The sequence below is a fragment of the Periplaneta americana genome, chromosome 3, assembly GCF_040183065.1.
Source record: "Periplaneta americana isolate PAMFEO1 chromosome 3, P.americana_PAMFEO1_priV1, whole genome shotgun sequence".
Classification (NCBI taxonomy): Eukaryota; Metazoa; Arthropoda; class Insecta; order Blattodea; family Blattidae; genus Periplaneta; species Periplaneta americana.
The window spans coordinates 62062390-62639105 of NC_091119.1; the positions used below are offsets into that span (position 1 = coordinate 62062390).

The window sequence follows — 576716 nt, forward strand, 5'->3', positions numbered from 1 at the left end:
CAAGTAAAGCGATTGGTTTGGAAGTAAATCCCGAAAAGACAAAGTATATGATTATGTCTCGTGACGGGAATATTGTACGAAATGGAAATATAAATATTGGAGATTTATCCTTCGAAGAGGTGGAAAAATTCAAATATCTTGGAGCAACAGTAACAAATATAAATGACACTCGGGAGGAAATTAAACGCAGAATAAATATGGGAAATGCGTGTTATTATTCGGTTGAGAAGCTCTTATCATCCAGTCTGCTCTCCAAAAATCTGAAAGTTAGAATTTATAAAACAGTTATATTACCGGTTCTTCTATATGGCTGTGAAACTTGGACTCTCACTCTGAGAGAGGAACATAGGTTAAGGGTGGTTGAGAATAAGGTGCTTAGGAAAATATTTGGGGCTAAGCGGGATGAAGTTACAGGAGAATGGAGAAAGTTACACAACACAGAACTGCACACATTGTATTCTTCACCTGACATAATTAGGAACTTGAAATCCAGACGTTTGAGATGGGCAGGGCATGTAGCACGTATGGGCGAATCCAGAAATGCATATAGAGTGTTAGTTGGGAGACCGGAGGGAAAAAGACCTTTAGGGAGGCCGAGACGTAGATGGGAGGATAATATTAAAATGGATTTGAGGGAGGTGGGATATGATGATAGAGACTGGCTTAATCTTGCACAGGATAGGGACCGATGGCGGGCTTATGTGAGGGCGGCAATGAACCTTCGGGTTCCTTAAAAGCCATTTGTAAGTAAGTAAGTAAGTATTCTCACCCAAATTCCTCCTCTATTCCTCCTCTGCTCTCCCTCTATTTCCTCCTCTCATCACTCTCTATTTACTCCTCTATCCTCTCTCTATTTTCTCCCCTATTCCCCCTCTATTTCCTCCACTGTTCTCCCTCTATTTCCTTCCGTGACCTCCCTAATTCACATCATCTCATCACCCTTTATTTCCTCCTCTATTCTCTCTCCATTACTTCTTCCGCTATTCTCTCTCTATTTCCTCCTCTATTGTTCCTCTATTTCCTCCTCTATTCTCCCTCTGTTTCCTCAACTATTCTCTCTCTATTTTCTTATCTATTCTCCATCTATTTCCTCCTCTATTCTCCTTCTATTTTATCCCCTATTCCACCTCTATTTAGTACATTCTACGTCTATTTCCTCCTCCATTCCCCACTATTTACTCCTATAATTTCTATGTATCTCCTCCATTTTCCTTCTATCTCCTCCTCTATTCTCCCTCTATCTCCTCTATATTCCCTCTATTTCCTCCTCTATTCTACCTCTACTTCCTCCTTTATTCTAACTATTCTTACTCTATTTCCTCTATTCTCCCACTAATTATTCTTTTCTCCCTTATTTCCTCTATTCTCTATCTATTCTCCATTTCCTACTATATTCCTCTATTCTCCCTGTATTTACACCTCTATTATCCGTCTATTTCCTCCTCTAGTCTCCCTTTCTTTCGTCCTCTAATCTTCCTGTATTTCGTCCCCTATTTCCCCTCTATTTCCTCCTCTCTTCTTTCTCTCTTTCCTCCCCTTTTTCCCACCAGTTTCTCTATTCTACCCCTATTTCCTCTAATATATGCCTAATTCCTCCTCTATTCTCCCCTATTTCCTCCCCCATTCTCACCCTATTTTCTCCTTTATTCTCCCTCTATTTCCTCTTCTAATCTTTCTCTACTTCATCTATTTACTCCTCTATTCTCTCTCTATTTCCTCCTTTAATCCCCCATTTCCCTTCTCTGTTCACCCTCTATTTCCTCCTGTATGCTTCCTCTATTTCCTCCTCTCATCACCCTCTATTTCCTCCTCTGTTCTCTCTCCATTTCTTCTTCCGATATTCTCTTACTATTTCCCTCTCTATTCTCCCTATATTTCCTCCAATTTTCACACTGTATATCCTCCTCTATTCTTCCTCTGTTTCCCCATCTATTCTCTCTCTATTTTCTCACCTATTCTCTCTCTCTATTTCGTAATCTATCCTCCGTCTATATCTCCCTCTATTTAATCATATATTCTACCTCTATTTCCTCTATTCTACGTCTATTTCCTCCTCTATTCTCCCTCTATTTACTCCTATATTTTCTCTATATCTCCTCCATTTTCCTTCTATCTCCTTCCCTATTATCCATCTATCTCCTCTATTCTTCCTCTATTTCCTCCCCTATTCTGCCTCTATTTCCTCCTTTATTATCCCTCTATTCTTAACCTATTTCCTCTATTCTCCCTCTATTTACTCTTTTCTCCCTTATTTCCACCTCTATTCTCCAACTATTCACCCTCTATATCCTACTCTATTCCTCTATTCTCCCTGTATTTCCTCCTCTATTCACCATCTGTTTCCCCATCTATTCCTTCTCTATTTGCTCAGCTATTCTCTCTCTATTTCTTCCTCCATTATCCCTCTATTTCCTCCTCTATTCTCCCTCTGTGTCCTCATCTATTCTTTCTCAAAATTGCTCACCTATTCTCTCTCTATTTTCTCATCTATTCTCTCTCTATTTCTTCCTCTATTCTCCCTTTATTTCCTCCTCCATTTTCACTCTATTTACTCTTATAATTTCTCTGTATTTCCTATATTTTCCCTCTATTTCCTCCTCTATTCCCCCTGTATCTCCTCTTTTCTCCCTCAATTTCCTCATCTATTCTGACTCTATTTCCTCCTTTATTCTCCCTCTATTCTTACTCCATTTCCCCTATTCTCCATCTCTTTTCTCTTTTCTCCTTTATTTCCTCCTCTATTCTGCATATATTCTCCCTCTATTTCCTATTTTATTCATCTAATCTCCCAGTATTTTCTCCTCTATTTCCCCACTATTTCCTCATTTATTCTCTCTCTATATCCTCCTCTGTTCTCCCTCTATATCGTCCTTTCATCACCCTCTATATCCTACTCTATTCTCTCTCCATTTTTCTTCCTCTATTCTCTCTCTATTTGCTTCTCTATTCACCCTTTATTTCCTCCTCTATTCTCCCTCTGTTTTCGCATCTATTCTCTCTCTATTTTCTCATCTATTTTCTCTCTATTTCTTCCTCTATTCTCCCTCTATTTCCTCCTCTCATCACCCGAGTAATGTCAGGAACTGTCAGACATCAAACCAATTTAGGAATAGGTTAACGAGATATTTTTCTAACAATTCTTGTTAACAATAATAGCTCTTTCAGGTTTCTCAATGTTTAATGGTTATATATATCACAGATCAATATCTAAATTATCTCATTATTATTATTATTATTATTATTATTATTATTATTATTATTATTATTATTACTATTATTATTATTATTATTATTATTATTACAACTATTTCTTACCAATGTTTATTATTATTGTCACACTAACATTAGTTATCCAATTTTTGATTATTTACTTTCATGTTGCTTTATGATCTAGATGCTAATGAAATAACTATGTAAGCAAATGTATTTAATTAGAATTAGAGTCTGGCTGGGCGGAAGAGAAGGCGTACTGGCCTTAGCTCTGCCAGATTAAATAAATAAATTATTATTATTATTATTATTATTATTATTATTATTATTATTATTATTATTATTAGTATTATTTTCTCCTCTATTCTTTCTCCATTTTTTCTTCCGCTATTCTCTTTCTATTTCCTTCTCTAAATTCCCTATATTTCCTCCTCTTTTCTCCCTGTACATCCTTCTCTATTCTTCCTCTGTTTCCTCACCTATTCTCTCTCTATTTTCTCACCTATTCTCTCTCTATTTCCTAATCTATCCTCACTCTATTTCTCCCTCTATTTAATCATCTATTCTAGCTCTATTTCCTCTATTCTACGTCTATTTCCTCCTCTATTCTCCCTCTATTTACTAATATATTTTCTCTGTATCTCCTCCATCTTCCCCCTTTCTCCTTCCCTACTCTTCCTCTATCTCCTCTATTCTTCCTCTATTCTGCCTCTAATTCCTCCTTTATTCTCCCTCTCTTCTTAATCTATTTCCCCTATTCTCCCTCTATTTACTCTTTTCTCTCTTATTTCCTTCTCTATTCTCCAACTACTCACCCTCTATATCCTACTCTATACCTCCATTCTCCCTGTATTTCCTCCTCTACTCTCCCTCTGTTTCTTCATCTATTCTTTCTCTATTTCCTCACCTATTCTCTCTCTATTTCCTCCTCTATTCTCCTCCCATTTCCTCCTCTATTCTTCCTGTATTTCTTCCTCTATTTTCCCTCTGACCTCATCTATTCTTTCTCTATTTCATCACTTATTCTCTCTCTATTTACTCCTCTGTTCTCTCTCTATTTCCTCCCCTATTCTCCCACTATTTTCTCTATTGTACCTCAATTTCGTCCCCTAATCTACGCCTATTTCTTTCTCTACTCTATCCCTTTCTCCGCCTCTAATTTCACCCTATTTGCTTCTCCATTTTCCCTCCATTTACTCCTCCATACTTAGTCTAATTCGTTCCCTATTTACTCCTCTATTCTCTCTATTTTCTTATCTATTCTCCCTCTATTTCCTCCTCTGTTCTCCCTCTATATCCTCCTCTCATCGCCTTCTATATCCTCCTCATTTCTCTCTCCATTTTTCTTCCGCTATTCTCCCTCTATTTGCTTCTCTATTCTCCATTTATTTCTTCCTCTATTCTCTCTGTACTTCCTCCTCTATTCTCCTTCTGTTTTCTCGTCTATTCTCTCTCTATTTTCTCATTTTCTCACTCTATTTCCTCCTCTATTCTCCCCTCTATTTCTTCCTCTACTCTCCCTCTTTTTTCTCCTTTATTCTACCTCTATTTCCCTATGTTCTGCGTCTATTTACTGCTCCATTCTCCCTCTATATACTCCCATAATTTCTCTGTATCTCCTCCATTTTCCCCCTTTCTCCTTCCCTACTCTCCCCCTATTTCCTCCTCTATTCTGCCTCTATTTCCTCCTTTGTTCTCACTCTCTTCTTAAACTATTTCCTCTATTCTCCCTCTATTTACTCTTTTCTCCCTTATTTCCTCCTCTATTCTCCAACTACTCACCCTGTATATCCTACTCTATTCCTCTATTCTCCCTCTGTTTTCTCATCTATTCTTTCTCTATTTGCTCACGTATTCTCTCTCTATTTCCTTCTCTATTCTCCCTCTATTTCCTCCTCTATTTTCCTTTTATTTCCTCCTCTATTCTCCCTCTGTATCTTCATCTATTCATTCTCTATTTTCTCACCTATTCTCTCTATTTCCTCCTCTATTCTTTCTCTATTTCCTCCTCCATTTCCCCTATACTTACTCCTATAATTTCTCTCTATTTCCTCTATTCTCTCTCCATATTTTTTTCAGCTATTCTCTCTCTATTTCCTTCTGTATTCTCCCTCTATTTCCTCCTCTATTCTTCCTCTTTTTCCTCATCTATTCTCTATTTTCTCATATATTCTCTATTTTCTCATCTATTCTCTGTCTATACGTAGAATACTCGCTTCAGTGTCCTAAACGGATATCCAAGATAATATCTTTCAGGGACATGAATAACATTGACGAAACTAAACTTACAGCTGACGCTTTAGAAAAGCCTTGGAATTATATTTGGAACTTACATACCGTTGACGAGAAAGTGGAACGATGAAAGAGTAATGGAACGGAGAAAAATTCTCTCCGGCGCCGAGATTTGAACCCGGGTTTTCAGCTGTACGTGCTGATGCTTTATCCACTAAGCCACACCGGATACAACTCCGACGCCGCACAGTGTGTAATTTCAAGCAGCTAGCCGGCCAAAAATCAATTTTCACACCCTATCTTTAATGCTAAATTCTTATATAGACGTGTTTATAACACTCCAAAGTATACTATCCAAGTGTAGACAGATGCTTACATCTGTTAGGGGACACTCACAACAGAGCGAAAGTTGCATGTCTGCGATAAGATCATTTACGCTGCAGAGGCGGGCGCGAAGTATGTGTTTGGATGGTGCAAAGTGGTAAAGTTAATACAGTATTTTTTCTAATACAGAGTGTGGATATATTATAAGAAGGTATATACTTACATATAAGCTAATTTTCGTGACAAAAATTATTATCTTATTGTCTAGAATAAGTGTCTGGATAAACATGTGCAAAGAGTTTGAGTTTTACCTTATTATATATTTCGAGTTGACTTTTAAAAGGTGTAGCCCTCTATCACCTCGATAAAATGTTGTAGAGATATTCATTATACTTTTCTGAATACGACGTCGTGATTTTTTTCTGCAAACAGGTGCAGACAGAAAAACTATTAATTATTTTTCAGACACCATGTGCTCAGTAATCCGGAGAGCTGTTTTCCACATGTGGAACAAGAGCGAGAGAAAAGTGAAATTCTCAAATATAATTGAACATTTTGGTCTCAAAGATTACTCTGAAGACATTTTACAGTCAATAAAAAATGAATTTAATTTCTATGCTCGAAAATTCGATTACGGTGGGAAAAATACAGCAGAAATGAGAAAAATGTCTTAAAATATAATGCACTATGTTTCAACCAAGATGCAAAGTCTGAAAATAAAATATATAAAACTTTGCCATCTACTACAAAACAATTCCAATTTGATTCTGCCAGTACAAGCATTCGAGGACGTCCACGTAACTTTTCGGAGACTGAGCGAAAGATCAAAACGGAAAGAAAACTAGTCCACATTTTAAAGAAAGATCGCCAGAAGAAAAGCTTTCTGTTGCCCATATGAATTTCAGAACTTCTAGGAAAACAGATGCGGCGAATATTGTAGGAGAGCTTTCACTTGCATTACTTCAACGTGTGACAAAATGGAAAAAAAAAATCGTAAAAATTGATTTTGCAGGAACGACTAACAATATTGTCACCTAATAAGGATCTCGCTTTGATTACTGATTTACAGTTGACCTCAAAGCAATATAAAGAATTAAGGGAAATACAGAATCTTGTAACAGTTAATTTATATCCACCGTTTTATTTTTGCAAAACATTGAAGATAGGATAGGTTCAGGCATGTTGACATGATAAAACAAATCAGTTGCAATAAAAACGATGCAAGTACCGCAAGAATATTTTTCAGGGAGGTTTCCACTTTTGCATATATACGGGAATAGATGGAAATCTAATAAGTCGTTTACACATAATATATCAGAAACCTTTTTCTTGCGGTTTTGCAATACTGATGAACGGACACTTGACATGTATGCAAGGGAGACAAGGGAATTATATTTATGCTTGCACAAATAGTATTACATGCCTACAATCCTTCACAAACTCTTGGCTCATGGACAGAAGGTCACAGGACACTATTATACTTACTGGCAAACTACCTGAGGAAGGCCAGGAAACGAGGAACAAATACTATAGACTTTTCAGAGAAGTCTTCGCAAGAAAAACATAAAAAAAGACACAAATACCGATCTTTTACTCAGGCTACTTATTTCTTTGGACCCTTACATCACCAGCTTAAAGAAATTAAGAAGAGGAAATCGCGGTCGATTTCAATAGTAGTGCTGCAGTTGTCTCCGAGCCTCCATTAGTCGGTGCTGTCAAAGGAGAGACTAGCAGCGAGGATGGGGATGTATCTGACGTCCGAACGAGTAAGATATGTAGCAATATTCCTTCGCCTTACGCTTTCAATTTTGAGTGCATTCCACATTATGAACATTAATTCCACATTAATTAATTTTTTTTTCACTCGAATCGATTTTTTTACAATATTACTATTTTTATTTTCAGTAAAAATAGTTGCTATTTTCATTTTCATTATTAAAAACTTATCCACTTCAATAATTGAAGGTACATACTAAACTTTATGAAAATTGAACGATTAGTTTTCGAGAAATGATTTTTGGTCGGCTAGACTCGCTCAATTACACACTGTGCGCCGGTTAGAATCGTCTCAGATTAAGCTCCAACTCTTGGGTTCCCTCTAGTGGCCGCCCTCTGCACTACGTCATAGATGTCTATGAACGCAGGACCGAAGTCCACACATGTGCTGAGGTGCACTCGATATGAGTGACTAGTTGGCCGGGATCCGACGGAATAAGCGCCGTCTTAAATCACGAAGTGATTTACGCATATCATGTATATTATTTTAATGTACCGAAGTACATATGATATTTCCATGCACATATTCTGCGTCATCATACGATGAAAGAGTAATGGAACGGAGAAAAATTCTCTCCGGCGCCGGGATTTGAACCCGGGTTTTCAGCTCTACGTGCTGATGCTTTATCCACTAAGCCACACCGGATACAACTCCGACGCCGGTTAGAATCGTCTCAGATTAAGCTCCAACTCTTGGGTTCCCTCTAGTGGCCGCCCTCTGCACTACGTCATAGATGTCTATGAACGCAGGACCGAAGTCCACACATGTGCTGAGGTGCACTCGATATGAGTGACTAGTTGGCCGGGATCCGACGGAATAAGCGCCGTCTTAAATCTCGAAGTGATTTACGTATATCATGTATATTATTTTAATGTATCGAAGTACATATGATATTTCCATGCAGATATTCTGCGTCATCATACGATGAAAGAGTAATGGAACGGAGAAAAATTCTCTCCGGCGCCGGGATTTGAACCCGGGTTTTCAGCTCTACGTGCTGATGCTTTATCCACTAAGCCACACCGGATACAACTCCGACGCCGGTTAGAATCGTCTCAGATTAAGCTCCAACTCTTGGGTTCCCTCTAGTGGCCGCCCTCTGCACTACGTCATAGATGTCTATGAACGTAGGACCGAAGTCCACACATGTGCTGAGGTGCACTCGATATGAGTGACTAGTTGGCCGGGATCCGACGGAATAAGCGCCGTCTTAAATCACGAAGTGATTTACGCATATCATGTATATTATTTTAATGTACCGAAGTACATATGATATTTCCATGCAGATATTCTGCGTCATCATATGATGAAAGAGTAATGGAACGGAGAAAAATTCTCTCCGGCGCCGGGATTTGAACCCGGGTTTTCAGCTCTACGTGCTGATGCTTTATCCACTAAGCCACACCGGATACAACTCCGACGCCGGTTAGAATCGTCTCAGATTAAGCTCCAACTCTTGGGTTCCCTCTAGTGGCCGCCCTCTGCACTACGTCATAGATGTCTATGAACGTAGGACCGAAGTCCACACATGTGCTGAGGTGCACTCGATATGAGTGACTAGTTGGCCGGGATCCGACGGAATAAGCGCCGTCTTAAATCACGAAGTGATTTACGCATATCATGTATATTATTTTAATGTACCGAAGTACATATGATATTTCCATGCAGATATTCTGCGTCATCATACGATGAAAGAGTAATGGAACGGAGAAAAATTCTCTCCGGCGCCGGGATTTGAACCCGGGTTTTCAGCTCTACGTGCTGATGCTTTATCCACTAAGCCACACCGGATACAACTGCGACGCCGGTTAGAATCGTCTCAGATTAAGCTCCAACTCTTGGGTTCCCTCTAGTGGCCGCCCTCTGCACTACGTCATAGATGTCTATGAACGCAGGACCGAAGTCCACACATGTGCTGAGGTGCACTCGATCTGATCTTAATCTGTTTCCACCATGCTATAGACGAACTCACATCCCGACCTCCGCCTATACGTGAGAAATTTTTTCTGTGTGACGTATCTCCTACAGACATAATTAAATCTTTAAAACGTATCAAAACAAAAGCACAAGGCACCGACGGTATTACCACAACAATGCTTAGTAAAATAATCGACATTATTCTTCCAACTCTTACACATATCTTCAACGCTTCTCTTATCACATCCTCCTACCCTGTGCAATGGAAATATGCTCTTGTTCGACCTCCCCCTAAAGTCACTCAGCCTACCATTCCTAGCGACTACAGACCAATAAGTATTCTTCCGACATTATCTAAAGTAGCTCAGTTGGTAGAGCAGCTGGCTACGGACTAGAAACTCCGGGGTTCAATCCCAGGTGGTGACAGGATTTTTTCTCGTTGCCAAACTTTCAGAACGGCCCCGAGGTTCACTCAGCCTCCTATAAAATTGAGTACCGGGTCTTTCCCGGGGGTAAAAGGCGGTCAGAGCGTGGTGCCGACCACATCACTTCATTCTAGTGCCGAGGTCATGGAAAGCATGGGGCTCTACCTCCATGCCCCCCAAGTGCCTTCATGGCATGTTACGGGGATACCTTTACCTTTTTTTTTACTAGAACGTATAGTCCACAGGCAACTCACCGACTACCTGGACTCGTATAATCTCCTTGACCCACTCCAGTCCGGCTTCAGACCAAATCATAGCACCTCTACTGCCCTACTTAAGATCACTGAGGATGCGCGTGAAGCTATGGACAGACGCGAAGTGACCGTACTATCACTACTGGACATTTCTCGAGCATTTGAAACTATCGACATTGATATTCTTATTGCAAAGCTGAAAATGTTGCATTTGTCAGACACGGCAATCATGTGGATGGAGTCTTACCTTCGCGATCGCCATCAATGTGTGTCTCACAATAATCGGTTTTCTTCATGGCGAAACGTGAAGGCAGGAATCCCTCAAGGATCTGTACTAGGGCCTCTACTTTTCGCTATTTACATTAACGACATCTCTACTGCCCTTAAACATTGTCAGCATCATCTCTATGCAGATGATCTTCAGATATATATACATTCACGACCAAACTCACTTATTGATAGCCTATTAAAATTAAATCATGATCTTACGTTAATCAGCAGCTGGGCTAGAAAATGCGGGCTAAATCTTAATCCCAGGAAAACGCAAGTAATTCTACTAGGACATCAAAGATTACTATCTTCCACCAGCATTAATACACTTTTGCCAGTGACTTTAAATAATACTATAATACCATTCAGTACTACGGTTAAAAACATTTAGGTTTCCATTTCGACTAGAATCTCAGCTGGAATGCACAGGTAAAATATGTCTGTAAGAAAACTTTCTCAATCTTGCATTCACTGAAAAGACTGAAAAATTTCTTTCCTTCTAAACTGAAACAGATCTTGATACAGACCCTGGTGATGCCTTACTTTGACTATTGCGACGTTTTGTATAATGATCTTAGTGTTAAATTGTCATTGAGGCTTCAGCGTGTTCATAATGCTTGTGTTCGTTTCATTTTTAACAGCCGTCGCTATGATCATGTCTCCGAGTATTTCTTTCAATTGTCTTGGCTTCGTTTACGGGAGAGGCGTTCAGTTCATTCACTCTGTTTGCTGTATCAGATTTTAAATAATTCCACACCTAGTTACCTAGTTCCTCGCTTCACACTTTTAGCATCCCACCACAACCGTGATACACGTTCACAGCATAACCTTGTTCTATCAATTCCATTCCATCAAACATCTCTCTACTCTGCTTCCTTCACAATACACACAGCTCGTTCCTGGAATTCCTTGCCACAGGAAATCAGGAGCAGTCGGAGTCTAAAATCTTTTAAGCACACTCTACTTAGAAATATTTTTAATGAACAGAACTAGACTCTTGCGGAAGTTTCTAAATAGTCTTAAATGACCAATCTGTTATTTTTTTTCTCCTCTCTCTCTCTCTTCTTCTTTTTTTCTCATCTTGATATATTACTTAATCATTTGTATTTGCATGCCATTTAGTACGACTTTGCTAATCAACATTTTATGTCTTGTAACCCACATGTATTCTCCTATTAGTATATTAACTGTATAGTATATATCTGAAGTGAATTAATCGTCGAATTTATCTCGAGCATTTTAGGTCTTATAAATTGTGTGTGTGTGTGTGTGTGTGTGTGTGAGTGTGTATATTCCCCTTATGTTATGTAACTGATTTTGTTTATGTGTAAATTTCTACTTTATTTTATATATTATGTAACCGATCTTCACTATTTGTAATTTTATATTATGTAACTGATCTTGTCTATTGTCATTTTCTACTATATTTTATGTAATTTCTAAGGTATTTTCTTTTGTGTTCTTTTGTAATCTAATTTTGTATTTCATGTATATTTTTGTAACCTGGTTGAGCGGAAGAGAAGGCCTCATGGCCTTAACTCTGCCAGGCAAAATAAACCTACAACAACTACTACTACTATTTCCGCGTCTAATCTTCCTCTGTTTCCCCCTCTATTCTCCCTCTATTTTCTCCCCTATTTTACGTCTATTTCCTCTATTCTAGGTCTATTGACTCCTCCTTTCTCCCTCTATTTACTACTATGACTTCTCCCTATCTTCCCTATTTTCCTTCTATCTCCTCCCCTATTCTCCCTCTATCTCCCCTATTTTCCCACTATTTTTCCTCTATTCCTCCTCTATTTTCTAATTTACACTCTCCCTCTATTTTACTCTATTTCCTCTATTCTCCCTCTATTTAATCTTTTCTTCTTATGTCCTTCTCTATTCTCCATCTGTTCTCCCTCTATTTCCTAATCTATTCCTCTATTCTCCCTGAATTTCCTCCTCTACTCTCCCTTTATTTCCTCCTCTAGTCTCCCTCTATTTCGTCCTCTAATCTCCCTATATATCCTTCTATATTTCCCTTCTATTTCCTCATTCTATCTCTCTCTATTTCCTCCTCTGTTCTCTCCCTATTTCTACCCCTATTTTCCCACTATTTTCTCTATCCTACCTCTATTTCCTCCTCTAATCTACGCCTATTTGCTCCTCTAATCTCCCCTCCTCCAATCTAATCATATTACCTCCTCTATTCTACCCCTATTTCCTCCTCTATTCTTTCTCTATTTCGTCCTCTATTTACCCCTCTATTCTCCCTCTATTTCCTCCTCTATTCCCCCCTCTATTTCTTCCTCTGTTCTCCCTCTACTCTCTCGCTATTTCATCCTCTATTTTTCCTCTATTCTACGTCTACTTCCTCCTCCATTCTCTCTCTATTTACTCCTATAATTTCCCTGTATCTCCTCCATTTTCCCTCTATATCCTAATCTATTCTCCCTCTATCTCCTCTATTCTCCCTCTATATCCTCCTCTATTCTGCCTCTATTTCCACCTTTATTCTCCCTCTATTCTTACTCTAATTCCTCTATTCTCCACCTATTTAATCATTTCTCCCTTATTTCCTCCTCTATCCTCCATCTATTCTCCCGCTATTTCCTACTCTATTCCTCTATTCTCCCTGTATTTCCTCCTCTAGTTCCTCATATGCTCTCTCTCTCTAGTTCCTCCTCTGTTCTCTCTCTTTTTCCTCCCCTATTCTCCCACTACACTCTCTATTTTACCCCTATTTCCTCTAATCTACGCCTATTTCGTCCTCTATTCTCACCCTATGTCCTCTATTCTAACCTATTTCCTCCTCTATTCTCCCTCTATTTCGTCCTCTATTGACTCCTCTATTTCCTCCCCATTCCCCGTCTATTTCCGCCGCTGTTCTGCCTCTATTTCCTTCTCCCATCATCCCCTATTTCCTTCTCTATTCTCTCTCCAATTTTTCTTCAGCTATTCTCTGTATATTTCCTTCTCCATTCTCCCTCAATTTCCTCCACTATTCTCCCTGTATTTCCTCCTCTATTCTCCCTCTGTTTTCTCATCTATTCACTTTCCATTTTCTCATCTATTCTCTCTCTATTTCCTCCTCTACTCTCCCTCTTTTTCGCCTATATTTTACCTCTATTTCTTCTCTTCTACGTCTATTTCCTCCTCCATTCTCCCTTATTTACTCCTATGTTTTCTCTGTATCTCCTCTATTTCCCCCTCTATCTCCTCCCCTATTCCCCCTCTATCTCCTCTATTTTCCCTCTATTCCTCATCTATTCTCCCTCTATTTCCTCCTTCGTTCTCCCTCTATTCTTACTATATTTCCTCTATTCTCCCTCTATTTCCTCTTTTCTCCCTTATTTCCTCCTCTAATCTCCATCTATTCTCCCTCTATTTCATACTCTGTTCCTCAATTCTCCCTGTATTTTCTCCTCTACTCTCCCTCTATTTCCTCCTCTAGTCTCCCTCTTTTTCGTCCTCTAATCTCCCTGTATTTCCTCCTCTATTTCTCTTCTTTTTCCTCACTTATTCTCTCTATTTTCCTCCTCTGTACTCTCTCCATTTCCTCCCCTATTTTCCTACTATTTTCTCTATTCTACCTCTATTTCCTCCTCTATTCACCCCTATTTCCTCCTCTATTCTCAAGCCATTTCCTCCTCTATTCTCCCCATTTCCTCCCCTATTCTTTCTCTATTTCGCCCTCTATCTACTCCTCTATTCTCTCTCTATTTCCTTCACTATTCCCCCTCTAATTTCTCCTCTGTTCTCCATCTATTTCCTCCCGTGTGCTTTTCTCTAATTCCACGTCCCATCACCCTCTATTTCCTGCCATATTCTCTCTCCATTTTTTCTTCCGCTATTCTATCTCTATTTCCTCCTCTATTCTCCCTGTATCTTCTCCTCTATTCTCCCTGTTTTCTCATCTATTCTCTCTGCATTTTCTCATCTATTCTCTCTCTATTTCCTCCTCTCTTCTCCCTCTATTTTCTCCTCTATTCCTACCTCTATTTCCTCTATTTTACGTCTATTTCCTCCTCCATTCTCCCTCTATTTACTCCTATAATTTCTCTGTATCTCCTCTATTTTCTATCTCCTCCCCTATTCTCCCTCTATCTCCTCTATTCTCCATATATTTCCTCCTTTATTCTGCCTCTATTTTCTGCTTTATTCTCCCTCTATTCTTACTCTATTTCCTCTATTCTTCCTCTATTTACTCTTTTCTCCCTTATTTCCTTCTCTATTCTCCCTCTATTTCCTACTCTACCCCCTATTCTCCATGTATTTCCTCCTATATTGTCCTTCTATTTCCTCCTCTAGTCTCCCTCTATTTCGTCCTCTAATCTCTCTGTATTTCCTCTATTTCCTCTCTATTTCCTCATTTATTCTCTCTCTATTTCCTCCTCTGTTCTCTCTCTATTTCCTCCCCTATTCTCCCACTATTTTCGCTATTCTACCTCTATTTCCTCCTCTATTCTCCCTCTATTTCCTCAACTGTTGTCCCTCTATTTCTCCCTCTAATCTACCTATATTTCCACTATTATCCCTCTATTTCCTCCACTATTCTCCGTCTGTTTCCTTCTCTAATCTCTGTGTATTTCCTTGTCTATTCTCCATGTTTTCAAATTAATTAAATTAATTTTAAAATTTCGAATATTTAAAAATGTTTAATCCTCATTAATTTATTTTTATGTTTCGAATTTTTCAACATATTCCAATCTTGAAAGTTTTTGAAAATCTAGACATTTTTAAAATTTTTGATAACTATATTTTGATGTGTATTTTTTTGGAAAATTTGGTAATTTTATTTTGGAATATTTTTTTTAATTTTTCAATTTTTTTTTAATTTCAGAAATTTCTTTAATTTTTTTAAATTCGATATGTTTTTTTTTATTTCTTAAATTTGAAATTTTTTTTGAGTTCTTGAAAAGTTTTAAAGTTTGAATTTAGGAAAGTTTTGAATATATATTAAAGTTCGGAAATTTTGAAATTTTGTATTTTTTTAATGTTTTATCATGATTCTTTAAATTTTGATATATTGAATTATTCAACAAAATGTTAAAAATGTTTGAAAGTATAGAACAATTTTTTGAACTTATTAAAAATTGTTTTAATCTTTTTATGTACAGTATTTGAAAATTTTTCTGTAATTTTTTTAAAATCTTTCTTTATTTTAATTTTTTTTTAATTTCTAACATTTCTTTAAATTTGAAAATTGTTGAATTTTTTTCTGAATTCTTTACTATAACTGAATTTTTAAGAATTTTAATTTTTTTTTTCAATTTTTTGGAAATTTAAAAAAGTTTTAATCATATTGAACAATTTTTCTATTTTGAATTTTTTTTAATTTCCATTTTTGAGAGTTAGAATTTTTTTTAAATTTTAAATATTTTTTTATCTTCAGAAATTCTGAAGTTGTTTTGAAAATTTCCAAAATCTTGAATTTTTCAATTTTTTTATAATTCTGGATATTGAAGGGAAAGTAGAAAGAAAATGTAGTACAAACACAGAAAATAGAAGAGAGAATAAAGAAAAATTAGGGGAGATAATAGATGCAATATAGAGGAGAATATGGACGAAAATGAAAGGAAAACAGAGTAGAAAATATAGGAAGAAATAAAAAAATAGAAAGAATAGGAGCAAATAGAGGAGGAATAGAGGGAGAATAGTTGTAAAACAAATGCGCAAGCTCAGAATTATTGCGCATGTTCAGTATCATAAATTCTATTTATAATTCACTGCGCATGCTCACTATCCCAATTTACAGTTACAACACACTGCACATAATCAGTATTCAAAGATCGAGTTTTAACACACTGCGCATGATCAGTATCCCAACTTACACTTATAACACATTGCACTTGCTCAGTATCCCAAGTTACTGTTATAACACACTGCTCATGCTCAGTGTCTTATAAACTTGACTTTCAATACTGAGCATTCGGAGTGTGTTTTAACTGTAAGAAGAGATATTGAGCATGCGCAGTGTTTTATAACTGTAACATCGAATACTGAACGTGCGCAGTAGGTTAAAACTTAAACTTGGAATACCGAGTATGCGCAAGCGTTTTCACTGTAACTTGGGATGCTGGGCATGCGAAGTGTGCTGTAAATGTAACTTACTTATGATACTTAGTATGCGCAGTGTGTTAAACTGGAACTTCAAATACTGATCATGCGCAGTAATTCTGAAAATGCACAGTGTGTTACAACTGCAACTTGAGATAGTGAGTCGGATCAGTGTGTTAAAACTGGAAAGTTGAGTACTCAGCATGCGCAGTGTGTTATAAGTGTAACTTTGGATATTTAGGACTTGCAATGTCTTATAAACGTAACTGGGAATACTGAGCAGTCGCAGTGTGTTATAACTGTAACTTGAAATACTGAGCATGAGCAATATGTGAAAAGATGATATTGGAATACTGAACATGCGCAGTGTCTTGTAACTGTAACTTCAAATACTGAGAATGCGCAGTTTGTTATAACTGTATAACTTGGTATACTGAGCTTACGCAATGTGTTATAGCTGTAACTTTGAATATTGAGCACGCAGAGAGTGTTGAACTTGGAACTTGGAATACTGAGCATGGGCAGTGTTTCACAAATTTAACTTGGGATACAGAGTATGCGCAGTGTGTTGAAAATGGATCTTTCACTACTGAGCATGCGCAGTGTGTTATAACAGTAACTTAGAATGTTGCGGATGCGCAATGCGGTAAAACTGGGTCTTTGAAAACTGGGCAATGCACAGTGTGTTAAAACTGGAATTGGGACACACAGCATGCGCAGTGTTTTATTCCTTTATGTTGGAATACTGAGCATGCGCAGTGTGTTATATCTGTAACTTTGGATACTGAGCATGCGCAGTATGTTAAAACTGGAACTTCGAATACTGAGCATGCGCAGTGTGCTATTTCTGTATCTCGAGATACTTTGTATGCCCTATGTGTTAAAGCTGTAACTTGGGATGCTGAGAACGCGCAAAGTGTCAAATCTGGTACTTGGGATACTGAGCAAGCGCAGTTTTTTATAATTGTAATTTCGAATACTGACCATTCGCATTATGTTAAAACTGGAACTTCGAATACTGAACATGCGTACAGTGTTATAACTGTAAATTGTAATACTGAGCATGCGCAGTGGGTTAAAACGGCATCATGGACTAGTGAGCATGCGCAATGTGTTATATCTATAACTTGGGATGCTGAGCATGCGCAATGTGTTATAACCGTAACTTGAGATACTAAGGACGCGCAAAGCGTTAAACTGGGACTTGGGAAACTGAGCATACGCAGTGTTTATACACCTGTATCTTTGGATACTGTACATAAGCAATGTGTTAAAATTGGAACTTGGAATACTGTGTATGCTCAATGTAGCCTATTACAACTTTAACTTGGATTACTGAGCATGCACAGTGTGTTATAACTGGAACTTTGAATACTGAGGATGCGCAGTGTGTTATAACTGTAGCTTGGAATGCTGAGCATGCGAAATGTGTTAAAACTGGAACTTGCAATACTGACCATGCGCAATGTGTTATAACTGTAACTTGGTTTACTGAACATTTGTAATGTATTAAAACTAGAACTTAGATTACTGAGCATGCGCAGACTGTTATATCTATAACTTGGGATACTGGGGATGACCAATGTGTTGAAACTAAAACATGGAATACTGAGATTGCGCAGTGTGTTATAACTGTAACTTGGGATACTAAGAATGCGAAGAGTGTTAAAACTGGAACAGGTCATACTGAGCATGCGCAGTGTGATATAGCTGTAACTTTGTATACTGTGCATGACAAATGTGTTGAAACTGGAACTCGGAATACTGAGCATGCGCAGTGGGTTATAACTGAAGGTAGTGACACTGAGCATACGATGTAACTTGGGATTCTGAGCATGACCAATGTGTTAAAACTGGAACTTTGAATACTGAGCATGCGCAGTGGGTTATAACTGTATGTTGGGCACTGAGCATGCGCAGTGTGTTATAATTTACCTTCGAACACTTGAGTAAGACCAATGTGTTAAAGCTGGAACTTTGAATACTGATCATTCTCAATGTGTTATAACTGCAACTTGGGATACTGAGCATGCGATATAATATTTATATTAATCCCTTGGTATTTTCTTTTTCGAAAATCAGCTTTTGTTCTGGATTCGAAATTTGATTTGATAAAAATCTAGAAGTGCAACGGATTTGCTCGATTTTACTGGTGATTACTAGTAATCATGCGGTGATGCTACAGTGAAAAGGGAGGGTCTCTGAGCCCCTTCATTCTCCTCCTGGAGAGAAAAGTCTGTTTTGGTTGGCCTTTGCACTATAGATAGTGTTCGCGGAGCTCTATTCGCCTCACTACATATACGGCGGAGTTATGGAGGCAAGAATGTTGGCCTTAGTACTTTTTTCTCGAAAATCAGCATGTGTTAGGGATTCCCAATTTGATGCTATCGAGTCCAAAGTGGGCTACTCGTCATTAATCTATCTCCTCATAAAACCCTTCCTAAGCCTTTCACAGACTGGGCTATTTGTCATTAATCTATCTCCTCATTAAACTATACGTAATCCTTTCACTGAGAGTGGGCTACTTATCATTAATATAGCCCCTCATAAAAACCTTCCTAAGCCTTTCGCAGACTGGGCTATTTGTCATTAATCTATCTCCTCATTCAACCATACGTAATCCTTTCACTGAGAGTGGGCTACTTATCATTAATATAGCCCCTCATAAAAACCTTCCTAAGCCTTTCACAGACTGGGCTATTTGTCATTAATCTATCTCCTCATTAAACTATACGTAATCCTTTCACTGAGAGTGGGCTACTTATCATTAATATAGCCCCTCATAAAACCCTTCCTAAGCCTTTCACAGACTGGGCTATTTGTCATTAATCTATCTCCTCATTCAACCATACGTAATCCTTTCACTGAGAGTGGGCTACTTATCATTAATATAGCCCCTCATAAAACCCTTCCTAAGCCTTTCACAGACTGGGCTATTTGTCATTAATCTATCTCCTCATTAAACTATACGTAATCCTTTCACTGAGAGTGGGTTACTTATCATTAATATAGCCCCTCATAAAACCCTTCCTAAGCCTTTCACAGACTGGGCTATTTGTCATTAATCTACCTCCTCATTAAACTATACGTAATCCTTTCACTGAGAGTGGGCTACTTATCATTAATATAGCCCCTCATAAAACCCTTCCTAAGCCTTTCAGAGACTGGGCTATTTGTCATTAATCTACCTCCTCATTAAACTATACGTAATCCTTTCACTGAGAGTGGGCTACTTATCATTAATATAGCCCCTCATAAAACCCTTCCTAAGCCTTTCACAGACTGGGCTATTTGTCATTAATCTATCTCCTCATTAAACTATACGTAATCCTTTCACTGAGAGTGGGCTACTTATCATTAATATAGCCCCTCACAAAACTCTTCCTAAGCCTTTCACAGACTGGGCTATTTGTCGTTAATCTATCTCCTCATTAAACTATACGTAATCCTTTCACTGAGAGTGGGCTACTTATCATTAATATAGCCCCTCATAAAACCCTTCCTAAGCCTTTCACAGACTGGGCTATTTGTCATTAATCTATCTCCTCATGCAACCATACGTAATCCTTTCACTGAGAGTGGGCTACTTATCATTAATATAGCCCCTCATAAAACCCTTCCTAAGCCTTTCACAGACTGGGCTATTTGTCATTAATCTATCTCCCCATTATACTATACGTAATCCTTTCACTGAGAGTAGGCTACTTATCACTAATATAGCCCCTCATAAAACCCTTCCTAAACCTTTCACAGACTGGGCTATTTGTCATTAATCTATCTCCTAATTAAACCATACGTAATCCTTTCACTGACAGTGGGATATTTGTCATTTATCTATCTCCTCATCAAACCCTTCCTAACCCTTTTCACTGAGAAGGGCTACTTATCATTAATCTATATCTCATCAAAACTTTCCTAACCCTTTCATTGAGAGAGGCTAGTTGTCATTAATCTATCTCCTCTTCAAACCCTATCCTTTTATCTCATCTCATAACATTGTCACTGACAGTGGGACTACTTTTCACTAATCTTATTTCCTTACCAAACCCTACTTAACCTCGTCTCTGACGGTGGGACTATTTGTTACTAATATAATCAAACTTGCCTAACCTTCTCAATCATAGTGGGGTTTCTTGTCACTAGTCTATCTCCTCGAACCTTCCTAACCTCATCACTGACTGTGGGACTACTTGTCATTAATCAACCTCATCAAACCCCATCCAAACAAACAGTGGAGCTATTTGTCACTAATTTTATCTCATCAAACCCCAAATAACCTTCTCTCTGACAGTGGGACTACTTGTCATTCATTTAATCAAACCTACCCAAACTTTTCACTGACAGGGGGTCTTCTTGTCACTAATCTACCTCTTCAAACCTTCCTAAACTTTTCACTGACAGTGGGGCTACTTGGGACTATTTTATCTCATCAAATTCTAATTAAGCTTGTCTTTAATTGTGTGCATTCTTATCAGTTTATTACTAAGGGTGAAGAAGAAAAGGAAGAAGAGGGATGGTAAAAAAAAGGAACCAAATATTTCCTGGTAACAATAGCACAAGCGAATGTCAGGCCCATTAACCATCTTTTCGAAATTCTTAATAAACCTCAAATATGTTTTATGTAATCTTACGAAAAATAATTAACTAATTACACTCTACACTTTACAAATAAAATAAAATATCTTAATTGTGAATTTAAAAAGAGTTTCTTTGGTAACGGAAAATGGAAGATTTACTTCTTATTTGATTGTATACGAAATAATTTGGGGACTGTATATCTTTTGAATGACGGTTCAAGAATATAAACGGTACCTAATATCATTCATATGATAAAAGGAATTTAATTATTGCAAATCACGTAAAACGTGTAATGATACAGACTGTCTATGTGTTGGTCCATTTTCAAAATGTTTGAATCTCAGTGCCGTAGGGTGCTGAGGTTTTATTTCACTTTTCAATGCTGAACGAACATACAGTAATATCCAGTGATTTAGCTGCATCGGAACACTGTTCCGGAAAGTAAAATTTGTATATCGGTGGCTAAGAACGAGACTGTTCTAAGTCCAACTTTTTATAAGAAAGAAATCTGTGTTTCATTGTGTTTCAGTTCTTGTCTACATAGGCCTATATGGAATCGAACAAAATTATAAACATTCCTTTCCACAAGGTTGCTATGAAGCTATTTTAATTTGTTTCATGAAGCTTTGAATGTCAGGAGCTTAAAATAGCTATCCTGGAAATATATATATATATATAAAATAAAATGGAAAAAGAGAGAGAGAGCGGGGGGGGGGGATGCCACCAAACTTTTTTTTTTTTTTACAACTGAATCACAGTCAAACATTGTGGGTCATTCAAGTTTGTTAAGCACTATTACCATACCAAATTTGTCCCCGATTAAAATACACGGCACCGAAATTCCGTTCAGTGAATCAGTAAAGAATCTAGGTATTTATATGGATAAAAGTTTAAATTGGAACATTCAAGTTGCAGAAACCTGCAAAAAAGTATTCTCATTAATCCACTCGTTTAGACGATTGAAGAAAAATGTTAGTGCAAACACTCGTGATGCCCCACTTCGATTACTGTGATATTCTGTTTACTGACCTAAGCGTTACTTCGGCGCAGAGACTACAACGTGTTCATAATATGTGCGTCTGCTTCGTCTGAAATATTCGCCGGGCTGATCACGTAACACCATCCCTCGAAATGTTGTCCTGGCTCCGTCTAGAAGATCGTAGGAAAATCCACTGTCTTTCCCTTCTCTTTCACATATTGCATTTCTCCACTCCTGTCTATCTTGCGTCTCGTTTTCAAAATTTATCCACCCATCATAACCTAGACACACGATCACAACACTCCTCAATATTATCCATTCCCTCCCACCGAACATCCTCATATTCATCTTCTTTCACTGTGGCTGTTCCTCGACTTTGGAATTCCCTACCGAGTAATGTCAGGGACTGTCAGACATCAAACCAATTTAAGAATAGGCTAACGAGATATTTTTCTAACAATTATTGTTAACAATAATAGCTGTTTCAAGTTTCTCAAAGTTTAATTGTTATATATATCACAGATAAATATCTAAATTATCTCATTATTATTATTATTATTATTATTATTATTATTATTATTACTACTACTACTATTATTATTACTATTATTATTATTATTATTATTATTATTATTATTATTATTATTATTATTATTATTATTATTATAACTATTTCTTACCAATGTTTATTATTGTCACACTAACATTAGTTATCCAATTTTCATTATTTACTTTCATGTTGTTTTATGATCTAGATATTAATGTAATAACTATGTAAGCAAATGTATTTAATTTGAATTAGAGTCTGGCTGGGTGGAAGAGAAGGAATACTGGCCTTAGCTCTGCCAGATTAAATAAATAAATTATTATCATTAAATTATTATTATTATTAAATCACTGGTAACATTCCATTGATGTGGGGTCGAAAGATCATTGGGGTCCACACCTAACATAAGGATGTAAAGTAACAATGCAAAAAAGTAAGAAACAAGACAACGTGCAATTTATTACTATATTTGTGTTAGTGCTGTACAATGTTAAAATATATCTCCCAATTCAAACTTTTTTTCCGTAAGTAATGATTCAACATTTGACAGACAAATTGTAAAACTTTCACTCACTTGCTGAAATGTTCGTTTCACTCAACTGCACAATCTTCCTTTAGCACACACAAAATGTCTGTGTTCGTCGATGATAAATGCACCATAGTTTCTATTTATTTACATATTCAGAGATTGAGGTGTAGCAAACGTACAGAAATTATCAACTGAACTTAAAACGAAAGTTACAACGCGCAAGAAAAATGCATCGTACTTAAGATTCAGAATTAAGAACACTCAGTTACACTTTCTATATTGTGAAGACAATTTATAAAATTTCTCTGTCCAAATTATATTCATACATTTAATTTAGATGCTTAGTCATTAAGAACTATCTGTGTCACAAAACAACTATTGGTACAAACTGAAAGTGATAAACATGCAACTTTGAACTATCTGTAAGTACACTACACCATCGTTTCACATGCAAACAGAATGTTTGAAATTTATGTATAAAAAAGTATTTTACAGTAATCCAATCACTGAGACACCAAGAAATATCATTCACAAAACACAGTGCACATTACAAAATAATAGGAATTTATTTTCACGAAAAGAACATAACACAAAATTCGTACTCTTCTTACGAAAATTCGTCCAATACCAGTACATATGAGCATCCTGTTTTATCCACAGACGTACCTAGAAATAGTGCTTTGGTATGACAGGGACTTAAAAATACAAACAAGATAATCTGATCTCACTTACATTAGGCCTATAACATATATAATAAAATACTTACCGAGTATTCTAACATTAAATCAATGGTCAATTACTGATCATTGATATTTGTTCTTTGTGTTGGCCACAGACAATCGTGTGTGTGGATCATTTTAAAATCAATGTGCATGTGAAAACTGGTTGTCTAAACTCAGGACATGCTTTCAGACCAGGTTTACTAACAATGTTTCTTATTTACAAAATCGTATAACTATTTCAAATGTACACAACTTTAAAATACATTTCCTAAAAACGCTTTCCAGTAATTACCTATAAAATATAAGCACACATTATTCTAAAAATAAAGTTGTACTAAATTCGGGAAGACCCCATTTCAGAGTAAGAGTTGGTGTTTTATTTCTTGTATGAAGTGATTGCAGTTCTCTAAGAAAACGAATTTGAAAATAAAAATCTTAGCGCCCACATCTCAATCTCAGATGTTAAGAGAATTTGAAAGGTAAAATTACTCAATTTGAGGAAGAAATTATGGTTACAGAAAGTCTTTGGAGTGGCCTTCCTTCTCTAGCACAACGAAACTTAAACTGTACGATAATTCTACTCTTGTCCCAACTTTGTGAGTTTTCCTTCGTAGAATTTTATCTCTTATTGGTTATAATTTGACTCGATTGCACACTCATTGTTGTGAACAGTTTTAATATACAAATTTTCTGTTCATATAACTGACATTTGAAAATATTAAGATTTCAAGTATGTTTACATTGTTTGTGATTAAGAACCTACGTGAAAATATAAAAAGAACTTAAGAGAATAATGAGTAAGACGCCAACCAAAACTGCGGACCTTGTGAGCTGATTATTTGATATTTCTTTCTTTGGAGCGTGCGGTACTTATCAAAACCAAAAACTTCTTCTGTGTTATATACAATTCAGCTTAATGGGTTCTGATATCTTGAACCGTCTTGTTTAGGGGACACGTACAATTTTCATCCAAAATTTGTGAAATGTAAACTACATAAACAGGCCTACAATACTATCATCTGTACACAATTTGGTTCTATTATGGCTAACAGTTTTCAAATTATATTTTTTAAAATATATTTTATATTTACGCCACTAAAAAGACTCCTTACATCAAAGTTTTCAAAATTTCTATCTCATATTTGGTCAAAAGCTTGAAAATGGTCATGGGAATAAAAATTAATTACCTTTTTGAGCTCATTCTAAACTAAAATCAGAATAAATTGTTTAATTTAATGAATTTACCATTACAGCATATTTAATCTAGCTGAAATATGAATATGCCCCGAAGGTACTTAATATTAATATTTCATACAAATGCTAATTAAATTTTATTTATCAACACTTTATTGACCTCTGTGAGAAGTTTTAGACCTATCTGACAATAATAAATTGTTGTGCAAGGAGCTTTTCTATTCAATACTACTTAAAATTTTAAAGTCGAGAAAACAGCACAAAAAATTTCTCTCAACACACTCAAGCAATGTATGCTCGGCCACATTTTATTATATGGCTAGATCATTTAAAACAGTCTCAAATATAATTAAGGTCATAAAAACAAAAAAAGTGGAGTTTATTAATTTTTTTCAGCATTATTTCACCATGGTGTCCCCTTAACAGGTCCCACACGTATATAAGACCTAATCGAAATATATTTAAAAGTTTCAGCATAATAATTTACGAATTTTCAAACTGAATACTATATTCATGCATTCTGGATCTGATTTGACTTGGCGAATGAAATTGTAACTATTTGTTCCATCAAGTTTTTCTTTTTACAACAATTTCGCATGAAGACGGTCTACAAGAAGCTGTCTCATGCTGCAGTTCAATAGCGAGTGGAAAATGTCACACATTCTGGAACGTAACACATTTCTCTAACAACAAACAGCGTCTCGCAAAGATAAGAAAGTGTGCTTGACATTAATACTCGTGCAAATTATCTTCATATAAAAGCATAATTGCAGATATTTTTCTGAGAGGTGCATTAAAACATTGAGCAATATCCAACATTAAAATAATTATTTGTACAGATAAAATAATAAAAGTTCATAGGTCAAGGAACACAGGCGTGTCCTTTTCCTGAGCTCTCATTCTCATGTACATACAAAGTTTCTCACAGCCTACACAGAGTTCAGCAGGTGAACTTCAGGCACATGCCAATGTCTCCCACAGCCTGCGTATGTAATTTCATAGAATTTGGTTTGAGATTCTGTTGTGTGAGTTGAAACCACATTCAGTCTCTTTGAGTTAAAAGCACTTGTGGTGTAAGTACACTTAGAATTGCACTGTAGTCTTAGAATAAAAATCATATGTCGTTCGAGAGTTGTTAAAAGAATCATATTCTAAGGATAAATACATATTATGTATCTTTGCGTACCAATCTTACTCTTTAATATTGAAAATAAGAGTTCTTGGTTTGTAGCACATGAAGACTGCAGAGGAAAAACTTGATAAGTCACGATTTACTGTTTTTACACGAGTACAAGTTAAAAGTTTCAAGACCCATTATATCCTATTGTCTTTGGTTATCATTCTTCAAATTTCTTTGGACTAATGAGGTTGTTATTCTGTACAGTTAAACTACAAAAATCTACACTACCTGAGCTATTACATGACATATAAAACAGAAAATCGATCATTTTGGACTTATCACGTTTTTCCCCAGTGCTCTTCACATAGAAGTGTGTGATTTCCTATAACATTGTAGAATAAACCTTCATATTCTTTTGTATTACAAAGGCACATCATAACACAGAGTTTATGTTGTGATCACAAACCTTCACGAAAGTTAAACTGTCTCGAAAGGGCGTCGTTTTTAGTTTTTGTGTTCTTTTATGATGTAACGAAGTATATAAATTGTTTTAAGAAGTCTAGATAATAATATTAACACATTTCAGTAAACTGACAATGAAATGACAAATGATAATGTTGAAAGTGTTGAAACTGCTGAGGTATTTTATACTTCAAGTCCTTCTTAACTTTATTAGATTAACAAAATTTAATTTTGAACATTTCTTTTGTTTGTTGAAATTTCATTATCTTCGTCATAAAAACTTTTGCACCTTGATATGGAAATTGGCATCCCAGAGAACGCATCACAAAGTATATGTAATTAAAATTGACTGATTTGTTAAAAATATGAACCAGCTTCATTTGAGGCAATCTAATCATGTTAGTTAACGAATTTTAATACCTTTTGTCAATAGAAAGGATCTTTGGATCTCGAAATTTGATCGCTGTATATGATGCAGATCATACTGATCTACTAACTCCTTAATCATACTTAGCATGGGTTAATATAAATTAAAAGCATTTCAGAAATTGTCCGTTCAGGAAGTATCAGATTGTGTTTTACATTAATTACTCGTTTTCAGTATACAAACTGCTCACAAAATAAAGCTTCATTACATTTCTTTCAAATACTATTCTAGTTTATTGTGAAATAATTTGTTGATATAGTCAGTGCTGTAGTGATCCAAGTACCAACTTCTTTTGGAAAACAATTATTTTCTTAAAACTAGAAGGGCAAAAGTCGTAATCCACATACGGACAATTAATTTAGAATATGTAATAACAGATGGCATCACAAATAAGATACCGTATATAGAAACATTAATTGATTATAGGAAATGCAAACACATTTCCTCCTTTTTCTCAAAAGTAAGGTTTTGAGGTATCCATATACTAACAAATATATGTTTCTTTGCATCAGATCATGAAACTTTTGCACTCCTAGTGTATTATTGTCTGTGGAATCTATTTTATTGTAGATTAAATATTGAAAAATCGTTTAATAAATGACAGTATTATACGGATTATAAATTCAGCAGATGGATTTTTTTAAAGGAGACAAATGCACATTCTTAGCCACATAGGCTGGTAAGAGTAAACATCAGGAGTTTGCAGTGATTAAGTTATGAAACAAATATTTGAATTCACGCCAAAACAACTTGTTTTATATGAGAAGACTTTTGAGACAGACATAGAAAATTTCAGGGCTTTTAATACACTTATAACTGAGTTTTTCTATACTATTCTAGAGCACAATGCCCATAAACAGAAATACGAAATTTAATAATATATTTAACTACAACTGTAGAAACGATAATTAATGTAAAAAATTAGACTTAATAAACAATGATTGCAAAAGGGGCTCTTCCTCTTCTTTTCCACGCTGTATTTTGAGAGTGGAGATATTTCAGCTACTTTCACTTTTATTCCCACTGTGGGGTTCATTATCGGGTTAATATCTTAATTACCATTTCCTGCTTTTGCTATTGATCCTAACCTTACATTTCCATTATTGTTGCCATTATCGCCATTTAATAACGTTTGTGGCTGCTGAAGATCTTCTGAATTCTGAAAGTTACAAGAGAGGATTAAATGGACTGACTATTAGGTCTACATAATAATTTTTATCACAATAATTTTAAATAGTAATAAAAACGATGTTGAAGTGAGGTCTTAAAAAACGCATTGTGAATTAAAGATAATCATGAATGGATAAGAGTTACCCCCTCATTCTGTGCACACTTTTAGAGTCAGTTTAAGGATGTGTTACTAAGGAGCAGCACATACGGCCATATGACATTAGTTCATGCCACTTCATTGCTACAAATACGACTTCATTTTAAGGTCAACATGTTCCTTCTGAGTGAGTTATAACTCTGTAGAAAGCTTGAGTTCTCTTTTAAAAAAATTACTTATGATTTCAACAAAACTTTTCTTACCTATTTAAATAGAGATTCTTCTGCGGCTCGACCAATGTATGTCTCAACCTTGTCAATAATCCATACTCAATGGAGTAATGCAAGCCAATTTTGCAGCAGGCATACCAACTATGAAAAATTCACGAGAGCACTCTTACCCTCAGTTACCCTATGTGTGCAGAAACATGAATTTAATAATTTTTTAATGAATTAGCAGAATCGGTTGTAATTTGTACTTTTTATTCAGGCTTTCATGTCTGAGAATCTCGCGAAATCTAAATTTTAACAATTTTATTTGGCTTATGAGATAACATTTTACCGTTGTTAAAATTTTAAATTATGAAAAACTTTAAGTCCTTAAGTACAATTTCTTAAAGAAATAACATGCAATATGTTGGAAACATAAAGTTATTTATTATTGAATTCGTAAACGGTTGTTCTGTAGAGATAAAATTTGAAATTATGTATTTATTTTATTTTCGTAATGCAAGGTATGCGCGTGGGTCTATATAGGTTTTTCGGGAAATTTGAGATTGTCTTGAGAGAGACGTCAAATTCATTCGCTTCCAAACTCTATATTTCTTTTTAAGAATGATGCCCAAGTTACTAACTTCTGGGGAGAATTTCTCGAAATTTTAATCGACAATAGCCTGTGATCATGGAAAACACATGAAGTTCGGTCATTAGTGATATCGTGAGCGTCATATCAGAAGTCTTGTACGCTTGCTGGGTTACATAATCTCGTAAATTACATCGTCTGTATTCAAGTGTTTAGTGCTGAATTAGCCATAATGTTTATATTCCGCTTGGTTAATTATTTACTACATTTAATTATTAATTATTATATTAGCAGTATGCCTACAGTTAATTCCTTTCCAATACGGTATTGTGATTTTATTTACAGACAACCTACAGAAATGATGCACAAAGTTTCTTTGCACACAGAATGTATCTGAGAGGCCTTAGAATTTTCATAGTAGATATCCTATGATCCATCTCAGGAATCTGTACAGTAAATTTACGCATGTGGGGGAGTGAATGGGAGGAGTCTATCTATACCGGAGTATATTGCGGGCAGCATCAGCTCGAGGCCGCTAAGGGGCAAGATGCCCGTGATAGCAGACGGTATTAATAGAAAGATTTTCGACCTGACATTTTAACTGCAGTAGAGTTCAGATAGAAATGATCATCTCCCTGCAAGCTTCGTTCAAGCTTGGCCCTAGCCCTCCCACATACCACTTGCGCAGAGGTCTTGTTTCGTCTTTCTACTCTACAGATTCCCGGGACGGATCATAGTTGAAATCCCGGAGAGTTCTTCTTGGATTTGTGATTGGCAAACTCATGTTGTGGAAGTTTTTTTATGGGTATTCTTGTTCCTATTGAGATTTTCACCATTTTTCCATAGCTTACTCAATAATAAACTTTAACAAGAATGTATCGTACCATCTTCCCAGGAACCAATTCCATGGAAGTCTTACGGTGAATCCCCGGAATTGGCACTGACACCAGACCATTTGGGTGTGATATCATACAAATAAGTATTTGAAACTATAGGTGACATCCAATGATGGAATTTTGGTTACAAATTCGTCTTTAAAACTCTGTGTATTAATTGTCCACTATGTAAACTTCTTATTACTGGAAGTAATTTAATTGTGAATATGTAGTGTCATAGGTTTTGGAGCTCGGTTTCGTTATCAAGGAAGACGAGGGAAGTGAAACCTATCTGCTGGAACTATTATCAACATCTATTATCCATGGCTGAACCACTTTCGCATAATTCACAATATCATCCTTATTACAGATGAAGTACTAAGGAACAACATTGCCTCACAGCTATTATCTTCCATAAAGACATCTTCTATGGACCGCTTATGGTGGAACAGGTAACCAAGCGATTTGCCCAGCTCAACATTATGTTCTTGTTAGCGGACTGAATGGATAGGTCTGATTTCTTTGCCTCTCTGATGAGTAGGTCTGAAACATTGGATGTTTCTACAGGTATGAAAGCGTAAAAAAGTTATAGGCCGATCCACGCTGAACATCGGAAAGTTGTAAAGATACCACACACTACTAAACAGTACTTCAGACTAATCTCGCTTGTCAGACCAAGATGACAATAGAGTAGACAATAAGCCACTAAGGATGACTTTGATGTTTCGTTATTTTGAGTATTTTTATGAGGTAGCCTATGCAGTACTACAGCCGTCTGATTACTGTATGGTAGATATAGGCCTATTATTTGAAATACTGCAACGCAATTCATCATTTTAAAAGAGTCATAACTAACATTTCCTCTATTTTTCATTATTACATCTGCCCAGATCTACCACTGCTCTGAACAAAAGATTTTTATACGATCTGACGTCCTCGTGGCACTTCAGATGTGCTTTCAGTATGGTTTTAAATTTAAAAAATGAGCAGCGCGGCAAAAATTCAATATCCAACGCAGCATTTCAGTGACTGTATAACTTACAGGAATGTCGGATAAGCTTATATTATCGAAAAGGTTGGAAGTGCAATTTCAACAGCACGGCAAAAATTCAGTATGCGACGCAACCTTTCAGTTACTGCGCAGCTTAGCTTACTGGAACACTGAATAAGCACATATTATCCAAAACTCGTTGGAAGTGCGCTCTAGACGTGGCCAGAGCGCGGGTTCCTAAAATATGCTGCAACCCATTTCGAGAGACAGACATTGAAGGCTGTGATGAGGAGAGACATTGTCCCTTAATACAGATGCCTTAACCCTACTGTCAATCGAAGATTTCTGAGCTGTAAGTACATCTTAATGACTGTTTTTCTTGTGGTGTTTAGCCACTTCGAGACTTGGTCTTATGAGGACATGGACACCACAGTTGGTCTTTCCATGTTTTCGGAACCACCCATGACAACCACCTTGTTATTGTTGTTGCCGTTGCCCAGAGTGACGATGTGGGGCGAGGCCCCTAGGTCGGACTCGCCAGGGGAGTGCGAGGTCATGAGCACGGGGGACCTGTTGCTGGCGTTGTGGTGGTGCTCCGCGGGGGGCGGGGAAGGACACTCCACCTTGGGCACGGAGGTCGCGTGGCTGCTGCCGTGGTTGATGTGGTGCATGAGGTCGTAGTAAGCGTTGAGCGGAGGGCTGGACACGCCGGTGCCGCCGCCACCCCCGTTGGAGCCGCTCTGGTGGTGCAAGTGCGGTGAGTGGTGGTACGGGACGTGCTGGCTGGTGGTGTACAGGCTGGAGTACTGCAGTGCCGGACTGGCGCTGCTGGTGCCGCCGTGTCCCAACAGACTCAGCCCGGTGTGGCCGTTGTTGACGCTGGAGCTCGTGTGATGGTTCAGCGCCGACGGACCCGTGCGGCAGTCACCATAGTTGTCTGTAACAAAAACCATCACATGTTGACTTCGTTGTAAAATCAATAGTAATGTCTGTTTAATGCGCATTTTGTTTATTTCACTTGTGATCATCCCTTCCCTTGCGTGTTGCATGGGATTGTTACCAACTCCCACATTTTTTGTTTTAGAAACAGCGGCATATTGATTTACACCATTTAGCTTTGGTCAAATTAGCAAACTGTTTTATTTCAACTACTTTAATTCTATAAATAGTGATGTGGCACTACCCATACCAAATAAATAAAAGGAATTTTTTTTCTGTTATCACAACCCTTTATTCGCAGGTCCCCATAAATCCACATAAAAAGGTTGATGGGGCGAGAGTCGTATACGAGACACTAACTGTAGCAGAAGGCTTAACAAGTTTTCTAGCTCCGGCACACCTCTGCCTTTCCAACTTCAACTCCTCTCGGCATGTTTTGATTCTCAACTTCCCACAGAGCCCTTTCCTCTACAGCTGATCTATGGCAGGCTCAGCCTCAGCTAGGGAGTCAATAGTAGAAGTTATTCCACGCCTCTTGTAATCATTCTATCTTAGATTGTCAGCTCGAGAGTCTATTAGCAGAAGTTATCCCACCCCTCCTGTAACCGTTATATCTTATGCTATGTCAGCCCTAAGCAATTTATCCTGTGGTTTGATTATTACAAGCATCTTCAATCCATTACACATAATACATGTTTCACAGTGAACTCTCGTAAAGCCTGTATAGTAGTTGTTCAAACACTGAACGTCTGAACTACTACCTATATGCTGGCAAGTAACATTTGATATGGCTGAAGACAAATATTGTTTATAATTATTAGAGAGTGTATGGGAAGAAAGATGAACATCCACGTAAGATGTTTCTAAGTAAAATTAAATTTCTTTTTGCTACGACTGTTCATTAGAAGTGCTAAACATATTATATTTTCATCAAACTTTAGATAGGTTAAATTATGCAAATGATTTAAAGTGCAACTTATTGTACGGTACAGCTCTTGTTCTTCATTAATAACAATTTCGAATAATTAATATCCCAAATGAGCGCTGAAAAAGGGACGAAGGTCCTAAAAAAACTAGAAAAGAATTATGAGTGTCCTCATACTACAGAAATATTAACAGCCACAATTAACCAGAATTCTTATAAAATAATGTATCGAATTTTCTATTTATTTTTCCTTGCTTCCCTGACATCTTAATCTTTATTTCCCTGTAGGCTCTACAACTTTTCTACAAATAACTTAAAAATCGCGCACCCATTGTTAAAGCCACTTTCAGATAAATCAATAAATTGACTAGTGGTCAGAGAGCTGCAAAATAGCGCTTACAACCGGGTTAGATTCGACCGGTTAGAGAACATCCGTCAAGATCGGCAATCGACCGAATATTCGATTTTTAACCAGTTACGCCTTATGTTTTGAACATAAGGTAGACAGAACACCATACATGAAACCGACATTTTCTGAGTACACAAACGGAGTAACAATTGAAGGAAAATTACACTATCTTATTAAAAGATGTGTTTGCTTCATATAGGTCTACAATTATTGACTGGACACTTTAATACACTTATCTTCGTAACTAATACATAAATACACAAATGGATACCGGTAACAACAAAGGAAATAAGTTTAATGCATAATATGAAATCTGGTGTGTAAAGAAGTGCAAGAATAAAATAAATTACAATTACTTACTAAAGCGAAGAGCAAATAAGTGCAGAGGCCTACATTCTAGTGTAATATTTACATTTTGAACTCAAAATGCGTACCTCTAAAACAGTACCGGTAGTTGTTAATATATAATGCCTTTTAATTACTTTAAAAAGCTGCATTATTATTACAGTAATACATTTTTTAAGAAAATAGAGTATTATTAACAAAAAGAAAAGTACTCTGAAGCTCAAATGCTTGTACTTTCACGAAGAATATTGTTGCTCTTGAAGGTACCCAACTGTAATACCTGGACTGGATGAATAAATCAATCAACGAATCTATGAATGAATCAATGAATGAATTAATCAATCAATCAGTGTATCAATGAATGAATGAATTAATCAATCAATCAATTCATACATGACTGAATTAATTAAACGCTGTATGAATGAATTAATGAGTCGATGAATGGATGAATCAATCGATGATTGATTGATTATACTGAGAGAGGAAGAATTATTAATTAAATGATAAGCCTACACGATGATGATAAACTTGTCCTTACAAGGGATCTTGTAACTCCAGCATGGCTCAATGTGGTCTGCTTTTTTCGTCCACCCATAAAGAATGAGAAACAACTCGAATATTCGACAAACCGACCCAAAGACACTCGGCGAGATGGAAGAACTTTGCATACTGACTATAGCGCCAGGCGTTCAATAGCAATATATAATTTGTATTTTTCGTAACCGATTGTGCACGACTCTGGTAGCGGTTATAGTGATAACTGTTGGATCAAAGGTTCGCGAGTTCAAATCTGACCGAGGACAATAGAATCGAAAGAGGGGTAAAATTCTTAGCGTGACTTCCTCTGGGAGAAAAGTAAAGCTGAGGAGATCCTTAGTCGTAGAATACTCCATGTAAAAGATTTTTGTCCCTGACTGTGAACTCCAGACAAGTTTGGTGGTCATTTCTCTCGCGTTGTAGTTCTAAGCTGAAGAACCTCTCAAGTTGAGAGCGTAGTTTGAAGTGCTACTGCTACTAGTACATCCCAAGGCATACTAAACCAAATCCAGGAGGATTCCGTCAATATTTTGTAGTTTATGCCGTCGTTGGTTAGATCCGTAGACACATAACACTTGCAATACTACTTTGTCCATGCACTAAATTATGAATAGTAGTGGACGATAGGAAATTTGTGGAATGACAACATGATAGGATAAGAAAACCTGTATTTATCGACAACTTAGAGATCTCATTATTTTGGAACAGCCTGGCTTCAACCCGTTCGGCTAATAATGCGCTACTCTTGCTTTGATTTTTTTGTTTTGAATGATTATAAGGGAACTGCTGCGATAATCAAAGAAAAGTGCAAAATATGTGCGCCATAATTAAGGAATGCAACGTATTTGCATTAAGTGCTGTGTTCTTAATATACGTAGCATTTATGACACCTTCTGCAGGCACGCTACTGCCATGTCATATCGTACTATGGCTACTGAGTAATAGAATTTATTGCTGGAAAGTTTGCATATGTTTTTCGCGAGAATTACATTTAACGAACATTACAAACTCGGAATGTTTTCTGGTATGATTAATATTCAATTAATAGTTGTGTATGATGTAATGGAGTCTTTGAGTTGAATAATATGGGTAAAAAGTATGAAGTCACAAAATTAAAAGTGGCGAAACTAAAAGCACGGAAATGTGTGGAAGAAACATCATCATAATCATCATGGTTTTTCAATTTAATTATTCCTGTGAATCCGTTCTCATTCTTAACATTATTCATTCATTCATAGTATTCTGCCTAAGGGCAGGCCTTTCACTGCAAATCCAGCATTCTCCAGTCTTTCCTATTTTCTGTCTTCCTCTTTGTCTCCGCTCTTCACATTAGAAGTCGATAAATTGAATAATAAATTACAGTAAAGCTCTTTTCTATGTACTAGCATAAAGCGCAACAATTTCCGAGAAATATACTGTAAAAGCAAACATTGAGATGTGAGTAAAACTACACAGCAAGTGTCCTTATTTTATTAATTGAGAAATATTTTCTGTGATATTAATCCTAGCAACTTAGCTGCTCTAGAATTTCATGCTACTTATCTGAGGTCTTTTTTGCATTTCAGGCTGTTTCGGTCCATCTTTTTGGGTCAATTTTCATTTTTGGTAGGCCTACTAGGCCATTTATGTAAATAAGACATTTCGGTCCCACGAAATTTTTGGTACAGCATTTTCGGTAATAGACAATTTCCGTATCACGATTTGTTGGTACAGCACTTCGGTCACTTGGGTCACTTTATGTTTTTTGTCATTGCTTAGTTTCAATCATGAGGGAGGGAGGGAGAGGCAGGGGTAGGGGGGAAGGGAAGGGAGGGGAGGGAGAGGGAGAGGGAGACTGACTCTCGAACTGGGAACACTGAGCATGTGCAGTGTGTCATAACAGAAACTTGGAATGCTGAGGATGCGCATTGTGTTGAAACTGGAACTCGAAATACTGAGCATGCGCAATGTGTTAAAACTTGAACTTCAAATATTCAGCATGCGCAGTGTGTTATAACAGGAATTTAGGAATACTAAGCATGCGCAATATTCAGCATGCGCATTGTGTTATAACTGGAACTAGGAATATTCAGTATGCGCAGTGTGTTAAACTGGAACTTGTAATACTGTGCATGCGCAGTTTGTCACAACTCCTACTGTGCATACGCAGTATGATATAACTGGAACTCCCAATACTGAGCATGCGGATTGGTTTGAACCTGGATTTTGGAATACCGTGCATGCGCAGTATGTTAAAACTGGAACTTGAAATATCGAGCATGCGCACTGTGTTTAAACTGGAACAAAGAATACTGAGCATGTGCAGCGTGTCATAACTAGAATTTAGAGTACTGAGCATGCGCAGTATGATATAACTGGAACTCGCAATACTGAGCATGCGGATTGGTTTGAATCTGGATTTTGGAATACCGTGCATGCGCAGTGTGTTAAAGCTTGGAATGCTGAGCATGCGCATTGTGTTGAAACTGGAACTTGAAATACTGAGCATGCGCAGAGAGAGAGAGAGAGAGACTCGAACTGGGAACACTGAGCATGCGCAGAGAGAGAGAGACTCGAACTGGGAACACTGAGCATGCGCAGAGAGAGAGAGACTCAAACTGGGAGCATGCGCGGTATGTCATAACACAAGCTTGGAATGCTGAGCATGCGCATTGTGTTGAAACTGGAACTCGGAATGCTGAGCATGCGCATTGTGTTGAAACTGGAACTCAGAATACTAAGCATGCGCAATGTGTTAAAACTTGAACTTGAAATATTCAGCATGCGCAGTGTGTTAAACTGGAACTTGTAATATTGTGCATGCGCAGTTTGTCATAACTCGTACTAGGAATAATGGGCATGCGCAGTGTGATATAAATGGAACTCGCAATTTGAGCATGCGGAATGAGTTGAATTTGGATTTTGGAATACCGTGCATACGCAGTATGTTAAAACTGGAACTTGGAATATCGAGCATGCGCAGTGTGTTGTAACTTGGAATATTGAGCATGCTCGGTGTGTTGAAACTGGATCTTGGAATACCGGGCATGCGCAGTTTGTTGAAACAGGAACTTGGAAAACTCAGGAAGCGCAATGTTTTTAAAATGGAAAATGGAATACTGAGCACGCGCAGGTGTTATAACTGGAACTTGGAAGACTGAGCATGCGCAGTCTGTTAAAACAGGAAATTGGCATAGTTAACATGCGCAGGGTGTTATAACTAGAACTTGGAAGACTGAGCATGCGCAGTTTCTAAAAATTGGAACTTTGACTACTGGGCTTGACTACTGGGCTGTGTGTCATAACTGGAACTTGAAATACTGATCATGCGCAATGTGTTATAACAGAAACTTGGAATACTGAGCATCGGCAGTGTCTTATAAATGGAACTTGGAATAATGAGCATGCACAGTTTCTTATAACTGGAACTTCAAATCATGAGCCTGCACAGTGTTATATCAGGAATTTGTAATAATGAGCATACGCAGTTTTTCGTAACTGGAACTTGGATTGCTGATCATGCGCAAAGTGTTAGCAATTGATTCATTAATGTTTAATATCACACCTTTGAACAAATTAATTCTCTTAAGTCATACCTTCTTTTATAAATGTATATTTTTCAATCATTACACAACTAAACCACCATGGCTATAAACTAGCATAATTCTTTTACATCATATCAATGTGAGCGGACCACTGCACGTACTCATCGCACATATATAAACGTAAGTTCCCAAACACTACACAGGGTGGAAGGTAATCTTTTACAATCCTTCAGACAAATAACAGATCATGTCATTTGGGAATGTTTGACAATTTTTTTTTCATACGACCAATTTTTTTGTAATATTTCGAGAAAACGAATGTTGCACCGTTGTAGAGAATAGCAGTGTTTACTTCGCGAGATCACTGCACTCCAGAATACTGAATGCCGCTCCAATCATCTACTTGATCCCTTAAGAGCAGAAGCGCACTGAATAGACTGGCAATATATGGCTTCTATCACAAGCTCAAGGTTCCATAAACCATTTTCAGAGGGAGAGGGAGGGGGAGGGAGAGAGAGAGAGAGAGTGTGTGTGTGTGTGTGTGTCTAATACCTACCCACTTCACTTGCGGAAAGATGTGTTATGAAGCATTCAATATGCTGAAACGTAAAAACCACGTAACGAACATTAAGTTATTATTCCAGGGAACGCCTCAATTCACTCGTGGATAATGAATATGAATAACATCCATCGATTAATTTAAAAGAAATCACACACAAACATACAGCAGGCCCAAAACCGCCTTTTCTGTACCAAAGATGCAGGGAACATTTATTTTCGTGAAAATCTCGAAATGAATTTTTTGCAGCATTACAACACATTTTAATACGGAAGTAAAAACAAAGCAACATAAACTGAAAAGTTAAGATAAAGCATTCCTGGATGTAAATAGACCAAGAAGGAATGATATCCTGACCTTTTTATAGTAAAAAAGTGTTCAGAGTTGTGTATCAGGAGATCTTGACGAAACTAACAAAATTGTAAGGCGTACAAGTGAAGATTCTCACAATGTTAATGAGTTTAATCTAATTTCAGAGAGATAATGTATTAATATTTTCTAATAGCCTAATTCAAATGAGTTCAACATTGGAATGATGAAATAGAAAAAGAAAAAAACACAATTTCCAAGTACAGTAGACGTCTCGTTTAGGCACAGTGAAAACGTCGGAATGGCATAGTTGCGCCCCGCGGTCAATCGGGAAGCCTAGGCATGGCATAATTGCGCCCCGAAGAAATCAGGTAGTAGAATGGACATGGCATAGTTGCGCCCCGCGGTCAATCGGGAGGCCTAGGCATGGCATAGTTGCGCCCCGAAGAAATAAGGTAGTAGAATGGACATGGCATAGTTGCGCCCCGAAGAAATCAGGTAGTAGAATGGACATGGCATAGTTGCACCCCGAAGAAATCAGGTAGCAGATTGGACACGTCATAGTTGCGCCCCGATGGACATAGTACGCAAAATAAATAAATTACTTTAAAATATTATAATGGTAGCTACATTGAAATCAGGTAGCCTGACATATGATCAATTTTGCTATTTAAAATAACACTTTTTTTATTAATCACACACAATAAATGAACTATTTTTTGTTTGTACACCGATATCTTAACCCTATGGTACAGGGTTCCAAAAATTGAAACTTGGAACAATTGTGAATTGTTAACTCTTTACCCTTTTCACTAAACTTAACATTCATTTTAAATTAACCTCACTATACGCCACAGACGGTGTGAAAATCACTAATAAAATGTCAAGACTGCTAAAGCCCCATACTCCAACGGCTCGCTCATTTGAATATGTCAGTAAAGTACTGCCAACTTCATGGTGTTCATTTTTACGGTAGGCTATCGATAATCACTGCACGAATAGAAAAAACAGTTAATAAAGTATTGCCAACCTCATGATGTTCATTTTTACGGTAAGCTAAACAGTAGAAAAACAGTTAAAAAGTACTGCCAACTTCATGGTGTTCATTTTAATAAATATTAAATCGAATAAGAAATCAATAAGGTTGGTTGATTACGAGTCTCGAGTTCCCGTAGTATCTTTTTCTCTGCCTATTTCATCGGGGCGTAACTATGCCATGCCCCTTTTCTCTACCTGATGGGAACGGGGCGCAACTATGCCCACAAAACAGGGACCCTTTTTTATCTGCTGCATCTTACCTGACCGTGGGGCGCAACTATGCCCTGCCCGAAAAAGTAAACAAAGTGCAGGTAACGTATGGGGGAAGGATGAGCAGTATGATAAACACGAGAGATGCATAAGGTTTTAGTTACAACATTTATGGTGGAGCATTAATTGAAATTATATTTTCCAAAAACACACCAAACAAAAGAACACAAATTGCATAACGTTATCATATATACATTGTAACAAAAAAACAATACAACTGCAACGTTGAAATAAATGGTCTGAAGTGACCACTATTTCCTGAACATAATTATCCCTTCTCAAAATTCAATTCATTCAGGAATACCTTGAGAAGAGAAAATTATGTTTAGGAAACAGTGCTCTCACTTCAGACCAATATATTGTAATTTTGTTAATTCGGCCACAGAAAACGGTGATATGTTAGTCATATAGAGAATGTAATTCATGACCGTAAAAATGCTGCTTGAAAGCAACATCATATAAGTAGCAAAATTTGATTGTTGTATTGAATTATTTCAACGTTACAATTTTCTTGCTTGTTTGTTAAAATGTGTATGTGATAACTTTATGCAATTTGTCTTCTTTTGTTTAGTGTGTTTTTGGAAAATATAATTTCAATTAATGCTCCGCCATAAATGTTTTAACTAAAACCTTATGCATCCCTCGTGTTTATCGTACGGCTCGTCCTCCCTCCACATGTTACCTGCACTCTGTTTACGTTTTCACTGTGCCTATACGAGACGCTCTACTGTAGCACAAATGTCATTTTTCCATACTACTATTATTTTTACCAGTTTTTATGGGCAACAAGATTAAAATTTGTTAGACGCTTGTTGTTTGTTGTTGTTTAGTCAATTGTCCGAAGACAGGTCTGAATCTCACAAGTGATACCAAGAATACATCACTTATGAGGCAACTAAGCCACGATATAATGGAGTAGGGTGGCCAGTTCCTTTCCCTCACCATTGCATACAACGCCGACTAGCTATATATTACACTAGTCTTTCATAGGCTTATAGTGAAATATTGTAGTTGAGACGAAAAAAAGCAAACATGAGTTAGAAGCAGCAAAGCCTGAAGTTCTAAGACTTTATTGGATTTAATCAGACCTGATAAGGAACAATATTCTGAATTTGTTTTCCATAAAATGTTATGGGTTCGAGTCCGCGAGCTTGGAACTCGATGGGTGATACAATAACCGCTTGACCACTGGCGACGATTTGCAGAGAAAGAATAGCTGAATTAGTTTTGAATAAAACTTTTCATTACTGTGGACGAGATGAAGAAATTGAAAGAGACAAAAGAATTGCTAAGAACACGAAAAAATTTTACAAAACATTATGAAGATAAATAAACATTGGTAGGGGAAAAAATACTGCACTCAGAATCAGTGCTCAATATCAATGGCGTCAAATTATATGGGCTCGTGGGGCCTGAGCCCACCCAATAATTTGTCGTCTTATTAATTTATCATCATCATCATCATCATCATCATCATCATTTCCTTTTCCATTCTTTCCTGGTTTAGTTACCTCATGAGTGATGCCTTACTGGTGTCATTTATGAGGTACAAACCTGTATTCGGACAGTTGACTAGACAAGAACATGTTATGTGAGGGTTGCTTATTGAAATCAGTAAATTACAATACTTAAAATTTCAATAAGTAAGGATGAATCATTGGTGTGCACTTTATTTATCTCTCCTAGTGCCACATAAGGATAGTGCTGAAAAGTTAGATTCAGAAGATGTTTGTGACGAATTTATAGGGAGAAACACATTTGCGTCACTCCGTGCTACGTAATAGTGAGTCCACTTTCGTATTATCAATTTATAGTTAGAAAGAATTCAAGTCCCCAAGTTAAAATGTTTATATAATTGTAACGTTCTATTTAATTAAGCCTACTGGAAATGGATAATTCTGCAGAACAGCTGCGCACAAGATAATGCGGAGATTCTTTTTGTTTAGTTAGGCCTACCAGTATGAAGGAACAAACTGGAATGTTACAAGTAAATGGAACATAGGCCCTAACTACATACATTACAGAATCGTTCTAATCTCCATTTTGATATTTTTAGCATTGTACAGTATATTGTATAGGCCTATACTATCCGTAGTCACATCAATATTAAGAAAAATAATATCATTAAAGGGAGGATTTATGAGATTCTTTTGGGAAATTATGACCAAGTGTTTGAGCCCACCCAATGTTTTTAAAAAGTTGGTGTCACTGCTCAAAGATCATAGATATAGGATTTTTCAGAACATTATTGAGTTCGACCAGATTTCAAAGCGAAAAAAGCACTGAAATTCCTCTCATTTCAAAAGTATTAAAATGTTGTAGATAAGGCAATGGAATACCAGAGAAAATGTAAACAACATGTTTGAATAGACAAATACTACCTCTCGTTATTTTATCTATGAATATCTATCAAGAGTTTTACGAGATATTGGACGACTTGTTGTGAGCTCAAGTAAGAAAATTTTTCTATTAAAATCAGCAGCAAAATAGATTCATGGAACCAGTTCGGAAGTCATTAGAGAAAAATTATTCTGTGTGGCCAGAGTCTTGCACCAAGAGCTGATAATGCTGTAAGTCAAAGGCGCAAGTTTGCAGCATTCCTGCCCGAAGTAGCTGCTGTGTGAAATATTATAAGCTGATACCAGAGAGGTTATCGGAAACTGAGCAAGTGCATCGGCGAGGACACGAATGACGTCACAAACTAGTCCACTTAGCTGATGTTTTTTTTACATTTTTAATCATTAATATTTAGAGAAAACTGAATGGCATTAAATACTTTGTTTGTTGTTACATAACGCGCTGATATTGCACATTAATCAGAAGACTCGTTGAAGCACAGTAATAGATAGAAACAACGTAGTATCTTGCTCTTCAAGTCTTTTTTGATAGAGATTTCTGTCAATAATGTTTCATCGTCTCTTTTGTCTTCTTTTTGCTCCTTTTTAATCATTTCTTTCTTATACTTTCTCAATTCCTTTTATTGCCTTCTTCATAATCTTTCTACCTGTTAATTATCACGTTGCAGTCCTCCTGGCTATCTCTCTGTTCGTCCTGGAGACGTTAAATTGTCTCTCTAGGTAAAAAATTACGTAAATTGCCTTCTCTCTACATGAAGGCACGTAAATTGCCTCTTCTTTACCTTAGAGAATTAACGCGCTTCCCGTTTATAAATACGCCACTGTCGCCAATATTTTCCTTCCCATTTGCAGACACAGGACTGTCGTAACACAGGCTTATGTGTGTAATTCGAACAGATTACTGATAGAGTTAAAAATGTGGTTCAGTATGATTAAAATATAGGTCAGTTTCAATTCCGAAAAAGTGATAAGATTTAAAAGTCCTTAAAACATTAAATAATTTCTTTAAAGAGGCAGGAATTTAAAACAAACAGTCGTTACAAACTCAAGTTGAGTAATCTATTCTTGCAGAAGTGGTAAGTATTTTCTTTTGTGAAAACAGTTCCCTTGGAGGCAATTTACATCACACCGTTCGTCCATCCAGCTGTCCTCGTACAGCAGTTGTTTCTGAACTGTTAGATGGATTGTGCACACATTCAATAACCCTATCTATGAATAAATTTATCTGGGAATTACGTTCGTGAAATACAACTTTCACTAAAAATATATTAATATATATATTTAGTTGAAACTGTCATCCGCGGTGATATTTTGGTTACCACGCTCGTCGCTGAATCCAAAAGTTCCCGAGTTCAGTTCTAGCTGAGGTGATGGAATTAGAAGGACGATAAAATTTTTAACATTGCTTCCTTCGAGAAAGAAGTAATGCAGTGGATTTTCTGTCGTACATTTACGACAAGGAATCTAGCTAAGATAAAAGACTCAGGCAAAATTCGGGGACCATTTTTTGTCCACTTTGAATTTTAACGCTGAACAATCTCTGGAGTTAAAAAAAAAAAAAAAAGACGATTAACTCAAAATCGGCTAGAATGATTATTTGTAATTTTATTTTTAGCATTAGTTGAAGCGATATATGAAATGGAGTGAGTAGAATGTCGCCAGATCTCTAAGTTTCGGAGAAATTAATTATTATAACAGGAATTATTTCTAATTCTGACTGACAATATTGTCTAAGTGCCATACGCCTCAGTCTTTACCAGATCTAGCCAGGTATTCACTACCCTTAGGAAAGGGCGTCTCATTTCTATAGCATTAACTTCACTTGTCATGAACACATTTGTTATGCACAAGTGAACCACTGAAGGAAGGTCTAAAATATTTTAAGATATAAGTTCCGAGTTTCGTGAACAGAAAAATAATATTGGAAGTGACAATAAATTCATACAACTATTTTATGTAAATTTGTGAAATATTTGTATAATATACGTTTACTGATCGTTAACAGGAAACCACAAATTTAAGTCATACACTAAGTGTGCACTCAATGCTGGGCTCTGACGTTCTGTCAACCCACTTGAGATGTGTAGGTATAAGAGGAGTAATTGAGCCTTGTACAGTTCCTGGGTAGCTCAGTCGGTAGAGCGTTGGCGCGCTCAGCTAAAATTCCCCGGTTCGACACCCGGCTCTGGAACAATTTATCCCTTCAAATTATTTAATAAACTCAGAAATTTACATGGAGACTAAAGAAGCAGAAGAGACGATTTATGTGTGTTAGTCCTCTTAAAGAAGTAAAAAGACTTCTCCTTCAACATGACAGTGCGAGGCCACACAGAAACTTGCACACCCGTCAAAACTCAGACGGACTGTTCTTCCTCAACCAGCATACAGCCCAGAACTTGCATCATCTGACTACCATATGTTTGGACGTCTGAAGGATGCAATACGCGGAAAACGATACGACAATGACGAGGAGGTGGTAGTCTACGCAAAGACGTAGCTGAGAGAAAGACCAGTAACGGCATACAGACTCTACCATGTAGGTGGTGTTAAGGCCATGGATTTGAACGGAGACTATGTGGAAAAATACGTATTTGTAACCGATGAATTGAGGAAAAACGTGGTATATTTGCAATTGCAATAAAACAAACCTTGAACGAGAAAAAAATTTGGAGCATTACTTAAAGAACGACTCACGTACAATGACAGATAGGCTACAATATTTTTACCTCACGCGCTGTTGAGTACAAAATTAACCAAAATGAAAAGCTGTTCATTGTCGGTATATAACATAATTTCGTAAAAAGGGCAATACAGCTGCACGTTGGAAGACACCGATGGGTCAGTGAAACAAATTTGCATGGGAACTAGTTTTATTATCGCACACTCACGGCACTTTGTTGCACAATCCTCCAGGGACGACGACTTTTTACAGCTTGTCTTGCCGGTGTTTCCAAACTGCCGGAAAGTAGTTACCCTTATCTTTGTATAATTACTTATTCTGGGGAAACGCGTATTTCGATAGATGCACACCGTTTTATCAGTCAGTGTAAGTAAAGTAGTACTATCTCGACATTTAAAGAATTTATGCAACACAATTGAGTAGATGAGCACTTGTACAAGCAGGCTGTTCTATTTTCATTACTGAGATACACTAACAAATTAAAGTGTTGAAGAAACGAAAGAACTGTAACACAAATATTATCTCTACGTAATAATTTTATACATAAATACAACAAATATTCTTTGAACAAATTTTCAACAGTTACTTCATAAATTTAAATAATCAGTTGTCCTGTTCCGAGGGCTTCTCCACATATATGGTAAACTTCTACGAAATATGCGGCATCATACAGCAAGATATATAAAAACGACTGTCTTGAGAAACAAAGGTTATCCTGTTTATGAAGAAGTACATGTCATGGTATACAGGGTGATTCACGAGGATTTACCGTCCCTTACGGAGCTTATTTCCGAAGACATTTTAAGCAAGAAATGTCATATAAACATTTATCCTAATCTCAATATTTTCAGAATAGAATTACACTAATTTGAAGTTCTTTGTAAAATATCATTATTTTTTAGTTTTAAGGGTAAAAGAATATTACAGATAAAGAATGAACTATTCAGAAGTATCTTTTCTTTAATTATTCTGAAGCTAAAAATGTGTTGTAAATTTCATAGTTGCTTCGCAGAGATTTTTTTTTCTTTTCGATTTTTAACTACAAAATTATATTTCATTACGCATTTATCAAACAATTGTTGCAAATGACGCCACTCTTGTAAATTATTTAAGACTGTACATTAGGACGCTTAATTAAACTGTAAAGTATCATGCTCCTAAAGTCGTATTACAGACGTGGACAAATTATTAACAAAATTGACGATTTTTATGATAATTCTGTTCACAAAATTTGACTTTTCAATTTAAACTACAGTTGACAATTTTGCATATTTCCATCATTACAGTAGACAGAAATATGCAAAAATGTCAACTGTAGTTTAAATTGAAGAGTCAAATTTTGTAAAAATATGTAATAAAAATCTTCAATTCTGCTAATAATTTGTAAATTAGTAAAAATGTCAACTGCATTGAAGAGTCAAATTTTGTAAAAATATAAAACAAAAATCTTCAGTTTTGCTAATAATTTGGAAATATCCAAAATGTCAACTGTAGCCCAAATTGAAGAATCGAATTTTGTAAAAATATACAATAAAAACTTTCAGTTTTGCTAATAATTTGTCAATATGCAAAAATATCCAATGTAGTCCAAATTGAGGAGTTAAATTTTGAAAAATATACAATACAAATCTTCAATTTGGCTAATTATTTGTAAATACACAAAAATGTCAACTGTAGTCCAAATTGAAAAATCATATTTTGTAAAAATATATAAAAAAAATCTTCAATTTTGCTAATAATTTGTCCACGTCTGTAATTTGTAACAATTTTTGTGATGAGTAAGAATGATGTCATTTTTAGTCAAAAATTGAAAAATAAAATCGTACAAAGCAATTAACAATACATTTTTAGCTTCAGAACACTAGCCAATTACAGAAATGACACTTCTGAATAGTTCATTCTCTATTTGTAATATTTTTTTTTTCCTTGAAACTAAAGAAAAAAGTATTTTACTAACACCTTCAAATTAATGTTACTTTGAAAATATTGAGATTAGCACAAATGTTTATAGAGGCGGCCGGGTAGCTCAGTTGGTAGAGCAGCTGGCTACGGACTGAAAGGTCCGGGGTTCGATCCCAGGTGGTGACAGGATTTTTTCTCGTTGCCAAACTTTCAGAACGGCCCCGAGGTTCACTCAGCCTTCTATAAAATTGAGTACCGGGTCTTTCCCGGGGGTAAAAGGCGGTCAGAGCGTGGTGCCGACCACACCACCTCATTCTAGTGCCGAGGTCATGGAAAGCATGGGGCTCTACCTCCATGCCCCCCAAGTGCCTTCATGGCATGTTACGGGGATACCTTTTACCTTTTTTTTACAAATGTTTATATGACCATTTTGCTCAGAATGTCTTCGGAAATAAAGCTCTGTAAGTGGCGGTAAATCCTCGTGAATCACCTTGTATATTATACAGAAAAGGTACTAATCGAAGACTCGACATAATTGCATTTAAATCTCCCTCTCTTCAAGATTACATTATAAATCTAAGGTGATATTCGAATCACACGATCTTATGATCAACCAGAAGAAACACATGAGAAAAAATAACTTTCATTAAACATAATAACAAGGACAAATGCGATCTAGAATCCATCATCACTACGGAACTGATGGTGGCAGCCAGTGGGAACATACCCCGCTCGGTTCTTACTGTTACTTGACTCCATAACATAAAGACATTCTAAAAGAGATCTCGCAATTGCATCCTCAGAGGATCTATAGCTATTTTCTGGCATTGAATATATGGTCCATGACTTTAATTCACTTCTTCTTCATGTTTCTTCATATAGTTATTTGTTATTTTTCACTGTATCAGCATTATGTTTACTTTACGGTATTTACTCCGTATTTATTGTATTATGGTAGTCTAGATATCTGACTATCAACAACAGTGGAATAACCATGTACAAAGAATGTAGATGGAGAGAATTTCAAAATTAACTTTAGTATACAATATAGACAAATAGCACACAGAGAGCAGTGAAGGGATGAAGGCCATCTTTCTTAGAATACCATCACAGATCTCATAGGTCTAAACGACGAAGTTCAGATGATGATGATGATGATGATGATGATGATGATGATGATGATGGTGGTGGTGGTGGTGGTGGTGATGATATTATTATTATTATTATTATTATTATTATTATTATTATTAAATTTTTTCTCTGCTAAAGAATGCTATGTGTAATTGTTGTGCAAGCTCATAAGCAGGGGCAGGTATTTATGGAGATTAATTTTATCATTAGTTTTTTTTTAATATTGGTGTCGGCGGAGATTGTTGGAGATTGATTTGGCGGAGATTAATGGAAAATTTTGAAAATACAATTATTTTGGAATTGGAGTATTAATTCAGAATGAATATTACTTTCCAACTAATTAACATTAAAGGTTCGTTGGATTCTGGTAAAGGTGCGGTATGGCCAATAGACAATATCTGTTGGATTGAGACTGTATTTAACATACATTCAGTAAAAACGAAAGAAAAAACTTGCAGTCCTCAAATTAACACTTTCAAATTATCAGTGAAACTTTGAATTCACCGTCTTTTGAGTTCACTAACGTAATCAGAACACCTGGAATACCATGTAATGTAGCCTACTTGGATATATTACAAATTCAAATTTTAAAAAATCCGGGAAAAACTCAGAATATAAAATTAGCTATAAAACGACATAATAGTAATAATTTGCGAATGTGTTCATATTTCTATATTAGAACTCTATTTCGCGATTTGTCGCGATTGTTTTATCCGCATATTATTAATCAGAAACACTTAATTAGTAAAGTTTAGTAAAAATCTATTATATATCTACTATGTCGTGATTTTCGCGATCTCCATAAATACTCGACCCTGCTCATAAGTTTCATGAATCTAAGCCTAAAAGATCTACATCTTTTTTAACACTATTATACTGTATACCTATCACGGGCCATTCAAAATATCGTTCATTTATTTTTCTTCCGTCATCTGAATGTTTATGTAATCTATACATTTATTTATTCTGTGATGGAGTCTTATCTGCGTTCAATTAATTATGTTCACAATTTTTTATACTCTTTGTTTTATTCCGTCTTTGGTTTATTGGTTAGTTAGTGCGGTTTAACCCTTTCCATTCGAATTAGTCCATATGGAATCACTAACATTTCTGAAATCTCTGACTCATATGATTTGCCTATGATTCCATTTGGTATCATCAGAATTAGTTTCGTTCTTTACCGATAGAGTGCAGCGCCCGCTAATTCCTTGGCCGCTGTTATTAGGAAGAGGATTGCTTGTTTTTTTGTTTCTCCATGGTGTCTCTATGAAAAAAAGTCAAGTCAGAAAGGGTTAAAAAGGGCGCGTCAGCTGCTACGGCTATTTGCACCCGTATCTAAATTTCTTTCAAAAACACAAACAGTACCATAACCTGAATGCGAACACGAACTAAAAACTTTGTCACATTAAAAGAGGTACACAGTCTTTGGTTTATTTAATAACAGCCAGATACTAAATTTATCAATTTTTTTTTACATGTTCTTCAGTTTTTAAACAAGATTTCTCAAAATACAACAAAGGCAAGCTGGCGGTTGGCACACCAGTCACGTGCAATAGAGTAATAATACAAGTACTGTGGGGCACCGAATTAGCCCACGGAGATAAGAAACAAAGGCAATTAGTGTGCCTGAAGGCAGTAATTATGGACATATCAGGACGACCTGAATATTATGATGTTACCTTTTATCACTGCCATTTCTGACTGATAAAGTGTAAAAGAAGGTGAACTTCTACACCGTTTTATGTTTAAAAAAATGTTTACTAAATTTCGAGAAAAAGAGGGAAGTTTTAGATACATTTTTATTGAACAAAATTACTTTTTGTGATGTCACTTTCAGTAATCAGTCGTTTATCATACTTACTGCCAGAAAGTAATTTGCAAATAAAACTCAGTATCTTCCGGTGTTATTGAGATTAAATTAATGGGTGGTACGGCCAGAGTGCGAATTAAAATTTCTGATGGGGGGATAGAATCCTAGATAGAGAATACCATACCTATATAAAATTATTATTACCCTCATTCGATACGGCTCAACGCTTGGTCGCACTGAGTGCTTGTCTTGCATCGTGATTACAACAATAATATTCATGAGCAGGCTTAAGTTAAGAGTGTAATTCCTAAGTTATTGATTGTTGTCAGCTTGCCTGTGATGATAATACATCTATATATATATATATATATATATATATATATATATATTTGCTTAGTTTTTACTGTACTTTATAAAGTGTACTCGTATTAAAACAATTATATTTTGTGAGGGGGATAGAAGTTATCCCTGGCAGGAATGTTAATAATGAATTTATGACGGGATAACTTTCCAACGGGGGAGAAATCCCTCATTTCCCCCCCCCCCCGTTAATTCGCACCCTGGGTACGGCTAGCCTACTGTTACTGTACGCCAATGTACGAAGACGATGTCTGTCCCAATCATAGATGTAACTAATAATCCCACTGATGTCTACTGGGTGTTCATTTCAAAGTGTGCCATGACGTCACTGTTGATGAGTCAGCGATTTGAAGCGAGTTTCAGCTTTTGTGTTAGAGAAGTTGCCTATTAATCAAGGCGTTCAATCTGAACTTGAGAGCGTGTACGGTATAACTTAAACGTCGTAGCAACAGATGGCTGTCTATACGGTCTGTGTGCCACCGTAACCTCTTTCAAACTGTGTTTTGCGCGGGCAAGTCGTACGCAGGGTATTTGTTATCAACGGTTGCGTACGGCAACATTCCACAATACAAATCAAATGCTCCGTGTCCATGTTGACCGTCGAAGTTAATGTCAACAAATACGTAAGTAATCGTCTTAACCCTCTCCCCATATCCCGACAGTAAGAAAAAACCCACCTCAGTACATGTTTCAAAACAGTTCACATTCCTGCCACTACCGGCGTTACCGTACGTATCGGTAAGTACTCTTCTGAATGAACGCCGTACTTGCTAGGCAACTTCTCTAGCAGATAAGTAATACACATCTGCAGAAATGTAGGAAGATTGAATTCTCTAGGCTCATCGACTAGCCACATGACGGCATACAGCGAGCCATGACACACTTTGAACTGAACACCCAGTATATTTCTTGCATAATGCTGTTTAATCTTAATTTTTCTCGACTAATTCAATACTAATCTTGACGGCAGTATTTATTAATTAAAATATTTATATATCATATGCAATTTTATTAACCTACCTGCTATTTATAGTTATTTGTTTGTTAATATTCAAAACATCGGTATTGGTTCCCGTACGCGATAACCCATGAAGGGCAATGGCCGACCAGTCGGCTACTGGCCTTACGTCGACATGCCTCAGCAGAGGTGAACGGGGATATCGCGTGTTTGACACGGTGACCCCTCCTCCCAGCCGTCATAGCTGGTTTCCGTAACCGGACTTCGCTACCTATTGCAGTTACCCAAATTCATCCCGATACTAGGTGGGCAGCGATTCCAGACACTGGCCGAAATTTTGTTAGAAAATTCTTTCTCCATGAGGACTCGAACAAGTGCGCATTCCGTCCGTAACAACTTCATATCATTCCATGATGCTACGGCGCAATTTTTTTATATATATTTATGTTAAATATGTACCAACTGGTATTTGAAATAAGCTTTCGTTTTTGAATTTCATTAACTTGTGTATATGTTTTGGAAAATCAGTACAAATCGCTTACCATCTCTGTAAATAAGAGTTTATTATTATTATTATTATTATTATTATTATTATTATTATTATTATTATTATTAATATTATTATTATTATTATTAATATTATTATTATTATTATTATTATTATTATCTATTTTTGTATAATAGTGAACGGGAAAAAAGTTAGGGGTAGAAGATATCAGATGATAGAAAATATTAAGATAATATAGGATCGTATGCAGAGACTAAGAGGAAGGCAGTCCACTGCTGTGGAGTAACAGTTAACGTGCCTGACCGTTAAACGAGCGGGCCCGGGTTCAAATCTTGGTTGGGACAAGTTACCTGGTTGAGGATTTTCCGACGTTTCCCGTCAACTCATTAAGAGCAAATGCTGGGTAACTTTCGGCGCTAGACCCTTGACTCATTTCGCCGGAATTATCACTTTCATATTATTCAGACAGCAGTTGATAAAGCGTCGTAAAATGTTATGTTTTATTTAACGACGCTCGCAACTGCCGAGGTTAGCGTATATCAGCGTCGCTGGTGTGCCGGAATTTTGTCCCGAAGGAATTCTTTTAGGCCTACATGCCAGTAAATCTACTGACATGAGCCTGTTATATTTAAGCATACTTAAATGTCATCGACCTGGCACGGGATCGAACCCGCAACCTCAGGCATAGAAGGTCAGCGCTATTCTAACTCCGCCAACCAGGTCGACACGTGTCGTAAAATCACACAAAAAGAGGAAGACGGAAAATAGGGAAGATTGCAGTGAAAGTCCTGCTCTTGGGCAGAAAACTGTTAATTAAAGACTAAAGCAATTTTATTTATATTATTTCGTGCACCAATGCGAAGACCTTCCCATATACAACACCAACTGTTGCAGAAATATAGTGATTAAGGCCAAGAATTTGATATAATTTGTTATAGGTAATTTAATAACGTTGTACCAGCAGCGAGGTTATCTGGCGCCCGCGAAACTGATGACAGCGACATGGTATTAGACGAGAAATAAAATCCCAACCAGATAAGTTAGTCCGAACGGGATTCGAACCTAGAACTGAGCGCAGAGAGTCCAGCTTGCTACTGCTTGAGCAACGCTAAAGAATTCCTAAAACTAGGTGATACTGAATGATACTAATGACAAAAGAAAAAGTACTTCAGATTTACAAAATTGAGTAACCCAAAAATATCTTATGTAACTTGCAAATCTCTATAGTTCCTAATGACAAATGAAATACTACTGTATATTAATTGCAACTTGTGAAAAAAAAATTACTGTTAGTTAATTACTCATCAATTTTAATTTTTCTCAATTGTGAAAAATGTTTCCAGAATGTGAAAAGTGATTAGGAAGTCTATTTTAAGTGTGAGTGCGACCCTCAGGCTGTCAGAATCCGCACTGCTTAGAAGTGTGTGTCATTTTACGTTCACAACAACTTCGTATTTGTTTTGTATAGCATTTCCCCGTCCTGGAAATGCTCTCCTATCTTTTCTTGCAAGAAGTACGAGGTCGGATGTTCATATAATTTGTTATAACCCATTACGGGACTTGTTTTGCAGCCCTTTACAGAAACAGACCTCTATGTCGGGGCCTTAGAACTTGGAACTGAAGTTCGGGTAACTACAGTTCTCTTCGGATCACTGTTACAACTCATATTGCTATGAATATGCTGTTCACTACGTCCGCAACAATTGTTCTTCTTTGACAATCTTTCTTCTAAAATTTTCGCGTGTGTGGAAATACCGTCAAGAATCCTATATGGGGGCCTCACAACTCGTATCTATACAGTACCTGGCTGCTCCATCTTGACGACGCTCTGTGGCACAGACCCCGAGCCCGCGCTACTGCCTCCGCCACCTCCGGAACTCTCCGACTTGGGTGTGCCGCTTTTCGGCTTTCTCTTCCTTGTCTGCAAAGCAAACGAATGTACAGAATTAGGCAGTTCACTTTCTGGATCCACTTTCAATTCATTCTTTTAAGCATAGATTCTTATACCTAATTATGGGAGGAAAAATAACAGAACACGTATACAATTTCAATTGCTTTAGTCGTATTATTTGTACTCTAAGGTTAATTATACTGACAATGAAAGTAATAAATGCAGAAAATTAAGGAAATTAAGTTGTTAAAAGTATAGTGTGCAAAGTTCAGTAAATTTAAATCTATGCAAGTCAGATATTTTGATGTTGCCAACGTCAGAACATGCATTTACAATTCACCCCAACAGCCATAATTACATCCATATATCTTTCATAGTTTTAGACTGTAGGCCTAAGTGAAATAAAATTAGTAAAACTGAATATTTAAAACGTGTGAATTAGATACATATGTATTATACAGGGTGATTCACGAGGATCTATCGACACGGAGTTTATTTCCGAAGACATTCTGAGTAAAAAAGTCATATAAACATTTGTCCTAATCTCAATAATTTCAGAGCTACGCTAAATTGAAGTTGTTTGTAAAATATCTTTATTCTTGAGTTTCAAGGGTAAAAGAATGTGACAGATAAAGAATGAACTATTCCGGAAAATCATTTCTTTAATTAGCGAGTATTCTGAAGTTAAAAATGTGTTGTGAATTCCATAGTTGCTTCGTACAATTTTTTTTTTTTTTTTTTTTCGATTTTTAACTACAAAATTACATTTTCTTACGCATTTAACACAAGTGTCACAAATCACGCCGCTCTTTAAAATTCTTCAAGACAGTAGGCCTACATTAGAATGTATAATTAAATTGAAAAAATCAAGTGTCTAAAGTTGTATGATTTGTAACAATTTTTGTGATAAGTGTGTAAGAATGGTGTAATTTTTAGTTAAAAATTGAAAAACAAAATCTGTACAAAGCAATTAATGTTCTAAAATATAATTTAGGATTTCTGATGTTTTTAGAACAAATAATGTCTTGTATACTGTACACCAGCACGCTTACACTACTGTGTTAGTATACCACATCTTACTTACTTATGGCTTTTACAGAACCCGGAGGTTCATTGCCGCCCTCACATATCTGTGGTGTTTGGGTAAAGGGGTATAAGTCATTTTTTTGTCCAGGTGGAATTTCGTTCCCCAGATGAACACACAAGTTAAATTATACAAGTGGGTGTGCAAAAATCAAAGAATACTAGCAGCTGATGTGTTTTATTTGTGTAGAAAATTATTTGTAATAAGGATTCCAAGTCTAATTTCCATTTATCTCCGAACTCATTTTTATGACTTATCTCCCTTTACCAAAACACCACAGATATGTCCGCCATCGGTCCCTATTCTGAGCAAGATTAATTCAGTCTCAACCTCATATCCCACCTCCCTCAAATCCATTTTAATATTATTCTCCCACCTACGTCTCTGCCTCCTCAAAGGTCTTTTTCCCTCCTGCCTCCGAACTAACACTCTATATGCATTTCTGAATTCGCCCAAACGTGCTGCATGCCTAGTCCAATGCTGCATTCTCCTATAACTTCGTCCCTCTTAGCCCCAAATATTTTCCTAAGCATCTTATTCTCAAACAATCTTAACCTCTGTTCCTCTCTCAAAGTGAGAGTCCAAGATTCACAACCATACAGAATAACCGGTGATATAAGTATACCACATCTACAAACAAATATTTTCGCATATTATAATATAACGTACGAGAATGCTGAGATATTTGTTACAACATTCAAACACATCACATGAGATTCTTGCTAAGTCTGAAAACACTTTCAGGATCTTATAACATCTATACCAATTATCCAGCACTTATTGGAAGAAAATGAATTTACTTTGCTATGAATTAAAAGTCTTATAACTTATATACCTATCATCCAGTATTTATCGAATGAAAATGAATTTACTTTGAGTTAAAATCTATTTCGTAGCTCTTGATTTTAGACGTAAGTAAAAATATGAAATACTGAAGGGAATCGATATACAGTTATTACTCGACTGAGGCGAGTGGAGCCACGGGCGTAATGTGAACTATAGCGATGACGCTATACGAATGCAGGAGCAGTACAAGTGGCGCTGCGGGCTGCAGGACTCCACTGGCCTTGGTCGTGTAATAACATTAGACTTTCGTTGTAAGATTTATAAGCAAAACCGAAAGCGGTTACCACAGAAAAGAGTATGTTGTTTGATAAGCAGTTACTCCATGTCTAGTGATAAAAAGTTCAGACTGTTATGTATTGTCAACTTTTTAAGGAATTATGTCAGATAAAAATTCAATTTTGATTAGCTTTATTATAGGTCGTGATTAAGTAGGTCTTACCTAGTTTGAAAGTGTTGTCCGGCAAGAAAGTTTATGCACATATAGTAGTTACATTGAGGGATTGCTGTCCTTTGTACGTAACTATAAAATATTGGGCTGTTGTATTGAAGAGGAGTAAAAAGGACATCAAAGAACTGCTGGGTTTGCAGTGAAAGATCTGACCTTGGGCAGAACACTATGAATGAATTAATTATTTTTAGCATATTTTTATTATTATCCCTTATAATGGACTAAGTTGGCGGCCAGGTAGCTCAGTTGGTAGAGCAGCTGGCTACGGACTGGAAGGTCCTGGGTTCGATCCCAGGTGGTGACAGGATTTTTTCTCGTTGCAAAACTTTCAGAACGGCCCCGAGGTTCACTCAGCCTCCTATAAAATTGAGTACCGGGTCTTTCCCGGGGGTAAAAGGCGGTCAGAGCGTGGTGCCGACCACACCACCTCATTCTAGTGCCGAGGTCATGGAAAGCATGGGGCTCTACCTCCATGTCCCCCAAGCGCCTTCATGGCAAGTTACGGGGATACCTTTACCTTTTTAATGGACTAAGTAGAATGCTGTATCATTTTGGTAACCCTTTAAGGGCAGGTTTCCTCATATCGGATTTTATCTGGTTGAAGTAGTAGTCAGTCTGTTGTAGTTCAAGAAGTAGCAGACTACAAATTCAGATACAAATGTTCGAGGAATTGACGTACAGCTCGTGAGGTACACGCTCTAACAAGTGAAACGGCCAGGAAACATTACTCGCCGCAGCTTACATTGTAAGACAGATTTTTAATACCCAGAGCGAAGTCGTTAAGGCTGCAGATCTCTTATACGACATTGTTATGCAGGCAGAGAATGCATCGTAAGAAGGCCGTGAAAGTACACACAGTGGGTTACCATGCACAGTCACGTTCCAGCATTACACTGACCGCCAATACTCAGCGTTCCCCATTTACCATTTTCTAGATTCTTCGAGCTGGTTACGTCAGCTTAGGCTGACGCTTATGCATCTCGTTAGCAAAGAGATGTTTACTTCACGTTGTGAAAGCAGAAACTTTCTAGAATGTTTATATTATTCATGTATTTACTTTAGTGTCGTCAGATTTGTGAAATGTGCTGAAATAATACAAAACTTCATAATTTTTATTTTAGTGATGACAAAGAGAAAATACTAAATCTTCATTCAAGAAATGTCGCGAAACTTTTTTATATCGCTAAATATTCACTTTGACATCAAAATATAGGCCTATTGTACTTATGCCAAAGATGACACATTTTCTAGGCATTATTTATTTATTTACTTATTTATTTACTCATTTATTTACTTAGTTATCTATCCACCCACCCATTGGCACGTTCTCAAAGCCACACCGGCTGAATATACAAGGTTCGTTGCGTATCCGGTTTCGATCAGGCAACCCCACTCGTCCATGGACCAGCCCTCTCCGTGCGTTGTTTGGGAAATGCCATGCAATGATGACGAAATTGAGAAATTTTCATGGGATGATGTAAATACCTAATATGGGGAATGGAAAACTGGAGAACCCTCAGAAAAACCTCAACTGCGACCTTGTCCGCCACAAGTGTCACTATGGATTTTTCAATGAAAAATTCCAGGCCTGACCGACTCTAACCCCGACCGCCTGGGTAACAGACTGAAGATCTGAACACTCTGTCACCGCAAGGAGTAAGGAGATGCTGAAACAGTCTGTCTTCTTGTTCCAAACATTTTGTCGCACCTGTTTAAGGGGTTAGGTACAGCTTACAGCAGTAAAATTTTGGAAATATTCAACATTTTTTCCCTCCATTAATGTATCTTGTACAATAATGAAAATTAGTATGTGTAAAACACTATCCTTCTGCTATATGAAAAAAATATTTTTACAATTTAAAAAAATTATTTACATTTTTGTTTTTGTGTTTTTGTTTTTTTGTTTTTTGTTTGTTTGTTTGTTTTTTTTTCGAAATTCAGTTCACTGTGCAGTGATGAAGCGTTTCCCACATAACTCAGAAACTATCCAACATTGTGACAAAATTCTTTTATGTATTTATGCATGTCATATTTACAATATGATGCAAAATCACTTCTCTACCTTTGACAGATTGTCCGATAAAAAAATAAATTCATTTAAAAAATGGGCAAATATCAGTAGCCTACTTTCTTCTAACACAAAATAAAAAAAATATTATTTATTAAGGAATGTAGTTGAAAGAGCATGATATTGTAAACATGAGTTTCAGCAATAAAATAAAAGCGAGAGAACTTGAAAAAGTTAACAAGTTTATGAGTTATGAGGGAAAAGTAGCGAGTAAATTTTTCACTTAAACAGGTGCAACAAATGTATGAAACAAGAAGTACCTAGACATTTTCAGCATCTCTTTCTTAATTTTGCTGAGTATATGCTGTTTTAAGTGCTTATATATTTAGTAAAGTTTCCATTAACGGTTTGTGGCGTATCGAATTACAGATAAAGCGCTGCGTATCACCGGTAAGCGGAATCTGCGAGTGACTCGGCTGAGATCCGGGTTGACGCCTTACGGTGTGTCTCCAATCTATGCACACAGTAATAGGTATGTAGAATAATTAGTTTTCACAATTATGCAATATGATTGCAGTGTAATTACGGATTACTAGCTTTACAATTGAGACACATTTTGTTATATTGCATTTTATTTTCATATAGACGCTTACGTATGTATTAGAAATGAACAATCGAGAAAGCAAGACTAACAGCGCCCGCAAAGCCGAAAACCCGCACGACAGTGTTCTATACGTCGCGTCGTTGACGTAAAGACTGCTTGTGAGTGTTTCGAGACGCCGAGATTGATCATTCCCGAACTCCCGAACTACCGAACGTCAAGCAACCTTGAATCGCCACAGTTGTTTATACCTCACTGAACTTTTATATACTTTGGTACCCTATTTGAAACATCATCTCTACCTTTCAGTGTACAATAATTCGTACCTCAAACTTTATTTAATTACTAGGCCCTTATTAAAAGACTAGGAATCTTCTTTTCATATGTTTGAGATCAAGTGTGCAATCTCAAGTAAAAAGATATTAACGTTATATTTTATGTTTCTTAGAAATTCAAATTTATTTGAGAATTGTTTTTTTTTTTTTTTTTTTTTTTTTTTTTTTTGTACATATAACCATAGGTAATATCATATAATAGAACCACAACATTTTGATAACTAAGATACTGTTCTGTTTTGTAAAGACATTTAAACATTTATAATGCTATTTATTTCAATGATGTATGTTATTCAAAGTTACGAAATCTTTCTGCGCCGATCAAATGCTATTTCGAGAATGATGAGCGAGACTCGAAGCGCACGAGAATGACGAGACGAGAATCGAAAGACAAATGCAATGAACACAGCAAGCGAGAGCGGCTGTTAGTTTTGTTCATCTCTAGTATATAATAATAATAATAATAATAATAATAATAATAATAATAGTAATAATAATAATGATTTATTTAACCTGGCAGAGTATGTATGTGTATTAAGATTTAATTTACTATAAATAAAATTATAGCATAAAACAAAAACTGAGTTAGCACAGAACTTTCGGAAAATAGCAGAATAACAATCACGCATTTCTAAACTTAAGTCAACAGCTATTTCATTATGTGTTTGTAACTTCAGGTTAGTCGATAAAGGTTTCGTATTTCAAGAAATGCAGCAGAAATAATGTTACATTGTTTGTAACTTCAAAACTTTTCAGATGGAAAGAAGCTGCGTCATTGAACAACTAGAACACAATTTCGCTTGAAGTACTAAGGAAATCCTGTCGGACTTCTCGTGGCTATCCGTGAATTTCTGGAACTCCCGAAGTGTGCCAGATACCTTCCCTGACGTCACAGTCCTAAAAATATCAGAAATTGAGCAGCAAGGAGGCTGAAGCAAGACACTGACAGCATGCAAGAAGGGTTAGTCTGCTATGATTTTATGACACGTTTTGATGTGGCTTCGACCTGGAGGACGGATTGCATTATATTTTAAGACATCATTTAAATCGTCCTCTGTGACCTAGCGGACATCAAGACTGCCGTTAGACCCTAAGTTCCCGATTTCAAACCCGATAGTTAGCGATGGATTTCAAAGAGAGTTAAAATCCTTTGCATGACTTCCACAGGAGGGAAGGAAAGCTATGGGTCCTAGGTTACGGTATGTGAAAGAACCCTGTCCCTAGCAGAAAGATAATCAACATTTTTCGACTATTTCTTCTCACCTCGAACTTCAACGCTGAATAACACTGTATTTGAAAGCGTCCTTAAATGAAGTAGGGGAGACTGTTGTACCTTCAGCATAGTGAACCTTTGAACTTTTTTTTTGCTACCTAGAAGACTCAAACTGAAGTAGATTGTAGATAAAGTCGCTAAGTAGCTCTGGTCGTAGTTTCAGTTTGATTTACTGCAAAGTGTGAGTTCCGTGGACAAAAGAATTTTTTTAGTACCAAAAGTAAACATTTCATTCATTGATATACGTTTTCTAATACAAAATCAGATTGTATTTGTTAATATCTTTTAAGTACGGTGTATTCCCTATCATCTGGTGGGTAATAACTTATTTTAATTTCCATCATTTATTCGAATCTCTAGTTTTGGGAGCCATATTTATTCAAAAGTGCACCCTCTTGTACTTTTGAAGAAAAACATCTTGTACCATGGAACATTTTCCAAAGTACACGATACTACCGGTTTTTGTTTTTCTTTTATTTTAATATCATGTGACGAAGTAAGTCTGAAGTTAAGAGGCCCCCCAATTGATCCGGATGGCTTGAAGAAAGCTGTTGAAGCAGTTATTGCTCCTCCAGGAAATAAAATCTCAATCAGAGAAGCCTGCTCTGATTTATGATGGCAAATACATTTTAAATATGATTGTCAGTTTTTACAGCTATATTCCCACCTATATCCCACGTGTTCCAACTTACAAGAGGGTATGTTTCAAGGTACATGAACCTGTTGTACCTTTGAACACATTACATACCCCTTCATTTTATTTTTTCCTATCCTTAATAGATTTGTAAAATAGGAAAATATATACAGGAAGTTGTAAAGGAATCTTCAATAATTATTTCAAGCAATTTTCATTTAAAAAATTCCATTTCCCAAAATAAAAAAAAATAGAATGTGAAAAGTGTTTAAAGAAACAGCAGTCTCCCCTACTGCCTACATCCTTTAGAATATTCTGCAGTTAGTGTTTTAACTAAACTATCAGCATCTTGAATCAAGTTTGAAATCATTCTGTGCTGCAACATGTAACAAGCATAACGACTGTACGCAGAAAAAAATAGAGTAATAAAATTATTGTACTCCACGGTATCGGAACTTGTGGTGGGCGATTTTATGGTTTCCATTTCAACTCTCGGTCACAGCCAGTCTCCCCGTCTTATCAGATCTAGGCTATTAATCTCGTTCACTGTAATCCTGTGAGAAACAGTCTTACTCCATAGTGTGGTAACGTCCACGCGGTTCACACTAACCACGTATCGAGCTAATTTTTCAGTTACCCCCAGCGGTTATCATGTTTGCCACTGAAAACTAAGTTTGCGTATCTAGGCGAACGCGACGGATTTTTAAGGAGATCCAGATGTGAGTTTTCTACATTTTCAACATAAATTTTATTTATTTATTTATTTTTTTGAAATATCAAAGATATCTGCGTGAAATTTTTCATGTATATTTACAACAGTAGAGTAAATAAATATTGAAAAGTCGGTTAAATAGTTTGTTCACAATACAAATTCGGAATAAAAATTCGGGGTAAAAATTTCTACAAATTTAAAACAACGTTATATAAAAGCACCAATATCTAAAAAGCCCATGATCTACAGTTATAAAATGTTGCATGGCATTGAGAATGATAGAATATTCATTTTTTGCCAGTTTCAGGGTATATGTACATGAACGACCACGAATATTATCAGAAAATGCAGGCTCTAAATTTATAAAATTTTATAAGGAAATGAACTCACAATTGGACAAAAATTACAAGGTACAACAAGACTTATTAGAAATTAAATACCTGATAAAAGTATTATAAAGGTTACTAATAATATTTTTTAGAATTCAATTTTTACTTTAAATTACATTTTCCAAAATTTGAACATTTTCACACATACTATTTCATAACTCCACAACCATTGAGATAGAATTCTGAAAATTTTTACACCGATTTAACATGAATTTATGCGAAAGGTAGACTACAATAATGCCCATTTCTTTGAAAATAGCAAATTAGGTCAAAACATTATGTAAATTTTTATATATTTTATATAGGAAAATTAAAAAATTAATTGTATAAAAATAAACAACTCTACGTGTCTGAGAGTAGTCTATTTCTTCAGAAATAAGTGTTTATTACATGCAGGAAAAATATTAAATATGTCAGAGAGACCATAACATGTCATGGTTAGCAAATGTTGTAACTGCACAATTTTTTTTTTCATACTTTGATAAAACTGGTTTGAAAAAATATTATTAGCAACTCTTTTTTATACTTTTATCAGATATTGAAGTTCTAATAAGTCTTGTTGTGGTACCTTGTAATTTTTGTCCAATTGTGAGTTCATTTCCTTATAAAATTTAAAAAATTTAGAGCCTGCATTTTCTGATAATATTTATGGTCGTTCACGTACATAGGCTATACCCTTCAGATAATGTGACTGCAAAAGCTTGCCGGAAATAAATGTATTAAATGTATTAATTTATCATTATAAAATTTCATTACTTAACTTTCTATGTAAAATGACTCAATAGTAGAGATGTCGCCATTTAATTTGTCCGCGAGATGCGCTGTTGGTGACGGGAGGGTGGAGCTTATAGCCTGATCGCTCGCATGCGGAAATGCTATTAGCATGTTAAGTACTCTTCCCGAATCCAGCCCTTTAGACGAATTTTTCCTTCTTTAAAGTTTATTAAATACTTCTGTAAATCTCAACATTGTAATTTTTTCACCTTGTATTTGCTCATTTTGTTGTTTATGTAACTTATTGTTAAAATAACGTTCTATGTTATTAATGTGGTTGAGTTTCGTTTTACATTTTTATCCGAAAACAGATTTTTATTGTGACTATTACACTCTTACTACGTCATACTACTTTTGACCAATAAAACGGTACGAAAGGACGTATTTCAACCAATCATGGCTGCTTATCGCACAATTTTATCGCGTCCCTAGCATTTGTTTAATTTTATCGCGTCCCTAGCATTTGCTTAATTTTATCGCGTCCCTAGCATTTGTTTCTTTGTTTGCCAACATTTCAAACTGCGCTGGTCTGGACGACAAAAAAAAAATTATATAAAATTACAAACCACGCCAGTGGATGCACAGCAGTTTCAAATATGACTCGCATTGGCATTCAAGAACAAGAATTAATAAAAATCACTGATCATACCTATGCATCTTCTGAAATCCGATTTACAAATAAATGAAGAGCACCATTCGGAAATCCTGAATAAGTTGAATACACCATGTAGACCTAAATCAACGAGTTCCACTCCTATTACGCACACGTCCAATATAACATCAATTGAACCACCAACCACATTCAAATTTGAAAATTGTACATTCAATAATTATTCCTTTTAAAATTATTCATGTTTATTTTTCATGTCATCGTCGTTAATTAAAACTTTTCTAACACTTGTGTATATTAGTTAGGTTATGTTATAGCTTCTGCTATATGATATTATGGATAGTCACGTATCAGAAATTGTTTAATATTAAGATTTATTGAAAATCATCTGTCAAGTGACGTTTATTACTGGGATTCGGATAATTGAAGTGGAATGTTGCATTTTAATAAAAATGAAACTGAATCAACAAAGCCTTCTTGACTAGTAACATTGCCATCGTGTATAATAGATCGAGAACTTCTCGACGAGAAGGCATTGCTCACTACTGCCATCTAGCATGCATCTAGCGTAATATTTGTAATGTTGAGATGGTACAATAATACATTTGAAGACAGTTGTATTTTCGTAAGTCAATTAATATTTTATTGTATTGGAGTACTTCGTTACTTCTAATCTTTATATACTTTCTTCTAATCGTATAATAGTCAATTAAATCCCACTCTAGATAAATCAAAACCTCTAGTGAGATTACTGTTGATAAAAATATTTAACCAATTCCAATGTACTGTTAAATATTTATTCAATTGATATACTATGCTAAATTTACATGACAAATTTCATGCAGGTATCTTTGATATTTCCACAGAAAAAAAATAGAAGTAGCTATACAGGATGGAAGTGAAATAACCCTGCAGATTGAATGGGACGACAGGGTACACTTAAAGTAACAGAAAACCTATATTACGTTTTGTGATTAAATGCACAGTTAATTAGAGAATTAAGTTCCAAGTTTCAGCAGTCCGGCAACATCGCCCCTAACACAGTAATCTTTCTTCTAGTAATAAAGATGTAAGAGGTCAACGAACTCAGGTGGTGTCTCTGAACGCGAGCTTCCCTCTTTCGCTACGATGTTGCTATCTGTTCGCAACGTTCGTTGGATTGAAATTAGTAGTTTTTAAATTAAATTTACACGAAAACCGTCCACGCGATTGAAAATACGCCAGAGGGATAAATTATTATTTATTACATTTTCTGTCGATATGGACAAAAATTACGATCCTACTCGCAATTATTATCGAATAAGAGGGTGTTAAACATTTGGGGGGGGGGGACATTTTTTGCTGAGAAAACCATGAACTTTCCACCAATATGGTATTGCACTTTTTTGTTAAATACAACATGAGCTATTCACTCCGAAAATCTTCAGGGTTATTTCACTTCCACCCTGTATGTTATTAAGTTGAAAATGTATAAAACTCAATTCTGGTTCCCCTGGATACAGTACGGTTTTCTTCAGAAAAAAGCTTAAAACCTGTGGAATCTAGCCTATTTGAAGGAAATAAACAAGCTTTTAACCTAGTTTTAGCTCACCATTACGTGAATGGTTTAGAGCAGGCTTGTAGAACTGGGCGCCAATTGTGGCGTTGCGTCACTCATCGTAATATGTCACTCATCCCTTCCTTCCACCCGCGTCATTGGCTTAGCAGGGGAGGGGATTTGTATTCAATGTTTGTGTTATGTGATTGCGTACGAGTCATAGTGACGTCATTCAACGCCGGTGGACTGTGGACGGGGAAGCAACGCTTTCACTATGCTTTCCACCCCTCTCTCGCCAGTTCTGTATCCCTGGATTAGAGCGTCGGCTTTGTAAGCCTAAGATAAGAATCGAAATGACGCGTTCGAGTGGAATTTATTATGCACAAAATCAGGGAAGATTTTTTGGGGCACTCTGTTTCCCCTACCATTATTCCGTCATTCACTATTATCTGTAATATGAAATAGATAGGCAAAGTCATACTACCAGTGAATTAACTAGTTTCGCACAAATTAAAATGAAATAGCTGAATTCAAATAAAATAGCTACTCGTGTAATATGATAATAATCATCCTTCGACCGAGCGTGCTGGGTCAGTGGTAATGAGTTCTTAGTCAAGAATTTCCGGGTTCACATGTTCATATCCAGGGGTCGATCCAATCTGTCAGTGATTTTTAGTGGATTCCTTGATAAAACTAATGAGAATATAGACTAGATATTTTAAAGAAAAATGCCAGATTGGTTTCCTTATCCACTGAATTACGAAGAAATATACAGATATTGTTTTGCAAGAGCTTAATCCATTGTTGTATAAGGTGCGCATGTGTGTAGAATATTTTATGGAAAGGATTCAAGCAACTTCTGGTACACTAGGGTTGCCGCTCGTCCCGATTTTCTGGAAATTTTGACTTTGTTGTCTCGCGTTTAGCCATAATGTCAGTCGGGATGCTAATTGTCCCGATTTTTTGGACTTTTATAATTGAATCCAATAAAGTAATTTCCCCGTTTTACCACATGTAATTTATTTAAATATTTCAACATTCTTTATGGGAAACATACGCTCGTGGACAGAAATAAAAGCTGATTCCGATATTATAAAGTTAGCAGAGTGAGTTTTTAATATTAAATTTCAATATTGTTTAAGGGAAACATATATTCAATGACAGAAGAAAAGTTGATTTCGATATTATAAAGTCAGCAGAGAGTGATTGTTCTAATATTTCAATAGGCCTATTCTTTATGGGAAACATATGCTCATGGACAGAAGAAAAGCTGATTCCGATATTATAAAATCAGCAGAGAGTGATTTTTTAATATTTCAACATTCTTTATGGGAAACATATGCTCATGAGCAGAAGAATAGCTGATTCCGATATTATAAAATCAGCAGGGAGTGATTTTTTAATATTTAAATATTCTTTATGGGAAACATACGCTCATGGGCAGAAGAAAAGCTGATTCCGATATTATAAAGTCAGCAGAGAGTGAATGTTTTTTTTAAGTTTTATGAAAATTCTATCTTGTCTCTTCAAAAAAATTTCGATTTCTCTTAAAACAATCTTCTACGGAAGCTCTAATCATTATCAATAAAAGCAAACGGTCACATTTCTTTCAAAAAAATTCAATAAACACTGGGAGATAAGAGTCAATTTGGATGCTATGTTTGTGAACTATAGTGTCTTGAATTAAATTTAAGTTAGAGGAGGAGAAGGCACTACGACCTAATTTGATCTATTGCGCTCACCCTCAAGCTAGCCGTATTCCCAAACCCACACCGGCTGACTACACTAAGGTTCGCTGCGTACCCAGATTTCGAGCAGACAACCCCAATCATCCCTAGGCCAGCCGCTTTCGTATGTTCAGGGAATGCTATGTAATGATAACGAAATAGAGACATTGACGGAATGATGTAAATTTAATATGGGAAAACGGCAGAGCCACGGGAAAAACTTCAACTGATATCTTGTCGGTCACAAGTGTTACTATGAATATTCCAGGTCTGACTGGGAATCAAACCGGGACCGTCTGCGTGTCATGCTAAAGGTCCGACCACTCAGCTACCGCAGGAGTACTATAGTGTCTTTAAAAATATATAATACCAAACGTTTTAGGAGGTGAAGGGGCAACAAGAGTGTGCTTGAAGTGGGTGAGGATTTTTAAACAGTGCAGTCTGCAGAGGTCGTATAAAGAGCGTTGGCTATAGCAGCCTCCATTGCCTATATAGAGAGAGTTTGATCTGACGTTCATTAATATGCCTTGTTCAGAATTTGTATATGAATCATAAAATGAGAAATAACTATTGGAATCTAGTAGGAGCAAGAAAAGTATAAAATGAAAACACTTTTAAATGAATGTAACATTGTGTCTCATAACGTTCTTTGCATTATCTGCTGTCTTCACAATTATCTTGTTGTGTACTAAGTATATCAGTTTTATTCGTACTTTCATTTATGTCACTAAGACTAGGTTAGTTGGGTTACTGTGTATTTGCAGTAAATTTTATGGTACTAAGACAAGTTGTGTGTAAAATGGTAGGCAGCTGTTAAAGGCTTAAAAAACTTTGAACTTACGAGTAAATAATGTTTTTCCGTATTTCTGAAATAATAAAAGTGGTACACACGCACGCACCCACACAAACGCATTCACGCACAAACACACTCACTATTTAAATTTCATAAATTAATTCTGACAAGTTACTTTTTAGGATTATAAAGAATGTTTTTATGTGCAATCCAGGAAAGAAAACTTTATATTCTTATTTTGGCTGACTTAATCTTATATGTGTCTATTCAATGATAAACGGTTATATCATCTCCACATACGAAAGGCATAAAATATATCTTTCTTTCTTTCTCTCTCTGTCTGTCTGTCTGTCTGTCTGTCTTTCTTTCTTCCTTCCTTCCTTCCTTTCTTCCTTTCTTCATTCATTCATTCAACTAGCTAGCTGGTGAGTACAAATTAAATTTATAAAACAAAAATGTTTCTAGCCACTACCGTAAGAGCCAGGCACGTGTATATGTGGTCTTAGTAAATAATATAACATAAAATTTACAAGGACAGTTTACTAAATACAGTGAGTAACTTAACCAACAAAGTAACAAACCAACAAATAACAACACAAGAGCAAAAAAAAAAAAAGAGAGAGAGAGAGAAAAGAGAGAAAAATACACATTTAATATAAATTGACAATCAGACAGAACTCAATGATATTCAATAAAACATGAATATAATCGACAGAAATAAAAGGTAAAAAAAATACATTTGTTAATATTATATATCATGAAAAATTTTATAAATTTCTTTTTTAAAAGCTTCAATTTTAAAATATTTCAAATTTGGGAAATGGTCTGTGATTTTATTATAATTTTTATTATAATTATAATATTATAATTACATTATATTAAATTATAAATTTTATTATAATTATTTGAGGAGCAAACTTTTAAAAGACAGTTTGTCCACAAAACAAAAAATTTGAATGTAACTTTGTTTTCCCATTAGAAAGATCTGCACATTTCAATAAACTCGTACCGATAAAAAATGTATGACCCGTGTATAATACAGTGTAAAACTTGAAGTGTTTTTTTTTTCAAAAACAACTACGTCCATAAACTGAATACAATCAAACACGACTCTGTCGCTTTCAGGGAATCACAGCCGGGTTACCATGTAAACCAACGTTCCACAATGCATTGCATTGCATGAGCTCCATTACAACTGACTCATGCGTTATGGTGAGGTAAATTGTAATAAAACCTATTAGAAGACCTCCCCTGAAAAAGGATGTAACGTCAAATTATTGAAATGTGAGACTTTGGTGGGAAAACTAATTTTGAAACATTCATTTATAACAAAAAAATTATTGTATTCAACACCTGAATGAACTTGTATCCTTGATTAGCGAAATGGTTCTGCTAGTAAATATAGGTCTAATGAAATATGCTCCTGAAATTATTTTGTTTTCTCCTGAAATATGAATATTATAGTTTTGCTACATCCTTATTCCGAGGAGGTATTCAATTGTCAAGGAATCTGACAGCACTGTGACTGTAGGGGACGCTAAACAAGGGACCAGAAAGAAAGGTGAGCATTTTGAGTGGAAGAAAGGTACACCTGTTAAACATAGAAGTTGAGAAGACAGAAGATGTGAGGTAAATTCTAGTCAAACTCTTTGATGAGAATTGGCACAACAAGATAGATCTGTAGTGGTATAAAAATTCTTGATCAATGTACCTGTTTCTAATGTTCCAGATGAAGAGGGAAATCCAATGTGTAACTGTTTAGAAGACGATTGTGGTTTTCGCGTTTAAAAAAGGTCTATGAAGACATATTTGGTCAATACAGTTGGATGTTAGTTCCTTTTTGTAAGTCTTCTTTGACTCAGGTCAAGTTTACTTCAAAGCTACTTCAATGAGTGCAATAAACTTTTGGTGTGTATCTCAAATCAAAAGGTACTATATTCAGCATTGTGACGAGCAATACCAACAAAGTCCAACCTGTTCAATCAAAATCAACTTTGTCCAAGCTTTTATATTTAATTTCTACTATGACAATTTAATTTGATTAGAATACTTAGTTTTACTACATTTTTAACAGTTTGATATTCATAATTAAGTAGTCAGTACACAAATTGTAACATTGGGAAGATAATAAAATCCATTTTTTTGTTCATATTCTTAAATTCTACTTGAAGGACAAAGTCTCTTTTGAATATTTGCTCCTCATTTGTAAATTAAAAACTATGTGTCACATTCATGACATAGCCTTTTAAAATCTACGAATATATGAGAATGAAGTGCTCAATATTGAATCAGACACAGCTGATTTCAATTTCAATTTTCTTCCATCCCCTACGCAATTTGCTTTCTCCACGGTTCATGAAAAATCTCCTGTGGGTCCAAGAGAAGTTGGCATGCTATAGGTCTCCATTTCTATTTCGTCAACGATAGGCCTAAGTAGTAGGGTCTATGTTTGTGATTGCTGAAGGAATGGTGGTACAGTGACAGGGGAATGGGAGTATATCATCAAAACAACTTTCACACTGTCCTGTCGCGTTTTAGAAGAGTTTTAATAAAAAAACTGTTTCAACAGTATTAGGAACAATTTACTTCTCATCCAACCATTCATTCCAGCCTTCGATTCTCCAGCACAGAATTTCCACGTTTGGCCAACGGTGAGTATTTTTCTTATCGTAATGATTGTCAGTGCTTCATTCTCCATCAGAGTACGGAACGGAATGCTACGGGATGTGCTAATTATAGAACTCAAACTTAGTACTGTGATCCTCAATAACGTTTTCTCGCGTCACAGGATATCCTGAGTTATATTTTATGTGGCTTTCTAGATCTCCTCTATAGATAACGCCTTCGCGCCCACGTTTCACTGCGCTTATCGATCAAAGTTGTCATACTGTTTCAAATTCCAAACAACATATAGTAAATATAGTTTCACAAACGAAATGTTACAGAAAAATTAATTATAAGAGTCGGTGCTCAGGGGTTATAATTCCAGCGAGAGAAGTTGAGATTTCTTTCCAGTCCTTAAGAGTATTTGTCCTCTTCCTGTGACTTTCAGTTCTTTCTCACGGATTTAATAATAGTCTTTACTATACAAAGATATGTACAGATTTCTGCCATTTTTATTTTGTACTGAAGGATTGGCTTAGGAACTCGCAGAGCGAGCGTAATTGTGAAGGTCACAAATAGATCATGAAAACAGACAAAATCGCCAAAATCTTAATAAAAGAAGACTGATGGCCGCCACATTGATTATCAGACTGGCCAAAGAATAAAGAAAAATGTCATGTCTATCTTATTGTTGGATAGAGCAAAAGTTGAACAGTCTTAAATATGATTTGAGAATATTTTTTCTGTGATTATTTTGAAATAATTTTGGAAAAGCTACGAAGTCATGCCAGAAAAGTTTGACCTACTGAGAGCAGTGCCTGAGCCACAATGGAATTGTTTAAAAGTTATATAAGACTAATTAATTTTTAGTGTTACACTTCTCTCTCTTTACTTTTCCTAATTAGTAATATGGGCTTACATAGTACCACAGTCTAGTATATACAGTCACGAAGCTTGAGTTGTTGAGGTTGCTAGGAACAATAGACTGTGCAGGTACTATTTCGCATTGTCTGTAATGAGGCGATAGTAGCGATCCTAGTGGTTAGCAACTATCTATGGATGCATGTCAACTACCTATTGAGCTTCGTGACTGTATATACTATACTGTGATATTACTATTGAGTTTGAGAAGTCATAATATTTCTCTTTGTAAATATTTTAAAATGTCTTCGTTTAGCGCCTGTTGTAGGGCAAACTTGGCTAATTCCGTGATATTAATTATTTTTAAATTATACCAGCGACAAATGTAACTTTGATGATATAGTATAAATGGCAGAAGATGTACTATACATAGATTTTGTTCACTGCGCTTTTGCAGTGTCGTGAGCGGATTTTTTGGAAATTACTTGAAAAATTGTGAGATCTATAGCTTTGAATCTGTGAGTGAATACACAATGCGATTTCCATTGTCAAAAGAAGAGTTTTTTTTTTCTGTTTTTTTGTGGTCCAAATTGTTTTCCTGTGTTTTGTGGTCCAAATTGTTTTCAATGTTAAATACTGACATTGTATACTTCTTGGTGAAAAATATATGCTTATCAATGCACAGAGGCTTATTTTGGGAGGTTATTTTCTCAGCGTTTTTGTCATTCCACAAGGCTATTTTTTTTTCTTTGAATTTTTTCTACGCTATAACAACACCCTCCAGTGAAAGAAATAACAAATGCATGAAACGTAAAATATTTGTGTGTTTATTCATAACATCTCTGATATATGCTGCAGATGGAGGATAATAAAATGTGGAAAGAAATACAATATAAATGATACGACAGAGAGGGTTGATTGTGTCTTAAACAAATGAAAACTGCGCAGAGAAAGCTCGTCCTTTTCTTGACAAGTTCGGTGAGAACCAGAAGGGACCAAACAAGCAGTCAATGAGATTTCCAGCCTCTCAAGTGAGCTAAAGAGATAGACAACGAAACAGCATCATCTTAAGACTAAACATAGAAGATCTGTGCTTAAAGAAGATTAAAGAGTTTTGATGTAGCTATTCCAACTGTTAGAAATGTAATAAATAAGAAAGATACAAAATTGCTGACATGTTATGGATTTTCAAAATAGAAATATGTGTACAAAACAAGTCGACATAATCATTGGTGCCCTAGGAAACATTATAAAAATATTCATAGATCATGTTTCTACTATTTATAGAGCACCGGACTTATGTATATTATCCTAGATCATATTATATACCCAGATTGATCTGCGTTATAGGCTTTGACGGTAATAACTTTTGTCAGGTTTACTATGCTTTCATCTAGTTGTTACATAAGGAGACAAGTCATAACTCCCATTTGAATTGCATTAGCGACTGTACTGCCATCTCGTGTTCGTTTACGGCGGGCGGGTGGCGATCCTAGCGGTTGTTCTCTTCAAAGTGCAACCGATTTTAACATAGGAATGAGCAATCTATATGTGATCTGGGATATTACAGAGAACAATTTTATGCAATGCTCACATCATTCGTAAGATGTTCTATATTTTTCAGCTTTATAGAGTTTAGTGTAGGGTTTCCATAGGTCAGCATTTATGCGGACAAATCCGCTTTCTGATAATAAAAACAGCCGTCCGCACACATTTTTGGAAATCCTCTAATTTGTCCGTCGTGTATGTGATTGTTAAACGTGTAAATGATGTTCATCCAGATACGTCCTTCATTTTGTTAACTGTAAATAGCAGTGGTCTTATCAAGAAAGTTTCATAGATGGGGCTTAGCACAGATTCTGTGAAAGGACTTGTTTTAGTGAAATTTAATTTTAAACATTTAAAGATAATTAGGTTTAGTGATAAATATGCAGAAGCAGCAAAAGTGATACAAATGACGAAGTCGGTACACAAAGTTCGTTGGCGAGAGGAATGTGCCAGCATTTTCAGATTTCAGAATATGGTAACACTAGTTTAGTGTGAAATTATTGATGATGATGATGATGATGATGATGATGATGATGATGATGATGACAGAAATATCAGTATTACATAAGTTGACTCTCAAAAATTATAAAATTTAACTATGATACAATATCGATGAATCAAAGTACCAGGGTTGGGCGAGTAAATTGTCTGTACGTATTTTACGTGTAATTTACATGTAAGATACGTAATAAAGAAAACTGTTTTATACACGGAGTAATAAACTAACATTTATTGATTTTGACAAGCTAAACATCAATTTTATTACTTCATTCCTTTCAAGTCCTGTTAAGAAAAATGCCTGTTGGGGCAGAATTTTTTTTTTTTTTTTTTGTGATTTTATACTATAATTTTTACATAGATTGTAACATTTGTTCATACTTTCATTCATTCTAATACTTAGAAAAATAGCAATGCTTTGCTTACTTTCAGTTTCTTTGTTGGAGAAACTCCATAACATCCTAACTAATTAATTTTTGGGGGCTTTATATATTATAAAACACAACTAATAATGAATAAACCTAACATTTAGCAACCAATATCACGTGTTAAATATATTTTAACAATTAAAATAAAATTAATTAAACTAAACAGTTTTTATTGTTTTTGTCACTTGTGGGGTTTTAAAAATGAACGATTCTAGTGATAGAGACCTTTTTATAGTAGTATAACAGTTTAAGATAAATATTATGATTTGAACATAATAACTCATTAAATGTAATAATTTTCCAAATTTTATGTGGTTAATGGCTAATCATCAAAGAGTTGGGAAGCATGGCTCAATAGACTTTTTGTATGTCAGAACATTAACAAACTTATTTTTTCAATCTTCTCTTCCACTGACATTACTATCTCTGTTGGTAGTAGGCCATGTGTACAGTTCATCGCAAACTGAACAAATACAGACTAAAAATAAAAGTTCATGGAATTCTTCTTACTTATTCTACATTTATTACGTTAATTACGCATTATTTACGCGTATTTTACTGTAATGTAAATAACCTTCTTTTACGCGTCAAGTCCCAATCGTGCATAATACGATTCCTGAGAAAATAAACTCTGTGCTAGTATTAAAAATAACATATTTTAAAATAACAAGGTGTAGCTTCCAATTACAAGAGTTGCTCTTGAGATAATAAAGTCTTTATTTTTCTATTTAAGGAGTGTAAGAACGGCACAAACTGGTCTTTTAAAAATAACTTTTGTATTTCTAATACGTTATTGCTCTAGGCCCAAGTGTTATCTCTATCACTCCATTCCTGCCTTCCTTTAAATAATAAATCTGTTACATAGGAAAGGTGGCAACATCGTGAAGATCTTTGTTGATAGTCACAGCTACGTAAATACGCATCCTGTTATAATAAACATAGATGTGTTTGTTGTAAACGAGGGTTCTTTATTTATGGCACACAGAATATGAACTTGATGGGAAGCAAAACATGGTAGATGAGGGAACGCTGGACTTATGAAATGTTGGTTATATAACAGACTGTTGAGCATAACACGATGGATGAATATTTCATAACTTTTAGTAAGAACTCAACATATTTCGTTTTTTTTTTTTTTTGTAGAAAATAAAGCTACGTTGCCTACTTTCACTATGACGAAGTTTCAGAATCCTACGGCGTTTGTGTCATTAATTACGCCATCTTTAAAAAGGCTGCGTTCATTAAGTTTAAAATGCATGCACACGTTTAAACTCATTTTCCCACTTTTCTGCAATCATATCGCAAAGGATTCCACAAACTTCATGCAAGGATGCTGAAATTGTTACGGCATGTTCTTTAAAGTATACTTTAACTGAATTATGTTCTTGGCATTTTTCAAAAAAGAAAATACTTTATCAATAAAAAATAAAATAAAGTAGTTTATGAACAAAAAATAAAATGTGTCCATGAACTTTGTAAATTTTATAAATATAAATATGAATAGACTAGGTTTAGTCTAAAATATGTGTAAATTTTATAAATCTGAATATGAATAGACTAGGTTTAGTCTAAAATATGTGTAAATTTTATAAATTTGAATATGAATAGACTAGGTTTAGTCTAAAAAAATGTGAGAACATAGAAACCTTCTAAAGCATGGCTGTCCAAACGCCTATAGAACCAGGAGATATTGCACGTCAAGTATGCTCTGCTAAGGTCAATAACTTTCCATATAAAATAGGAAAAAAGACCTTAAAGAATATGCGCTGCGGGTTGCTTACGCCAGGGGTTACCTCGTGCGAGTTACAATTGGACATCTACAGTATGTTCTAAAGAGTTCACAGCTGTTATAAAAAAATTCAGACATAGGCATACTTAAAATTTGGGGGCACACCAACAATTGAAAATATGTAAATATTTTTTTAATGTAATTAGTTCTTAAACCACTCAACCCATAAACATGAAAATTAAACACTTCATTACTAATAAGTGTACAAAAACATCAAGTCTCTAGCTTACAAAACGTATAAAACAGAAATTTCACCATCTCCTCCCTTGAAGCAGAAGAAAAAGATAACAGTTAATAGTTATTCAAAAGCAGTTTATGATTATTATAATGATGATGTTAATGATAATAATCCTAGCGTAAGTAATTAAATAAATATAAAAAATTCAAAGTTTCAAATCATAAATGAACTCAAAAGAAAACTCAGAATTCGACTTCTGAGTTTCAAATGATAATCGAACTCAGAAGAAAACTCAGAATTCGACTTCTGAGTTTCAAATGACAATCGAACTCAAAAGGAAACTCAGAATTAGACTTCTGAGTTTTCCACCGTGTCCTGAAAACCCCAAAAGTCTAATTTTGATCACATTCACCGTGAAAATCTAAAAAAAAAAAAAAACACAAATCAAATGTAAACTGTTATTGAGTTCATATTGAAATCTCACCTCAAAATATGCACACAGATCTCCACAAGAGATGGGCCAATATAAATAAATAACTGTCCTGTCCATATTGACTGTAAAGTTGTGTTAACTTACTTCCAAACAACGGCGCTTACTTGGAGAGAACAGATGATTTGGCTGCTCGTGAGACATATTAGCTACATGGGTGTCCAAACGCCTATAGAACCAGGAGACATTGCACGTCAAGCATGCTCTGCTAAGGTCAATAACTTTCCATATAAAATAAGAAAAACGACTTTAAAGAATATGCGCTGCGGGTTGCTTTCACTAGGGGTTACCTCGTACGAGTTACAATAATGGACATCTATGAATTAGCAGTAGCAGTAATTAATGTTGTCGTGGCTCTTACCTGTATGCTGTCTTTCTTCATGGCTAACGGCCGATTAACTCCGTGCAGCTTGTAGTATAGGCCGCACGCATTACAGACAGGTTCTCCTAGGGAGTTGCGTCTCCATAGCGACGTCGTGTTGGTGTGGCAATTGGAGCAGGACAGACCAACGCGTCGCGACGCCGACTGCAAGTCACAACAATACATTAACACAATATAACTTGCGTTGGGTGAAAGGTTTTCAATTGAGTGGAGCAGTAAAAACGTTTTCATATTATCTATATCAGCTGTAGGGCTATTGTTTTGATTTACAAGGACGAACTATGTTGTGTTATAGTGTAATGCTATGTCCTTATTGAACTTTTTTTCGAGACCTGGTACATTTTCAGACTGACATGTGGTAGAACTTATGTGATATAGGTTGAATGTGATACCTAGCGTCTACCTAAGATAAGATATTGATAAAATACATAATTCTTTGCCCTGAACGATATTCGAACCGCCAACGCTATGTTAAAACGGCGCTCTTTAGTCATTGTTTACAAGCACAACAGCATGATGACCTTCTAATGACAGTTAAATTGAATTTTGGCATGTTTTATACTAACAGAGTACTTTTAAGTTATTTAGGAATAAAATGAAGAAAAGAGTAGGCCTATTATAAAAATTATTGATAGAGACAAAGCGACAAATTAGAATGAAAGAGGAAAAAGTAGGAAAGTATAAGAAATAGGAAGAAAATTGAGGAGTAGGAGAAAGAGAAAGGTGATTGAAAAGTATGATGAACGACAAAGAAGATTGTAAAGTAACATGAAAGTGGGAGATTGGAAATTAGAATGGTAAAAGAGAAAGGTGGTTAAATAGGATGAAAGAGGAAGAAGATTTCAAAGTAGACTGAAAAAGGAAGATTGTTATTTAGGATGAAAAAAGAAAGGGATTACAAAGTAAACTGAAAGACGAAGAAGACTGCAAAGTAGAATGAAAGAGGAAGAAAATTGCAAAGTACAGTGAAAAAGGAATTGAATTGTAAAGTAGGATGAAAGAAGAAATAGATTGAAAAGTGAAATGAAGAGGAAGAAAACTGTAAAGTAGGATGAGAGGAAGAAGACAGCAAGGTAGGATGGCAGAGGAAGAAGATAGCAAGGTGGTAAGATGGCAGAGGAAGAAGATAGCAAGATAGGATGGCAGAGGAAGAAAATAGCAAGGTAGGATAGCAGGGGAAGAAGATAGCAAGGTGGTAAGTTGGCAGAGGAAGAAGATAGCAGGTAAGATGGCAGAGGAAGAAGTTAGCAAGGTAGGATGGCAGAGGAAGAAGATAGCAAGGTAGGATGGCAGAGGAAAAGATAGCAAAGTGGTAAGATGACAGAGAAAGAAGAAACAAAGTTTACGCGGCAGAGAAAGAACACAAGGTAGGATGGCAAAAAAAGAATATTACAAAGTAGGATGATAGAGGAAGAAGATTGCAAAGTAGGATGAAAGAGGAAGATTGCGAAGTATGACAGAGGAAGAACAGTAGGCCTACAAAGTGGGATGAAAGTGGAAAAAGAATGTAAAGTAGGATGGGAGAGAAAGAAGACAGGAAAGTAGGATGACAGAGGAAGAGGGTAGCAAGGCGGTAAGTTGGCAGAGGAAGAAGATAGCAAGGTAGGATGGCAGAGGAAGAAGACTGCAAGGTGTTAAGATGGCAGAGGAAGAAGATAGCAAGGTAGGATCACAGAGGAAGAGGGTAGCAAGGCGGTAAGTTGGCAGAGGAAGACGATAGTAAGGTAGGATGGCAGAGGAAGAAGACTGCAAGGTGGTAAGATGGCAGAGGAAGAAGATAGCAAGGTAGGATGACAGAGAAGAAGGTAGCAAGGTGATAAGATGGCAGAGGAAGAAGATAGCAAGGTAGGATGGCAGAGAAAAAGATAGCAAGGTGGTAAGATGACAGAGGAAGAAGAAAGAAAGTTTGGGCGGCAGAGGAAGAATGCAAGGTAGGATGGCAAAAGAAGAATATTACAAGGTAGGATGTTAGAGGAAGAAGATTGCAAAGTAGGATAAAAGAGGAAGATTGCAAAGTATGATGACAGAGGGAGAATAGTAGACCTACAAAGTGGGATGAAAGTATAAAAAGATTGTAAAGTAGGATGGGAGAGGAAGAAGATAGCAAGGTAGGATGGCAGAGAAAGAAGGTAGCAAAGTGGTAAGATGGCAGAGGAAGAAGATAGCAAGGTAGGATGGCAGAGGAAAAATATTACAAAGTAGGATGATAGAGGAAGAAGATTTCAAAGTAGGATGAAAGAGGAAGATTGCAAAGTATGATGATAGAGGAAGAACAGTAAGCCTACAAAGTGGGATGAAAGTGGAAAAAGATTATGAAGATGGATGGGAGAGGAAGAAGATAGCAAGATAGGATGGCAGAGGAAGAAGGAAGCAAGGTGGTAAGATGGCAGAGGAAGAAGATAGTAAGGTAGGTTGGTAGAGGTATAAGATAGAAAGTTTGGGCTGCAGAGGAAGATTACAAGTTAGGATGGCAAAAGAAGATTATTACAAGGTAGGATGGCAAAACAAAAATATTACAAAGTAGGATGATAGAAGAATAAGATTGCAAAGTATAACACAGGAAGAAGAGTATGTCTATAAAGTAGGATAAAAGTGGAAAAAGATTGTAAAGAAGGATGAAAGAGAAAGATAGCAAGGTGGTAAGATGGCAGAGGAAGAAGATAAAAAGATAGGAAAACAGAAGAAGATTGCAAAGTATGATGGAAGGGGAAAAGTTCGCATAAGAGAAAGAAGATCGCAAAGTAGGATTAAAGAGGAAGAAGAGAGCAAAGAATGATGACAGAGGAAGAAGATTATAAGAAGGATGAAAGGGAAAGATGTATATAAAGTAGAATGCAATCAAGAACAATGTTGCAAAATAGACTGACAGAAAAGGGAAAGAAGATTAGAAAGTAGAATTAATTGAAGATACTTGGAAGTGTAATAAATAGAAAATCAACCAGAAAGGAAGATAGAGGGAGAAATTAGGAAGTTGGAATGAGAGATAGAAATTAAATATTAGCCTATATGATAAAGGGAACTGAAATGAAAAGAGGAATAGTGTAAGAGCAAGTAAAATATTGGAAAGTAAGAAAGATATAGAGATAAGATTTATACAATTGAAAAGAGGTTTGAGAAAGAATTGTAAAACAAAAAGGAAAACTTCGGATTAAGACGAATATGTCTTTTATTCTGATCTTCTCTAACTGCAATTATATTCAGAGGAATGTAAATCAATTTAAAATTTCAATATCGACTTCTTAGAAGTGAGAACAGAAATGTTGCATTTAATAAAAGGAAACCCTTAGTCTTTCTCGTTGCTTGCAATAGTATTCGGAAAGTATGGAATCAGGTGATGTAAGCAACCAACTGGATTTATTAGTAATTAGATAATGAAATAGGTCTATATATTACAGTCATTAATAAGCTAAATACTGACATATGAATTGGGTATTTATGTTAGCTCTAATTACAATCAATATATAATTATATTCAATGTTTTAATAGATTCTGTTTTTCTTTTTTTTTATCATTCTGCAAGATTCATTTCAAGTAGACGGTCAAAAATTCAAGTAGTCTGAGGTATAGGCTACAGTACTTCAATATCTGAAGTTTAAAAGTTACAGATTAAACTACAAAAGCAATGATAATCATACGTCTGTGGTTTAATGCCTAACATTAGGTTGCTCTTAAATACATTCCTTTTCATTGGAGCTGATTATTTGTACATTGTACAGGACCGAAACACAGACTTTAAAGTACCAATATCGTTTAACAGATCGTTGTTAAAGGTAGTTCTGGTTTTACTATGCTTTTATGGAATTTGTATTTTCATTCTACTTCTCATTGTGTCGAAAGACGACAGATATCAACACGTGAAAAATAATCAACTAACACAGGTATAGTGAAGGTCACATTAGAACAGTTCCTGAACAGCACCAGATATCACACGATCCTTCGTACTAAATGACTTATTTACTTACCGTAATTTATGTTGGGAGGTTATTCTAAACAATTCAATAATTTGTTACATATTTTCGTGGGCAAACTATACGAGAAAGGGATCAACATGTCAAGTATTTTGTCTGGCAATAAGAAATTCATTGGTTTAACTAAACAATTGACACTCACGTAACCTAACCTAAAAATGTATTTTATTTGACCACATGAAATTATTAGTACTAGCTCCGAAAACTTACTTGACTATAGTCTTGAATTATAACCACAACGGAACACATAAAATAACTATTATGTATTAATATTAATATTGATATTAATTATTGGTATCTTCAAATTTCACTAGCTTCCAGTAACAGGCTCAGAAATCAATTTGAATTTCATGGAACTCCAATATCGACAAATATTGTCGATATTTCTCAGCTGCCAACATACTAGTTACAAAATCGCTACCATTTGAAGTATTTGTCAGTATCAAAATTCGAATCGAAATTGACAAAAGAAAATTCAACCTACTCACCACAATCCACTAGCATATGTAATAATGGGGGAAAAATGGTTAGGTTTCACCCTTAGAGTATGAAGTAAGCTGACCCGGACTAGACTAGTGTTTGTATCCAACTTTGCTAGAATGTTTGAATTTCGTGTGCCTGAGACTTGGGGATAATTTGGAAAGAAATTTAATTTTAAAATTATCGTAACTTTTTCATTTAAACTCTCTAAAAATGAAAACATTTCTTTTCGTTAAGCAATGGAATTTTCTCTGTGTCAAGCTTTTACTTTCTCAATATACGAAGTGTATGAGAATGGCCAAAAAAAAAAAAAAAAAAAAAGAGCCAAATTCGAGGTTTTTACGAAAATACACGTTTCCACCACCTATAATAGCCTGTATAATATGTTTTTTTCTGGCATGCTGTTTGCCTCTGTATAGTGATTTCTCGTAAATTAGCGGCTGGGTTTTCATTCACAGAGTACCTACGAGTAAAAAAATATTAGATTAAATCACTCTTAATAAACAATTGAAGTGTATTTATTTTTAAAATATAACAAATTCCCATTTTATTTGAAATCGGATCCAATATTTCTTTTCAAGAGTTTAGTTCTTATGAGTACATACCTCCATGTGGTATATGGATTATACAGGGTGTTAAAAAAGTATACAATATTTTAGGAGGTGTTAGTATGCATCAAAACAAGAAAATATTGTCTAATAAACATGGGTCCTACAACACATCCTTTCTGAGATGTGAACACTTGTTTATAGGAGGTGCTCATCGTAACATCCATTCATGTATTCCTCTGCCCTTCGGCGTAAGGAATCACGCACTCTTTGAAATTTGTTTTAATGCGTTAATAAGAAAGTCCGTATAACAATCCCCAGTTAACCTCTGTGGTAGCACGTATGGCTCTATTACTACATTACCAAGAACGCCTGCCCATAAGTTGAATGAGTATCGGTGCTTTTGCCTTGTTTCTTCAAATCCATGTGGATTTTCATCAGCCTACACATACTGATTACGAAAATTCACAACACCATCTCTGCTGAACCCCGCTCATATCCGCAACCAGACTTATGTTTTAAGTATTCCTTGCGACGTAGCCCTATCACTATTCCATGCCAGGGGTGTCAACTACAGTATGATTATCTGGTAGTCTGCTCTATTGTAGACAGAGAAATGCAATGCCATCAATGGACGTCACATTGAGCACCTCCTATGAACAAGTGTCCAGATCTCAGAAAGTATGTGTTGCAGGACCCATGTTTATTAGACATTAATTTCTTGTTTTGATGCATACTATCACCTCCTAAAATATTGGATACATTTTTAACACCCTGTATACAGAGTGATCTATTTATATACGTAACCACAATTATTGTTTTTTAGACATTAATTATTGTGTACATAATTATGTCTCCAACCGAATCCTTGGGATAAGAATTGTGTAGTTTCAAGATATGTATGGAACTGATCAAAATTAACATATCCTCAGCCTCTTACAGGAAAAAGACGAGGAAGAAATTTTATAAGCTAGTCTGCACAATATATTCTTCGAGTCGAAGACTTAATGGGACAAACAATTGTAGAGCTTGGAAGATATGTGGCCAAATTTCACGAGAGGATCCCTGCTAGAGGAGTATGGTCCTTGCGGGGTAAGAGGAGAGAGTAAGCCAGTAACTCAGCGTTCTTGAAGGAGCAGGTGGATGGGGTGGTTCATTGGCCAGCTGGGACAAATAAGGTTCAATCAATGGCCAGTCGGTTCCGTGTCGAGGATAGGTTATAAGAGTGGCGGAAAAACTCGCATTCCTTGCTCGGATCTTCTCGTAAAATGCGGACAGTACAAATGACAGTCTTTTTTGACAGCCTTTATCCGTTGTCTTACGGTTTTAGGAAAAGTACTAAAAACTACAGACAGAATGTCTTAATTTAGGAGAGGAGCCAATACGCTAATAATGACTCTTGAGAATACTTCAAACAATTAGCCCGATCGACTCTAAGAGCATCTGCAATGCCTTGGTAGCTAAATTGGTAGAGCGGTGGCTTACGACGACTTCGGACCCGGATTCGAATCCCGGTGATGGTGGAGTCGTATATGTATTGGAGAAAGCTAAAACTCCTGAAGGTTTTTCTTGGAGATATCCCGTCAGTCTCCATTTCAATAACCATCATCATTTAAACACCTACTATCTACTCAAATCCGCGCGGAGTAATGTAGTATTGGCATCAATTCGGGAAGACGTAGTATGTTTTTGTGGGATGACAGAGCACTCTAGTGCGAAATCATCCAACCTTGAATCTACATGACTGAATCGACAGATGACACCACATAGCTGGGTCACGATATCTACAAAGGAAGTCGCGGTTCGGACTTCACAATCATTCAATAACAGGAGTAGTAAGGTACAATTAACCCGTTCGAGGGTGCGGTGCTAACCTTCGAGTCCCTTTTCTGGAAAAGGAGAAAAAAAGACTAGCATTGCTGAAGGTGGCTGGGTGGGTAGCTCTGATCGGTGAGTGGTGAAAGTGGCACGTCCTGGCTTAGAGGGGGTTCGCATGTTTGCTAACTTCAATCTGAATAATAATGATATGGAAACAGACCAAAATAAATATCTGTATATATATTTTTCCTTACTTATCCGTAGGCAAAATCGAGAATACACTTTAATAAATACTTTTTTCTTAGATATAATTTAAAAGCCAGCTAGCGCGATAGAATTATTCCGGGTCGTTCTTTTCAAAAGTGTTTGCAGTTAGTGTATTTCTAAAGGCTTGTTTTTTTTACATGCGGGCTAATATTCGCAAAAGGATACAGCTTTACTTATTTCTCGCTAAGAGATATGATTTCATAGTAGATCTGCTGCTGGTTATTCGACAAGTAAAATGCTTACTATGGGACTACTCTTAGAATCGTATTGTAAATGATCATAATAATTAATATATTTCTGTGAAATCTAAAAATAAGTTATCTTCATATTTGGCTGCATAGGAAACTAGTTCATATATATGTTGGTTGTGTGACAACTGAATAAAATTAACTACAAACATGATCAAAGAATTTAACTGGTGCGAAACGCATAAAATATACAGTGGAAAGGATGTGCTATTTTCACGACACCGATTTGTTCAGTTTTTGTTCGGGTAATACGTATACGAAAAGGATTCAAAAGTTAGTTACTTCGTTACTTAATTTTGCGAACACCCACCAGCTCCTATGCACTTAAAGAATGACTTTCGCTTTCCATTTTCAAGTGTTCTCTTTCATGATAAAGAACACATGAGACTTGTTCTAAAGACGCAATTTGCAATATATATAGGCCTAACACTGAACAACATGAATTTTGCTCCGACTTAAGACAATGTGTCCCTTATGGTTTGGTGTGCGCTGAATCTGAAAATGCATCTCTTTTCTTCGTATCACGTAAGGTTTTTAAGATATACTATGATTTCACTTTTCGATAAGAGGTCTCCCAGGAAACATCTGGAGCATGTTGGGGGTTGTAAACCAAAAGAAAAGCGAATGAATTTTATGAGCTTATAACTTATTTCCGGTTTCTTATGGTTTTTGGCATGTTCTTTTGTACTTCTAATAAATAAACAGGTATAGGGCCCTTCTATTCAGCAAATTTTAGAACAGTTCAAAGTGAGATCTACGTAATGAACAAACAAGGGTGTGGTTTTCAATATTTATCTTTTGAGTGAAGGCAAATTGAAAGAGGGTATTTTCATCAGTCCACAAATTCACGAAGTTATAGCTCTTTGTTTGAGGAAAAAGTTTACGTTACAGAAAAAATGGCATGGAGCGCTTTCAAAGATGTTTGCTTAAATTTCCTTGGAAATTCTCGGGCAGACAACTACATAGAATTTGTTGTGAAAACCATGTCAAGTGAATATGAGAAAATGGGATATAATATGTGTCTCAAAATATACTTTTTACATTCTCATTTGGATTTCTTTCCTCCTAATCTTGGAGCGGTAAGCGACGAGCATGGGAAAAGATTTCATCAAGAAATATCTGAAATGGAAAGGCGATATAAAGGAAGATCATCATCCAGCATTCTTGCAGACTATTCTTGGTTCCTTGTAAAAGACAGTCCCGGGTCTAGTTATAAACAGAAGTCATCCAGAAAATTCTTTTAAATGTAAGTTCAAATTCCGAGATTTTTCTCATTATAAGCATGAAATATTTTTTTTAATTTTACCAGTAGCAGTGAAAAATTAAAAAAAGAGAACAAGTTTTTCATAAAAAAATTCAATTAATTTTCCCCGGAAAATGGTAAGTTATGGGGAAATTTGGATTTTAAATTCAGATTTTGGGCACAACATATTAGTAATATACACCTAGTTTTATTTCGGGGGCAGGACAAAAAGTAAACATTTGTTGTTCAGTATAATTACCACATTCGACAATTGTATTATGAACTGTTACCAATCCCTGACACCAGCACGTTTCTCCCGTTTCTCAGATACAGGTTTATTAGACAATTTTCAAAGTCATCTTCCGGTAGTAGCGGAACTGAGAGATTAAGTTTCCCGGCAGAAATTCTGCCAGACTTAATGGAAGTATTGTTCACATTACAGAGTCCCTCTGGGATGTGTAGTGATTACTATTCTGGCATTTGACTCCGAGGTTAGCGGGCTCCAACCCAGCCATGTGCGATAAAACTTTTAGATTGGCATCTTGGCAGGGAAGTAAACCTGTGAATGTCTTATCGTAGATACAGGCACGTCAAGGAACCCTATTTCTTTTAGAAGGCTTCGAGTGAAATCTGTTGGCCAATTCTCATACACTTCAATTTCGACACTGAATAACCTCTATTGTTGGAAGGATCGTTAATTGAAATATTATTACTTCTACTAATTATACAGAAGAATGTTATCGATATTCACATATTGTAATTTCAAACGAGAGTTCTTTAATTCTGCCACAGAGAATGGTTTATTTTAGAGTTATTCAGAGGGTATTGTGAAGGACAATTTATTAGTAGTCTATAATTAGTAGATTGTATCACATTTGGAGTAAAATGTACCACGTCATAGGTCTCACTTTTTATACGCCCTCTGATATAACACAGCTGACCAAATTCTATGACTTCTAAAGATTTTTAAGTTACCCTTTCCTATATTATTTTATTCGACCATCAGAGCTCTGCACTCTCATCGGCCTTGCAATCTATTAGCGCTAGGAGATTCTATTTTCTTTTGTTTTCCGATTCAAACATCAGACACCTCTGTAATTTCAGATCGTACGATCCTCTGTATACTGGCGTTCAAAGATATTTGACCCCCACTAATCGATAGTGACTGATAATTTGTTCGTGTAAGTATGGCTTCCTTAGTTATTACTTCTAAGTGTAGATGTCGATGTGAACAGTAAGAGTCACCAATATTACCTACATAAATATACCAGCAATATATAATTTAATATTTCATCCCCCTCTGTTGCTTGTAAAAAGAACTAGGTTTAGTGAGACACTGCTGATATTGTAAATTTTTTTAAGTAGGCTATTTTACAACGCTTTATCAACAGCTTAGGTTATTTAGCGTCTGAATGAGATGAAGGTGATAATGCCGGTGAAATGAGCCCGGGGTCCAGCACCGAAAGTTACCCAGCATTTGTTCACATTGGGTTGAGGGGAAACCCCGGAAAAAATCTCAACCAGGTAACTTGCCCCAACAGGGAATCGAACCCGGGCCTATTGTAAATTATGAGAATAATTTATACTTCCTACATAATCATTTTCCCCAACACATTTTTACCCGTCCCAATAATAGTGTCACCTATTGAGAACTAGTGGAACTATTTCAAAGTTTGTCCAATTGTCTGACTTATCCCGTGGTTAGAAAGTTCGCTTACACGATCAGAAAACTCTATATCAGATATCTCTGAACGCCAGTGTTTGCTGATTCGATCGTTAGAGGACTCTGTAGGAGAGAGTTGGTTCATACATTTTCTTAAACAGAGGTGACATGGAAAGCCCAATTTTACTCTTCTTTAGAAGAAAGTTCGAATTAAGGATTAGTCATACCAGTCAACATGCAATATACTTACAGTATTTGTATACCTTTGTTCATTTAATACAGTTAAGAAGAAGAAATAGTTTGAAATAGAAACTAAATTACAAACGACATGCAGAAGTTTAATAGAGGGAAAAAACACAGAATATTGCGATTCCTCTGAAGGAAAATCCAAGAAAATACATATATTTATTTACAAATAGTATTTTAAAAGATACAAGTGAAGAAAATAAAACTATTACATAAGATGTTTTATAAACTGTAGTTAATATATTCCAATGTGAGCAACAGGGAGACATTTTAAAATACGTTTCACTTATTATCTTGTAACTTGTGAGTGGATAAACTTCGATCTGACATGAAGGAGCACATTCGACAAAAGAATGTTTCAACCAAAATTTATAATTTATTGGGTAATTCATACACTGTATGGCGTCATATGGACAGCTGTTTAGTAGTAAAGATGTGCTTAAATATTTTTCTAAAGCTCCTCTAAATTCAGTATTTCTCAGAATATTTCTGAAAGTAAAATGGCTTCGCTAAGTGCAAATTACATTCAAATGTAATTTTCTTGTGGATATCAAATGCTATAACAATATGATAGGTGCTACACTACTGTATATTATTATTTATTGTTATTATTATTATTATTACTATAATTATCTTCATTATTATTACTATCACATATTTTGATTTTTCACTAATAGTAGAGTAGAGCACTTCACTGTAACAATTTTTATTTAGATTTGTTTCGAAAATGTTATATTTTGTTATATGGTGAGCACTTTAAAAATAATAAGTAAAAAAATAGTAGTTTGATTTTATGTGGAGTGTATTGATCCCTGTCTCCAATGATTCATTTCCTTAGGGAAAGCTGACGCTAGTTTGTCGCGAATGGTCCAATTGTTAAGGAACACTCTATACTAGGTAAATTTAGATATGAGGTTTTATCTTGTGTTTCATTGTGTTAAAGTGAAATTTGCGTTACTTTATACTAAAAAAAAAAAAAGACAGTTAAAAGTTACTTGTAGCCCTCAGTCTCCGAGGCCTTGTCTCACTTGGAATATATTAACGGGTTGAACAGGCATTTTACAGTACTTAAAGGAGAGATATGAACACCTACCAAACGACGGCCGGATTTTTCCTCCATTGGACTTCGCCCGATCCCACTAAACCCATAGAAGCCCTTGTAGTAATCCCCCGACTCCGCCGCCGCCACTGAAAGTATACACAAGTGCGCCATTAGCCAGTGGTCGCGACATCAAAACCAGGTAGACTACTGAGGAAGGATCAGAAGGGTTAGGAGGGTGCGGCGGCGTCACTGGGGGATTCCCACAAGGCGTACCTACGCATTTGCGTTTTAAAAGTATTCGAATTCAAAACAAACAGTTAAGTTTGTCAACTGAATTTGGACAAATTGACCTGCAAGAAAGAATTAAAGAAATTCGATTAAGTAGTGACTGAAATTGAGGGGTTCAGAGCCATAGTGGGCCAAGCGTCATTTATTAAAAACAGAGAAAGCAAGGGTTAAAGTTAAGTGGATATCATAGTTCAATGAACATATCATTTAGTTTTAATATGCATACTTATGTTTCGTTAAATTATGGTAATCACTTAATTTTATCTCCGTTTTTTTTTTCGTTTTTAATATATGGCGCTTGGCCCACTATGGCTCTGAACCCTTAAATTGCAATTATTTTATATGAATTTCTGTATTGTCTCCAGTTGGAAAGCATGGGATTATAAAAAGTCATCGAAATCGTTTTGTATATTTTCATTTTTAGGAATTCTGAATTTTTTTATTGCTGTTAACTTGTGATTTTGAAAGGAAAGAAAATTTAGCTTGACTTCAAAGTTGGGTATCCGGAAAATTATACATTTATTTCATATTATAAATTTTGAGACACTGAAATTTTGGAGGAAAATGTTTTATTACAGAATTTTACTCCTGAAAACACCATAGGATCTGATTTAGGCTACATATTACAGGGACTTGAAAGGAATAAACTAAAAAATGGTATAAATAATATGAAATACTTTCTGCCTTAATTATTTATTTGCCCGATTTATCTGAAGGAAATACTAAGCGTGAAACACGTACTACTGCAATTGTTCTATCTTAGCAGGTTATGTAAATGCTTTCAAAGCTGTGCGCGTGTGCAAAGCCGAAATTGTTTGTGTATCCAGTCTTCAAAATTACATCAAACAGCTTATGAAGATAACTGTGGAAACTGAGAGTTTGTTTGTCGGCTGCGACACTGAGAGAGTTCGAGGTTCTGACAGCCACTTGCTGACTTGATTTCGTAAAGATCTGTCTGTGAAGGGCGGCAGGCTTCCCTATGGGAGCTGTGTAAGTGCTCTCCTCCGCTTTTAACACCGAGGAAGGAAACCCGCACTCATTTGACAAGAGGCTGGATGGATGGACCTCAGACCCTTGTAGAAGTTATGTTTTCACTTAAGAAGGATAGCTTGCAGTACTGTCGTCTGTAAGTGCGTGGGTGGCTAGATTTATAGAGCTATGAAGAAAAGGATGGATGGACATAGATCGTTGGCCGAATAGATGGTTATATTGATAAAGAGACGGACAAGTAAATACATAAGTGGGTGGATGTATAAATGGAATAAATGATTGCAAGAAGATGATGAATAATTGGATGGTTTCATGAATTTATATTGAATGAATGGATGGATGTATCATAGGATGAATGGTTGGGTGGTGAAATAATTGGAAAAATGGTGAATGGATGTTTGGATAAAGGAGTGAATGGATGTTTGGCTAAAGGAGTGGTTGGAGAGATGAACAATGTGCGGAGAGGTGATGATACATAATTGGATAAATGGCAGGGTGATGGGATAATTGGAAAAATTATGGATGGATAGATGAATAATCGGCGAAGAGGTAATTGGATGAATGGGAGGATACATAATTGGATGAATGGCTTGGTGGTGGGATAATTGGAAAAACTGTGTATGGATAGATGAATAATCGGCAAAGAGATAATTGGATGAATGGGCGGATACATAATTGGATGAATGGCTTGGTGGTGGGATAATTGGAAAAATTGTGAATGGATATATGAATAATCGGCGAAGAGGTAATTGGATGAATGGGCGGATACATAATTGGATGAATGGCTTGGTGGTGGGATAATTGGAAAAACTGTGGATTGGTAGAGAATAATCGGCGAAGAGGTAATTGGATGAATGGGCGGATACATAATTGAATGAATGGCTTGGTGGTGGGATAATTGGAAAAATTGTGGATGGATAGATGAATAATCGGCGAAGAGGTAATTGGATGAATGCCTGAGTGGTTGTATGCAAGGATAGATCGTGAACTGTATTTAGATAAAGATGTGGATGGGTAGATGAATTATGGGAGGAAATATAATTGGATGAATAAGCGGACATATACTCTTAATTGGATGAATGGTGGATGGTTGCACAGATGGATTAATGGTGGATTAGATGAATAATAAATAGAGAAACGACTGAATGAATGGGTGGGTGAATGCACGGAAATGTATGTAGGCCTACTATATTTCACAACTGTTTTCAAACACTACTCAGAGCCGATGATATGTGGTTGCTACACAGCCTGACTGAACGGAATACACGCAGAAAGAACCCCTGTGAGAATGACCCAACAATATGAACCTCTTAGTTTCCACTCCAGTCTTCATAGTATTTGACTCCAATTCTCAGTTAAGATCGAATAAAATTCTGATACAGAAGTCAGGTAGGTCTAGTCTTGAGAGTGACCCAACAATATGAACCTCTTAGTTTCCACTCCAGTCTTCATAGTATTTGATTGCAATTCTCAGTTAGGATCGAATAAAATTCTGATACAGAAAATTTTTAAGTATTTTTGTACAGAAGTGAGGTAGTCAGAAAATTCTTTAAGCAAGTCAGTACGGACGTTCAGTTAGAACATTACTGTGCGGAATGTTAATTTCGGAGGATTTGGTGCAGAAATAACAACTCGAATACTTTTAGTGGCAGGAAATGCTGTTCCCTCGTGATTAACAGTAAGGTAATGCTGCGAGGTAGCGCCTATGTGGTCCATCTTACCAGACGCCGTGGCTGTTTGACCAGAGGACGGTTCATGCCGTTCATCTTGTGGTAGAGCCCGCAGGCATTGCACAGGTAGTGGCCGGTCCCGTCCCGGCGCCACAGAGGCGTCGAGATGGCGCCGCAGTTGACGCACTCGCGACCCTCCGAGAAGTACTCGGCAGCCTCAACTATATCAGACACATACGTACATCTATAAACACATTATAGTAGACTCCCAGATGCTGCCACTAGGTGTAGCTGAAATTTGAAAACCATTTGAAGAAGATTTTGGGTTTTGCCATGTGTGATTATTACCTATTTATATTTATTCTTGCATGGACAGACCGAAACTCTTGTGCACTGCGATGACTACTTATTGATCCCAAAATGAGGTGAGTGAATTTATAATCGCTGTTTTCAGTTCGAAGATATTCCACGCAGTTATATCCCCCGAGCAAGGAATCGAGTTCTGCATCTGGATCAAAATATGCAAATAACCTCCAGGAAGCAGGGAAGTGGAAGACATGATTGAAATTCCTATGCATGAATTTTCAGCCCCAGAAGTAAGGTACCTTAGAGATAGTTCAAGCAATTCAGATAAAGTATTACAGAATGTTAGCAATCTCCGACTGACACTGTAGTCATCCTAGTATGCCAGCAAGATTCGCCACTAGGGCGTCCATAAACTAGCATCGGCAACATACTCGTATGAGCGGATCTCGCCTATTAGGCGTCTCCGTAGGTAGAGTTTGTTTTGCTACCATTAGTTTCTTGAATATGTATCTATTATAACAGAGTGCACAGCTATTCAACTAATATCGTTAGTAGCTAATATGCATGACGTCGTAGTTTCGAATCTTCCTACTTTCAATTTTTCGTTAGTTTTTCGTTTCTTATTTAACTAAATGCATTATCGTCATATCAATACAGATGAAAAGTATGTTTCATCAAGTTATGTCAAGAAAAGAATTTGATTGGCCTCGATTGCATTTTTTAAGCATTTCCGTGCATCAATCAACACGTGCTTCTTTCTCAGCTTCTGTCAAATTGTGTGGAATAAACAGAGCACACCTTCCTCACGGTAAGATGATTATGGAGGATCTTTAGTAGTGCACTAATACCTATCCCCAAGGATGCACGAATCTCGGCGTAGGTATTCGATTATCTTCTTTAATCGTTTAATGCATAACGTCGATATTTCTGTAATTGGTCTCCGTAGCAGATCGATCCTCGCGAAAACCGCCGCTGTTATAGATACGTCCGAATTTGAATTCCGCAAAGCAATCTGGCCTTGTAGTGATGTTTTATCCAAAAGCATTTTGAAGTCGTTGGACACATTCCTCTGGCATTAAGGACGATTTAAAGTCATAGTCCGAAAGTCTTGTCAACATACATGCATTAATTTGGTAGATTATTAATTTCAAAAATATCTAAGGATATACACCTACTATTCCTTTGTATTTGTAAACAACAGATGTCTTTAAAATTAAATTTCGTTCACCTTCGAACAAAAGACAATCTAGATTATTACTATACATATTAACTTGCAGCAACTTTCAATATAGCCACCATATAAGGTTGTGAAAACTTAATGGAGTTCTTGCATTAAAAAACAACGGGCCTACGTGAAGAGAAATTTGCAGTACCATTCTCCGTGAATGCTTGCGCTATCACCTGACATGCAAGATATCTCGTTCATTCAATGCATCCATCCGGGGCTATTCAATTATTATCCCATAATTGTTTATCGAAGCTTAAATTTCTCAACATCAGAGCTGGTAGCTAATTTTTTATATTTGTCTATCTGCTGAGATCTAAAATGGACGCAGTTTGAGTGGCGGTTTCTACATGAGTTTTCTAACTCGTTTTTAGTTCTCAATGTCCGCTCTAAAGCCGTTGGCTCCAAAAGATTCTCTGGATCTTAAATAAAGACCCATCATTACTCTGCTGCAATCTCTTAGTGAAGTTGTCATCAAGATAAAGATTGTAGAAACTTTGGAACATTTCGATTAAAAATTCTGTCTTTAATGAAACCAGTGGACGTAAAAGTGTGGGTGTCAAAGAAGCCAGGAGGATCCAATGATTTTATTAGGAGGTGCTGTCAATTTTTGCTAACACATGGCTGTCAAACCCAAACTCTTCTTTTAACTCACTGGAGAAACCTGAAAAGCCGTAAAATTATTAAAACAAATCATGTACTATTGTCATGGAGGACATCTCGATGCAACCTGTTGGAATGCAAATGAGCAATATTATGTTGATTTTCAAATTGTAAAGTCGCTCTGCAACCCCAACGTCCTTTCAAAACTACAAATAATATCCATATCACTATACTGGAGAAATAATGGCATCATGATGGAAGTGAAACCAAAGAACTCGGAGCAAACGTGTCCGCAGTCGCTTCGTCTCATATCTGCAATTCAATCCTGGTGTTGAGCAGTCAGTGAAATTACACAGATTGTATGAATCGTATAGAAACTACTGAGGTCCCCCCTTCTAAGGTATTCAAAGATTTTTGTTCAATTTCAACATCCGCCATATTTACATGAAAATATACAAACTGAATCACACTTTTACCTAAATGTTAACATGACACTTGAAATTTAGCACAAAATAGTAAATTTGTAATAATAATTTTGGTAATTTTGGTTTCCACTGTGTGTTGAGATTTCATATCTCCAACGCTTCGCAACTGTTTGCAGGTTCCACCATCAGGGCAATTGCTTCAGAATGCTTCTCGGTATATGCTGGGACACAAACACAATCTCATGACCTTCTTTCTTTTAAGTTTGGTCCCAATATCGAATCGATTGCCGCGAATATAATGTATCACGACAAGAAATATTAAAAAAAAAAAAGACTGTTTGGGGCAGCCAGATATAACGGACCAAGTAATATAGGCCTAAGCAACATTCAGATCTTGGGCAAACCATAATGGAGGAACATGAAAATACTTTCGAAGCATCAGAAACATTAAGGATCAGAGAAAGGCATTAAGGGTGAAAGCCGAATTCTTACTCTGAACATAACCACTGTGAAAGCATAAATTCTTACAAAAACAGCAACACAAATTATGGGGAGTCTTTACACCGAAATTTGACAAAAAATGAAATTTTGGTTTTTATCGTTTTTCGGAGTTTAATAAGTGTAAAATAATAATATCATTTTATTTCTTCTAATTGTCAGCTTTAGCCCTATCTTCAGCAAAAATATTGTAGTAATTCTTAATGCAAAAAATGTTATCAATGAAAAACTTTTTTCCTGCCAACGCTCAGTGGAATTTTACATTTATTCAGCTGGTTTTATACACAAAAGTATGTTACATATGCCCTATTTTTTCTACATCTGTATCTTTTATCACTTCTGAGAAAAGTGCACCCAAAATTGAGGAATTTAACATTGCAAGATATGGAAACTTTGACACCATTTTTCTGCACTTTCCTATTTTTTGTGATATTGGTACACTACTCTCAAAAGTATTGTACCTAGAAAGCTGAAATGAATATGCAATATTAATGTGATGGTATTTTACACAGAGGTTAAAAAATTAAGTTTGTTTCTATCTTTATAAAAAAAATAAGAAATAATTTGCAGTCATTCTTCATGCAGATAATATTATCAATAATTTTTTTTTTGCGAACCGCTCAGTGTAATTTTAAAATTATTTAACCAGTTTTATACATAAAGGTATGTTACATATGCCCTATTTTTTACATTTCTATCTTTTATAACTTCTGAAAAAAGTGCACCCAAAATTGAGGAATTTAACATTGTAAGATATGGAAGTACAGGCTCCCCTTAAAGATGTTTAGAAAATTTGTTTCTGAGATTTGTTTATAACAATTTGCGCTAAATGAAACAATGCCATACAAACAGTATAGGCCTAACTATAACAGACTTAAGTATAAACAACTATGTAGTTTATTATGCATATTTATGCCTCTAGTGCTTTTATTGCTGGTCCTATTGACATGTTTCCTTCTGTATACAGACCTTTCTACTTAATTACTGTAGCTCACATTCAACATATTTTACATCTGTAAAGTATGCACAGTAAAAGTATTTTTATTAAAACAGAGACAAATTCTATTTAACATATAATCTGACAAAGTGAACTCAGATAACAACCAGGGTCCTGGAGTATAATATACTATACTTCATACTTCATACAAACATTAGGTTTCAAATTTTCCATTAGGTGGAATCGTTACAAATCACTTCTTTTTTGTCCTTCAGAATCCGTGGATATCCAGAGTACCGCAGTCCTTTGCGCCGGAAATGCCGACAAAGCAGCCATTGTTATTTCAGCACGCGCTATTTGCCATAAACAGTTCTATAGAAAATGTATACAGCCTAACTCAGAGTAAAATATTTTTAAGAGCCACGAACACTGGACTTAATTGAGTTTTATTTTAAATGTTCCTAACCCAAGCGTTTTTAAATCGAATAGCAATGGCGGCCGACTAGCTGATAGCGCTACTCTGGGTATCCACGGTCTCTGTTATGCACGCCAAACTCCTGACATCTCTTGGCACTTACAGGAAGCACAAGAATATCGATTCAATCATTGCAATGCGTGTTTAAACTGCTTGTAAATGAAAATGGCGACCAGCAACTCAACGCCAAAGCACTGTAGGACACACTTTCGAAGTAAGTGCAAGTAAACGTTGTTTTTTAAGGGTAAAAGAGTTGTGATATAAGATTTATGTGCAGAGACCCAAAGTATACTATAATATACCTGCATTTATGCTCTTACTGTAACCTGCAGAGTTTTATTCAACATTTTTCATTTCAGTGACTTTTTTTAAAGTGTAAACTTGTATTGAACTTTAAAAATAGAACAAAAAATGTATCAAGACTCAGGAGAATAATACATATCACACTTTTTCTTTTCTTTCTTTCTTTCTTTCTTTCTTTCCTTTTTACCGTAAACAGTACGAAATTAAATAATAAAGAATGACCCGTATTTTCACAAAAATGTGTCACGTAAATTAGTTCTGACGTACGGACTTATAGTTATCTCTAATACAAACTTCTCCAGAAGAAGTCAGTTAGGGTTAAAATATCTACATGAATTACTTCGAAAAGGAGATGAATGGCTATGTCGGCCGACTCAGCTTCTCATTTTTTATTGTTGACAGGTGAAGTGTACTTCCATTTTACTGAGTCATTCAGACATTAATCATACACACCACATTAAACAGATGTACGATTGTTTGATTTGACACTCATTACAATAATGAAAATAACCTCTTTTTTTTTTCAGAAAAGCGAAAAAAGTTATTTTCAGAAAAGTAATAACACTTCAGAAAAAAAAGATCATAAAAATAAAACAAATATTTCAGAGAAATAAAAACAAACTATTCTGCAAAATAAAATTGATTTTGGGATAAATAAAAAAGCTACATTCAGGAAAATAAACTCTTTTGAGAAAAATAAAAACCCTTATCAAAAAATAATAAGATTCTTTTCAGAAGACAAAACTCTTGTAACACAAGGAACACTTTTTAAAGGAATAGAAAATGCTTTCCACGGAAATGAGAAAAGTCTCTTCCAGAAGAATAACATACGTTTCCAGACAAACGCAAAACATAAAAATTAAAATGTACAAAAGTCTTTGCCAGAAAAATGTAAACCTTCATTTTAGAAAACATAGAAACAGTTTCTAGCGAAATATGATCCCTTTTAGAAATATGAAAACAACCTTTCGTGAAATACTGCCAGCCTATTAACAAATAAATATGGATGTAATTAAATTACAATTACTTTTTAATAATGCATAACACGAAGTGATTAAAGTAGCGTTATATTAATTGCCAATTCGTTGTGCTGTGCGCAGTCTCGCTATGGGATTATTTGTTTTTGCAGCCTATAGGCTATATCCATTGCCGGAAAGTTTCTACCTCCTCCATACTGGGTAACATTCGTCGCTGAACCCTGAACTCATTTCGCCATCATTATCACCTTCATCTCATTCAGACGTTAGATAACCGTAGCTGTTGATAAAGCGTCGTAAAATAACCAATTAAAAAATCTACCTGCTCCAGATCCTGCCAGATGGACTTAAACAGAAAGAGAGAGAGGGGTCAAAGCATGGGGAAAGCACTGGTTCCCCTTCCACAGTCAACAAGCGTTGAATGATGTCACCAAAATTCGTACAAAACCATGTGGCGGATTACAACAAACTGGTGTTCATGAACATAATGACGAAAGTTTTTCCGACCACAAGAATTACCTATGACTCTAAACATAACAAACACATTCTGATTAAATTTTTTACATGTCTAATCGTATGTAAATGAATCCAATACATCTATATCTTATATATATTCAATCACAGTGTTCTGCCTAAGAGCAAGTCTTTCACTGCAAACTCAGTTTTCTCCAATTTTCCCTATCTTCTGCCTTCCACTTTGCCTCCGCATATGATCCAAATATCTTAGTGTCATCTATCATCTGATATCTTCTTCTGCTCCGAACTCTTCTTCCGTTCACCATCTCTTTCAGTGCATTTTCAGTAGGCAGTTTCTTCTCACCCAGTGCCCCAAACAATTCCTTTTCCTCTTCCTGATCAGTTTCAGCCAGCATCATTCTTTCTTCACCCACTCTTTCCAACACAGCTTCATTTCTTATTCTGTCTGTCCACTTCACATTCTCCATTCTTTTCCAAATCCACATTTCAAATGCTTATAGTCGCTTCTTTTCACTTTGTCGTAAAATGTTTCACATGTCTAATCGCATGTAAATGAATCCAATACGTTTATGTAATATATACAGCGTCTTCATTTCAAAACATCTCAGTCTAAATAACTAATTATTTAAATTGAACTAAATTTAAACACGTCAATTTAGATGCTGAGGAGGAAGTCTGAAATCATACCTAATTTCATTTTAGATTTCACCCCAACCCACCGCCACCCCCACTTTGAAATTTCAAATGGCATCCCTATATTTTTATACTTAAATATGAAAGAGCATTCAATTTTTTTACACCTCATTCGTTTTCGGATCTTTTGTTTTCTATCGTCTCCTGGTAGCCTGTATTTTTGTTATTATCAGTTGATTGTACGATGAAAACACAGCTTATTTTGTGTAATTTCCTAAATTTAATCAATAAGGATGATTTATGTTCTCTCTTGAAGAGTATACACCATTTAAAATAATTTAATACACAAACAGCTATTACATGAAATGCTCAATAAGTTTTTGTAGCTTTATTCTCTTCAGCTCTAATCAACAATAACAATAATTCAGGTTGCCAGGCGACGATAAAAAAATAAAAGATGCGAAAACAAATGAATGAGATGTATAAACAATTGAACACTCTTTCATATTCAACTATAAAAATATAGTGGTGCCATTTGAAATTTCAAAGTGGGAGTGGGGGCGAAATCTAAAATGCAATTAAGCCTGGTTTCAGACTTCCCCTCAATATCTAAATTGACGTGTTTCTTGTTTAAATTGAATTCAATTTAAATAATTATTTAGACTGGGAAGTTTGAAATGAAAGCTCTGTATATATATTTTTTAAATACTTAAATGCACAAATTCTCCTTTAAATTCGATTAGTTAAAGTGAACTGATAATACTAAATGTTTAAAAGAAACATACCGTATTCTTATTGTAGTCTCAGTAGATAAGGGAAAACTAGTCATGAATAAAATTGCTTAAGTATTTTCTTTACATAATATTGCTACAAAAATAAGAACAACAAATGATTTGGATTAATCTTAATTTAATAAAAATTCATTATTCGTATACAAATGCGGGTGATTAATAAATACTAGGAGCATAAAGACACAAATAGTAGATTTGACATAAACTAATTCTAAAGCACATAATATCTAAGTGAATCCAATTATCTCTTAAGACATAATATCATTCATTACAATTTTAAAAATTCACTGATATTGATGCGTGAATCGTTTAAAGTATCAATTACATTGCTGTATCGAGACTGGCACTAATGATATGAGGAATCAAGTATGAAGTAATTAACGAGACGAATGCGTCTTGTTAAATTCAAATGCCGGGATATATAGATAGAAATGAAAAGAAATACAATATATATATATATTCTTACAATTCCAACCTCACAATAATAATTATGAAAAGAATAAAAATTTCAAGCAATTATACGGATTCGATGAATCATCAGTCACTTTTCACTTCAAAACCTGTTTAGTTTCAGATCAAAGTGATTACACTCCCATTTCGTATGCATAAAACCTACTTGAGGAAGGAAACACATTTTTGCGAAATTCTCTAATTTGGTATTTCCTAGCGTGACAATATTTATTCTTTACACACGTAAGTTATATGAAGAGTTCAGAGCTATAGCGGGCCAAGCGCCATTTATTAAAAACTGAGAAAGTAAGGCTTAAAGTTAAGTACCATAAATACCATCATTTAATGAAGATTGACATATCATTTAATTTTAATGTGCATACTTTATATTACTTGCTATATGTTTCATTAAATTATGGTAATCACGTAATTTTAACTCTTGTTTTCTCCGTTTTTAATAAATGGCACTTGGCCCACTATGGCTCTGAACCCTTCATATCTTATAATAACAGACTAAACGGGACACTGCTGTACTCTATTAGCAATACATCAGAAGTTCTCTGTAAAGGTCATTAACGTGCAGTATGGGAGCACTGAACGGTTTCACAAAAAGTAAAAAGCTTCAATGCAGAATAGTTTTTACGGTCAGTTCTAGACTACAATGCAGCTGTAAATCAAGGCGATGGAAACAGAAGCCGTTGCTATTCCGCAATAAAAAAAAATAAGCGACGCAGTTTAGTGTTCTACAGAAAACGGAAATGTCTAGGTGCTTATTGAATATTTATTGAGAGAAAAAAAACGACAATTTTACTTTTTATCGGAGAAATGTCACTGTGCTGGAAATTTACAGTTCTTATGTACACGCTCATTTCCTTTCCGCTAGACATAACACATTACTTATACTGACACAATAATTTTCTGTAATCGCTTCAAGTTATAACAGCTTTACTTTGCGTGTGTAGAACGACTGTGTGTGGAGATTCCAAAGATTATGACATCTACATTGTAGGTTGCTGATTTCATATTCGGAAGGTTCGAGATTCGATCCATCAAAAACATTTTCCTAGCTTTACTATGGCGGTTATTATCTTCTAATATGTCTGACTTATTTCATACAAGCATCCTTGGTGGTCTAGTGATTACTGTGTTATCTGCTGGATAGGAGATCGGGGGTTCAAACCCGGCCAAGGGCAACGAAATTTTAAGGACTATAAAATCCTTAGAATTAATAGCTATCTTTGGAAGAGAAGTGAATTTTAAATTCCTTTCCAGAACGAAAAGTTACATTTGTTCGGATCAAATTTCTGCACATTCAAAGGATAAAACTATTTTTTTCACTCATTTATTATCATAATATACTGCTCTCTTAAATTGACTGAGCATATTGGGAATTCAATCAATGGCTTTCCCAAAACACGCTATGAAATGTTTCATATAAAACAATTTTTATCTCGAAAAGAAAGCGAAAACCAGCAAAATAAGTATGTCTTTAACTTTTTTGTTTGAAATATCTCGAAGAATAAAACCCTGAAATTAATAACATTACTTAGGGTTTACCCTGTATAAATAACGTAAGTATCAAAGTCGGAAACGGTGAAACCGTGGCCACTAGACTATACCTTAAAATTTGTGTATTATCATACACTTTATAAGTTATTACTTTTTTTGTAATCTTAGTAACAGCTATAACAGTAATTATTAGGCTTCGTATTCCAGCTACCTAAAGACTGAAGTTAAAGTCACATTAGGTATACAGTAAGCCGAACACAGATGATGCAACGGATAAGGATATACAAAAACACATCGTCGCTGCTTGTTCGTGGGGTACAGTCAACTCCCGACATTCTGAAGCTATACTAATAAATACATGCTTGAGCCGTGATGTTCATTTTCGTCGTGATCTTTGCAGTGAATAGACCTAATAACTTGCATTCGTAAGTTACGGAATGCCGATGTCACTTGAAATGATTTTATATTGCAAAAAATTATTTCAATAGCACATGACGTTATTGGTGCATGATGTAGCACAAGATATTCCTATCGTGTGAAATTTTTCGTGTTTTATTAGGACATTGCATCTCGCTCATCATTGAATTTTTTAGGTACTTTTCTATAAATTCCCTAAAATGGAGGTTATCTAATTTATTAATTGGGATGTTGGCAATGAACTTCATGGTAGGCTACACAAATCCATGCTAAACGTCGAGTTAATTAATATCTTCATAATTTTGAGATTTTATGCTACTGGTTCTTTTTTATTACATTCGACACACTTTCTGAGACTTTTGGTATTTCAGTGTGTTTCAGTGCACTGTTTTTTGTTTCTTTCACGTTTATTTTACACAACTTATATGTAATGTTGTCTATATTGACAGTAAAAATATTAGTTCAAATATCCTCAACTATGCCCCGCAATAGCTATTACACGCTCTGCAATGAACCTTCAATCAGCCACAAAGGGTTATTTAAATAGCCTTAATACTAGTAAGGGCAGTGATCGATAAGATTACTCACTATGGCTGCGTCCCGATTTTCACTTTCTAGTCTAGAGGAAGAGGGCGGAGGATGCGTAACTATTTTGTATACGAACGTACCTGTGCCTGCGCTGTGACGTCACGTATACTTTGAATCAGGCAACTTCATTCCAGTTTATAGGTAGCTGGAATACGGAGCCTAGTAATTATTATTATTATTATTATTATTATTATTATTATTATTATTATTATTATAGGCGCGTTTATATAAATGCAAAGCTTTAGCATACTATAAAACAACAGTGACTTTTTCCATCCAGTTCCTCCCCAGTCTTCCGCTGAATCGTTTTCTCACCGGAGAAAGCGGCCGCCAAACAACAATGCAGACAGTATTTTGAGATTACAGTTCATTTGTCATACTTTTATTTCGGAACTGTTCTTTGAAAGCTGGTATTTTAGATAAACCGGAACAGTTTCAGGAAAAGAAAAACGTTTTCCCATTACCTACTATATTACTGCATACTAGTATTTATCCGGATACATAAACTTCTAGGCATCTATGCATCCTGGTGAGAACTGGATGTAGAATGCTTCACCAGATGAACCCAGTGAATCCCCGCTGTAACCACAATCTGCGAATCCCCTTCCGCCAATGGCGTCACGACCAGGAATAGTTTGACGAATATACGCAGTGACTTTTAAGATTGGCTAGTCTGACTACATAATCTGTAATTTTATTTTTAATGTGTGGGAAGTAGCCTTCTCCCCAAACCTCGATCCCGGTTTTAATTTCACAGGGAAACATCTACAGTTATGTTTGGCATTTCATATAGTTTTTTTTCGGCGGTGCAAAAGTTACAATACTAGCCACGAGATTCGAAGTTTGCTGGTTCATACTCAGCTGATGGTGATGGATTTTTAAGGACAGTGAAGTCCTTAGCACGACTCTCTGTCCCTGAGAGCAAAATATAGGGAAAGTAAAACTGTACGCCATATACTTTTTCAGCATTCTGAAACTGTAATGCAGGGGAGGGGGGGGGGAATCTTTTCAGACTTATGTTTTACCACTTTGTGACATATAAATATGATTTCCAACAATTATTTTCTACCTCACCAGCATTTTAGATCTTTCCGATGTTAACCCTTATATACAGGGATATCATTTTATTTTTACTAACATTTTTAATATTAACCTGGCTATACCTTTGGATTAATGGTTCAGAGCCGAAAACACCGTTTGCTACCCCCTCCATGATTGAAGTTCTATGATCCTGGCGTAAAATACAAACAAATCACTTTACTAGGTATAGGAGGGAAAAAAAGTAGTTCATTCATTTATGTAAACTAGGAGATATCGTAATTTTGAATTTGATAATTTTCATTAGGTTTTTGTTTAATAAAAATACAGTACAGCATTAACAATGTGTTTTTACTCACGAACTGAGTTATCCATTCGGACGTATTCATTATACAGTGTATTCTACAGCATATTAGCGTACAATAGAGACAATGAAGTTAAATTGAAAAATAATCATAATATGGATATTTAAACACATTTTTGGAAATGTTGACCGTTCATTTATATACAGGCTTCAGTTCTTTTGTGCATATTATATCGCACTATAGAGTATTGCATCTAATTCCAATTACCAATTTCGTACTAGTAACTCATGTTGAAATAATTCTGTACTTATTATATAAAAGAGTACCTTACGTACTGTAAATTCAATCTTCACTTCTGCTCGATCCGCACAGGTAACATTACTCAGACATGCTATCTACAGTCCGTCCAAGTGGTTATGTCGCAGGATCGTAGAAAGGGGGGAAATCGCGTGACAGTTCATTACTTTTATTTACATAAGTTATTTTAAACAGTTGCTGGTGAGGGAAATCGGGATGCGACGTAGGCAAACGGACGACAGTACCTGTGCGAAAATATGATTCAATATTGAAAACTCTTTCGTCACTGGAAAACGCGAACATATTTCTGGAACGTACTATACTCACTAACTCAATACTGTTTGTGTTTACTACGACCTTAAGGCGACTTTGACTTATACGCTTGGTTATGTGAGAACAGTTGGAAGTTCCCTAGTAGAGGGGGTGGGAGTGAAGTACATTAAAAAACTCAGGTACAATAAAAATTTAAGTAAAAATAAAATGATGTCCCTGTACAATGATTGGCTTGATTTTATAATAGACAATATTCGTATGCAAAACACGGAACGCGCTTACTTAGGCGTGTGTCAAATTTTCTTCCGCTGCATGTACTTGAAACACCGACTACATTCTGTCCGGCGTCGTATGTTCACGTCAGACTAATACAAATAACCGATGTCACGGCCCTACTTATTATGACATCACTTCTACAACAAAAACATTAAAACAAAATTGAAAATCATACATACAAGACTGACATTACTTTCTAAAATGGAAGAGAAAAGTCTGTAATTTACTTCTACCAATTCTAACTTGAAAATTGTATTATTGTTTTTGTGGTATAGGTGCCTGGAGAGCCCAAATACAAAGTCAGCACGCTACTGTTCATTGAATTACATTTCTATATATTTAAATTTGTGTTTGGAAAACATAAAAAGGTCCCTTGAAAACTGTTAACCTTCTCGGGATATAGTGGAGAGTCAACAAACTAAAAATGCCTGTGCATGTCATAATGTGGTTCCCGAGCCAGCAGAAACTCCCTGCTGTTCGTCCTCAAAGTTAGTATACTCGTACTGTAGGTTTGTCCCTGCTTTATCAGCCCAGGAGATAATCACGAGAAGGAAGAAATGTCAAGCTTGCTTTATGTGTTTACATGTTTTCATAGCCTATCAGACCTACACAGGCTTTTAGAATAAAATTGCTGCTAACTGTTGTTTTAAGATACGAATTTTTATCAGTATCTTGCGTGTCTGTGTGTATGTGTGCTTAGAGCAACTACAAAGAAGTTTATACTGATAAAGAAATCTAGTTATATCATAAATACAGACATTATACTCTTTAATTTTGAGGCACAACACACGAAAAATTGCAATTCCGTGTATTTCCGACAGTCTGGTGTTGGACTCCCGGTGCACGCCTGTATATAACAGGATTAACAGTAAATAATGTCATTAATTTCAGAAGGTTATTCTTTGAGATATTTCAAACAAAAAAGTTTAGTACAATTTTGCTCGCTTTTGCTTCCTTTTCGAGATAAAAAGTATTTTATATGAAATATTTCACAGCGTGTTTTGGGAAAGTTATTGATTGAATTCCCAATATTCCCAGTCAATTTAAGAGGGCAGTGTATTATGATAATAAATTATTGAAATAATTTTAGTTTTGCCTTCAAATATGCACAAATTTGACCCGAACAAATGTAACTTTCGTTCTGCAAAGGAATTTTACAATGTTACATTTGTTCGGATCAAATTTCTGCACATTTAAAGAACAACACTTAAATTCGTACAATCACTTATTATCATAATACATTGCTTTCTTAAATTTACTGAACATATTGGGAATTTAATCAATAGCTTTCCCAAAACACGCTATGAAATGTTTCATATGAAACAATTTTTATCTAGAAAAGGAAGCGAAAACCAGCAAAACTGTATTTAACTTTTTTGTTTGAAATATCTCAAATAATAACTTCCTGAAAAATTAATGAAATTACTTACTGATCACCCTGTATATTGGGTGCGCTTTTTCTCTTAATCGTGTTACCCAAAGTAAGCACTGAGTACTGTTGAGTAATTTTCATGTGATCAATAAATTAATTCGTGGATGTCTAGTGCTAAGACAAGTACTATTATAGGTTATCTCGTGAAACCAAATGCTTGCGTGCGCCGTAACATATAGTATGAAACTTATGGTGAGGGTAAGTGAGCTCGATAGCTATAAGTAGAAGCGTATCGAGGGAGGGAAGCTTCTCAGTCCATTTTCTTCTTCCCCTGGCGGGCAAGTAGGTTTTACGAGATAACGAATGGCCTATATTAGTATTTGGAAATGAAATAATAATACCGGTACTACTATTATTAGCGTACTTTATTCGTAAAACATTATTTATTGAAGACCTCCCCGGGAAAAGGATGTAATATCAAATTCTGTACGTGCAAAAATTAATTCTATAGAATTAATTTATAATGGCAAAATATTGCATGCAATAGCTGAATAGACTTGTATCTTTGACTAGACAAATAGGCCTACTTCTGCTAGTAATGAAATATGCCTCTGAAAGATTTTCGTTTCTCCTGAACTGGGCCTGATTTACAGTTTCAGAGGTCCGGAGCATAATTTTCTTCATGAGGCCCCTTCTTTTCACCAGGCCTATATTATGTTATTTAAACGTAACTAATGCTCGACAAAGGGAAATTATAATCATATGTCGTAATAATTCACCATTAAAATGGGACACACTCACGGACCGAAGAACGCGAATTCGATTATGCGCAATGTTCAAAACATACAGAGGTGAGCCTGCCAGGTTGCAGCCGCCAAATTACTCTTCAAGGAACGACCACTCATATAAATTGAGGAAAAGGAGACAGAGGACGGACACTGGAGAGTTTTATTTTCTCAATCGTACTATCAGGGACTGGAATGCTTCACCTGCAGACTTACTAAAGGCTTTACCAATAATCAAAAATGTATTTTAAAATAGGCTTAAGGGCTTTACTAATAGACGGTAGTATATTATACACACTATTTAAAGGATGTAATTGATATTGTGTTATTTGAAGTGTTGTATCAGTGAGGAAGTGTGTAGTGTCAGTGAAGTCTGTTGTGTAAGTGAAGTGTGCTTGTGTCAGTGAAGTTCTATAGTTCATAGTGGCTGTGCAAAGTATTTGAACAGTGAAATGGTTTAGAAGTGTTAGTGAAATCAGGATAGAATCAGTGCAGTGAATGAGTTGTCAGCGAAATGAGTGTAATGCCGAAAGGTACTTGTGTAGGTACGAACCTATCACACTCGTGGATCTTAGTTCGAACTTAGGGTTAAGATACAAATTAGATTTACTTTAAATGTTATTTTAAGTGCTCGTGCTTCATTTAATTTGTTAATTAGTTTGCTTCTTGTTATTAATAATATTAATATTATTATTAATCATTATTATTAATTATTAATGTTTTTATTAGTTGTGTTTATAATTAATTGTCATTATTAGGTATAATTAGTTACCACTGCCACCGGAGATATGCCCATTTGCAGTGTGAATAAACACACACACACTACTATTACTTAATCAAAGCCACAACACTTTTTAAAACGTACCTCCAGTATTTACATTCTTTATCACAGTCTGAAACCATAGCACATCCAATAATACTGTTTTTTTTTCTGACCTAGCACCAGCAGAGAAGACAAAGTGTGTATGAGATAATGAAACTTAATGCTTTTTTTAGTCCGATAATAGCATGATTCCAATTTGAAAAGCCAGTCTTGAGGTTACTTCACATTATTTCTTAACACTAAGATATAAGAATGATTCTATCACCTGTCTCCTTTCAAGATGTATTCATTTTCTCGAGGTTTTTATAGATTCTCAATTGTGAGGAGGAGGATTAAAAATAAAGTGATCCCATAAGCTAACAGTGATTAAGTGTGGCCACAAGGCAGCGTCAAAGCTGATTGCATTAGTTGTACCACAGTCACGAAGCTTGAGTTGTGAGGGTGCTAGGAACAATAGACTGTGCCGGTACTATTTCGCATCGTCTGTAATGAGGCGATATTAGCGATCCTAGTGGTTAGCAATTATCTATGGATGCGTATTTACTACGTATTGAGCTTCGTGACTGTATATACTAGATTGTGGTAGTACTATCCCTTGTTTCTTCTAGTGCAATTCAGAAATTTGAAAGGAATTTTCATTTTTCCTAAATTCAGAGTTAGGCTTACTTTGACTCTCCACAGTTTAGTAGCTGTGATGGACTGTTGTCTTTGCACGCCAAAATCTTCTTCATTAGTCTTTATTAAAATATTCGTAACGTTTGTAACTGGAAAACTCTGTGGGTAAAGGAGAGTTACTGCTAGTAACATCTGAAGAAAAACATTTGCTCAGTGATGAACTTTGTTTTCCCTGTTGTATTTCAGTAGCTTTCCATTTTCTTTTATTGGCTCCTGACTCAAATTTGCTTGAAAATTCAGCTTTTAGTTAAGGACATTCCTATAAATGCACTTTACTCCTATTACTACACATCGATAATGGTCCAATAACAACAGAAATTAGATAACCTGCAAGGAACATCAGCAGTAGGCACTTAGTTCAACACTCATTACAAAGAAACCTGACAATGTTATTGACTTTGAATGCTACATTTATGATTAAATATTTAAATAGTCAATATTATTTGTTAATAATTAATCACTTATTTCCTCAGTTTTGATTTTCAGTTGTCAGAATTTTTATCTATTTCAATTTTTATAAATCACTTTTAAAAAACTTCTTCCTGAATTTTGAGGCCCCCAGAATCTTGAGACCCTGAGCAGAGGCACCATAGGTTGAGACAGTCAAAATTCGTGACTCGCGAAATCGCGAAAAACCTAAAAACCATATAAACATAGTTTAAAACATGGTTCACATAAAAATATATATAATTACACGTTTCAACTCGCTAAACACTCGCGAAAAATCGCAAAAATCCGATGACTCGCGAATTTAGCATATTTTCTGTCATTATTCGCGAAAAGACGCAATTTTTCAGCAATTAATAAAGCAAGAATAATGGATGTCACTTTCTGGTCGAAAATGAACCAAGACTGTCAATGCATAGCTTAAGATTTATAGAATGTACTGTACATACAGAGTTATATGGCATTAACACTGATAGTCATTGTCCAGTAATGATCGGAAAATCACAGTTAAAATTTGAGCGCTAAGCATTTCAAACTTTCAATTGCTTCTCCTGCAAAATTTATTCCAAATGACATCCATCATTCTTGCAATGGACTCTTCAAATATATTATCTAAATTTGGAAATTTTAGAAGTTCTGTTTGAAAAATGCACAAGGTTTGGAATCTGGCGCTAGATGGCGTGAGTTGAAATGGTTAGTAAACGGTTTGATGCAACTGAAAGCAGTTTGAAACCTCTCTTTGATCAGGTGCCAACCTTAAAGAAACTATCACTTGATGTAGCAGTACATGCATACAGTGAACTGAAGGACATAGTTAAAAATAGTACTGGACTTTCAGTGCGAGAAGGTTTGCTGTCGTTACGTGAAGATCACAGTGATTTTGTGGACGGAGCAATCCAAGCTATATGGGTTCCAGTTTGTAATGTTGACTGTGAACGTTCCCCCCCCCCCCCCCACAGTTCTCGTATGTGCTAACAAAGAGAAGAAGAAATCTTACAATAACAAACTTAGAACTGTTGTCTGCTTACAACTTTGAATGTTAAATAATGTTAAGTATCTTAGAAGTGTTGTCAACATAAACTTTGAATACTGTATATAATTATAATTGTCAATTATCTTAAGCAACATACTAATTTAATAAAACAGGGTGAAAATTTCAGGTTTACTCAAGAATTTTTATTCTTTTTAACCAAGAATTTAAGCCCCTATTATTCAAGAAATTTGACTATCTCTAACCATAAGCTCCTGCCTAAATCAGACCCTGCTCCTGAACGTGAATTATAATTTTGTTGGTTACACCCTTATTCCGGGGAGTCTTCAATTATATAACCAATAATAACATGTATGCACATTGTTGTACTTATAAAACCATTTTTAATTTTAGAACCGTTTTCGTAGAAGAGTGTTGCCCTTAACATAAGGTAGTCTATCGACTCATATCGAAGAAAGATTTCCAACAGATTTACGACAGCCTGTAACGTAGTTTACAAATTATGTAATGTCAAGGCTGTGGTTTATAGGCAAGGAAGGAAGAAACATTAGAAATGTTACAATATTGCATATTTGAGATAAGAATTTTCCTGTTTCCCTGTCACAAGGGCGGAAACTTGTATGTACCGAATCTAAATCAAGTCCGGAGAATGGTAAGGAAATAAATAACTCGATCACAAACGAAATTCGCAGTTCAAATTCAGACAAAAACAAACCCATCCCCTTTGCGGCCTTGAAAGGCTTTTAGGGTGGCGGATGTTAAGGCTCTCATCTCGGGAGACAATAGACATTTAGTAGCAGTAGAGACGTCACTTCTATCAAAAATGAAATACAAAGTTCCAATATCTTTATGATTTGTTGAGAATATTCATCGTTGCAATTGAAGAGTATGTTAGGATTTTCCGGATTGAAATTTGATTTAATCCACCAACAGATCCAATTTGGATTTTGTTTATGCTTTAAATCTGAATTTCAAGTCTCTATTTCATATACAGTGTGTTCGCTTCCCCCTGCGGCCGGGCGATGAACGGCAAGCACGCGGAGCAGCAATAATATAGCCTACCAACGTGCTGCCACCCGTGCTTAAGAATCACTCAACAGCTGTCCATCATTTTGCAGTCAGCTGACCTAATTGCGTTCTGTTTCAACAATCAGTTTGCTTTACTGAAGCGCTATAAAAAAAACGCTCAAGGCCACGCGTGGTGGTTTCCGTGAGCAGTCAGAACTTCAGCATGTGAATGGAAATTTTATCAGAAGATGTCAAGACTGCATCAATGCAGATGGACGCCACTTTCAGAATCTTTTGTAACAAGGTTAGTACTCAAGTGATAACAATAAATGAGTAGGATAAGCTTGAGGATTGATACACGTCGCTAACTAATGCTCCGCGCTTGCTGGCCGCCCGCAGGGGGAAGCGAACGCACTGTAGTATTGTCTCTTTGTATGAGAATTCATTGATTACCAAAAGGCATCTTTCCAGCTCTGTAATTATTGTTGTCTAAATCTAGGCGCATGAAACTTCTAGATCTGCCGACGAATTAAAAGTTTGAAAATCTTTCGGTTTTGTAATTTCCTGTTCCGTTTTACAATGTTAGCTGTTTCGTCAAGGAATCCTTCCCCCAGTTTTTTTCTAGGTTACAAAGAAATTAGCATTCAACACTAAATTTTGAGACTGTTTAGATAAAGGAGTAGTAATTCATTTCTTACACGGTTTCCTGATACGTACTAGATCCATTAATCACAATCAGTATATCTACAACAATTTATTAGTTTTTATTTGCTTTTTTACTCTCTGATGATTACAACAACAATCTATGGACCTAAGTCTGCTGCAATATAAGGACTGGGAACATTACATACTCCTTATGGACTTGAGGAAAGGTTGTAAACTTTTGTACTGACATCTGATTGGCCGACAAGAATTCGTCATTCGCTAGATCGGGGTAGGTTATCTGCGTCAAAGAAATTCCGCATCATATAATAATAATAATAATAATAATAATAATAATAATAATAATAATAATAATAGGCCTAATAATTAATTATTTATTTATTTCACCTGGCTCGCCCAGTCAGACTCTAATTCTAATTGAATATAATTGGCTTACAGTAGCCATTACATTAATATCTAGTATGTTGATTGGTTGGTCTATTAGTTAAATGACCAAAGTTAGCGACAAATTCAGTCAAATAAGTAAATAACAGATTTGGTCCACGTACAAATATGCAATTCATAAAATAATTACAATGTCTATCCACAAAATCAAGTTCATTTTTTGTGTTGATTCATCAGTATTTATTAATGTTGTATCCGTAACCTCACAAACATTAGTGAACCCAGCAGCAGCATAAAAATCCTGTGCTACAGTACATAACATTTGGTGATAAAAAAAATGCCTCGAATTTAACTCTTTTAACATCAAATGCCCTGTGGGAACTTTTGCACACCGAAATCTTAGAAACAGCTAGTATACAACCAATGTAAAACAATACAGTTCTCGTTTTGAGGTTAGGGCACCACTTTTTCCCTTTTGGATGTTGGATGTGATGTCCCATATCTTATAGAAGAGATTCCAGCGAAACGGGACTTGAAACGACTTCAGAATACCGCCTAAGTAGTGTCGTTATTGCATTATTGAATTATTTATTTTTGGTGCAGGGAACTTCTTTTTAAGTGCGAGTATTTATTAAATACTTACGCGGTATTCTGAAGTATAGCGCGGGATTCATTCGAAACCTTCCATTAAATTCATACAATGATACGAACGTGTTATTAATTCTTGGCCGGAAAATTCTACGTATACGTCTTTGTTTGATTAGGCCTAAATTCAATATCTTCGTATGAGTAATTAGAACTATTTAATAACATCAAAACTGCTTTAGTTTAATTCTTAATATTATCCAGTTACTAAAAAATTAACTTAATAAATATATATCTTTATTGTATTTATTCACAATTTGTTGCAATATTAAACTTTACACAACTCAGAGCTATTGTAAAATATGTGCTAACTTTACAAGTAAAGTTTACACGTTTGTAAAATTACCCTTCATTGTGAAACAAAATACTTGTAAAGTGCGCTAAATTTTATTGGTAAAGATTTAATTTCCTTTGTAAATTTACAAAGATTGTAAACATTGTAAAACAGGCCCCTGGTGTAAGATATTTGTATGTGCCGTCCTACTGTGTTGTTGATGTTAATAACTGAATATTGATGTTGATTTAATGTTGTCACAAAGTTCTTTTTTTCCTGGCACAGAAAATATCACAAGCGACGCAACTCTCCGTGACCTGCATAGCCGCTAAGGTAAGCAGGGAAGAGCAAGCCAGTAATGAGTCACTGGAGACTCGCCATGTCAGAAGTTGTGCAGCTTCACACAAACGCAATGCTTGTTAAGCGCGTATTTTATCTGTGCAACTGTGCCACGTCATTAATTCTATAAATCTAGTGAGGGATCGAGGATATATACAGAGTGTAATGAAAAAAAAGCGGGAAAAACTTCAGGTATTGATTCCTGCTTGTAAGTATATCCTGTACTTATGTTTGCTGAAATTATTATGATGTATTCTCTTTGCATTTCTTTAGATGAACTATTCAAAATGTCCATCTCCTGCCTGAATACAGGTTGCAATTCGTCGTCTCTTCGAGATCCGAACATGCTTGGCCTCCACGCTCACCAGACCTCAACCCACTACACTTCTTTCTATGGGGTAACTTAGAGTCATTGGTGTATTCAACTCCTGTGGATAATGATTGAACTCATTGTCAGCGAATTCTGTAAGGGAGAGTAGGGTTTTCGTACGCAACGGGTAGCTGTACGCACCTAAGTTTTAGGATATGCCAGTACTCTACGGCCGTGTTTGGTGAGTTAGTCTAGCGGCAACATCGGTAACGTCAATCTAGTCAAATGCTAGCGCTGTACCATTGATTCAAGCGCTTCCAGTGTGTCATTCGATTTGTGGCTTCATTGTGTTTGAGGTAAGCAATATGTATCTGAGTGATCTAGATTTTCTGTAATGTGTCTTAGACGGACAACTAATTACCTGAGTGTAACAATCTTTTACCTTGCTTCCATGACCATTCAGAGTTAAACTATTCTAATAGCGACAGTTGGGGTATTCCCACGCGGTTGCGCTTCGCAATACTCCTACATTCCGACTTCCAATCAGAAAAAAATGATTCAAACAGTGTATGTTTTGTGGTGAATTCGGTAAAGACAATGAACTCTGGTATCGTTGTGTCCTGTGTTAAGGATGGGTTCACTCAGGTTGCAGTGCAGCCAAACTCACCAACTTTAACTCTTAACTCTAAATGAAAACACTAATCCATGTTGATTCTTTCGTACACTACTTTTAACACTTGAATATAAATAATTGATTAAATGGCGATCTTACTTGTGTTAGTTATGTAAGCATGTGTGGCTTACGGCTGTTTCGGTGTTACTTGACACCATCCTTAGAGTCTATTAGATCTCGGCGCTATCTGAACTTCGCTGTCTGTTATGTGGGTGCGTTCGTGTGATGAAGAGCTGTGTAAAATAGTGTATGTGTTCTGAAATTGATCTGTATGTTGAGAATTTGATTAGGGTGTGTTTTAGTGTGTCTGTATATTTCATATTGTTCTAGTGTGTTGAGTTTTTGGTTTTTGGATTGTATGTGTAGGATTTCCATGTCTGTATTTATGTCATTGTATGTGTGGTTAGCATACATCTACATATGCGGAACACATAACTAATGCTATATGTCCATAAATGTGGGGGCGTATTTCTGACACCAGACCATAACAAAAAGTTCATATGAATATGGGTCCGCAAACCCTTCCTTAGGAAGTTATGAAAGGAATTCCCTGTAGTGACGCCTGATTATGTAAATCACCTCAAACTTGCATTTTTCCCACTTTCTTCATTACAGATGGTCATGACATTTGTTTTGTTTTGTCTGATTGCCTTTTGTTCTGTTTTGTGTTACTCACAGTAACATTCATCACATCACAAGATGTATTCAGAGAGAGAAATGACGGATATGCACTACATTTATGGCCTAGCAATGGGAATACGGTAGCAAATCTGATCAAATCCGATAACACTCCAGGGCATTTGCACAGAATACGGCAAAGCATGGAACGCAGGCTCAGGGCATGCATCGAAGCAGGAGGAGGTCACTTTGAGCAATTTTTGTAAATGTGTGTTGTTAAATGTAACACATGCACCATTACCAATAAACCCATAACTCCCTAACACAGGGTTTGCGGACCCATGTTCATATGAACTTTTTGTTATGTTTTGGTGTCAGGAATAAGCCTCCACATTTATGGACACATATATAGATACACCTGTATATATTATATATACACAGGGTGGAAGCAGTATAACTGCGTATATTTTAACAGTTTATTCCTTGGATAGAGTACAACAAAAATTCTAGTACCATATTAGTCCCAAATGAGTACTTTTCTCAGAAAATAATTTTTCCCTAAACATTAACACTGTTTTACTCGATAGGTACTATACGCATGAGTCTTTTTTTTTTTTTTTTGCTCTTATCATTAAACAAAGTGGTAAGAAATGATTTATCTCTTTGCAGTTTTCAATAAAATGGACGGTTTTCTTGCAAATTAAATAAAAAGATTAACACTAAGTCTATCGTTATTTCCAGCCATTAGGAAGTCTTTCAACACCATTGGAGTGACTCAGGGACGGAACTCAGCTGTTCAAACCGAGTGCGTGTATGCTTTCGTACGTGAGCTGGCGACGCGTTGTTGCCAAACTACGCAGATTTTTAGCCTAATTTTTTTAATTATTCTCATCCTCGGTCATAGATTGAAAGGCACGTTGAGCAACACGGTATCGGACAAATGCTGTGTTACTTCAGCTTTGCCACTTAAAAAACAATTTCTGCTGTGATTATTAACTATTAACTTAAATGTAGATAGAAGAGTATAAATAACCTAGAGCAGGGATGCAAAACTGTGCTACAATTGTGGCAGACGTCACAACCCGGAACACGTAACTCATCCCTTCCTTTCAACCCCCACGTCATTGGATATGGTAGGGGGAGAAGAGATATTTATTCAGTGTGCTTATGAAACGTCACAGATACGTCATTGAAGGCCGAGGGGCACAAACTCTTTCCCCATGCTTCCACCCCTCTCTTCCCGAGTTCTGCATCCTTGGCCTAGAGAGCTTTCATGAAGTTGGTCGTCAAATGTATTGTACACAGACTCGGCAGTCCTGTGCTGCAGTTTTATGGTTCTCAGTTATACCAGAGATAACTTTTGATCTAACGCACGGCAATCCCCAACTGGAACCCTGAATGTCGTTCTGGGATTCTCGGTGCGTGCCGATTGTTTTGTGTTCCGGAGTAGGGTAGGTCCTTGGAAACGGTCACTGTGATCGCAGTCCGTTTATGGCAATGTTTGAAGTTCGTCTGTGTCGACGCATCACAAGAAGAGAAGTAGAACAAGTGTGTTGCATCACGTCTCTGACTGTAATTCATGTGGATGGTAGATTGAGAATATACATAACTTACATTACGCATAAGTATGTATTTTTTTATCCCTGAATTTTATAATACGAGGATGGATTGAGAAGTAACGCACAGCAATTTTTTGTGGCAACGTATTTCATAGGTAAGCAAAATGAAATAATGCACAAGAAAGCTACAGGTTTTACCTATTTTTCGACATTGGAACCAAGTCTCTCGACACATTTCCCCCATCGTGACACCATATTCAGTACATCTCATTCATAAAACTCCGTTTTTTGGGCATACGATTGATTTCGCTTCACCGAAGCGTTGTCCTCCTAGGAATTTCTTCATTGGTCCAAAGAGGTGAAAGTCAGATGGTGCGAGGCCTGGACTGTAGGGTGATTGCCGCCTTGCCTCTGACCAGTGACGTGCGCTGGCCCAACAGCCGCGTAGTCAAGTTTTCTTTTCCTTCTTACTATTTATATTTGATTAATAATTATAAAAATATGTTGGTATTTGGTACCAATTTTTTTTTACAAAATCTATAAGATTAGGCCTACTGCAACTACTGCCTAAAATTTAAAATACTATTATAAAAGACTACTCTAAGTATTGGTAAGTCGTGACGAGTTATTCCATCTTGTTGGGGAAACATGTGGTAATCGTCGACCTAGAAATTCATCAAGAAATTTTGTGCGCTTTGATGATTTGGAGAAAAACTCTGCAAGCCCAGAAAGAGTAGCAAAAAATATACAGCATTCAGGAATACTTGAAGCACTTTGGGACAGTGCTAAATTTAAACAGTGTGCATAGCAGTGAACATAGAGAGCTCATGGAAAAGACGCCTTAATATTAGCTTGACACTATGTAACGAAGAGGCCATCATTACATTTCCATCGTACGGGTGGCTAGGTGCGACAAGTTTCTTACTGCAGTTTGAAAAGTCTTGAATATGTCTTAAAAATAAGATCAGAATGTGCTGCCGCTGTTTTGTCCTCACATCACGGAGGCACACAAACTACTCTATACCGGGGACAGAACAACTAGAGGCTTCAGTGATGTCAGGACAGAAGAACCCACACACAGCAGAATTGTTCGTTGCACTACAAACTGAAAACGTTGACCATCTATTTCACTGATCCAGCTGCGCTCTCACAATACAATAACGTCTGTTCAGAAAATGTTTTGCAGCTGAATGGTACCGTATACCTGCTACTGCGGGAGGAGGGGTTGGTCGGACAGTAAAAGTAACCGTCTCCAAGCTTCTAGATGTTCTGTCCCCAGTATACCACCCTTCTTTCAATCGTATATCGATAAATGAGAGAAAATTGTGATTTATTCGCGACGTCAGTTGTCTCATCAGCTAATATTAGGCCTATAAAAAAACAGATTTCTGTAATTGCTGTTTAATTTCCTTATTAAGTGCACTAGCAACAGATCCAATTAAATCATTTGAATACGATTTGATACACCTTTGAATACTGTAGATGTCTCCAAGTGATTTTTTAGAAGAGGGTCGTACTGGGCGGTGTAGTCCAAAAGTTCTAAATAATTACCGGTTGTTGGACATTTTCGACTTACCGTTTCCTCTAAATGAAAGTTCCAGTTTTGCAAGTAAACAAACGGCGTTTATAAGCCTTTTCAGAATGTCTCTATTGCGTGTTACATTTCATTAGGCTATGTAGAACAGCCGTGGCGAGAACGTGACTCGCGAGACATTGTGGCTCGCAGTGATAGCTGTTCATTTCGCTTGCTTCTAACCTAAGCCAACCCCCACCCTCTCACTCACTGGAGTCAAACTCCGTTTCATTTGCATTTGTCTCTGACCTGCGAGTGGCATATGTCTCTCTCGAAACCATATACGAAAGTTCCAAGTAGGATGGGAGGACATATTTTTTTTGCTGTCAATATGATGAGAATATTAAATGCATGATTTGTTCACAAGTATTACGAGGAAAATGGTTGTATAACATAAAACAGCATTATACTACATGTTACTGATGAAACATTTTAAAAGGTTAAGTGTTGTTATCATCATCATCATCATCTCTGTACGTCGATCCTTTTTCTGCAGATGTACGAATAATGCGGTTACCTCTTCAATTTGAACTCACTGATTTACTCTGTGATGTCAAATGAAAGCTAGATGTAAGGACTTGACAAATGCTGAACTTTCAAATCTTTGCCAAAAAATAAATATCCGAAGCTTCGTTCTTTCGCTTGCTCTGTTGAAGCCATGTTCGCTACAACTTACGTTTGTGAAAAATTATTTTCAACAATTAAAATAGTAAAAACCAAATTTAGATAACGACTGACAGGCAAATACCTTCGTGATCAACTACGACTGGCAGTAAGTGACATAATTCCTGATTTTGAAACTTTGTCGCAGAGACATTCTGAAGACAGTTAATTTTAGGTTCTGATAGACTATTGTTCATTTATTGTTCATTTCTTTCTTCGTTCCACGTACTAAACATTAGTTTGTAGCCTTGAACTGTACAAAATTATATTTAAGTGCTTGACGTAAGGAAAGTGAAAATCCGTTAATAAGTCAGACAGTTGCTTCACTTCCTCTTCGGGTGTCCGCCTCCCTCCATAGGTGCTATGCACGTTGCAGGTTACACAGTGGCTCGGCGCACGATTACATTTTCGCCACCGCTGATGTAGAATAATACTTTGTTGTGTTTGGTCACTTAGCTTAGTTTCAATATGCACAGTTCCAGAAGTCGCGAGTGTGTTAAAAGCACGAATATATATGCAATAGCAACATCATGATCCCGTATTGCTTTAGTTAAATTACTGTATTTAGCTTTTTTTGCTTAATTAAATTATTATTATCATCAGACATAATCAAAACTTTTTATTGCACTTATATACACGTACACAATGTAACTACAAAGTACCGGTACATACAAACTTTAAACTTTTTTGTCTGAAATATCTCAAAGAGTAACCCCCTGAAATTAATGACGTTGCTTACGGTTCACTCAGTATATATGTTGTGTATGGAAGGATGAAAGAGAATGTAAAAGAAAGAAGGACGAGGAAGAATACAGACATGTTCGTATGGGTTAGTCACGATTCATGACAAATTCTATTTTGCATAAGTTATCATAGGGAACAGGAAGGTACATCGCCCATATTTTATATTCTCCGCACCCTGAGGTGAATGATCAGGATCGCTCTCCACAAGGAAAAGATTCCCAGCTACAGTACGTATTTGTTTGCTAGAAGCCTGAATCAGTTACACTCGCGTTCCTAAAATCCCGACGTCGAATCCGTGACCCTCCTGTTCTTATCGCAGCCTGTCTCACGATTACAGGCAAACCGGCTGTCATCGACCTCCGTTTACTACGACGTACAGCGTCACGCGATACTGCACAGCGAGGATCCGCTGAATCAGCTGGCGATTAGCAAGCGACTGCGAGCGATCATGGGTTCATTAACGACATCCACGCAAAACTATATCTACATGAACGTTTACGTTTCGTTATCTCAGTCAAATGCTTTGGAAGATTTAATGTGTACGGAAGAATCGAAACTACTGATTCATTGTTCTTAAGGATCATGACTATGTTAACACGATGATGATGTTGATGATAATGATGATGATAACTAGGATTAAGAATTGTATGCCGTTACATTGCGCTCATGCGCCTCTGACTTTAGGTACCAGTATGTAATTGCGTTGGGGTGGGGGATTTCAGTGTGTTTCGTTTAGAGGTGGGATAAACTGTTGTTCTTTTTAAGAAACAGTTTCGACTGTAACTGTTTCATGAATGAAGCTGTTCCTAAATAACAGTTTCAAAGAAACAGTTTCATAAGAATATGTTTACAACATCAGTGCCAACTGTTCCAACCAATGACGTTATAGTTACTGTTCCAACTGTTTCAATCTCTCATCTGCTTCAGGCACATGTTTCAAAGCCTTTGAATCGTCTTTAAATCAGCTGTTCAGTGTATTATGACGACGAAAATCATTTTTCGTAGGTTACTGTTAAGGGTACAGTAAATAACTACAATTCAAAATAAATCGATTTTAGTAATAATAATGCTTATAACCCTAGGAGTTTAATAACGATGACATTAGCCGATGATATTTTTCGCGGTATATTAATAATTAACACTACGTTAGGGCACTATGAACATATTCTCCATCAATGGACAGCTAATAAATAATATCAGATTTATTACAGAATTTGATTCGTACAATTAAATTGGACGATCCTAAATAGGCTACTGTTGCACGAAGGCCATGTGGAACATGGATAATATTATATCTACTTTCGATTGGACGTCAATGATAGCGCTACATGTGGCCTTCGCAGACAGCAAGGAAGGGGAAAACTGTTTAGAAATTGACCTGTTTGTCTCTTGGAACCATGTGGAACGTTGAAGTGATCACTGGAGCAGTGTAACACTCTTTGGAACAGGTTATATCACGAAACTGTTTCGAACGAAACTGTTTCGTAGAATAACTCTTCTCGGGTTCTCAGCCAGGTGAGTTGGAGATTAGCTTCCAAGCTTTCGACGGCTAGCTCTGCCATCTTCTTCGTCCCTGAAGAAGATGGCAGAGCTAGCCGTCGAAAGCTTGGAAGCTAATCTCCAACTCACCTGGCTGAGAACCCGAGAAGAGTTATTCTACTTCAAACGCCGGGAAAGCCTCAAGTCATACATCGAAACTGTTTCGTATCGAAACAGTTTCAATACGAAACAGTTTCAATTTTGAAACAGTTTCAAATAAACTGTTACAGCTATTTTTACCCATCTCTAGTTTCGTTCAGCAGTGAACTTCAGTTGATCGGTTACATTAAGACCGAATACTGCTATTCGTAACAGCCAACATTCAACATCCTGCAAAGAAGAATAATAGCAAGATGCCGAGGACGAAATTTGTGACTATTTCAAATGAGGAAATTTGTACTAAAGATACAGATTTTCAGGTAAATAATGCTTGTGTAAAATATTTCAAATATGCCCCCATTGTTTCTGCAGAAGTAGAACGAAGTTTCTGTAGATATGAGGCTGTGTTTTCTAGCAACATGTTTGTTATTCACTGCAACAATACATGAAATGAAAAATTATGTAGCCTAAAACAAAAGCGTAATACATTATCATATTAACGTAGTGAAACAATATGGCTGATACGTCTTGTCAATTAGGTATATCTTCTACACGCAGAAAATAACACGTAGTCAATGATATTGTAACGAAAATGAATAGTTGGAACACGAATTAGGAAAATATGTAGCAAACTAGATGAAAAAAATACTGGATAAACATTATGGATATTTAACCCTATGTAAAATTTGTGACAATTTCAAATGAGGAAATTTATTAAAAATGATACCGATTTTCAGATAGATAATGCGTGTGTAAAATATTTCAAATATGTCCTCATTGTTTCTGCAGAAGTGGAACGAAGTTTTTCTAGATGTAAGGCTGTGTTTTCTAGCAACATGTAATAATTCTCCTTTGAAAATTTGAAAATGTGGTTTATTATTCACTGCAACAATGCATGAAATGGAAAATTATGTAAAGAAAAACGTAATACACAATCATATTATTAATACAATGAAATAAAAAGGCTGTTAGCCTACTTATCAATGTTATATTAGATGTGTTTTCTACAGAGAGAAAATGAAATGTCTTTAAAATTTTTTTAACAAAGAAAATAATGTCTTTAAATATTTCTTCAGCAGATAGTTGTGTTTCGAAGTCAAAGAAGTGGCCTTTCAACCACCCAAATGCTGAGGACTATCTTACCGTGATGATAAGCATGAGTTCAAATGAACGAAAGACACTGCGTTAACTCACCCCAAGTCTGAAACGTGCTCAAAGTCAGAGGCGCACGAAGCGCACTGGTAGTATACGCTAACAGCATATATTTCTCAGGCCTAATGATAACGAATACGATGAAATGTAATGGAAAGTCTAGATCAGTGTTTCTCAACCTCCGGGTCGCGACCCGTTGCATAAATTGTACCTCGTCGCGAGATATTCTCCTGGAATTTGTCATTTTACTTTTCTAAACATTTTTACGACTGACCGTGAAACCAGGTGGCCCGGGTTCGATTCCCGGTCGGGGCAAGTTACCTGGTTGAGGTTTTTTCCGGGGTTTTCCCTCAACCCAATATGAGCAAATGCTGGGTAACTTTCGGTGCTGGACCCCGGACTCATTTCACTGGCATTATCATCTTCATCTCACTCAGACGCTAAATAACCTAAGATGTTGATAAAGTGTCGTAAAATAACCTACTAATTTTTATTTTCACCAATAAATACTTTATAGCGGAAATATTCTTAGGAGAATAATTTTCGTGATTGTGCTATCAGTAATTCGAAATTCTGGATAGACCCTAACAACGAAAAATGAATATCCAAATTTACATGAAATAACAGATTTCTTCTTTGCTTTTCTACCACATATCTTTGTGAAACTGCATTTTCTGCCATGACGTTGTTTAAAATAAAACAGAGAAACAGTCTGCAACTTTCTGACTGTCACCGTTTGGCTTTCGCTTCAATTGATCCCTGACTTAACAAGCTAAAAGTAACAGCAACAAAAGGCTCACTAGACTCGCTAAAATCCTAATAAATTCACAGGTATATATATATTTTTTTTCAAGCCAACATCATTAAATCAATTTAATAATGCAACGATCAACGTTATAAATTTTATGTTTTGGTAGTCAGAAAGGGATGTCAATAAAAAATTAGCATAAATTAATGATGTTGAAGTGATGAACTGAAGCATGCTACAAAATGTCATCAATCCAGTGAGTGATAATTGAAGGGTTCAGAACCACAGTGGGCCAAGCGCCATTCACTCCATGCCTAGTCTCGAGACAACAACGCAATTCACGCATCAATATGACGCCAATGAGTTGTTTGAGATTATAATGATCAAACAGAGAATTCGATTTATTTGCAAATTAATTAAAAAGCCTACTTTATTAGCCTATGTTAAATTAACTATTTATGTCTTTATACTCCTCACATTTGCTAATCACTCCATTTGTGTACGAATAATATACAACAAAATTAGGATGAATCCGTTAATTTATTACAGGTTGCGCATTCCATTTAATCAATTTTGCAGCAGAAGCATAGCCCGGACGGTGAACGGAGTTCTTTAACTAAAGAATGCATTGCAGGTGACATCGACGCAACTCCCGTAAGTGACAAGCTGTAACTTTCGTTACAATATAATTTTTCTCAAGCGATATACAGAAAAATGTTTTACGTTAAAAGTAAAGATCACAACGAAAGAGAGAAAAATACAACGAAAATAGAACGGAAGAGAGAAACACACAAGGAAATAAGTAGGCTCCTTATTTCAGCTACCTATAAACTGGAATGAAGTTGCCTGATTCGAAGTATATGTGACGTCACAGCGCAGGTACAGGTACGTTCGTATACAAAATAGTCACCCATTCTCTGCCCTCTTCCTCTAGGAAATCAAAACCGAGACGCAATTCTAGTGAGTTGTAAGTTGTGAGTTGTGGCTGATTGAAGGTTCATTGCAGAGGTAAAATGCTTTAGGTAAGACGCTCAAACGTGTAATATTGCAGAGCATAGTTAAGGATATTTGAACCAGTGGCGTAGCATGAAATTTTGAGCAGGGGAAGCTAATTCAAGTTGTCTTTCACGCAATATGAGAAAACGTATCACAAAAATATAGTCTTAAAATAAATAGTAGTCAATGTCAAGTCAGCAGTCGAAGATTGGTTGGAACCTCGTAAGTAACACCGTTAAGGCATGACCTCAAATGGTACGTAGTAAAATATATTTCACGGTTTACACATCAAACAGACACGTATAGTACAACATTAGCTCACTCCTTGTCATACTTAGAGAAATCACAATATTAACGGTCAATAGATACAGTATTAGTACCATTACCGGTACGTAAGTATGCGTCTGTCTTTTGGTTGTGTCCTTCATTGACAGCAAGGGAGTAGGTCATTTGTTTTTTAGATCACACTTTTGTTCGTAAGTCAGTCTTGATAATAGAATTGTCCTAAAAATTCAAGTAAATTGGTGTCAGGAACTGTTATTTCACTCATTATTTATTATATCAGCCACAGTGCACACTAACACTTCAACTGAATACAACTGACGAAAAGGGATAACACGGAAACTACTTATTTTCAATGTCAAAGCTAGCTTCCTGCGAGCCTTGCGACCAGGGTAGTTTAGTTAGAAAAGGATGGAAAATCTGCGGGGTGGGTTACACAGAAGAATGAGTGTAAGAAACCAGTCTGCTTGGAAGCTGGTGTGTGCAGGCTTCTTGTTTACTGCTGCATCACAAATCATCCTGAGCTGCCGCATCACAATATTTAACGCGTAAATATAAATTATATTAAAATTAATAAATAATTTTGTCCATAGACTGCAGGTTTATTATGAAATTATTATTAACTGGGGAAGCTGAGCTTTTTAGCTTACATTGACGCTACGCCACTGGTTTGAACTAATATTTTCACTGTCAATGTAGACAACATTACATATAAATTGTGTAAAGTAAACGTAAAAGTGACAAGAACAGTGCACTCAAAGACACTGCAATACCAAAAGGCACAGTAAGTGTATTGAACGTAATCCAAAAGAATCAGTACCATCAAAATCTGGACATCATGAAGATATTAACTCGGCGTTAGCATGGATTTGTGTAGCCTACCATGATGTTCAGTGCCAACTTCCCAATTAATAAATTAAATAATCTACATTTTAGGGAATTTCTAGAAAAGTACACAGAAAATTAGTGGATTTTCAGTGATTAGCGACATATGCAATAGCCTAATGAAACACAAAAAAGCATCAGACAATAGAAATATCTTGTACTACATCATGCACCAATAATGTTATGTGCTATTGAAAGAATTTCTTGCAATATAAAATCATTTCAAATGACATCCGCATACGTTCAAGTTCCGTAACTTATGAATGCACGTTATTATTCATTGCAAAGATCACGACGAAAATCAACATCACGGCTCAAGCATGTGTTTACTAAACGACATTTCATACAAGAAGAGACGATGCGAAGGCATTTCTTTCCCCTTCTACTTGCCTGAGTCCGTCAATAACAGACCGGAAGCTGTTACCTCTTATACCTGCACCCCCCCCCCAAGTTGTACACACAAGAAAATAAAATATTAAATAAAGTACATAAGTGGATATAAAATACAGTGACACAGATGTGTGACAATTACATGTATGAGTATATTTTAGTGTCGCTCTTACAATAGTTTCAATTAAATTAATTAAATTAAGGAATGTTAGTTTGTATTATAAAGTCAGGGGGGGAGGGGGAGTGACTCAGTGCAGATTGTCCCATTGTGTATACTTAGAGTAGCAACTAGCGGTGAAGAAAACCTTTATCTTCTGCTGTCAGTAGCTTTTTAATGTGCCAGTTGATATAAACAACAAAAAAAATGAAATACAAACGCTTAGTATAGATTTTCGAAATATAGATTACCGGTAAACATTTTCAATAATAAGAATTTTCACTACGAGTATATTCAAAGTCAATTAGTCGAACGTTAGTAAGATAGACAGTAGCATCTTCCCCTTCACGGATGGTAGAGAGTAGAGGGGAAAGCCTATCAACCAAACTGAAATGGGGATTAGTATAGCTTCAGAATGTCGGGAGTTGACTGTACTCCGCGAACACGCAGCGAGACGTGTTTGTTTACATCCTTATCCGCTGCATTACCTGTACTATATACCCAATGTGTCTTTAACTTCAGTCTTTAGGTAGCTGGAATACGGAGCCTATAAATAAGAATGAATGAATTATAGAGAGTAAAATGGAAAGAGATTGGATGAATAACAGACAAAAATATAAACGGATTAAACAGAGAAGAAAATAGAACGGAAAGCAGATGAAAGAAAAGTAGAAGAAAAAGCGGCAGAAATTAAAGTAAAAATAAAATAAAACATATAGGATCTACAGTGGAAGAACTGAATGAAAGGAAAGGAGGTAGAAGCCAATAACAGAAAAAATAAATAGAAAACAAGTAGGGCCTAGAAAGTAAAGAAAGAGTGAACCATAATAAGAAAGTAGACAAAGACCGGAACATTTTGATTAATATAACACGAAGAGGAACGTAAACAGAATGAAGAAAAAGCGAAGAAAAAAGATAGAAGAGGAAGAATAGCTGGGCGTACCGGTATTCTGCTATGATTTGTCATATTTATCACGAAACCTTTGTGGTTTTGAACTCGGGTCTGCAGTTTGCGACCTCAACAATGAGTGGTCTCAGCGATCAGGCTGAGAAGACTAAACAAGAGGGCGCATTTCTGAGAACTGCGATGTAGCATTAACACTGATACCACCAGACACAAGGAGGTATTCATTCGCAGTCTCAATCCTTGTCCTCACCAACACCTTCCACGTATGTTTCGCGGAGATACCGCCTAATAGTCTATAGGCCTGCTTAGCGCAATGGTGATTTTCTGCGTTCTCGCCCTGATCACACACACACACACATAGGTGTGTGCGTGCGTGCGTGTGTGTGTGTGTGTGTGTGTGTGAGATATATCTGGAGTTCTCTTTACTTCAAGTCAAAATTTGTAATGCTACAAAAAAAAATTTCGAGATTTTCACATACACGTTTCCTGCATCCCGTATTTCGAGGAAATTGTTTGTGGCACATCGTCAATCTTCCTATCTTAGCATAAATATTTCCCCTCAACTATTTGACGGATTTTTTTTCCAAGTTCATCTGCAAGACAATTCACCTGGAAATTATTCACATCAAATATAACCTTTTCTCTAAAATGTTAACAACTATTAAAAATAACACGAAATGACGATAAGATGATAAAACTGAAGTTGATAATGATGGCAAAATGTAGGTGAAGTCAACTGGACGGAGTTACGCAATAACAGGGCGACCGACAAAAAAGATATTTCAGAGATATTCGCCATTGAAGTACATTTGGTTATTTATTAAATATTTTATGCTAGAAGTATTGTAACATTCATAGGCCTATTACAAAAAAATAACACAAATAATAATAATAATAATAATAATAATAATAATAATTATTATTATTATTATTATTATTATTATTACTGTTAAATACGAGAAAAATTCGTACCGGCACCGGGAATCGAACCCAGGACCTCTCAGCTCTGCGCGCTGAGTGCTCTTTACCAACTGAGCTATGCCGGGACACGATCCACGGCGCCGGCCGAACCCCTCTCGTAATGCTATTTTACGGCCTTACTGCCTGTAATTGAGACGATACACGTCATGTATATGCAGGAGCGCATATTAAATGAGTTCCTGGCCATATTCAACATCAGTTTAATGAAAACTGCTAACAGTTTATATATATCAAATATTCATATGAATGAGATCTCGCCCACCTCATTGAATATTACACGACTAGAGGGTAGCTGTGAATATATTGAATAAGCAGTCGCGGACAGCCGATGAGGGGTGGTCCTCCAGCTTGGGGGTTGGGTGAAGGGTTAACAACCCATGACCGTAAAAAACAGCTTGTTACGAAAGCTTCAAATTCTTGCTCAGGATAGGGACCAATGGCGGGCTTATGTGAGGGCGGCAATGAACCTCCGGGTTCCTCAAAAGCCAGTAAGTAAGTAAGTAAGTAAGTAAGTAAGTAAGTAAGTAAGTAATAATAATAATAATAATAATAATAATAATAATACTAACAGATTTTAATAACAGACCAGCAGTTGAGTTAATATTACAAAACAAAATAAATAAAAAGATTTTATTCAATAAACGAATTTTGCTTATAAAGAGCAGCACAGTGCAGATATCGCAATCTTGATTTTCTCCGAGTTAAATAATCCAGCCAACAGCAGATTTGTTCAAATATCTCAATTTTGTTTAAACTGTCTGTGGTCTATTATAGCAAATCTCCATCCAATTAGGCTAAGGCTATGATGATGATTATTAAATATTATTGTGATAACGATGGACATGGTAATGGATTATTGGATTAGGCGGAGGCTGAGATAAGCCCACGCGCATTTGGCCCATCCACTGGTATGAGCCCATTGGGCTACCTCCAATTTTCGAGAAATGGCCAACAAAATTTGCCTGGGCACGTCTGTCAGGAGGGTATTTTTACATGCCGAAAATCTATGAAACGGGACTCTCAGCTTTATTTTCTCCCTGTATAAAGTCATTCTCAGGATTTTGTCGCCCTTAAAAATCGATCAGCCAGGTTTAAAGCCACGTAACGCGGATCGAACGGCCAGCATGGAAACTACAGGACCACCGAGGACGAAAATGAAAATGAAAATGAAAATGAAGAAGAAGAAGAAGAAGAAGAAGAAGAAGAATGATGCTAATAACAATTAAGAAGATAAAGATCTTTCCTTCCCGTTAATTCATTATACCTAACAATAACTATAGGCCTACCTCTTTTCATGCGACTTCGTTCATGGAGGTAGAGGCAACTTAGCCAACAACATGAACCATTAGCAGCGGTGACCAAAACTCGAACGGCAGTGATTACACGCGAGAGACAGTCTAAGAAGTAAAGAGACGGGGGAGAGGTACATGGCATGAAAACTACAACCAGTGATGGGTCGTGCACTAACATTGAGTTCTTCATAAACCCGCTAATAAAAATGGCAAGCTTTGCTGTATCAGTAATGTCACTACTGTCATCAAGAGCCAATAAAAATTATATACTTTTTTTTTAATATTCTTCATGAATACAAGAAGAAATTTCCTGAAATCTCTTCTGGATATATAGTCGAGATATGCGCAGTTTTTCAAAATTAATTAACAACTTTCATTGGACAAATTATTTCAGCCACCTTGATCATTACACTTTTATAAAACTCTCCTTCGTTGGAAGGCTTAAGGCAGTAGTGTCAGAGTTGTAAGCTCCAATACCGGTTGTGGAGCTAGATCGAAGCGTGAACTTGCTTATGCTGTGGAAACACCGGAGCACGCAACCAGTCTAGTGGAGCGCTCCGCTCCGTTTAGTCCCTGTCTGACATCTCTGGCTTAAGACAACGAGCTATTTCGTTCGCCACGTTTATTTATGTCATCTTTCTCTTCATGAAGATGATTTAAGGCTGATTTCAGTTCCTGGAGTTTAACAGCTCGTTTCATTACTACACTAGCACGTAATATTCAATCAATTTCTATATATTATTATTATTATTATTATTATTATTATTATTATTATTATTATTACTATTATTATTATTATTGTTATTATTATTATTATTATTATTATAATTATTATTATTATTATTAAATCAATAACTAGTAAATAACTGATAGTAGTCATCAAAAGATTAAAAAATAAATAAAAATGGAAATATAGCGTAGTAATTATTTTATCCTTCAAGGGAAGATGTAGGCCTATATACTGAGGCACGTATATAAGAATTTTGGTAACACTTGCTGATAAATAATAATGATAATAATTAATAATAATACCTGTTATGCCTGTGTGTTCAGCGTAATGCCCTGTAATGTCGCTTCTATATAATACTACTAATTGAACATACACATTTTCTCCTACAGAACAGCGAATAAATTCCTCTTCCCATTCTGTACGAAACCTTTCCTGCTCGTAGAGACACAGGGTTTGTAGAGCGACATGCTACCGACACTGCTTACCTTCAGTGTGTGAGAGAGACAGGGAGCAATGTACAGGAAACTCCCCTTACCAGTATGAATGTCTTTGATTACACGATGTAATCACGATACCCAGTTTGGTCACCGCTGCATTAGAGCTAAAGCAATGTTGCGTAGTTGTAATGTTAGAACTCAGTCGCTGTTTGTTATGGTAAATCAAATAGGCCTATTACTTGCACTGAGACAAGATTTTACAGCCATGAAGAAGAAGAACTAAGTCGCGTGGAAAGCATTATAAGCCAAGTGTGATGCTAGATCCAGTGATGTTGTCTGCTACAAATCTAGGAGTTCTGATTATTATTTGTCCCTAAGGATAATACTCATATGTCTGTCTGTATTCATTGGAAGAAAGACCAACTCGTGTTTCAAGTTAATATTGCTTACTTACAAATGGCTTTTAAAGAAACCGGAAGTTCATTGCGCCCTCACATAACAGTCCCTAACCTGAGCAAAATACAGTCCGTCACATCATATCCCAACTCCTTCAAATCCATTTGAATATTATACCCCCATCTGTGTTGAGGGCTCTCCTAAGGTCTTTTTTTTATCAGATCTTCCAACTAACATTTTATATGCATTTCTGGATTCACCCATATGTGCTACATGACCTCCCCAACAAAAAAGTTTGGATTTAATATTCCTAATTATGTTAGGTAAAGAATACAATGCGTGCAGTTCTGCGTTGTGTAACTTTCTCCATTCTCCTATTACCTCATCCATCTTAATTCCAAATATTTACCTAAGCACCTTATTCTCAAATACCCTTAACTTCTGCTTCTCTCTCAAACATGAGAGTCCAAGTTTCACAATACTACAGAACAACCGATAATATAACCCTTTTAAAAATACTAAATTATAGGTATACAGTATATACAGTGTGTCACATTTATCTTGACCAGCCAAAATAACTTTATACATAATTACCAAATCAAAAATTGTGTCATAAAAAAGGTGTACAACTGTAAGGGGGAAATAATACTGATGAGGAGGCAATCTTGTAGCGTTATTTATTAATGAGATACGAATAGAAAATTTGTTTTTTTTTAATGACACTATGTATTTATTATTCAGTATTTCAATTAAGCTCGTCAAGACGTGTCCAAAAATGTATCACAATGGGTCATTCTAATAAACAGAACGATAATAAATGGAACATTATTCGATGCCTTGACGGCATGGTTCCTGTGCATAGTACGTACCAAGGAAGTGGTTTGACTTAAAGTTGGTATAAACAATACGTAGTAGGCCTACATTGCAGATACCCAGGGTCGTGTAACCTATTTGACGTACGTTTGGGTTACAGTAACACATGAAACCAAATGTAGCACAGACCACTTACTCAGTCATCAGTGCTCAGTGGAATAAAACTAAAGGTATGTGTAATGGGTTATGCGACCCTGAGTACCATCTGCAACGTACTACGTATTGTTTACACAAACTTAAAGTCAAAGAACTTCATACCATGTGCAGGAACCATGCCTCAAGGCACCAATAACGTTCTGTTTATGAGAATGACCTATAGTGCTACATTTTGGAAAGGTCTTGATGAGCTTAATTGAAATATTGAATAATAAATACATACTTTCATTTAAAGAGACGATTTTAGTACTTGTATCTCATTAATACATAACGCTACAAGTTGCCTCACCATCAGTATTATTTTCCCCTTTCAGTTGTACACCTTTTGTATGAAACAATTTTTCATTTTATGCTTGCGTACAAAGATATTTTGGGTGGTCAAGATAAGTGGAACACCCGTATATGTATATATATATATATATATATATATATATATATATATATATATATACACACTCGTATATGGAGAAGAAATATCAGAAGGAAGTGAAATTGGGAGAGGAGTAGGTCAAGGATGTCCTTTATCACCTATCCTGTTCAACATCTACTTCGAGGATTTAGTAAAGGCCTGTTTTCAGAACATGGGAGGAGTGTTAGTAGGAGGAAGAAGAATAAAGTGCTTAAGATTTGCTGATGATATGACGTTGTTAGCAGAAGAGGAAATTATACTAAAGGATATGCTACTGGAGCTAAATGACAGATGTGAGCTGTACGGAATGAAGATAAATCCAAATATGACGAAGAGCATGGTCATACGAAGAAGAATACAGAAGATAAACTTGCGAATTCTAAATGAGGTAGTAGAGCAATTGGACAGCTTCAAATACTTGGAGTGTACTATAAGCAGTAACATGAGTTGCTGCCAGGAAGTCAAGAGGAGTATAGCAATGGCTAAGGAAGCTTTTAATAGAAAAAGGAGCACCTTCTGCGGACCTCTGGAAAAAGAAGTAACGAAGAGACTATGGAAGTGCTTTGTATGGAGTGTGGCATTGTATGAGGCAGAAACATGGCCATTACGAAGAAGTGAAGAGAAGCGACTAGAAGCATTTGAAATGTGGATATGAAGAAGAATGGAACGTGTGAAGTATACAGACAGAATAAGAAATGAAGCTGTGTTGGAAAAAGTGGGTGAAGAAAGAATGATGCTGAAACTGATTAGGAAGAGAAAAAAGGAATTAGTTGAGTCACTAGCTGAGAAGAAACTGTCTACCGAAAGATGCTATCGGAAGGAATGGTGAACGGGAGAAGAGTTCGGGGTAGAAGAAGGTATCAGATGATAGACAACATTGAGATATATGTAGGCCTATGGATCATATGAGACGAAGGCAGAAAATAGGAAAGACTGGAGAAAGCTGAGTTTGTAGTGAAAGACCTGCTCTCGGGCATAAAACTAAATGGTGGAAGTGAAGTAACTTTCCGATTGAAAGGAATGATAGGATATACTTAAATGAATAGAAAACCTATATTACGTTTTGTGATTAAATGCACGGTTATTTAGAAAATTAAGTTTGAAGTTTCAGCAGTCTGGCAACATCGCCGCTAACACTCTCTTCTCGTGATACAGTTGTAATTAAGAAGTCAACGAATTAGGCGTGTCTCCCGAGGTGAGCTGTTCTCTGGCGCGACTTGCAACCTGCTCTCATTCGTGCAGTGGTTTGAAATTAGAGGCTTTTAAACTTAAATGTAGGCCTAACCCACATGAAAACCATTCACGCTATTGAAATACTCCAGAGGGATGAACTATTCTTTATTACATTTCCTATCGATATAGGCAACAATCACGATCCTACTCGCAATAGTTACCGAATAAAAGGTTGTTAAAACATTTAAGAAAAAAAAAAAAAACTTTTTTTTTTTTTTTTTAACTATTAACTTTCCACCAATATGACATTACACTTTTTTGTTACATACAACATGAGCTATTCGCTCTGAAAATCTGGAAGGCTCTTTCACTCTGTATATATAAATGTATGTATACATATCCTAGAAAGGCAATGAATTGGAAAACTCGAGAGGGATCACAAGTAGAGACTTCGAACGTGTTTTTACATTTAACGAGCTCTTAGAGAGATGTATGCCAATGGGAGGTGGTATAGAAATGTTTGTTCCGTGTCACTTTCAGGTCTGAGGGAATATGAAGCGAAAGAAAATGTCCAATAAATATGTCAAAAAGGGATTTTGGGTCAGTAGGTCGGCAAATTTAAAGGTCTGGGAAGTGACAAGTTGGGCGGTCCGCACACGGGTCAACACACGGACGATGAGAAGACATCTGCAATGTGTCAGACTTCCCTCTCCTTCAGCGGGGTTTGATTTGTTGGGTTCCGCTAGACGCTGCTAAGAGACCTGACTATTTTTTAAATATATGAGACACTAAATTATACCAGATCTCGTTAAGAAACAGTCTCGCTGCCTTTTCTTTTGCTGCCTATGCATTCGTACGATATGTTAATTGATATATTAAGTTATATAGTATTCATTTATGACTTGAACGATTGCGTTACTTCGTTAGGAACATTTAGATATGGTACAAGTGATCAATATTAATATTTTTTATATAGGAAATCGTGTCCGTTTGGTAAACAGTGTACAGCATCGAATTCAGGGTCATCTTTCTTAAATTTTCATTCAGATCCTCTGTTTTCAGCAAACGTTGCCGAAGTCTCATAAACACAGTAAGGGCTAGCTTGATCTTACGTGATATTTTGACTGATAAAACCTTGCAGATTTTCTTCAATTCCCATTTGTACAGGGACATCATTTTATTTTTACTTCAATTTTTATTGTACCTGAGTTTTTTAATGTACTTCACTCCCACCCCTTCTACTAATGAAGTTTCAACTGTCCTCCACACAGAACCAAGGCCGCATATAGTAAACAGTACTGACGTAGTGAGTATAGTACGTTCCAGAAATATGTTCGCGTTTTACAGTGACGAAAGCGCTTTCAATATTGAATCATTTTCGCACAGGTACTGTCGTCCGTTTGCCTACGTCGCATCCCGATTTCCCCCACCTGCTTCTGCTCACCCCTCTGTAAGAGCTGGGCTGTCTTAGCTCTTTTCTGGAAACATTAATTTCTGTTAGGAATTGGACATTTACGTAATATTATACAACTGTTTAAAATAACTTAAATAAAAGGGCCTCGTTAAGTAATTAGCTGTAACGTGATTTCCCCCCTTTCTAGGATCCTGCGACATAACCACTTGAACGGACAGTAGATAGCATGTCTGAGTAATTTTATCTGTGCGGGTCGGGCAGAAGTGAAGATTGAATTTACAGTACGTAAGGTACTCTTTTATAGAGCAGGTACAGAATTATTTCAACATGAGTTACTAGTACGAAGGACGAAACTGGTAATTAGAATTAGATGCAATAGCCTACAGTGCGATAATATACACAAAAGAACTGAAACCTGTATCGAAATGAACAGTCACAATTTAAAAAAATGTGTTTAAATATCCATATTATGATTATTTTTCAATTTAACTTCATTCTCTATACTGTACGCTAATGTGCTGTAGACAGTATAATATCCACTGCATAATGAATACGTTCGCATGGACAACTCAACTCGTGAGTAAAAAAAAACACTTATTCTTAATACAGTACTGTATTTTTATTAAACAAACACATAATGAAAATTATCAAACTCAAAATTTCCATATTTCCTAGTTTACGTAAATGGATGAACTACTTTTCTTCCCTCCTATACCTATTAAAGTGATATATTTGTATTTTACGCTAGTGTCATCGAACTCCAGTCGTGGAAGGGTGTAGCAAACGGTGTTTCCGGTTCTCAACCGTTAATCCAAAGGTATAGCCAGGTTAATATTAAAAATGTTAGGAAAAATAAAATGATGTCCCTGTATAAGTAAATAAAATGCATATCAGTAAGTTCTCTTAATGTGAATCTTTCCGTGATAACAAGAAACAAAAGAAACCAAAGCTATTGCCTTTACGTAATGTTTTTATCCTAATTAAGTCTGAAGTGATACAAGGACAGCTACATTTAAACTAAGATAAGATTCCAGTGTATTGGCCAGGAGTTCGATGACAGCTGCCTATCATACAGTACTAATATATCCATGTATGCTGGAAACAAAGTTATGTGAAGTGTTCGCATGCACTATGTAATGTTTACATACATAAACGCTTACATTAAATAAAACAGAAGGATTCATCTAGGGCCGTAACATCAGTATATTTGTATTGCTTTGAGATAAACATACGACGCCGGACAGAATGTAGTCGGCGTTTCAAGTACAGCAGCCGTGGCGAGAACGTGACTCGCGAGACATTGTGGCTCGCAGTGATAGCCGTGCATTTCGCTTGCTTCTAAACTCCGCCAACTCCCACCCTCTCACTCACTGGAGTCAAACTCCGTTCCATTTGTATTTGTCTCTGACCTGCGAGTAGCATATGTCTCTCTCGAAACCATGTACGAAAGTTCCAAGTAGGACGGGAGGACGCATTATTTTGCTGTCAATATGATGAGAATATTAAATGTATGATTTGTTCACAAGTATTACGAGGAAAACGGTTGTATAACATAAAACGGCATTATACTACATGTTACTGATGAAACATTAAAAGGTTAAGTCTTATCATCATCATCATCATCATCATCATCATCTCTGTACGTCGATCCTTTTTCAGCAGATGTACGAATAATGCGGTTAGCTCTTCAATTTAAACTCACTGATTTAGGCCTACTATGTGATGTCAAATGAAAGCTAGCTGTAAGGACTTGACAAATGTTGAACCTTCAAATCTTTTCCAAAAAATAAATATCCCAAGCTTCGTTCTTTCGCTTGCTCTGTTGAAGTCATGTTCCTTACAACTTACGTTTGTGAAAAATTATTTTCAACAATTAAAATAGTAAAAACCAAGTTTAGATCACGACTGACAGACAAATACCTTCGTGATCAATTACGACTGGCAGTAAGTGACGTAATTCCTCATTTTGAAACTTTGTCGCAGAGACATTCTGAAGACAGTTAATTTTAGGTTGTGATATTGTTCATTTATTATTCATTTCTTTCTTCGTTACACGTACTAAACATTAGTTTGTATCCTTGCACTGTATAAAATCATATTTAAGTGCTTGACGTAAGGAAAATGAAAATCCGTTAATAAATCAGACAGTTGCTTCACTTCCCCTTCGGATGTCCGCCTCCCTCCATAGGTGCTATGCACGTTGCAGGTTACACAGTGGCTCGGCGCGCGATTACATTTTCGTCACCGCTGAAGTACAGGCAGCGGAAGCGAATTTGACACACGTCTAAGCAAGCACGTTCCGTGTTTTGTATACGATTATTGCGTGTTATAAAATCAAGACAATACAATCATTGTATATAAGGTTTAATATCGGAAAGGTTTGAAATGCTGGTGAGGTTGAAAATAATTGTTGGAAATCATACTTAAATTGTCACAGATGTGGTAGAACGTAAGAATGCCAAAAAGGTAAAATATATGGCGTACAATTTTGCTTTCCCTATATTTAACTGTTACATTAATTTATTTACCACATCTATTCTGTACCCTACTTTTCTTGCATGTTGTTTGCCTGGTTTCGGTTCCTGCTGCAATAAACAACAACATTCGTTTTCAAAGTTTCAAATGAAAATGACCGCCGAGTGTCGGATAGTATAACCTTGTATGCGGAAAAACTGCGTTCAACATTGGCTGAAACCTAGGGCGCAGATGTAAAATATTTCACATCATCAATTTCATTTCTACATCAAGTTTATAACAATCTCACTTGTCATTTGACAAAACTCTTGCAATTTTGCATAATGTATTGAAACCACATCTCTTTGTTTATATCATCATACGCCATATACGTTTTCGGCATTCCAAAACTGTAATGCAAAACTTAAATATTAAAAGGGGGGGGGAACATTTTTTCAGACATGTTTTATTAGTATTAATATTAGTATTTATTTATTTAACCTGGAAGAGATAAGGCCGTCAGGCCTTCTCTGCCCCTCTACCAGGGGATTACAACTATAACATGAACAATAAAATTACAATTAATATTAAATTTACAATTACAATAAAAATTAAAGTACGACAAGAATACCTGATTAATGAAAGCTAGACATTTTATCATCCATGTATGGTGGGTCCCTATCACCACGGCATGGCGCGTCCTCAGGTTGCGGATAGAGGAGACGGCCTCCAGATATGGAGGGTAGCTGCGAATATATTGAATAAGCAGTCGTGGACAACCGATAAGGGGTGGTCCTCCAGCTTGGGGGTTGGGCGAAGGGCTAACAACCCATCACCGTAAAAAACAGCTTGTTACGAATTCCTACAGTAAGCCTCGGAATAGGACTGATTCTCTGGCACGACCACAGCAAAGGAATAAGGTTTTGAGATTTGGTACTTGGAACGTAACTAGTCTTTATAGAACAGGAGGGGTAACATTAGTGGCAAAAGAACTAGCTAGATATAGAATAGACTTCGTGGGAGTACAAGAGGTTAGGTTAGATGGGAATGGAATATCACAAATAGGAGATTAATTGTTGTATTATGGGGAAGGAAACAATAATCACCAATTAGGAACAGGATTCTTTGTACATAAAAGAATAAAATCAGCAGTAAAAAAGGTCGAATTTATCAGTGACAGGTTATCATATTTAGTACTTAAGGGTAGATGGTGCGACATCATAGTTATAAATGCTAACGCCTCTACAGAAGAGAAAGACGACTATATAAAGGATAGCTTCTATGAGGAATTGGAACATACTTTTGATCAGTTCTCTAGATATCACATGAAAATTTTATTGGGGGATTTCAACGCTAAAGAAGGACGGGAGGATATTTTTAGACCAACTATTGGAAAAGAGAGCCTACACGCAATTAGTAGTGACAATGGAGTTAGATTAGTCAACTTTGCCACATCGAAAAATTTAATTGTCAAAAGTACAACATTCCCCCATAAGGATATACATAAATATACTTGGACTTCTCCAGATGGATTGACACACAACCAAATAGATCACATCTTGATAGATAAACGGAGACATACTAGTATAGTAGATATTCGAACTTTCAGGGGTGCAGACTGTAATTCTGACCATTATTTGGTGATTGGAGAATTAAGAGAAAGATTATCAGTAGCCAAGCGAGTAGAGCAACAAGTTAATATTATTAAATTCAATATTTTGAAATTAAAGGACGAGGAAGCTAAGCAAAATTATCAGGTCGAAATTTCGAATAGGTTTGCCACTTTAGAAAGTTCCGACGAAGTTGAGAAAGAATTAGATGTTAATAGCGTGTGGGAAAATATCAGAGATAGTATCAAAATTGCAGCTGAGCAGAGCATAGGTTATTATGAAACTAAGAAAAAGAAACCGTGGTTTGATGAAGATTGTTGCATGGTAGTAGAAAGAAGGAAACAGGCAAAATTGAAATTCTTACAGGATACAGTTGAGGAGAAGAGAGATAATTATTTCAATGAAAGACGGGAAGCAAGTCGTACACTTAGGAATAAAAAGAGAGGTTACTTGAAGGAAAAACTGAATGAGGTAGAAACAAATAGTAAGAATAAAAACATTCGAGATTTATATAAGGGTATAAAGGAATTTAAGAACGGATATCAGCCAAGGGTAAACGTGATCAAGGATGAGAATGGTGACTTGCTTGCAGACTCTCCATCAATCCTAAACAGATGGAAAAACTATTTTGCGCAACTACTAAATGTACATAGGCCAAATAGAAATGATCGGGACGATATTGAAATACAAACTGCTGAGCCTTTTATACCCGAACCTACGCTTTCAGAAGTCGAAATTGCGATAGAAAATCTGAAAAAGTACAAGTCTCCAGGTATTGATCAAATTCCAGCAGAATTAATACAAGAGGGTGGAAGTGCATTATATAGCGAAATTTATAAACTTGTACTTGCTATTTGGGAAAAGGAAATTGTACCAGAACAATGGAAGGAGTCCATAATTGTACCTATTTTTAAAAAGGGGGACAAAACCAACTGTGGTAACTTTCGAGGAATATCACTTTTGTTGACGTCGTACAAAATTTTGTCCAATATTCTTTTGAGGAGATTAACTCCGTACGTAGATGAAATTATTGGGGATCATCAGTGCGGTTTTCGGCGTAATAGATCGACTATTGATCAGATTTTTTGTATTCGGCAGATAATGGAGAAAAAATGGGAGTATAAGGGTACAGTACATCAGTTATTCATAGATTTCAAAAAGGCATATGACTCGGTTAAGAGGGAAGTATTATATGATATTCTTATTGAATTTGGTATTCCCAAGAAACTAGTTCGATTAATTAAAATGTGTCTCAGTGAAACATACAGCACAGTCCGTATAGGTCAGTTTCTATCTGATCCTTTTCCAATTCACTGCGGGCTAAAGCAGGGAGATGCACTATCACCTTTACTTTTTAACTTCGCTTTAGAATATGCCATTAGGAACGTTCAGGATAACATGCAGGGTCTGGAGTTGAACGGGCTACATCAGCTTCTTGTCTATGCAGATGACGTGAATATGTTAGGAGAAAATACACAAACGGTTGGGGAAAACACGGAAATTTTACTTGAAGCAAGTAAAGCGATCGGTTTGGAAGTAAATCCCGAAAAGACAAAGTATATGATTATGTCTCGTGACGGGAATATTGTACGAAATGGAAATATAAATATTGGAGATTTATCCTTCGAAGAGGTGGAAAAATTCAAATATCTTGGAGCAACAGTAACAAATATAAATGACACTCTGGAGGAAATTAAACGCAGAATAAATATGGGAAATGCGTGTTATTATTCGGTTGAGAAGCTCTTATCATCCAGTCTGCTGTCCAAAAATCTGAAAGTTAGAGTTTATAAAACAGTTATATTACCGGTTCTTCTATATGGCTGTGAAACTTGGACTCTCACTCTGAGAGAGGAACATAGGTTAAGGATGTTTGAGAATAAGGTGCTTAGGAAAATATTTGGGGCTAAGCGGGATGAAGTTACAGGAGAATGGAGAAAGTTACACAACACAGAACTGCACGCATTGTATTCTTCACCTGACATAATTAGGAACTTGAAATCCAGACGTTTGAGATGGGCAGGGCATGTAGCACGTATGGGCGAATCCAGAAATGCATATAGAGTGTTAGTTGGGAGACCGGAGGGAAAAAGACCTTTAGGGAGGCCAAGACGTAGATGGGAGGATAATATTAAAATGGATTTGAGGGAGGTGGGGTATGATGATAGAGACTGGCTTAATCTTGCACAGGATAGGGACCGATGGCGGGCTTATGTGAGGGCGGCAATGAACCTTCGGGTTCCTTAAAAGCCATTTGTAAGTATGTAAGTAAGACATTTTATCATAGAAGTTAAGAACAAAGAATATTTTTGTATTTACTGAATTACAAATTAAACCTACAATAACAAAATTCTATAGTGATGAAATTACCGGATATTGAAATATTTTGTGATAGATTAAGAGAACTATTTACAAGAAACCAAGTCTGAACGAGTCTCAATTACTGACCACATTTGTGAAAATTTAAGTCTGATTTCCAACAATTATTCTCAACCTCAACATCTTAGATCTTTCCGATGTTAACCCTTATATACAATAATTGTATTGTCTTGATTTTATAACACGCAATAATCGTATACAAAGCAGGGAACGCGCTTATTTAGGCGTGTGTCAAATTCGCTTCCGCTGCCTGTACTTGAAACACGTCGACTACATTCTGTCCGGCGTCATGTGTTCACCTTCAAAATAACACAGATATATCGATGTCAGGCCCTAATCATGACTCCTTAATCGTTTTCGAATTACTACGAGCTACTGCTGACCAATATGAAGCAGAAAGCAATCTGACTACCACATTAAGGATTGTGAATACCACGAGAAATGTTTCGGAATATGGATTCCTATATGAAAATTGTTTATATTGATCACCTCTACCACTATATACAACGAAGGTACTGAAATATTCTGTAGGCCAGTCGTCGGCAAAACGTCAACGTAGGTGGCGTTATATGAAACGCAGCCCGCCTTGCAAGACGAGGGGTGGTAGAAAGCAGTAGGCGGGGGAGGAGAGGACTGAACCTCGCCCCCCGTATAGTCTGGAAATAAATAACCGAATTACTGGGTGTTCAGTTCAAAATATGTCATGGCTCGCTGTATGTCGTCATGTAGCTAGTCGATGAGCCTAGAGAATTCAATCTTCCTACACTTCCGCAGAGGTGTATTACCTATGTGTCAGAGAAGTTGCATAGTAAGTACGGCGTTCATTCTGAAGAGTACTTATTGATATGTACGGCAACGCCGGTAGTGGCAGGAATGTGAACTGTTTGGAAACATGTACTGAGATGTTTTTTTTTTTCTTACTGTCAGGATATGGGGAGAGGGTTAAGACGATTTCTTACGTATTTGTTGACATTAACGTGGACGGTCAACATGGACACGGAGCATTTGATTTGTGTTGTGGAATGTTGCCGTACGCAACCGATAACAAATACCCTACGTACGACTTGCCCGCGCAAAACACAGTTCGAAAGAGGTTATGGTAGCACACAGTAATCGTGAAAACTTTGTAACTAATTCAACAGTTCATAGCATAAATACACGTCAAAAAGTGACTTTCATACTCCATTGGCAAGTCTATCGTGCTATCAAAAAGGAGTGCGTTATATGGCAGTAAAAATTTTTAATAGCCTCCCTATCGATATAAAAAATGAAACTCAAAACATAAAATTATTTAGGGCCAAATTAAAGAAGTACCTAATTTCTCACGCCTTCTATTCTGTAGGTGAATTCATGACATTCAATAACACTTCATGAAATTGATACTAAAACTTTGTGTTGTACTAATAGACTATATTGTAAATCTCATCTATATATATTTAATCTAGACTGTGATTATAAATTAAGATTTTATAATAGTATTAAGTTTTTTGACTTGTTCCATATTCTAGCTGTAAGCATGTATGAATACCATGGAATGTTAATACATACAATACAATACAATACAGACCGTACAGACCGCCGTCTGTTGCTACGACGTTCAAGTTATACCGTACACGTTCTCAAGTTCAGATTGAACGCCTTGATTAATAGGCAACTTCTCTGACATAAAAGCTGAAACTCGCTTCAAATCGCTGACTCATAACAGTGACGTCATGACACACTTTGAAATGAATACCCAGTATATGGGGTGGTATTCATAGACATTTCGCAGCACGCGCTACGAGCGTACTAAGCTAGCCCCGGCTATCCACTGGTTACTAGTACAGAATTCAAATCATATCCTATCGCTAACACTGGTTTATGAATACGAAAAACGCTGATCATCCACCGGAGGCCCGCGCTAAAAATGTCTATCAATACGGCCCATGATGTCTTAGCATTCTTCTGATGGATTTGAAATTACTCATCAGCCTATCCCGATGTTTTAATTAGTGAAATGAAATCTGGTTCTCCATCATAAGTTCAATAAAATTTGTAATTGCTCAAATAAATATTGGTCCGTCAATCGGGAGCGCGCTTTACATTTAATGTGTTTCATTTTTGAAAAAAAAAATCCTCACTATAGGGCCTATATGTCGAGCCGAACATTGAAATAAACCTAGCACAAAATGACCTAAGGAGTGGATATTTTGAATTGTAGTGAATTTTCAAGAATTTTTTTAATCTGAGCAATTATCTCTTTTCTAGACTTCTTTGGAAAGTTTCAAAATTTTATAATATCAGAAAATATTCGGCAACGCTTTTTTCTTAATCAGTATTAATATTATCGCAAAGTACACGTGACAATGGAGTTTTGCATAATGTATCTTTATGGTGGTAATATGAAAACCTTTAAGTAGTTTAGAACATAATAAAAATATTACATTTTCTTCCTGTGCACAACAAAAGACTTTCTCTTTCCTTTCTCTTACAAATATTCGTTTTCCTGTACTCTTTATGTTTAATGGTTTGGAAACAGACATGCTGATCGCCACTTACAACTACCTGTCTATGCTGGAACTGCTCCTGCAAAAGTATGACGTAAGATGAAGCTTGCCGCATGAAACGCCGACCGCTGCTGTAGGCCAATAGTCTGAAGTTAACGTAATATGAAATTTTGTTATCGTTCGAAATTTCTCAAGTGAAGTATAGGAAATTAACTTTGGATTTAGATATTAGTGTAGCAGAGAGATTACTAAGGGCCGTATTAAAGAACGTCACTTCAACTTCACTTAGTCTTGACTTCCTCAAGTCAGAAGTTAGGACATATAAAGTAAAATGCCGCATCCCTATTTAGAGACAATACTTATCTTCAGAATTTTTTTTAGTGTGCAGGCATACACAATTTGTGCAATAATAAACCAATATGTGCAGTAATAAAAGTTAAAAGACAACAACAGATACCAAGTGAAAGCAATAGTCTTGTATTCATGGAAATTTGCATTGTGTAAGTTATACACAGTTACAATAAACAGAAAAGTACAAGTAATGTAAACAATTGTAGCATAACTATGCAAAATTGATGTAAGAAATTAACTCGTAACAGCCAACAGTATCTTTGAATTTTGGTGCCGATTTGTGCAGTAATGAAAATTGTTTAAAAAAAACTCTGCTTATCTTTCTCTTGACAAAGTCAAATGTAGATAGGCTAAAATGTACGTGAACTTGGTGTTTGACGTCATCATACTATGACCACAGCTGCTCCATTCGGAAAGTGCGGAAATCACTCATTCAGTGCGGCTACATTTCGTTTCAACGTGTTATTAAAAAAACTTCCACTGAAATGAAAAGAACAGCAGATGAAAGTGTAGGTCTGCATCAAAGAACTTTCTTACAAATAGAGTATAAAGACGTGGTGAACAGTACGAAATCGGACGCCGTTTCGGTTTCGGCAAAGAAGGAGAAATGACAAATTTAGAGGACAAAAATATAACTAATAGGCCTACTGGTGATGTTGTGGTAATTATATGAATATTGAACTAGAATCTCAACTTAACGTTGAATAAAGAAACTAAATATAAGATTACAAGTAATTTTTATTCTAAGATAAAAAAATATAACTTAGTCTATTGCAGATACATTTTTCAATATTTACAGTTTAACCAATTTAAAAATAATAAAATCCTCCTTCTTCCAGATTTTCAGATAATTATAAAGTGTATAAGATTTACTGATGATATGACGTTGTTAGCAGAAAAGGAGATGATACTAAGGGATATGCTACTGAAACTAAATGACAGCTGTGAGCAGTATGGAATGAAGATAAATGCAAACAAGACGAAGACCATGGTCATAGGAAGAAAAGTAAAGAAGGTAAACTTGCGAATTCTAAATGACGCAGTAGAGCAAGTGCACAGCTTCAAATACTTGGGATGTGCTAAATGCAGTAATATGAACTGCTGGCAAGAAGTCAAAACGAGATTAGCAATGGCAAAGGAAGCTTTTAACAGAAAAAGGAGCATCTTCTGCGGACCTCTGGAGAAAAAACTAAGGAAGAGACTAGTGAAATGCTTTGTGTGGAGTGTAGCATTGTAAAAGTAGATTATCAATGGCAAAGGAAGCTTTTAACAGAAAAAGGAGCATCTTTTGCGGAACTCTGGAGAAAGTACTAAGGAAGAGACTAGTGAAATGCTTTGTGTGGAGTGTAGCATTATATGGGGCAGAAACATGCACATTACGACGAAGTGAAGAGAAGCGACTAGAAACATTTGAAATGTGGATATGGAGAAGGATGGAGTGTGTGAAATGGACAGACAGAATAAGAAACGAAACTGTGTTGGAAAGAGTGGATGAAGAAAGAATGATGGTGCTGAAATTGTCAGAAAGAGGAAAAGGAATTGGCTGGGTCACTGGTTGAAAAGAAACTGCCTTCTGAAGGATGTACTGGAAGGAATGGTGAACGGGAGAAGAGTTCGGGACAGAAGAAGATATCAGATCATAGATGGCATTAAGGTACATGCGTCATATAAAGAGACGAAGAGGAAGGCTGAAAATAGGAAAGACTGGAGAATGTTGGTTTTGCAGTGAAAGACCTGCCCTTGGGCAAAACACAATGAATGAATGAATGAATATTATATATTAGACTATATTATATTATATTATATTATATTATATTATATTATATTATATTAAATATGAAATTATAAGAAATTTAAAAAAATCATTTTATAGCTACATAAACAAACTGGAGATGTTTGAGGTTATGATTACATAGGCATAACTTGAGAATAAAGAAGCAAGTACCACAGTCTACTATATACAGTCGCGAAGCTCAATATGTAGTAAAAATGCAAACAGGGGTAGTTGCCCACCACTAGGATCGCTACTATCGCCTCATCATCGCAGATCTCTCTCCTAGCAGCCGACAAAATATGTTACACTTTCGTTGTGTTCTTTTGGAAAAATTAACACCTTCCTTCCATTATTGAAATATTAAATGCATAAAGTTAATTTATTATTTTAATGAAGTATATTAAATTCCACCATAAACTCGAAGATACCTGCAAGAAATAAGTTAATATAATTTTTGTTTGTGCAAAACGAACTGAAATTTACTATAATAGCTTCACTCATTCAAGATTATAGCGATAATTAACTATGAATTGAAACCAATAAATATTAATTTGCATTTCTCTTTACAACAATAATAATGGAAATATGAATTAATGGAGTAACTTACGTGTACCGGTACTTCTAGTGTAGGCTTACGTAGTTAACAAAATGGGATGAGGTTAAGCAATAATAATCACACCAGAATTGGAAATAAAACGTGATCAATACATTTTATTGTAACAGACTTTTTCTACGTCTCTAGTTAAAGCAACAAATAAAAATAACAACAAAATTAACAGCTATAATTAAAAACATATCCTTTGAAGAAAAAATTAGGCCTAAGCAATAATAATCCCACCAGAATTGAAAATAAAACGTGATCAGTAAAGTTCATTAAAACAAACTTAATTTTTCTACGTCTTTAGTAAAATAACACATAAAAATAATAACAAAATTAATAGCTACAATTAAAAATATATCCTCTGAAAAAAAAAGTAGACCTAACCTTTATTTCTCTGGAAATTTAGCAGCCTAAGTGACAGAACTTTGACCGGTATCTAATGTCCTTTCGGTTAGACTGAAACATTTCATTGTGAAATTTAAGGATATAATGTATTCTAACAGTCACAAAGAACTTCAAATTAACAGTTTTGTTTCTGCACAGCATTCTTGTGGAAACCCAGGAACCTTTCTGAATCTTTCGGAAATCGGAAAAAGGATAACTCTGGCCTCTTTCTCTTACTGTTGCTACAATTTATAGCACTACAAACGTCTCCTCCTTGTCCCATATTATTATTCAAATTATTATATTTTAGCCATTAACATTTTCATTATAACCAATAACGAACATTTCACAAGCATCAATGTGAAATACGCAACGAGTTAGCACTCGACAGAAATACGACACAGTCCAAAGTCGACCATGGACAGTCTATTGTTTTTAGTTGCTAACCGCTTGGAGCGCTTTATCACGAGATTTGCAAAAAAACACCTCAAGCTTCGCGACTGTATATAGTAGACTGTGGCAAGTACTATGACACTGAACTCGTAATCCAAGAATTATTCGAAATTTCCATCTTCTAAATCCATTTCAACATTTAAACTTAATTTTATCGTAGTAAATGAATGTCTCATTAGTTGCTGTTCAGACAAATTATGGCATGATGTGAGATATAGACAAGGTTAGTCATCACGTACCTTACCCTAAATCTTACTGGCTTTTACTGTTACGGCTAAAGTGTAAGTTAAGTTGTGACTGTGAATACAAATTGTGTCTTTTCTAGCTACTAAAGAAAGACGGATGTAAGTGAAAGTTAATTTGAAGTTTCTGAATACGGCCCTATGAGTCTTTGTGGAATTCTAGCAGAATGTCGCCACCTTCCGACCGTCAAAACCAACGTTCGTAATGCAACTTGTAATCCCTGAACCAGTAAATTCAACTACTAGAAACAACCTTGGAGCATATCTGTAAAATAACATTTAAATACTTGCTGTCATGGTTGAACAATCCAACACATATGGGTTAACCGTCGTTACCAATGATAACGGTAGTTATACAAGTAAACAGTGCGATAATATTCAACGTTATTGAGGTACTTCCCACTCCTTTTATTTTCTCTTCCAACATGTATAATTTATGTATTAGACGTTAGATCCACGTGCTCTGGAATACTGCATACGTTATCATTGAACGATAACCAACGTGACTTCATTTGCTTACAGACAACAAACAGAGCATTCCGGTTCCAATTTTCGGCGGATATAAAAATTCAGCTTCAACTGCTTTGGTGATATAATCTTCATACCTTTATTATTATATTATTATTCATTTTTTGTATATTTACCTTAGTGCATTGAAACAATCCGAAACAAAGCTTCCTAGAACATAGTTTTCATGGTTTCCAAATTTCTTTCAGAGGACATCTTTATCTTTGCGACATTTAACAAATACAGGATGAGTCAAGAGGAAAGGGAGGCCTACATGGTTTGAGGGGTAATAATATTGGTGATTCTGAACAAAAAAGTTTATATGAACATCTGTTCTTAACGGTTTTGGAGAAAACTAATGGAAACAATGAGGAACTGGAAAAGTGAAGGTGATAGTAAATTAAAACATTGTTCCGTATGTTCTGCTTACTTTGTGCACTTTTCTTTACAGACGATGTTCAAAAAGTCCACCATCAACTTCAATGCATTCTGCAGTTTTTGTATACAGCTGCTGCTGTGTTGCTGATCTGAGCTGATTCGGACATTCCTTTACTTGAGCACAAGCATGTAAAATGCGAGCGAGAAGTTCCTCCCTTGTTTCCACTTTGCGCTTGTAGACTTCGTTCAATCCCACACACAACTATCCAATGGAGTAAAGTCGGGCGAGCTCGGTGATTAAGAAATGACTCCACCGCGACCGATCCAACGCCCAGTATACGTTTCATTGATCCTACTACAACCTAACTCGTTTTGGTTGCGTAAGCATGTGAATATTGATGAAGGACATGAGTCTGACGCCTATGATTTTCAAACAGCTATATGTCAGATAATGTTAAGAACAGGGCATATATTCATATGAACTTTCTTGTTCAGAATCGCCAATATTATCACTCCTCTCAACATGACGGTGGAATAGACTAATAGCTAATTGAGAATTTAAGTAATATTAATGCTATATGATCTTAAGTTCATGTTAGTTCTCAATCAGAATTTGTAAGACTTACAATATAAACATAAAATGCAAAGAAGCAACGTTATTAATTTTTTAGGACTTAAAATGTGATATGTACTATAGTTAGATACTCTTGAAATCACGGAAAAAACATTCATTAATATTCTTTCTTTTTCACATTTATTCTACGCAATGTTTTTCAAAACATTAGTTTCTTAATATTTCTCTGATTGAGGTTCTGGCTGATATGTACATCTATTATCAGGCAGTATATCTGACTTAACGACATGTGTCAGAGGAATAACAATTGAAGGGCTCCCTGCAAAATCGAGGTAGCTCCACTTTTATAAAGTTGTGAAAAAAACATTATAAAAAATTCAAATTTTAACTGAGATTCTTTCTTTTTTCAGAGTATGTCCTGAGTACCTAAGAGTTTCATTTTATCACTCAATCACTTATTATAATCAGCAATTTAGGAGTGTGGAGGGTAAAATATAAACAAATAATGGAGCTACCACTGAACATGTAATTTCTGCGTCAATATCATGAATTACAACACAGGACATAGCAGAGATATATACTTACATATACATACTGGTTGTACCGTAAGTCATCAATTTCAGGGTGTTTTTCTTTGAGATGTTTCAAACAAGAAGTTTAATACAATTTTAGTCGTTTTTGTTTCCTTTTCGAGATAAAAATTGTTTTATATGAAACATTTCATAGCGTGTTTTGGGAAAGACATTGATTTAATCCCCGATATGCTCTGTCGCTTTAAGAGAGCAGTGTATTATGTTAAAAAAATATTGAAAGAATTTTAATTTTATCAATTAAATGTGCAGAAATCTGATCCGGACAAATACAATATTGTAAAATTCTTTTGCAGAATGAAAAGTTACATTTGTTTTCCTTGTATCCAATAATTATCGTCGTCGTCCTTGCAGGTATTAGGCCTAGTGGCCAGTTACGGTCTCCGTCCATCTTTTCAGGGGGCGTCCCAAAGATCGTCTTCCATGTGCTATATAGCGGAGAATTTGTCTTGGGAGTCTGGAACGGTCCATTCTATTGACATGGTTAAGCCATTTTTGTCTATAGTGGTTGAGATGTTCATAAATAGGTGTAATTTTCAATTCTTTTGTAATTAGTTCATTCCTTTTGTGGTGAAGCAAGCTGTAGCCGGCAGTCCTCCTTAGAAATCTCATTTCCGCAGTTGTTAGGCGCTGAACATCTGAGTTTCGGACAGTCCAGGTCTCACTACCATACATGAGGACAGATCGTGCTAGAACTTTATATGCTTTTAACCTGGTATGTTTTTGGGTTTTCGTGGTTGTGAAAACCTGGTTGATGGTTCTTAAGCTTCATTAAAATGTGGAATATTTTCAGATTTACAGTAACAGGTAAATATGTCAAATTATAACCTAAATATTTAAATGAGTTTACCTGTTCTAACGTATGGGTTCCAATGCAAATTTTACTCCTAAACTGGCTGTCTACCTTGGAACACCATAATTTTTGTTTTGTTTGGGGAAATTTTCATATTGAAATTTTGTGCTATTATATTCAGATGATATATTGAGTATTGCAGCTCGTCTTCATTTGTAGCAAAAAGAACCTGATCGTCTGCATATAATGTATCTAGAGTACAATTTCGGAAGAGCGGGATGTTTCCATGAACTGTTAGTCGCCAATGTCTGATGATGGAGTTGACTCCACAGTTTATCGGTCTCTATTCAGTATCTCCAATAATTATGTACTCGTACTTACACGTACTAACCAGGAGAATATAAAATTAAAAAATTGTTTATTTCAAAACATTGTTTAAAACTTTACCCATTAATCGGAAGATGATTTATGGAAAGCTATTTATTTATTAAATGAAATAATAAGAATCATAATCATCATCATTAAGCAGCTTCCAAGGAGTTGGGCCACACATTAGCCCGTTTCGTCTCATATTAAAGATCGAGAAGTCTCTTCATGGTCTTTCAGGGTTTCTTGTAGTCGCCGGGGTGCAATATTTTAGTAATCTAGAATATCTGTTGCGGGCATCTTACTGACATATTGTATCCACTGTGATTTACAATTTAAAATTTGTTCAAAGGCCGATGCCATTCTCAATTTTTCTAAAGTTGCTATACATATTTTTGTTTTCTAGTCGTTCCATTTATAACCTGCTGGTCATCTTAAATACTTCATTTCCGCCGCAGTTATACTTGATTTTTCTTTGCCTTGACTGTCCAGTTTCCACAGCCTTGTAGTAAAGTCGGAAGAACCAATACGTTATACAATCTAATCTTTCTTTTTGTGCAATCCAGAAAACGAAAGTAGTCTATGCCACAGGTGGTAAGTAATCATTATCAACTTGGTACAAGAAATGAATTAGGTATTCCGTAAAACGTGTAATGATAAGGTATGTGTTATTTTCGTGAGGCAGTCTTGATTTTAGGACGCTGAAGACTGGTGTTACTGTACAATTTCGAAATAGATTATTGAAGCAATATTCTTTCCATGAACTGGATGGAGGAAAAAAAAATCAAAAGCACTGCACATTTACCTGAAGTTGAAATTAGAAATATAGTCTCATCCTAAAGATAAGAAAACAGAAATCGTCCAAGCATTAACAACGCGTTGTTCTCGCGCACCTGGCCGGAAAGGGAAATGAGAACTGGCACACGTGTCAAAAGAACTGTTTAACGTAGATTATGCTCGACAGGGCAACATTAGTTACGCCGTTTGCGGTTCTATATGGGCTTTGGTACGAATTTATGTGCGGGGGAGGGGAACAAATCCATGCGCTCTCCGGGCACTAATAGGGGCCAATATTAACGTTCACTTAAGTGAGAAGTGACCGGTAAATTTTGTCTCGAATCTTCTCATACAAGGACATCGCTATTTTACGTGCCGTAGATCTACGATATGGGTTTTACACCTAGGTTTAATTTCCTTTTGAAGGAAGTCATGCTGGGAATTCTCGTGCGGCAATCACTAACTTAGATTATTACCGAAGGCGTCCTTAAGTGCAAATTAATAGCAATACAGTTCACAACTTTCATCACTGCTATCATCATCATCATCATCATCATCATCATCATCCATTTTTTGCGGTTTAGAATTGTTTGCCCGTTCTCAACTTCAAACATTATTCACGCAAAGGACCTCTGTTTCGCAAAATCTCTGTCTCTGTTGGTATTCTGAAAATACAGTATGTTTACAAGTCCTATTTTTGTGTTCTACTCTCGCCATCAAATTATTATGTCCAGTGGCTGTTTCATAAAACTATTAAATTAATATTATTAGTAAATAGCTAATAATATTAACCATTATTATTAGAATTCTGTTTCATAAAATTATTAGTTAATAACATTAGTTATTAGTGTAAACGCTCATAATATTGGTAAAATAACTAATAATATTAGTAAAATGTTTCATAAAGCAACAGAGCTAATAACTCATTATTATTAAGATTAGGGTGCATCCGTGACTGCTAGCGTATTCTTTCTCCCTCTCCCTTCTGCACGACGGTGAAAAATGGGATTTTATTTCGAGGAAAAAACTGTGGAAAAAAATTGAAATTGATCATTGTGATTCAAATAGTAGGTATGTTCTCTCTCTTTTATTTTATTGCTGAAACTCATGTTTACAACTACATTCCTTAATACATTTTTTTTATTTTGTGTTAGAAGAAAATACTGATATTTAGCCTTTTTAAAATTAATTTATATTGTTTCAGACAATCTATCGAAGGTAAAGTGATTTTGCATCCTATTGTATATATGACATGCATAAATACACACAAAAAATTTCATCACAGAATGTTGAATAGTTTTTGAGTTATAAAGGAAACGCTTCATCACTGCACACTGAACTGCCATCATTTTGGATTTTGAAAAAAATATATAAACTTATAATTTTCTTTTTAAATCGTAAAAATATTTTTTATATACCAGAAGGATAGTGTTTTACTACTAATTTTCATTGCTGTACAAGATACAGTAATGGAGGAAAAAATGTTGAATATTTCCAAAATTTTACCGCTGTAAGCTGTACCTAACCCCTTAAAACAGGCATGTCAATTGATGCCCACAGGAGCAAGCGCGCGCTTTACAGCGAAAAGGAAAGAGACGGACGAAAGAGGTGGTATATGCCGCTTGGTCGAGCTATATTCAGGAATGGCCAGCACTGATTCAATAGATAAAGGGAAGAGAACTTATCAAAACTGTATCCATGTTAATTTTTATATTTGCCTGAGAAGTATAAGTGCATTATAAGAATGTAAGTTTTAATTTTAATGCTCATTTTTCACAAGTTTGATTCAAAAGAAATATTTTCTCAACTTTTCGTATAGAAAATTGAAATTTTCAGTATAGGCCTATTTATTTAGTAGCCTTACAGAATGTTTTCGTAAATCTAATATACCGTATATACGTATTACTGAAGATAGTGTATTGAAAATTTTGAAAATATTCGCATGGAAATTGTTTGCAAGGAAATGAATTAACAAAGCAATTACTGCTACATCATAAGCAAAAGATACGTGCCCATGTGTTGTAAAAATGTCAGCTCTATAGCTTCAGCAGATTTCGAGAAAATAATTTAATATTCTGATGATAGGAAGTTGCCCACAAATATCACCTTAAAAGCATAATGCGATAAGAGTTTTGTTATGTAATATTAGTTACACTTAAAACAGATACAGTACCTAGGTAACTTTGCTTTGTACTGTAATATTGTTTTGATTAGTTTATTGATTACTTTTGTAAGGCTAAAGATACCATCAATATAAATTCCAACTTATCATGTCATAGGCCTATTCAATCTCTTTCCTTGGAATATCACTTTCTTTATGAATGATGTATAATATTATACTACTATGGAATTTAAGTGAATATTCCTTCTTAACTCTCTATTATGTTATTAAGATTTAAAACACAAGTGCACTATTAAGAAATCAGTGTTAGTACTTTTGTTTTACAGACAATATAGATAATATTAAACAGAAAGAATTCATATAAAAATAACGACATAAAATTTCACTTTCCGTTTGAAGTTTGTGCACCACTGTTTTCTTAATCCAACAGGTTGCTTATTCATACACAAAATCCTTCCTCTTTCCATACTTAGCGCTTGCTGCCCGCGCATGACGTCAACGTCAGAAAATGCGCTTGCTTTGACATCACTGCCTTAAAACCTTACACCTTTATCCTGCAAAAATGTCAGTAAGATATCTTTTGTAGTTCCTGACATACGGTAACGGTTCATTTAATAAGCAAATATAACATTGACAGTATAGGGAGTAAATCCTCAATCCAGCCATCCATATGTTTCAATTTACTATCTGTTCTCAGAATATCATCAGAATCACTGAAGCTAGCTTGTCAACAGTAAGGATAGTGGTCAATAAAATGGTATTTAGGTATTAATAATGCCGGCAGTTAGAGCAGCGCTTTGTGGCGCCACCACCGCTGTGGACAGATAAAAACTTTTGTTTTCGGTTGCGTGACAAATTTCACTTCATTACTTCAGTTCCAATGTATAAACAAGACATTTCCACGTATCGCACATCGGCGATAGCTTACTGAGGTGCGTTAGGCGACATGCAACAGAAAAACTAGTCAAACTCCTCAGACATACATATGACAGTGAATATCACTGTCCCTTAGGCTGAAGCTTTAGGACCACGGTTTGTCGGCAGTTCTTAAGCTTGTTTTTTTTTTTTCTCCTGAACCGACATGTGCGAGGTCTCCCACAAATCCGGACTACACGAGAGATAGTGAGTGGTTTCTATAGCTGCCAGGTGCGCATGCGTCGTATCAGAAAAACCAGTGTCGTCAGCACTCGCTGAAATGGATAGCGGGTAACGAGTGTATCGGAATATGCACCATCGTGCAGAAGGGAGAGGGAGAAAGCATACCCGCCAGCAGCCACGGATGCACGCTAGTGCATCTCTTATCCGCGGGTAAGTGACGCTATCCCGAGGGTGCACTATACTGATGACTGCTGCTTTAAGAGTCCATCCGCCACAAATACGAATGATTCAATTTAAATTCTTACAGTCTGTTCCAAAGGGAGTGTATATGCTCCACGTAAATGAATGCAGTGCCAATTTAAATGGCTACTGGGAGTAAAAATAAAGAAAATAAACTTGCAAATTCGAAATGAGACAGTAGAGCAAGTGGATGACTTCAAATACTTCGGGTGTGCTGTAAGTATTAACATGAACTGCTGCCAGAAAGTCAGAAAGAGGATAGCAATGACAAAAGAAGCTTTTAATAGAAAAAGAAGCTTCTTCTTCGGACCTCTGGAAAAAGAACTGGTGAAGTGCTTCGTGTGAAGTGTGGCATTGTATGGGAACAGAAACATGAACGTTACCACAAAGTAAAGAGAAACGATTAGAAGCATTTGAAATTTGGATGTGAAGAAGTGTGGAGCGTATAAAATTGACAGAATATGAAACTGTGCCAAATATAGTGGGTGAAGAAATAATAATGCTAAAACTGACTAGAAAACGAAAAATGAAATGGCTGGGTCACTGGCTAAGAAGAAACTGCCTACTGAAGGATGCATTGGAAGAAATAATGAAGGGGAGAAAAATTCGGGGCGATGAATGATAGCCTATCATATGATAGACAACATTAGGACACATGGTTCGTATGCGGAGACTAACAATCATTCTGATGGGGGGGGGGACATAAAAAAAGTTAAATGTTTTTCTTCCACCGTGTTAATAATGTCAAAAGAAGTGCTTATACAAATTTTGGCCCCTCGACCGCAATTACAAGGCCGTCCAAAAAGTGATTTTCCCTGGGGCCGGTTACAGAAGAAAAGGCACAATTGCATGGAAAGATTTACTGAAACAGATACAGCAATTGTTACGCTATTTATGAATATATCCCTCGCTGGAACTGAGGCATTTATCATACCATGGGATCAATTGTTGTATCCTTGTGTCGTAGAAATCAGCCGCCTGGGATAGGAAGCAGCGTTTGACAGCCGTCTGCACCTCTCTGTCGATCCCATGATATGACAAATGTCTCAATTATGGTGGGGAATATGTTGAAAAATAGCTCAACAATTGCTGTGTCTGTTCCAATAATTTTTTTTCAATGAAACTGTGTTTTCTTTCTGTTAACGGATCCTGGCGAACTTATTTTTTACGGCGCTCGTAAATGAGGTCGAGTGGCCAAAATTTGTATAAGCACTTCTTTTGACATCATTAACATGGTGAAAGAAAAATAATTAACTTTTTTTATCTGCTCCCATGAGAATGTTTGCTTGTAAGAGGAAGACGGAAAATAGCAAAGTTTGGAGAATGCTGGATTTGCAATGAAAAACCTCTCATTTGACAGGAAACTATGAATGAAAATGATTTATTTGAAACTGAGCGTATGTGAGTTCACTCGAGGGATAGGAATGGAGTGTCAAATCAGACAAGGAAGGTAAGCCCATGTTATTACTACGCATGATATCCCATTATAGAATTACAACGTTTTAATTTGATAAATTTTACCTCCTATAACTGAGTCACTCCATAATTAAGTTCTACGAGCCATCAGTTAGTAATAGTAATAATAATAATAATAATAATAATAATAATAATAATAATAATAATAAACAGTATTCAGAATTGTATATCTTATCTATTTGGAATCTTTTGATACGTATCAAAACTGGAGCTCTTCTCGCGACCACTGGTAGGCCAGAATCTTTGACGTTAGCACTGTGTTGTTTATTTTCAACGGAAAAAACTGCAATTCTTCCCCGTACTGGGGAAATTTCTGGAAATGCATTCTAATATTTTCGGAACTATACAGCACAATGTCTGTGAAAACAAAACAAACAAGACCTCGTTGAGAAGAGTAACGATAGGACAGTGATTGTTCTACATGTTAAAACTGATGGATAAATTGTTGGATTGTTTTTCACACCACACCACAGCAAGACCTTGAAGATTGTTTATGTGCGAAGAGCGCGTATCCTGCTCATCAGTCCAGCGGCGGATATTTAATACGCCACTTTCCTCATATATCATATCCACCAACAGGAAAATGCGGAACAAGGAGTCCTAAATGCCAAGGTTCAATGGCATAGACGGAATAATGTCTTATTATTAAATATTAATAAATAATTGATTAAATGGCGATCTTACTCGTGTTAATTGTGTAAGCATGTGCGGCGGCTTACAGCCGTTTCGGTGCTTCTTCACACCATCCTCAGAGCCTACTAGATATCGGCGTCATTTCGAACTTCGCTGCCTGTTGTGTGGGTGCGTTCGACTGTTGAAAAGTGTTGAAATGTGGTGTCAAATAGTGTGTGCGTTCTGAAATTGATCTGTGTGTTGAGAATTTGATCAGGGTGTGTTTTAGTGTCTGTATATTTCATATTGTTCTAGTGTGTTGAGTTTTTGGTTCTTGGGTTGTATGTGTAGGATTTCCATGTCTGTATTTATGTTATTGTATGTGTGGTTAGCATTAGTTATGTGTTCGGCATATGTAGATGTATTGTGTCCTCTGGTTATTGCTTTAATGTGTTCTTTGTATCGAGTTTGGAATGATCTGCCTGTCTGTCCAATGTATTATTTATATTCAAGTATTAAGAGTAGTGTACGAAAGATTCAACATGGATTATTAAATATTGTTAAGTATTGTGCCGCGAGATTAGCTAGGTGTGCCGCGAAACTTCTGAGACTTTGTGATGTTGTTGATAAAAGTACGCAATTGAAATTTCATTCAATGTTTATGTAAAAAAACAATAAGAGAATAATATTCGATCACTTAAACTTATTTACAGGGAATTTATTGGCTTACGCCTTACAACTAAAGTAACGAGTTATTAATGAGAAAATTGAGCTTGTCGCTTCTTACACAAAAGTTCAATTTGTGGTGGTATTGAAGACAAAAAAAAAAAAAAAAAAAACAAGTATTTCTTATTCAACTGAGAGAAATCTCTCGCGGTTCTAGTTTCTTTTATGGTTATTAGTGTCTGAAGTCCAACTCATTTTGTTTCAAGATGCTGAATATGAAATTATACACATCTCCTCCGATTGATGTTGAGGGTAATTCAGTAGGCCTACATGAAAGAAATTGTTGAATAATCGAATACTCATCAACAAATCTGATGTGACTGAGTAACTGACATTTCATAATTATAGCCTATCAGTTGATTCATCGAGCTGTAGTCAAAATACTCGACCGTCGCCTAGCTTCTCATGGCACTGGATATCTAAAGACATGACATCAATCCGTCAGGAAAGTCTCGTTCGACAAGGGAATCAAGGATATTTCCTTCTTGGCACCGTCACCTAGCATCGATTTCATTATTTTCTTGCAGGCAGGTAATAGTGTGATGCTGCATTATTTCGCTACTATTTCGGCAATTTCATGACTGCCCACTTGTGTCTTTTCAGAAATACAGTAGTTTCTCTCCATTTCACAGTTTTACTTGCTTTTCTTCCGATGGCAACAATCGGCTAAATAGTTATCTTTCCCAGATAAGTTACTATGTTTAGTATTCAACTGTATTTTCAATTTACTAGAGACCGTGGATTCGTTGCTTAGTTTTTCTCCACACACGACCCATTCTGGTGCAGGACGGTTTTCAGGTCCACTGAACATTAAGCCAAAGTTTAAATAACTATCTTGGTAGTTACGGACTGTTTCAGTAGGTTCTACGTCCTCCCCCCCCCGTACTGATTTAATTTTTTTTTTTCATTTTATTGGGTTATTTTACGACGCTGTATCAACATTTCAGGTTATTTAGCGTCTGAATGAAATGAAGGTGATAATGCCAGTGAAATGAGTCCAGGGTCCAGCACCGAAAGTTACCCAGCATTTGCTCGTATTGGGTTGAGGGAAAACACCGGAAAAACCTCAACCAGGTAACTTGCCCCGACCAGGATTCGAACCCGGGCCACCTGGTTTCGCGGCCAGACGCGCTACTGCTTTCACTTGGAATTGGTTCGTTCTCACTTTTGTTGCTGTTATCTTATTGTCACTGACTCATCTTCAAATTTTCTCTTTTTAATCAAAAACTTATCCATACTGAAGATAGATTAACACAATAATGCAAATAGCACGCGTGAAACTAAAAGCAACCTCAAAATATTCCAGAACACGGACAAAATTGCGCTACGACTGCAAGTCTACAAACAACTGACTGGTGAGCGCGCTAGACCGAGGCTCTTGCATTGTTGCCAACTCGTACGTTAGTGTGCCGCGGGAACTCAGTACATGGGACAGTGTGCCTGAACAAAAAAAGATTGAGAATCACTGTTATAGACTAATATACCGAGTGTTTAAATAAGAGTATGACATATTTTTCACAGAAGGTAGTATTGTCGAAACCAGTGGTTCCCAAAGTGGGGGTCGTGTAGAGAGCTGAGGGATCGCGAAATGATTTACAGAATAAAACCAAACACAACTTATTGACATATATTTCTTTTGAACTTGGAAATATAAACATAACGTTTAACATAAATATACATACAAAATATCTGAGTGCTTACAAAGTAAAAAATAACTAATCCGATAAACGTGTTGTTTTTCAGGAGCTAGCTTCTCAAATCTGGATTCTGTATTCGATACACACACAGTGATATTTCACAAGTCCAAGGAAATTTTGTCGCTTTTGCTTTGATGACGATCATAGATGAGAACGTATTTTGTATAAATACAGGTTATAAATATTATAATTAACCAAACATTTACCGGTACGAGTTATTTTTGCAAGATCGACGTATTCTTTCATTCTTTTGATCGAAATTTGATATATGCTGTGCGAAAAATTCTGATTTCAACATTTCATAGGTAGACTATAAAATTTCAACGAGCTTCGTATACCACTCGTCCCTAGAGGAACCCCCCCTCCTCACTGGTCACCAGCCGACGTTCGGGGAATTCTATGGAATGATGACGAAATGTTAATGTCTAATGTGGGGAAACGGGAGGACCGGAAAAAACCTCAACTGTAACCTTCTCCGCCACAAGTATCACTATGGATTTTTCATATGAAAAATAAAAAATCCGAAGATAGACCAGGACTCAAACCCTGATCGCCTGCGTGACAGGCACTAATATTATTATTATTATTTTTATTATTATTAGTAGTAGTAGTAGTATAGCAGTGGTAATATTGTTATTGTTAATTTTTATAAAACTATAACAGGAACGGCCGTTGGTTTTCACGTCAGTAGAATCAAAATACTTCCTCGATACCCATAGTTTCCATTTTTAAGATAACAGCCTGCTGTTTATCTCTAACTCAATATATTACAACGAAAATAGGCCTACATGGAAAGTACTCATGACTGTGAACACGATACGTTAAAAAAATCCACATACCATATTAAAAATTGACAGGTGATTTATGAAATTCCTTAGATAGCTAGCGTGAAACGTCTTAATTCTTGGTATGCAAATTTTAGGTTTGTTAAGGATGAATTTAAGGATTAAATGAATGCTGCCGTAGGTAGGAAGATACACCCTGTCCAAAAATTAGATAATGGAGCGGGACAGACCGTGTGGAAAATTTCAGATAAATAACTACTGAAAGAAAGGATAAAATGGGAGAGGAAACTTTTAAAAGGTACACGAACACGTATCCTTGCAAGGAAATTTAGGGCTGAGAGGAGCTCCAAGTCACTGGTCTGACTCCGATCTTCGCCGCTCCAGTTGAAAGGACATCAGAGAATTCTGAAAAGGAAAGGCAAACATCGACGTAACCTAATAGCTATTATCGTCTCACTCAAATGGGTTAACGTCGGCAAGTCAAAGAGTTAATGTTTACTGTGCCGCAAACAAACACTCGCAGGTCTTCCTTGCAACACTGGCTGATTGTTTTGTTTATTTCATGTCATCCGATACGCGACACGCTTCTAAGGTGAAGATAAGACTTGAATGCTGACCTCGACCTCTCACGCCACTGATCCACAAGCCTGTCTGTATAATAACAATTGGCTCGGCGAGTAAAGTATTGCGGTGAGCGGCGTAAACTTGAGTATCAAAATACCACATGGGAGGCATATCCAGAGCACGGCAGATAAGCAGCAGGGCAGAACTGCCGAAGATGTTCAAAGCCAGGGCAGCGCGAAAGACGAGCAGGGTCTCCACCCCTTGTAGTTTAATACTAGATCTAGTACTTCTTAATTTTTTTGTACGCTAGTACTTAGGCTTAATTAGAAAACCTAGCAGCTTTTATGTTCTCCAACTACGAGAAAGTCTGAGGGGAATGAGACGCAGCGGGGTAATGCTGTGAATGAATGTTGATGTCATAAGGTCACACACGTGGGTAGACGCATCTCCACTGGCTATCTCTCAACCCACAAACGATAAAATTGATACACACATATTTATACTACATTAGTTACAAAATTAGATCACGGTTAATTTCCTGATCTTTTAATCCCTTCATACAGGAAATAACAAATGCAGGAGAGCGCATGTTTTTTTAAACTGATGTTATAACGTTAACATTACTATCTACTTCGCTCCAATAGATGATGCAATAGTAAGCACATTCCTTTCACGGTTGATCTGGTGGAGAACAGTACTTATTTTTACAATCCCGCCAAATATTCTGACTTTAGATGCCTTTGTACATCCCCGGGAGAATGTTTCCATGTGATCAGAGATCATGTGATGTCCGCTGTCTCGGGAATCCCAACAAATACGTCAGGCCAGACTCGTGACAGTCAATTCAGTGACCAGTTTCCCACGCACACTGGCGCAGTTATTGCGTCTTGTAACTGAGGATTGGGTTCACGTCTTTCTGTCTTTTATCCCTATCAGTCTCTTATTGGCTTATTACTTATGAAAATTATGGATAGTGAACTGAATTACAGAGAATGAACTATTAAAATAATCGGTGGAAATATAAATTCAAGATACAGTTATAAATAAGCTACTGTCTGGTGTTTGCCACTTTTATATTTATTTTATTTGTAGTTTTGAACCTATGCCGATATCTGGACGGTTGAAAGAATCGATTGAAAATCGAAATTTAGACTAGGCCTATTGAAAGCTCCTACTTTTAGCGTTTTATTTATATAACGCGTCGGTATTACTAAATCAGTTATGGATAGGCCTAAGTGACAAAATAAACTCGGTAGATTCAAGTGCTATTAAATTATATATAAAATAAGGAGAAAATGTATTGGTAAAAGTTGGGACAAAAATTAATCTAGTAGCTACCCACTGTTTTCCTACATCCAGCGGCGAACTTATGCCTATGTAAACTAGGCAGCGAGATTGGGGCCCCGGCCAAGGGAGGGAAAATATTATATATAAATATATATATATATATATATATATATATATATATAGTCACATACATACATACATAGGCAGGTCTTTCACTGCAAACCCAGAATTCTCCTACCTTTCCTATCTTCTGCCTTTCTCTTAGTCTCCGCATATGATCCACATTATCTTAATGTCGTCTATCTTCTGATATCTTCTTCTGCCCCGAACTCTTCTCCCGTTCACCATTCCTTCCAGTGTATCCTTTAGTAGGCAGTTTCTTCTCAGCCAGTGACCCAATCAATTCCTTTTTTCTCTTTCTGATCAGTTTCAGCATCATTATTCCCAAAACAACTTCATTTCCTTTCCCGTCTGTCCACTTCACACGCTCCATTCTTCTCCATATCCACATTTCAAATGCTTCTATTAGTTTCTCTTCATTTCGTCGTAATGTCCATGTTTCTGCCCCATACAATGCCACACTCCACACAAAGCACTTCACTAGTCTCTTCCTTAATTATTTTTCCAGAGATGCGCAAAAGATGCTCCTTTTTCTATTAAAAGCTTCCTTTGCCATTGCTATAGACAGTCAAAATTCGTGACTCGCGAAATCGAGAAAAACCTAAAAACCAAATAACGATATTTTAAAATATGGTTGAAATAAAAAATATCACATAATTACACGTTTCAATTCGCGAAACACTCGCGAAAAATCGCAAAAATCCTATGACTAGCGAATTTAGCATATTTTCTGTCGTTATTAACGAAAAGACGCAATTTTTCAGGAATTAATAAATGCATTATCTAAATTTGGAAATTTTGGAAGTTCTGTTTGAAAAATGCACATAGTTAAAAATAGTCCTGGACTTTCAGTGCGAGAAGGTTTGCTGTCGTTACGTGAAGATCACAATGATTTTGTGGACGGAGCACTCCAAGCTATATGGGTTCCAGTTTCTATGTTGACTGTGAACATTTTTTTTTTCACAGTTCTCATGGGTGTTAACAAATAGAAGAAAAAACCTTACAATAACAAAACTCAAGAAATGTTCGTTTTTCACTCAAAAATCCTTATCCTTTTTAACCAACAATTTTAGCCTTTTTATTCAAGAAATTTGAGTGTCTCTAGCCATTGCTATCTTTCTTTTTACTTTCTGGCTGCAGGTCATGTTACTACATATATTTCATCACAAGTATTTGAAGCAAGTTTGTGCTACAACCAAAAATTTTAGAAGCCATAAGTGCTTAAAATAAGAGTCGAAGTAATTTAGTTCTGTTTACTAGATCATAGAAACATGATTAGTTTGCTTCGCAGAATCGCGCGAATCGATGATTCGCCGTAGTGAATGATCGTATTAATGGGAACAGGGTGAATCTTAGGACCCTTCCCGGGATAAAGGGATGAGAGGGTGTTTCTCTAGCACAGCTTGGGAGTTGTTGATAAACGAAATTCTAAGTTCTCAACATGTAGGACAGGAGTAGCTCTCTGCCACGTTAGAGGTTGAGAAGTGAATGTGAGTGAAAGAGACACGTTCGCTCATCTTCTGGTGAGAGAAACATGTTTTCCTTCACTCAATCTTCGTGGTGTAATCATCTTCAGTCTTATTTCAAGTATTTTATTTCCGGTCCCGATTATTTATGATTGTAACTGCTTTCAGGTTAATTTACTTAAGTATTCACTTACAGCTAGCACATGTCAATATTTAATTACCGCGTTACGAGCGTGCTAAACTAGCCCCGGGTATCGACTGGTTACTTGTACGGAATTCATATCATATCATATCATATCATATCATATCATATAATACCATACCACATCATATCATATCATATCATATCATATCATATCATATCATATCATATCATATCATATCATATCATATCATATCATATCGCTAACACTGGTTTATGAGTACGAGAAACGTTAGTTCGCTGATCATGCAACGGAAGCCCGCTCTAAGAAAGTCTATGAATACGGCCCAATAAGTATAGTGCTAACTATTGCGGTATGCGAGATAATGCTTGAACGTGAATTTCGTATTTCAGTTAACAAAGATGGATCCCATAAATTTCTTTATTAGAACGGACGTTTTCAGCGTACACTTTGGAAGAAAAATCTTAGATTTATTGACTTGGTAGACCAACTCCATTCCCTGAAATTTCAGAATGTATTAAAACATAGACTAGGTCCTTTAATAGGAATTTTAATCCACACGTACCGTACAATATATGGCAATTTTCAGTGATTTTGCCGGTGTGGAGAAAAAAAATGTATTTTTTTTCTCGCAAGGAACAAGAAGACACGTGAAGATTTTCTCTACAAGGAAGTGGGTTATTTCCAATTCACTGTGGACTAAAGCAAGGAGATGCACTATCACGTTTACTTTTTAACTTCGCTCTAGAAAATGTCATTAGAAAAGTTCATGGTAACAGAGGGGGTTTGGAATTGAACGGGTTACATCAGCTTCTTGTCTATGCGGATGACGTGAATATGTTAGGAGAAAATTCACAAACGATTAAGGAAAACACAGAAATTTTACTTGAAGCAAGTAAAGCGAAAGGTTTGGAAGTAAATCCCGAAAACACAAAGCATATGATTATGTCTCGTGATCAGAATAGCGTACGAAATGAAAATATAAAAATTGGAGATTTATCCTTCGTAGAAATGGAAAAATTCAAATATTTTGGAGCAACAGTAACAAATATAAATGACACTCGGGAGGAAATTAAACGCAGAATAAAATATAGGAAATGTCCTTTATTATTCGGTTGAGAAGCTTTTGTCATCCAGTCTGCTATCAAAAAATCTGAGAGTTAGAATTTATAAAACAGTTATATTACCGGTTCTTCTGTATGGTTGTGAAACTTGGACTCTCACTTCGAGAGAGGAACAGAGAAAAAGAGAGTTTGAGAATAAGGTTCTTAGGAAAATATTTGTGGCTAAGAGGGATGAAGTTACAGGAGAATGGAGAAAGTTACACAACGCAGAACTACACGCATTGTATTCTTCACCTGACATAATTAGGAACATTAAATCCAGACGTTTGAGATGGGCAGGGCATTTAGCACGTATGGGCGAATCTAGAAATGTATATAGAGTGCTAGTTGGGAGGCAGGAGGGAAAAAGACCTTTGGGGAGGCCGAGACGTAGATGGGAGGACAATCTTAAAATGGATTTGGGGGAGGTGGGATACGATGATAGAGACTGGATTAATCTTGCACAGGATAGGGATCGAGTAGTAGGTTATTTTACAACGCTTTTATCAACAGCTCAGGTTATTTAGCGTCTGAATGAGATGAAGGTGATAAAGCCGGTGAAATGAGTCCGGAGTCCAGCACCGAAAGTTACCCAGCGTTTGCTGATATTGGGTTGAGGGAAAACCCCGGAAAAGACCTCAACCAGGTAACTTGACCCGACCGGGAATCGAACCCGGGCCACCTGGTTTCGCGGCCAGACGCGCTAGCCGTTACTCCACAGGTGTGGACGATAGGGATCGATGGCGAGCTTATGTGAAGGCGGCAATGAACTTTCGGGTTCCTTAAAAGTAATTTGTAAGTAAGTAAGACTACAGTATTGATCTGTTACATTCTTTCAATTATTTTCTCGTTTTAAGAATGGTTTGATTTAGCATGGGTATTATCCTAGATCATATATACCCAGATAGGTCGGCGTTATAGGCTTTGAGGTTAACAACTTTTGTCAGGTTTACTATGCTGCCATCTAGTTGTCACATAAGGAGTCACGTCATAATTCCCATTGGAATTGCATTAGCGACTGTACTGCCATCTCGTGTTCGTTTACGGCGGACGGGTGGCGATCCTGGCGGTTGCTCTCTGCAAAGTGCTGCCGATTTTAACATAGCGATGAGTTATCTGTTACATATAAGGTATTATTGTATTATAAAATTATATTTTTACTTCCGAATGATCTTTGTTATGTTATGCCCATGACATATTCATGCAGTAAGTTAACTGTGTAATTCTGGCCGGATAGGATCTATAATATACTGATTTTAGGAAAGTAAACGATCAGATTTTTTAACCAATAGCCGCCACTGCTAAGACACCGTTGATAACTACGCGAGTGAGCACTGGAGCACATTGTAGCACGTCAAGAAATTCTAATTATGGTTTATTTAACGACGCTCGCAACTGCAGAGGTTATATCAGCTTCGCCGGTGTGTCGGCATTTTGTCCTGCAGAAATTCTTTTACATGCTAGTAAGTCGCTTAAGGCCAATTCACACGGGGATAGTTTACAGGAGTCAAGTGCTTGAAGCAAGTCGACTTTCCTTCGACTTTCCCCGTGTGATATGGTCGAGACAGTCAAGTTGTGACTTGGCGGTCAAGCGGAATTTGAGATGACGACTCCTCAACTTTTGTGTCCACTTTCCCGTCACGTGATCAACTTGACTCCACCACTTTCCTCGTGTGAATGCTAACTTGTAGCAACTTGCAAGCAGACATTATGGATAGTGTGTGGTTGTTTAAATCAATAGCTAATTAATTTATATATCGAATTTGATATTAGTTTAACTTTCAAACCCCACATTTGAACAATTATTACTAATTCTGCTTACAAATCACTTAGATTTGTAATTCGAAATTATTCAAGCAACCACCTGGTTTTAGATTAGACCTACACCTGATTAGAAGCAAGTGGAATGTGCTACAATAATTTGGAATCCTCGTTGCAAAAACAACGTTCATCCTATCCAGTTGATACAGAATAAATTCTTTGGTTCCTATATTATAAGATATTGAAATACCTTGTCCATTTCAGATCCCAACTACTTAGGTTATTGAGATAAATTTTTGGTTTCCATACGTTCAATGACAGAAGAACGACTTCCTATATGATATTTCTCAGAAAATTATGAACAAAAATAAACCAATTCCGCTGAAATACTCCAACTAATTCCAGTTTATATCTCTCCAAATATATATATATATATATATATATATATATATATATATATATATAATAACTTTGGTATTTAACATCTCTAGATCGAAAAAAAATATCACAACTTTTCCATCGTTTTGGCCCTACAATTTATTATCAATTTATAAAATGCCTTATTTTTATGTCAATACTGAATAATTATAAGCTACATGTCTTTCATGTTTTCATTTCTCTTATTTCTATTGCTAATGAGTTGCATATACCTATTTTACAACCGCTGCTCATGTGAATCATTATCAATAATACATTATAAGGTAGGCCTATGTAAGGTTCATGTATATTTATGTGAAGAAGGTGCTTTGATGTGCATCTAGCCTGTGTACTTTTACATAAGTCATAATAAATAAATAAAAAAATATATATATACAGTATATAAACACCCTATTGTAACATTTTTAGAAGTGCATGAGATGTACGAACTCCCGTGGAATATATACACCACGAAAAATACTTTATTAATAATAAAAATTAAAATTAAACAAGAGGGAATTATTTCAGAAACCTGTTACGAAACTTAAAGAACAAGGTGTCCATAACATTAATATAGAAGTGGTTCGAAAAAGGTTAAAAAAGAAGTGTACCTCCAAGCATACAACATTCAGCGCGGTTCCCCCCCCCCCCATGTGGAACATAGTTTCCAGTTTAGTGCCTCCGTGTGATCACAAATATGGTGTCAAGTTTAGAGGCTTAAAGCACTTGACTCCTGTAAACTATCCCCGTGTGAATAAGGCTTTAGAACTACAGTTGCCCTATAAGTTACTGAAAGTTAACTCCATAACATTTCACAGCATGACCGAGTGTTTGTTTATAATATAGAAATAAGTGGTGTGAACCATTACTGCAGGACTGTAAGAACGGCATAGCAGTAGTTATACCTTGTCACTTGTGTCACTCTCGCACTTCTGCTGGGTGTTGTGAGAGTCATGTGCAAAGAAGGAAGAGGGAACCTTTTGTTATCAGCTAGTTCCACTGCAGCTTGTTCGACCCAATTAGATCACAATACAGAAAACTCTCTCTCACCACAGACTTCCACCCGAGCAACGAGCCGCCCACCAGTCCCGTCGCTCGTTAGCCTAGAATAAATACTTAATCCTGACCCGGGCATGAAAAATGCACAGTACCGGTACTTGATAGCGCTCAGCTGAGAGCTCCAATCGTTGATAAAACAGGTTCTATGTGGCGTGTCGAGAAAATAATAATAATAATAATAATAATAATAATAATAATAATAATAATACTTTATTGCCAGAACATAGATACATATTGATTTATTTTTATATAAAAATTCTCTAACAAACATTCTGATGAGGGCAGATAAAAAAGTTTTTTTTTTCTTTCACCATGTTGATAATGTCAAAAGAAGTCCTTATACAAATTTTGGCAACTTACGAGGGCCGTAAAAAATAAGTTCGCCAGGGGCCGTTAACAGAAAGAAAATATAATTTTATTGGAAAAATTTGTTAGAACAGACACAGCAATTGTTAAACTATTTTTTAACATATTCGCCGTCGGAATTGAGACATTTGTCATATCATGGGATCGACAGACGGCTGTCAAGTGCTGGTTCCGATCCCAGGCAGCTGACTTCAACGATACAAAGATTACAAAAATTTATCCCATGGTATGACAAACGTCTCAATTCCAGTGGGGGATATGTTGACAAATAGAGTAACAATTGCTGTATCTGTTGCAATAAATCTTTCCATGCAATTATGATTTTTTCTGTAAACGGCCCCAGGGAAAATCACTTTCTGGACGGCCTCGTAATTGCGGTCGAGTGGCCAAAATTTATGTAAGCATTTCTTTTGACATTATTAACATGGTGGAAGTAAGAAATTTAACTTTTTTATCTGCCCCCCACTATGATGTTTGCTTGTAAGTTAATGTTAAGACATTTTATTGAATAACAGAGTAAAAGGTAATTAAAGAAAAAAAGAAGAAGAAAAAACATATATCACAATAATTGAACTTTAAATTTTCTCTGTTAACAGCAATTTTTAATAGATTTTTTAAAATAAGGAGCATTAGTAAATTGTATGTTAGGGAATTTATCTATTATCATGTTATAGCCTTGGACCGAAGTTGCTACTGTGATTATATGCTACAGTTGTAGTACATTTAGGAACTGTCAAGCATATGTTGTCTGATCTTTTGGTTTTATATTTGAAGGGTACACGGGAATAACGATCAAGGTCCATTTTTAGAAAGTTTCGAGAAATACGAATTTTAAAGTTTAAGCACTTAATACTTTGTTATGTGTGTATTTAATAGAAATTGACGTAGTGGAAAGTCAAGAACGATGATTTCTTATTACTAGCTAGACCACAAGATAGTATTTCCTTTCCACTATAAGATGGCATTATTAACTCAATTTCGATTTTTGATGGACCTTTATCGTTTTTCCCGTGTACCCTTCATTTATGTGAATATAAATTAAATATGTTTCGATTTTTATGTACGAAATTCAATAAAACATTGTTATAAATTTGATAGAAGTCAAACACTTTAAATTCTGAATACAGCAGCTCTGAAGGATAATCAAGAGGCTTATTAAGGCATATTTTTATAATTATTTTCTGTAGCAGAGTTATTGGCATGAGGGTGGTACTATAAGCACTACCCCATCCTATAATGCCGTATTGTAATATAGCTTGTACTAATGCGAGATAAATCAGTCGTGAAGTATGGACAGTGCCGAATGCTTTCTTTAATTTCATTAGGAAAACTGTTACACTTTCATAGCTCTTTGGTTCTTGAAAAGGAAACTGCATTTTGGAATTGCTGGAACTTTCAAAATTTAATTTACACAAAATAAAAGTTGCCGTATCAATAGGGTCGTTCCATATCAAAAATTAGTTCTTATATTATTCGTTTTACGAGCATAGCAGTGGGCATTGCTTACATTTATCTTTAGTTCTCGTTAGCCGCCACGGTGACCTAGTGGCTAAAGATTTATAATCTTGTGGACACGGGTTCGATCCCCAGTGTACCCTCGATTTATAACTCGTGTTGGTAAAGTCCGTGATCCAGGTAAACTTCGCTTGCCCCGGTTCCCCTGTGATATCCCAACAAATTTACATCATCAATATCTCATCTGATTGTGGGTTTAGTGTAGATCAGCTTCTTATGGTGTAACCTGGGCAACGACACTGCCGGTAAATTGATCTACATAACTGGCTTCATAGCCTATGTGTGAATGACGTATATAAGTAAAGTAGGCCTACCAGCCATTACTTACATTACTTACTTACTTACTGGCTTTTAAGGAACCCGGAGGTTCATTGCCGCCCTCACATAAGCCCGCCATCGATCCCTATCCTGTGCAAGATTAATCCAGTCTCTATCATCATATTCCACCTCTCTCAAACCCATTTTAATATTATCCTTCCATCTACGTCTCGGCCTCTCTAAAAGTCTTTTTCCCTCCGGCCTCCCAACTAGCCCTCTATATGCATTTCTAGATTCGCCCATACGTGCTACATGCCCTGTCCGTTTATTGTATGGTTTCGTAACACGCTGTTTTTTACGGTGATGGGTTGTTAGCCCTTCGCTCAACTCCCAAGCTGGAGGACCACCCCTTATCGGCTGTCCACGACTGCTTATTCAATATATTCGCAGCTACTCTCCATATCTGAAGGCCGTCTCCTCTATCCGCAACCTGAGAACGCGCCATGCCGTAGTGAAAGGGACACATAACCGCCATTAGTAAAAAAAAAAGTTTTCGTTACCATGACAATCATGTTAATCGCCACGAAAATCCATAAACAATGTTTTCATTTGTCCATACCTGTGGAGTGACGGTTAGCGCGTCTGACAGCGAGACCAGGTGTCCCGGGTTTCGAATCCCGGTCGGGGAAAGTTATCTGGTTGAGGTTTTTTCCAGGGTTTTCCCTCAACCCAATTTGAGCAAATGCTGGGTAAATATCGGTGCTGGACCCCCAGACTCATTTCACCGGCATTATCACCTTCATTTCATTCAGGCACTAAATAACCTGACATGTTGATACAGCGTCGTGAATTGATCCTCTAAAAATGCTTTCATTTTTTTTAATTAAGTAATTTTTATTGTATAGAAATAAGTACAAAATATTTTCATTGGATCTAGAAAATTATAGTTGCTCTATGTACGGCATGTTAGGAACTGGAAATAATAGCTTTGTCCGACACGTTCATTTTTTTGAAGTGCTTAAAATATTTATTTGCCGTAAGTATGAATACTAAACAACTTTAATATGGGTATACGAAACTTCAGAACAAACAAGCAAAAACAGCTTACAGTATTATCTGAAGTTTTTGCCTATTTTGTAAAGAAATAATGATGATAATGATAATGATAATGATAATGATAATAATAATAATAATAATAATAATAATAATAATAATAATAATATATCGCAATTCCGCTGTTACGATCTCGGTGCTGTGGGAATGCGTGAGACCAAACGTCAATCTCTCCGCTGGAATGCAGCACGACGGCCGACATTAAAGCCACTTATATCTCAAAATAGAGTGCTGATATTAATTACTCGTGTAAATTAGCGCGTAAGTCCGGAAGTGAGGGAGAGTGGCGCTACTGGTTCGAGATAACGCTCCAGCGTCCCTCATCCGCCGCTCTGACCCCTCACAGTTCAAAGAAATTCCGCAACGAGGCGCTGGGTTTCGTAATAAAAATATGAATAGTTCGGTTTAATGGACTGACGGTCATATCTGTATTTTATTTTATCTTCCTTCACATCAAGGAGGTATACAGTTGGAGGCAGCGATTTTGGCAGGTGACATCGATGACATTTCCAGTAGGCGAGCCAATATTGTTTGTGTAAGCTGCGGGAATGAGATGCGATAACATTCTGAGACGTTTATATTTTCATACCAGCAGCTCATATCAATTATCATTATTATAAAACACACCACGGTACAGTCCGATTCAAAGAATGCCTTAAATACATGTAAATGACTTTCGTTCGCAATAATTTTACAATACGCCTCCTACATTTTCTAAATTAAAAGGAAAAAGGCATTGCATTGCGCATATATATATATATATATATATATATATATATATATATAATCCTACCCTTACCAGATCAATATACAAGATTTGTCCAGCAATAATCTAGGGATTCTCTACTGGTGGTGCGACAAGTCAAGTTAATAAAATTACGATTCTTCTTATTGATCAAAATATAATTTCGTTAATTGGGTAAAACTGCATGCTGCGGAAGTTAGATTTATATAAAGGTATAATAAATAGGATTGTAATGGATATTACAAGGGCAATAATTTCTTAACACGCACATTGTGAATAAAACAGAGAAGAAAGCGTTTTAAAATATTCGAAATCGTACAAAATATCGGAGAAACCAATTTTCCCTACACAAATTGCACCAATTGAAAAATATAATTACCATTCACAATAAATGCTATATTTTATGTATTCTAAAAAGTTCTTTATTAATCTAGAGGTATTGGCTGATGACTATACTAAATTCCAGAACAAAACTAATTCATAATATTTAAAAATTACATTTTTAGATTTTACTAAATGTATATGCCTAATATCGAAAGGTGTTACAAACCCCCTTAAATACTGTACATGTGTTACCTGTGCTTATGTATATTTGCGGTATCAGATGTTTCATTTTTTTAATATAATTCATAGTACTGAAACTGCCATATTGAATTCGCACAAATTGTACTATTCGTAATTTTCGTCTCGAAAACCCCTAAGATATCTAATTTAATTTTTGGCCCATTTTTGTCCCACTCCACCACTTTCGGGACAAAGTAGGACAAAATAATACGTAAACTCTTAACTTGTTCGTATTCTGTGATCGCAAAGATCCCCAGATATCGACTTTCATCGAGATCGGATGACATGAGATTTCTCACTCCCTTCTGCTTTTCATCAGTACCTTAGGAGATGGTATTTAAAAAATCTGAGAATGTTTAACCAATATTGTAGAGAGTAACCTTCATTTTAAATTTTACGTCTCTAGTTAAATATACTTGAGTGAATTTTTAAAATCGTCAACTCCTTTCTCTCTCCTCTCTGCTCGGAAGTGAAAAAAAAAAAAAACCTGAAAAGTTATTTGAAGGAAGTAAGTACATGAAATTGAATTTGTTTACATTCCTTATACATTTTAGAAACAATTCTGAGAGATGAGATGAATAGTCTAACCCAATTTTATGAGTGAATCTTTGTTTTAAATTTAAAGTCTGCACGTTTTCTGGTTAAAAAATGAATCGATATAATTATTTTGATCATTACTGCTTCCCATTTTCCATCTCTTAATGCTCGTATTTCATAAAACTCAGTCTTATCTATTGACTAAGGATTAACAGAAACCTACGTACACTATAGGGTTTAAGGAGACTTGAGTTGACGAATCAGTCAGTCTGTTCATTATAGAATAGTTTTTTATTATATAGATTGTCTTTATACTTTATAGTAACGAGGGAAAGATTATGCAGCGGCAACTGGAATTATCTCGAAAAATGTGTGCCAGGAACTGGTCCCTTTTCATATACGTACATGCACACATTACAGACTACTGTAGTTCTATAGTTTAGCTATATGTACTTAGTTTTTGGAAGTGACTATCCATCTAAGTCCACTTGGATCTCGAGCCTGTAGGTCTATGTTTACCCTTGTGTCCTACCAATTCCAGCTTCAGTTTGCTTGCTGCAGAGATATCAGCCGACCTTGCATCGATGAGTAACTCGCTCTGCAGTTCCGATTAACAAAATCCGTCTGCCAAACTCGCTTATTCCTATTATAACAACATTTGAGCATTCACTAGTATCCATTATTAACTCTAAATAGAAAGCCAACAAGGCAATCTTTTAGAATCATCATCAGTTGGTGACACATGCTTTTTATGACATGATTTAGGCCTATACCTTTTTTCAACAATCGAGTTTTTAATCATGTTTCGAATGATATTACAGTTTATAATTTATTTACTAGAAATGTTATTCCATAAACTTACTTAAAGAAAGTAATTTATAATGTTGAGACAACATATTTGAACGACAGAACAAAATGATCTTTCGCCAATCTGTAAATAATTATGATATACAAACCGTTCTGCGATTTATTATTATTTTTTTAAATCTTTTCAAGCATATTGGTTATTCATTAATTATGTTTTTTTTTTAATTTTTAGTTGGTTATTTAACGTCGCTGTATCAACTACTGGGTCTCTCAAAGTGAGTCCAAGTCTCACAATCATACAGAACAACCGGTAATATATGGATAACTGTTTTATAAATTCGAACTTTCAGATTTTTTGATAGCAGACTAGATGACAAAAGCTTCTCAACCGAATAATAACGAGACATAATCATATACTTTGTCTTTTCGGGATTTACTTCCAAACCTATCTCTTTATTTGCTTCAAGTAAAATTTCCGTGTTTTCCCTTATCGTTTGTGGGTTTTCTCCTAACATATTCACGTACCATATATTTAAATTGATTCTACTGAATTTCTGAGTTACTTTGAAACAATGGATTAGAAATAAATTATGTCACGGCTTTCTTGCTACAAAATATACAGGGACATCATTTTATTTTTACTTCAATTTTTATTGTACCTGAGTTTTTGAATGTACTTCACTCCCACCCCTTCTACTAATGAAGTTCCAACTCCACACAGAACCAAGACCGCAGATAGTAAACAGTACTGAGTTACTGAGTATAGTACGTTCCAGAAATATGTTCGCGTTTTCCACTGACGAAAGAGCTTTCAATATTGAATCATATTTTCGCACAGGTACTGTCCGTTTGCCTACGTCGCATCCCGATTTCCCCCACCTGCTTCTGCTCGCCCCTCTGTAAAAGCTGCGCTGTCTTAGCTCTTTTCTTAAAACATTAATTTCTCTTAGGAATTGGACGTTTACGTAATATTATACAGCTGTTTAATTTAACTTAAATAAAAGGGCCTCGTTAAGTAATTAACTGTCACGTGATTTCCTCCCTTTCTACAATCCTGCGGCATAACCACTTGGACGGACAGTAGATAGTATGTCTGAGTAATTTTATATTTTCGGGTCGGGCAGAAATGAAGATTGAATTCACAGTACGTAGAGTAGGTACAGAATTATTTCAACATGAGTTACTAGTACGAAGGACGAAACTGGCAATAGGAATTAGATGCAATAGTCTATAGTGCGATAATATGCACAAAAGAACTGAAGCCTGTATCGAAATGAACGACCACCATTTTCAAAATCGTGTTTAAATATTCATATTATGATTATTTTTCAATTTAACTAATTTCTCTATATTGTACGCTAATGTGCTGTAGACAGTATACACTGCATAATGAATACGTTCGCATGGATAACTCACTTCGTGAGTAAAAACACTTATTCTTAATACAGTACTGTACTTTGATTAAAGAAAAACCTAATGAAAATTATCAAACTCAAAATCGCGATATTTCCTAGTTTACGTAAATGGATGAACTACTTTTCTTCCATCCTATACCTAGTAGAGTGATTTGTGTTTTGCGTCAGTATCATCGAACTCCAGTCTTGGAGGGGGGAGCAAGCGGTGTTTCCGGTTCTCTAAAGGTATAGACAGGTTAATATTAAAAATGTTAGTAAAAATAAAATGATGTCCCTGTACTACGACCAAATACTGTGGCTTTATGACGACAACAGAGACAATCTATAGGCCGTGATCGGAAACGAGATCAGCAAAGTTAAAACTTCGTCAATTTTCACGTTTCCGTTACCGGGCTCAAGCTTCTACTTAACTGTGAATACTCTCTCTCTCTGTCTCTCTCTCTCTCACACATACACACAATTTTTCCGTTCCCGTTCTCGTTGTCATTTCCGTTCCAGGTTTATTGTGGACCAAGCCTTAGACTCGAAACTGTTCAGGCATACATTCAGTTGTTACTTGGGCCGCTTACCTCTCTTTCCCCCAACTGTACGGCGGATGTCAGGTAATCCCATAACATGTTTTCGGACTCATCATCACCATTGCCACTGAAGCTAGATAGTCTCACATTTGATACAGTCACTCACTAATTTTAAGACATTTATTTTTCGATATGACAGGATAATTTGTATTAGTTGTTTTTGTTATTAAAATACATCAAATAAGCAGAAGTTTCAGCTGTCTGTCGTATCACGATCTTGATCAGATGTACTTCCAAGGCCAAGAGTTTCATCACAAGATGTCTCTCCGATATATAGCACTCCAGTACATGACCCTTGACATTTTCTTATGTAACAGAGTTATGTGTTATCTTCGTTAAGCAGCTTTTGAAGATGAACCCTAAACCTAAGAGCACGGACTTTACAAAACACTCAAGACTACGTGACATAAAAGGACTACTGTTGTTTCTCATATGAACACGCGCCCGCTTATTTGGTATAGCTACCTAACAAGACCTCGCTCTTCGCTGTTGTTTAGTTGTAGGTGGGCTGGCGAGCTGTGGAAAGATGTCTGTCTGCTTTGCTTAGGAGGACATAGTAATACAGTGATCAATCAAATCGTGATTTATCTGTATTCTACAATAACAGTGTGTATGTCTAAGCGGTTGTCATGTGGCTACCCGTAGAGGGGTTAGATAAGGGTGCATACTCTCACCCCTTCTTTTTAATATATTCGTAGATGGTATACCAGAGATGGTCGATAAAATCTAATCTGAAGGTCCAAATGTAGACGGGATCTCCATACCTGCACTCTTATATGCAGATAATCTGATTTTGATATCTCGATCAATAAATGGACTGTAACAGGAACTTTGCTGCTTGGAGAGTTATTGTAGTCAATGGGGTATGATTGTTAATACAGACAATACCATGACAATTACCTTTAAAAATGAATCTGTATATAGCAGGGATGAGACATGGACTTAGACATGGACATGGACACTAGAGATGAACAAAACTAACTGCCGCTCTCGCTCGCTGTGTTCGCTGCAATTGTCTTTCGAGTCTCGTTTCGTCATTCTCGCGCGCTTCGAGTCTCGCTCATCATTCTCGAAAAAGCATTTGGTCGGCGTGGAAAGATTTCGTAACTTTGTATAACATACATCACTGAAATAAATAACATTGCAAATGTTTAAATGAGACAAAAAGACAAAACAGAACAGTATCTTAGTTATCAAATTGTTCTGGTTCTATTATATATTACCTATGGTTTTTTATATATATGTATATATATATATATATATATATATATATATATATATATACGTTAATATCTTTTTACTTGAGATTGCACAGTTGATCTCAAACACATAAAAAGAAAATCCCTAGCCTTTTAATAAGGGCCTAGTAATTAAATACAGACTGGGGAGTGAATTATTTATTATACACTGAAAGGTAGAGATGAAGTTTCAAATGGGCTACTTGATTGTTTATACATACAGTGCATTGCATGATAATATCTTTCACACTTTTAGTCACATCGTTTACAAACACACTCGGCACTTGGTTCATGAAAACCTATAATTCTGCCCATTTTATGGTGAAAACATAGACAAGGAACACCGACACAGCTGTGTCAATAAGTACAGCATAACATGCACATTGTGCGCAATTCCTATTATATTTATTGTTTATACATAATAAATAACAGTTGCCAAAGTAGATAAAAGTTCAGTGAGGTATAAACAACTGTGGCGATTCAAGGCTGCTTGACGTTCGGGACTTCGGGAGTGGTCAATCTCGACGTCTCGAAACACTCACAAGCAGTCTTTACGTCAACGACGCGACGTATACAACATTGTAGTGCGGGTTTTCGGCTTTGCGGGCGCTGTTAGTCTTGCTTTCTCGATCGTTGTTCATCTCTACCGGACACATATTGGAAAAAGCGAAACATTTAATATATTTAGGTATTTAGGGGTTACTTTATCAATGAACGGGAGATGGACTAAGCATATTAACATAACGAAACGCAAGTGCGGAGAAAGAGTGCAGAAGTGTTGAAATTGACATACGGAGCTCTGGTCAGATCATCTATGTTGTATGGGGCGGAAATTTGGGGTTGGGAAAATGAGGGAAAATTAAATAACATACAAATGTATTTCCTGAAACGAATACTTGGCATTGCCAGAAGCACAACCAATTGCGGGGTGTTAAAGGAGTTTGGGCTTCAAAACGAAGCAGTTCATATGAAAGTCAGGGTGGTAAAATACTGGCTACAAATTATATTTGGGGACCAGTCCCTTTAACGGTCGATTTGCTACAGAGTTCAACAAAGAGAGGGGTGGGGAAAAAAAGGGTGGGTTTATAAACTGCAGAGAGGGCTGCATCATATAGGAATGGAATGGGTATAGGAAAAAAAGAGAGAAAATAATAGAAGAAATGTATGGCGTAATGTGAAGATACGTTTAATTGATATCGAGAGGCAAGAGATTGAGCTCCAATGTTCGGAAAAATCCTCACTATATTTACAATCAGATCTCATGCTTAACTGGGGGAGGTGTGACTAAATAAATTCTTGTAACAAAGACAGAACAGCTTTAGCGTGGCTAAGATTGGAGGCATGGTAGGGTAATAAAATTGTCACCGAAGAAGGACAGCGACTCTATCCATTGTGCGGGGAAAAGGATTCCTTTAGACACATTTTAGCCCAGTGTAACGAAACGGAACATATCCGGAGAAAATATCTACCACCTGGATGCTAAGTCAGAATAGAGGTTCGCTTGCATGTCTTGACCTCATGGGCAATAGAGAATACGAACAAAAGACTGGATTGTTCCTCTTGAAGGCGAGACAGATTAGAACTGCAGCTGTTGAAGTTTGTGATGCGAACTGACGAAGGGATAATGGTAACTATTGAATTATACACTTTTATGCCTATTTGTATGTTAGGTTAGGATATATTATACAATGTGTTTTTTTTTGTGTCATTTTCATTTTAATCTGTGTGTTCTTTTGGAGAGTGGTTGGATCTAATCATAGGTGAGGGGGGTAAAACCTACAAAGTAGGACTTGTTTTATACAGCACGTACGGTCAAAAGACCCGTCCATTGGATTTAAGAGAAAATTCTGATAGTGTAGTGCATCTGTATGTATAATATTGCTGAATAAATCCATCTACCTATCTTAAAAATAAGCGGTTGTCTTCTACCATGCCGACCACATGACGAATCCACTACTAGTGAATTTTCTTCTCGTTCGCCCTGGGTTGTCTCCTCTGTTATAGCGTTTAAATGTTCGAAAAGCAACCGTGATATGCAGCACAGATGACTTCTACACGAGTTACTGAACGTCTCGTGTGTACATTTTACCCGTAGGCCTATATGTAGGCCTAATCAATAACCAGAAAGTTTCACTCGGTTATTAAGTCTGAGAAGAAATCCTCCCCGACCTAGGCGCATTCCCAACCCACACCGGTTGACTACACACGGTTCACTCAGTATCCAGATCTCGTGCAGGCAACCCCACTCGTCCCCCGACCCCCTATGGTGTGTCGCTAGCCGGCTTGCAGGAATGCTATGAAATAATGACGGAATGGACATCAGACGGAATGATGTTGATACCTACTGTTGGGGAAAAGGAGAACCCAAAGAAAAACCTCAATTGCGACCTTGTCCGCCTGAAACGTAACTATACATTTGTCAAATGAAAACTCCCAGGCCTGACCGGGACTGGAACACAGACCACCTGAGTGACAGAATCTATCTCAATTAAGAGGATCTTAAAAATCTCTGTACTAATATTTTTTCATTTATTTGTTTTATTCCATAGATACATTAGCATTGTAACTTCAAGATGTCGTACAAGTTAAGAGATATACAATTTTTGTCGCGCGGTGAGGTGAGGTGAGGTGAGGTGAGGTGAGGTGAGGTGAGGTGAGGTCGAAGATTCGCAATAGATTATCTGACAAATGCTATTGTTTTACTTGTAAGGGATGGTCTCGAACGGGAAATGTTTTTTTTTTTTATTGAAATGCATATCAAAGACTAGATTACAACTCTTTTAGATTACAGGCACACAAGGTCAATTACAGTTATATACTCATGCATTAGTAGGTCTATGCATTAGGTTCTGACTGGAAACAACTTTCAAATCCTTAGGTCCACCTGGTTTAGGATCGTGATTCAAATATACAATTTTTAAACACATTACCCGCTGTATTTTATACTAGCTGTAGTGGTATAATGGTATGTGCAAGAAACGTGTCTGCACGTGTTAATTAATAAAAGAATAATACACAAGGAACAGAATAAATACTGAATAATTTTAAGAAAAATTTGTTCCGGGGCGGAGTATCGATCCCGAGACTGTTCGCTTAGTGTACGAATGCTCTACCGACTGAGCTATCTCAGGAGCTATACACGACACCGTCACAATTCTTCCTTTATATCCACACAACTCAAATGGGCTGACAAGACGCCAGAACCCATCTTTGAATGCACACAAATACTGTGTGACTTAAATTGTGGCTTGTCAGCCCATTTGAGTTGTGTGGATATAAAGGAAGAACTATAGTTCGTGGGGTAGCTCAGTCGGTAAAGCATTCTGCGCTAAGCGAAGGATCCCGGGATCGATACATGGCCCCGGAACAATTCTTCATTGATTAAAGTTCACGTTAACACTTTGTTTGTTAAAAACATAAAATTACTTAGTCACACGTTAAAAGTGTTAACACTTTTTAACGTGTGACTAAGTAATTTTATGTTTTTAACAATTCTTCCTTGAAATTATCCAAACCTGCTTTACAAGGAGCTACTACCTGAAGGCCAGATTTGCATAATAAATACTGTTGAACAGTTAAACTAATAAAGCGGAAGAAGAGCAATTCATTTGTAGGAATTCAAGCATGCCATTTGTGATGCTGGTTGCGCGGTTAGTCCGCTGACAAGGACTAGATAGAATAACAAAAATATTATGTTGATATCAAACAGAATTCTGAAATAGGTGTATAAAGGGATAACTAACATAAATTCACGCGCACACACATGGTGTGGCCCACATCACTTAAAGCCGTGGTGGAATCTACAGTTTCTTCATGATGTTATTATGGTCCATGGACTAGAGTTGTGGTAACGTCGTATTTGAATAAAGAGGAAAGCTGCGTGGTCTGAAACAAGGTACAGCCCCGTTCATGTGCATGGATGAATGAGGAAAACCACGAACCAAGATATGACTCCAGGAAGTAAAACTCGTCTGAGTCATTGGCGCCATCGTTTAAAGAGAGAAAGAGGAATACAGACGTAGGCCTAAATCTATGTTCTGTACTACAACAAAACTTTGCCTCTTCAACACAGATCCTTTCTATCATGTATGAGTTTACATACAAGTTTTCCTTGTCTAGCTATTTATGGGATTTCTGATTTTTACTGTGATTGCGTGCGAGTTCAGAAAATACAGTCTGATCCGTTTGGGTATGATTATATGAATTTATTATTTTTATAAAGCTATTATGACAGTAGAGAAAATTTCTTGCTGGATATATTATGATTATGATATATTATATATTATAATATGATATATTGTTTTTTATGTTTTTTATATCTACTGTCTATTGTAATTGGGGCTTTGCCCTGTTATGGACATAAATAGATTAATTAATTAATTAATTAAAATATGGGCGTTCCCATATATGACAATCAGCAATGCATAATCTGAAAGGACAAATGAAAATCGTAGATGATTGAAATGGCTACTACAAATCAACAGCGGGCATAATGTGTTCTTTGGTATGCTAAATTTGAGAGTGTTAAAAGAGTTCAAAGGGAATTTCGACGTGAGTATGGTGTGCGTAATGTGGGATAAAGTTGCCTAATTCCGTGATACTCCTAATTCTGTGATACGTTTTTATTACTGAATATCACGGGATAGAGTATCTTGCTAGGAAGTTCACCGATGTCTCAAAAGTAGGCGAAAGATGCACTGTTTCGAGAAAGATGTCTGGTGCTATGGACGAACCGCAAAATTTTGACTGACATTCTATTTTTAAAAAGTATCACGGGATTAGGAGTATCACGGAAATAGGCAATTTTACCCTACCTAAATACGATTCCATAATGTTGTGGTATCGAACATTTGTAGAAACAGGTTGTGTTAAAAAAAAAAAAAAACATGCAGGAGGTCGTAGGCGAAACCCAGTACGAGACGCGGGAATATTGTAAACTTCCTCTTCAGAACGAAAAGCTACATTTGTTCGGGTCAAATTTCTGCACATTTGAAGGACAAAACTAAAATTCTTTTAATCACTTATTATCATAATACACTGCCTGTCAGTGAAGCTTTATAGTTTATAGTTGCAGTGCAAAGTATTTGAACAGTGAAATGTTTTTGAAGTGTTAGTGAAATCAGGATAGAATCAGTGAAATGTGTCGTAGTTCCAGTGCAGTGAGTGAGTTGACAGCGAAATGGGTGTAATGTTGAAAGGTACTTGTGCAGATATGAACACATCATACTTGTGGGTTTTAGTTCGATCCTAGTTTTAAGATACAAATTAGATTTATTTCAAATGTTATTTTAAGTGATCGTTTCATTTAATTTAGGATATTCCCTGTTATTATTATTATTATTATTATTATTATTATTATTATTATTATAAATTATTGTTAGTATTAATTATTAGTATTATTATTAATTGTATTTTTAATTAATAAGTTTATTATTGTCATTATTGAGTGTAATTAGTTACCACTGCCACCGGGTATATACCCATTGCAGTGTGAATAAATACATACACATACACTGCCCTCTTAAATTGACTGAGCATGTCGTCGTTGTTCCTGCAATAACTCCTATGTGAGATATTTATCGATTTTCAGATTTTTGCTGTATTAAATAACTTAAATAGTGATACAGCAAATAATAAAATCTCCTATATGTAATTATATTTCTTTGTTTCGAAAATGTAAGAATTCACAGTCTCCTATGTAAGGCTGCCATAGGATGAATAAATGTGTTTTTTCTTCCTACTGAACCATTTTATATTCTGCACATAGGAGTTATTGCAGGAACGACGACGATATTGGACATTCAATCAATAGCTTTCCCAAAACACGCTATGAAATATTTCATATAAAATACTTTTCATCTCGAAAAGGAAGCAAAAGCGAGCAAAATTGTACAAACTTTTTTGTTTGAAATATCTCAAAGAATAACCTCCTATAATTAATGGCATTAGACCTACTTACAGTCTTCTCTGCATGCCGTACAAAGATTCGCAAGTACTTGTAGATTCCATCAGCAGAGTAAAGGCTGGTTCACAATAAACCTGAAACGAAAACGACAACAGGAACGACAACGGAAATATTGTTAAAATAAATGTATTTAAATGTGAGCATTCAGAATTAACTATTGTGAACGCTCACATTTAGATACATTTATTTTAACATTATTTCCGTTCTCGTTCTCGTTGTCGTTACCGTTCCCGGTTTATTGTGAACCAGCCTTAATATTTCTCAAGAATGTCGAGTTGGTAGAAACAAACGGACATAAATGGACATAAAGAATCAAGAGACTGCGCGTCTCTTCATGTCTAGACTAACTTCCCTCACGATGATCTTCCTAAGAAGACAGTAGTTTGAATTACAGTTGATTTTTTTATGAAAACGGGACTTCAGTTCAACCGACAGAAGGTCATGACAACAGCCATCCTATCTGAAGGTGAATTTGTGAGGCCCGTCGTTACCGAAGAGTACATGCATTGGCTTTTCACAGAGGAGACACGAGTTGGAATCTCAGACAGCACAAGCGGACGCTTTTTCCCGGCATCATTCCGTCATTTCCACGCAATGCAGCGAAAGCACTCCTCGACCATAAACACGGACGCGGTTCAAGAAACCGATGACAAGTCAGGACTACAACAAATAAAAATCTATTCTTGGATCCAAGTGGAGATGTTTGTGAGAGAAGAATTCAGGTAATATTACGGAGGTGGTGATAGCATCTGACCCAGGTGTCGCAACATTAAGAAAATGTCATTTTAAAAGCGGTGCGTGATGGATGGACAGATATACGAAGTATTGACAATGCAGCAACTGATGAGTTTTGTCCGTGACGCAATGTCTGGCTCCTGTGTTTACGCGGCGATAACACACTGCAGCATTTCGACGTCTGGACATCTCTAGTTTGCCCCCGCGTTCATCCGCCGATTCACAACTGCCCTGCAATCTGCATGGATTTATAAATAATTGAATCGTCAATTGCAGAAGGTCCACAAGTCCATTTTTTCTCAAATTCGGCTTTTCATATGGTTGTAATATTCACACATTGGCCTTTCAAGTGTTGAAAATTGCAGAAAAACCACAAATCCAGGCGATGTGGAATTTTTTTGAAAATAAAAAAAAATGAATTTGATTTTCTTTGCTTTTTATAGTATTAAAGGAATTTGATGAATTAAATATGTTATTCACATAATTACCTCTGTCTCACTTGACGATATGTGTCAGAGGAAGAACAATTGTTTGTGTGCATCTGAAGTCTGATTTGTGGAATATGTAGCTAATCGGCGATGTATGAAATGGAGGGGGAAAGGAACTGGCCATCCTACTCCATTATCTCCTGGCCTAGTTGCCTCATAAGTGGTGCCTTGTTGGTATCACTTGTGAGGTTCTGACCTGTTTTCGGACAGTTGACTAAACAACAACAATTTACATAATTTTGCTTTTTTTATGTTTGTGTACTTTTTTTTTTAAATTCATTGGCTTACATTATATAATGTACAGGTATCTCTAAGTTCGCCAAGTTTCCTAAGTTCGCCACTTGTAATTCTCGTTAAGATACGATATTTGGCCAAAAGTTGGCAGCAGTAACTTGGTACATGATGCGTTAAAACTTCGTTGCGTTGAATACGCCAGGTGTACTACCAATTATCTTGCTATGAAGTAGTCGCCATATTGTGTTAACTGTGGTTGCCGATATAAGATTTGCTCTGTAAGTATCCGTTTTATTCAACGGAATAAGTAACGCATTTACAGAATCTAATATATCATTTTAAAGCCTATATTGTGTACTTTCTAGCTCTATTTTTAGAATTATTTTTAGTATAGTGATGTCTACTTTATGATATTACTATTAAATGAAATGTTAAGTTCGCCACTGCAGCTTCTTTCATGGCGTCGGCCTGGTAGCGTAGTCGGTATAGCGCTGGCCTTCTGTATTCGAGGTTGCGGGTTCGGTCCCGGCCCAGGTCGATGGCATTTATAAATTAATAAAACAACCTATACAGTAAAAATAAACTATAATTGAAAAAATTTAATCAACAAAATATACAAAAACAATAAATTAATTTAACACAAAAAACAAAATAAAATAAAAAAAATAATTTACATAATATATCAGATTATACCGAACCGCACGGTAAAATTATTCAGTGTAAGTGAAATTCTTAACTTAAAGATTTAATCCGTATTAATATCATTCCAGCGCGTTTAAATGCTACAGGCTCATGTCAGTAGATTTACTGGCAGGTAAAAGAACCTCCTGTGGGACAAAATTCCGGCACACCGGCGACGCTGATATAACCTCTGCACTTGCGAGCGTCGTTAAATAAACCATTTTTCTTTTCTTTCATGGCCAAGTTAGAATCATTCGTTGCTGCTTCTCTGAGATCGTTAAACAGCTGGCAGTTTAAATAAATGATTCTATTTTAATTTAGTATTTAAATGAGTGATATTTTAGATATTTTATAGGTAAAGGAATACTAAAATTATTAATCATGTGATAATTTATTAATGATAAAACTTTGTTTACCCTGATCTCATAACACCGGCATTATCACCTTCATCTCATTCAGACGCTAAATAACCTAAGATGTTGATAAAGCGTCGTAAAATAACCTACATAAAAAATTCTTACTATGACCATGTTTTCTGTATTCAAATATATTACATTTGTACTTTGATGATATTAAAATATTATTTTTATTTACAACAGGCACACAATTGGCAAACTTAAGAAACACATGAGTTTTAACTTCGCCAGTTACATCCCTCCGTCTCTTTTGATTTTGCACGGGAAGTAGTATATTATTCTTTACGAAATGTTTATTTAAGATGCTCTTTAGTATCAATATTGCGACCGCAACTTTTTATGCTTCCCAAATATGACTTCATCATCAATTTAAAAATATATTTGCTTAAGGTGGAGAACTTAGGGTGGCTTACCTTATTTATCTTTCCAGTGGTCGCGCGCGGACTTTCGCTACGATGAGAACTATTAATATGGTTTTCCCGCGTACCTGTCATCCCAGTTTCTTTCCAACTTTCATAGCTTTCAACAATCGACCTGTCATTATTGACACAAATTTTAAGTTCTGAACTCGCATTTGTTTATCAGTTATTAACGGTTGGGGAACGAGAGTCCGCAGTGACCTGTAACGTCAGTTAAAGCTGCAGCAGTTATTATCGTTCCTATTTGTCTGTGCTAGTCAGTATAAGTCAGTATATATAATATAAATATTTATAATAGCCTATATCTCCCGCGTGTTGCTGCGACAAAGACGAAATTTGAGACGGAGTGCAACAATATTTTGGTACTTGCGTGTGAGCAATAACATACGGAGCTTGTCTCTTATCGTTCACATAATTGATGACTTTAATGATTGGATGATATCGCACATCATTTTTTTGAAGATATAGGCCTATAATTTCTAAAAACTTGATTGTCCATAATTTCTTCATGATTGTAAGTCATTAGTAATAAACAGTGTCGTGGGATTTAATCGATTAATCTGAACGATTAATCGATCAAAATATTTAATCGAATAACAGTCGATTAATTTTATTATTTTGTTAATGCAAACTCAGAGTAAAAATTCCGTCAATATTCGTCTCTCAGAAATTGCTTCCTTCAAACATGATAATACCGTTATTTTGTGACTGACTGCGTAGCAGGTAGCATAGGGCAAATCTTTGCACAAACACTTCAGAAAGGGATTAAGATATGAGGACAGTGACCTGGGCTAGCCCTATTGAAAGTTGAAACACAATGCGAAATCCTTATTAAGTTTATCAACTCGTATTCATAGGATATGAAATACATACATTTCTGGAATTCGCCCCCCTCATCCCTTAGCCATGGCTACACTGTGTGCAAGTGAGAGAGTAACTGTCTTCTTCTCTTTCTAAAATTTTGTAACCCGATTACAATAGGGGCCAGTCTGCTGTTCTTTTCCAGTTTCTTTACTGAGTTTCTAGATGAAGCTTGTGTGTTTAGTTTGATAAAGAATAAAACAGATGGGAAACTTCACTATACCGGTACCTCACTGGCAACAATTATCTTAAAAGACTAAAAAACAGCAGATTTGTCTGTGTTTGTCGAATGCGCACCATCATGCTTACGAAAAGTCACTTTTCAGTGCCAATAATTTATTTTGTGTGCACGAGGTTGGAATTTTGGAACAGAAAGTTTAGATTTAAATTAAACGATCGTGGAGAAGTGTTTCACAGAAAAAAATTCGTGTTTAGTAATGCAGAAAACATTGTTACTAAACGTAAAACAGCATTTAATTCGGAGCATGCGAATGCACTCGTATGTTTAAAATCATGGTTGAAGCAGTTTTAACTAGGTGAGTCTTCATAATTTTTTATTTGTGTTTGCCTCAAAAATCCCCGGAGAAATTGACACAATAAATTATAATCCTCCGTGATAAAGATGTTAGTAAATAACTGAAATAGTATTGTTTTGTAATACGATACAGTATATACATATAGCCTATATTACATTTTATACTTATGCTTATCACCAAACACAAATTAAATTTAGCAATGCTTGTGTATTGCAGTATATTAAAACTTTTTAAAAATTGATCAAAGCTCGATTAATCGATTAAATTCAAATCTTTAATCGATTAAATATTTTGATCGATCGACAGCACTAGTAATAAGCCCTTTTATTTGTTTGTGGAGTGCCAGTCCGCAGCGACTACTCGGTGACTAACTTACAGCGACTACCGTAGAGTTAAGGTTTTTATATAGGATAAAAGTTGTCCTTCTTCGTCTTCTTTAGACTATCTAAAAACTGTTTCAAAGATATAAAATTATTGTTACTAGTTGTGATTTGCAAAAACCTCACGTTTAGGCAATTCAGATTTTTTTTCCAGAAAATATTAAAGAAAAAACTTAAAGTTCATGTATGTCAAACACTAGAACTTATTACTATGCTTAAAAAAAGCCACCTCAAAATATCAAACGCTATTCAAGATAATCGGTTTTTTGTGCCTTCTAGAAAATTTACTAAAATAGATATGCGGTGTTTCTGCAAGTCACGATGCAATTGTGGTGAACGACGAATAATTATTCAGGAGTGCTGCTAGGAAAATGGAATACTCAGAGAAAATTTGTTCCAAAACAGTGTGGATCCACAACACGCCAGCGGGGTTAGAATCCAAGACGTTGACGTGAAAGCCGACGTTATGACATCCAAAAGGAGGCTAAATCTCTCTTTGTACGAAAGTTTTGGGTTTTTGTACCATGTAGACTATCTAAAAACTGTTTCAAAGATATAAAATTATTGTTACTAGTTGTGATTTGCAAAAACCTCACGTTTAGGCAATTCAGATTTTTTTCCATAAAATATTAAAGAAAAAACTTACAGTTCATGTATGTCAAACACTAGAACTTATTACTATGCTTAAAAAAAGCCACCTCAAAATATCAAACGCTATTCAAGATAATCGGTTTTTGTGCCTTCTAGAAAATTTACTAAAATAGATATGCAGTGTTTCTGCAAGTCACGATGCAATTGTGGTGAACGACGAATAATTATTCAGGAGTGCTGCTAGGAAAATGGAATACTCAGAGAAAATTTGTCCCAAAACAGTGTGAGTCCATAACACGCCAGCGGGGTTAGAATCCAAGACGTTGACGTGAAAGCCGACGTTATGACATCCAAAAGGAGGCTAAATCTCTCTTTGTACGAAAGTTTTGGGTTTTTGTACCATGCCATACAGATGACAAATTTTCTCTCAATTTTTCAAATCTAATTACTTATCGACTTCAGGGAAGACAAGAAATGGGAAACGTATACACATTGGAGGCGTTAACAAGAACAAATGCGCTGCAACGGAACAGTGGATGTTTTTGCATACAGTCAACTCCGGTTATAGTGAACCTCTGCGGACCAGCATATTTCGTTCACTACATCCGAGATTCACTAAAACCTGTTTGTTTTTATAATATTGACGTTGCTCTATATATATATATATATATATATATATATATATATATATATATATATATATATATATATATATATGCAGTATTAATGTCCACTTGGGACAGACCACATTCAATATCAGTAATAATGTTTGCTTTATCTTCCGATTTAAACACTATGGACATAGACATTTTTAGCGCGGGCTTTCGGTGGATGATCAGCGTTTTTCGTATTCATAAACCAGTGTTAGCGATAGGATATGATTTGAATTATGTACTAGTAACCAGTGGATAGCCGGGGCTAGCTTAGTACGCTCGTAGCGCGGGCTGCGAAATGTCTATGAATACCACCCTCTGCTTCGACATTCAGATGTTCACAGTTCGAAACTTGAATCTAATGTGACCATGTAGGCAGTAGGCACTGACCGATTTCGCACCTCTTCCCACTAGAGGTATGCCTACTGTGTATTCGGCCTTGGAATTTCCCCGGGTTTACTTTTACAAAGATGCGTGAGGGTTGAGGATCATTATATTGTAATCCTTCTTGTATTTACCCTTTGGTCATCACTCTACTCCCTTTTACAAAAGAAAACACTTTCTCTTCCTATTCTTCGAATAACCTCTTTTCAAGAAGTCAGAACTAATCCTTCCTTTCTCCCTCATTGCGTACACTATTCTCTTTAACATGTTTAAAGCTGTCCAGGAAGCTGAACAAATCCTTTGTCTTTCAATGCACATAACGAGTAGAAGGATTGACATTTTGTTATTGTAAATTTATAGGAAAAAGGGTTTCCTAAATTACCATTTTGGCCATTTTAAAATTACATTTTCTTGGGGAAGTTCTAGTTTTAGGTTCACTATAACCGAAGTGAGAGTTCACTATATCCTATATATTTTTTTTTATTGGGTTATTTTACGACGCTGTATCAACATCTAGGTACTATATCCTATAAACGGATATATTAATGTACTTTATAATGTATGCGAGTCGGGACCAACGATTTAGGTTCACTATAGCAGAATGTTCACTATAACCAAGTTCACTATATCCAGAGCTGACTGTATATGATACGCTGAAAAAGACTAAACATTTGACACAATACTGAACACCGTGAAATCACTGGCGCATTCTGCTGCTGTCTTTGCTCTGAGAGCAGGAGAACTCTACCTGTATCTACATGTAACATCCTTGCTCTTTTGCTCCTTATCGAGGTACGAAGCAGGTTAAATTAAATTTTGTCCTGCGCGGCATGTCTGCCGACGCGAGCCCATGAGAAAGCACAGCAGACGGGCCTAATAGCTTCCCTGCCGCTCGCCCATATCTGCGCACTTTATTAATAGGCCCACTCCACCACTCAGTGCGATGTTTTAACCCCTTCAACCTTTTTGTCACGAGGAAGCCCGGCCCGGCGCGGCGCTTCTTCCAAATTGCCGGGATGCCAGACGCTCACACTTTATACTGGGGAAACGTACACGGTTTGTTGCCATAGTCACCCAGTTGCCTTCGATGAGATTCCTCACATTGGTTATTTATCTAAATTATAGTAGTTAATTAGATTTATTTCCATCGTCACTCTGCTATTCTTTGTCAATAATATTCGACGCGGTTGTTGTTCCATAGTTTTCATCAACAAAATCACTTTTCTTCATTATCTGTAGCAGTCAACGGGATTCGTCATCATGGTTACTCAGTAGTTTTCACCAACAATCACTTTTCTTGATTGCTTATCTGTAGCAGTCAACGGGATTCCTTATCACCAGAGACTGAAACTTTGGCAGAATGCCTTTTTAAATGTGTTAAATCTATCTTCATTTTGAAAGTAATTCTGTACGAATTATACCTTTGTGATTGAAACGTCACAGTTTTATGTTGTCCTTTTCTACCTTTTTAAAAACATAAGTGCCTAATTAGAAAATAAATGCTTTTTTGCCTTTATTTGATTATCTATCTATTATTTATTAATTTATTATTAAAAATTGCCTACAGGTATAGTTCAATTTATTTCTATAACCGCTACAATGAAAGTGACTTCACCGAATGTATATTACTTTCTTTCAGTCAGTTCATATTTACTTTGCAACAATGAGTGCTGCCGTGCAAAAATGTATAACAGTACGCGTTTTAATTATCGCTTGTGTTTATTTGACAAGGCAACAATGAGTGCGGGTCTAACGTTAATTTTAACGGTTATTTTTCTTTCAGTTTTCATTGCGACGTTGTTGTAGCTAGCTAAATATTTCATATCGCAACATATCAGTACAACCAAACACAAAAATGCACTTTCCAAGGCTACTGGGAAGAAGATTTCTTTGCTTCCAACAGTAATGTAACATCGAGTCGAAAATCTCAATTTGCATTCGGCTTAAGTAAAGCTTTCCCTTTGTGGAAAGTGCAAAGTTGTGGGTGTAGTGCAAGGTTTTTGTAATCGTCTTTTATTGCGTATTTTAGCTATTTATAATGCCTTTCTTCCTGCCTATTTTAGCTATTTATCATGCCTTTTTTGCCTGCTTATTTTAATGATTCATAATGCCTAAACTTTCGGTCTCTGCTTATCACGGTCACTAAGTAGTTATTATCAACAGTCACCACTTTTCTTGATCGTTTATCTGTAGCAGTCAACGGGATTCATTATTACGGGTTACTCAGTAGTTTTTATCAACAATCACTTTTCTCGATTATCTGTAGCAGTCAACGGTTACTCAGTACTTTTCATCAACAAACACTTTTCTTGATTGTTTATCTGTAGCAACGGGATTAGTTATCACCAGGGAACGGATTTATATGGACTAAAAATATATGAAATATGTAAATATATATGTAGTTATTTTTACCAAAATATGGAATTAAATATGGATTTTTACCAAAATATGGAATTAAATATGGACTTAAAATTATAAAAAAAATGACTATGTACGTTAAATATTGGTACATTTTAATCAAACTAAACAAAAAATATAATGGACGTACCTTATCTTCCAATGTAGTTTCAACAAAACACAATTTTTATTGTCTGTTACCATAACAATAGGTTACAAACATTTCTTTCAAGTGCTGAAAAGTGAATCTTCTTCTATTGTCTCTGAGGATAGATTTATACTGACTAAAAGAGCGTTCGACGTCACAAGAAGTAACTGGTACATAATTCAATTTCACAATGTCTGCTGGGGATAAGTCCAAGTTAATCTTCACTGTTGATTCACCACTCATCACAGCAACAACCTTTTGTAGTTCTTCATATCCAGGGTTTTTTGAAAGTACAGTGTCCACCTTAGCTCTTACTGCATCTGCAACTTTACCTCTACCACGATTCAGTTGTTCCACAGTACTATTTATAATTTCAAAACTTTCAGATAGTGAAAGGTGCCTATTTTGGAGACTTTTGAGCGTTTTTATGATGCATGAAAATGTATGCTGAATGTGAGCTAAGTCATTCTTCACACTTATGTCACAGGTAACTGTTTTCGCAGTATCAATTGAGACTGCATCTTCAGAGTCCAATGCAAGGAGAACATTGTTAATAGAGTCTATATGTTCGGCATAATATTCAACTGCTTCTAGCCATGTACCCCATCTAGTTAAAATTGGCTTTGGTGGCAATGGAATTTCAGGGTACATTTCTTTCAACACGTTAACTCTACTGGGAGCTTTGAGAAATACTTTTTTCACTGATGAAATCAACAAATCTACTTTAGGGAAATTGTCTCTGACCACTTCTGCCACACGATGAAATGCATGCGCCACACAAGTAAAATGAGTCAATTTAGGATATACAACAGATAATGCTTGTCCAGCTTTGACCATATAAGGGGCAGCATCGCTAATAAAGAATAACACATTATCGTACATAATACCCTTTGGCCACAGGATACCCATAGCTTCGTTGAACAGTTTAACTATAGTTTTGTTATTGCACTTTTCTAGAACATCACAATGTAAAAGAATTCGTTCAGAATATTGTTCACTTAACAAACCGATAACTACATTACCAACAAGTCTACCTTCTTTGTCGGGAGTCTCATCAATGGAAACCCAAATTGAACTATCTTTAATTTCATCTCTTATCTTCTGTATTGTCTCATCGTAGATGGATGGAGCATACGTCTTCCTAAGTGTTGACTCATCCGGGATTGTATGTTGAGTATATTTTTCAAGGAATTCCCTGAAGACCTTATTCTTTAGTTTGTAGAGAGGAATATCAGCAGAGATGAGAGAACGGCACAGGTCGATGTTAAACTCAGATCTTACATTCGATGTTGTTGGTTGTGTTAAAAACAATTGTCTCTGCTTGGAATTTAGTTGTTTGTTGGCCTGATGTTTACTAGTTGTAATGTGTTGTTGCACCAGGAACTTTTGTGTAGATGATACTGCACACTGACACAAATTACAAAATAATATTTTATTGTCAGTTGATAAACCATCTTCTTTAAATTCTGAAATGTAACTTGTTAGTTTTGATTTTAAATTGACTGAATGACGTACTTTTGGCATATTTACCGTCTTTATAGTATGATTTACAAAACTGAACCTATGTGTACTCTGACTGGCATTTAACTGTTGAGCTGCACAACTGAAGTCTGTTAAAAATTTTAAATTAAATTAATACAGTTTTGTAACTTACTTTCCCATTGTTGATAGGACTGCTAATTTTCAAATAACTCTGATGTTAAAGGGATTACTGAACATGTGTTTAAATCTCTATTGTTGAAATGTATTTTTAAAAGTTAATGGAATTTTGTTTTGTTTTATTGTTAAACCTAATATAATATGGACTGTTTTATATGAAATATGGAAAATATATGGAAATTAACGAAAATATGTACTAAACTCTAAAATATGGAAAAATATGGAAAATAAAAGTAGGATTTTTCAACCCTACACATTGTGAAACATAAAGATAATGCAAAATATAAATTATATTAGCTTTATAAGTAAATATGTATTTACATATAAATCCTTTCCCTGGTTATCACGGTTACTCAGTAGTTTTTTTATCAACAATCACTTTTATAGATTATCTGTAGCAGTCAACGGTTACTCAGTACTTTTCACCAACAAACACTTTTCTTGGTTGTTTATTTGTAGCAGTCAACGGAATTCGTTATCACCAGACATCGGATTCTAGGGCAAATGCCTATTTTGTTTCTTTAGGAGAAAAGTAAAAATAATTATTAATATTTGTGTTTCATGGAAATTGAAAGGTATTCAAAGAGTTTTATAGTGCCCTAAAATGCCCTAAAACGGTTATTAGAGCCTAATTTGTTAATATTCGCCTAAAAATGCCTAACTCACTGTAAAGTTTCGCATTTTACTCTTACTTTTTATAATTTATACATGCATTCACTGCGAAATTTAAGGCATTTAAAAAGTGGAAAGTTTGCTTCACACCGGCCATGAAACCATTGATAAAGGGAACAAAATGTTTTGAATCTCACAACACTCGCAATAGATTTCACCGAATTTAACATGTTTGGAGGCATAAATGCCGACAAAGAACCAACCTTAGTTTTGAAGCAGGCAACAATCACAACATGTGCTGCTACCGATTCAGAGATATACTATACTATAAAAATGACTGTTTTCGGTCTGAAACCGATTAGCTGTACTGCCCTTCAGAGTGTCATAAAATCACAATTTTTGGAGAAAGAGTGTTTTTGAAATATTTATGAAAAGTCGTAAAACTGCGAATTAGTAGGGTCAACCGTTACAAAATATTTAAAAGAATGGCCCTCCTAGTGTTAACACTACCAGGAAATGCAACAATAAGTGGAACTTTGTATTTTTGTCCAATTGAATCTCAATAACAACGGTTCATTTGAATGCTCGTTAACAGTTGCTCTTTCCCTCACCTTATTTGTGTTGAGAAGTTTTGAGCGGTAGGACGTTTTCCTGTGAAGTTTAACGCGATAATGCCGAAAAATATAAGTGCAAAATCTACATTGATCCGGCAATGGCTAACAGAATATTCAGAATTCACTTATGATGGAAAAATAATATTCTGCAAGATTTGTAGCTAATCGGTTTCAGACCGAAAACAGTCATTTTTATAGTATAGTATATCTCTGAATCGGTAGCAGCACATGTTGTGATTGTTGCCTGCTTCAAAACTAAGGTTGGTTCTTTGTCGGCATTTATGCCTCCAAACATGTTAAATTCGGTGAAATCTATTGCGAGTGTTGTGAGATTCAAAACATTTTGTTTCCTTTATCAATGGTTTCATGGCCGGTGTGAAGCAAACTTTCCACTTTTTAAATGCCTTAAATTTCGCAGTGAATGCATGTATAATTCTTTTTAAGACTACTACACTTTAACCTTTTAAATTCCGATAGTTAAAGTATTTGCAGGTCATTAAAATTTTGATTGTTCGAACCCACTAACTTTGTGATAGAAATACGGCAATACAACAATTAGGATTTTATTTTAATTCAGTTTACTTTAGATTTCGCAAGAAAAGAAGTGCCACCTAAAGCAGCATGTGCAAGGAGCGGCTCATAAGGCTAAAGCTCAGCAGAAAAATCAACTGCAACAAACTTTACTAACACAGCCTACTTCATCCTATATCAGCAGCAATTTCTATGCTGATTTAACCAGAGCGTTTGTTGCTGCTAACATTCCCTGGAATGCAATTGAAAATCCGGTTTTAAGACAGTTTTTACAAAAATACTGCAAACAAAATATCCCATCTGAGTCGACCCTAAGAAAAAATTACTTAGACAGAATATACAATGAAACTTTAGCTTCCATTCGGGAGGATATAAGTGATTCTTACATGTGGGTCTCTGTGGATGAAACCTCAGATCCTATGAATAGGTATATAGCAAATATGGTAGTAGGAAAACTTAGTCCTGATGGACCTTCGATTCCACACCTCGTATGTGTTAAGGAACTTTCGAAAGTGAATAGCCAAGCCATTGCTTATTTTGTAAATAAAGGCCTACAGTCTTTATACTCAGGTAATATAGACGATTCTAAAGTTCTGTTGTTTTGTACTGATGCTGCCTCATACATGGTTGCTGCAACTCCACTTCTTAAAACATTTTATCCTAACCTCACGCATGTAACCTGTCTAGCACATGGCCTTCACAGGGTTTCTGAAACAATCCGGAATGAATTTCCTCTTGTCAATTCGTTTATTTCTAACACAAAAAAATGTTTTTGTAAAGCCCCATCCAGGATTTCAATATTCAGAGAGAACTTTCCAGACATCCCACTCCCACCTCAGCCGGTTGTTACACGATGGGGAACCTGGATTCAGTCAGTGGTGTATTATTCTAAGTATTTTAAAGAAGTGGTCACAGTTATTGATAAATTACCTGAAACTGATAGTGCAGCGTGTGTGAAAGCAGTGAAAGATTGTCTGAATGACTCACGAGTGAAAAACGATATTGCCTACATAACATCAAACCTTTCTTTCATACCTGCAAGCATTGAACAATTAGAACGTGAAAAACAATCTCTTTGTAGCCAAATAGCAATAGTAAAGGAAGCTCAAGTGAACATACATTCTGCTTTGGGCGAAACTGGTAATAAAGTTAAAAATAAGTGGGACAACGTATTAAATAAGAATGTAGGATTTTCATTGTTGGAAAAAGTATCAAGAGTGATATCGGGGGAAAGTGTAAATGTTCCAGTAAGTATTGATGTTTCTATTGTACCTAATTTAAAATTTGCGCCTCTCACATCAGTTTCGGTTGAAAGAAGTTTTTCTGCTTTCAAAATGATTCTCAGTGACAAAAGGCAAAGGTTAACTGTGGAGAATTTAGAAAAAATTCTGGTTGTGTACTGTGCAGATAATTATAATAAAGTCTGAGCATGGAACTGAATTTCAATAACTTAAAATGAGTAATCTTGATATCAATAATCATTATTTCATTAGTTTCAATATATTAAATTTGTGCAGCTCTGTTTATAAATATAATATAGTATTCTTTTTTAATGTTTAAACATACTTTTTTGTGCGTATTTTAGTGTATAACTAAACATTTCAGTGAAAGAAATAAGTATGATACCTTGATGTGCCTAAAATGCCTATTTTAATTAAAATAGAGCCTAATTTTACAAATTTTGAGCTTATTTTAGGCGCCTAAAACTGCAATTTTTAGTGCCTAAAAATCCGATGTCTAGTTATCACGGTTAGTAGTTTTTTTCAACAATAACTTTTCTTGATTGTTTATCTGCAGTAGTCAACGGGATTCGTTATTACGGTTACTCAGTACTTTTCATCAAAAAACACTTTTCTTGATTATTTATCTGTAGCAATCAACGGGATTCGTTATCACGATTACTCAGTACTTTTCACCAATGATCACTTTTCTTGATTGTTTATCTGTAGCAGTAAACGGGATTTGTTATCACAGTTACTCAGTAGTTTTTATCAACAATTACTTTTCTTCATTATCTATAGCAGTCAACGAGATTCGTTATAACGGTTACTCAGTAGTTATCAACAATCATGTTTTTATTGTTTATCTGTAGCAGTCAACGGAATTAGTTATCACGGTTACTCAGTAGAGTTCGTCAACAATCACTTTTTTTGATTGTTTATTTGTAGCAATCAAAGAGATTCGATGTCATGGTTACTCTGATGTTGTTTACAAGGCAACGTCTTTGTTATTCATCTGTAATTATTGTCAACTAAATTTGTTGCCGTGTTTACTGAGCTGATCTTGTCAACAAGACTAGTTTTCACGATACTCCGCCGTTGTGAACAAGGTTCCTTGTTTGTTTATAGTTTGTAATCGTGAAATATATTAGTCGAAATTATTTCTACTAGGTGATCATTTTTTGTATGTGGAACACAAACAGTGGCGCTGCGCTCTTATGTTATTACTCTGTGTAAGAGAGAAAAAACAGTTTATGACTAGAATAAGAGAGCGATCGTACTGCACAGATGACGTAGCAGCAGCGCGCTGTGTATTAGTACAAACGATTGCCGTTCCACACACAGAATGGTCGGGTAATAGTCTATTCACGGTTATGTTGTTAATATTTGTTGTTTTAATTACATCGATAATAATGATTCTTGTTTGGTGTTTCGGCCATATACATACGTGAACAAAGTTTCTTTTCAAGCAGTATCAACTGGTTTTGTGCATCAGCTGCAAAAATATTACGTAGAGTAGAGTGATGCAATGCAAATGCTATGGTTTCTTGAGAAGGAGATCACCACATCCTTCCACAACCACTTCGCGGTTTATTCCTCCAACATGTTAAACACAAACCTCGTCGGGGTGGTTTCATTTCGACAAATTCCTGTACTTGATTATGCTTGCAGACAGATTGAAAGAAATTGGATATTTTCAATATCCGATTTTATCAAAATATTCGAAGCGCTTAAAAACCTTGCTATATGTAACGAAAAACGGAACACCAAACAGCCAACTAGAACCTAATATAACTGTCACGAATAACGAAAGACGAGTTTCATTACTTTGCAAGCGTTTCAGAAGAACAAACATTTTAAAAAGTGTACTTTTAGAATGATGACTTTTAGACAGAAACTCAGAATAAAATACGAAGACGATTTAGACCATAGATGTCCAATTGTAACTCGTACGAGGTAACCCCTGGCGTAAGCAACCCGCAGCGCATTCTATAAGGTCATTTTCCTATTTTATATGGAAAGTTACTGACCTTAGCAGAGCATGCTTGACGTGAATATGTCCTGGTTCTATAGGCGTTTGGAGACTCATGATTTAGACACTGAAATTACTCCAGACTAAAAATGATTATTAAACTTTTATTTTGTTGACACAAACTATTTTGGAACTACATTCTGAACTCGGTAGTCAATAGGTTGCGCAACTTGAATTTGTAGTAATAATAATAATAATAATAATAATAATAATAATAATAATAATAATAATAATTATAATAATAATAAGTTAATAATAATAGTAATAATATACTATGGAAACATAAAAATTGGAGATTTATCCTTCGAAGAGGTAGAAAAATTCAAATATCTTGGAGCAACAGTAACAAATATAAATGACACTCGGGAGGAAATTAAACGCAGAATAAATATGAGAAATGCGTGTTATTATTCGGTTGAGAAGCTCTTATCATCCAGTCTGCTGTCCAAAAATATGAAAGTTAGAATTTATAAAACAGTTATATTACCGGTTCTTCTGTATGGTTGTGAAACTTGGACTCTCACTCTGAGAGAGGAACATAGGTTAAGGGTGTTTGAGAATAAGGTGCTCAGGAAAATATTTGGGGCTAAGAGGGATGAAGTTACAGGAGAATGGAGAAAGTTACACAACACAGAACTGCACGCATTGTATTCTTCATCTAACATAATTAGGAACTTAAAATCCAGACGTTTGAGATGGGCAGGGCATGTAGCACGTATGAGCGAATCCAGAAATGCATATAGAGTGTTAGTTGGGAGACCGGAGGGAAAAAGACCTTTAGGGAGGCCGAGACGTAAATGGGAGGATAATATTAAAATGGATTTGAGGGAGGTGGGGTGTGATGATAGAGACTGGATTAATCTTGCACAGGATAGGGACCGATGGCGGGCTTATGTGAGGGCGGCAATGAACCTTCGGGTTCCTTAAAAGCCATTTGTAAGTAAGTAAGTAAGTAATAATATACTAAAATAGTCAATTTCATTATAAATACATGCCAGATATAATTGTGTCCATATCGTGATAGAATGTACTGTCTTATTCTGACAAATTAAGCACCATTATTATTTATTTATTAGTGACTTAAAAATAATCGAGTTTGAAATTATTAGAGGCATCTGAAGGTTGCATCCAGTTAAAATTGTGTCTGCCTTATCAGTGGAGGGAGATGTAACAAAGCACTTCACACCACCTGAAATCAAATTACTCTTACATAATTTTTTTTCCAATGATTGATTGACTGATTGATAGATTTATACGGAGACGAGTAATGCCCGCCTTGCACTTAAAGCATACTATGATGCACTGTTCTAACCCCCAGTTAGGGGCAATATTACGCACAAGATCGACTGTATTAACAATAAGGCAAAGCCACGTGCCACTGGATCAGCTTCGGAGAGTATAATGAGGGAGAAAAAACAATAAAAGATACGGGACCGCGCGTTCTTGCAAGGGTAATGAAATTGGTTCTGAGGGTAAGAAACTGCGTAAGATCCAAGGTAGTAGGCCACTTGTCTCACTTCGTGTTTAGCCGTTCCACTGAAGAAAGTCGCAGGACAACATCCATAAGATTATTATGCCTGAAAGTTACAATGCGCAAAACCGTAGGTATTTTATAGTAACTTTTAAAACTCTACGTAATATTTCTGTAGCAACCGTCTTTATTATGTTTAATGTGTTCCCGCCCATTTTCCCGAATCCGTATTCCTGAATGAACATTTCCTCTGAGCTATCTTTTCCCGAATGTTACTTTCGCAAATCGACTTTCCCGAAGCCACGATCCCGAATTTAATTTACTATTCGGTTTCCCGAATATATTATGCGAGAAATTTCCGAACAGTAAAAGACATGAACTGACAATCACTACATGTTGCCAGGAAACAAAAAAATTATAAAAACTACAGTTAGGCAAAGAAATTTATTCAATTTTTGTTACGAGAGACATGGCAGATGAAGCTACAATTATAACTTCAGTGCTAGGTGGTAAAAAGCTTTTGCTGGAAGGTTACGTGTATTTGAAGAGCAAGAATGCACCTTCTTCTTCTGCACTTTTCTTGCAGAAGGCACACATTTAATTATTATCGTAGGCTGACTTTTTAAGCTTCACGTTTTGACGTTTCAATTTTGTATAATTTTTTATGACATCTCGGACTTTGCGCCCAATTTTCATTATGTCATCGGCTTAGAAGCAGATTTTCCTTTTTTTTAATTTCTCAATTACTTCTAGTTTTGGTACTATTGCTATAAGCTATTTCTTCTGCCTTTCAGCCACAACAAGATACGAAAAACTACACAGAAGTGAATGCAATTGTTAAACACTGAAGAAAACTAACCACGCTGGGACACATCAATAATTTTCCACTTGTGCAGCTATTTTCTAACTTTTCGACTCTGTAGCAATATGTATAGTTCTACATTTAAGATCAAAGTAATCGTAATAGGAGCCCGTCATGGACTGAATGCAGGCGATGTTTTGTTGCGTCGCGTTACAGGAGCTACCGTTCGCACTGCAAGTTCAGAGAGAGATGAAACCGGAAACCGTAGAAACCGCGTATAAATAATCGCAAGTTTGTGTTACTACGTAACCATGAGAGCTGTAAAACAAATGACTTATCATCATGTTCTTGAACTTCTAGCATAAACATTTCACACATCGGTAATAGATTGTGGTAATTCCTTCTTGTGACAAGACAGCTAGAAGCAGTAAGGACAATATGACATACGAAAATTAGACATCTTGATTAATGAATGGAAATTATTAATGAGAAAGTGGGGAAACACACAAATGTTAACTTCTTTCAAGAAAACAAACTAATAGCGAACAATAACAATGAGAGAAAAACATGAATCCGAAATGTTCATTCTATGCATATTTCTCCTCTCACGACAGTCATTCGGCTATCTTTCTTACAGTACTTTTTACTCCCAATAGGTCTACTGCTTCATTATTCCTAGGTCCGGTTTCTTCAACTTTAGTTAAAATTCACGTAAAATAGCGTTAATTAACTGTAAGTTAAAAGTATAAATTGCTATTAAATATATTGCGTTTCTTCAACTTTATATTTCAGACTTTAACATTGTGTTTGCTAACTCTGTGTTAGGACCAGAGATTCTAGAGTTTAACCATAACCTGTAACCAAGTATAGGCTCAATTTTGTTTTCTGAACTCTGACAATTCCGATTCTCGCTTGTTTTCGTTGTTTGATCCAGAGACGATAGAAGATTTTCTATTATCTCAAGTTTGATATATGCTTCTTTCCGTCGTCTGTATCACAATAGCGTGGAGCAGCGTATTGGTACTGCTATTATGAGATGGAAAACACTGGAACAAAATAGAAATCCTGGAGCTAATCTCTCTTCGTTCGAGAGAAGCTTCCTCCTGGAAATAATTTCGCAGTATAAACCAATTATTGAGAATAAACAAACAAACGGATCTACGTTGAAAGCGAAAAGGCTTGACAAAAAATAGCCTATACCTTTCTATGAACTTCTGTTCTGTCAAATCACAGAAATCATCCGCTCTGTCTATGTATTCATGGATATCATTTTCTAAATAATCAAGATATAAAAGTTCAGCATCTAACGCACCAGCCATATTGAATACTTAAATGATAAGAGAGTTAAATGATTTGACGGCATAAAATTCGGCAGTTAAATTAACACGGGTTTTAACAGACTGTTATTACTAACAGTAGTTGAAGAAACGCTTCAACTGTTAAGTGTACAGTTAAAATGGAATAATACACTGTTACAATTTAACACAGGTTAAAGAAACCAGCTCCTAGAAGAATTGCCACATTTTAATGTTGCGTTCGAAATGTATTAACCGTGTACCGAAGCGCATGATATGAAATTTACTTCAATTACAAGTCAAATACATTCATTTATTATAGCCTCTTCTTCTCATTCTTCAAGCTTTACGCCTATCGAACTTTCAAATCCGCGTAGGCATCACCGCGATCCATCAACACCGGTCCCACGAGCTACCATGACCTCAGAGGAGAGAGACAGTACATAGCACTACCACCAGGAACTAATGACTATATACCACTTGACAAACATTTTATAAGTTTTGTCTATAATCTATCGTTGGCTGAAGGAGCTAGGTATAGCTTACAGAAGTGAAATTTTTGGAAATATTCAAACAAATTTTCCTCCATTACTGTGTCTTGTACAATAATGAAAATTGGTATGTGTAAAACAATGTCCTTCTGCTATATGAAAAAAAAATATTTTTACGATTAAAAAAAAATATTTATATTTTTCTTTTAAAAATTCAAAATGGTGGCAGTTCACTGTGCAGTGACGAAGCGTTTCCCTCATAACTCATAAACTTGTTAACATATTCAAGTTCTCTCTCTTTTATTTTATTGCTGAAACTCATGTTTACAATATCATGCTCTTTCAGCTACATTTCTTTTTGTGTTAGAAGAAAATCCTATTTGATCATTTTTAAATGAATTTATTTTTTATCAATCTATAAAAGGTAGAGAAGTAATTTTGCATCACATTGTAGATACGACATGCATAAATACACACAAAAATTTCATCACAGAATGTTGGATAGGTTTTGAGTTACAGTATGAGGGAAACGCTTCATCACTGCACGTGAACTACCACCAGTTTGAATTTTGAAAAAAATATAAACATTTTTTTCAAATCGTAAAAATATATTTTTTTTTTTTTTGCATATAGCAGAGTGACAGTGTTTTACACATACTAATTTTCATTATTGTACAAGATACAATAATGGAGGAAAAAAATGTTGAATATTTCCAAAATTGTAATGCTATAAGCTGTACTTAATCCCTTAAATGTCATAATACGGATGAAGATGAATTTGATTATTTTCCGGTTCATAATTCAAACGACAGGCCTATATGAATTCAATCCCGAAAAGGAGAATGATGAGCTTGATGAGTTATAGCGTGACACTACTTGGTAAAACATTTAAGTGAATGTCAGCTGTTTTATTCTTGGCTGAAAGTTCATGTGGACCATATAGAACTCTTAGAACGAGATTTGAAATTGCTCTTTCCCACGGCCCACTTGTGTGAGCAGACATTTTCTGCTTTTCCCTGATTCAAAACTGTTAAAAGAAACCAAGTAAATGTGGCGGCGGACTTGAGATTCAGTTTTAGAAAATATATAGGCCTACTCATATCATTTAATATTAACCCCAAAATCTAATCTACTCATCATTACATTGACGACTTTCAAGTGGTCCGTGCTAGTAAATTTGAGAACAACTGATCTATAGTAAAGCTAACTACGTGACAAAACGAGATAAGTTTGGAATTTCATTTTAATTCAGTGTTAACGCCAATTTTGGAGAGAAAATGTGGTGGCCGCTTCAAGTTTCCCAATTTTGTGTGTGTAAGACTAATTTGAAAAGTCGAATCAAGATACTTCACAAAGATCATTATCTGAATAAACGCTCGGTCGTTATAATTGGCTGCATACATTTATAATTAGTAGTGAGATTTCCTGGAAATGAAGGCAGGACAACTCTGAGGCAATTAAGCAGCTCGTGCACGGAAGTTGCTACAGATTACGAGGCAATTGCGAAATCATTCGGACGTTGTTACAGTTTACGTTGAATTTTATTTGATGGTAATTATATATCTCAAACCCTTAACTACTAAACACAGATTTACTTCAATGAAAAATTCTGTGGTGTTTGGGTAAAGGGAGATAAGTTATAAAAGTGAGTTTGGAGAAAAATGAAAATAAAACTTCGAACCCTTTTTACAAATAATTTTCTACAAAAATAAAGCACATCAACTGATGGTATTCTTTGATTTTTGCACTCATTTGTATAATTTAACTTGTGTGTTCATCTGGGAAACAAAATTTCATCTGCACAAAAAAATGACTTATTCCCCTTTACCCGAACACCATAGAATTATAGTTCTGTATAACAAAAACACTAAGCAGTAGTATATATGCAGGGTTTGGGGACAAAAGAAAAAAACAACTTGCGGTTATAGCACAGACATAATCCTATGTTGATAACAGCCGAACAGATACAGAACCGTCTTTTCATTTCACAGATTTGAGTTTAAATTCCGACGAGTCTAACAAGTTAACATTTCATTGTTTCAGGTCAATCAATATACTTCCTTGAAAATTTGCACCGTGACAGACGTGTGATATACGAATAGTTAATACAAACTATAGCCACAAACGATTAAGGAAAACATGGATATTCTACTTGAAGCAAGTAAAGCGATAGGTTTGGAAGTAAATCCCGAAAAGACAAAGTATATGATTATGTCTCGTGACCAGAATATTGTACGAAATGGAAATATAAAAATTGGAGATTTATCCTTCGAAGAGGTGAAAAAATTCCAATATCTTGGAGCAACAGTAACAAATATAAATGACACTCGGGAGGAAATTAAACGCAGAATAAATATGGAAAATGGCTGTTATTATTCGGTTGAGATGCTTTTGTCAACTAGTCCGCCGTCAAAAAATCTGAAGGTCAGCATTTATAAAATAGTTATATTACCGGTTGTTCTGTATGGTTATGAAACTTGGACTCTCACTTTTAGAGAAGAACAGAGATTAAGGGTGTTTGAGAATAAGGCTCTTAGGAAAATATTTGGAGCTAAGAGGGATGAAGTTAGAGGAGAATGGAGAAAGTTACACAATGCAGAACTGCACGCATTGCATTCTTTACCTGACATAATTAGAAACAGTAAATCCAGACGTTTGAGATGGACAGGCGTGTACACGTATGGGCGAATCCAGAAATGCATATAGAGTGTTAGTTGAGAGACCGGAGGGAAAAAGACCTTTGGGGAGGCCGAGACGTAGATGGGAGGATAATATTAAAATGGATTTGAGGGAGGTGGGATATGATGGTAGGAACTGGATTAATCTCGCTCAGGATAGGGACCGATGGCGGGCTTATGTGAGGGCGGCAATGAACCTACTGGTTTCTTAAAAGCCATTTGTAAGCGAGCACACAAAACACTGCTACCCATTCTTGGTAATCTTTCCGCTTGTCGCTAGCAAAGCCATATTTTTTTTCTCACACTACAGTAATACAGGTTCGTGGCAGAATATAACTAGTTCTACTACTGTGGTCCACCTAACCTTGAAGCTAGGCGCATTCCCAAACCCACACCGGCTGACTAAACTAAGGTTCGCTGTGTACCCAGGTTTCGAGCAGGCAACCCCCAATCGTCCCTGGCCAGCTCCTTTCGTGCGTTGCCAGCCAACGATCGGGGAATGCTATGGAATGACGAAATGCAGAAATGGTGACGGAATGATGTAGATGCCTAATATGGGGAAACGGGAGAACACCGAGAAAAACCCAACTACGACCTTAAGTGTTACTTTGGATTTTTATACCCGGAGTCGAACCCGCGCTGTCTGCGAGACAGGCCGGAGGTCTCATCACTCAGCCGTCGCAGGGGTACTATAAAATATAAACTGTGTGTTGTGGTTGCTGAATACTAACGGTAGTGAAGAATATCCACTCTATCCACCTACAAAAATCCAGCATAATATCGAATGTAAAATGCTTGTCATTGGTTCACAGATTTACCTTATGATAATAATGATGACGATGATATGATGATGAAGAATCGTCGTGTGAAGTAGGTATGCTCCAATTCCTACAAAAAGGCTACTCAAATGCATGTTAAACAATTTTTGGAAGATTTTCCTTGTGGTTTTTTAGTTCATATTGAAGCTATTTTTAAATTGTCACTAGGGAAATTACTGTAGCGCTGCAACATACCGATTTCCATATTTTCGCGAATATAGGTCTACACATTTTCTGCAAAATTATAGCAAAAAAAGTGGTATAGGCTATGCTATCTGCCTGTGTACATCAATCTCTCCTAAACTATTAGACGAAATGTCTTCACATTCAGAGTCTAGAAGTCAGTTTATCTGGAAATAATGCATATGAAATAAAACCACTTTAGTGAAAAAAAAAAAATAAATAAATAGCCTAAATAAATTAAAAAAAAATAATAAATAAAAAAAATTAATTACTTTCCATTTCAAAGAACACAAAAAGGCAATGTACTCGAAATCGGGCAGAATGATTTGTTTTTATTTTGCTTCTTGCGTAATACAAAGAGACAAATTAAATGATATTCCGCGCATGATCTCAGATTCCTATGAAATTAGTTAATATATTCAGAATTATTTCTACTCTTTGTTGCGAACTTTTCAAATGCAAATATTCCCCAGACTAGGCTAGGTATAATCACTAATTATTCTTAGTGAAGAGCGCTTCATTTTAATAGAATCAGTGTCACCCTTGTCATAAAACCATTTGCCATTTGTTAAGCACATGGACCAGAGCAAAGTCTAATGTAAGTTACTCTTAACATTCATTTCACTTTTGAATGTCGATTTCAATCAATACAAAATATTACAAAGATCACAATAGAAATGTACGCTGTTTTGCGAAAATAAAGGTAATTGAAAGCAATCAGAGCAAAACCAAAAGCTTTGTCTGGCCAGAGCAAAGTCTAATATACTCTAACACTCATTTCACTTTTAAATGTCGATGTTAGTAGGCCTAATAATAAAAATATAGGCTAAGAAAGATCACAATACAAATGTAAGCGATGTTGCGAAAATGAAGGTAACTGAGAGTAATCATAGCAAAACCAAAAGCTTTGTCTGACCATCCTTATGCAACTACACGCTACACTTGCCGTCCGTCAATTTTCACTACGTCCTCCATGGACCACATGGAGGACGTAGCACGGCAGCACACTGATATGGAGTTAACAATAGTTATCAGAAACTCAGTGTTTACACGCAAGTCATGAAGGATACATAGTACCGGGTTGAAAGATTCATTCCTTAACATATCCCACAGAAAAGCGTCACACACCGTGGGGTCTGGGCTTCTGGCAGGATAGGGAAAAACGGATCTCCTGCACACGACCCTATTCGGAAAGGGTTCCTCGAGGAACGCCAGATTACCCCTGCCGTTGTGTGGAGAGAGTCCTGCTGGAACACTTGCTGCTCACAAAAGGTCTGTAAACTGGCATGGAAGCGGATTATGACCTGACACCGACCGGCACCTATTAGCGTTGACAGTGATGGTTTCCGCACCATTACTATTTTGAATTAAATACAATGCTCTTTTAAGTTGCGTTTTATTGCAACACCTTGTATCAAAGCCCCACATTTATTAATTTCGCTCGAGCGTAAGAAAGTGATCATGTACAGGTCGATTCAACGTTAATGGTCCCTGTCCTTGGTTGTTTGGCTAGTGAGCGAGCTGTGTGTTGCGTCATGAGAAAGAAATTTAATCACAAACTTGTATAGTAGGGGAAGAGGAAAAAAGAAGATTCAAATTAATATCTATGCTCGAACCTGAGGGACACTCATGTCAAGAAAAGATAAGTCATCATGGCATTGTTTAGTCAACAGACGTAGTGGTTAGTAATGGGACTTGTTGAAGAATATTGTGTTTTAACACAGTGTACCGCGACATGATAAGAAGGAAGTGTTTGGTGTTATGACTTTGCGGCCTGACCTGTGTGACCCAGTTCGCCAGTAGTGATGAGTAACTCGCTCTTGGTCTATCTACCTATTTTTTTGCAGGGGCCAAAATCCCTGAATCAAGCTATAGTTGGCTACTAAACCGCTAGATGCTGCGAGTGTCCGAGGCTTAGCTAAATTTAGAGCGAGCGATGCTCGAGACGAGCGAAACACATTCATGAGAATTTTTCCAGTAAACATAGATTGGGGAAACTAGTCTGGTTGTGGAGGCTAAACTTTTAAGCCATCAAAAGTGATGTGTGAGAAAATTTGTTACAGAAGGAACACAAATCATTATTTAATTCCGTTGCTTTCAGTTGTTATTTTTGTATTATTTTCACTTTTGAACGAAAGACACAATTTATTACGGTATTAATTCTTGTATAATATCTATTTTTGATCCATAGACGCAATTTAATATAGAAATTAAGTAACCTTGCTTCCAGTGAAGTATTATTTCCTTTTTGAAGGAGAAAAGGATTGCCTTCGCGGTCAAATTTCCTCTTAAGCTTCTGATAATAAGCTCTAATACTCTATTAAATTCGTCTTCCGTTATGGGAGCCAACAGCGATAGGTTAAGATCGATTTCCTTAGTCAATAACCGGATATATAGGATAGGGTAGCTCTCTGTTACAGATACGAATAATCTACCGCTACAGTTAAACCCATTTTCGCGATGAAGTTTACATACATTCATAAAATAATAATAATAATAATAATAATAATAATAATAATAATAATAATAATTCTGGGCACTACAGCCCATAGGCGACCAAGGTCGACCAACCGACTGTTGGTCTCATGTCCGAATGCCTCAGCGGAGGTGAACGATCATCCAACCAATACGGGAGTATCGTGTGATTAGCATTATAATTCCCCTAGCCTTTATAGCTGGCTCGCGTAATCGGATTTCGCTGCCTACCGTAGCTCCCCAATTCCATCACGATGCTGGGTGGTCACCGGTCTCATACGTTGACTGAAATGTATAGGAAAATTATTTCCCATCACATAATGATAGCTCCACAGTCCTATTGTGTAGGCCTATACAGGATGTCCCAGGAGGAATGTAAAATACTTTATTATAATGTAGTTTAGGTTAACCTACATCGATTTAACCTCATACAACTACAATTTTTTTTTTCAGGAAATGTAATATCGTGTTCGATTTATTTGCAACGTTCGTAGATCTGACGGTACGACACCTTCACTAAATATGCTGTCCTGGGTCCGTCTCAAAGAGCGAATAACTATTCACTCTCTCACGTTACTCTTCAATATTATTCAAAACTCTAACCCTAGCTACTTAGCTTCTCGTTTTCAACATTTGTCCTCATATCACGAAATAGAACTCGCTCACACCATATCACACTCTCCATTCCTAAACACACAACATCCTTCTACTCTTCATCTTACACCGTCTCTGCAGCTCATCTCTGGAACTCTCTACCAAAACATGTCAGAGACTGTCGGACATTGTCTAGTTTCAAAAATAAACTAAAATTGCACTTTATCAATTCAGATCTTTCAATAATTATAAGTCCTTTTCTCCGCGATAGTTTTGTATATATATATATATATATATATATATATATATATATATATATATATATATATATATATATATTCCTTCCTTTCCCGATTTTTGTTCTCTTGATCACCACATGAATTTATTATCATACCTTTTTTATTGTGGATTTTATTTTAATTTTCGTATTTCTTCTTCTTTTTTATTATTATTTTATTACATTCCATTTTGCTATATTCTTCCTTACGTTTTCCATTATTAACTATTTGGACTAAATGAGTTGCTTTTATTATACCCCAATGTATTTTACTTTCTTTTTTTTTATTATCGCATTATTTTCATGTTGTTTAGTGTCGATTTTGTTATGCTATTATTATTATGATTATTATTATTATTATTATTATTATTATTATTATTATTATTATTATTATTATTATGTTAGGAGAAAATCCACAAACGATTAGGAAAAATACGGGAATTTTACTTGAAGCAAGTAAAGAAATAGGTTTGGAAGTAAATCCCAAAAAGACAAAGTATATGATTATGTCTCGTGACGAGAATATTGTCCGAAATGGGAATATAAAAATTGCAACTTTATCCTTTGAACGCGTAGAAATATTCAAATATCTGGGAGCAACAGTAAGAAATATAAATGATACTCGAGAGGAAATTAAAAGCAGAATAAATATGGGAAATGCCTGTTATTATTCGGTTGAGAAGCTTTTATCATCCAGTCTGTTGTCAAAAAATCTGAAAGTTAGAATTTATAAAAGTTATATTACCGGTTGTTCTTTATGGCTATGAAACTTGGGCTCTCATTTTGAGAGAGGAACATAGGTTAAGGGTGTTTGAGAATAAGTTGCTTAGGAAAATATTTGGGACTATGAGGGATGAAGTTAAAGGAGAATGGAGAAAGTTACACAACACAGAACTTCACGCATAGTATTCTTCACCTGACATAATTAGGAACATTAAATCCAGACGTTTGAGATGGGCAGTGCATGTAGCACGTATGGGCGAATCCAGAAATGCATATAGAATGTTATTTGGGAGGCCGGAGGGAAAAATACCTTTGGGGAGGCCGAGACGTAGATGGGAAGATAATATTAAAATGGATTTGAGGGAGGTGGGATATAATGGTAGGGACTGGATTAATCTTGCACAGGATAGGGACCAATGGCGGGCTTATGTGAGGGCGGCAATGAACCTTCGGGTTCCTTAAAAGCCAGTAAGTATTATTATTATTATTATTATTATTATTATTATTATTATTATTATTATTATTATTAGTATTACTATTATTTTGTAATATGTTAGTATTCTGTTCCTTAACTTTTTGTTAAATTTTCACTGCTTGTATAGACCTACTTTGTGACCTGATTAAGTGTAAGAGAAGGCCATATGGCCTTAACTCTGCCAGTATGAATAAATAAATTATTATTACTACTATTATTATTATTATTATTATTATTATTATTATTATTATTATTATTATTATTATATAGTGCAATAAAAAGACTTCATTGTGTACACTTTTGCTGAAGACAAATGGCTAACATAAACACTTAATATGCCGCTTTCATTTACGTAATTATTGGTGAATTGGACAATGTATAAAGATCAAGGTTAATGTGAAATGAAATCTCCAAAAAATTGTAACAGGAAAGAGTTGGACAACGCATGCATGAGAGTTTCCTTCACTAGAAGAGAGGGGGCGAAGCAGTAGCACCATCGCGTCTGCTTGGGTAGTGCTCGGAAATTTATTAGCGGTGGGCAAGGCATGACGCAAACCAGACCACTCCGGCAAAAAATGTGCCTCTAGTGACACAAAGTTCGGACGCTAATGCGGTTACGAGTGCAGTGTGTTATCTGCCTCCTGTCTGCGATTGTCCCGGCTGGCAGTCGTATTGCGGAAAATAAATTTCAAAATAGGCCTACTATAAGAAAAAGGGCTACCGTAATTCTTTATCTAAAAATAGAAATTAAATTAAAAGATTTTAGTTACTATGATTGTTACTTTAATTAATTGATTAATTTATTCATAGTCCTCTGCCCAAAGGCAGGTCTTTCACTATAAACCTACCTTCTCCAGTCTTTCCTATTTTCTGCCTTCCTCTTAGTCTCCGCATATGATCCATATATCTTAATGTCGCCTATCATCTAATATCTTCTTCTGCCCCGAACTCTTCTCCCGTTCACCATTCCTTACAGTGCATCCTTCAGTAGGCAGTTTCTTCTCAGCCAGTGACCAAGCCAGTTTTTTCCTCTTCCTGATCACTTGCAGCATCATTCTTTCTTCACCCACTCTTTCCAACACATCTTCATTTCATATTCTGTTTGTCCATTTCACACGCTCCATTCTTTTCCTTATTCACATTTCAAATGCTTCTGGTCCCTTCTGTTCACTTCATCATAATATCCATGTTTCTGCCTCATACAATGCCACACTCTATACAAAGTACTTCACTAGTCTCTTCCTTACTTGTTTGCTCTTTTTTCAGAGGTTCCCAGAAGATGTTCCTTCTTCTATTAAAAGTTTCCTTTGGAATTGATATCCTCCTTTTGACTTCTGGTAGCAGCTCATGTTACTGCTTATAGTACACTTCGAGTATTTGAAGCTGCCCACTGGATTTATTTATTTATTTATTTATTTATTTATTTATTTATTTATTTATTTATTTATTTTAGTTGGTTATTTAGCGTCGATGAGATTGGTTATAGCGAGATGGTATTTGGCGAGATGCGGCCGAGGATTCGCCATAGATTACCTGAGATTAATCTTACGGTTGGGGAAAAAACCCAACCAGTTATTCAGCCCAAGCGGGGATCGAACCTGCGCCCGAGCGCAACTTCAGACCGTTATTTATTTATTTATTTATTTATTTATTTATTTATTTATTTATACTGCAGAGTTAAGGCCATACGGTCTTCTCTTACACTCTATCAGGTCACAAAGTACACAACCAGTGCTCTACTGCCTCATTTAAAATTCGCACGTTTACCTTCTCTATTTTTCTACCGATAACCATGGTCTTCGTATTGTTTGCATTAATATCCCCTTTTTTACCGGATATATCTATTAAATGCTAAACCTGAAGCACAAACCTGTGGATACGGCCGGTATCCAATACTGCGAAAACATTATTCACTAATAGAAAGGATATGCCAATAACGTGTTATGAAAGTGGCATAAACACAACAATTCTGTCACTGTTTCTTATCTGAGTATATAATGCTTACTTTCTCAGAAACAATTTCTGTAGACATACAGTCTATACAGTTTCCTTTGTCGCTTTACTCTTCATAAAAATAATACATTGACATTATAGTATATATTATTTTGTTTCCCCCCTCCTGCCTACCCTGCTCCCCACTCTCGACATAAACTCTACCTTCGTCTCATTCTTTGTCACCTTATCGGATTACTGTTACCAACCAGTGAAGGTCAGTTTCCTTAATAAAGAAAAGTATCCAGTGCAAAAAGAGTAGCCATGATTTCTATGTAATATTGCTGGAAAATAAATCGAAATTTATCAAAATCCTATAAAAATAAATAAGAATAGGAGAAGATGATTTTTAACGACTATTTCGTTAAATATGGCGTCATTCCATTTTCTACAAATGAAGTGTAATGAAATTTTGAATTCCAATCAATCAATCCCAGTCATACATCGCGATAATTTTTACAGCTCGATTTATCACTATCAATTTACGCATGGTCGTTCTTTTGTTTAGTCAGTGTCGCCAACTGTTTCCCTGTAATCGATGAGCATGAATTCATTGTACTAAATGAAGTGCGAAATCCTATTTCCGCATTTACATCTTCATGTTCTAATTCCATGTCCATTGTTTTAGGTTAGGATATATTATATAATGTGTTTTATTGTGCCATTTTCATTTTAATATGTGTATTCTTTTAGAGAGTAGTTGGATATAATCATAGGTGGGGGGGGGGGGAACCTACAAAGGAGGACTTATTTTGAGTACAAAGCACGTACGGTTAGAAGAAGCGTGCACTGGATTTTAGAGAAAATTATAATAATATAAAATCTATGTGTAATATTACTCAATAAATCCAGCCACCATTGTTATACTGCTAGCGACCATAACGAGGTACCTATAAATTCCATGTCCATTGTATCTAAAGAAAATGACATTCTTTCATAACAACTGTTCATTTAATTAATGTAGCTATTAATCAGGTTATTTGTAATTATATTATAAAATGTTTAAATTAAATTATTTCAGCAGATAATGAAAATGCATTTGTTATAATAACAAGAGAAAAGCGCAGTACATGTAATTAACGTTGTTAAACCTGTATTTCGATTTTCTCAATTGGCATTACTGAATAACTTTCAATTTATTTTTGCAGTAATCGACATTCATCTATTTCAACTTCACAATGTCTGAATAGGTTAAGTATTCGTAAGTGTACAATTATTAACATTTTATGAGCGAATTTGAGAGATATACTATTTACATTTTTTATTTTATTCACGAAATAGTCCTAATGTCACTCGAGGTCTGAGATTTTCCAGATAAATCAACGAGCCAGACCTCTTGTGACATTACTATAGATAACTTAACAAAAAAAAAAAAAAAAACAAACAAGGAAAAAAATCTTAATATAAAAATAAAATTAGTCTACTGATTTTGTTCTGCTATTTACAACATAACATGAATTATTGTATTAAAGAGCATCGTTTTGAAGTTGAATGAAAAATAATGACATTTCATCAACATCCGCCATCTAGTTATTGTTAAAAGTGTGATAGAATATTTTTAATTTCATTGCATTTATTGTATTCTATAGAGCTTACATCAGCATTGAAGCTTTAATATGGAAAACAAGTCAAAATTTTACAAGATTACAATTTTTTGGCGAGATGAAGTGAGGTTAGGCCGAGGTCTCTGCCCAAAAGCATCCGCCCATGGTTGAAATGACTATAAAATTGAGATGTGATGGTATACACGGTAAATCTAATATTGCTGAAAGTTCTACGCATAACCATAACGGATGTGTCAATAACTCAGAACTAATTATACATAAATTAACAATTATTGTTGAAGACATCAAATTAAATTTCGGATCAACAATGAAAAGTATCACAAAGTGAAGAAGTAATTGTCGATATACACAAATTTGTCATTGTGAAAGCTTCTTCACGGAAGAAATGAATATTACAATTCCTAACCAAGGGAAAACCAGAAACATTACGATCGACGAGACGGATTTTGGGTTGTTGACACGGAACGCGAAGCCGCGGTTATTAGAAAGCAATTAGTACTCTCACTAATGACGGACTGCTGCGGGCGTATTGAACTTGGGGGCGATATAGTGGTAGCATTGTGTAACAAGGTTCGTGTCCTCAGAAACTCAATGCCAATGCTTCAATCCACGTCCATGAAGTCACTGGCGAACCTCTATAATGTAAATGTTGCGAATGGCCGATCCCATATCGTGGAAGTCCATCGAATATTCGTCTAGCGACTGGTGGAAAAAGCACTGAGAAGTATGCTGAGTCTTAAATTTCGAGAGAATTATACCATGTGTTCGAATTCCACTACAAACTTTACGAGAGGTGTTCAGGTGAAGTGTCTGAATGTTATACAGGGTGTTAAGAAAAGTATCCAATATTTTAGGAGGTACTAGAAAATAATGTCTAATAAACATGGGACCTACAACACATACTTTCTGAGATCTGAACACTTGCTCATAGCAAGTGCTCGATGTGACGTCCAATCATGGCAGTGCATTCCTCTGCCCATCGGCGTAAGGAATCACGCACTCTTTGAAATTGATCTGGATGTTCTTGATAATCAAAAGTCTAGGGGAGTTAGGATGTGGGAACGAGCAGGCCAAGGTGTGGGGCCTCCTCAATCAATCCAGCGGTCCTGAAATGTCAGCGAACGGTGTTCACGCTCATTGCGGAAAAAATGTGCTGGTGTGCCATCGTGCATGAACCACATCTGTAGTCTTTGCAAGGTGGGCAATACATTAATAAGAAAGTCCTGATAATGAGCCCCAGTTAATCTCTGTGGTAGCACGTATGGCCCTTAATCTATCGCCAAGAACGCCTGCCCATACGTTGATTGAGAATCGGTGCTGATGCCTTGTTTCTTCAACTGCATGGGGATTTTCATCACAACACCATCTCTGCTGAACCCCGCTCATATCCGCAATCAGACTTTTCTCAGTATTCCTTGCGACGTATCAGTATTCCATACCAGGGATGTCAACTACGGTATGATTATCTGGTAGTCTGCTGTATTGTAGAGCAGAGGAATGCATTGTCATAAATGGACGTCACATTGAGCACCTCCTATGAACAAGTGTTTAGATCTCTGAAAGTATGTGTTGTAGGACAAATGTTTATTAGACATTATTTTCTTCTTTTGATGCATACTATCACCTAAAATATTGGATACTTTCTTAACACCCTGTATATTCAGAGTGTAAACGATATATACTGCCATGGGGACAGACAAAAAAAAATTTTGTTCCACCATGTTAATAATGTCAAAATTTGAGCTTATACGCGCAATTACGAGGCTGTAAAAAATAAGGTCCCTGGGAAAGTTTACAGAAAGAAAACACAATTTCATGAAAAGATTTATTGGAACAGATACAACTTATTGTTGAGCTATTTTTCAACGTATTCCGACTGGAATTGAGATATTTGTCAAACCGTGGGATCAATTGTGTATCTTTGTGTCACAGAAGTCTGTCGTCTGGGATTGGAACCAGTATGTCACAGCCGTCTGCACCTCTCTGTTGATCCCATGGTATGACAAATGTCTCAAATCCAGTGGGGAATATGTTAGAAAATAGCTCAGGGTTGTTGTAGCTGTTTCAATAAATTTTTCCAATGAAATTGTGCTTTCTTTCTGTAAACGGTACCAGGGAAACTTACGTCCCTCGCAACTGCGTTCGAGTGACCAAAATTTATACAAGCACTTGCTTTGACATTACTAGCGTGGTAGAAAAAAAAACTTTTATCTGCCCCAATGAGAATGTTTGCTTGTAACTTTAATTTCATGCTAATTTCACATTCAATGAACATAACTACAAAACTTTTCAAATGTTTCTCCTACACCAGGCATGTCAAAGTGAGCCATAGATGACATTTGCCAAAGCCGTGATTAGTCTTTTCTACAGTAGCCAGATGATTGACAGCTCAGTTAAGAGTTCGATTGCTCCAAGTTAAGTTGTTAGTCTCTTGTCATAATAAACATACTAACAGCATAGGTTCCATTTTTTTGTTTTCGTTTTATTATGGATTGAGTTTAATTTGTTTAAAATGTATCATTATTGTAATGCTATAATAAAGTTTTCTAGTGGAAGCAAAAAGTACAACCATGCTAATTTGTGAATACCGAAAGATTTATTTAAAGTATAATATTTACGAATAAAGTAGACATGTTCTTGTGAATTAATTGAATTTCAATGATTTCAAAACAGGAATGTTTATGAACCTGTTTTCCATACTGCAGAATATTAAAAATATTAGAATGTATTATTCATTATGTGAGGAAAAAATAATATATTACGTAATTACCTAATTAAATATTTTTCAATAAGCATGTTTAATATTACAGTTTCGGAATAAACCGTTTGTATAAATATATTTCAATACGAACATATTATACACAGAGTTCTGGATTTTACGTGTAGTATCAGAAATTTAACATTTAACGTAAGAACGTTTTAACATTTGTAAGTATCCCAAGGTTATATAGCATATTCTAGTATATACAGTCACGAAGCTTGAGTTGATGTGGGTACTTGGAACAATAGACTACGTAGGTACTATTTCGCATTGTCTGTAATGAGGCGATTGTAGCGATACCAGTGGTTAGCAACTATCTATGGATGCATATTTCCTACGTATTGAGCTTCGTGACTATATACTAGATTGTGGTTGCAGTTCGTAGTAGTAATCATTTTTATAGCAGACAGCTGCTACAATTGCTACGCGAGCCACAACCCTCTCGTAATGGCGAGTGACCTTGACAACACTGTGCTACACTGATCAGTTTAAGATTGGAAAAAATTCTTTTCCCCTACTGCCACAATCGCTGGGAGTGTGAGGAAAATCCGAAGGGCAATAAATAACATTTTAAATGTAATACACCTATTGTTGCAAGCAAGCATTTTCATGGATCGTTCAAGCTCTGCTGGAAGAATTGTCTTCAGTGCCTCGATTTCTTCACGAAGAGTGTACCACCTGTATTAGCCACTTTTATGGTGTTGTCTTATTCTTTATCCTTTTCTAGCTTGGCATCTGTCAGTATCACTTCCAGGTCTATTGCGCATTTTCTTTAATATTCTTAGATGCGGGACCCGACTGGGATAAATCGGTCCAATCGGCTTAAAGCCGGCTCTGATTAAGAGTATGATAAATCACAGTCGAAGAGACCATCTGCAGGCGCAATAGGAACTACACACAGTCCCGCCACTCTTCGCAACAATCACAACGCGAAGAGTGACCTCCCCAGACTAAATAAATAACACGCAGCTATAAACATTAAACTCATTTGACGAACACAAAGGAAACTTCGACCTTGAACTCAGTGTTACTTCCAAGTAGCACTACACGTCTCAAACAATCGCTTGTTGCTTGAAAAATAAGGAAATGCAAACTTCTTAACCATGAGTAAACATTTAAAAGTCTCTCAATAAGCGTACCTGCAAGGAAGTATAAAAGTGACGATAAAATTCTAGTTCCGATTTCATAACGTGGGAAAAGTTCCCTGGGTATGCAAAGTCTGGAAATGTATATCGTCGTTGTTCCTGCAATAACCCCTATGTGACATAATATTTATCGATTTTCAGATTTTTGCTCTATTAAATAACTTAAATAGTGATACAGCAAATAATAAAATCTCCTATATGTAATTATATTTCTTTGTTTCGAAAATGTAAGAATTCATAGTCTCCTATGTACGGCTGCCATAAGATGAATAAATGTGTTTTTCCTTCCTACTGAAAAATTTTATATTTTGCACATAGGAGTTACCGAGTGGGCTAGCGGCGTGGTAAGAGGGCTGGCCTTGCATTCGGGAGGTCCGGGGTTCGATCCCAGGGCCGGCAATCCTGAGGTTTTTCATGGTTTCCTCGGTTATTTCCAGGCAAATGCCGGGGTTGTACCTCTTGAAAGTCCGGCCATGGACGGCGATCCTTCCCTTAATCCTTTCATATGTTTGAGTGAATGCTGTGTAATGTCTTAAATGTTTGTGTTGTATAGGATGTGGCCCTGGCATTGAGCTGATCCCTCATCCGGGGAGGCCCTCCATGTCCTTGTGTGGTCAAAAAAGTATGTATGTGATCCATAGATTAATTCCTCTCCCGACAAGTCGCGGCTCTGTAAGGCCCGGGTGGCGTGGGTCGTGTAAATGAACCTAAAAGGGAGAGGTTAAACTAAGGAAAAGAAGAAGAAGCACATAGGATGTTATTGCAGAAAAAACGACGATATGTTTCTTCTCAAAATATGAGATTGGTTCTCAGCCAATAAATTAGTCTTAAACTGTAACAAAACTAACCTAATCCAATTTAAATCTTTTCCAAATTCAACCTCGCAAATTTCGAGCGCAATAATTAATAATGACAATTCACTAATACAAAACAACAACAATCACATTTCTTGGCTTACAAATCGGTAATATATTAAATTGGAAAAATCATATTAAAGAAATTACCCACAAACTAAATTCAGCATGTTTTGCTATTAGATCTATACAAGAGATAGTAAGTATCAATATAGCCTACTTTGCATATTTCCACTCGATAATGAGTTTTTGAATAATATTTTGGGGAAATTCTACAGATAGTAACAGTAATTACTTAATTAGAATTAGCTTAATAGTATGTGCCAAATCTAGGGAATCGTGTAGGACCATTTTCAAAAAACTACAAATAATGCCCTTTTATATATATATATATATATATATATATATATATATATATATATATATATATATATACTTTTGCAACATAGCATATGAAAATTAGTCAAATATTGAATAATCTCAAGGGAAAAATTTATTGTTCCGGCGCCGGACATAAAAAACGTAATAACTGAGTGGGGGTCTGCTAGAGTTCAAGTCAGCTCTACAGGGAGCTATACTTGAAAGCCAGATTATTATGTCAAATATTATTATTGCTTTTGTAAAGACAGTTTGGCTATAACTGATTTTCTCGGAGTGGAGAAAGAGGTATGAAGATATGACTTAACCTTCAGGGACAATATCGTTAGCTCTTCAGTGGATAAGGAAACTGATATTCCTATAGCAAGAAATTTAACTCGGTAACTTTTAATATTTCCTGTTTACAGAATTCGCGACATATGTCGGATCCATTCTGGTTATATAGCATTGCTGTAAGTGAAGAAGAAAGCAACGCTATATTATTCGCATGCAAATAAATTTGACTTTTTCTTTGCTAATGACTCAACTATTCGAAAGCTTTATCTATTTTCATCTTCAGCTCAAGATACCGTTGAGGTTGTCTTAATCGTTGAGAGATGACGTGGATTTGGTCTTTCGTTGTTATGCCTTCATTTCTTCAGTTCTATTTTGTCTTTTATCAAATCGATCTAACATACAAGAAAATGCTCACTATTATTGTCAGTGAGGCTATCGCCTTGCTAATTTCAGCTGTGTAATGTGCATCAATTTAGTTTCGATGTCCTCTAGATTTTTGCAAAGTTGTTTTACTTGTTACACTTCATGGTCTTATTTTCCTGGCAGTAAAATAGACGGAATTCTAAATCCTTAGCTTGCATATTAATATCATATTTTAATGCTGTATTTTATCCTGGAATCCATTAAACATTTTTTATTCGTAGAGATTTTAAAATTGCTTCCGCTTTATTCTGAACACACTGCGCGGTAATTTGTAGATTATTTTCAGAATCGTTAAAAATACTTCAGAATAAGCCTCGATCTAACATACAAGAAAATTTTCTGTAAGGCTATTGCCTTGCTAATTTCAGTTGTGTAATGTGCATTAGGCTAATTTAGTTTCGATGTCCTCCAGATTTTTTGCAAAGTTGTTTTACTTGTTACAATTTACGGTCTTATTTTCCTGGAGGTAAAATAGACGGAATTCTAAATCCTTAGCTTGCATATTAATTTGATATTTGTAAAGCTGTATTTTCTCCTGGAATCCATTAAACATTTTTTATTCTTAGAGATTTTAAAATTGCTTCCGCTTTATTCTGAACACACTGCGCGGTAATTTGTGGATTATTTTCAGAATCGTTAAAAATAGTTGGGCATGAGCCGCCTCCCATACAGTTAGCAGTCAATGTACTCACTGGCAGAGAGCGACGCAGCTGCCGATATGGACGGGCCCGTCCTCGCCCTGGACGCCGAGTTGCCGGACGCCGTCACGACGCCGTACTGCTGCAGGGCGGCGCCCGTGTCGTAATTGCTCCAGATCGTCGCGTTGCCGCCCGGCGAGTCCGCAGAGGGGCTGTTGCCCAGGTAGCTGAGGGAGGGCGTGTGCGCCGTCGGCGGCGCGGGTGCGGGGGAGTACGGGGAGGCGCGGTGCGACATGGCGCTGCCCGTGAACCCGGCCAGGGACACGCCCGACGCCGAGCTGAACCTCTGCGAGAAGGCGGGCAGCGCCGATGGCGTCGACTTGGGGCTCGAAGTGTAGTCCTCCGTGGAGCCCAGCGACACTGGAAATAAAATGCCTTGTTATAGTACAATTAACGTTACTTTAGGGTCCAGTACTGAAAACAAAATTCCTAGTTATAATAGAATTAACGTCACTTTAAAGTCCAGTACTGAAAACAAAATTCCTAGTTATAATAGAATTAACGTCACTTTAAAGTCCAGCACTGAAAACAAAATTCCTAGTTATAATAGAATTAACGTCACTTTAAAGTCCAGTACTGAAAACAAAATTCCTTGTTATAATAGAATTAACGTTACTTTAGAGTCCAGTACTGAAAATGAAATTCCTTGTTATATTAGAATTAACGTCACTTTAAAGTCCAGTACTGAAAACAAAATTCCTTGTTATAATAGAATTAACGTTACTTTAGAGTCCAGTACTGAAAATGAAATTCCTTGTTACAATAGAATTAACGTTACTTTAGAGTCCAGTACTGAAAATGAAATTCCTTGTTATATTAGAATTAACGTCACTTCAAAGTCCAGTACTGAAAATAAAATTCCTGGTTATAGTAGAATTAACGTTACTTTAAAGTCCAGTACCGAAAACAAAATTCCTTGTTATAATAGAATTAACGTCACTTTAAAGTCCAGTACTGAAAATAAAATCACTTGTTATAGTAGAATTAATGTTACTTTAAAGTCCAATACTGAAAATAAAATCATGTGTTATAGTAGAATTAACGTCACTTTAAAGTCCAGTACTAAAATTAAATTCCTTGTTACAGTAGAATTAACGTCACTTTAAACTCCAGTACTGAAAATAAAATTCCTGGTTATAGTAGAATTAACGTTACTTTACAGTTCAGCACTGAAAATAAAATTCCTTGTTATAATAGAATTAACGTTACTTTTAGAGTCCAGTACCGAAAACAAAATTCCTTGTTATAATAGAATTAACGTTACTTAGAGTCCAGTACTGAAAACAAAATTCCTTGTTATAATAGAATTAACGTTACTTTAAAGTCCAGTACTGAAAATAAAACTCCTTGTTATAATAGAATTAACTTTACTTTAAAGTCCAGTACTGAAAATAAATGCCTTGTTATAATAGAATTAACGTTACTTTAAAGTCCAGTACTCAAAATAAAATTCCTTGTTATAATGGAATTAAAGTTACTTTAAAGTCCAGTACTCAAATTAAAATTCCTTTTTATATTAGAATTAAAGTTACTTTAAAGTACAGTACTGAAAATAAAATTCCTTGTTATAGCAGAATTAACGTTATTTACTGTCCAGTGGTTCCCAATCTTTTAAAGTCACGAACCCCTCAACGTTCCTATTTCATGTTGGCGGACTCCCAAAAATATTTTGCATAATTTGGGCCCATAAATATACTGGATTCTACTCATTACATATTTTCATAATGTAGTGAATTAATTATCCTGAATGAATTAGTAACGATATTAAATTTTAGTTTTAGCTTTTGAATATAATTTCAACCTGAAAACAGATAAATACAAAGATATCACGTTTTCCTGAGAAACATGAAATTAGTTTCTTACACTTAGTTATTGGGATGGTTGACATTAATTTCCTTGTAGCTGGCAGTTTTGACAAGTCTGGTTCAATTGAGACGTTCCGCAAGGGAAAGGCGAGCCCGCCAAGGGTCGAATTTTGTGTTTTTTTACTCCTCTGAATAATTAAGACATATCTGTAACATAAGCCTGGCAGATGTTGGTGGGCTCGCCCTTATTATATCGAAATTATCATTCTTTGTAAAGTTGGACATACTGCGTACCCTGTGACAGGTTAATAATATCAATATTACTCCGTACGAGAAGGGCGATTACGTCACTGTGCCTGAAGGCGCGCGCCATTCATTGTCTCAGTGTTGTTGTAACCACACGAACGAATACAACCGTATTATGTGTATTTATGGACATTGTAATAGCTTATGAGTAATAGTGACAGTGATAATCAACCAGGCATATCTGGTTATTGTAGGAAACGTCAGAGGCATGTCGAAAAATGGAAAAACGTACAAACTAAGATTAAAAGGAACAAAGGTGAAACGTACATTAGTACGAAAACTAGCAGCGACCGACTCAGAGGAACATCTTGATGAAGATGATATAATGGATTATTAGCGCCTCTATTCCCAGAACAAGTGAAACCATTTTTGATAGCAAGGGTAATAACATGGCAGGGCATTTACTTATTTTTTTGTTTATTAATAATTTCAGACACTTTGTAAATGTCATATCACTGTGCGATTAAGTGTTTTTATTTATTTATTTATTTATTTATTATTATTATTATTATTATTATTATTATTATTATTATTATTATTATTATTATTATATTAATGTCTGCCACTATTAAGTTCATTCTACACCCTTTGCTTTTTCTAATATACTGTTTTAAAATTATTCCCATAATATTGATGAATTCATAATGTCATCTATGATCACTATTAAGTTAGAATATTAAATTGGACATTTAATTGCAATTTTCAATAAAGGTATTCGTTTCTCAGTGTACAAAATAATTATCATTATTTACAGACGTGTCCTTGGCGGATTCGCCCTTATCTCGTTTACAGATAAAATATTTTGAATATCGATTATCTCTACAGGTACATTTGGCGGGTTCCCTTCAATTGTAGGTACTCTTAAGTCGCAAGTTTAGCTCAACATTAAATGTACTTCTATATCATAACGAGTGCACCTCAGTACATGTGTGGACTTCAGTCCTACGTTCATAGACATCTATGACGTAGTGCAGAGGGCGGCCACTAGAGGGAACCCGAGAGTTGGAACTTAATCTGAAACGATTCTGTCCGACGCCGGGGTGGGTATCCGGTGTGGCTTAGTGGATAAAGCATCAGCACGTAGAGCTGAAAACTCGGGTTCAAATCCCGGCGCCGGAGAGAATTTTTCTCCGTTCCATTACTCTTTCATCGTATGATGAAGCAGATATATATATATATATATATATATATATATATATATATATATATATATATATATATATATATGATACACGTAAATCACGTTATTCCGTCGGATCCCGGCCAACTAGTCACTCATAACGAGTGCACCTCAGCACATGTGTGGACTTCAGTCCTACGTTCATAGACATCTATGACGTAGTGCAGAGGGCGGCCACTAGAGGGAACCCAAGAGTTGGAACTTAACCTGAGACGATTCTGTCCGACGCCGGGGGTGGGTATCCGGTGTGGCTTAGTGGATAAAGCATCAGCACGTAGAGCTGAAAACCCGGGTTCAAATCCCGGTGCCGGAGAGAATTTTTCTCCGTTCCATTACTCTTTCATCGTATGATGAAGCAGAATATCTGCATGGAAATATCATATGTACTTCGGTAGGCCTACAAAAAAAAATCTATATCAATTGTTCATGGAGACCAACAGAAAATGTACAATAGACACAAGTATGTTGATGAAAATGATGTTTAGGTGTTGTAGATCGGAACACATGGGTGAATTCAGATAAGAGTGTAACATGGTCGTTGTGGCAAACACGATTTTTAAACTCGAGTCAGAAGATGATAACAGCTTCTCTTCTTCTTTGGCGAACTATTTTTTGTCACACAGAAGGCTTTTCACCCAATTGTTTTTTTCAATTACAGGAAGGAAAATATTCGCTAGGCATTTACGTTAATGTTTGCAGATGCTCAGATTATTATATCTAATTCGGAAGATAATTCCAGAAATCAATACATGCATTAAACAGAATAGTAAACGAATATAACATGACAGTGTCCGTAAGTAGAACTAAAGGAAAGAGAGCATTTAATCAAAAAATTGTAATTGAAGATAATATTGTGGAACAAGTTATAGAATTTAAATACTTAGGATGCAATATATCGTATCAAAAATAGTCTGATGAAATTAAAAATGGAAGTATTTAACTATCTTAATGGCACTATAAAAAGATGTTTGAAAAGTAAAGCAAGAAAAGACACAATATTCAAGTTTTATAAAGTAATGTCAGTGCCAAAACTATTGTATGGGAGCGAAACTTAGATCATGACAGAGAAAAATAAAAGCAAACTTGAACCAAATGAAATGAGATTTCTAAGAGCAGTGCTATAAGCTAGCTATAAGAAAATAGACCATAAAAGAAGTGTAGGAATTATATATATAAGCCGAATGATAAAACTAAAGAGTATAATACCAAATGGATAAACCATGTACAAAGAATGAACATAGAGAGACTACCATTACATTTTAAAAATTATAAACCGGTAGGGAAAAGAAATATAGGAAGACCCATAAAACTGTGACATGAACAAGATATGTAGGTTGCTACAGACAATAATGTCTAATGCGTGAAGGAAGAAGAAGAAGAAGAAGAAAATATTAGCTTAATTTTAAAGTTAATAAATCAAGATTTTCTTCATTCTCCCAACGATATCGGACAAGATTTCACCATTTATTGCTAGGAAGTTACTTCGAGTGGGGAAATTAATAGAATTCTCGATTGACAATACAGCTAGACCACAAGTGTAATTTCTGTATGATTGCTTAAATCTTATCCTGAACGGCGAACATCTAAAGCTGGACCCTGAAAATTGAATTTAAAGAATTTAAAAATCTAAAGTAACAGATAGGTAGACTAGACTTGTAAGCTACGAGAAGTCCCTCAGGTGATCTGGTAAAATCTCTATCTCAAAAGTCTGATACAAGCAAACAAATATTTCTTCAAGCTGAGAAAAATCAGAGAACGCGAAGAAGTTGAAAAATATATCTTGTTACTGCGCACCCCTTTCGAATTACTTGCGGACTCTCGCGGAATACAGGTTGGAAACCACTGCTTTAGACTTCTGACAGCTCGCTAGCCACATGGCTTACAGTCGCTAACCACATGTGTTACGGGTTGTTGTCATGGCAACCAACGTTAACCTTGGAAGTAGCCAATCACCGTCTGTTCTCTTCTCCTTAAGATGCGTACAAACGTAGCGAACGAACAACGAACAAACGAGAAACGAATGCATTCGCCGATTAAAATCGGAACGTGTGGACAACGCAACAAAGGCAATCGATCGTTTGATTTGCCTTCGGTAGTGACCCGTGTCGCTTGTTGGTACATCAGAGGAAGTTGGTATTCGTGTAGACGGGATTTGCCACTTGTTTGCAGTTCGTAGCAGAACGCAGCAGTTAGTTTAATTTCACCAACAGGATGTCGAAACTGGAGTGGACTGAAGAAGTTGTCATCAAACTTATTGATGTATATAGGAAGCAGGAAATTTTATGGCCATATTTTGCATAGTAATATTTCGAAGTCTGTTTCTGAAATGCGATAGAAGTTATGAAACTGTCCCGATTCAATTCGACGTAAATCATGAAGCAAGTCAGTACCTCTATTTTGATTGAAACTTTCGTAGAGTAGCCTTTTGTTTTTTAACTTTCTTTTGGTTAAACTGCCTATAATAATAACAACGGCTACACTTGCTATAATTTTATATCTTCGTCTGCTATTACTGCGGATAATCAGCGAACGCGAATGTTCTCTGACCATTTCCAGATGATTTTTATGTTGTTATCGAGCTTCTTTTATAAATGGCACTATATGAAATAGCTCTCAGCTACTACTTTTGAGTATTATTTTCACCAAAGAAAGCTATCCATGGTCACGAGATTAAATGCTCAAATTTTGTTTGCCTCGGGACACTTTTGTTGAAAAGATTGTTAGTAGTGAGGTTTTTTTATTCATTTGCTTAGATTTTTTAAAGAAGTTATGGGAAACTCTTCTTTATTTGTGCATCCCTGAGTAAAGAAACCACACAACTTTGATCTTATTATTTCTAGCCAAGTTTTTCTGTTTACGGCGTGTCTGCCACAAATATCTGGAACTGATGAGAAACAGCATTAATGAGTGCGTGTTGGGATGTCACAACAAGAGTAGGTACGTGAACATGTTAGAAGCGATGTTTAGAACCAGTGCGTGCAGTTGTGCTCTGCACTACAACACGACACTGTACACTGTGCGTGCTTAAAACCAGGCGAAACCAAGACCAACACTGACCTACGGATACAGTTAGTCCAGAGTGCTAAAATGCCATTTTACTGAAGAAATTCGAGAAAAATTAGTAAAGAAAAGATTCTTAGTAATGAATAAAGAAATAGCAATTAAAAATTAATGAATAATAATAAGAAGAATTTACAAAAACAAATAGGTATTTATCTTTTTTTAGTTAAAAATAAAAGAAATGTAATAATAATTAATGAAAAACCTAAAATGAATGGGTAAATCTTACTTTAGATAAGAGAGATTGATAGTCAAAAGATTTAATAAGGAATAATTATACAATTAAAATAGTATACCGGTAATGAATTATTTATATATACTGACTGCACATTGTAGAGTTAAACGAGAAATACAACTTAAGCAAGTAAATAAATATTAAGGTATACAATAACCTAGAGTGGTTGAATATTGCACTAAAACTAGACGCAAGTGCAGGATAAGAGAACATAAATTAAATATTTAAATTATAAAAATTGCGTCATAAAATTGTAATATTTGTGTGAAATTACTAATTGTGTAGAGATTAGTTTTAATTATTCAGCGTATGTACTATATTTATGACCTATTAATAAATTATAAATTGCAATAGGGTCAAGTTGCCTATTTCCGTAATACCCCTAATTCCGTGATACTTTTTTAAAATTGAATGTCAGTCAAAGCTTTGCCCTTCGACCATAGCGCCAGCTATCTTCCTCAAAAGATTGCATCTTTCGCCTACTTTTTTTTTAAACATCAGTGAACTTCCTAGCAAGATACCCAATCCTGTGACATTCAGCACAAAAAAAAATCACGGAATTAGGAGTATCATGGAATTAGGCAACTTTACCCTATACTCGTTGCACATTGTAGAGTTAAAAGAGAAATTCAACTTAAGGAGGTAAATAAGTTTTAAGGTATACAATAAACTAGATTGGTTGAAACTTGAACTAAACTATAAGTAAGTGTAAGTTAAGCCAACATAAATTGAATATTTATATCATAGAAAATTCGTTACAAAATTTTATTTTTTGAAATCACGAATTCTGTATAACTTAGTTATAATTATTTAGTGTATGTAATATTTTTGTGAACTTTTAATAATAAATTATCTTATCTTATTAGTCCAGAGAAATCGGGATATATTTTTAATAAATTGATCTCTAAACATATGATTATGTACGAAAGGTTTACATAAAAACGAATTACATTTTTCACACATTTTTGTATTACAGATTATTGCATAAGTCCTTAATTGGATACTCAAACACAAAATATAGCATATTCTTTGTATTTGATATTTTAGGCTATCCATATTTTGTGATCCAATGTTTTACATAAGAAGACGCGTCTAGTGCGCTGGTATTCCATCCAAGCGACCCGTGTTCGATCCCCGGCCAGGTCGTGATGGAATTTGTGAACAAAGCAGACGTTGCAAAGAGTTTTTCTCGAGATATTCCCGTTTTCTTCTATAATAATTTCACCAACACACTCCACCTTCCCTCCATTTCCTATATCAACTACAATAGTTAAAAATAAGTTGTGGTGAAATCTTGGAGGCAATATGGATTCCCGATGCTCATATAGGAAGGACTTCGCGCTCTGAACCCCCAGGAACTCGTCACACAATTACAACTCGTTAAGTTAAGATTCGTCAATTACAACTCGTTACAGTTAAGATTCGTGACACAATTATAACTCGTTACAGTTAAGATTCGTGACAATCGTAATTCGTTACAGTTAAGATTCGTGACACGGTTAAGATTCGTGACACAATTACAACTCGTTACAGTTAAGATTCGTGACGCAATTATAATTCGTTACAGTTAAGATTCGTGACACAGTTAAGATTCGTCACCCAATTACAACTCGTTACAGTTAAGATTCGTGACACAATTATAATTCGTTAGTTAAGAATCGTGACACGGTTAAGATTCGTGACACAGTTACAACTCGTTACAGTTAAGATTCGTGACACAATTATAATTCGTTACAGTTAAGATTCGTCACACAATTACACCCGTTACAGTTAAGATTCGTGACACAGTTACAATTCGTTACAGTTAAGATTCGTGACACAGTTAAGATTCGTGACACAATTACAACTCCTTATAGTTAAGATTCGTGGCACAATTATAATTCGTTACAGTTAAGATACGTGACACAATTACAACTCGTTACAGTTAAGATTCGTGACACAATTATAATTCGTTACAGTTAAGATTCGTGACACAGTTAAGATTCATCACACAATTACAACCCGTTACAGTTAAGATTCGTCACACAATTACAACTCGTTACAGTTAAGATTCGTCACACAATTACAACTCGCCTAAATTAAGGTTCGTTACTCAATTAGAATTCGTCACAAGGTTCGTCAGTTCTGGTTACACATTGCTTTTACGATGTTAGTTGCCTTAACTAGACAACAGTTCAGAATTTGGCTTTTGGGTATTCCACCGTGTCCTGGAACTTGTCATTTCCAACGTACGAGACTACTCTCAGTTCCGTCATCAGGACAGATAGGTAAGACCAGAGGAGTCGATTACTCGAACTCGTTACGCCAGGCTATTCCGGACTGAGCCACATGCAACAATTGAATAGTTTATTTTAGAAAAGGCTCAAGTCATAATTTTGTGGAAATAGATGTTATATTAAAAAAAAATAACTATACAGAACATTATGTCATTAAAAATTCAATTTTGAAAAATTGTAACACAGACCGTTATTCGGCCCAACGCTTTAATTATTAGCATCTCAATTCCATTCCCTTTTCGTTTGTTCTCAAAGAAGACGTAATAGCTGTTTCCACTAAGTATGGGATTCATGTAAGATTAGTTCCTAAAAAACTAACATGGCCATCTTTTTAATGCTTCCAACTATTACTAGATGTCACCAAAGCAGGTAAAATTAGAATGTACTGGAACAATAACAATAATAATATTTGTTTATTCACTTGTTTATTTACCTATTTATTCATTTAATTTACTTGCTTATTTATGTATTATTTAATTTCCTTGCTTTTTATGTATTTATTTAATTTACTTGCCTATTTATTTTTCTGTTTACTTATTTATGATTCCTCTAATATTAAAATATATTTTGTCTGGCATCACTATATTCATTGCTTTGTCTAAACAATTTATGATTCATGACACCTAATTTAAAAGTATATTCTGTTTCATCACATGAAATGATTAGTACGAATTCCAAAAACCGAATACCACTCTAAAATGTATATTGTTTATTTATTTTTAATATACGGTACTATTTAATAATAATAAAAATCATTAAATATTAATTACGTTCAAGTTTCAAATAAGTGACGAGTAACTATCGTTTCATGAATGTCAGCATCTTCTTGAAACGCAAACGATGTTGTCAACTTAACAGTTAAAAAGTAAATATCAGATGTAGTTTTTGTCATTACCAAATTGGAAACAAACTTGGCAAAAGAAAATTCAACCTCACAACTGGAAAGATCACGATAATCCACTAGCATATGTAGTAATAGGGAGAAAATGGTTAGGTTTTTCCCTCAGGACAGACATAAAGTAAGAAGACCCAGACTATGTTATGGAATTATAAAAATCGGGTTCTAGAGAACCTCCAAAGGACAATAATAATACATGCGTGGTGTGGCATAAAAGTAACCACACCCCCTTCCTACCACGTGCTGAAAAATCTTCAAAGTGAGGTGCCAGAAATAGGTACTGATATGGAGAGGCTGGAAGTAGGACAATCTCCTCAGAAAAAGAAAGGAAAGCGCGTTGACCTGGACTCTCGCGTATCTCATATCTTTGAAAGGCATCGTGAGTACAAGACAGACGTTAACATCCTTGGATATCTTCGTGATTTTGGTTATAATATAACAGGAAACTTTTAATCACGTACTAAGAAAATAAAACAGTCGTCTCTGATTTCTTAATTTCAAGAATATTACCAACAGCACAAGTTTAACTCTTAATTTGTAAACGATGTATATACAGGGTGGAAGTGAAATAACCTTGAAGGTAGAAAGGGACCATAGGATACACGTAAATAAATAGAAAACCTATATTACGTTTCGTTATTAAATGCACGGTTAATTAGAAAATTAAGTTTGAAGTTTGAGCAATCCGGCAACATCATCGTTAATACACTATACTCGTGATACAGATGTAAGAGGTCAACAAATTCAGTGAGACTCCGTACTTTAAGCTGCATTGTGCCGAGTTGCCACTCGCTCGCTTCGTGCAATGGCTTGAATTTAGTAGTTTTTAAAATTAAATTTACACGAAAATCGTTCACGCTACTGAAATACGCCAGAGGGATAAATTATTATTTATTATATTTCCTATCGATATGGACAAAAATCTCGATCCTACTCGCAATAGTTACCCAATAAGACATTGTTAAACATTTGAGAGAAAAAAAAAATTTTTTTATCTGAAAAAAAAAAACTATGAACTTTCCACCAATATATTATAGTTTTTTGTTACATATAACATGAGCTATTCGCTGTGGAAACCTGCAAGGCTGTTAAATTTTACTTCCACTCTGTACAAGCCTTCTATAAACAGTAACATATCAGATATTTAAATTTTCATTTTAATTACTATTCCTGTGTAATCAACTGACAACCTATTGTGACGAGTGGCTGATTAGAATAAGTGACCAGTTAATTCTCGAGTTCCCAGACGCTATGTCCATGGATATTTCGTCCACTGTTCCATACGTCCCTTTGATATTCTGTCCACTATATTTTTTCGTCCTCTTGTGTTTTATGTTCACTATTGTTTCGTCCACAGTTTAAGTGTCCTTTATGCTATTTTGTCCTCTGAAAGTTTGCCCACATTTTATTATGTCCTACATTTATCTTTGTTCTCTTTATTAAATTATTCATTTTATTAATAATAATAATAATAATAATAATAATAATAATAATAATGATTTATTTTAGCTGCCAGAGTTAAGGCCGTAAGGCCTTCTCTTCCACTCAACCAGCAACAAAAAGTGTATATACATATGCATGAACTTACAAAGAATTCAACAATTTGATTTAGATGAGAGTTACATGTATACAAGAGTTATTTACGAATTAAACAACAAAATACTATGAACTATTAATTAAACACTGAAATAAACTGTGTAGCAGAATTAAGCTAAAATACATATAATGTTAATATAATTCAAATAATATTAGATACTAGAAAGAGATTATTATGAGAAATTTTGAAAATACAGCACTATCAGGATGATGTCTAAAGAGAGAAGTAACAATGTAGTCAGTGATAGTTTAAATCAGTATGATTGGATGAAATGCTAACAAGGTTATATTTTAAGCTGTTCTTAAAGGTGTTTATTGTCTTGCAGCTCCTAATACTTTGTGACAAGGAATTCCATTGACGCGAGGTGGATACTGTAAAAGATGATGAATAGCAAGATGTTCTATGAAGAGGTATACTTAGCGTGCCACAGATAAGTGATCTGGTATTTACGTCGTGGTTAGAGTATAGATAAGAGAAACGAGACGAAGACGTTTATTGTCTCGTGCAGTACATTGTGCTCTATATGCCTGATTCTCCATTTGCATAAATGGTTTAAAACTAATATCACTACTATACCACTACCACTATAATAATAATAATAATAATAATAATAATAATAATAATAATAATAATAATAATAATAATAATGCGAATGAAAATTATAAGTATAAGTTGTGGAGTAATATTCCCGCCTTCTTACGGTTGTTATCATGTTTTCACATACTTCAAAATTTAATATTGAACCAATGAACTACATATTTTCATAGAAATGAACACGATATTCGAAGACAAAGTATGTAGTTGGCACAGAAATTAGTGGACAAAGAAAAATTGAGAAAAAAATTATGGACACATTAATTCTTGACCGAAATATTAATTGACAATTTTTTTGGTGGGCGAAATGTTTGTTGGACTAATTTCCTTGGTCAAAATAGCTGTGGAAGTGAGATAGTGGACAAATTGTCTGATGGACGTACTGCTGTGGACGTATCGTCCTGTAAGCAAATCTCGTGACCAATAAAAGCATGTACCAATTTTAGCAGGTGACGAAATAAGCAACTGTGACAAGTAGTAAGTAACGAATTTTTAATGTGACAAATTTAAATCCCTTATCAGATACTCGTCTGAGGATGCAATCATACTCTGTCAGAGTTGAGACAGGATTTAAGAATACCACCCAGGTCACCGGTCGGATTTGGGCAATCATCGCATATAAGGGGCGTACAATGGGCTAATGTAAGCCCTTAATACAAGTATAAGTCCCGGATTCGGCCCTCGAAAAGACGAGCAAAGTCATTTTACATAAGGACGCTTTCAATTGCAAAGGTTAGGCCTATTTAGCGTCGAAATGTAACGTGAGTGAGAATCAATTCTTTTTTTAGATATTTACTTCATGTACCGTAAATCTACAAGATGAGAATCCAGGCTTTAGTTCCCCTCTGTAGGAAGCCACGCTAAAGAGTAGGCCTAAATTACCCTAAAGCAGTGGTTCCCAATTTTTTTTATTGACGACACACTTTACTGAACGCGACACATTTATTTGATTTTATTAAGAGTAATAATAATATAATAATAACTAGTACATCTGGAGAAAAAGGTGGAGGAACTCTGTGTAGAATATTTTATAGCGGACGGACGGAGAGATAATTAGGCTACTGTTCACTGCACGGGAATTTAGTCGTTTTTAGCCTTCTTTTCGTCCAACTAAGACTTTCAACGGCTAAGTGGAATTCAAAGAAAAATTATATTAAAAACATAATTATTCACACTATTTCGGTTCCATAATGAAAAATGCAACAAAAAGGTGCCGGAATGCCGTTCCAGCGCATTCCGCCAGAAAAAAGCATTGATAACAACTTCTACGTAGTGTTGTAGATAGGTCGATGTTAACACGCAATCGAAAATTCTAAAAGAACAAGCAGCAACTTGATTGGCATTAGAAAAAAACAAAGATGTGTGTCAAAAATCCCAACCTATCTACGCTGGATGTCCGATAAAATATGTCCGATCAAAGATTATCGTTTTTTAAAACTCACCTGTTTAAATTAATGTGAAATCTGCGCTTGGTGGGTTGCACGGAGTTTCCTTATACGCGGCCTTATGGTTGAAAAACTGAACTGAGCATTGTTGCAGGTGTTCACGTTTCACTGGTAAAGTCTGTCTCAAAATAAAATGTACCATATCAAAGACTTCGTTTTAAATAAAAAAAAATGCGTTGTAAAGAGACTTTCTGGATGGCATAAAATTTATTTTTAAAATCCAAAATTTCGCGACACACTACATGGAGCTGCGCGACATACCGGTTGAGAACCCTTGCCCTAAAGGATTCCTCGTCCTCTGCTTGCTTTGAACCAGGGAACTTCTGGTTCTATGGTTGTGATTTAGTAATAGAACTTGATATAGTTACCGTATTTTCTCGAATACACCGCGCCCTCAAATAAGCCTCGCACTCCACTTTTGAAAGGGGGAAAAATACAAAAATAAAACTTTCAATAAATGTATTCATGATAAATTAAAAACAAATATAGTTCATATATATTATTTATTTTAATGTACCGAAGTACATATAATATTTCCATGCAGATATTCTGCGTCATCATACGATGAAAGAGTAATGGAACGGAGAAAAATTCTCTCCGGTGCCGGGATTTGAACCCGGGTTTTCAGCTCTACGTGCTGATGCTTTATCCACTAACCCACACCGGATAAAACCCCGGCGCCGAATAGAATCGTCTCAGATTAAGCTCCAACTCTTGGGTTCCCTCTAGTGGCCGCCCTCTGCACTGCGTCATAGATGTCTATGAACGTAGGACCGAAGTCCACACATGTGCTGAGGTGCACTCGTTATGAGTGACTAGTTGGCCGGGATCCGACGGAATAAGCGCCGTCTTAAATCACGAAGTGATTTACGCATATCATATATATTATTTTAATGTACCGAAGTACATATGATATTTCCATGCAGATATTCATCGTAAAATACAGTTCAGTTAATAATAACTTTTAAATATTTTTTTTCCTGGAACAGGACGCATTTCAAACCCATCAGAAGTGCACGCACTTGACCGTACTCAAGAGTGAATTTAAGTCAGTTTTCTTGCTTAATCAGCCGTTTACACGATATCTTGCGATAGCCTATTCATAGCATGCCTCAGTGAACTGACCAGCTTAATTCTGTGTGGTACTACGTGGTTTGTTATAATAAATACCTGCTATCACTATTAGCTTCTTCATTTTGCGCTATTTTCGTCATTACTATCATTGTCGTCGTCTACTTGTACAATCGTATTCTGTTCCGTCCAGCTGATAGGAGATACTACACTGTTTGAAGCTCTTCACATGAGGAAGCGATATGCGTGCTCATGTATCACGGATCCATCGGCAATACACGACGACAAACTATACACTTATCACACTGTAACTTTATTTTGACACGTATTGATAATTCAAACGCTATTTAGCAATGTTAACAATTTAAATACTCGTATCTGTAAGGGGAAGATAAATGGCACACGCTACCTACAGGAATTGCGCTGGAGGAAAATCGGCAATGTTGTAAACTTCATTTCTGAATTCCAAGTACTAAAAACTGAGCAAATATATAAACATACATTACTAATTTATTTTCACAAAAATCGAATATATTTTATAACTGACAAACATATACATAACACCAGAAGAAATGTCCCAACTCTTTTGGCAGAACCTAAATGCCACAATACAGCTGGATTAAGACACAGTAGGAATTATGGACCAAGATTATACAATTCAGTATTGAAAAATAATCCAGACCTAAGCAATTTAGACATTCTTAAGTTTAAAAATAAAGTCAAAATGTTTATATGATATTACTTTCATTTTTTTATTATTTTAAGTGTTACTAGCATTATATGTTACTAATATTTATTGTATTTATCTCATGCATGTAAACTATAAGATAAAACATTGTACTATATGTAAACAGTTCATTTTCTTAATTAATAAACAGTGCATGTTTCCACATTTCTTAGCATTGCCACATATACACTTGATTGTACTTGTCACTATAACGTTCTTAAAATTTATGTTTTCCCGGCCATTCATAAAATATTTTGATATGATACCTCTTGCACCAGAGGGAAGACCTAGCTATAACTGAAACTTGATTAATATATTTCAGTATTATTATTGTATTTATCTGGTAATAATGAACAGTTTGACTCGTAGACACTTTTTCAGTATTAACTTTCTATGACTGTATGTTAGAAGATTCGAAGAGAACGTTAGGATGTAGACTTTCGGCTCCCTCTCTTACCAATAATGCATAACACAACATCAATATGGCGGCGGTTGCTGTCGTCTGCGATACAACGAACTTTTTTTGCTGATTTCGAGTTCGTTATTTTTTTCTGGTTATTATATGCTTATTTAAGTTGTGTTAACTCTAGCTAAGTGGTTTTTATATTTTATTTTGTAAATCTTACAGTTATTATTTTATTATTGTTAATATTTTTATTTTATTATTAATTAATTAATTTGTATATTTGTATTATCTACGTCACTGTTATTCTATTATTAATACTATTATTACTTACTTACTTACTCACTCACTCACTTACTTACTTACTTTAAGGAAACCGGAGGTTCATTGCCGCCCTCACATAAGCCCGCCATTGGTCCCCATCCTGAGCAAGATTAATCCAGTCTCTATCATCATATCCCACCTCCCTCAAATCCATTTTAATATTATCTTCCCATCTACGTCTCGGCCTCCCCAAAGGTCTTTTTCCCTCCGGCCTTCCAACTAACACTCTATATGCATTTCTGAATTCGCCCATGCGTGCTACATGTCCTGCCCATCTCAAACGTCTGGATTTAATGTTCCTAATTATGTCAGGTGAAGAATACAATGCGTGCAGTTCTGTGTTGTGTAACTTTCTCCATTCTCCTGTAACTTCATTCCTCTTAGCCCCAAATATTTTCCTAAGCACCTTATTCTCAAACACCCTTAACCTATGTTCCTCTCTCAAAGTGAGAGTCAAAGTTTCACAACCATATAGAACAACCGGTAATATAACTGTTTTATAAATTCTAACTTTCAGACTTTTTGACAACAGATTGGATGATAAGAGCTTCTCAACCGAATAATAACAGGCATTTCCCATATTTATTCTGTGTTTAATTTCCTCCCGAGTATCATTTATACTTGTTACTGTTGCTCCCAGGTATTTGAATTTTTCCACCTCTTCAAAGGATAAATTTCCAATTTTTATATTTCCATTTCGTACAATATTCTTGTCACGAGACATAATCATATACTTTGTCTTTTCGGGATTTACTTCCAAACCTATTTCATTACTATTATTGTTATTAATATTATTATTATTATTGTTACTATTATTTCTATCATCAAAATTATTATGGTCTGTAACATTTATGTAGGCTCTACTGCACTGTACCTGAGCACGAGCATTTGCTCATTTCGGGTATCTATTCAAATGTATCATTTGAAATGTAAATTATGAATATATTTGAATTTGAACTTAACTAAGCCACACACCCGTAATTTTTACTTGTATATTTATGAAAAAACGCAAGGGGTAATCGAGAAAATACGCTATATTCGTTTTTTAACATAAAATACAATTCAATAGGTTTATAGGACATATGTTTCATGGTACTAGTAATATTATTCTGCTCTAAAAACAAAACCATAAAGAGAACTCAGTAGAAATACATCATATTATTATACCACTGACATTATTATGCATGTATTCTATGCTTCATGGAGAAAGTTCAGATATAGTATTTATTCTATCAGAATCTACTTTTATTGATTTTCTAAATTTGAGATTTTGACCATTGTCTTTTCATTTCGTGCGGTACACTTACGAGGCCTAAAACAAGGACAATCCCGATTTTTCGGGTAAACCTAACTACAGGGAGACCGCTGCCTAGCGTGTTCAATAGGGGTGCGATTTCAGAAAGAAATAAAATTTCATATTGTATGTGTTCCTGGTCATACTGGTAACATATGGAAGTGATGAGAACTGGTACTTCGGCTTAAACCGAATTTTATTTTCGCTTAATTGAAAGAGCTCTTTATGTATCTACCCACAAGTGTTGGACTCACGTCAGAATACGGAAAGAGGGTTGTTAGAAATTCGGAAGGGTTTCTAGTGAAGCAACAGTAGCAGCTATGATAAATGCCTTACTTCATGAATTTCCTTACGTTAGTATATGGCAGGCTGTGACAGGTCACTGGCGCCTGAAGACACGTACAAATCACTGATAGTCCTGTGTATGGGTGATGTGGGAAGCAAGAAAGAACTTCCTCACACCCTTCTGCAATGGACTGACATGGACGCAGTGAGGCATCCTGGGAGCACGAAGGGGATTAAACCAGTCAACTTAACAAATTTATACTTGCCTGGCGTTGCTATTTAATTCCTCTGGACGGGAAGCACAATGTGCCAGGTTAACTCTCCAGAGCTGACGCCAAAAAATGTACGTAACGTATTTTCTGACAGTAGGCCTTTGATACCCATTTTAATTTTTACCATTTAATACCATGTGACACAAAACTAAAGTGTAAGAAAGAATATTATTTTAAAATGGCAAATGCAATACCATGACAAAATACATAATACAACAATGACCACTATTAAGACCACGACAAAGACAACAAACACCACGATAAGGACAAAAGTCACGACAAGGATCACTACAAAGACAAGGACCACGACATGGAACACAAGGACAACGAAGAGGACCAAGATGAGAATCATGACATGGATCACAATAAGCACTACGACAAAGATCATAATAGATCACGACATGGACTACAACAAGGATCACAATAAGGACCATGACAAAGACCACGGTAAGGAGACTACAAAGACAATAAGTAAGGACATTGAGAAAGACACAAAGGACGATAAACACAACGAAAAAGGCCATAATAAAGACAAGGACCATCAAGGACTGCATCTCTTTCATTAGGCCTATGATCTGTAGAGCCCGGATTTATATGTACTAAAAGTTAATATTGTTCCTTGGTATAGTTTATAAACATACAATCCAGGCCACCACTGTTTTCGGATGCCATTCCTGTCATTCAGTATTTTCTTGATATCGTTAAGAGGCTTTAATCCTACTAACTGCCTCTTATAAAATCAGCCATGCGATTTACAAAATGCACTGCCTGATCGTTGTTATTAAGTTCTCTATTGTTACATTTCGGAGTCTTGTGAATCAGATACCTCCTATCTTGACATGTTAAATTTTCAATGTTTCGGTACACTCAGCTCCTAAACAATTGAAGATCTAGAGCTGAATTTTTAAAGGTTGTTCTTCAATGCCTCCTCTGTCCATTAAAACAAGTTTCACTCTCATGATGCTTTCCTCCTGATTTTTGTTCGTAAATATCCAAAATTTGACATCACTTTTTATAATATAATAAGATTTTAGCCGCTTTTTTTCCTCCCAATTCTCATAATTTGACATTTAATGCAAAGGGCATCACTATGGCAATATGTAGTAAAAAAATAAGTTTCTATCTGAAATAGTTTCCACACCAGGTGTACTCAAAGTTCGAAAAATGCTGAAAGAAGAAAAATAGATAAAGGGAAGGGGACGTAACCGAAGTGTGACATGCACACAATTACAAACTATTAAAAACGCACACTTGCCGGAAGAGTTGAAGGAATAATAAATTTAAAGTGTCATTGCACATAAATCAACAATTTTTTTTTTAATTTAAGTCACTTTGTAGTATCCGGTACCCTCAAAAATTCTCGCACTCAGTGTCATTCTTAACTTTTAGTACATAATATAAATCCGGACTCTAATGATAAATTCTTTCGGAAATATTCCAGTTTTTTGGAGGTTTCAGTGAAGAAAACAGGATAATAATAATAATAATAATAATAATAATAATAATAATAATAATAATAATAATAATAAATGAAGAATACGAGAATATTTGATGGACAGGTGCGAAGAAGCATGGAGGGAAAAGTCATATGTGAGAGAGACGTAATGGCGGCAGAAGATCGTTTTGGGATGAAGAAAAGCCATTGTGTAGCGGACTATTTCTTGGTAAAAGTTATTATTATTATTATTATTATTATTATTATTATTATTATTGTGTTTGTATATTTGGCTTACCGAAAACTGTTCGGAACTGTAACGACAATTTAAAATTACTATTGTTCACAACAAATTTCATATGTTAACCTGGTTTTGAACACGTATCATTGGTAAAGAAAGACGAACATTACACCCATGACGAAGTACTAAAAATATGGTTGTCTCAGCAGTTGAAATAAGAACCTGTTAGATTGGGGAAGCTGAGTCTATCTGGTTGTTAACTTCATTCATGCTGTTCTCTATCAAGTGCCTGAACTCGCTGGCGTAGGGAAAACTCGGAAGATAAGCGGGACAAACTGTCTACTGCTGCTGCACAATAAACCCAACCCAACAATTGTACCTCTTAAAGTCGCACAAACGATTATAAAACCAATTTACATACTAAACAATAATTATCTCCCAGAATTTTGTTGTACATATCGACGTGCTGCAAGCACTTCATACAAAAAACAATTGCCAGTCTGCAATTTTCTTTTTAACTTGTAGACTAGGTATAGGCAGCATTTTATTTGTATTATTCTTTTTCTATCATTTCATGAGCTTCTTGCTGTGGATGTAGAAGGTACAGTTAAGTAATTTTAAAAAACTGCGCAATAGGCCTATTCCGAAAACGCATTGTATACTCGACGCTAGCGGGTTCAATCCCCGGTCAAATCGTGACAGAATTTGTGTTGAACAAAGTAAATGTTTCAGAAGGAGTTTCTCGGAGTACTCCCGTTTCCCTCCCTCACTTCAACACTCTCCATCTTCCTCTCATTTCATCTACCATCTGCAATAGCTAAATCTGGCTGTAGTGAGGTCTTAGGGGTATTTAGTGTTTCCGATATAGATATAGGAAGGGCTTGGGGCTCCGGACTCTGGACCTGAGAAACATATTTTGAATTCATAAAATATTAACGTTTTGAAAATGGCTAATTTTCAAATTCTGCATTGAATTCCTACATCGACACGCGACAAATATGTCTCCAAACACAAATTGTCTTCTGCCTGCCATGATCTAGACCAGTGGTAGGCCTATTCAATCTATGGTTCGCGGGATTGTCTCAAGGGGTGCGCATTCCATTATCTAGGTATACTGTATAAACATATTGATTCACATTATGTGTTGATAATTATTGCAGTTTACATCTTTTCTTTTACAATATCAACTATTTTTTTCCTTGCTTCAATAATATTTCACATAATTCATAACTATTATTATTGCATCAATAACTGCTGTAATAATCTATACTAATAATAAATCTGTAGCCCAAATTTTTCTGGTAATTTTCGATTTTCTAAAAATAATTGGTCCTAACATATATAATTCACCACCCAGAAACTGAAAATCGCTTTTTTGAAATTTTTGTTTGTATGTCTGTCTGCTGTCTGTCTGTCTGTCTGGATGTTTGTCACCTTTTCACGAGATAATGGCTTAACCGATTTATATGAAAATTGGAATATAAATAAAGTTCGTTGTAACTTAGATTTTAGGCTATATGGCATTCAAAATACTTTATTTAAAGGGGGGGGGGGTTATAAGGAGGCCTGAATTAAATAAATCGAAATATCTCGCTTATTATTGATTTACATGAAAAATATTAAATAACAAAAGTTTCTTTACAAATAATTTCCGATAAGTTTTATTCTATACAAAATTTTGATAGGACTGATATTTAAAGAGATAATTAAGTTTTAAAATTACAATAACAACGCCATCTAAGGTGCTGTACTGAAATAATAACAAATGACTTCGTCTATAAGGGGCCTTGAACAATAACAATCGAAAGCTATTAAACATAGCCTAAGAGAATGTTTCTGTGTTTGTATGAAGTAATATCGGAAGCTACTTAATTGTTTAATTATTATTTCACCATTGGAAAGTGTAGTTTCTCTAGATGGACATAATTCTACAATGTTATTACAGTAACTTCTGAAACATATAGCAAGTAATGTAAAGTACACACATTAAAACTAAATGATATGTCAATCTTCATTAAACTATGGTTGCATGTAATAACAATTAAGAAACATGTTAAAGAAATTGTCATTACACCAAATGATTGCTCGCTGGACAAACATGACCGCATTTTAATTATTTAAATACAATTTAAATTAAGTAACATATTAAACGATTTATCCCTCTATCAAACACGAAAGTTCCCTGGCTCAAACGTCCTATTTTAATTACGTAATTACTTTATATTTATTTCTAACAGGTGCAGCGGAGCGCACGGGTACGGCTAGTAATAATAATAATAATAATAATAATAATAATAATAATAATAATAATCATCATCATCTTCATCATCCTTCACGAATTAGGCCTCTGTAGACCTGTTTCGGCCCCATCTAGCAGTCTTCTAAAAGGTCTTCCTGGTCGACGATGTCCTCTAGGTTTATATTGCATCATAATTTTTGGGATTCTTGAATTTTCCATTCTTCTTACATGATCTAGCCAATTGAATTTGTATCTGCTGATTTTTTCTTCTACTGACTCTACTTCTAATTGTTCTAAAATTTCTTCATTCCTTTTTCGGTCTAAAAGAGAATATCCTGCTAATAATAAAATAATAATAATAATAATAATAATAATAATAATAATAATAATAATAATAATAATAATAATAATAATAATTTATTTTTCATACAACATCAATCATAGTCTTTTGTTATTTCCTATATAGTGTAATTTTAATGCAGTTTGGGGGTACGAAAGTAAAAAAAAAAAAATGTATTTTTTAGGTACGCTACTATAAAAATTTGAATATCACTGATCTAGCATAGTCCGTCTAGTCACCCGCCTTCTGTTTGACAAGGATGATAAGATTTTACGTAATACAATTAAAACGCCTTCTCGTCGAGGGCACAGAGCGCTGCCCGCCGCGACACCCGCTGTCTGTATGGCCGAGCCTTCATTGCTACAGCAAGTAGAAGTCTATACGGTGTCCAGTCATTTCGACAGAGGTGAGATCTTCGTCAGATGGTTCTGCTGATCTTTACATGAAACTTCTGCTGTTTTAAGAAAATTTTTACGATGTGACGTTGGAGATATAAAATTTTAATTTCCGTCTCTAGATAGAGCAATCGAACTTACGGTTTCCGATTACTAGAAAAAAGTAAAAAGGAGTGGGAATAATACCTTCTTCTACAGACCTCAAGCAAGAAGAAAGAAACATCAAAGAAGATGGATACTGCAATCGAAATAGTTGTTAGGCTTCCACTGAATGTCAGGAGAGTATCAGCTTGTTATTATACATTTCACAACAATACAGATCATATAACTGTTTATATACGAGAGTATCAGCTTGTCATTATACATTTCACAACAATACAGCTCATATTATTGTTTATATACGAGAGTATCAGCTCGTCATTATACATTTCACAACAATACAGCTCATATTACTGTTTATATACGAAAGTATCAGCTTGTCATTATACATTTCACAACAATACAGCTCATATTACTGTTTATATACGAGAGTATCAGCTTGTTATTATACATTTCACAACAATACAGCTCATATTACTGTTTATATACGAGAGTATCAGCTTGTCATTATACATTTCACAACAATACAGCTCATATTACTGTTTATATACGAGAGTATCAGCTCGTCATTATACATTTCACAACAATACAGCTCATATTACTGTTTATATACGAGAGTATCAGCTTGTCATTATACATTTCACAACAATACAGCTCATATTACTGTTTATATACGAGAATATCAGATTGTCATTATACATTTCACAACGATTCAGCTCCTATTACTCTGTATATACGAGAGTATCAGATTGTCATTATACATTTCACAACGATTCAGCTCATATTACTGTTTATATACGAGAGTATCAGCTTGTCATATATTTCACAACGATTCAGCTCCTATTACTGTTTACATACGAGAGTATCAGCTTGTCATTATACATTTCACAACGATTCAGCTCATATTACTGTGTATATACGAGAGTATCAGCTTGTAATACATTTCACAACGATTCAGCTCCTATTACTGTTTACATACGAGAGTATCAGCTTGTTATTATACATTTCACAATGATTCAGCTCCTATTACTGTTTATATACGAGAGTATCAGCTTGTTATTATACATTTCACAACGATTCAGCTCCTATTACTGTTTATATACGAGAGTATCAGCTTGTTATTATACATTTCACAACGATTCACCTCCTATTACTGTTTATATACATCAGTATCAGCTTGTTCTTATACAATTCACAACGATTCAGCTCCTATTACTCTTTATATACGAGAGTATCAGCTTGTTATTATACATTTCGCAACGATTCAGCTCCTATTACTGTTCATATACGAGAGTCTCAGCTTGTCATTATACATTTCACAACGACTGTGTTCCTTTTACTGTACATATACGAGAGTATCAGCTTGTCATTATACATTTCACAACGATTCGGCTCATATTACTGTTTATATACGAGCGTATCAGCTTGTCATTATACATTTCACAACGACTGTGTTCCTTTTACTGTACATATACGAGAGTATCAGCTTGTCATTATACATTTCACAATGACTGTGCTCCTTTTACTGTTCATATAGGAGAGTATCAGCTTGTCATCATACATTTCTCAAGGACTCAGTTTCTATTACTGTTCATATACGAGAGTATCAGCTTCTCATTACACATTTCACAACGATCCAGCTCCTATTACTGTTTATATTGGGAAGTGTGAGTGGAAGAAGGGCAAGAAAGTCACTATGTCCCACTGTCGTTTTGTATTCGAAATACATAAAAAAAAAAATTAACTATCAATTCACCAGAAATGTGTTTAAGATGGATGTAATGATAATGACGTTACTTACCCTGCGTGGACCACAGGTTCTGCGAGGCAGCGCTCTGCACGGAGACATCGGTGCCGGCGCCGGAGCTCACGTTTATGTACGACATCGCGCCAGGATACATTGTGCTGCGCGTGTACATCGGACTGCAACAAACAAATTGCCACATTGATGATACTCCTCTTCTGCCATCTCTGACGATGTTTTCATACACAGGCCTACACATAACTCATTTACTCTATCGACTCGCCCAATGAGACAGCTCATTCAATTACCCAATCCCTTATTCAAACTCACTCAATCTCATCAATTAATTCAATTGCTAGTTACTTATTCATTCAATCACTGATCAATTTAATCACTAGATCACTCAATGAATAATTTAGTCAAACATGACTAAATCATTCAATTATTAAATCATTCCATCACTCCTTTACACAATCATTCGCCCATTCACTAAATTATTCCATGATTTACCCATTCAATCTTTTGTCCAATCACTCTCCAACTACTCATCAATTTACTCAATCACTCGAGCACTGACCCATTCCATTAGCCAAGAAATCACTCACTCAATCAAACATTCGATCATTCACCTATTCGTTCATCACTCGTGCGCACAGTCATCCATTCAATCACTCAAACTCTCATCCATCCACTCAATCACTCGAACTTTCATCCATCCATTCAATCACTCGAACTCTCTTCCATCGCAAACACACATCCTCCCACTCAATCACTCTCTCACCCATCTACTCAATCACTCGAACGCTGTTCCATCCACTCAATAACTCGAATTCTCTTCCATCTCAAACACATCCATCCTCTTAATCACTCGAACTCTCATCCATCCACTCAATCACTCGAACTCTCATCTATCCACTCAATCACTCGAACTCTCTTCCATCTCAAACACACATCCATCTATTCAATCACTCTCTCAGCCATCCACTCAATCACTCGAACTCTCTTCCATCCACTCAATCACTTGAACTCTCTTCCATCTCAAACACACATCCATCCACTTAATCACTCGAACTCTCATCCATCCACTCAATCACTCGAACTCTCATCTATCCACTCAATCACTCGAACTCCCTTCCATCTCAAAAACACATCCATCCACTCAATCACTCTCTCATCCATCCACTCAATCACTCGAACTCTCATCTATCCACTCAATCACTCGAATTCCCTTCCATCTCAAACACACATCCATCCACTCAATCACTCTCTCATCCATCCACTCAATCACTCGAACTCGCTTCCTTCTCAAACACACATCCTTCCACTCAATCACTCGAACTCTCTTCCATCACGAACACACATCCACCCACTCAATCACTCGAACTCTCTTCCATCACGAAAACACATCCACCCACTCAATCACTCCCTCATCCACCACTCAATCACTCGTTCTCTCATCCATTCACTCAATCACTCCATCCATCCACTCGAACTCTCATCCATCCATTCAATCACTCGAACTTTCATCCATCCACTCAATCACTCGAACTCTCTTCCATATCGAACACACATCCACTCACTCAATCACTCCTTCATCCATCCACTCAATCACTCGAACTTTCATCCATCCATTTAATCACTCGAACTCTCATCCATCCACTCAATCACTCGAATTCTCTTCCATCTCGAACACATATCCACCCACTCAATCACTCGAACTCCCATGCAGTCATTCATTATCGATAGGAAGAAACGTTGTTCAAATCGTGCTCTAACAGAACAAACACATGAAGGCATGCATTTGAGGATGGAATTCAGACCAAGGGAAAGTAACCGTGGCCTAGCACAGGCGTTGAACACATTCTAAAATGGTAAGAGGTTTGAAGTGTCTTCAAAGGTGTCGGAAGTTCATAAATTGAACCCAGCTCATTCAACAGCACAGACACGATTTTCTCGCTGGATGTCAGAATCAATCCACGACGTAATCGGTTATTCATTTCTTATTTGTTTGCACTGAAGAAGCTGGGTTTTACCTGAGTGGCTAAGAGATCGCTCAGAATATTCGGTTATTGGAATACCGAAAAATCCACGTTTTTCTCATAAAGTCCCACTGCATGATCAAAAAGTGGGAGTGGTACCTATCATGTGCGATCTGTACGCGAAGGATATTTGGGCCCATATTTTTACGAAACAATTCGGAGTGTTATGTGAACAACATTTTGCGGCTGTTTTCACAACTTATCAAGGAAGAAAATAATTACACATTTTTCAACAGAGATGGTGCAACAACACGGCTAGTACACAACATTAATGGAAATGAGCTTCAGCAACATTGCTGCACCATATGTATAGAACAACTAAAACTCTCATTATCCCAAATAAATAATTTAAAGGTACTGGTTAAGCGAAAGGATACTTGGTATCCGTGAAAACTGACGATATTTATACTGCCGAAAGACAGAGGAGCGTCGATGCTGGACCCTTGTATTGAATTGGAACACGCGCTATAGGTAGGCCTATTTAAATGCTAAAATTTATTTATTGAAATATTGGCTCTCCTAGTCATTAGGAGTATACAAGTTACCATAGTCTTTTGTAGACAAAAAAATTCTCCGTCCATTTATAACACTGTGCAAGCAATTAAAGTAAATGTGAAGCTGTTTTTCTTTATGGTTCATTTATTAATCTGAGAAAATGTATTCCTTGAAAGGAAAAGTAAAAATTACTAAATAGTATTATGTTGGAAAAAGTGTACGTAGAGTAGGGTCTATGTGAGATATTTAGTGGGAATATAAGACAGTCACCAAGTCTAGAAGTATCAGCAAATTCGAGAACAATGGAACAGTGTTAAGAAACTACAGATGTCCAAACAGAAGAAGAAAATGAGAATACATTCACTGTTTTGGCTCCAATAGTTCAAAACCTGATTGAAGTTTGCAGAAGTTAGCTCATAAATATGTCATGCAACATACAATTTCGCTGGTTCGATCCCCGAATTCGACTATGCTGATACTTGTGGTGGACAAAACTGCAGAATGAGAAACCTCCGCTAACACAGATCTGCCAGAGACTGGACTTCAGCGAGCTTTCATCATCTGAATGAAATGAATCTGCTCGAGCGGAGGCCAATGACAGTGCACTACGATTAAGAACTACTGACACATCAAAACGCTAAGACTTGGCTCTCACGTTACACAAATAGAAGATAAATGAAGATATCTTTAACGCTTCGAAATGAGTAGACCATCTCCATACTACGTACCGGTATTTTTCCATTTAACACAAGGGAAAGGAAAATTTTAAATCGGATTTCAGAGTTGTCAATAAACCTCGGATATATATGATCTAAAATTGAAATTATTCTGAGAGGCGAATCAAAAATTCCGCATCATAGCCTATTATAAATCCAGACCTAATAGTAGATGGCAGTTGGAAATATCTGATGAAGGTGTAACGAGACATAACAGACGATTATGACCTAAATGAAACGCTATATAGCAGCGGTGACCAAAACTCGAAAGGAAGTGATTACACGCGAGAACAGTCTAAGAAATAAGGAGACGGGGGAGAGGTACTTGGGATGAAAACTACAACCAGTGGTGGTTCGTGCACCAACATTGAATTCTTCATCAACCCCACGAATAAAAATCGCAAGCTTTACTGTATCAGTAATGTCAGTACTGTCATCAAGAACCAATAATATAGCTATATATATAAATTTTCTTGCTTTTTTTTTTTTTTTTTTTTTTTAATATTCCTCATGAACACAATCAGAAATCTCTTGAATTCTCTTCTGGATATTTAAGTCGAGAAAGCGCAGTTTTTCAAAATTAATTAACAACTTTCATTGGACAAATTATTTCAGACACCTTGAACATTACGCTTTAAAAAAAAAACTCTCCTCCGTTGGAAGGCTTAAGAGAACAAGCTATTTCGTTCGCCACTAGATAGCTGGCTTCCTTAAATTTTATTTACGTCATCTTTCTCTTCATGACGATTATTTATGACTGATTTCAGTTCTTGGAGTTTAATAGCTCGTTTCATTACTACACTAGCACGTAATATTCAATCAGTTTCTCTATATTATTTATATTATTATTATCATTATTATTATTATTATTATTATTATTATTATTATTATTATTATTATTATTATTATTATTAAATCAATAATTAGTAAATAACTGATAATAGCCATCGAAAGATTAAAAAATAAATAAAATGGAGTTATAGCGTAGCCTAGTAATTATTTTATCCTTCAAGGGAAGATGTAGGTCTATATATTCAGGCACGTATATAAGAATTATGGTAACACTTGCTGATAAATAATAATAATAATAATAATAATAATAATAATAATAATAATAATAATAATACCTGTTATGCCTGTGTATTCAGCGTAATGCCCTCTAATGTCGTTTCTATATACTACTACTAATCGAACCGTCGAGCAAAGCAACATATTAAATTTTCTCCGACAGTACAGCGCAGTACAGCGAATAAATTCCTCTTCCCATTCTGTACGAAACCTTCTGTTCCTGCTAGAGACAGAGGGTTTGTAGAGCGACATGGTACTGATACTGCTTACCTTTAGTACGTGAGCGAGACAGAGAACAATATATAGGAAACTCCCCTTACCAGTATGAATGTCTTTGATTACACGATGTAATCACGATACCCAGTTTGGTCACCGCTGGTTATAGTCATGATTTAAATAAATACGTTTAATACTATGGCTGGAACCTTGTGTATAATCAAACAGGCTGATGAAGGGTTTACTGAGACCATACTATGAAACAAGCCGAATTTCTTAGTGGGGAACGAAGACCTGCATTAACTAAACAAATGCTATCCCCAGAAACGAGAAGTTTAAGATGGGCAAGTGGACACTGGCATCTGAATAAGCTTCTAAGTACGTGCATGAGACTCACAGAGGATCCAACTTATAGGATATGTGAGATGGATGTAGAGTCATAACCCCACATTTTTTTTTTTTTTTCGTAGCTCCTGTCTCCGTATACACAACGTTGTAAGTAGACGAATTCATTTAACTGAAGGCGGTTCTTCCATTTATACCGTGTTTCGCGGCGGCATCGTTAAGAGCGCTGTACAAGGCAACTTGGCCACTCTATAATTTCTAACTCGATGAGTGGGTGTACATCTGCACAATAGGCCATTCGTGTCTACTTATGTAGCTGTATTGAGGAAGAAGAAGTAGGCAATAGTAAGTATCTACCACTCGTTTAACCCTGACCTAAATTTTTTCATATTGATACCATGGTGAAACAAAAAAACAAAGCAATCCCCTTCCTAATAACGGCTGGCCAAGGAACTGGCGGGTGCTACATTTTATCTGTAAAGAACGAAACTACTTCTGAGGATACCAAATGTAATCATCATTATCATTATCACATGATAAAATTTTTGATCAAACATATATGACCAAATGTAGGATTTTGACTATATTACACTACGTCAAAACTTTTATCATATCTTTCATCACAGTTCTAATAATGGATCCACAACAGTTCTATGCTTTTTGTAACTGTAAAATATGCAGAAATGGTTATTGCATCAATACTAAAGAAGAAATAAAAGAAACAATGTATTTCGTCGGCTTAGAGTGTAAACCTGCTCACTAACAAAAAGGAAATTTTACAGGGGAAACAAAAAACTGAGTATAAATTAACTCTGAAACTTTAGGACCAAATCCTAAGTAGAGGTGGTGAAGTTTCAGAGTTTTGGGTTAGAGAGTGGTGTAGAGAGAAAAATACGAAAGAAATCCAACAAACTCTACTGAGTATTTAGTAATGGATGATGAAACATTTCATGTGACCCATAATGTGATATTTAAAATTTTGTGGTTTTCAGAGACCATGTGTACTTAATGTCCGCCATTTTCTTTCTTCTCAGTCACAGATTTTATCAAAGGTATGATGATGACCAGAACTTTTATCACAGAACTATGTCACAGCTAGATGTGATCAAATATGTTATATTGTATAGACTACTGTAAAAAATTTTATCATATATATTTTATCAAACTTCTGTGACATAGGAATTTCATAGTGGGCCTTAGTGATTCCAAATAGATTCATTCGAGCGGAAAGGTTTAAAATAGCGTCATCGCAAGGAGAAGAGTTTGTAGCTTCGAAATTATCAGCGATTAAATATAAAACTTCTGTTGACTCAACTTCACGAATCATTTGATTATTTTTAAAGCAGTCGTTTTCTTTTTTATACTGTAATTGATACTGTATTTATTGTGATTGGCGTGGACTGTAATCGTATTTAACTTCCGCTGATAAGGATATTTTATTGTACAATATAGTAATGCACCGTATTATTAGTTATTTCTAATTTCTCCAAGAGAACGCCACTTTCATTGACTCTGCATTTTGTAGGAAACCTCCGTGATATCAAGATTTACAATGACATCTGCCCAAAGCGCGCACACAAAGAAATCGCATGTCTAGGGACTCTAGGGTATTGTGCCACTGTCTGTCGTCACCATTTTACACTTTTCTTCACAATGCATTTGCTGCTTTCGAAACTCACTTGGACGAATCCTAAGACATTCCATACGTCACTGCTATTTAAAAATTCAGGCTACAGAAAAGTGATATTTAGGCCTATAACAATAACAGTCAACTCTGGATATAGTGAATTCGGTTATAGTGGACATTCGGCTATAGTGAACCTAAATCGTTGGTCCAGACCCGCATACATTAAAAAGTACATTAATATTTCCGTTTATAGTGAACCCTCACTTCGGTTATAGTGAACCTTAAAAATTGAAGTTACAAGAGTTGTATCCCGACAAATTCTTATTTGAAGTCAGACTTTCTTGTATAAAATTGAAAGAATGTGTTGAGAACAACATTCTAAGTTTCTTACTCCTTTAGTCAAAGGACAAAGGTAGGATTAGCGATTCCTAGACAATGAGCTGTACTGTAAATTCAGGCCTCACTCCACCGTCGAAAGGTTGCCATTCTGTTCTCAAGCACACTACTCTACTGTTATTTCTAATGCTATACCGTCAAAAGGGTTGCATTTTGTTCTCAGGAAAATTTCCATTATGACGGATATCATCGAAACAACGGAAATGAAATTCCCTTCTTTTATTAAAAGGGGACGGACATTATGTCCAGAGCATAAATGAAGGCAAGATTCCGATGGCTTTCAAATCGAGTTAACATAAAAGTTGATATTTTATACTCGCACAATGAAAAAGAGTGATAAATCATACTAAACTCTGGTTTATGATTAACTAACTTTGTTGTCCGCAAGTACATATAAAAGCAATTGTAACATCTTTACACAAAAAAACGAAAAAATATCACCTTCCTCTGTCAGAATAAAAAAACGTCAAATAAATAGCTAGCCGCTGACGGTAAAATTCTGTAGCTGACCGTAGTCCTGAAAACACCATATTTAGCTACAAAACCGCTGACTTGGCAACACTGTCACTCAAATTTCTTCCTCCTACAATAATAAACACGTTTAGCATAGAATGTAACAGTACAATTTGAAAATATGAAAGCAAACAATTGAAAATGTTACGTGACAACTTCTATGAGAACGAGCTTAAGATTTAAAATTATAAAGCTGATTGTTCGTTATCGTGAAGACATGACAATATTATATTTGTAACTGTGGATTGTCGATTATTATTTATATTAAATCAATAGTATTAAAGCACGATTATTGGCAGATTAAGCACCGAAATAAGTTACTTTTATTTACTATTGTTAGTAAAGTTAGTCATTGTTTCAAATATTTAAATTTCATATACATATTATAATTAATTAGAAAATTGCAAATAAGCAAGAAATACTGCTTTAAAATGACAAACAAAAGGCATTTATTAGTACGAAATACCTTAAAAAGGCAAAATAAGCAAAATAAAAATTGGCCCTATCACTTTGATTTACTCCAATATGTCTTTGCAAATAATGATTTATTTCCACCCAGTGAAAAAGACATTTTGCCAAACATCCGGGTTCTAGACATGACATTTATCTATGTATATTCCTATACGTATTTTATTAATTTTTTTGTACGCGCTTGTATATTTATTTCAGTACCGATACTAATATTTACATACAAATCCGTTCGGAATCAGAGAAATATCACTTGATTAGCTACGGGATTTCAACGCTGGTTCTTGTGCTTACAGGTGGGGGTCTGAGACGCTATGTAAATGCCCGCGACTCGTAGGCTGGCCGCACACAGGATGAGACGAGACAGCTTCAGAAGAGTCATGTTTGTCAGGGACCGACTAGAGGATAAAGTTAACATGGTTTGTTATGGATCAGCCGCACGTGGGTAGAGACTAGAGATGAACAACGATCGAAAAAGCAAACTAACAGCGCCCGCAAAGCCGAAAACCCGCACTACAATGTTCTATACGTCGTGTCGTTGACGTAAAGACTGCTTGTGAATGTTTCTAGACGACGAGATTGATCACTCCCGAAGTCCTGAACGTCAAGCAGCCTTGAATCGCCACAGTTGTTTATACCTGACTGAACTTTTATTTACTTTGGCAACTGTTATAAATGTATATACAATCAAGTAGCCTATTTGAAACATCATCTCTACCTTTCAGTGTATAATAATCCGTTCCCCAGCCTTTATTTAATTACTAGGCCCTTACTAAAAGACTAGGAATTTTCTTTTGACATCTTTGAAATCAAGTGTGCAATCTCAAGTAAAAAAATATTACCGTTATGTTTTACGTTTCTTAGAAATGCAAATTTATTTGAGAATTGTTATTTTTTTCTATTTATATAACCATAGGTAATATCACATAATAGAACCAGAACATTTTGATACCTAAGATAGTGTTCTGTTTTGCCTTTTTTGTCTCATTTAAACATTTATGATTTTTTTATTTCAATTATGTATGTTATTGAAAGTTACGAAATCTTTCCACGCCGACCAAATGCTATTTCGAGAATGATGAGCGAGACTCTAAAGACAAATGCAACGAACACAGCGAGCGAGAGCGGCAGTCAGTTTTGTTCATCTCTAGTAGACACGCTTGTCTCAGGCTATCAGAGACTTGAGGCAAAACAGTAAAGGTGCCTGGAATTACGTCTCGTCTCGAGAAAAGTAGAGACAGTCCAGTTTGCGCGATGCGCGTACTTCTGCTTTCATTATTTCATATTATCAGCACTGCCGAGTATCGGAAGAAGATTCAGATTAATTTGATTTCAGTGTCATTATCGTGCACTAGTACTACAATGGAATTAGTCAAAACTTTGTACACTCATTCGTGTGAAGTTGAATTTATTATGATCGTCTCAAAGTTCATCTAAAACATCTGTAAGGTTCCTCTTTTGATTGATGGAATGTATCCAAAACTTGCGAACTCGCTTTTCGTCCACACACAGCAGGTAATAATATAAAATAATAGACACATCTTCATGACATGCCATAATGACTGAAACTGAGAGAAGCAAGATATTTAGTCACTCACGTTTTGTCTTGAACCTCTTTGTCTCTTCCTGAGTGCGCCCAGCCTTAGACGGCGGAAAATATGCATGTGAGTAGTTCAATGCCTGTCATAAACCAGAGGAAACGGATGGACGCAGAGTCGCAGCGCGGCCTCGAACGGCAGCACTTCAACCCCGGCCGCTCTTGAAAAAAATGAGTGGCATGGCTCTACAGTTTTTCCTAGCGCTGTTTGTGATCTTACTTATTTACAAATGGCTTTTAAAGAACCCGCAGGTTCATTGCCGCCCTCACATAAGTCCGGCATCGATCCCTATCCTGAACATGATTAATCCAGTCCCTACCATCATATCCCACATCCGTCAAATCTATTTTAATATTATCCTCCCATCTACGTCTCGATCTCCTCAAAGGTATTTTTTCAACGGCCTCCCAACTAACACTCTATATGCATTTCTGGATTTATCCATACGTGCTACATGCCCTGCCCATCTCTCTGGATTTAATGTTCCTAATTGTGTTAGGTGAAGAATACAATGCGTGAGAATACAATACAAGTGAGAATCCAAGTTTCACAGCCATAAAGAACAACCGGTAATATAACTGTTTTATAAATTCTAACTTTCAGATTTTTTGACAGCAGACTGGATGATAAAAGCTCCGTATCATTTATATTTGTTACTGTTGCTCCATGATTTTGACGTTTCGTAACAAGCTGTTTTTTACGGTGATGGGTTGTTAGCCCTTCGCCCAACCCTCAAGCTGGAGGACCATCCCTCATCGGCTGTCCGCGTCTGCTTATTCAATATATTCACAGCTACCCTCCATATCTGGAGGCCGTCTCCTCGATCTGCAAGCTAAGGACGCGTCATGCCGTGGTAATAGGGACCCACAATACACGGCTCGGGTAACTATATGTCCACTAATTTGCTGTTTATGTTACACAATGTTCCATATCCGTTATTTTTACATAAAATTGATTTCCAATTCTGTTTTATACGTTCAGTAACCGGTGTACTTGGTGTCTCATTAATTCTCTGTGTCATTTCTTCAACTAATTTGAGGGCTTCAGGCATCTTTTGCTGTGACTTTTCTAACTGTGTAATAGTTTCTGACACAGTTTGAAAATGGGTTTGTATGTAAACCAAATTATTCGTCAGAACCTTCAAATCCAGAGCGTTTTTCTTTGCGTATTTGTTGGCATTCATGCTACACTACCCCCGCCCACTATATTCAGTACGCAGTTATGCGAATTTTCCACTCACCTGCTCTATTGGGACCGAAGTCTCGAAGCCTAGATATGAGAATGGAATTGAGATCCATCGGAACGATGTTAACGCTAACATGAAGAAATGGGAGATCCTCTAGAAAAACCCCAATTGCGACCTTGTATACCACAAGCGTTGCTATGAATTTTTCAATGAAACATCCCGACCCTAACCGGGATTCGAACGCGGAGAACCCTCGCGACAGGCTGATGATCTAGATCGCGCAACTACAGCAAGGGAACAAAAGCCTACTACTAACACTTTATTTCAATTAACTATACATAGCCGACCCGACAGAGTAGACGACCATTCAGATCGACTACTGTTTTACTGTGACAGAGGAACCTGTAAGTACTATAATTCAGAAATGTTGAAGGTATCAAGTCCAAACATACAGCGTGAAACAAAAGACATAATATCTCCTCAACATAATCAGCCCGGAAGTCTAAAATCTCTTAAGTTAAATAAAATCATGCAGAAAGACAAATCAAAAGTGAAGATGTGCTTCTAGATATAATTCACCGCAGAGATAATTAATGAAATCAAGAGTTTCTGACCCATTTTCTCTCAAAGAAAACACAACTGATTAGCACATCCCTGGGCATAGAGGGGAAGTGAAAAGTAAGGAAGAAACCCCGTTCATGTCCTTTTCGCTTACACCGCCTTAGAAACGAACGCACAATAAGGCACTGTGCATCAGTGGTGAATTTTAAGCGACCAGCGAGAGCGAGAGTTCGTAAAAGCTATTAAGTCTGCCTTACACAATCCATCACTGAGCAATGCTTACCTTCCTGTTTATTCGTATCAGACCAAAACATTACAGTCGCAGACGGAAAAGGATGAGTGGAGATTAAAAAGAAGTCCGTAGTGACTGAATTGAAGTATTAGTGCCAAGGCCTGGATTAGCGCAATATTGGCGCTTCTCAGATGGAGTATCTATTAGTAACTGCTCCGTCATTTAAGTTGGTTATTTAACGACTTTGTATCAACTACTAGATCATTTAGCGTTGATGGAATTGGTGATAGCGAGATGGTATTTGGTGAGATGAGGCCGAGGATTCGCCTTACATTGCCGTATATTCGCTTTTCCCTTGGGGAAACCTCGTAAAAATCCAATCAGGTAATCATCTCAAGCGGGAATCGAACCTACTCCCGAACGCAACTCCGGATCAGAAGGCAAACACGTCTGCCGCTTGAGATGCGCTGGTAGCTACTCTGTCAATATACTGTAGAATGGTTATATTACAATGACAACTTCAGCAATGGTAAACAAATGAACACAGCTCTGACAACGTAAATAGTAACTTTCAAAAAACATTAACTAGCGTTGATGATCTAGTTAGTGGTTATAATGATTACCACTGCATTCAAAGTTTATGGGTTGAAACCCAGCCTAAGGCGATAACAATCCTTAGCATGGTTTCTTTCGGGAGGGAAGAAAAGCTGGGAGCCTTTATCATAGATGTACGGCACATAAGGAACTGTCTCTGAATGAGAGGGTTCTAGATAAATTCCACTGGCCATTTTCTCATCTAGCTCAAAATTCGTTTTCGGAAACAAAAAAATTGGCCTGCATGGATGGCCCAAACATGCATGATATGCTCCAGTTTCTAGCTGTAATTCAGCCATATCAATACTAGCGCCGAATTTTTGTAACGGCCCACGTGTATGCTATTATAGTCCGAGTTGAGCTGTAGTAGTCGGATTATGATGCCCGCAATGTGGGCTGGAGGACAAACACAGTAAGTTATTGTGCTTGCTGACAAGGCCAATGGTGGTGATCAAGGTTGTGATTATTATGACGATAATTGCAATGGTGACTATGATGACGTTGATAATTGAAGACTTACAGGATAAAAAGACCCATATCGAGAAAATGTGTCGAACATCTTCATTGGCCAGAGCAAGTTTCACCTTTGGATTAAAGTCTTGATGTCAGACGTAGAAAGTTAGCCTATTCAGTAACTAGCAAATAAATGCAAATAACAATCCGTTTTCGTACATGAGGGTGAGGTTTAAACTCATGAAGAAAACAATACATCAAGCCTGGGTATCCTGGGTGGTTCTCATACATTTTGCTTTGTCATTACGGAAGGCTTTTGACGCTGCAAAAAGAGTGAGGTTTAACCTAGATGAAGAGAAGACTACATCAAGCCTTGGTATCCTGGGTGGTTCTCATACATTTTGCTTTGTCATTACGGAAGGCTTTTGACGCTGCAAAAAGAGTGAGGTTTAACCTAGATGAAGAGAAGACTACATCAAGCCTTGGTATCCTGGGTGGTTCTCATACATTTTGCTTTGTCATTACGGAAGGCTTTTGACGCTGCAAAAAGAGTGAGGTTTAACCTAGATGAAGAAAAGACTACATCAAGCCTTGGTATCCTGGGTGGTTCTCATACATTTTGCTTTGTCATTACGGAAGGCTTTTGACGCTGCAAAAAGAGTGAGGTTTGACCTAGATGAAGAGAAGACTACATCAAGCCTTGGTATCCTGGGTGGTTTTCACATATTTTACTTTCTCATTATGGAAGGTTTTTCATATTGGAAAATTCATGAGAAAGAGGTTTAATTAGATGAAAGAGGTTTCTGATGCTGCAAAATTCATGAGACTGAGATTTAAACTACATGAAAAGAAGAATACACCAAGCCTTAGTAGGCTACCGTGAGTGATTTCCATACATTTACTTTGTCAATACGAAAGGTTTCTGATGCTGCAAAATTCATGAGGCTGAGGTTTAAACTACATGAAGAGAAGAACACACCAAGCCTTGGTACACTGGGTGGTTTTCATACATTTTACATTCCCATTACCGAAGGTTTTTGATGTTGCAAAATTCATGAGGCTGACGTTTAAACTACATGAAGAGAAGAATACACCAAGCCTTGTGTATCCTGGATGGTTTTCATACATTTTACATTCCCATTACCGAAGGTTTTTGATACTGGAAAATTCATGAAGGTGAGGTTTAACCTAGATGAAGAGAAGAGTACACCAAATGAATTTTTCCTTTTTTCAGCCAGTTAAACGCACTGCATAACGACCATCTGTGACTGTCGTATTCTTTTGAGTGTCTTCCGGAAATACTCAAAAGCTGTTGTTTAGAATTATGCAAACTTAATTGCATATTCCTAAAAACAAATGCATTATTTGTCTCATCGTACGTAGATAAATTTTCCACGAGTTCTTTAATATACTGGAATGCATCACATCCTCTCTTGTCACGTGATGTAGACCAGAATTCAAGCTTGTTTATAAATCCTAGATTAACAAAATCCAAATTTTAACTTAGAAATGTTTTTGGCTCTTGATTTTCAATTTATTACCATTTTTTATAAATTTTTCAAACCCAAGTTTTTAGTAGAAGATCTCAATTTTTAAGCTTCCTTTCTTTGGTTACATTTACAAAACAGAGAAACATTTCTTGGCATCCATTTTATGAAATTTCTCATTCACTTTCAAAAATTGTTTTGAAAATTTTATTTTTTTTTTCTAATTCATGAAAGAATATTAATAAAATAAACTACAAGCATTTCTTACAAAATAAATGCATAGAAACAGGTAAATACTTACAGTAAAAATTTCAACCAGCCTGATTAATATTTGGCATAAAATACTTGGTGTTGAATCAAGAAAAATAAACACGGAAAAATAGATTTGAAAGTAAAATGAATATTTATGTAGCACAAACCTATTAATATTCACCTCCGCTACATTCATCTAGTAACCTCAGGAAGCCAACTTTAGAACAAAAGTTACTAGAAATTTGTGAAAACCAATTCTTTGGTGAAAAAATAATTCTGACGGCTCTTTAAACCCCTTACAACCTTAATTTAAAAATATTAAACATATTTGTAAGCAGAATTGAACTAAATTTATTTGGTTTATGAAAATATACATTCTAAAAGAGTGAAATAGCCAATAAAATTTTTTTGGATTATTTTCATGATTTTCAGAGGAGTCTCCCCTCAAAATCCATAATATAGGCCTAGGTTTGTGTTAGTTTTATTAATTTTGTATAGACATCTTTCTCATTTTCATTATGTATCACTTCCTATTTATTTCAAAGTGTTCATTTGTTTGAAAATTTTATTATTTAGTAATATTATACTTGTTATTGGAATTTCACCAATGAATGCCGATATTTTAGATTTTTGTGTGATATTCACCTCTGATTGAGGTTCTGATTCATATGTACATCTATTATATCAGACAGAACATCTCACTTAACAATATGTGTCAGAGAAAGAACAATTGTTTATACATATCTTAAGTTTAAGTAGTGAAATATGTTTCTAGTCAGCGATGTATGCAATAGAGGGGGAGGTAAGAGCTGGCCACCCTACCCCATTATCTCCTGGCTTGGATGTCTACTGAGTGATGCCTTGCTGGTGTCACTTATGACAACTAGTTTTTAGACTGTTGACCTAACATAGGCCTACACACACAATGGAAATATTTCCTTTGCTATGTTTCGAATTTTTTTTAATTTTATAACAACTTTTACTCACCTTATCGTATAACAAAGAAGCTTTGCGTATCCAAACAAAAGAACAGCGACATCAATGTAACGATAATGGGAGTAGTTGACGATCGCGGTAAACACGAAACAAAGTTACACAAGTCGCGCGTGCGAAGATTCATTCGAGACTGGTCGACAATCGAGAATCTCAACAAATTGCAAAAGAGAGAGAGAATGTAGGAGGGAGAGAGTACCTCGACCGGTGCATTAAATTAATGGGAAGGATGGACGGCTGAGTGATCCGACGGGCAGGAAATGTCGCAGCTAAGTGAAGACGCTAGTCTAACAATCCCGGCCTCAAAGTGGACTTGTTGTAATTAAAAACCAACAAGGGACGTGCGCGTCGCCATGACGACGGCTGCTACCAGCTGACAATCGTCGCGCGTGCCCTCGATATCCTGTGTTATTGCAGTAGTAATCACAAACAATGCGTGATGTCTCCTACGCATACGTGTAAAGGAACTTAACGGTAAATAAGTGATAAGCGAAGTTTGTACTACATTCGCATTGCACAGCGAGCCAGCTCCATGTTTTGTCAAGCGGCACACGCCCCATCCAGATGGCTGGAAGCAGCCTCGCCGGCGGGAGAAAGAGTAGAAGGAAGTGTGATGTTCAAACACGATATCGGCCGTAGTGGTTTCGTCGTTATTATCTTAGAAAGAGCCATTCCACCTCAGAATGAATCTTTCCAACGTCTTCCTGGTTTCCTAGGTATGACGCTCACCTTTCGTTAGGCCCTATAGACTAGACTACGCTCTATTATGTACTACGTAATTGGTAGGCAAACGAAAAATAGACAGACGTATGTATGTGGTTAGATGGATGGATGGATGGATGGACTGATGGATATATAGGTCGAGTGATTGATAAGTCGACTGATAAACAGCCAGGGAGATATAGATACAAATATGGATCGGTGGATGGATGGATGGATGGATGGATGGAAGGATGAACATATAGAATGATTGATTGATGGATCGACTGAGTAACAGATAGGAAGATAGATACAAAGATGGAAGATAGATCGGTGGGTGGATTAATGGATGGACATGTTGAGTGATTGATTGATCGAATGAGTAACAAGTAGGGAGACAGATATAAAGATGGAAGATGGATGGATGGATGGATGGATGGATAGATAGACATATAGTTTGATTGATTAATTTGCTGATTGATTGATTGATTGATTGGATTAATTGATCGACTGAGTAATAGGTAGGGAGATAGATACAAAGATGAAGATGGATGAATGGACATACAGTTTTACTGATTGATTGATTCATTCATTGATTGATTGATTGATTGATCAACTGAGTAACAAGTAGGGAGATAGATATAAAGATGGAAGATGGATGGATGGATAGACATATAGTTTGATTGATTAATTTGCTGATTGATTGATTGATTGGATTAATTGATCGACTGATTAACAGGTAGGGAGATAGATACAAAGATGAAGATGGATGAATGGACATACAGTTTGATTGATTGATTGATTGATTGATAGACTGAGTAAAAGGTAGCGAGATAGATACAAAGATGGAAGACGGATGGATGGACATATAGTTTGTTTGATTGATTGATTGATTGATTGACAGGTAGAGAGATAGATACAAAAAATGGAAGATGGATGGATGAATGGTGGATGGATGAATGGATGGATGGACATTCGGACGGACGAACGAACGAACGGACGGATATAGAGGTTGATCAGACAGACAGAAAATAGGAGATTAGAGAATGCTGGGTTTGCAGTGAAAAACCTACCCTTCTTGGGCAGAAAACTATGAATGAATGATTGATAGGTCGACTGATAAACAGGTAGGGAAATAGGTACAAAGATTGATAGATGGATGGATGGATGGATGGATGGATAGTTAAGTAGGTTCGTAGGTTGGCGGGTAGATACTTAGGTAGGTACCAGTACGTGGAAATACAGATATTAAGTTATAGACTGACAGGTAGATCTGTAGGTGAATAGGCAGACATACTTCAATTACTCGTATGAAACAGAAATAGCCCTAAATGTACAGGGTGTAACGAAAATAGTAGGCAAAACCTTAGGTATGGATGTAGAGAAGAAAAAAAAAGTTACACGAACATGGGTCCGGAAATGCCTGGTTGCCGCGCTATAGGGTTACAACAAGGATCATTGTGCACTACAAAACTTAGGTATTAGTTGATTAATGTTTCAGTCTGTATACATTTGTTTACAGGAACTGTTCAAAATGTCCACCTCCTGTCTGAATACCGGCAGCAGTTCGTGGCACTGACGTCCGGACCTGCTTCCAAATTAAGTAGTTTATATGAAAAACTGGCCATTATTGTTTCCGCCTGTGAGACTGTAAACGTCAGAAAGCGTCTTGAATTACTTGTGGCAGTTCCTTGCAGTTGCTCCCGAAGCAGAGCTAGAAAAGAATTTTATTTCTCCTAAATGTGAGGGAATACGACTGCACTGCCTCTCATTAACATTCTGTAATGTTCCGCTGTTGGCTTTTATAACCCGAAAGCTTGCAATCAGCAATCGATATCGTCAGAAAAGTGCTGTAAAATTTCGAGTATCGCGCAAGAAAAGTGCAAAAACCCTTATAACAGGGAATAAGAGCCGGTATACGATCTATTCATTGAAGTTTTCAAATATATTGCACAAAGGCCGGAAATGTGTAAAATCACTGACTTCTAACTTCATACGAATTAAAATACTTTTATTTCTCTTGTTGGCATTTATGCTAGGCCTCTTCTTTAATGGTGATCTCATTAGGTTCATATTTCCAATAATATAGACTTGCAACTTTGTATTTGACGTGGAATGATTCATCCATTATACAGACATGTGCAAATTATTAGACTTAGCACCACATTTTGTACATTTTCATAATTATCATGAATTACTGACCACAAAATAATTCTGTAGATTCTATGCTACTGGATCAGTACAAAAAGTTCTAGAAACCCGAATTTTTCCACAAATGAGGGACTGGTTCCCTGATGGTGAATGTGTCTTCATGCAGGATGGAGCGCTCTGTCACAAAGCCAGATCAGTAACTAATCTTCTGGCTGAAAATAATGTAGACGTCCTTTCATGGCCAGGGAACAGCCCAGACGCAAATTCAATTGAAAATCTTTGGTGTGTCATAAAAAAAAACCCGAAGATTACACTTATCCAAATATGGCACAGGGATGAAGATGTCAGGAAACAATGTGAAAATCTCATGAACAGCATGCCAAACCGCATGAAATCGATTATAAAGAACAAAGGGTTTCATAGTAAATATTAACTGTTACAACCAGTGTGTAATAAATGAGTTTTGTAGAATAAATGTTACTTGAATCATATATATATATATATATATATATATATATATATATATATATATATTATCGTTTGAGTCTAATAATTTGCACACGTTTGTACATGATTTTTCTGTTCAGTTCTACACTGTTCAAGAGTTGTAGCAATCTTAACATGAAACGCCTTAAATTCCATCGGTGCTAAATAACCCAGTCGTTGATACAGAGTCTTTAAATAGTAAACTAAAATATAACACAATTTAACTAAAATGGATGCGTCTATACATAGTATGTTGGTAGCAAAACATATTTTAAATAGTCAAAGAAGATTAAGCCTTTTAGGAACTGCTCTTACGTGAGCCTTACTATATTTCACTTACAGTAGGCCCTAAACCTTTAATAGCAGCACGAAAACAATAACGCTACAGGTCTGAAAAAAAGAAACCTAAAGGAGCACAGCAAGTCTTCCTTGGAAGAGTGCAAAACCGTGGCTAACGAGAAAGACAGGCTACGGCGCGACGTCACATTCTTAGTCACAACATGGCCAACATTGATCAAGTTTATATATATATATATATATATATATATATATATATATATATATATATATGTATATGTATATGTGTGTGTGTGTTCAGAGCAGAAGTGGTGTAAGCCAAAATTGGGTAATGAGGTTTAAAGTAAAAATTCTGTAAAATACAACGCAAAGCAGCAATTAATATGTCCTTCGTGCTATCCACTGACTACTAATAGTTTAAATAAATTGAATATTAATTGCTACTTTGCGCTGTATTTTACAGAATGTTTACTTTAACTCTCATTACCCATTTTTGACTTACACCACTTCTGCTCTCAACGGCTCATATAGTTTAACAGTTTAATAGTTTAAATTACATGTCTAAAAACAAAATGTATAGACAAAGTCAGTTAAATTACAAAGAGATTGTACAAGAAAAAAATTTCTTAAGATCATAAAATGGATTTAAAATTAAGCAACTAGAGGTGTAAATTTTGAGAGCAGCTCTGCTTAAATTAAAAATATGGGATGGAAATTTATTTGCAACCTTCAATGGCATTTGACAAAAGTTTTTTAGGAATTAGCACGTCTACATGTTACGATATTAAAATCATTTCCTTGTCTTGTGTCATAGGAATGACTATAATTTCTTAATGTTAAAGTTGGAAGATTATCTTCAACATACAAAATTAACTCTAGAATACATAAATTATTATAGGCGATTGCCACGATGGCCATGACTAGACCAAGAGAACTATGTGATTCGCGCCATAGTCTGTTTTTCTCGTTAGTCACGTAAATCCATATAAATGATTCAAACTGGAATCTACCGACCTAAATGCATGATTTGCACAACGGTGCACCGTGGTCAGACGAACTCGTGTTAAGTTACTCACATAGGCTGAAAAGAGAACTCTCCATAGAGAACCTCTCCTTCAAAACATGAGTTGATGAAGGATGAAGAAACTAAGAAACTATGTTATTTTTGGTCCAGAAGCCAAGATATGAGGAAATACGAAGGATGATCTGTGAGCTGTTCAAAAAAACTATTCAAAAAGAAAGAAAGAGGAATAGCTTCTTCTGAATGTCAAACTACATTCACTTTCACGAGAAGTGTAATAATATAAGAAGGTAATTGTTTTAAGGCATCTCTGGAAATAGGATGTTGATTTGTGGAGCGACGAAGCAGAACGCATGTTTATGATTCCGTGTTGACAGCTTCATAAGACATTAAGATGTTTCTGGCAACTTAAGACATTGGAACGAGTTTACTCTCTCTCATTGAATAGGCGCCGATTAATAAAATTAATTGAGAAGAAAACATTCACTAACTGAACTGTGCTACTTCCAGTACAGCACTGCGAAAAGGCAGAGTCTGAGAGCTCAGAGTTCGAATCGACAGTTGCTGAAAATCTGTGGACATGAAACAATTGTGGGTCATGTTTCTATAAGTACTCCAGTTGAACTCTCAATAGCATAGGCCTTTGTGTAGTTTAAAACATTATCAACACCACACAGACTACGAACAAATATTATATCGGCACTTGAAGTTGTAAAATATTCGTGTAAAATTCAGTAGATATTGCTTCAATCCACGTCAAAAGAGTGCAGATTTACATCCTACCACTGGGAACAGATGCATATCTTGTGATGACACACTGCTCCATAATGACCACACGACAAGAGAATCCCACTACTTGCAAATGTGTAACGTTGGCAGAAGATTTGTCAAAAGATAGAGGGCCGAACTGCATAAATATCCGAATGGATAATGATGATGATCATGATTATCATAACCATGAGAGTGCTAGTCTTCATAATATTAATGATTACCATTAAATTCATTTAGAGAAAAAAAATATTTTTTCACTGAGTAACTATAATATATCTTCTTTAATGTGTTAATAAGAGGAAATTACCTGGCTGACTAATTTCGAAGTGATATTCGTCATTGTCCGAAGCCTAGTCATCGCGATCATTAAGGGGTTGGGTATGCCTACAGCTTGCAGCAGTAAAATTTTCGGAAATATTCAACATTTTTTTCCATCATTACTGTACCCTGTACAATAATGAAAATTGGTTATGTATAAAACAATGTCCTTCTGCAATATTAAAAAAATATACAGTATTTACGATTAAAAAAAATTATATATATATTTTTTTTTTTTTTTTCAAAATTCAAAATTGTGGTAGTTCACTGTGCAGTGATGAATCGTTTCCCTCGTAACTCATAAACTTGTTAACTTTTTCATGTTCTCTCTCTTTTATTTTCTTGCTGAAACTCATGTTTACAATATCATGCTCTTTCAACTATGTACATTCCTTAATAAGTAATATATATATTTTTTTATTTTGTGTTAGAAGAATATACTGGTACTATTTGACCATTTTTTAATGAATTTATTTTTTATCAGACAATCTATCAAATGCAGAAAAATGATCTTGCATCATATTGTAGATAGCCTATGGCATGCATAAATACACACAAAAAAATTCCATCACAGAATGTTGGATAGTTTTTTAGTTATGTGGGAAACGCTTCATCACTGCACAGTGAACTGAATTTTAAAAAAAATGTGAACTGAATTTAAAAAAAATATGAACTGAATTAAAAAAAATGTAAATAATTTTTTTAATCGTAAAAATATATCTTTTTTTTTCATATAGCAGAAGAACAGTGTTTCACACATACTAATTTAATTTTCATTATTGTACAAGATACAGTAATGGAGAAAAAAAAATGTTGATTATTTCCAAAATTTTACTGGTGTAAGCTGTACCTAACCCCTTAAGTAACTGAAGCGTACCTGCATGCGATTCAGTATATAGCAAGAAATTTAATTTTAAACAAAAAAAAAATAATAACTTCAGAAAAGTAACATTTCGATGCTAGGCAGTCAAACTAGTATGAAATACGAGTATTTCTCCATGCAAACACGAGTATGAAGGTTGAAATAAAAACTTGAAGAAAATTATTTCGTTGCTCGAGAATCAAGCTAGCGTGAAATATATCTCCACGAGTAAAAATATGAAGTAAATATCCATTATGTTCTAGACGATAACGCTAGCACGAAATATTTCTTCATAACCTCACGAATAGGAAGGTTGAAATAGAAACAATCAAGAAAATTTTGCATTTAGTAGCTAGAAAACCAAGCTGGCCTCAAATATTGTAGTCTACCAGTATCTCCATGGCTAACAAATGGAATAAATGTCCATTTCGTTGCTAGGCGACAAAGCTAGCATGAAATATTTTCCCATGACGACAGTACGAATGTTCAAATAAAAGTCACGAGAAAATACAGTACAACATTTCGTGGACGGGCAACTAAAATAGCCTATAACATACCTAAATGGTAACACGAGTAATTGAAGGGCTCTCTGCAAAAAGGTGGTTTCACTTTTACAAGTGTAGAAAATAACAAAATCATTTTTAAAAAATACAAATTTTAACTCAAATTCGTTCCTTTTTTCAAAGTATCTCCTAGGTACCTAGGAATTTCATTTTATCACTCACTCATTTATTACAATCAGCAATGTTGGGAGGTAAAATATAAACAAAAATGGTGCTACTCTCTTTTCGCAATAAAATTATGTATAACAGTCACATTATGCATTGAACACACATAGGCTATATTGTGCGAATATCATAAACTACAACACAAGACATAGCGTCTATGTGTATAGCCTATAAACAGAATAAACTGTAAGTAATGTCATTAATTTCAGGCGGTTAATCTTTGAGACATTTAAAACAAACAATTTTAATACAATTTTTTTCGTTTTTGCTTCCTTTTCGAGATAAAAATTGTTTTATACGAAACATTTCATAACGTGTTTCGGGAAAGCCATTGATTTAACTCCCAATATGCTAAGCCTATTTAAGAAAGCAGTGTATTATGATAAAGATGAATTCCCGCGCCGTGGCGTTGCGGTCTAAGGCATCCTGCCTAGGACTCGCGTTACGGAATGCGCACTGGTTCGAGTGCTCATGGGGGGAAGAAATTTTCTCATGAAATTTCGGCCAGTGTATGGGACCGGTGCCCACCCAGCATCGTGATGCACTTGGGGACCTACGATAGGTAGCGAAATCCGGTTGCGAATGCCAGCTATAACGGCTGGGGGGATCATCGTGCTAACCACACGATACTTCCATTCTGGTTGGATGATCGTCCACCTCTGCTTCGACATGTGGGCGTGAGGCCAGCAGCCGGCTGGTCGGTCTAGGCCCTTCACGGGCTGTAGCGCCACGGATTATTATTATTATTATTATTATTATTATTATTATTATTATTGAAAGAAACGTAGTTTTGTCCTTTAAATGCAAAGAAATTTAATGCGAACTTCATTTAATTATGCATCCTAATGTACAGTCTTAGAAAATTTACAAGAGTGGCGTGATTTGTACCAATTGTTGCGATAAATGCGTATGAAAATGTAATTTTGTAGTTAAAAATCGAAGAAATAATCTGTACGAAGCAACTATGGAATTCACGACACATTTTTAGCTTCAGAATACTAGTTAGTCCCGTCGCCCTTATTTCCGGCAGCCAATCACGTTGCAGGTCGGCTACATTTAAACGTGTGCGTCTTGTCATTCGCTATTGATGATCTAATGAATTTCCTGTGGCTCGATAAATACTTGATATAATCGCCCGCCATTTTAGCTCTTTCATTGGCGTTCGCAGAAATCACACGAGGACGTTATTTGCCGCTCAATTATTTGCTCAATTACAGTGCGTTTGATTTATTATCATTGGAACTACAACATGATAATGTTTAACGGTAAAGCAAATAGATTCCTCATCTGGTAGCTCGGGAACGAAAGAACAAAAATGGCGAACGATACTACCTACCTAGAATTTATAGAGCCTTCACTTCCTAAAACGTAAGCAAAGGGGAGGAGTCACGCCGGAAATAACAGCGACACGACTATAATTAAATACAGTAGTTCATTCTTTATCTGCAATATTCTTTTACCCTTAAAACTCAAGAATAATGGTATTTTACAAACAATTACAAATTAGTGTAACTCTGAAAATATTGAGATTATTACAAATGTTTATATGACTTTTTTGCTCAGAATGTCTTCGGAAATAAGCTCCGTAAGTGACGGTAAATCCTAGTGAATCAACCTGCATATAAACTTGTTTAATGTTGGCCATGTTATGACTAAGAATGTGACGTCGCGCGTCTTGACTTGGGTAGACATTGGTGGTAATACGTCTTTGCTGGGTGACGAAGGTCATCGGCCTTACGTGGTGCGGACCGCAAATTGGACAACCGCGGAGACGACGACGGGAAGCGCCTGCCAGCACTTGGTCATTGTTGAGTTGTTGCAATTCCAGGTGCGGTAATGCGTCCGTCGAACACGTGCGGACGCAATTGGACCTGAACACGGCACACGCCCCGCATGCTTCCTATTGTTGCACAGCAAGATGTCGCGGAAATGTCCGAGCTAAGTGGAAACCATGGTAACCGGCTCGCGCCAGCGATCACAGGAAGGAGGATGTCGCTCGTGTAGCGTTCCACAATTATTAGGAGAAGTGGGTCTTGATAACAAGAGTGGAGTAAGTCCGCGACCTGCGACCCTGTCCACTTTCTCCATCCTCAATAATAGTCTTAATAACTGTGGCGACGCATACGTAAAAGAGTGAATTTCACTTCTTCACATACACGTGTGCAGTGCCGCTATATTGCTGTATTCAGTTCACATAAGACCTGGCATGGCGTACGCAACGGCTAAAGCGCAGCAGAGCGCAGGTTCCATTACTGCCGACAGCCTGGATCACCTGGAGGTCTATCTTCTGTCTATGGCATAAAGGCAGTGTCCTTTGAGGCAGTGGTACTAAGCCTACATAACGAAAATTCCATCGCATATCTTTCTGTCACATGAGGAAGGCCAAATACTGCTATGAAACCTCCATATAGTAATTATATTTTGCATTAAGCGTTATAATTATTTAATTTCAAATCATTTCCAAATCACTCCTTCCACATAGTTTTATTACTATTATGATTATGATTATGATTATTATTATTATTATCATCATAATACAGTTTTATTATTATTATTATTATTATTATTATTATTATTATTATTATTATTATTTACTTGAAGCAAGTAAAGGAATAGGTTTAGAAGTAAATCCCGAAAAGACAAAGTACGAGAGAGAATCTAAAAGTAACCTTAATAATTGTTTTATTAATTCAATATGTACAATAAGACTACAAACACATCATCACTTTTTAACACAGTCCCCAGTACGTTCAGTGCAAGTGTTCCTGTTATACTATGTTGAAAAGTGATTATGTGTTTTTAGTCTTATTGTATATATTCAATTAATAAAACAATTATTAAGGTTCACTTTGACTCTCCCTCGTATATGATTATGTCTCGTGACCAGAAGATTGTACGAAATGGAAATATAAAAATTGGAGATTTATCCTTGGAAGAGATGGAAAAATTCAAATATCTTGGAGCAACAGTAACAAAAATATAAATGACACTCGGGAGGAAATTAAACGCAGAATAAATATGGGAAATGCCTGTTATTATTCGGTTGAGAAGCTTTTGTCGTGTAGACTTCTGTCAAAAAATCTGAAAGTTAGAATTTATAAAACAGTTATATTATCGGTTGTTCTGTATGCTTGTGAAACTTGGATTCTCACTTTGAGAGAGGAACAGAGATTAATGCTGTTCGAGAATAAGGTTCTTAGGAAAATATTTGGGGCTAAGAGAGATGAAGTTACAGGAGAATGGAGAAAGTTACACAAAATAGAACTGCACACATTATATTCTTCACCTGACATAATTAGGAACATTAAATTCTGACGTTTGAGATGGGAAGGGCATGTAGCACGTATGGGCGAATCCAGAAATGCATATAGAGTGTTAGTTTATGAGGTCGGAGGGAAAAAGGCCTTTAGAGAGGCTGAGACGTAGATGGGAGGATAATATTAAAATAGATTATTATTATTATTATTATTATTATTATTATTATTATTATTAAGTTCCCATATTTGAAATGTTTTTGTTGAAGATAGGAACTTTTTTTTTAATTTAATGGGGTTCTTTGAGAAATATTTGCGTATGCCTATTTAATCAATAACTAGCAACAAAAATAATTTAAGTCGCATAAATAATAATAGTAATTTATGTGACTATTATACACGTGTTACATACAACGTTTTATGCTATTCTAGCATCAAATTTACAAAATGTAATGTTATAACTAGTAGAGACATGAGTACTGGATATGACGTCATATATTGCATGATTGCTGTAACCGTTTCTAGGACAATGTTATTGTGATGTTGTTTTGAAGCTTTTTCTTACAGGTACGTTGTATAAAATTGTGTTGTGAAGGCAGTGATGATGTCATGGAATACTAGTTGCTAGGTAACCTTTTCTGGTACCAGTGCCAGAATTAGGGCAATTGTGCACAATTTATAGCGTCATAACAAGTGTGTTTTAATGCTCGGATTGCATAAATGGAATTTTATGCTTTTTTTTTTTTCTTGAATTAGGGTCAGACCTCGTCTCTTTCAATTGGTGCCGCTATTCCCTGATGCAGGTAACCAATTCCCCTGCCATCTTTTCGGGGGTCGTCCCTCAACCATGACAATTTTAGTAACACGATCATTATTCATACTCATCGTGTGATTCGTTCATTATTTTCTATTGCATTCAATTTATCTATATTTCTTCATTTGTTTCTCCACCATATAGGATAGGCTATAACATGAAATGCTCTTGAAAATTTTCATTTAAACTTTTGTCATCATTTGTTCAGTACTTTTTGGTTCTGCCCTTGTATCCGTGGCATATGTTAGTATGGTATTACACATGTTTTGTATAGGCTTATTCTAACTTTACTTTCTACAAGGTGCGCCAGAGGAATCGGACGATTTTCAAATGGAAATAACTCAGTAGTTACGTCTATTAGAACAAAGCTATTACTACCAAAAGAACTAGCTATGTATGCCATTTTATTGACATACATTTAAATTGACGAAGTATGTCCTTCAAATGGTGTCCGTCTCTCTCTATGCACTCTTCCAGTCTTTCCCTGAAGTTGCGTGTCGCTCTTTCCAACATTTCGCCATCAATGTTGGCGATTTCCTGGGAAATGGCAATCTTCAGGTCATCAGTTGTTTGGGGCCTGTTTATGTACACTTTGGACTTCAGATAACCCCACAGAATGTAGTAGCAGACGGTAAGGTCAGGCGAGCGGGGAGGCCAGGGAATGTCGCCACGCCAAGAAACGACGTGCCCTGGAAACATGCGGCGCAGAACATGGGATTTTCTGCCGTATGAGCCGTGGCACCATGTTGCTGAAACCATATAATTTGTCTATCAATCCCACGTAGACGCCTACGCAATTCTGGTTGAAGAAATGTCCTCAGCATTTCGATGTAGCGTTCACTATTCACTGTCACAGTGTTCCCGTTCTCCTAAAAAAATACGGGCCTATGACGCAGTATCTAGACACAACACACCAAACTGTAACCTTTGCACAGTGAAGCGGACGCTCGTGTAGTTCGTTAGGATTTTCGGAGGTCCAGTATCTGAAGTTCTGCTTATTAACATAACTATTTAAATGGAAATGTGCCTTGTCTCTCATGAACATAACAACTTGTCAGCCAAAATTTCCACCATTCTCTCGGCGAATGTCCTGCGTTCGACATAGTCTCCCTCATTCAGTTGCTGAACAATCGTAAGTTTGTATGAATGAAACTTAGAATCTGAATGCAATATTCGGCGCACAGAACGTTCTGAAAGTCGTAGTGCTATAGTCTGCCCTCAGGCTGATCGATGTGGACTCCTCGTAAAAGCCACTCTTACTCGCTCTATGTTATCTGGCGTTCGTACACTTGGAACGTGTCCTGGTGGTCTCTTCTTGTAAGCTGGTGGTGATAATCGAAAGTTTTGTACCCATCTCAATATACTATTGCCAGCAGGAACGGCTCCGTGGCGGCCAACATTAAACTGGAGACGAAAGGCACGCTGGGTTTTCGCAAATGAATCACCATTCTTGAAAAATGTCTCGATAACGAAAGCACGATGCTCCAAGCTCCATACTTCCATGATTACACAAAATGGCATCAAAAATGCTAACAAACGACGGTCGATCGATATCCATAACCCCTCATGTTGCTCAGTAAACGGCCTTCTGAAACCGTCCGATTCCTTTGCCGCACCTTTTATATTATTCGTATATTTATTCCTCCAAATACTATCTTAAATGAATTAAGATATAACAGATGCCTTTATTGTCTGATCTTTTACTTCTTGCACTAAATTTTTGATGCTAGAATTAAAAGGTCAGACAGTAAAGGAATGTATTATATCTGGATTCCTAAAAGACATTTAGTAGAATTTTAGTAAAGTTGTTTAATAGTTTAGTTTTTTTGTTGCAGTAGTTCTCCTGCATACTGAAGCAGGATTTTTGGTGAAGCAAACAGAACTGATTAGGGAGGTTTTTCTTTCTTTTTGTTTGCGTCCAGCTTCATTAATGCGGGCTTACTTGTTGTCCTGCAGCGTGTTACATCTAATAGCGCCATAAAGTCGCCGTTATCTTATCGCTGTTACTACTTTTACAGTATTTTGCATTAAAATGTTATCAATTTTATTGCTTATGTAGGTGAGGGTGACAGGGAAAGAACCAACACATTTCAAATTAGGTGACAAAAATTCGTTGTAAAGATCTTGTAACTTTCGCTTTTATTATTTTTGGTACCGATAGACGAAATATGATAGATATGGGCAGCAGCTATAGAATGCTGAACCTGTTGTATCAAAGCACAATACATTTTATATGCTGTGTACTTTCTACACTCTCGGAAAGAAATTTCACTACACGACTCAGTATTTAAGAAACCGAGCACGGTGGTATAGTATGTAGTTAACACGTCAGCCTTATATTATATATACTTGGTTATTTAACGACGCTGTATCAACTACAAGGTTATTTAGCGTCGATGGAATTGAATTGATGATAGTGAGATGATATTTGGCGAGATGAGGCCGAGGATTTGCCAGAGATTACCTGACATTTGACTTACGATTGGAAAAAACCTCGGAAAAAACCCAACCAGGTAATCAGCCCAAGCGGGAATCGAACCCCCGCCCGAGCGCAACTCCGGATCGGCAGGCAACACCTTAGCCTACAAAGCTGCGCCGGTAGCTGCCTTACCTATATTCGGGAGGTCCGGAGTGGTAGTAATAGTGAAGATGTTTATGATGGGGTAGAAACGAATTGGACCAATAACGGAATAAAACGTGATACTGCATTTGGATTGTCATCTGTAATTTTCTATCTGTTATTACCACAATTAGGTTGAAGATCTAATGCTGTCCATCTGGATGAATATTGTAGGGGAGACTGTTGTACCTTGAATCATTTTTCACATATCGTTTTTAATTTTTTTTTTGGAAACAAAATTTTTAAGTGAAAAAATGCTTGAAATAATTATTTAAGATTCCTTTACAACTTCCTATAGGTATTTCCGTGTTTTACAGATCTATTAAAGATGCAAAAAATAAAATGAAGGGATACCCTCTTGAACATTGGAACACAGGGAATATAGGTGGAAATATAGCTCTAAAAGCTCACAATATTGAAAAGAAATGTATTTGCCATCATTTACAGGCTTCCCTGATTGAGATTTTAATTCTTGGAGGAGCCATAACTGCTTCAACAGCCTTCTTCAAGGCATCCGGATCAACTGGGGTCCTCTTAACTCCAGACTTACTTTCTGGCATGATTCAAATAAAACAAAAACCGATAGCATCATTACTTTGGAACATGTTCCTTGGTAAAATATGTTTTGTGATCCAAGGTAGAAGGAGGTGCACGTTTAAACAAATATGGCTGCCTAAACTAGAGATGAAAATAAATAATGGAAATTAACATATGTATTTACTTACAAGATGGTATGGAACACACCGTATTTGATTGATAATTACAAATACAATTTGGTTTCGTGTTAGAAAACATAAAACAATGAACGAAATAGGGCCTATTTACTTTTGGTACCAAAAAGTTGTTTCGTCCACAGAACTCACACTTTTTAATAAATCAAACCTGAACTATGACCAGAGCTATCTAGTGGCTTTCTCTACAATCTACTTCAGTTTGAGTCTGCTAGATAGCATCAAAAATCAGAAACAAAAATCTTATCCAAGGTACACTATGCTCAAGGAACAACAGTCTCTTCTACTTGTTTTCTAGTAGCCCTGACCAAATATTCTGTTAATTTTCTAATTTAATTCAAGTAGCTCCATCATGTAAAATTGCTCCTATTCATTCATTCATTTATTTTATTCATAGATCTTACATGAGCAATGAAGCTTTAAGATGTGGAACAAATCAAAATTTTATAATATTACAATTACAATTTTTACAAATTTTTACAGTTTTACAATTTAGTAATTTTCTACAATTTTTACAATATTTTACAATATTTTGGCGAGATGTAGTGAGATGAGGTGAGGTCCGAGGATTCGCCTAGTATTTATAACCCGAATTATTACATTCACTTTATTTTGAAATACGACTTTAGATATCCTTTGTAGTTATTGTCAGGGCTCTAGTTCAGGCCTTCTAGCACCTACTGCAATAATAGATTCTTCTGTTCGTGAAGCTCAGCATCAATATTCCCCAGTTAAAGCCACATTATTCCAAGGGTAGGTGCATTTCATCCATTATAAATAAACACATTCCATAAGAAGCTGAAAGTTGAGTGTTGCATAACTGCTGGGATTTTCACTCATGTTCGTCTAGCACAGTGGTTCGCAAAGTGGGGGTAGTCTAAAGTTCTGATGAAGGTCGCGAGGTGATTAACAAAATGAAACAAAAAACGCCTTATTAACATGAATTTGTTTCATTTAGAAACATAAACATAAACAATTTTGAACTTGAAAATAAAACATGTTTAAGAACTCTAAACTCTACATTCACAAACCGTTATCATTTTCAACTTCTTGTTTTTGTTTTCATGGAAATCATAGGCCGGAAACTTATTTTGCATGAATACGAATTTGCAAATACTATAAAAATTTAAGAGCTTCTTTAGCAAGCTCGAGGTATTCTTGCACTATTTTTAATCCAAAACTGGATTACGCCTTGTGGAATTACACACAGTTAAGTGCAACTATCTAAAACTGGATTCAGTATCCATATGTGACTGTCAAAATTGTTTCGAGTTTCTTCCAGAAAATGTTGAAAAAAATTGTTTAAAATTTTGCAAATTTAATTGCATGTCCACAAAAATAAACTCAGTATACATCGTATCATACTGTACGTAGCTAAATTTTCAATGAATTTTTAATACACTGGAATGAATCAAGTTTCTTTTTGTCAAATGATGTCGACCATAAATCAAGCGTCCTTATATAAGTCCGTCGATTTTATCCCTGGCTGTTATTATGTTAACATATTGGCCTTGCAAATCACTATTCAAAATGTTTAAATGTTCAAAAATTATATCAGCAAGGAAGGCCAACCTAAGAAGCAAAAGAAAACTTTACTGCAAATTAAGTTTGCATAATCCGATTTCTCGTCAAGGAAGTACCGGTGATATCCACAGGTTTTGAGTAAAATTGTCCTTGTTTTCGATTTTAGAGGAATTTGTGTTTTTAGAACGGAGTTGAGTATCGTACTGTAGTGAGAGGGGTCGCAAATAAATTAAGGGTCCAGGGGAAAAAACCAGGTAAGTCTTTTTTTTTTTCGAGATGGAGTTTGAGGTGCCATTAGATTCTCTATGGAAATGACTATCTTTTAGAGGTATGAAACAGGAAAAGAAACAGATTAGTCATGGATTTATTTGGCTTCAAATTTTTGGCGTACAGGAAAAAAAAGCAGGTAAGTCAACTATTTCAGCGAAGAAACCAGGTTTCATGGAAAAAGTAACTTACCTGGGTTTTCCCTGGACCATTCAAATATCTTGCCCAAAAGTGGATCGCGCTTTCAAAAAGTTTGGGAACACTGGTCGAGCACTAGCACTACAACAGCCTATTATTTTAAGTTCGAGGCCAAGCAGGTGTCCCCATGGTGACAGCGAATGCGTCGTTAGTCATCTGATTGACAATTACTGACGCGTAGCAACCACGTGTGCTAATTATAGACAGCATTATTCACTCCGAAATAGAGCGAGGAAGAAAACGCAGGAGGAGACTTCAGTTTATCGAGGCCAAACGAGGCCAAAGATGAGTAGAACGACAAAAATTGGATAACAATTAAGGACGAGTGTCATGAAAACGACACATACTTTCACATGGTGGGTTTTTTCACGTTTCGCATTAATTTAGTTCAAAAAGCATGCTCCGAATGATATTTTCATTTGAAACTTTATTTAAAAGTCATACTTAAAAATGAAATCATTTAATAAATGCTTAAATAAGAAGATAAACCTCCGTTTTCGAGATTCTACGCAATAGGCATTCTTCATAATCCTCGAAGTACGACATTCAACTTAATTGTATGGCTAAAAAGATGCATTAATGTAGTTAATTTATCCGTTAATTTTACTACAGCAAAAAGTATTAAAAATTTGTTTAAAAAAGCAGAAATATTACCCAACTGAATTGTTGTTCAAACATTTCAAAGTTTTCAACATTAAACAAATGTATTATTTTATTTTATTAAAATATTTTCATAGAAATTTTAATATCGTTGAAAGGTATATACATAAATATAGAACCAAAAATATGAATTCTCTGCGTTTGTCTGAACCAAAATGTAAAACCAATGCAGCTTTTCATCATAGCATGAGTCAAGGTCCCAGATTATTAAACAAATTTTATTCCAATAATATTTCAACCACGAATCCTCTCCAAATTAATAAAATTAATAAATAAAAAAAATAGATTGGATTTATAGTTTGGGTTTAAACATATTAAACACTATTTCATCTCACTCTCAATTTTAATTTTATTTTTGTCTGTATTGGAATCCCCTCCTGAGCACGAGTCTTACTCATTCAGGAGTGGGCTAGTTTATCTTTCATTGTGTTTATTAATTCGTATTCATTTCAAACTTACTAGCAATAAAAAATAAATAAGTAAATACATACATAAATAAATAAATAATATGCTAGGGCGTAGGTTCGATTCTCTCTTGGGCTGATTACGTGGTTGGTTTATTCCGATTCTTTCCCCAACAGTAAGACGAATGTCAGATAATCTATGGCGAATCCTCGGCCTCATCTTGCCAAATACCATCTCGCTATAACCAATTCCATAGACTGCAACAGGTGCAACGTAGAGCTTAGATTGCTTGTTATAAGTACAGGGTTATGTCTGCCTTGCATACTAAGTTTTCGTAGTGTTTCATTGTAGTTTAATAATCCAAATTTTGAAGTTCAGCAACCTCAATTTCTTTTTTTTTTTTCTTCTTTTTTTTTTTTCTCTATTCGTATTTTACATTTTGCACTTTGTATTCAGTTCAAGACACATTTCATTTAATAATAGTTTTTATTTTCACCAACAGGCTAATGACTTATTTTGGTCTATGGTTTGGAAAAAATGAAATTTCATTACTTTTTTAAGTATGTAACTAATATTTTTCAGTTTAGTATTTTATAAGAAGCAGACATACCAGTAACTTCTTTTGAAGGGAGAAAGCCAATTGTTTTGGTTCCAAATACCCTCAAATCCCGGAGTTTCACTTACAGAACCCACATTGTTCAGTGTACGGTTCCAATCAACATCTCATCCAAAATATTATGCCTACTTTTGTTATCATCCTTAAAATCTGAGGGATGAAGCTTTACAGACTGATTTCCTCCATTTTATTTACTTTTAAACATTTAACTTTAAGTAGATCATCAAAAAATACCTTACAAAAATGTTCCTCTTTTTGTGGTCTATGGACAACAATAGAAACTTGATAAGAAAGATTTTGGAACATGACATCTCTATTATTGCACAATATTTCGTCAACATTTTTTGTTGTCACAGACAATCTGTCTCGTAATATACGCAACACATCACAAACAGGAAAATCCGGTACAATATTGTCGCGTCTGCCCTCTCTGTAGATTGCTTATGAACCCGTCTCGAAAAACGAATCGCTTAAAATTCAAATTAAGTGTTTTAAAAAACAGCCTACATACAAGATTTGCATAAAGTCTTAGTAACCAACCATTTTAAAGTTAGTGCTGTGTTAGGCTGTCTTTTCGCAGATACCACAACGAGACTCAAAACAGTGGCATCATATTTATTTTTAAAAAATCCCCGTTAACTTAAGTGTGTTTGGTTCTGGCTGAACAACTTATTTCAGGATGACAATTTCAACAATTTTGTCCTTATCCAGTTGTCTTGCGTCACATTAAACACGACACCAGCAAGTTCCGTTACTTGCTAATTCCGTGTTCATGTGAAAGGGCGAAGATTCTTTAATGGTGCTGGTAATAGTGATGATGATTATGATTATAGTGATTGTGATGACAGCAATGGCAATACTAGTGGTGGAATATGTGCTGATGGTAAATGATAGTCATGATGATGGCAGACGTAGAGGTGGTGATGCTGGTGGTGGTGCTGAGGATAGTGTTGTGATGATATGATAGTGGTAACAATAGAAAGTCTTTCATAGTGGTGCTAAAGTTAAAAGATGGCCATGATAATGGTTAATTATGGATTTATGATAAGGCAGACAGATGAATGGATAGCTGGACATAAAATATATTGATATTATAGATTCATTAATAAATAGGTTGGTGGAAGTGATGTTAATGGTGATAACTGTTCTGGTATTTGTATTTATCTTGCTAATAATTGTAACATAAAATATAATATAAACAGATAAAACTTTAGCTCACCCCTGAAAGAGCATAACTCGTGCTCAGGGGCGGATTCCTGAATTTAAATTAAGAATTACATTATATAATACAATTTGTCTTATGTCTACTACACAATAAGAATAAGTAAATTTAAATTTACAATGTTTCATTATTTATAAAATCCATACAGAACGTTTTAAATGTAATACTAGAATTATTAGAATAATTGACAAGATTATGATATTTAAATATAAATTTGTTATATATTCTTGGGTCTAAATTACTACTATCATTAAATATTGCAGCAGTGTTGCATTTTGGTTAAGAAAATCTTAAAGAATTCACACCTTTTATTTCGTAACTATGAGAATACAATTCAAAATTATTTCGATTTTTATGTATGAATTTTATTAATACAATATAATAAATTTGTCTTATTTTAAGAACATTAAAGCCTAAAACAATTTTTCAGATGGAAAATCAATAGGTTTATGAAAACATATTTTAATTATTTTCTTCTGTAATAAATAAAGTGGATTAAAACTGGTTTTAAATAAGCTCCCCCACCCTATAATTCCATACATAATTACCGATTGCAATAAAGTTAAGTATATTGTGCGTAAGTCGCCCTCGGTAGCGTAGTTATTTAGCACTGGCCTTTTATGCTCGAGGTTGTGGGTTCGATCCCAGCCGAGGTCGATGACATTTAAGTGTGATTAAATGCAACAGGTTTATGTCAGTAGATTTACTGGCATGTAAAAGAACTCCTGCGGCACAAAATTCAGGCACACCGGCGACGCTGTTATAACCTCTGCAGCTGCGAAGGTCGATAAATAAACCATATTTTTTTATTGTGCGTAATAAACTTATTGACAAGTAATTCCTCAATAAAACAAAATAATATATTATTTTACGTAATTTATTACATTCCTCAATAAAACAAAATAATATTATTTTACGTAATTTATTACAAAGGTAATTAATGTGTTGATTCCATTTTAAATGACTGTCGAAAATTATGTCCACATATTTAACTTCAGATGACTCCTTAATAATCGGACATTTACATTGTATAAGGCGACAATTAGAGTTATGTAAGAAATATAATTTATAATTTATGGTGATGGTGGAAATAATTAAAATGTGTCTCAGCGAAACTTACAGGAGAGTCCGTATAGGTCAGTTTCTGATTCTTTTCCAATTCACTGCGGGCTAAAGCAGGGAAATGCACTATCACCTTTACTTTTTAACTTCGCTCTAGAATATGCCATTAGGAAAGTCCAGGATAACAAAGAGGGTTTGGAATTGAACGGGTTACATCAACTTCTTGTCTATGCGGATGACGTGAATATGTTGGGAGAAAATCCACAAACGATTAGGGAAAACGCGGAAATTCTGCTTGAAGCAAGTAAAGCGATAGGGTTAAAAGTAAATCCCGAAAGGCTAAGTATATGAATATGTCTCGTGACCAGAATATTGTACAAAATGGAACTATAAAAATTGGAGATTTATCCTTCGAAGAGGTGGAAAAATTCAAATATCTTGGAGCAACAGTAACAAAATGACAGTCGGGAGGAAATTAAACGCAGAATAAATATGGGAAATGCCTATTATTATTCGGTTGAGAAGCTTTTGTCATCTAGTCTGCTGTCAAAAAATCTGAAAGTTAGAATTTATAAAACAGTTATATTACCGGTTGTTCTGTATGGTTGTGAAACTTGGACTCTCACTTTGAGAGAGAAACATAGGTTAAGGGTGTTTGAGAATAAAGTTCTTAGGAAAATACTTGGGGCTAAGAGGGATGAAGTTACAGGAGAATGGAGAAAGTTACACAACGCAGAGCTGCACGCATTGTATTCTTCACCTGACATAATTAGGAACATTAAATCCAGACGTTTGAGGTGGGCAGGACATGTAGCACGTATGGGCGAATCCAGAAATGCATATAGAGTGTTAGTTTAGAGGCCGGAGGGAAAAAGGCCTTTGGGGTGGGTGAGACGTAGATGGGAAGATAATATTAAAATGGATTTGAGGGAGGTGGGATATTATGGTAGAGACTGGATTAATCTTGCTCAGGATAGGGACCAATGGCGGGCTTATGTGAGGGTGGCAATAAATCTCCGGGTTCCTTAAAAGCCAGTAAGTAAGTAAGTAAGGTGGAAATAATGATAACTACTGTATAATGATAGTGGATGATGCTACCCATGACATTGATATCATGGCTTTGGCTTGGTGATTATTGATCATGGTGTTAATGATATACGATAGTCGTAATGGTGTTAATAATGGTCTTGACGACACCGATTGTGAAGATTACAGTGGGGAGCAGGAAGAGGAAGTAAAGACAGCAGGAAAATGGAAAGAAGAACCTACAACTGGATGTGGAAAAAGGGAGGCGACATAGGGAAGGAAGAGGAGGTCAAAGAGGAGGAAGTATGAAGGAACTTAAGAGAAAAAGGAGCTACGGAGGCCTACATGAGGACGACGACCATGATGGCACTAACTGACGTCCTGCACAACGCGCGCAGTAGTTCCTCATGTCCGTGACGATGGAGAAGTCATGTTCGCGGATATGTCGCTACACGCGGCATGGAAATGCTTGTTGTGTCGCGTCACGTGGGATTTGTGGGACAGGTTCTCCTCCGAATTCTTCGGACCGCCTTCCATACTGATTCCACCAGGCCACTATCTAAATTACTCTGAATAGCTACCAACTAGAACCAAATATCAAGTACAAGTGTATTCTTACCACAAAAAGTTACTGTACACACATACATACATACATACATACGTGGCAAAATTTTCCTTCGTTAACCGCACAATAGTACCCTAGAATGGAACAGCTTACCTGCGGCAATCTTTCAGGGTGGTCCTCTCAAAATCAATACATTTAAGGAAAACTTGAGAAGATTAGACTGAAAATGTAATTATTGTAGGTGCAGTGTAATTATCTAAGTTGTGTCATGTAATTAATTAAGGTGATATGTAATTACTTTAGTTGGTAATAGTTGGGTTTAATAGAAGTACTTATAAGTTAGGTTAATATTGTAGGTGTTATTATAGCATAGTTTTTATTTATAGTCCTAGGTTTATTGCATCTATACTATATTTATTTATAGTTCGAATTAAATTTACGTTTATTTTTTTTATTGCTGTGATTATTGTAAATCTTATTAATATTATTGTAATGTTATTATTGTATATTATGTATCACTGCCACCGGGTGTATATCCAATTGTAGTGTTAATAAATTATTCTTCTTCTTCTTCTTCTTCTTCTTCTTCATGGTAGGCCATCGGCCCGTTCCGCTCTCAGAATTCGTCTTCCCATCGTCTTCTAGGACGTCCCACATCTCTGTGACCTTGTGGTTGGTATAATAATGATTGTTTAGTTAGGTTATAAGAGTCCATTCTTAAAATATGTTCATGCCATTTTTGTTTGTAACTTTGTATTTTTTCATTTACATTAAAAATTTTGAGTTCTTCTCTTATTGTTTCACTAGGAATATGGTCTTTTAAAGTACATCCTGCAACGTATCTGAGGAACTTCATCTCTGACGTTTCTAATAATCTTCCGTCTGATCTATTCATGGACCAATTTTCTAATCCCTATGTCACGATGGGAACTGCCATTACTTTATAAAACTTTAGTTTTGTTTCTTTTGTTGTTTTTGTTTGTAATGTTCTTTTAATCGTCCCACACATGCTTTGAAATTTATAATTTTTTCTTTTATATCATTTTCCCAATTATAAGATATGTGACGTCCTAAATATTTAAAACTCTGTACTTGTTCGATAATTTCAACGTTTAAAACTATTTTGGATCGGACTGCATATTTCCCCCGAAAGGCCATTGTTTTAGTTTTTTTGTTGAAATCTTGAGATTATAATATTCTCCATAGTTATTTTGAGCAGTATTTGTAATTGATTTTCTGATTCTGCACATATGACTTGATCATCTGCGAACATAATTGTGCCTACAATGGTAGTTTCTAGTTTAAAATGTTTACTTAGCTGTGTTTGCCATTCTATGACAACTGCGTCCAGGTATATATTAAATAAATTCGGCGAAAGAGGACAGCCCTGTCTTACTCTTAAGTTTATCTTTTATATTTTAAAACTAGTGGAATTACCATTCTCTATAGCAATTGCTGTATCATTATACATTATTTTAATCATATCTATCAAATGTTTTGGGTATCCTTTTTCAGTCATTATTGTTCAGAGTTTTCCTCTTAATACGTTATCAAACACTTTAATGTAGTCCACAAATAGTTAGTAATAAATACATACATATCGAAATCTTTAAATGGTCAAATCGTCATCTCAATGCAAGGGTGAGATATGTTCCAAATCAATCAGTCTGAAAAAATGCAGGAACAAAGAAAAATATTTATAGTCTATTATCCGGCTTTTCAAGAATAAATTTTTCAGCTACAAAGTTGAAATTTGGTATGAATATGTAATTTCTTATGATATATTATATACGGTAGTTTTATATTCAATTTCCTAAATTATTTTATGATAATTTCAACAAATATCCCATTATCGCAATGAAGTCATTAATTTTAAACTGAACTATCTTACTTATTTTGTAAGATAATCCAATAGTCCATTAAATATTCGTTCTGATTTTTAAAACTTCCTATGGTCTACTGCAGGAACGGGAACTCCTATTGTAAACAGAGCAGGAAGTAGGAGTACCTACATACATGGTTAGCTTACAAAACATCAAACTATGGGTAGGATATAAAAAATCAAACTCAAAACATAAGATTATTTAGGACCAAATTAAGGAAGTACCTAATTTGTCACGTCTTCTATGCTGTAGGTGAATTTATAACATTCAACAACGCTGCATGAATAAGTATTAAGTATCGATAATAACCCCTTATATTGTACTAGCATATTGTAAAACTCTTCTGTATATATTTCAACAAGACTGTGACTATAAGTAAGACTTTGTAGTACCGGTACTATTAAGATTTTTTTGACACGTTCCATACTCTAGTTAATTCTATTCTAATTCAAAACGGAAGTATTTTTGTGTGAATTAAGCATTGTGATCCATATATTATTTATTCATTATTTTTCACGTTACGTAATTTTCAATTGTTTTTGTTGCTTAGTTAACTGTCAACTGCATCTCACAACTGATACCAACAAGGCACCACTAATGAGGCAACTAGCCCAGGAGATAATGGGGTACAGTGGCCAGTTCCTGTCCCCCTCCATTGCATACATCGCCGATTAGCTACATATTACACTAATCAGACTTCAGATGTATATCACATCATATCGTCAAGTATACTGCCTGATAATAGATGTACTGTACATATCCGCCTAAACCTCAATCAAAGGAGTAATTTTCCGCAGCAGAATTTATTAATTTTGCTTGTTTCAATTAATACAACGTACAACCACAGTCTATAGTATATAGTCACGAAGCTCAATACGTAGGGAATATGCATCCATAGATAGTTGCTAACCACTAGGATCGCTACTATCGCCTCATAACAGACAATGCGAAATAGTACTGGCACAGTCTATTATTGTTTCTAGTACCCTCACAACTCAAGCTTCGTGATTGTATATATTAGAGTCTAATAATTAGACTGTGGTACAACTAAATTAGCTGCAACTCGCCAACAAATTCATGTTTCCGAAGACCACTGGCCTGCAACTCTGCATGAACTGACTGATATAACGCAGTTGAAGAGACGACCATTGTGTTGCTTGTTGTTTGCATCAGTGACGCTGCTAATAGCACGATCACAAGATGCTGCACCAAAACATGGCAGCGCTGCGTGTGTTTCCGCAAGATTCCGAAGGCCAGCCCGTTTCTGCCGATTGCTGTTTGTTTTAGAACCTAGTTCACTGACATGGCCGTTGTTATTGTTGTCGCAATGCGCGTGATACAGAGTAGAACTCCAACACATATAACGTGCAAGTTACCACCATCTGAGAATCCAGGAGCACAGAGCACAAGCCATCTCTTATAGAGTATCATGATGCCTGTATGCTGATAAGGGAAATCGCGAACTAGACACATGAACGCCATTTATGTGTCAGTTCTATGAGGACCCCATGCAATTGATATTATTCCAAAGAGCACCGGTGTGGTCTAAGGTTAGCGAGCGGGACTCGTGTTCGAATTCGCTTGAGCTGAATGCCTGGTTGGTTATCATAAAATTCTTCCCCAATATAAGGCGAATGTCAAATAACGCCACGGCGAAGTCTGAAACTCATTTCGCTATCACAGTACCGATGCTAGATAACTGAGCAAGTGATACAGCGTCGTTAAATAACCAATTTAAAGCATTATAACGCTTCAAAAATTAATTTAAAAATGTTGACCTTGAAAGATAATGTTGGAATACACGTGCATGTATGTATGTATGTATGTATGTATGTATGTGTGAATGTACGTACGTGTGTATGTATGTGAATGAGTGTATGTATGTGTAAATGAGAGTATGTATGTATGTATGTATGGCTGTATGTATGTATGTATGTGTGTGTGAATGTACGTACGTGTGTATGTATGTGTATGAGTGTATGTATGTGTAAATGAGAGTATGTATGTATGTATGGCTGTATGTATGTATGTACATAACTTATACAGCGATTTCTTCTCAGTTATTGGTTGGATCCGCATGTATGTATGTACGTACGTACGTACGTACGTATGTATGTATGTATGTATGTATGTATGTATGTATGTATGTATGTATGTATGTATGTATGTATGTATGTATGTACAGTATGTAACTTATACAGCGATTTCTCCTCAGTTATTGGTTGGATCCATATTCAGTATCTAGGAGTCAGTATATCCAGCACAGATTCACATTAATACAATGATCTTCATTGAAATCCAACGAGCCTTTATTTGAAGAAATGATAACGATCTAATCAAAACCAGTTCCAAGGGATTTTCCTCTTGACTTCTCATATAACCCACGAATATCAAGTATGTCTCCAAAGATGTTTGATTCGGAAAATGTAGCGTAATTATCATCTTAAAGTCAAGTCTCTCATAGTCCATTACGCTATTTCTGCAACAAGAGAATCTCTCTGATTGACAGTGAATGTTCTAGACTTGGGAAAATTAATGAAAACATAAGAATGCGTCAAACCTGTATTTAATACAGTACCAAGTTTAAACATTCCGTGATGTGAGAAAGCATGTGTCATTTATTGACACCCATTTCTTCTGTGCTTGTAGTTTTTTAATCACCTCTGTATCCTCCTTTCTTCTAGAAATCCTGCAAGATCTTCTAAGAACACCCATCTCTAATGAAGACTGAAACATTTTATCCTTCTATAATGTGGAATGTGTTACATTAAAATTCTGAACATAAGTCAACAAAAATTTCTGTATTTTAAAGTCTTGTCAGCCCTTCCGTCCTTCCCTGATGATGTAGCTGATGTGTAAGACTCAAACGCTCAATGTTTCTGCATTACACTGGAAGGGTTCTAGAATTTCTCGCATCATTTTGAACACCAGGAAAGTCTAAAGTCGTGTTTAACTGTACTTGGTTTCATTCACGTTTGAAGCCTGGAATTTTGCCACGGTAAGTAGATTAAAAAAATTATATTTGTAGCATTTATCTTTCAGAACGTTTCTATTTGTCAGCAATTTATCTTGGAAAGATAATAAACATGCAAAACTATGCAGCAAGATAGTTAATATCTCTGTAACGCTTCAAGTATTTTGCTATTATGTATTCATTTTTTAATAGGAAGCATGAAGAATATCAAACGAGTTATTCTTGCACAAGGTTTTGTGTTAGTTGCAGCCGAAATGTATGTTAATAATTATACAAAAAGGCTGGTAAGAAACTCCCTCATATCGTCAATAACACTTCCGGTGCTATCACAAACGAAACGTGAGGCTAAGTTCTGACAACTTTGTAGCATACGATTGACGAAACAACATGTAGTCCTACAGCCCCGAAATCAAAACAAAATTGCTTCGAACAACCCGTCAAAGTTTTGACCAGACTTTTACGATTGTACGCTAACATTGTGCTGGTTTCTTTCATCTAAAAACGTCACAAGTGTTTATACAAACTGTTCTGTCTTTGCTGGATGTACCACGTGGTTATAATTAAACTAACGGTGTTCAGCGTGGCACAGCACGAACTGTAATGATCATACGAGTGTGAAATTTCGTAGATATGCTAATTAAGCAATGCGCTCGCGAATTATTCCAAAAAAATTAGTTGAAAGTCTTGCCACCAGGTGAAAATATGGCGCTGTAAGCAGTCAAAACGTAGTATGGGCGCAGGAAAAAGGCAGAAAAGATCAAACATATGAACACCTCGCGGGTATGTTAGGTGTAGGGACCTGCTTGTGCAACACGTGATTCCAGCTTTGCAAGAACGAAACTGTGACCACACCATTATTTTCATGCAAGATGGGGCAACATCACATGTCGCTCTCCAGGTGAAAGATTTGCTGCGAGAAACTTGCAGTAACGACCGCATCATCTATAGGCAATTTCCAGATATGTGGCCTTCAAGATCCCCCGACATAAATCCATGTGACTTCTGGTTGTGGAGATATTTGAAAGATCGTCTCTATCAGGAACATATCCGGTCTCTGCCTGATCTAAAGGCTAGCCTAAAACGACATGTCTCTCTGATTTCACCAGATATACTGCGAGTAACTGTCGACCATGCCGTGTTACGGATGCTACATGTTGCTGAGGTGGGAGGCCATGTTGAACAGTGTTTGTAACCATAGTTACTAATAAACATATAAGAACCACCGTTATCATGTGCTTGATCTTTTCTGCCTTTTTCCTGCGCCCATACCACGTTCTGACTGTTTATAGCGCCATATTTTCACTTGGTGGCAAAACTTAGAATTAATATTTTTGGCATAATTCGCGAGTGCGTTGCTTAACTAGCATACATACGAGGTTTTACACTCCTAAGATCATTACGGTCCGTGCTGTGCCACGCTGAACAGCGCCAGTTTAATTATAACCACCTGATATTATTCGTGCTACAGATAGGATATAGCCACAAGCAAATAAATCCAGTGTCAACGAGACAAACGTTCCGAAATAGAGACAAACGAGCTACTTCCACTCGTGTCCTAACATCTCAGGCAGTATGGCACTAGCTTCTAAATGCAACGTAAAGTATGTTCACGATTCGAAATTATCATAACATTTATTTATTCACTTATTTATCACTTATGTTACATATTTACATTTTTTATAATCTATAGAGAAATTCAGAATTTTAAAGTACCGGTACCTATAGAAGATGTAAAGTACGGTAGGCTATTATGTAGTCCTTAAAAGGATTTATATAGTCTGCACGATTTAATATCGTATTAGTGACGTAGCTCAGTCGGCTGAGGGGCTTGCCTGTCCATCCCGAGTTGGGCTCGTGAGTGCATTCGATTTCCACTTGGGCTGATTACCTGGTTGGGTTTTTTTCGAGGTTTTCCTCAACCATAAGGTGAATGCCAGATAATCTATGGCGAATTCTCGGCCTCATCTCGCCCAATACCATCTCGCTATCACCAATCCCATCGATCCTAAATAATCCAGCAGTTGATACAGTGTCGTTAGATTACAAACTTAAAAAAATATCGTAAATAGCGACCTCCATTTATTATCATTTTATCAATCTCATTATTCCAGGCAATGATGTATCAGCGCAGTCACATTGTAGGTTATAACAGACTTCACAAACTGGCCAATAATGTTTTTTCTAGGCAGACATTTAACGTTTTAAAATAATTAAGAGAAATGGCGCTTTCTTGACTGGTTGCACTTTTTACAGAATTGGGAGTATTTATTTTTATTACTGTTATTCATTTAACTAGCTAGCTAGCTAGTGAGTACAAATTAAATTTATAAAACTAAAATGTTTCTAGCCACTACCGTACGAGCCAGGCTCGTGTTAGCGTATATATTTTCAATTGGCTGAATTACTGGCTAAGAAGAAACTGCCTACTGAAGAATTCATCGGAAGGAATTGTCAATAGGAGAAAACTTCGGAGCAGAAGAAGATATTAGATGATAGAACGGCATGAAGGTAATTCGCATCCTCAGCAAAATACTGTCATATGTCGAAAATCACATATCAATTTCGTAAATAATTTCTGACACTGTTTACTGGTTGGAGATATGAAATTCTAATAATAAAATATTAAATTAACAAAGGTTTTGTTATCTACTTATTAAAATATGTTTACAGCAGTATTTTACTAGAAAATAGCATATCTTTACAAATCAAAATTTTCGAGTTACGACTCTATTTTACTGGGAACGCAATATACAGATCGTATGTGGATACTAAGAGGAAGGCGGAAATAGGAGAGATTAGAGAATGCTAATATTGCAGTGAAAGACCTGACATTGTATTGTATTATATAGCTACACCTTGTAATTTTTAACGTAACAAAGAAGAAAAAAAAGTAATTAGTGAAGAAAGAGGACGGGATCGAACACATGACAGTATTGTACGACAAGCTTACTTATAAATAATAGACTGAACAAGGCTATTACAAAGAATACAACTATACTGTCGTATCTGTACTTTTTAAAATAAGTATAGAAATTTGTTTTATAAACTTTCGGTCTCTGTTTTTATGTTAAACGTTTGCGTTCCAGTTCAAGCAATATTTAGGGGTCTTGAAAAAAATTACACAGGAGCGCAATGTTATCTAGTTACTTGTTAAGACACGCAGAGACATACAAAATGATGATTATGACAGGAAACAGATGAATTTTAGGATTCAACTGCAATTCAAGTTCAAACATTGGCACATCATAATCAGTCTGATTCTCATACGAACAAAATTCATCCTGTAAGTAAGGATAAAACGCTGTACACTGACTGATTAACCTCAGCCAGCTGATTTACACCACCGACAAATTCAACTGTTTGACTTCACTGACTAACTGACCGACCGGTCGAGTGACTGGACTAAATAACCTTAACTAACTTAATTGATAATCTTCAATGACTGACTTACTGACTGACTGACTGGTCTCTCTGACTGAACTGACACTGACTCGATCCAAACCGGACTGACTGGAATTGACTAACAGATCTCACTAATAACTCATTAACCTGAGTGATAACCTCACTGACTGGACTGGATTCACTGACTGAACTGGAATGACTGATCTCACTAATCGACCTCAGTGACTGACTGGCAGATTGATTGACCTCACTGATTGACTTCATTGATCGACCTCACTGACTGATTGGTTGATTGATTGACCTCACTGATCGACCTCACTGACTGATTGGTTGATTGATTGACCTCACTGATCGACCTCAGTGACTGGCTGATTGATTGACCTCACTGACTGGCTGATTGATTGACCTCACCGACTGACCTCACTGATCGATCTCAGTGACTGGCTGATTGACCTCACTGACTGACCTCACTTATCGACCTCAGTGACTGGCTGATTGATTGACCTCACTGACTGACCTCACTGATCGACTTCACTGACTGGTTGATTGATTGACCTCACTGATCGACCTCACTGACTTGCTGATTAATTGACCTCACTGACTGACTTCACTGATTGACCTCAGTGACTGGCTGATTGATTGACCTCACTGACTTCACTGATCGACCTCAGTGATTGGCTGATTGATTGACCTCACTGATCGACTTCACTGACTGATTGATTGACCTCACTGACCGACCTCAATGACTGGCTGATTGATTGACCTCACTGACTGACCTCAGTGACTGGCTGATTGATTGACCTCACTGACTGACATCACTGATCGACTTCAGTGACTGGCTGATTGATTGACCTCACTGATCGACTTCACTGACTGGTTGATTGATTGACCTCACTGACCGACCTCAATGACTGGCTGATTGATTGACCTCACTGACTGACCTCACTGATCGACCTCAGTGACTGGCTGATTGATTGACCTCACTGATCGACCTCAGTGACTGGCTGATTGATTGACCTCACTGATCGACCTCAGTGACTGGCTGATTGATTGACCTCACTGACTGACATCACTGATCGACTTCACTGACTGACTGGCTGATTGATTGACCTCACTGATCGATCTCACTGACTGACCTCACTGATCGACCTCACTGACTGGCTGATTGATTGATTGATTGACGTCACTGACTGATCTCACTGATCGATCTCAGTGACTGACTGGTTGATTGATTGACCTCACTGACTGACTGGCTGACTGAGATGACTGACTGACTAACCTCGCTGACTGACTGACTGACTGACTGGCTGATTGATATGACTGACTGATCTGACTCACTGATCTCACTGATCGATCTCAGTGACTGATTGGTTGATTGATTGACCTCATTGACCGATCTCACTAGTTGATAGACTGGTCTCACTGACTGACTAACCTCGCTCGCTGACTGGCTGATTGACTGACCTGACTGTGACTGAAATGGACTGTGTAATGTCGCTGGTTCGCTGACTTGACTCCATGGCCAAAACTATTTTTTCGGTGTCAGGGATGCTGATAACTTGTACGGTACTAACGTGATATCTCGAAACAGTTTCTTGTAGTAGGCCTATCTTATTACTCCCCAACTTCATTTTGCATAACGATAAAGTACAGTAGGATTTCCTCTTCGTCCTCAGGAATTAGACTCTATGGCCTGTTTCGTCCTTAAGTGAATGTGTCTTGCCAGTTTGTTTTCCCGCTCCCTACATTTCTGTACACTTCGGATTTAATAACATTTTCAGTAGGCATTCTTCAGTCATTCTTAACACGAAGTTATAGCAGTTTATTTTTTGTTTCACAATTTTTGTATTTAAACTATATATAGTATTTTCCTTTCTGTGGAACTCGCTTCCGAATGATGTAAGGGGTTGTTGGACAATAACTTCATTTAGATCAAAATTACATAAATTCTTACTTAACAGATTAATTGCTGATTAATATTTGTTATTCATAATGAAACTAACATCTGTCCATTCTTATTATTATCATTAATTTCTCTAAATAGATTTACAAAACCTCTAATAGCAATTACATTAATATTTTCATTATAAAAATATATTTTAGATTTATATATAGGCCCTATATATTTTTTTTCTCCCTTTAACATAGTCCTAGTAAGTTTATATTAAATTAATTTTCATCATTTTGCTAGCTATCTCAAATATTAAATTAATTATAATTGATTGAATTAAATTAGCTCATAAATTAAGTTACTACTTTACCTTATAGGTTTATCTAAATTTAAATAAATATATATGTAATCTACTAGTCGTTAAAATTGAAGAATATTGCTGGAGAACCTTTTAAGTGTAGTGTAAATATTTATAATTTAAATATGTATTGTATTGATTAAGGCTGGTTGAGTGGAAGAGAGGGCCTTATGGTCTTAACTCTGCCAGCTAAAATAAAACATTATTATTATTATTATTATTATTATTATTATTATTATGCTACTCTTTTGATCCAAGATGTAAATCCAGCTACCGATCTTGAACCTCATTTAAGCGGATTATATTTTTCTTTTATCAGTTTTATTCAAAACCCAATTCTCACATCCGTAACTTTCCATTGCTACTGCCATCACTTTGCAAAATTTAATTTGCGGAGTTTTTTGTCTTGATTTTTTATATACTTATTACCTCATTCATTTGTTTAAAATCCTTCAGGCCGGTTTGCCGTACGCGTGTATGCAGCTCTCTTGGGTAATTCTGTTGAGGTTTTACGCAAGGAAAATATAATTTTTCCTTGGTTTTACGTACTCGTGTAAAATTACACAAAACAAGCCACAGTTTATAATCTATTGGAGATATTTTCATACGGTTTTTACGAGTGTATTGCAGACACTCTGATTTTTAGTTCCATGTCGTTGTATTACTTTTAACCATTTCGAAAACGTAAATAAAAGTGACGTCATATAAATTTAATTCTACTAGGGGATTTAAATACCGCTTCAGCGCTTAGCAATGGAACTTTTAAATACCGGATTGAGAAGTATCTTTGACCGCCCCCCTCCCTTACAACTTCCAAGTGTATTCATGATTTCCAAAAGGAAAAGAGAGATATTTGACAAACATGGATTCTACTGAGCGATGGATAATTTATTGATTCTGGCAGTGTTGTCTGAGTTACGGGGCCTCAGAGCTACACGACGTCTAAGTGTTCTTACAAGTGTTGCATTCTCCACGGCGTGGTAATAAACGAGTTGTCGTTAAAATTTATTTCATGGCGCCGTAAGATGAAATTTGTCTAGGATTGGAAAAGCAGCAGTTCCGCCACGCTAGTCACGATAAGGCAGTTTTTACGGCTGAAGAAGAAAAGATAAAATTTGTGTCACAGAGTCGATATTAGTAACGGAGGCTGGTTTCCTTGGAAACCAATTCCAACGAGACAGGCATTTGTTTTTCCATGTCCTGTGGCTCTTAGTATTCTGTTAAGTATTGTGGGAATAGGGGATGAATAGGACCACTAAATGGGAAATTGTCTGCAATGCGAACCAGTTAAGTTACTCAGTTTCAACTATACTCTAGTTAGATAGACTGTTTCTATCTCTACCTCCCATATTAAACTTAAATTCGTTGCTTTCAAATATTAAATGCTGTTTTGAACCAAGTCAACATATTGCAGGGTCCTATTCGACCGACGTCGTGCGGGTGAATAGGTCCACATAGATGGGTGAAAGGGATCACTTCGAGGAATGTGGAATTATGACAAAACACGCTCTATTTATACCTATCAGACATATTTAGTATTTCTTATAACGTGTTTCATTAATTATTACAATAATTAACATTATTACAAACACTAGGTGTGACATGTAGAAGAAACAAAACAATTGACGCGTAAAAATAATAGATTTTAAATTCTACAAAATTTAAGATAATTTTACAAAACTCCAAAATAAATTAGATTTTGGACAGTGTCCATTGTCTGATCTATATTATAAATATACGACGTTTCAAGACTTGAATCTGCTCTCGTCTTTAGCTCTTTTCGTGATACTGACACTTCTCTCTCTCTCTCTCTCTCTCTCTCTCTCGCTCTCTCTCGGTAATTTCCAAGAGGTTAGCGGAGGCAGGGATTTAAGCCTGAAAACTCTTTAACACTAATCAAGTACGTTAATCACTAGACCACCGAATTATTAGGGGATTGGACTAATGTTTAACCACCTCAAAATAAAGATATCGGTAACAAAAACAACAAGTATCATGAAAAACACCTGAATAGGAGAGTAGACTCAACTCCCGAAACGTCGTGTATTAGGCCTATAATTCGTATATGAAACAATGTACAATGTACGAAAAAGGCGAGTCATTAATCATATACCACTATCACAGAACTGTAGACTTTTAGAGATTCATTAATAATTTATACTTAATTATTTTATTTTCTCATAGTGGGCCGATTCACCCGAAATGGTTTAGTGACTTATTTCAACAGTTGGCAGCACTGACTAATGAGTCAGACGTCCACTCATCACCCATATAGGAATCTCTGTACCAGTTTTACTTGTTATTTCACACAGAACAAGATTCTAAACAACACGTTACAGACACAGCGGGAAAAGCATGGAGAGCGTTACACTTTGTGATGAGGGTACTAAGAAAAGATTCTGATAAATCCAAAGAGATTGCATATAAATCACTAGTACGTCCAGTAATGGAATATGGTGCTGCACATTGGGATCCTTACAGATTAGAACATATTAAGACACTGGAAAAGATTAAAAAACGGGCTCTTAAGTGTTGTCGGAAAAATTCACCATTAAAATGGGACACACTCACGGACAGGAGAACGCGAATTCGATTATGCGCACTGTTCAAAACATACAGAGGTGAGCCTGCCTGGAGAGAAATAAAAAAAATAGGTTGCAGCCGCCAAATTACTCTTCAAGGAACGACCACTCATATAAATTGAGGGAAAGAAGGCAGAGGACGGACACTGGAAAGTTTTCTTTTCTCAATCGTACTATCAGGGACTGGAATGCTTTACCTGCAGACTTACTAAAGGCTTTACCAGCAACCAAAAATGTATTTAAAAATAGGCTTAAGGACCTTACTAATAGACGGTAATTATACACAGTATTTAAAGGGTGTAAATGATATGTTGTTATTGAAGTGTTGTCTCAGTGAAGAATTATGTTGTGTCAGTGAAGTGTGTTGTATCAGTGAAGAAATATGTCGTGTCAGTGAAATGTGCTGTGTAAGTGAAACGTGTTCCTGTCAGTGAAGCTTTATAGTTTATAGTGGCAGTGCATAGTATTTGAACAGTGAAATGTTTTTGAAGTGTTAGTGAAATCAGGACAGAATCAGTGAAATGTGTCGTAGTTCCAGTGCAGTGAGTGAGTTGACAGCGAAATGAGTGTAATTTGAAAGGTACTTGTGCAGATATGAACATATCATACTCGTGGGTTTTAGTTCGATCTTAGTTTTAAGATACAAATTAGATTTATTTCAAATGTTATTTTAAGTGATCGTTTCATTTAATTTAGTATGTTCCCTGTTATTATTATTATTATTATTATTATTATTATTATTATTAATTATTGTTAGTATTAATTATTAGTATTATTATTAATTGTATTTTTAATTAATAAGTTTATTATTGTCATTATTGAGTGTAATTAGTTACCACTACCACCGGGTATATACCCACTGCAGTGTGAATAAATACATACATACTACAATAATAAGAATATTGTGGCGTATTTTAAAAACAGCTATATACATCTCATCTAATTCCTTCGTCATGCAAACATTGATTTTTTTCACAAAGAAAGAAAGACTTATTCCGAGCGATTCCTACTACTTCAGCTTCTAAGGGATTATAACATAACCCATGACATGGAGCACCTTACAATCCAGTGTCGATGGTTCTGATATTAAATTGGCCCGATTCGCCCGCTGGGCCTATTCACCGCCTCTTACCCTATGATACGGTGCAGCAATTTCCTATTAATTTCTGCACCAGTGCCAAGTGTGACTTGTTAGCTATGGAGAAATTATAGAATCACGGCAGCTGAAACACCTTCTGAGTCGCCATCATCAACATTCAGACATTGAATTCTGAAGTTCGTTGTGACTGTACTTGAATCGTGAATTGCAGAAACCTCACAAGTCACAAAATTGTTCTCAGAGTCAGCTATTCATATGGTTGTAATGTTCATACAAAAGCCTTTCAAGTGGTGCAGAAATCCCATAGCTCACCGCACAGTGTAGCGTTCACAGCGGCAATAAGTTACAGTGAACTGAAGAAATTAACAGGAACACCATAATTCCAGGGCATGTCGAATTTTTTAGAAACAAAAACAAATTTCAGTGCACTATTCTTTGCTTTTTTATAGGACTAAAGAAATTTGAAGAATTAGATATGCTATTCAATAATTTCGTATTTGTGTATGTTTGTGTACTTTTTTTTCATTTCTTGGCTTAAATACATATTTGAAGTTCTTTGTAAAATAAATAAAATTACTCCTCTCCACTTCTTCGCCTAAAAACTTTTTTAAAGAAATAAAATAAATAATTGTTATTACTCGACCAAGGCCAGTGGAATCCTGCAGCCCGGAGCCGTGGCGCTACTGCTCCTGCGTTTAATACCGCATCGCGATAGTTCACATTACTCCCGCGGCTCCACTCGCCTCGGTCGAGTAATACTAGTCAGGGAATCCACAAGTCCAAGCAATTCATATTTTTTTCCAGAAGATAATAAATAATAAAAAAAAATAAAGTTCATGGGGTCTAGGCCCACTAAAAACAGTAACATGAGCTGCTGCCAGGAATTCAAAAGGAGGATAGCAATGGGCAAATGAAGCTTTTAATAGAGAAAGGAGATCTTCTGCGACCTCTGGAAAAAGAACTGAGAAAGAGAATAGTCAAGTGCTTTGTGTGGAGTTAACATAATATAGTGCAGAAACATGGACATTACGACGAAGTGAAGACAAGCGACTAGAAGCATTTGAAATGTGGATATGGAGAATGGAGCGTGTGAAATAGAGAGAGAGAATAAGAAACGAAACTGTGTTGGAAAGAGTGGGTGGGGTGAAGAAAGAATGATGCTAAAGCTGATCAGGAAGACGAAAAGGAATTGGTTGAGTCACTGGCTCAGATGAAACTGTCTACTGAGAATGCACTGAAACGAATGGTGAACGGGAGAAGGGTTCGGGGCAGAAGAAGATATCAGATGATAGACGACATTAATATATCGATCACATGAGGAGACTAGAAAGATGGCAGAAAGTAGGAAAGATTGAATAATGCGGGGATTGCAATAAAATTTCTGCTCTTAGGCAGAAAACTATGATTGAATTATTTCTCATATAAATTCTATGCAAATGTTTACAACAATGTCCATAGCATTAAGTTTTACAACCGTTTTATAACACTCTATTTTCAAACTTCTGTGTCTTCATTATAATACCGGGGCGCGCGGAAGCGTCGCGGTTAAGATGTAACGCAGCAATGCCGGAAGACCGAGGGTTCGATTCCCGACGAGTTCATGGATTTTTCTCTATTCGTCTAATCTTTCCGACCTCGCGTTGGTCCTGGAGTTTACTCAGCCTCTAACAGAAATTATTACCAGGGGTATTTCCTGGTCCTGACATCCCTGCTGTCATTAATGCCGATTGTCTGTAAAAAGGTGGAAGCTTTATCCTTCCGCCACTTTCTGGATCGATTTGGCCTGTAATGGGGCTCACTTTACCATTACAGTACCATCATAAATATTTAGGCCTAATATTTACTTAAACTTGGGGATAGTGTCATTCACTCACTTTTATTTGCAGATGACGAAGTGGTAATGACTCAAGATCATGACGAAGCGAATTTCTTGATGAGAAAATTACTTGATGTGTAAAATATGGAAGGACTCAAGGTTAATTTTACAAAAAGAGAATATTTAGTAATAGGAGGGGAGGAAGAGAAGGGGGTGGACTTGGACCACTCGTTTGGTACAAAGAATGTAGTGGATCATTTAAATATTTTTGGCACAAATATCCACAAATCAGGAAATATTGAGACGGAAGTGGATAACAGAATTGCATAGGCTCGATCAGGTATCAGATAATTAAATGGAATATTATGGAGCTAGAAATAAAGACGATGATTTTGAATGTTACTGTTGAGAGCATTTCAGGGTATGGTGCTGAAGAATGGATTTTAACGCAACGGCACAAGGATCAGATCAGAACTGTAGAGATGGATGTTCTATGGAAATGTTAACGTATTTCTCACAATGGAAAAGTAAAGAATGAAATCATCTTAGAAGAAATGAAGGGTTCAAAGCCATAGTGAGCCAAACGACATGTATGAAAAACTGAGAAAACAAGGGTTAAAGCTAATTCATTACCATATTTTAATGAAACATATAGCAAGTAATATAAAATATGCACATTAAAAGTAAATGATAAGTCAATCTTCATTAAACTATGGTGTTCATTTAACTTTAATCCTTGCTTTCTTTGTTTTCAATAAATGGCGCTTGGCCCATTATGGCTCTGAACCCTTCAAATGAATGTCCAGGATACATCGTGGACCGCTTGAAGTCTCGATTTCTACAATGGTATGGTCATGTCCAGCAGATGTCAGAGGAAAGATGGCCCAAGAAGTTAATAAACTGGTCTCCACATGGACGCAGGAAAAAAAGGAAGTCCAAGATTTACATGGGGAGGAAATACTGTATTGAAAAAGTTATGGAATCCAAAGGATTACATAAATATTTACAGATACTTAGTATTGTTCATTTGTAATCATTATAATTATAGTGGGTGATGGCGGATTAAGAACTGGAAAACGTCTAATCCTCCATGATGTGAATACAGAATGATGTAATAAATACAGGGTGATTCGTTTGGGTATGGATAAAATAAAAACACCGTAACACATTTACTACTGAACTTCATTCGTGGAAACTTTGTGCATACAACACTGAAAGATGGGAGATTCCTCAGAGCTCAACATGACCCTCATTGCGCACCCTGAACAATTCATAACGGTGATGCAATTCAGCCCATGTCCGTTGTAACGTAAGAGGGGTGATTTGTTGAAAAGCTTGAATAATTTTTACTCTCAGATCATCAATGTTCCTGTGTTTCTGTGAATAGACAATGTCTTTAAAAAACTCTACACGAAGAAGTCAGGAGGTTTAGATCTGGGGAGTTTGGGGACCAAGCCAAGAGATAGCTGCTTCTCGTACTGAGTTTCGCCTGCCACTTCCTGCATTTTTTTAACACAGAACCTGTTTCTACAAATGTTCGATGTCACAATATTATGGAATCGTATTTAGGTATAGTGGCAAAAAAAAAAAAGCGAACCGCCGGAATAATCAAAGTCCCCGAAATGAGCCACTGAGCATGCCATGCCCGCATTCACAAGATAGCAAGTAATTGATTGAAATTGTTGTAGTTTCAACTGCTGACGTAGCCCATTTCGAAAGCCATTAGAAAATAAGCTGCTAAAATTCATGTTCTGGGAATAATAAGTTAATTAAGTAGTAAAATATCGCTGCAATTGAAAAGTATTGAGAATAAATTTGAATAAGGACCAAAAAAGTTTCCTTCCCAGGCAGGATTCGAACTACGAAAGTCTTAGTTACCAGTCTATCGTGTTGTCTGGAGTGAACAAGGCTCTGAAATCAGCTACAAGGGTCGGACCTGTTTTTTTTTTTTTTTGCCACTACTGTACATTACGCACACCATACTCAAGTCGAAATTCCCTTTGAAGTCTTAACACTCTCAAATTTAGCATACCAAAGAACACAACGTGTCCGTTGTTGATTTGTAATAGACATTTTAATCATCTACGATTTTCATTTGTCCTTTCAGATTATGCACTGTTGATTGTCATATATGGAAACTCCCATCTTTTAATCATAATATAACCAGCAAGAAAATTTTCCTACTTTCATAATAGCTTTATAATAATAAATTAATATTATCCATACCCAAACGAATCAAAAAGAGCTTTGGGGAGGCCGAGACGTAGATGGGAAGATAATATTAAAATGGATCTGAGGGAGGTGGGATATGATGATAGAGACTGGATTAATCTTGCACAGGATAGGGACCGATGGCGGGCTTATGTGAGGGCGGCAATGAACCTCCGGGTTCCTTGAAAGCCATTTGTAAGTAAGTAAGGTGGGTGCTCCTGTTATAGCCATGTTCCTGATATGCTCACCCCCCTACTGTGAGTTAGTTAACCAAAAAATCCGCTAAATTGCAGCAGCATCCAGTGAAAGGGCATCCTGGTATGTCACTTGATCGTTTTCCATCCAGTCAGGTTGAGCAATATGGCGTCAGTTGCCTGTTTTGCGGTTTTCATGTGACCTCTTCTTATTTTACTTTGGTAAGTCTCCTTTGTTTTATGCATGTTTTTCAAATACTTGTTTCATGAAAACCATAGTACATCATTCAGTTTTTAATGTTCTGTTGATTGGTGTTGTCGTTGATGGCGTATCTTTTACGAGTTGTTCATAATCAAACGATTTTCGTGAAAGCTTACCCGCTCCTGATATGGCCATATCAAATGCACCATGGCCATATCAAGTTCATTTCACTTTTATTTTTTCACCAGACAAATTTACATGCCTTTTAGCGGGGATTACGCAAACATTTTGTATTTTAAGAAAAACAACGTACTTTTTTTTATGAAAAAACCTGTTTTGACTACACTTTTGAATTATAAAAAAGATTATTAAGTGTTTATTCATTTTACACCAAAATTATTTAATTTTAGCACAACTGCGCTATCAAACTGAAAACAATTACGATTTGTAGAACATGGAACAAGGGTGGTCACATCATGTGCACATGTTCCTGATATGGCCATTAGGTAGACTTTTGGAATTTGGGACTTTTTGGACAATTAAAGCTATTTTTATGGGGAAAGGAAATTGTTTTGAGAAAGTCCACTACACTGAGAACGAGTAAGAAAAAAGTGGTTAATTTTTTTTTTTTAAATGGCGGCTAGAAAAATTCTCAAACCTTAGCATGGCCATATCACGGACACCTACCTTAATACCCAAACGGATCAGACTGTAAATAAACATAAACATTTGTGGGAAGATAGATCAGAATGAACAAGAGAATTACAAGGCAATAATAATTAGTGGAATAGCCTTTAAAAATGTAATTTTACACCTGTTGTTCAAAATACAAGGCGGATGGGCCCTAAGACGAAGCGCCTGTTGTGGAAATATAAACACATGTCTGATATGTCAATTCAGCATAGCGAGTCTGCTTCTAAATCAAGAGTAAATGTGAGAGCGGACGTTTAATTCCGGCGCGATCCGGCTCCGTCACCGAACACCCAGCTATGCGCTGAGTTGCGCACCAGCTCAGGTTTTCTCACGGCTATCAGAATGTGAAGAGCGGCAGCTTTAACTTGGAATATCGGCGAGGCCATGGACCCCCACGTCACCGCGCCTTAGAAGAAGCTTGGAGCCAATCGTCCGAGTATATTCTGAAATGGATATTTTGTAAATTCAACAGCATTTTTGCTATAGATAAAATTCTTATATGAAACATATATTTTTCATATGGTCAGCACTGTTACATTTTACACTGTGTAAAGATATGAGAGGACATTTTTGGATATAACTACGAATTACTGAATTTTATATTTCATGCTTTTGTGTGCAAATCTTAAGGGAAGTGTGCGCAATATCGCACACTCGCCTAATATCGCACCCTAATGATTCTAAACTAATACATGTCACATGATCACGAAATGTATACTAATTCTCTACGTTCGAAATTAACGTTAACTCTCGCAGGTGAATGTTATATATTTTTCTAAATTATAGATATCAGCTCAAAGTATTTGAGTGACCACAAGGGTCCTGAATACAATAAACATGTACAATATAATGTGATGGGATACATTAAAGAAAAAAGAAAGTTAATTGTTGAAGGCAAATATAAGTGGATTAATTGAAATAGAGATGATGATGTAATATTTAAAGAGAATCCTTGATAATATTTATAAGGACAGACATTACATAATCAAAAGGAATGTGAAGTTCCTTAAGATTATTCCATGTAAATTTTGTAATAGAACCTCTACTGCCAAACAGCAAACCAATGACAGACCATTGTTTAAGAGGGACGTTCTACTTTTGAGAAAAATAAGGCAGACAAGGTTCATATGTAGACTTCTTCTCAATATCAACTTCGGTGGCCTGATTTAGGTTTCTTTCGAAACGGATAGTAGGGTCAAGAACAAGAGCCCGTTTTAAGCGTCCGTTAATAGCAATAATGTCTGCCCATCTAAAAGAACCATCTGATGATACACAATGTACTTTCTCATGAATCTCCCAATTTAAAGTTTTTAACGATGTCGCCAAAGCATGTCGTACACGATGATGTCTAGCATTGATCAGCAGCTCGCCTTTAGGGCATTGTCCAAGCACGTGTCCAAGTATATATAGTACATAGTACATAGTACATAGACTTTAGTACATAATCCTCGGCTTTATTCTAAAAATGTGGTGTGTATAATAAGTTTCGTGTAAGTCGTTTGTCCAATATCGCACATGCACTATAATCCTATTAGAGGTGGGAAAAGTTATTTTCTCGTAACAGTTCCAACTGTTTCAGTTGCTTGAAAATACTAGATTGCAAATAACAGTTCCGAAATAACAGTGCCATATGTAACTACACAGGTGCACAGTGGTATCTTGGAACATGTATATATGACTAGTGTCTGATGGAACAGTAGTGTTTCGGAACAGGTACGTAGTGCTAGTATCTAATGGAACAGTAGTATTTTGGAACATGCACATACGACTAGTATGTAATGTAATGTAACAGTGGTATTTTGGACGCTAAATGACCACATACTTCCCTGTACGCCATGTGATGCAATATGGTGTCATAATGGGCTGAGATGTGAATTCGTGGAAAATAAATGTTTTCTAATACCAAATTGAATTCGTAGATCAGGTTTGTTCGAAGCAGGAAATGTAATTTTAAATTATTTGTAAATTGGTCACGAAATCGAAGTGGATCGCAATTGTAAATAAAAGCTAAACTATTCTTTCCCTCCTGCTCAGCTCAAGTTCACAATGGTGTTCAATTTCTTCAAAAATTAGTAAACAAAAGCTATAATCATTTCGGCCGTGCTAAAATTCATATTAATACCGCCATGAAGAGTAATAATCTCATTGTAATGAAATAGGATAATTTACTTTTGTATTTTCGTAAATAAAAAAAAAAACTTCAACAATAGTCATGTTTCAACAGAATTTAGTTTAATTTCAAGAATTGATAATGAAACTAAAAATTTAAAATATTTATAAATAAACCATAACCTATACAATTTCATCTCCCTTGATAAAATTCACAATGCAGTTACTATACTCTAATACAAGTATTATGTTAATAATTATTGTTTGATAGATAACATCAGTTTCAAGATAATTTGTACTTTTTCAAAGGAAACTCTTCATGTATTTACTATTTATTTCTTACTTTAGTTTCCAACATTTCTTTTAGTACGACGAAAGGATTCCTACTCCTGTTTTCAAAGTTATATGGGCTCGTAGGGTCCGAGCCCACCTAATAATATGTCGTGTTATCATTATACTTATGAGATTTATTTAGCTTTTACCTCAAATGTTTGAGCCCACCCAGTGTTTCCCAAACGTTGGCGCCACTGCTTCCAATACTGCCAAACATGTTCCGTTCTGTGGAACAGGCGATGTCATAATGTAGTTCCAAAGTGAAACGAATATTTCGTAACAGCAAGTAACTCGTACTAGCCAGAACAACACTGTTATTTTTGGACGTAGTATTCCAGGGTGCTATTATTTTTGGAACAGTTCCAAGCAAGGAAGGACGTAAAAGATCATTCAACCATAACGGTGGTAACGTGTGGTCAGCACGATGATGCCTCCCGGCTGGTTTTCGAAACAGGTTTTCGCTACCTAGCGTATCTCCACAGTCTAGTATATACAGTCACGAAGCTTGTGTTGTGAGTAGAGTTGGGCAACACGATTCTTTTTCAGAAGTCTATTCCAACGATTCAATCATATATTACGAATCGATTGTAACGATTCGTTCACGATTCTTCTCAGTCTGCGATTCCAACTATTCTTTTCAATCGTCAACGAACGACTCGCAGGACACTTTCCTTTGCAAACCACGCGTAGAATAAAAACGTTCTACATCTCTCGCATAGATGGCATAAGAAGCGAGACATTGGATTGTCTCTTTCTCATTGGCTGGAACCATTCAGCATGACCTCCATTAGTCTACAAAATTACCCAAGATAATGTTTCTAAATTATAATTTATCAACTGAACCTTATTATGAAGTACATTTTTTGCATTACATCTCTATTTAACTATGCAAATTTCAGGTTTGTGTTCATTATTTTCCATACTTAACAAATGCAGTATTTTGATTTTACTCTCGCTCGGGAGCATTCGGCACGGTTTGGAAATGTCCGTTGACAGGTTACATCAAACAAGTAAATAGAATCGTGGGTTACGATACCATTTCAATTCGTTACTATTCTTTTGAACGACGATTCGTTACGACTCTTTTGAACGACGATTCGTTGATACCACGAATCGATTCTTACGATTCTTTATTATTAGTCGTTCGAATGAACGATTCGTTCACGAATCGACCCAACTCTAGTTGTGAGGGTACTACTTCGCATTGTCTGTAATGAGGCGATATTAGCGACCCTAGTGGTTAGCAACTATCTATGGATGCATATTTACTACGTATTGAGCTTCGTGACTGTATATACTAGACTGTAATATCCCCCAAAATTCATCATGATGCTGGTGGGCACCGACCCCATATACTGGCAGAAATTTCACGACAAAATGTCTTTCCCATGAGAACTCGAATCTGCACTTATTCCGTAACGTGAGTCCAGGCAGATATGGCGCGGATTTTGTTTTGTCTACAACAGATAAAAACGAGGATAGCTTGTGTCAAAGGAAAGCTTCTCTTCGATGTGTCGTTACAGCACCTCATGCGGCTGAATGAAGCCCTCACATGCACAACGTGGTGTCGTGCTCAAACGACCTTTAAAAGTCTGTTAGCAGCTTGTGATCGTGACATTTTCGAGGACACAGCCAGTAAATGCCTCAGCTATTTATGCGTCAAGAACAATCGTCCAGTTTTCCTTATCTGCGTATAGCCTATATCTTGTTTCATTATTTTGTTATATTACTATGGAATTTCTTTATGTCTTTACTCGAGGTGTCACAATTAAGACGCATACAATTATGAACACATCCAATGTCCAGAAGCATAGTTACATTTAAATGGTTTTTTGAACGGCATAGAACGTTTATGTCGCATTGTTGTAAAGCACGAGCGCAGTATATTGTGTGCTAACAGCACAATCATTTACAACGCACATCCTACCCACAATCTATCTTTATAAATCAGACTCAAAACAAGAGAATCATGCAGTGTCTAATTGTTGCATTATAGTATTTATATTCCTCATGCGACTTATTTCATAGAGGTCGCTGGTATTCAGTCACCCAGAACAACATACGCTATTCGCGCTCAGTCTCTGTTATCTATGGTTAAACTTATATATTGCATATGCCCAGACAATATGTTGTAGCCACGAAAAAGATGAGACGTATGAACTAAGTCTCGAGAAAAGAATTATAGCAATCTGACACATAAAGAATAAGGATAGAAACACAGTCTAGAATATACAGTCACGGAGCTTGAGTTGTTGAGGGTACTAGGAACAATAGACTGTGCAGGTACTATTTCGCATTGTCGGTGATGAGGCAATAGTAGCGATCCTAGTGGATGCATATTCCCTACGTATTGAGCTTCGTGACTGTATATACTAGACTGTGATAGAAATCTGCTGAATTTTATTGTGCTGAACGAAGAGACGACACTATTGATAAAGAATAAAAAAAAAGATATAGATTAACATAATGAATAGTACAAGGTCAGTGAAATTCCATTCATTCATTCATACATTCATCCATCTAGTCTTCCATCCATTCGTCCGTCCGTCCGTACGCTATATCTACCCATTCATCTACATGCCTACCTACGTATCTACCTACCCTACCCACTCCACCCATTGACCTATCCACCCATCCATCCAAACAACTTCCATTCATATAAATACAGGGATGATTCACAAAGAATTACCGTCACTTACGGAGCTTATTTCCGAAGACATTCTCAGCAAAAAATGTCATATAAACATTTGTCCAATCTCAATATTTTCAGAGCTACACTAACTTGAAACTGTTTGTAAAATACCATTATTCTTGAGTTTTAAGGGTAAAAGAATATTACAGATAAAGAATGAACTATTCAGAAATATAATTTCTTCAATTAGCTAGTATTCTAAATTAATATTTGAGGAGAAAAATTCGCTTCGACGCCAGGGATCGAACCTGGGTCCTTGGTTCTACGTACAAGCGCTCTGACCACTGAGCTACGCCGAATTCAATCCACAGCACCGGATCGAACCTTCCTCCTTCAATGTTTTCCCTTTGTGGCCTGACTCCAAGTTAGGCATATATGTTGACGTATTGTATGTCTAGTGTCAACTGCCATTATACTAGGAGCGCACTCAACTGAGTGACTTATTAGGCCGAGATTCCGCAGTTATGATGCACAGCTAGCTATGAGAATATTATGGATTTATTAATTTGTCCTACAGAATAATCTCTGTAATGTTGACCATAATAAATCCATAATAGTATTCTAAAACTAAAAATGTGTTGTGAATTCCATAGTTGCTTCGTAGGTCTACAGATTTTTTTTTTTTCTGATTTTTAACTACAAAATTATATTTTCTTACGCATTTTTCAAACAATTGTTACAAATCACGCCGCTCTTGTAAATTCTTCAAGAGTGTACATTAGGATGCATAATTAAACTGCAAAGAATCAAGTTCCTAAAGTCGTATGATTTTTAAAAAATTGTTGTGGTGCGTAAGAATGATGTAATTTTTAGTTAAAAATTGAAAAAGAAAATCTGTACAAAGCAATTAACAACATATTTTTAGCTTCAGAACACTAGTCAATTAAAGAAGTGATACTTCTGAATAGTTCATTCTCTATTTGTAATATTTTTTTTACACTTAAAACTAAAGAAACAAGGTATTTTACTAGCAAATTCAAATTAATGTAACTCTGAAAATATTGAGAATAGAACACATGTTTATATGACATTTTTTGCTCAGAATGTCTTCGGAAATAAGCTCTGTAAGTAGCGATAAATCCTCGTGAATCACCCTGTATAATTACTTAATTTTATTTTTATTTTTTCGTTCAATGTTGTTCATGTTATGTTTTCTAAATGCAACTAAATTTATGTTAATAAGGCGTTCTTGTTTTATTTTGTAAATCATCTCGCGATCCCACTCAGCTCTTTAGACGATCCCGACTTCGGGAACCACTCTTCATTGTTGACAAGACATACTCTACTTCAATGGTACTTTACCTTGAAAAGATGAAGTCACAACTGTTGTAAAATTTATCGCGACACTATTATTCCTCGACTCGAAGACAAAACACTTCCGACTGCAGGTCTCGATAGGATTGCAGATATGGTAGTGATCAAATCAAGTTCAAATATAGAGCCGCTGCTGTCAACTGCGGAGGAAATCTAATCGAGCAGTTCCGCGGAGCCTACTTGAAGACTGACAGCGGTGGCCCTTATCAGAGCAAACAACACGCCCAGATTGAGGAACTCTCGTCGCGTTACAGATTCCGCAGACGCCTACAGGAAGCAAACATTTCTACACACTCCGCAATTCGTCATTCTTCTGTTTGTTGAGTATTTTTACAACAATGTAATCGATATGTAAAACAAGGGAATATCTCCAAGAACAGTTGCCACACTGCGTCTTTGTCACGGCCCAATGCAATGACCTGTGTGCCTTTTACGAAATGAATATTCCACATAGCCTACATAAATCAGTTTCATGTCATTTTCCTGCATACTTTGCTTCCGGTTTTATTGGACTCGTGACGTGGAGACAGTGCGGCGCTGGACATCAGACAGCTCTTAGGCCTATACACTATCAAATTTCTGTGTCACAGAATACGATAAAATTTTTGATCAAATATAAGATTTTGAGTAGGCCTATGTTACACTATGCCAAGGCTTTTATCATATCTTTCATCACAGTTCTAATAATGGATCCACAACAGTTCTATGCTTATTGCAACTGTAAATGCAGTAATGTATATTGCATTAATACTGTTCTCCAACCAGGAGATTGACCGTGAAAGGAATGTGCTTACTATTGCGTCATTTAATGGAGCGAAGTACAGGGACACCATTTTATTTTTACTTCAACTTTTATTGTACCTGAGTTTTTAAATGTACTTCACTCCCACCCTTTCAACTAACGAAGTTCCACAGAACCAAGGCCGCAGTATTGAGTTAGTGATTATAGTACGTTTCAGAAATATGTTCGCGTTTTCCAGTGACGAAAACTTCCAATATTGAATCATATTTTCGGACAGGTACTGTCGTCCGTTTGCCTACGTCGCATCTCGATTTCCCCCACCTGCTTCTGTTCGCTTCACTATAAAGACTAGTGGCTGGGCTTTCTTAGCTCTTTTTTTTTTTTTTTTTTTTGAAAACATTAATTGCTGTTAGGAATTTATTGGACGTTTACGTAATATTATGCAACTGTTTAAAATAACTTAAATTAAAGGGCCTCGTTAAGTAATTAACTATCACGTGATCCCCCCCTTCTACGATCCTCCGACATTTTTTTAGTAGGTTATTTTACGACGCTTTATCAACATCTTCGGTTATTTAGCGTCTGAATGAGATGAAGGTGATAATGCCGGTGAAATGAATCCGGGGTCCAGCACCGAAAGTTACCCAGCATTTGCTCAATTGGGTTGAGGGAAAACCTCGGAAAATACCTCAACCAGGTAACTAGCCCCGACCGGGAATCGAACCTCCTGCGACATAACCACTTGGACGGACAGTAGATAGCATGTCTGAGTAATTTTATCTGCGGGTCGGGCAGAAGTGAAGACTGAATTTACAGAATGTAAGGTACTCTTTTATAGAGTAGGTACAGAATTATTTCAACATGAGTTACTAAGTATGAAGGACGAAATTGGTAATTGGAATTAGATGCAATAGTATATAGTGCGATAATAGGCACAAAAGAACTGAAGCCTGTATCGAAATGAACGACCACTATTTTCAAAAATGTGTTTAAATATCCATATTATGATTATTTTTCATTTTAAAATCATTATCTATATCGTACGCTAATGTGCTGTAGACAGTATAATATACACTGCATAATGAATACGTTCGCATAGATAACTCAGTTCGTGAGTAAAAACACTTATTATTAATACAGTACTGTATTTTGATTAAACAAAACCTAATGAAAATTATCACACTCAAAATCGCGATATTTCCTACTTTACGTAAATGGATGAACTAATTTTCTTCCCTCCTGTACCTATTAAAGTGATTTGTTTGTATTTTACGCCAGTATCATCGAACTCCAGCCGTGGAAGGAGGTAGCAAACGGTGTTTCTGGGTCTCAATCATTAATCCAAAGGTATAGCCAGATTAATATTAAAAATGTTAGTAAATATAAAATGATGTCCCTGTAGAAGGATAATACAGTAAAACTTCCCAATAGCGAACACCGCCGGGGAAAAGTTAAATGTCCGTTATTGAGAAGTGTCCGCTATTTAGAAAATCGTTAGTATGTATACAGTACATTAAAATTTCTCATACATATTCAACACTATATTTTACAGTACAGTAGACAGTGAGATTGTTTACAGTATTCATCCAGAGAAAAATCGTACCAGTAAATGTTTTGTAAATGAAATAAACATCAGTCACTGTACCACTTCACCTTACACAAAGAAATATAGAATTGTTGATTGTTTATTGTGAATTTTGGATAACTTAATTTCAACTAGAATAACCCAACTCTTTTGCAATTTCTAAGGCTTTCGATCTAAACAAGGTCCCAGATAAAGGAATCTTATTTGCTTTAGCACGGCAGAACCATTCATATGTTAAATTGCCAATGGAAAGCCCCTCAGTTTTAGGAAAAGCTCTTTTTGTGTTCTCATTAAATTTGCATTCTCAGTGTATGATTTTAAAATAACATCCTTGTTTTCCAAAATTTCACTAACCTGAGTTTTTGCCACATTAAACTTTGTGGCCAGCTCACGAACAAATAATTTCTCCTTCTCATTGTGCTTTACAATATCTACTTTCTCTTTTAGTGACAAACGTTTACGTTTTTGTGACATTTTTTTCTAATGTGACTGTGCTTCCGAACACTCAACTTGACAAACTAAGAAAGTATGGACTGCTCACGTACAGTATCACAATTAACAACTGTGCTGCTTATTTTCAATAAACTACAAGAACGTTCAAATGCACGTTAATGATTGTTGCAAAGAATTCCTTTAGAATTCCGTTTAATTTACAACCGTCTTTTTCTTTTTTTTCTTTCACGCTGTCCGTTTTTTGGAAGTTTTAATTCTTGTTGGGAGATACATTTCAGTGTCCGCGTTCGTTATTGAGAATGTCCGCTATTTGGAAGAATTTTATCATAAGGGCCGATGTTAGGCCTATTTTGCAGGGGAATTTTAAAATGCCCGCTATTGAGAGGAGTCCGCTATTGGGAAGTGTCCGTTTAAGGGAAGTTTCACTGTATTACCGTTATAACATCAGTTTAAAAAACATGTCTGTATGTTATTTCCTGTTTGGAGGGATTAAAAGACCAGGAGATTAACCGTGATCTAATTTTGTAACTAGGGTAGTATAAATATGTGTGTATCAGTGTTATCGTTTGTGCTTTGAGAGTTAGCCAATGGAGATGCGTGTACCCACGTGTGTGATCTTTATGATATCTTATGACATTAAAATTCATTTACAGCATTACTCCGCTGCGTCTCATTCCCCTGAGTCTTTCTCCTGGTTGGAGTACAGTACTAAAGAAGAAATCAAAGAAAAAGCGTATTTCGTCGGCATACCTGCTAACTTAATCGAAAGTACAGATCTGGTCCTAAAGTTTCAAAGTTAATTTTACTGACGAAACAAAAGACTGAGTATAAATTAACTCTAAAGCTTTAGGACCAAATCCAAAGTAGGCCTACAGACCTGGTTCCTAAAGTTTCAGAGTTAATTTATAGCCTACTCAATTTTTTGTTTCCCCTGTAAAATTTCCTTATTGTTAGTTAGCAGGTTTACACTCTAAGCCGACGATTTGGGTTAGAGATATTTAGAGATACAAAAGGAATCCATCAAACTCTACTGAGAGAACTTCAGTGTGAAGATGTGAAATCCTATATATACTAAGTATTTAATAATGAATGATGAAACATTTCATGTCACTCATAATGTGATATTAAAAGTTTTGTGGTTTTCACAGACCATGTATACTTAATCGCCGCCATTTTCTTTCTTCTTAGTCACAAATTTTATCAAAGGTATGATTATGACCATACCTTTTATCGCAGAACTTTGTCACAGCTAGATGTGACCAAAGATGCTATATTACACTGTACAAGATTTTATCACACACAGATATTTATATATATATATATATATATATATATATATATATATATATATATATATATATATATATATATAAAATCAAACTTCTGTGTCACAGAAATTCGATAGTGTAATATAGGCCTTAAAGTCTCGTTCACACTTTTCAAGTAACTTGAATTCAAGTCATGTGATTTCAAGTAACCTGAATTCAAGTTGCAGTTCAGACATATTCAAGTTATTTTGTTTTCAAGTACGATAAAATGGCGTCGATGGAAGTTGTGCAAATAGAAATTTCTGTAGTAGCATGCCTCCGTGCCAGGGAAATGATAAATATATTGAAGAAGTGCTAGAAGCGTTGTTCAGTATGGGTTAGGAATTAGATTAGTAAGCGAAATACACGACCATTGACCATTACAAATACAATAAGTGAAATCTTCAAGCATATTTAATGATTCTTAATGTAAATATAATAAAATAAGCAGGTCTGATTTACGATAATTGAAAATAATTTTCTTGAAGCTGTTACAGTTCCCAAAAAAATCTATAAGCCACATTGATCCATGCCAGTTTCGACCGATAAATGTCAACCCTTCAAGGAACACTTTTCTTAATCCCTCATATCTTCCTAAATTCTTCTCCACCTACATTTTAATGGTTTTCAATTGTCTTTCGTAACTCATCTGTGTCCACATTAAAATCTCTGCTGCTCAATTCCTCAATTAATTCTTCCTTAGCAGCTTCCTTTACGTTTCTGTCACGATATTTGGCAGTTTCTATAATCTACAGGCCTACGTGAGTTTTATACAATTCCAGAAACTCAAATATTTGGTCATCATTTCACTTCGTATTGTTTTCTATTACTTATATGTTTCTAGTACAACAGAAAAACAATCAGCTGTTAATACTACGCTCTTAAACAACAGTTAATTTAAATTCCCGCGCTTTTTCCCTTGAATTCAAGCCTAGATCATATATCCCAGATAGGTCGGCCTTATAGACTTTGACGTTAATAACTTTTGTCAGATTTACTACGCTGCCATGTAGTTGTTACATAAGGAGTCACGTCATAATTCCCATTTGAATTGCATTAGCGACTGTACTGCCATCTCGTGTTCGTTTACGGCGGACGGGTGGCGATCCTGGCGGTTGTTCTCTTCAAAGTGCTGCCGATTTTAACATAGCGATGACCTATCTGTTACATATATGATCTAGGATTCAAGTTACCAAGTGACGTTCACACTCTTCAAGTTGTTTCAAGTGTTTTTTTCAAGTCAAGTAAAAAGTAGAAAGGGATTCAACTTCACTTGAAACTTGAATTCAAGCTGGCACATGACTTCAACTCAACTTGAAACAATTCATACTTTTCAAATTCGTCGAATCAGGTGACTTGAATTTAAGTTACTTGAGAAGTGTGAACGAGGCTTAAGGAAATCAGTCCATATTTCAGACAGGATTCGAAGTAAGGATCGTGACTCACAGGTGTCTTAACAACACACACCACTAAGTACCGCACACTCTTATTGATCTCGTGGCTATTTGAGAAAACTTGGATACCTGTACAGTATAGTCCAGTGATCTCCAAAATCCTACTCGCGAGTATTTCTCTGAAGTCACAAACTGGATCGAAGACGTCATGTACCACAGTCTAGTACATACAGTCACGAAGCTTGAGTTTATGATGGTACTAGAAACAATAGACTGTGCAGGTACTATTTCGCATTGTCTGTAATGAGGCGATAGTAGCGATACTAGTGGTTAGCAACTATCTATGGATGCATATTTACTACATATTGAGCTTCGTGACTATATACTAGACTGTTTCATGTACTGAGTGCGCTCTACTTCACCCACCCTCATATGTACCGTGTTCAATGATGTTACGGAAAGGGAGAGCAGCGGTGGACTGGCTTTAGCAGGGTCTTATTCGTAGTTGGAACGTTTCACAATGTCTTCCAAGCATGAAAATAGTCTTAGAAAATGTAGGTTTATGAATGAATGGGAAGAGAAATATTTGTTTTGTGTTAATGGAGAAAATGTCGGATGTTTATTTTGTTGTAAGTTTCTTAAGGGTGTCTTACAATACAACATGCGACAACATTACTTGTGTTCTCAGAAAGATTACTATACAAGTACAGGTAATGATGAAGGATGGGTGAAACGGAGAAAAATTCTCTCCGGCACCGGGATTTGAACCCGGGTTTTCAACTCTATGTTCTATCCACTAAGTCACACCGGATTCCCATTCCGATGACGGATTGAATCCTCTCAGTTTAAGTTCCACCTCTTAGGTTCCCTCTAGTCGCCAACCCTCATGCACTGCGTTACAGATGTGTGACAGTGGCACAATGTCCAACACGTTAATGTGCAGAGGTGCACTCATTACGTGTGACTAAGCGGCCGGGATCCGGTGTCGCTTAGTGGATAGAGCGTCAGCACGTAGAGCTTAAAACCCGTGTTCAAATCCCGGTGCCGGAGAGAGTTTTTCTCCGTTCCACCCATCCTTCATCATGATGACGCAGAATGTCTGCATGGAAATATCATAATATGTACTTCGGTACATCGTAATAAGTACAGGTACTGTCTGGCCAGCAGCTCAACACCTCTGAGAGCTGGGGAAGTGAGGGGTAGATTATCAGTCCCGTTAGCTGGGGTAGGGGTGACCGTAGTATTCGTGCAAAAAACACTTGTCTCAACCAGTAGGCCAGCGTGCTATAGCGATAGTGTGGTTCTTAGTGTGTGTATTTTCATTTTCTCTTTTCTCTTCTTGTGTTTATTTGTGATTGTGACTTATAAATAAAATAGTAAGCTATATTGAAAGAGTGTAATGTTAAAATGCCGCCAAAAAAGAAGAGTAAATTGATCCATTCGGAAGGTCGCGAAATTATCAGTTCCGTTATTAAACAGTGTGACGATAAGCTAGGAATAAGCAAATGCTGGGTAACTTTCGGTGTTGGACCCCAGAATCATTTCACCGGCATTATGACCTTCATCTCATTCAGACGCTAAATAACCTAAGCTGTTAGTAAAGCGTCGTAAAATAACCTACTAAAAAAAGCTAGGAATAATGCTTTTTCCTATAAATCAGGCAGCAAAAAGAGCAGCATTATATTGCAATAAATCGGAAACTATTTAAAAATATACGTAAAGAGAATAAATTACAGGAAATAAATTCTCCTAATGAACCTCTGTCTACTCCAGGAAAGAAACGCAAAACTAAACCACTTCATACGACAATGTAAGTAGATGACTTCGATCAATGTGTCATTCGCAGGACTGTACACGACATCTACTTAAAAGAGAAGAAAGTTCCAACCGTGCCGAAACTGCTGCCCATTATTCGACAGAAAATACACTTTCAATGGAGTAAATCATCTCTCCAAACTCTTATGAAGAGGATGGGATTTAAGTGGAAAAAATGTCGAAGTCAGCGGAAAGTGTTATTAGACAGACCAGATATTCTGAGTTGGCGGCACGGATATTTAGTTCAAATTCGGCGCTATAGGGAAGTTGGTCGTGAGCTGGTTTACTTGGACGAAAGTTGGATCGACAGTAACTTGACTTTCAGGAGATGTTGGCAAGATGATAGTGATATAGGCATTCATATGGACGTAAATGCCAAAAAGAGATTGATCGTTGTTCATGCGGGCAGTAGCAACGGTTTCATTCAAAATGCTGAGTTGATCTATAAAGGCAGGTACGTCTACTGGTGACTACCATGATCAAATGAACCATGTTAATTTCGAGAAGTGGGTTACGGAAAAACTAATTCCAAATCTCCCTTCCCATGCTGTAGTGATTATGGATAACGCCCCATATCACAGTATGCAAATTGACGAAGTTCCCTCACGGTGTGCTGTGAAACAGGATATTATAACATGGCTGCAGAAAAAAGTGTACACTGAGACTTAACCATGCTTGCTTCACATGGTCATACCGTATTGCGACTACTCCCTTACATGTGTGAACTTAGTGCAATTGAACTCATTTGGGCACAAATGAAGCGCATAGTGCGAGAAAATAATGTTACAGGCGACCTGTCCTTACAGGCGCTATATAATATTGCAAAATATGCAATAGCGTCCATAACGAAAGACGACAGGAAACACTGCTGTGACCACGTGAAGAAACTGGAGGACTCATAATGGGAAGCAGATGGAAGACTACCTGATGTTATAGACAGCATTATCATTTCTGCCGACGGTTTCAGCACTGATAATGGTAGTGAGAATAACAGTGATAATGATGACAGTGACGATCAGACTTCTTCATTTCTGCGCATGTCGGACCTATCGGATCTAGCAACACCACTTTCGCCATGAGGAATACAATGTGAGTAATATCTTCTATTTAGGTAGTAGCATGCCTGTTACACCTCAACATAGCTCTGTCCTTGTCTTACTAGCAGGCAGTCGCCGCATTCCAGCCAGGGACGCTGAGCTGGTGGTTACACAGTAAGTTCACCATTTTCTAAATTAATTTATTTTTAATAAATGTATAAAACTGTTGGTTAAACGTAACTCTATCAAACTAAATGTGCCTAAATTCTAATGTGTTTCCATGAGCGGTGTATTTCAGGCCTGGCGAGCTTTGGAGGCGCCAAGGTACTATTTTTCGAGGTCGGGCGGCGCCAGGAAACTTTTCTGATTTTAATATTATCATGAAATTTTGCACTTACAAAAGGTAATATTTTATTCCCATTTTTTAAATTTCATAGTGAACTCTATTCTTCACATCTAACAACCTCTTTATCTTTGCTACCAGGAAGTTGCTACGACTTTTTTCTATGTGACTAATGCTTCTGTTCAAACAGAAAGGCCCAGTAGCTTATGTTTCGAAATCCCAGAGCCAGGGCGCTTTATTTTTTTTTAAATACACCACTGGTTTCCACTGTGTACTGCATATACCGACAACAACAACAATAATAATAATAATAATAATAATAATAATAATAATAATAATAATAATAATAATAATAATAACTTATTTACTTACTTACTTACTGGCTTTTAAGGAACCCGGAGATTCATTGCCGCCCTCACATAAGCCCGCCATCGGTCCCTATCCTAAGCAAGATTAATCCAGTCTCTATCATCATATCCCACCTCCCTCAAATCCATTTTAATATTATCTTCTCACCTACGTGTCTGCCTCCCTAAAGGTCCTTTTTCCCTCCGGCCTCCCAACTAACTCTATATGCATTTCTGGATTCGCCCATGCGTGCTACATGCCCTGCCCATCTCAAACGTCTGGATTTAATGTTCCTAATTGTGTCAGGTGAAGAATACAATGCGTGCAGTTGTGTTGTGTAACTTTCTCCATTCTCCTGTAACTTCATCACTCTTAGCCTCAAATATTTTCCTAAGCACCTTATTCTCTAACACCCTTAACCTATGTTCCTCTCTCAAAGTGAGAGTCCAAGTTTCACAACCATACAGAACAACCGGTAATATAACTGTTTTATAAATTATAACTTTCAGATTTTTTGAGAACAAACTGGATGATAAAAGCTTCTCAACCGAATAATAACAGGCATTTCCCATATTTATTCTGTGTTTAATTTTCTCCCGATAATAATAATAATAATAATAATAATAATAATAATAATAATAATAATAATAATAATAATAAAATAGTTTTAAATTCACGTTATTCATGCTGAGGAAACAAAGAGAAGGAGCCATCCTCCATTATAAGGAAAAAATCGCACACTGCCAGCTTTTAACATTATTACCTAAAACATAAATGCAATTAATCAGTACTCAAATGCGACTTGAACTCTAGGCTGCTTTAAGACCACCGACGTAGCTCAAGCGATTGCGAGCTGGATTCCTTATCCAAGAATGCACTCGGTCGTCAATTAAAAATTATGCAATACACACAATTACGAAGGTATGGTCATGTCATGCGAGCGCAGAGTAGTTTCATTGGTGAATAGGTTATAAAGTGGAACCCCGTAGAAAATGAAAGCGCGGTAGATAAATTTGTCAAAGCTCGGATAGATTAAATCATGACAAGTACGAACCTCAGAAATATAAAGGCGGAAAAAAATGATGAACTGAAATATATGCAGAAATAAGGCAGGCGGGCAGGTCAACCATATAACCATTTTATACATACAGGATGGAAGTGAAACAGCCCTGCAGAATTTCTGAGTGACTAGCTCATGTTGTATGTAACAAAAAAGTGTAATATCCAGGGCCAAGTATTTATGGAGATCGCGAAAATCACGACATAATAGATATACAATAGATTTTTACTAATCTTTACGAATTAAGCGATTCTGATTAATAATATGCGGATAAAACAATCGCGACAAATCGCGAAATAGAGTTCTAATATAGAAATATGAACACATTCGCGAATTATTACTATTGCGTCGTTTTATAGCGAATTTCATATTCTGAGTTTCTTCTTTCGATTTTTATTTTTCATTTTAATTTGTTATACATCCAAGTAGGATACATTACATGGTATTCCAGGTGTTCTGATTACATTAGACTAGACGGCATTTCGGAACGCGGTCAGCTGCTACATGCGCCGTAGCATTTCTGGTATGTGACGTCACAAACTTGTACAGTAGAACCAATCAGAATCAGTCTATAACAAGTACTTCCAGAGTTCGTTTGTTCACGTGTGTGTGTTTCAGTACATTGAATAATTAAAACTAACATTTATTGTGTATGTGTAAGATAAATAAATGGAAGAAGAGACTGTAAAAAGACAAGTATTGCAGAGGCAGGCACGGAAAATAATGTTTAAGGTTTATAATTATTTTTAAAACGTTGACAAGCAGAACGCTGCCGGCCATCTTGATGCTGGCTGCAACGTTCCAACGCGCAAGAAACGACTGCAGAAGCATGTGGTGTGGGATTGAGAACCGTGCAAAGAATATTGTTAGTGAAGCAAACAGGGTTTGTTTGGTGTCATGCTTACAGTAATCAACGGCTAAGGTCATTATGGTCTTTTGATAATGTAAATTCACTCCTGCGTTATTTGTATTGCACGTGCGCGTGAAGTACGATGTGGCAATGTTGTACGCTGCCTTGCTCTCTCTATCTGTCTCTCTCTACGCAAACGCTAGCAGACTACCGCCTTCCGAATTGCTGTCGACTCTAGTGAACTCAAAAAACGGAGAATTCAACATTTCACTAATAATTTGAAAGTGTTAATTTGAGGGCTGCAGGTTTTTTTTTTTTTTTTTTCGTTTTTAATGAATGTATGTTAAATACAGTCTCAATCCAACAAATATTGTCTATTGTCCATACCGCACATTTACCAGAATCCAACGAACCTTTAATGTTAATTATTTGGAAAGTGATATTCATTCTGAGATAATACTCCAATTCCAAAATAATTGTATTATTTTCCAAAATTTCCATTAATCTCCGCCAAGAGTACAAATCAATCTCCAACAATCTCCGCCGACACCAACATTGAGAAACACAAATGATAAAATTAATCTCCATAAATACTTGCCCCTGGTAATACCATATTGGTGGAACGTCCATAGTTTTCTGAGAATTTTTTTTTTTTTTCAAATGTTTAACATCCTCTTATTTGGTTAACTATTGCGAGTAGGATAAAATCTAATAAAGAATTATTTAACCCTCTAGCCTATTTCAATAGCGTGGACGGTTTTCGTATAAATTTAACTTCAAAATCACTAATTTGAAGCCACCGACTGATGCGATCAGCTTGCAACATTGTAGCCAGAAAGGGGAATGGGAGGTAGTTCACTGAGACAGACAGACTTGAGTTCGTTGAGCTCTTAGATCTGTATTACGAGAAGAAAGAGGGCGAAGTTGCCAGACTGCTGAAACTTCCAACTCAATTTACTAATTAACTGTGCATTTAATTACAAAACGTAATATAGGTTTCCTATTCATTTAAGTGTACCATATTGTCCCTTTCAATCTGCAGGTTGTTTCACTTTCATTTTGTATAGACTACATAGGCCTATCCTGTCCGTATAATATGTAAGCAATGTTCATATTTTGCGCTACGATCAACTGGTCGATGATCTTGTGATCTTTGTATAGCACATCCTGTGGTAAAGTGATAATTTTTGTCCTGAAGTTGGGAAGCTGTTAAGTTATTCGGATTATATCGAGAGTCATGAGAAAGACTGTTTACATATCTCTGCGCAAAAAAATATACAAGACACTGTATACTATTTAATGTTTTGGCTGTTTTCAGGTGGACAGCACGTCGCGTGGTCGCTTGTAATGATTCTTCTCTTCTAGATTTGAAGAGCAGTCTGATTGAAATATTCGAATTATATCGGAATCTTGAGAATAAAGATGTGGAGGAAGCCATGAATACACGGACAAATTCCTAACAAAAATATTTTAAGAATTTGCACTTATTCGTAATTAGCACGCCAGTTTATATTCGGAAGGTCCGTGGAATACGTGGAAACGCCAAGAGGAAAATGTTTAGTTCCACCTCATAGGAGTCATTCACCAACTTCAGTAGTGGAATTTCCTGACCATGAGTTCAGAGAATCGCAAGGTCGCAGTCATATGTTTTATCTACTGTCGTCTGATAGTTCCACCTCTGTGAATCAAGTGTCAACGTGTATGACTGCAGGTTTAGAGGTCCCGGGTTCTTTCCTTAGCACCAGAAATACATACGTACATCTCATGCACGCACTCGCACATAGCAGTGTGTAACAACAAAGCGTCATTCAGGTCACAAGAATAAGAAATCTAGTAATGCTGCAAAGTGACCCAAACGAGAAAGTTACGAAACTTTTGGAGTATTTTCATTTCAACAAGTTTTTGCAATATTTGGAACAATGGATCTCGACATGTTCAATCTCAAAGTGCTATCATACTGCGGTCAAATGTATGAATCCACCACTGCCCACGCGACAGAGCCAACACCGCGCTCTCAGCTGCACCTCGCTCACTAGCGTTTGTACCGCTCATTACTCTTATTTGATCCAGTTGCCCGGCCCTGCCTAACTTATGATGCAATCACAGTCTAGTATATACAGTCACGAAGCTCAATACTTAATATCCATAGATAGTTGCTAACCACCAGGATCGCTACTATCGCCTCATCACATACCCTTTCCCTAGCAGACGATAAAATGTATTGTACTTTCGATATCGCGTTCTTTTGAAAAAATTAACACCTTCCTTCCACTATTTAAATATGAAATACTTAAGATACAGCACGTTCCAGAAATATGTTCGCGTTTTCCAGTGGCGAAAAAACTTTCAATATTTTCGCACAGGTGTCGTCCGTTTGCCTACGTCGCATCCCGGTTTCCCCGACCCACTTCTGTTCGCCCTTCTGTAAAGGTTAGTGGGTGGACTGTCTTAGCTCTTTTCTGAAAACATTAATTTCTGTTAAGAATTGGACGTCTACGTAATATTATCAACTGTTTAAAATAAGTTAAATAAAAGGGCCTCGTTAAGTAATTAACTGTCACGTGATTTCCCCCTTCTACGACTCTGTGACATAACCACTTGGACGGACAGTACATAGCATGTCTGAGTAATTTTATCTTCTTGGATCGAGCAGAAGTACGTAAGGTACTCTTTTAGAGAGTAGGTACAGAATTATTCCAACATGAGTTGCTAGTACGAAGGACGAAAGTGGTAATTGAAATTAGATACAATAGTCTATAGCGCGATAATATGCACAAAAGAACAGAAGCCTGTAACGAAATGAACGACCATCATTTTCAAAAATGTGTTTAAATATCCATATTATGATTATTTTTCAATTTAACTTCATTCTATATATTGTATGCTAATATGATGTAGACAGTATACTATACACTCCGTAATGAATACGTCAGCTTGGATTGCTAAGTTCGTGAGTAAAAACACTTATTGTTAATACTGTACTGTATTTTCATTAAACAAAAACCTAATGAAAATTATCAAAATCAAAATCGCGATATTTCCTAGTTTATGTAAATGGCTGAGCTACTTTTCTTCCCTCTCATACCTAGTAAAGTGATTTGTTTGTCTTGGAAGGGGGTAGAAAACGGTGTTTCCGGTTCGCAACAGTTAATCCAAAAGTATAGCCAGATTAATATTAGAAATGTTAGTAAAAATAAAATGATGTCCCGGTAGTTACACACAACTTAAATTATAAAACGTCTTTGACACACAAGTTACATATGGTAGTTAATTCGGAACTGTTATTTGGAACCTAGTATTTTCAAGGAACTGGAACAGCTGGAACTTTTACGAGAAAATAACAACTTTTCCCATCTGTACACATGACATAAAGAAGGAAAACCGTTATCAGCAGTTCTGAGTTCTCCTACCTCAAAATGTTAGTAAGAATAAAATGATGTCCCGGTAGTTACACACAACTTAAATTATAAAACGTCTTTGACACACAAGTTACATATGGTAGTTATTTCGGAACTGTTATTTGGAACCTAGTATTTTCAAGGAACTTGAACAGCTGGAACTGTTACGAGAAAATAACAACTTCCCCCTTCTGTACACATGACATAAAGAAGGAAAACTGTTATCAGCAGTTCTGAGTTATCCTACCTCGTGCTGTATTAATAGATTTTTAATTAAGTCTTTCTTACTGTGCACTGTGACAGTGGCATAATAGAAAAGTATGCTCGTACAAGGCGATAATTATTTTCCAGTTTTCATTCGCGATGCACTGCATGCGAAAGCAACATCGTCTATCTTGAGGCATGGGAATAAGGGAGGGGAAGTATAGATAATCGAGTTCACTCCTTCCGCAATATTTCGGACTTTCTGCTTGCGTTTACATCAACGGTAATTACATGAACCTAACTTCTCTTCTACTTAAGAATGTACAAAACTAATGTGCATACCATTACATTAAACATTTCGAATCAAGTCAAATAGGCATTCATATGGTCACTACGGCTTAACACTCATTATAAATAATCGCTGGGAAAGGAAGTTCAGCATTTGCATATTTATTCTCTATCGTTGTGTGAATATACTGAAAGATTATCTACATGAATCACAAATTTTTGAATATAATGATATTACTTTTATTGTGCACAAAAGTGCATATTTTGCCTTTATTTATAAAAGCATCATATTTTAACATTTATGCAGGGAAACTGCATATTATGTATGTTTATTTGTCTTTCCCTCATTTTTAAAAGTGTGTAACCTCGTAAACACGACTAATTTATGTTTATGAATTTTGAACGTAACGATGACGCCCTTATAAGGAGCCCCTCAAGTTAGCAGTTGGTATTCCTTTACTGCAGTCTTTAGCAGATTTCGATAGAACAATATCCAGTTTAACATCAGTTCCAGGAAATGTAGGAGATAAAGTGAACGAGAAAACAGCAAATTTCTTTCCAAAAATCCTGGCAGTTATCAACTTAAAGATATTCAAGATATTCTCGAAGGAAAAACACCCCAAAACCAACAACATTTTCTATAGAACAGTTCACAGCGTTTGTGCAGGCCTCTCTTACTTCTTGTGATGGAGAACAAAGTTTTCCGCGCTACAAAGCTATGCTGAGAGACAACAGGCGAAGAATGACAACGGAAAACATATGTCACTGCTTAGTTGTGAACTGTAACAGCATAAATGGAGCATTCAGAATCCATAGACTAAACGTAAGTTACCTATACCTTATTATTCTGTTAAAATAATCTCAGACTGATAATGAATTTTTTTGGCATATTCATCTATTTTTACGGCATAAATGCATACATATTCTTCACGTTTTCCTTTCCCTGATAATCACTTATAAGCTCTATATCGCCTATACTGGTTAGGACGAGTCTATCTATGTTAGGATGAATATTATACTATTACTACATAAACGTAAAGCAGATACAAGATGATACGCTGTTAGTCATGTGCAAGTAGCATTTTTCATCAGATTCATTTTAGAAAAAAATAGTTCGTAGGCTATACATATATGTGGATTGAAAGATTGCCATCATCTTAGATTCAATATTACGTAAGTTAGGAGATTTGTCATTAGGTAATAATTCATACAATCCCTTGGTAATAATTCATACAATCCCTTATCGGTTTTACCTGACATTTGAAAAAGACTAAGTACCTGAAGGTGTGAATTATTATTATTATTATTATTATTATTATTATTATTATTATTATAAATTACTTCTAAGACGATATGGCGGTTGGTAATGAATACGATGTTGATGACAGTGTTAATAATAATAATAATAATAATAATAATAATAATAATAATAATAATCATCATCATCTCTCCTTTCTCCAGGATTACTTTAGCGAAGGCTGTTCTGAAACTCGATTAACATGGTTAGCTTTCTTTTCTTATTGGCTTTATTTATTGAGATTTTTCAAATAAGACTACTTTTCGTAGTTTAAAATATTGCAGATCCGGTACCAAACATTGCTATTGTAGAACTTGATTAACCCAGTATCAGAAGTTAACTTAATGTTAATAAACACAGAGCGATACGCAATTCAAAAGAGCAGTCCGTGGTTTATCCGGAAGTAGGGGCATGTTACAATAAACGCATTAAAAGGCGAGCCCATAAGACGTAGGATATAGCTGTATTTATAGACGTAACATTTTATGATTTTATTGTTTGACTCTTGTAGCTACAGAAAATAAAACAAATGTTTCAGCAGTCATTATCGTAAATGATCTGGTGTGTTATTTTATAAATGGAATATGGTGCAGAAACATAGGCTACTTTTATGAAATTACGGAATAACATTCCATTGTACAGTTAATTACAGTGAAGAAACGACTTACAACTATCCACCATATCGTTTACATATTAAGAATTATTTAATTCTTATTGTATGTAGAGCCTTTTTATTTGAGGTCGAGATACTACACAGCAAGATATCAAGATGAACTCTCGTTTATTAGAGCGCATGCGCTCATGTGTAATGTACTGCTTAACTATTACGTGCAACACAACCAGTGTTGCCAATTTAGCGGTTTTCCCGCTAAATCTAGCTTTTTTGGATAACCATCTCGCGGGTAAAATTATATTATCCCACTTAGCGGGAATACTAGCGGTTTTTAATCTTTAAAATTTATGAAATGAAATTCATATTAGCATTATAAGCGGCTTTCATAATTAGGTACGTTTAATTCGTTCAGTGTGTGTTCTGTGAAATAATGGATGTGTTAATGTAGTGCTACTTCCATATTATATATGTTACCTTTAAAACCCGAAATCCGTCAAAACCAGTTTCAGCTAGTAAAGACTAGTTTAAGCAAATAAAGATAGAAAGTGAATTTTTCGTATAATCTAGGATCAATATCACGTTAGGTTTGGTTTGTTTAGGTTTTTGTTTGGTAAAAGCCTAAAAAAACCTATACAAACCAAACCTAACCTGTCATTGATTCTGGATCTTACGAAAATTCGCTTTCTATCTATCTATATTTTAAAATTACGTTTTACTAGTTGAAACTGGTTTTGTCGGATTTTGGGTTTTAACGGTAACGTATATAGTGCAATAAGAATTTAAATAGATTGTGTCTGTGATAAAAGTGTTCAAAATTGCTTTATAGCGCCACATTGGGAATGAAAAAGTGTGCAATATTCGTTACATTGGCGGGCGGATGTCGTTACTCTGGTAGGTGGATACTCTATCTTGACCATTATTATTATTATTATTATTATTATTATTATTATTATTATTATAATTATTATTATTATTGAATAATAAGTATACATTAAAATCTAGAGATATTTGCTAGAAAATCGCGGGTTTTCAAAAGTCATTTAGCGGGATTATACGAACTGTTGGCAACACTGAACACGACAGTATTGAAGTATTCATGATGTCACAATACTCGACAGGACACAAATCATGAATCCAAGAAGACAATGTTCAAAAGTTGGTAACGAAACAGACACAAGGCTGCAGATGTTGCGAAGTTCAAAGGGCGGCTGTCGTTTATTTCACAATCAGCTATTCAAGTCACGGGTTTTCCAATCACAGAATGCCATCCTCAAGACTGGAGCAACCAAGGTTGAAACGTGCCTATGGATTGAGTCTTCTGCTATGTGTAATGGAGAACATGCGTGCATTTTGTTTCACGTGCAAAGTGGATTATTTTTGAGCGAAATATGATATATTAACATAAAACAGATTCGGAAACATGTGAAGTGTTTATCCAAATCTAGCTTTCAGGTAAACTCCCTGTGAAGCAGACTTGAATAATTTCAAGGGAAAAAATTGTTCCGAGGCCGGATATTCTTCACAGGGAGCTTCACCTGTAAGCTGGATTAGCATAATATAATACCACAGTACAGTGACGAAAGCTCAATACGTAGTAAGTATGCATCCATAGATAGTTGCTAACCACTAGAATCGCTAATATCGCCTCATTACAGACAATGCGAAATAGTACCGGCACAGTCTATTATTCCTAGCACCCTCACAACTCAAGCTTCGTGGCTGTATATATTAGACTGTGATAATACGTTACTGCAGGTACGTTAACAGAAAACCACAATTCAAGTCACACAGAGTTTGCGTGCACTCGAGTGGGTTTGTGGCGTCTTGTCAGCCAACTCGAGGAATGTGGATATAAAGGGAAAAATTGGGACGGTGTCGGGTAAGTACCTCGGTAGCTCAGACGGTAGAGCGTTAGTGAGTTCAGCCAAAAGTCCCGGGATCGGTACCCGGTTCCGGAACAATTTTTTCCTTGAAATTATTGAAGTGTTTATCTTTCCTGATTAAAGCTCAAATAAAACCTTATAAACATTTTTTAATTTCCCGCTTCTGGAAAAAGCTCTTTCATTAATATCCTATACTGACGTCACATGCTTAGCAACGGCAATGAGATAGTCACAGTATTCTGCAGTCACTTTCTTAGCAAGGGTTGGGACTATTTCATTGTATGGTGTTTGCTACAGGAATAGACTTACTTATTTTAATTATAGGCTATTTATTATTTTCTTTATCATATACCTATACTAACGGATCTGCAACAAACCAATTCAGATCAAAGACAGTAATTCCATCTTAAATACTTGTACAGACATATGGCAGGTCTACAGGATGAAAACTAATTAAACCGACAAACTCCAGGAGGTTGTATGGGACACCAAAACAAACGGTTTTCTCTAATCTCATATTTTCTTCAGAGGCTTTATCAAACCGACAGAGGACGTATGTGTTCTTCAGTTAATGACTACTCTACAAATTCACATTTTATTCTATGTCTTGACCCAGTGCAGTGCTTTATTAAACCGTCAGAGACCGTATGCGTTCTTCAGTTCATGACTACTCTACAAATTCACATCGTGTGCGTGATTACTTGAACAATTTCCAGGGAAGTGGATTGGCAGAGGCGGTCCAGTATATTGGCCGTCTCGATCTCCTGATTTGACCCATCTGGTTTCTTTTTTATTTTGTGAGGGGACAGATGCGCAATCTTGTTTACGGAACCCCAGTTGAATCAGAAGATGATCTGGTGGCTCGGATATTTGCTGCAGCCGGGGAAATAAACGATAATCCTGAAGTCTTTCACTGCGTTAAACAATGCATGTCCGGCCAATGTAACCTTTGTGTACAGGTCAATGGAGGTATTTTTGAACATCTTTTGCAGTGATTTTGGCATGTAAATGTTTTATGACAGACTCAAGCAATAAAGCATGGCAATGGTTTGTGTTACATTAAGGTCTGGTGTCCTCGCGAAATAGTGCCTCACAGCACAATATGACATTAAGGAAAAGTGTTTTGGTGTGCCATACAACCTCCCGGAGTTTGTCGGTTTCTCCTAGCACTGAAGAAAGCAACAAGTGGAGTGTAAATAATCCGTGTAATGTACGAATTTTATGTGATTCTCAAGCAGCACTCGCAGCAATTGATGATAAATATAACCTCAATCCAATTGCGGTTGATATTAGGGAAACTTTGTTACTATGTAAGCAACATGTATGTTTCGATTGGATATGTGGTCATGTAGGGAACGCAGGAAACGAAAGAGCAGATCATCTAGCCAAGATGGATGAGAATTCGGAAACAGAGTACGCATAAACTAAACACCCCCTCTCTTATGTTAAAATGGAAATGAAGATTGGCATGTTAAATGACTTGAATGCGATGTGGTTAAATAGTACAAATGGCCAAATCAGAAAATCACTATGTTTTCCCACAGTTAAAGATAGACTAAACGTGAAAAATTATGAACCATCATACATATCTACACAATTTATGACTGGACACGGAAAATTCAATTCGTATTTTTTACGTTTCAAAATTGACAACCCAAACGGCTCTTTATGTCCCTGTGAACATCCCACACAAACAGTCGATCGCCTAATATTTCAGTGCCCGCTACAAGAACGCAAGAGATACCGGCTAGGAACCCATCTTAGCATGTGCGATGTAACTTTCACACCACCTATAACAAAAATTCTTCTGAAGCAATGTTGCTTAAAGGAATTTCACAAATCTATCACTGATGTGTTTAAGACCTTCTAGAAAATAACATTCTTCAATGTAAGTAACAGTGTCCTATTTATTCCTCTGGTAGTCAACTTTGTAACTTTTAAAAGTGTGGCTGTTATGTTAAATTATGTGTGTTGTACCGCATGCTTGATTTGTTATGTATGTGAGTCGTAGTTATGGGATGCTTGATGTTATCGCAATGTCTTAATTATGGTTTGATTGTGTTCTGTGGCTATTGTATATTAATTTATGATGTATGGTACGGAAAGCCGCATATTTGTGTTATAGAGAACGGCTTTTAAGAAATTTTATGTACGTGTGTTGTAACCGGTTTTTTGTATACCTCAAATTGATGCCTGGTGTTTGCTTTGCAATCGCAATGTCTAAATTACGGATTGTTTATGTTTTGTTTACATTGCGTAGGCTACTTTATGTATCTTTTCCAGTTGTCTTTATGGTTACGGTCAATGTAGGCCTATCCCTTTTGTGTAAAACTACAGCCCTATCATACATTTGTAAAAAAAAAGGGCTACCCACCCTCTTGGAGATACAATAATATAATTACTTTTCACCCTGCATGTACTGATTAAAGAAACAAAAGAAAAATAATCACTAATAACACCGAACAACAAGAATTTTGCTCCGACTTAAAACAATGCGTCCCTTATGGTTTGGTGTGCGCTGAATCCGAAAATACATCTCTTTTCTTCATATCACGTAAGGGTTTAAGATATACTATGATTTCACTTTTCGATAAGCGCTCTCCCAGGAAACATCTGGCGTATAAACCAAAACAAAAGCTAATGCATTTTACGGCTTTATGACTTGTTTCCTGTTTCTTATGGTTGCTGGCATGTTATTTTGAACTTCTAATAAATAAACGGATATTGGTCACTTCTTTTCAGCAAATTTCACAACAGTTCAAAGTGAGGTCTATGCAACGAACAAACAAGGGTGTGGTTTTCAGTATTTAAAGAAAACGTTTACCAGTTTGAGTGAAGGCAAATTAAAAGAGGACAGTTTCATCGGTCCACAAATTCACAAAGTTATGACTGACTCTTTGTTTGAAGAAAAACTTTCCGTTACAGAAAGAATGGTATAGCACGCTTACAAAGATGTTTGTTCAAATTTCTTTGGAAATTCTAGTGCAGAGAACTATATAGAACTTCTTGTGGAAACCATTTTAAGTGCATATGATAAAATGGAGTGTAATATGTCTCTCAAAGTACACTTTTCACATTCTCATATGAATTTCTTTCCTCCTAACCTCGGAGCGGTAAGCGACGAGCATGGGGAAAAATTGCATCAAGAAATATCTTAAATGGAGAGGCGATATAAAGGAAGATCATCATCCAGCATGCTTGCAGACTATTGTTGGTACCTTGTAAAATGCAGTCCCGGGTCTAGTTATAAACAGAACCCTTCCAGAAAATTATTTTAAATGTAAGTTCAAATTCCAAGATTTTTCTCATTATACGCACGAAACATTTTTTGTTGTTGTGTTTTAAACTATGTAACATAATTTTTGTATGCAATACACATTTTTCAAGTATTATGAGGAATTTTGAATCCCTAGTGTGTTGTAATTTTATCAGTAGCAGTGAAAAATTAAAAACAAATAAGTTTCGTCATAAAAAAATTCAATTCATTTTCCCCGAAAAATGGTACGTGATGGGGCAATTTGTATTTTAAATTCAGATTTAGGACACACATATTAGTAATATTCACCTATTTTTATTTCAGAGCACGACAAAAAGTAAAAATTTGTTGTTCAGTGTAATACAACACATCAACACAGTAAAATTGATTTCACTTTCATCAGTCACGTTCACAATCCTTATAAATAAGAACCAGCTCCTTGAAAATCAAAATATCACAATAACACCCCACCCAGTAGGCCTACATAAATTTTCACGCAATTACAGAAATCCTATGAATCCTCTGTCACTTTCATCAACCGATTTAGAAAATGCAAAGCACGAACCAAATGTCTGCAGTAAAATAGAGTTCATGTTTACTGCCCGCGATTAGCGTGGAACATGTGTTACAGATATTCTCATTTGTTACACGCTGTTAATGTTATGGCTGTCGTGATAAAAAATACAGTGAGAAGAAAACAGGCTTACACACTACGAAACAAAATGCTAATGCAGCTAAATGACAGCTGTAGGTAGAATAGAATGAAGATGAACACAAACAAGACGAAGACCATGGTTATCGGAAGAAAAATAAGGAAGGTAAAAGTGCGAATTCGAAACGAGGCAGTGGAACAAGTCGACAGCTTCAAATACTTGAGATGTACTATAAGCAGTAACATGAGCTGAGGAAGTCAAAAGGAGAACAGCAATGGCAAAGGAAGCTTTTAAATAACAGGCAGAGAAAAAGGAGCAGGCCTATCTTCTGCGGACTTGTGGGAAAAGAACTAAGGAAGAGACTAGTGAAATACGTTGTGTGGAGTGTGGCATTATATGGGGCAGAAACATGCACATTATGACAGAGAAAAGAATATAAGTATTCGAAATGTGGATATGGAGTAAAAAAAAAAAAACTATAATAAAAATAAATCTTTTATCGGACATCCAGCATAGATAGGTTGGGATTTTTGACACATACCTTTGTTTTTTTTTTTATAATGCTACTCAAGTTGCTGCTTGTTTTTTTTTTTTTCGATCGTGTGTTAACATCAACCTATCTACAAAACTGGATATCCGACACTACATAGAAGTTGTTATCAGTTCTTTTTTTTTTCTCGCGGAACGCGCTGGAACGGCGTTCCGACACCTTTTTATTGCATTTTTCATCATGGAACCGAAATATGTGTGAATAACACTATGTTTTTAATACCTTGAAAGTCTACGTGAAGAAGATTAAAAACTACAAAATTCCCGTGCAGTGAACAGTAATCATCTCCCCGTCCTCTATTTATATTCTACACAGAGTTCCACCATCTTTTTCTCGATAAGAAAAGCGCTGATTATTATTATTATTATTATTATTATTATTAAAAACAAATAAGCGTGTCGCAATATCGTGGACGTTCAGTAAAGTGTGTCGTCAGTCAAAAAAATTGGAAACTACTGTTTTAAGCTATAAGGCGATTTTTAATTAAAATTTAAAGTGAAATTACTAACCTCGTTTTGTCGTCATCAATCAACTCGAGATGATAACCTTGTTATGTACCCCACGTGGATTTATCGGCGCGTAATTAAAATTGTTAACGCATTATTGGTAGACATTTGTTACCGCTGATTGTGATTGGAGCGGTATCTGAGAAGGCCTAATCAATAAAGAAACTCTTATCTTATCTCTCCACAAGAAAGCGTCGTCTTTGACACCGGCTGTGTATCAATTACACGTGGATACTCTACAAAAACCATGACAGGCGATTTTAGATATCTTGACCAGTTCTTGATCGTTTCAAAACGGTATTTTCGTGAGGTTATATGACTATGGTATGACCATAACTACTTCCGACTTGACAACTTAGAGAAGGGGGAACAATTTTGTCATGTTGTCCATCTTACGTGTAATCGAGAGCGCTGTCGATAGAGTGCAGTAACGAACAGCTGACATGAACGTATACATTGGCTAACCAATTTGCTGAATAGAATATTATCCATTAAAATTAGTGTACATTATTGTTTTTATTATTTTTAGCAGCAGCAGCACAGGTATTCTTTATTATAATGTAATACTGTTAGAAAACCGTTGAAAGAACTGTAAACTGTAAAAACAAGTTTAAATTTAATACGATGCCTTTACTTTTATGAGGGCCAGTATTCGTCCATGTAATACTGTTAGAAAAAGCATATTGCTGGAAAGCATTACATTTGTTACACTTTTCCCCGGAATTTCAAGTCTTGAGGACCCTGCGTCATCTTCATCTACGCGGCCTTTTTCTTTTCCAATATCGATAACAGTGATCTTATTAATTTCAACATAAGAGCAGTTCTCATTACGACTTGCGCCAAAGGTAAAAGTGGCCCGCCATTATTTTTTCCCCTCTCAAAATACTCTCTTACATTACACACCATCTCTCGCGCTTGACTCTTTAACGGGACACCTTGCACAATATTCTTTGTTCTCCGCCTGTCCTTCCTTCCTTCCGACACTGCATAAGTCACCTGTTAAAAACTCTCGCAGAAACTAGAAAACACACACTAGTCACACACTCCACCAATGACAACGAAGATAATGCGTGTAATATAATTTAAACACAATAATTATCGATACACTAAAACAATAATAAAACTAAACAATATTTTTAATTCACACAACGCACGCGCTAACCAGGCAGCTCAAAGTCATCCCGGACATTGTATGCAAGTGAAACTTGTAAACATAGACACGGCAACACCGTCCCGTAACCATGGTTACGGGTCTCTCGTGATTGGTTGATTTGAATGGTTGCCATGGTAACATGCTAAAGGCGCCATTTGTCAAGAAGTTTTGGACAAACCATAGGCGTTTGTCAAGCGTCAGCGTAACTGAACGAATAGTGATGTAAACTAATATTAGCGACTGCCAGAGTTCCAGTCTCAGTAATGAGGCCTACATCTTTTTCTTTATAACCTTATTATTTTATACTGTGGGTAATTTTATGAGTTATGCTTACATTGATTTATTCAACACAGTTCTCGTTCGTAGGAAATCATATATGTATGGCTAAGAGCTCGGCACATGGAAAACGTATAGAAGAATACCAGTATACTCATATTGTCGTATATGAAAAACACTGTACAATACTTAATTTCCCATTGGCGAGCTCCCCTGTAAGAAACTGTCTGGCTTCTTGTAATCTGTGTTATTTGTGCTGTCATTAGCTACTCGTTTGCGCAAAGTGCACTGTTGCTGTGCTGTTTTCTAAACCGGTGGGAGGTATTATTATTATTATTATTATTATTATTATTATTATTATTATTATTATTATTATTATTATTTCATTCATGGTGTTCTGCTCAGGCGCAGATCTTTCACTGTAAACCGAGCTTTCTCCAATCTTTCCTATTTTCTGTCTTCCTCTTTGTCTCCTCATATGATCCATTTATCTTAATGTCATCTATGATCTGATATCTTATTCTGCCCCTAACTTTTCTCCCTTTCACCATTCCTTCCAGTGCATCCTTCAGTAGGCAGTTTTATCTCAACCAATGACGCACCCAATTACTTTTTCTCTTCTTGATCAGTTTCAGCATCACTCTTTCTTCGTCTACTCTTGTCAACACAGTTCCATTTCTTATTTTATCTTTCCACTACACACGTTCCATTCTTCCCCATACCCACATTTCAAAGGATTCTATTCGCTTCTTTTCACGTCGTCGTAATGTCCATGTTTCTGCCACATACAATGCCACACTCCATACAAAGCAGTTCGACAATCTCTTCCTTAGTTCTTTTTCCAGAGATCCGCAGAAGATGCTCCTTTTTCTATTAAAAGCTTCCTTTGCCATTCCTGTTCTCCTTTTGACTTCCTGGCTGCAGCTCATGTTACTGCTTATAGTACACCCCAAGTATTTGAAGTTGTCCACTTGCCCTACTGCTTCATTTAGAATTCGCAAGTTTACCTTCTGTATTTTTCTTCCGATAACCATGATCTTCGTCTCGTTTTGCATTTATCTTCATTCCATACTGCTCACAGCTGTCATTTAGCTCCAGTAGCATTTCTCTTATTCTAGTATCATCTCCTCTTCTGCTAACAATGCCATATCAGCAAATCTTATGTACTTTATTCTTCTTCCTCTTACTATCACTCCTCCCATGTTCTGAAAACAGTTCTTCACTAAATCCTCCATGTACATGTTGAACAGGGTAAGTGATAAAGAGCATCCTTGATGTAATCTTCTATTTCACTTCCTTCAGACATTTCTTCTCCTATCCTTACTTTGACTCGTTTCATATAACAATTATTGAAGAGATTGTTGTTATTATTATTATTATTATCATTATTATTATTATTATTATCACCATCGTCATCATCATCATCATTCTCATTATCACAATCTTCTTGCAATGAGTCCACCCTGCTTTTCATTTCATTGAGTGTTTGGGAATGTAATATTTATTTATTTATTTATTCATTCATTCATTCATTCATTCATTCATTCATTCATTCATTCATTCATTCATTCATTCATTCATTCATTTATTTATTTATTTATTTATTTATTTATTTATTTATTTATTTATTTTCTTAATTTCAGGAAAGCTGTTTGAAAGAGGCAATTTCACACTTAAGTATGGAGTAGACCTATTACATTAATAACATGGAATAACGCCTGGAAACCGTATGGGGCAAGATTATCTCTGCGTCAGACAATTACACTAAAACTTAACATTAAATAAAATTAATGTGTGTGTTATTTATCGCCTAGATGTCACATACACAGCTGTCGTATGTGATAAGCTGCTAATGGGTCTTATCTCGTGAATTCCATATAGTTTCCTCAGAGATGTTCAGTGCGTCAAGGAGAAATATTTGATACATTCCTTAAGTATTCAATGCAAACAAATACTGGCGTGACCTATCAAAACTATGTTGGTTGGAAGAGACTTACTTTGTGCGAATTGAAACCTTGCATTTGTTAGAGTTAAGGGTGGATGGATTAAACCAGGAGAGTGGAAAATCTCATGTGCAATTGAATCAGGAAATTCAGAAATCTCCACATGTACAATAAATCAAATTTTTCAGAAGAAACAAAAAAACTGTACGTATATTGTTGTGTTGGGATTAGAATATTTATTTTTTATGTATGCTTTTCATGGGTAAGTAGAAGCATACACACAAAACCCTGATACTCTGGGTCAAATAGTAACGAAGATAATAAACATTATATTTAAGGGGAGACTAGTCTCAAATACACTGTTATGTGTAATTAATCAATGATCCCACAATTTTTTAGCTATCCATCTGAAATTTGGTACAGGTATTTACACTGACTGACTCTTTTATGATACTTAATTACAATACCTAATTACGAATCCACCTAACCTAACCTGATATCACAAAATATAAAGAACATTTTCTCATGATCCATTAAAGATATGGTTCTGAAATTTTGTACACGTATGTATGTATGTATGTATGTATGTATGTATGTATGTATGTATGTATGTATGTATGTATGTATGTATGTATGTATGTATTGTATGTGTGTATGTATTTTTTATTTTAATTGGTTATTTAACGACATTGTTATCAACTACTAGGTTATTTAGCGTTTATGTATGTATGTATGTATGTCTGAAGAAGCACTTTCTGAAAGAAACGGATTTCACAGTCGATTTATTGCTATAGAAATAGGAGGAATCCGTTTTAAATAGCATTTATTCTGCGGTTGGACTGAGCTCTTTTGGATTCAACACTCCTCTAATTTGTTCCGACAGAATTATCTGTCGTTGAAGTTTCAAATTACTATATTTTGTTATTAACTGATTTTTCAATATTTTTGTTTTTAGGAAATAAACGAAGTTCAGCAATACACAGGCTCACCAGATTACGTTAAGAAGAAATCGATGGTGTTTGGGTAAGGGGAGATGTCATAATAATGAGTTTTGAGATAAATAAAACTTAAACTTCGAACTCTTATTGCAAATGATTTTCTACACCAGTGGTGCACAACCCGCAGCCCGCGGGCGTCATGCGTCCCGCCACTATGTTTGCTGCGGCCCGATAGTGAAGTTTCAAACTTAAAATTAAAAAAAATATATATTTGAAGAGACCTGTTCACTATTAATTACTATAAATTACAGTAATCACCAATTAGTAAGATATGTATGTAAATTATTTATTATTGGAGGATAGCTGCGGCCCTCCAAAAAAATTTTTTTTTAAATTATGGTCCGCAGTATTCATAAGGTTGAGCACCACTGTAGGCCTACTACACAAATAAAACATCAAATGCTAGTATTATTTTTTTTTTGCATACCCATGTGTAGAATTGAACTTGTGTATTCACCTGAAGAAGAAAGCTACTTACACAAAAAATAACTTAACCCCCTTTACCCGTAGACCATTGAAATACAGGCATTCTTCAGTTATTACAATCTGTGCCACTTTCGGAATACTGATCTATAGGTATATGTAGAATTGAACAGATGAGCCGTGTGCTTAGAGTAGGCGATTTTACAACTCCATATGAAATTATAAATCACATACCTAATGTAGTCATTAGAAACACCTAACAGAAAGAGAAATGAAACTGTAATATGCCACTAGCATTTAATGTAGGCTACTAAGGTAGTACGTCAGAAACAAAAGTAAGAATTACAAGAAAAAATATCTGACGATTTCAGTTTTTATCAACAGTAATCTCACTAGAGGTTTTGATTTATCTAGAGAAAATGAAAACTCGAGTGGGATTTAATTGACTATTACACGATTAGAAGAAAGTATATAAAGATTAGAAGTAACAAAGTACTCCAATACAATAAAATATTAATTGCCTTACGAAAATACAACTGTCTTCAAATGTATTATTGTACCATCTCAACATTACGCTAGATGGCAATAGTGTTTTATGATTATGTTTTCTTGTTACCGGTATCAGTTGTGCCAACTATGGAATCATCATTGAACTCTGTGGACTGTTACTAGTCAAGAAGGCTTTGTTGATTCAGTTTCATTTTTATTAAAACATTTGCATTCCACTTCAGTCATCCGGATCCCAGTAATCAACGTCACTTGACAGATGATTTTCAATAAATCTTAGTATTAAACAATATCTGATACGTGACTATCCATAATATCATATAGCAGAAGCTATAACAAACATAACCTAAATAATATAAACAAGTGTTAGAAAATTTTTAATTAGGGATGATGAAATAAACAAGAAACCTTTTATTTAACGATGATGAAATAAAAAATAAACATGAATAATTTTAAAAGAAACAATTATTGAAAATACAATTTTCAAATTTGAATGTTTTAGTGGTTGGTGGTTCAGTTGATGTTATATTAGACGTGTACGTAAAAGAAGTGAACTCGTTGATGTACATGGTGTATCCCTCAACTTATTCAAGATTTCCGAATGGTGCTCTTCATATATGACCAGTGATCTTTATTAATTCTTGAGTCATATTTGAAAGTGCTGTGCATCGACTGGAGTGGTTTGTAATTTTCTGTTTTTCACGTCCAGACCAGTGCAGTTTGAAATGTTGGCAAACAAAGAAACAAATGCTAGGGTAGTGATAAAAATAAACAAATGCTAGGGACGCGATAAAATTAAACAAATGATAGGGACGCGATAAAATTGTGCGATAAGCAGCCATGATTGGTTGAAAGACGTCCTTTCGTACCGTTTTGTTGGTCGAAAGTAGTGTGACGTACTAAAAGTGTAATAGTCAATAGAAAATCCGTTTTCTGTAAATATGCGCGGCGTGTGCAGTTTACAGAAATTTTAGGCCTACTGCGCTATGCGATGAAGCAGTTTGAAACAGTCAAATGACCGATAGAGACAGAAAAATCCAACTATCGAGTTAAACATCACGTCAGATTTAACAATATTATCACAGGAATATATATGTCAGGAAGTGAAACACTGACAGTTATAAACAAACACCACGAGTCGTGAAGTATCCACACCTGCTTCCACTTACTGCCTGTTCCTGTCTCTCGACACTCGACTGTGTTGCAACCTCTTACAGTCTCGAGTAAGACATGAATCCTGCTTTATTATTACGATAGGCTGTGAGTCTCGAACTGAATAATGGTTTTAAGAAATTACTAGACCCTAATATTATAACATACCGTACTTTTCACTTTTTATGCATTGGGTTAAGAATTGTCACAAATGAAAAATAGTAATAACATATTAACAATAAACAAAACTCATTTTTCTTCATATATTATGATCAGGGAAAGGAAGTTCATGCCCTAAAAACGTGAAGAATATGTATGCATTTATGCCGTAAAAATAGATAAATATGCTACAAAATATGCATTATCAGTCTGAGATTATTTTAACAGAATAAAAAGGTATAGGTAACTTACGTTTAGTCTATTGATTTTGAAGTGCTTGCCTCACTGCTGAATGTTCCATTTATGCTGTTTACAGTTCACAACTAAGCAGTGACGTATGTTTTCTGTTGTCATTCGTCGCCTGTTGTCTCTCAGCATAGCTTTGTAGCGCGGAAAACTTCGTTCTACGTCACAAGAAGTAAGAGGGGCTTGAACAAAAGCTGTGAGCTTTACTGTAGAAAATTTTGTTGGTTTTTGGGGTGTTTTTCCTTCGAGAATATCTTGAATTTCTTTAAGCTGATAATAGCCAGGGTTTTTGAAAAGAATATTTGCTGTTTTCTCGTTCACGTTATCTCCTACATTTCCTGGAACTGATGTTAAACTGGATATTGTTCTATCGAAATCTGCTAAAGACTGCAGTAAAGGAATACCAATTGCTAACTTGAGAGGCTTCCTATGAGGGCGTCATCGTTACGTTCAAAATTCATAAACATACATTAGTCGTATTTACGAGGTTACACACTTTTAAAAATGAGGGAAAGACAAATAAACATACATAATATGCAGTTTCCTTGCATAAATGTACAATATGATGCGTTCATAAATAAGGGCAAAATATACACTTTTATGCACAATAAAAGTAATATCATTGTATTCAGAAATTTGTGGTTCATGTAGGCCTAGATAATCTTTCAGCATATTTACACAACGATAGAGAACAAATATGCAAAAGCATGAACTTCCTTTCCCTAATTATGATAAAATGCAGATAGGCCTAAACATCCACATGAAATCTGAATTATTATTATTATTATTATTATTATTATTATTATTATTATTATTAATGAAATGTATAGGCCTAATTTATATTGTGAAAATTATATTTCAGTATGAACTGGAAACAACCAAACTGAGTGGAAATCAATTAATCAAGGTGTTCGACAATGTTGTAGCCTAGCCCCATTTTATATATATATATATATATATATATATATATATATATATGGATCATATACAGTAGAGCGTCTCGTTTAGGCATAATGAAAACGTAAACAAAGTGCAGGTAAAGTGTGTGTGTGTGGGGGGGGGGGCGAGCCGTACGATAAACACGAGGGATACACAAGGTTTTAGTTACAACATTTATGGTGGAGCATCAATTTAAATTATATTTTCCAAAACCACACAAAACAAAAGAACACAATTTGCATAACGTTACCATATACATATGTCAACGTTACAATTGGTTGTTTGTTAAAACATGTATTGCATAACGTTATGCAATTTGTGTTTTTGAAAAATGTAATTTCAATTAATGCTCCGCCATAAATGTTGTAACTAAAATCCTGTGCATCCCTCGTGTTTATCCTACGGCTCGTCCTTCCCCCACAAATTACCTGTACTTTGTTTACGTTTTCACTGTGCCTAAACGACACGCTCTACTATAATTATAAACTGGAAAAGAACAAAACATGGTAATTTGAACAGCAATAGAAATTTAAAGTCAGACATATTACTGTTTGCAGATGATGTAATATTATTAGCAGATTCTAAAGATGGTCTCCAATGCTCTGTTTTCCAATAACAACTCATTTCTGAGGAATACGGGATGGAAATTTCAATTAATAAAACTAAAGTAATGGGATTTATCGGAGAACATCATCTCCGCAGCAAAATTTGCCTTTATAATAAACCTGTAGAACAGGTCTCATGTTTCAAATATTTGGGTTATCATTTGAGCTATGAACAAGAAAAAGTATTTTAAAAAAATGAATTGAACTATGCAATGAATACCATTAATAACATTTTCAAACCTTCTCTTGTCCAAAAACATACAAGTATTAAAGCCTATAAAACACTGGCGAGACCTGTTCTCATGTATGGAAGTGAAGCTTGGACCATATGTAAATGTGATGAACACAGAATCACTGCCAATGAAATGAAGTTTTTAAGAAGAACTGCTGGCTATACTAGATTAGACAAGAATAAAAATTTGAATATTTTGAAACAATTAAATATTGATCCAATTTTAGAGAAAATTCAGAATTATAGACAAAAATGGAAATCTCATATACAGAATGCCTAGAACAAGGATACCACGCCAAGCACTAAATTACCCCCCTTTAGAAGCAATATCTTTGGGCCGTCCGCTGAAACGATGGAGTGTGACGGTAACAGGCCACCAGGCTTAATACGTGATAGAAATAATAATAATAATTAATAATAATAATAATAATAATAATAATAATAATAATAATAATAATAATAACAACAACACCTTATCAACGTATTAGCACAGTCTAGTATATACAGTCACGAAGCTCAATACGTAGTAAATATGCATCCATAGATAGTTGCTAACCACTAGGATCGCTACTATCGCCTCATTACAGACAATGCGAAATAGTATAAAATACCGGCACAATCTATTGTTCATAGTACCCTCACAACTCAAGCTTCGTGACTGTATATACTAGATTGTGGTACTAGGTCATGCATCCTGTAGCAATTTTGATGAATAATACAAAAAAAAATTATTTAATGAATTAGACGATAAGTCTACCTACAGCCCTGAAGTTATGTATCTGAATCCACTCCTATTCAAGGATTCGTAAAAGAAGTATTTTACAATGATCCAGTTCTTTATATCTAATTGTAAAATTGTAAAGAAATATTTACTTGTGGTTAGTTATTATATGTCAGTAAATTTTTTCTAGCAGGCCTAGATGCCTTGTAATTCTGTAGATAAACACAGTGCAGTATAGGACAGTTCACTTGCGAGAAAATCTTCACGTAAAATATAATTATTATCACATAACAAAACAAATTAAACTTCCTTCCACCTCTGTTTGCTTATGTTCTTCGATTAAATATCCAGTGGTTCGTGTAAATCAGGGGTCGTCAGCACAGAGCACGCTGGCGCTAGAGTCTCTTACCCACGGAAAACGCAGTGCACCATGGTGCACTCTGTAGCTGCTAGCGAGTATGCTCTCTATCTCTCCCTGCTACATGACGGTGCACACGGGACGGCACCGCGTACCCTTTTGCACATTTCAGCGAGTGCTGACGACCACTGGTGTAAATTATCACGAGCATTAACGTAGAGCATTATCATGGTAACCATTATACCATCAAGGACAACTGATGGACCTGTATACAAAGTTGTTGGAAAAATTATCACATATGTTATCCATGCCATTCTTGGCAGGTTTTGAATTCGAGTATTTCGAGCAACAGAACGACAAGTGTAAAAATCCTTGAAACAGAAACAATATGTTATTACGCCTATAAAACTTGTCAAACTGTAATAAGCCACCCCAAAATCACTGTCCAGTAGGGCGTATCGAAAAAGACCGAAACATTTTTTTCCCCCCGAAAGTAAAAATTTAGTGGTTCGCAAAAGTTGCATTATGGTGCTTTACGCACAAAATATTTGGACCTCCTAGGAGCACTTTTAACCGAGCTGCAAAAGGTCTAAGATTATCATATAAAGTAAAATTTTTGTTTATTTCTTTATTTTCATAATTCTTCGGTGCATGGTCAATGGAACGTAAGTCATTTCTTCTTTATAGTTCTTAGTTCCTGAAAAGCTGTTAAAAAGAAAAACTAAAGTTTTTATTTGATATTACGGACATGTGTCTGATGGAATATAAGTCATAATACAGTAAAATGATCAATTTGCCTTAAGTATTATTTTCTAACATTATATCGATATTAACGGTTTATGTCTACATATGCCTTTTGTATCAACACTACCGTACTGGAGAAATATTATGCTGACCACTTACTATTTTTATACCTCTGTACTTAAACTACTCTATTAGGATAATGAGGAAGCTTGTAACATTTATATTTCCATTGTTGCTACATTCTACAATATGAAAGAATAGCATTAACGAGTTACTGAAAGTGCTGTAAGAATTCAGTGCATTCAATATTCTTCATATACTTATTGTTATTATTATTTTTGTGAGAAGTGAAATTCGAAGAAAATGTTGTTGCAATAGACAAAGGATAACTCATACGTAACCAGTTTTATGCAGTAAATAAATACCAGCCACTAAAATCATGATTTAATTTGATTCTAATCTACAGAGCGAGCCAATTTCCCTATTTTATATTAGAAATAGAAATACCTACAGAAAATACTCCTATTAAAACATTTCCCTACTTTTATCAATGTAAGCTTGCTTTTGTAGAAGAAGAACCATTTCCTTTCTACTATAGAACATCTTAACAATACTTTCAGTAACTCGTTAATGCTATTCTTTTATATTCTAAAATGTAACAACAGTGAAAATATAAATATTACAATTTTTCTCATTAATAAACTTGTTAGTTTAAGTTAGGGATACAGAACTGGAGAGAGAGGGGTGGAATGCATGGGGAAAGCGTTGGTTCCCCGTCCACAGTCCACCGGCGTTGAATGACGTATCTGTGGCCCGTACGCAATCACATAACACACACACTTAATAAAAATCCCCTCCTCTACAAAGTCAATAACGTGGGGATGGAAGGGGTGAGTGACGTATCCGATGAGTGACGCAACGCCACAATTGTCGCCCAGCTTTGCAAGCCTGGTTTAAGTACAGAGGCATAAAAATCTTAAGTTACCAACATAACATTTCTCCAGTACATCATACAATCATGGTACTAAGGGCATAATATGTCGATATAAACCGTTAATACCGGCAAAATCTTATAAAATAGGAGTTAAGGCAAATTGATCATTTTACGGTAGGCTATTATGACTTGTATTCCACCCAGACATAAGCCGAAGTTTTTTTTAAATAGCATACCATAAACTAAAAATTGTAGAAAAGAAATGACGTAAGTCCCATTGACCATGCATCGAAGGATTATGAAATAAAAAAGAAATAAAACTTTTACTTTATACGACATTCTTTAGACCTTCTGTGGTTGGGTGAAAAATTTAAACAGAAACCTAGTTTTCTTACTGCTTATAGTAGAGACTACAAGACAACTTTTGTACATCCTTATGTTTTGAATTTCGGATTCTTTTTCGATACGCCCTTCTGTACAGCCTACTTATTGAAATTCATTTTCACAAACATTAAGTTTAAATAGCACGGTAGTATAAATTATGTCAAATTTGAGATGAAATACTGAATAATAATTTAGAATAAAAGTGGAAAATTGTAATTTAAAATACATTCCCATTGAGTCCCTTACAAACTAACTAAGCCTTTAAATTTAACATACGAGTATATTACTGCATATGAAGGGTTCAGAACCATAGTGAGCCAAGCGCCATTTATTAAAAACGGAGAAAGCAAGGGTAAAAGTTAAGTGAATACCATAGTTTAATGAAGATTGACATATCATTTAGTTTTAATGTGTATACTGTATATTACTTGCTATATGTATCATTGAATTATGGTACGCACTTAATTTTAACCCTTGTTTTCTCAGTTTTTAAAAATTGGCGCATGGCCCACTATGGCTCTGAACCCTTCATATCACGTTGAGACGTGCTGTCTCGGCTACCATAGAATATCTGCGTTCACGTTTCTTCTTCCATAACGGATTCATAATTTCCTAGGACAATAAAATTATATAATTCTGAACTGTTAAACTGAAGAACACATTAAGACCCTTATTTTCTTTTCATATCAAATAAAGTATGTGCCTCTACATCAATTATTGTAGTTTACAGACTCCTAACACATTTAAGATAAAACAAAGAAAAAATCATTTTAAAAAAGGAAATATCAGACCACAATGAAGATCTATACAAGCTATATTTAGAGATGAAAGTAACAATTATTGCGTCACGTAACTAAGATTTCGGAGACGCATTGGCCTTTCGCAGAATAATTACCCCGTTTGTACGAGTTTTCACACCTGCTTAAGTACCGTCATTCTATGACAATTTATTTTCCGTTTAATGCTGTAATATGGGTCTACCTATTGAAAGACTATTTATGAGCATAATTCTAAACGCATTCATAATTGTGTAGGTACCATTAAAAGAAGTTATCGCTTTGAATACGGTGTCGTAACAGACTTGCAAAGCCCTTTTATTAATACAGTACAGAAAAGCTTATTTCACGTTTCTCAATGCAGTTGTGGCCCGCCAATCCTCATCGGCACAAACATAACATTGTTGACAATAATGTTATGTTAGTAGTAGGCAGCGGATTTTCGGTCCCTACACAGCGACAAGACGTCACGTTCCTTGGCTGACGGAGGGAGCGTAGCAATGAGTTCAGTGACCTCCCTGCAACTAACGCACAGCTGATGTTCAGTATTGGGACCGAAAATCCGCTGTCTTATTAGTTTATTAATTTCTTTCAATTAGGGAATCTTTAAACTACTACAGGTTGCAAATGAATGGGTGTGCTGTTTACACCGCAGTTGAATAATCGTTATCTGTCGTCATGTAGAAATGAAGAAATGTAGTCTAAAAGTTGTCTTTCGAATGAAATAGAAAATTGACTGAAGAGATGCAAGCGAAAAATTAATACATGATGAAAAAAAAAATATATCTCATTTAAAGTAAATGTTATCGATTAACCGAAAACACTTTTATTTTCAGATTAGGCCTACACCTCGAAATACCCATCGAAAATTACATAAAATCGTATACCAAATTACTCCCAATTGGCAATCATCATTATCATCACCATCACCATCACCATCACCATCACCATCATCATCATCATCATCATCATCCTTCATGCATTACGAAATTGATTCCTGTAGCAGCTACTGAAATTGGTCCATCAATCTTTTGGTTGGTCTTCCAATATCTCTTCTTCCCCGAGGTTTATATTTCCAAAACTTATATGGTATCCTGTCCTGCATCCTTGAAATGTGAGATATCCATGTATTCCTATATTCTTCTATTTTGTTCTTTAATTCATATATCTCAAGTTCTTCTCTTATTTCTTCGTTTCTTTCATGTTCTATTTTCCTGTAACCTGCTACGCTTCTCAAAAATGTCATCGCATTTGTTCGTAACCTAGAGGCATCTTTCTTTTTCATAACCCATGTTTCGCTTTCATATAGTAAACTGGGCACTGACATCACCTTATAAAATTTTAACAATGCATCTTTTCTAGCTTTCGATTTCAGGGTTCTTCTTATTGTTCCATTTATATAATTAATTTTTTCTATTTTTTTTTCTTTTTGGTCATAGTCTACTTTATAACATACGGTAACGCCCAAAAATTTTAATGTATTTACCTGTTTCATGATACTGTTTCCTATTACTATTTTAGATCTTACAGGAGATTTTCCACAAAATGCCATAGTTTTAGTCTTATGTATAGATATCTCCATATTATAGTTCTTATTTATTTTCCATAACTCATGTACTGCTCTCTGTAGGTTGTTTTCATTATTTGCTATTACTACCTGATAGCGAATAGCATCGTCATTATGAAATTATCTTCATTAAAATTCTGTGTATAGTTCTTTATTTTTATTTTTCATTTTATTAATATTTCATCCATATATATATATTGAACAGAATCGGCGACATACTGCAGCCTTGTCTCAAACCTAAGTTAACTTCCTCTACTCTTATCTGTGTATCCCCATCTATTTGTATTTTAGAATTATTATATATGTTTCTAATCACTTCAACTAGATGCAATGGAATACTTCTGTTATATAATATTCTCCATAATTCATTTCTATTTATTCTATCAAATGCCTTAATATAATCAATAAATGTTAAATACGTTTCTCTATTAAATTTTTATGTTTTTCCATTATTTGTTGTAATATAAATATGTTATCTATACAGCTTCTTACTTTCCGAAAGTCTGCTTGTTCTCCCAGTATTATTGCTTCACTTATAGGTTTTAGCCCTTCTGTTATTATTTTGGAGTAAATTTTATACGCTGCATTTAATAGATATATTCCTCTATAGTTTTCGCATTTAGATTTATCTCCTTTTTTTAATATTGGTTGTATAATTGTCATTTTCCATTCAGGTATTTGTCTCTGTACACAGAATTTATTAAAAAAAATTCCAAAAATCTTATTTTAAAATTTTTGGATGCATATTTAAATAATTCACTATTCAGTTTATCACTTCCCGTTGTCTTCCTATTTTTTGTATTTCGTAAAGCTATTTCTAATTCCTCTAGTTCTATTTCATCTACATTTGTTTCAAATCTGTTATTTAGCTCTTCCTTTTCATAAATATCTTCTTTATGTTAATAATAATAATAATAATAATAATAATAATAATAATAATAATAATAATAATATATTTTAGCTGGCAGAGTTAAGGTCGTAAGGCTTCTCTTCCACTCAACCAGCAAAAAGTATACATACATATATATCTGAACTTACAAAGAATTCAACAATTTGATTTAGATAAGAGTTACATGTATACAAGAGTTATTTACGAATTAAACAACAAAATTCTATGAACTATTAATTAAACACTGAAATACAAACTATGTAGCAGAATTAAGCTAAAATACATAGAATGTTAATATATTTCAAATAATGTTAGATAATAGAAAGAGATTATTATGAGACAATTTTGAAAATACAGCACTATCAGGATGCATGTCTAAAGGAAGGAGTAACAATGTAGACAGTGATAGTTTAAGTCAGTATGATCGGAGTGAAATGCTAAGAAGGTTATCTTTTAAGCTTTATTTAAAAGTGTTTATTGTCTTGCAGCCCCTAATACTTTGTGACAGGGAATTCCACTGTCGCGAGGTGGATACTGTAAAAGATGATGAATATCGAGATGTTCTACGAAGAGGTATAGGCTACTTAACGCGCCACAGATAAGTGATCTGGTATTTACGTCGTGGTTAGAGTATAGATAAGAGAAACGAGACGAAAGGTAATTTGGTGTTGAAGTGTGTAGAATTCGAAAGAGTAAAGACAAATATTGTAAAGTTCTACGTTCTTTAAGTCGGAGCCACGAAAGACTTGCGAAGGATGGTGATATGCTATCATATCGTCGGATGTTGCATACGTATCTGACGCACTTATTCTGAACTCGCTGTAACTTGACTGACAGATCAGAATTTAGGTCACTTTACAAAACGTCACAATAATCGAAGTGCGGCATTACTAGGGTTTGTACTAGGGTCAGTTTTAGTTGCTGGGGCAAGAAGTTTCTTAAGCGACTCAAACAGTGAATGAAGGAACAGATTTTCTTTTACCGTTTCTTTAACTTGAAAATTCCAATTTAGATTATTATCGAAAAAGAAGCCACGGTTTTTTACGACAGATGAATAAGGGATTAGCGTGTTGTTAAGTGTAACAACTGAAAGATTAGCAGTTAGTAGTTGTTTATAATATTCCAACCATAGTTGATGTTTGATTATTTTAATACTTGCTATCTCTCTTTCAGTACAATTCAGATGTCTAATTGGCAATAATGCTTGTAATATATTCTGAAAACCCTACAATTTGGCATGGCTTTCTTTAAAATATTGAGTTTTCCGGTCGCGATCTCCCATTTCAGACAGCACCAGTATGTAAAAATGCTGAAGTTAGAGTGAGGCCTACGCTAAGCTAATAAGATAAAGAAAACGCAACAAGATTATGACAAGGATGTGGATTTTCCTAGCTCCTCATTAACATTGTAATTATATAAACTAAACAACTCAAGACTGGATCCAAGGGGATTCATATCACATAATAACTAATGATCATGTTTATGATAAAGTGAAGTTTGGTGTCTTTGAGAAAGAACTGCGCAGAACAACATGCCATATTATGAAAAATTGTTTTGACATGTAAGTCTATGAATTGGAGGTCTTCATTAGTGAAACCAAACCTATGGCAATTAAAGAAGTGGCGTTACCAGCATTTTTAATTTGGAAAATGGAAAGCCTCCTTCTGAATGCTAAGCTATTGTGGAAGTAGACATTGATGTCAAAGCAAGCGCATTTTTTCTGACCTTGACGTCGTTCGCGGGCATTAAGCGCTAGGTACGGAAGAAAGAAGGATTATGTATATGAATAAGTAGCCTGTTGGATTAATAAAACTGTGGTGCACAAACTTCAAATGGAACTTGACATTTTATGTCGTTATTTTTATATGGCTTCTTTCTGTTTGATATTTTCTATACTGTCTGTAAAACAAAAGTACTAACGCCAATTTCTTAATATTTCACTTATGTTTTAAGTGTTAATAACATAATAAAGAGTTAAGAAGGAATATCCACATAAATTCCATAGTAGTACAATTATACTATACTAACAAGTGAATGAAACACATCATTCATAAATAAAGTGATATTCCAAAGAAAGAGATTGAGTATGATATTATAAGTTGGAGTCGATACTGATGGTACCTTTAGTCTTATAAAAGTAATGAATAAACTAATCAAAACAATATTATAGTACAAAGCAAAGTTACCTAGGTATACGTTTTAACTGAAACTAATATTACATAACAAAACTCTTATCGCATTATGCTTTTAAGGTGATATTGGTGCGTAACTTCTTATCATCAGAATATTAAATTATTTTCTCGAAATCTGCTGAAACTATAGAGCTGAAGTTTTCACAACAGATGGGCACATATTACCTTTTGTTTATGATGTAATAGTATTTGCTTTGTTAATTCATTTCCTTATAGACTTTTCCACGCAAATATTTTCACAATTTTTAATACACTATCTTCAGTATGATAATAAATAAAAGTTAATTATCACTCTAAGAATTTTGACCATAGCATTTCTCAATATATTACCTTCAGTAATACGTATTTACGATATATTAGTTTTACAAAAACATCTGAAAATTTCACTTTTCTGTAAAAAAGTTGAGAAAATATTCCTTTTGAATAAAAAGCAAGCTTGTAAAAAATTGGCATTAAAATTAAAACTTACATTCTTATAATGCACTTATACTTCTCAGACAAACCTAAAATTTAACATGGATACAGTTTTAATAAGTTCTCTTCCCATTATCCATTGAATCAGTGCTGGCCATTCCTGTATAGGCTATAGCTCGATCAAGCGGCATATACTACTTCTTTCGTCTGTCTCTTTCCTTTCCGCTGTAAAGCGCTCAGGCTCTCCTGAGCTCTGAAGCGCGCGCTTGCGCCTATGGGCATCAGTTGACATGACAATTAGAGAATATTAGGCTACGAGCCACTGCAATGTTAACAATGCTAAACATCAGTACTGATAAATAAACGACTCATTTTTCATTTTCTCACCAACAAAACGCGAAATACGAATAAACAAGATGAAGGTAAAATATTCGTATAATAATTAAGAATTAAGAAATCGAAAAGGACATAGTGTGTGTTTGTGCTGTGATAAGAGAATTTCCGAAGAAACTGCTAAGGGAAATTGTGGGCAAAATATAGGAATAATAAAAGTAACGATTTAATTGGATTATAAGCGTTCTGAAATGATTTAGTTGAAAATCCAGCAAACACAGAGAGCTGGCTAATGAAATAACTGTTCCGGACCAAGACGAAAAGAAGTTCACATAATTCCAAGTATGCTATCGTCTGTACAAGTTATCATACAAGTTTCAACTTCCTTCAGATACCTACCTTCATCCCACTGCAAACGTGCGCTATCCTATCGCGTACAATGGTTCATCGTATCCACAACGTGAGCGAGCAATGTAAAAATAACAACTTGTCAAGGTCATTCCTATCTTCAGCAAACCATCACAAATATTATAATAATAAGTGTTGCCAGGTGTAGGGTAAAATCCCTATCGTAGGGATATTTTAACCCTGGTAGGGATTGAGGGATATTTTTTGGAAAATTGGCCAAACTGTTGACATTTTCTTATCCTTTTGTTAACATTCATAACAATCGCCAAATATTTTAATTAATTTAAATTTTATAATTCTAACAAACTGAAATGCACTTCGACCGTATTTACATAAAGCATCAGCGTTAGTTTAGCAGACTTTTTAACACCTTCTTAATGTTCAAGTACATTTGAAAGTAGCACCCTTAGCCTATGCTCGATTCTCTTTGTGAATTTTTTATAAACTGTGGACTAAACTAGCGCTGAGATAGTTCCCTTCGCATTCCGCTTATACACCCCTGCTTATACGAATCTGTGACAGGTTAGGTTTGGTTAGTTTGAACTATTATTATGCCTTGCATGTACGACCAACTGCGTCTCCAAAAAAAAAAAAAAATCCCTTATAAATTCAAGGATTTTCACTTTCGAAATCACCAGAACTATCTCAGCGCTAGTTTCATCGAAAAGTCTGAACTTCGATAGGTTTAAAAAAATATATTTTTACCATTTTGATCAAAAATTCAGTCCCAGTATCCCTTAATATGCAATTGATCAATTGTTCAGTTTAATTTAGTTTAGATATAGTTAGGCCTATGTCTAATTTGAATTAACAACTTTCGGAGTATAAGCTTGAGAGGGTAAGTGTCTCTAAGGATACGGGAAGAAAAAAGGTTGCATATCACGGTCTAGTCCATAGATGGAGTGCAAGGCTACGAGTAGGCCTATATCAGAACTACTATAACGACGGAACCCGTTGTAGAAGTTAATTTTTTCAATGGCTGAACATCTGTGTACTCGAACCTTTAATTGAAATATTCTACCTTCTGCCTGTAAGAAAGTAGAGACATCAGTAACATGAAGACAGGCCAATCCAGAACGAACAGGATTCATTATTTTCTTATGTAACAAGTTTATGTAACGTAACATTCTGTTTGAACTCATCATAGGAAATCTCTTCCCAGTCAAGTGCTACATATCACTCCACACGATTCGCATTTCCTTTTTTAATCATGGAATTATAGTATCAGTTTGATAGCATATCGTCTAAAATGTGACAGCAAGGAAGTTGATAGCGTTGCCAGATAAGTCACCATCAACATGCGTAAACGGAGTCGAAGGTGAGATGGATAACGGAAATTGTCTGTTAGTACAGAGAGCCACATTTGAGGTTATGTTTTGACAATGTCACACCTAAAGTTATGTTTTTGACAATGATTTATTCTACATAACTACTACCAGTGCTGTCATGGGGGCCATATGGGACCACACGGTGTAAGGGAACCTCCAGTTCATTAATGTATCGTATGGGAAAGAGAAAATTTTGTCCACAGGGAGCCATACGGCGTATGAGTGCCTAATTTTTGTACACGAAGATCATCTCTAGCTGTTCTTAATATGCAGGGTGAAAGTGAATAATCCTCCAGGTTTTCACAGCGAATAGTCATATTGTAAAGTGTAATATCATATTGGTAAAAAATTCATAGTTTTCTAAAAAAAATATAAATATTTTTTTTTCCAAATTTTTAACACCCTCTTATTCAGTAACTATTGCGAGCAGGATTACGATTTTTGTCCATATCGATAGAAAATCTAATAAGGAATCATTTATCCCTCTAGCGTATTTCAATACCATGGACGGTTTTCGTGTAAATTTAATTTAAAACCACTCATTTCAAGCCACTGAACAATCCGACCAGGTTGCAGCGTTGTAGCCAGAGAGGGAGGTGGAAGATAGTTCACCTAGGAAGACAGACCTTCGTTCGCTGATCTCTTACATCTGTCTTAAGAGAAGAAAGAGGAGTGAGTTAGCAGCAATGTTGCCAAAGTGTTGAAACTTCAAACTTAATTTTGTAATTAATCGTGCATTTAATCACAAAACATAATATAGGTTTTCTGTTCATTTAAGTGTACCCTATCGTCCCTTCTCAAACTGCAGGATTATTTTACTTTAACTTTGTGTATTCTTCAATGTCCATAAACATAAATGGTCCACTCTACAGCACTGGAATACAGAAACATACGCTATATAAAAGAATGGTTGGAAAACACCGAAGTGCTGCAGATACACGCTTCGGAATTCATCAAGGCAAGTATGTCTTTACTATAAAAGCTTGATGGAATCTTCTTTAAATTAAGCTTGTTTTACAATTTTATTCAAAGGTAAATCAAAATAATTTCTGATTTCTTTTTGAACATGAAAATATTCATTAGATGGTGGTCGGAGGAATGGAGAGAGGAGAATGAAATATACAGGGTGTTTCCGAGGTGGTGTTACAAACTTTCAGGGATGATGGCGAAGGGCACATGTATCAATTTGAGATATGGAACCCTGGTCCGGAAATGACCGAGTCGAAAGTTACAAGCAAAAATATTTCTGTGGAAATGAAATAATTTTATTCCTCTGTACACCTTATTTATGTGTATTTATCTGTACATCATACACACACTGTATTCATCTGACGTTGTTTACGTTGTCTACTTACAGTATTCCATTCAATGCGCTGTCTGAGGGATGGGGACAGGAAACTACACTAAAGCATTGCAGATAGCGTAATATGTAAAGGACATGGTCAGTCCTGATATGCACGTCTGTAGACAGCAGTGTATGTGTACAAGTTGTAGTGTCCAGTCGATCAGTCCTAGTGAAATGGAGGAGAGAGCGGAATAAGCAGAACTGATTTTCGAATACGGATGAGCCAATAACAGTAGACAAGCTCACAGATTGTATCCGACAAGTGCCCACGTAGGAGACATCCGGCCCATACTATCTTTCCACGACTGTTCCAAAGGTTAAGGGAAGGAGGGCAAGTGGTTCCAAATTACATTTCCATATCCACACAACTATTTTTGCTTACAACTTTCGACTCAGTCATTTCCGGACCATGGTTCCTTATCTCAAATTGATACATGTGCCCTTCGCCATCATCCCTGAAAGTTTGTAACACCACCTCGGAAAAAGCCTGTATTTCCATAGAAAAAAATAACGGGTAAGGCGTATGGTCAAGAAAACAATTAATATAACAGCACTGAATACTATTGAAACAAAATATACAAAACACTGTGTTACGAAATTTATCTTCAATTAGTTAGGCCTATTTATTTTTTAATCATATTGTTCTTTATGTCCGCGATTAGAATTTTCGATCCTGAAGGTTGCAGAAAGTTTGAAATTCAAACAGTCACTTTCCGGTGTGGAAGTACAGAAGATGTCACTTTATTGTTCATTGTGGCACTTGGCGAAAGCCTAAGTTTAATAGCTCATTGATTAATCGCTATTTCAGAATTAGTAGGTCTATCTATCATCACTGAAAAGTGAAATGTTCCATCGCTAGCAGCAGAGTATCAACAACTTAGAAGCAACTGAATGGTGAGTTCACAGTGTCACTAGCGAATAGGGATTATAAAGAATGGACACTTTGCGTCGGTACCTTTGATGTAGCCGGACTGATTTCAATGACCTTCAAGCCAGCTAAAGCGTCAGATTCTGCTTTCTCCCTAGAGTTGGCGCTGACATCACACCAGCTAGCAGTCGACACAGCGGAAATATAACACATACAATTAATACATCTAGGTACATTATGTACTCAAATAAAATAAATTGGATCCATAAAATAATAAATCCTTCATTAACTGCAATGTCTAGACTATAGAGTTCCTTTATAATGAGAGTTGAGACGTTGACCCCAACAACAATTAAAATATGTAATGATTTGATAGCGCTGAAAATGGAAAAACAAAACTCTTACGAGAAGTAAAACCATATACCTATATTATATTATTATACAAATATTAAACGAATTCGATACTTAATTTTATAATGTATTATATTATTTTATAATATAATGTATTATATCTGAAATATAAAATATTATTATTACAACTAGTTTGTCACTGAGAAATAAGGAAAAGCTGTTAACTTGAATTTATTAGAAGCAAAGCGTTACCGGTACTGGATTATGCAATAAGGTAGGCGATGTTTGGATCCTGTGCCTTAACTCTATTCTCAATTAATTATCTTAGCGTATGCTCGATTACACTACCTCTAGCGCTTGAAAGTAGAACTAGCCGCTGGCGCACAGAGAAAAAAACACAGGAAAATTCGCTCAGTGTCCATTCTTTATAATCCCTATTCGCTGGTGTCACCATCGGAATTGAACCGTGAATTACAGAAATCCCACAAGTCACAATTTTTCTCAAATTCAGTTTTTGATATGGTTGTAATATTCATACATAGGGCTTTCAAGTGGTGCAGAAATCCAACACTCCAGTTCTCACTGTGCATTTCACAGCGGTGATAAATTACAGTGAATTGCAGGAACACCACAAATCCAGGGCACGTGGAATTTTTTATTTAAGGGGTTAGGTACAGCTTACAGCAGTAAAATTTTGGAAATATTAAACTTTTTCCCTCCATTATTACTGTATCTTGTACAATAATGAAAACTAATATGTGTAAAACACTGTCCTTCTGCTATATGAAAAAATATTTTTACGATTAAAAAATTAAAAAAAAATTACATTTTTCTAAATTCAAAATTCAGTTCACTGTGCAGTTATGAAGCGTTTCCTACATAACTCAAATCTATTCAACATTCTGTGATGAAATTTTTTGTGTGTATTTATGCATGTCATATCTACAATATGATGCAAGATCACTTCTCTACCTTTGATAGATTGTGTGATAAAAAATAAATTCGTTTAAAAAATGGTTAAATATCAATATTTCCTTCTAACATAAAATAAATAAAATATGACTTATCAAGGAATGTAGCTGAAAGAGCATGATATTGTAAACATGAGTTTCAGGAATAGAATAAAAGAAAGAGAACATGTAAAAGTTAACAAGTTTATGAGTTATGAGGGAAACGCTACATCACTGCACAGTGTACTACCACCATTATAATAATAATAATAATAATAATAATAATAATAATAATAATAATAATAATAATAATAATAATAATAATCCGTGGCGCTACAGTCCGTGAAGGGCCTAGACCGACCAGCCGGCTGCTGGCCTCACGCCCACATGCCGAAGCAGAGGTGGACGATCATCCAACCAGAATGGACGTATCGTGTGGTTAGCACGATGATCCTCCCAGCCGTTATAGCTGGTATTCGCAACCGGATTTCGCTACCTATCGTAGCTCCCCAAGTGCATCACGATGCTGGGTGGGCACCGGTCCCATACACTGGCCGAAATTTCATGAGAAAATTTCTTCCCCCATGAGGACTCGAACCAGCGCGCATTCCGTAACGCGAGTCCTAGGGTACTACCACCATTATGAATTTAAATATATATATATATTTTTAATCGTAAAAATACTTTTTTCATATAGCAGAAGCACAGTGTTTTACACATACCAATTTTCATTATTGTACAAGATACAGTAATGGAGGAAAAAATGTTGAATATTTCCAAACATTTTACTGCTGTAAGCTGTACCTAACCCCATAAGACCCGGATCATCATTGTCGCCCTCAATAAGCCCGCCATCGGTCCCTATCCTGAGTAAGATTAATTCAGTCCCTAGCACATCCCACATCTCTCAAATCCTTTTTAATATTATCCTCCGATCTACGTCCCGAACACCCCAAAGGTCTTTTTCCCTCAGGTCTCCCAACTAACATTCTTCATACTCTACATGCATGTCTGAATTCACCCATACCCGGAATTTTTAGCAACTAAAAAAAAAAAAATGTTCACTTTGCTTTTCTTTCTTTTATAGGATTGAAAGATTTGAAGAATTATTATATGCTATTCACATAATTTTGCATTTTTCTGTGTTTGTGTATTTTTTTCAATTTCTTGGTTTAAATGGGCCTATAGGCCTACATTTAAAGTTCTTTACAAGATAAAAAAAATTGTCCTTCGTATTATTCATCCAAAAAAAATATTTTAAAGAAATAAAATGATTGTTATTAGCCGTGAATTGCAGAAACCACACATGTCCAGGAAATTCAGCTTCCCCCCCATCAGAAAATGCTATTAAAAAGATATTAATGTTCACGTATTCAAACACTAGAACTTATTATTATACTTTAACAAAAAAGCCACTTCAATATACCAAACGCTTTTCAACTTAATCGATTTTTTGTCTGCTTAAGAATGTCTCATAGGCATAATCATGTTTTCAGTATCACATTACTTTCTCTTTATACAAACGCCTGATAATCGAGAGACGGCTCTGGCTGTTATTGAACAGACACTGGAACTGATACCTGATACTCGTATTATAGTAGCCTATCAGTTGATAATAGCTTATAGGTTATCGTAAAAGATATAACAGTAAGGAAACAGAATACATTGAACACAATCCATTCGTACTCCCAGAATGTAAAACACGTACAAAGTGATATATTTAATTACAACGTAAATTTATTAATTTTATATCTCTTGTCTTAATGCACTTTATTCTTCTTCCTACTATCACCCCTCCCATGTTCTGAAAACAATTCTTCACTAAATCCTCCAAGTAGTTCTGCCCAAGGGCAGGTCTTTCATTATAAACCTAGCTTTCTCCAATCTTTCCTATTTTCTGCCTTCCTCTTCGTTTCCTCATATGGTCCATATATCTTAATGTCGTCTATGATCTGATATCTTCTTCTACCCCGAACTCTTCTCCCGTTCACCATTCCTTCCAGTGCATCCTTTAGCAGGCAGTTTCTTCCCAGCCAGTGACCCGACCAATTCCTTTTCCTCTTCTTTATCAGTTTCAGCATCATTCTTTCTTCACCAGCTCTTTCCAACACGGCTTCATTTCTTATTCTGTCTGTATACTTCACACGTTCCATTCTTCTCCATATCCACATTTCAAATGCTTCTATTCGCTTCTCTTCACTTCGTCGTAATGTTCATGTTTTTGCCATATTCCATATACATACAGAACTTCACTAGTCTCTTCCTAGAGGTCCGCAGAAAATGCTCCTTTTTCTATTAAAAGCTTCCTTGGCCATTGCTATCCTCCTTTTGACTTGGTTATCGGAAGAAAAATAAAGAAGGCAAACCTGCGAATTCTAAATCAGATAGTAGAGCAAGTGGACAGCTTCAAATACTTAGAGATGTAGGCAATAACATGAGCTGCTGCCAGGAACTCAAAATGCAAAGGAAGCTCTTCATAGAAAAAGGAGCATCTTCTGCGGACCTCTGGAAAAAAAAAAGAACTAAGGAAGAGACTAGTTAAGTGCTTTGTGTGAAGGATGGCATAGTATGGCGCAGAAACATGGATATTACGACGAAGTGAAGAGAAGCGAATAGAAGTATTTGAAATGTAGATGTGGAGAAGAATGGAACGTGTGAAATGGACAGACAGATTAAGAAATGAAGAGTGAGTGAAGAAAAATAATACTGAAACTGATCAGGAGGAGAAAAAGGAATTGGCTGGGTCACTGCCTGAGAAGAAACTGTCTACTGAAGAATGCACTGGAAGGAATGGTGAACGGGAGAAGAGTTCGGGGTAGAGATATAATTTCGTCACGTGAATGCAAGAACTAGGCCTAGGTAACTCGAAATTTGCGTTTTTTAGTTACCCCTTTTATAGTATAGCAAAAATCGCACAAAATGTAATCCAAGAACTAGGTAACAGATCGAACGATATCAGCGACATCTATTTACCAATATAACAAATAGGTAAAAGAAAACAAGACATATTCCTTAGTGCAATAAATAAGTAAATAGGCAATGTCACAAAATATGAAAAATCAAGTTACCTAGTTCTTGCATTCAGGTGACGATTTTGATTTATTCAAATCTGCTTTACAGGGAGCTCACCTGAAAGACTAGATTTGCATAATATATACGTCACTGTGTACGTTAACAGAAAACCACAATTCCAAGTCACACAGAGATTGTGTGCACTCGTTGTGGGTCTCTGGCGTTTCGTCAGCCCACGCGAGTTGTGTGGATATAAAGGGAAAAGTTGGAACGGTGTCGGGTGGAGTTCCCGGGTAGCTCAGTGGTAGAGCGCTGGTACGTTAAACCAGAGGTCCCGGGTTCGATACCCGGCCCCGGAACAATTTTTCCTTGAAATTATTCAAATCTGCTTTACAGGGAGCTCACCTGAAAGACTAGATTTTCGTAAGTTAAATGCTATTTACCGTAGTTTTACTGATTAGTACATGTAAACCTATTTACTGTTGTACAATCCTAAGAGGAAACTAAAGATCTGTTTCATAGTAACATGGTTAAAAAAATTGTACCAGTAATAGACCTGCATTTCGATGACCCAAGAAAATATGAAACTGATCCATCTTGAATCTTGCGTACACTACTTTTAACACCTGAATACAAATTATTCATAAAATGGCAAACTTACTAGTGTTAATTATGCACGTGTGGCTTACAGCTGTTTCGGTGTATACTGTACACCATCATCAGAGCCTATTAGATCCTGGCGTCATCTAGATATCGCTGCCTGTTGTAAGGTGTGTTTGCGTGTTGAAAAGTGGAGTCAAATAGTGAGTGTGTTTTGAAACAGTGTGTTCAGAACACACTCACTATTTGACTCCACTTTTCAACACGCAAACACACCTTACAACAGGCAGCGATATCTAGATGACGCCAGGATCTAATTGGCTCTGATGATGGTGTACAGTATACACCGAAACAACTGTAAGCCACATGTGCTTATATAATTAACACTAGTAAGTTTGCCATTTTATGTATCATTTGAAACTGATCATTAAGTTTATACTAGAGTATGAAGGAAATAACTACAAGTTTAAAAAGAGTGACACAAATAAACGTTAAAATTATTCCGTAAGGTACACATTTTTTATTATAATTACCTACTTGTTTATTCTATTTTATTGTTTATTATAATTACATTCCACGCTATGTACCGTATTTTCCGGGGCATAAGATGCAGTTTTTTCATTGAAAATAGGTCTGAAGAGCATGGTGCATCGATACTAAAGGCTGGTTTACAATAAACCGGGAATGAAAACGACAACGAGAACTGAAATGTTGTTACAATAAATGTATTTAAATGTGAGCATTCACAATTAGATATTGTGAATGTTCACATTTAAATACATTTATTTTAACATTATTTCCGTTCTCGTTCTCGTTGTCGTTTTCCGTTCCCGATTTATTGTGAACCAGCCTTAAGTTTGTGAAAGCTTCATGGGATTCTGTGAAAACTGAGATAATAACCTGTCGGTTAGCGCACTGTTCTTAAAGTGTTTTTATAACCTACACATTTATAATTTTTTTCGTAGAACATGGAGGTGTAGGCTACAGTGTTGATGCTGTGAGAGCAAGTTATGAATTAGCGCGCATGATTGTCGCAAGACTTGGAACTTACTCAGACGGACAATTTATTAAGGACTGCATTTTAACAACAGCAAAGAATGTATGTCCAAATGAATCTCCGAAGTTCGAGACCATAGGCTTGTAGCTAAAAAATACTGCAGCTAATCGTGCACAAGAAATTTCCCTGGTCTTACATTCGCACACGGTAATATGATCGGTCACAGAACAATGGATGCAGGTACGACTGTTTTGTCGTCTGCTTTACGTCATCTGCCCCGAGTCTGGTACCGTGCTCTGTGTAGGTTTATGGTGGCACTGAGTTTGACACGACTGTGATAGACGACATTGAGACAGGCTCTTGTGAAATTTTTTTAGAAGAGTTAATGAAAATGTTAGCACGTGATTAATCAACATGTGAAAGTTCTGATGTTTGATTTGTTCGCAAAATATCGTCTTTCTCTCAAAGTTCCATTGAGGTACTGGTTTATTAGTGCATGTTTCTCGTAATCTGTTGTGATGATGATTCGTAACTTATTTCCCGTTGTACTCTTTGCCGATGTTTGAATGGGTGTAGTCCAACCCTGGGCCATAAGCTTGAAACGGTGGAACCAAAAAGGTGTACTAGTATGGCCGTCAAATTACCCATAGTTCATCTCTTTTTCCGGTGTGTTTATCAGCTGTTTTGTTCGTATTATTAAGATTACAAATTGTTTCATGTTGTTTTGAATATTTCAAAAGTGTAGTCAAGTTCAGCAAGTGTTACTTTTTTATAAATAAACTAATATTCTGTTCGGCTCAACTACAGAATATGTCCGTTGATATGTCCCCCTATGCTTTAACATGTGACGGAGTGCCAACATCCTTCTTGATAAAAGAAAGAATGTGGAAATGAAATATTCAGTCCATGTCACAACCATAACACTTTTAATAAATATAAAGTGAAATTTACAGTGATACAATAATCTGCTTGTACTCCTGTTACCTCCACATCTATTCTAAACCGTTTACGTATGACCGAAACCGATAGTAGCAATTGAATATTTGGCGATTGGCGGTATTTCACGGAGGATTATGGGGCAGACGTCATATCCGTCGCACTGATATCAAGCATATTTGCTTGGAGTGCTCCCTCCTTTCTTTTTATCCTCTCAGGTGTAGTCTATCAAAGATAAAACTGCCTTCGGAAACCAAACGTTCATCAGGATAGCAATCCACATTACAAGTAGGCCTATTAATGTGTGAAATTAGTGTCGTCATCAATAATCTAAAGAAATCACGCTATCGAATTCCCATTCTCGCTGTAAGTTTTGCGAAATTCTGTTTCTTATTTACTCACACTCTATTTTCATTCAAATGGCTGGTCAGATATGAAACCCTCTATTATCTCTGCATTGACTAAATGGCCTAAACCTTCGGTCCGAGTTCGAGTCCCGTGTAAGCCTGGGCTTTTTATTTTAAAAATCCATAGTGACACTTGTAGCCGACAAGGCTTTCAGTTGGTGGTTTTCCCGCGGTTCTCCTGTTACTACACGCTAGATATCAACATATCCTTTCCGACCTCCATTCCACTACGCGCGCGAGGCGCTGGTTTAGGAGGAAGCGGGGTTGCTTTCTTTAAACCTGGATACTCAGCGAACCTTAACGTGGTCAGCCGGTGTGGATTGGAAATGATCCTAGCTGGAAGTCAGCATAGAACCTCTCTCACATGGAAGTAGCCCTAAAGGTAAGCGTTCACTACATCGTATCGCACTCCTTGTACGAATCGCACGCAACGGATATTTTAAGTGGAGTGCGTTCACTGTAACGGTTCTACCTCATCGTCTCATCGGATTCTGTATCAGCTGTTTAAAATATATTACGTACGATATTAACATTGCTGAAAACAGAGAAGTTTTAACGAATAAGAATTTGTATTTGTTTCATGCTTCCTAATTGAAGAGGAAGAAACGAAAGAGATATTGGTTACATAATATATATTATGTAAGAAACGACTTGATTACTGTAATGGGAATGCCTCAAATTATATAATTATTCGCAGTTTTCTACAAGCGAAATAAGTTTTCCGTCTGTCATTTTGGTGCGACACTGAACATGGAACAACATAATAGTAACAGTTGAGCAATTAAAATTGATTTATTAAAGAAGGCCATGATCGCACGCATCGGAAAAGTTGCTCATCCGAGAAACGTGGACGGATTCGCCGAGAGCCCATGCGTGCGATACGTTGTAGTGAACGCGGTTACATAACAATTAGAGTAAAGATAGTTTCCGACCCGTGCGATTCGTCCGATGAGTGCGATACGATGTAGTGAACGCTTACCTTAAAGCTCCCCCTAACTTAACCCTGTGTTAGGGTATTTGTCTGCGATTGCATTACAGTGCTGTATGGTAAGGTAAACAGGACACTTCGAAGAACCGCTCTCATTTTTGTTGTTCACCACAAAATGAAATTGAAATTGGAATACGTATCTTCGGCATATAAAATTTGTAGTTGAACTGCTTCGCTATGCAACTGTTTCGGAACGGGAGGGAGGAATATTGGTATAATAACAATTGTATGTCATCATTGGCGATATTAGGCCTCTTTACAGAATTGGGCTAAAGACAAGAGATAGTCTATTCATTCATTCATAGTTTTCTGCTCATGAGGCAGTCTTTCCCTGCAAACCCAGCATTCTTGAATCTTTCCTATTTTCTGCCCTCATCTTAGTCTCCGCATATGTACGTTAATGTAACAGACAATATTTGACGAAAACTTGTACAAGTTGAATTAAGTGAACGTCTCCTCAATTGTTATTTAGCTGAGGAATGATGTGTATCAATATTTTATATGATGAAAACAATCTGCCAGTCTATCAATGTGCGTAACAATCCTTTGCACTTTAATAGCCTATAAATTAATAATAGTAAAATATGCAAATGTAGCTTTCAGGTAAAGCTATCAATGCCACATTTCCTATTTGTAACGAACCAGTATAATAGACATAAAGGTGAAAAATTGATGATGATGATGATGATGATGATGATGATGATGATGATGAAAACAATCTGCCAATCTATCAATGTGCGTAACAATCCTTTGCACTCTAATAGCCTATAAATTAACAACAGAAAAATATGCAAATGTAGCTTTCAGGTAAAGCTGTCAATGCGACAGTTCCTATTTGTAGCGAACCAACATAATAGGCTTAAAGGTGAGAAATTAATGATAATGATGAAGATGATGATGATGATGATGATGATGATGATGATGATGATGATGATCATAACAACAACTTTGCCTCTACTAATACCTACAAGAAATGAACTTCTCGATCGACTTATATTTAACAAGTATTCCAACTGAGTTACCATCCTAAAAATTTTACATTTTACGAAAGTGATCGGCAGTTAAACGATGCTGATTGGCCCTTAATTGTAAATGTCGTGTGTCAAGCTTTATATAACACCGGTACTAATAGCATTGATAAATAATAATAATAATAATAATAATAATAATAATAATAATAATAATAATAACTGTCCCACATTCCTGAAATACAATGGTTATGGTGGTGGCAAACATAACTACGTAAGTGAAATAAGATGAAGTGACGTAAGTTATAATTCATTTGAGAATGGACTCAGTCACTTTGAAACTTCGCTTTATATCCCGAAATCGGCTCACCTAATTCATAGGTCTATCTACTGGTTTTCATTCAAGAGGAATGGCTCTTTCTGCTGAAATATAAAACAGTTAAGCTGCTATGTTCCGAATGTCTTCAAGCAATAAAAGAAAACAGATACATCTTCCCCCAGTCTTTTTCCTCGAAATACTATGCCAAATGATCCTTCAAAACATCGCAAAGGCGTAATTTACGTCTGATAACTAAGTCTAGGGGAAACAATCTAATCAGAAATTCAGAAGCCATCTTAGTTTCTGGTCTGACAACTTCACCCTCCATCTAGAAGTCGAAAGCCTTTTATCTCCGCATGATAGAATAAAATGCAAACTCTCACCTTCACACACAAAGCGTAGAACTTTGCACACTGTCTTTTGAACCTGAGATCGATTTCCGACATATAAAAGTCTGTGACAATTTTGCCTGATTAGAGGTTTACTGCCATTTCCATGACATCCTCGTTCTTGCTACGTCATGTCATTTATTAGACTGTAAGTAATCGGTTTCCGGATCTGTTCACTATCTCACAGCTCCACTACGACAGATCCGTCTGAATCTAGGCGGCTGTCTTTATTCCTGAAGCGCAGGAATACGTAAAACTGAAAACTATCTTAATTTCCCCGTTGCAAAATTTTTAACCAACTAAGCACTGTTTCACTGACTGCTATGAGAAGGCAGCAGCAAACTGTGCTCTTCGTAGGTTCAAGACGCACATGGGTAGTCTACGTAGCTTGTAAGTTAGTGAAGGAAAAGTTAAAATAAACGAAACTGGCTGACAGACGAATTTTTAACATAGAAACAGCTCCCAGGAACAGATTAAAAGTGCATTTTGAATAGTATTTCGCCGAACTGTTAGAAAACACGTGTTTGACACGGTTCTGCGTGATTCTTCAGTTCTCCTCATCCATAGATCTAGGCTACACCCTGAAGTTAAATTGAGTGTGATCCTGTTTATCACACTGCATTCCCAATGAAAGACGATAGCATAACACAAAGTTATTTTATACAGTGACGTCCAATTTAATTTCTACGGAAACTGTCAGTCTGCCTCTATCTTAGTGTGACATGCAACGCAACTGAATTTAAGCGAAAAACAGAAATGTTATTCAAGTGTTAGTAGGAAGGAAGATTTTATATTACATTTCAAGCTAATTTTACTGTAGCTAATTTGTGAATGTCATCTGTTCTGTCAGTAACAACTTGAAATAATGAGTGTTGCCCAACGACCCATTTTATAAAAGTAGGTAGTAATAAAATAATTAAAAAGGTACAAATAAGATTTCTTGTAAACCGTGGGATTGTAGTTTCCGTTCCACAAAACATGTTGTAGTATTAGGAAATGCGTTCTATTATTATTATTATTATTATTATTATTATTATTATTATTATTATTATTATTATTATTATCATTAGACTAATTAATAGTCAAAATGGCGTAATAATTTATTCATTGACTTGTTTACGTTCAAACAAACGTAAAGGATTTTGTGGTATGAATGTATTTTTTTTAATTTTTATTGGATTATTTTACGACGCTGTATCAACATCTAGGTTATTTAGCGTTTGAATTATATGAAGGTGATAATGCCGGTCAAAGAGTCCGGGGTCCAGCACCGAAAGTTACCCAGCATTTGCTCCTATTGGGTTGAGGGAAAACCCCGGAAAAAACCTCAACCAGGTAACTTGCCCCGACCGGGATTCGAACCCGGGCCACCTGGCTTCGCAGCCAGACGCGCTTAAGGTATGAATGTGGTTTACGTAGTTGGTAATTGACGTCTAGCTGACAATGCATTGTTTCTATAGGCTATGGAGATCTAATTCCAAAGCTCGACGTCGCGCCTCGTGTTAAAAGATAGAACAGTTTATTCTTTTTTCGAACAAGCAACAAATCACTTAACTTCGCTATCACTTTAGGATGACATATTTAAATCACTTAATGTAAATAGGCTATAAGATATCGAATAACAGTTAAACGTACGACCTTCCTTTCACCTGTAAACGATACAATTGTCTAACAGACTAATAATAACTTACTGTGACTCACAAGAACGCAAGCGCTACTCGTTACTAGCAGGGGCGCAGTATCAAGTAAACACACCAGTGGGCCTACAAGAAGCTTTAGTGGAACACAACCTTCTTCCTAATGCTACTTAGGCTCTGTTGGTGGAATAAAGACTCACCTGGACAGGCTGGCCGAGGCGCTGCTCACTGCCGTCGGGTCGTGGGGGTGGAAGCTCCCGTGGTGCAAGCCGGACAGGGGGTGGTGGTGATGCTCCAGCGCGGACGTGGGGGTGGAGGCGTACATCTCGCGGTGCTCCCCCGCCTCCTCCTCCGTGGCGGGGCTCAACTGCTGCAGGACGCTTCCGCCTTCGGCCGTCGTGCTCGCTCCCAGCTCGAGCGGAGACGGCGTGGAGGACGCGGACGGCTGCAGGGCTGTCAGATGCGTGAACGAGCTGCTCCCGCCCGCACCTGACTGCAGACTGCTGTTACCTAGCAACGGCGTCCTCCCCCCTCCACCTGCCCCTCTGTGATGCTGCGGGGTCGCGCTGCGGCCCACCTCCGGGGACGACGACTCCTGGTGCAGGTACTCCTCCTGCTCGTGGGCCGGCGACCCCCACTGCGGGGGGTGGTGGTGCGCCCTCTCGCCCCGCGCATCCTCGGACGCGCTGACCTCGTCGTCCTGCTTCAGCGTCGCGTGGATCACGTCGTCGATGCCGTTCACGTGGTGGTGGTGCGCGCGGCTCTTGTCCACCATGTCCAGCACCTGGTGCGAAGCGAAGTGCGTCTCGGCGCCCGTCTTGGGGGCCGTCAAGTGGGGGAACAGCACCCCCAGGGAGAAGCCCTCGCCGCGGTGGCGCATCCCTAGGAAGCCCTGCTGCACCAGCCCTTCCTCCGCCGCGTGTCTCATGCGCAGGTCCTCCAGGCTGGGTGGCGCGGAGGTGTACGGCATGTCATTGTTTGTCAGCTGTTCTATGTGGTGTTCGCCTTCCAGGGTCACGTAGCGGCCCTGAACCACCCTCAGATACGACAGGTGCGAGCCCTCGGACACCACGACTTGCTGGGGGTAGTCGTCCTCTATGCGCAGACAGCGTCTTTTCTCCTCCGAGTGCAGCACTACGCTATCATCGCGACGATCGCCGCCGTCCACTTGCCCGCTGTACGAATCCTCCGCTTCTTCGGGGCCGTCTCTCCCTTCCTCGCGCCCCTCGTCGACGACGGCGGGCTCTATCGGCGGCTCCTGCAACTTGTCAGGGTATCCGTTGTGGTAGTCGACCGCGGGCAGAGGACAGTAGCCGGTGGGCGGGGCCGGCTCGTCGGCGCATGCGCGGCTCGTCGAATCCGAACCGTTGTCCGGCTCGGGGGACCTCGGCATAGGAGGGGCCACGGCCGCCGAGTCGCCATTTTCGTATTGAGATTCGTCGTCCCTGGCGGAGGGTTCGTGGGCGGGCGCCTCGCTGGCGACATCGGACGGCAGGATCTTGTAGCCCGCCGTGTGGTCTATGGCAGCGTACTCCATCTGCAACATGCAAGCAGTGGCGTTAATTGTTTTGCAATGATAAGCCATTAAATACGCGCCCTGCCTTATCTCCCCAAGGACGTCATTATGCATGGAAACTTATATGGATCGCGATTATTCCCGTTTGTTTACTGCACAGACACACCTTAGTGACCTAAAAACAGTGCGTATCGACAGTTTTGCTGTCCAAGTTGAACTTACAATCATCATCATCATCATCATCATCATCATCATCATCATCATCATCTTCATCATCATCTTCATCATCATCATCACATCATCAGTCCACAACTGTGGAGTAACAGTTAGCGCGTCTGGCCACGAAACCAGGTGGTCCGGGTTCGATTCCAGGTTGAGGCAAGTTATCTGATTGAGGTTTTTTTTCCGGGGGTTTCCTTCAACCCAACATGAGCAAATGTTGGGTAACTATCGGTGCTGGACCCCGGACTGCTGGACCCCGGACTAATTCCACCGGCATTATCACCTTCATCTCAGTCAAACGCTAAATAACCTAAGATGTTGATAAAGCGTTGTAAAATAATCTACTAAAATAAAAAATCATCATCATCATCATCATCAAGAAAAATATACCTGTTAAGCTTAGTCTCTTCCCAGTTTCATGCAGTTGAATCAGTTACAGTTTACAGACTTACTCTGTCCCCATCCGACATTGTTCTTTCTATATGCCTCTGGCTCTTCACAGTTCATCATCGCCTTCACGCAGTGGCGTGTGGTGATAAATAATCCTGGTGGTGCACAAATATTTATTATGATTATGATTATCATATTATTATTATTATTATTATTATTATTATTATTATTATTATTATTATAGGTACTAACCACGACATAACTACTAATATATGTTATATATGTAGATATAGATAGCAAAGTAAAATGTTCAATTTCTATTGCAGCACACCGTAAATATTGTTTTCGCTATATTGCGTTTTATAACACAGTTCACACGTTCACAAGCATTCGATACGTGTGTCGTCTCATCAGCCTTAACTGCTAAAAGTCAGCAGCTTTCTTTATTTCTTTGAAATCTCATCATGGCATACATCAAAATGGCTTGAAGGACTTCGTTCTGTATAGTGTTTGGTGTGCTCTTAAACACTGTTGGTCTTTCCAAATGTTCCTTAAGAGTGCGTCTAATTCAGAACTGAAATTGATCAGGCCAAGAAAAATACTAGCGTTTAAAGATGAGTTTCCCTCTTCGTGACCTCTTAAAGCAACAAAACCGCACGCACATATCTGTTCTTGGTAACTTTATCATTGTGAAGTGCAACAATCCAATTGTATCTATATGTTTGTTTGACCCAACACTGCTAATTTAACATTATTGTTGAGTGTGCAGCTGAAGAATCGTGTTTTTATTTCTTTCATTCATGTGCTTCAAATCAATCATACCTACAGAACGATAATCAAAATTATTTAGTTACTACGCACAGTCCTACATTCAAACAGAAGAATAAATACAATTCATAACACGTAGCCTACTTGTTTTTGTCAATGAATGTTCGCCGCCGAACAATAGGCAAGGAAAACAAAATACAGCGTCTTTTATATTGCAGCCACATATTGTATTTTTCGTAAGTCCGAATGTTGAATTTTCTTGTCACTTCTCTATTACTATTCTTCGTCACTTATAATTTTAATTCCTGTGTACGTCTACCCATCTTCTTTATTTTTATCTTTTCGTGTAAAGTTCTTACAGAAAATTACATATTTAAAAGATTTTGCACACTATTCATTGCAATATTTATGATAGAACGGGCCAAACAGCGACTGCAGAACACATCTGAAAGTGCTCCTAACCCCTCTTACGCACATTGTACTGGCTCCCTAACATGCTCCAAAGCCTGCCAGTGAAACTCTACTACTGCGCATGCTCGAATGGAACAGTGTGCCGCAAGTGTCGAGTGGTAAACCTAAGTCCCAGGCGTCAACAAGACCAGTACATGTGCAGCGTTATTTTTACATAGTAACGTATTATAATAAAGAATTATGTCGCTCACATAGTCTACTGCAGCTCATTGATATACAGTAAATTTAAAAACATGTGTTATTTGAAGAGGTGGTGCACTGCTCCTGTGCTCCTTAAGAGAAATCGCCACTGCCTTCACGTATTAGTCATTAAGGGAGGCGATGGGTGAAATACCTATTTTCTACATTTCGTTAGCTAGAGACTTGATTTTTTGTATACATACTCCCATTGATATCAGTAGTGATGTGTTTAAGTTTCGTGTTAATAGGGTCAGTAGTTTAACGCATTTCCGACTCTACAATCACTTTAGTCTTTCGGTCTCTGAGCGACCCTGCTCTCGGTGCACCGCGAGAGGCGAACTGTACATAACAGCATGATTACATTAATATTAGTTACTTACTTACAAATGGCTTCTAAGGAACCCGCAGGTTCATTGCCGCCCTCACATAAGCCCGCCATCCATCCCTATCCTGTGCAAGATTAATCCAGTCTCTATAATCATATCTCACCGCCCTCAAATCCATTTTAATATCCTCCCATCTACGTCTCGGCCTCCACAAAGGTCTTTTTCCCTCCGACCTCCCAATTACACCTCTATATGCATTTCTAGATTCGCCCATACGTGCTACATGCCCTGCCCATCTCAAACGTCTGGATTTAATGTTCCTAATTATGTCAGGTGAAGAATAGGGCCTACATTGCGTGCAGTTCTGCGTTGTGTAACTTTCTCCATTCTCCTGTAACTTCATCCCTTTTAGCCCCAAATATTTTCCTAAGCGCCTTATTCTCAAACATCCTTAACTTCTGTTAACCTCTCAAAGTTGTTGATTCTTTATAGTAGGAAATTTTTAAGCTCCGGAGTTATTGCGGAGATGACTAAAACATGTGCCTAACTATTACCAGATAGTACAGTTCTCGAGTATCGAAGGTCACGCCAGTTAAGCGTAGGCTATTCCAAAAGACAGCATGCTCATTTCTCATAATTACGCTATACAAGGCAGTCTCGCCAGAGGTTGTCCTTCGCCTGGCATCGAGAACACTCCCGAAGCCTAGGAGTCTACGCCGTGTCTCGTAAATCGTGCACTCCGACTGGCTCTGATGGACGGTTATGAGCAGGCTTAGGATCCGAGACAAAGAGAATGAGTGAAATCTTCAAGCAGATTTAATAACCCTTGTCGCAAATATAATTAAATATAAGCAAGTCTGATTTACCATAATTGAAATTGATTATCTTGAAGCTTTTACATTTCCCAAAAAAATCTGTCAACCACATTGAACCATGCCAGTTTCGGCCGATAAATGTCATCCCTTGAAGCTACACTCTTCTTTTCTTAATTCCTCTTATCTTCCTCACTTCTTCTCTATCTACAGTTTAATAGTTTTTATTGTCTTTCATATCTATCTCTTCTGCGTTCCACATTAAAATCTCTGCCGTTCAGTTCTATGTAGGCCTACAATGAACTCTTCCTTCCTTGGCAACTTCCTTTACATTTCTATTACGAAACTTTGCAGTTTCTATAATCCGCAGGCCTTCGTGAGTTTTATACAACTTCAGAAACTCAAATATTTGGTCATTATTTCACTTACTATTATTTCCTATTATTTTTACGTTCCCAGTAGAACAGAAAAACAATCAGCTGTTATTTTAACGCTATTTAAAGTTGTTAATTTGAATTCCCGCGCTTTTATCCTTGAATTCAAGTTATAAACTGACGTTCACACTTTTCAAGTGTCCTTTCAAGTCAAGTAAAACGTAGAAAGGGATTCAACTTCACTTGAAACTTGAATTCAAGCCGTTACTTGACTTCAAGTCAACTTGAAACATAGTTCACACTTTTCAAGTTCGTCGAATCAAGTGACTTGAATTCAAGTTACTTGAAAAGTGTGAACTAGCCTTCAGGATCCGAGACAACTTAACAATGAAGTGAAATTACAATGCAACTCAGTACGGAGTGAGGTGGCGCATTGAGTTTTGTTTACCTGTGCTTTAGTGTACAATCCGGTTCGTGTTCGGAGGTACAGTCACAGTCTAGTAGGGCCTATATACAGTCACAAGCTTGAGTTGTGAGGGTACTAGGAACAATTGACTGTGCCGGTACTATTTCGCATTGTCTGTAATGAGGCGATATTAGCGATCCTAGTGGTTAGCAAGTATCTATGGATGCATAATATTTACTACGTATTGAGCTTCGTGACTGTATATACTAGACTGTGGTACAGAATTCTTCCATCTCCTCCTACGAAACCAACTCGGGCAATGGCGATTCCTCCATGAAGGATATGAGGATGATCCTACAGTTTAATTTCGTGCCTGTGAGGACAGAAAACATTTTAACTTTGATTTTTAATGCGTACCGATGTAATTATTTTCTTCAAATTTGCACTTTCTGTCGTGAATTGTCGCAACTGCATATCTCAGACCTTAGGAATACTTGCCGAGGAACCATCCAAATATCTTACAACAAACGGTTTTTTCTAGCAGTGAAGTTATGGACAGGGGTGGGTGCGGAGGGCGGGGTATGGCTTGACTTTAACCGCGATTGAGGATATGACCGCATATCCTAATACTACGACCCTTCTTTCTGGGTGGTGGTGTGGAAACCCCGTCAGAGACAATACGAATTTTCAAGTAGCCTTGTAGCCTCCTTAAATGCAGTTCATTGGCCATTTTAAAAGAATAGAATAAATGAAATAATAAATAATTTAAAATGATATAATAAACAATAAAATGAATAGAAACCAAAATTACACAAAAATAAAATAAGGTACAATAAAATACAGTACCTACAAGAATTAACAGGACTTTCAGACGACAGAATTGCTGAAAGAATATCTGAAGTTGTATTTGATCATTTAGAAGAATTTAACTAGAGCAAGAAATTAATTGCGCACGCTATATTATTATTATTATTATTATTATTATTATTATTATTATTATTATTATTATTATTATTATTATTATTAGTTTCTGTCTTGGTCATCAGTCATCAATCCCATATCCTACAAACAAAAAATATGACGAGTCGCCACTGAACTCAGGTCATCACAATGCATTTTCAATTTATAGTGAACAATTTTTTCGAACTAGTTGCAAGTATGTACAGTTACTCTGAAAAAGAATGAGACGATTCTTGGTCGTCGGAAGTTAAAGTTCTACAGCGCGGTTCACTCGTTATCGACGTAACGATACATAACACGACAAATAGTACAAGAATTGTTACAAGGACCACAACAAGGACAAGGACCAGAATAAGGATCACAAAGAAGACTGCCATTTAAGGCCAGGATTTCACAACATAGGTCGAGTCACAAAATATCATTGCTTCACTGTACAGAATGGCAAATGCCTGCTAAGGGATCTACATTCTGGACTGCTGCTCTGACTGTCTTATCTCGGTAGTTCATACAGTAGCGTGTCGGTTCCACTATATAACCGAAACGTCTCGTGTGTTCGATCCCGGGTAAAACTATTTTTTATTGAGGTGTAATTAATTTGTTCAGAGTTCCTCGACTGTCTAATTTGTCGAAAAATATGGAATAATTTATGCCCAATTTCTGTGTCTTACAAGTGGGCTGAACCTCGTCAAAAAAAAATAAATCTTACTTGGTAGTTAAAAGTATTCTTCCTCAAACAAAAATCATAAGAAACAAAAAGAGACCTGTCAACTTAAAATCTTGTCCACATGCCATCAGCTTCTATTACAGCTCTAAGTCGATCCGGCATGGATGTCACGAGATTGTGGAATAAGTTCTGATCCCCAGCGAGATCTTCCCAGGTGTCAACAACTTGATCCCACAATTCGTCTCGATTTCGAGGGCGTCGGTGGACATAGGTGGCTATCCTTCTCTTTTTCAATTCCGCCCATAAATTTTCGATGACATTCTAATCAGGTGACTTCGGAGGCAAATTAATGATTTCGATCTCGGGTCTCCTTTGAAACCATCTTTGAATGCTTGCAGCATAGTGCACGGGATGGTTATCCTGCTGGAACAGCAATGTTCCTTCGGGAAAACGTTCTCGGGCGGGAGGAAGGAATATATTTTCCAGAATGTGCTCGTAAGTTCCCGCATTAAACCGGCCATCGATGCGGTCTATAACGCCAGGTCCATCGTAAGACATCCACCCCCAACACAATATGCTAAAGCGCCCCGATCTTTCACGTCGGTGCACATAGCGCTGGTCATGTCGGAGACCATTCTCACGATAGACACGGACAGGACCTTCGTAATCACTCGAGATGGTTGTTTCGTCGGAGAAAATTACATTTATCCAATCGAAATCCACTCGATTGGTAGCGAAGGCAAGACGGTCGACAGCTTGTGCTTCCCCCAATATTTCCATTTGCGCAGCCCTCCGGCTCCTAATACCGCGGTTCCTCAACGTGCTGATCACAGTCTGTGAAGAGCCGGGAAAGTTAGATGCTGCTCTTATTTCGTTAGCAGTCAGAAAGGGGTCCTGTCGAACTGTCTCAAATAAGAGAGCATCCTCTTCCAATGAAGAAATCCGCGGACGCCCAGGAATAGGGCGATTTTCGACCTCCCCTAAATTTTGGTAACGATGAACCCACCTCGCGGCTGTACTTCCAGGAACACCGACCAAACGGCCAGCAGATCTAGCCCCATATCCAGCCTCAACTAGAGCTATAACTCGCTGTCTCATGTCACGTCGGTTCGCCATTACGATGAGAAATGAGGGATGACGATAATACTTTAGTGTAGACAATGACTATTTAAAATGATATAGAATTATTGAAATAACAGGCATCTTGCAAAGTAAGAGTTAATAAATCAACCCTAAATTAAATATCTAAATAACAGGATATAACAGGAAGTCCAATTGTTGCGAAACTAATCAAATTAAATCTTATTACATTAAGTAAACAAACCCCAAGTTATGACACCACATTGCTACAGCTAAATTGTAGGTTATTAACATAAGCATTGAATAGGTCCGTGGTTGTGCGTTGGACGACAAAATCATCATCGAAAGTTCGAATCTTGCGGAGGAATGTAACTTCTTGCCTTTTATAATGTAAATCAGACTTCTAACTACAATCATTCATATTTCTTACTTTATTTATTAATATTTATAGCCAACATTGAATTTGTAAAGAAAAAACTTTATAAACCTCATATGGAATTTGTGATCTGTAGTGACATAAATATAGATTATCTCTCGGAACTTTTCCGTAAAAGCAAATTAAATTCACTCCTTGAAACTGGAAACCTTAGTCGCAGAGTCATTTTCCCACAGCATACATGCTGAAGTAGCACAGCCATTGATAAATGTTTTGTACACAGAATTAGACTGAATTCCTATTCGACAGAACCTATAATCAATGGCTTGTCTGAACATGATAAACAAATCCTAAGTGTTTCCAAAGTCACTGAACAATTTCAAAATATTAATTTAAAAACTAAGAAAGGATCGTAAATGCTGCATCTAGTGATTATTTACATTTATGTCTACAAAATGAATCTTGGAAAAACTATAATACTGGTACTACTGATATTAAGAGTAAATTTAATGAATTTTTCACTTAATTTCATAATCACTTCAGTGGATGTTCTCTACTCAATGTTGTGAAAAAATTCAAAAGTAAAAACGTGTAGATAACGCAGGGACTTCAAAACCTCATATATTAAAAAGAAGAATATATATATATGTAATGAGTTGCAATGTAATGATCCTCATGTTCTTAAATACTGCAAGAAGTACAGTGTAATTTATAAAAAATTATGAAAGAGGGAAATAGAATATATTTGAGTAGAAAAGTACAAAATTCAGATAATACAATTAAACCTATTCGGAATATTATTAAATTTAAACTTGTAGATATCCTAAGAAAATATTTTTTCATTAAAACCAATGCTTATAAAGTAGAGGATCCCAAATCTATTGCAAATTCTTTTAACGTATTATAGTATATAGTACAGAAATATTATTGACAACTTAAACATTCAAGATTTTGCAAAAGATACTGCAATTGGTTACTTAACAGATGCATTTAATAATTAGAATTAATATATGTAATTAGTCAATAACTGCAACAGTGCTTTTTCATTCAATCATAACATGAATAAAATTGAATGCACATTAAAATAAACACTATTGCAAACACGTAGATAAAATAGTTAAAATTAACTGAAGGGGTGAGAATGAAATATTCCAAAGCCATACTTTTAACAAAAATTGTTTTGTGCTAGTGCATTTCTTACACATATGGGAACTTATGGGAAAGCTATTAATAAAATATTGTAATAATTACTCAACAAATGACATAGCCTAAGGATTGTAAACCTTTGTACAAGTTTATTATTATTATTATTATTATTATTACTATTATTATTATTATTATTATTATTATTATTATTATCATTATTATATATTTTTTAATTTCATTTTAATTGTTAGTTTTTAATATATATGCATTTACATTGTATATGTGTGCATAAATGCATTCATTAGATTAACGTTTATAATATTATAACTTGTAATTTTGTATTGTTTGCGATCATTAACACCTAATCTCAGGACTTTGTAAAACTCTATTTCAACGTTACTTAGTTATTTCAACGTTATTTAGACAAAAAAAATCGTTGTGTAGACTAAGAATCGAACTCGCATTCTTCTACACAACACGCAGAAGTCTTACCGTCTGAGATTGAAACGACACGTAAGCTTTACTTTCTGTGCGGAGTGTTGATCTAGTCATGAAGGTCCATTGTCGATTTAACTACACGATTTATGTATATATTTATCTTTTATTTACGTAATATTATCATATTCTTTGCAGTTTTTGAAGTGAATTTCGGAACGATGCTAGTAACAAATCAAATAGCCTGAATTTAAGTAACTCAATATTCGTTATCTTGTGTAGCAGTGCTCTGGTCTCCGATCATGCGCAGTGTCTTAGATCTGAGACTTAGGAATATTCAATCGTGTCATCCTTTTCCAGGGAAACTGTACATGGTTGTTCACTGTAACTCTAACGCCTTCAACGTCACTGAGAGACATGAAAACTTGTGAGATATGTATCCTACTTCATTTTCCACCGTCACTAGATTGTACTATTAACAGTAGAATATAACGCAGCACATTGACGTCGTTGTTCACATTCACAGTATGTCTGTCTACTATGTTAAAGAACTCTATAGTCAATTTGTGCGTACATTGGTTGCTAAACTGTCCCGGATCCTAAGTCTGGTTATGAGCGATTCATGGAAAGGTGGTACCTAATCTTATTGGTCACTATCCATTGGGCATCATCAAAGCTCGTAACCCATCCTCCAATCATATTCGAGATGGGATGAAATGGAGATTGTCGGTGGAACTGAATTAGTAGGTAGATAATTCTAGTGAAAATGGCAGATCACTGGAGAAAACCTTCATCGTCCAATCTTTTCCACAAGTCTTCCGAAGCCGAGACGTAGATAATTATTAGCAATTTTAATATTCTGAATAATGTTTTATAAAGTGTAATGTATGTATGAAAAGTTTTGTTTATTTAGCTTTCATATAAAAAATGAATTTCACTAATTTTTTGCAGGCCAATAGTGTACTTCCCCCTTTAAGGAAGAAGTTACAATATGGTGACAGTTAAAGCAGTAACGGGCATATTTTTTCCGCAAGCATCAGAGGCCGTTCACCTTTGTAGGTATATGTCCGCAAACCGGCTTCGTTAACGACGACAAACTGTATTCCGTACAGTTGGCATTGCCAGTACAAGATTCAGACTGAAGCGTGTTGTATGCTGGCTTGACGTGTGTTATGTAGGCCTAATTATTCATTAATCTGCAAGTTATCATTTCGTCCTAATAGCTGGCATTGCAGTGCTCTTAGAAGCCTCTACTAAGGGATATTCAGGGGTGGGAAGTTATTGCGGCATTATACCGCTGGCCTTCCATGCTCAAGGTTGCGGGTTCACTCTCGGCCCAGGTCGATGGAATTTAAGTGTGTTTAAATGCGACAGGCTCATGTCAGTAGATTTATTGGCATGTAAAAGAACTCCTGCGGGACAAAATTCCGGCACACCGGCGACGCTGATATAACCTCTACAGTTGCGAGCGTCGTTAAATAAACCATAATTTTTTTTATTGCGGCATATACCCCCGTACGTTAAAATTCGGAGACTGAATCCATTTGCTAGAAAACAAACGATTTCATTTGTAAATTCACAAATTAAAAAATATATATATCATCACTAATTTTTTCTCGTATGTCTTGTCCGTTTTGCAATAACTCGGTTCTTAATAACTCAGTACTTTTATTATTCTGTTAATTATTCCCGATTGTAGTTTATTTCTTATAATTGAAAAAACGACTGCGTATAAATGAAAACATTCGTTTACAATTCGCTGATATAAGAAGATAAAATTTTCGTTTTCTGAATTGCACATAAATATATTCCTTATAATCTCAAAAAGTAAGACATTCGGCTTGATTCAAGAATATTCTACTGTTAAGAAGGTAATAGGCCCATTGTATTAATTGTTCACAAATTCACATAACTTATCCTACTTAGTTGTACAATATTGTAACAATTTACAATATAAATTCTATAACTAATTTCTTATCAAAATCGTTATTTCCAAGCAATGGTGTACGCAGGATTTTGTTAAGAGGAGGGGAGGGTTTATTATTAAATTTTTTTACAATTTACATTATCGGTATTTTAAATTTTATGTATTATTATTATTATTATTATTATTATGTTACGGTAGGCCTATATTTATAAATATTATACCGTACTGTGTTCTATACTATGTTCTAATAGAACATAGCCCAGCGGAAGACAGTTTCACACGGTGTGACGTTTGTGGAGGAAGAGCACAACCTTCATTTCGTGTGACATCAGGTGAGAGTATCGCAATGCAAAGTTGCGTTTCTTTGAGTTCAGGGAAGAAATAGGATTATTCATAACTAGTCTAAATCACCCTGTCTCTCACTTGTAAGAAAAAACCTGGATTTCTGACTTGGCTTTCCATGCTCATTTAACAGGCCACTTGAACGATATAATACCTCACTTCAGGGCAAGGGCTTCATCGTAACAGATAGGCCTATCTAGCACAGAGTTGAAGCGTTCAAATTGTCATTGGCTCTATGGGTAAATCAATTGCTGGCTGGAAACAATGTTCATTTTTCGAAGTTATCGCAAGTGCGTTATCCGGACATTTGTCTCCCTGAAGAATATGTGCAATTTCTGCAAGATCTTCTTCGCCAGTTGAGTCGAGGTTTCTAGATGTAGAAACAGTTTCTACTACTTTTCAGCTTTTTGCAACCCCTTATTCAGTAGATGTCAAGGATGTTCATAGCAGGTACCAACTGGAACTGTTAAATTTACAATGTGATGATTTGTTGAAGGACAAACATAAACACAAGAAGGACTTTTCTGACTTCCATATGAATTTCACCCAAACTATTGGCCTATAGATTCTCGAGATTGTATGCACTTCTTGCACAGTTATTATGTATATATGTATGCGAACAATTCTTTTCTGTTGTGAAACTTGGTAATCTTAAATCAAGAAGTACCTTATCAGATCACAACCAAACATTCAGTCTTAGATTATATATTGCCCAGTCACAGTGGCGTGCGGTGTTATTTGTCGATGGGGAACAGGTCAGAAACAACACTAATAATAATAATAATAATAATAATAATAATAATAATAATAATAATAATAATAATAATAATCTGTTAATGCATATAGAATGTTAGTTGGGAGGCCGGAGGGAAAAAGGCCTTTGGGGAGGCAGAGACGTATAGGGAGGATAATATTAAATTGGATTTGAGGGAGGTGGGACATGATGATAGTGACTGAATTAATTTTGCACAGGATAGGGATCGATGGCGGGCTTATGTGAGGGCGGCAATGAACCTGCGGGTTCCTTAAAAGCCATTTGTAAGTATAATAATAATAATAATAATAATAATAATAATAATAATCTGTATTATTATTTAGCAACATTAGCAATTATTTTTTACTTCATTTACAACTTAATCAAAAAAAGAATGTGTTAATGTAAAACAAATTAATGATATTATTATTATTATTATTATTATTATTATTATTATTATTATTATTAGGCCTAAATATATAGGCCTAATACAGTTACTAAAAATAAATAAACCTCGATTAAACCTACAATTTACCGCTTGAGGAGCACCCAGTTAACCATTTCACAGAATTATAGTAACTACTTTGAAAATGTCTTGGGATGCCCATGTCTTGTATAAGATTTTGTTTTAGTTTTAAGTTATGTAAGGAGAGGAGTAGGTTTGCCATTCAAAATAACAGCGCTTTTCTCAGCAACATTGATCGAACTAAACGCTCTCGACTTCAGCTGATCGATAACACAAGACTCGCTGTCTTGGTTCCATCAGGGCGCTCGCGCTCGGTCTCGTTGAAGTTGGAACAGGCAGGAGTCACCTGTTCCATTGCCATTATTTCGTCAGATTTAACTCAGGCCGTGAATGCGTAAATCGTACGGATTTTTTAAGAACTAATGTATAATTTCACACACAATATTATGTCACACGAAAAACTCTTCGAACTTAATTGTTTTCCGAATGATCACTATATAAATAAACTAGCTTGATGAAAGAGTATATTCCACACTCAATACTCCGCGAGGGAAGAGGTAACTCTACAGCTTCCAGCGATACTCGGGTAAGTTCGAGTCCGCTCGAGCCTGCTTCGAAGAAAACATTGCTTGAGACTCCCACTCACATCATCACACACAGCAGACGAGAAGGGCTCGAGTCGTTTTCACTTCACTACAATAAGCCTGCTAACGATAGCTGTTTTAGCTTTTCGAAAACTGCAAGTAGTCTATCCTTTAGAATGAAGTATATCTCACAATCTCAATTAAGGGGGCAGGGAGGAAGGGAACAGACTGTTCCCTCTGTTCCATGGAGGAAACGCCACTGCCCAGTCATTATGTTCCAATATTGATAAATTAGTTAAAGAAAAAATAAACTGAAAATGCTGAAAAATGTTCACATTACGGCTCTGTGCCTTCTATCAAATTGCAGAGAAAAGAAAATATAATTTGTATGTATTTTCTCATAACATACAGCAAAGGTTTAAATGTTTCTAATCTTTAAGACACCTTGTGTGATTGCAGTCATTATAAATAAATGATATCTTTACGTGCAAATAAACGTGCATAATAAAAACTTCTACTATTTACATTATATTTGTTTCACCAAATTAACTGAAATGAAATACTACGTAGGCCTAATTATTAGATACAAGAAAGTGTCCATCATATGAGACTGACTTTGTTATAGATTGATTTTCGAATAATAGAGGAGAAATTGAATTGTTTATAATCAGTACACAAGATGTGCAATTTAAACAGTTAATATTGCCATTGAGGTAGTCTGGCATTGAACTGTGTTATGAACGCCAGATCACTTTTATTTATCTCCTACATCACTACTACTTGCACGCCTAATACCCTCTCTTCCCTCCCTGTAAACTGCTGTTCACATTTCACATCCCTGCAGAGATGTCGACTGTGAGAAGGCAGAGCGGAGTGAGGTGACGTCACAGTGCTGTATCCTGTCCTGGTCTGACATAGCCTATTCATGAATATCCTTATAAAATCTTTAAAACGTAATTTTTTCATAGTCATACAATTTTTAACAAACAAGTTAAATTTCATACTGTGTCGGCTTCATTCTACTACAAGGTCGGTACTAGGCGGTAGGTATCTTTATAATGAAGATGGCATTGTTATAATTCGAACGTGCCGCAATACCAAACACAGGGATTATACTGAAGGAGGGGTAGAAGGACTATGTCTTATGTTGATGTAGATTTTGTTACTCTGACAGTGAAAAATTAGAAAAGGGAAAATAGTTCAAGGGGGAGTTCAAACCCGATAACTCCTCCCCTGTTTGCAAGTAATACTGGCTAGCCCAAGTGTTGAAATACGCCTATAGGATTATGAAGTAGGCCTAACATAGGCCTACTCATATTTGAAATTAACATAATATCTGGACAAATTGAGCGATCGGCGTAGCTCAGTCGGTGGAGGTGCTAGCTTCTGATTGGGAGCTGCGCTCGGGCATGGATTCGATTCCCGTTTGGGCAGAGTACCTGGTTGGGTTTTTTCCGAGGTTTTCCTCAAACGTAAGGCAAATGTCAGGTAGTCTATGGCGAATTCTCGACCTTATCTCGTCAAATACCATCTCGCTCTCACCAAATTCCATCGACGATAAATAACAGAGTAGTTTATACAGCGTTGTTAAATAACCAACTAAAAAATCAATAAAAACTGATCGAACTGAGCAATAAAGATGAACTAAACGATTATGGAATGTGCGAAGAACAGGATTTAGTTATTCCGTGCCAAAACAAATGCTTCCATTGCCATGATGAAGTAATAAAATTAGACTTTGAGAATAAACAGAAGTTAGTAGTTATTCGGACTGTTTATTAGTTTATTACACACATTTTTCAAGTAACAGAAAATGGTTTTAAATATTCAAACAAGAATTAGGTGCAATATTGTTATAGAAATTTCAATGTAGGATTAAGACGATTTCGGAGAAAAATGTGGTAGACGGCCCTTCTAGCATACTTTCTTATCCTGCATTAATTAGGTTAGGTTAATCATGGTGGCCACGGGCGGTTTAGGACGATCCTTTGCACGTCGACCATACTGAGGCCTATTGTGCATCCCGAATGTTATGGGATGAATGAGGATGAGGGTGTACCAATCCACCGGCCGCATGTGACCCCTCACTCGTTCACCCAGTGGGGGCCTTCTGCCCTTCCCCGCTCAAAGTTCACACCGCCTAGGTGCCCAAACAGCACAGGGTCCAATCCAACAGTCCATCCAAGATGACGAAGCGCCCTCGGAAGTGCTCTTAAGGAATGAATCCTGGCAGAGATATTGTGGAAAGCTGGGAACCCAGGAATGGTTGCGGAGAGAACGCCCCCTACCGTAAGCGGATGAAGACATGCGTCTTGATCTGAATGTGTCTACTGAATGATATGAGGAAGATGAATGACATATGAAAATCTTTTTCTACACGGGACGGGAAGGGAAAAATGGACTGTGGCAATGAAAATTCCAACCCAGCATATGTCTAAGTAACTCTGGAAAACCACGGGAAAACCACAGCCAGGTTGGTCGGTCCGGGAATCGAACCACGGACTTCCCGAATGCGAGTCCAATTGCATTAAGAACTTTGAAGAAATTGATTCAGTTCATGGTAGACCAAAAATGAAATCAGGAAGACCAAAAATGAATGATATTCAGGTTGCAGATGTTCTTTATGAAAGCCGAAAACTAGCCAGAGATACGCATTAGGCAAACTCTTGCAAATGCCATGCAGGAGTGTTTGGACGCAAGCTTCTGGAAATGTAGGCTAGCCCCATAAGCTACGAGTAGACCTACCGTTTCAACCGAACAAAACTGATTACGAACTTTTCATTACGTGTAGATAAGTTAGATCAAATGGAAACTGAATAGACTACTATGGACAGATGAGGTCCACTTTACTCTCAGTGTTGGAGTCAATATTCACATTTGTCTAATCTGGACAACAGACAATCCACGTGCACGGACTAAATACAATTCTTAGCACATTTCATACACGATTTGTAGTTCGTCTTGATTACTCAATATGTTAAAAACTTACGAGCTATTAATTTCAACTGTATTTGTACCCGTGCTTTGTAATAACTCTACAAGTATTAAAGTGGTTTTAATAATAATAATAATAATAATAATAATAATAATAATAATAATAATAATAATAATTATTATTATTATTATTATTATATTTATTTAATTATTGATTTAGTCGCCCTCGGTAGCGTAGTTGGTATAGCGCTGGCCTTCTATGCTTGAAGTTGCGGGTTCGATCCCGGCCGAGGTCGATGGCATTTAAGTGTGTCTAAATGCGACAGGCTCGTGTCAGCAGATTTACTGAGACAAAATTCCGGCACACCGACGACGCTGATATAATGTCTGCAGTTGCGAGCGTCGTTAAATAAACTATAATTTATTTTTTTATTTATTTATACTGACATAGTTAAGGCCATAAGGCCTTCTCTTACACTCTACCAGGTCACAAAGTATACAAGTAGTGAAAATTTAAGAAAAAGTTAAATTACAGAATACTAACATGTAATAATAATAATAATAATAATAATAATAATAATAATAACAATAATAATAATAATTAATAATAATAGTTAATAATAATAGCATAATAAAATCGACACTAAACAACATGAAAAAATAATACCATAATAGAAAAAAGAAAGTAAAACACATTGGAATATAATAAAAGCAACTCATTTTGTACAAATAGTTAATATGGAAAACGTAAGGAAGAATATAACAAAATAGAATGTAATAAAATAATAACAAAAAAGAAGAAAAGAAATACGAAAATTAAATAAAATCCACAATAAAAAGGGTTATAATATGCCTACTAAATTCGTCCGGTGATCAAGAGAACAAAAAAGGGGAAAGAAAGGAAAAGAAATTATATATATATATATATATATATATATATATATATATTCCTCACAAAACTACAGCAGAGAAAATGGCTTACAACTGAAAGGAATCTGAATTGAAAAAGTGAAATTTTACTGAGATTATAAAATAATATACTCCTTCCAAATAACAACCAAATAACAACCCGTACTGTCAATCAAACCGTTCTGAAGAAACTCTCCACACAAAAACAAAGAGAATTAATAACTAGTGATCGTTAATCTTTTAAGAAAGAGAGTAAACCATAGCCAGCTGTGCTGGATGCATCGTAACGAAAACTGGAAATAGTGCTGCAGGCCTATATAATCTTAATTAAAGCCCCACAAGATATAATTTTTCGTCCGATACTTCAATCTATCATTTTCAGTGTTTTCTGCGTCATAAAAAAATCACTAAGAAAATCGTCTGACGTGATTCAAGATAAACTGTTATTTTGTGTTCTTGATTTCAAATAAAGACTCATTAGGGCCCTAATTGTTTACAAAATTTATTGGGGCCTACATTTAACAAACATAATTCCCGAATGAATTGATTTGTAGAAGATGACTATGAAGAAAAGCAATCCAATGGTCTTGATCTACGTGAAATCGTTATGGCATAAAAAGAAAACTAGGATGCTGAATATATTATGATACAAGGCACAAGCTTTTTACAATATCGAGAAAAAGTTTGAAAAACTCCTAGATTTTGTAATGCACTTCACAAACGTGTATTGTACAGTATTTTTTTACACGACAGTATATCTGAAAATAATATTTTAAAAAATCTTTATATGCAGTAAGTTCATTACACTACGAACAGCTGAATGAAGGTTAGCAGTCTGGCCAACGTACGAACTTCACCATCAACTACAATGTGAAGAAATAAAAAATATTCAGGTACTTCCACTCGGTCATGAGTTTTGGAATATTATTCTGGGGAAATTACACAGATAGTAACAGTATATTCCTACTATAAAAAAAGAGTAATTAGAATAATAGTAGGTGCCAAATCTAGGGAATCGTGTAGGACTATTTAAAAAAAACTACAAATAATGTCCATGACTTCTCAGTATATTTTTTCATTAATAATCTTCCTCGTATGTAATCGTGAAAACCTTGTAACTAATTCAACAGTTCATAGCATAAATACGCGTCAAAAATGACTTTCATACTCCATTGGCAAGTCTATTGTGTTATCAAAAAGGATTGCGTTACATGGCAGTAAAAATTTTAATAGCCTCCTTATCGACATAAAAAGTGAAACTCAAAACATAAGATTATTTAGGGCCAAATTAAAGAAGTACCTAATTTCTTACGCTTTCTATTCTGTAGGTGAATGCATGACATTTAATAACGCTTCATGAAATTGATACTAAAACTTTGTGTTGTACTAGTAGACTGTATATTGTAAAACTCTTCTGTATATATTTCAATTAGACTGTGACTATAAATTAGGACTTTATAGTAGTATTAAGTTTTTTTACTTGTTCCGTATTCTAGCTGTGAAGCAATGTATGAAAACCATGGAATGTTATTAAATATAATACAATACTTGTAATATTTCGTGTTCAATTGGAATAATTTTTATTTATTTTTGTTAAGTGTAGTTTGAATGGTTTAAATAAAGTTCGGTATATTTCAAACACAGTGATTTGTTTCATATAATGTATATTAAGTAACACTGCCTTTTGCGTATGAATTTTACATGCATTGTAGAATTCTAGCATACATAGAAGGCAGTGATTTTCATTAGAACTCTAGAGCAGTTATTTTGTAATATTTAAACATACTTATCAAGGTTGGCAACTCTGAATTCAGTAAAATCAACTTTCAATCGTGGCGGTCGTTTGCTGTAACGACGACAAAACACACTATCGTGCATTTCAGGAAACATTTTCATATCGATGTTTTGCATAATCAGAATAATCCCTTTTATCTTTCATATTATGACAGTACGAGTAAATGTGTAATTCGTACATTTAGCCTACATATCCCGTAACCACATGCGATGTCTGAAATTAAATCAAGATAACATAGGTGAAGGTTGCCTATATCGTACCACTTTTCAGTTTTTCTTTAGTTATTTCTAAATGGGAAGGAATTTTAACTGCATATAATGTTAAACATTGAGACAGGACCTTGGGACACAAAATATATTTTTTTCACAATTTTTAAATAATTATCTGTTGTTTTAAAAGACATTGTTTAAAACTCTGCAAGTGGTACGATTTGTGCGCCTAGTTTCCTAAATCGTACCTAGAGGTTGCTTAAATCGTACCCATTTATAAAATACACAATTTTCAAAATAAGAACTACATAAAAATAACTTATTTCATTATATTATTGTCATTTAATATGACATTTTATTAATACAAATGAGAAACAAAGATGTTTTAAGATACAAAGATTTTTGTAATATATAAATCTTAAATAGGCTATTATCAAGATCTAATAAAACGAAAACACGAAGGGTCACTCAAGATTAAATCATATTTAACACAAATGAAAGAGACCTACTTGTCAGATTCTGTCGTTACACATGTCACAGGCAAAATGAGAACGTTCTTGTGCCGTAGAAACTCCTGCACGTCTCATGCACCCATTGATTGCACACAGCAAGGAATCATATCTTCAATGACAGCTTGTTCACAGATAAAATAAAACCAGTCCTCTTTTTTTACATCAAAATCAATAATTTTAGATTATTTTTTCTTTCTTTTTGATAGCTGATTTGCTTTTTTTTTTTTATTTGTTTCCTGAACTTCTTCCTTTCGGTTTCTTCTTCTGCAATTGATTCTTATAGGGACTTGAAGTTAGCACAACAGCTTACTGAGCAATTTTTCTCGTTCTCGTTTGAGCTGAAATCTTTGGTTTATGGAGAAACCCGTTCCGTCAACGTTAAATATGTACAAAGCGTCTACGAAGTACTCGTCGACTATCTTCTCCAAACGTAAAAATCCCTTTAACATTAACTTTATTAAACTCTTTGGAACGATTCAGATACAGTTTCCAGTTGCCGCAAACTTAAATTTGAATGCCTCTTGATGAACCCATAATAGCACTTCTTTCTTGCCAGTCGTAATTATTTATTCAACAGATTTGGAAGGTGTGGATTTGCTTCTAACACATCGAGGGCAAACTTCCTAACGTCTTTTGTAGTAAGTTGAGAAAGATATTCTTCAAACATCAGCATATGTTAGACCAATTCCTCTTCTATTTCCCGTGAAATAACTGTATTCCTCCCGTTGACGGATCCCTTTGCAGGACGATCCAGGCCTCTCTTCATTTTGCCCATCAAATATAGGTTGAACATCGATTTTGGAATTTTGTACTTACAGCAACACTCATTCCATCCCACTGCTCCGGATCGAAATTCATCCATTGCCGTAAGTAAAGCACTAGGTTTCGATTTTCCGTATTCTCGTTTGCTCATTACCTATTCTGGAATTTGAAAATATTATGCACCTAACATTATTTGTTTACGTTGCCAAAATCGTACTGGTACGATATGAGCAACCTTTTAAAGGTACGATTTAGGACACTAGCACTCAAAGCAAACTATTCAGATTATAACCTAAACAAAGCTGTTACAGTGACCATTTTTATCGTTTAAATAATGTGAACAATCTAATATACTGGGTGTAATAAAGCACATTCATTAAACTAACTCAATGTTACAATAAAAGCTTACGAAAGAGTAACAAAATCTTATATGAGAAATCAGAACTTACTATTAAGCACGATTTAATACAGCTGTTGTCTTGGGTGAAAGGCAGGAAACTGAACGAGTATCAGTTTCTATTTGCATTTCATGAAAAATTCCCCAGATGGTCCCTGCATGCAATACTTTCCTCAATATTAATAGTGGTACGATTTCGGCGCCGGTACGATTTAGGCTACTTTCCCCTAAGTGTATCGGACAGCTTATGAAAGCTTTGCGATAGAGTCAGAGGAATTCCAAGAAAAGTAAGTCTCACGTGAGGATTAATTTACTATAGCTTAGCACTTAAAAGAGACCAGAGATGACATGAAGTCAAACATCCGTATTGTAGATAGGAGTTGTGCACAAGCATTCCTTTGGGAGTGGTAAGTCGCAACAAAGGAGAAGAAAGCAGGAAATGCTCTACGCAGGATCACATGACCGGATGGGTCCGATAGGCTGCACCGATCCCTAGCCTTAAACTGTACTTCCCCGTTAATAAGGAATAAGGAAACTGAGTTACAATGAGAATGAGAAATTGAGATAAAAATCGAATGAAATGTGTTGTCAGTAAAAAAACAATTAAACAATATCGCGGAAACTGAGATGAAGAGATGTTAGAAATGCGAACTCCGGAAAAGGTAGCCACATTCACACCCTAAGGAAACCAGACCACCTCTTAGCAGGCACAAACAAGTCTTCTTTGTCATTATAAATTTATGAAGTAGGCATAAAAAGAAATATAATTACGCCACGAAAGAATTTCGAGATTTTCACGAAAATAGAGAGTTTCAACATCTCTTGTAGCATTGCATTTCAATTCTTTGTCCCTCCATTGTTTACTGCGATTTCTGCTAACCTAATGGACGGATTCGGTTTAAATTTAGTATTTACGCGTTAATTTTTCAGGGAATGATACATAGGTCTAGTTATGAAATATAACTTAACCTACACAACGTCCATTGCTGAATAAAATTATATCGATTATTTTTAGTGTTGTGGAATTTAATCGATTAATCGATCAATTTCTGCTGTTAGATTAATTGATCCAAAACATTTAATCGAATAATCGAATCGATTAAAATTAATCGGTTGTAGTTGATATTAATGATTATTTTGTTAATATAAACTCATACTGAAAATGCCGACAATATTTCTCTTTCGGAAATTACTTACTTAAAAGCACAATAGTACTGTTATTTTCTAACTGTAAAGCAGGTAGCATACGGAAAATCTTTGCACAAACACTTCAGGAAGAGATGGAGATATGAGGGCAGTGACCTTAGTCTACCTCTATTGAAAGTTGAAACACAATGCGAAACTCTTATTAAGTTTTATGGTTTTCCAAAAAATCTTCCTATTTTTGTCAGCTCATCTTCCTAGCATATGAAATACATACTTTTCTGGGATTCGTCCCCCTCATCCCTTATAAAATAGCCATGTCTACACTGTGTGCAAGTGAGAGCGTAACCATAGTCTAGTATATACAGTCACGAAGCTCAATACGTAGTAAATATGCATGCATAGATAGTTGCTACCCACTAGGATTGCTACTATCGCCTCATTACAGACAATGCGAAATAGTACCAGTACAGTCTAATATTCCTAGTATCCTCAACAACTCAAGCTTCGTGACTGTATATACTAGACTGTGGCGTAAATACCTTCTTCTCTTTCTAAAATCTGGTAATTCGATTACAATAGGCGCCAGTCTTCTGTAGTTTTGCAGTTGCAGTTTCCGTACTGAGTTTGTATATGAAGGTTGTGTGTTTAGTTTGATAAAGAAAAAAAAATCAGTTTTCTGTGGTTTGTGAGAAGTGTAAACTCCATTATGTCATATGAGAATTTGAGAGGTAAACTCGGTGAAACGTCTGGATTTAAATTGAACGATCGTGGAGAAGTGCTTGACAGAAAAAAAGTTTTTTGTGTTTAGTGATGCAGGAAACACTGTTACTAAACATAGAGCGGCACTTAATTCGGAGCATGTGAATGCACTCACATGTTTAAAATCATGGATGAAGCAGTATTAACTTGGTGAGTCTTTATACTCTTTGTTATTTATGTTTGTCTCAAAAATTCCCGGAGAAATTGACACAATAAGTTATAAGCCTCATAATAATATGTTAGTAATTAAAATAGTTGTTCTGTAATATAACGGTACAATATATAGAGATATACAACATTTAATACTTATGCTTATCACCGAACACAAGTTAAATTTAACAATAATTGTGTGTTACAGTATATTAAAAATGTTTTTCAACTCGAGAACTCGAATAATTTATCGATTAATCGATTAAATTCAAATAGTTAATCGATTGAATATTTTGATCGATCAACAGCATTAATTATTTTATCTTGTCGACTTGACATCGCCATCAACTTTATCCGTTGGTAATCCTGCGTTTCAACAGTAGGCCTAATTGTCGTAGTTGCTGCGTTCTATAAAAGTCGACAGTCCATGGTTCTTTCTCAAGAACAACTTCTTTTTTTAAGGCTAAGATATAGTCTATGTGTTTAGGGAAAGCGATAGGTAGACATATATGGAATTAAGGAGGCATAAATTTTGTGACAAATTTCCAAACACATCAGCAGGGCTCCCACAGACTCAAGAAGAAAAAGTGGGTCAATTTAGAAGGGAAACCGAGCGAGGTGGATCATGTATTAAGCACAGGATTCGCATTCAGGAGGTCCGCGGTTCAAATCCCCGTACTGACCAACCTGACTGTGGTTTTTCCGTGGTTTTCCATAGTTACTTAGTCAAATGCCAGGTTGGAATTTTCATTGCCACGGTCCATTTCTCTTCCTTTTCCCTGTAGGAAAAGAATTTAGATTGCATATCATATCATTCATCTTCATCATCTCATTCCACAGGCATATTCAGGTCATGACGCATGTCTTCGTCCGCTTGCAGAAGGAACGTCATCTTCGAAACCGTCTCTGGGTTCTGAGCCTTTCGCAATATCTCTGCCAGGATTCATTCCTTCAGAGCACTTCCGAGGGTGTTTCGATACCTTAGAAGGGCTGTCGGAATGGGTCCTGTGCTGCTTGGTCACCTTGGCGGCATGAACTTGCCGGGGGGATAACGGGGAGAGGTCTCATACGGCCGGTGGGCTGGTACACCTAATTTTCATTCGTCCCATAATTCGGGGTGCACAATAGGCCATTGTTGAGCCACGTGCTGAAGGGTCGTCCCTAACCCACCCCTTTTCACTCAATAGGCCTACTACTAGAAAGTAGGCCATTTAACAAAGCAATAGCCACCGGCGTGGCTCAGTTGGTTAAGGCGCTTGCATGCCGATCTGAAGTTGCGTTCGGGCGCGGGTTCGATCCCCGCTTGGGCTGATTACCTGGTTTTTTTTCGAGGTTTTCCCCAACCGTAGAGTGAATGCCAGGTAATCTATGGTGAATCCTAGGCCTCATCTTGCCAAATACCATCTCGCTATCAACAATCTCATCGACGCTAAATAACCTAGTAGTTGATACAGCGTCGTTAAATAATCAACGTAAAAAAAACAATATGGGTACTTTTCTGTGTGGCTGAAATTTGTGGTTTTATGTTAACGAATAATACCCTGTATTATATAAATCTGCTTTTCACGTATAGCTCCTTATAAAGCTGACTTGAATAATTTCTAGGAAAAAGCTGAAGGTCCCGGGTTAGATAGCCAGCACTCGAACAATTTTTCTTTGAAATTATTCAAGTCAGCTTTATAGGGATACCTGAAAGCCAGATTTGTAAGAAAAAGTATATTCTATTTATTAATATGCAAGTAACAATAGGCATTGAAGTTAATTTTGTGAGTCATGTTCAGTTTAATTCTTAAATAATAATGTTCATTCTTAAACATTTATCTTCATATTTTTAGAATTTCAAGAACTAAAACAATCTCACAAATTACAAGAAAAATATAACTTAACTTACAATGAATATAATGGGCATCTATGGTAAAAAGAAACAAGAAGTACAAAAATAAATTGTTATTAGCATTGATATAGACAAAAGTTCAGCTGAAAATGGATTTTCAAATAGCTTTATTTTTTCTCTTTCTTCTCCAAACCTTCCAGAAAGGTCTTTCCACTTGAATGCCATCTGCAGCTTTTTCCTCCCTTCTTTTAGCAGGTTCTCGGCAGCTTTCTTCTCTGGTAACTTATTGCTTCTTTTCAATTAATATTCTCGTACATCTTGATTACACAACTTTTAACACTATATCACTTCGGAATATGTATTCTATGACTTTCTCGTGTTAAATTCTACCGTACCTGGTTAACATGTTTCGACCTGTTATTGATCTTCTTCAGAACTAAACACACTAGAACAATACGAAATATACAGACACACAAAAACACACCCAAATGAAATCCTCAACACACAACTCAATTTCAGAACACACACACACTCTTTGACTCCACATTACACTACACAAACACACCCACACAAGAAACAAAACAAGAGGAGCCAAGACCAGCAACAACCAATTCTGAAGAAGACCAGTAACAGGTCGAAACATGTTACCCAGGTACGATAGAATTTAACACGAGAAAGTCATAGAATACATATTCCAAAGTAATATTCTTGAAAGCTACTTCTGTATCTTTTGCCTTTTTCACTTCCTTATTTCTGTTCTTTTTGCTTTTCCAGTGCCGCTTTATATTTTTCATGAGATTCTCCTGTAGCATCTAACATTTTCTTTGCGATTTTGATGTCTTCAATCTTACCCACTGCACGACGACGGTCCTTGTCAAAGACTTTTGTATAATCCAGAAATAATATATAGGCCTATGTGTTTCTTAGGTTGAATTCACGTCTCTCTTCTACTGTATTATTTGCTTTATTTATAGAATAAGGTCTACACAGTCTATATTTGAACGCCTTTTTCTTGTGTTATTCTTCATGTAACAAAACTTCGTTTAGTCTCTGTTGCTAAGACCGGTATGGCCCTCGGTGCTCTCGCGGAAACCATTCCGGTATGGCATAGTTGCGCCCAACGGTCAATTGGGAGGCCTAGGCATGGCATAATTGCGCCCCGAAGAAATCAGGTAGCAGGATGGACATGGCATAGTTGCGCCCCGATGAGCATAGTACACACGAAAGTGATTGTCATAAAATAAATAAATGACTTAAAAATATTACAGTGATAGCTGCATTGAAATCAGGTAGGCCTAGCGTATGATCAATTTTGCTACTTAAAATAACACTTTTTATTGATCACACACAATAAATGAACTGCATTTTTTGTTTCTACATCGATATCTTAACCCTACGGTACAGGGTGTCGAAAATTGAAACCATTATCAATTATTAACTCTTCACCCTTTTCACTAAACTTAACATTCATTTTAAATTAACCTCACCATAAGCCACAGACGGTGAGAAAATCACTAATAAAATGTCAAGACTGCTAAGGCCCCATATTCCAACGGCTCACTCATTTGAATATGTCAGTTAATAAAGTACTGCCAACTTCATGGTGTTCATTTTAACGGTAGGCTATTGATAATCACTGCATAAACAGTAGAAAAACAGTTAATAAAGTGCTGCCAACTTCATGGTGTTCATTTTAACGGTCGGCTATCGATAATCATGCATAAACAGTAGAAAAACAGTTAATAAAATACTGTCAACTTCATGGTGTTCATTTTAACGGTATCGATAATGAATATAAATCGAATAAGTAATCAATAAGGTTGGTTGATTACGAGGCTCGAGTTTCCGTAGTGTCTTTTTCTCTACCTATTTCATAGGGGCGCAACTATGCCATGACCTTTTCTCTACCTGAAGGGAACGGGGCGCAACTATGCCATGCCTTTTTTCTCTACCTGATGGGAACGGGGCGCAACTATGCCCACAAAACAGGGACCCTTTTTTATATGCTGCATTTTATCTGACCGTGTGGCCCCAACTATGCCCTGCCCGCTAAGACGGCCATATTCATAAACATTATTAGCGCGGGCTTCCGGTGGATGGTCAGCGAACTAACGTTTTTCGTATTCATAAACCAGTGTTAGCGATATGATATGATATGAATCCTGTACAAGTAATCACTCGATAGCCGGGGCTAGTTTAGCACGCTCGTAGCGCGGGCTAGCGAAATGTCTATGCATAGCACTCTTCGTAATTATTTAGCTAGTATCTCTATAATTTCCGCAGTCCTTCCTATCACCTTTTTCTTTAATCGGTATCACTACACCGTATCCCGCTTAGAGGGATCGAGAAATAAGTGATAATTTCAAGTGTAAATAATGGTTTATTAACATACCTTTTTACATACCTTGATGTAAAAACTCTCCGAGTTTCGGAGAATGCTCAATGCAACTCGATGTGTGCACCTTGAGTTGCCCTGCAGACATATCGAAACGGTATTCAACCTCCTGCCGATTGTTCTGTGGCATTTGTGGAGTCACTAGCGCAGCTGCATTTGTGATGCGTTGTCTCAGTTCCTCCAAAGTCCATAATATTGGACCCGTTTAATTAAAAACTCTTCTTTCTTCAATACTATCTTTTATCTGTGGACCATGGCGTAGGGTTTTGTAATAAGTCGGCGAAGAATCCTCTGAAATAAGCTATTATTTATTTGGGCTACCACATTTTCCTCGGACTTATTCCCTTTTCATTTTTTTCTTTTTCCAAGAGATTTATTACTTGCCTTCAGTATCACATTTTTTTTAATCTTTCCATTCTAAATTAGCATTTAAACTTTTCCAGTCGTTGGCAGTATAAACTAATCTTCTTAGGCTATAGGTCTACTACCTTCTCTTAGTTAATTTTTTAATTGGTTATTTTAACGCTTTATCAACTGCTATGGTTAACTAGCGTCTGAATGAGATGAAGATGACAGTGCCAACGCCGAAAGTTATCCAACATATGCTCTTAATGGGTTGAGGGAAAACCCCGGAAAAAATCTCAACCAGATAACTTGTCCCAACTTGTCAGGCCCGCTCGTTTCAGTGTCAGAAATGTTAACCGTTACTCCACAGCGGTGGATTCTTCTCTTAGCAAGTTAATTTTGTAATATTTCTTCTGTCTAGTAGCTGAAGTTTTAATGTTATTCATCTATCTACCTGGTAGGAGGGGTTACTTTCGGTATTAGTAAACCTACAAAATGATCTGAAGAAATGTCATAGCTACGGTAGACTCTTGTATCTAACACTTGTGAAGAAAGTTTATTAGATACTATTTCATATGTTGTCTATTATTTTTGCCATCTCTATCACTCCATGTGTATTTATGTAGCCTATCCTATATATTTATGTCGAAAAAAGGAATTCGTTCGTTTAACGCAGTGGTTCCCAAACTTATTAAGGTGCGACCCACTTTTGGGCGAGACATTTGTTCGCGACACCCCCCCCCCCACTACCGTACCGGTACTTAACCCCATTCGAAAAAAAAATACAATTCCTGTAAAATCGAGAACAATGACAATTTTACTCAAAACCAGTGAATATCATTCAACTTTTAATGTAGCCCTACTGGTACCTGCGAGACGACAAATCGGGAACCTATTCTAATATGAACTGGAATACGCAAATCAGATATATCTGTAGAAAAGTTTTCTCTATCATGCATTCTTTGAAACGCCTGAAAAATTTCCTTCCTACTAAACTAAAACAAATTCTAGTACAGACCCTTGTAATACCTCACTTTGACTATTGTGATGTTTTATATAGTGACCTAAGTGCTGAACTTTCTCAAAAACTTCAACGTGTACATAATGTCTGCGTCCGATTTATTTTCAATATCCGCCGACATGATCATATATCGGAATATTTTCTACGACTCTCCTGGCTCCGCTTGCAAGATCGACGATTAGTACATTCTCTTTGCCTGCTATATCGAATTATACATGATTCCACACCCAACTACCTTGCCTCTCGGTTTACTCTCCTAGCTTCACATCATAATCGTAATACACGTTCACAGCACAATCTGTTGATATCAATACCACGTCATCAGACATCTCTGTACTCAAGTTCTTTCTCAATAGCCATGGCCCGCTCATGGAATTCGCTGCCGCTGGAAATCAGGGGTAGCCTTAGTCCCCAGTTGTTTAAAATTAGGTTGTTTAGAAATATTTTAAATGCACAGAACTAGTTTTTAGGCATAATTTTTATTTATTATTATTATTATTATTATTTTGTTAGGAGAAAATACACAAACGGTTAGGGAAAACACGGAAATTTTACTTGAAACAAGTAAAGCGATCGGTTTGGAAGTAAATCCCGAAAAGACAAAGTATATGATTATGTCTCGTGACGGGAATATTGTACGAAATGGAAATATAAATATTGGAGATTTATCCTTCGAAGAGGTGGAAAAATTCAAATATCTTGGAGCAACAGTAACAAATGTAAATGACACTCGGGAGGAAATTAAACGCAGAATAAATATGGGAAATGCCTGTTATTATTCGGTTGAGAAGCTCTTATCATCCAGTCTGCTGTCCAAAAATCTGAAAGTTAGAATTTATAAAACAGTTATATTACCGGTTGTTCTATATGGCTGTGAAACTTGGACTCTCACTCTGAGAGAGGAACATAGGTTAAGGGTGTTTGAGAATAAGGTGCTTAGGAAAATATTTGGGGCTAAGCGGGATGAAGTTACAGGAGAATGGAGAAAGTTACACAACACAGAACTGCACGCATTGTATTCTTTACCTGACATAATTAGGAACTTGAAATCCAGACGTTTGAGATGGGCAGGGCATGTAGCACGTATGGGCGAATCCAGAAATGCATATAGTGTTAGTTGGGAGACCGGAGGGAAAAAGACCTTTAGGGAGGCCGAGACGTAGATGGGAGGATAATATTAAAATGGATTTGAGGGAGGTGGGGTATGATGATAGAGACTGGATTAATCTTGCACAGGATAGGGACCGCTGGCGGGCTTATGTGAGGGCGGCAATGAACCTTCGGGTTCCTTAAAAGCCATTTGTAAGTAAGTATTATTATTATTTTACACAGTCATTACTTTATTTTTCCATTAACACTAATATCTAGGTAATTGTCATTGTCTCAATGTAACACGTGCTGTGCTGATCATACTAATTGTACTATTCCTTTAGTTGTGAGATTATATTCATATGTACTAATTCTTTTTTTTTTTTCTTTTAACTTAATACTTGTAAACTAGAATGTATTTTTCTGTTTGTGATTATGTATTCAGTCTCTTTTTTTTTATTACATATATATTTTTTATTATTGTTATTTCAAAGTTAATACTGATTGTGTATATGTATTCAATCTCTCTTTTCTACTTAATTATGTTTATTATTATTTTTAAGTTCATATTTGTATACCGGTATGTATTTTTTCTGTATGTGATTTGATCCTGGTTGAGTGGAAGAAAAGGCCTGATGGCCTTAACTCTGCCAGGAAAAATAAAACTATTATTATTATTATCATTATTATTATTATTATTATTATTATTATTATTATTATTATTATTATTATTTTCCAATTCTCTTTGACATCTTAAACTGGCCTTCTTTGCTAATATTTTTTTCGAACACTTAAACATTTTGAATACCGATAGTACGAGTAGTTTGCAAGACAAAGATATGAACTTAATTAGAACCAGAGATAAAATCGGTTGAATTATAAGGTTACCTGATTTCTGGTCGATATAATCTTGGCAATAAACAAAAAGGATTCATTCCAGTGTATTAAAGAACTTATGGAATTGAGCTACGTATGAATATTGAGTTTGTTTTTTTCGGACATACTTTGGAAGAAGCTCAAAGTTTGTTTTTGAGGACATGCTTTGCTAGAAACTCAAAACAATTACGAAATCACATAAGGATATTGAATCCGTTTTTAGACAGTTACGTTCGACTGGTTCAAATTTATATATATATATATATATATATATATATATATATATATAGGTATATTTAGAAAGACGCACTGAACATAAACCTACTGATGGAACGCTGAAACTATACTTTTTTTCGCAGAGCATAGACCAGTTCTGAATCAAAAAGTGAAGACTTGCAAAACAAGCCCTTCAATTTTTTTTATAGAATTTGCTAACTCGTATTTGTGCAGAATAAGTTTCTCATCTGTGATTGCCATCGAAACAGTAGCGAGAAATCTCCTTGAAATTGAAAATGATATAATTTTGTGCATGTGTATCGAATGTAGAGTGCAGATTTAAGACCTATTTAATAAAAAGAGGCATATTCATCGTACTAATTATTTTTATTTTATAACTGAAAAATTTTTATTTTTATGTTCTACGTTGTAAATATAACATAAATGTTTGTGAAAAATGTGTTCTTTGTCTTATTTTGTAAACCATCTCGCGACCCACACTTTGGGAACCACTGTTTCATTAAATATATTGAACAATTTAGCACAATTTCACTTTTTTTTTTTTTTTTTTCCATTTAGGGTACTTTCTCAATTATTTCCTCGCGTCAAACTCGCGGCCCCAGATTCAGATCTCTGCGGCCACAGCTTATGGTGAAACAAGTTGAATGCGGCTCGTGTTCAGAGTGATCATAAATTAAACGTGAAAATGCCGCGCAGCCATGCGATTTCGAGGTTATAATGTTGGTTGGTGGCAGAAAAGAATTGAGAGCTAACGGAAAAAAAATATTAATCTGTGTTGCAAATCTGGCTTTCAGGTATAGCTCTCTGTGAAGCTGACGAATAATTTCAAGGGAAAAATTGTTCCGGGGCCGGTGTCTGTCACAGTTTCTGGGTACCTCAATCGGTAGAGCGTTGGCGCACTCAGCCAAAGGTCCCGGGTTCGATACTCGGCCGCGAAACAATTTTCCCCTCGAAATTATTCATTAATCTGTGTTACTGTTGTTTTTTTCTTACTAGCAAACAATACGCTAACGCAATTTCTGCATAGACCTATCATAAGATAGTGAAATTCCATTTCGTAAGGATAAATTCAGGAGCAAAGTTTTCGTAATTTCGTCCGAAATAGAGAACAGATAAATACTATCTGAAAAGGAGCTCCTATCTGGTATAAAAATGAAGAAGGGAATCACAGCACAGATTTTAGTAATAAATCGTCCGCATACAAGTAAAACTTACTACGTCCAGAATCATAGTTTTGAGATAATTTAAGTTAAAGATTTTGTCATATTTATTTACTCGATATCTTTCGTTAGAGTCTAGATAGAAACCTGAATTTTTTAAATGTTTATTTATATGTTCTGAATTGATTCACCCAGTAAAAAGAGGTATTAGGCCCTATATATTAGACTATTATTTTGTTGGTATCATTTGTTTCATGAAAAAATGGGGTGGACTTAGTTGCTATTTGGTGTCTTCATGGACTAAGTTTATTTTACCTGGAACAAAATATTTCAAGACAATAATTTCATGCAGGAGATATACAGGACATTACCACTTAGCCTACAAGCAACCATTCTGATGGGGGCAGATAAAAAAGTTATTTTTTTCCCCATGTTAATAATGTCAAAAAAAGTGCTTATACAAATTTTGGCCACTCGACCGCAATTACCAGGCCGTCCAGAAAGTGATTTTTCCTGGGGCCGTTTAGGGGAGAGTCGGGTAGTATCGGACATCGGGTAGTATCGGACATTGCGTTTCTTTCATCTACCACCATATGGTAGTACCTGAATGACATGGTTACGTTTCTTTATGCGACATCACAGAAACGTAACCATGTCAATCAGGTACTATCATCGTGTGGTAGATGAAAGAAACTCACTGTCCGATATTACCCGATGTCCGATACTACCCGACTCTCCCCTATAGAAAAAAAGCACAATAGCATGGAAAGATTTATATAAACAGATAACAGCAATTGCCGCGCTATTTGTCAACATATCCCCCACTGGAATTGAGACATTTGTCATACCATGGGATCAATTTTTGCATCCTTGGGTCGTAGAAGTCAGCCGCCTGAGATTGGAACCAGCGTTTGACAGCCATCTGCACCTCTCTGTCGATCCCATGATATGACAAACGTCACAATTTCAATAGGAAATATGTTGAAAAATAGCTCAATTGCTATGTCTGTTCCAATAAATTTTTCCAACGAAATTGTGTTTTCTTTCTGTTAACGGCCCCTGGCGAACTTATTTTTTACGGCCCTCGTAATTGCGGTCGAGTGGCCAAAATTTGTATTAGCACTTCTTTTGACATTATTAACATGGTGGAAGAAAAAATAATAACTTTTTTATCTGCCCACATCAGAATGTTTGCTTGTTAGTCCAATAATGGATTTCTTCTGTCAAACATATTGTGATTTGTGTCTTAGTGAAAATGAAAAATCTCGATAGACCGTTTATTTATTGTTTCAGGACTAAATGGATTTCACCAATTGATAGAGCAGAAAAATACCATAATCAAAATCACTAAAATTGGACTTAGTGAGTTTCGCTTGTATGCCGACGAAATTATATACCTACGAGTATTTCTAAAAATACTGTACATTGCTAATACATTACACATTACATAATACATTATTTTATTCTTTGCGGACTTCACGATCTTACATCCAGATTCTTTGGGCCAGTTGAAATTTTGAGTGCGACATGCCTGGTCTAGAACATTTTGAATTTCTCTATTAGGCCCACCTATTTCATATTGAAATCTTCCTCAGTTATTAGGAAGTTATGTCTTACTGATGGTATTAAAATTTATTCAAATGAGAAAGTTTGTTATGTTAATATTGGAATTACCATGCTGAAATATAGCCTAGCCTTGAATGTTAAAAAAAATTCACAACAAATTCGAACATTGTTGCTTTAATTTGTGATAACTATGGAATAAATACAGTTTGACAATATTTCCAGTTCACTGCATGTTTTGAAATGTTACTTCCTCTCTGTTAGCTGAAGTTGGCTGCGAAGATAACGCATGCTGCAGTTAGTTATTCAGAAGCATTTTCCTCAAACTGTACTTAGAAGCTGATAATTCTACTGGATGTTCAGTTCAAAGTGTGTCATGGCTCGCTGTATGCAGTCATGTGGCTAGTCGATGAGCCTAATTCAATCTTCCTACACTTTCGCAGAGGTGTATTACCTATGTGCCAGAGAAGTTGCCTAAAAGTACGGCGTTCATTCTGAAGAGTACTTACCGATACGTACGGTGACGCCGGTAGTGGCAGGAATGTGAACTGTTTCAAAACATGTACTGAGGTGAGTTTTTTTCTTACTGTCGAGATATGGGGAAAGGGTTAAGACGATTACTTACATATTTGTTGACATTAATTTCGACGGTCAACATAGACACGGAGCATTTTATTTGTGTTGCGGGGTGTTGCCGTACGCAAACGATGATAAATACCCTGCGTACGACTTGCCCGCGCAAACACAGTTCGAAAGAGGTTATGGTAGCACAGAGACCGTACAGACCGCCATCTGTTGCTACGACGTTCAAGGTATACCCTACACGTTCTCAAGTTCATATAGAACGCCTTGATTCATAGGCAACTTCTCTGACATAAAAGCTAAAACTCGCTTCAAATCGCTGACTCATCAACAGTGACGTCAAGACACGCTTTGAAATGAACACCCATTATAGTACCGTACACTTAAACTCGCGTGCCACAGATGCCACCTGTGAAATCGACGCACGAGTAACGATATTTATGCTGTTTATATAGGCCTACACGCAAGTTTGTGCAATATTTCTTACGCTAAGGTCTGTTTTCTTAATTCATATAGGGTAAAGTAGGGCTAATATAATACAGTAAAAAAAAGTCATTCTAATTTGATACAGACTTTGAAATGCACCAAAAGCTCAGTTTGAAAATGTTTAAGACTGCGATTATAGAAGTACCCTTTATGCTCTTTAAGGCGCAATATTGAACAAAGTTTAAAAAAATCATTATCAGTCTCATAAATGTATTAATAGCAAAGGCGGTTTTGTTTCTCGAAAAAACTTTGATGTAATAATACTTGGTTATTTTTGTTATTGCTCTTAAATATATAAAGATAGAATAATGTTTAAATTTTCCTTTTAATCAGAATAGTGTCACCTTCATTTGTCTCTAAAGAAAAGCTATGAATGTCGAGCAATCTAGCAATAATTAGTATATGGATGAGAAGGATTGTTATGATACACATTTTAGGGCTATTATGATAAGGTACAAGTGCTAATAAAATGTTATGTTTACAATGAAAGAAATTGACGAAGTAGATCAATTTTCTAACACAAAGTAATAACTTTCAGCTCATAAGGGATGTTTTAATTGACATGTTGGGATGGGATCTACAATACAGCATAAGTTAAAAACAATTACATATAGACTTATTTTTACTTATTTGCCTATTAGCTTAATAATCATTCTTCTCACTGCTAAAATTTAACACAACTTTGGAATTCATCACTATTTAAAAATTTATTTTAATTTATTATATCAATAAAAACTGTATTAGAATTTACTCAATCTATCCCTCTACACACAAAAAAATTATTTGTACATATATCAATTTTATAGCATTAACAGTAATTGTTAAAGTATCATTAAATTGTATAACTTTTTACGGGAAAAGGAGATCATTACGTAAGTTGCTAAATCTTAGTCAATTAAAAACAATATACTTTGCATACTTCCACTACAAATAATGCCCATGGCTTGTCAGTATATCTTTTCATTAATAATCTTCCTCGTATGTAATCGTGAAAACTTTGTAACTAATTCAACAGTTCATAGCATAAATACACGTCAAAAAAATGACTTTCATACTCCATCGGCAAGTCTATCGTGCTATCAAAATGGAGTGCGTTATATGTCAGTAAAAATTTTTAATAGCCTCTCTATCGATATAAAAAATGAAACTCAAAACATAAAATTATTTAGGGCCAAATTAAAGAAGTACCCAATTTCTCACGCCTTCTATTCTGTAGGTGAATTCATGACATTCAATAACACTTCATGAAACTGATACTAAAACTTTGTGTTGTACTAGTAGACTATATTGTAAATCTCTTCTGTATATATTCCAACTAGACTGTGACTATAAATTAAGATTTTATAATAGTATTAAGTTTTTTTACTTGTTCCATATTCTAGCTGTAAGCAATGTATGAATACCATGGAATGTTAATAAATACAATACAATACAACGAGTTCAACCAAACTTTTACAGGTGATACCTTAAGCATCTATGTGTATCACAATAGCCTTACTTCATTGTTTTGTATAATATGGCCAGATTTATAACACTCTATCATAATAGCCCTCTAGGTGTATCACAATAGTCCACACAGAAGGCTACCATGATACATTGCTTTTAATTTCATCCCTTATTACAAATAAAAATAAATATAACTCCAAGTCCTTCTTATATGTCTAAAGCAGTGGTGGGCAACATGAACGCAACCCACAAGACAGGATTTAAATGGCAACCACATACTGTGGGAGGGGTTGCTCTCTACAGTGCAGTCACGGATTTACAGACAGTTGCGCCACTACACTCCTACCTACCATATGTAATTAGAATAGTCCATTCATGTGATATTTAATTAATCATTTTTAAAAACAATTTCTTGGAAATTGGGCTTTACCTGTGCATGCTATTTTCAGTTGCGCAAGGAGATGAGCATCGCTTAAGCGGGATCTGTGGCTGGAAACCATTTTAGAAACCAGCCGTTCGCACTGGTAGGTTGATGAATACATACCGTCATTTCCCATAACTATGGTCCTGGAACACAACTATGGTCCACAATGCAACCATCCAAAGATCATTGTAGAAGTAACATAGACCGTTCATAGATAGCTGCAGTGACTTGAATTCAAACTACAGTACAGCAAAAATATAGATAAACGACGTACTACGTTATGGAGTACAAAATTTGAAAAGTTGTATCGTGGACAATAGGTATGGGAAATGACGGTACTCATTATTTTTTAAGCAAACTGTCTAAGCAGTGGATATGTAGTACTGGACATCTTTTAAAAAATTTAGCCCCCAGCGACCTTCACATTCTGCTTTCAAGAAGCCATTATTCTGCAAATTCAGTACCTCTAACTGCAATTCTGGGATAACACCTTCAATTTAAACATGAAAAGGAGTGGCAAAAATATTGAAATCTTTCTCCATCATTTGAAAATCACTGAATCTGTGTTCTTTGAACTCGTATAACAGGTGGCCTATTTTAAGAATGTAGATATTTAAGTTCGCGTCCTGAATATTTGTAACTGATCCTAAACATGAGAAATGAAAGAACCGCCTTTCTTGTAAGTGTGATTTCCTCTCGATTCATATGATTCTGCGAAAGACATTGTATCACCAATGAAGATCCGAAGTACAGCAATCCAGTATAATCCGCCACGTACACGCACAGTATTTTCATGGAGTGAGGGAAGGGGAAGGAAGGGGGTAAGTTTGATGCTTCGCTGAGGTCTGACATCATTGCGGCAATGCCGCAGGAATACCCGCCATTGGTCTAAAGCAGGGATGAGACAATATTAGCTCCCAATCATGGTAGAAGAGCTCGACCTTGATCACGAGCGCATAGCTCATCCGCTACATAGCGTCGTAACGTAGACGTCAGGGATGTACATGCACATGCAGTGAATAAAGGCAGCAATTATTAAAATAACTTGCGTTACTAAATTTCTGGCTATGTAATAGGGCTAATTACTCAGTTATTTAATATACATGTACATATACAAACAAATCGCAAAGGGAAGGGTTTTTTAGGAACAAAAAGAGAAATAGGAAAAGTTAATTATATGGAACCATTTTCTTGTTAACAGCAATTATTTATAATGTAAATACTTCACTTAATGGTTAGGAGAAACTAATATGGTCTACCTGCTCGACGTGTGTGATCTCTAAGTACTTTGAGTATTTATTGAAAAAATAATAATGACAATATTGATTGAAATAGAGTATATTGATTGTGTGATTGTAAAATGTAGTCCTTACTCTCCAGTCGTGATTATGTAATGAGTTTTCTTAGAGCGATTTGTGAGATGCACGTGATACGAAAAAACAAATTGATTAAATTAAGATACTGAGAGCCATCGTAATTTTTGGAGTCAATCATTTAAGGGGATATGTATTTTTTTTTTAAACTTCCACAATTTTCGGCCAAAATTTGTGAAATTTAAACTATATAAACAGATCTATAATATCATCTGTACAAAATTTGGTGCAATTAGGTCTAATAGTTTTGAAATTATATTTTTAAGTATATTTTTATATTGACGTTACTAAAAAAGCTCCTTGCATCAAAGTTTTCAAAATGTTTATTTCATATTTGCTCAAAATCCTGAAAATAGTTATTGGAATAAAAGTGAATTAGCTTTTTGAGCTTAGTAATAGTATAAGTTAAAGTGCAATCAAAGATAAAATATTATTTCTAAATTAAAGAAACACGTAGTCTATTAAAAGTAAATATCCAGAAACAAGCAACAAATAAAACATCAACAATACATTTAAAATAAAGAAATAAAAGGAATCTAGATACAGTCTACTGACCCAAATGTAAATTCCGAAAGCAATTTATTTCTCTATTCTCCTGAATAATGTCTATATATATATATATATATATATATATATATATATATATATATATATATATATATATATATATTCATGTTGCGTCTCATAATGCCGTTTTATGTTGCTTTATTGCAAATGATATATTTTTTACACAACAAACACTGGACTTCATCACCATGTTCGAAGCATAAATATTGTATCTTCCACTCTTCCTCGAAAGCTTTAAGCGCTTCCGTTCCGTCATGATGCGCTGTGTTCTAAGATCTGTATATCCTTTAGCAATGTTTTAGGTAAAAGAGCTCCGCGCGCGCGCAGCGGGCAGAAAAGAGCTCTCACTCTAAAGTACTAGTCGCCATCGCAAGACTGGTCTAAAGTAACACATGACTTTATTTTTTCAAATTTGTATGTGCTTCGACAGAAAAATTACAGCAAAAGATTAAATCTTTGTAGCATAATAGCCCTACCTGACCCAACACAAAGGCTGCAAATGTAAAACATCCATGTGCATGAGATTGACTTCTGCAGTTCAATTTAGAAATCTTCTCACCATTCGTGAGCTGCCATAAAGGACAAAGAGTACTTTAGCACAGACCATTCCAACACAGCGTTTGAGGGCTAGGGCGCCCTGACGCTGCCCTGTGTCTGCCCTGGGCGGACCCCCACTCCTCTCTGTCGCTGAGGCTGTGGAGGTGTACGAATGCATACGATCTTCAACTCTGCTCGTCTGTTCGATGATATTCCGCAGGCATTGCTGGATTATACGTTCCATCATTCATTCAACCATATGATGTATTACCGTTTGTGCTTAACTGTTCTGAATAAGAATGAAGAGAAGTGCGTCGATAGTCGGTTCGGGATTTAATCCCTCCTTGGGAGGGCTTGTATCTTGTCTAATCTGACGACAACAATGTTCAATGTTTAATATGCCATATCAATGTACGGGCAGAAACGTACAACATTTAAGCGTCACTTTGAAGTTAAACATTCTGATACCCACGCTCATATTATCGCCGAAGAGAGGAAGGCATTAATAACGAAACTAAACGTCGAAATGCAGTCTTCTTACGACGAGGTAAATATCATTTCAACTAATTAAGTACTCTAAGGGCAATATAATTAAATTAATGGTTAGGTTATAGTAAGTTTATTTTGAACAGTTGTCAACAATGTATGGGAATTATTATAAAAACGTTTGTTAAACTGTTAAAGGATTTTCTGTCCGCTTAACTAACTATGTATGTATTTTTTGTATAGTGACAATGTCATTAAAATTAATTTTCCCTTTCTTTCGCAGCACATTGAGCCAAGTTCCGAAAGAGCTGTCCATGCAAACTATATTGTTGTCCTAAATATCGCCAAAAGTAGCCGGCCTTTTACGGAAGGAATGTTTGTAAAGGAGTGCATGATTTCAACTTCCTTTCCTGGTGACGTTATTTGAGTCAATTAGTCTCTCTCCACGAACAATCTGTTGCCGCGTGTAGGAACTTTGTGAACATTTTTATGACGCCCGTTTCTGCAAATGTTGGGCAGGCTCCAGTCAAATTCCAAAGAGAATTGATCAGGCTTCAGTGTCACACAATTTTGAAAGATAGATACCGGTATTACATTATTAGGCGGCCTCGTTGCGTTTTACAACAACTTGGAACAAAAAGAGTTTCCGCTTATCAACGCATTGACATGCAAGTTAATTGTTATGTTTGGCTCTACATACCTTTGCGAACACATATACTCAGTCATGAACCTGAATAAGAGTAAAACTAGGTCATGATTATCCGATGTTGCATTGGAAGCAGTTTTACGCATTCATTCTGCTCAAACTATTTTCCCTGATACAGCTAAGTTGGTGAAATCAAAGAAATGTCATTTCTTTTCCTAACTACAGAAAAAAGAACAATTTTATTTTGTTGTATTATTTTGTAATGACCAATTGTCGTAATTCTTGAATTCTTTCTATGTGTCATACAATGTGCCATCCATATACCTCACTCCCTCCTTGCACGCATGCAACCCTCTCAGCGATCGATATTCCGTCTCTTTCCCACTCATTCGCTCTCTCCGGAGCTCTGCACGACTCCTACGAACCCATGCAAGCCACGGAGCATCACGGTGGCTGCCCACTTGGAAAGGTCTGCTTTAGCATATAAATGTTTACAAATTCATTCAACCATTGATCTTGTTTTGAGAAATGAAACTCCTATAAGTACAGAGCTGCAAATACATTTTTAGATTAGTGGAAATATATCTAGTTTTACAGAGAAAGATAACTATTGCGAAAAATTAAAGAGTGCTAATGAACTTAGTTTCATTTTGAATATAGTGATATTTTAATAGCGCAATTCATCCTTCCAATGCAGCTAAGGTTACAACCAGAATAATAGATGTAGGTATTCCAAGCCTCTTAAACACATCTTTCATGAAGAGAGTGGCGGTACCTCTTGCTCCAACCAGAAGTCCGATTATTTCAAGTTCTTTTAGCCAGTATTTTTGGAGGTAATAGGAAATGGTGGGATTGTAGATATTATTATTTTTTTCCTTATCCACTTCTGCCTGCTATTCCTCATTCGTTTCGAAACGCACAGTGGGATCAATTCTGTAGTGCTCGGGAAAAATGACACAAGTCAGTTTCCACAAACCTTTTTGATAATTTATTGACAATTTACGGAACATCTGTTCGTTTGGAAAAAAAATACATAGGTATTCCTCCCATTACAATAATTCAAACAGAAAGAAATCAAATCGACATAAACCAGTGTAAGTTGCCAATAAATTATCAAAAAAGGTTTGTGAAAACTGACTTATGTCACTTTTCCCAAGCACTGCAGAATTATGAATCCAGATTTTGTAGATTCCTTGAAAGCTGTTATATTTATGCAATGTGTACTGCTAGTGATGGAGAGACCGTGTACTTATTCAAAAGTGTTGTAATCGGCATTTTTAAGGGCAGTGACTGTAGCCTAATTGATCGTACATGGTGGTGTCTAGCATTTCGCAGATCTTCGCCATGCGGACAGAATCCTAAGACGTGTGCAAGAGTTTCAATCTCATTTAATGAAGGAATTGTCAGCAATAATTAAAGACTTTTTTCTAAAATATACACCCATGAAATAAGCTTCTGTTAAGTTGTGAGGTTTTCATGCAACCATCCATTTTAGAGAAATTGATGGAGTTTAGTAAGTAGCTTCTTCAGTGTTACATGTTGACTCGTTGGAAAGTCTTCAAATGAAACTTCTTTAATGTCTGCGGTTCCCCACTAATTTACACAAATTAATGCATAAATAAATTGGTAGGAGTGTGGCTGCCGCCGGGCAACATATCTTCTATGCAATGTTGTATACACTTAACGTCACTCAGTCGGAATCTGTGAGCAAATTACATTGTTGAGAAGCTTTTCGCTCTAGCGAAACCAAAGGCTGTACAAACTAGTGTGTTGTGTGGACGAAAACGTGCAATACAACCGCAGAGAATTGAGCCAATGCGAGATTGAAGGACAAGGAATAACACATTTTACAACTTCTCTTTAGTGAATGTTCCTACATCGCCAACAGACAGCCGGCCCGGATGGCTCAAGCGGTAGGGGCACGGAATGTCTCTATCGCTTGGTCCGAAGGGCTGTGGGTTCGAGTCCCGCCTCGGGCATGGGTGTTGTGTTTGTATTAGTGTAAGTAAAAACAAAGGAAACAAATAAAAAAGAAAACAGAAAACAAAGATAACTTTGGTAAACGGCCTCTGGCTGGTCTAAACTAAATTAAAAAAAAAACAGTCAACGGACAATCAATGAGTGCAACACCTGATCCAAGTGGTGTTAGTGGTTTAGAATAAATTAATCGTAGTTCAGCATACAATGACTTAAAATTAAATAAAAATGCCCACCACATGATATTTAAAAAGCAATTTAGATCTATAAACAATTAGTTTGGCCCTATGTTCTTCATTTCTCATATTGTTATTTACTAGTCGACTCAACGGAAAAGTGTACGGCTTGGGAGCGCTCGTGTCTTATTTATACGGTCTCTGAACACCATATACAATCTGGAGCACACGAGTGGATCCGTAAAACTGGCTGCAAAGTTCTGCACAGTGTTAAATAAATAACATTATTATTATTATTATTATTATTATTATTATTATTATTATTATTATTGACAACGTTTGAGATGGGCAGGGCATGTAGTAGCACGTATGGGCGAATCCAGAAATGAATATAGAGTCTTAGTTGGGAGGCCGGAGGGAAAAAGACCTTTGGGGAGGCCGAGAAATAGATGGGAGGATAATATTAAAATGGATTTGAGGGAGATGGGATATGATGATAGAGAGTGGATTAATCTTGCACAGGATAGGGACCGATGGCGGGCTTATGTGAGGACGGCAATGAACCTTCGGGTTCCTTAAAAGCCATTTGTAAGTAAGTAAATAATTAGTATTATTGACATCATCGACATTTTTACCCATTATTAGTTATGATTATTAGAACATTACATCTTATTGAATATATTAGTAGAAGATTGCATTACACAACAAATTGTTCAGAATATTTATAAGATATTTCAACCTCAATTAAAACTGCAGATAAATTGTCAGTCTCGAAGATTGTTTCTTCTGGTGTGCGACAAAGATGCCCACTGCCTCCCTTCTATTTAACATAGGCCTAGGCCTATATATCTCGTGTGAATGCAAGAACTAGGTAACTCGAAAGTTGCGTTTTTTTAGTCATCTCTGTTAGAGCATAGCAAAAATCGCACAGAATGTAATGCAAGAACTAGGTAACTGATCGAAATATACCAGCGACATCTGTTTTCCAATGTAACAAATAGGTAAAAGAAAATAAGACATATTGCTTAGTGCAATAAATAAGTAAATAGGGAATAACTAGTTACCTAGTTGTTGCATTCAGGTGACGATATCAATGCCATGATACGTGAATTTAGGGAAACAAGACATGGCCACATACCAATAAACTGCAATTTAAATTTGGACGTATTGTTATTTGCAGATGATTTAGCTTTGCTAGTCTGTTCAAACGACGATTTACAAAGGTCCATATACAATTTGAAATTTATAGCAGATAAATACTCTATGGAAATTTCTACCGACAAAACTAAAATTATGGTTTTTTGTGGCAAAGAGCCCGTTCCTAGCAAGATTTATGTTAATGGAAGTATTTTGGAAAGAGTTAAAGAATTTAAATATCTTGGCTACAAATTAACAGTAGATATAAAGGAGAAAATTGGGACGTGTCGGGTGTAGTTCCTGGGTAGCTCAATCGGTAGAGCATTCGTGCGCTAAGCGAAGGGTCCTGGGATCGATACCCGGCCCCGGAACAATTTTTCCCTTGAAATTATTCACTAAAATTCTTTCAATAATAATTTATTATCATAATACACTGCTTTCTTAAATTGATTGAGCATATTGGTAATTCATTCAATGCCTTTCCCAAAACAGACTATGAAATGATAAAGAACCGGTAGAACAGAGAAGAAATATCTCCGGCACCGGGACTCCATGAGCTCCAGTTTTACGTACTGGCGCTTTATCCACTAAGCCACATCGGATTCAAGTTCTGATGCCGGATTGAATCCCTCTTAGTTTAAGTTGTACCTACTGTGTTCCCCTATGTTGGCCTACCCTCCTGTACCGTGACACAGTATGTGTAATAATAGACACAATGTCCAACCACAAGTACAGAGGTGCATCAGCGAATAGGGATTAAATAGAATGGACACTGAGCGAATTTTCATGTTTTGTTTTTCTGTGCGCTACAGGTTAGTGTAATCGGGCACACGCTAAGAGTTCCTCGATAATAATTGAATGTAAGAGTTGAGACACAGGATCCAAACATCGCCTTCCTTGTTGCATAATCCAGATGGCTTTGCTTCAGATAAATTCAAGTTAACAGCTTTTCCTTATTTCTCAATGATAAACTAGTTGTAATAATAATTTTTTATGTTTTATATATAACAAATTATATTATAAAATAATATAATACATTATAAAGTTATGTATCAAATTCGTTTAATATTATTGTATACACTATAATAGGCATATGGTTTTACTTCTCATAGGAGTTTTGTTTTTCCATTTTCAGCGCTATCAAATCATTACATATTTTAATTGTGTAAACGTCTCAACTTTAATTTATAAAGGAACTCTAGAGTCCAGACATTACAGACAATGACGGATTTATTATTTAATCGGTCCAATTTATTTTATTTGAGTGCATAATGTAACTAGATGTATTAATTGAGGGGCTCATAACCAGAGGAGACCAAGTCCACCAGTGGTCAGTTTGTGGATTAATACAATCCCGGATAAAGAAAACTTAGATTTATTCATTGCCAAAACAAACCAAGTCCATAACTCATTTGTTACTCCACAGCATTTCCTATGAACGGTGAAAAAACAGAATCTGTCACGATCAAGCTGATTTGAAGGTCATTGAAATCAGTCCTGCTACATCAAAGGTACCGACGTGAAGTGTCCATACTTGTAATTCCCAATACGCTGGGTGCACTCATTACGAGTGACTATGAAATGTTTCATATAAAACATTTTTATCTCCAAAAGGAAGCAAAAAGAAGCAAAATTGTATGCAACTTATTTGCTTGAAATATCTCAAAGATTCACCTCCTGAAATTAATGAAATTACTTACGGTTCACCCTGTATATAGCACACAATTCCCTCCCAATTCAGGATTACAAAATACTCACTATCTTTCTCCCCCAGCAAGTTACAAAACTCGATTCCATTTATACGTGATAAGCGAAGAAAATGTTGGAATTGTTATATGTAACCCCGAAGTGTAGGTCTAATCGGGGAAGTGTTGTAACCTGCATATAATTGGCTCGGAGCTCGAACTTTCCATTGAGTTGAGCTGTTTGGTGTTCTTTATGTGCGATATGGTGCCTACATTCAGAGCGGCCGATAAGAACGGGCCGACGAGGTGTGCGTAGATAAGTAGCTTCATTGCCAGACCGGTCCGGCCAGGTTATTGTATAAGTTCATGCCACTTTCTTTTAATATCCGCGCTCGTTGCCTCTTCTGCAGCGAGTTTTTGGTTTCCTCCATGAATACTATTTTGTTAGAGCAATTAACGTGTACTTAGCATATCATGGTGGCTCGCTTATCACAAAACTTTGACGGTCGGTTTCCTTTGCCGTGTATGGGAAAGTCCCATATTATTCAAGATAACTGTAATTTACTAACTTCATTTGTTAACTCCGTGTCTAAATTGAGTAGACAGTGTCTGCAGGATTATTGCTTGAGTTTAATGAGAACTGTATAATTTTTATTATAGTCGATTCCACAAATGACACACATAGGTCTACAGTAGAATTCCTCGTATCCGGCAACTGTGGCACAAAGCCAGAGCCGGATAACTGATTTTGCTGCCGGATAATTGAAAAATACGTTCATAGGTTATCTACATCAGTTATTTATAGATTTCAAAAAGGCATATGACTCGGTTGAGAGAGAAGTTTTATATAATACTGTTACTGAATTTGATATTCCCAACAAACTAGTTCCATTAATTAAAATGTGGCTCAGTGAAACTTACAGCAGGGTCCGTATATGCCATTTTCTATCTGATGATTTTCCAATTCACTGCGGACTAAAGCAAGGAGATGCACTATCATCTTTACTTTTTAACTTCGCTCTAGAATATGCCATTAGGAAAGTTCAGAATAACAGACAGGGTTTGGAATTGAACGGGTTACATCAGCTTCTTGTCTATGCGGATGGCGTGAATATGTTACGAGAAAATCCACAAACGATTAGGGAAAAACACGGAAATTTTACTTGAAGCAAGTAAAGCGATATGTTTGGAAGTAAATCCCGAAAAGACAAAGTATATGATTGTCTCGTGATCAGAATATTGTAAGAAATGGAAACGAAAATTGGAGATTAATCCTTCGAAGAGGTGGAAAAATTCAAATATCTTGGAGCAACAGTAACAAATGAAGAGTCCGCTGCAAGAATGATGGATGTCATTTGGAATACATTTTGCAGGAGAAGCAATTGAAAGTTTCAAATGCTTAGCGCTCAAAGCTTAAATGTGATTTTCCGATCATTACTGGACAATGACTATCAGTGTTAATGCCATATAACTCTCTATGTACATTCTATATGTCTTAAGCTATGCATTGACAGTCTTGGTTCATTTTCGACAAGAAAGTGACATCCATCATTCTTGCAGTGGACTCTTCAAATATAAATGACACTTGGGAGGAAATTAAACACAGAATAAATATGGGTAATGCCTGTTATTATTCGGTTGAGAAGCTTTTTGTCATCTAGTCTGCTGTCAAAAAATCTGAAAGTTAGAATTTATAAAACAGTTATATTACCGGTTGTTCTGTATGGTTGTGAAACTTGGACTCCCAATTTGAGAGAGGAACAGAGATTGAGGGTTTTTGAGAATAAGGTTTAGGAAAATATTTGGGCCTAAGAGGGATGAAGTTACAGGAGAATGGAGAAAGTTACACAACGCAGAACTGCACGCATTGTATTCTTCACCTGGCATAATTAGGACATATATGTATACAACATAGGATCAACACTCGATAATTTTCCCAGAAAAAAAATTCTTTCCTTATTTCATTTGCGTTATACTGCTTAGGTCTATATCGTCAGTAAAATTACGAAAACAATTACATCAATATATATATATCAAAGAGTTACTATTAGTTTAAATAAACATTTGTATGTTATATTACGTTTTCGTGAAATTAAATAAAAATGCAGGCTTAAATTTGTTGGTATTCTGGCGTGAGAGATATGACAACGTTCAGCAGGCAGTACTCTGCACAGACGTAAACACGAGTCAACCGAGTTCAAGCTCCCTGTCCATAGCTCTACTGTCGAGAGGATGGCAGTTCAGTGCAGGGTATTCGAAAAACAACTTATGATGTCATTTACAGTTTAGGAATATCATATGTCATTAATTTATGGAGAAAGTCGTCGTAATTCAAGTGAGTTAAGAAGGATGTATCGTCAACGTTTTCCTCAAAGAAGGTTACCTAATCGGCGAACTTTTGTAGCGATTTCTCTACAATTATAGAAACTGAAAGTCTCTTACCCCGTTTCGAAAATCACACAACCAGAAATTTGTATTAAAATGACACTGCTTTATGGAAGCGGGAGAGATTAAAATGTTGCAGTAGAAAAAAAAATGATGTGATTTTGTGCAGAAAACCATTATTGTTTATTTTTTAGATCAATAATTAAAAAATTGAGCAATATTGTTACATAAAATGTAAATTTACCATAATGTTCTATTAATGAGATTGAAAGTTTATATTTGCTGCTCGTTTTATGTAAATAACAGTATTGACATGGCCCGCTCCTGCATTAGAACAGAGCATCTGTTTTGTACCAGTATGTCTGCACCCGCTTGAGCTGTACTGTGTACTTCTAAACCCCCTCCTCGCCGCTTGAGCTGTACTGTGTACTTCTAAACCCCCTCCTCTCCATCCAGCAACGTTGTCAAACTTCTAATATTGTAAACTTTAACAATTAGTTAAATATTGCAATTAGAAAAAAATTGTAAGGACATTTTTTCTTCCTTATGACATGAATAATCATCAGTTAAAATAATGGCACTTATACCTCTTACACTCTGTATATCAGATTGCTCAGCCTTGTAGGCTTTGGCAGCAACAACTTTGATCAATTTTATTACGCTGCCATCTAGCTGCAACTTGAAAATGGGACCTGCCATCTATCTGCAATATGCAGAACCTAAATCTCACATTTTTCCAGTTTACTAAGAGCAATCACGTCACTGGAAATTGTTGGCACACCCTTACAGGTATCACTAGCCTCTTTTTAAGAAAAGGAAAATTTGATTAACACTCTTTAAAAAAATCCACGATACCAACAGTTATACGATATTCATGACATTCTCGGAAGAAAATCCTCCATCGCACCGAAAGATTTAATCTGTCTGCGAACAATTAGCAGTATATTTAGGTTAGCTTAGGTAACGGTGGCTAGGGGCGAGTCAGGGACGACCCTTTGCATGTCGGCCATACCGAGGCCTATTTTGCACCCCGAATTTATGGGATGAATGAGAAGCGCCTTGGAAGTTCTCTTAAGGAACGAAAACATGCGTCTTGACCTGAATATGTCTATGGAATGAGCTGAAAAGATCCTAGATCATATATGTAACCAGATAGGTCGGCCTTATAGGCTTTGACATTAATAACTTTTGTCAGGTTTACTACGCTGTCATCTAGTTGTTACATAAGGAGTCACGTCATAATTCCCATTTGAATTGCATTAGCGACTGTACTGCCATCTCGTGTTCGTTTACGGCGGACGGGTGGCGATCCTGGCGGTTGTTCTCTTCAAAGTGCTGCCGATTTTAACATAGCGATGAGTTATCTGTTACATAATATGATCTAGGAGAAGATGAATGCTATGAAATTAAATTCTTTTTGTACACGGTAAATGGACCGTGGCAATAAAAATTCCAACCCGGCATTTACCTAAGTAACTGTGGAAAACCAAGGAAAAACAACCGGAAATCGAACCACGGACCTCCCGAATGCGAGTCCCATGAGCCACCTCGCTTGGTTTAGCAATATTTAAATACGCCCCAATAATCACGTGTGATATGGAAGGACGTTTTTGCGATACAAAAGAATCTTAGCCACCGGCGTGGCTCAGTCGGTTAAGGTTATTGCCTGCCCGTCTGAAGTTGCGCTCGGGCGCGGGTTCGATCCCTGCTTGGGCTGATTACCTGGTTGGGTTTTTTCCGAGGTTTTCCCAACAGTAAGGTGAATGCCAGGTAATCTATGGCGAATCCTCGGCCTCATCTCGCCAAATACCATCTCGCTATCACACAACTCATCAACGCTAAATAACCTCGTAGTTGATACAGCGTCGTTACACAACCAACTAAAAAAATTTTTCAGGGACAACAAACACAGAAAATCTCAGCCACGCGTTGGTTTTGAACAGTAACTCTTTGCTGATTTTAGATAACGAAACCATCTCTACGGAATAATGTCAGTTCACACTCATTAGCATTCGTACTATTACAGGAAACGTAATTTCTCTTCATTTTAGTGTATATTTGTCACATTTTTCACTTTATAAGAGTATATTAAAACAGACTTTAGTGCAAACCCTCGTACTACCACTGTTTGACTATTGCGACGTAATACTTACAGACTTGACAACTGACCTTTCGAACAAGCTGCAGCGTGTGCACAATATGTGTGTCAGATTCATCAGCAATGCTCACAAATTTGACCATATTACACCCTCGTTCAAATCTTTATCCTGGCTGCAACTTAGTAACCGTAGAACACTTCATTCGCTGTCTCTTCTGTTTCGAGTTCTCCACACTACTCCAAATTATCTTCGTTCCTGGATTAACTACTTATCGCCAATCGCAATCTAAACACCAGGTCATAGGAGAGCCAAATCCTAGCAATTCCTGCCCATAGAACATCCCACTATTCATCCTCTTTTACTGTCTCAGTCCCCCGTGAATGGCATTCTCTACCTCAGAAGATTAGGGAATGCCAGACAATAACAACTTTAAAGAAAAGGCTAAACAATTTCTTACGGGCGCAGTCAAATTTAAGTTATAATTGTGATCGAGTTTAATAATTTAATTTAATTTAGGTATGACTATTATTATTATTATTATTATTATTATTATTATTATTATTATTATTATTATTATTATTATTGGTGTTGTGAAGATAAAAAGAATTGTCATTGTATTATATTAATTTGTATTATATTGTCTTATTGTATTGTTTTGAATTGTATTGTATTGTACTGCTTTGAATTGTATTGTATTGTATTAATTATGTTATATTCATAGCAATGTAGTAATTTTCTATCATACTGGTTGAGTGGAAGAGAAGGCCGAATGGCCTTCACTCTGCCAGTTAAAATAAACCATTATTATTATTATTATTATTATTATTATTATTATTATTATTATTATTATTATTATTATTTACATGCATATTTAGTAGTTTTAGGGTATAACTTCTGGGCTCTAGTAATATTTGTGTGTGTGTGCGTCTGCATTGTCAGTAAGTTTCATAAGATACAATTAGATGAGGAAATCATTAGAGTTGAAAAACTGGTCCTTTACTGAAATAAGGCAATATTGTAACTTTATTAATGAACAGGGCCGACCGAGCCACAGTAGGTTAGATGACTATTTTTAAATATTATTTATAATAATGGCCACAGATAGCCTATAATTGCTGGCGTGATATATGTGCTCCCTGGCTTGTTTCCAGCAAGTGTTGCTTATCAGTTGTGATGGTTTCACGCTGGTAGCGGTTGCCAAGGGTCAACCCCGCCGCCCTCCGCGCCCCTTCCGGCGGCCATGCCTTGTGCCCCTCATTAGACCGCGACCCCAGGTCCTAACATCCGCCACTGCAACAAAAACACTTGAACATCACAGTGCGACGCAAAAAAACAGATCTTAAGCATACGTCAGGAGATCGCTTCTTGGCGAGAATTTAAGAATTTCTTTTAAGTTACTGCGCGTCGTATATCTTGACAACTTAAACTTGTATCGGACACGGAAGTTCATGAATTTGCTTCTTCTTTGCATGAGCGTAAGTGTCTGGAAAAAAATTACACGAATAAAATTACCAATTCTTAAATTCATTAAACGTGACCAGAATCTTATTAGCATTTCACTCCAATCATACTGATTTAAAATATCACTGACTACATTGTTACTTTTTTTCTTTAGGCATCATCCTGATTGTGATGTATTTTAATTGTCTCATAATAATCTCTTTCTATTATCTAATATTATTTGAAATATATTAACATTCTATGTATTTTAGTTTAATTCTGCTACACAGTTTATTTCAGTGTTTAATTAATAGTTCATAGTATTTTGTTGTTTAATTTGTAAATAACTCTTGTATACATGTAACTCTCATCTAAATCAAATTGTTGAATTCTTTGTAAGTTCATGCATATGTATATACACTTTTTGCTGGTTGAGTGGCAGAGAAGGCCTTACGGCCTTAACTCTGCCAGCTAAAATAAATCATTATTGTTATTATTATTAATATTCTACGAAATGGAAATATAAAAATTGGAAAAGAAGTGAAAATATTCAAATATCTTGGAGCAATAGCACCAAATATAAATGACACTCGGGAGGAAATTAAACGCAGAATAAATATGGGAAATGCCTGTAATCATTCGGTTGAGAAGCTTTCATCATCTAGTCTGCTGTCAAAAAATCTCAAAGTTAGAATTTATAAAACAGTTATATTACTGGTTGTTTTGTATGGTTGTGAAACTTGGACTCTCACTTTGAGAGAAGAACAGAGATTAAGGATTTTTGAGAATAAGGCTCTTAGGAAAATATGTGGGGCCAAAAGACATGAAGTTGCAGGAGAATGCAGAAAGTTACACAACGCAGAACTGCACGCATTGTATCCTTCACCTGACATAATTAGAAACATTAAATCCAGACGTTTGAGATGGGCACGGCATATAGCACGTATGGGCGAATTCAGATGCATATAGAGTGTTAGTTGGGAGGCCGGAGGGAAAAATACCTTTGGGGAGGCGGAGACGTAGATGGGAGGATAATATTAAAACGGATTTGAGAGAGGTGGGATATGATGATAAGAGACTGGATTAATCTTGCACAGGATAGGGACCGATGGTGGGCTTATGTGATAGCGGCAATGAACCTGCGGGTTCCTTAAAAGTCATTTGCAAGTAAGTAAGTTCTTTATTTTGTGTTTCTTGTAAGTGTACCGAATCTAAAATACATTAAAGTTTATTCGACATGTTAAGAAGCGCATTTTTAATTTGTAATTATCCATCGTAATTCCTATTCCTATCGCGTAAATGTCGTAAACACAACAACGCAAGAAGGTGGAATATATTAATACTCACTCGTCTTGTTTGCGAAACCAACATTCCTCGAACTGCATGTGAGTTTTCACCAAACCGCTATGTTGAAATTCTATTTGAGGTAAAACAAATAATAATAATAATAATAATAATAATAATAATAATAATAATAATAATAATAATGTGCATTCCACATAGGAATAATAGAAGTAGGCATATTAATTTTTTCACTCTGAAACAAATATATTTGGGTAAATAGGTCTCATACAGTTGTTTTTGATACTAGACATTATGGAGTGAACCGTAAGTAATGTCATTAATTTTAGAGAGTTATTCTTTGAGATATTTCAAACAAAAAGTTTAACCTTCCTGCTACCAAGGGGGGGATAATAGGATTACCCCGCTGATGATTTTTTAGTTTTTTTTTATTTTTCTCCATATTTGTTTTTTAAATTCCATGTATTTGTTCGTTATATGTCTACTAACATCTATACTAATAATAAATCTGTAAGCGAAATTTTTCTGGTAATTTTCGCTTTTCCAAAAATAACTGGTGTTAACATGTATAATTAATCATCCTGAGACCGAAAATCGCTTTTTTTGACATTTTTGTTTGTATGTCTGTCTGTCTGTCTGTCTGTCTGGATGTTTGTTACCTTTTCACGCGATAATGGCTGAACGGAATTAGATGAAAATTGGAATATAAATTAAGTTCGTTATAACTTAGAATTTAGGCTACCGGTATATGTCATTCAAAATACTTTATTCTAAAGGGGGTTATAAGGGGGCCTGAATTAAATAAACCGAAATATCTCGCTTATTATTGACTTCTGTGAAAAATGTTACATAACAAAAGTTTCTTTAAAATGTTTTCTGATAAGTTTTATTCCAGGCAAAATTTTCATAGGACTAATATTTAAGGATATACAAGAGTTTTAAAATGACAATACAATACATTTCCACCGCCGCCTCAGATTATAGTGTCGTTGTTCCGTAACTTCTATGTGCGAAATATAACATTTTTTAGTATGAAGAAAAACCGCGGATGCTGGCACAAATTTTACCAATAATAAATCAAAATTACCAAACTCCCAGATTTATTCATTCTATGCCAGTAGTACATAAGAGGTCGTGAATTCTTACATTTTCGAAAGAAAGAAATATAATTATATATAGTAGATTGCATTATTTGCTGCATCACTATTTAAGTTATTTAATAGAGCAAAAATCTGAAAATCAATATGTGACATAGGAGCTATTGCAGGAACGACAACGATGGCTACAATGAAATAAAAACAAATGACTCTGTCTACTTAAGGCGGCCTTGATGTTTATCAATATTAATAAACAGAGAATATTTTGTGTGTTTGTATGAAGTAATCTCAGAAGCTAATTATTAACCTTCACTGTTTGAAATTTGTAGTTTCTCTAGATGGATGTAATGCTACATATGAGGACTGAGATAAGATGAAAAGAGATCTTTACGCACAGAAAACTTGATATCCTTTCGAAATATTGTATAACTTGATTATTGCAACTTTATTTGGTCAACATAAAATACTCTAATTTTATACACTCATTTTACCATAGAAATCACTGGAGCTGATTTATTTTAAAAGGTGCAATGAAATGGCGTTCCTGCGCTCATAATTTACCCATATTCGTTTCCTGTGTTTCTTAAAATAATATTTATATAGAGTACCTCATTTTTTTATTTGCATAAATAATGATATACAACCGAGCGAGTTGGCTCAGGCGGTAGCGTTTGAGACACGCATTCGGGAGGTCCTGGGTTGAACCCCCGTGGCCGACCAATTTGACTGGGGTTTTTCATGATTTCCCTTAGTCATAAAGGCAAATTCTGGATTGGAAAGATAGATGGCATTATCATCACCGCCTCAATTACCAATACCAAAAACATTAATCAAAGTCTATAATCAGTTACATGAACACAAGCCATCTACAACACACAACAGAAACAGGAACTCAACAAGAGTAAAAACGGCCTGCTGATATACCCACACATTAAAAACACGCGACATGACCATAGATGTTAAGGCGTGAATAAAATAAACTTAACAAAAAAAAAATGCACAGTAAGGTTAACATGAAAATTATCTTCGTATACAATCAACTCTATTAATTTGGAGTGATTTATTAAAGGATGCATTCAAAACTAATTTAGAAAAATGTTAAACGAATTAGCCTTGCACCAAAAACGGATGTTCTCTGAACCAAATGTTCACATTTTAATTATTTGCATATAATAACAATTAAGAAACATGTTAAAGGAATTGTCATTGCACCAAATGAGTGGTCTCTGGATCAAAATGATAGCATTTTAATATTTAAATACAATTTAAATTAAGTGACATATTAAACGATTTATCCTTCTATCAAGCACGAATGTTCTCTGGACCAGATATCCTATTTTAATTATGTAATTACATTATTAATATTTCTAACAAGTGGAGCGGAGCGCACGGGTACGGCTAGTTTTAAAATAAAAATAACATAAATAATTCATCTACTTTATGAAGTAAATCGCTTTATTAATGTCATGAAAATTCCAGGATATGAAATTCAATCTGTAGCTTAATTTTCTTCAGTTCTGAGCTTGTCTGGTTCCAAATTTGTTTTTCAATCTGTAGCTTAATTTCCTTTATTTCTAAGTTTGTCTGGTTCCAAATTTGTTTTTCAATCTGAAGCTTAATTTTCTTCCTTTCCAAGTTTGTCTAGTTCAAATTTGTTTTTCAATTTGTAGCTTAATTTTTTTCATTTCTGAGTTTGTCTGGTTTCAAATTTGTTTTTGAATCTGTAGCTTAATTTTCTTCATTTCCGAGTTTGTCTAGTTCCAAATTTGTTTTTCAATCTGTAGCTTAAGTTTTTTAATTTCTGAGTTTGTCTGGTTTCAAATTTATTTTTCAATCTGTAGCCTAATTTTCTTCCTTTCTGAGTTTGTCTGGTTCCAAATTTGTTTTTCAATCTGTAGCTTAATTTTCTTAATTTCTAAGATTGTCTGGTTCCAAATTTGTTTTTCAATCTGTAGTTTAATTTTCTTAATTTCTAAGTTTGTCTGGTTCCAAATTTGTTTTTCAATCTGTAGCTTAATTTTCTTAATTTCTGAGTTTGTCTGGTTCCAAATTTGTTTTTCAATCTGTAGCTTAATTTTCTTAATTTCTAAGTTTGTCTGGTTCCAAATTTGTTTTTCAATCTGTAGCTTAATTTTCTTCATTTCTGAGTTTATCTGATTCCAAATTTGTTTTTCAATCTGTAGCTTAATTTCCTTTATTTCTAAGTTTGTCTGGTTCCAAATTTGTTTTTCAATCTGTAGCTTAATTTTCTTCATTTCTAAGTTTGTTTGGTTCCAAATTTGTTTTTCAATCTGTAGCTTAATTTTCTTAATTTCTGAGTTTGTATGGTTCCAAATTTGTTTTTCAATCTGTAGCTTAATTTTCTTCATTTCTAAGTTTGTCTGGATCCAAATTAGTTTTTTCAATCTGTAGCTTAATTTTCTTAATTTCTGGGTTTATCTGATTCCAAATTTGTTTTTCAATCTGTAGCTTAATTTCCTTTATTTCTAAGTTTATCTGGTTCCAAATTTGTTTTTCAATCTGTAGCTTAATTTTCTTAATATCTGAGTTTGCCTGGTTCCAAATTTGTTTTTCAATCTGTAGCTTAATTTTCTTAATTTCTAAGTTTGTCTGGTTCCAAATTTGTTTTTGAATCTGTAGCTTAATTTTCTTCCTTTCTGAGTTTGTCTGGTTCCAAATTTGTTTTTCAATCTGTAGCTTAATTTTCTTCATTTATGAGTTTGTCAGGTTCCAAATTTGCTTTTCAATCTGTAGCTTAATTTTCTTCCTTTCCAAGTTTGTCTAGTTCAAATTTGTTTTTCAATCTGTAGCTTAATTTTTTTTCATTTCTGAGTTTGTCTGGTTTCAAATTTGTTTTTCAATCTGTAGCTTAATTTTCTTCATTTCCGAGTTTGTCTAGTTCCAAATTTGTTTTTCAATCTGTAGCTTAAGTTTTTTAATTTCTGAGTTTGTCTGGTTTCAAATTTATTTTTCAATCTGTAGCTTAATTTTCTTCCTTTCTGAGTTTGTCTGGTTCCAAATTTGTTTTTCAATCTGTAGCTTAATTTTCTTAATTTCTGAGTTTGTCTGGTTCCAAATTTGTTTTTCAATCTGTAGCTTAATTTTCTTAATTTCTAAGTTTGTCTGGTTCCAAATTTGTTTTTCAATATGTAGTTTAATTTTCTTAATTTCTAAGTTTGTCTGGTTCCAAATTTGTTCTTCAATCTGTAGCTTAATTTTCTTAATTTCTGAGTTTGTCTGGTTCCAAATTTGTTTTTCAATCTGTAGCTTAATTTTCTTAATTTCTAAGTTTGTCTGGTTCCATATTTGTTTTTCAATCTGTAGCTTAATTTTCTTCATTTCTGAGTTTATCTGATTCCAAATTTGTTTTTCAATCTGTAGCTTAATTTCCTTTATTTCTGAGTTTATCTGATTCCAAATTTGTTTTTCAATCTGTAGCTTAATTTTCTTAATTTCTGAGTTTGTCTGGTTCCAAATTTGTTTTTCAATCTGTAGCTTAATTTTCTTAATTTCTAAGTTTGTTTGGTTCCAAATTTGTTTTTCAATCTGTAGCTTAATTTTCTTAATTTCTGAGTTTGTCTGGTTCCAAATTTGTTTTTCAATCTGTAGCTTAATTTTCTTAATTTCTAAGTTTGTCTGGATCCAAATTTGTTTTTCAATCTGTAGCTTAATTTTCTTAATTTCTGAGTTTATCTGATTCCAAATTTGTTTTTCAATCTGTAGCTTAATTTCCTTTATTTCTAAGTTTGTCTGGTTCCAAATTTGTTTTTCAATCTGTAGCTTAATTTTCTTAATTTCTGAGTTTGCCTGGTTCCAAATTTGTTTTTCAATCTGTAGCTTAATTTTCTTAATTTCTGAGTTTGTCTGATTCCAAATTTGTTTTTCAATCTGTAGCTTAATTTTCTTAATTTCTGAGTTTGTCTGGTTCCAAATTTGTTTTTCAATCTGTAGCTTAATTTTCTTGATTTCTGAGTTTGTCTGGTTTCAAATTTGTTTTGCAATCTGTAGCTTAATTTTCTTAATTTCTGAGTTAGTCTGGTTCCAATTTATATTTTTATTAACTTATTTTTAGAACTTTTTGTTGATTTTTTAGAATTGTATTTTATTATATACAAATATTTTGGGGATGTTCATAGTTGTACAGATTGTATTCCGATATTTAAATTTTAACAAATAACTGAAATGATTTCCAATTTATGTTCTAGTACTGTGACATTCATAACTGGTAGCAGTTTTTCCACGATGTTAAAACTATATAGCGTTGAGGAGTTTATCTTGAAATACATGGGAGGCAAGTTTAAATTTATTGTATACCGGTGTGTTACCTTATAGTGTCACCAGTAACATATATAAAGTTTTTAAATTTTGGTTTGCATTTCAACAATATGGAACAGGACTTTTGAACCACTCTGTATTTTAAAAAATAAGAGAATTATTTTACATTTTTTATTTTATGGAGGTTTACAGTCAATAATACATAAACTGTTAAATATTCCAAATGCTTAACAAAGATTGGTATATGATTTTGATGGGGTAATTGTATTGCCCCCCCCCTGGTATTAGTAAGTTGTAATGAACCTTGGTAGCAGGAGGGTTAATAGAATTTTGTTCGTTTTTGCTTCATTTTCAAGATAAAAATTATTTTATATTAAACATTTCATAGCGTGTGTTGTTTGTAAAAGCCAGTGATTGAATTTGCATATGCGCAGTAAATTTAAGAGAGCACTATATTATGATAATAAATAATTGAAATAATATTAGTTTTGTCCTTTAAATGTGCAGAAATTTGATCTGAGCGAATGTAATATTTCGTTCTGCAAAGGAATTCTTCAATGTTATATTTGTTCGGATCAAATCTCTGCACATTTAAAGGACAACCAACTCTACCTAACCCAAGTCAACTCAACCGGTCCCATACATTGGCAGAAATTTCATGAGAAAATGCCTTTCCCCTGAGAATTCGAACCTGAGCTTACTTCGTAACGTGAGTCCAGGTATGATGCCTTAAGTTTGAGGTGGAAAATCGGCATTATTTTGCATTGACAGATTGCTGAATATCCTCGAAAGTAACATGATTTTTTTTTAATCTTGCATATCAACAGAAGTGTGCTTCACATTTTGATTTTAAGTTTATAGACATATAGCACTCAAGCTAGTGATTTTGTGTTTTTCATACAGACATTACGCTACTTATTGTGCCTCCACGACTTACACGCGCCTAAAATATGCGAAGTGTTTATTTATACGATAATAAATATTTTCTGTTGCACCTGATGAGGTACTGTACGTGTCATTATCTCGAATTATAACACGAAGTATAAGTAAAAATGTGAAACTACTTTGCAGCGTCTGAAAACGCTGTACTTTCCATATTTATAACCTATAAATACTGATTAAATTTCCAACTTCTTTACTATGTTAATACTTAAGATTTACCTTGCTTTATAAATAATTTCAAGAGGGATCAATTTTATTTGTTTGCAATCACTAAATTATTGTCAAATATATACCTACGGAGCACAAACCTAATCTTTCGTGAAGATTTTAAAGAGAAATTAATTATGATTAAATTATACACGTCCTTGCTAGTTTGTACAGTAATTTTGTGCATACATAGGTCTGTATTACTTTTAATGTTACGATGTTTTTCTTACAAACCCATAAATTAAATTAAATATAGGCTATATTCATTTACACGAAACAACAGTCTTCAGTTGTTTCTGAGACAAATGTATCATAATCTCAGATTAATAATATTGTCCGCAGTGTCAGTACATAGGCTACCTATTGACATTGTTTATTAGAATGAGCTTACGGGATGGAGTGCAATATTTTGCACATTTATATACTTCAGGATTTCATTTGGCAACACTACTAAAGACAAAACACTGGCGCCTACCATACGTTCAATAAAAAAAGAGAACGACGGAACTACATTCGACGTGGAGTTAGGCTCCTCACACCACTTTTCCATCATTTCAGAACAACTGTAATTTCAGAGCAGGATGTAACGATTATTTATTTATTTATTTATTTATTTACTTACGTATTTATTTATTTACTTACTCACTCACTCACTCACTCATTTATTTATTTATTTATTTAGGTAAAGTTAAGGCCATGAAGCCTTCTCTTCCACACTACCAAAAGTGATATATACATTGAAACAAAGCAGTAACAAAAGTATGTTCTTTCCCCGAACTGTTAAGCTATATGTTTCTTTCCTGTACAGTGTTATTAAACCATAGAAAACTAGAAGAAAGAAAACACAACTCATTTCAACATGAATAAAAATTTCAAACGTTTCTTCGCTACTTTATGTCACCCATTCTTAAAAAAAAGAAACATGATTATTTTTTTAAATAAGTGCAGAACTTAATTCTGCAGAACATTTTTTATTGTTTTTATATTTCTGTCATATACAGAAAACACATGGAATAAAACTTTGAGATAGTCCTATACTTATTTCACTTCAACGCCATATTAACGTCAAATTGTTAGTTTGAAAGTTCCTAGTTCTTGTGTTCAAGTTTATACCGAAAAGAAGACAGCAGTGCAATATCTAGACAAGAGTGACATGGTAGCGTTACACTGAGAATCGAATAGAATCGAAGTAGGTACAGAATAAAACTACTATCGTATTTTCCAACATGTTTTCTTCCTTTTAATAAACAGAGAACAGATCCAAGCTGCAAAATTTGCTTGCAACATCAGAAATGCCACTCATAGAACGTAAAAAAACTTGTTGTCATGGTATCATTACGCAGCCAGTAAATTCGTCCCTGCAATCGATTCTAATAATCGATAATGCCACTCGAAAACCAGTATAACCGGTTATTTCTTATGTAATCCTTCCTCGTTGAAAACGTTCAATTTTTCTTGCATATATTAGCTTACTGTTATGTCAAACTATTATGTTTACTTTAACATTTCCGTTGTGAATGTAGTCTAAATGTTAGATATAAAATTATCTATTCTAGCATACAGGAGGCGCTTCACATGTGGCAGCAATTGAGACGAACGCAGATAAAGGCAAATATAATTACTGAAATTCATAATAGTTGAGAAACCAGCCAGTGAGGCCAGTTTGTCTGGACCGCTTGTATTCAAGAAGTTACGTGGGAAGAATAGCTATAACTTAGAGCAAGATAAAGGCTTGTCGTAGCCAAACAGAATGAGAATTAATGTGTTGATTTTTGGTATCGTATCCGCTCACTACGTTACCCTCACATGCGCGAAATTCTGGTAGAAAAACGTAGACCTACCAGATGACTGCGTTGCAATGGTTACGAACTGGATGACGCAACTTGGTATCACACTTTAATCAGATTGATATAGTCAAGAGTATCAAAAGCGTTGCGGAACGCAAAATAATCTCGAAAACATTATGTACAGTAATTGTATAAACAAAATGGATTTCAGACTATCATGGAAATAGGCCTTCTGAATTGTACTGAAAAAAAAAAGTATTCTGGATTATGTCGAATAAAACTACATCGATCTTCCTTCATTACTTCTGGTGAAAAACCCAATAAAAAGGTTAACGGTGTTTCCGAGGTTGGATCAACCGTCATTTTCAAGTGAAAAATCACAGGGAGGAAAAAAATTCCTACTCATTGTGGCTGTTAAAAATGGAGTAATCTACCTGCCTTATTAACAACTCAGAAGAAATAAAAGAAAATGTCAGGGATCCCATCAGTACAATTTTATAAAAACAGAAACCAGAAAACAAAGAATAACTGAAAACATGGAGATAATTAAACAGTAGGCTACACAGCGAAACAGAAGTACTTAAATAGAATGAAACACAGCAGCTGAGGAAAAAATCAACCTTCCATTAGCAACGAAATTATAGAGTATAAAACGTACGGAAGTAATAGTAGTAATAATAATAATAATAATAATAATAATAATAATAATAATAATAATAATGTATTTGTATATATGTATTCACACTGTAAATGGGTAAATACCCGGTGGCAGTGGTTAACTAGTTACACTCAATAATGACAATTAATAATAAATTACAATTAATAATAATAATAATAATAATAATAAAATAACAATAGTATAATAATAATATTAAGAAGGAGCATTCCAAATTAAATGAAGCACGATCACTTAAAATAACATTTAAAGTAAATCTAATTTGTATCTTAACCCTAAGTTCGAACTTAAAGCCACCATAAGGTCTATATATGATATATTCATATATGCACAAGTACCTTTCAACACTACTCACTTCGCTTTCAACTCACTCACTGCACTGGAACTACGACACATTTCACTGACGCTATCCTGATTTCACTAACACTTCAAAAACATTTCACTGTTCAAATATTTTGCACTATCACTATAAACTATAATACTTCACTGACACAACACACTTCTTCACTTCAAATAACAAAACATCAATTACACCCTTGTTATTCCATAGAATCGTACTTACTATACTAACCTCAAAATCTCCAACCTAGATCCTATTGCATGCTATTTTACCACATTCATTATAACTCACACCCTTTCACAGAAAATCAGTCTCTTTTTTTCTGCCACTATAACTCTCAGAATTTGATTGAAGTTCACTACACTTTCACTACAACACACTGCACACCCAGTATAAATCACTGGACATTCAATATGTTTCTCTGCTTACTCATTATACTTGTAAAACAACAAAACAGTGTGCCTAATATAGTACTGTTTATTAGTAAAGTCATTAAACCTATTTCAAATACATTTTTAGTTATTGGCAAACCTTTTAGTAAGTCTGCACAATGATAATAATAATAATAATAATAATAATAATAATAATAATAATAATAATAATAATAATAATAATAATAATAATCCATCATCATAAGGTCGTACACTTTTTTTTTCCATTTTTGTGTCGACTCTATTGATATCGGTCTTTTTGCGGCGCAATAGTTAATCGATTTATTTCTTCAGCTTGGAACAAAATTATTGTCCACACCTGTGGAGTAACGGTCAGCGCGTCTGGCAGAGAAACCAGGTGGCCCGGGGCAAGTTACCTGGTTGAGGTTTTTTCCGGGGTTTTCCCTCAACCCAATACGAGCAAATGCTGGGTAACTTTCGGTGCTGGGCCCCGGATTCATTTCAGCGGCATTATCACCTTCATATCATTCAAACGCTAAATAACGTAGATGTTGATACAGCGTCGTAAAATAACCCAATAAAATACAATAAAAACAAAATTATTCGTTCCCAAGAAGATCGTAGTACACTGTATATTTCAGACTCTTTTCAAGATCATCATCATCATCATCATCATCATCATCATCATCATCACTTCAAGGTTTAGGCATGTCTCCCGTTCCGGCTTCACAATATTTCAGCATAGGCCTAACGTTTCCTAGGACGTTCAACATCTCGGCCTCTTCTTGCTTTTAGTGGGTATCTCTCATCACTCATTCTGTTCATAAGATCAACCCATTGTTGTCTATATTCTATTCTACCTTATTGTGTATAGAGGTTCTGAATTTAGATTGCTTCTTATCTGTTCATTTTTAATTTTATCCATTCGGTTACAACTTTTACTTGAATAATTTGAATAATTATAGGAAGCTATATCTACCTGAAAGCCACATTTGCATAATGCGCGTCACTGTTCGTTAACAGAAAACCACAATAAATTTAAGTCACACAGAGTTTGTGTACACTCACTATGCTTGACGGTTGTCAGCCCACTTTGAGGTATGTGGAGATAAAGGGAAAAATTGGGTCGGTCTCGGGTAGAGTTCCTAGGTTGCTCAGTCGGGAGAGCATTGGTGCGTTTAGCCAAAGGTCCCGGGTTCGACACCTGGCCCCGGAAGAATTTTTCCCTTGAAATTATTCAAATCAGCTACACAGGAAGGCATACCTGTAAGCCAGTGCAACCTTTTACTTGTCTGAGGAACCTCATTTCTGCCGTCTCAGTCCTATTTATTGCTTGTTGGGACCAGGTTTCAGAAACGTAAAGCAGCTTAAGTATCGCCATTACTTTGTACAACTTTATTTTCGTATCTCTTCTTATTTTGTTTCTTAAAGTTCTCTGAATTATACAACAAATTGCCTGAAATGTATTCATTTTTTTTTCATCCATATCCTGATCAATGATAAAACTTACATCACAACCTAAATATTTGAAACTAGAAACTTGTTCTAAAATATTTTCTACAATAATCTCACTAGAGGTTTTGATTTATCTAGAAAAAATCAAAACTCGGGTGGGATTTAATTGACTATTATACGATTAGAAGGAAGTATATAAATATTGGAAAAAATAAAGTACTCTGCTACAATGAAATATTCACTTACGAAAATACTAAACTGTCTCGAAAATGTATTATTGTACAATCTCACCATTATAAATATTCCGCTAGATGGCAGTAGTGCGTTATGATCAGTTGTTCTCTTGTTACCAGTTGTGCCAACTATACAAACTTCATTGAACTCTACGGACGATTACTAGTCAAGAAGGCTTTGTTGATTCAGTTTCATTTTTATTAAAACAGTTCCATTCCACTTCAATTATCAATATACATTAAACAATCTCTGATACGTGACTATCCATAATCTTATACAGCAGACGCTATAACATAACCTAAATAATACAAATAAGATAAATGCTAGAAAAAGTTTAATTAAGGATGATGAAATAACCATGAATCATTTTAAAAGGTACACTTGTTGAAAGTACAATGTTGGCAAACAAAGAAACAAATGCCAGGAAGTTGATAAAAACAACCAAATGCTAGGAAGATGATAAAAACAAATGCTAGGGAGGTGAAAAAATTGTAGAATAAGCGGCCATGATTGGTTGAAACACGTCGTTCCGTACCGTTTTATTTACCTCTAAAAGCCATAATTTTTATCTTCTTTATAGATATTTTAAAATCGTAATAGCTACATACTGCACTTCGTTTAACTGATAAATATATTTTTGTAAATTAGCCTCATTTTTTCATTATTATCAGATCGTCTGCAAACAAGAGATTATTTATGTATGTGGTACTGTTAATTTTAATTTCTGGGTTTACTAATAATTTCCATTTATTTAAAATGTCGTCAATATATTTTATTTATTTAAACAGACAGCATTAAGGCCATAAGGCCTTCTCTTCCATCCTATCAAATAGCACATATAAATACAAAAAAGAAATACAGACGCTGATGAAAATAATACAAATTAAATTAAAGCCCAACAGGGACAAAAGAACGTTATAGAGCTCTCATCGAGCTAATAGAAGAAAAAAAGAGAAAGAAAAACAGAGATAGCAATAATGATAGTGATAATAATAATAATAATAATAATAATAATAATAATAATAATACATTAGGCCTACATATTAATTGTCAATTTTACAACAGCATAGTTACAATATTTACTATATGTCATGGGTTAAGCCGAAGTTGCGCAACCTGACAGGTGTTGAACAAGCAATTCCATGAACTAGAATGTGATTTTTTAATTTAAATTTGAATTTTGATACTGTCCGACAGTCTCTGACATGGTCAGGGAGAGAATTTCAGAGGCGTGGAATCGATATGCTGAAAGATGATGAGTAGAAGGATGTTGTGTCCAGAGGAATAGAGAGAAGGTACATGTTCCGGGTTCGAGGTAGTGAAAGGTAAACAAAACGAGATGCTATGTAAGAGGGTGTGGAGGTGTGGTTGATTTTAAATGGTAATAAGAGGGAATTGAAGAATCATCTTTCTTTAAGTGGATTCCAAGACAACAATTCTAGTGACGGTGTTACATGATCGAATTTTCTAATGTTACAAACGAAACGAACGCAGATATTGTGAACACGCTGTAGTCTGTGGGCAAGATCAGTATTTAGATTCGTGAATAGAGAATCGCAATAATCGAAGTGGGGCATCACTAAAGTTTGGATCAGGTTCTTTTTAAGGCTGAGAGGTAAAACGTTGGTTAAGTGTCTGAGGGAATGGATTATGGAAAAATTTTTCTTACATATGTAGGTCACTTGACTTTGAAAATTTAAATTTGAATCTAAATATACACCTAAATTTTTTACTGTCTTACTATATGTAATTGTGGTAATATTTATTTTGTTATTTAATACAGTGGCTAGATCTGTTTTGTTTAATGCTCGTTGGTGGCCCATTATTATGGCTTATGATTTGTCTGGATTTAGCCTGAGTCCAAATGTTTGCGCCCATTGAGCTACAGATGCTAGATTTTCATTAATTCTGATCACAGTCATTGATAGTACAAGTTCGGGAATGAATGTGAAGTTGTAAGTCGTCAGCGTATAGGTGGTATTTAGAATTATTTTAAGATCTTTGTTAAGTAATTTATGTAAAGCGTAAAAAGTAATGGTCTATATATTAAAAAGAGTAGGTGATAAATCACATTTTTCAAGACCAGCGCCAAAAATATGATGACCTCTTGCGTTTCCTTACTTTCAGTAAGAATAAAAATAACAGCATATCGTCATTCTTGGGCGTCGCCATCAGTGAAGACTGAGCAAGAAAATGCAGTCGGTGATAGTTGGTTACAGAATGTCGTCCAGTCGCCTGCACGGTAGATTTGAAAGGACTCTAAAGCAGCTCACATCCAGCAAATGCTTTTCCAGAAGAGGTTATTCGAATGTGAAAAAATGCCAGAATGAAATAGAGAAGGAAAGGTGATTGATTCGCACTATCTGGCACGCGACCGGCCCCTTGGGGAGCACGCTGAGAGCTGTAAAGGCTATCTGCCGCCGCCGGCCGCAGGCACAGATTAAGGCTATCTCGCAGCCTAGACCTTCATGCAGAAGTGCTTGAACCACCCGTCGGCCGCGGCAGATTAGCCGCAGTTGTAATCGTAGTAAACATTCCGTTTTTTGTTCCCCTGAAAGATAGTGGTCAACTCGGGACAAATAAACATTGCACCTCAATGGAGCTGCAGGGCTAAGCAACGCCACACCTACTGCAGGTTTTCCACGCCTTGCGAAACGTATTCTTGCCTCCACTTTGTAATTTCTTATTGTAAGAAGTAGGCCTATAAAGACAAAGTATTGTGATGCTGCCTGAACAAGTGGAACTTAAGGTTTCCACCCAAATACACGTCTCCGGTATCAATAATAATAATAATGGTTTATTTAACATGGCAGATTTAAGGTCATACGGCCTTCTCTAATACTCAACCAGGAGTAAAACTGAGATACAAAAAACACTACTAATTTACAAAATAAAGCACACATATACACAAAAACTGAAGTAGATAACCATAATAATAACAATAATAATAATAGATTATTTAATCTGGCAGAGTTAAGGTCATATGGCCTTCTCCAACACTCAACCAGGCGTAAAACAGTGATACAAAAAAACGCTACAAAATTACAAAGTAAAGTACACTACAATTTTACACACAAAACTGAAGTAGATAATCATAATCTAATGTAAACAACAAGTCAGTAGAAATCAGACATTAATGATATATAACATAGAAAGAAAGGAAAATGCATAATAAAATGGAACAGTAGGTCAAAATAAATGAGACATTCAAAGTATAAAAATAGAAAACAATAATAATAATAATAATAATAATAATAATAATAATAATAATATAAATAATAATAATATAAATAATAATAATAATAATAATAATAGTTTATTTAACCTGGCAGAGTTAAGGTCATACGGCCCTCTCTAACGGCCTGTACTCTTGTAAACAAAATGAATCGTAAGTAATGTCATTAATTTCAGGAAGGTTATTCTTTGAGGCATTTCAAACAAAAACGTTTCATACAATTTTGTTCGTTTTTTTTCTTCTTTTTCGCGATAAAACTCATTTTATATGAAACATTTCATAGTGTGTTTTGGAAAAGCCATTGATTTAATTCCCAATTCAGTAATTTTAAGAGAGCAATATATTTTAATAATAAGTGATTAAAAGAATTTTAGTTTTGTCCTTCAAATGTGCATAAATTTGATCTCAACAAATGTAACTTTTCGTTCTGTAAAGGAATTTTACAATGTTACATATTTTGTTTGGATCGAATTTCAGCACATTTAAGCAACAAAACTAAAATTGAATCCTAAAGATTCAAAACCCTTTTTTATTCACTTTCACAAATTAAAGGATTTTGAGAGTAACTGCTTGAAAATTGAGGGAATTTTCAATCTAACAGCAACTTTTAACAAACTTTTTGCTTCAAATTTAGTGGCTTTTAGAATTCAAACTATATAAATCATTAGAATTAATTCTTAGCAAGCAATATATGGGTACAACTTAGTTCTGAACTAAATAGTCTTTAGGGGGTTTTGAATTTAGAGGATACAATAAATTGTTTCAATCATTATTTCATCATTTGAGCATATTGGGAATTAAATCAACGGCTTTCCAAAAACATGATATTAAATGTTTCATATAAAATAATTTCTATCTCGGAAAGGAAGCAAAAACGAGTAAAATTTTATTAAACTTTTTTGTTTGAAATATCTCAAAGAATAACCCGCTGAAATTAATGACAGTACTTACGGTTCATTCTATATATTGAAGAATACTGCTGACTAGGTGTTATTTTTAATTCATCTATTTCGTCATCCCTCTTATAATCGAAAAGACTGCAACCAGCAATTTTCCTTAAGAATATCATTTCTACAGCTGTTAAAGTCGATCATCTTAACTATTGTGGCTCTAAAAATTTGGTTAATAAGTATGTTAGCATATGGTCTAGATTTTTAATGGGATTAACCTATTCTAGTTGTTAAAATAATTAGGCTTATCTATATAATTCATGCTTTCATTTCAAAATATTTTCTGAAAAAAAAAAAAAAACGCTCAGTTGTTAAACATCCGCAAGAATTACTCGTATTTTATAAAATATACAGCTAACGTCAGCCGTGAAGCCCGGTCCAGACGCAACAGCTTACTTGATGTTTTACTTGCAAGTAAGAAGGAGCGTGTGGACCGTACTGAGCGATTTTTAGAACTGAATGGCTACAACTCAGTGTTCAGAGAAATTTTTACTTTTCTTTACACGAAGTCCCAAATGTACTCTCAGAATTACCGTCGCTTCTCGTCAATTATAATTTAATACTGCGATTTTTCTCGACGCGATTGTATAGTACTGTACGCGCCTGTACTTATGAAAGTCAGTATATCGACAAAGTTAAATGAGCAGATCTCACCCTTGCGTGAGCTGGCCTTCGAGCTGTTGTAAAAAACACGACTTTCTTTTTTCAGTTAAGGTACAGCAGAGCGTCTCGTTAAGGCACAGTGAAAACGCAAACAAAGTGCTGGTAACATGTTGGGGGGGGGGGAGGATGGGCCGTACGATAAACACGAGGGATGCACAAGGTTTTAGTTACAACATTAATGGTAGAGCATTAATTGAAATTACATTTTCCAAAATACACAAAACAAAAGAACATAAATTGCATAACGTTATCATCAGGGAACGGATTTATATGGACTAAAAATATATGAAATATGTAAATATATATGTAGTTATTTTTACCAAAATATGGAATTAAATATGGATTTTTACCAAAATATGGAATTAAATATGGACTTAAAATTATAAAAAAATGACTATGTACGTTAAATATTGGTACATTTTAATCAAACTAAACAAAAAATATAATGGACGTACCTTATCTTCCAATGTAGTTTCAACAAAACACAATTTTTATTGTCTGTTACCATAACAATAGGTTACAAACATTTCTTTCAAGTGCTGAAAAGTGAATCTTCTTCTATTGTCTCTGAGGATAGATTTATACTGACTAAAAGAGCGTTCGACGTCACAAGAAGTAACTGGTACATAATTCAATTTCACAATGTCTGCTGGGGATAAGTCCAAGTTAATCTTCACTGTTGATTCACCACTCATCACAGCAACAACCTTTTGTAGTTCTTCATATCCAGGGTTTTTTGAAAGTACAGTGTCCACCTTAGCTCTTACTGCATCTGCAACTTTACCTCTACCACGATTCAGTTGTTCCACAGTACTATTTATAATTTCAAAACTTTCAGATAGTGAAAGGTGCCTATTTTGGAGACTTTTGAGCGTTTTTATGATGCATGAAAATGTATGCTGAATGTGAGCTAAGTCATTCTTCACACTTATGTCACAGGTAACTGTTTTCGCAGTATCAATTGAGACTGCATCTTCAGAGTCCAATGCAAGGAGAACATTGTTAATAGAGTCTATATGTTCGGCATAATATTCAACTGCTTCTAGCCATGTACCCCATCTAGTTAAAATTGGCTTTGGTGGCAATGGAATTTCAGGGTACATTTCTTTCAACACGTTAACTCTACTGGGAGCTTTGAGAAATACTTTTTTCACTGATGAAATCAACAAATCTACTTTAGGGAAATTGTCTCTGACCACTTCTGCCACACGATGAAATGCATGCGCCACACAAGTAAAATGAGTCAATTTAGGATATACAACAGATAATGCTTGTCCAGCTTTGACCATATAAGGGGCAGCATCGCTAATAAAGAATAACACATTATCGTACATAATACCCTTTGGCCACAGGATACCCATAGCTTCGTTGAACAGTTTAACTATAGTTTTGTTATTGCACTTTTCTAGAACATCACAATGTAAAAGAATTCGTTCAGAATATTGTTCACTTAACAAACCGATAACTACATTACCAACAAGTCTACCTTCTTTGTCGGGAGTCTCATCAATGGAAACCCAAATTGAACTATCTTTAATTTCATCTCTTATCTTCTGTATTGTCTCATCGTAGATGGATGGAGCATACGTCTTCCTAAGTGTTGACTCATCCGGGATTGTATGTTGAGTATATTTTTCAAGGAATTCCCTGAAGACCTTATTCTTTAGTTTGTAGAGAGGAATATCAGCAGAGATGAGAGAACGGCACAGGTCGATGTTAAACTCAGATCTTACATTCGATGTTGTTGGTTGTGTTAAAAACAATTGTCTCTGCTTGGAATTTAGTTGTTTGTTGGCCTGATGTTTACTAGTTGTAATGTGTTGTTGCACCAGGAACTTTTGTGTAAATGATACTGCACACTGACACAAATTACAAAATAATATTTTATTGTCAGTTGATAAACCATCTTCTTTAAATTCTGAAATGTAACTTGTTAGTTTTGATTTTAAATTGACTGAATGACGTACTTTTGGCATATTTACCGTCTTTATAGTATGATTTACAAAACTGAACCTATGTGTACTCTGATTGGCATTTAACTGTTGAGCTGCACAACTGAAGTCTGTTAAAAATTTTAAATTAAATTAATACAGTTTTGTAACTTACTTTCCCATTGTTGATAGGACTGCTAATTTTCAAATAACTCTGATGTTAAAGGGATTACTGAACATGTGTTTAAATCTCTATTGTTGAAATGTATTTTTAAAAGTTAATGGAATTTTGTTTTGTTTTATTGTTAAACCTAATATAATATGGACTGTTTTATATGAAATATGGAAAATATATGGAAATTAACGAAAATATGTACTAAACTCTAAAAAATGGAAAAATATGGAAAATAAAAGTAGGATTTTTCAACCCTACACATTGTGAAACATAAAGATAATGCAAAATATAAATTATATTAGCTTTATAAGTAAATATGTATTTACATATAAATCCTTTCCCTGGTTATCATATACATATTTTAACAAACAAGCAATTGTAACGTTGAAATAATTCAATATAACAAATCAAATTTTGCAACTTGCATGATGTTGCTTTCATGCAGCATTTTTACGGTCATGAGTTTTCATTCTCTGTATGACTAACATAATATCACCTCTTCTGTACAGTACCTGAATAAATTGAACTTTGATAAGGGATGATTTATGTTTAGGAAATAGTGGTGTCACTTCAGACCAATATACTGTAGTTTTGTTAATTCGGCCACAGAAGTCGGTGATATTATGTTAGTCATACAGAGAATGAAATTCATGACCGTAAAAAATGCTGCTTGAAAGCAACATCATATAAATAGCAAAATTTGATTTGTTATATTGAATTATTTCAACATTACAATTGCTTGCTTGTTAAAATGTGTACATATATGATAACGTTATGCAATTTGTGTTCTTTTGTTCTGTTGTTTTTGGAAAATATAATTTCAGTTAATGGTCCTTCATAAATGTTGCACCTAAAATCTCGTGTTTATAGTACGGCACTTTGTTTACGTTTTCATTGTGCCTAAACGAGACGCTCTACTGTAGTCAATTCGATTGAAATTTTTTGTCTGCTTTGGCGAGGGTGACAAGTTACTAGTTAGTTGTAATCTGCTTGGTGTGTGTTAATGTTTGCAATTTTTTCTCAGGAGACCAACAGTGTAAGAATAAGTTTCTGTAAATGTGCTCGGAGACTTAATGTCTTAATTGTAAAATAAATTTGATTGACAACGTTATTTAATCAGCAATAAATTTTGACATGTATTTTTGAAAAGAAACTAATTTTGTTCATAGTTGTGCACGCGTTCTGCTTCTGCTACTTTTATTGTGAAGTCAGTTTTATTCATTCAGTACGAGCAGGCTTATGTGAGGTGTTCGTGTTAAACTGTGAGTTATTAACCACATGTCTTTGATTCCGGACATAATAATATTAATTTAACATTACGAATAATTTTAATTTTAATTTTGTACAGTTTCGTCTCAATGGATCGGTGGCTAATAAAAGACAATAAAATGACAGTTCTACAAATTCAGAAGCCAGTCGATCTCCTTGTCATGTATCACAACTCAGTGCTGCTAATTTAAAAACGGGTGAATCAACCAAGAAACAAAAATATGATGAAACAGAGATTGGGCGAACTTCCTATCACCGAATTCTGATGTAGCCTACTTCAAGAATGTTCGGAAATTTCTAAAAGTGCAGTGGCGAAAATTCTCCCATTTCCAAAAAAATATCTGTGCAAAAAGAATTTTCACGATATGCAGTAACAAAAATCAAAATTCCGTCATCCCCTGGATGCCACATCAGATATGAGAATTCCACTTTCTTCCATCTCCCCTACCTTGAAAGAAATTTGTGAGACAAGGAAACAGCACCATTCTTCACATTAGCGATTTGAAGGTATTTTTTATAATTATGAATGTAATTACTGAAAAAAATACACGCAGTTTCTAAATACTACTGCATGTTTATGAACTCATGGCTATACATGGTAATTAATGTAGTTGTAGACATACTATCCATGTTAAATACGTACAGAATATAAATATGGAGGCATATTAAATGTATATCTACATTAATCTAGCGATTAAATTAATTTAATTTAAGGATCCGTGAGTCTTTTTTTTTTCGAGTCGAAAGGGATCCGCGATCAAAAGAAGTTTGGGAATTACTGATCTATTCAATACCAATAGGCTATTATCTATATAACATGAACGGTTTTTTTTTCAAAGTAGCTATTTAGTTTTAAGATAAGTCAATTACAAAGTTATTAAATATATTTATTTAAAATTTTCAATCATATGACTTATCATCCTTATTGCAAATTAACATTTGCTACAACATGTTATTAAAAGAAAAGTACAAACGTTTTCGCCTCTACGGCATCATTAGATACATAATTTTTAACGATATCTAACATAAGTACAATGTAGAACGTATTCATTTGTAATGAAATATTGATTTGTATATTGTATAGCATTAGAAGTTGAAGTCATGAGTTATATGTAGTGATAGTTTATTATATTTATAGGTAATATGTTGATTTAAATTAATTTCCATTCGATTTGCTAATTTGCCAAAAATGTATGTAACTTGGTATATGTGTACATAGAACTCATGTTTCAATATTTGTTATATGTGTTGGGTAACACTGTTAGAAATTAAAATTGATATAATATAAAATAGTATAAAATATCGTCATACTTATAAATATATGTTAAAATTTAAATTTCATATGGAAAATTGACGTTGTTATTAATTGTACGTGAAAATTTGTGATGTTATGAAGATGTGTGTTTGTGTATACATATAATACAATAATTATGTTTTGATGCAAGTCAAAACTTCTTTTGTAGGCCTATGTAGTTGTTCCGTATTTTTCAGATGCGTGTTTGCCAGGTATATTTTACAGATTTAGGAATCACTTGGCAAACATGCATCTGCAAAATACGAAATAACTACAAAGGCCTACAGAAGAAGTTTCAACTTGCATCAAAACATAATTGTATTATATGTCCTACACAAACACACGTCATTATAACATCACAAATATTCATGTACAATTATTAACAACGTCAATTTTTTCAATTTCCCATATGAAATTTAAATTTTAACATATAATTATGTATATCTATGACGATATTTTGTATTTTATCAAATTTAATTTTTAACTGTTAACCAACACATATAACAAATATTGTAACATGAGTTCTATGTACACATATACCAAGTCACGTACAATTTTACCAAATTAGCAAATCAAATGCAAATTAATTGAAATCAACATATTCCCTATAAATATATTAAACTATTGCTACATATAACTCATGACTTCACCTTTTACTGTTATACAATATACAAATCAATATTTCATTACAAATGAATACGTTCTACATTGTACTTATGTTAGATATCGTTAAAAATTATGTATCTAATGATGCCGTAGAGGCGAAAACGTTCGTACTTTTCTTTTAGTAACATGTTGTGGCAAATGTTAATCTGCAATAAGAATGATAAGTCATATGATTGAAAATTTTAAATACGATATTTCATAACTTAGCTATTGTCAGTTACTTGATTAGGTAGTACCTGTAAAATAATTTAGATTCACATTTTAAATCACTAACATAGGATTACCTGACATACAATTTTCAGTTCGGGAAAATTTTCCTTATATTTTGCCTAATGTTTCATGAGAAGTTTGATCAGATTATTATTATTATTATTATTATTATTATTATTATTATTATTATTATAACTTCAAAGTGTCTGAAGCTTTATTTTCCCCAACATACTTTTTTGACGTCATGGCGTCAGCCAGTTGACGTCAGGGGCAAGCACGACCCCTTGACCCCGGGATGCGTGCCAACAGCTTGGATCATATTTTATTATATTAAAGTCGAGATAAGGGAGAAAAATTCTAGTCGACATTGAAGGCTGCTGGAAACGTGCGGGGGGGCATTTTAGTCATCAATGCCATTCGACGGGTTATAAGAATCAAGTTGGGAAATAAGACATCTTCCATCGAAGTGATCTGCATGGATTGTAACAGCCGCGTCTGAGCTTGTTGAAGCTATGAAGATATCCGCGATCTGAACTGGAATATAATACAGTTCTTGACAGCGAGAAATATCGATTAGATTACGCCCTAAGACCTCGAAGCATTGCATGGAGATGACAGACAATAAGTAGCCCTGTTATGGTGACATTTGTAAATCTCTCCTTTCTCATTTTTAGGATTTTGCCCTTCTCAAGAGTTTGATCTTTGGCTTTTCACTGTTGCCTACAAGTTTCTTTGCTTATTTGTTAATTCCTTTTCATTGCATCTCACTTTTATTTTTCTTTTCTCTGTTATAATTTACCAGAGTTTGGTTCATCGCATTTTTAATATTTCAAAATCACCTCTATTTATTTAAATGATTTACTTTTTCTCACAATTTTCGTTTCATTAATGTTCAGTATTCTACTCTTTCCACATCAAACTTTATTTCAATCCCACCTTACTTGTCGATCATTTTTTTTGTTTTGTTTGGATTATGATTTATATATATATATATATATATATATATATATATATATTTTACACCCCCTTCCCTGTATGACTGTTCATTCTTTTCACATTCAACGTTCCCTACTTTTTTCTGTTAGTTTATTCTCTTCATATTCAACGCTTGCATTATTCTCTGATTATTTTTTCTTTCCATATTCAACGCGTATTTTATTCTCTAATTGTTTCTACTCTTCATATTTGACGCTTATTTTCTTCTCCAATTGTTTCTTCTCTTCATATTCAACGCTTATTTTCTTCTCTAATTGTTTCTTCTCTTCATATTCAACGCTTATTTTCTTCTCCAATTGTTACTTCTCTTCATATTCAACGCTTATTTCCTTATCTTCATATTCAACACTTATTTTCTTCTCTAATTGCTTTTCCTCTTCATATTCAACGCTTATTTTCTTCTCTAATTGTTTTTTTCTCTTCACATTCAACGCTTATTTTCTTCTCTAATTGTTTTTCTCTTCATATTCAACGCTTATTTTCTTCTCTAATTGTTTCTTCTCTTCATATTCAACGCTCATTTCCTTCTCTGTTTCTTCTCTTCATATTCAACCCTTATTTTCTTCTCTAATTGTTTCTTCTCTTCATATTCATGACTTATTTTCTTCACTAATTGTTTTTTCTTTTCATATTCAACGCTTATTTTCTCCTCTAATTGTTTCTTTTCTTCATATTCAACCCTTATTTTCTTCTCTAATCGTTTCTTCTCTTCATATTCAACGCTTATTTTCTTCTCTTCATATTCAACGCTTATTTTGTTCTCTAATTGTTTTTTTTCTTTTCATATTCAACGCTTATTTTCTTCTCTAATTGTTTCTTCTCTTCATATTCAACGCTTATTTTCTTCTCTAATTGTTTCTTCTCTTCATATTCAACGTTTATTTTCTTTTCTAATTGTTTTTCTTTTCATATTCAATGCTTATTTTCTTATATAATTGTTTTTTCTTTTCATATTCAACGCTTATTTTCTTCTCCAATTGTTTCTTCTCTTCATATTCAAGGCTTATTTTCTTTTCTAATTGTTTTTTCTTTTCATATTCTACGCTTATTTCCTTCTCTAATTGTTTCTTCTCTTCATATTCAATGCTTATTTTCTTATATAATTGTTTTTTCTTTTCATATTCAACGCTTATTTTCTTCTCTAATTGTTTCTTCTCTTCATATTCAATGCTTATTTTCTTATATAATTGTTTTTTCTTTTCATATTCAACGCTTATTTTCTTCTCTAATTGTTTCTTCTCTTCATATTCAATGCTTATTTTCTTATATAATTGTTTTTTCTTTTCATATTCAACGCTTATTTTCTTCTCTAATTGTTTCTTCTCTTCATATTCAATGTTTATTTTCTTATATAATTGTTTTTTCTTTTCATATTCAACGCTTATTTTCTTCTCTTCATATTTAACGCTTATTTTCTTCTCTTCATATCCAACTCTTCCATTCTTCTCTGCTTGATTCCTTTCTTCATATTTAACGATTTCATTCTTCTCTTATCGTTTCTCAACGCTTCCTATCTCCTCTGATTGTGTCTTCCCACATTCACGCTTATTTCCATCTCTGGTTGTTTCTTCTCTTAACTTTAGAAGCTTTCTTGCTTCTCTGATTGTTTCTTCTCTTTGTACTCAACGTTTCCCACCTTCTCTGATTGTTTCTTCTCGTCATATTCAAAGTTTGCTTCTTTCTCCGATTGTTTCTTCTCTTCATATTCAGCGCTTCCTTCCTTTTCTGATTGTTTCTTCTCTTCATATTCAACGCAAACGCTTTCTGCCTTCTCTGATTGTTTATTCTCTTTACATTCAACACTTTCTGCCTTCTCTGATTGTTTCTTCTCTTTACAGTCAATACTTTCTACCTTCTCTGATTGTTTCTTCTCTTTACATTCAACACTTCCTTCTCTGATTGTTACTTCTCTTTACATTCAATACTTTTTACCTTCTCTGATTGTTTCTTCTCTTTACATTCAACACTTTCTTCCTTCTCTGATTGTTTCTTCTCTTTACATTCAACACTTTCTTCCTTCTCTGATTGTTTCTTCTCTTTACATTCAACACTTTCTTCCTTCTCTGATTGTTTCTTCGCTTTACATCCAATACTTTCTACCTTCTCTGATTGTTTCTTCTCATTATGTTCAAAGTTTCCTTCTTTCTCTGATTTCTATTCTCTTCATATTCAACACTTCCTTCCTTCCCTGATTGTTTCTTCTTCTCACATTCAAAGCGTCCCTTTTTTCTTTGATTAGTTCTTAATTTTATATTCAACATTTTTCTAATCTGATTGTTTCTCTATTCTCGTTCTATCTTATCTGCTTTCTATCCTTTTCAGTCAACTATACGACTGTTTGGCGTCGATGAAATTGGTGATAGCGAGTTTGTAATTTCATAAGATGAATCCGAGGATCAGCCATGGAATTACGTAACATTCGCCTTACAGTTTGAAAATAACTCGGGAAATAACCAACCAGATATTCAGCTACCAAACCACGCCCGAACTCAACTTCGGAACACGAGTCCGGCGAGCGTTAATTCCTACACCACAACGGATGGCTCTTCCACAGTCGACTTCGGTATTTGCAGCTCCGTACTGGCTCTAATGATAGATTTTCGCGGACTACGTGAGAAACTTTCACTGACACGCTCAACTGTTTCCTCGCGTACTGGTGGACGTCCGGTTAATTTCCTCTTACAAATGCATTCCCTTGCCTTAAAATCGAGTGTCACTTGTGACTTGTAGGCCCACTGGATGGTTCTGCACAAAACCTTGTTCGGAAATGTCGTTGGACACTAAAAACTTGTTGGTTAATATGAAAATCAAGGATACAAAAAGCTTTTCTGTCCTTCATAGCAGCCATTTCGTCTCAGCAATGAGCAAATGTTATTACGCAACAGAATTGTGATGTACTCAAGCAAAACTTTTTGATTTTCTCTTTCTATCGCCAAGAATTCTAAGTCTCTGAGTCTCATTAAACATAAGTTACATGCGTTCGAAACCAGAAAGTTCATTTGTAGGAGCACTGCACTATAAACTTACTGATTTTAAAGTTTTATTTATAAACAGTGCCAAAATTTTATCTTATCGGTTATTATTATTATTATTATTATTATTATTATTATTATTATTATTATAAGAATGTGCGCTTCTGCCACCATAGCAATCTTTTTTTGTTAGAATAATAAAAAACAATATACATCTTGATTACACAACTTTTAACACTATATCACACAAAATATTTATTATGTGTCTTTCTTTCTCGTGTTAAATTTTACCGTACCTGGTTAAAATGTTTCAGCCTGTTATTGGCCATCTTCAGAACTGGTTGGTGCTGGTCTTGCCGCCTGTACCTTTGTTTCCTGTGGGGGTGTTTTTGTATAGTGTAATGTGGAGTCAAAGAGTGTGTGTGTTCTGAAATTGAGTTGTGTGTTGAGAATTTCATTTGGATGTGTTTTTGTGTATCTATATATTTCGTATTGTTCTAGTGTGTTTAGTTTCTGGCTTTTTGGTTGAATATGTAGAATTTCCATGTACAGGCAGAGCATTTCAAACACGTTACAAAGAACACATCACAGCCATAACAAAACTACAAAACACTTCCACATATGCAGAACACATCACAAATGCTAACCACACCTACAGAGACATAAACACATGAGCGGTGCTGTGGATTGAATTCGGCGTAGCTCAGTGGTCAGAGCGATTGGTACGTAGAACCAAGAACCCGGGTTCGATCCCCGGCGCCGGAGCGAATTTTTCTCCTCAAATATTAATTGTCAATATTACAGATATTATTCTGTAGGACAAATTAATAAAATCTTTAACAGGCTGAAACATATTAACCAGATAGGCCTACGGTAAAATCTAACACGAGAAAACACATAATAAATATTCAGCGGGAAAGAACAATATGCCTACCTCTGATTGAGGTTCTGGCTGATATGTACTCGTATATCAATTATCAGGCAGTACATCTCACTTGACGATATGTGTCAGAAGAACAACAATTGTTTGTATGCATCAGAAGTCTGATTAGTGGAATATCTAGATAATCGGCAATGTATGGATTGGAAGGGGAAAGAAACTGGCCATCCTACCCCATCATATCCTGGCCTAGTTGCCTCATGAGTGATGCCTTATTGGTGTCACTTATGAGGTTCAAACCTGTCTTCCAAAGAACAATACAAAACAAATCTGATGTACATTCTTTTCAGTGACTTTTACCGCCAAGAAAATTCTTCGCCATAAAAGAATGAATCTTTCGCTTGTAGCCAAGTTCGTGCATTTCCTCGATCGAGAAATCTGGTGTAGTAACGTGGCTTAAATAATGTCAAAACGTGTCGTGCGTAACTTGAAAAGCCTTTAATTGTTCCCGGAACGCTCGCCCGTCTTTATATCTGTTTTCACAGCGCGTACGTGCTCCTCTCTGATAGTGCGCTTATGAGGTCAGGCGCTATCCAGATTATCGAGCGTTCAATTAATTAAAATTTTCTGGATATATTCCAACACGGAGCAGGCTATTTGCATTGATAAATCGGCATTCATATCTCCAGTAATGAAAAGTAATGGAATTGTTCTGAGTGATGCGGACAGCAGCGATGCGACGCATTGTTGATTATCCCGCTGAGATGATGTAAACTGTAGAGATAACAACGTTCATTATTATCGTTGTTATCGCAGTTACATTCATAGACTGCATTGTTATTACATATTTCTCTAGACACTCCATGTAAGCTTACATCAACTCTGCATAGAAAAACACAGGATGTTTCACAATGAGATTGCAATACCATAGGACAGGCCTGCATAAGGTTTGCGCTCTCCGAGTCGGCTCGCGAGCGGAATGCAGATATTGGCTGCGCTCTGTATAAGGGTGGAGTGGAAGAAGGAGTGATCTCGCACAAAATGTACATAAAAGGAAGTAGAAGTACGAGTGTTCATGAAATGAATTCCCGTTCAGTGTTTACAAAACTGTCTTGGACTATTATTAATTTAAAAAAAGGAATATTTATTTTACAGAAATAATAGAAATTCTACAGCGACTTAAATATACGAGTACAATATCATTTTGTTATATTTTTAATTATCAATACATAAAAACTGGGTTTTATGCTGCTGGCAGCTGAAAGGAATAGTTTCGATCGTAATGAAACATCAGTTACAGATGTTCGATGCCTGCCTTTATTAAAGTTGATTATAGGAAACAGATGCTCACAAATATAAATGTTGAGCCAAACATAGCAATCATTTTCACAGCAAGCTTGTGTAGTCGTGGATATTATTGCTGCGGTTTAGTCTTGTAAAACTCAACCAGGCTAGTAGTATTATTCATAAGGTCTTTAGTCCTTAGGTCACATTGAAGATCAATAATTCAAGCTGTAAATCGTATGACACTGTTTCAACTGGTGTTGAAGGATTTTATAACTTTAACCTTCTTTCCAATTAAGACAAGATGTTGGAACCTAGAATTAAATTCATTTTGAATTTCAATTAATATTTGCACATAATCGTTTAACATGGCTTCATCACGAGCAGTTTTTATCGTTGGAAAGTGAGCCATATTACCTTCCCGAAACTGACTTACGAAAAGTGTAAGTTTACGACTGAAATCCCGTAATTTATTCAACATATCAACAATGAGCTGGCCTTTTCCCTGAATAGAGATATTTAAATTGTTGAAGATTAATAAATTCTAACGTACCCTACCTCATGTAATAATGCAACTTTCAACTCCTGAACCTTTGTACTGCGATCTTCACCAACAAAACCATCGTATGTCTATGTGTGGACTAGTAATGGCGCATTATATTATGTTCTCCTCTTTCTTTCAAACTTTTGTGGCAGATAAGTATTGACTCCAGCTGCTGTGAAAAAATAAGCATTTTCCCATGCAGTATTGAAAGAATTTGCCTGGTGATCACTTTTCCGTTCCATTATGTAGCCGTAGATAGGCAAAGTGAAATAGCTACTGATAATACACTACACAAGACAGCTGAGTGGACTATTCTCTACCTATATCAGACCTAAGTCATTCCGACGCGACGTACCTTTCCTGCGAGCTGTTAGAAGGCTCTTCCGCTCCGAAGGAGCAGCCGCGCTCAATGAGCGCCGTTTGTGCAGGCCTGGCTTAGACTGTGAGCTTTCCTAAAATATAATTCTTTGTAATATATGATTTTTATATTTGATATATAAATTTTCTTTATTATTTTAACAATTTCTTCGATTCACATTACTGTAATTGTTTGATTCTTAGAATTACATGTAACTAAACTTCTCATTTATTATTATTATTATTATTATTATTATTATTATTATTATTATTATTATTATACAGTGTAAATTGTTCCTGTATTTCTGTCATTTTTATATTTGTTATTGTTGAGTGGAAGAAAAGGCTTTATGGCCTTAACTCTGCCAGTAGAAATAAATCTAGGTACTACTAAAATCTACTACTACTACTACTTTCCTTCAACTTTTCTCCTCTGACATGGTCGACATAGTCAAGTGACTTTATGTCTATTGTCAAAGTAAATTAATAAGCGCCCTTAAGTGGAATTCCAACGCTATCATATCAAAGTTAGGAAGTGTATGACAGGTACGAACTACTATGGAATATACTCGTACGTGACAAAGAATACCTCAACAAAAACAAGAGAGAAACATTATTCCAGAATTTAGTCAGTGGACTCATGGAACAAGGTTTTGAAAACATTGACGTAGAAGAAAAAAGTTTAAAACCCTTAAAACAGTGTACCGCCAAGAACTAACAAAAATCGCAAAGCCAAAAAAAGAGTGGAGCTGGGACTGAAGATATAATATATAGTAAGCTGGGTTCTAATCCCAGCGGGTTCAACTAGAATTTTTAGTGGACAAAGATGGTGTTTGGGTAGGTTTTCGCAGAGTACTCCTGTTTCCCCTACCAGCATTTACCGTTGCTTCATTGATAACCATCAACATATGGTGTTACGTACCTATAATTCTTCTTCTGTAGTGCACCAAAGGCAACACCTTTGTGGCAGCTGAAAAACTACAGGCTTTGGCAAATCATCCAATGGTTGGGGCTGCTAGAATTAATGGAGAAGTCAAGTGTCCGTCATTACCGTCATTGATCACCCACTGTATCTACTCGAGTACACAAAACACAGTATAAAATCCTTAATTCTTATACACTGTTAAAACCCGCCATATCACTTTTAGTACAAAACAACTCACATAAATTCTTCCAATCCGTAAATTGTTTGCATATGTAGAAAGTGGGCTGGAGTAATTCCTATGTGTTTACACTTTCACATTAACTGGCACACTACCTATCAGGTTCTTTGATTACAGTGCCAGTTCTCGTCCGTAGGTCACTTCCCCTTTTTTACAATGGACGTAAGCTTATTATAAATGTAACCGCATAATGCATACACGCGTTATCAGAGCGTGGGCTTTCATTCTGCGGACTCTGCAGACCTCGCCGTTGACAGGAACAGTCACATGCGACAAACGAGCAAGGATAGTTTAGGGCAGCTGTGCATATTCAAACCTGTACGGGTTGTAGCACGCGGCGAGCAGATTTCTCTGCGCGCGGGTTAACTTTCTTCCCCTGCAAGAACGCATCGAAAGAGGTGGTAATGGTTCAAAGGTTGTCCATGCATACGTTAAGTAGAGCAGCGATGTACAGAACAAGGAGAAGGCATACTGTCCTTAATATGTGGAAAACATTGCATTATTTAGAAATGAAGTAGGCCTATTCAGATACGCTAAATGGAAATGATTTACACAAATTAGGGCTCTTCTGTCGCCCCCACTCGGCAAATCCAGGAAATTTTCCTCCAGAGTTGCAACTAGAATTAATTTATTCTTCACATACTGCACTGCTGAAATGTACGTATAATGACAAGGACTTCTTTAGTTTTACAATTTCTTAAACTATCAACTTTGTTCGAGGATTCATAAATTTGCACCGAAAATTATTCTATTACGATTTTCAGCAGCACATACGTACCGGTAAGTTTTCATGAACCTATCAAGCTGTTCGATCATGACAAGCGCCCTATGCTTAGATTTGCTTCTTTAAATAACATTTTACGAGAAGTAATATGGCTGGTATGAGGCGGAAATCTTAAATGGTTTATTTTCGTATAATAGTACTTCTATTATGACGACAATGATGTAATACTCCAGCAGTTTCGAAACTTTTATACGTGACCGCACTTAGTCTATTTTTAAATCATTCAATCCGTATTGTAATGTAGCCTACAAGGAACATTTTATTAGTTATTCAAAATCGTGCATAATATAACATTTTCTGCTGTGAAATAATTGTACTGCATTTATTAAAAACATGTAAACAAAACTATAAATAGTTATTGCATCTCAACTTCACAATCTTCATCTTTTGGTCAAACTGATCAGAAAGAGAAAAAGGAACTCGTTGGATCACTGGCTGAGAAGAGACTGCCTACTGAAGGATGCACTGGAAGGAATGGTGACCGGGAGAAGAATTCGGGGCAGAAGAAGACATCAGATGATAGACGACATTGAGATATATCGATCATATGCGAAGACTAAGAGGAAGGCAGAAAACAGGCAAGCTTGGAGAAAGCCGGGTTTGCAGTAAAGACCTGCCCATGGGCATAACATGTATGTATGTATGTATGTATGTATGTATGTATGTATGTATGTATGTATGTATGGTGAAATAAGATGGTTTGGAGCTCCGAGCCCTAGGAATTACCAGGTACACGTCTGAGATTAGGACCTGACTGTCGGAGTTGAGACAGGTTGGCCCACCTGTCAGCATCAGATTCAAATGCCACCCAGACCACATGTCGCATTTGAACAATCACCGCATAGGCATATTTAGGATGCAAAATGGACCAAATGAAGCCTAAGTGTAAAAGTTCGTGCCTGGTCCGATCCTCTAAAAGTCAAACCAAGCTAAGATTTTTTTTTTATTTTGCATGGTCTTGTATCCTAAGTTCACCGCTTCGAGTAGGCCTAGTGATCAGCCTGCCTAATTACGAAACTAGCAGCCTAGGATCGAATTCTGGTTGCGACAAGTTCCAAGGTTGAAGTTTTTCCAAGGTTATTCCTCATCCCTGAGTAAATGCTGGGCAGCTTTCGATGTTTGGTCTTCGGGCTCATTTTTCCTTCATCATCATCATCATCATCATCATCATCATCATCATATTACGGAACGTAATGGGAAACTACCATGTGTCCATCATCCATTTCCCTCGCAAATTACGATAGCAGCCATCGGCGTGGCTCAATCGGTTAAGGCGATTGCCTGCCGGTCTGCAGTTGTGCTCGGGCGCGGGTTTGATCCCCGCTTTGGCTGATTACCCGGTTGGGTTTTGTTCCGAGGTTTTCCTCAACCGTAAGGTGAATTCCAGGTAATCTATGGCGAATCCTCAGCCTCATCTCGCCAAATTCCATCTCGCTATCACCAATCTCATCGACGCTAAATAACCTCGTAGTTGATACAGTGTCGTTAAATAACCAACTAAAAAACGTATGAAAGCTGACGTATGGCGAATACGATCGTTACAGTAAGACAGTCTGGTGGCAACGCGTACCACATCGTCAACGATGTTTACGGGTAAGAACTTGAAGATGATTTCACAGCAAGGCATTTTCCGCATGATCTTGTATCCTCTTATTGATTTCAATAGTCAGCTTACACATCGTTGGCATAAATTAGTTAGCTTCTAGTCTGGTAAGTAATTCAGATAATATGTGCATAGGCTATATCTATAGGTCACTTGTCTTTTTGCGTAGAACTTGTTTCAAAATATTGCATCAATTACGCTCTCTGATAAACTGAGATAAGCCTACAAATGTTATTTTAAACCTGATTTTTATTAACCTTGTAGGTTACGCTATCTTACTCTACAATGTAACTTATAATAAATACTATAGACCTATATGTAATTATAAGGTTCCATTTGAATATAAAGAGAAATATTATCGCGAGTGTATATACGCATTTAAGTAACTAGTACGTGTTTACATAGCCTATAATTTATCTGTTGATTAAAGGCTGGTAAACAATTTCCATAGGCTAGCTATTATGACTGTCACTGCTCAGGAGATCTGCACTCGATTAAAGCTGATATTTATATTAACTAAGATAAGTCTACTTCACGAAACCCATCAATCTACTGAATTTTATTATTTGTAATGGCCTTCTCTATGTTTGAGCTTGATACCTATTTCAACGAACGCATAAATGTACTTGCTTAATTTCAGTATTTCCATTCAGGAATAGGCTACAATTTGTAAAGAAAGGTCGGCTATGCTAAAGCGATCCGCAGTAGATGTATAAATCAGTGAGTAACAAGACGGGTGATTTCGTAAGAGACGAGTATTTGCCCAGAACCAAAAATACAATACACCATAAATGGAGTGAAAATCATTATTTTATCGTATAAAGGGTGTTAAAAAAAAGTATCCAATATTTTAGGAAGTGCTAGTATGCATCAAAACAAGAAAATAATGTCTAATAAACATGGATCCTACAACACATACTTTCTGAGATCTGTACACTTATTCATAGGAGGTGCTCGGGAGTAAGGAATCACGTAAGTTCTCTTTGAAATTGACCTGGTTCTTTTTTTATAACCAAAAGTCTAGGGGATTTAGGTTTGGGGAACGAGCAGGCCAAGGTGTGGGGCCTCTCCAATCAATCCAGCAGTCCTGAAATGTTAGAGTCAGGTGTTCACGCTCATTGCGGAAAAAAATGTGCTGGTGTGTCATCGTGCATGAATCACATCTGTAGTCTTTGCTGACATAGCACATACTCCAGCAAGGTAGGCAATACGTTAATGAGAAAGCCCTGATAACGATCCCCAGTTAATCTCTGTGGTATCACGTATGGTCCTATTAATCTATCATCAAGAACGTCTGCCTATGTTGATTGAGAATCGGTGCTGATGCCTTATTTCTTCAACTGCATGGGAATTTTCATCAGCCCAAACATGCTGATTACGAAAATTCACAATACCATCTCTGCTGAACCACGCTCATATCCACAACCAGACTTTTCTTTTCAGTATTCCTTGCGACGTACCTTTATTCCATGCCAGGGGTGTCAACTACGGTATGATTATCTGGTAATCTGCTATATTGTAGGGCAGAGAAATGCATTGCCATAAATGGACGTCACATTGAGCACCTACCCCATTTCACTTAATAACAATTTTGCAAGAAGATTTAAAATTTTGTTGTGTGGTGATCTTTTTTCCTACATTGTCAGCTTTTCTACTGCATTTACAATGCAAAATGCTGTTGTGAACTTATTTTCACTCCTATAACCAAAAATCGATTAATCGATCAATTTCTGTCGTAAGATTAATAGATCAAAAATATTTAATCGAATAATAGAGTCGATTAAAATTAATCGGTTGTAGCTGATGTTAATTATTATTTTGTTAATAGAAACTCATACTAAAAATTCCGACAATATTTCTCTCTCGGAAATTGCTTATTTAAAAGCACAATAGTACTGTTATTTTCTAACTATAAAGCAGGTAGCGTACGGAAAATCTTTGCAGAAACACTTCAGAAAGAGATGGAGATATGAGGACAGTGACTTAGTTTGCCTGTCTTCAAAGTTGAAACACAATGCGAAATCCTTATTAAGTTTCATGGTTTTCCGAGAAAGCTTCCACCTTGTTGTCAGCTCATCTTCCTAGCATATGAAATACATAATTTTTTGGGATTCGTCTCCCTCATCCCTTATAAAATATCAATGTCTACACTGTGTGAAAGTGAGAGCGTAACTACCTTCTTCTCTTTCTAAAATCTGGTAATTAGATTACAATACGGGCCAGTGTTTTGTTTCGACCGCTGTACTTTTGCAGTTGCAGTTTCTGCACTGAGTTTATATATGAAGGTTGTATGTTTAGTTTGATAAAGAAAAAAATGTGGAAAGTGTAAACTCCATTATGTTATATGAGAATCTGAGAGGTGAACTAGGTGAAACTTTTGGATTTAAATTGAACGATCGTGGAGAAGTGCTTAACAGAAAAAAAACGTTTTTTCGTGTTTAGTGATACAGGAAACTGAACGTAGAGCGGCACTTAATTCGGAGCATGTGAACGCACTCACATATTTAAAATCATAGATGAAGCAGTATTAACTAGGTGAGTCTTCATATTTTTTGTTATTTATATTTGTTTAAAAAATTCCCGGAGAATTTGACACAATAAATTATAAGCCTCATAATAAATATGTTAGTAAGTAATTAAGAAATAAGGGCTGGATAGTAGAAGAAGAAATCTCCTGTCTAGCTGAAAATGGGTCAACGAGACGAGTAGATATATTAGTGTACAATGCTGACACTAAACAGGACATCATTGTGGGCCCCACAATACGTTTTGAAGTGGAATGTCATCAGTCAGCCGGGGTCTACCTTGAGAAGAAGTCGATCTATGAGCCTACAGTCAACTATTTCAAGCTGAAATATGCCTTAATTCACGTTGAGGTATTCGGCTTGCTCATAGGTGCTCGAGGGACTATACCAGCTTTTTTTCGAAGGATTTCGACGGCAGTTTGCTCTGCCAACATCTCTGAGGGATGACATTGTGATAATTGTGTTAAAAAATTCCTGCCAAATCCTAATTAATCACATGGTGCCACATTAATAGCAATTGTAATTTTTCACGCTCTTTCCTTTGTTTCCCTTCTTTAAAATTTAATATCTATGTATATTAATTTTTTTAGGATATACTGAGTCCGTAAGCCGCAGCGTTGTCAGACAGAGCCTAAACGGAGCGGAGCGCTCCACTATAACTCGTTGCGTGCTCCGGTGCTTCCACAGACATAAGCAAATTCACGCTCCGACTGGACGTCTCTAGCTCCACAACCGGTTTCGGAGCTTACAACTCTGACACTACTGCCGTAAGGTACCCTCAATGGGGGAGGGCAGTTCATTATTATTATTATTATTATTATTATTATTATTATTTATACAGATATACAACATTTAATACTTATGCTTATCATCGAACACAAGTTCAATTTAACAATAATCGTGTATTACAGTATAGGGTAAACATTGGTAATTTCGTGGCAGTGGTTATTTCGTGATACTTTTTCTTTGCTTTTCGTGAACTAACCAATGGTGTCACGAGATTCAAATTTCCGCCAAGGGATTGCATATGTTGTCCAGTTTCCAGAAACATACAGCTACGCTTTGTGTGACTATTGTAGCTGCTTCAGTGAGCTTTTATGTTTGGAGAGAGCAAGTTAGCGTCGACTTCTCAGCCGTACAAATGGTGTGGATGTTAGTAATTACATTACAGGCTTATTACTAAAGGTAAGCATACGATATTTGGGATAATTATTTATTATAGCTTAATGAAATTTTAGGAAATGTTTTTGGAATTGTAGATACAGCTGTAGTTGCCATATAGGCTTAGATTTATTGATAGAAATCTTAGCTGTTTGAGCCGAAATTTTGTTGAGCATTAAGCGTTACATTTTATAATATTTTAAAAATGGTATTACAATACGAATTTTAGAAGTCTGAAGATAAGATGTGATAACAAAAAAGAAAAGGGGGACGCAATGGGTTCAGTGTAGCTTCTGTTTGATTTGTTATCATACTAAGTGCCAATGATAAGTGCTAGATGACTTACTTGCAAGAATTGTGACAGAAGATGAAACATGGCGCCACCATTTTGGACCGGAGACAGAGGCAGACAATGGAGTGGCATCATGCAAATTCACCAAAGAAATAGAACTTCAAAAGTGCACCTTCGGCAGAAAAAGTTATGGCTACTGTGTTTTTCGATTCAGAAGGACTCTTGCTTGTGGACACCATGCCGCACGGAACCACCATTAATTCTGACGCACATGTGGCAACTCTCAAGAAACTTCAAGCTCGGCTGAACTGGCACCGTGCGATTACCATCTCTTTGGTAAACTGAAGGATCCCTTCGCGGAACGAGGTTAGAAGATGACTCCCTTGTGCACGCTGCTAAAGAGTGCCTCAGACGTGTTGGTCCAGACATTTACCGTGCTGGTCTACAGACCCTCGTTCCTAGGTTACGTAAGGCAGTTGAAAGGGACGGGGATTATGGAGAAAAGTGACATTTTGTTCCTAAAGGATGTATCTACATTATGTGAAAATAGAAAAGCTGTAGGATAAAAACATAATTTTTAAACAAATGTTATGCATTACTTTTGGAGTTACCCTAGTAATATAGGCTATAGTAAAGGCCGTAATAAAAGTGTTCACCCTATTAGGACAAAGAATATCCCTTTTCAATTCCAATTTTTACTTTGATTTCATTCTTATTATGTGTTGATATGTATTTCTATGTTTTCTTGCTATGAATATTAGACGGAATTACTATGTTTGAAGACTTGTAACAATAAATGAGAATTTCATTTGACTTTAATGAATTTTTCCACAATTCTTCTACCTCTCACGAAATTATCAATGTAATATCACGAAATTAGCAAGGTTATCACGAAATAACCAATCTTTTAGCTTAAGCGTAAAAGTGGACTTTGGTACTTGTTCAAGAACGTGTCCAATCTTTTGTGTCTCCAGATTTGTACAGCAAATTATCGTCTTTCAGATGAAAAAATCGGAATAAGGATATATTTACACATTTGCATTTTAAATTAATTTTCATGAAATTATCACGAAATTACCAATGTTTACCCTATTAAAACATTTTTTCAACTCGATCAAAACTCGCAGTCAACACGTTATACAATTTCATCCAAAATCCATCATCCTCGGCTCGTAAGAAACGGCGAACTTCGGAATTGCTAGCAAGCATAACAGCCGATGAACCACAGAGGGCGATTCATGACGAGTTATATTCAAGCAGGCCTACACTGAAAAATACGAGCCGAACTGTTGGTCTGCAGGGTCACTTGTCGTCTCTCGACGCTGTTTCACGTCCTTGCTGAAGTGCCCTCGGCGGTCAAGGCCCGACTTCACGCCATTGCTAGCAGCCACGACATCTGACCCTTGGGGGAGGGGGGAAAACAGACAGAGAGGCAGGCGTTCTAGTCACTTTGCCCCATAAAGATGACACTGCTAAAATGCCCGAAAATCAGGTGCCACACTTAATTATGTACGCGGAAAGGAATTTTAGTACGCACACCTCGCCGTTGTGATCTCTCGAACTGTAAGGCATTACGATGTCTCCCTGTTTTATGAAATGTTTTAATCTAATCTTGCATTATTTCTAGAGTGCGCATGCGCTGTCTGTAAAACATAAACAGTCTTCGACATTAAATACATCTTCATGCGTTCTACAGGATGAACAGTAAATAATGTAATTAATTTCAGGGTATAATTCTTTGAGATATTTGAAGCAAAAAAGTTTAATATAATTTTGCTCGTGTTGCATAGAGATTTGAGGGAGGTGGGATATGATGATAGAGACTGGATTAATCTTGCTCAGGACAGGGACCGATTGCGGGCTTATGTGAGGGAAGCGATGAACCTCCGGGTTCCTTAAAAGCCATAAGTAAGTAAGTAAGTAAGTAAGTAAGTAAGTAAGTAAGTATCTAAAGAAGTTTACTAAATATGACAACTTATTTGTTTTTACATGATGAACAATCAGAATTTTTTTTACCTTCCTTCTGAGAATATTGTGATCAAACTTTCCCACCGTCTCAAAGAAAATGTTCAAGCCTAAGGGGCACTAAGAATTATGTTTTCAAAATGTAATTTGAAGGATACGCCCTTGGATAATAAGAAATTCATTTAATTGGAAAGCCTAATATTGTTTTCTGTCAAGAAAATTGAGAACTATTTTAAAACTTCATACTTAGCAATATTATCACTATAGTTATTGCATTAAATTTAAAGGCAAAATCTATCATTAATAATAATTAGAAAACAGTACATCGTCTGTATTTTGTAGAAATATAAACTTAATAAAATATTAGTTACATTAATATCGTTGAACCATGTCCCAAGGTATGTCATCCTATGTCCCAGGGTACACCCTATGACGTTTCACTTAGTTTACCTCTCAAATTCTCATATGACATAATGGAGTTTACACTTCCTACAAACCACAGAAAACCGATTCTTTTCTTTATCAAACTAAACATACAACCTTCACATAGAAACTCAGTACAGAAACTGCAACTGCAAAAGTAGAGCGGTCGAAACAGAAGACTGGCCCGTATTGTAATCGAATTACCAGATTTTAGAAAGAGAAGAATGTAGCACTTCAGGAAAATAAAAAAAAAACAAAACAAAACAAGCCAAAAATTTAATTGAAAACTTATTTTTTTCTAAGATACTTTACATTTGAAAGATACTGTTCTTAATAATAAAAAGTTATGAAAGCTTATACAACAATTAAAAAAATTGAAATTTAAAAAACTGTCCCTACGTACAACACTTTCCCCTAAATCACCAGAAGAGTAACTCAATTCTGAATTGAGTAATAAGTGTAAGTAATATGCAACAGACTTGTTTCATGGAAGATATTTTTTAACAATATATATCAATCTACAACTTCACCTGGAGAATGGAAAAGCAGTGTAATCATTCCCATATACAAAAAAGGTAATAAACAGAATGTAGAATATTATAGAGGCATCACTGTCCTTAATATAATTAATATACGTATATTACAAAATATTCAGCAACATGTTAAATGAAGAATTAAAAGTTAAAACTAAAAATATTCTCTCAGAATATGAGAATGGATTGATCTATTGCTCAGCATCAAACTGCTTTTAAAAAACGAGATTTTAATTTGGATGCTAACTTTGTATTTATTAATTATGTGAATGCTTTCGACAAAATTTAAAAGAGACTTTTTCTTTCATATATTACTGTACACGAATATACAGCCATTCTGAGTAGACTGGAAATTCCAATGAAAAAGTATTTTTCAGAAATATTTGTTTATTATTAGTGTAAGACATAGATAAGGCTCTAAATTTAAATATGTAATGTTTTATTTTCAAAGGGAAAATATTTTACAAGTTTTATGGGCATTGAATCTAAGTTGTCTTGGCTGAGTAATAGCTAATCTTTGTTTCCCCAAAGTTTGCAGCACTTACTCATAGAGAGATGAGTTGTTAATGTATGTTTTTCATGTTGAAGAAATATTTTGGGCGTCCGCACTATTAATTCTACAGCTCCAGCACCAAGGAACATTTTCTTCTCTACTATAGATTCTTTGTACCATTTATTTTCAGTACGTTGGATTAATAACAATAATCTTACAAGTGCAAGTCAATATTTTGACTTAGAAATGTCAGTTGTTTTGAAACTGGAAAAAGGACATTAACTAGAAAAGAACAAAAGTAACTGCCGCTCTCGCTCGTTGTGTTTGTTGCATTTGTCTTTCGAGTCTCGTTTCGTCATTCTCGTGCGCTTCGAGTCTCGTTCATCATTCTCGAAATAGCATTTGATCGGTGTCGAAAGATTTCGTATCTCTGAATAACGTACATCATTGGAATAAATAACATTATAAATGTTTAACTGAGACAAAAAGACAAAACAGAACAGTATCTTAGTTATCAAAATGTTCTGGTTCTATTATATGATATTACTTATGGTTATATAAATATAAAAAAAATTGTCAAATAAACTTGCATTTCTAAGAAACATAAAACATAACGTTAAATAAAGCGTTAATATTTGCTTTACTTCAGGCAGTACACTTGATCTCAAACATACGAAAAGAAAATTCCTAGTCTTTTAATAAGGGCCTAGTAATTAAATGAAGATTGAGGAACGGATTATTATACACTGAAAGGTAGAGATGATGTTTCAAACAGGCTACTTGATTGTTTATACGTAATTATATAACAGTTGCCAAAGCAGATAAAAGTTCAGTCTGGTATAAACAACTGTGGCGATTCAACGCTGCTTGACGTTCGGGACTTCGGGAGTGATCAACTCTCGGAGGTCTTGAAACGCTCACAAGCAGTCTTTACGTCAATGACGCGATATGGTCAATATTTTGTGCAGGTTTTCGGCTTTGCGGGCGCTGTTAGTCTTGCTTTCTCGATCGTTGTTCAACTCTAACATTAACCATCTGTAATATCCGTGACATGGAAGAAACAACTATAAAATAGCTACCGTTTATGTTTTTGTGAACTAATTGGGTGCCATGAGATTTGCATAACTTTCACATGGACACTATGAGAAAAAATCTCTTTTTGCTTGAGACAGATACTTGAGTTTTACACTTTTTGTTAATAAGGTAGGAAGTGAGTTTACAAATCTTGTAACATCCGTGACAGAACCTTTTCTTTATTTTCTGCAATAATAATAAATTTTATTGATACAACTTTTTTTCTGTAAAATGATACTGATCTTCTAAATTGATTCTAATAATAAAAGTTGACAAAAGTTGTTTCATTCTGAATATATATATAGTTAGAAAATAGTAAAAATGTAACATCCGCAACGGAATGGCTGTACACCAAATTTATTACTACAAAATATTAAAAATGTGCACTAACAACAAAATAAACATTAAAATAAACAATCACATTAAAAAACTACTTATTATAGAGGTCGGCTGGACTGTCCTTTACCACTATATTTAATATTATCTAGCTTTATATAATACTTACATGAATCAAATTAATAAAACAGAACACATATTTAGTTTATTGCCTTGCAGCAAATGGCATTTTGGTTTATTCATTCGTTGCTAAGAAAGACAGTCTGATCCGTTTGGGTATGGATCATATTCATTTATTATTATAAAGCTATTATGATAGTAGGAAAAATTTATTGCTGATTATATTATGATTAAAGGATGGGAATTTCCATAATTATAGACAATCAACAATGCATAATCTGAAAGGACAAACAGAGAATAGGGATTATATAGAATGGACAATGAGCGAATTTTCCTGTTTTGTTTCTCTGTGCGCCGGCGTTTAGTTCCACTTTCAAGCGCTAGAGGTTAGTGTAATCGAGCACACGCTAAGATAATAATTGAGAATAGAGTTGAGACACAGGATCCAAACATCGCCTACCTTACTGCATAATTCAGTAACGCTTTGCTTCAAATAAATTCAAGTTAACAGCTGTTTCTTATTTCTCAGTGACAAACTAGTTGTAATAATATTTTTTATATTTTATATATAATAAATTATATTATAAAATAATATAATACATTATAAAATTATGTATCAAATTCGTTTAATATTTGTATACAGTGTAATATAGGTATATGGTTTTACTTCTCATAGGAATTTTGTTTTTCAATTTTCAGCGCTATCAAATCATTACATATTTTAATTGTTGTTGGAGTCAACGTCTCAACTCTCATTATAAAGGAACTCTAGAGTCTAGACATTACAGTTAATGACGAATTTACTATTTCATCAATCCAATTTATTATGAGTACATAATGTACCTAGATGTATTAATTGTATGTGTTATATTTCCCCTGTGTCGATTGCTAGCTGGTGTAATGTTAGAGTCAACTCCTGGAAGAAAGCAGAATCTCACGCTCAAACAGGTTTGAAGGTCATTGAAATCAGTCCTACTACATCGAAGTGTCCATACTGTATAATTATCTATACGCTGGGACAAATGAAAATCGTAGATGATTAAAATGGCTACTACAAATGAACAGCGGGCACAGTGTGTTCTTTGGTATGTTAAATTTGAGAGTGTTAAAAGAGTTCAAAGGGAATTTCGACGTGAGTATGATGTGCATAATGTACCTAAATAAGATTCCATAATGTTGTGGTATCAAACATGTGTAGAAACAGGTTGTGTTAAAAAAAAATAAACATGCAGGAGGTCGCAGGCGAAACCCAATACGAGAAGCAGCTATCTCTTGGCTCCCCAAATTCCCTAGATCTACCTCCTCCTGACTTCTTTTGTTAAAGACATTGTCGATTCTCAGAAACCCAGGAACATTGATGATCTGAGAGTAACAATTACTCAAGCTTTTCAACAAATCAGCCCTCTTATGTTACAACGGACATGGGCTAAACTTCATCACCGTTATGAGTTGTGCAGGGTGCGCAATGGCGGTCATGTTGAGCTCTGAGGAATCTCTCATCTTTCAGTGTTGTATGCACAAAGTTTCAACAAATAAAGTTCAGTAGTAAATGTTTTACGGTGTTTTTATTTTATCCCTATACAAACGGATCACTCTGTAATATTATTTCTTTTTATCGTACAATGGATGATATAAATACACAACTCCTGTGTTGTAACATCATATTGTAACTGACGTAATTTTTGTATCACTTCTGATATAATAAAATTGATACAGCAATTTTATTTATATCTTCCCAAACAGATTAGAATGTATTTTGAGCTACGTGACTCCACACATTCTCTGAATTACTTACAGGGTGATTCAAAAGGTTTTACTCGAACTGAAGGAGTTTACGGGAGGGGGGGGGTATATAACAAATTTTACAATAGAAACTCGTGGTCTACGAAGTAACCCTGTGAAAGCCAGGAACTACACATGTTGGGCAACATACCAATGACGTAATGGTAATTACTGCAAAAATTTAAGTAGGCAAATATTACATTACTTTATAGTTAATTGTTTATTGCAACACAAGCTGCCCGAATTGGTGACCATCACATTCAGTGCAGGAATTGCAACGTCGAGGGATACTGGCGTATTTTCTCAAATAGCACTAGGTACCACCACATCGGAAGCTGCAAGTATCATGGATGAAAGTGTTTCTGAGTCCTACACCGAAAACGAGGCTTTGATATGCTTCCAAAATAGGTAATCAAGAGACATCAAATCAGGGGAGCGGGCTGACTATTCAACCGGACCTCCTCTTCCGATCCAGTGCCCATGCGTGATATGCGAGATTTAGAAAGTCTCGTACAAGAAGTGTAAAGTGTGCTGGTTTTTTGTATTCTTGCATCCACATCCACTGACGTAAGATACGTAGCAAGTGTTCTGATAGCTCTGGAAAAACTTATTGTAAAACATAGGTCTTTTACTGAATAAGTATTGCTTCGGAGATCACACGTTTCTATTTGAAAATTGTTATATTTCGTTCCTTCTACAACTTCATCAGTTTCGCCACAACATTTTGTAACGCACGGTATGTCCACAGCTGTGGAGTAATGGTTAGCCTGCCTGATAGTGAAAAGAGCGGACAAGTCCTAGTTGGGACAAGTTACCTGATTGGGGTTTTATCCGAATTTTTCCCTCAATCACTTGAAGCAGAATTGCTCGGTAACTTTCGGCGTTGGACCTCGGACTCATTTCGCCTTCGTTAGCATCATTTCATTAATCATCTTTAATAGTTACAGGTTAACCAGGACATGGCGGGCGTGGTTCTGGGATTCGCCTACAGGTGGAATCTGTCTGCGTCAGCTGTACATGTCCCAGAGAAGCTACAATAGCTTCAATCAACGGGCTGCAGTACATAGGGGGAGTGTAGCTCCCTCGGATAGATGGCGCCTTGGTAAATTGCGGAATCGACGGCATCGGGTCCCTGTGGTTAAAGACGTAGCATATTCGTGCATGTGAATTACAACAGATGTCATCGGTCTGAAGAGACTGCATAGGGGCATCACAGGGAGGCAGAAGGGCGTTCCTTTTTACGCTGACTTCGTCAGACCTGGTTACTCTGGCTGAATCGATAAAATGGCACCAAGCAATGAATCACGTGCTAGATGAGCGGTCCTAAGGACTTAAAAAATCATCCCAATAAAGGAGATTTGCACAATAACCCTAAGGCTGCGGTACTTGCCTACGGATCCTCTTCCAAGAAAAAATCACAGTATAGCAATGCTACATTTTCACGCTGATGAGAAAGGCTAGAAATAAGCCTGGAGTCCTATCATTCAGACAATGTTCTATATTCCGCGAATCTACGACACAATACAGCGGAAGAAAGTCAAGCAAATAACTTTCATGGTCCTGTGTGGAGTTTGAGCTGTGATCGACATAATCTTATTGTAAATACATATTTCCCTTCACTACTAAACTTTTTATTTATGATCGGATCTAGGGCTAATCATAGTAACAGTCCAGACAAGACAGTTTGCTAGAAATTGTTAAGAAGAGAGCAACAGTAATAGTTACAGACAGCAATGTAGACTATAACAGCTGTTGAGTACTCACCAAATGGCTATTTTTCCAGCAAATCTTATGAGAATTTTCTCGAACAAAGCGTCTGTGGCGAAGGTTTTCTCTGAGTAGTTGAATTATCATTCACAATCATCGACTCTTGAGTAGATCCTGTAATTTAAGAAAAGACGTAATTTGTAACTGGACGTAGATAAAAGGTACTTTCAAAAATAAGAAACTAAATGTTCGATACCAGTGGCAAGAGTTTTCACCAGGCATTAGAAACAAACGCCAGGTGGCAAGCAATAACAGAAAAAATTAAACCCACACACATCATACATATCACAACAATTCAGTTCCTTTATCATGTTGCGAATGATAATACGATATAGTTTATTTTCTTGGACCACTATAGTATTCCAATGACACTCATAAATGAAAATAATTATTTCACATGCACATAAATAAGCTGAACTTCCCATTTCTGGATTCCATGAAAAACATTCTCTACGAACACAAAATCACATTTGATTTTATTTTTAAATTGAACTGTTTAAGCAGACTTGTGTATGGGCTCGGATGAAGTTTAATTACATCTATAATATAACGTATAAGTTGTGAGATTTTATTGCCGAAAGCTGACGGGCTGAATCATCGCTAAGCAAGCTGTTACTTGCCCATGTCACTTTTCGAAGGGCGCTTACTAAACGAAACCTGTTTTCAGGCATACATCCGTTATTTACTCATTTACTCACTCATTTATTTATTTATTTATTTATTTATTTATTTATTTCGCTAATATTTGTAACACAAAATATAATAAAAAAAGAAAAAACTTTAGCTCACTCCTGAAGGAGTAGAACTAATGCTCAGGGGCGGATTCCTGAATTTAAATTAAGAAGTATATAATACAATTTGTCTTATGTCTACTACGCAATAAGAATATATAAATTTAAATTTAAAATGTTTCATTATTTATAAAATTCATACATAACTTTTTAAATTTAATACTAGAACTGTTAGAATTGACAAGATTAGGATATTTAAATACAAATTTGTTATATATTCTTGAGCCTTTATTACTACTATGATTAAATACTGTAGCAGTGTTGCATTTTGGTTCAAACAGTCTTAAAGAATTCATACCTTTTCTTTCATAATTATGAGAATACAATTCAAAACTATTTAGATTTTTATGTATGAATTTTATTAATACAATATAATAAATCTGTCTTATTTTAAGAACATTAAAGTCTAAAAACAATTTTTGACATGGAAAATCAATAGGTTTATGAAGACATCTTTTAATTATTTTCTTCTGTAACAAATAAAGTGGATTTAAATTGGTTTTCAATAACCTACCCCATCCTATAATTCCATACATAATTATCGATTGAAATACACTCTATACACCCATAACGTTCGGCAAATTATTTTGTATTTTATTGTAAAAGTATTCTGAGAAAAGGTGAAAGAGCCTTAACAATCGATGTAGGAATCGAGGTGGCCGCAGGATCCATAAAATATTGGGCCTGCCCCCTTACTCGTACGCCTCTCACATGAATAAACAGCTACAGTATGTTATGATGAGATTCTGCAATATCACGTGTAGCTACAAATCCAGCAGACTTGAGTTTAATTCATGACAGGAAAGTGTGTTTCTTCCTCTCTCTTGTACTGTATTCAGACAGTCTAATATATACAGTCACGAAGTTCAATACGTAGTAAATATGCATCCATAGATAGTTGCTAACCACTAGGATCGCTACTATCGCGTCATTACAGACAATGCGAAATAATACCTGCACAGTCTATTGTTCCTAGCACCCTCAAAACGTAAGCTTCGTGACTGTGTATACTAGACTGTGGTATTGACAACACGACCAGCGAGTCTCTCGCTTGTAAATGTCTATCACTGGTTCTAATCCTCTCAAAAGTTAAGAAGGAACGATTCAAAATTCAAAATTCTTGACAAGATTACTACATCGTTTCTAGCTGAGATTCGAAAACACGACCATGAATTCCGTGTAGCTTTCTCAAGGCATGCGATTCGTATGCGTTTAAAGCCTGATTCAAACGGGGATAGTTTACAGGAGTCAAGTGCTTGAAGCCTCTAAACTTGACACCATATCTCTGATCACACCGAGACACTAAACTTGAAACCATGTTCCACACGTAAAAAACGTGCGCTGATTTTTTTGCTTAAAGGTACACTGTTTTAAGTTTCTTTTACCTTTTCGAACTACTTCTACCTTAAATATTTTGGACACCTTGTTCCTTAAGTTTCGTAACAAGTCTCTGAAATAACTGCCTCTTGTTTAATTTTAATTTTTATTATTATTAAAGTTTTCTCGTGCTGTATATTCCACGGAAGTTCGTACATCTCATGCATTTCTATATATTTATTTTGATTTACTTATTATGACTTACGGGAAAGTAGGTACACAGGCTAGATGCTCATGAAAGTACCTTCTTCACATAAATTTAATTTATAATGATTGATAATGATTCACATGGACAGCAGTTATAAAATAGGTACTATTGCAACTCATTAGCAATAGAAATACAGGAAATGAAAACATGAAACAGATGTTACCTATTATGATTCAAAAATCAGAAATTTAATAAATCGATAATAAATTGCAGGGTCAAAACAATGGAAAAGTTTTTATATTTGTTTCGATCTAGAGATATTTAAAACCAGATTTCTTCTATATATATATATTTGGAAGGATATAAAATGGAATTAGTTTGAGTATTTCCACGGAATCAGTATAATTTTTGTTCATATTTTTCTGATAAATATTATCGAGTAAGTCGTTCTTCTGTCATTGAGCGTATGGGAACGAAAAATTCATCTCAATAATATGTTGGGAAATGGAATGGACAAGGTATTTTGAATATCTTATATTCGTAATATAGGAACCTGTACCAACTCGATAGAATGAACGTTGTTTTAGCAACAAGGATTCCAAATAATTATAGTAGCACATTCCACTTTCTTTTAACCAGGTGTAGGTCTAACCTAAAAACAAGTGGTTGCTTGAATAATTTCGAATGACAAATCCAAGCTATTTGTAAGCAGAATTAGTAATTGTTGAAATGTGGAGTGTGAAAGTTAAATTAATCTCATATTCATTTCATTCATTCATTCATTCATTCATTCATTCATTCATCCATTCATTCATTTATTTTATTCCACAGATCTTACATGAGCAATGAAGCTTTAAGATGTGGAACAAGTCAAAATTTTACAATATTACAATTACAATTTTACAAATTTTTATAGTTTTACAATTTAGTAATTTTCTACAATTTTTACAATTCTGTGTAATTTTTTACAATATTTTGGCGAGATGTAGTAAGATGAGGTGAGGTCCCAGGATTCGCCAAAATATTACCCGGCATTTGCTTTTTGGTTGGGGAAACCTCGGAAAAACCCAACCAGGTAATCAAATCAAAGGGGGGTAATCAAATCGATACCTAAATTAATTAGCTATTAATTTAAAAAAGCCATACACGCACACAATATCTGCTTGCAAGTTTCTACAAGTTAGCATTCACACGAGGAAAGTGGTGGAGTCAAGTTGGTCACGTGATGGGAAAGTGGACATGAAAGTTGACGAGTCGTAAGCTCAAATTCTGCTTGACCGCCAAGTCACAACTTGACTGTCTCGACGATATCAGACGGGGAAAGTCGAAGGAAAGTCGAGTTGCTTCAAGCACTTGACTCCTGTAAACTCTCCCCGTGTGAATTGGCCTTAAGAGCTAGTGAAGCTGTTCAGCACTGCATGCTCTTCTGTGTGAGTGCACGCAGACCTGTCATCGCCTGCAACCTGACTTCTATGTGAACTGTCGAGCAAACAAAAAACAATAACACGGCCGACCGGAGGAACAAAAAAAAAAGAAAGGTTAAGAACGCAGTCATAACTTGCTGAAGTCCAACTCAAGAAAGGGATGAAAATGACAGCAGAACAACGAAGTTGGTGTGCAACTCATAAGAGAGAGAATGTTGCGATTGGGAAAGGCGACATTTTTATGATTATGATTGTGTTTATTGTACGATTGTAGTTGTCAAGTGAAAAATCAGTATTTATTATTATTATTATTATTATTATTATTATTATTATTATTATTATCTTTTGGTAGCAGCGGGAGACAGAGAGGAGACGAAGTTTGAGACAAACTTTTTTTATACATATTTCTGATAAAAACACTATCTTGTTGATTGTAAGACACATGCGGTGTGAAAATGAACAGACCATTGAACAATAAGTATAGAGCTTAATAATAAACTCCGCCTAGGAAGTTAGCGCGGGAAAAAATACGTTCGCAAAGTAGAAAGATAATATATTAGGGTTACCAGACGTCCAGATTTCGCGGTACATGGCCTGCTATTAGGAGTGCGTCTTACGTCCGGCCAGGCATTATAGAAAATCAGAAATTGTCCTGCTTTTCTTTCTCGGCAATTCTCAGTGGACCAAAGAGAGAATCCGTATTTATCTGGGTCCATTAGAGGAATTATGTTTGTAAAATTTAATTCAAGACAACTATGGTGTATGGATTTTTACAAGTATTTACTGAATAAAAAAAAAACATTTCCTGCTCAAACAAGTTGAGTCATCAGAGAAGTATTAACAATCAGAAAATTACACAAAGTAAAATCTTATTTACAATCCGTATAATTTAGTTAATTAATTCAATTCATGTTAACACATTTGTATCAATTTTAGTGTATGAAGACTAACAAATTACCTTACATAACATACTGAAAAAAGGGTCACGCCATGTATAAAGTTAGCCTATTATGTCCTGATTTTATGAGAAAAATTCTGTTTTTTTTTTCTGCCTATTACACTTTTACTACATCACACTACTTTTGACCAATAAAACGGTACGAAAGGACGTCTTTCAACCAATCATGGCTGCTTATCGCACAATTTTATCGCGTCCCTATCATTTGTTTAATTTTATCGCGTCCCTAGCATTTGTTTATTTTTATCACTATCCTAGCATTTGTTTCTTTGTTTACCAACATTTCAAACTGCACTGATCTGGACGTCAAAAAACAGAAAATTACAAACCACTCCAGTCGATGCACAGCACTTTCAAATATGACTCGCATTGACATTCAAGAACAAAAATTAATAAAGATCACTGGTCATATATGAAGAGCACCATTCGGAAATCCTGAATAAGTTGAGGGATACACCATGTACATCACGAGTTCACTTCTTTTACGAACACTTGCAATATAACATCAACTGAACCACCAACCACTAAAACATTCAAATTTGAAAATTGTACCTACTTTCAATAATTGTTTCTTTTAAAATTATTCATGTTTATTTTTTATTTCATAATTGATAATTAAAATGTTTGTTTATTTCATCATCCCTAATTAAAACTTTTCTAACACTCGTTTATATTATTTAGGTTATGTTATAGCCTCTGCTATATGTTATTATCAATAGTCACATATCAGAGATTGTTTAATACTAAGATTTATTGAATATCATCTGTCAAGTGACGTTGATTACTGGGATCGGGATAATTGAAGTGGATAATTGAATAAAAATGAAACTGAATCAACAAAGCCTTCTTGACCAGTAACTGTCCACAGAGCTCAATGAAGATTCCATAGTTGGCACAACTGATAAGAAAACAGCTATTCATAACACACTACTGCCATCTACTAGCGTAATATTTATAATGTTGAGATCGTACAAATTTGAAGACAGTTTTCTATTTTCGTAAGTCAATTAATATTTTATTGTATTGAAGTACTTCGTTACTTCTAATCTTTATATACTTTCTTCTAATTGTGTAATAGTCAATTAAATCCCACTCGAGTTTTGATTTTCTCTAGATAAATCAAAACCTCTAGTGAGATTACTGTTGATAAAATGTCCTGCTTTCAAATTTTTCATCTGGTAACCCTAAATATTGTATTTAAGTTCTGAAAAGAAAAAAAAAAGGTGGTCTAGCTATTCCTCTGAAAAGTGCTGTAGAAAGAACAGCGAAAGCAGTCGAAAAGAAGGAAAAATCGGTGAGTAATATAGGAAAACAATACGAGTGGGCACACAAATTGTAACACCCGACAAAAATCGGAAACGACAAAAGAAATGTGAACCTGACATGTTTGATAAGTCTGTCATCCGTAGAACATTTTTAGATTATCATGCAGAGTGTAAGGAAATCCCAGCAGTGAAAAAACTATCGTTCTCTGCTACGATTATATCATCGATATAAGTTCACGCTACATGTCTCGGGTAGGTAGGCTACTGCATCTTTGCAGGTTGTGTACATGCTCTCTCTCTTCCCCTCCACTCACCGTTCCCGCCATAACACGCATACAAACATGATAGTGGCGCCCTCGGAGAACAGCGGTATTCCTATTTGTCCCGAGTAAAGGCTGGTTCACAATAAACCGGAAGCGGAAACAACAACGAGAATGAGAACAGAAATGATGTTAAAATAAATGTATCTAAATGTGAGCATTCACAATAGTTAATTTAAGTACATTTATTTTAACAGTATTTCCGTTCTCGTTCTCGTTGTCGTTTCCGTTCCCGGTTTATTGTGAATCAGCCTTAATACGTGAATGGAGACTTTTATTTTATAATGTGCTGTATGAGTTTACACAGTGCGGTAAATTGTAGGATCGCGTAAGGTTAAAATTTGCTGAAGTGTTTTGCCAAGTGTCAGGAAGACGGTTACAATTGATATTCATATAGGCTACGCGTCCAAACGTATTTTCTTACATAGTACTGATTCACGTATCTTTGAAAAACAATGTTCAGCCTAGTCCACCATATACTCTCAGTTTCCGGGAACAAGCATACAACACGATGTCCGCTCCGTTCCATATGAAGAAGCACTCGTCGCGTCGTCCCCACCGGATGTCAAGATAACAGAACGATAGATACCATGCGGGCGGGCGGGCGTTATTTCTAATAACCAATGACCGTCAACTCAGACATTTGTCTGGATTCCCTGAATCGTTGAAGAGCCTGTTAGTGTTTTTGAATGCCAAGGAAAATTCGGAAAAAGTAATGGAGGTAGTTCTACTAGGAAATGTTGATTACTAGAGTACGGATTTTTAGGTCATTAAAATGTAATTTTAGGTGCCTAAAGTAGGCTTAAAAGTGTAGGAAATAGTCTCTAAAGAACTGGAAATAGGCTCTAACGAAAAATAATGTTTTCTTTAAAAACATATTCCAAATCATCAGGAATGGACTTTTAGAATTTAATAATTTTCAATGTTTATATGCCGTTAGCACCACTACTACTAGAACTACAAGAATAATAAATAATATTTCAGATATTATAGATATTATCTAACTAGTTATACATAAACTAAACAATGAAATGTGAAAAATATGTTTTAGACATAAATTCAGTACACAAACAAGTCAAATACAATCTATTTTTTCCTAGCCTTGTCTATTAATGTCCATAATTAGTTTCACAATAAATTACCAATACTTTTTCTAAATTATCTCTTAAAAACAATGCCGTCTGTCACTCAACACAAATTTGTATGCTTCACATCCACTGAAGTAAAGGATCGTATTTCAATTTTGACACTAGATGGACAGGAATGTTACATTGTAAATCCGTGTTCTTCCCTGCTAGGATATCTGAAGCAGTACGCAGGTCCTTCAGTCCTACATTTCTCTGCAGATCTTGCTCCAGTCTATCCCGTACTTTATTTCCAACAGATCCAGAAACACTTTTGATCCTTTCTTGCATATCATGAAATATTTCCATTTGTTCATACAGTGGTTTTCCTGCTGCTTCCAATTATGCAATAACGTGCACTAGGAAAGTGAAGTGTGACTTTAAAAATGCTAGGTTCCTCTGAATACCAGAATATTCCATCTCTTCCTTTCCAGAAACAATGTTTGCAGACTCGTCTTCTAGTAGTATTCTGCAGCTTTCAACCATGTTCCCCAGCAGGTACGTATAGGTTCTGATGGCAGAGAGACATAGGACAATTTCTCAAGGAAAATCTGAACCCTTGTTGGCGTCTTGACGAAAACTTTTCTTACAGTAGAAATCAATTTATGTACATTTGGATATTGTAACCTGATATGCTCTGTGACACGATTAACGCACAATGAAAAATACATTTTGTAATTTAAAATATAAATTTTTGAAATAAGAATGGGTATTTTGACCTATTAAAAATAAAACATACTTAATAGGTCAAAATTGGCTTTATCGTCAAAATAGGCATTTTAGGTGCTATTAAAATATCAATTTTAGGCATAGTTTCATATGAAACGTGTACTTGCAAATTTTGATGAACTTATCTTTTAAAGATTAAAATAGCTTTTTACCTAAAATCCGAAGTCTATTGATTACACTGACGATGACAGTGGAATGGCGATTACCTACTAAATGACCATGATACGCAGTTCAAACGAAGAAAGAGGAGAAGATGAACAAGAAGAAAAAGAGGAAAATTAGGACATTTGCAAAACAGATCAAAATCGATAAAAAAAATTATATGATGTTGATCACGGGGAGGAAGTTACCTACTTACCTATGGCTTTTAAGGAACCCGGAGGTTCATTGCCGCCCTCCCTATCCTGAGTAAGATTAATCCAGCTAAGGTTGTCATCCGTCCGGGTTTTCCCGGACATGTCCTCTTTTTTAGGGTTAAATTTTTCGTCCGGGCGGGTGTTTAGATTTTGGCTAATTGTCCGGGGCTTTAGGTTAAGTTTAAAATTCTACGTTACTAGTGAAGTAAAATGTCTCAAACATTTGTAACAGTTACCTTTTTTAACTTGGAACCTTCCAATCGTTATAGTTAAGTAACGTTTTATTACGCCCCACTTTAAATGCTCTCTTGAACTTCTCTTTCTGTACTCTTGGATTGCAATATTATCGATGTTTTATTTTTGTAATGTTTGGAAGCTTGCATCTTGTGTTTAAAACTGTTGCCACTATGTGGAAATGTTATATGTCGTCTTCTGGTTACTATTGCTTGCTGGCTGCCGACTTTCATAATGGTCTTTTTCTGCTGTGCACGCTTGTAGTTTGTACGAGAAGAAATGCCAAAAAGAAAGTGTAAATTTTCTGCCGAGTTACAGAAGTATCCTTGTTTTCGAAGAGGTAGAGATGATTTCGAGGATGAATGCGTGGTATGTAACGCCGGTACATTTGTTTCAGTGTCGAATAAATCAGGACTTGATTTGCAAGGGCATTTGAATTGCGAAAAACACAAAAAAAAAAAAAAAAAAAACATTTCGAGGAGAAAGTTCTTCTACAAAATTAACTGACTTTTTTTCTGTAAAACCTGGCAGCAAATTGGAAGAAGAAGTAACGGCAACAGAAGGAACTTTCGTTTTCCACACTGGTGAACACCACAATAGTTACAATGTGATGGTGTGCACATCTGGCCTAATGAAGACGACGTTCCTAGATTCGGATATTGCGAAGAAATTTATTGTGAAAAAACGAATACAGAGGCAATTATAAACTGTGCTTTGGCACCCGATTCTTTGGGAAATGTTTTAAAAACCATTGAAGAAAATGAAATATTTTATTGTGGAGTTTCCACTGATGGAAGTAACCATGGTTCGATAAAGCTCTTTCCAATAGTTATCCAGTATTTCGACTGGAAAAATGGTGGTTTGCAGTCCAAAATATTGAATTTAAAAGTCAACCCAATGAGACTACAGATACAATATCGGCATATATAACAATATAGGATACCAAAGTATTGAAATTGTATGTTATGTTTATTGTTTTTTTTTATTTATAATTAGACTCATGGTTATAAAGATTAAATTATAACCAATTCACTTGTTTTTTTATTTTAGTAGGTTATTTTACGACGCTTTATCAACAGCTTAGGTTATTTAGCGTCTGAATGAGATGAAGGTGATAATGCCGGTGAAATGAGTCCGGGATCCAACACCGAAAGTTATCCAGTATTTGCCCATATTGGATTGAGGGAAAGACCCGGAAAAAACCTCAACCAGGTAACTTGCCCCGACCGGGAATCGAACCCGGGCCACCTGGTTTCGCGGCTAGACTCGCTAACCGTTACTCCACAGGTGTGGACTTCACTTGTTTGTATTACTATTATTTTGTTATTTAAGGTTAAGCAAATTACTACTATAAGTATCCAACAAGGAAAACTCAGTGCGCTGAAACCAGCGGGCGTGACTGTCTCGTGCAGATGACGTATGCTCCCGTTCCCAGCATGCTCTCAAGCCTACTGCAGGGTGTAAGAGGGGTATAGCATGAGCGCCGCGAGGAGTTCGAGCTGAGTTTTGCTTGTAGGATACCTATAGCAATATTTCTCAGCTTCAATAGTCTACATACTACACATAGGCTATATCAGTATTGTACATGATCTATGATAGCGATCTGTTCGGAAGTAGGTGTCGATAAAGTGTCCTCTTTTTTGCTTATCAAAATATGGCAGTCTCTACCGTCATATTCCATCTCCACAAATCCATTTTAATATTTATCCTCCCATCTACGTCTCGGCCTCTCCAAAAGTCTTTTTCCCTCCGACCTCCCATCTAACACTCTATATGCATTTCTGGATTTGCCCATATGTGTTACATGCTCTGCCCATCTCAAACGTCTGGATATTTTAATGTTCCTAATTATGTCAGGTGAAGAATACAATGCGTGCAGTTCCATGTTGTGTAACTTTCTCCATTCTCCTGTAACTTCATCCCTCTAACCCTAAATATTTTCCTAAGCGCCTTATTCTTAATACCCTTAATCTCTGTTCCTCTCTCAAAGTGAAAGCCCAAGTTTCACAACCACACAGAACAACCGGTCATATAAGTGTTTTATAAATTCTGACTTTCAACTTTTTGAGAGCAGGCTGGATGACAAAAGCTTCTCAACTGAATAACAGGCATTTCCACATTATTCTGAGTTTAATTTCTTCCCGAGTGTCATTCATATTTGTTATTGTTGCTCCAAGATATTTGAATTTTTCCACCTTCGAGGAGGGAGTTAACTAAGAAAAATGAGAAGAGTAAATTAAATAAAAAAGAACAATAAAGTAGCAGAATACGAAGATAAAAGAGAAAGAAAATTCAATATTAATAATAATAATAATAATAATAATAATAATAATAATAGGCTAATAACAGAAGTAGTATAGTAGGCTATATTAAACTACTCAACATATTAAGAAGCTGAATTTTGACCATTTTCATTTTTAGTAAAATTTTCTTACACACTGACAATAGGTCACAGTAATCCATTAGATTAATATTTTTTTAAATTAACTAAAATGATTGCATACGAAATCAAAATTCATTTCATTTTTCTACTTTCCACTGATCTGAAACCTTGAATTTCGTCTGAATGAGCTGGACTATTTTCATGGGATTTTAGACGACTACTGAGGCTTTTCCAATCGTTACATCCCTGAAAAAAAATTACGATTTACTTAACGACGCTCGCAAATGCCGAGGTTATATCAGCGTCGCCGGTGTGCCGGAATTTTGTCCCGCAAGAGTTCTTTTACATGCCAGTAAATCTACTGACATGAGCCTATCACATTTAAATACCATCGATCTGGGCAGAGATGGAACCCGCAATCTCGTGCACACAAGGCCAGCGCTATACCGACTGCGCTACCCAGGCCGACTATACCCCTGAAAAGATAATGCTGTCATTGAGGTCGAAAAAAGTAGGCAAGCAAACTAATATGCCCTATTTTGATTTTTAGAATAGCCTATACAAGTCAACGTCGTTCCTATTTACTGTTTAAAATCCTGAAATAGTGGATAGGTGAAAAGTGTCTCTTATTGACGTTCAATTGACTCGTACGAGTCCTCTTTGACGATTTTCAGCCGTTTCTTGTCCTGAATTTGATGTGGCCAATTGCCAGGGTCAGCGCTATCAAAAGTGCATCTTTCACTAATTGAACCTGCTGCATTAACGTTTACATTAGAAGACGCACCACCAGTGTGACTGTTTATATTACTTTCATTAGATTGATTGCACTCAAGTACTCTCATTTATTTGTGGAAGTAGGGGTTCTTGAAGTGTCAAATATTACTTCTAGCAGAATGCTCAGTTACGGGCACTGTTTCATGGACCTTAATATATTTCAACACTGAATCGCATAACTGCTTCCTCAACTGCTTTGTCGCCGCCCGTTTTTTCCTTTTTAAATGGTCTGATTCAAATTTTTTACCTCTATCGCGTTCTCTCCCGGACATTACAACGAAAACTTAACACAGTAGCTTTTAAAAAAAAAAAAAAAAAAAAAAAAAAAAAAAAAAAAAAAAAAAAAAAAAAACCCATAACTCTCTGGGGAAAGTGTACTGAATAAACAACACTGGAAATTTACCGCTACACGAACGAACCTTACCTGTCGGTCAGATGTTAACTGTGATATTGCTTGTAACATAAATGTGGCTCATTAGAATTTATATTGAGTTACAATGTAAGGTAATTTTATATTCATTATTAAGTAATGAAACATTTATAAACTTTATAATTCAAGAAAATATTCATTTATTGACGTGGTATAACATGTTTTGAACGTTTCAAATTTAATTTAACAATTTGTGATAATTATTTCAATTTTATTATTTATCCTTTATATGGTCGTCTTTCTCTTCTGTAGGGGCATGAGCATTTATAACTACGATATCGCACCATCTACCTTTAAGTACTAAATATGATAACCTATCACTGATAAATTCGATCTTTTTTACTGCTGATTTTATTCTTTTATGAATAAAGTATCCTGTTCCTAATTGGTGATTATCTTTTCCTTCTCCATAATACAACAAATAATCTCCTATTTGTGTTATGCCATTCCCATCTAATCTAACCTCCTGTACTCCCACAAAGTCTATTCTATATCTAGCTAGTTCTTTTGCTACTAATGTTACCCCTCCTGTTCTATATAGACTTGTAACATTCCAAGTACCAAATCTCAAAACCTTATTCCTTTGCTGTGGTCATGGGCGAATCCAGAAATGCATATAGAGTGTTAGTTGGGAGGCCGGAGGGAAAAAGACCTTTAGGGAGGCCGAGACGTAGATGGGAAGATAATATTAAAATGGATTTGAGGGAGGTGGGATATGATGATAGAGAATGGATTAATTTTGCTCAGGATAGGGACCAATGGCGGGCTTATGTGAGGGCGGCAATGAACCTCCGGGTTCCTTAAAAGCCAGTAAGTAAGTAAGTAAGTAAGTAAGTATTATTTATAACTAGCTGAAAGCACCCGGCATTGCACAGGTTTTCTTTTCTGCTTCTACTTTTAATTAAACTGGTTATTACATTTTCGCAAATCTCGGAAATCTAACTATAGACAACCAAAACGAATTGCCTTTACTAAGCTAAGATTAATCTTCACTTAACGTCACTTACATGAATTGATGAACTCCTTAGCGAAATGCCTGCCAAACGTTAACTCAATTTAAAACAGTTGTAAATCAGGCACCGAAAAGAAAACATGTCTCATGTGCCTGACGTTCAACCTTTTTTTTTAATTTATATATTTATTTGTTTTTATTTATTTATTCTGGTGTAGTTAAGGCCATTACGCCTTCTCTTCCACACCGCCAGAAATACAAATAAAATAATAGAAAAATCAAACTATGAACAAAGCAAAACCCAACAAAAATATGATTCCTTTTCCTCTTTCTGATCAGTTTCAGCATCGAATCAATATGTAGATATAGCCTATAATTTAATTTATATTGGAAGTTTATTACCACCTTGACCGCTGTACACCCACTTATATCATACCCAGCTTTTTTTTTTCATATGACTTGGAAAACTATATCTCACAAATTCAGAACATATTATATTAATTCTTATTTTATACACAGAATACAGATACAATATAAACTTGCAATAAGTCATTTTTTAACATAAAGACTAATATTCTGAGAGACGTATAGGTTTAATTTTAGAAATTAAGAGATTGTTATTTGCACAAGGCATAACATACATTTGCAACTTGATTATTAGAATTTCGCAGTAACATATTTTCGAACGTGAACAACAATATTTTGAGAGACGTATATTTTAGAATTAATACAGTGTTATTTTCAGTCGCCTTATGTACATTCACATACTACATTAGCAACATGACAGAAATATCACTGAATTGCTTTTTGATGTTTTTAATTTTTTCCCCCACGCCTTTGTATAAAATATAGTCGAGGATGTGAATAACACGCAGTTTTTAAGTCAATGTCTGCAACTTTGAGCTACTGTCCTTGAGCTTCATTTTAATATGGCCATTACAAATGCTAGTCGCACTGAAATTGCAGTTGCTTAAAATCGAACGGGTATCATAGCAATACGTGAAATAAAAACATCTCCTTTTTGTTTTTCCAGTTAATATTGCCACTTCTATTACGTTTCGCATGAGTTCTTCACACCAATTCTTGCTGGTGCATAATTTTGGTGGGTCAATATTTCGCAATAGTGCTTCTGGCTATTCAATATTAAGTAAATTCTGTGGTAGTAATCCTTGTAGTTTGAAAGAATTCTAAAATTCAGTTGGATAAAACATAGTTTACTCACTACCTACAACTACATCGAGAAATCCATAATACTGTCCTGGATTGCTTAAAGATACTTATTGTACGAATTACCTAAAAGCCATCATGATCTGTATCAACAATGTTACTTAATTTCGTGTTATAATTTCCATGGCCTCGTGAAAGTCGATGTTGTATACAACAGACAATAATAAAAAAACAATTGACTATAGAAGATTGCATTTTAGTATTACACATGAATGTTTGATCGCACTTATTTTTATCCTTTTATTTTTTAATTAATTTAACGTCCATTTGCACGATTTTAATATAGCCTATGTTTTTCTCCTGATTATGAAGGTTAAATGTGCAAATTTTGGCACATATCGGTCAAAGCGTGTAGATTTGTATAGAGAACATACATACATACCCACATTCACTTTTATATATTAGATATTCTTCATTGTTCATCGAATGTGCGCGTGAAGCAGGAGAAACGTAAATACGAGTTCCAAGAAAGCCGATCGAGTGAGAAGGAAGGAATGAAAATGAATGCATTGTTGACTGCACTTTGAAAGTTAGACTCTGGTGTCAATTTTATTATTATATTCCATTAAGGATGAAAATAAATAAGAATGTGTAAACGAAGAAGAAAAAACACGTAAATAAAAGAAAACATTGGTATATGAATGAAAAATCAAATAATTTTAAATACTCGTAGTCGCGAGGCCCTAGGCGGCAGCTTATTTCGCCTTTATGCAGCGCCGCCTCTGAAACTGGATATAACAAAGAAAAAGAAAATTAAAGAAGAGGCACACTCCAGCCACAGCAGAGAATTTTTTTTCTTAAAACAACCATTGTCGACAGTTAAATGCATTTACAAATGTATTTCTATGAGACGATTTAATTTACTGTACAAATGTAGGCTACTTCTACAATACCTTAAGAAATTGCATGATGAATTTCATACTTGAAGTGTCAACAATAGCCATGCCAGATAGTTTTTTGTTTTATTTTTGGACTGTGATTGTTTTGCAAAGCAAAGTCAAAAGACGTAAATCAAAATACAAAGCAATAGCATTTGTGGAGGTGTATCAAATTCTACACTTTCGAATTTCTCGTTAGAGATCTTTCCTTCTTCATAGTTCGAAACAGGAGATTCGTAAACTGGGTCAAAGAATATCATCCCATTTTGTGTATCACAGGTCAAAGCCTTTGGAAGATCCAAAAATTGCAAAGAATAATACCAAATGCAATCAAAGGATCAAACCTTTGGCAAAGATCTTAGAAAACACAAACTTGTATTTTGAAGAGTGTAAAATCTATTTGTTGCTTTGCGTTTTCTCTGTTTCGGTTTCAATTCGCCTCTTCAGTTAGAGAAGTGTGATGACAAAACTTCTGTCGATCACTACTCTAGGACAGAGTGGAGAAGGAAAGATCTCTAACGAGAAATTCCAGATTGTAGAATATGATTTTTATTTTTTTCAAAAAAACCCTTCAAATGGTTTATGTAAATGGTGAATTTTCTTCAATGTGTAGGTAATATAAATAGCAGAACTCCTTAAAGGTTAGTATTGGGCCCCTTATTAGTTCTTATTGTTGTTAATTATCTATCAAGCAGCATTCCTAATCAGTAATCACAATAGTACAATGTTTGCAGACGACACTACTTTTGTTACTTTTGGTAATGACTTAAACGTTTTGAAACAAGCGAGTGAATCAATAATGACGAATGTGTCTGAAAGGTTTGGAGCCAATAGTATGCTTCTAAGTAAAGATAAAACTGCTACTCTTGTATTTACTTTGAAACGATTATCGCGTGATTTCATAACCTCTTGCAGACCGATATTAAGTTTTTAGATTTTCATTTTGATAGTCAACTAACTTGGGTAACTCATGTTGATTATTTTAAGAATAGATTATCTGATGTTATTTATTTAATTCGAAATTTAAGAGATTGCATTCCTCCTTCCTATGTGAAAAATATATATTTTGCTTTTTTGAATCGGTTTTAAGAAATGGATTAATTCTCTGGGGAGGTATTAGTAAGGTCAATGAAATACTTCTATTGCAAAAGAAAATACTTAGGATAATGACAAAGTATCATTATGAGATAATGACAAAGTGTCATTACGTGCCTACAACCCCATGTAGTACTTTGATTGTAAATTTAAGTATTTTTACTATTTGTAATCTTTATATATTAGATATTTTAGGCTTTATACAAGATTTCTTGGCAAATTTTGATTTAAGATGTGGCATACACCATTACAATACCAGGTCTAAATCAAATGTAAATATGCTTTATGTTAGATTAAACAAGACCCACAATACATAGTTACTTGTATCTTGGACCTCAATTTATAATAAATTGCCTGAATCCTTAAAAACTTAAATAATAAAGCTTTTAAAATGGAGTATATGCATAGCTGGTAAAACATTCTTTTTACTCAATTGATGAATTTTTAAATTTCAGTTATTGTAATATTAATATGTAACTTGTTTAAAAAAAAAACTATACTATGTAAGCCTTCTGCTTTTTTTTTTTTTTTTTTTTTTTTTTTTTTATAGAACTGGCGGCTCAAAGTCAAGCAATGAGCTGCATTTTCCACATGTGCTTACTCGATATCCTGGATCATTCTCCTCAACGTAAGTCACCTGGGACACCGGAATTGCCAGTGCTTTAGTTCACACTTTTCAGTTCAGTGACTCGTGCGTGGTTTGTACTTTTGTACGTGACCTTGATCCCCCAGGTCGAAATGCACAGATAACAGCTACTGCAGCTGTTAGCTGCTGCTGCTCCTGCTACTGCTACTGCTGCTACTGCTAGTGCTACTTAGGCTGAACAGATATTTTATGATCCCGGCAATTTCGAGAAAAACCACAAATGCTTACCTAATCAATCTCCATTGAAATGTTGCAGAAAATACATGTAACAATGAAAACAGTGATAGAACGTTGCACACTAAATTTGTAGAGTATTTTAACTTTTAAAAATGAAACACATAAACACACGTAACTCTTAAAACATAATTATAGCCACTAAAAATTCAATTTCAGTTCTGACGAATGTATGGAAGTCTTTCATATAATATTGTAGACATTGAACTCTAACACATACATTTTACAAGTACTGAAGAATGTATCTTCTTAAGGATCTGTTCATTCCCATACAGCTTCACACTAAGTTCTTAACATGAGAAATTAAAGTTTGTTTTCACTTGTAAAAAGGCATTAACTGTTTCAATTTTCATTCTTGACTCTTCATCAGTCCAGATTGAGTTCATTTTTTGAGAAAAGTCTTTCAACTAATGAATTATTGCCTGGAAGACACATGATTAATGACACTATTTTGAGAAGATTTTCAAATGGAATGGATTTTTTTTTAACGTTGAAAAACATCATACCACTTTTCATCTATTGGTTTGTCACAAAATTCCTCATTTTTTGAACTACTTAAAAATGGACGTTGCGGCAGTTCTAACGCTTCTGTGCAACTGAATGCTAAAATGACCAAAGACAAAGATGTTATGTTCTTCTCGAAGAGTGCAGAATATCTCATAATGTGCTCTCTGGTTCTTCTATGTCATATTCAGAACTGTTCAGAAATTTGCATGAATCGCAGCATTCGAGTAAAATGTTGTTGAAACGAAATAAAATCAGAGCTTCTGGGGACAAAATTAATTTCTGGAGACAAACACGGGGACATTTGCTTCCCGGGGAAAATAAATCAAAACCGGGGATTGTCCCCGGAAATCGGGACGTCTGGTCAGCCTACTGCTACTGCTACTACTACTAACTATTTATGTGGTAGCGAGTTGCTTTCTGCTAAAGTAACCACATTCTCAATTGGTGCTGCTAACTGTGAAACACTAGTCTTTTTTCTAGATAATTATCAGCAGGTGTGCCGCAATTATCTGCAGTATATTATACAAAAACTATTTCACAAGTTCATGAATTTGTTTTTCCACTTCAGTGATTATGTGCTGAAGTTCTCTAGACCAGCGATTCTTAATCAGGGAATCACGACCCCCTGGGGATCCGCAGAACAGTTAATAGGAGGCCACGGAAAAACAATTAATGATAATAATAATAGTAATAAATTTGTTTATTTTAATCGGATCTAAATGGATTAAGATTAGGTCATTAGGATATCTATAATGAATGTAGATCTGGAGTAACTTGCAGTTTCTTTGATGATAGGTAATTTCTAAAAAAATTGTAGCCACCAAGATCACCTGACCTAACGTCACCGGATTATTTCTTCTGGGGTTATCTTAAAAACAGAGTTTGTAAGAATTGATCACGAACAACTGACGATTTGAAGAACAACATAATCACCGAAATCAATGGAATTAACGAGGAAATGTGGCAGCGAAACTATATAAACATGGAGTGACGGATACGGATGTGTACAGAAAGGAGGTTATTTTCAACATCTATTGTGAAGGTAAGCATTTCTCTCAGATATACTTTACATTTAGAAAGACGTTGAAGCTTCGAAGCTTCTATCAAACAGAAGTAGAAAGGTTTTCAAAACCACCCGTTGTATATGAATCATTCTATATTTATATAATAATAATAGGAAACACTCAGTGCACTTTATAGCAATAAAATTATGCTTGAAAGTGTAGTTACTACTGGTTCTCTCGATCTGATCCTCTGTGATTTCCATTCTTAAGGAAATCTAAATTTACTAGAGCTATCTTCAAACATTGGAAGAACTAAGGAAGTACTCGGAGAGCTAGATCAATAATTTGCAGTGATTAACCTTATCGCATGAACAACTTTCAACGGAAGCGTACACAATAAGTTTTGATGTTACCTGGCTATCACTTGAGTTTCTTTGCGCTGCTGATCACTAAACGAACATCGCCGACGATCATTATGAGTGTTCTACATCAATCGCATTATTTATTATTCTGAAGAACACCATCGATTATATTACTGTTAAGGACATAATAATGGGGAGTTTTTGCAGTAATGTGCATCTTGATACGGTATAATCTAATGTCACGTGACGAAATACGTTAAATACAATAACGGTCTGTAGCATGAGGAAGTTTTTGCCCAGTTGGATAACAACAAAGAAATTGAAGAGTTGCTTCAGATCACAGCGTTTGGAGGCATTGAAGATGATTTATTATTTATTTATTTATTTATTTATTTATTTATTTATTTAACCTCTTCCCCTCTACCAGGGGATTACAACTACAATATAAAGAATACAATTACAATTATAATTACAATTAATATTGAATTTACAAATACAATAAAAATCAAAGTACTAAAAGAATTAACAGACTAATAAAAGCTAGACAGTTAATTGTAAAAATTAAGAAGAGAGATTTTTTTTTATTAACTAAGTAAAAATTAAATCTACTCTATGCAGGAAGAAAATGCTTAATAAGTTTGCTTTTGAACGTTACTAAATTCCGACAGTCTCTGATGTCACTGGGTAGGGTATTCCACAAGCGCGAAAGCGAGATTGTGTATGATGATGAATACGATGAAGTCTTATGTGTTGTTATTAGAGGATATGATATTAAAATGTGGGCTAAACTGGTGCTGAGTTGCTTCTTCGTGCTTGATTTATACACCTTAAACTGTTTAGAACTCTCTTCACAGTTATACCAACATAACTTTGGTGACATTACGAAAGTTTCACGCTATGCCTTCATATTATACGAATCTATGATTAGGTTAGGAGCCACCGGCGTGGCTCAGTCGGTTAAGGCGCTTGCCTGCCGGTCTGAAGTTGCGTTCGGGCGCGGGTTCGATCCCCGCTTGGGCTGATTACCTAGTTGGGTTTTTTCCGAGGTTTTCCCCAAAACGTAATGTGAATACCAGGTAATCTCTGGCGAATCCTCGGTCTCATCTCGCCAAATATTATCTCGTTATCACCAATCTCATCGACGCCAAATAACCTAGTAGTTGATACAGCGTCGTTAAATAACCAAATAAAATAATAGGTTAGGTTAGTTTAGGTTTTTATCATGCCTTGTTTATTCGCTAGGCAAAGACTGGTGATTTTTTGTTTACTGATATTCTCAGTAATAAGATAGTGTAATGGCGGACTTTCACTTCAGAAACCAACAGAAGCAACTCGGCGCTAGTTTAACCAAAAAGTATTAACAGAAGATGGAACTGAATAATTTCAAGAGAAAAATTGTTCCGGGGCCCCTGAAAAGTAGATTTGCAGACGCAGGAACATTCAGGAACGAGACTTGGCGAAGTCTAGATTCGATTTAAATCAATTAAGTGACGAAGAATGTGGACAAATGGAACTCTTAGGCCTATCACTAGAGTCAGTGTTGCCAATTTCGAGACTTTTAGCTGTTTTTCGGTGACAATTTCTTTTAATTTTTATATTGCCTAAATAGGTATTTATCGACTTTTTTTAGCTCACTCTAGCCAAAAAATACAACTTCCTCCATTGATAATAAGGAAACGGCGACTTTTGAATTGCGGTTTAGCGACTTCAGTTGGCAACATTACCTAGAGTGTCATTTCGTCTACCCTAAAGCTTTACTTTAAAAGAATATGATCAACGTGTCACCTTATTAGATTATCGTTACGGGAAAGTGACGCATGCATAGAATGTCAGTCACCGTTTACCGTAAATGCTAACAAACAGGGCAAAAACTCTCTAATGTCAAAATGTTATTACTGAAAAAAGAAAAAAGAATAAGTAGCACAATTTTCAGTTTTATAGATCCTCATTATTGCGTCTTTGTTCGGTAACTGTCAGCATTGTACTCATTATAATGGTTTTCGAATTTGACAGTTTTTACTTTGTAGGTTTAAGACACCTTTTAGTTTATCTAGACTTACAGGAAGCACAGACGTGTAAACTGGTTGTGTCGGGGCCGAGACAGTTTGAACACATAGTTTTAGTAAGTGACAGGTGTCATACATCAAACGAGCTATACACTGATAACCTTCCATGTGAAATTAGAATATTTCTTGAAATATGAGCATTTTTATTTGCTTTTCTGAAAACTGAACCCTACACACGCCACAACTTTTTGAAACAAAAACATTTATTTTATAATAAACATTTTCATTTCAACTGCAAAAAATGTAAGTAGTTTCAATCTACTCTTCATAACACTGTTCTTCCAATTTAATTTGCAATTTCTCAAGAACGCTGAACTGGCGAACACAAAGAAAAAACTCTGATTTAGAACAGCACAAAGAAGACTGGCAGGTCCTTAACTTTTCCCGCGCCAATCACATTGTTTTCCAAAGGTCAAAATTGACATACTGTAAATTGCCGCTTTTATGTCTTTTACATTACAATATCTTGTGATAATCCGTGTACTGTATTACCCTTTAGAACAGTGGTCGTCAGCACTCGCTGAAATGTGCAAAGGGTAAACGGCGGAGCCGTCCCGTGTGCCCCGTCGTGCAGCAGGAAGAAGTAGAGAGCATACCCGCTAGCAGCTACGAGTGCACCATGGTGCACCGTGTTTTCCGCGGGTAATAGACGCTAGCCCCAGGGTGCTCTGTGCTGACGACCCCTGCTTTAGAACAAATGTAGCAGCTACGGTATACCTACTTCTATTCATATAACACGTGCCAGTCACGCGAAAACAAGCGACAATTTCTTTTCACCTCAACTCTCACCCATCTTGCGAACCCAATTTATTTATTTATTTATTTATTCATATATTTATTCATTCATTCATTTATTTATTTACTTATTTACTGCTAGTAAGTTTGAAATGAATACAAGTTAATACAATAGAAGATAAACTACCCCACTCCTGAATGAGTAACTCGTGCTCAGGAGGGGATTCCAATACAGACAAAAATAAATTTAAAATTGAGGGTAAATACAGATTAAAAAGTGTTTAATATGTTTAAACCCAAACTATAAATCCAATACAATTTTTTTTATTAATTTGGAGAGGATTCGTAGTTAAAACAATATTAGAATAAAATTTGTTTAATAATCTGGGACCTTGACTCATGCTATGATAAAAAGCTACATTGGTTTTACATTTGGGTTCAGACAAACGCAGAGAATTCGTATTTTTAGTTCTATATTTATGTATATACCTTTCAAAGTTATTAAGATTTCTGTGAAAATATTTTAATAAAATAAAATAATAAATTTGTTTAATGTTGAAAACTGAGATGTTTAAACAACAATTCAATTGAGTAATCTTTCTGCTTTTTAAACACATTTATAATACTTTTTTTTCTGTAGTAAAATTAACGGATATAGGTTGGATTTATAAGTTCCACCCAACCTATAATACCACACATAAATACAACTTAGATTGAAATAATGCTAAATAAATTATACGTAAACAGTTAATTGACAAAATATTTCTTAGAACAATAAAGTAATATAATGTTTTACGTAATTTATTCCAAATAAAATGAATATGATTAATTACACTTGTTTTGTTATTTACATTCACAACTTGGAACTGCCAAATCTTTAGTATTGGAAGATTTTGGTTTAATTTTCCTCAATATTTTCAGGAACACAAGACCAACACAATACTTTATGTAAAACTGAATATTGATTTTCGTTAAACGCACCACTGTAAACAGAAATAAAGTCAACATCTAAGACATTGGCTCTTTCTAAATTCAGTTAATACTTGCATGCTGCTCTTTGAAGATTCGCAAATGAATTTGTGGAGTCATAATTCCACTGAATGTTCCTTAGGCAAGAGAGTGTAAAGCAGCAGGGATTAATAAAATAACTTGCACAGCATTTTAATATGAAAGCCCCTAATTGTCGTCTTTAGTGTTGCTTTCATCTAGCGTCAAAAGTTTCTATTAACACGAACAAATTATAAAGCGAAAAGTGTTCGAAGGATTAAAAGAATGACGAAATCCTGTTATATTTTGTCTGATGCATTTAAAAGGCAAAAAAAAAAAAGTTTAATAGCTCCAGGAAGATCTGCACTTGCAACATCACGAACATTTAGCTAACGCTCTACCACTATGCTATGAGTACTACTGCAGTAAGAACGGCATTGTGACGAGCAATGGTCATACTCCACTTGAGAATCTATAATACAGTACCGTAAAGAGGGGTGACTTTGAACGCCGGGGTGACTTTGAACAGTATTTTTGCGCCTTTCTAAATTAAATGCTGTACCCAATTGCGATAAAATTGTTTAAGTTGTCAATAAACTAGCTCAGTTCTTTCGCAATAGGGTGCAGCATTTAATTTAGAAAGGCGCAAAATTACTGTTCAAAGTCACCTCGGCGTTCAAAGTCACCCCACTTTACGGTATAGGCCTATAGTGTTTGTGTTACAATATTCACTGTTTAAACACTATGAACGATCTGTCTGTTTTAAATCTCGTATATGAATTATTTTCTAGGAAGATATAGTTGTGTTCCTCATTATAACTACTACAAGAATATACGCAATCTTTTGAACAAAGCCTGGCTGTCCCGAGAGCTCACGGAAATATCTGATTCGAACTTAGCCTCTCAGACGCCGGCAAGTTTCATTTTGACCAAGTGTACACAATGAGATTCATCCTCAGATTGTCCATCACAAATGACTGACGATTGTCGCGAAACACTGCCCTGTACTGGGAAAAAAAGAGTCCCTAGCCATTAAGAAAAAACATGCGCTTCTTAGAGACATGCTTATGATTGGAAACGAAAACAGAGGCAGTTGATGTTTATGAAATTATAATTGCTTCCTGAATCAGCGTTATGATAACTTACACGGCACTCATAAATGACACAGCAATGTTTATATGTGTTAGTTACAGTACAATTGTTTAGTGGTGACAGCTCTTATCGCTTGTGATGGAGAGCAGATTGCTGTTCGACAGGTCCACAGATAGGCAATTCCGAGAAAGTTTCCAGGTGTCACGTCTAAGTAACTGCAATAAACATTTCGGTGATGATTAATCTGAAATGGAGCTTTTGTGGGAAATTATTTGATGAAAACTTAATTTTTTATTAAGCACAAGCTTTGTGACGCTTCGATGAGATGGCCACGACATCTGACTCTGCGTCTTCCTCTTAACATCATGTCAGACTCACCTCATCAATTCGAGTGACAAACTTACGGAACACCAATATTTGTAACCTTCGTCTGGATATGGCATCACTAATGGCTTTGAAATTTTAAATTTTAATTATCAACATACATATTTTATATTTGAAACTTATTTTATGACATCAAGAAATGCAAATAGTGTGTTTATCACTTTGAATAACCTTGAAATTTTATAAAATGTTTTATTATATAGAAATGATTTGGAAACAGATTTTATGTCATGTTAGTTTTAAACAGTTTTATTAATTATATATATATATATATATATATGTATATACATATATATACAGGGGCATCATTTTATTTTTACTAACATTTCTAATATTAACCTCACTATACCTTTGGATTAACGGTTGAGAACCGGAAACACCGTTTGCTACCCCCTTCCACGATTTCAGTTCGATGATACTGGCGTAAAATACAAACAAATCACTTTACAAGGCATAGGAGGGAAGAAAAGTAGTTCATCCATTTATGTAAACTAGGAAATATCGCGATTTTGAGTTTGATAATTTTCATTAGGTTTTTGTTTAATCAAAATACAGTACAGTATTAACAATAAGTGTTTTCACTCACGAACCGAGCTATCCATTCGGACGTATTCATTATGCAGTGTATTACACTATCTACAGCACATTAGCGTACAATATAGAGAATGAAGTTAAATTGAAAAATAATCATAATATGGATATTTAAACATATTTTTGAAAATGGTGTCTGTTCATTTCGATACAGGCTTCAGTTCTTTTGTGCATATTATCGGACTATAGACTATATTGTATCTAATTTCAATTACCAGTTTTGTCCTTCGTACTAGTAACTCATGTTGAAACAATTCTGTACCTACTCTATAAAAAAGTATCTTACGTACCGTGAATTCAATCTTCACTTCTGCCCGATCCGAAAACATAAAATTAGTCAAACATGATATCTACTGTCCGTCCAAGTGGTTTTGTCGCAGGGTCTTAGAAAGGGGGAGAGGAAATCACGTGACAGTTAATTATTTAACGAGGCCCTTCTATTTAAGTTATTTTAAACAGTTGTATAATATTACGTAGACGTCCAATTCCTAATAGAAATTAATGTTTTCAGAAAAGAGCTAAGTCAGCCCAACCACTAGCGTTTACAGGGGGCGAGGAGAAGCGGTTGGGGAAAACCGGGATGCGACGTAGGCCTACGGACGACAGTACCTGTGCGAAATTATGATTCAATATTGAAAGCTCTTTCGTCACTGGTAAACGCGAACATATTTCTGGAACGTACTACACTCACTAACTCAGTACTGCTTACTATGACCGCAAGCGACTTTGACTGCATACGCGGCCTTGGTTCTGTGTGGAGGACGATTGGAAGTTTGCTAGTACATATGTGTGTGTGTATATATATATATATATATATATATCTGCATTTCACCTATGTTCAATTAGTCTATTTTGTATCTACACTTGAAAATGATTTTTAAAAAGTCGAAAATATTTGTGGATATACATAACAATGTGAAACTTAAAAACAGAAAATTGTTTTCTGTATTAATCGATAAGTTGTTTAGTGAAATTAAATACAATTCTTTATTATATATTATTTTTTTATGTTTTACGTAAATATTTGAAAATATACGTTTACATTTTAAAAAATTCAAAATATATGTTTATATGTGAAATAAAATTTAAAATATATGTTCAGGTGATCTTGTCCGAAACTTAAAACACAATTATGAGTTTCTATTACAGTGCAAATAAAATATTTATTTACCTAATAATCCTAGCCTTACATATCACGTCTTCATACTGCACTACGAATTTAATTAACTGTATGGCTTTAAGCCAGGGTGGAACCCATGAGAATGATAAAAACGGTGAAATCACTCTGACAAGGACAACCGCGTTCATAAATTAGATTTCCAGAATTTAGTTTAAGCTAAACCATGAAGTTATTTGGAGCGAGAACTTGAAGCAGAGGTATTTATTATGCACAAAGTGGAATATTGACGACTTTCCTACGTAGCAGATAAGAGAAAACGGGCCGCCGAGGTGCAGGCATTTGTTTTATCTTCACACACTACTGATCACACAACATAGCTGTTGCAGCGAATGATAATGTGGTGATGAACAGCTTTCTGATTAGTGCTATGAAAGGAAATTGTGTTATCGGTTTTAAGCTCATAATGTACATAGATATACTGGTCATGTTATGACAAATATTTGCAACTTGTTTGAATTCAACCAAAATTTAACTATGTTATCTCGAGTGCTTCCTTTTTTCTTTGTCTGCTCTATTTTCTTCATTCATTCATTCATTCATTCATTCATTCATTCATTCAATGCTAATTCCAGTTATATACTCACACTGATATCAATATCACAAATCATCAGACGGCTGAAAGCAAGTAATCGTCTGGAGATAAAAAAAAATATTAAATTAGACTATTTATTTAAACATGTATGGGAGGATAATAGATTGAAGAAGGTGGGATATGATTCCAGGGACTGGATGAATCTTGCTCAGGATAGGAACCGATGGCGGGCTTAAACATAAGTATGTGTAGACTACACCCCATTTTTATAGTCATGAACACTGAACGAACTAGTAAAGATATACAAGGTGGTATAAGGTACAGGATTGTTTTTGATCTCTGATAACGAATTTGAATTACTTCATATGCGTCAGGAATCACACCGACAGCTGAATTGCGGCGAGAGGTGACAGACCAGTAGTGAGTGATTTCATAATCAGAGTGCACGGTGTATCACAGTAGCAATGCCCAAGAAAATCGAGTCTCTTTGGGAGGAGTACATAACAACTCTTTCCAACGCCAAGTACAGTTACGTGAAAATCATAGGAACCTGCAAAAAAACGTGGTTTCGTTATTTCCAAGAAAGGCATCTTGTGTGTACCTAATAAGACTGGCAAAGCTCGGATGGGATTAATTCCAGAATGGAAAAATCAAGCAAATCCACCCCCCGTCACAAGTCGCCGCACCCCACGATATGATACAAATTAATTCCATTCGAGCTTTACCAATCTTATTAAGTACACAAAAGATGCCTTTCTTGGAAATAACGAAACCTCGTTTATTGCAAGCTTGTTTTATTTTCACTTCACTGTATTTGGCATCTAGGAAAGGATTGTTATGTATCCATCCCAAAAAGGCTCGATTTTCTTGGGAATTTCTGCTGTGAGTCGCCGTGCACTCTGACTATGAGATCACTCACTACTGGCCTGTCACCTCGCGCCACAGTTCAGCTGTCGTGTGACTCCTGACGCACATGATGTCATTCAAATTCGTTATCAGAGATCGGAAACAACTCTATATTCTATTACAGCACCGAAATAATTAAAGACTGTAGTTTTCAATGTACAAGAAATGTAATTCAAAGTGTCTCACCTAACAAAAAGAAAAAAAATTATTTTCGTAAGTGTAATAAACAAAATTAAAATTGACCAATTAGAACTAGTAAGAAAAATTACAAATTAAATAAATGTGTCCTACGCTTTTTAGAAGCATAATTTTTTAATTTAAAATTCAAAATTTCAATCTAGACATTCATAAACAGATATGATATCTTCATTTTATGGAAATTGCATGACTGTGCTTTGTGACATAAGATTTACAGTGTATATGATGGAGTTATATGAACTAATATACATTGTATTACACACACACACACACACACACATAACTAAATACAAATATTTACACACAGAAGAATACTTAAGAAATTTTAGAGGAAAAAGAATTCGTCCTACGCTTGGTTCAAAATATAGAGACATACTTTCCACAAAATAAATAATGACAGTAGGCATTAAAAGACAAATTCAGATGCAGGCATAAAACGTGTAAATAAATTAAGACAGACAGTAGCTCTATATACTAACAACTACTACTAACAACTACCTACCACCACCACCACCACCAGTAATAATAATAATAATAATAATAATAATAATAATAATAATAATAATAATAACTGTGGTAACTTTCGAGGAATATCACTTTTGTTGACGTCGTACAAAATTTTGTCCAATATTCTTTTGAGGAGATTAACTCCGTACGTAGATGAAATTATTGGGGATCATCAGTGCGGTTTTCGGCGTAATAGATCGACTATTGATCAGATTTTTTGTATTCGGCAGATAATGGAGAAAAAATGGGAGTATAAGGGTACAGTACATCAGTTATTCATAGATTTCAAAAAGGCATATGACTCGGTTAAGAGGGAAGTATTATATGATATTCTTATTGAATTTGGTATTCCCAAGAAACTAGTTCGATTAATTAAAATGTGTCTCAGTGAAACATACAGCAGAGTCCGTATAGGTCAGTTTCTATCTGATCCTTTTCCAATTCACTGCGGGCTAAAGCAGGGAGATGCACTATCACCTTTACTTTCTAACTTCGCTTTAGAATATGCCATTAGGAAAGTTCAGGATAACAGGCAGGGTTTGGAATTGAACGGGCTACATCAGCTTCTTGTCTATGCAGATGACGTGAATATGTTAGGAGAAAATACACAAACGGTTAGGGAAAACACGGAAATTTTACTTGAAGCAAGTAAAGCGATCGGGTTGGAAGTAAATCCCGAAAAGACAAAGTATATGATTATGTCTCGTGACGGGAATATTGTACGAAATGGAAATATAAATATTGGAGATTTATCCTTCGAAGAGGTGGAAAAATTCAAATATCTTGGAGCAACAGTAACAAATATAAATGACACTCGGGAGGAAATTAAACGCAGAATAAATATGGGAAATGCGTGTTATTATTCGGTTGAGAAGCTCTTATCATCCAGTCTGCTGTCCAAAAATCTGAAAGTTAGAATTTATAAAACAGTTATATTACCGGTTCTTCTATATGGCTGTGAAACTTGGACTCTCACTCTGAGAGAGGAACATAGGTTAAGGGTGTTTGAGAATAAGGTGCTTAGGAAAATATTTGGGGCTAAGCGGGATGAAGTTACAGGAGAATGGAGAAAGTTACACAACACAGAACTGCACGCATTGTATTCTTCACCTGACATAATTAGGAACTTGAAATCCAGACGTTTGAGATGGGCAGGGCATGTAGCACGTATGGGCGAATCCAGAAATGCATATAGATTGTTAGTTGGGAGACCGGAGGGAAAAAGACCTTTAGGGAGGCCGAGACGTAGATGGGAGGATAATATTAAAATGGATTTGAGGGAGGTGGGGTATGATGATAGAGACTGGCTTAATCTTGCACAGGATAGGGACCGATGACGGGCTTATGTGAGGGCGGCAATGAACCTTCGGGTTCCTTAAAAGCCATTTGTAAGTAAGTAAGTAAGTAATAATAATAATAATAATAATAATAATAATAATAATAATAATAATAATAATAATAACCGATTGAAATAAAGTTAAGTATATTGTGTGTAATAAACTTGTTGACAAGTAATTCCTCAATAAAACAAGATAATATATTATTTTACGTAATTTATTACAAAAGTAATTAATGTGTTGGTTCCATTTTAAATTATTATTATGCCTAAATATTTAACTTCAGAGGACTCCTTAATAATCAGACATTTACACTGTATAAGGTAACAGTCAGAGTTATGTAATTTAATACTTAATATAGATGTAGGAGGTTTGTTACTTTTTCAGATAATGGGAATGGAATAATTATGGTTTTATTTTCGTTGAAAGGAAGATAATTTATGTTAAACCATTTTTTTATTAATTTAAGTTCATTATTTGAATTATTATATGTATCATATCAGGTTTTTCCACCAAAAAGTAAAACAGTGTCATTTGCATAAGAATTATGAACACTACGAGTATACGAATAGCTATGAAGATAATATGAGAATTTGTTCAGAATTTAATCATTCATTTTATGAGGAAAGTAGAATATCTTGCTTTCAGATATCAAAATTGTGGTTTTTTCTGTGTCACACAGAAACTGGAACTTATCTTCATACTTGGGTAAGCCGCAAATGATTTCAGTTCCGTATATCATGTCAGGTCCATGTATTGTGGGCACTCTATCACCATGGCATGGTGCGTCCTCAGGTTGCGGATCGAGGAGACGGCCTCCAGATATGGAGGGTAGCTGTGAATATATTGAATAAGCAGTAGCGGACAGCCGATGAAGGGTGGTCCTCCAACTTGGGGGATGGGCGAAGGGCTAACAACCCATCACCGTAAAAAAACAGCTTGTTACGAAACCTTCAAATAAGCTTGGACTCTCACTTTCAGAGAGGAACATAGGTTAAGGGTGTTTGAGAATAAGGTGCTTAGGAAACTATATGGGACTAAGAGGGATGAAGTTACAGGAGAATGGAGAAAGTTACACAACGCAGAACTGCACGCATTTTATTCTTCACCTGACATAATTAGGAACATTAAATCCAGACGTTTGCGATGGGCAGGGCATGTAGCAAGAATGGGCGAATCCAGAAATGTATATAGTGTTAATTGGGAGGCCGGAGGGGAAAAGACCTTTGGAGAGACCGTAACGTTGATGGGAAGATAATATTAAAATGGATTTGAGGGAGGTGGGATATGATGATAGAGACTGGGTTAATCTTGCTCAGGATAGGGACCAATGGCGGGCTTATGTGAGGGCGGCAATGAACCTCCGGGTTCCTTAAAAGCCAGTAAGTAAGTAAGTAAGTTAGTAAGTATATCATGTCAGGTAAATGACAATTGAAGAAAATAAACTACAAACACGAATATAATTGGTAACGTGACAAAGACCTTAACCATTACGATATACCCAAGGTACATAACAATAAAATACGTACTTATCATATTTATGACGCGATTTTTTTTATTTCTATAATAACATGAAATTATTTTATTTTTTGTTATGAACTTTACGGTTTATCTTCAAGGCAAAGATAAGGGTGCCGGATTTAATTATAAATTGTCAGAGAATTATTATCCAAGTGGACAGTTTTCTGTTACGAACTCAATGCCACTAAGAAGTGAATAACGCATTGTATTGACTGAGGCCTTGGTGATACGGTGAACCCATTTCATTAATATTCGTCAAGTTTTGAGGTGACCCCGACTGTGACCCTAACAGCGAGTGCAGTCGCGGGTGGATAATCGTCTCGACACAGCATCCACCCATCCATTATGGCGCTGAAGTCACTTCGGTTCTTAGCACGCTTCAGTAAACGCCTCCATTCGTTACTAGTTCAGCTCCTCTACAACCTCGTTTTCTTAAAATTTGTAGTCCATCTCTTCGAATAATGCCTTCCACATGTTCTTGTTCTACTCCTCGTTCTTGTTTTTATAACCTTTAACCCAGAATGTTTTCACAGACTATTACACTTTTACTACGTCATACTACTTTTGACCAATAAAACGGTACGAAAGAACGTATTTCAACCAATCATGGCTGCTTATCGCACAATTTTATCGCGTCCCTAGCATTTGTTTAATTTTATCGCGTCCCTAGCATTTGTTTCTTTGTTTGCCAACATTTCAAACTGCGCTGGTCTGGACGTCGAAAAAAAAAACACAGAAAATTACAAACCACTCCAGTCGATGCACAGCAGTTTCAAATGTGACTCGCATTGGCATTCAAGAACAATATTTAATAAATATCACTGGTCATACCTATGCATCTTCCCTGAAATTCTATTTACAAATAAATGAAGAGCACCATTCGGAAATCCTGAATAAGTTGAGGAATACACCATGTAGGCCTACATCAACGAGTTCCACTTCTTTTACGCACACGTCCAATATAACATCAACTGAACTACCAACCACTAAAACATTCAAATTTGAAAATTGTACATTCAATAATTATTCCTTTTAAAATTATCCATGTTTATTATTTATGTGATTATCGTTAATTAAAACTTTTCTAACACTTGTATAATTATGTTATTTAGGTTATGTTATAGCTTCTGCTATATGATATTATGGACAGTCACGTATCTGAGATTGTTTAATATTAATATTTATTGAAAATCATCTATCAAGTGACGTTGATTACTGGGATTCGGATAATTGAAGTGGAATGCAACTGTTTTAATAAAAATGAAACTGAATCAACAAAGCCTTCTTGACTAGTAACATTGCCATCGTGATCTAGATCGAGAAGGCATTGCTAGTAATCGTCTACAGAGTTCAATGAAGATTCCATAGTTGGCACAACTGATAGCAAGATAACAGCTAATCATAACACACTACTGCCATCTAGCATGCATATAGCGTAATATTTGTAATGTTGAGATGGTACAATAATACATTTGAAGACAGTTGTACGAGGCGCATCCAGAAAGTAAGTTTCCCTATTTAAAAAAAAAAGAACACACACTTTCAGGAAAACATTTATTGGCAACAGGTACAGCAATGTTTCAGCTATTTTATAACATAGCCACCATCAGAATTGAGACACTTGTATCGTGGGATCAACTTTTGTATCCCTCTGTAGCAGAACTCTGCCGCCTGTGAATGGAACCAGCGTGTGACAGACGTCTTCAGCTCTTCGTCGTTGGCAAAACGCTCATCGGAGGACAGGAATTTCGAGAGAGAGAGAGGGGGGAGGGAGAGGGAGGGAGAGAGAGAGGAGGAGGGGAGGGGGAGAGGAGGGGAGGAGAGGGCAGGGAGAAGGCAGGGGAGGGGAGGGAGAGAGAGAAGGGAGAGACGGTGAGAGAGAGGGGGGAGGTTCGGCCCATAGACCTGACAGAGCTGCCGATTAGTGATGGGCGAAGTTGTTCTTTTCCCGGAACAGTTCCGACTGTTCCGGTTCCGAAAAAATACTATGTTCCAAATAACAGTTCCGAAATAATAGTCACCAGTGGTGATGAGTCGGAGTCGTTGAGTCGTTCAAACGAACGGTACAGTACCTTCCCTCTTCACCATGCTGCTCACACTGGAGCACTCATAGGCATGACATAATACACATTCTTATCTATAGATGGCACTGCAATGCACATTCGAATCGATTTTGGAAAATTGCTGTGCATGCGGAGAGAACTCAAAAGCTTAATGTTAGTAATTACACAGCTGTTGACTACAAGGACAGAATACAACACTTTGTTTTCGTACATAAAGTTATAAAGACATGGTAGCCGACTAAAAAAAAAATAACATAACATTTAAAACATATGGTATGTAATTTCTGTTCTCTCTATTACATAATAAAAAAAAACAAATCATTAATTTTTATTTTTACTTTTCTTAATGCACAGTTATAATAATAATAATAATAATAATAATAATAATAATAATAATAATATATATTACAATTTCATAAATAAAAAAGATATACATTGGCAGTACTGAAACCTGGAAACCCCGCAGTGGGTTAGTAAAATGTTGGAATCGCATCTTTACCAAAGTGTAATTTAAACTTCGCATTAAACCTCGCTCTCCAAATCAGTACTTATATGGGTAGTTTCCAACAAATAATGCTACAACATTTTTGTCGTTCTTTGATAACAGAGAAGATAGCACAAAAACTTGTGCTTGTCAGACTTAACCTCAACAAACGACATACAGACATTGTAACTAAACCACTCATTACCATTTACGACTTTAACCTTTGTATAAAATCAGCTGATCAATGAATTAATAATAGTATGCGTACTTTATGACTTTGTAGAATGTTTATAAAACAGAATTAGTCAACTAATGGTGAAATAAACCATAAAGCGGGAATGAATATTACAGATTATTAAATACTTACTATAACATTACAGATGATTGGCCAGTCTTACAAATGTTGATATTAAAGTTCGCGCCACCGCAAGGATTTCAATTTCCATGCGCCCCCCTCCAACCACGTGAGAGTTTCAAGTACCAACTTCATCCAACGAAGTTCCAAGTATAACATAAAGAACAACGAGAACAGTGTAACTGCAGCTGTCGTTGGTTCATCGGAACAAGCTCCGACGTTCCGACTGTTATCTCGGAGTCGGAACATACCTTGTGCAACGCGGTACTGCGAGCCCGCAACAGCTGGGCAAGTGAGCAGCTCGGAGTCGGAACACTGTTATTTCGGAACAGGAGGTTCCGACCTACTGTTCATTTTTGCAACAGTTCCGAGGGAGTCGGAACATACCTTGTGCAACGCGGTACTGCGAGCCCGCAACAGCTGGGCAAGTGAGCAGCTCGGAGTCGGAACACTGTTATTTCGGAACAGGAGGTTCCGACCTACTGTTCATTTTTGCAACAGTTCCGAGACCGGAACAGTTCCAAAATAACTGTTGTGTTATTTTTTACCCATCTCTACTGCCGATGAATTTCAATTGGCGCAATGCTTTGTGCATTAAAGAACTTTATCACCGACCGAACCTCGCAGGCGGCGGGAGAAGGAATAAGAGCTTCCATTTCGGACCACTGCTGCCACGCTACTGGCACCAGGCGGGACCGGTCCGGCTGGCATATGATTGATACGTCATAGATCTGTGACGCATGCGCAATTGACACGGCTAATTACGTTTACTTTCAAGGGACAAAAATCGGGAAACTTACTTTCTGCATGCGCCTCGTATTTTCGTAAGTCAATTAATATTTTATTGTATTGGAGTACTTCGTTACTTCTAATCTTTATATACTTTCTTCTAATCGTGTAATAGTCAATTAAATCCCACTCGAGTTTTGATTTTCTCTAGATAAATCAAAACCTCTAGTGAGATTACTGTCGATAATATAAACTTCGTGTGCTCTCAATGTTGGGTCTTTGACATCTTGTCAGCCACTTGAGGTATGTGGATATAAAGGAAAAAATTGAGCCAGTGTCTCGTACGTTCCTGGGTAGCTCAGTCGGTAAAGCGTTGGCGCGCTCACAAGCATTCTCATGGAAGCAGATAAAAAATTAATTTTTTTCTTTCATCATCCTAATAATGTCAAAAGAAGAGCTTATACAAATTTTGGCCACTCGACCGCAATTACGAGACAGTCCACAAAGTGATTTTCCCTGAGGCTGTTTACAGAAAAAAATGCACAATTTTATGGAAAGATTTATTGAAACAGATACAGCAGTTGTTGCGCTATTTGTAAACATATCCATCACTGGAATTGAGACATTTGTCATACCATGCAATCAATTTTTGTATTCATGTGTCGTAGAAGTCAGCCGCCTGGGATCGGAACCAGCGTTTGACAGCCGTCTGCACCTCTCTGTCGATCCCATGTTATAACAAATGTCTCATTTCCGGTGGAGAATATGTTGAAAAATAGCTCGACAATTGCTTTGTCTGTTCCAATAAATTTTTTTAGTGAAATCGTGTTTTCTTTCTGTTAACGGCCCCTGGTAAATTTATTTTTTACGGCTCTCGTAATTGTGGTCGAGTGGCCAAAAATTTTTAAGCACTTTTTTGACATTATTAACATAGTGAAAGAAAAAAAAATAACTTTTTAATCTGCTCCCATCAGAATATTTGCTTGTCAGCCAAAGGTCCCGGGTTCGATACCCGGCTGGACTTGTAGACCATGAACAGACATTATCTTCGACATTGTTTATTATACTCTATTGCTACTGGCAGGTACAACATCGAGAGACGAGACCGGCATGTGATCCATGTGGGAGATCAGAAACAAAGTTTGTTTCAGTTTGGTTATTACACGAATCTACCGACTCAGAAATTGATCTCAGATTAAAAACTTATTTTCCTCCCTTCATATCAATTGGTGATACAGCCACATGCTTTACTATAGTATAATACACAGCTCATAGCAGACACTAGTCTAGTTACAAGTCACCAATCTGTTTCTATTGCTGTGTAAGGTGTGACACAAATGAAAGAAAGAGAGAGAACCTATTATAAAATCTAAAACAATATCACAGTCTAGTATATACAGTCGCGAAGCTCAATATGTAGTAAATATGCAAACATTAGATAGTTGCTCACCACTAGGATCGCTAATATCGCCTCATTACTGGCAATGCAAAATAGTACTGTCACAGTCTATTGTTTCTAGCACCCTCAAAACTCACGCTTCGTGACTGTATATAGTAGACTGTGACAATATCGAGTCCGTTTCCAAGAAGTGTCGATCGCTCTCGATAGTGACAAGTGTCCATGGTATCGAGATATTGAAAGTATCGAGAACTCATCTCTAATATTACTGCATAATTACTCGCCACGGTTGTTAACACATTCTCCAGCTGAGACACAGACTTCATAGAATCTCTGTGTTCTGGAGGCGGATCAATGTTTGTACCGCTTTGTCCGATGGAAATGTGCTCCCTTCAGTCATTTTTTCAAATCTAAAAAAATATTGAAACCGCATAGAGCAGTATTTCTCAACATTCTTTATGATGAACCTCTCTTTCCTTCACTTTACCTTTGTGCGACCTCACGGTCTAAGATGCACAGTAGAAAGTTGAATATAGCATTGTATTAATTAAAAAAAAAAACAATTTATTTATGTTTCAGTTAACGCCAAATAGCAAAATATATTATTATTATTATTATTATTATTATTATTATTATTATTATTATTATTATTATTATCATTATTATTATTATTATTACTATCATCATTATTATTACTACTATCATTATTATAATTACTATCATTATTATTACTATCATTATTATTATTATTATTATTATTACTACTACCATCTTTATTATTATTATTACTATCATGATTATAAATGTTATCATTATTATTACTATTATCATCGTTATTATTACTATCATCATTATTATTACTATTATCATCATTATTATTACCGTCATAAATATTATTACTATCATCTTTATTATTATTATTACCATGATTATTATTATCACTGTTATCATTATTATTACTATTATCATCGTCATTATTACTATCATTATTATTACTATCATCATTGGAGAGCGGATTTTTATGAGCTAAAAATTTAAATATACTTATTTTTTATGTGCTAAAAAGTACGAAAATATTTGCAAAAAATAAAAAAATATATATATATTTTTTAAATATGATAAAAATACCTTACTTAGCTTAAAAAAAATGTTACTAGGTACTCACCAACCACACTTGAGTGCTAGTAGTTTGCCGAGAATTGCAATGAACAACAAAGATCATCTCCAAATTCTCCATCACAAATGCATGCCGATTATCTCTGAACAACGACTTATACTGTGAAAACGATCTTTCCACATCACAGGACGTCAGACGTGCATATTTAAAGAGAAGAATGTCACGAACACAAACACAGTCAATTTCACCTATAGGCTCACCCTCCAATACTTGAGCAACTTTACACATTTTTTTTTTTTAATATCCACTGTTTTTCCCAAACACATTCTGGAATTTGTCCCTTAGTAATTATGCTTCTGAACCTGGTAGCGAGTCTAGTTCAATTTCCACGGTACGCACCTCCCTGTTTCAGACAACACGTTTTTGAATGTTTCGAGTTTTTTATGGTGTCGCACAAAAAGCTTAAATTTGATAACAGGAAGGTCAAATCGTTTTTTAAACAACCATCTTTCAGTATATCTTGAAGGATATCGATTGACGAAGCCCGATAACAGGGAATCACAACAAGATATATTGCCTTACTTGATAGGCATGAGCGAGTGGCGAGAGATTTGTTTAAATTAAATAATGTTCATACCCGAGCTCTTATCCGTTATGTTTCACAATCAAAGCGCGGAATGAAATCATCTTCAGCAACAATAAACATTCCATGTTAATTTATTCTCTAATAATAACACTGGTATGCTACCTAGCAGTTCTCAGAAGTTGAGGCGATACTATTACAAAAATGGATTACGGATACACCACACAGCGCTTAGAAACACTAGGCCCGATTGTATAAACCATTTAATCTTACGCAAATTAAGCTTTCAGGAATAACTCCCTGTAAAGTTAATTTGAATAATTTCGAGGGAAAAATTGTTCCGGGGCCGGGTATCGAACCCGGGACTTTTGGTTAAACGTACCAACGCTCTCCCACTGAGCTATCCGGGCTGATTACCTGGTTGGGTTTCTTCCGAGGTTTTCCCCAACCGTAAGGTGAATGCCAGTTAATCTATGGCGAATCCTCGGGCTCATCTCGCCAAATACCATCTCGCTATCACCAATCTCATCGACGCTAAATAACCTCGTCGTTGATACAGCATCGTTAAATAACCCAGTGAAACAACAACTACTACTTACTACTACTACTTATTACAGGAATGGGCACCCAGAGCGTATCCAAACTCTAAACGGGGACGCTTAATATTCATCCGCCATGGCATCAACGCTGCGTGGTGTTCGGTGGGGAACAAATGGGTTGACCGTGAGAGAGTAGAAATCGGCCTTAGTGCCCAGCCCTGACTTAATTACTTGCTCTGTGGATCGTAGGCATAGCATCTCTAAGGTAAGTGTTTTACACATAGCCTACTTACAGTAGTTGTAACAGAGCTTAAAAATTATCGGGCGCTTTTAATATGTGTTTCAACAAGGAATAAAAACAATGTTTTCTGCTAACAACATATGCCTTGAAGTAATGCAGCCCATATCTGCGGCACTACAGCAGCCACAAATGTAATTTTTATCTCATGGATTCATGATAGTGTAGGAGAAGTGTTTAGTTGTAAGGCGCGCAGTCCCCGCACAGATTTTAATAATTGCCGTAAACCAGTAAAACGACGAGATAGTCACGTTGGTTGTTCGGCGTGCTATCTTACGTCTTTCAACATTTCATGTTCAGGTTCATTTCCAATTTGAAATTTATCTCGTATAATGTATGCAATATTTTCTTTGGACAGGCAATAATTTTAAAAGTCGCGTTTACGTATCAACGCAACCTGAAACTTTCCCACGCCAAAGAATCGAAAGATTCGGGATACCTACCACCGTTTCTTCATGAGTAACAACAATCCTCTCATCTTTCCAGAGACCCATTCATCCACTCTGTTAGATCTGTTGAAAAGTTGTACAATAATAATAAGAATGTCCGGGCTCACTCTGATGTCTCATTATTCGGACATGACGTAAAAAAAAAGACAAAAAAGTTACAGCTCCGTCGTTCTTTTTTCGGCGTGACCCCGCCTATCACATTTGTTAGTTTTAGTGGGATTCTCGTTCATATGGTTGGATGTAACCATATTTTCAGAGTCTAGTTTTCATAATTGTACATTTCAGAGGCGTGTAGTAATTATAGAGGACTTTGCTTCCTGCGTCATATTCAGTGCATTAAAGATCTGGTGATTCACAAGGCAAATAATTCACTATATAATATGGTACTTAAAAGAGAAAACAGTGAAAATAATGGCTCTTTTGTCTTTCAGCCAAATTGCGCAAAAAACAGCAGATGTTGGTCGTGTATACAAGTGAACGGTTTCTAAAACAAATGTAGAGAAGTTCGAATAATCAGTCAATATTTTTTGTGGTTTCGATATTTTCATGATCTAAGATTTTACTCAGGGAAATATTTACGAATTATGAACTGAATAGACAAGTAAGTTATTTATTTGCTCGTGGAGTGACAGCCTTTAGAGGGCCAAGAACGATCAGCCAACTCCTGGCTCACGTCCATAAGGTTACGTACACGTTGGAGCAACGATAAACGATAAAAGAAATGACTTAGCGACGCTTTGGTATTATCAAAGAATCAAGTCTTCATATCGGAGCAACGAGAACGCGGGAAGCGAATATTTTGATTTCTCATCAGACCCAGCCTATCACATTTGTTAGTTTTGGTGCGATTCTATTTCATATGGTTGGATGTAACCATATTTTTAAAGTTTAGTTAGTCGGCAAATTCATAATTGTACATTGCATCATACAGAAACTGACCTATAAGCACTATGCTGTACGTTTTACTGAGACACATTTTAATTAAACGAACTAGTTTCTTGGAAATACCAAATTCAATAAGATCATATCAAACTTCTCTCTTAACCGAGTCATATGCCTTTTCGAAATCTATGAATAACTGATGTACTGTGCCCTTCTAGTCCCATTTCCCCCCCCCCCAATTTCTGTCGAATACAAAAAATCTGATCAATAGGAAATCATATCTAATATAACTAAAATATCATTTCACATGCTATTTTTCTGTATGGATACTAGGCACGTATTTAATACGGAAAGGCTCATCACAGTACATGTATTACGCGGTAACATTTCCCACCGAGAGTAGCGGCGTGAAGAGTCAATGCGGTGAGCCAACATGTCAACTGTTGAGAAGTTATGTTTCGCTGCCTGATTTACAGCGAAGAATATTTCTTCGGAATACTGCTACTGCTACTGCTACTGTTACTGTTACTGCTACTACTATAAAACTTCAAAATTTGTGTGAAGATATCAATTTTCTTACTGATATTAAACGAAGGTCTCAGGAGTCGTAAGGATACTTACTCGGAATTATTATTATTAATAATAATAATAATAATAATAATAATAATAATAATAATAATAATATTCCAAGAAACATTCAAGACGCAAATTCAAATGGTAAAAAAAGAATTGGCAGGCTGAAAATAAGATAGCTAGATGATGTACAGGAGAATTTTGCAAATTCAGGCATAGATAGGTGGAGTTTGAGAGGTATATCTCGAAATTACAAAGGTTGTCATTAGGGAGGCAAGGGATAAACTATAAGGGCCATAATGGCACAAATGATGACAATAATTATGATGATGGGGTTGTTTACGTTAATGCAACTCTCCGCATCGCATTTATAAACTATTATTATTTTACTTTTATTTTTTTATTTGGGGTTATTTAACGACACTGTATCAACTACTGGATTATTTAGCATCGATGGAATTGGTGCTAACGAGATGGTATTTGGCGAGATGAGGCCGAGGATTCGCCATAGATTACTTGACAATCGCCTTAACCTCGGAAAAACCTCAACCAGGTAATCAGCCCAAGTGGGAATTGTACCCACGCCCGAGCGCAACTCCGGATCAATATACAAACACGCTACTGTCTGAGCTACGCCGGTATTATTATTATTATTATTATTATTATTATTATTATTATTATTATTATTAATCCTTTATTATCAGACAGTACATCTCTCTTGACGATATATGTCAGAGGAAGAAGAATTTATTGCTTGTATTAATCTGAAGTCTGACTAGTGTCATATGTAGCTAGTCGGCGATGTATGCAATGGAGGGAGAAAAGAATCGGCCTCCCTACTCCATTATCTCCTGGCCAAGTTGTCTCATAGTTAGTGCCTTCTTGGTATCAGGTGTGAGGTTCAGACCTGTCTTCAGACAGGTGACTAAACATTATTATTATTATTATTAATCTGTAAGCATAATAATGTGCTAATGTGCCTTGAGTATAGTTAATTATACAAATAAAACACAGATATATGATTATAAGAAAAAATTAAATAGCTACGTACGGTCAACGGGGATAACATTAGCCCATTAAGGATAACTATGACCCAACAGAGATTACATAGGGTAAAGGTTGGTACTATTGTGATACTAATACAGTAATATTATTATAGTTTTTTTGAGAATTTTTTACAATTTAGTGAGCGAGAGAAGGACCGGTTTTCTGCAGAAACTTGTCACGAACATTCCCTTAATACGGTGACGCAAAAAACTGATCTTCCTCTCGCTCAGTAAAATTGTAGAAAATTCTCAAAAAGAACTATCATAATATTATTAGTATCACAATATTACAAACTTTTACCCTATTTGAATCGTTATATCTCTAATAAATACTGGCAGGTGCTGCCATCTACACAGTACAGTTGAGGCTATTAAGATGTACCACATTTTGTGAAGATATAAAAATTCAAATATATATTCTTTGTTGGACCTGAGATATCTTTAATGAGACAATGTTACCCCCGTTGACGGTACTTATATCACTAAGATTAAAAAATTCATCAATGTGACAAAAGGGCCTGTCAATCAGCCAAACAGAAATTCCTCTCCAAAAGCATTCTTGTCTAAATGAAATAATTTCTTAGGAAATTTATTATAAACCTTATAAGATATAAATTCATAATTCTGCATAGATTTAGTTAGTCTAAATTTGGTTATATTAAATGTTTATGAAGACTGACGCATTGGTCGACAGAAGATTGATTGGGTTTACGGAACGTTTAGTTAATCCTTCAGAAATCTGAGACTCCAAAGTCTCATAATGCTAAAGTGAAAGCTGAGAATCATTTTTGTAAATGACACCATCTTCAGTGGGTTCATGTAGAATCAACCGCAACAGTACAAACTTAAAAGCTTGTTCTCGAGCACCAAGCATCAGGTAAAAGTCCGCGTCAAAGCGAATACTTGAGCCAATTACAAGACATGAGTGACGCAGTAAGGGAAGATGAAGGATCGAGGCAAAGCATCGAATGAAACAGCCATCGCGTTCTCCGCTCTTGAGGGCACTTAACAGGAACCGAACAACACTACGAAACCAGAATTAGTCATGTCACAGAATTTAAACAGACATAGGCTATTACTTCGACAACGCATAATCAACTCTTTCATACAATCGAGATCCAATGGAATTGATTATTCCTTACACTTTCTGAGTTCGAATGCTCAGAGTGTGTTTTATATATTTAGGTAAGGCTACTACTACTGTATGTTCACGTTTCTCTGCATTGTGAATGTAGTCATTCTCTGAATGTTCCTGGGTGAGAACAAAAGGGTTCTATCTAAAATGTTTTCCATTCATTCATTCATTCATTCATTCATTCATTCATCCATCCATCCATCCATCCATCCATCCATCCATCCATCCATCCATCCATCCATCCATCCATCTATTTATTTATGCAACAGCCACAAGAGGTGTGTCGTGAAAAAAAAATGACATATATGAGCCTTGTTGTCAGCATCTCGGAGCACAATACCACATCACACATTGGACAGGTTTTGGATTCATGTTCGGTGCCCGTGGCACGATCCTTCTAGAAACTTTAAATCAACTTAAACAATTTCTGATGAAACGATTGATGCCATAGGATCTCAAGTATTAAAGTCATCCTTAGCTATAATTAGTAATAATTTATATTCAAGAAACTTTTACTGTAAATGATTTCCTATGTTTTCTCATTATTTATCTTATAATTTTTTTTTCAAATTATTGCTCTCTTTTTATTTTTGTCATATACATAATTGCTTTTAATCATTGTTCATTGTGAATGGATTAGTAGGCCGATCTATGAACCCTTATTTAGGGCGGCTTTTTTCATTGGAAAAATATGGTTTATTTATTTATTTAAATTCTATGTATGTATGTATGTATGTATGTATGTATGTATGTATGTATGTATGTATGTATGTATGTATGTATGTATGTTTCATTACCAGGTGATAGATAGTTCATTCTATATTAACATTAATTAAAAACAGTATTTTTAAACTTTAAATAGTTGAAATCGTTGCTAGAAAAAAATTGTAATTTCTACTACCTTGTTGCTACGAGAATAAAAAGCATCTAAAAAAATCAGGTTAGGCAACCCTGGATTCTTGTCACTTGATACTTCAAAGATCTTCAATTTTTCCACTTATTATGCTTCATGATGCGATATTTTACGAATTTTTTAAAATTATTGTCGTTCATTGTAACTTAAAATACTGTGGTGAGTCAATCAGAAAAATCATAAAACAGGATTAATTTATTTTCTGACTTGCCTATCCTGTTTGTTTACCACTGCTGCAGAAAGAGTGTAGATAACCTAGATTTCCTGCGTTAAAGCGATATTAATACTGTTGTGGCTTGTTTTACGAGTAATTAAGTAACGGTATATTACAGGTACGTCCAAATATGGCGTAAGTATAAGCCAGAAGACACTACATAGGCTATGCTTACAAGGCCAAGGAGGGATATCTTCTCAAAGTTGACGGTGGTAATTTGAAAATCCTTCGTGGATTCCAGATGTGGGAAAACTGAAGCAAGCAAAATCAAGACAAACAAAGATAAATTTAATTTATGATCAAATGGATGTCAAAAGTGAACAAGAACTATTATTCTTCTTTGTTTAAACTTAACGGAGAACAATCGCTAAGGACTAAGTGCTGTGATCTCTTATTTTATGCCACTGTGAAATTTTCTTTAAAAAATGGAATTGTTACATTAGTCCTATTATTTTGCTACCGCCTATCTTTTGTTTCACATTATTTACTCAAGAAACACGGCCTAAGTTAAGTCAGCAGTGAAGTTTTGTCCATCATTTGGTATCAACCTGAGGTTTTATTAATGTTCTATTTTATGTTAGTCTAATCCCATAGAGAAAAAATGACAGTAATATATTCAGAAATAAATCTTAGATGTCTAAGCTCAAATTAACAGTAAAATTTCATTCACAAGAGATCACAAATTCAGTGAAATCCCTCAGTTGGAATCTTCTGTTATGAAAACTTCTAATTTGGAAAGCTAGCTGATTTCGCCCACTACAGGACACCACTCAATACGTTACTGATAAGGCGATCGCTTTGCTCATGCTCGACGTTGCCATCTAAAGATACAGTGACAAAGAAGAAAGAAATTTATTTTCACTTATACATGAAGATACAAACTTAAATAAGAATTATTTTAGCATCTAAATATATACACATATAAATATATTACAGTGGTAACTCCTCTAAGTTAAATAATAATTGTTTCAACATTAACGACAAAAATATTTTAAGTCATTTAGACTGATACCCTTTCATAATACATTTACTCAGACAAAAAATTTAGCTCAAGCTTGTAGGAAATCTGCTAAGTGATTATTTACGCACAGCCTATTATATTATTATGAAGTACCGAAATACATATGATATTTCCGTGCAGGAATTCTGCGTTATCATATGATTAAGGATGGATAGAACGGATAAGTGATTCAAGACGGCGCTCATTCCCCCGGATCCCGACCACTTAGTCACTCGTAATGAGTGTCCCTCTGTACATAGTGTGTTGGACATTGTGCCACTGTCACATAGTCTGTGACACAGTATATGAGAGTAGGCCACCAAAGGGAAAATTGAAAGACAGAACTTAAACTGAGGGGATTCGATCCAGCATCGGAACTGGAATCCGATGAAGCTCAGTGGATAAAGCATCAGCATGTAGAGCTGAAAACCCGGCTTCGAGACCCGGTGCCGAAGAGAATTTTTCTCTGTTCTATCCATCCTTCATCATTTGTTAATGAAATTTGGGTCATTGGATGAACTCAGTGCCCGTCCAGCATTATGATGAAATTGAGGAGCTACTATAAGTAGCGAGGTCAGCAGTCAACTGATAGGCCTTGGCTCTCCATGGGCTGTCGTGCAATGAACGTAGAATACGTCTTTCCCCGCACCGAGTATGGGCACCGTTCCAAAATCCGTGGTGAAACAAACAGGCCTATTACAGAAATTAAAATGCTTACTGCAATAATACTATAAGCAACAATCGAATGCTAATGTTGTTAGTAGTTAGGCCATGAATGAACGTAACTTGTGTGACCATGGCCAATGATGTCACCTCTCCTAGCTATGGGCATGAACACACCAAGTTGCGTATAAAATTAGCCGCGCCGTTGTTCCTCTCTCAGTAATATCTCGACATCGAAAGCAGTACACACTAACGTCGTACATTACAGGTGTTATGTACGGTTCGAATTTGTCGAGTAGGCCTATGTTCGCTCTGCAGGAGGTCAGTCGTACGTATTTGAAGAGTTCAGAGCCATAATGGGCCAAGCGCCATTTATTAAAAATTGAGAAAATAAGGGTTAAAATGAAATGATCACCGTAATTTAACGAAACATAGGTATAGCAAATAATATAAAGTATGCATATTAAAATTAAATGATATGTCAATCTTCATTAAATTATGGTACTTACTTAACTTTAATCCTTGCCTTCTCCGTTTTTAATAAATGGCGCTTGGCCCGCTATGGCTCTGAACCCTTCATTTGTTCCATGTTGTTATAAAAAGATTCACTCCCAACCCTTCATTTTAACCGCTTAAGGATTTCAGTACAGATCTTGTGATTAGTTTCTCATATGAAATAAGACGAAGTTTATAATGTATTTGTTGCCTCTCTCATGTTCGAAAATTACAGAACACTTGTACAAACCCTTGCGACCACTCGTTTGGTTTGTAATCGCGGGTTGTGCGACATTAAAGTGACTATTAACTTTTCGGTCTAAGGCATCCTGCCTAGGACTCGCGTTACGGAATGCGCGCTAGTTCGAGTCCTTGGGGGAAGAAATTTTCTCATGAAATTTCGGCCAGTATATGGGACCGGTGCCCACCCAGCATCGTGATGCACTTGGGGAGCTACGATAGGTAGCGAAATCCGGTTGCGAATGCCAGCTATAACGGCTGGGAGGATCATCGTGCTAACCATACGATACCTCCATTCTGGTTGGATGATCGTTCACCTCTGCTTCGACATGTGGGCGTGAGGCCAGCAGCCGGCTGGTCGGGCTAGGCCTTTCACGGGCTGTAGCGCCACAGATTATTATTATTATTATTATTATTATTATTATTATTATTATTATTATTATTATTATTATTATACTTTTACTACGTCATACTAATTAAACGGCACGAAAGGATGTGTTACAACCAATGTTTATTGCTACAATTTTATCACCTCCCTAAAATTTGTTTTTATCACTTCCCCTAACATTTGTCTTTGTTTGCCAACATTTTAAACTGCAAATCCTTTACGGTACTATAAAACATACTTTGTGATCGTCATTTGTTTCACACACAGATATTCAACTGAAAATGGTGGCTCCGTTGAACGTTTTGGTGAAGCTAACATTAGTGAAATAGAATGTTAGTAAGTCAATTAAGATTTTAATGTATTAGAGTACTTTATTTCTTATAATTTTTATATTATTTCTTCTAATCGTGTTTCACTCGCAGATTTATCGATAAAATCAAAAGCTCTAGTGAGATTAGTGTTGATAATAAACACACATGACACGCTTTGAGTAAACTATAGTGAAAATTTTGTTTTGAGCTGGGATGATTTCTGAATGACGCTTCATATGAAGAGAAAATATACTGCATATCCTTCTTTAATTAGCTATGTCTTATAATAGACCCATGATTTCCATTTGTAGACCGAAACAAAATTAAATCATCCAAATAGACACAACTGTAGTTTCATTCCCGAAACGCTGTGACATAGCCTATTCTGCGTAGACCTACCGTTGTATCCCTGATAGAAGGCAGATTTTATTTCCTCCTTGTCAGTGATTACATCTTTAATCTCATGTAGGACATAGTTTGTATTTTCTCGGCGTAAAAATCCACCTGCGCTAGGCCGAGATCAGCCAGCATAGCTTGGGTTCCGAAGCAAGCAGAGAAATCATTACATCTCTTACAACACCTACAATCGAGAAAATTGAATGGCGTCCTTCCAATAGGTCAGAACAAAAAGCAGAGAGAATGTGTGTCAGAGGTCATTATTTTTATCGTAGAAACTGAAATGTTATCCCTTACATGTAAAATTTGTTATTTTATATTAACTGAATACTATCTCTGTACTTGAAGCAGTGGCGGTTCCTTGGGGGAGGGAAGGGAGGAACGTCCTCCTCACAATTTTCTTCTTTTGAAAGTAAATACCAAATAAAATATGTGCCTTGAAATTCGAGGAAGATTCTATAAATAATTTTTAAGTTCACAGCTATCCTCCTTCACTGCAGTTAACACACACAGAGCAGTGAACACACATAGACAACAGCGCACTGGCGGCCAGAGAAAGAAGCAGAGTTTTAAAGCAAGTAAATGAACGGATAGGGAGGAGATCCTCTTCTGATTTTGCGCATGGGCGGGAAATAGTGTAGTAGACAGAAATCGACAGGTCGTGCAGCAAGCTCGCTACCGCTGCCATCTAGCGATGTTGCATTCAACCACACTATAATACATAGGAAACATAATAAAAACAGTTTAAATCAAATATTATTCATTGCACTTCATATAGGCTACTATTCATGGTTTGAAATTTTCGAGGATATTTAAAAGTTAAAACAGTTTATATAAAACAAAGAGGAGGTAGTTCTACGTTAGTATCGCAGATCTTTTGGCTCCTGAAATTTACTTCCGTTCATTGTCTACTAGGCGGGACGACAATCAAGTTGTCAGTTTGTACTAATATATCTGAAATTGAAAGTATTCAAAACTACATTATTTTAACATAAAAAAATTAATCGGCTACCAGCAGCTCACTGAAACCTTAAATGCTCAAACTATATTTTAACAATAATGGTTGTATGACTTTACAAGAACTTACAATCTTCTAAAGCATGTGATACTGAACTTGTAAAATGTTGTAAATGCAACATTTAGTTTAACGGACAAAATTCTGGAGGCAGTAAATAAAAAATTACAAGTTGGAGGGATTTTCTGTGATTTATCCAAAGCATTTGACTGTATAAATCATAAAATGCTGCTAGATAAATTAGATTATTATGGAATTAAAGGTGTTGCACACCAATGGTTTCACTCATATCTCATAGATAGGAAACAGAAAGTTGAAATCAATACAACTATGAAATCTACATCGACATGGGGAACTATTAATAATGGAATTCCTCAAGGATCGATATTAGGTCCCCTACTTTTTCTAGTGTTTATAAATGATCTTGCTCCCCTTATAAAAGATGTAGGTCATCCCATATTATTTGCAGATGACACAAGTATAGCAATTACAGCCAATAACTCCAACACATTCCAATCTTCAACAGAGGAAATTCTCTTCAAAATATGTGACTGGTTCTCAGTCAATAAATTAGTATTAAATTGTAACAAAACTAACATAATTCAATTTAAATCCTGTCCAAATTCAACCTCGCAAATTTCTAGCGCAATAATTAACAATAGATCCCTATTAGAAACAACAACAACCAAATTTCTTGGCTTAAAAATCGATAATGTGTTAAATTGGAAAAATCATATTAAAGAAATTACACCCAAACTAAATTCAGCTTGTTTTGCTATTAGATCTATGCAAAAGATAGTAAATATCAATACCTTAAAAACAATATACTTTGCATACTTCCACTCGGTAATGAGTTTCGGAATAATATTCTGGGGAAATTCCACAGATAGTAACAATATATTTCTATTACAAAAAAGAGTAATTAGAATAATAGTAGGTGCCAAATCTAGGGAATAGTGTAGGACTATTTTAAAAAAACTACAAATAATGCCCATGGCTTGTCAGTATATCTTTTCATTAATAGTCTTCCTCGTATGTAATCGTGAAAACTTTGTAACTAATTCAACAGTTCATAGCATAAATACACGTCAAAAAATGACTTTCATACTCCATCGGCAAGTCTATCGTGCTATCAAAAAGGAGTGCGTTATATGGCAGTAAAAATTTTTAATAGCCTCCCTGTCGATGTAAAAAATGAAACTCAAAACATAAAATTATTTAGGGCCAAATTAAAGAAGTACCTAATTTCTCACGCCTTCTATTCTGTAGGTGAATTCATGACATTCAATAACACTTCATGAAATTGATACTAAAACTATGTGTTGTACTAGTAGACTATATTGTAAATCTCGTCTGTATATATTTCATCTAGACTGTGACTATAAATTAAGATTTTATAATAGTATTAAGTTTTTTGACTTGTTCCATATTCTAGCTGTAAGCATGTATGAATATCATGGAATGTTAATAAATACAATACAATACATGTTACAACACAGACCACGTGAGTGGGTGCAGTGTTCTCGCTTTCCTAACAGATTATTTCGCATTCCCACTTCCGTAAAACGGTTCTGATTACGTGTTAGTAGCTAGTCTCTTCCAACACGTGTGATGCTGTAGTGTGCACGAAAAATGTTGCGAGGTTGTGAATTTCCTTGCAATTGTTAATTTTTGCAATTATTCAACAATGAATGGAACTGAAAACATATTATATTTCGGACAATTTAGGAAACTCAGTTTACAAGAACAGATTATTGCTATACAAAGGGAAAGCCAACTCCAACACTACCTGGTCTTACATGTATACATGTAGGCTAATTTATAGCATGTTTCATTGAGGAAAGTGTCATTTTGTACTGTTAACTTCTTTCCTCCTCTTAAGAAATATGCAGGAGCAGCCACTGACTTGAAGTAATGAAAGTGAGCAAAGCGAACGACTTCTAAACAATTTTTCGTATCGTGCTCTCGTTTGACGAGTACTAAAGCTGTTCAGCAGAGAACTATTCTTATGTCTGTAAGGGTTCTATTCATAGACATTTCGCAGCACGCGCTACGAGCGTACTAAGCTAGCCCCGGCTATCCACTGGTTACTTGTACAGAATTCAAATCATATCCTATCGCTAACACTGGTTTATGAATACGAAAAACGCTGATCATCAACCGGAAACTCGCGCTAAAAATGACTATGAATACGGCCCTAAGTGTTTAATTCCTGTTGATCCGGTTTATGGATCCGATTCCGATAGCGTTACCCCAGTACATGTTGCAACCTCTCTAAATTCCTCCAAGGCAATATAATGTAGCTACAATAAAAGTTTGAGTTATATTACGTTCCATTCATGTCACGTATTCCAACACTGATATAAATTTATTTGTATGTAGAACATAATGTTACAGCACCGTGTTTTCACATGCAGTGGTTTCGTTACGGAGAACTAAGATTAATTTTACTGCATGAATATTTTTAGTATGGAAGTGAAGGCTGTAATTCCTCTGCGCCCTGACTTGGCGCCGAAGTCATTATTAAATTGAGGATTCCTTAGCAACGCTTATCGGCGTCTTAGGTGATGCCGTGATGTGGAAAATGCAATGATAGATTTCCTACCCTTCTTTCAGTAGGCTATAGGACTGCCACATGTGCCAAAAAAAATTCGAATTATCTCTATTTTTAGGCTTCAAAAAATTTTCCGCCCGAAATGTAAAAGAATATCGTCGGTAGGCCTAATCTTGATTTTGAACAAACTAATAAGAAATAAATGTTGACAAGGACAATACTATGTCTTCACTTTCTTCACGATATAATCAATGTTTGTATTAAAACAATGCCATCCGTATAATACAGAGAGTTGTTTCCGATCTCTGATAACGAATTTGAATAACGTCATGTGCGTCAGGAATCACACCGACAGAGCTGAATTGCGGCGAGAGGTGACAGACCAGTAGTGAGTGATTTCATAATCAGAGTGCACGGTGTATCACAGTAGCAATGCCGAAGAAAATAGAGCCTTTTTGGGAGGGGTACAAAACAACCCTTTCCGATGCCAATTACAGTTACGTGAAAATCATAGAAGCAAAAAAAAAAAAAAAGTTTCGGATTTCCAACAACGACATCTAATAAGACTGGCAAAGCTCGAATGGTATTAATTCCAGAGTGGAAAAACCAATCAAATCCACCCCCCGTCACAAGTCACCGCACCCCACGAGATGATACAAATTAATTCCATTCAAGCTTTACCAATCTCATTAAGTACACAGAGGATGCCTTTCTTGGAAATAACGAAACCTCGTTTATTGCAGGTTTCTTTTATTTTCACTTAACTGTACTTGGCATCGAAAGGGTTGTTATGTACTCCTCACAAAAAGGCTCGATTTTCTTGGGAATTTCTGCTGTGAGTCGCCGTGCACTCTGACTATGAGATCAATCACTACTGGTCTGTCACCTCGCGCCACAGTTTAGCTGTCTTGTGACTCCTAACGCACATGATGTCATTCAAATTCGTTATCAGAGATCGGAAACAACCATGTATTCCTTTTCGGTATTTCCTAACATAAGAATATTCACTTTCAAAGCTGAGTTCCTACCAAAATATCAATTACTTCCAACATACAACTTGATATGCAGAGCGTCCTCAGTATGATTGACCAATCAGGATACTTCCACAGCATTCCCTTGCTTTTCCTAAAAACATTACATTAATGAAGTATTAATCGCACTGAGGTATCGTCAACTACTGCTATAACCGGGTTCACGAACTGGACCTATTTAAACAAGATAATAAAAATTAGCAGTTGTTAATATAACGTTCGTGAGGCAAAATCTGACGAACGTTGGTGATACTGACTGAAGAGGTATGTATTACAAGTGAGTCCATTTACATTAGTGACGTTTCTTGTTCTGAGCAACAATTTTTCCCTAACTTAAACATGATTATTAAAGCTTTCTGCTGCCAGTGGCGACTATACCGATAATGACACGGTGACATGTCATTCCTTAGAGGCATGAAAACAAAACTCATTTTGTTACATTTTTAAACAGCGTAATAGACTTCATGAATAACCTTGCTCTCTGTGAAGTGAGTCACGCAAGGCTTTGCTTAAGCATGTTTGTACGCGGAGATCAGGGGCCTACTGCATAAAGCTAAAATTGCTATCTTTATTAGTGACAAATTAGTAAATAAGTAAAAAAAACCTGCCATTTCCGTTGCATAAATTTGTATTAGTAAATCTGTCACGACAAGTGACAAGCACTAGTAATTGGCCAACAGTTTCATTTGTTTTTACCAACGAACTATTGGATAAAATTTGTCATTTGTAAAATATCTTACAATTCATTTTGATTTTTCAGATAAATAAGTTCAAGATTATAAATTTATTTAAAGTTTCACAATATATGATTTATCATTTGTTGCAAATTAATATTTGCTAATACATCTTACTAAGGAAAATATATGAACGTTTTCGCTTATACGGCATCATCAGATATTCAAATGTTATAACGATATCTAAAACATAAGTCCAAATCTGTCAAATTGAACACATTTTACTACAAAGATATTAGACATTTTTACATATAACTAGACTTCGTGGAATTGCCACGAGATTCTCAAGGTTTACTGTGCACGCGGTATAGACTGTATGAAAAGGGGGCGTGTCTCTGATGTAAACACTGAGCAGTATACTGCATTCAAGAAATATAATGAATGATCATTGAAGTAGGAAATGTCTAAACATGTAAATACACAATTATTTTATAGTGAGATATATTAACTCTTAAAATTTAATGTAAGATACATAATCCTTGAATATGTACATTACAGTAAAGAGTTATCTACATTTTGAGCGACTGCAAAGTAACCTCCTCCGATGGTCACTTAAACAGTTTTTAGATTGGGAAAATGTACGTTCAACATCACACGATGTAATACGTGCATATTTGAAGAAAGGAAAGTCACTACTTTTTAGTACACCAACTTCAGACGTCTTGTCGTGACCTGATAGTACATCATTATAATACGAAGTTGTGAATAGGCAGAATTTTTAGCAATAATGTTTCTCAACTTACATTTCACTTTTTCTGAAAATAGTGAATTGTTATTTTGTATAATGGTTTGTGATACTTTTAATCCACTATATGAAGGGCTTCTGAGAGTTGTAGTTTAGACGATTCTAACAGGATGATGCTTTTGAACACGATTTTAAAGTTAGAATCAATGACAGAATATCTTTCAATAGCTGTTCAGAAGGCAATGATTTTACAGCTGCAACGGCGGAACTGTCTGTGCTATCCAATGCATCAATTACCTCCATTATTTTTCCATAATGTTCTGCATAATAATTAACAGAATTCAATCACGTTCCCCAACGGGTCAAGACTGGCTGCGGGGGTAAGGTTATTCCAGGAGTAATTGTTTGGAACAGCAACACTCTCATTGTAGTATGTTTGATTGAATTCTTGTCTGCACTGAACAAATGTTAAACTTTGATTATTCCAACCACAGTAATGCAAAAACAAGTGCTTACATAGGTATACATTAGCTGTAGCTGCTCTATCTATTTGGACCGGTCACAACTCTTAACATGAACTGCTTATACTACGAGACCGGGCGGTCGCTCACCTCCTCTATACTACCGTACATCGGCAACCTGATTGCATGCTGCGTGTGGCAATTCAACGAAGTCTACATATAATTCATGATTTTAATTATGGATTTATTGTTACGTTTATCAAAATGAATACTATATTGGACTTACGTCTCAGATATCGTTATAATATATGAATACCTGATGATGCCGTATAGGCGAAAACGTTCATATATTTTCTTTAGTAAGATGTATTGCCAAATATTAATTTGCAACAAAATGATAAATCGTATGATTGAGAAACTTTAAATAAATTCATAATTTGTAGTATAGTTGAAATCGCGAGCTCGTTTTCTATCAATTCTTTGTTCTTGTCAAACTTTCTTAAAAGCATAGAAATAACACTTTTAATATAATATGATTTCATCTTCAAAGTAGTGACAGTGAAGAAGAATTCGAGGAGGAGAACATTTAGACCAAAAATAAATATTAATTATCAACAATTCCAGTTTAAAGAAAGATTTCTCATGTCAAGAATTAAACTTGAGTCGGTAGAATGACGTCGGTCTTTTCTGTATATTTCTTAGTTTTATTTTCAGTATTACGATTGCTATAGCTTAGCGAATCTGCAATGTTTACAAGTCAGCGATCAAAATTACTACCAAATATACAATGTTGTCATTATACTAAAATGTATTGTATTTCTTTAACAGTTAATTCACATAATTTATTTAGAAAGATAAGATAAAATCATCATAAAACATCTTACAGCACTGGCAGCTCAACTGCTCTATGTTATTAATTATCCCTATTACATTATGGAAAATCGACGTGACAATGATGATTACAGTAGAGTCCTGCGTTTGGTTACTTTGAATACGAGTTAGATGTACGTCGATCATACTAGCTTCGCTTCGTACGAAGAGCAAGTTGCGAGTCAACAAACAACTGCAGTTCAGCAATTTTCCCGCACGCTCCGATACTGTGTCTTTACATCTGTTTATTTGTGTACCTGTGTGTGTAAGTCGGTGAACAACAGGAATAGTACTCATGTACAAAATACCACTTGGATTTAATAATAACAATAATTACTTATTTAAAGACAGTTTATATGCAATAAAAGAAAAATTTCACTAGGGATACACAAAACTAAAAAATTTTCAGGAGGCACCACATTTTCTCTACACATAGTGAGAAAACCATTCAAGCTAAACTAAAGATACATTTACTGAAACATATTATTAAACAATATTAAATATCTATGCAATGCAAACACACGCTCTCGGAGACACTCTGAACCTTTGTAGGACAATATATTGAGATGCGTAACAAATATAATTATATTCGTTAAAAAACAAACACATATTCGAATTTCTTCCTACAACCGTTTTTTGTTAAATTAGTCGTAGTGACATAAAGAAGTCGGAGTTTAAAAAAAAAATTTTGAACTCAATCAATTTTTGTAGTCAACATGGCTGCCTGGCGTCCGGAATAATTTGTCTACTCCTAATTTTCACAATAATTAAAACGCATCTGGATACTTTAGATCTAATTAATGTTTGTAATTAACAAATGAAAAAAAATATAAATATAAGCACAAACTCAAAATAAAACAAATTATGAGTGCGTGCTTTACGAGTCTCTACACATTACGATCAATGACTGAACAATCAAGTGTTTCAAATTAACATTTTTTTTTCTTTATGATAAAATACATTTTATTCTTTCCTCGCTACCAAATTCTTCTATTGGAGTGGTCATTTCCAACCGCTTAACTTCGTTTTGTTTTCATATGTTCACTGAACAGTGTTTGATATCGCCAAGCTATACTCCATACATACCTGCGGGTTGCATGGAGGCTTTAGGTCAGGGATGTCAAGGTCAGAGCACGTGAAAGACTCTAGGTGCTACCAAGCGCTCACGGGTTCCAATGAATCTATTCTGCAGGCAGTAGCGGTGAAAAAGAAGGTGTGAGAAAAATGAACTCTATGGCCTATCACTGCAAGATGAATTAAACTGCTCTTGAGTAATAGACAATGTATTACGCTCATAGCATGTTTTGCAGCATGTACCTCTACTTGGTGTTCATTTCAAAGTGTGTCATGACGTCACTGTTGTTGGGTCACCGATTTGAAGCGAGTTTCAACTTATATGTTAGAGAAGTTGCCTATTATTTAAGGCGTTCTTCAATCTGAACTTGAGAACGTGTACGGTATAACTTGAACGTCGTAGCAACAGATGGCGGTCTGTACAGTCTGTGTGCTACCATAACATCTTTCGAACTGTGTTTTGCGCCGGCAAGTCGTACGCAGGGTATTTGTTATCATCGGTTGCGTACGGTAACATTCCACAACACAAATCAAATGCTCCGTGTCCATGTTGACCGTCGAAGTTAATGTCAACAAATACGTAAGTAATCGTCTTAACCCTCTCCCCATATCCCGACAGTACGTATTTCCAAACAGTTCACATTCCTGCCACTACCGGCGTTACCGTACGTATCGATACGTACTCTTCAGAATGAACGCCGTACTTGCTAGCCAACTTCTCTGCCTCTTAGATTATACACCTGAGCTGCGGAAGTGTAGGAAGATTGAATTCTCTAGGCTCATCAGCTAGCCACATGACGGCATACAGCGAGCCAAGACACATTTTGAACTGAACACCCAGTATAATAAATCCAATTAATTATAAAATAGTAGGATACAACAAATAATAAACATAGCTTCTCTTTAATTTAAGCAGTTTTACATAATGAGGCCTATAATTAGCCTAGGCCTAATTATTGTTATTAACTCTTAAATAATCATGTACTACTTTGTGAGCATCCTCACACTTCTGGAAACAATTTTAAATTCCTGACTTCTCGCGTAATTCAGAAGAGCTTTTTTTATTTTTGTCGACCCCGGCCTTCTTATATCCGGTGAAATGTTTCCTGCAACAAAATAATTTCTAATGGAAGACCTGAAATGGCTAACATTCCACTGAAGTAAATTTTTCAAGACCGCAAAGAAACTATATAGGCTTGCACTATGAGTATTGAAATAAATAATGGTATTACCAAAAAAACATAGGCTTTGAGTCGGACTTAGGTAAAAAGTCCAATTCGGTAAATTTTTGAACTTGGGATGTTTGTCAATTCAGGTATTCAATTGTAACTGTGTTGGTATATTTTCTGGGTTTGATGAGTAAGGATCACAAAACAAATCCAACTTCGACCGGAGTAGGTCAATATCTTTAAATCGCCTATGGAACTCTTCCCAGAGATGTTTTAAAACATTGCAGTATTTTACACTGTTGAACAGGAGTACAATGACTGAAGGCGTTGGAATTACAAAAATTGTTGTGCTGCGAGATCTGTGACATCCACAATGAAATCTTCATCTGTCGACACAAATTAATTAATTTTTTTCTTGCGATCTCCAATTCAAAACGTTCAGATGCTCGAATATATCCTTGAGAAAGTTTAGTTCCTCGATCCATGTAGAGTCAACTAGTTCTGGACTGTCTCTGTTTTCCTATTATGAATTCTGATAAATGTTCATGCAATTCACCGATCGGGCTAGCGGCGTGATAGAGGGCTGGCCTTACATTCGGGAGGTCCGGGGTTCGATCCCAGGGGCCGGCAATCCTAACTAAGATTTTTCCTAGTTTCCTCAGTTATTTCCAGGCAAATGCCGGGGTTGTACCTCTTGAAAGTCCGGCCATGGACGGCGATCCTTCCCTTAATCCTTTCATATGTGTGAATGAATGCTGTGTAATGTCTTAAATGTCTGTGTTGTATCGGAGGTGGCCCTGGCATTGAGGTGATCCCTCATTCGGGGAGGCCCTCCATGTCCTTGTGTGGTCAAAAAAGTATGTATGTGAGCCAATAGATTAATTCCTCTCCCGACAGGTCGCGGCCCTGTAATGTCCGTGTGGCGTGGGTCCTATAAATGAACCTAAAAGGGAGCGGTTAAACTAAGGTAAAGAAATACCTGGACAGAACTTTTTCTTGGCTTAACCAAAGGATATCGTAATGGTAAGAAACATCGTCAGACTGGGAATTTATGTAAGAAAATCTGGACAATTTATACACACAACTCGTAACTGACATGTAACGAGTCTACGCCATTAGTAGCACATACTTTTGTTTGTACTTTATTCTGTAAACATAAATACAACGCTGTGAGGAAGAAGCTCTTCAATACATCTTCACACACATTTACTAATATTTAATGCCAATAAAAACAAACTAATTTGAATATTATATCATTCTGTAGATGAACTAATAATTTCAGGCGTTCGACACTCCTTGTATTTGTAACTAAATAATTTCCACAAACCAACAAAGAGCATCACCTCATCTTTCACTTACATAAGAAGTCAAGAGTCTAGCCTGAAACTTACTGAACGACTTCTTCGTCAATGTGCAATGTACAACCCTTGTGTTCACCAGTGACTTGTACCTGCGTGCCTTACGTGCTCTGATCAGCGCATACGGGCTGTGAGCACGTTTGCGCTCTCGTTGACATCACTAATTTAGGTAATCAAATGCAGGGCTCTATTGATTATACACTATCTACCAAAAAGTAATTGGGCACTGTTTTTGCCCCTTTAGAACCTCGTGGTACCACCTCTTGTTGCTCTGACAGCAGCCACTCTGTCAGGCATGCCCTCCACCAGTTTGTGTAGGATATCCACTGGAATGCGTCGCCATTCCTCTTGCAACATGGAACTCAGTTGGACAATGAAAGTTGGCCCCATGTTTCGGCGGATACTATGCAGTGGTATGCAGACAATAATGTTCACCGGTTGGACTGGCCTGCACAGAGTCCTGATCTCAATCCCATTGAGCACCTTTGGGAAGAATTGGACCGGTGATTGAGGTCTCGGGAGATGTTGCCAACTTCCATTGTCCAACTGAGTGTAATGTTGCAAGAGGAATGGCGACGCATTCCATTCTACACAAACTAGTGGAGAGCCTGCCTGACAGGGTGGCTGCTGTTATAGCAACAAGAGGTAGTACCAGGAGGTTCTAAAGGGGCAAAAACAGTGCCCAATTACTTTTTGGTAGATAGTGTACATATTCTGTCATACATTATATGCGTTTCGCAATTCAGTTCCTTATTATCTCATAAAATAATTTTGTTTTGAGTTTATTTTTTAAACTATGTACCGTTCAAAAGATAGGCTATACATGATATGTAAGTAGACTAAATATAAAGTTATCCTAGTTAGAAGCGATGTAGGCCCTTGCACTAGAGGGAAGTTAAGGCTACCACCTTCGCAGATAATTGGCATTAATAGCAGTAGGGATGTCAGTCCAACGTGATTACCATCTTTACCTCTAAGGAAATGGCCCTGGCATTTTTTTCTGGTGGAGGCTGAGTAGATCCCAGGGCCATGGTACGGTTGTAAGAATTAGATCAAAGGAGAAAATCCATAACTCCATCAGGAATCGAACCCACGGCTTTCCTACTTACAGTGCAACGTCTTAACCGAAGAACCATTAATTCGCTATCATGGATGTTGAAAATATCGTTTCCTTGCAAATCTGTAAGTATTTTTGCAGCTCAGCGTCACAGAACATTTTCTTCATACTTCGTATCATGAGAAAATGTAGGCCTAGGCTAAATGAATCGCCTGGGTCTGAGACTATCTCACTGTGGTATTTACATGGCCTGGATATGAGTAAGAGACAGGATTACAGGAAAAGCTGCGAAGAGTTTGGGGCAGAGTCTATCACTGTTCATCCAGGAAACCAAACTTCGACAATTTCCTTATTGCACGTTTGTCGCAGCCAGATAAATACAGACAAAAGGAAGTCGTCCGTCTGTCTGTTTGCCTGTCTGTCCGTCCTGCAGATAATAGATGAACACATTATTATATACGATTACAGATTACAAGCTGTCTTCGCATTATATGCAATGATTTCGAACAAGCTAGATTATGACATCCTGGAGTGCTTCTCCTCTCTGAATCCACAGCAATGCAATGGTAGCGAGAGCGTGGAAGAGTAATTTTGTTTTCGGAAGAACAAATGTCCTTGGAGTAGCAATAGTAATGTTTTATTTAACGACTCCTTCAGCTGTATAAGTTAATCAACGTTGAAGTATAACCTTAAGCGAGAAATAGTCGACGAAATTCCCATGGAACCTTCTTGTCATGGACATGATTCTCTTAAGTCGGCGACTGACGAGTCGATCGCTGTAATGTAATGCTCACAGCGAGCAAATGTTACTTTGAATGCTCGGCTCAGAAGTGTTCCATATTTCATTCCCATTTGAGATATCTTATGGGATGGTCTTATTTGTAAAAGATGAAGAAGAAAAATCAGAAACGATGGGGGAAAGCGAATATATATACAGAACAGAAGTGTTAATGATGCATCGAACTTATGGAATATTTTGAAAAATCAAGAACTCAGTCGTCAATATAAAAATTAATTAGAATTAATTACAGATTTCGAGTTATTGCTTGATGTAATTCAGCCAAGAGTTGCAAATAAAGACATTACGTTTAGTTTCATAAAAATCTGTTACATAAGACATAATTTGTTAATTTTCTCTAAAGCCACCCTATATAGAAGGATAGTTTCTCTTACATAAACGTAATGAAAGTTTGCACAGAAAAATAGATTCTACCTGTAACTCCAGTGCAAAGTTTTATAAAAATCCGTTAGATAGTAGAAAAGTTATTATTGTCTAAATGCACTCCCTGGTTTATAAAGTGGTAGTTCTTCCTATAGAAATGTAAAATATATGCCAGCTGCAACTCCTGTACAAAGTTTAATACAAATCTGTTGTACAGAACATAAGTTATTTTATCTCAATGAATCCCATATAAAGGGGTAGTTTCTCTTATAGAAACGTAATCAGAGTTTGTAAACAAAAAAAAATATATGCTATCTGTAACCCCTGTACAAAGGTTAATGCATAACTGTTATATAGGAGAGAAGTTCCTAATTTTATTCAGCAAGATTTGCGTTCTAATTCGCTGTGCGACTGTGTGATGCAAACTGTGCTCGTTTGCGCGGCTCGTTCTCCTGTCTGTGAATGTGTCCCATTTAATGTTGAATTATTACAACGCTTTAAAGCCCGTTTTTTAATCTTTTCCAATGTCTTAGAGCCCGTTTTTTAATATTTTTCCAATGTCTTAATATGTTTTAATCTGTAAGGATTCCAACAAGCAGCACCATATTCCATTACTGGACGAACTAGTGACCTATATACAATCTCTTTTGATTTATCACGGCCTTTCTTAGTACCTTCATAACAAAGTGTAACGCTCTCCATGCTTTTCTCGCTGTGCCAATAACGTGTTCCCCCCAGCCGAGATCGCTGCTAAAAGTTATTCCTAGGTATTTACATTTGTTAACTTCCGGAATGGTTTCACCCCCTAACGTATACGATACGATTTTTTCCTTGTAAAACTGGCTTTACTCTTTAGAGAATTTATTTTCATTTTGTTGGTCATTGTCCAATCGTTTATTCTACTGAGGTCATTCTAAAGAAGAGTAGTATCTTCATGACTTTCTATTTCCCTGTACACGATACAGTCATCCGCGAATAAGCAAACTCTGGACAAGATGTTAACTGACAGATCATTTACAAAAGCCAGGAATAGAAAGGGCCCCAAGACACTCTCCTGTAGGAATCTAGAAGTACTTTCTATTGGGCTCGATAATTCCTTCCCCACTCGTACGGAGTGCGATTGTAGCTGTAATGACTCACCTTCGTAAACATTCTTGGTACGCATCGTGATATACATCGTGTAATGTAAGTCTGAGTATGTTTTATTTTTAGTATACTCGCCGCGCTAATCACTATTATTGATATTAAGATATAGCAACGGTATATCAAATTCTGAAAAGAGCTATAAAAATAAACACATCTTAGTTTTATTCAGTCTGGTAGTAGGTCTATCTATTTTGAACGTCGGATATGCTATTTCTTCATTTAAATAAACTATTCTTAGTTCATCACGCATGTCATAATTTCTTTTACGTTGTATTTTTCGGGGTCCAGATACAGTTCTTATACATTTCACTTCGTTTGTTTGGAGCATCCTATTGTCTCTTTCCGTCACCACGCATGTTTCACTCCAGTATAACAGCTCTGACGTTATTTCATATCATAGTTTCTTCTTTTTTGTACTATTGCTGTTTAATTTAAATAGTTATATGTACTTTGCCGCCACCGGCGTGGCTCAGTCGGTTAGGCGCCTGCCTGCCGATCTGAAGTTGCGCTTGGGCGCGGGTTCGATCCCCGCTTGGGCTGATTACCTGCTTGGGTTTTTTCCGAGGTTTTCCCCAACCGTAAGGTGAATGCCAGGTAATCTATGGCGAATCCTCGGCCTCATTTCGCCAAATATCATTTCGCTATCACCAATCTCATCGACGCTAAATAACCTAGTAGTTGATACAGCGTCGTTAAATAAAAAAATGTACTTTGCATAAATTCATATTTAATGAATATCCTAAATGTTTAAATTTATTATATTGTTATATTTATATTAAAATGGATTTTAGGGTGGTGGAATATGATGGTAGAGACTGAATTAATCTTGTTCAGGATAGGGACCAATGGCGGGCTTGTATAAGGGCGGCAATGAACCTCCGGCTTGTGCAGGAATAAGAAAATAGCGTTTACAAGTTGTGTCTTGTATAAATCAGTAAGAGAATAGGATTGAAAATTTCAGCTATACAAGGTCGCGGGTTATGCACTAGAAGCCAACAGGACCCACAGATTTAAACAAGTGTTACCGGTGAGTAAGGATAAGTCACTTGCAATTACATGGAAGAAGTGGTAGGAGTCCCTGTTCACGAGCCCTATGATACTAACCCAATTATGGAGAAGTGAGGTATAGCGCGTTAATTTTTTAAGTTGTTGAGATGTGTCGCGAGAGCAACGCTCCAACGTTACCAAGAATGGATGCCTTTGTTGCTCAGATATTATGAATAAATGATTGTAATCGGTAATTTGATCATTGGCAGGTATCCATCTGATAAATATATATTTAATTACACCGGAATTAAAGTGTGAGAGAGAAGAACATTTTACTAAACTTCAGTCTTTACTCTCTCTCTCTCTCTCACCTCCCCTCTCGCCATTTCCCTCCCTCCCCCTCACCTGGACCTCGGATTCATTTCGTCATCATAATTACACTTTCCGTCTATTTGGCTATTAAACTGTTCATGTCCTGTCGACAGAAGCACAGAACTTGCAAAATTGTCCAAGTAGGCCTATGCTGCCAGACTGGGGAGGCAACTTATAGTTGAGTCGTAGGCTACAGATGCAAACCCCGACATTTCCATTTTTCAGCAAAAATGAGATTTTCACGCAAAACTTTTCTCCACTTTGAAACCTAAATGTTCAGTAATAATTTATAAGCAAATAGCGATAAATCCTATTTATTTGAATGCAGGGTTTAGATTCAAGCGCCGACATTTCCTCGGAGCAGTGAGATACAATCCCTGACATTTCCGTTAGGCAATACGTGAGGAGAATTAGTCACATGGTTCCCGCCTTTGCTACCACTTATCAGCTGTACTTAGTTGTTGAAGAATTGGATATTGTGACTGTGTTACTTAAAATATTATAAAGTAATAAAGTGTAAGTATTTCCTGTAAGAAACCATAGTTATCTTTCCTCAATAGGGTTTTCGGGCAAATCGAAAAAAAATTTAAGAAAAAGATAAACGCTTATTATTAGTCCCCGATTATAATGATATATTCCAGCAATTTGGTATTATAACCAGACCCCGGAGAAAGTATTGCTTACAGGGAAACGCACGATGTAGTATAGCTAATGTTTATGAACCGAGGACTCTCGCACGCATCACTGTGCAGATAGGAGTAGTGCCGGCGTAGCTTAGTACAACGCAGTCAAAAGTAATCGACACGTGTCTTCAGAATGCCGAGACCAAAAGTCGCAAGATAGGAGCACCAAGGAAATATGTTCGTCAATAAAGTGTGTTTTCCATCCACGGTAATGAACTGTTTTGTGAATTGTGTCACGTGAAATTGGCAGCCGACATGACATGTAACGTTAAGAAGCATATAAATAGCAATAAGCATAAACGCGCATGTAAAATACAACAGAATTTAAGCTAGGTACAGCAGGAATCTCCTTCACAACTACTACTTGAACGAACATTTTACGAATATACTTATGTGTGACGCATTTATTGCTTCAAATATTCCGTTAAACAAATTTGAAAACGCGAAACTCCGTGGCTTTTCAGAAAAGTACACTGGAAGACAAATTCCTAAAAAAAGCAACACTGCGGAAGAAGTATGTGCAACATGGATATGAGGAATGTCTGCGGGAAGTGAAGTGTAAATTACAAAATGAGAAGATATGGGTTTCTTTCTATTGATGAAAGCATGGACTCCGTTGGATGTCACGTTGCAAATGTGGTTGTAAGTGCCCTTAGTGCGGAATGTTGCTGTAGACCCTATCTTTTAATGAGTGATGTATTACACAGGGTTAATTATTCCACCATAATATGTGAACTTTATGATAGTGCTATGGAGTTGCTATGGCCATCATGTGTGCAATTCGAAAATGTGTTACTATATGTTACAGATGCTGCAAGCTATATGAAGAAATCTGCTAAGTTTCTTGAAACACGTTATCCGAATATGATACACGTTACATGTCTTGCACATGGATATCATAGTTCATTGTAACGCATCAATACGTAAATAATATTATTACTAGTATGTCAAGTACAGTGAAATATTTAGGTCTCTTAATGAGAATAAATTAGAATTGCAGTTTGTAAGCTTCATAGCTAATCACTGGAAACTAGTCAGAAGGACGCACAAATAATGAGACTTTCATGTATTACTTCATTTCTCATGAACCAAACTGTACTACTGCCAACGTCACGCTGTCTATCGTTATTTACCCCATCCCTCTCAAAGCAGGTATGCTATGTTGCATACTAAGCTGATAGCAATACTTTTCCCGGGGCCTACTTATGACCTTAACTCTGCTAATGAAAATAAATGAATTAAATGAATGAAAAAATGATTTAAATTGTAAGAAACATCATCTTAGTATTAGTCTTTATCACTATAATGCAGGGGTCGTCAGCACAAAGCACCCTGGGGCTAGTATCTCTTACCCGCGGAGAATACAGTGCACCATGGTGCACTCGTAGCTGCTAGCGGGAATGCTCCCTACCTCTTCCTGCTGCACGACGGTGCACACGGGACGGCACTGCATACCCTTTGCACATTTCAGCGAGTGCTGACGACCACTGCTGTAATGCATTGTAAACAGTCTATGAGATCTAGTTATGAGTCATGAATAGAATGTTAACTCCTGCACAAACAAGATTTTGTGGCACGTATCAAATAGTCGAATATGACATCACATCAATGTAGTCTATTAACAGCTAACCTTATATCCGTACGCCCTGGGATAAAATACAGTCCCTAATGATGAAAACTGAAAACACGTCAGTCTCAGCTCCGGTTATGAGCTTCACATAATGAGTACCGTAGTAGTATTTTATGTGACGGCATTTTCAACTGCAGAAGTTGTTCATTGTCCAAATTGAAACTAGGTGAAAAACGTCAAAAAAATTTGCCTGAAGCCCCCTGTGAGGGACAGAGTTATTTCACATTCTGTAAATCTACCACATAGGATCTAACCTTTATTTTATTCTCGGAGGAAACCATGCTAAGAATATTATTGAACTGAGCAGAGTATGAACACACACATCAAGGCTCAAACTGCCACCACTTTCAGCTTGAAGCTGTAAAACGAGAAATTAAGATTTCTGTCACGATTAAATACGCTCTGATAGTTTGATACAGTAACATATAACTCAATGTGCTGGAATCAGATTCAAACCAGAAGTTACAAAGTTTGAGATTTATCGAAAAAAAAAAAAAAAGGTAAGGAATAATCCCGATTTTATGTCGTGCAATACTTCCTAGACCAGGCATGCAAAAACCCTGCACATTGTGTAGCTGTGTCTGTGCGATGTGCAGTTCCTATTCCCCTACCTGGAGGGAGTGAATCGGCTTGGAGCGGAACGCGACAGGGCTATACAGTACCTGCAATACCAGATCAACTTTTGTTTCAGTAACACAGATCAGTACGCGTGCTGGACTGTGAATGCGTTATGAAAAACAAAGTGAGAAGTCCACAGATATAACGAAGAAGAGGAATAAGGAATTATATAACATAATTGTTATAATGTTTTCCTCAGCCAACAATAATTATATTAAAATGAAAGGCTCTCATCAGCCCATGTCGAGGTAATAGTCTTGTGACAGTTTAGATCAGATCAGTAAAGTTCTCAAAATATAATATTCGCCAGCGCTTATTTCTTAATCAGTACTCTCACGGCAAAACAAATTTGACAATGGCGTTGTTTTGAAATCTGTACTAACAAAGCTATCAAAGGTTAGACGACTGACGACTTTCATTTCATAAGCTGGTAAGTGATGAGAATATAGTGAGTAATACAAGTGAGGCTCTTGAGGTTGTAAGGAGCGAAGAAAGCAACTATTTGCAACGCCGAAAATTTTTCTGGAAAAATATATAAAGGCAAATTTTCCATCTCACGTCACTATATTATGTTAATATACTTACATTAATAAATCTTTAAACCTGACATAAAGAGAATGTCGTCGCTTCACAGCTTGTGAACTACACTTTTAATTTATTTCAGTAACGCTACAAACTTGTCGACACTTGCTCTCAAAGTTTTCCATGTAAACTATACGTGAATTTAAATTCTAAGTTTAATTTATATCTTTTATTAATATTAATGTTAATTTATATTGACATATAACAAGAAAATAATTTCAGTTAAAAACTTCACAATGGCCTACTGCATGTAATTAATTGGGAGTATAATATTTTTTTCAACATTTGTGTACCAATGATCTCAATAAATAATAATGCTCGACGAACAATGAAAGAGTAGGATCTATTACTTTAAAATAATTAATACCGGTACCTACTACGTAAAATAAAATACTGTGTTCGTTTTTTGTTGTTTCGAAATTACTGCAATACTTTTTTCTTCTTCATATACTATATAAAAACCATGTTAATAAATTATGCTTTACAAACCACTACTTTATGAAGTATAACTGAGTAAGTCTATTGTTTCTTGTATTACAATTGAATGACTGCCTAGAATAACGTTGTAAGTCAGTTTTTACAGTTTGTCAGGAAATTAAAAATATGTTTATTCTATACTAACATTGTTAAATATTACAAAATATGACAGTGTGAGGTCTGTATGAATACTTCAGTAAGAATTCACACCATTTATACATATGTATTGCCTTTATCTTCCAAATAACACAACTTTTCCAACATTTACAGTAAAAAAACGTTGTATGTCTGTCCAGAAGAATAACGTTGTAAAGGAAAGAAACTTAAATATTGTCCATATTTCCTGGTAAATTCTTTATGTTTGTTACAGTTGAGTACATTAAATAATAATAATAATAATAATAATAATAATAATAATAATAATAATAATAAGAAGAAGAAGAAGAAGAAGACAAATTTATATCATAAGAACTTGAAACAAATTAGATTATATGATTAGACATACAATATTACACAAGAATCCTTTTTTTTATTCTGTTATTAGGCCATGGTAGAATTCATAGTAACCATGACCAAGTGGAAGAAAACTTGACATTGCAATCAGATTATTATTTTTCTCTTTTGTGAATGGAATAGGGCCATGATAAGGCCGAAGTATGTTATCATGTGAAATATGATTTACTGTCTTATTTTTTGCACGCTTACCTTTAAAAAAAAAAAGAAGAAAAAGAAAAAGAAAGAAAAAAGAATACACTGTTCATGGTAACAATATGTAATGAAATTTCCGCATTTTCAGAGACGTAGGATCGTCAGAACTGAACTGAAACCAAGCAGCTGTTGTTATCTTGAGGTCTAGATCCTTCTTTATTGTTTTCTCTATATCCCTAAAGTATTCTTGTTGCATATGAACAACCTCAAATGGTTTGCTTGGCCTTGCATTGGCAATGACCTCAACCCATGTGACACGCTACAAGTATGATTGTCCGCCATTTTATTTGCGTTACAACGTTATTCAGCTCAGCAACACAATCAAAATGCTACAGCTCTCGAAGTACTGTGAATATAAGCAAGATGGTGGCAGCACATGATGCAAGATGTGCGATACAACATTTTTCAGCCGAAAACTCAGTTTGGTCAAAAACGGACTTTCGTTATCCTAGGCAGCCATTCAATGATCAAATATAGACACTGATAATAACTGTGTATTATTTCTTTCTGCTAAGTGTGTTTATAATGTCCAAATGCCTATTTAATCCAACCCTAGAAGCGCAGAATAGATTATTGTACACCCCTCCAGCTAAGGACTAGTCGTGACTGATGCAGTCCGCACAGACCGGCGATCCGCGCACAAACTGCACATTCATTGTCTAATTTTGGCATGCCTGTCCTAGATAATACTATAGTATCCGTCACGTAACTTGGCGGTCGGACGCGCCAAGAGAGAAAGAGTCGGCAATATTGCTGCGTCAGTGAAGTTAGCAGGTTAGAGACAAAGGTCGTAATGTTGAAATAGAATGTCAATACAAGAAGTTGGTTAATACGACATGACGTCATGGTCTTTGCCACGGCGCATCTCGCCAGAACCGCCAAGTTACGTGACGGATACTATGGGTATAGTAACGCGCTCTGGTGTTTCGTATTCAATCAATCAGCGTCGTAATGTCAATACCTTCCCTGCACTGCCCAAGTACTTTGGACATGGATCAGCGACCAGTCAAATGCGGGAACCCAGCAGGTGGTCATGCTGTCGGGTAGGATTCGAACCCGTGATCTCCGGAATCAAACTTGTAATGATTCGCAACATTACCCAAGCCCTGCTTGCGACAGCGTTGCCAGTTACCAGTTTCTCACTTCACTGTCAACGTTCAATAGAATTAGCAGGCGCTCAAGCACCCAGCAGTTGAGACGGTGGTGTGACAGATATTCAGCGTATTGGACAATGGAGAAGACGCCTACGAATGTTTGTGCGGGCAAATGAAGGGCACATAGAGTATCATTTTTAATGTTGATTATTTGAAAGATGTCTTTGATCAAGCCGGTCCCAGCATTCAAGAAGGCGTTGTCTTAAATGTTCAATATTACGAATTCTTGTTTTGTAGTAAACTACTCTTTGTAGTTGACTCCATACAAAATAGTCCATAGGATTAAGACAGTGATGTCAAAGCAAGCGCATTTTTTTGACCTTGACGTCTGTGCGCGGGCATGAAGCGCTAAGTATGGAAAGAGGAAGGGTTATGTATATGGATAATCAGCCTGTTGGATTAAGAAAACAGTGGTGCACAAACTTCAAACGGAAAGTGAAATTTTATGTCGTTATTTTTATATGCCTTCTTTGATATTATCTATATTGTCTGTAAAACAAAAATACTAACACCAATTTCTTAATATTGCAGTTGTGTTTTAAATATTAATAACATAATAACGAGTTAAGAAGGAATATTCATATAAATTCCATAGTAGTACAACTATACTGTACTAAATGGATGAAACACATCATTAATAAAGAAAGTGATATCCCAAAAAAAGAGATTGAGAAATGACATGATAAGTTGGAATTGGTACTGATGGTACCTTTAGCCTTATAAAAGTAATTAATAAACTAATCAAAATAATATTACAGTACAAAAGAAAGTTACTTAGGTGCTGTATATGTTTTAAGTGTAACTAATATTCCATAACAAAAACTTTCATCGCATTATGCTTTTAAGATGATATTGGTGAGCAACTTACTATCATCAGAATATTACATTATTTTCTCGAAATGTGCTGAAGCTATACAACACATAGGCATGTATCTTTTGCTTATGATATAACAGTAGTTGCTTTGTTAATTCATTTCTTTACAAACAATTTCCATGCGAATATTTTCAAAATTTTCAATACACTATCTTCAGTAATACGCATTTACGGTATATTAGATTTACGAAAACATTCGTAAGGTTACTAAATAAATAGGCCTATATCTGAAATTTTCATTTTTCTAGAAGAAAAGTTGAGAAAATATTTCTTTTGAACAAAAAAATCAAACTTGTGGAAAATGAACATTAAAATTAAAACTTACATTCTTATAATGCACTTATACTTCTCAGACAAATCTAAAAAATTTACATGGATACAGTTTTAATAAGTTCTCTTCCCTTTACCTAAGGAATCAGTGCTGGCCATCCTTCAATATAGCTCGACTAAGCGACATATACTACCTCTTTCATCTGTCTCTTTTCTTTCCGCTTTAAAGCGCTCAGGCTCTCTGATCTCTAAAGCGCGCGCTTGCTCCTATGGGCATCAATTGATATGACTGGATTAAAATCTCGTTTCAAACTCCAGCGGAAACCATCAGAGAATCTGAGAAATGCGATCTTTCGCGCAATAATCTCTCAGGACGGATATCATGTCCATATTTTGGTAATCAATCGTTGTACACTTGAAACAGACCATTCTCGCTGAGCATAGTTTCTTACAATTTGACGGGCAGATAAATGATCATATTGGTGCATATGTTTAATGAAAATCTTGTCTTCCTTCGTTAAGCGATCCATTATTCTCAAAATGAGAACTCAAAACGAAAGAAAACTAATTATGACAGCACAACAAACTGCTTGGCCTGCTGAACTCGTAAGACCATAATGCTTAGTTCAGCATAAATGATCGATTTGGCACTGCCTTACAAAAAAATAATATTTAATAAATAGTAAAAAGATTAAATATTACAGTAATTTCTCGGTCTACAAGGACTGTGAAATTTGCCTGTGAGTTAAATTTCAGGTGAAATCATTAGCTAATGGAATGTTACTTACTTACTTACTTACTGGCTTTTAAGGAACCCGGAGGTCCATTGCCGCCTTCACATAAGCCCGCCATTGGTCCCTATCCTGAGCAAGATTAATCCAGTCTCTACCATCATATCCCACCTCCCTCAAATCCATTTTAATATCTTCCCACCTACGTCTCGGCCTCCCCAAAGATCTTTTTCCTTCCGGCCTCCCAACTAGCACTCTATATGCATTTCTGGATTCGCCCATACGTGCTACATGCCCTGCCCATCTCAAACGTCTGGATTTTATGTTCCTAATTATGTCAGGTGAAGAATACAATGCGTGCAGCTCTGCGTTGTGTAACTTTCTCCATTCTCCTGTAACTTCATCCCTCTTAGCCCCAAATACTTTCCTAAGAATCTTATTCTCAAACACCCTTAATCTCTGTCCCTCTCTCAAAGTGAGAGTCCAAGTTTCACAACCATACAGAACAACCGGTAATATAACTGTTTTATAAATTCTAACTTTCAAATTTTTTGACAGAAGACTAGATGACAAAAGCTTCTCAACCGAATAATAACACGCATTTCTCATATTTATTCTGCGTTTAATTTCCTCCCGAGAGTCATTTATATTTGTTAGGCCTACTGTTGTTCCAAGATATTTGAATTTTTCCACCTCTTCGAAAGACAAATCTCCAATTTTTATAGTTCATTTCGTACAATATTCTGGTAACGAGACATAATCATATACTTAGTCTTTTCGGGATTTACTTCCAACCCTATCGCTTTACTTGCTTCAACTAGAACTTCCGCGTTTTCCCTAATCGTTTGTGGATTTTCCCCTAGCATATTCACGTCATCCGCATAGACAAGAAGCTGATGTAACCCATTCAACTCCAAACCCTGTCTATTATCCTGAACTTTCCTAATGGCATATTCTAGAGCGAAGTTAAAAAGTAAAGGTGATAGTGCTAATGGAATGTAATCATTTAAATTTTTACTGAAACAAAAGCTGATCTGCTATTGCAGGTACTGTACAGCTCTGTCGCGCTCCCCTCCAAGCCGATTCACCCCCTCCAGGTAGGGGAATAGAAAATGCACATCGCACAGAGAGACCTGCTCTTTGGTATGCCTGATATGCCCAGGCATATTAAAATTCGCCGATGACGGTGGACACACTTGTTTCGAGCAAAACAATTACCAAATTTTCACCCTTCCCATCTCTTAAGAGCTAAATTCCCTACAGAAACAATTACACTTAAGGAACAAATGAATAATTGCAAGATAAATCGACGTGGACAGAAGCAGTGAGAGTCTTAGATCAGCCACGTTTGTGAACCCTCCCCTCGCCCGTCGCACTAAAAGAAATCGCGCATCATGCACGTTATGTTATATGCTCTATTCAGTAAAACTTTATAAAATGTTCTTATAAATTAAAAAATATAGGGTGAAAAGAATTGTGTTAAATAGCAGTAAATTAACAATGTGCGAGCCACCGGCGTAGCTCGGTCGGCTAAGACACATGTCTGTCGATACGGAGTTGCGCTCGGGCTGATTACCTGGTTGGATTTATCCGAGGTTTTCCCCAACAGCAAGGCGAATGTCAGGTAATCCATGGTGAATCCTCGGCCTCATCTATCCAAATACCATCTCGCTATCACCAATCGCATCGCTGCTAAACAACATAGTAGTTTATACAGCGGCGTTAAATAACCAAGCGAAAAAGTAATAAATGAGCAAAAATAATTTAAAATAAAATGAAATGAAGAAAAGAAAAGGTAAGCCAAGCTTCTGATTTTTTATTACTTAGTTTTCGTGATTGTATATATTTGTAATTTTAATATATAAAATTGAATGGTATGTATGTATGTATGTATGTATGTATGTATGTATGTTCTCTATATAAATCTACACGCTTTGACCGATATGTGCCAAAGTTTGCACATTTAACCTTCATAACCAGGAGAAGAACATAGGCTACATTTAAATTGTGCAAATGGAAGTTAAATGAATTAAAATTATAAAAAATAAAAATAAATAGATCAAATATTCATGTATAATATTAAAATACGAAATCTTCTACAGTCAATTGTTTTTTATTATTGTCTGTTGTATTCAATATCGACTTTCACGAGGCCTTGGAAATTTTAACTCGAAATTAAATTACATTATTGTTACAGATCATGAAGTCTAAAACTAGATAATTCATGCAATAAATATCTCTACACAGTCCAGGACCGTATTATAAATTCCTTGATGTAGTTTTGTAGATAGTGAGCAGACTGTTTTATACAACTGAATTCTAGAATTCTTTGAAACTACAAGGATTGCTACCACATAATTTACTTAATATTGAATAACCAATAGTACTATTGCGAAATATTAACCCACCAAAATTATCCACGAATAAGAATTGGTGTGAAAAACTCATACGAAACATAATGGAATTGGCAATATTAACTGCGAAAATAAAAAGAGATGTTTTTATTCCACGTATTGCTAGGATACTCATTCAATTTTAAGCAACTGCAATTTCAATGCCACTAGCATTTGTAATGGCCATATTAAAATGAAGCTCAAGGACAGTCGCTCAGAGTTGCAGACATTAACTTAAAAACTGCGTGTTTTTCACATCCTCAATTATATTTTATACAAAGAAGTAAAAAAAAAAAAGATTTTACACATATCAATAAGCAATTCAATGATACTTTTGTCGTGTTGCTAATGTAGTATGTGAATGTATATAAGCCCACTGAAAATAACATTGTATTAATTCTCAAAATATTGTGGTTCACGTTGAAAATGTAGTATGTTAAGCGTTGTGGAAATAAAAATCTCTTAATTTCTAAAATACCGGTAGGCCTATACGTTTCTCAGAATATTAGTCTTTATGTTAAAAAATAACTTAATGTGAGTTTATATTGTAGGCCTATCTGTATTCTGTGTATAAAATTAGAATTAATATAATATGTTCTGAATTTATGAGGTATAGTTTCAAGTTATATTAAAAAAGCTGTGTATAATATAAGTGGGTGTACAGCGGTCAAGAGGAAAAAAAAATCTTCCAATATAAATTAAATTATATATGTATGTATTGATTCGATGCTGAAACTGATCAGAAAGAGAAGGAATTATATTTTCGTTGAGTTTTGGTTTGTTTATAGTTATAAAAACAAATAAATCAATTTAAAACAATAGTTTAACGTCAGGCACATGATGAAATGTTTTCTTTTCGGTGCCTGATTTACAACTGTTTTAAATTGAGTTAACCCTGGCAGGCATTTGGCTAAGGAGTTCATTAATTCATGTAAGTGACGTTAAGTAAAGATTCATATTTATGGGCGAGGAAAGCTTAGTAAAGACAATTCGTTTTGGTTGTCTATAGTTAGCTTTCCGAGATTTCCGAAAATTTAATAACCAGTTTAATTAAAAATAGAAGCAGAAAGGAAAACCCGGACAACGCCGGGTGCTATCAGCTAGTAAAATATATTGAAATGGCGAGTATGGACGAGGGAGGATTTGGTAATTCGATTGAAGACAAATTAATCGAGGTCATGCGTTTTATTTTACACCACAATTTTAAAAAATAATATATATTGTCAAGTAAGGGCTGGCGAACGTCTTATAAAATGATGAGTTTGCCACATAATGTGCAAATTTCCACCCCCACTTCGAACGTAATATTTGTGTCGCGGAATTTCGAGAGTTAAAAAGAGCATGGTTTGTCTTACAGCGTTGAAACCTACTTCAACTGGAAACTTTTTCTGCTCTTTCGAAACTCGCCTTATGCTACGGCCACTTGCTTCCCCCAAAACTTGCGACTCTATATATTGACTAGATTGATGCTATGATTAATCCGCCACTGCAGAGAAGAATCCTTCTGTTCAAAGTAATTGACAGACAAAACATTCAACGGACTCGTCTCAATGTTTTGGCAGCGATGTGCTTAATCAATAATGCAGTCACAACAGACTATGTGGTGCGTTGCCTGGAAACGTTCCTCATAATACATTGCAAAATGTGGAGCGGTAAGCTACTTTTAAATGCAATTTCGAAAGCGTGGTCCAGGGCTGGGACCGTAAGTAAAGTTGCGGCCACTGGAGGGGCTACTATTGGAGCATACATGCTCTACAATAATTATAAAGAACAACTGCCCTTCCAGGATATTACGCGGCATTACGTTTTAAAGCCCGATAAGAACAAAGACAGCACCCCAGGTCCAAGTGGCCAGACACGTAAGAAAAAACCTGGTGGTGCTACGAAAGGCAAACAACCTGAGACTCCAATACAGCCTGAGAGTCAGGACACAGACGACAAAGGGAGTGCTGGCTTGGAGGACAAGCCAAGCACAGACGAAAAACCTGAAGAACCTGGGGATGCTGCCCCGGAAGAACCCGAAGCAGCCCAACCCTCGTCGGATGATGGGCCCACAGACGGGAAGCGGCATGTCACCTTTGCCGATCCCCTGGAGGAAATCCTGGGTGAAGAACCTCCCCCTCCACCTCAACCGGAGGAGACACCCAGTCCACCAGAAGAAACTCCAGAGGAAGCCGAGCCTCGATCTTCCTACGAAAGGCTCATGGACGAAGTGTGCCGCATGTTCGGTACACGAAGAAGCTGATTCGGTAAGTGCAAGACCCTGTTTCGTAATTTAGTCGCTCCTTTCCAAAAGGGCTCCAATCCATTTTTGTTCGAATGGAATTGGCAGTTTTGTGGACGGCACATCAGTTTACCCCCCCCCCCAAAAAAAGAACTACCATCTAGGTGATAGTTATGTGTGAAATGTAGGTGTAGAAATGTTGTTCTATTACAGATGGACGTCAGTCCTGGACTGTGGTTCGTTTAAAGAAAAGAAACTGCTACTAACCATGATTTACCTATGAGATTGGATTGATAATAATTATAATCGGAATATATTTAACGATTTGTATTGTAATACTCTGTTGGTAGTACTTTGACTGTTGTATCGTTATTGTAGGCATTCCTGGTTAATATTCTAAGTAAAAAAATGGATCAGGGTAATGCGTCAAGAATAGGGAATCTTGCAAGTTACAGATGTTCTGCAAAGGAATTTTACAATGTTACAATATTGTTCGGATCAAATTTCTGCATATCTAAAGAAAAAAACTAAAATTCTTTCCATTATTTGTTATCATAATACGCTGCTCTCTTAAATTGAACATATTGGGAATTATATCAATATTGGTTTCTCAAAACACGCTATGAAATGTTTAATATAAGACAATTTTTATCTCGAAAAGGAAGCAAAGCGAGCAAAATTCCATCATTTTTTTTTTTTTGTTTTGATTACTTTACACAAAAACTCCTTGAAATTAATGACATTACTTATGGTTCAGCCTGTATGTGTGTATATATGTATATTCGTGGCGTTACAATACGTGTAGGGCTTTGACCGGCCAGCCGGCTGCTGGCCTCACGTCCACATGCCGAAGCAGAGGTGGACGATCATCCAACCAGAATGGAGTTATCATGTGGTTAGCACGATGATCTCCCCAGCCTTTATAACTGGCATTCGCAACCGGATTTCGCTACCTATCGTAGCTCCCCAAGTGCATCACGATGCTGGGTGGGCACCGGTCCCATACACTGGCCGAAATTTCATGAGAAAATTTCTTCCCCCATGAGGACTCGAACCAGAGCGCATTCCATAACGCGAGTCCTAGGCAGGATGCCTTAGACCACGAAGCCACGGCGCGGGATTGTATTGTGGTTACATATCGTGATGTGGTAAATTTATTCAGAAAAAATGCATTTTTTTCCAAATGGGCTTAAGTCCAGGATATTATGTACTTATAACATAAGCAGGAAATAATTTTGCATTGTCACTTAGATGTTATATGGATATATTATTATCACACTAGCCGTACCCGTGCGCTCCGCTGCTCCTGTTAGAAATAAATATAAAGTAATTACATAATTAAAATAGGACGTTTGATCCAGGGAACATTCGTGTTTGATAGAAGGATAAATCGTTTAATATGTTACTTAATTTAAATTGTATTTAAATAAATAAATGCGGTCATTTTGGTCCAGAGGGCAATCATTTGGTGCAATGAAAATTCCTTTAACTTGTTTCTTAATTGTTATTGCATGCAACCATAGTTTAATGAAGATTGACATATCATTTAGTTTTGATGTGTATACTTTATATTAGGATTTCAGAAGTTACTGTAATAACATTGTAGAATTATGTCCATCTAGAGAAACTACACCTTCCAATGGTATAATAATAATTAAACAATTAATTAGCTTCCGACTTTTACTTCATAAAAAAACACAGAAACATTCACTGTAGGCTGTGTTTAATAGCTTTCAACTGTTGTTGTCCAAGGCACCTTACAGACGAAGTCATTTGTTTTTATTTCAGTACAGCGCCTTAGATGGCGTTGTTATTGTAATTTTAAATCTCATTAAATATCAGTCCTATCACAATTTTGTATAGAATAAAACTTATCGGAAATTAGTTTTAAAGAAACGTTTGCTATGTAACATTTTTCACGAAAATCAATAATAAGCGAGATATTTCGATTTATTTAATTCAGGCCCCCTTATAACCCCCCCTTTTAAATAAAGTATTTTGAATGCTATATAGCCTAAAATCTAAATTACAACGATCTTAATTTATATTCCAATTTTCATATAAATCGGTTCAGCCATTATCGCGTGAAAAGGTAACAAACATCCAGACAGACAAACAAAAATTTCAAAAAAGCGATTTTCGGTTTCAGGATGGTTAATTATACATGTTAACACCAATTATTTTTGGAAAATCGAAAATTACCAGAAAAAGTTTGGCTACAGATTTATTATTAGTATAGATGTAAGGCATCACAATGCTAATAAAGTCATTTATTTAACGTGGGGAACACAGAAAATATTTTTCAGCTTTTCTCAAAATTTGCCAATTTTGGATTGTGGTCCTTCTGGAAAGGAGCGATTCAATTATTATTGTGCCCCAAAGCAGGGGTCGTCAGCTCGGAGCATCTATGTTTCGGAGCCAGCTTGCTCGGCAGTTTGGAGAGGCGTACAATAGGGTTCAGAGGTGTGTGGGGGAAGTGGTGGCGCGTTCCTCAACATTTCCTATTATTATTCTTAACGTCTGTTTGTCCAACGGTTAGCAAGTCTGAACGTGAAACGAGCGGACCGGGTTCAAATCGTGGTTGGTATAAGATACCCGGTTGGGGTTTTTTCCGGAGTTTTCCCCTCAACCAACTAAATCAGAATTTTGCAATTCATTTTATGTAGATTTTCAGAAAAGTCTATATGTATAATGAAAGTTTATTGTTTCAGTCATTGACTTTACTGTTGTGTATGTTTTAGGTGTTAACCTTTACATTATAAGTTACAAGACGTATAAACGTTTTCGTTGAACAGTGTCAACATCTTCAGATACGAACAATCAATTTTGCAATACCATTACTCTCTACATTCTCTACACATACAATACATGTTTAATGACATACGGGGATAAAACCTGTTAAAATGAATATAATTATAAACACATTAATATTCTAATATTCAAATATAGGTGCCCCTAATGTCAACATTTAAAAGTGTACGTATAATGTACAATAGAAATGCGTTTGCAATCTTCACATGTGGGCTGGATTATTGATCATGCTAGTATCATTAATTCCAACATTTGATTTCTTCCAGCGATTCTAGGCATCCGACTCACATCTTGTTACATAATCCACTATGTCTACAGTATTGGACTTTGATTAGGCATCCGTAAGTTCCATTTACTACATTATAAATAATTAAAATAAATCCATTAATCAAAGTTAGGTTACCAATTTACGGTTTCAATTATTTTCAGTGTGAATGAACAGCAACAAAGCAAACGCACACCACCAACTCAACAACAAACTACTAAAACCAAATTTTTTGGCAAAAAGATTATCACAATAATCGGCGTAAGTATTTACGACAGGCCATGAAACATACACTACGATATATATTGGAAGGATGTGCATTACTAAAATATGAAAGACGAATAAAACATGTAATACAACTTTGTAATTGCAAATCTTCACATGTATAATACAACATGATATATAGTCAACTCAATTTTATATTTTAACTTTTTTAGCCTCACAATATTATCTCATTAATAATCCAGCTCACATGTGAAGACATGCAAACGCATTTCTATTGTACATTATACGTACACTTTTAAATGTTGACATTAGGGGCACCTATATTTGAATATTAGAATATTAATGTGTTTATAATTATATTCATTTTAACAGGTTTTATACCCGTATGTCATTAAACATGTATTGTATGTGTAGAGAATGTAGAGAGTAATGGTATTGCAAAATTGATTGTTCGTATCTGAAGATGTCGACACTGTTCAACGAAAACGTTTATACGTCTTGTAACTTATAATGTAAAGGTTAACACCTAAAACATACACAAGAGTATAGTCAATGACTGAAACAAACTTTCATTATAAATCAGAATTGCTGAATAACTTTCGGCGTTGGACCTCGGGTTCATTTCCCCCAACATTAACTCGCATATCATCATCATCATTATCATCCATACCATAGTCCGGGTTAAGTTCACGGTGCGGCATGTTGAACAAGAGCGCTGCCGTTCGGCTACCCTGTCATTCACAGAATAGAATGGTAAGCACAATAAGCCTCAGGCTGCAGTGTAAGCCTTCGGGCCCCTCCTTCGTATGAGGAAAAAAGTCTGCACTTCGTAATTGTACTTTTCTCAGTTACATTTTCCCGAAACAATTAAGTTATTTCTAATGCATTACATTAAAGGTGGGCACGTTAGGGGCAGCAGGGGAGGTAAATGGGGAGAGGGGGTAGAGATACAAATGTACTCGACATGCAGACGCAATAACAATCCAGGTTATCTCATCGAGTGGCGAATTAAAACCTTATTGTGTTTGTCGTTTCTGTTCGGCTGAATAGAGACGTTCGCCATATTTTATTAAGATAAAAAATCATGTCATTAATAGGCCTAATTGTTTAAAGATGTAATAAAAAAGAGATACTATAAAACACTGCAAACAACTTGACATGATAAAATTAGAGGAAATAATGTCTTATTGCATTAATAATACAATATATAATAATAATTTATTAAAAATGAAACTTAAAAATGTAGTATTTTGTTATATTTAATAGTAATAGCAATTATTGTCATAACATTTAGCAGTCACAAAATACAGTAGATTTTCGGCTATCCGGCGTAATGTGGCGGAAGGCAGACGGGTAACAAAAAAAGCCAGATAGACGGTTGTTCTATAAATGTTAAATTCCTACTCCATCCATACCTTTAAAAACTCTCTTTTTGTACCAAAACCCGATCTTATTCATATTTTGTGATCTCTTAGTTCCGACCAGTAGATGTACACACTGTACTTTATATATAAATGTTTGTTATGTACTGACTGCACGTTTTAAAAATTATTATCGAAAAAGGGAGTACAAGAATAAAAATATTGTACTATACACATTTCGGAATAATTTTTATAATGTATAACTTAATTGCACAAACATAAAATCGTATCTTTTCCAAAAAAAATATATATTGAAACATGACTGTTAACTAAAATTTTATATATATATATATATATATATATATATATATATATATATATATATGAAGGCTAAGTATTATTATCAGAGTTTAGAAACTAATAAAAAAGACTCTAAAAATTCTGGGAAGTAATAAGGGAAGCAAGAAACACGGATACAAATAAAAAACCTTTATACATCAATGAAATTGTCTTCAGACGGTAAACTTCTACATAAGAAACATGCAATTATTACAGAACTAGCTGTACCCGTGCGCTCCGTTGCACCCGTTAGAAATAAATATAAAGTAATTACATAATTAAAATAGGACATTTGATCCAGGGAACATTCGTGTTTGATAGAAGGATAAATCGTTTATTATGTTACTTAATTTAAATTGTATTAAACAAATTAAAATGCGATCATTTTGATCCAGGCATAAAAATTATTTTAGGAAATACAGGAAACAAATGGCTATCAAGTTTTCTGTGCATAAGAAGCTATTTTAATCTTACCTATTCTCAATTCACTCAGACGTTACTGTCATAACATTATAGCATTATGTCCATCTAGAGAAACTACACTTTCCAATGGTGAATTAATAATTAATTATACAAATCGGTTAATTTAGCTTCCGATATTACTTCATACAAATACAGAAACATTCTCTGTAGGCTATGTTTAATAGTTTTCGCTTGTTGTTGTCCAAGGCCCCTTATAGACAAAGTCATTAGTGTTTTATTTCATTACACTGCCTTAGATGGCATTGTTATTGTAATTTTGAAACTCATTTATCTCATTAAATATCAGTCCTATCAAAATTTTGCATAGAATAAAACTTATGGGAAATTATTTTTAAAGAAACTTTTGTTATGTAATATTTTTCATGAAAATTAATAATAAGGGAGGTATTTTAATTTATTTAATTCGAGTCCCCTTATAACCCCTCTTTTAAATAAAATATTTTGAATGCCATATAGCCTAAATTCTAAGTTACAACGAACTTAATTTATATTCCAATTTTCATATAAATCGGTTCAGACATTATGACGTGAAAAGGTAACAAACATCCAGACAGACAGACACACAGACAGATATACAAACAAAAATTTCAAAACAGGGATTTTCGGTTTCAGGGCGGTTAATTATATATGTTAGGATCAATTATTTTTGGAAAATCGAAACTTACCAGGGCGGTTAATTATATATGTTAGGATCAATTATTTTTGGAAAATCGAAACTTACCAGGGCGGTTAATTATATATGTTAGGACCAATTATTTTTGGAAAATCGAAACTTACCAGGGCGGTTAATTATATATGTTAGGATCAATTATTTTTGGAAAATCGAAACTTACCAGGGCGGTTAATTATATATGTTAGGACCAATTATTTTTGGAAAATCGAAACTTACCAGGGCGATTAATTATATATGTTAGGACCAATTATTTTTGGAAAATCGAAACTTACCAGGGCGGTTAATTATATATGTTAGGATCAATTATTTTTGGAAAATCGAAACTTACCAGGGCGGTTAATTATATATGTTAGGACCAATTATTTTTGGAAAATCGAAACTTACCAGGGCGGTTAATTATATATCTTAGGATCAATTATTTTTGGAAAATCGAAACTTACCAGGGTGGTTAATTATATATGTTAGGACCAATTATTTTTGGAAAATCGAAAATTACCAGGGCGGTTAATTATATATGTTAGGACCAATTATTTCTGGAAAATCGAAACTTACCAGGGCGGTTAATTATATATGTTAGGACCAATTATTTTTGGAAAATCGAAAATTACCAGAAAAATTTCGGCTACAGATTTATTATTATTATAGATGTAATAATTGTTACTTTTTCAATATTGGTCATAATATTGCTTCCAGTATTACAAATAATCACAATCATTCAAAGAACATCAATAATAATAATAATAATAATAATAATAATAATAATAATAATAATAATAGACCTTATGGCAATTCTAATAATAAAAATAATAATAATAATAATAATAATAATAATAATAATAATAATTGTAATAACAATAACAAAGTTAATAATTTAAATATTATTCGACCGATGCGAGTGGATCCGCGGGCGTAATGTGAACTATCGCGATGACGTATTACGAACGCAGGAGTAGTACAAGTTGCGTTCCGGGCGGCGGGAACCCATTGGTCTCGGTCGTGTAATAATACCAGTGATAATGGTAACAATATCTGACGCTAATAATTTTGATAATGTTATCCTACGCCCACCTTCCTCTATGTTTTTGTTCCCTGTTACTGAAACAAAGTTATTAAATATTATTAAAACTTTAGGAAATAACACTTCTTCTGGTTCATAGTGCTTATCGTCCAAAACATTACAGTATCCAATTTATTAAATAGCCGAACCGTTAGTCCACATTTTCAATTTGTGTTTAATACGTGGCACTTTGTACAGTACCTGAATAAATTGAACTTTGAGAAAGGATATTTATGTTTAGGAAATAGTGTTGTCACTTCACACCAATATATTGTAGTTTGGTTAATTTGGCCACAGTAGACGGTGATATATAAGTCAAAGAGAGAATGAAATTCATGACCGTAAAAAATGCTGCTTGAAAGCAACTTCATATAAGTAGCAACATTAGATTTGTTATATTGAATTATTTTAGCGTCACAATTGCTTGTTTGTTAAAATGTGTATATGATAACGTTATGCAATTTGTGTTCTTTTGTTTTGTGTGTTTTTGGAAAATTTAATTTAAATTAATGCTCCGCCATAAATATTGTAAATAAAACCTTGTGCATCCCTCGTGTTTATCGCACGCCCGTCCTTCCCCCACATGCACTTTGTTTACGTTTTCACTGTGCCTAAACGAGACGCTCTACTATACTGACAAACGTAATTTCGCAAACAAACTGTGCCAGGTGGTAAATCCTTTAACAAACTTCAGATGGAAATAAATATTGTACAAAACAGTAAGAACTTTAATAGGCCTACTAAAATCAAGGATCTCCAGATAGTGCACAATAAGTGCACGCCTTGCAACACCTTTCAAAAAGTACATGTCTCTCCGTCACTGACAGTACACGGCGTATAGATATAATAGCTTTCAAGGAATCCACAAGATCTGGATTCATAATTGATCAAACTGTGCGTTTCGAAACGAATGAGGAACAGCCAGCAGCAGTGGATAGGAAAAAAGGAATATCTATAATACTACCATTCCCTATTACCTCCAAAACTACCGGCTAAAAGAGCTTGAAGTAATCGGACTTCTGGTTGGAGCAAGAGGTACCGCTACTCTGATCATGAAAGATGTGTTTAAGAGGCTTAAAATACCTGCATCTATTATTCCTATTCTAAACTCAGCCGCATTGAAAGGATCAATTTGCGCTACTAAAGCATCACCTATATTTGAAATGAAACTAAGGTCATTAGCATTCTTCACTTTTTAGTAATACTTAGCTCTCTCCCTAAAACTAGGTAGCCTATATTTCCACTAATTAAAAAGAGTATTTGCATCTCTGTACTTGTATAGGAGTTTCATTGTCAAACCAAAATTAATGGTTCAATGAACTTGGAAACATTTTAGTACTGGGTGTTCAATTCAAAGTGTGTCATGACGTCACTGTTGCGAGTCAGCGATTTGAAGCGAGTTTCAGCTTTTATGTCAGAGAAGTTGCCTATTAATCAAGGCGTTCAATCTGAACTTGAGAACGTGTAAGGTATAACTTGAACGTCGTAGCAACAGATGACGGTCTGTATTGTCTGTGTGCTACCATAACCTCTTTCGAACTGTGTATTGCGCGGGCAAGTCGTACGCAGTGTATTTGTTATCATCGGTTGCGTACGGCAACATTCCACAATACAAATCAAATGCTCCGTGTCCATGTTAACCGTTGAAGTTAATGTCAACAAATACGTAAGTAATCGTCTTAACCCTCTACATATATCCCGATAGTAAGAAAAAAAATGTCACCTCAGTACGTGTTTCCAAACAGTTCACATTCCTGCCACTGCCGGCGTTACCGTACGTATCGGTAAGTACTCTTCAGAATGAACACCGTACTTGCTAGGCAACTTCTCTGGCACATAGGTAATACGCCTCTCTGGAAGTGTAGGAAGATTGAACTCTCTGGGCTCAACGACTAGCCGCATGACGGCATACAGCGAGCCATGACACACTTTGAACTGAACACGCAGTATATGCTTAAGCATTCTTTGTCCCTTGCGGCAGTTCACGAATGGTGAGAAGATTTCTAAACTTAAATAACAGACTTGAAATATAACGCATTTCCTTCTTATTACTGAGAACAAAATGTCCATTTCCTATACTAATATATTTCTTATGTATGAATTTATTTTACAATTTTCTAATAATATTTCTGGAATGTTGTTAATTTTGTTACAGCATCAGCATCATCTAAACAACAACCATCCAGCCTCAACGCCACATTGCCCACGTAGGTATGGCGAGGTACCTACGTGTGGTACGTGCGGCCACCCCGTCCAGGCACCGTACTAACATCTTGCCTCAACGCCAGATTGCCCACGTAGGTATGGCGAGATACCTACGTGCGGGCCACCCCGTCCAGGCGCAGTCTCAACATCTTGCCTCAACGCCAGATTGCCCACGTAGGTATGGCGAGGTACCTACGTGCGGGCCACCCCGTCCAGGCGCAGTCTTAACATCTTGCCTCAACGCCAGATTGCCCACGTAGGTATGGCGAGGTACCTACGTGCGGGCCACCCTGTCCAGGCGCCGTATTAACATCTTGCCTCAACGCCAGATTGCCCACGTAGGTATGACGAGGTACCTACATGCGGGCCACCCCGTCCAGGCGCAGTATTAACATCTTGCCTCAACGCCAGATTGCCCACGTAGGTATGGCGAGGTACCTACGTGCGGGCCACCCCGTCCAGGCGCAGTCTCAACATCTTGCCACAACGCCAGATTGCCCACGTAGGTATGGCGAGGTACCTACGTGCGGGCCACCCCGTCCAGGCGCCGTATTAACATCTTGCCTCAACGCCAGATTGCCCACGTAGGTATGGCGAGGTACCTACGTGCGGGCCACCCTGTCCAGGCGCAGCATTAACATCTTGCCTCAACGCCAGATTGCCCACGTAGGTATGGCGAGGTACCTACGTGCGGGCCACCCCGTCCAGGCGCCGTATTAACATCTTGCCTCAACGCCAGATTGCCCACGTAGGTATGGCGAGGTACCTACGTGCGGGCCACCCCGTCCAGGCGCCGTATTAACATCTTGCCTCAACGCCAGATTGCCCACGTAGGTATGGCGAGGTACCTACGTGCGGGCCACCCCGTCCAGGCGCAGTCTCAACATCTTGCCACAACGCCAGATTGCCCACGTAGGTATGGCGAGGTACCTACGTGCGGGCCACCCCGTCCAGGCGCCGTATTAACATCTTGCCTCAACGCCAGATTGCCCACGTAGGTATGGCGAGGTACCTACGTGCGGGCCACCCTGTCCAGGCGCAGCATTAACATCTTGCCTCAACGCCAGATTGCCCACGTAGGTATGGCGAGGTACCTACGTGCGGGCCACCCCGTCCAGGCGCCGTATTAACATCTTGCCTCAACGCCAGATTGCCCACGTAGGTATGGCGAGGTACCTACGTGCGGGCCACCCCGTCCAGGCGCCGTATTAACATCTTGCCTCAACGCCAGATTGCCCACGTAGGTATGGCGAGGTACCTACGTGCGGGCCACCCCGTCCAGGCGCCGTATTAACATCTTGCGTCAACGCCAGATTGCCCACGTAGGTATGGCGAACTACCTACGTGCGGGCCACCCCGTCCAGGCGCCGTATTAACATCTTGCCTCGACGCCAGATTGCCCACGTAGGTATGGCGAGGTACCTACGTGCGGGCCACCCCGTCCAGGCGCCGTATTAACATCTTGCCTCAACGCCAGATTGCCCACGTAGGTATGGCGAGGTACCTACGTGCGGGCCACCCCGTCCAGGCGCAGTATTAACATCTTGCCTCAACGACAGATTGCCCACGTAGGTATGGCGAGGTACCTACGTGCGGGCCACCCCGTCCAGGCGCCGTATTAACATCTTGCCTCAACGCCAGATTGCCCACGTAGGTATGGCGAGGTATCTACGTGCGGGCCACACCGTCCACGCGCAGCCTTAACATCTTGCCTCAACACCAGATTGCCCACGTAGGTATGGGGAGGTACCTACGTGCGGGCCATTCCGTCCAGGCGTCGTATTAACATCTTGCCTCAACGCCAGATTGCCCACGTAGGAATGGCGAGGTAACTACGTGCGGGCCACCCGTCCAGGGGCCGTATTAACATCTTGCCTCACCGCCAGATTGCCCACGTAGGTATGGCGAGGTACCTACGTGCGGGCCACCCCGTCCAGGCGCCGTATTAACATCTTGCCTCAACGCCAGATTGCCCACGTAGGTATGGCGAGGTACCTACGTGCAGGCCACACCGTCCAGGCGCAGTCTTAACATCTTGCCTCAACGCCAGATTGCCCACGTAGGTATGGCGAGGTACCTACGTGCGGGCCACCCTGTCCAGGCGCAGCATTAACATCTTGCCTCAACGCCAGATTGCCCACGTAGGTATGGCGAGGTACCTACGTGCGGGCCACCCCGTCCAGGCGCCGTATTAACATCTTGCCTCAACGCCAGATTGCCCACGTAGGTATGGCGAGGTACCTACGTGCAGGCCACACCGTCCAGGCGCAGTCTTAACATCTTGCCTCAACGCCAGATTGCCCACGTAGGTATGGCGAGGTACCTACGTGTTGGCCATTCCGTCCAAGCGCCGTATTAACATCTTGCCTCAACGCCAGATTGCCCACGTAGGAATGGCGAGGTACCTACGTGCGGGCCACCCCGTCCAGGCGCCGTATTAACATCTTGCCTCGACGCCAGATTGCCCACGTAGGTATGGCGAGGTACCTACGTGCGGGCCACCCCGTCCAGGCGCCGTATTAACATCTTGCCTGAACGCCAGATTGCCCACGTAGGTATGGCGAGGTACCTACGTGCAGGCCACACCGTCCAGGCGCAGTCTTAACATCTTGCCTCAACGCCAGATTGCCCACGTAGGTATGGCGAGGTACCTACGTGCGGGCCACCCTGTCCAGGCGCCGTATTAACATCTTGCCTCAACGCCAGATTGCCCACGTAGGTATGGCGAGGTACCTACGTGCGGGCCACACCGTCCAGGCGCAGCCTTAACATCTTGCCTCAACGCCAGATTGCCCACGTAGGTATGGCGAGGTACCTACGTGCTGGCCACCCTGTCCAGGCGCCGTATTAACATCTTACCTCAACGCCAGACTGCCCACGTAGGAATGGCGAGGTACCTACGTGCGGGCCACCCCGTCCAGGCGCAGTATTAACATCTTGCCTCAACGCCAGATTGCCCACGTAGGTATGGGGAGGTACCTACGTGCGGGCCATTCCGTCCAGGCGCCGTATTAACATCTTGCCTCAACGCCAGATTGCCCACGTAGGTATGGCGAGGTACCTACATGCGGGCCACCCCGTCCAGGCGCCGAATTAACATCTTGCCTCAACGCCAGATTGCCCACGTAGGTATGGCGAGGTACCTACGTGCGGGCCACCCCGTCCAGGCGCCGTATTAACATCTTGCCTCAACGCCAGATTGCCCACGTAGGTATGGCGAGGTACCTACGTGCGGGCCACCCTGCCCAGCGCCGCATTAACATCTTGCCTCAACGCCGGATTGCCCACGTAGGAATGGCGAGGTACCTACGTGCGGGCCACCCCGTCCAGGCGCAGTATTAACATCTTGCCTCAACGCCAGATTGCCCACGTAGGATTGGCGAGGTACCTACGTGCGGGCCACTCCGTCCAGGCGCCGTGTTAACATCTTGCCTCAACGCCAGATTGCCCACGTAGGTATGGGGAGGTACCTACGTGCGGGCCATTCCGTCCAGGCGCCGTATTAACATCATGCCTCAACGCCAGATTGCCCACGTAGGTATGGCGAGGTACCTACATGCGGGCCACCCCGTCCAGGCGCCGTATTAACATCTTGCCTCAACGCCAGATTGCCCACGTAGATATGGCGAGGTACCTACATGCGGGCCACCCCGTCCAGGCGCCGTATTAACATCTTGCCTCAACGCCAGATTGCCCACGTAGGTATGGCGAGGTACCTACGTGCGGGCCACACCGTCCAGGCGCAGCCTTAACTTCTTGCCTCAACGCCAGATTGCCCACGTAGGTATGGCGAGGTACCTACGTGCGGGCCACCCTGTCCAGGCGCCGTATTATCATCTTGCCTCAACGCCAGATTGCCCACGTTGGTATGGCGAGGTACCTACGTGCGGGCCACCCTGTCCAGGCGCCGCAATAACATCTTGCCTTAACGCCAGATTGCCCACGTAGGTATGGGGAGGTACCTACGTGCGGGCCATTCCGTCCAGGCGCCGTATTAACATCTTGCCTCAACGCCAGATTGCCCACGTAGGTATGGCGAGGTACCTACGTGCGGGCCACCCCGTCCAGGCGCAGTATTAACATCTTGCCTCATCGCCAGATTGCCCACGTAGGTATGGCGAGGTGCCTACGTGCGGGTCACCACGTCCAGGCGCCGTAATAACATCTTGCCTCAACGGCACATTGCCCGCGTAGGTATGGCGAGGTACCTACGTGCGGGCCACCCCGTCCAGGCGCAGTATTAACATCTTGCCTCAACGCCAGATTGCCCACGTAGGTATGGCGAGGTACCTACGTGCGGGCCACCCCGTCCAGGCGCCGTAATAACACTTGCCTCAACGGCACATTGCCCACGTAGGTATGGCGAGGTATCTACGTGCGGGCCACCCCGTCCAGGCGCAGTATTAACATCTTGCCTCATCGCTAGATTGCCTACGTAGGTATGGCGAGGTACCTACGTGCGGGCCACCTCGTCCAGGCGCCGGTTTAACATCTTGCCTCAACGGCACATTGCCCACTTAGGTATGGCGAGGTACCTACGTGCGGGCCACCCCGTCCAGGCGCCGTATTATGCAAGGTAGACTAGGAGAAGAAAAAAAAGCAGGAGAGGAAATAGGCCAGTCTGCATATGAGTGATTTTCCAAATAGTGATAAGTCATTTATAAACAACTTTTAATTTTACAGGTTAACGATATCATTCTCCGTATATGTATACAGGAACACATTTGCAAATTTCCAATCAGGTATTAATACCATTATAATCTCACAGTTTTTATCCAAGTGTGCTAAGGAAGTATTATGAACGTTTCAAACTGTGCTAAGTCATGTGATGTAATATTAAAATGATTATTATTAAGATATTTCAATTTTACATGTAATGCAAAATGTTCAAATAAACATACATGATACTTAACAATATGTTTTCATTGTGGTCACTGGTAATATGAGTGTTAAAGATTCTGTTATTTAACACATTACGTAGCATCAGTTATAGGCACCGTGCATGGGTCTCAAAATCGTACTGGTGGCGCCACGCAGTGTCTCAATTTCTAATTAACTACAGGCTCGCAGTCTTTCACTAGTCTTGTGTGATAATGAAATTACATGCCGCTTTCTGCCGATAAAAATTTGAAATATTTGTAAGAATGGGTTCATTGATTCATAGTGTTCTGCCCAAGGGCAGGCCTTTCACTGCAAACCCAGCAATCTCCAGTCTTTAATTATTTAATAGTCTCAGTGGAAAGTTCAGTACTGCTAGAGGAGTGTAAAATGTTAACTACAAAGTTCCTGAAATATCAGTGTAGTTGTTTGGCATTTAAATCAGATTTCAGACCATTGAATGAGGGTGAACAGTCATATTACGAAAACATTGATATACTTATATTTGATATCATGACGTGTGTATTATTTATGTGTGCATAATGACTCTATAAATTACGTATTTTAATGTGATTGAATTCTAAAAGTAGTCTTAATTACACTTCCTGAATAATGGGCGACTGCAAATTCTCTAAAACACAACACATATGAACAATATCATCAACATACTACCTCTGATTGATGTTCTGGCTGATATGTACATCTGTTATCAGGCTGTACATCTCACTTGACAATATGTGTCAGAGGAAGAACAATATTGTTTGTATACATATGAAGTCAGACTAGTGTAATTTGTAGCTAGTCGGCGATATATGCAATGGAAGGGAAAAGGAACTGGCCACCCTACCCCATGATATTCTGGCCTAGTTGCCTCATAAGTGGTGCCTTGTTGGTATCACTTGTGAGGTTCAGACTTCTCTTTGGACAGTTGAATAAACAACAAGATCAACATGCGGAAGCAGTTCAATCGATAGTTTGTGTAAATGTTTTACTGTATATTTTAATTCGCTGAATGCACATTTCAACATAAATTCGACCACTGGTAACGCTGTAAGTAGTTTAGACTTCTTTAGCTGTTAATTTACCATCATGCAGATACGGTGGAGTAACAACAATGATTCCTTTATCGGAGAGGTTTGTTATTATTCCGGGAAAACCTACTTCATCATCACCTTCTAATAACGTCAAAAATCCGCAATCAGTTGTTATGAATGTGTCACTCGATCTGCCACGGTAGCATTTAGATTTGAAGGCCACCATCTGATCCACGTTGGGAGGCTGTTCCACTTTTGAACAATTAATTGTCACTCTACATTTTTCAATATTGCAGGCATTTTCCTGAATACTTTCTCTGCTAGGCCAAAACCCAAAATTACAGTAACCATGGTGGATGTCAACAACATTAAAGTGGCGGTAAAAATACGTCATAATTATAATTGTACGATTAACTCCGTACATCACCCTCATAGCAGAATACGACAATCCAGTTTTCATTTTAATTTGAAAATATGAGTAGACGATTTTCTTTACTAATCTTACTCTTGGACAGAATTTTTCGAAAGCTTTCGGTGTGAAATCCACTAATAAAAATGGAAAAAAAGGATATGTGTGATCTACATCTTGGTGCGTTTCGACTATCTATGGTAGCTATTTTTGGGTTAAATGATAGAATTGGAAATATTTCTTATTATGATTCTACGGGTATGATTGTGTTTCAATTGGCAGCAATTTTAACAATATATTCGAAACCACAAATGTTACTCCCATTAAGTCTGGTAGTTCTCTCTCATATTTTATTGTAGAATAATCTCGGAAATCTTGCATTTCATTAAACATATCATCTGTTCCTGAACTCTTGTCATAACATTTCTTATGTGACTTCAGTTCGGCATGTAATGGAATAGACACTGGAGTAGACAATTAACACAATTCAATTGTGAAAGAAAAAACAAAATCACTAGAATGGTTTCATTTACTTCTGCTTGTATGGCTACTTAATTTTTATAAATAACACTTGTTGAGCATTCGCCTGCCATAAAACTTAAATTTTCATCTTTTCTTCTTCTTTTTGCGTCTCTTTCGTATCTTCCCGAAGCTAGTTGAGATGAGGCAGTCTTTTTCTTGTAACCTTTTATAAAAATACTGGGAACGGTATGCTAGTTTTGGGGGTGTCCTGATCTCGTTCCCAATAAAATAAACACCGCAAATTATTGTTGCGGGTGTTGGTTTCCAAGGTGAACCGCATCAACACTTGAAACCAAGAATTAAATATCGACATTTAGAAATAAGTATATTATTATTTATTGTTGCTAATATTATACATAATATATATGTAAAGAACTCAGTAATTATGTACTTTCTGAAATTTAAAATATAAATTCCAGTCGTTGTTAACTTAATGGTTATTTATAAACAAAATATAATATATATTTTATTTTTTACATTACTATATAATAATACTATGATTAGAAGCAGTGTAGCCATATTTACTTTCGTCTGCGTACGGCATGGATCCACAATTAGCGTCGTTCCGCTTCAGTTTTCTGTTTTGGGAATGGATAAAAACAATATCGGTTGGTGTGTTCCTATAAGCATTACTACACTCAAGAACACAACAATTTGCGTTACCTTTCCGCTTTTTAGGATCATCCATATTTCTAATCATTTAACCTGAGATATTAAGTATATTCATACGCTTCAAGCACAACTCTACCGTTGCTGTCCTGCAGTTAGTAACAACAGTCACCACCAGAGGAGCTTGCACGGTGCCTATAGACATTTCATTGTGAAGTGATTATTATGAAAACATTACTTACTATCAGTTTTACATGTAATGCAAAATGTTCAAATAGACATACATAATTACTAAACTCATCTTTCTCCAGTCTTTCCTATTTTCTGCCTTCCTCTTACTTTTCACATATGATCCACTAGCACTATGAACAACAGAATGAAACTGACGTCACTGTGGCCTTCTACACATGTCCACGCATCGAATAAAACATTTCCTGCGTTTATATCGGAATATTTTAATTCAACATAATTAGCCTTGAAGAACTTTAAATTGTCATAGAGACAAAGTAAGCAAAGATTTAGAAAACTGAAAGATTATTTTATTTTTTTAGATTTAAAAACAAATTTCCCAGTTTCTTTTTTTAGTTTTTTTTCCCCCGTTATTTTCTCCGATCCACAGTCTTAATTGAGGAAGGAATTGAGGCGATGAGACCTAAATCTTAAAGATGATAATGATGATGATGATGATGATTACTATTATTATTACTTATTTACTGGCTTTTAAGGAACCCGGAGGTTCATTGAAGCCCTCACATAAGACCGCCATCGGTCCCTATCCTGAGCAAGATTAATCCAGTGCCTATCATCATATCCTACCTCCCTCAAATACATTTTAATATTATCCTCCTATCTACGTCTCGGCCACCCTAAAGGTCTTTTTCCCTGCGAACTCCCAACTAACACTTTATATGAATTTCTGGATTCACCCATACGTGCTACATGCCCTGCCCATATCAAATATCTGGATATAATGTTCCTAATTATGTCAGGTGAAGAATACAATGCGTACAGTTCTGTGTTGTGTAACTTTCTCCAATCTCCTGTAATTTCATCCTTCTTAGCCCCAAATATTTTCCTAAACACCTTATTCTCAAACACCCTTAATCTCTGTTCCTCTCTCAAAGTGACAGTCCAAGTTTCACAACCATAAAGAACAACCAGTAATACAACTGTTTTATAAATTCTAACTTTCAGATTTTTTGACAGCAGACTGGATGATAAAAGCTTCTCAACCGAATAATAATAGGCATTTCCCATATTTATTCTATGTTTAATTTCCTCCCGAGTGTCATTTATATTTGTTACTGTTGCTCCAAGATATTTGAATTTTTCCACCTCTTCGAAGGATAAATCTCCAATTTTAATATTTGTTACAGTACAACAGATAACATATTTGTTTTGGACACATTAAGGCTAAAAGAAACACAGAAAAAGAGGGGAACAATGCATTACGTATTTATAGACTCAAAAAAAAAAAGCATTTGATTAGGTAGAACGTGAAGCATTGCTGTACAAGCTGTGCAAAAAAGGAATGTCGTCGAGAATTATTAAAGCTGTATCAGCAATATACGAGAAAGTAGAGTTTTATGTAAAGTACGATCGTGACAAAGTTTCGGAAAATATGGCTACCCGTAGAGGAGTTAGACAACGGTGCATACTCTCACCCCTTCCTTTTAATATATTCGTAGATGACATACGTAGATAGTCGATAAAATCGAATCTGAAGTTCCAAATGTAGACGGGATTTCCATACCTGCACTGTTATATGCAGATGATCTGATTTTAATATCTCGATCAATTAATGGACTGCAACAGGAACTTTACCGCTTGGAAAGTTATTGCAGTCAATGAGGTATGACTGTTAATACAGACAAGACCGGACAATTACTTTTAAAAATGGATCTGTATATAGCAGAGATGAGACATGGACTTACGCCGGGCACATGTTGGAAAATGTGAAACATTTCATATATTTAGGGGTTACTTTATCAATGAACGGGAGATGGAGCAAGTATATTGACATAATGAAACGCAAGTGCGGGTAAAGAGTGCGTAAGTATTGAAAATGATTACTAGACAGTGTATGCGGGATGACTTAAGGAAAACTGAAGTTGTTTCGTATCGGACTATACGGCACGTGCCGCGTCGTCCTTCTTTTGTGTACCTGGCGAGTACAGCAGCGTTCATAGTAATATTGCAACGCAATGCTTGCAGTTGTGTTATCCTGCCCAAGTATTTAAACAGTGTTGTGCTGATTCATTCATAATGTCGAAGGCAAAACGTTCAATTCGCTCAGAGATACGAAGTGCAATTAAGAAGTATGGGAGTGACATTTTATGTACGAGTATTAACGAAGACAATATCGTGTGTAATGTATGTAAAAGTGAAATAAAAAGCAGAACTCAGACTATAGAGAAACATTGCAGCAGTACCTCAAACAAGAAATGCGTTGAAATGAAATCTGAGGAACCATCTACTACATCATCATCATCATCATCATCATCATCTAGTTGTGCGGGAAAAGTTTTGCAAATACATGTGCAACATGAAACTCAGTGCAAATATTCCTCTAAAGAAATTAAGTGATCCCCATTTTAGAGGTTTTCTTCAGAAATTCTCTCGATACAAGAACTGTTTAAGCGATACGCGAAGACGATTCAGCTTCGACAACTTACGAATAGTCGTTTAATGCAACGCTAGTAATTCTATGAATGATGACGAGTTATGTACTACAGAACGTCATTTGTCTTTTCCTTATGACTGTACGGAGATACAGTAGCATGTTGACGTCGTATGTTTACGTTTAAAACCTGTTGAGCCAATGGTCTGAATGAAAAAAATGTAACATATAGTAAATGTGCACCTACATTCAACGATAAGTCATCCCGCATCCACTGTCTATTGATCACTAAAGTGCCAGATATTCCTGCAGCAACATTGGAGCTAATATACGGAGCTGTGATCAGATCATCTATGTTGTATGGAACGGAAATTTGGGGTTGGGAAAATGCGGGAAAATTAAATAAGATACAAATGGATTTCCTAAAACGAGTACTTGGCACACTGTGTAAGAAACCAATGTAATGATTTGTTCTCATGATTGGGAACTGTGCTCAGGCATGAGTTTGAATATCGTAGGGCTATCAGGAGAGAATCAGGTAATTTAATATGAAATCTCTGACTCATCTTGGTCCAGTACTATCTCCTGATAGTAGAAAGTGTTGTACATTTTCAAACGTGTAGCTATGTTTTTTTTTTTTAATCTTAAAGGTTTTTAGGACTTTATTATTAATTATTTCAGTAATTTTGAGAAATTTCGTAATTATGGGTTAATATCTACTTCATTTTCATGATAAATTGAGCACCCCAAGTAATTCGAGTTATTTAATTATTCCATTATGTTGCAGTTTATTACTATTTTGCTTCTAACTAGAGCTCTTCCTTTGGAAGCCATTCATTACATTAATATTCTCATTATAGAAATATATTTTAGATTTTTATATATATATATATATATATTTTCTCCCTGTAACATAGTTCTAGTAAGCTTATATTAAATTAATTTTCATCATTTTACTAGCTATCTCAAATCTCAAATTAATTGTAATTGACTGAATTAAATTAGCTCATAAATTAAGTTACTACTTTACCTTATAGGTTTATCTAAATTTAAATAAATATGTAGTCTACTAGTCGTTAAAACTTAACTGAAGAATATTGCTGGAGAACCTTTTAAGTGTAGTGTAAATATTCGTAATTTAAATATGTATTGTATTGATTAAGGCTGGTTGAGTGGAAGAGAAGGCCTTATGGCCTTAACTCTGCCAGCGAAAATAAAACATTTTTATTGTTTTTGTTTTGCTGTTACCGATATCTAAATCATATTTGGCTGTAATTAATTTCAATTTGTGATCAGATTTTTGTGAAGTATCTTCCCAATATGCTGTTATAACTTACTGATCTTCAAAAATAATTCTCTGACTTTCTTTGTTTCTTGTGATCTTTATTCGTTTTATATAGTTTTCCCACTTCCATTCTGATGTGATTTCATTAATATATATGCCAAATAATGCAGGAAACAAGGAACATCCCTGTTTAACTCCCTTGTTGAGTGATAAAGCTGGATATCAGTGGTCGTCAGCACTCGCTGAAATGGAGGGTAAGGAACCCTGCTCCGTCGTGCACAAGGGATAGAGAGACAGCATACCCGCCAGCAGCCACGAATGCACTCCAGGGCAGTGTCTTGTCCGCGGGTAAGAAACGCTAGCCCGAGCGTGCAGTGTTTTGATCACCGCTGATATAGACCATACTTTGTCCCAGAAGGCTACAACGTTATTACTGGAGGTTTCACTGTAACGGAAGAGTGCGTGCATGTAGCAAGCGAAGTACTTCTGTCTGCTCACGCGAATCCTGTTTAGTCAAGTTGGGCAGAACAAAACGTAGACCACTTTAACAATTGCACTAATTTTTACAATTTATATTATTTAAACTATGTACACTAGAATACGTTATTCTTACTGTTTATATTATGATAAAGAATATGGATTTATATTGATCAAACATTATTACATTATTATGTACAGTGTTGTGTATTGTAATGAAAGGTATTTTATTTAATAATACTATAGCCTACTTATTTTGTAAATAATGGATAATAATGTATAAAAGGGCTTCAGACATTGACTACTTTTAAGAGACGATTGTCAAAAAGACTGCTTTTCGTCTCTAGAATGTGATCTTTTTTCAAATAGGCTATAAATTTTTTGGAATATGATTTTTATTTTTCATATCAATTGTCCATCACAAAATATAAATTCTTTGATAGAAAGTGTAATTGCTTAACTCTTTGAATTACATGTAACTAAATACACTTACATTTTGTTGTTATTATTATTATTATTATTATTATTATTATTATTATTATTATTATTACTATTCCATTGATTTCTGTATCGTCATATATTTGCTTTGCATTGTTGAGTGGCAGAGAAGGCCTTATGACCAGACCCCGGAGAAAGTATTGCTTACAGGGAAACGCACGATGTAGTATAGCTAATGTTTATGAACCGAGGACTCTCGCACGCATCACTGTGCAGATAGGAGTAGTGCCGGCGTAGCTTAGTACAACGCAGTCAAAAGTAATCGACACGTGTCTTCAGAATGCCGAGACCAAAAGTCGCAAGATAGGAGCACCAAGGAAATATGTTCGTCAATAAAGTGTGTTTTCCATCCACGGTAATGAACTGTTTTGTTGTGTCACGTGAAATTGGCAGCCGACATGACATGTAACGTTAAGAAGCATATAAATAGCAATAAGCATAAACGCGCATGTAAAAGACAACAGAATTTAAGCTAGGTACAGCAGGAATCTCCTTCACAACTACTACTTGAACGAACATTTTACGAATATACTTATGTGTGACGCATTTATTGCTTCAAATATTCCGTTAAACAAATTTGAAAACGCGAAACTCCGTGGCTTTTCAGAAAAGTACACTGGAAGACAAATTCCTAAAAAAAGCAACACTGCGGAAGAAGTATGTGCAACATGGATATGAGGAATGTCTGCGTGAAGTGAAGTGTAAATTACAAAATGAGAAGATATGAATTTTTTTCTATTGATGAAAGCATAGACTCCGTTGGATGTCACGTTGCAAATGTGGTTGTAAGTGCCCTTAGTGCGGAATGTTGCTGTAGACCCTATCTTTTAATGAGTGATGTATTACACAGGGTTAATTATTCCACCATAATATGTGAACTTTATGATAGTGCTATGGAGTTGCTATGGCCATCATGTGTGCAATTCGAAAATGTGTTACTATATGTTACAGATGCTGCAAGCTATATGAAGAAATCTGCTAAGTTTCTTGAAACACGTTATCCGAATATGATACACGTTACATGTCTTGCACATGGATATCATAGTTCATTGTAACGCATCAATACGTAAATAATATTATTACTAGTATGTCAAGTACAGTGAAATATTTAGGTCTCTTAATGAGAATAAATTAGAATTGCAGTTTGTAAGCTTCATAGCTAATCACTGGAAACTAGTCAGAAGGACGCACAAATAATGAGACTTTCATGTATTACTTCATTTCTCATGAACCAAACTGTACTACTGCCAACGTCACGCTGTCTATCGTTATTTACCCCATCCCTCTCAAAGCAGTTATGCAATGTTGCATACTAAGCTGATAGCAATACTTTTCCCGGGGCCTAATTATAACATAACGTGGTAGAGACGCAGCAGTATGACTAAAAAAATATCCATGTTGATTATTACGTACACTACTTTTAATACTTGAATATAAATAATTTATTAAATGGCGATCTTACTCGTGTTAATTATGTAAGCATGTGTGGCTTACAGCTGTTTCGGTGTTACCTGACACCATCCTCAGAGCCTACTGTTCTCCAACCAGGAGATCAACCGTGAAAGGAATGTGCTTACTATTGCGCCATCTATTGGAGCGAAGTAGATAGATAATGTTATCGTTATAACGTCAGTTTAAACACCATGCGTTCTCCTGCATCCTATATGGAGGGATTAAAAGACGAGGGGCCGTATTCACAGACATTTTTAGCGCGGGTTTCCGGTGGATGATCAGCGTTTTTCGTATTCATAAACCAGTGTTAGCGATAGGATATGATTTGAATTCTGTACAAGTAACCAGTGGATAGCCGGGGCTAGCTTAATACGCTCGTAGCGCGTGCTGCGAAATGTCTATGAATAGCACCCCAGGAGATTAACAGGGATCTAATTTTGTAACTAGGGTAGTATAAATATGTGTGTAACAATGCTATTGTTTGTGCTGTGACAGCGAGCCAATAGAGATACGAGTACCCACGTGTGTGTTCTTATGACATCTTATGACATCAACATTCATTCACAGCATTACCCCGCTCCGTCTCATCCCGCAAAGACTTTCTCGTGGTTGGAGCACAGTACTAGATCTCGGCGCTATCTCAACTTCGCTGCCTGTTGTGTGGGTGCGTTCGTGTGATGAAGAGTTGTGTCAAATAGTGTGTGTGTTCCGAAATTGATCTGTGTGTTGAGAATTTGATTACGGTGTGTTTTAGTGTGTCTGTATATTTCATATTGTTCTAGTGTGTTGAGTTTTTGGTTTTTGGGTTGTATGTGTAGGATTTCCATGTCTGTATTTATGTTATTGTATATGTGGTTAGCATTAGTTATGTGTTCGGCATATTTAGATGTATTGTGTCGTCTGGTTATTGCTTTAATCTTTAATGTGTTCTTTGTATCGAGTTTGGAATAATCTGCCTGTCTGTCCAATGTAGAAACTGTCGGAACTATTGCATGTGAGTTTGTATACGCCTATGTGGTTGTATTTATTTGTTTGTGTTGTTTGTGTGTTGAGATGTCTTTGTAGTGTGTTTTATGTTCTGTATGCTATGTTGTGTTTCTGTTTTCTGAATGAGGATGCGATCTTGTGTGTGTTTTTGTTTTCGTATGTTAGTGTGATGTATTTCTTGTGTTCTTGTGTTTGTGTTGTGTTTTGTGTGTTTTTGTGTTGTGTTTTGTGTGTTTGTTGTTGTATGCTAAACTTATGAAATTTCCTGGACAATGGCATTTCAAATTCAACGAGAATAAGAGGATGATCCTGACTCGTGGAAATTGAATTCTGAAAATCAGAGGTGAACCATTCTACAGATCTGGTCAATGATTTGCAAATTCTGTTTTCAAAAAACAGTAATAACATTGACAAGGTCAAACTTCAAATTTTTTCCTTGGTATGCCAGTTAAAAAAGCAAAGTGTTCTGATATTGATTCATTACTAAAGCGTCATTTCAGAGATGAATGGAAGGAACAAAGTGACCTTGAGTTCTACAGGCGAGTGGTTGATAATGCAGCACACAGTAAGTCATTACTAGTGGAAGAAGAGTGCCTCTGTGAAGTACAGAATGAAGCGGAGTTATTGAGGATTTGAACTGTGTGCAGTGGCAGTTCTAAGTATCTTTTTTCTAAATAAAAATGTTTATAATACTGTATATAAAATATAAACTAACTGTGGATACTTCCAAATAAGTTTAAAACATTTTCTGCAAAGAAAAAAGTATAAAAAGTAGTGGCAATTCTGAAGTCGTCCTAGTACTAGATCCACCGCTGAATTAATTTACTTTTGTTTTTCAATGATATTGTATGAAATATATATTATATATGAATTTAGTATCAGATTCATGCAGTTTTGTTAGTAGCAGCTGTAAAATAATGCTATAATGGACATTATAAAAAATTAAGATAATCATTAAAAAGCAAACTCAGACATTTCCATATTATCTTGTCATATTTATAGAAAACAACTAACATTTCTTGCCACTTAAAGGAATAATTATGGTGTTAGTTCTGTCTTTAAACGGTTAGTACAGTTCAGACATTTTATATAACATAGTTTGTTAGTAAATCATTTTTTTTTTCATTTCCTGAAAAAGTAACAAAGATTGAAATGTCGGGGTTTGCATTTATGCGACTCAATTGTTTAAAAGGTGACACGTACTTTTTTTTATTACACATTAGCCTATGTTTAATCCGCTAATCAACAATTCATTTGTTTTATCAAGTTTGCAACGATGCTTCTAGTCAATTATTTTAAAATACTTATCAACTACGCATTCATCTAGTATATACATGGATTTGGTGATTCGGAAAATATATTTTTGAGAGATGAGTTCCAAGACTAGTTACCTGACATTTTCCTTACAGTTAGCAAAAACTTCGGAAAAACTCAACCAAGTAATCAATCCAAGAGGGTTTTGAACCACGTTCGAGCGCATGTTTACAATAACTTACTTGTAAATTGTAAATTTTGTTTGTAAATTTTAAACTCCTGTTTCATAATCTGACTTTGTAAAGTTGAACTTTACAAATAAAGTCAAACCTTTACAAATAAAATTTTGTATAATCTACTTTACAAGACGTATTTTGTTTCATAATCAAGGAGTGATTTTACAAATTAGTAAAGTTTACTCGTAAAACTAGCACTTTTTCTACAATTGTCCTTAGGTGCGCGAAGTTTGAAAGTGCAACGAATTATGCATAAAGGAAATAAATACATGTTTATTGTATTTTTTTCATGAGTAACTGGATTACAATAAGAAATAAACTTTGTTATTTAGAGGTATAGTGACTCAGATGAAATACTCAATTTAATCACAGAAGACGTAATATTTTCTGGCAAAGAAATAGTAACACTTTCATATCACTATATTATGAATATAATGAAAGATTTTTAATGAGTCCTGATGCAATGAAAGCACTGCTGCAAGATATAGGACCTCATATCCAACAGGGGAAAGTGGAGCCTAACCTCAAAAAAGTACTTTGTATTGCTTTGCATTGGATGGGTTCCATGCAATAGCAGACATTCATGGAGTTTCTAAGCCTTCAGTAGATAGATATTGTTTTTATCCCTTATCGCTCTCAAAACTTCAATTTTATCCCCATTAGTAACGTAGAAGAGCCATGCTGAACTGAGGCGCCCTTTCAGGTGAACCAAGTGAAGCACAACTTCACCATATAACTTTAAAAAATTAAAAAAATTCACTTTACTTTTACTATACATCACAATGTGACGATTTTAAGATATTTATGTTTAATGTACGTTCAAAAATCGCGCTGCGCTGAAGAATTAACGGACATAGCGCCCGTGAATCCACTTCTTGCATTGCGACTTTCTGTTTCGCTTGCTATGGTTACCGTAGCAACAAGACTCCGATACGTTTAAGTTCTGCGCTGGTGAAGTGAGCTCGATTTTCCTCCTGTTAGTGTTTCACTCAGTTATGGTTACCATGACAACAAGGCTACACCCCTCATCCCGCAACAACAGTAAGTTATTATCATGGCTTTGGTCGGAAGTGAAATAGTAGAAGAGACGAATTCACAACGTTCCGCCAATCAACGACAAAGGGACTAATCAGGGTAGCCAACTCTAACAATAAAAATTACAGAAATTTAAAAGCATACAATTAATTTCGCCCATAGAAAAGTTATACTAAATAAATATATTTGTAATTTTTTTTAACTGTTTTGCTAAAGAAGCAAGAACGAGTCTTGAGAAAAGTGGAAATATAATGTAACAGGAATTGAAAAAATATGGTTATGGTGTTAGCGTTGTAGGTACTACTGTAGCCTATATACAAACTTAAATTTTGCCGCGGTTTCGTGAGCATAAAGATCGTGTTATGTGTATCGTAATTATTTTATCTACTGTTCTTATTATATTAATTATTAGGACTATTTTAAATAATTAAGAGTAATATTTGTTCATAAAATCAGTGTGCCTTAGGGATTTAACAAATTCGTCCGCGGAAAGAAGTTTTTCTTACATGACTCGCATTAAAATCTATTTGCGTAGTTGCATGTCACAACAAAGACTCTCATCAATTGCAAACATTTCCATGCAAAAGCAGATTGTGCATAAAATTATGAAAAAATGAGCCTTTCCACAACGATGTTACTGATAAATTCGCTGCCATGAACAGAAGGATTTAAAAAATTGGTAAGATTATTTGTTATCATTAATTTATGATATTGATATTATTATTATTATTATTATTATTATTATTATTATTATTATTATTATTATTATCGTCATCATCGTCACGTATTTTAAATATACCGGTATTTAATATACATAAGCATATACCTGATTTTTGTTATAAAATTAGAAGTCGACCTAACACTGCTTCACGCACCTTTTACGTCACGAGCCGCCACTGATGCCGAACGATTGTGAATCTGTTATGCTGACTTCAATTGTAGAACAATCAATGCATTGGTCCAATTGACCAGAAACATTACGAAACACAAGCGTTGTCAATATAGTAAAATCTGAGTTCTTTTAAATGCTTCTTGGCGATATTTTATACTTCCTATTGTTGAAATACAGTTTAGCGAGCTTATATAATCTATTTTATATAATAAAATATAAATATATTACATTGATAGTGGCAAAAGTACAACTTTAGCTCTATTTCTTAGTTTTTATTTTTGTAAACTATCGTTGACAACACTGCACAATGGAAATTCCCGTTTGTCAATTTCTTTAGCCGATTTCGTAAAGCTCCTCAAACTTCACAAATTAATAAGACTACATTGTGAAACAGAGTTTAGAAGCATTTGTAATCTCAATTACTTGCAATGGTTGTCAACTACACAAGCCGTTGAAGTGCTCCAAGAAGACCCGTCCGAGTCAGTGACAGGTGCGCTGGGAGGTCAGCCACCCGCATGGCCTTATCAGCGACGCTTCGCCGGAGTTATGGGCTGATAACGAAGCTGCGCCAGCAGGCAGCAGTGGGATAACGCTCACTTCAAGTCCTTGTGTGTTTATTTGCTTTCTTTAATCAAATAATCATTTTATCTCTATTCAATTTCTACCCTGATTGACTTACATAAACATTTTTCCATTTGCCGTTCGCGGTGTACGCAAGAAAATGAACTGACAGATTTGATCATGCGTGGAAGCCACGGTTATGGGTTTGATTCTCGTTTGTTCGCTATGGATGTAATGACCCATATTGTCTTTAGTGGAAGCCTGACAATGTACCGAGTTATGCCGTATTCCAGTCTAAAACAGATGGGAAAAGAAAGCCAAAATATGGGTTCATGGTTAGGTACTCCTGTTAGGATTATGAAGTCCCTAGAGTGGTGAATGAATAAGTTGGGTGAGCTGAAAAGTATGAATGCTTGAATGGATAGCTGGATGAGAGAGTGAATAAATGCGTAGATGGGTGGTGAATGAATGGCTAAGTCCATGGATGGGAGCGTGGATGGATGAATTGACATGTTTGTATGAAAGAATTGTAGCGATGACTGAGTGGATGGATGGTAAGTGAAAATGTGGATGGAAAGATGGATGAGTGGATTGATGGATACATTGTTTTTTATATGGATAAATGAAATGATTGCGTGAATGGATGGATACACGGATGGATGGATGGATGGATGGATGGATGGATGCGTGCATGGATGGTGAGGTGCATGGATTTGTTGGTACATGGATGTAACTTACCTACTGATGGCTGGGTGGATGAATGGGTGGAAGGTTGGATAAGTGAATGAATAGGTATGGATGAGTTGGAAGGTAACTCGGCTGGAAATCACCTGCTCAAGCATAAGGTCTGTAATATTATTACAACGAAATGCCATAATTTACAAACCTTGAACGACAATGACGCTTCACTTAATCATTTATTCCACTTTCCACTGCCGTTGTTGTCCGGAGTTGAAATTACAGGAAGTTCACGATAATAAAGACATTCATTCCTTCATTCATTCATTCATTCATTCATAGCGTTCTGCTCAAGGGCAGGTCTTTCACTACAAACCCAGCATTCTCTAGTCTTTCCTATTTTCTTCCTTTTTCTTAGTCTCCGCATATGAACTATATATCTTAATGTCGTCCATCATCTGACATCATCTTCTGCCCCAAACTCTTCTCTCGTTCACCATTCTTTCCAGTGCATCCTTCAGTAGGCAGTTTCTTTTCAGCCAGTGACCTAACCAATTCCTTTTCTCTTTGTGATCAGTTTCAGCATCATTCTTTCTTCACCCACTCTTTCAAACACTGCTTCGTTTCTTATTCTGTCTGTCCATTTCACACGCTCCATCCTTCTCCATATCCACATTTCAAATGCTTCTAGTCGTTTTTCTTCACTTCGTCATAACGTTCATGTTTCTGCCCCATGCAATGGTACACTCCACACAAAGCACTTCACTAGTTTCTTCCTTAGTTGTTTCTCCAGAGATCCGCAGAAGATGCTCCTTTTTCTATTAGAAGCTTCCTTTGCCATTGCTATCCTCTTTTTGACTTCCCGGCAGCAGTTCATGTTACTGCTTATAGTGCACCCCAAGTATTTGAAGCTGTGCACTTGCTCTACTGCCTCTTCTAGAATTCTCAAGTTTACCTTCTTTAGTTTTCTTCCAATGATCATAATCTTCGTCTTGTTGGCATTTATCTTCATTCCATATTGATCACAGCTGTCACTTAGCTCCAGTAGCATATCTCTCAATATCATCTCCTCTTCTGTTAACAACTCCATATCAACATTGTAGGTTAGAATTTGACGGAAAACCGAAGTACTGAAATAATTCTGCCCCGCAGTCAGGTTTTCACGTGGATTCTTGCAGATTGTCGGGTGTCGAAGCTCTGTCTCTTCGATAAGAAGCCGTCAGCTGTGTCTGAGCTTATTGTGCACTCTGTGTCCGGTTGAAATGTTACTTGGTTTGACATGGTTCACTGTCGCACTGATAGTTCGGGTGGCAAGCAGGTGAGGCATACGAGCACGTAGGTCCCTTGTAGACTATGTTACTTGCATTCGTGATTGTTCAAGAACTGCAGTAAGTTTTGGTTTATCACGGCAGAAATGATTTGATTGCCCAATTTTCGTTATATGATCTTAAAGTATGATCTATTTGAGAAGTGATGATAAAACATCGTAATATCATTGAAGAGCAGTATCCCCATAATAATATTATATTTATACATACGTCCAACACTTCTTGTCAGTCATGTACATAGCCTATGCACATATAATGAGCAGCCATTCCAGTTGTCACGGATGTTACATGTCTACTATTTTCAAACTCTATGTATTGAAAATGAAATGCCTTTTGTCAACGTTTATTATTAAAATTAATTTAGAAAATCAGTATCATTTTACAGAAAAAATTGTTAAATAAAATTCCTTATTATTGCAGAAAATAGGTTGCAGCCGCCAAATTACTCTTCAAGGAACGACCACTCATATAAACTGAGGGAAAGAAGACAAAGACGTACACTGGAAAGTTTTCTTTTCTCAATCGTACTGTCAGAGACTGGAATGTTTTACCTGCAGACTTACTAAAGGCTTTACCAATAACCAAAAATGTATTCAAAAATAGGCTTAAGGACTTTACTAATAGACGGTAGTATATTATACACACTATTTAAAGGGTGTAATTGATATTTGTGATTGAAGTGGTGTATCAATGAAGAAGTGTGTTTTGTCAGTGAAGTATGTTGTGTAAGTGAAGTGTGTCTCTGTCAGTGAAGCTTTACAGTTTATAGTGGCAGTGCAAAGTATTTCAACAGTGAAATGTTTTTGAAGTGTTAGTGAAATCAGGATAGAATCAGTGAAATGTGTCGTAGTTCCAGTGCAGTGAGTGAGTTGTCAGCGAAATGAGTGTAGTGCTGAAAGATACTTGTGCATGTATATATGAACATATCATACTCGTGGGTTTAAGTTCGAACTTAGGGTTAAGACACAAATTATATTTACTTTAAATTTTAAATGTTAGTTTAAGTGATCGTGCTTCATTTAATTTAGGATGCTCCCTGTTATTATTATTATTATTATTATTATTATTATTATTATTATTATTATTATTTACTAGTATAAATTATTATTAATTGATTTTTTTATTAATTGTGTTTATTATTGTCATTATTGAGTGTAATTACTTACTACTGCCACTAGGTATATACCCATTTGCAGTGTGAATAAATACATACACACATAAAGAAAATAAAGAAAATGTTCCGTCACGGATGTTTCAAGATTTGTGAACTCGCTTCATACCTTATTAACAAAAAGTGTAAAAGTCAGATCTCTGCCTCAAGCAAAAAGATTCATTCTCATAGTGTCCATGCGAAAACTATGCAAACCTCATGGCATCCAATTAGTTCACATAAACATATTAGCTGCAGGAGAAAAAATTCCACACCGCTCCTCATATTTGTATTTCGGGCCCAAGCGATGTGGATTCAAACCCTGCTGAATGCCGTTGACTGCTAAGAAGTGAAATTATTTTCTTAGCATTGCGGCTTCCGAATGGTAAATAATGGGAGATTTGCGGTACATGAAAGAATCTCCACTCAGTAAAAACTACTCACACAACTGCTTTTAAACATATGCACTTATTACTAAGACATCTGTAAAATGCTTACATTTAAGAACCTAGTTCTTCTACAAACAGGTGATGTCTGCATTTTGAAGACTATTTGAAAACTATCGCAGATAAATTAAATTTAAGTAACATCTTACTGTCGAAAATTCTGCACAACCACTGGCTTTTCTCAGTCGTGAGAGGCGCTTGTCTTCTGATCCAGAGCTGAGCTCGGGCGTGGATTCGATTCTCGCTTGAGCTGATCCTCTGGTTGGGTTTTTCCCGAGGTTTTCCCCAACCGTAAGCCGAAAGTCAGGTAATCTATGGTGAATTCTCGGCCTTATTTCGCCAAATACCATCACCATCTCGCTATCACCAATTCCATCGAAGCTAAATAACCTAGTAGTTGAAACAGCGTCGTTAAATAGCCAAGTAAAAAAACACCAATTCCATCGACGCCAAATATCCTAGTAGGTAGTACAGCGTCGTTAAATAACCAACTAAAAAATTCTGTATAATAACGAAGGCTCGTCTGCAGAACATGTTTCTCAAAACAGGAAGCTGTGCGATGAAATGAACGACCAGCGTCGCTTCGCGGTAATAATGGTAGTGAGCATGAATGGGAGCACATTGCCTCCATCTGTACTTGAAACTGTTAACCTCCAGCATACACGACCGACCGCACGTCCATTGCTTATGATTTTATAATGTATTACACATGGGAAAAGTATGCCAAGAAGAATGCAGAGATCCAGTCACTATGCATAAATTCGAAGAATTTCTTCTCTCCACGGCTGATTATTCATGCCCTCCCCCCTTCCTCATTCTGAATAATTCTTTTCTCCGTACTAATAAATATCTTTCTCCTTTCTCCCTCCGTCGCTCTCTCTCACAATATATTTTTATTTCAATTTTTAATTATTTCTTGGTATATGTTTTTTACTCTTTTATTTTTCACTTTATATCGCCAACCTTTTTCTTCTCTTTCTCATTACACAAGCACAACAGTTACTGTTTCCTAATGTACGCGCATAAACTTATTTTCAGAACATTTTTTTTCCCTTCCAATATTATTATTTTTTAATGTAGGTCACATAGTAGCAATTACTGCAATTTTACCCTTACCATATTTGAGCGGTTTTCACCATGTAATATTATTTCTAATGGTTCACTCGATGAACATGCAACACTTATAAATAAGTAACTTTTACGACACTGGAGGACGTCGAAGTGTTTTTATGTTATGATGCAGTACCATATGATAACCAATACCCACTGAAACAGTAATGTGTCTTATTTATTTCATGGTACAATGGAGATGTTCAAAGGCGCGGCGCAAAACTGTAAACAACGTGGAAGGGACGAAGCTATGCTTACGAAAATTCTGACATTTTCTTTTACGACTACTGCTGCTTCTATAAGATTATTTTCGTATTCTACTCACGAAGCGTAAATTGTTTAAATTATCTTAACACGCAAAAATAAAATCTGGTGAACGCAGAGGTTCAATTTATCGGCATGTAACACAGTAAGGGAACACTTTTCGGTCCATGGTACCTAACACAATAGGTTTGTTTCGATAACATAAATAATTAAACAAACAAATAACTAAATAAATAAATTTAGACAATTATATATTTATTCCCTTTGCTGTGGAGAAACTCGTACATTAGTCCTCTCTCGCATTGTTGCCAACTCTAATGTTAGTGTGCCGCGGAAACTCACTACATAGCATAGTGTGCCGTGAACTTAAAAAGGTTGAGAATCACTGGCTTAATCCATTACACTAGCGCTTACTTTTTTACCTTTGCCTCCTGAATCGCAGTTTAGAACTGAAAGAATCTGGTTTATTATTTACAAGTTCTCTGTTATAACTTCATCCCACTGAGTAGTTATGTCTCCATTTTTCAACGCTTGACAGCTAATTGTATACGACTATGCTACTTTCATTACATTGAGTTTAACATCAAGGGATTGATGAATAATTTTGTATCAGAATTGGGATGAAGATTCAAACATTCATGAGGTGCTGAAAACTTGCAACCGGATGTAACATACGTCGCACTGTAGAACTGGCATTTGCCTGAAATCTCCATCTTCTGCATTATTATTATTATTATTATTATTATTATTATTATCATCTCGATTACCAAATTTCATATGAAGAAGAAAAAGATTTGAATGAGAAAATTATTAAATTCAACAGAGCAATGGGGATAATTAATCAGATATTCAAACCAACCTTAGTACAAAAAACACACGCGCACCAGAATTTATAAAACATTGGCCAGACCTATACTCTGTTTTGGTAGTGAAGCTTGGACGATTCGTAATATTGATTCACAAAGATTAACGGCGGCAGAAATGAGATTTATGCGTCGTACAGCGGGATACACGAGAATGGACCACATTAGAAATGTTTGACATTATGAGAGAACTGCAGATTGAACCGATTACGGAATACCTACAGAAATACAGACAAAATTGAAGATTACATGTCATCAGAGTGCCTCGTTCTAGAATTCCACGCCAAATTTTAAATTACCATGCTGTGGGAAAGAGATCCTTGGGCAGACCGTTCAAGCGTTGGCAAGAGACCGTAAAGGGCCACTAGGCCCAATACATGCAAGGATTATTATTATTATTATTATTATTATTATTATTATTATTATTATTATTATTATTTCTACCGCCCCTTGGTGCATCCTGGTAGCGTTGTACGGCTGAATATTCTACGAATATCTGACACTGAAATATTAGGATAGTTCAAACATGTTAGAAATATTGTAAAGATTATTACTATCATCATCATCATCATCATCATAATCACTATTTCATCCATATCAAGGAGAGAATTGGTCTCATGTTCCAAAAGTATACCCTATTCTTAAGGTTCCCGGGCATACAGCAGTGGCGGCTCGTGACGTAAAAGGTGCGTGAAGCAGTGTTAGGTCGACTTCTAACTTTATAACAAAAATCATGCATAGACTTATGTATATTAAAAATATATATATATTTAAAAAACGTGACGATGATGATAATATTAATAGTAATAATAATAATAATAATAATAAAATTAACGGTAATAAATAACCATACCAATTTTTTGAAGACAAGTTGAATCCTTCTGTTCATGGCAGCGAATTTATCAATAACATCGCTGTGAAAAGGTTGATTTTTTTCATAATTTTGTGCACAATTTGCTTCTGCATGGAAATATTTGCGAATGACGAGCGTCTTTGTTGTGACATGCAACTACGCAAATAGTTTTTAATGCGAGTCATGTAAGAAAAACTTCTTTCCGCGGACAAAATTTGTTAATAAACAACCCAAATCTGATTTTATGAACAAATATTACTCTTTATTATTTAAAATAATTGATGTAATAGAACTCAGAGTTTTGTGTTAATATGCGAATACAGTGTTAAAGAACAGTGCGAATAAAGTAAAACTGTGCGATTTAATAAAAAAGCCTAGATGACCAGTTCTATCATGGAAGAGTGGCTTCATTCTTTTCATGAAGCAATGAAACGTCAAGGTCGTAAGGTCATACTGTTTTTAGACAATTCTACCTGCTATCCAAGGATTGATTTGTCTAACGTGAAGTTAATCTATTTTCCACCAAACACAACTTCAGTTACACAACCGATGAATCAGGGAGCAATTTACACTCTGAATTGATGCAGGACGCAAAGGAAATCCTATAATGTTCCCTTCAAAAAACGTCGCGGCAATGCACTTTAAAAGAAATGTTGGGGGACAAGAATTTATTTATTTACTTATTTATTTATTTATTTATTTATTTATTTATTCTGGTGTCGTTAAGGTCATCAGGCGCAGAGAGAGAGGGGAGCGAGAGAGAGACGATGCAATTACGTAAGTTAATAATTATGAAAATAAAATTCACTTTGCATGTACTGTAGTAACTTTTATTTCAAATTATTTCTTCATTGTGTTTTTCCTACGGTGAGCATATTGCAGTAGTCTATTCCTAGTTTTGCCAAAACTCAACCCTTTGTAAAACGAAAACCTGTGCAAACGGGGGAAAAAAAATCGGGAACGATCGCGTTTCGTTTTAGAGAGGTGTTATTGTATTAATATTGAATAATGTGGACATATTCCAAGAAAAATGTTAAAATGTCTGAAATGATTCAAATTGCCCCTCTTTACTCTATTATTATATTCTTGTAAGAAGTCAGTTCAGTAAATCAAGTCGCATTCCATCTCCGATAACAGCGACTGTCACGATACACGGCCGAAAAGCCAGCTTCCCTTCCGGGAATCTCAGCAGTCAGCACCTCGAGATGTATCCGCCAATTGTCGCAGCAGCAAGCACGTGTTCGCGTTCTTCGAATCCCAACGGAGAAGCAATAAATTGTGCGCAAAGCCAGATCAGGGGTGATGGGGATCATTGTCTCATTTCAATTATATTCCATAGATCTTTCATTAGCAATAAAGTTTTAAGATGTGAAACGACTCAAGAGTTAGGTTATACAATTTCTTGGTGGGATGATGTGAGGCCGAGGTTTCGCCATAGATTACCTGACATCTACCTTACAGTTGGGGAAAACCTCGGTAAAAAAACCCAACCAGGTAATCAACACAAGCGAAACTCTAACGGTTAGAGTCTAACCCAAGCCCGAGCGCAGCTCCGGATTAACGGGCAAGCGACTGTCTACCGAGCTACGCTGATGGCTCTACAAGAATATACAGAGTGTTAAAAAAATGTATCCAATATTCTAGGAGGTGCTAGTGTGCATCAAAACAAGAAAATAATGTCTAATAAACATGGGTCCTACAACATTCTTTCAGAGACCTGAACACTTGTTCATAGGTGATCAATGTTACGTCCATTCATGGCAATGCATTACACTGCCCCTAGGCGCAAGGAACCACGCACTCTTCGAAATTTGTTTTAATACGTTAATAAGGAAGTCCTGATAACGATCCCCAGTTAATCTCTGTGGTAGCACGTACGGCCCTATTAATCTGACACCAAGAACGCCTGCCCATAAGTTTATTGAGAATCGGTGCTGATGTCTTGTTTCTTCAAGTGCATGGGGATTTTCATCAGCCCACACATGCTGATTACCAAAATTCACATCATCATCTCTGCTGAACCCCGCTCATATCCGCAATCAGACGTTTGTTTTCAGTATTCCTTGCGACGTATCATTATTCCATGCCAGGAGTGTCAACTACGGTATGATTATCTGACAGTCTGCTGTATTGTTGGGCAGAGAGGACCCGGTTCATATTCTGGTTGGGGCATGTTACCTGGTTGAGGTTTTCTCTCAACCAAATGAAGCAGGGTTGCTGGATAACTTTCACCATCATAATGACACTTCCTCTCTTTCATCATCATCTCCATTTCTTTTCTACGTTTCGGGTTTGCTCCGATGTAAAGTCGACTATGGGCCGCCATCGAACTTGGACCCCGTGGATGCGTGGTCATTCGTTGTTGGTGGTAGCGCTACGCACTATGGGCTCTCCACTAGGCTCATAGTAACTCGTGAGACCGGGATTGAGGGACCACGGCGAGGCCTACGCGGAAAGGTAAAGGGGTCATGTAGGCTGTAGGGGGTTTGGAGGCGGCGCGCAGGGGGATCTGTAGCGCGGGAAACCTTAGGACAGGGCTGGGCACATTACGTGATTCTGAGAAATGAGCGCTGTGTACTTAAAAGAGCGGGTCTTGCGAGCGCTCTGACGTATGCATACTGTACGTCATTCAGTGTCGGTGCAGTGATGACTCTGCAGTATGATTGCGAACTTTGAAGACGGAGCTTCCGCTCATACACTAAAGTGTCCCGCTATTCCCAATGCTTTTAATGTATCAAGGGAGGAGGAGTTCTTTTGGTAGAAATCAGTGGATTAGCAAAGTGTTTAATTTGGCATAAAACACTCCAACTGATTAAGAGGTTCAATATCCAACGACATTATTCTTTACAACATGCTACTCAATATGACAAATATGCTGGTAATGAACGCCATAAATTAATACAACTTCAAGAAAATGTTTCTCAGGTACATTATATTATATTAGGTTAATATTATACAGTTATAATAGTTCATAAATTATTTAGGTTCGGGGGAAGAATCGATGCAGTTGTGATTGATTTTTCGAAAGCATTTGATTTGGTGCCACATGGAATATTAATAGAAAAGTTAAGTAGGCTAGAATAGATAAAAGAGTGGTGCTATGGATCCAAGAATTCTTAAAAGGTAGAACCCAGAGAGTTAGAGTAGGTCATGAAATATCGGAAATTGGAAACATAAGTTCAGGGATGCCACAGGGCAGCGTTCTGGGTCCATTACTCTTTATAATATACGTAAATGACCTATGCCAGAATATTACATCAAATGTGAGGCTATTTGCAGACGACTGCATTATCTATAGAAAGATTAGAAATAATTCAGATGTAAATGCTATTCAAACAGACTTGAATAAAATTTATAACTGGGCGTTAAAGCATAGGATGAAAATAAATGGTTCTAAAAGTAAATCTATAACATTTTGTAAAACCCGAGAGGAAACTAGTCTTAATTACGAATTCAGTGGTGTTGTAAATCCGCAAGAACAATGTTGTAAATACCTAGGAGTGTATTTAAACTCCAAACTTTCTTGGGGAAAGCATGTTGATAATGTTACGGGTAAAGCATGGAGGGCACTTCACTTTATTATGAGAATCTTGAGAAAGGCTAGCCCCAAATCGAGGGAAATAGCATATCTAACGTTAGTGCGACCGTTAATGGAATACGGAACTACATGTTGGGATCCCTATAGAATATATCAGATAAATTCCTTAGAAAGAATCCAGTATAGGGCAGTTAATTTGTTAAAGGTAAAAGAGAAGATGGAAACGATACGATAAAAGAACTTAAATGGGAAACTTTGGAAAACAGACGTAGGAAAATAGAATAACATCATTGTATAGAGCACATCTAGGTCAGAAAGCATGGGTAGACATAACGGCTCGGTTAGAAAAGCCAACGTACTATGGTAGGAACGATCATGATTTTAAAATCAAATGTAGGAAACAGAAAACGGATGTAGGTAAATTCTCATTTTTAAATAGAACTATAAAATGATTGGAATGACCTACCTGCAGCGGTCTTTGAGGGCTGTCCTTCCTTAAGGAGTTTCAAGAATAACTTAAAAAGTTGTGTATAAAGTGAAAATTAAAATTAAGGTGACATTCAACATTTAATTTTTTAAGGTGACATGTATTTATCTAGCCTGACGAGTTTACTTCCTTGGTTTGAATTGTAAATTATTTAAAAATAGCGTGTAAGAGGGCCTTACACTAGAAATGTTTAGTTTAAATGTAGTTCTGTTTATAAGTATGCATAAGGATGTAATTATTTGGCTTATTTGAACTGCTGTATCAGTGAAGCGAGGTGAGTCAGTGAAGTTATGGTTTTACAGTGCAGTGAACAGTTTCGATCAGTGATAATTTATAGCGTCAATGAAATGTGTTCTATAGTGTCAGTGAAATGTGTGCTAAAGTGTCAGTGAAATGCGTCATAGTGCCACTACAGGGAATGAGATGAGAGTAAAGTGAAAGACCATTGAAACTTATGTAGGACCTATACATAATTATGTAGGTTGTATTGTAAAATTAGGTATTTTATTTATGTTTTATTATTATTGTGTTAAATTGTATTGTGTATT

The 576716-nt window shown here is 36.0% G+C and overlaps 1 protein-coding gene and 1 long non-coding RNA gene across 2 annotated transcripts; one reads left to right on the forward strand and one right to left on the reverse strand.

Annotated features, from left to right (window-relative positions):
• Nucleotides 1–22989: 22989 nt before the first annotated feature.
• On the reverse strand, nt 22990–366054 carry LOC138697028 (uncharacterized). Its single transcript, XM_069822620.1, has 8 exons — nt 366037–366054; nt 364047–365383; nt 243585–243706; nt 219257–219622; nt 90467–90636; nt 75924–76088; nt 53308–53425; nt 22990–31880 (listed from the first exon to the last, which is right to left on the reverse strand). The coding sequence occupies exons 1-8, from the start codon at nt 366052–366054 to the stop codon at nt 31354–31356; spliced, it is 2823 nt and encodes a 940-aa protein (XP_069678721.1). The 3' UTR covers nt 22990–31353.
• Nucleotides 55296–72916, forward strand: LOC138696084 (uncharacterized). The gene is made up of 3 exons (XR_011331229.1): nt 55296–58313; nt 59474–59678; nt 71490–72916. It is a non-coding gene; the product is annotated as an uncharacterized lncRNA (long non-coding RNA).
• Nucleotides 366055–576716: the final 210662 nt, after the last annotated feature.

Excerpts from the sequence above, each read along its gene's own strand:
- LOC138697028 (XM_069822620.1), bottom strand. Across the intron at positions 219,623-243,584 it reads GAACCTGTGGTCCACGCAGG|TGTCGCTGGGCTCCACGGAG; the intron begins GTAAGTAACGTC and ends TTTTATTTCCAG. Across the intron at positions 31,881-53,307 it reads CGTCAAGATGGAGCAGCCAG|ACAACTATGGTGACTGCCGC; the intron begins GTACTGTATAGA and ends TTTTTGTTACAG.